This window comes from Carettochelys insculpta, chromosome 6 (genome assembly GCF_033958435.1).
Source record: "Carettochelys insculpta isolate YL-2023 chromosome 6, ASM3395843v1, whole genome shotgun sequence".
NCBI classification, from domain to species: domain Eukaryota; kingdom Metazoa; phylum Chordata; order Testudines; family Carettochelyidae; genus Carettochelys; species Carettochelys insculpta.
This window is the reverse complement of record NC_134142.1, coordinates 73,255,356-73,732,647: the sequence shown is the minus strand read 5'-3', so window position 1 is coordinate 73,732,647 and position 477,292 is coordinate 73,255,356. Positions and strand designations below refer to the sequence as shown.

Here is a 477,292-nt window from a genome sequence, read left to right as displayed (position 1 = left end):
CTGGGGAAGAGGGTGGCCATTGGTCTGTGGAAGCTGGCCACCCCAGACAGCAACCATTCCCCAACTGTTTTGATGTGTTGAGTGGAACCCATAATGCCATAACCACCCCCTGCCACACAGTGCCGGCAGCTACATCAATCGGAAGGGGTACCTCATTGATGCCAATGGGTGCTTCATGGACATTTGCATGGGGTGGTTGGGCAGGGCTCACAATGCCTGCATCTTTAGAAATTCGTGTCTCAGTTACCTGATGCAGGAGGAGACCTACCTCCCGCAATGGGAAGTCCTGGTTGGGGAGACAACCATTCCCCCCTGCATAGTGGCTGACTCACCTACCCTCTGCAGGCATGGCTTATGTGGCCCTGCACAGGCCACACAGACCCCAACCAAAACCTGTTCAGTGCTGCCCTCAACCAGGCCTGCGGCACTGTTGAGCAGGCACTTGGGCGGCTCAAGGAATGTTTCGGGTGTCTCCAGACACAGCTGGAGGTTGGCCTCCCCAGCGCACCTGCTGTTGTGGGGGCATGTTGCACTCTACACAACATAGTGGAGGGCGAGCACAAGCTTTACTTGCAGTGGTGGGTGGCTGAAGCTGTACCCCTCTTTGAACAGCTGGCTGCTGTCCCATGCTGCCAGGTGCACTGGGATGGTGTGTGTGTGTGAGGGAGACCCTCTGGGAGGCCTTTGCCTGGGGGCTGCTGTGACCAGCCACCAAGCATCCTCCCACAACCCTCCTCCCACACATCCACCCCTCATCACTTCCCCACCATTACCTCCTGCACACGCGTACCCCATCACTCCCCCACAATGCGCAAGGGACACCACTGAGTAGGAAAATAAACATTTTACTGAACAGTAATTAAGAACATAAGAATGGCCATACTGGGTCAGACCAAAGGTCCATCCAGCCCAGTAGCTTGTCTGCCGACAGTGGCCAGTGCCAGGTATCCCAGATGGAGTGGACCAAAGACAATGATCGAGCGATTTGTCTCCTGCCATCCGTCTCCAGCCTCTGACAATCAGAGGCCAGGGACCCCATTCCTACCCTTGGTTAATAGCCTTTTATGGACCTAATATCCTTGAATTTATCTAGCTCTTCCTTAAATTCTGTTATAGGCTTCGCAGTCTCCTCTGGCAAGGAGTTCTACAGGTTAATTATGCACTGAGTAAAGAAGAACTTTCTTTTATTAGTTTTAAATCTGCTACCTATTAATTTCATTTGTTGTCTTCTAGTTCTTGTATTGTGGGCACAAGTAAATAACTTCTCCTTATTCACCCTCTCCACACCTGTCATAATTTTATATACCTCTATCATGTCCCCCCTCAGCCTTCTCTTTTCTAAACTGAAAAGTCTCAATCTTTTTATCCTCTCCTCATACGGGACCTGTTCCAAGCCCCTGATCATTCTAGTTGCCCTTTTTCTGAACATTTTCTGGGGCCGGGATATCTTTTTTTTAGGTGAGGAGACCACATCTGTACACAGTTTTCAAGATGTGGGTGTACCATAGATTTATACAGGGGCAGTAAGATACTACTTGTCTTATTTTCTATCCCTTTTTAAATAATACCTAACATCCTATTTGCCTTTTTGACTGCCTCTGCACACTGCGTGGGTATTTTCAAGGAATTATCCACGATAACTCCAAGATCTCTTTCCTAATTAGTTATAGCTGAATTAGCCCCCGTCATATTGTAAGTATAGTTTGGGGTTATTTTTTCCAATGTGCATTACCTTACACTTATCCACATTAAATTTCATTTGCCATTTTGTTGCCCAGTCACTCAGTTTTGAAGTTCTTCACAGTCTGCCTTTGTCTTGACCACCTTGAACAGTTTAGTGTCATCTGCAAACTTTGTCACCTCGCTGCTCACCCCCTTCTCCAGATCATTTATGAATAAATTAAACAGGATTGGTCCCAGGACTGACCCTTGGGGGACACCAATAGTTACCCCCTCCATTCGGAAAATTTACCTGTCTTTTAACCAGTTCTCGATCCATGAAAGGACATTCTCTCTTATCCCATGACAACTTAATTTTTATAAGAGCCTTTGATGAAGTACCTTGTCAAAGGCTTTCTGGAAATCTAAGTATACTATATCCACTGGCTCTCCCATGTCTGCATATTTGTTAACCCCTTCAAAGAACTCTAACAGATTAGTGAGACATGATTTCCCTCTGCAGAAACCATGTTGACTTTTGCCCATCAAATTATGATGATCTTCATGCCTGACAATTTTATTCTTTACTATTGTTTCAACTGGTTTGCCCGGTACTGATGATAAACTTACCGGTCTGTAATTGCCCGGGTCACCTCTAGAGCCCTTTTTAAATATTGATGTCACATTAGCTATCTTCCAGTCATTAGGTACGGAAGCTGATCCAAAGGACAGGTTACAAACTAGTGTTAATAGCTCTGCAATTTCCCATTTGAGTTCTTTCAGAACCCTCGGATGAATGCCATCTGGTCCCAGAGATTCGTTAACATTAAGTTTATCTATTTGTTCCAAAACCACCTCTAATGACACTTCAATCCGGGACAGTTCCTGAGTTTCATTTCCCACAAAAAACAGTGCAGGTTTGGGAATCTCTCCAACATGCTCAGCTGTGAAGACTGAAGCAATGAAATCATTTAGTGTCTCTGCAATGGCTTTATCGTCCTTGATTACTCCTTTTGTATTTGTATCATCTAGGGTACCCGCTGGGTTTTTTAGCAGGCTTCTAATGTATTTGAAAAGCATTTTGTTATTACTTTTTGAGCTTTTGGCTAGCTGTTCCTCTAAATCTTTTCTAGCCTTCCTTATTACAGTTTTACACTTATTTGCTAGTGTTTATATTCCTTTCTATTTACCTCACCAGGATTTGCCATCCACCTTTTGAAAGATGCCTTTTTATCCCCCACTGCTTGTTTTACATGGGTGTTAACCCATGGTGGCTCTTTTTTCGGTCTCTTAGTATGTTTAATTTGGGCTATACATTTAAGTTGGGCCTCTATTATAGTGTCTTTGAGAAGCTTCCGTGCAGCTTGCAGGGTTTTTGTTCTAGTCATTCTGGCTTTTAATTTGTTTAACTAGCCTCCTCATTTTTGCATAATTCCCCCTTTTGAAATTAAATGCTGGAGTGTTGGACTGCTGAGGAGTTCTTCCCACCACAGGAATATTAAACGTTATTACATTATGATCACTATTCCCAAGCGGTCCTGTAATAGTGACCTCGTGGACCAGATCCTGCACTCCACTCAGTACTAAATCGAGAATTGCCCCTCTCCTTGTGGATTCCCATATCAGCTGCTCCAAGAAGCAGTCATTAACAGCATCAAGAAATCTTATTTCTGCATCTCATCCTGATGTGACACGTACCCAGTCAATATGGGAATAATTGAAATCCCCCATTACTATCGAGTGTTTTATTTTGGTAGCCTCTCTAATCTCCCTTAGCATTTCAACATCACTATCACGGTCCTGATCAGGCCGTCGATAATATATCCCTACTGCTATATTCTTAGCAGAGCTTGGAATTACTATCCATAGTGATTCTGGGGAACATTTTGATTCATTTAAAATTCTTATTTCATTTGATTCTAACACACAACACAACTCTCTTAGCTTTAAAAAAACAACTATATACAAGGGGGCCCTCGAGTGGGGTAGAGGTAAGGAAACTTAGATGGGAGTCTGGGGGTAGGAGGCCTTAATCCTTGACTGGGATGGGGGAGACAGGAGCTGTGACACCCACAGGAACCCCAACTGCCCTGGGTCCAGATCCTCCAATGGGACTGGGACCACATGGAGGTAGGGAAGGTTGGGGTATGGCAGCCTCAGCCTCTGCAGGGGCAGGGTAGAAGGAGCCAGCAGCCACTGCTCGAGTTCCTGCCAATCGGCTAGGACGAGGTGGGGTGGGAGCAGCGCAGCAAGGGCAGAGGCAGTAGGAGAGCCTGCAGGAGGGGCTGTTAATGGAGACAGGGCCAGGCAGGTAGTAATGGCCTGGGTGAGGATATTATAGGTGCCTGCCACCTGATCCCAGGCCACCCAATCCATTGAGAGCCGTTCCCTCAGGAGGCAGTTCTGCTCTTGCCAAGCAGCCGTATGAGCTGTGGCGACCATCTCCTGGCAGGCGTGACAGCATGATCTCCTAGCACACTGCAAGGTCCTTAGGTTGGGTGGCATCCCGTCCCCTCACCAGCTGCTGCAGGGCTCCCTGGAACATTGACAAGGCTGGGCAGGCTTCCACATGCCAGAGCTGTGAAGACATAAGGGAAGAGGGGTGTGCTCCAGCTGTCATTTCACCAGGCCATGTGGGGAAGTTCTCCCCATCCCTGTCTGCCAGCCCTCCCTGCCCATTGGAGTGGAGACCCTGGGGTATCTGGGGTGCAGAAGGGTCCCGCCATGGATTGGATATATGCTGGCCCTGGTCCACGACACACCCCATGACCCCCACCCCCATGCCATGTGTCTTGTGTGGCTATCCACAGGATCAGGTGCTGATGGCCATGCACAGGCCTCTTCTGGGGATGGGGGCCATGGCTGTTCTGGGGGCAGCTGCTGTGTGGGAAGCCTGCTGCCAGCTGTGGCAGATGGCAGGTGCCCCCCCCCGGCCCCTGCACATGCTGCAGGGTGTCCAAAACACTCAGGTCTTACCTGTGGGTGCCTCAAGGTGCTCAGGGGAGGCCTGGCTAGAAGTATGACCAGGGTTCCCTCGCTGGACTGCTCCTCCTCACTATCCTCTAGCTTGGGCTCCAGGTGCTGAGGGGGTGGTGCTGTGGAGGGGACTGGTTCTGCCTCCTTGATGTCCTCCAGCTCTGCTGTATGCAGGGAACACAGGCAGCCCCTTCTAGAGTGTATTACAATAATCCAATCGAAGTGCGACAAGAGCATTGATCACTGTGGCCAAGTCATGCTTGTTCAGGAAGGGTCACAGCTGGTGGATGGCACAGAGCTGCCCAAAAGCACTCCTAGCCACTGGAAAAATCTGATTTTCAAATGTTAGCGAAGGGTCTGGGAGGAGTCCCAGGCTGCGTACCTGTTCTGTCAGGGGAAGAGTAACTGTCTAAAAGGCATACGTGCCGCATTTCCGAAAACATTGGTCTCCTGAGCCGCAGTACCTCAGTCTTATCTGGATGCAACTTCAGCTTATCAGACCATGCAGTCCATCACTGCCTTCAGACACAGGCTTGGATCAGTTACCGCCATGCCCGGCTCTGGTGTCGCAAGGAAATAGATTTGGGTATCATCTGCATATTAGTGGCACCATCCTCCAAAACTCCTCACCTCTCCTGGTGGCTTCATGTAGATGTTAAACAGTACAGGGGACAAGATGGAACCTTGGAGGATCCTATACCACTAGTGCCATGGGGTTAAACAAAAGGATCATAGGGCAAAGAAAATCCCCACTTCATCATGCTTCCTCTCTGTCCTTACCTCTGCCCCTGCTTTTGTCCTCTTTCTTCCCTTATCAATGTTCTACAACCCTTAGTGCACACTTTATATAGCATCTACCTCCCCTGTTCTTCCATGTGTTATTGCAACTTCCACTTCCTCTCTGAACCAGGCCAGTCTGTGACCAGTATGGCCTTCTTCCCCTAGTGCGGAACGGCAGCTATCCAGGCATCCAGCCAGGAGCTTGGTAAATATCCACCTGGGTGTGATTAAATTCTTCCTCCAGGCTGCTGCAGCTCCCAGTTCTCTTCCACTGGGTGAAAGTGACCCTTTTGAAAATGCAGGGCAGGGGGAGGATTGGCAGCCAGGACTCCTGGGTCTGTCTCAGACTGCGGAATGGGAGGGGAGCAGAGGCCGTCTGGCTCTGTGAATGTGTGTGTCTGAGCTACGCCCTGGGCCAAGCATGTGCATGGTACAGGGCTGTAAAACCAGAACTGGTGGGCAAACCATGGGCCTTCACAAGCCCCAGTACTACTGGACTCATGAAACCCCCTTTCTGAGCAGGGCATCTCCTCCCCACCCTAGTCCAGCCACCCAGGGCCCCTCCCATCACAGCCAATGCCTCCCCACCTCAGGGACATGATCTGACCATGGCCTATGACAGAACCCAGGAGTCCTGGCTCCCAGTCCCCTCCCTTAGCCCATCTGAACACTAGATCCCTGTCTCTCCTGAGACAGGGGAGCTGAGGGAGGATGTGAAACCCAAGCTGGGGGGAGAAATTTACCACTCCCTAGGGACTGATACCCAGTTCAGCAGCTCTGTACCACTAGCAACCTCCTCTGCACATCTGCCTGGGCAGGGCAAACCCTGCATCCTGAGGGCTTGTGGACAGCAGGGGCAGCTGAATCTGTTGGTTGCAGAGTAGGGAGGTGGGAAGAGAGACTCTGCCAGTTATCACCCCCACACACAACTACTGGAAGCTAGGCAGCAGTGTGAGGGCCTCTGTCTGTAATGCCCAGGCTCTGTGGCTGCTGAGCGCCCCATGCTGAGGTGGGAACCAGGAGAGGGGAGATAGACTCTAGCCCTCTGACCCAGCTGCTGTGCAACACCCAATGAAGCCCAGCTGGGGACCCCTTTGCCTACCCCCCCCACCTGGTTTTATAGCTCAGACACACCCCCATCCTCAGAGGCACGCAGCCTCTGCCCCACTCCCACTCTGCAGACTGGGACAGACCCAGGAGTCCCAGCTGTTAATCCTCTCCCGGCCCTGCGCTTTCAAAGGGGCACTTTCACCCGGCGGAAGAGAACTGGGAGCCGCAGCAGCCTGGAGGAGAATCTAATCACCCCTTCAAATGGCTTCTACGAGGCATGACTCTTTTGTCTGCAGCATTGAATTCAGAAGCTTATGGCCAAGACGGGACCCTGGTGGGACCCACCCCAACTCATGGCTCTGTCCTATGGGGCGTCTCCATTCACAGCTGCATTCTAAGACCTACCACTGGCCTGGCTGTGACTCCATGCAACCTGGATGCTGCTTATTTCCTAACGTTCTTGTGAACCGGTCACCCAGGTCATCATCTTGCTGACATGTACAAATGTGTCACCTGCTTCAACCAAGCAGGCTCGCAGCAAAAGAAGCTAGCAAGTTAGTGTGACAGGGTCCCATTGCCAGAATCCCATGTTTATGAACTATGGTACCTGCCTTGATGGCTTGTGTTGACATTGGTGCATAAGGCTTGCACTGACCATACGGTTAACTTAAGAACATAACAGCCATACTGAATCAGACCAAAAGTCCATCTAACCCAGTATCCTGTCTTCTGACAGTGGCCAATCCCCGATGGCCCTGAGGGATTGAACAGAACAGGTAATCATCAAGTGATCCTCTTCTGTCATCCATTACCAGTCTTTGACAACAGAGGCTATGGATGCCATTCCTACCCATCCTAGCTAATAAGTATTGATAGACCTAAACTCTTTGAATTTATCTAGTACTTTTTTAAATTAAAAGATATGGAAATATACATCTCATAGAGCTGGAAGGGGCCCCAGATCCCTAAGTGGGCCCCTCAAGAACTGAGCTCACAACTCTGGGTTCAGGAGGCCAGTGTTCAAACCACTGAGATAGCCCTCTCCCCGTTTACTGAACCATCGTGAAGTCCTGGTCTTTGCAACATCCTCTGGCAAGGCATTCCATGGGTGGACTATATGCTGTGAAGAAAACTCTTCCTTTTTGTTTGTTTTATACCTATTAATTTTATTTGTTGACCCCTAGTTCTTATGGGAACAAGTAAATAACTTTTCCTAATTTACTTTCTCCACAGCTGTCATGATTTTATACACTATCGTATCTCCCCCCATCCTCTAGCCTCCATCTTCTCTTTTCTAAGATGAAAAATCCTGGTCTCTTTAGTGTCTTCATATTGCATCCATTCCAATACCCTAATAATTTTTGTTGTTCTTTTCTGAACCTTTTCCAACGTTGTTATATATTTGAGGTGAGGCGACCACATCTGTAGCCAGTATTCACCATGGATTTGTAGAGAGGCAATAAGATATTCTTTGTCTATTCTTTACTGTAGTTTTCCCAGTAGTAATGTTAAATTTAGTGGTTCGTAATTGCTAGGATCACTTCTAGAGTCCTTTTTAAATATTGGTGTCACATTAGCTATCTTACAGACATTAGATCCAGAAGATGATTAGACGTCTAGGTTACAAACCACAGTTAATAGTTCCTCAATTTCACATTTGAATTCTTGCAGAACTCTTGAATGACTGCCATCTGGTTCCAGTGTCTTGTTAGTGTTAAGTTTATCAATTTGTTTCAAAACCTCCCCTAACACCTCAGTCTAGGGAAACCTCAGCCATGAAGACTTGAAGCAAAGAATTGATTTTGTTCTGCTGCTATGACCTTATTGTCCTTTGAGTGCTCCTTTAGCATCTCGATTATCTAGTGACCCAACTGCTTGTTTAGCAGGCTTCCTGTTTCTGAAGTGCTTAAACATTTTGCTATTACTTTTTGAATTTTTGGCTGTCTGTTCCTCAAACTCTTTTCTTGGCTGTCCTTAATATATTTTACACTTAATGTGACAGAATTGATGCTCCTTTCTATTTTCCTCACTAGGACTCAAGTTCTGCTTTTTGAAATGACTCTTATCTCTTTCATGGCTTCTTTTACTTGGTTGTTAAGCCATGGTGGCACTTCTTTGGTTCACTTACTGTGTATTTTAATTGGGGGTATACATTTAAGTTGGGCCTCTCTTACTGTGTCATTGAAAAGTTTCCATGAAGCTTTCAGGGATTTTACTTCTGGCACTATGCCTTTTTAAATTTCTTTTTAAGTAAACTCTTCATTTTTCTGTAATTCCCCTTTCTGAAATTAAATGCCACAGTATTTGGCTGCTGTGGTGTTTTTTCCCACCACAGGGATGTTAAACTTTCTTATGTTATGGTTGCTACTTCCCAGTAGTCCACTTATATTTACCTCTTGGACCACATCCCGTGTTCCACTTAAGAATAAATCAAGAATTGCCTCTTCTCTTGGGGTTCCAGAACCAGCTTCTCCAAGAAGCAGTCATTTAAAGTATCAAGAAACTTTATCTCTGCATCCTATCCTGAGGAGCAAGGTACCCAGTCAATATGGGAATAGTTGAAATCCCTCACTCTTAGTCTGTGTCTAGACTAGCCCCAAACTTCAAAGGGTGTATGGTAATTAGGGCATCGGGAGATTACTAATGAAGTGCTGCAGTGCATATGCAACTCTTCATTAGGCTAAATCTCCCTTGTGGCAACTTCCAAGTGCCAGCTTGCGTGTAGCCGCAGGTCAGCCACAGGTACTTGGAAGTGCCTGCGCTACTTCAAAGTCCCTTTACTCCTCAAAATTTTGAAAATACTTTGAAGTACCTGTAGCTGACCTGTGGCTACACGCAAGCCAGCACTGGGAAGTTTCACACTTCAAAGTTGCCATGGGGAATATGTAGCCTAATGAAATGCTGCATATGCACCGCAGTACTTCATTAGTAATCTCCCAGCACCCTAATTACCATGCCCCCTTCGAAGTTCAGGGCTAGTCTAGACACAGCCTTAAGGTTTTATTTTTCTACCCTCTCTAATCTTCCCTTAGCATTTCATAATCACTATCACTAGCCTGGTCAGGTTCCTGTGATGTCCGTTTTATCAGTGTCCTCCTTCAATACAAGACACTCAGGTTCATTCATCTTATTATTTAGACTTCTAGTTTTGTGCAAGTGCACTTTAAAAACTTCAACTTGTCTCTAATTTCCCATGAGCAAGTAAGAACTGCAAGTAACAACTTACGTGTCTTCAGCCAGGATCCAGATTCAAAATAACTAACTTTGTGGTTTAAAAGGAAAAAAATAAAGTCAAAACCTAAAGACTGGACTGCAGGTGATCACATTCGAAGTGGGACAAGTGATGTTAGATATGGACATGTGAGGTGGATACTTGATAAAATATGAGGGGAAGGTTATCCATCTTGACAGTGGTCCTTTTATTGCATGTATTATGTATAAGCATTCAAAAGTCTATTGTGCTCAGTGCTGTACAAAAACAAAGGAAAATGTAGTTCCTGCCTTAGATGGCTTGCAATCTAAATAGAGGAAATGGTAATAACACCATAAGACAAATTTGAAAGATAAATTTGTTGTATATTTTTAATATTTCCCCAAAACGTTTCCCTCACCTATTTTGGTATATCAGCAAATGTGCTCCAATATTGTTAACCCAGTGGGCTCTGCTTCCGCTCTGTCCCTCTTACAGGTACACTTCCTGCCTCAGGACTGGGAGCAAGGAGGAGAAGCAAGCAACCAGATGGTGCCTTGCCTGTGCTAAAGTGAAACTGACTGGCCATGACAGTTCTTGCTGACAGCTCCAGCTGTTGTTTTCCTGGCCCTCTGTAGAAGGCAGAGGATGCTTTCTTTGAACCTGGCCATCTGAAGTGCTTCCTGAATGGAGGTTGCTTGGCTGGCTGACTGTGCTATTTGAAAAACAAGATTTGGGGGGAAAAATATACACAGCAGAGCCAACTCATATGTGGGATAGAACTAAGTCTATCATATTTAAAGAACTCATAGACCATTTCTTTTCAGGTATGTGCCCAGTAAGGGGCTCGTTTCCTCATACTCTTGAAGTTTAGCTATAATATTGCATGTTAACTAGAGAGGTGGTAGAATCTCCATCCCTAGAGGTTTATAAGTCGCAGCTTGACAAAGTCCTGGCTGGGATGATTTAGTTGGGGTTGATCCTACTTTAGGTAGGGGGCTGGACTCTATGACCTTCTGAAGTCCCTTCCAGCCCTAGAATTTTGAGTCTGAGAACTTAGCACTTACTGTGATTAAATGAAGGAGTATGACACTTCCTGACTTATTTTCTACATCACCACCTTTCCCAAGTCCCTTCATAAACCCTTTTATATAAGGAGGAGCTTAGACTATCATTCTAAATATATAAAAGCATCAATACCATGAGCTCTCCTGTTCTGTCTTTCCGATATAATTTATATCCCAGTATGATAGTGTCCCACTGGTTGTCCTCATTGCACCATGTTTCTGTGATGCCTATTATGTCAACTTCCTCCTTTGATATGAGGTACTCCAGTTCACCCATCTTATTAGACAGACTCCTAGCATTTGTGTAAAAGCACTTTAAAAAACTACCACTATTTATATGTCCGCCTTTCACAGACGCGTTGGATTTTTTTATATGCGATTGTTTCATATCTGATCTTGCCCATATATTATTTCCCATGTTCCCTATCTGACTAACTTCTAGGGAATCCCAATCTATGGAGCCTCATGTAAGAGAAGTCTCCGTCTGATCCAGGTGCTGCCCCGCACCAATCGGCTTTCCCCCACCTCTTAGTTTAAAAACTGCTCTACGACCTTTTTAATGTTTAATGCCAGCAGTCTGGATCCACCTTGATTTAGGTGGAGCCCATCATTCCTGTATAGGCTCCCCCTACCCCAAAAGTGTCCCCAGTTCCTAATAAATCTAAACCCCTCGTCCCTACACCATCGTTTCATCCACACATTGAGACTCTGAAGTTCTGCCTGTCTATCTGGCCCTGCGCGTGGAACTGGAAGCATTTCAGAGAATGCCACCATAGACGTTCTGGATTTCAGTCTCTTTCCTAGTAACCTAAATTTGGCCTCCAGAACATCTCTTCTACCGTTCCCTATGTCATTGGTACTGACATGTATCACGACCACCGGCTCCTCCCCAGCACTGCCTGTCTGTCTAGATGCCTCGAGAGATCCGCAACCTTCACACCAGGCAGGCAAGTCACCATATGGTTCTCCCGGTCATCACAAACCCAACTATCTATATTTCTAATGATTGAATCCTCCACTACTAAAACCTGCTTCTTCCTAACAGCTGGCGCTCCCTACCCTGGAGAAGTATCCTCGGCGCGAGAGGATACCATAGCACCCTCTGGAAGGAGGGTCCCAGCTGTGGGATGGTTTCCCTCTGCTCCCATCCTTGGTTGATGGAATCAAATTTGCAAATTAATTGCAGCTCTGAAATTTCTCTTTCCATTTTATTTTTGAAATTTTTTTGTTGTAGGACTGCTACTTTTAAATCTGTTACTGAGTGTCCAGGGAAACTGAAGTGTTCTCCTACACGTTCTTGTATGTTACTGTTCCTGATGTCTGATTTATGTCCATTCATTCTTTTACATAGCGACTGTCAAGTTTGGCCAATGTAAATTGCAGTGGGGCATTGCTGGCACATGATGGCATATATTATATTAGTAGATGTGAAGGAGCCCCTGATGATATGGTTGATGTTAGGTCCTGTGATATCATCGCTGGTGTAGATATGTGAGCAGAGTTGGTAGCGAGGTTCGTTGCAGGGATTGGTTCCAGGTTTAGAGTTATGGTTGTGGTCTATAGTTGCTGGTGAGTATTTGATTAAGATTGGCAGGCTGTCTGTAGGTGAGGACAGGCCTGCCTCCTAAGGTCTGTGAGAATGAAGGATTGTTGCCCAGGATGGGTTCTCCCCCACATCATTCTGCAGGAATTTATAGTTCTGTCTATTGCTTCTACATTATTTCTTGTTTGTTCATTTCTCAGCAATAGGACATCGTCTGTGGAAAGTCCACACCAGAATCTTTGCCATTCTTTGGAGCACTTGTTTCAGCCAGTTTTTGAAATCTTGTTGATTCAGTTAACATCAAGGATTAGTGCTAGTGCTAGGCTGGGGAGTCAAGCACTGGGCATTTTGTACAGAAATAGTAGTACCTTTTTGGTAGTAAATATGTTTAGTGATGTGAAGCACTGAGATACATTAGTAATAAAACATGGGTTAAGCTTTCTTGAGCAAGAATATGACTAATGCTGTCTTGAAAACAAATGCAGAGATTTAGTAGAAAACTGAATGAGTCTTGTTTTTTAATATGCAGTTGAGGTTTTTTAAATTACAAAAAATCTCTGTGTAACCATGATACCCAGGGTTTTCCTGTTAAATATTTCATTTGGAAAACAAAGCCTATAAGGTTATTTTTACTGTTTGTAACCTTCATTTAAAACCAAGTCTATTCATTTTAAATAGGAATGTGTTCCACGAAAGCTCATCACTGAATAAATCATTTTGTTAGTCTTTAAAGTGCTACATTTCTGCTGTTTTGTTTTTTTGGAGTACAGACTAAACAGGTACTCCTCTGTTTTTATTAGCCTAATAAGTCAGTTTCCAGATGCGTTACTCTATCATGCTGGATTCTACATTCCTGAGCAAATACCGGATGCTAAGTAACGTGTGCCTGGAAGTACAATGGGATCAATAACAGAGAATGTGACTTGGAATTACAAAGAGAATTGGGTTGCTGAGAGTATTTTAGTGACAGAATGTATTTTGTGTAATTGAGTTCTCCATAAAAGTGTTCCTGTAATTATACAAATTTGGGTTATATGCATTGTTCTTTGAAAAAAGCATATAGTTAAGCTATTATTTTTAGAACCTGATCTCCAGTGAAGGTCTGCAGAGAAGATAAAAGGAGTATTTTAATGTAAATGAAATTCTATGAATTTCTAACTTATAAGCTTTTTAAGTGTGTAAAAGCCAGTCTTTACAGACAGAGCAAAAATACTGAAATACAGAGCTGTAGTGTATAAAGGCACATTCCACTATTTGTTTCCTTATTTTTAGGTAGTGGAAACTCTTGTCAAATAACCTTGCTTCTAATTATATCCTTATTCTAACCTTTACCATAAAAGCCCTGGGGCTACAGGGCAAGTATTATTAAAACCAGCCAGTATCAGAGCAGTGTGGCAGTACAGTACTGCCAAATATTGACATTTTAGCTTTTATTTAAAGTGGCAAGATTGCACTTGATTTCTGCAACTTATTTTGGAAGCAGAGACATACCACCGATATATTATAACCCAATACTGTATGGTTTGGAAGCAAATAAATACAGGTGTAACCCATTCATAAGTTGGGGACTGTTCCAAACACCTGATCGTAACTCGATTTGGTCATAAGTCAGAAATACCCTTATACTGTCATCCCTTGAGGTATGCGAGGTATCCCTTGAGTATACGTACCTTGAATTTTGCTTAAGTCAGGGAGGGCTTGGGGTGGGGCTGTAGGAGGGGGCAGGAGGATTAAGGCTGGGGTGGGTTAGAACAGCAGCGGTGGTAGGAGGGTGTAGTACAGCTGGGGCTTACAGGGGGTTGGAGCTGGGCAGCAGGGGATTGAGTCCAGTCAGGGGTTTGGAGCTGGGGCTGCAGGGGAGGTGGGTCGGGGGGTTGGAGCTGGAGCCCCATGTGCTGGAGGTTGGGAGCTCCAGGAGCAGTTTGAAGTCGGAGCCTCGCGTGCTGGGGAATGTGAGCTGGGGCCGTGGGGGGTTGAACTGGGTGAAGCAGGGCTGGGGGGTAGAGCCTCATGCGCCTGCAGCAACTGACATTCTGGGCCCTGCGTGTGTGCCAGTGGCTGACAGCCCAGTGCATGTCGGGCGGGGAGGGTCAGCTGGGGACGGGAGGGTTGAGTCAGGCGGAGTGGGGGATTGAATGGGGGTGAACGGAGGCAGGGATGGCTTGAGCTGGTAAGGGGGACAGTGCCCCTGTGCACACTGGCAGCGGCTGACAGCCGGAGCCCCAAGCTCTGGGGAGGGGGGTAAGCTGGTGCCACGGGAGAGAGGGGTTGAGCTGGGCGGGGGGGGTTGAACAGGGGGTGCACCGGGGGGGGGGGTTGAGTGGAGGGAGCTGGAAGTCCCACTGGGGGCTGGGAGTCAGAGCCTCAGGCATGGGTTGAAGTCAGAGCCCCATGCATGGGCCTGGCAGGGGGTGGGGGGGTTGAGCCAGGCAGGGGAGGGGTTGAACGGGGATGCACCAGGGTAGGGTACTTGAGTAGGGAGCAGGTTGGAGCCCTGCACATGCTGATCTGGGGCCATTTGGGAGTTGGGTCCAGGTTCACAGGGGTTGGGGCTGGGTGTGGGGGAGGTCAAAGCCTGGGTGTGCGGGGCGGGGGTGGGCATGGGGGTTGGAGCTGAGTCTGTGGGGCTTGGAGGGGAGCCCCCAGCATGCAGCTGGAGCCTCCTGCTGGGGGAGGTGAACTGGGGCACGCATGATGGAGTGAGCTGGAGGTTGGTCATAGTACGAATTGTCATAAGTCCATGTATTCACTAGTCAGGGACTGCTGGTATAGCTGCTATGTGTAACCATCCATTTCTTTCATACTAATTACCATACAACTGATGGCACTTCCTGTAGCGTGAGTAGTCAAGAAGCTTTTTAGGACAAAGTCTGGCTGATTTAAAGCTCCCTTTTTTGTGAACAGTGAATACTACCATAAGGCTATCAATTATACAATGCAATGTAAAAATTAGAATCTGTGAGTGTAATTAACCTTCAGGTTTACTGTAGTTTGCCTGTGGAGCTTCAAAATCCATATGTACCATGTCAGTCACTACTTTTTCTCCATTGTGATGTTCTAATTATTACCAGCCAAAGAGTGAGCAGATGAAAATAGGCAATAGGAAATAAATGACTGTTCCTAGCATTATGGAGATACTACAAATGAAATATACAGGATCACACACTGATTTATGGTCTCTGAGATAGTGATTCATTTTCACTTATGAGTTAAAGTGTTAATTTCTGTGCCTGAAATAAAAAAATCAGTGGTGCTGACAAATTGGAGTATTTTAGCAAGGACAGGAATATGCGTGGAGGGCCTAACCTTAAAATGGTTACTGTCATGAGTAGTTCTGTGAGCAGCCTGAATGACTTAATATCATTGCTTATGTGCATAAGGGTTTGAGGCCTTCGCTGTTCACCAGCAAGTGAGCACATTAGAGGATCGGGGTCATGGTTTGTATCACTGGCGTTTTGGAATGGCTGACAGATGGTAAATCAACTTTCATCTGGAAAGCTTTAACAGAAATGGAAAACTTCATAAATGTGTGCTGAAGGGGTGACTGTGAACAGGAGATGAAAAAGAGATTGAGGAAGTAAGTGATGGTGGAGGTAAGGAAAACAATCGGCTCACTTATCCTGTAGATGAGACCTTGATCTTTTTACTCATCTGAACACAGACGTGGGAGCTGACAAATTGTTCATGTTGGTGGAAAAGCATTTTTTGTCTCCCCAGTTAAGATTTGTTTGTGTTGCTTTGTTCTGGAGTTAATTTTGACAGCAGAGTTGAAAAGCACAGCAAAATGGTGTTTGAGTGAAAGTGCTGACCCAACTTCAATTTAGCAGCAGCAGCATCTGTAATGCAGTAATTAAAGTTGTGGCTGAAGAATTCATGCCCTGAACAAAAAGGGTAGGGGGATCAAAGGAAAAGGTTTAAAAAAACAGGATTTGTGCAAAGGAATTTTACTCTTTAGAACTTCGTTGCTTTTAATCTAGCATTCGGGAGGGTGAGACCTGATAGGTACTGGTATACTTGCTGCTTTTTGAAATATATTGTTACTGTGTTCAGGCAAATTACAGCTCCTGAGACTGATCCATCACTGCCAGGAAGTTCTTTCAGGACTATTGCTTTCGTTAGTGATAACTGTATGTCATCTCCCATTATACATACCTACTTGTCTCATTTCCCTGTTTAAAGTAATACAGTTCACACCCAACTCTTGGCTTTTTCCCTGCTGGTTCTGCTTTTTCTGCTGTCCTAAGCAGAGATTTTAATGCTAGTAACTTACCTGTATACCTGCAATACCACTTGCAATCCTGGTGCTTAAGAGACCGTCAGTATTTTTGTGGCAAACTCTCATCCAGGAAGAACAAGAAGTCCTGTGGCACCTTATAGACTAACACATATTTTGGAGCAGAAGGTTTCATGGGCAAAGACCCCACTTTTTGTTCTTGAGGATACAGACTAACACAGCTACCTCTCTGATACTTCTCACCCAGGAAGACACCCAACGCCAGGGAGCTCCTGGGGTGACAAGATAATCTTTAACAGCTCCCTGCTTATGGGAAGCTCCTCCTGCTGGGGTAGGAGCCAAAAAGGAAGTGTGAAAGTCATGGACCATTCTGGAGCCAGGTCTAAACTGTGAATGTCCTTCCTTGTGTATGGCTACAGCTCTCAGGGGGATGTGTATTTTTCACATCCCTGAGAGTCGTAGTTATCTCAACCTAATCCCTCACTGTAGGCCATTTTACTCCAATGGTAGAATAATTCTTCAAGAGATGCACCTGGTGGGGGGTCCATTCTCTGTCTTGGTGTGTCCTGGCGCCTTTGATCAAAGAGTGTCCCTGTGTGAGCTGTGCACGCATGGTGCCTGCCTTGTGCGCTGTTGTCCGTTGAAGTAGCGTGTGCATGGCCTGGACCCTTTAGTTCCTCCTCAACCATCCCCAGCCACCAACCACTCCACAGCCCTCGAGAACAGAGGTGGGAAACATTTTTTGGGCCTGGGACCAACGAGCCACTGAAAAATTAGGGGCCACACAAATGAGAAGGAAAAAATCCACCTCACTGACTTGGCCCCTGATGAAAAAACAAGAAAAAAGGTACACCTCTTACTCCCCTCACACACTAGCCTCACAGCCTGTGGGGGCCAGGGCTAGTAGATTTTATGGGGCTCCCTAGACTCTGGGATGGGGCCCAAATGAGGGATTCGGTGTGAGAGACATCTGCCAGGCAAGGGCTTGGGATGTAAAGTCTGGGAGGATGCTGGAGCAGGCTGGGGTTGGGCTGGGCTGGGCTGGGCTGAGCAATGACGGGTATTTATCTGGCACAGCTACCTTCCTGCCCCCACCACTGCTCTGATTGGTTGGAGTTGTGACCAACCAGAGCAACTGGTGAGGGAGCCTCTCCAGGCACTGCTGCTGGGCTGTCATTCCCCCACGGGGGGGGGAGGACTGCTGGCAGCAGGCAGAGCTCAGTGCTGCTTCTGCCCTTCCCCCACCCCAACCAGGCAAAGCCCAAGGGCTAGAGCTGGCCAAGCTTGCCTGAGTCCAGCCTACAAGGCTTGGGGCTCCATACCCTGCAGCTGCCCAGATGCTGGGGAGGGGAGCCCCAGTCTCAGGGACTGGATCCAGGCAAGCCACAGACCAATCTGGGCCAGGAGTTCCTCACCTGTTTTTGAAGAAAAGAAGAGAAAAAACAGTTTAGTTTAGTGCAGGTTAGAAGCATAATTTGTAATTTCTTAGTAGTTAGAGTTCAGCTTTAAATATTTGGTCATTTCCTATTTGAGAAACAATTCCTGTCAGCCAGTTTCACTGTACTGGGCTTGCCAGGATTTAAACACTGTTCCTCCTACAGGGATGTAATGCAATTTATCCACTGACTTGGGGAGTTGCATGTATCCCAAAATGCCCCCATTGCAGCAAGGTCAAGGCTAGAGCTTGAAATGACTGGGAGCCATAACTGACATCCACTGCCCCGCCATGGACGCCACAGGCTCCAAGATGCCTGCCTCCACTTTGGCACTGGCAGCGCTGCCCAAAAAATCTGTAGTGATCAATCAGTAATGTTCTTCACTCTGGTAACATCCACCAAACCTGGAGTCGTTACCCAAGTTCCAGTCACACCAGCTCTATCTATGGAGCCACTGCAACGACACTGGTCACCTCACCATGGCCATGCCTGCTCCATGGTGATCTAATCTCTACGCTTCAATCTCCTCTGTTCAGCAGGGATGTACACCAAACAATATATCCCCTGCCTCTACTCAGTGCAGCATGATGCAGATGTTAAGTTCTGTAACTTTCAGTCATTGCTGGTTTTAAGTCCTAGATTCCACGCGAGAAAGACAGAAGCCCCATCAAGAGAAGATCAAAGCCTTAGCTGATGATCCATGGCCATATACAGTCACGGGACAGTGAAGACTACTCATTCAGCATTCTGGGGCAGTGGGACAGGACAATTGCTATTGAACTAAAATGTAAGAGGGGCAAAGCTATGGGAATTTTTGCTTTTTCCTTTGTCTTCTTGCCATCGTCACTCTACAGGAGTGAGTCTCGGCTGGGGGAGAGGTGTCAGGATGGATGGTACTGACTGCTCCTAGGTAGTACAGCTGGCTTAAGGGTATGTCTACGCTACAGAGTTTTGTCAGGAAAATGGCTGGGTTTTTTTCTGCACAGCTGGACCAAAACTTGAGTAACATCCACATTTCAAAAGTAAACTGAAAGAATGGAGGTTTTTTTCTGACAGTGATACCCTACTCGCTATTTAATAAAATACGTATTAGTGTAACCCTGGGGTGGTCTCTCTTATGTAAAACTAAAGTAACACCCAACACCATCACAATTCTCCAGTGATGAGGGAAATGGGATTGAGGCTGTTTTTTCTCCGCACCCACCCTCCCCACATCAGACATCACTCCATGCCAACAAGATCCACCCTGCCTGCTTCCGTCACTGTGACATGCTAACAGTGTTGTTGACACCCATTCATGCCTTACCCAGCACATTGACCTTACTGGAGCCCATAAGAGTCCTACAAAAGATACTTCAGCAGGTATTACAGCCCACATCTCCCCCACAGGTGTTTTACAGGAGTAGAGAACAATCAAGAACTGGTGACAAGGGTCCTGGTGGAACCACACCTGGGTGCATCATCACCACACAGTTGCTCCTCTTCCCCAGATGCAGCAATGATGCTCTCTCTCCCCCAACAACAGCAGAGGATTTCTCCCACTTCCAGGACCTTTTCACAAAGCTTACAGCACAATTCAAAATAGCTTTTGAGAAGGTGTCAGAAACACAGCATGAGCTGACAGACATCCTGCAAACTGCTGCTTCTGAGAGAACTTTCCCTAGGGATCCCACCAAAACAGTGTGGCAGACATCAGCCTCCATCCATCTACCTGTAAAAGGGCCTGTAACCATGTAGCTTTATGCAGTGTAATGTGCTTCACCGTACCTTGCAAGCCGTTCCTTCTGACTAGCAGAAAAGGTAAAGCTAAAGGTAAAGATAAATTAAGCAGGCTGTTTGTGTGGTGGTGTTTGAGGGTAAGGCAGGAACAGACCAGAAGATTATTGTCACCCTTTAATGCTTAGAATATTTTCTTGTTTGGGCATAAGAATGTTTTTTGTATTATATAAGAATTTGTAATATTAATCTAATCATTGAATATTTAGTACTAATTTGTTCTTACAAAATCAACTGTATAATCCTTGCTTCTGTGAAAGCAACTATGTAATTTGTTTGTGTAAGTGAAGAATGGGAGTGTTTTGAACAGAGATTAGCATGAATGCCAGCTTGGCATCCAGATGGTCAGAGACTGGGCTGGAGACTCAGGTATGTGTATACTTACAGGGGGTTCAGTGTGCTGTGATCGATCTGGAGATCGATTTTTTTGCCATGTATGTGAAAACACAGGAAAATGAGGACTGACTGGCTAAGTAGTGGTGCAGTAGAAAAGGACCTGAGGATTACAGTGCATGCAATACTGGATATGAGTCCACAGAGTGCCACAGAGGCTAATGGCATATTGGGGTGCATTAGGATAATTTTCAACAGATCTAGAGACGTTTTCCCCCTCTATTCATCATCATCATCATCATCAACAAGCCTGTTGGTGTCTGATGCCTCTCTCTCTATTTCCTTCCATCTTTCCCTGTCCAGTGCAGAGTGGCTTAGTTTCTGTAGACTAGCTACTAGATCATCTATTCATTCTCTGTGGGGTCTGCCTCTCCTATTCAAACTGTCCATTATGCTGAATACCAGGCTTTTCATTTTTCATTCATCGTTCATCCTGCAAATATTCCTGAATAGCTGTAACTTCCGTTGTATAACCTTCTGCAGTAGGTTCTCTTTCAGCTGTATTTTCCTATATAATTCCTCATTGGTGACCTTCTGCATCCATCCTATTCTCAGGATCTTTTTATGACAACTCCTCTCAAATGCCAGTATTCTTCTCTTTTAATCTTTTGTTAACACCTGTCTCACATCCATACAACATGCTGCTTAATATACATGTTTTCAAGGTGCTTAGCTTCATTCCTAAGCTAATCAAATTTGCTTTTCCAGATCTCGTCCATTGCCTTAAAACTCGCTCTTGCTTTCGCTATTTCGGTTGCTATTTCCTTCTTACAGTCTAGATCATATGTTATGTTGCTCCCCAGATATACAAACTTCTCTACGTTCTCTATTTCAATCCCATCTACAGTGATCTTCCTTCCTATTTCCTTATCTCCAAATACACTGCTTTTGTTTTATCAATGTTCATGAGTCCATACCATTTCCCTTCCTCGTTTAGCACCTGCACCATTTTGATAGTTTTCTCCTTATCTTCCTCGATAACTATATCATGCACAAACCTCAGGTTAAATCTTTTTCCATGCACAGATATCCTTTCTGCCTCTTCCTTGATCTTGTCCATTGCTCTCTCTTGATGCATGATCAAGATACTTGGTGATATCGGATCTCCTTGTTTCGTACCTCTACTCGTTCTAAACCAACTTACCAACTCCCCGCATGTTGTCACCGCTGCCTCCGCATTGTCACTGATATCCTTCAACAACCATATAAGTCTACTATCCACTTCGTACAACTCCAACACTGCCCAAGTCACTTTCTGATCTATGCAGTCAAATGCTTTGTGAAAAATTGATGAAGCACATGTAGATGTTTTTGTTCTTTCATTGAGCTTTCTCTGCTATCAATCTTAGTGCCAATATCTGTTGTATGGTACTTCTATCTTTCCTGAACCCCATTTGAACATCTAGTGGATGAGCTTCTATCTGCAATCTTAGACTGTCCATCAGTATCATCATCAGCACCTTGCCTAGAAGACTTGTCAGGGCAATCATTTTGTAGTTCCTGCACTCTAATTTACTTCCTTTCTTGTGTATTGTCACTCGCATGGATCTTGTCCATTACTTAAGTTCCTTTCCTTCTTTCCATCCTATGTTACATGGTGTATTTCCTGAATCATACTTTCTCTGCCATATTTGATCATGTCTCCTGTGATCTTATTTCCAGGGCTCCTGTTGTTATTTCACTACTCTTTCTACTTTCTCCTTTAACATATCGCTCTCGATGCTCAGTGGAGACACCTCTTTCAGTTCTTTGATCGGTCTCTCTAAGACACTCGGGTCCAATTGTGCTTTGAATAGATTGGTGCAATATATCTCATCTATCACTGCACAATCTTCTCCTTGTTCATGACCACCTCTTCATTCTCATCTTTGATCACCATCTGCTTCAGCTGCCACTTCTTGTTAATATTCCTAATTATCTTATATACCTCCCTGGTCTTACATTTGCCATAATACCTCTCTGTATCTTCACACTGCTCTGCTAACTATTTGGGCTTATCCTTCCTGGCTGCTTTCCTTACTCATTGCATTTCACCCTATATTGCTGTTTCTCCCTCTCAGAAACATCCCTTCTGATCTTCAATGCTCTCTTCTCATGGACCAATTTCAGTGTTTCCTGCGTAATCCACTTATTGCTCCTCTCTTCTTCCAGAACAGTCTGCTCAATTGCCTCTTCTATCACCATGGCTATCTCTTCGACTCTCACCTAGGTCTTTCCCTGTGGCTGCATTCCTAATCTTCTCGTCAAATGCTGCTCTGTATGTATTCCCTATATCTTCCTTGCCTAGTTGGGCCAACTCTCTTCTCTTTTTAAAGTATGTCTTACACTTTCTAATGAGTTTTATCTTGATGTTTTGAGATCACTAGACTATGGTTGGAGTCTATATTCACTCATTGGAAAGTTTGGCACTGATCTATTGATGTTACTCATCTTCTTATTGAAATTGTATCTATCATATTCTTGGACTTGGTGTCATTCGATCGCCATGTCTACCTCCTATAGTCCTTTTGTTGGAATCTCATGTTGTAGGTCACCACCTCACGCTCCATAGCAAACTCTAGTAGTTTCTCACCTCATTCGTGTCTTTCTCCATATACAAACCTGCCCATGACTCTCACCCAACCTTCATTATCTGTTCCAACCTTTGTGTTCCAAATTCCTCAGATGATCAACACATCTTTCTTCAGTGTCTGCTCCAGTGTCTTTGTCAAGTCTTTATGGATTAGCTCAGTCTCTTCCTCTGTACTGTCAGAAATGGGTGCATATGCCTGAATGACCAAGATGTGGAATGGTTTTGCTTCAAATCTTGCTACCATCATTCTTGCACTCACTGGTTTGTATCCTAATAGTGCTCCTCTAGATGTCTTGCTAATGAGGAATCCGACGCCTGCCTCATGCTTCATTTCGTTCCCTGACCAAATGACTTTGCAACCACAAATCTCTCCCAATGCTATCCAACACATCTCTGCCAGTCCAAGTATATCACATCACAATCTCTCCATCTCCTTTCAAAGCAGCTCTAATTTTCCAGTCACCCACAGTGCTTGAATGTTCCATGTTTCAAATTTTAGCATATGTGTTGTGATTTTCTTTTGATAGCCAACTTACTGGCCCACCCCGAATCCCTCGATTGGTGTGACCCTTAGTGTCATGGACCTTAGATTCATAGACTCATAGAACAATAGAGCTGGAAGAGATCTAAAAAAGCCATTGAGTCCAGCCCCCTGCTCTAAGCAGGACATAACCCATCAGATCGGCTCCGCCAGGGGTTTGTCGAGCCGAGACTTAAACACCTCCCAGGGATGGAGACTCCACTACTTCCCTGGGTAGACCATTCCAATGCTTCACCATCCTCCTAGTGAAAAAGCTTTTCCTAATGTTTAACCTGGACCTTTCCAACTGCAACTTGAGACCATTGTTCTGTATTCTGCCATCCGTGATCGCTGTGAACAGCCTCTCTCCAGCCTCTTTGCAACCTCCCCTCAGTAAGCTGAAGGCTGTTATCAAGTCTCCCCCCTCAGTCTTCTCTTCTGCAGACTAAACAGTCCCAATCCCTTTAACCTTTCTTCATAAGTCATATGTTCCAGCCCCCTAATTATTTTGGTTGCCCTCTGCTGGACCCTCTCCAGTGTATCCACATCCTTCCTATAACTGGGGGCCCAGAACTGGACACAGTATGCCTCACCAAAGCTGAATAAAGAGGAATAATCACTTCTCTGGATCTACTGGCAACGCTCCTCTTGATGCACCCTAATATGCCATTAGCTTTCTTGGCTACAATGGCACACTGTTGACTCATGTCCATCTTCTCGTCGACTACAACTCCCAGGTCCTTTTCTGCAGAACTACTGCCGAGCTAGTTGGACCCCAGCCTGTAACAATGCTCGGGATTCTTCTGGCCCAAGTGCAGGACTCTGCACTTGTCCTTACTGAACCGCATCAGATTTCTTGCAGCCCAGTCTTCCAATTTGTCTAAGTCAGTCTGGACCCTGTCCCTACCCTCCTACCTTGTTTATCTGGGTGATGTCAGAGTTGACATCTTTTATCATTAGGCGTACTGGCATCAGATTTCATTTGTATTGTTGTTTTACGATCAGTGCATCATCACTCATATGACCAACCCTCCTCTTTTATCCAGGCTTGGGACTGGCATGGAACCCCCAGAGGCTTCATAGTGGAGTTCCCTTCTATTCAGCACTGCTGAAGCCACATCTGGAGTATATGCCCAGAAGTGGCACATATCTGAGTCCTCCAGTACAGAAAATATGCGGATGCATTGGAGAGTGTCCAGCAGAGGGCAACAAAAATTATTAGGGGGCTGGAGCACATGACCTATGAGGAGAGGCTGAGAGATATGAGCTTATATAGTTTTCGGAAGAGAAGAATGGTGTGGAGGGAGGAGGGGAGGCGTGTGACAGCGTCCTTCAACTTACTGAAAGGGGGGCTGTAAAAAAGATGGAGAGAGGCTGTTGTCAGTAATGATAGATGGCAGAACAAGGAGCAATGGTCTCAAGTTACAGAGGGAGAGGTGTAGGTTGAAAATTAGGACAAACGATTTCACTAGGAGAGTGGTGAAACACTGGAGTGAATGCATTACCTTGAGCTGGTGGAATATCCTTCCCTAAAGGTTTATAATCCCTGACTTGACAAAGTTCTGGCTGGGATGATTTAGTTCAGGTTGATTCTGTTTGAGCAGAGGCTAGACTCGACGACCTCCTGAGGTCTCTTCCATCCCTATGATTCAACAATCTGCCCCATTAATATAACCAGACTTAGTCATTTTTTTGCTTTGGGGTTAGAAGATGAACTGAAGTGTTTTCATCTTTTAACGTGATGGTTCTATTTGAAGTTCTGCCATGAGATGGCAGTGCAATACTATGGCAATTGTGATATGCATCTGATATCTTGAAATTGTCAAAGACAGGGAGGTGAACTAGAGGGAGGTGAACTAGTAAAATATGTTTGGACCATGCCACTCCTCTTCTCCATGCCTCATCCTATAGGTTCTTTACAATAGTCTCTGTGCTTTCCTACTCTCTTTGGTTAGTCTAGCTAGGAGACACTACTAAAAATCAGATGAGATCTCTGAAATCATACAGTATCCTTTCAGGAGAAATTTTCAACTACTTTGTTTCTAAAGAGAGGACCCTGGGAGAGAAGGAGTAATTTGTGATATAACGTATCAGTAGCAACAGTTTATTGTACTTATGAACCCATGTGAATTTATAGATGGATCCAGATCTCTGGGCATAAGAGAGCACAATTTGCAAACACTTTTACTCACATAGACATATTGAACTGGGTTTTCAGGAATCTTGAAGTTCCACAATATGCCATAGACCCCTGGAGATGTACTCTGCTCATTGACTGGCTTTGCAAGTCAGCTTTCAACTTTGTAGAGGAAAGAAGCTTGTATCACAGAATCGCAGGGCTGGAAGGGACCTCAAGAGGTCATCAAGTCCAGCCCCCTACCCAGAGTGGATCAACCCCAACTAAATCATCCTGGCCAGAACTTTAAGTGAGGTCCTAAAAACCTCTAGGGATGGAGATTCCACTACCTCTGTAAGTAACACATACCACTGTTTCATCACTCTCCTTGGTCTGACTACCCAAGGGCAGAAAGTCGATCCCAGACATGCAATTCTAGCTACACCATTAATGTAGCTAGAATTACATATCAGGATCAACTGCCTGCCCTGCATAGATAGGGCTTTTCAGGCTCACACTGACATCACTTACTCCATGGGATAGCATGGAATACCAGAGTCGATGACCAAGCTCAGAGAGATCAGTTTTGCCTCATCTTAACACAGGTGGCAAAATCGAACTCTGGAAGATTGACTGGTAAGTTAGATTCACCCCTAGTAAAATACCTTTTCCTAATATTCAACCTGCACTCCCACTCTAACTTGAGACCATTGTTCCTTGTTCTTCCATACATCACTACCAAGAATAGCCTATCTCCATCCTCTTTACAGGCCCCTTTTCAAGAAGTTGCACTGACCCTGTTACACATCCCCTCCCTAGGCTCAACACTGTGGGGTTGGGCTACTTGGGACGGTAAGCAATGTATTCTTGACAGGTTGTCTGTTTTGCCATGCCGGACCCTGGCCCTGTGCTGCACTTGGAAGAGGAAGGGCTAGAGAGACAGAAATCACTGTCACTTGGGCATTCCTGTCTTTGTTCTGATGCATCCACTTCAGGAGTGCATGGTTAGTGACTAAGGTGAATTTCTGGCCCACTAGATAGTATCAGAGACTTTCCACGGCCCACTTTCATTCCTTCTCCACAAAGACATAGTTTTGCTCCTGAGGCAAGAGTTTCCAGCTTCTCCCCCCTGCTCTGTTTGCTTCCCTGCTTTTAAGCCTCCCAGCAGTTAGCTCAGCTGGACTTTGCTAACTGATTACCTGTACTACACCATATTGCCTCCACCTGGGACCTTAATTAACTCCTGTCTTTTCCCTAGCTCAGGTTGGGTTTTGGACTGCCTTCCACCTGGGGGCTGCTGTCCTAACCCTGTTACATTATGTATCCTTGTTCTAATTGTGATGTGGCCAGGATATTTACTGGATTCATCTGTATTTTTGGTCTCTCTCTGCTCTAGTCACAGAACCCAGACAAAGATCCCTTAGCCTGCAATTGTTCTCATTCACAAAATAATTTCTCTCTCCTCAATGGCTTACGTGGCTGTCCGTCACAGAGACTCTCTGAAGTTTAACCCTTTACAGGCATTCATTCATTCATGACATCTAACCAGTGGCCTGTGAGCACGGTATGACCCTGAAGAAAACTAGAGAAAGCACCTGGGTTGATTGCCTAGAGAGGCTGAAACCTAAGATATTGCTTTTTTTATTTTTGATTTCTCCTGCATTCAGTGAAGCAGAACTTTTGTGCATGTATTATTGAGACTTCATCAAAGCAAATACCAGACTCTCCATCAAATTTCTCTTCCAACTGGAACAGCCTGAGGACCTGAATTTTGTTGAAAAGTGGCAACATTATAAACATAATACTCAGTTTTTTAAAATTTCACTTAGCTATTTTCTGTATCTTTTTTTCTCTTGTTGACATTGTAACTGTCCTGCCGCATCCCTTCTAATATCTCCAAACCTTACCTCATCTGTTGGCTACAAACTCACATTAATCTCTCCAGATTATGCTATGTTTTTCCATCTATTGACTGCCTTTTAACAGTGGTCTTAGGTGGTAAGAGTGATTTGGCCATGGAGACCAAGCATAGCCAAGAGCAAATAGTCCCTGGTTGAATGCCAGTTTCCTTCCATAGCTAAAATGATCAGTGTTGGCTGCCTAGGAGAGAATGCAGACTGATTTTTAATGCTTCGTTAATCTAGAATCTTAAACCAGTTTGATAGCCCCAGTAGCTTTGACAGACCTGATTGGACTCTATCCCACCTTGATCTATGTATGAGGCTGTCAGCAGTGACATATTTATAAATGTGTAGAGCAAAACCAAAATAATTGGGTCTTGATACAAATTCAACCCAGAGCATGAAAAATTATAATCAAAATAATCACATTGTTAGGTTTTTATTTAGAACCATAAATATGTCTCCCATTAATTTGGTTAGATGGAGTCGTGTCATTTATGAGGGATGAATTATATAAATGCCGTCTCAGTAGATTTGTGCATCAGCAAAAATTGTTTCTCTTTCAAATTGTTTTGTGTTTCAATAGACATAAATGTGCTGGCAAAATCCAAATTTGTGAGCAGTGAAAATTCAGGTAGAACATCCTCTTAGAACAGTCCTAGAAGGAGGTGCTCACATCAAGACACTATGTTCCAGGGTCCTCTTTTGCATCCCTCTCATAAAATTGCATATAAGAATGATTTGTTCATTTTCCCTTGATGTTACAAAACCAGGAGAAGAAACAGGTAATTGATATCATGTAATATTTCTTCTCAAGCCAGTATTTGGAAAAGAAATTCATTTTGGTCTTCTCAGCTGTCAGAGAAGGGTTCAATCATGCAAAGTCCTGAGAGCCTTTGAATCTCTGAGTGTGCTCAGCCTCTCACAGGATTCAGCCCCAAGAGAAAATTTTCCACAGCTATGCATGATCTGGATGAAACATTTATAGAGAGCAGCAATATCACTGCCTTGGAATCCTTCTCATGACAGCCATCAAAAATCTAAGAGGAGAAATATATATCCAGAAAATTGTTTTTGGCAGGGATTGTTCACTGTCCATTTGCCTCAGAAAACTGCCATCTTTATAATATAAATGTCATAGTTCTGTGATTCTCATGTTCAGATCTCCTGTGGTACATGCTGCTCATGAAGCTAATTTTTTCCCACTAAACTTGGCTTGTTCTGTTAATCCAGTAGAATTACAGCCATGATATTTCCATCATGATTATGATGTGAAATAAGTTTTTTTAAAAACATTCAGCTTCATTGACCTACTACTATAATTGTCAAAGCAGTTTCAGATCTTCTGTGTGTGCAGGATAATGACCATTACAGAGGTCAGAATGATAAGTGTGAAATACGGTACAGCAATTAACTTAATGCAAAATAGCTGTGCAGTTAACACGACACATAGGGCCTCATGAAAGCCATACCAGCCGCACCTAGCCAGTGGGTGGTGGATGTTTATAGCTAGTTTGAGTGCAGTGGCTGAAGCAACCACCTTGCCCTAATGCTGGGTCTGAGCCTGATTCTATACTGCCTGGCCCCTTGTGTATAGTCAATGGCACCTGTGTAGCATGTGAGTTAGGGCCATAACAAAATTATGCACCACAGTCTGAAAATAGTCACATCCTACCAAGAGCCACCTGGCAGATCAGAAGCTGATGGGAGCTGCTCTCTATACTGTGGTGCTGGCTGGATGCAAGGCACTTTAGATGTTCAAGTGAAAGGCAGTAGATAAGAGCAAATTATTACCTGCTTCATTATTCAGTTGTGCTGAAAATAAATAGTTTCACACTCAAAGAAAGTATTTGATCTGTGTCAGTCTCAAAATGTTTGTACTGTTCATAGTGTAAGGAATGTGGAAGCAGGAATATGAGGAATGCATTCTTTACAGATCACTTACATGGAAGAGAGAAGAGTTGTTTTGTTTGAAAGACCTGACGGGTAGCAGATTAAGCAGTGGTATTTCACCTATTGTAAACAACTTCTTGTTGCAAAGTCACAACTTATGTTATCCTCCAGTGCAGGGTTGCCAACCCACACAAATTTCATTTATGGACAAAATGGGAAAAATTTACAGACAGAGAAATTTTTTCTGGACACAATTTTTATCCAACATTAAAGTGACATAAATGTCCAAAAGAGAAAAGTAATCATTGTCATTCATAAATCACAAGAACAATATGCCATTTAATTCACTTGTATTTAGTCAGTCATGGTCCTGGAAGTTTTCTACTTTGTGATCATACATCTGAACACTGACGCTGTTAACCATAGCTGAAGTAATTGTCCCAGATCCATTTCTGATAGTTCTTAATCCTTCAAGCATAGGAGTGGAGAGTTTATTTCTTTTATTTGTTTTGATGTGATTAACAGCTAAGACTATGTGCTCCACTTTTGCAGTTCCATGTGGAAGTGCTACAATTGTTCTTTGCAAATCTTGCCAGACTTAGAAGTCAAGCTTGCTCGTCATGCCTAGTAATTTTATTAATTCAATGCCAATATTCATAATAGGCGTCTTGAGCTATGGTCCTAACATTGCTCAAATCTGCAACTTGGTAATCAATACATATGTTTTCTAAGCAATCAAAATCTGTTGCAAGTGCAATTTGTGGAAAACACTGAGCCAATTCCAAAATGTCTGATGCTTCTGCTGCTGTTCTGTTTTCAGGCTTGAACACTACAATAAGCTTCAAAATTCTGTTACGGAGGGACATTCTCTTCTTCACCACACTTACTGCATTCATATACAATGTAACAATATCACTCATGAACTTACTCACTGCTTGTAAATTATTCACATTTGTTACTTGTTGCCTTGTTTCAAATCCTATGAAAATGGATCCTACTGGTCTAAAATATTCCCTATTCAAATGATCGACGTCAATTAGTGATGTCTCATCAAAGCTACGTCTACACGGGGATGCTACATCGAAATAGCTTATTTCGGTGTAGCAACATCGAAGTAAGCTATTTCGATGAATAGCATCTACACGTCCTCCAGGGCTGGTGCCGTCAACGTTCAACGTCGACGTTGGGCAGCATCACATCGAAGTAGGCGCTGCAGGGGAGCGTCTACACACCAAAGCGGCCCACATCGAAATAAGGGTGCCAGGAACAGCTGCAGACAGGGTCACAGGGCAGACTAGCACTTCCGAGGCAACAGCAAGCCGCTCCCTTAAAGGGCCCCTCCCAGACACACTCAGCCTGCACAGCACGCGGTCTACAGAGCAACAGGCGCACGCACATCCATCGAAGCAGTATGGACCCGCAGCAGCGCTTGCCCTGCTCAATGCTATGCAGGAGGCAGCTGATCACCTTTTATTCGTGGAAGAGGAGCTGCCCCCAGGGGAGGAGGAAGCAGCCCCAGACCTTGCTGCCCTCTGACCTCCCCCCGGCCCCCCCGCTGCACATGCCGCTGGCTGTGGAGCTACCCCACGAGCACCGGCTGGTGGGAGCGGCTGGTGCTCGGCGAGTGGGACAATGACCGCTGGCTCCAGAATTTCCGCATGAGCCGGCAGACATTCCTGGAGCTCTTCCAGTGGCTCACCCCTGCCTTACGGCACCAGGACACCCCCATGCGATGTGCCCTCATGGTCGAGAAATTGGTCGGCATCACTGTCTGGAAGCTGGCCACTCCAGACAGCTACCGATCCGTCGGGCAGCAGTTTGGCGTGGGCAAGGCCACCGACGGGGCTGTCCTCATGGAGGTAAGAGGACCCGGGGGGGAGGGTGCCCTGGGAAGGGGAGCCCTGGGGTGCAGGGCCAGACACACCCTGCACACCCCTCACTGGTGCTCTCTCATGTCCTTCCCCTGCAGGTCGTCCGCACAATCAATGCCCTGCTCCTCCACAGGCTCGTGCAGCTTGGGGACCCGGATGCCGCCATCTCGGGGCTTGCCAGCCTGGGCTTCCCAAATTGCTTTGGGGCTCTGGATGGGACCCATATCCCCATCCATGACCCGGAGCACAGTGGAGGACGCTTCCTCAACAGGAAGGGCTGCCATTCGGTGGTCCTTCAGGCCTTGGTGGACAGCCTGGGCCGCTTCCTGGACATTTATGTTGGCTGGCCTGGCAGCACCCACAACGCCCGGCTATTCAGACATTCAGGCCTGTGCCTCCGGCTGGAGGCAGGGACCTACATCCCCCAGCGGGAGATCCCTGTGGGGGACACCTCCCTGCCCCTCTGCGTCGTTGCAGACACGGCGTACCCCCTCCGGCCCTGGCTCATGCACCCTTACACAGGCCATCTCTCAGCCAGCCAGGAGCAGTTCAACACGTGCTTGAACCATGCGCACCAGGTGGTCAAGCACACTTTTGGCTGCCTCAAAGGGCGCTGGAGGTGTCTCCTCACCCACCTGGATGCAGGCCCCACCAACATCCCCCAGGTTGTGGGCGCATGCAGCGCACTCCACAACCTGGTGGAGAGCAAGGGGGAGGCATTCTTTCAGGGCAGGGCTGTGGAGGCTGGCAGGGCCGACGTGCAGCCACCCGCTGCCCCCAGTCGCCAGGTGGACCTCGAGGGGACCCGGGTCCGGGAGGCCCTGCGGGCCCATTTCAACCAGGCCACGGGGTGAATGCTGGCAGGCCACGCACTGCACCCCCACATCCTCCACAACACTCCCTGCCCCCACACCCACACCACAGAGCACCCAAGAGCACTTCTCTTGCAAATAAATGGACCTGTTTTTTGAAACGAAAACAGTGAAATGTCTTATTATTAATACAATATATATATAATAGAACAAAAGGGGGGAACTATTTACATGGGGGTGCAGGTACCATAACACAACAGGGGTCCAACACAAACGATATGCAAATATAATGGGGGATATGTACAAAGGGGGGGTGGGGGCCACATCCTTGGCCCCGCACCCCTCTACTGTCCGGCGCCCGGGGTTGGGGGGCGCGACCCTCGCCTCGGCCTGAGCCCTGGCCAAGGCTGGGTGGGGGCCGGGCGAACCGGCAGGTACGGCCGGCAGGTGTCCGCAGGCCCCAGGCCCCCCTCAGCAGCAGGCCCCAGGGTGGCGGACGGCGGTTGAAGCGGCGGGCGGCGCAGCATGGTTGGGCCAGGTATTCTGCTATGCGCTCGAATGTGCGCATGAAGGCCCCCCATGCCTCCTGGAGCTTGGCCAGCGCTCGCTCCTGGAGCTCCAGCCGCCGCTTCTCCACCCGCAGGCGCTGCTCCAACACCTCCAGCTGACGCTGGAGGGTCGCGAGCAGCTGGGAGTCCATGGCCATCCTTTGGTGGTGTTGGCCCCGCCGTTGGCCCCGTTCTGGGGCTGGCCTGCGCTCTGCCAAGGGGCTGGCCTGCTGGGATGGCCCCGGTGGGCTCTCCGGGACCGGGGACACCTTGCCGGCGCTCTCCGGGCCCTCCGATGGTGCAGCTGCAGAACAAGGGTGCGGGGGGAAGAGTGGAGACAGCCGTTAGTGTGGGCCCCGACGCGTCCCCCCTGTCCCCCCCACCCCTCTGCTGCTGGTTACCCATCCCTGTCCCTGGGAGATGCTGCTGATGATGATGATAGGTGTCCCCCCCTGGGGGACCCTAAGCTCCACTCCCCCCATCCCCAGGGATGGGGCATGGCGTTGTCCTGCTGGGGCTGATGCACCCTTCTGAGGGACATGCCACTGCTGTCCTTGGGGCCATGGTCATCTGGGCATGTGGAGGGCCCTGGTCATGTCTGTTGTCCCCTCCCCTTAACCCCGGGGGTGTACACCGGGGGGGGTACATACCTGACGGTCCGCTCCCACAGTCGGGGGACACCTTCTGGGCGGACGCCCTGTTGGAGCTCCAGGACAGGATAGCGTTCTGCAGCCCCCCACCGCTGGAGGAGGATTCCCCCTCCTCCTCCTCCTCCTCCGGCATCCCAGGGGTGGACTCTTGGGGGGGCCCCTGGGGTGCGGGGCTTGCCTCCAGGGTGGACTCCATCTCCTGGGCCTGCTGGGGCTCGTCAGCTGAGGTTTCAAGAGTGGTCAGCGGGGAGGAGGTGAGCCGGGGGCCCAGGATGGACCTGAGCTCCCTGTAAAAGGGGCAAGTGGCGGGGGCGTTCCCAGATTGGCTGGCCGCATCCCGGGCCCGGGTGTAACCCTGCCGCAGCTCCTTAACCTTACTCCTGACATGGTCAGGAGTGCGGGCAGAGTGACCCTGGGCAGCCAGGCCCTCGGCCAGCCGAGCGAACGCATCCGTGTTCCGCCTCTTGCTCCCCATTACCTGGAGCACCTCCTCCTCGCCCCAGAGCCCCAGCAGGTCCCAGATCTTGGCCTCCGTCCAGGAGGGGCCCCGCTGCCTCTTCCCAGGCTGGCTGGCTGCCTGGGAGCCCTGGCTCCCCTTGGGGGGGGTGCCCTGGGGGCGCTTCGGGGGCTGGCGGGCGGCCATGGCAGCGGGGGTGGTGGCTTGGGGCTGCAGGGAGGCATGCAGGCTGGCCGCATGGCAGTGCTGCCACCTGCACGCGCACTCAGTTTCCTGTACAGGAATGCAGGGGGCGGGGAGCTTTAAGGGGCCGCTGCACGTGGCGACCATAGAGCTCAGGGGCTGGAGAGAGCGTCTCTCAACCCCTCAGCTGATGGCCACCATGGCGGACCCCGCTTTTTCGGTGTTGTGGGACGCAGATCAGCTACATGTGCCCTACTTTGACGTTCAACGTCGAAGTAAGGTGCTATTCCCATCTCCTGATGGGGATAGCGACTTCGACGTCTCGCCGCCTTACGTCGATTTCGACTTCGAAATAGCATTCGCCACGTGTAGACGGGGCGGGCGCTATTTCAAAGTTGGCGCAGCTACTTCGAAGTAGCTGGCACATGTAGACGCGGCTCGAGAGAGAAGTAATTCGGGTCTGATATAGTTCCATTACAGGTTTTAGCAGCTGGGAAGCCTCTGAATGTAAGTCAGGCAGAATGAGAGAATTTGCCTGAAATAGTCTGCTAAAGTATGTAAATAATGGCAATGCTGCCTGCAGAAACAGGAAATAACATTTGATGACTGGATCTTGCAGTTGGCTGCTAATTTGGTCCACTGTAACCAAATAGTCACTATCATCGCTTGACTGAAAATAGCTTGCAAGTGCATCATATTGATTTAATATGCAATTGGTACACTCCAGCAGACTCAGCCACCTCGTTGATCATAATTGTAATATTCTGCCTCTAAAAACTCGTGAAACTCTTTGTAAACTTGCATTTGTTTGCAGCTGTGTACAAAATGGTTATGAATATCTCTGCAAAGCTGCTCAAGTATCTTTGGTATTGCCTTGCAAACACAAGCTGCACATAAAGCAGCAACATGACAAGTGCAACACACATGAAAAATATGAGATTGCTCAAACCTAAAACGTGAAAGGACTGGATTTCTAGTGCCCACCGTAACATTGGCTCTGTCAATCCCCAGTGCCTTTGCATTAGCAATTGGTATTTCATCTTCAAGACATGGTCTGAGGACATCAAAAATAGCTTTTGCTGTTGCCTGCTTTAAGTAGATGAAACAGTAAATTTTGTATTGAATTTTACTGGCACCAGTGTCAAAATACATAACTAGAGCCATTTTCTCCCTGGTACATATATCAGTTGACTCATCGACTAACAGAGTGTAAAATGACAAGATTTCAGCTTAGTAGACAACTCCTCTTTGGTCTTTTTTGCTACAAAATTTTTAATCATCATGGGTGTTTTAGTTCTTCTGCAAGAGAAATCTTATGCAATTTTGGAATGAGGAAACGAATCAGCAATATTATCTGAGATTTCGTCCATCAAACTCAGTGATAGATTTTGTCTGGCTTAGAAGGTTTCTACTTCTAGTTCACATTCTGTGACCATTTTCTGGTAATTAGTCACTGTTGTGTTTACTTTGGCAATGAAACTCATAATTCCAAGGCTAGATCTCCTGGTAGACGTTACACTTTGGTGTTTACCACTTGCAGCATGGCTGCAAACATCTCTCACTCCTCCAGAAGCTATCCTGAACACCTTTTTACACCGAATGCATTTGGCTCTGTGCTTGCTTTTCCTGTCTACGCAAATCCAGTCTGCTAGCCATTTGGATGAAAATACACATGCTCTACCTTTTGATTTCTTAGTAACTGGCTCTTCATCAGGCAATAAGTCACCAGAGTCATTGGACTTGTTACTGTCTTTGGCACAATCCATTCTTCTCATGGATTTTGACATTGTAAACTTTAACAGTAAACAATATTAAATTACATAAATAGCATCAGCAGAGTGGCAAAGTCGGAGTGATAATGTAGGTGATAACATCACATGGATCCACGTGATTCACATTACATCAGCTCATTCATTGAGCTAAATAAAGAACTAAAACTCCAATTTCTGCTGCGCCACAGTAAAATGGCTGAGGCAGCACAGAAGACATTTACTTGCCATAGAATAATTGCTGTTGAAATTTTATTGCACTTTAATGAAACTTACGGACGCCTAAATTTTTATATGGACTTTACAGGCACATCAAATTTCGACTAATTTTTTATGAACTTGTCCATAAATTTACTGATGTTTGGCCACCCTGATCCAATGTAAGAATTGTGGAATATCACCAATGCTTGAAATTATTGTGGGGATGTGGGGCTGTCATCGTCACTGTGTAAGATGTGAATCACACAGGACTCCCCTCAGCAGAGCACTGCAAAACAGAAGGGGGTAAGAGGAACTGGCTGAATCAGCTGGGAGCCTTCTGGGCCTGTAGCTATAAGTTTGGTTTGACTAGTCTGACCCCCCATTGTTCAAAGACTGAATTAAAGTGCAGACCAAGGGTCTGTAGTTACTGTGTGAGAATCCATCCTGCTGGATACCGAGATTCGTGTGACTAGACCCAGAGTTGAAGCCACTGAGACCTGAAAGCACAGGTGTTTGCCTACAGCCAAACATACAAAGCATTGGGCAAATGGCTGGCAAGGGGCAGCCAGCAAGGGGCGACTGCAGGAGAGGAGCAGGCAAGCAGTTGGCAAGGGACAGCTAGTAGAGAGCAGCAGGCAAGTGATTGGCAAAGGGCGGCTGGTAGAAAATAGAGGGCAAGCGGCCAGAGAGTGATTCTTTCCCAATTTGACAAGAGTCTCCAGCCTGATGTACCTGTAACCTCTGGGTTGGTACAGACCAGACTGCACAGTGACTGGGCAGCAGTACCCTCTAAGTGGGGGTGTGTGGATAAAGAGCACTAAGCTCTGACTCTTGCTTGATGGGTTTTTTCTTTCCTTTATTTAGCAATCCTGCATGTGTCACTGCAAATTTATGTTAGGCTACTGTTATCAAATAACCTGTGTCTATCTCATGCTCTGTGCTTGCACGAGGGGAAGAACTGCCTTTATGGGAACCCAGCAGGTAAGGTAAGATTGTCCCATGTTACTGTGTGACGGTTTGAGCCAGTTTGGTTGCATTATTGGTGGATCCCCTAGGAACTGAACCTGACCCTCCTGGCAATCACTTGCATTTAAGAGAAGGGTTACAATAGTTTGCAACTACTCTGTGGTTGTTAACATTGTTCACTCTGATGTGAGAGAAGGATGAGGGAGGGGGTTGTGTTTAACCTGATGGATTAAATCAGTACTAGTAAGAAAAACAGCTTCAAAGATAAGCTATCTCAAAGTATAGATCACACTGATGTTTGTCATAGAGAAGCTCCTCTCTCTTAACAGAATGAGTGAGCAGTAACAGAAAGTCTTTGAAGACCAGGAAAAATAGGACTGTTCCCAAAAGAGTAAATTTAGGAAGGAATATTCATCCCTGTTAGCTGTCAGTTCACGGGGAATAGACTTGTCAAAGCTGGTCTTAAACTGCGCCACCGTTTGCAGGCCCATTGATTTTGTTGTAATTTGGAAAGCTAGCTTTGAAAGTCCCGAAGTTCTGGGGCAAAAGGTCCTAAGGCCTCCAGAATTTGTGTGTGTTTATTGCAAGTACACACCCCTTTGAATACAGAACCAGCTGTCTTGTCACTGTACAGTTTCTGTGCTCTGAGGGCAGTTTAGGATTTTAAAGCATGCACCAAATGAAAGAGAAAATGCAGTTAGACACCAGCCTTTCTAATTTTTATCTTTATCTGCCTCTTTTCTTTACATAATTGCAAGCAATAATGCATAACTAAATGTTGCCATGTGAGGCAAGAACATTACCCCATGCCATTTACATAAAAAGTGATAATGGGTGCACAATAATAGTGAGGGAGAAAATGATGGAAGAGCCAACTCTTTAAGCAACCAGCCTAAGGAAGGGGTGGCCAACCTTTTTTCATCAGGGGCCACATGGCAATTTTTTACACATTTTAGGGGCTGAACACAAAATAGCCCCAAACTCACCCCCCATCAGGCTTAAACCCATCTCATCCCTAAACTGCTCCCTCACCCCCAGGCATAATCCCTTCACAGCCTGAAACCCAGGATTAATTTATTTTACACAGGAGTACCGCGTGCTCCTCCCACCCCACCGCATGGCTCCTTCGCTGAGCCACTGTGTCCTCCTCACTGCAGCTATTCGGCTACCCCCCAGCCCTCTTGTTCACTTCCCCCACCTACAGTGCAAGCTCCCTGCCCTGGCATGCTGAAATAATGAAACCCAGTTTAATTGGATTAATGGCCAGAACCCTCCTGTCAGCTGGGAAACCAATTCAATTGAATTCTAGTCTTTCAGCATGGCAGGGCAGGGAGCTAGAGGAGGAGTGAGTGGTGGCGGTAGCAGGAGCCACAAATGGCTCCTTAAAGAACCACATGTGGCTCAGCGCTGATGAGCTGGCTTCAAAATGGCACCACTGCTGGGTCTGTAAGCCAGGTGAAAAGGAGCCTCGGGCTAGATTCTGACCTGTGGGCCACATGTTGGCCACCCCTTGGCTAAGAGAATTTCACTTTGGGGTAAAGTAATACTTGATATGTGTGTGTTTCCATGAGTACATGTACATACATGGGTATCAATATATTGCAGAATCTCAGTTACATTAAGGTCTCCCTAGTCCCTTCTGGGAGTGTAAAAAGCAATTTACAATTAACTTACATTTATTTCCATCTTAAAGCTCCTTTAATGTTGCCAAGAGGGCCTTACTATAAAAGCCAAACCCCTTCGTGGTTTTCATCCTGGGAACTCCTACGTACCATTGTAAGCATTAGCAAAGTAAATCACGCAACTCTTGTGAGGCTGGTGTTACTGTTCCCCAATTGCAGAGGGTTAAATTGAGGTTATATAAATGCTGCCTAGAGCCACATAAATAATTGTCAGAATGGGACGAGAACACACTGCACTTGGCTTCCAGTTACTCTTTCTCATCACTAGACAACAGTCTATAAGAAACTAACTTCCTGCAATATGAGTTTCATGAAGAAATTTGGTACAATAGACCTAGCTGAAAAGCACATTATTGTTATAAATAGGAGCAGATGAATGGAAATGTTCTGTCATTGCACCACAATGCAGTACTCTCAGATCTTGTTCTGCATTCCACTTCATGTACTCCACATCAGATAAGGTAGAGTGAACTATTTCAGATAAAAGATAGTGTTAAACACACATATTTCAAGAGCTAAATGCTCTCATGCAGTGATTCTCAGACTAAAGAGCACCTGCCTGGGAAGCTGCAGAGAGAAGGCCGCTCATAGGGTGCTGTCTTCTGCTTCTTGTCTCCAGGTTATTCTGAAGGCTGCAGGCGCTTCTTTGAGAGTGAGCAGTCAATCTGAGGAAAACAAGGAGAGTCCCAGCTGCATATATAGTGGCCTGCTGTGGTAGAAAAGAGGAGTTGTGAATAGGAATAGGTAGGATCTTTCTGAATCATTTGTGAGCCTGCTAGTAATGCTCACGATGTTCTGTATTTTAGATGTCTCTGGAGTCCTATCAGAATAGCAGTGTGTATGTGTAGCTGAAACTCCCATTTGGACCTACTGTGTATGGTTCCTTCGTGTTTTATAAAAAGCAAAAGGTACATCAAGGAACCCTTCTTAGCTTAGGCTGATAATAGTATCTAGTTATTTTCACAGTAGCCATGGCTTCATGGAGTGGAAGCACCACCAGTGGTAGAGGGAGAATAAGGGGAGCCAGTGACTGCTATTGAGCAAACTTCTTGTAGGAGGGAAATGTCCAGCGGAAAATGGGACCAGGCTTCTGAAAACTTGTGCAGGAGAAACATGGGAGGAAAGGAGCCAGGTAGTCAGGCTGCATATGAAGATGGGGAGAAGGGGCAGAGACCTTTGGGCAGGTCTACATTGCAGGGGAAGGTTGAATTAAGGTATGCAATTTCAGCTATGTTAATTATGTAGCTAAAGCTGATGTGCCTTAATTTGGGCTTCCAGGCTATCTCCACTAAGGGAGATTGATTGTAGCCTGTGCCCCTGTCGACTTCCCTTACTCTTAATTGGGCAGGAGTACAGTGGTTAAAGCGGGTGCCAATGCATTTGATTTAGCATATCCCCACTAGGCACGCTAGCACAAGCTCTGGAAAATTGGCCATGGCAGGATCAATTTTTCACTGAAGTGTAGATGTTCCCTAATACATGCAAAGTAAAACATGCACCAGACAGCAGGTATAGAGGAATGGATGAGAAGGGGAACAGGGAGTCTATATAGAAGTATGGCAGCGTGGGGCGGGGAGAGAAGGACACAGAAGATGGGAGCGAGAGATTAAATTAAGAATCAAAGGAAAAAGTATGATCAATTATATCCAGGAAGGGTGAAGTGGTATATTAAGGATAGTTAACATGACTAAGCATCTTCAGTGAAATCCTGGTGCCACTGAAGTCAATGGCATAAGTCCTGTTGATTTCAGAGGGGCCAGAATTTCACCCCTTTACTTTCTTTTGTAATCAATGGTAGTTGGTGCAGGGATATATTGCAGTCACATGTCAGATCTTGAGTGGGAGAAGAAGGGGTTAACAGGGCAAGCTGTGAAGTGGAGGGCTACATGATGCTTAACATAGGGAGTGCTTTTAATGTAGGCAATGCTTTGTATCAGCACTCTCTTTTTCAGAGTGGCATTGACCATTACAAAGATAGCACTGAGATTAAGTCCAAACTGAGATCTATTTTCCATGCTAGTTCAAATATGGCTACAATCTTGCAAAAAGAGTTCAGCCCACTTTGGCAGAAATCTCGTAAGAACCTATAATTTCAGAAGATTTCCATCATATAGTGCCAGGAAATAGTAAGCAACATTTACAAAGTCCAGCCAATTGCTCGAGTCTAAATTGGAATCATTGCCTGAATCGTGTGTGTGTGTGATGGCCACGGGAATCCCAGTTACTAAACCTCCCTAGAAAAGTAAAGGAAAAGTGTAGAATACAACTATGGGTCAGATCCAAATGGAGAAACTACACACTTCAATTAGTTTGGATTAGGTCCTATATTCTTGCCTGAAATAGCATAACTAGAGCAGCAATTTATTTATAAATTTCATAGTCCTGTAAATGTCTCCAAGCCATGCACCAAGTTAAATTGCATGCCTTAACAGGTTTAGCAAATGATAATATAACCAACTGCTACAGGTATATGGAAGGGAGGGAAAAGCAAATTTCCTGGCTGAAACATTCTTGAATGTTTACAGCCAAAGATTGGATAGTTTAAAAAGGGGAGTTTCCTTGGATTCTTCTTCTACAATTAAATCACTGAAATATGGTAAGGCATGTTTGGTTATGTAAGTGGCCGAAAGGTCAACACTTCTCATATGTTGTACCTACCCTCTAAAACAAATAAATGTAGTCTTGCAGGCATTGTGCTTTCATTTTATTAAGCTCTTCTTTCATTGAGCATAATCATTGAGGTAAGCTGTAAAACTAGATCTTTCTGATTTTGGGGGGGAAACATTATTTAATATTTGGAGCGATTTCTTTTGGGCAATCTTGATTCTGCTCTAAATTTTTCAGGTGAAAGTCAGCAGTAACTCCATGGAAATTGGTTGTGTCACACTGGGTGAAACTGGAATGAGGAAAATCAGATCACAGGGAATTAGGTTCCAGGGGCAGTTTGATAAATACCATCCTAAAGAGAGTTCTTGTCAGATACCAAGGGATGGATTTACAAGCATAATGAAATTCTAATATCCATGGATGAGAGATTCAGTGGAATGCCAAATTTTATGAACTATTGAAGCCATGAAACCATATGTTATATAAAATATCTTAAATTATTAATTTTGTCTAATCATTAAAAGTTGTAGTACTTACCAATGATTTCTTACAAACAATTTAACAAATGACTATTGTAAAAAAATGTTTTGCTCATTAAATTGTTTTTCTGTGAAACACCAAACAGTCTGAATACTCTGCAGTATCAGAACTAATGGCAAATTCACTGTGTGTGGTGTTTTTTCCCCCTCTTGTGGCATACTCACAATGTAATCAGCTATGTTAACTAGGAAGTAAACTAGTCTCCCTTTCTAGTAGTAGGATAAAATCACCCAGCCTTTGATCTTTTTGCCACCGATGTCTGGAAACTGGGGCTTGGGTCCAAATCTTTGTCACTGAAACAACCACTGGCTCAAACTGTAATCAAAGACAATTGCTTATTGTCCTTTGGCTTTAGCTGCTATGTGATGAACGTTTGGAGTATTTTGTTGTTCTATGAAAAAACCAGAGTCGTTACAAATTCTGTGAAACTAAAGTGATTTAGGCTTCTATTGAATTAGCTTCGTAATAGGATTCAGCCCTATAGACAGTGATTTTCACCACCTTTGGCTGTTCTTGCTGGGAAATGTAATAATCTGAGAGGGAGGCAAGGTCGTGGTGCATTTGAAGTCCAATGGAATGCAAAGTTGTTTATAGTATCTGAAAATGAAATATAGTGCTGGAAAAGTGACAGCTCAGGCATTGGTTAGTACTGCAATTCTGGGACAAGAGATGGGTTTAAAATGGTAAAATTTGGACCAGACGTGGATTTCAAACACCCCAAAGTTACTGAGCTTTTGATTTCAGCAGTTTGGTTTGACCTTTTATAATGATAGTGACTTCTTGAAAAAATACAGCTTTAGATCTGGGTTTGGATTTTGAATATCTAGAATATCAAACCCAGGGTTTTAGTTCTGGCCCATGTGTAGGCTGCATGGAATGAAACTTGTGGTGCTAATTGTTAGGGCTGCAGGATTTGGGAGCGACCACAGCCAAGCAATGGAGAACTAGAATGGGATTATCAGTGTCTCTGTCTGGAGCTGCTGTTGCATATTATCCAATGTTCAGCACCGTAAAGCTAAGTAGGCAGTGGAGGAAGAGAACAAAGCACTCACAGAAGGCAACAGCCTACGGTCCTCCTTTGTTGTCCTGGACAAAAGACAGAGTATAATACTTGCTGTCCTGTGCTGGATCTCCGAGGTCACTGCACAGGGTTTCCTCATTGTGTTCTAAATCCCAAACAAACTGTTTATTTTTATTGTAAGTGACACTATGTGGATACTTTGTCATATTACCAATGAGAAATTGGTATTTTAGGCTCAGGTGACATATTGAAAAATAAGTAGCTACACCATAACTGTTTGAATTTGTGATCCTGAAAGATGTTGCTGGGGTGGGCTAATTGGTAACCTCTCCATTATGTGCGGTTGACTTTATTTAGCAAAGCAGGTATGAACTGTTGGGGGCAGACAGTCCTTGGACCAGCAAAGAAACACATGTACAGGAATGCTTTTTCAGTAGAAGATGGAAAAGCACCTGCTCAGGGTTTTTTCCAGAATCTGTATACAGTTGACTTTGATTGAAAATGGGACATTCAGAGCAGGGTGTCATCTGCTATTACCCTGTTGCTGATAAAAGGAAGAAAATTGCAAGATCCTGTGATAGAACCATGCATCAGCTGGTCATTGCTGAAGTGGCACATGTTGGAGTGTGCTACTGTGAAATCAATGGCTGATTGGGCTGTGAAATGGGGTCTGCACATGAGTATATGTTCAGAAGATTTCTGTCCTCAGTGGGGAAGTTATCATTTCAGAGAATGAATAAATGAATGAAAATATATTTGCCCCTATCAAAATGGTAACCATAATATTAGTCATGAAATGTCCTTTTAGTTTCTTGTGCAAATTTTTTTCTTTACATTATCTGTTTGTGTGTGGAGTTATGTCATTTTTGTGAGCCTGTGGACAAACGTATTGTGGTGGACTCTCTGATTTTGCTCAAGCTTTTAGGTGGCTAAATATCTAAAACCACAAGTAACGTTCTTCCCACATCTTGTTTCAGACTTCAGTGTACCCCTTGGGCAGGAAAGGGTCCTATTGCATTTTGTTGTTTTTGTGGGTATGGCTATACTAAAACAGTATCATTTACGACATGACTGCAGAGGGAGCCTAGAGTTCACCTCCACCAGCTAAAGCAAGGTAAAACTACAACTTGCCCTGACTGCAGTAAGGCTGTGTCTACACGGGCACGTATCTTCAAAATAGCCATATTTTGAGGATTACTAATGAGGAGCTGAATTGAATATTCAGCGCCTCATTAGCATTAGGACACTTCCAGCCGCAGCGCTTCAAAACCACCGCTTTCAAAAGCGCGCAGCTACGTGGGGGTCCTTTTTGAAAGGACTGGCACCTTTCGAAATCCCCTTATTCTGATCAGTGAATCCGATCAGTAAATAAAGGGAAGAAGGATTCTTTCGAAGATGGGTTTATTTTTAAAAGAACAGTGTCTACACTGGCCTTCCTCTTTCAAAAGAAGCTCTTTCGAAATTAGAATACGCAAACAAGGTACCAAATATGCAAATTTATACCGCAGTTGCATTTTCAATTTGCCTCATTTGCATACTTCTTTCGAAAGAGGAATGCAAGTGTAGACACACCCTAAGAGTTTACAATCTGTTAGTAACCATTGTAAAGTACACCTTTCCTCCCCACCCCCATCCCACTTTAGATAAGACTTATAGCTTTATTTGTCTTTGCCAGGTTATTCACCTTCTTCAGAAATAACACACTGTGATACCTAATTTTGGCACTTCTATATTTCATACAAGTTCATTTTTGCTATGCTGGTATTTTGTTCAAATCTGTTATACTGTTCCAAATATTTTAAACCAGACTATAATTGTCTAATAATTTTTAATTAAAAAAATCCAATAAATGGCTATATAGCATTCTTTTCTCTAGTATCGGAGGGGTAGCCGTGTTAGTCTGGATCTGTAACAGCAACGAAGGGTCCTGTGGCACCTTATATACTAACAGGAAAGTTTTGAGCATGAGCTTTCGTGAGCACAGACTCACTTCATCAGATGCTGGTCCTGGAAATCTGCAGGGCCAGGTATAAATAAGCCAGAGCAAGGGTGGGGATAACAAAGTTAGCTCAGTCAGCAAGGGTGAGGCTTACTACCAGCAGTTGATCTGGAGGTGTGAACACCAAGGGAGGGGAAGCTGCTTCTGTATTTAGCCAGCCATTCGCAGTCTTTGTTTAAGCCAGAGCTGAGGGCATCGAATTTGCAGATGAATTGTAGCTCAGAAATTTCTCTTTGGAGTCTGGTCCTGAAATTTCTTTGCTGTAGGATAGCTACTTTTAAGTCTGCTACTGTGTGGCCTGGGAGATTGAAGTGCTCTCCTACGGGTTTTTGTATATTGCCATTTCTGATATCTGATTTGTGTGCGTTTATTCTTTTACGTAGAGACTGTCCAGTTTGTCCGATGTATATAGCAGAAGGGCATTGCTGGCACATGATGGCATAAATTATATTGGTAGATGTGCAGCTGAATGAACCCACGATGGTGTGGCTGATCGGGTTAGGTCCTGTAATGGTGTTGCTGGTGTAGATATGTGGGCAGAGCTGGCAACGAGGTTTGTTGCATGGACGGGTCCCTGAGTTAGAGTGACTGTGGTGCGGTGTATAGTTGCTGGTTAGGATTTGCTTCAGGTTGGCAGGTTGTCTGTGGGTTGTCTGTGACCGGTCACAGACAACCCACAGACAACCTGCCAACCTGAAGCAAATCCTAACCAGCAACTATACACCGCACCACAGTCACTCTAACTCAGGGACCCGTCCATGCAACAAACCTCGTTGCCAGCTCTGCCCACATATCTACACCAACACCATCATTACAGGACCTAACCAGATCAGCCACACCATCGTGGGTTCATTCAGCTGCACATCTACCAATATAATTTATGCCATCATGTGCCAGCAATGCCCTTCTGCTATATACATCGGACAAACTGGACAGTCTCTACGTAAAAGAATAAACGCACACAAATCAGACATCAGAAATGGCAATACACAAAAACCCGTAGGAGAGCACTTCAATCTCCCAGGCCACACAGTAGCAGACTTACAAGTAGCTATCCTACAGCAAAGAAATTTCAGGACCAGACTCCAAAGAGAAATTTCTGAGCTACAATTCATCTGCAAATTCGATGCCCTCAGCTCTGGCTTAAACAAAGACTGCGAATGGCTGGCTAAATACAGAAGCAGCTTCCCCTCCCTTGGTGTTCACACCTCCAGATCACCTGCTGGTAGTAAGCCTCACCCTTGCTGACTGAGCTAACCTTGTTATCCCCACCCTTGCTCTGGCTTATTTATACCTGGCCCTGCAGATTTCCAAGACCAGCATCTGATGAAGTGAGTCTGTGCTCACGAAAACTCATGCTCAAAACTTTTCTGTTAGTCTATAAGGTGCCACAGGACCCTTCGATTCTTTTCTCTAGGCTTCCCAGTGCAACCTATGTGCTCTGTCTGCCTTGTTTAGGCTCCTTAGGATAAAATTTTCAAAAACAGCATGATCGTTCAGCAGCATTGAGTCCCATTTCTAAGAATGACTTGGACACTGACTCACAATGAGTCTTCATCTCTTATAAGACTTCAAGTCCAAAGGCCCAGGCTTTTAAGGGTAGTTAGGTGTTGCTTCCGTCAGCAAAGTTCCATTTTCAAAATTGACCTTGGCACTTAGGATTCTCCTTGAAAGTACTCCTAAGTACTGAAGACACTTGTGAATCGAAAGTACATTGGTTCCTGCATATTTGGTATTAGCTCACCCACCTTCTCTCTCCCCTCAGATTCAAGGTCACTTTTGAAAACGGGTGTTTGTCATCTATATCATTTAGACCTTGCAATGAGGAGTGGAACATCACCGAAATACCTTTAAAAAAATCTGGGCCTTTGTTGTCTATCTACATTTGGAAAAATAAGACTTTGATTCTGGACTTCTGACAATTTTACACATAGGCTCTTTGAGTCAAAGACAGTCTTTATTTTGTCTATCTTATGCAGCTTGAACACACTGTCAATATGTCTTAGATTTCCTGTGTTGGCTAACATGTAAGGGAACTTCACATGCACTAACCATGAGAAGTGTGAAAACTAGAATTACAGTCAATTGTTTTTCTCTGGCGTGATGCTATTATATATGTACTGTAGTAGATAGATGTCAGCTAGGGACTCTTGCAGTAATTTACGATTCTGTGGTTTGTTCATGAATTGGCTTTTTTTTTCCTGTGCAACTTCAAAAAATACTTAGCAACAAAGACTTCAGTAACTTTAGGCTTATAAAGATATCATGCTTGGTTAAATTTGGAAAATTTAGTTGTACCCAGTAAACGCTTTATGGCTGGATTAATGAGTAACTGACACTTTAATTAGTCAATTGCTGGTCTCCCACAGCGTTATTTTCTTCTTTCTCGCCTATAAAAACTCTTCCCATCTTTACTTGGAGACTAACAGCTTCAAAATGACAGTAGCTCTAGGCGAGCTGCTTTTATTCATGATTGGGATAGTCTATCTTAGAGAAGGCAACTCAGCACCATTGCCTCAACAACAAGGTAGGACCAAATTTAATCATTTTCTAAACAGAAAAGCTCAGATTTGCAGATGATATAAATCAGTCTAGTTCCATGGAAATAAAGGAGTTATATAAATTTATTCCAGTTAAAAATCTGACCTTAGGTCATGTCTGTCTACAGCAAAGGTTTTTAAAGTGTGGGGTAAGACCCCCAATGGGATGTACAGAAATATTGGGGTGGCAATTGACAGAGTCAGTGGACTTGAACTTTTGCTTATGCTTCAAACTAGGGTGTCTGGGTTTGGGGGATGGAGTGCCACCTCCACCCTGTAGCTATTTTTTTGTTAAGGAGGGTAGGAGGGGAAATAAAAAATTATAAATCAAAGTGGGGACTCAGCTCAAAAACCTTGAAAACCAGCGATCTACCATCTGAGGTTTAAACCACTCCTTTTGCTATTTCAGTGCATATCTCTGAGTGGACCATGTTTTTACAAATTATCTTAATTCTAGCTTTATCAAGATGAACTAAATCAAAATAAGACATTCACAGATTTGTACCAAAATAACAAGAAGTTTTGAATTAAAACTGATGTATTATATCAAAGCCGATTGTCCGCTGCCAATCCAAAATCTTTACTTCAGTTGAAATGAAATTACTTGAATTAGCTCCTCTTTTAAATTTTCTTGAATTTTAAGATCGAGTATACTTCATTTGGACCAATTTTGAAAAAAAGAATCTTGAATATTTCTAGTTACTAAATTTCTGTAGATTGTTTCACTTTTTATATGGGTGTCAGGACTCTAGCCACTCTTGGAAATGTCTCTCCAGGCATACCGGATAAAAATGTAATGGCTAATCTGGATTGTTTTCACAATTGCATCCAATTTAATCATACTTCATGATTTTCTAATTTCTGTTTAGTGTAGGAATGTGACAATCATTATTTGAGGTGTTAACCATGTTATGAATCTTCATCAGTCTCGTAAAAATATGCATTTAGTCAGTGGAGTATGCTTTCAGTTGCAATCTGAGAATCCAGGGAAACACCAATGCAGTAAATCCATACGAAATCCATATCAGTCCTTTTTTTTTTTTTTTTTGGATTTCAACTTCACTTTTGCAAAAAGGTAAATTAAATTTCAGGCTTGACTCTCTGAGGCAGCAATATAGTTGTTTTGTAAACTTTGTGTAATATTCTGATAGCAAATAATACTGGTGCTAAATTCTGTTGGTGGCAGAGCGTCAAAGCTTGCAGCAACCCATCTAGTTCTAGCAGATGTTTGTAAAGCTCAACTAAAAGGCACATTTTGGGGTTCTTGTGTCCAAACCCAGCAAATTACTCATCATTTCACAGGTAGTTTTTTTTTATTTGTTTGAATGTTTTCACACACACGTTTAAGTCACAGTTATCCCTACAGCATTTTATTATAAACACTGCTAGACACTGTTGGTATCCTAAAGAATGGCCCATTTTATTGCTGAACGATTCTGCCACACAAGTGGCTGCATCGCATAGGTAGGTGCGAGAACCCTTTAGAGTTTAAGTGCTTTGGAGATTTTTGACTTCATTAAAAATTTTCACACAGTTTCAAATAGAAAAGCAAAGTTGAGAATTATGGGTAATGTGCTGGGTTTGAAAACTGCATCAGAACAACGCCTTTTTCATTAATACTTGTTGCAAGTAGTTGCAGAAATTGAAAAGTTTGTGTTTAGCTTTGCAAAAAAACCCAGCCTTTATAAACTCAGTATAAATATTTTTCTGTACGCGCACACTTTGAGGCAGGGATATATTAGTTTTTAACAAACCAAGTGGGGTAATGCTGGTATTGACTTCAGTGACAGCAGAGTAAGGCTGAGTGCTTTTGAAGTTGTTGATTATCAAAGTCTGTGTAGTGCACAGATCAGCCCCATTTGTCCAAAATGTTTTGAGTGCTGCAAAAAGGTTTGGTTAAATGAATGTTCCAATAATTGAGGGAGTTAGTGGAACAGTGGTTCATTCCCAAAACTGTATACAAGGGCATTTCTGATTACAAGGGTTTTAGGCGTTTCTATATATTTTTCAACCTAATCACTCACATTGTTGGTGGGAACCAGGTGAAACAAGGCTTGCGTCCGTGGCAGGTTAGCACAAGGGAATGTGGTTTTATCCTGTGCCACTTTTGGGAACAAAGGTTAAAATTTGTTCATGGCAGAAAAAAAGTCATATTAGTAAAAATAAAATGTGAGAACGCCCAAATGGCGAGCTCCTGGGCCAAACAGTTTCTCTTGGTTGGTCTGATGTAAGTTCTCTACATAAGTGATTTGCCTTCAGCTCACAGAACAGATAGCAGTGGGATGAGTCTCTGGTCTGCTGCATGAAGTACTTAGAGATACAGCTGGTTTTACATCGGTGGGGAAGAAGGATTATATTTAATGGGAAGAAGGGATTCTTTCGAAGATGGGTTTACTTTTGAAAAAGCAGTGTCCATGCTGGCTTTCGTCTGTTCTGGTCTGGCTATGGTCTGAAAAAGTGGGTCTGTCCCACGAAAGCTCACATAATAAACTATTTTGCTAGTCTTTAAAGTGCTACTTGACTGTTTTTTCTTTCGAAAGAAGCTCTTTTGAAATTAGAATATGCAAATGAGGTGCCAAATAAGCAAATTTATACCCATTTGCATTTTTGATTTACTTCATTTGCATACCTCTTTCGAAAGAGGAATGCAAGTGTAGACGTACCCTTTGAGACAGTGACCCATTTTGACAATTCAGTAAGACTTTGTGACCCAAGGCAATTGATAACTGGTGGGGGGGGGGTATTCTCCCCCGGGAAACATTTTTTTATGAATCTTGTTCATCCCCCCTTCCCCCAGGCTTAAACCCCTTGCAGCCCCAAAACGCTCCCCCGCACCCAGGGTTAAACTCCTTGCCAGTCCAAAACACCCCCTGCCCCAGGCTTAAACCTCTCGCAGCCCCAAACTGTCCCCCCACCTACCTCACGAGTACCGCTTCTGCCCCATGCTGCTCCTTCACTAGGCCGCCGCCGCCTCCTCTACATAGCTCTCTCCATCCCTCCTCCTCCCTTCCCCGCCCTGGAGTGTGGGCCGTTCCCTGCCCTGCCAGGCTGAAATGGGACTTAATTTAATGGGTTTAACAGCTGGATCCTTCCTGCCAGCTGTTAAGCCAATTAAATTGATGGCAGGGCAGGGAATGGGAGCCAGAGGAGTGAGTGGCAGCATTATCGGGAGCTGCAAATGGCTTCTTAAAAACTCACGTGCAGCTCGGAGCTGCCCAGCTGGCAACCCTTAGAAATTCTAGTGGTGACTCATGTTTGAGCCTCAACCCAGAGGTTGAGAATCCCTGGTCTAGACTATGGGGAACAGTTGGCAAAAAAGATATACAAATTGTGGTGTGGGGGGTGTGTTAAAAACTAAATTGTACACCGCAATTTGTATATCTTTTGCCAACAGTTCTGTTGGGAACGGCTTTTCTGACATTTGTTGCATCCACATGCCAGCAGTTTTGTTGACAGAAGCCTGCAGTCTAGACACAGCCTGAGTGTAGAAATGAGTTTCTACCTTCCCTCTGCTGAGTGACCCTATAAAATGCTTAATTTGAAGAAAAAAGAAAAGTACAACTATGGGGCTTTGTCTACGCTTTTCTGGAGAAAAAAATTGGAGCATACTAATGAGGTGCTGAAATGAATATTCAGCACCTCATTAGCATGCTGCTGGCTGTGGCACTTTGAAAGTGCCGTGTTTCACTTGCATGTGGCTCCTCTGCACGGGGGGTCCTTTTTGAAAGAACCCTGCACGCTTCAAAATTCCCTTATGCCTATCAGTTTATAGAAATAAGGGATTTTGATGTTTGCAGGGTCCTTTCGAAAAGGACCCCCGTGCAGACGAGCCGTGTGCCAGCAAAACATGGCACTTTCAAAGAGCCGCAGCTGGCAGCATGCTAATGAGGCACTGAATATTCATTTCAGTGCCTCATTAGTATTCTCCCATTTGGCCATTAACATGGCCATTTCCAAGTTTTTCCCTAGTGTAGACGTAGCCTAGGAGTCAGAAATGGGAAAGAACTTCTGCCTGAAAATGGCTTTAAAAAAACCCACAGATCTGCCCTCCCTTCCCCTGCCAAAATGAAGGAAGCTGAGGGCACTACTCAAACACAGAGCAGAGCAAACATCTCACAATGTCAGCATCCCACAACATACCAGAACAAAACAAAATGGTTCCCTGGATTTGAGGGTGCTTCAAAGCACGTCTGGAGCAGCTATGAAAGCTGAAGCTAAATGCTTGAAAGCTGAGCTCTTTCTGACCCTACCCAGTGCAGACACATTAAATGGAGGCCTGAGGCCTGGTCTACGTTGGGACTTACTTCACCCAGGGGTCTGAAAAAATCCTCCCCCCAAAGAATGCAGTTAAATTAACCTACTTCCTGGTATACACAGAGCTGGGAAGATGTAATGACTTCACTGATGTGCTGCTGTGGCTCAGCTGCAGCATTTTAAGTATAGATAGACAAATAGATCCAGGTGGAAGAAAGGCACTAATCAAACAAACAAACACTTCCTGATCCTATAGGGACTGAGCCCATTAATGATTGTTCAGCAGGAGTTGATTGTATGAAAGGACTGTGGGATTGGGCCTTTATGTGTCTCTTACTTGACGAAACATGCGTTCTTTTTTTTTTTTTTTTTGGTGCCCTACAGATTCTAGGTGTGGACGGAAGCCAAATGAACTTAAGCCTTGGAATAATTTCAACCTCCTCACTCGCATTGTTGGTGGGAACCAGGTGAAACAAGGCTCGCATCCATGGCAGGTTAGCATAGGGGAATGCAGTTTTATCCTGTGCCACTTTGGGAACAAAGGTTCAACTTTTCACAGATGTAACAAAAGCAGAAAGGCAGGGGTGCTTTGTACTCACTGGCACTTCTGGTGCTCTATTGTTGTGTCTCATGCTGCTTTTAGCAAGTGCAGTGAAGCAGATAGAAGGCAGGAATAATTTTTATGCTCCAAGTTCCTAGAAACGTTTATGTTGATTATTGGGTTTTGTAGGGAGTCTATATCTGGCCTATTATGAGGATCTGTGAACCTGTTTGGAAAATAAGAGAACCATCACAAGCCTCCAGAGAGTGTTGTGACTGGTAAGAGGCTGGTGCTTTGTACTGTTAGAGAGTGTGAAACAGCAAACTCATTTCACACAGGACGTGAAACAGCTGTGAAGGCTTCTGGCACCTGGTCTGAATTGAAATCAATAACACCTGGCACCTAGACAACCCAGTCCCCTCTCCAGTGTGCTGAATATATTCCTCGTTCTGTGTTTGTGAATTCATTTCACAAAATTGTTTGGCAATGAAACTTGACACCTATTGGGGTTTAATAGGAGTTATAAGTGCTGAGAACATCAAACCCCAACTGAATGCGAAGTGTTGTTGAGCTTTCTTAACTTCCGTGTCGTGAAGACTTTGAGAATGCTCTCTCTACTAGAGCAAATCAGATGTACAGATTTTTACATGCCAGGCATTCTTTATGATGCAGGTTTCCTTGAAACGATGGCAAAAGCATTTCTGTGGAGGCACCATTGTTTCTGCTCAATGGGTGGTCACGGCAGCTCACTGTGTTTTAGACAGGTATGGATGGGGAATTTCACTACATGGCTGCAAGATCAGAAAAGCATATTGCTAGTAAAAGTGCTTGTGGTGGGGCATTTGTGTGTGGAAATTGTTCACGGGCTCCAATAACCTTTCAATTTGAAAAAATACTTGTTGCAAATGGAATTTTTAATGGACAGGCAAGGGGTGGAAAAGAACTCATAAAAGTCCATAAGCAATTTAAAACAGGAGTAGTAATGAACAGCTGTGTTTTTCAGGGGTAGGAGTGTACAGCCCATAATACCACTAGATTGCAAAACTTGTCTGGAGGTTACTGAGAAGCAGCATGATGCACGACACTAAGGGCTCAATCCTTGCCTCATTGTGTGTCACAGACTAACAGTAACCAGGCATTCTGAAATGCAGGATCAGGGTCTTCAAAAGAAACAGACATCACAAAAACTGGAATCTTCTGGGAGGAAAGAGAGCCACCAAAATCCTAGTGTCAGTGGCAGTGACCTAGAGACTCAGTAGGCATCACTCTTCCCCCAAGCAAAAACTGGGCCCCATAACAGCACCAGGGAATGCACTGCTGCCAGATATCCTTTGAAATTAGCAACAGTTGATTCCCCTGACCTAGCCTCCTATGGCACAACACATCTTGGCGCTACCCAGAGTTGTGACGCACCTCACTGCAAGCTGCCCTTAGTGTGAGGAAGCCTTGTCTGTGCCTGTTGGCAGCACAAGCACCTTCTCCTCTTTAAGACTGGCAGGCCCCATTGTCACTCTGTGATTAGTGGCTGGCACTCCCCACCATTGAGCCCACCAAGAATCTCTCTGCAGGGTCCACTTGCAGCGTTCACAGATTCACTGTTTCCAAAGAAGCAGCAGAAAACCACTTAAAGCAGCACAGGCCTGCCCCACGCTGCCTTCAGCTGTTTCCTGCTCCATGTAACTCTCTGCTCAGGACCCCAGGTGGAGGGCAGGCTTTGCCCCCCACTCAGCAAAATCTCTCATCTCCTATTGGCTGGTTTCTGGTCAGTAGGAGCTCCAGAAATTTTGCTGGAGGGTGAGAGCAGTGTGAGAGGCCTCCCCCTCCCATCTGCATCTGGAGCAGAGAGTCATATAGAACAGGCTTGAACGATTTGGGACAGCAGCAAGCAGGGAGCCTACCTCAGAGGGCTGCTGGCTGGGAGCCACCGAGGTAAGTGCTTCCTGGCCAGAGCGTGTCTCTGGCACCCCAGGCCCTCCCCCAGATCACCACCCAAACCCCCTTCCCCAGGTCTGCACCCCCTTGTATGCCCATGCCCCAGGCCAGAATCCAGTCCTGCACCCATACTCCCTCCTGGACCCTGAAGTCCAACCCATTGCCTCAGGTCCCCAACCAAACTCTCTGTATTCTTCTCTCTCCCATCACAGGTCACAACTCCCTCCCAGACCCTGTACCCACTATCGCAGCCCTCCCCCAGCCAGAATCCTCTTCTGCACCCTTAGCCCTACCCCACAAAGCCCTGCCTCTGATCACAACACTTTGCTTCACCCAAACTCCCTCTCTGACCCACCACTCTCTCCTGGTTCCCAGTCCCTGCCCCTGAGCTCCCTTCTGCACCCACCCTCTATCCCACCCCTCCCATCTCCTTTATAGGAAAGTGTGGCCCTAGACCTCTTACCAGAGTTAGTGCCCCCCCCATCAAAATGATTGATTATCCCTGGTATAGAGACATAGCTCCATTATTATCTATCCATACATGTTGCAATGATTATTATGACCAGCAGCTACTGGCTCTTAGTAGACACCTTACATACTGCCTTTGGATAAAGTACTATGAATCTATCCATTCAAGGGGACCCTGTAAAACTGTATGTTCTCCCTTTGTACTCTGCCATTTGGCACCATGGGTTCCCTGGGTTACCCAGAGTACTTAAAGGTCCCAACTCAGACAGCTGAGCCGAGAAGCAGGAGCTGAATTAACTCTTTTTGTCCTTTGGTTGATAGCCTGGTGAAGTAGCACATTTACTGAGAGATCAGAAGGCCAATGATGCTTATCAATGTTTAACACTTTTCAAAAATTAGGAATGACTCACATCACTGGGCAAACTCCTCAAAGCCATAAGGGTTCAGTTTTCAATGTTAATAGGAAAATGCCTTTTCTAGTTACTACCTGTGAATAATTTTGACAAGATAAACTGGGATTTTCAAAGGCATTTAAGGGAGTTAGGAGGTAATTTTCCACAGAATTGGCACTTAACTCCTTTAGGTGCATTTGAAAAACCCAAGCATAAGGAAACCTTAATTGAATCTGTCTATAGAAAACCAGCACTTCCTGACTACTGAAGTGTCTAATCTGTGTCTGTGTAGTTTTGTGTAGCTACTGCACACTGTATTGCTACAGATTGAAACCATCTCATCCAGTAACATGCCTCATCTGGCAGGACAATGGATATTGCTGGACCAGAGAACAGCTGGACCACAGGGGAACAGCAGAACCCTGCTGGTGTCCAGGAGCCCCACTGGCAGTTTGCTGTAAGGAGCCCTAGGGGCAACACCAGGGCAGGGAGCCAGGTTGGGGAGTCCCACAAATGGGAATCAGCATTCAGCCCCCATGTGGTTTGAGCCCCTTCTGCTTTGGGAACCCCAGTTGGACCTCAGAGCCAGGCAGCCCCACATCAGGGAGCCAGCTGGGGTGGGGAGCCTTACCAGCAGCCCCAAAGCATGGAGAAACCTGGCCAGGGTGGGAGATCCTGACAGCCCCATGGGAGAGCCCTGCATGAGTGAGAGCCCCCCACCTTCTTTGCCAGATGGGGGCCTGACCACTCTTTGTCCAGCAAATCTCCTCATTCAGGACCACTTGTGAGGTGGACACAATAGGGTGCAAATGGGAGGCAAGTGAAATGTAGGCAGTGCTGTCCTCTGGAAAGTGGTGAAATTCATCCCTATGGTTAGGATGTAGGAGTGAGAATTTTCTGATATGGGCTCTAGTCCTGATTCAGTCACTGACTTGCTGGGAGATCTTGGGGAAGTCACAGATTAGTTTCTTTGTGCTCTAGTTTTCTCATCTGAAAACCATCATGGTCTAGTATTGGAAGCACAGGATTAGGAATAAGGAAATTCCTGGGTCTGCTCCTGGCTTCCTGTTTTGTTCAAACAAGTTACTCCTGCATGCTTCAGTTGACCCATCTTTGCTTACCTCACGAAGGTGCTGTGAGGCTAACCTGTTAATGTTTGTAAAGTTGTTTTAATAACTATGGATGGGAAGTGCTACATAATGGTTAAAAAGACTAAGTGGGAAAGTACGTGTACACTGAATAGCAGGGTGTGACTGCAGCATGTGCAGACATACCTGATCTTAACTTTAATCTAATTACCCTGAATGCCAAGAGCAGATAATCTGCAACAGCGTGGACTGTACAAGCTCACTGTATCTACCCCGTGCATTTACTCAGCCCGCTAACTCAGGCTGAAGTCCCTGCTTTACTGCTAGCTTGGGGTGCACATGGAGCAATTTCACTTCTGCTTGCAATATGGACGTACCTACAAATGCCTTTCTTTTTCGTTGTCATGTTTTTCTCCTTTTATTCTTTAAATGTTAACTTTTTACCCTGCAGACATTTACGCGATTATCTGAATATCACTGCTGGGGAGCATGATTTAAGTCTCGTGGAGGAGGGAGAGCAGACGCTACCGGTTAAATCCATCATTAAACACCCACATTTCAACCCCAGAAGACCAATGAATTATGACATTGCCCTTGTAAAGCTGGATGGTGCTTTCAACTTTAGTAAGGCCACAGTTCTAGACAATTAATATGCATTTATAAAGGTTAAGGTCACAGACCTGCCTGTTAAACATTGCTATTAAAGCATATCACATGGGGGGGTATTTTATGCATAATTTAAATACATTTCTTCACAGAAAAATAATTGAACCATAATAAAATATGCAGCATAATGGAGACCTAGAAATAAGAATACATGCATGCGTGGCCTTTGTGGTTTGAAGCAAGAATAATTAAAGCTCTGGAGGCAAGTCAGGAAAATAACTGAGTTGAATAGGCTTATTCACATGAAGCAGAACCTTGAAGAATAGGGCATTAGTCACAAGGAATTCAGATGTTAGAATCTGGCCCCGTGTTCAACTAAAATGCTTGTGTTGAAAAGATGTGGCTGTGTCTACATAAGAACAGCCACACTGGGTCAGACCAAAGGTCCATCTAGCCCAGTGTCCTGTCTGCCGACAGTAGCCAATGCCAGGTGCCCCAGAGGAGGTGAACCGAAGACAACGATCAAGTGATTTGTCTTCTGCCATCCATCTCCTGCGTTCAACAAAAGGCTAGGCACCATACCTTACGCCTTGCTAATAGCCATCTATGGACCTAACCTCCAAATATTTATCAAGCTCTTTTTTAAACTCTGTTAGAGTCCTGGACTTCACACTGTCCTCTGGTAAGGAGTTCCACAGGTTGACTGTGCACTGCGTGAAGAAAAACTTTCTCTTATTAGTTTTGAACCTGCTACCCATTAATTTCATTAGGTATCCTCTAGTTCTTGTATTATGGGAACAAGTAAATAACTTTTCTGTATTCACTTTCTCCACACCATTCATGATTTTATATACCTCTCTCATATCGCCCCTCAGTCTCCTCTTTTCTAGACTGAAAAGTCCCAGTCTCTCTAGCCTCTCCTCATATGGGTCCCGTTCCAAACCCTTAATCATTTTTGTCGCCTTTTTCTGAACCTTTTCTAATGCCAATATATCTTTTCTGAGGTGAGGAGACCACATCTGCACGCAGTACTCAAGATGTGGGTGTACCATAGTTTTATAAAGGGGAAGTAAGATATTCTTTGTCTTATTTTCTATCCCTTTTTTAATTATTCCTAACATCCTATTTGCTTTACTGACTGCCGCTGCACACTGCGTGGATGTTTTCAGAGAACTATCCACTATAATTCCAAGATCCCTTTCCTGATCTGTTGTATCTAAATTTGCCCCCATCATATTGTATGTATAATGGGGGTTATTTTTCCCAATGTGCATTACCTTACATTACCCACATTAAATTTCATTTGCCATTTTGCTGCCCAGTCACTCAGTTTGCTGAGATCTTTGTGAAGTTCTTCACAGTCTGCTTTGGTTTTGACTATCCTGAACAGTTTGGTGTCATCTGCAAACTTTGCCACCTCACTGCTTACTCCTTTCTCTAGATCATTGATGAATAAGTTGAACAAGATTGGTCCCAGGACTGACCCTTGGGGAATGCCACTAGTTACCTCCTTCCATTGTGAAAATTTACCATTTAATCTTATGTTATGTTCTTATGTCTACACTAGCAAGTTCTTCCTAAAGATTTTTTGAAAGAAGGGGGCTTTTTCAAAACATCCTGCAGATTGTCTACACACAAAAAGTGTTCTTTCGAAAGTAAACCGAAAGAATGCAGTACTCTATTCAAAATCGTGCTTCTTGTCCCATTTCAGGAAGAGCACCCCCTTTTGAAAGCTCCTTATGAAAGCAAAAGTGTAGTTGCTCTTCAGGTCTACACTACAGAGATCTTGCAAAAGAAGCCCTTCTGGAATATCTCCTACTGAAGAACTTCTTTGGAAAGAGTGCCTCCACACACAAAAAAGTGGATCAAAAGAGCGATCTGCTCTTACACAAGAGAGCATCCACACAGCCCCTGTTCTTTTTTAAAAAAAAGAGCAGGGATCAAAACATCTGGCCCCATGAGGACTGCTCTTTCGAAAAGAAGGACCTGCAGAGCAACTACCCTTTTGCTGTCAAAAGAAGCTTTCAAAAGTGGGTGCTCTTCCTGAAATGGGAAAAGAAGCACGATTTTGAATAGAGTACTGCATTCTGCTGGTTTACTTTCGAACAAACACTTTTTGTGTGTAGACGATCTGCAGGATGTTTTGAAAAAGCCCCCTTCTTTCAAAAAATCTTTAGGAAGAACTTGCTAGTGTAGACACAGCTATTAAGTTTGTAGGTCCATAGAGTGGCACTGCCAGTATTCTCTGGCAGAGCTAGATTAAGGCAATGCGGGACCCTAGACCGAAGCTGACATTGGCTGCTTCTGTGGCTGTGCTGCCATGTCACCACCCTGCCAACCACTTGCCTTGGCAGAGACTGGAGGGTCCCTCCCCTTCCCATAGAAGCAGAGGAAGGACATGGAGTCCTCTTTTTGACCCCAGTAGTGACAGCACCAGCTCACCTCCATTTGGGAGTAGTAAACAGAAGTGGGGAGGGTAGTTGGCATTTATTCTTTCAACACTTACTTCAGCAGTAAGGTATCTGCCTGGATGGGTAAGCTGGCCCCACTGCGTGCTCTCACCATGCACAGAGCTGTCTCCTGGAATAGTGGTGATAGAGCCCTGCAGAGTCATGTGCCTTGGTTTTAACACCCCATTTAGAGGCATGAGCTAGTTCATCTATCTCAGATCTATTGATTCAGGTTCTCTGCCAGCTCAGGCACACATCACTGTGTTGTTTACTCTTGGTTCACATTTGCATGGTTTCTTTTATAATCATGACGACCATCTTTTTTTAATTGGGACGGCTTAGATTCTGATCTAGACAGATAACTTGAGGATCTGAGAGTTGACGCTGTAATCTTGCCTTCCATTCTGTCAAGTTAACAGATGGCAACACAATGTACCATCAGGTTAAAAGAGCAGATCCATTCAATAGCATCCTCAGGGGTACTTTGAAAAACAATGATTGGTGATCAAATTCCGGGGGCATGAACAAATTTCCCGCAGCCTGTAAAAAAGTATCTTCAGTTTAACCCTCTGGAAGATGTCAGATGTGTTACTTTTTGTAAGGGATTAGTTGAGAAATAAAAGAAATCTTATGTTCTTACAGTCTTTCAAATGTTTAACGAGAAATTCCATATATATTCATGATAGGTTCATCAGTTTTGCCAGCCTGCCTTCCTGACGCAAATGAAAAGTTTGATGCAGGAGATATTTGTACTACTTGCGGTTGGGGTCGTCTAAGAGAGAGTAAGCCATTGAAGTAATTTTTAAATTTTCTTAGTGCTGTTTAAAAGCTCCTTTATCTTTTTTTCCCCCTATTGAATTCTGTATCAGTTTGTGTAGCATCACCAAGTCTCCAGCCCGGATAAATGACTGAAAGCTTAGAGACAGAAAATGAGTTTTCTCTTAACTGGAATTCTAATGCAAAGACATAAATTTTTCTGAATCTTCAGTTTTGTAACATATGAGCTATGTCTACACTAGCCCCTCCCTTTTGAAAGGGGGATGCTAATGAGACACTTTGGATATGCTAATGAGGCACTGCATATTCATTGCAGTGCCTCATTAGCATAACAGCAGCACTTCTACAGTGCCGCTTTCAATCGCATGTGGCTTGTCTATACTGGGTCCTCTTCTAAAGGACCCCACACATTTTGAAATCCCAAGCCATGCATGATTGAAAGCAGCACTTTCAAAGTGCTGTGGCTGCCATTATGCTAACGAGGCGCTGCATATTAATTGCACCACCTGAAGTATCTCATTAGCATCCCCCTTTCGAAAGAGCGGGGCTAGTGTAGACATAACCATTATGTTGGGTCCGACAGTATCTGAAAGTCACAATACAAATGAAACCACCAAGAACCAAACAAAAAGTATTATCCACTGAGCTTCCAGTTTACCTTTCAGTATATCTAGCAAGCTAGTCGCTGTAATTTTTCTTTAATCTTTTTTAGATGGAATTCTTCCTCAGGTCTTGCATGAAGTGAACTTGCCAATCATAGACAATAAGGAATGCTCTAGAGCTTTGTCAACCTTACGGAATCCAATCCGAGGAGACACTTTACTATGTGCTGGATTTCCAGATGGAGGCAAAGATGCATGCCAGGTTGGTGGAATGTACAGCAATTGCAGACTGGCCGGTATTTTGCTGTAGCTCATGCACATGTACATGTATGCATGTGTGTTTGAGTGAATAGACGCTCTGTATACAATGATAGGGAGTGTTAATTCAGTTGCTATTTTAATTCTTCAAGGAAGGCCAGTATAGTCCACTTGCCACTTTGGTCCATTTTATTTTCACATCCCCTGTGGTCTGGATTCTTTCAGATAACTTAGGATTTGGTTAACTCTTCAGGCTAGCCTTTTGGAACATGTCTCAGTGCAATAGCACTTGCAACTTCCCATATTCAGAATACTTCAAAAGCATTAACTAACTAATGAAGCCTCCTAATGCCCCGGGGAGGTAAGTAAGAAAGCAAGGCTTTGATTTTCAACAAAGAAAAGGAGTCATGGAGGTTAAATGACATGCTCCCAGCCACAGAGGGGGCTTGTCTGCACTACCACCTTCCTTCGAAGGAAGGATGGTGATTGGGGTGTTGGGAGTTTACTAATTAAGTGATGCTGTACATAGGCAGCACTTCATTAAGCAAATTCCACCCCACCCCACCCCCCCACGGCAACTTCAAAGTTTTAAATGTCAAAGTACCAGCATGCGTCTAGCCGCGGCGCACCCACCAGTGGTTCGAAGTGCTGGGGCAACTTCCAAGTCCCCTTACTCCTCAAAATATTTTGAGGAGTAAGGAGACTTTGCAGTTGGTCCAGCACTTGGAAGTACCAGCGGGTGCGCCAGGGCTAGACGTGTGCCGGTACTTCGAAGTTTAAAACTTTGAAGTTGCCTCGGGGAGGATTTTGCTTAATGAAGTGCTGCCTATGCACAACAGCACTTCATTAGTAAACTCCCAACACCCCAATCACCATCCTTCCTTCGTAGGAAGGCGGTAGTGTAAATAAGCCCAGGCAGTCTGTGTCAAAACCAGAGTTCCAATTCCCAGTCCTGTGCTGAGACCATAACTCAGCCACTCTAGCACTAAAAACGTGGATGTGAATTTTGGAGGCAGATAATAGGTTTGTCTTTCCTTCTGACTCTCACAACAATCTTGACTAAATACAGCCAGCCCAACTATAGAATAAGTCTCATTTCCTTGGGTGGCTTAAAGGTATACAACCTGAATAGCAAGAGAATGTCTCCTGTACGAAATACAGAAGGATGTACTTTTCTGAAACCATTGACTGGGAGAGTTCAGACTTGACTGATCACATCTGTGTTTTATATTAAGATGGGTTACCTTTATTATAGGGTGATTCTGGAGGCCCTCTTTTGTGTAGGCGCAAGCATGGTGCCTGGACTCTAGCTGGGGTGACCTCTTGGGGTATGGGATGTGCTCGGAGCTGGAATAACAACATGAGGAAGAAGTATGATCAGAGAGGGTCACCAGGGGTCTTCACAGATCTTCGTAAAGTGCTCTTCTGGATTCAAGAACACATCAGCACTGGTAATAAAACCCCCACAAATACATTAGTAACATGTAGGAATAATTCCCTGGCATGTTGTTCATGACTTCAAGATTTTTTTTTTTTTTTTGCCATCTTTGCTTCATGACAAAAAGCTATTATGGCTTTCATTATGTGTCTGGCTGGACAGCACTCGCATTGCTCATCTTTCATAGGAACAGAAAGGTCATTGCTTAAAAGTGTTGAAAATGGTGACTTTATTTTCATTTATTAAATTTTGTCTTTGCCCTGGCCAATCATTGACTTGCAAAGATAAAATTCAGTTGATGTGTTCAAAATGGAACTTTCATTCATTTACAATCATTTCATTAATTTACACCAATATATTTGTGATCCCTTGGGCCCAAACCTGCACTAGAAGTCAATGATCAGAGGGGTAGCCGTGTTAGTCTGGATCTGTAGCAGCAACGAAGGGTCCTGTGGGACCTTATAGACTAACAGAAAAGTTTAGAGCATGAGCTTTCGTGAGTTAACTCACTTCTTCAGATGCATCTGAAGAAGTGAGTTAACTCACGAAAGCTCATGCTCTAAACTTTTCTGTTAGTCTATAAGGTGCCACAGGACCCTTCGTTGCTGCTAGAAGTCAATGGGAGCTTTTCCTGAGTAAGCTGAGCTCGGTCAGGCATTATGACTATATGGACAAGTCTATGCTCTCCTGAGCTTCCCACCTATCACATACATTCCCTTCTTGTCCACAGAGGAGGAAATTCACTCTTCTGCAGGGGCTCAGCATGAGGACCATTTCTATGTTTTTGAGGCTGATGACTGAAAAGGCTTTGTGCCTTCACACAAGAGTGAATTTTACTCAAAGAGAAGTTATAAATTAAGCTAATACTTTCTTCACACAATAAGTTGACTTTTTGAGCAGATGTGGACACTCAGCTCGGACTTTATAAAATCTAGCGTTATAAAGTCGCCTTTAAAAAAACGCAGATTTATTCCCAAGTGTAGACATACCCTGACTGGAGACAAATATACATTACCTGAGAGACATGTGCAACTGGTTGGAAAATATTCCCGCACAGAACATTTAAACAATATTTTTGAAAGTTTTTAGTGAAAATGTCACTGAAAAATTTCAATTTTAATTGAAAAATTGAAGTAGAAAAAACTGAAATCAAATCAAAACCCCCAATTTTTTTTGTTTTTGTTTGTTTGTTTGTTTTTTGGTGGGGGTGTTGGTTTTCTAATAAAACATTGACTTTTTTGGAGGAAAATACCTGCTTTCCAAGAAAATTTTCATTTAAGCAATATTCCAATTCTACATCAAAAAAAAGTTGATGGTGGCATAATCTGATCCAAAGTTAGCAATTTCTGATTTGTAAAGGTTGATTAAAATTCACTGTAGTTTTTACAAACTTTATTCATTCCAAGAAAGGCAAAGTTTATAGAAGATTTGTCATGATACTTAATGTTCCTCTAAAATTCCGTTTTTTCCTCCTTCGAACTAGATTTGAAAATGAAAAGCTCTACTGGTGAGTGCTTCACATTTGTACATAAGTTAGAGACACTGTGGCTAATGATATAAAACCTCTGTTATTGTTATATTAGCTGTTGTGGCAGAAATACATAATTATGGTCTGATCTTGTGGACAATGAAGCTCTGATACAGCAAAACACTTCAAGATGCTTAAATCTATCTCTCTTCAGAAAAGCACCTAAGAGTGTGCTTAAACATGGTTGAATTCTACACTATCAATAGGATCTGGAAAAAATCCTTTTATCGCCTAATATAAAAAGAAATATATTAATATTTACTTGCAATCTTCATAAGCAGATGTTTAAAAGTTGAATATTCCCCTACAATGTTGGAATGAAAACTCAAATAATACATGAGAACCAGAAACTGGGTGGGTGTATTTTAAAGTGTTACATGAAAAAAGTAGTATCCACTGTACTCATTTCTTCAGTAAACATGTAGGTTTATTTATATAGCTGTCGATTGCAATTAATGCATGCAACTAATGAAAAACAAATTAACTACATTAAAAATATAGTCACTATTGCAGTTTTATTCAGAGTAAACTGGTGTTCTATTGTTGCTTAATATTTGTGGTTGTATTACTTTTCCAAATACATTGATTTCAGTTACAACACAGGATGTAAAGTATACAGGGCTCACTAGAGTATTATTTTTATTATAATATTTGCACTGTAAAAAGATAAACAAAAGAAATAGTACAATATTTTTCAATTTACCTCTTGCAAGTTCACTCAGTCCTACTTCTTGCTCAGCCAATTGCTAAGATGAATGTTTGTTTATATTTATGGGAGATAATGCTGCCTGTTTCTTATTTACAATGTCCCATGAAAGTGAGAACAGGCATTTGAATGGCACTCCTGTAGCGGAATTGCACAATAGCATATCTGGCATGTAAATATATGCCCCTTCATGTTTCTACTTGTAGGTGCTAAAGGTTTATGTTGTTTTGTGTTTGAGTGCAGTTATGTAGAAAGAAAAAAATAATTCTATATTTGTAAGTTGCATTTGTGCAATAGACTGAACTATATTACTTGTCTGCGGTGAATTGAAAAATACTGTTCTTCAAGTGATTGCTCATGTGCATTCCAATGCAGGTGTGCACACACGTACATGCCCAGTTACCAGAAGTCTTTTTCCCCTAGCCAGTAGCCTTTGGGTCAATGTGGCACCCCCTGGAGTGGTGCCAATATGGCGGCCAACACAGACCCGCAACCTCCCCACCCCTGCTCAGTTCCTTCTTGCCACAGTATTGGTTGCTGGAACTCCTCTTCACTCATGTGAGCACTCATATCTGTAGCTGTTAGCTTTAATTCTTACTGATAGATAGTTTAATTAGTTGTTAATATTTCAATCCTTAGTTAAATAATTCAATAGTTTAATTGTTAAAGTGAGAGTAGTTCATCAGACCCGAGTAGGAAGGCTAGTTCCCCCTTCTCATGGCCTTGGTGCTGGGGCATGCTGAAGTCCCCAGGCTTCAAGACTTGTGAAGATTCTGACAAGTGCATGCCAAAAGGCATCCCATACTCCTCCACCTGTTTAAAGTGTTTAGGCAAGAGGCACCAACACAATCGCAGTAATATTTGTACGACATTTAAACCCAGGACCTTAAAGGACAGAGTGCAGTGCCTTAAGTCCCTTCTGATTGGGGCAGCTCTCCAGCTGGAAAAGCCCCCATCTGCGAGGCCAAACACAGCATCTTCGACGTGGAGTGGACTGGCATTGAGCTCAGCCACGGCACCAGCAAAAGAGAAGGGAGGCTGGCACACAACCCTTCTAGGAGACATAAGTCCCAGTCCCCAGTGCCTCACAAAAAGAAACAGGCATGATAGGAGCTGCTCCCATTTGGCGCCAAAGTGCAGGGAGGAGCCTGAGGCACTGTCAACTAAACCGTGCCATGGGCATGCCTTGGAATTCTGAGTATCAATGCTGGTTCAGCGGTTCAGTCCTTGTTTACCAGAGATGCCATCAACATCTGAGTCATTCAGAGCAGCGCAGAGCCTGCTATGGATCATGGCACCCTTCTTGCTGCCAGGGTGATCAAAGGCCCCAAGGCAGGTGGTGAGTTGTTGTCTATCATGGGGGAAGTTACTTACGATGGCATGACCATTGTCACACTCAGCCTTGGTGCCAGTGCAGGCGCCATCACAATTGGTGCCAATGTAGGTGCCTGCAGGTCAGGCACCTCCTTGGTTTTTAGCATCGGAGACATCTGAGTCAGAGTCAGACTCCTACTTCTCCAGTTCAAACAGGAGTAGGAGTGCTCAATCCTCCTCTCAGTGGAGTCAGCATTCAGCGTTGGGATAGTGGCCACCGAACTGGCAGACAGAGCCACAATGGCCCTTTTCGTCCCCATGGGCATTTTATGAGTCCCAGGGCATTTTATTTTGCTGCAGTCCCAGTCCCTGTCACTGCTGGCAATGTTGGGATCTCCCCTAGCACCACGTTTGGCACCGTAGACTTCACTAGAAGTGCCACTACAGGCCATGTCAGTGGAGCAGCCTCTCCTCACAGAGTGATCCTTGTCAGCACTGTCCATCTCCTCAGCACCAACCACCTCAGGGCCAATGCTGACGTTGGCTCTGGTGGTTTTGCTGCCTCCTCCTTCTGCAGTACCGTACACTTGGGTGCCATCCATGCTGGCATCTAAGGGACCTAGTGGGCTCCGGATGCCATCAATGTTGGCAGCTCCTACAGTAGCTCCTCCTTCAATGGTGTACCCCTTGGCACTACTCCCTGTGAGCTTAATAATGCTGGCGTCTCAGCTGTTCCCACCACACCTAGGGGGTGGCTCTCCACACCCGTCGGTGGCCGTAGATGTAGGCTGCTTGGTGCAGGCAGGGACCTTCTCTTCTTCCTCCCTGGATGAAGCAGTTGCTAGTTCTTCTGCTCCCCTGGTTTTGCAGGATGGCTAGTACCAGAGCATGGGGTTGCAGGTGGAGGAGGTCCCAATCTTAGGGCTGGAAGGGACCTCAGGAAGTCATCTAGTCCAGACCCCTGCTTCAAGCAGGATCAACTTCCACTAAGTCATCCCAGCCAGGTCCTTGTCAAGCCACGACTTAAAAACCTCAAGGGATGGGGAATCCACCACCTCTCTAGGCAACGCATTCCAATGCTTCACCACCCTCCTGGTAAGTAGTTTTTCCTAATATCTAACCTACACCTCTCCCTCTTCAACTTCAGACCATTAATCCTTGTTCTGCCATCTGACACCACTGAGAACAGGTTCTCACCCTCCTCGTTAGAGCTCCCCTTCAGGAAGCTGAAGGCTAGTATTAAATCACCCCTAAGTCTTCTCTTCTGTAAACTAAACAAGCCCAAATCCCTCAGCCTATCCTCATAGGTCTTGTGCTCCAGACCCTTAATCATTTTTGTTGCCCTTCACTGAACCTGCTCCACCAAATCTACATCCTTTTTTATACTGGGGGTCCCAAAACTGGACACAATATTCCAGATGTGGCCTCACCAGTGCCGAATAAAGAGGAATAACTACTTCTCTAGATCTGCTCGAAATGCTCCTCCTAATGCACCTCAGTATGCCGTTAGCTTTCTTGGCTACAAGGGCACACTGTTTACTCATATCCAGCCTTTCATCCACCATAACCCCTAGGTCCCTTTCCATCGTACTGCTGCTGAGTTAATCGGTACCCAGCCTATAAAAATGCTTGGGATTCTTCCACCCCCAGGTGGAAGACTCTACGCTTCTCCTTGTTGAACCGCATCAGATTTCTTTTGGCCCAGTCCTCCAATTTATCCAGGTCCCTCTGGATTCTCTCTCTACCCTCCAACATATCTACCCCTCCCCCTAGTTTTGTGTCATTCGCAAACTTGCTGAGGGTGCAATCCAGTCCCTCATCCAGGTCATTAATAAAGATGTTGAACAACACCGGCCCCAGAACCAAGCCTTGCAGCACTCTGCTTGAAACAGACTGCCATCTAGATATTGAGCCATTGACCACTACCTGTTGGACCCAACCATCAAGCCAGCTTTCTATCCACCTTACAGTCCAAGGAGCCAATCCATATTTCCTTAACTTGTGGGCAAGAATGTTGAGGGAGACTGTATCAAAAGCTTTGCTGAAGTAAAGGTATATCCCATCCACTGACCTCCCCATGTCCACAGAGCCTGTTACCTCCTCAGAGAAGCTAATCAGATTGGTCAGACGGGACTTGTCCCTTGTGAATCCATGTGGGCTACTTTTGATCACTTTCTCATCTTCCAAGTGCTCCAAAATGGATTCCTTGAGGATTCCCTACATCATTTTCCAAGGGACTGAGGTAAGGTTGTTATAGTTATAGCAACTATATATATAGTTATAGTTATAGGGGTCTATAGTTCCCTGGATTGTCCTTTTTTCCTTTTTTAAAGATGGGCACGACGTTTGCCTTTTCCCAGTCTTTCGGGATCTCTCCTGACCTCCAAGAGTCTTCAAAGACAATGGCCAAAGGTTTGGCAATGACATCTGCCAATTTCTTCAGCACCCCTGAGTGCATTAAATCCAGACCCATGGACTTGTGTACATCTTGTTTTTCCTAGATAACTCAGAACTTGTTCCTCCCCCGCAGATTGCTGCCCTCCACCTTCCCATGCTGCGTTGTCTAGGACCATCGTGTGAGAGTTGACTTTGTCCGTGAAGACTGAGGCAAAAAAAGCAATGAGTACTTCAGCTTTTCCCACATCATCTGTCACTGGGTTACCTCTCACATCCAGTAATGGCCCCACAGCTTCTCTGATAACCGGTTTATTGTTAACATGCTTGTAGAAACCCTTCTTTTTACATCCCTTGCCAGCTGCAGTTCTAATTGTGCTTTTGCTTTCCTTATTACTCCCCAGCATTCTCCAGCTGTATGTTTATACTTCTCCTTAGTCAACTGTCCATGTTTCCATTTCTTTTACGCATCCTTTTTGAGTTTAAGCTGACTAATGATTTCGCCATTAAGCCAAGCTGGTTGCCTACCATATTTGCATTTTACTATGCAGCAGGATGGTTTGTTCCTGTGCTTTCAGTAGGACTTCTTTAAAATACTGCCAGTTCTCTTGAACTCTCTTCCCCTTCATCTTCATTTCCCAAGGGGTCCTGCTCATCAGTTCTCTCAGGGAGTCAAAATCTACTCTTTTGAAATCAAGGGTCTATATGTTACTGCTCATCCTTCTTCCTTTTGTCCAGGTCCTGAAATCTACGATCTCATGGTCGCTGCAGCCCAGGTTTCCACCCACTTCTATTTCTCCTACTAGTTCTTCCCTGTTTGCGAGCAGCAGGTCAAGTTGTGCATGGCCCCTGGCTGGTTCCTTCAGCACTTGTACCCAAGAAGTTATCCCCAACATTCTACAAAAACTTCGTGGATTGTCTGTGTGTTGCTTTATTGGTCTCCTAAAAAATGTCTGAATGATTAAAGTCTCCCATGAGAACCAGAGCCTGTGACTTGGAAGCTTCTCTTAGCTAACTAAGAAATCTTCACCTACCTCATCTCCCTGATCTGGTGGTCTATAGCAGACACCAACTACAACATCACCTCTGTTGCTTCCACCTCTAAGCCTAACCCAAAGATGCTCAGCTGGCTTTTCTCCCTCCTTATACTGGAGCTCAGAGCATTCATACTGCTTCCTCACATAGAGCGCAGCTCCTCCTCCTTTTCTCCCCTGTCTGTCCTTCCTAAATAGTTTATACCCTTCCATGACCGTGCTCCAGTTATGCGAATCGTCCCACCAAGTCTCCATTAATGTAACCACCTCATACAATTTTGACTGTGCCAGGGCCTCCAATTCTTCCTGTTTGTTCCCTAGGCTTCTGGCATTTGTGTACAAGCATCTTAGAGAAATGGCTGATTGGCCCACTTGCTCCTCTTCACTCAGGAAATCTGCTTGAGTGTTCCCTCCTCCTTCCCCACTTACCTCATTGGGTCCCTCTAGAGTGGCCTTAGCTTTCATAAAGACCATTGCCCAAACTGCCAAGACCATGTGGCAGATACTGGCATCAGCCCAGCCCACAGTAATTAAAAATGAGAGATGGACCCACCTGTTCACCCACCCCGTCCCAACTTCCTGGTCATGGATGTGGCCAAGCACAGGGTGAGACAATGGTTTCAGGGGCCTTTGCCCAAAAATAGAGAGGTGAAAAGATTGGACTTATATGGGAGGAAAGTTTATCCAACCGGAGGGCTGCAGCTGTGCACAGTTTATCAGCAAGCCCTAGTGAGCAGGTCCTCCTACAATACAGTGTCATCCTTCTTGAAATTTACAGAATTTACTTCCTTGGATGCTAAACCTGAATTTACGGGGATTGTGGAGAACAAACTGACTTCATGTGCAGCCCTACAAGCCACCTTGGATGCTGCCAATGCAGCAACACAGGTCATGGCATCGGTGTGGCCAGGAGGTGGGGGACTCGGCTGCAGGTTTTGGCCTGCCCCATGAAGTGCAGCAGACTATTCAAGACCCACCTTTTGAGGGACCAACATTGTTTTCTTGAAAAACAGATGAAAGGCTGCACAGACTTATGGAATTTAGGGCCACCCAGCACAGACATTTTAACCCCCACCCTCCGCCTAGGCAGTTCCCTCAGCAGCCTGGGGATCAAAATAGCAGTGAGGTCGCAGCGGCAGGAGGTGCTCCAATCAGCCAGGCCAGGGCCAGGGGAAGCAGAAGCCCCCACCAGGGCCAAAACATGATGTTTGAAGGTACGATTGGGAGCACCACACCACTCCCCACCAGCACACCCTTTATTTTTGTTCCATCTATCCCCTTTCTACCCTGTGTGGTACCATATAACTTCGGACCAGTGGGTCCTTTGCACAGTAGAAAGGGGATATGCTAACCAATTCAGTGCTTACACACACACCCTTGAACTCTCCTTCCCCATCCCTCTTCTGGGACCCCCTTACAAGAGTCTGCTCAGGCAGGAGATGCAGTCGCTCCTTGAGCAAGGAGCAATAGAGGAGGTTCCTCCACGATTCAGGGGCCAGGGGTTTTACTCCCATTATTTCCTAATTCCAAAATCAAAGGGGGTCTGAGACCCATCATGGACCTGTGAGGCCTGAACAAGTTTGTAAAAAAAAAAAAAAGATCAGGCTTCACATGGTCTCCCTGGGGCTCATTATTCCATTTGCTGGATCCAGGAGGCTGGTTTGCTGCTCTTGACTTACAGAATGTGTACTTTCACATCACCATCTATCCTCCCCACAGGAGGTTCTTTTAGATTTGTGCCATATGGGGAACACTATCAGTTCACAGAACTTCCATTCAGCCTGTTGACATCTTCAACAGTTTTCACCAAGTGCATGGCAGTGGTTGCAGCCTTCCTCTGCAGGCACAGAGACCAGTTATTCCCATACCTGGATGACTGGTTGGTCAAAGGGAGCTCACAGGCCCAAGCTTACCAACACATAGGATTCATCCACTAAACTTCCAACAGTCTCGGCCTCCTGGTACATGAGGCAAAGTTGACACTTGTCCCCATGCAAAGAATAGAGTTTGTGGGGTCTCTCCTGGACTCAGTGCTCACCAAGGCCTCCATGCCAGAAAGCAGGTTCCAAGGTATGGCCAGCATCATAAACAACTTTATCAAGTTCCCCACTACGATGGTCAGGTGTTGCATGAAGATCCTGGGACACACGGCAGCTTGTATGTTTGTGGTGCAACGAACCAGACTTCGACTGTATTGCCTCCATTTGTGGCTTGCTTTGGTGTACAACCCTGTGAGGGACCTTATAGACAAATTAGTGACATTGCCACAGCAGGTACTGCAGACCCTGTATTGGCGGCTGGACACTCAGACCAAAACACTTAATTTCTCTTCCGCCCCACCCTCCCTTCAGTTCCATGTATCTGATTTGTCAGGTTTTCTTTTTATTTATTTTTTTAAACTTCTGAGCTACATAACTGTCAGTCTGTACTGGCAATCCTACAGAGCTGATGAAGTGGGTCTGTCCCATGAAAGCTCATCACCTAATAAATTATTTTGTTAGTTTTTAAAGTGCTACATGACTGCTGATTTTGTTTCCTTGTCCCTGGTAACTGATGCATCAGACCTACAGTGAGGGTGCATTTGGGGGAGCACTTGTCTCAGGCTCTACGGGGCCCATCAGGCCTTGAGTTCCACAGCAGTGTGAGGGAGCTCGGACAGATCAGGTTGGAGTGCAGGGTGTTCCGGGACAAACTAGTGGGGCATTCTGTGTCAGTGAGTACAGACAACATGACAGACGGGAGGGTGCACACTCCTGTCCCCTGTGTCAAAAAGCAATCAGGCTGTAGGAGTTTTACATTCAGCACCAAATTCTCCTGCAGGTCCATGACTTATCCGGGGTCCACAGTACCATAGTGCATCACCTCAGCAGGCCTCATGAACCCTGAGTGGTCTGTTCATCCAGATGTGCTGCACTCAACTTTCCAAGTTTGGGACTAGCCCCAGGTGGACCTGTTTATCATGCAGCTCAATGCAAAGTGCCCAATGTTTTGTTCTTACTGGAACCACAGTCTGGAGTGGACGTGTACAGTGTATGAGCTGATAGGAATAAGGGGATTTTCGAGTTGGCAGGGTCCTTTCGAAAAGGGCCCCCATCTGGACAAGCCATGTGGGAGTAAAGTGGAAATTTTGAAGAGCCATGGCTGGCAGCATGCATTTCAGTGCCTCATTAGTAATCTTCAATTTGGCCATTTGCATGGCCATTTCCAAGTTTTGTGCCAGTGTAGACACAGCCATAGGGTTAGAAGAGACCTCAAGAGGTCGTTGAATCCAGTCCCTTGCCCTCTCCACAGGACCAAGTACCATCCCTGACATATTTTTTAAACCTATTTGCCCCAGACACCTAAATGGACCCCTCAAGGATTGAGCTCACAGCCCTTGGTTTAACAGGCTAATGCTTTAACCACTGAGCTTTCCCTGCCTCTTGGGTCTCTTGGACCTGTCAGTGTGCAATCTGGCCACACTTCTGTCACACCTGGACCTGTTGATGCAGAAGATGGGGTGGCTTCAGCACCCCAATCTTCTATTCCTTCACCTGAGTTTCATGTCGGACTCCCCCTTGGAACTTTTCCTGCTCAGGCCCAGTCACGGATGTACTTTTCAATAGTAGAAAAACTTCCATGAAGGCCACTTACTCTGCAAGGTGGCAAAGGTTCACCATTTGGATGTCCCAGAAGGGATTATCCCCCTTGCAGGCCACAGTCACCTAAATTCTGAACTATTTGTGGCACCTGAGTCAGGCGGGGCTGTTCCTGTCTCCATTAAAGTTCACTTGGCGCAGCCATTCCTGCTTTTCGCCTGTGTTCTCAGACCAGGTGGTAAAGATATTCATGACAGGCTTGGTGAGGGTGAGACCACAAATGTGAGACTTACGGGACTTATTTTTGGTTTTGGATAAGCTTATGGGGGCCCCCTTTCAAACCTCTTGCTCCCTGCTGCTTCTAAGTTACAAAACTGCCTTTTGGTGGCCATCACATTGGCCAGAAGGGTGTCTGAACTGAGGGCTCTTACAGTGGCTCCACTCTGTATGGTATTCCACAAGGACAAGGTTAGACTGAGACCCCACCCGGCTTTCCTCTTGAAGGTGGTCTCCTCTTTCCATGTCAATCAGATATTTCGTTACCTGTGTTTTATCCTAAACCTCATTCTAACCCAAGGGAGCAGAGTTTACATACCTTAGACATCCATAGAGCTTTGGCTTTTTATATAGACAGGACTTAGAAAGTTGCAGCAGCTCTCTGTTGTGGTGGCAGACAGGAAGAAGAGCCTTCTTGTTTTCTCGCAGAGGATATCCTCCTGGATAGTGTGTTGTATTAGGAAATGCTACAAGATAGCAGGGGTTCCCCCTCCTCCACACAGCACGCATTCTACGAGGGTGCAGGCATCCTCAGCAACGTTCCTAGCCCACGTCCCTATTCAGGAAACCTGTAGGGCAGCCACCTGCCTTCCCATACGTACACTTGTAGCCCTTTGTGCAATCACGCAGCATGCTAGAGAGGATGCTGCAGTGGGCAGGGTCATACTAGATTCATTCTGGGGCTCCGACCCCACCTCTACCGTCAGCTTGCAGTCACCTACATTGGAATGCACATGAGCAATCACTTGAAGAAGACTCTTACTTTCTTCTGTAACTGATGTCCTTTGATATTTGTGGCTCATGTCCATTCCAAAACCCTCCCGCCTTTCCCCACTGTCAGAGTATCTGGCAAGAAGGAACTGAGCAGCAGGCAGGACAGGCAGTACCTATATTGGCTGCCATATTGGCTCCACTCCAGGGGCGCCGCACTGACCCAACAGCTACCAGCCAGGGGAAAAAGGCTTCTGGCAACTGGACGTGCTCATGAATCCACATGAGCAAAACGTTTCAAAGAACACCAGTAACAGAAGTAAATAACTGTCTTTTACTTTTTTACAATGCAAATATTTAATAAAAATAAGATAAAATGAAGACTGTACACTTTGTATTCTATTGTGCTGCAATAAATGTTTGAGAACATAGAAAACCATTCAAAGTAGTTACATAAATTTAAATTGGTATTGTGTTATTGTTTAACAGTATGATAAAGCTGATTAATCAACTACATTTTAACCTCATAATTAAATGCAATTATTTTTGAATTGTTTGATAGCCTTTATGATAAAAAATATTGCAGTAATGTGCTTACAGTAAAAGTATGAAAGGTTTTAGATTGGGGTTTTTGGGAGGCCTCACTTTGCATTAAAATTTCACTGTCTATTAATATACTTGTGCATAAATAGCTACACAGGAGGGAGACACATGTACAACCAATCATTTGAAAAAAAAAATCTGAGACATTTTAAAACGATAATCTTATTTTTCTCCTTAAATGCTAAATAAGTTTTCTGGGGGTAACAGATGACTGTATATCCAACCTGATTGTCTGTTTAATTCCAAACTTACAAAATACAGCATCATGTAGCACCCAAGATGGCAAAATCCTCAGCAATGAAGGTGAATTACGTTTCCCAGAAAGTCCCAAACATTTCTATGAGAACAACCAGTGAGTAGCTGCAATGCATTTCTTTTTCAGAAGCTATATGCAATGATCTTGCAGTCGCAGTTTGACTGCAAACAGGAACTCACCGAGTTTGCTTCATTCCAGGTTGTGTGTGTGGACTTTGCTTGTCCCTGAAGGCATGCATATCCTCCTTAATTTCTCCCACTTTGATGTGGAGTCAGACACATTCTGTGACTATGATTCTCTGTCTGTATATTCGAAAGGTGACAGACTTGTTGGTGAGTTGCTTTTCAGTAAGTCTATGGAAAATGTTCACAGGGTCCTTCAGTGTTGTTTAAAGTTTAAATAGTAACTGGTTCCACTGATTTCAGGCTGTCTGTATTGTTACTGATCACACTGAACTCATGTTTGCAAGTTAAATGTCATGTATCCCTCTAGGAGCTTCACCTAGAGGGAATTTACTACTGGTTGCACCTCTGAAAACTGGCACTCTCTGGTCCGGCAACATCCATGATCCAGAAGGACCATGGATGTTTCTGGACCATAGAGGCCTGGAGCCTAAGGGAAGGCGGTGCAGCAGCCTTGGCAGCCCAGCTGGGAGCAGAGTCCCCAGGCAGTGGCTGAGGCCAGAGTCCCCTGACTGCCCTGTGGAAACATGAGACTGGGACCAGACCAGAGTTCCTGGTTGCCCTGCTGCAGTGCAGGGCTGTAGCCAGCATTCCTCAGCTGCCCTGAGGTGGTGTGGGGCCAGGATCCTAGCCGGGATTCCCTCGTTGCTCTGCAGTGGTGCAGGGCTGGGATTCCCCAGCAAGACTGGGCTGGACTGGGACTGAGATTCCCCAGCTGCCACACAGAAGCTTTGGTCTGGACTCCTGCAGCTGGAGCCCAGCAGCAGCCTGAGGGGACATGGAGGTGCCTGGGTGGCATAAGCCATTGTCCAGCTGCCCAACTCAGCAGGAGGGCAAGCAGCTTAGCAGGTGTTTGGGGGTGGGGGAACCAAGCACAATAACTGCCTACAGCAGGAATCAGCCTTGGAGAATGGTGGCTATAGACCTTATGTGGGCTGGCAAATCCTCTTATTCAGATACTTGAGGTACAGCGTTTACTTTCCCTAGCTAATAGAGTCACCCTTTACCCTCAAGTGATAAAGGCTTGTGTTTTGGTATGCAAAGTCTGGGTTGAGTCTGCAGACAATTCAGGAGGGAGTGGGTCATGTTACCCACTTATTACAGCTCATTGGGGAAAAGTGTTTGGAGGAGAAATTGGAAGTTCAGTGAAATTATAATGTACCATGGATCCTTTCTATCTCTATGCTGCTTGTGTGAATCTAGCCAAGGTTTGTAAGGAGTAAGAGTGAAAGATGTTATCAGCCTAATAACTGTTCAGTGATATGATCTTTCCTGTCCAGTTCCTAGTGGTGAGCTCCATAGAAAACACTGACATTAACAGGTGCAGTTGACTGTCTTACCACAGAATTCTAACGCATGTGGAAAATGACCTCCCATCTCACAAGCAGAGGAGGTACCTACTGATCAGGAACAAGACATTATTGGAAGGCTTGCTCTGCTGCTATGCATGTTGCTGCTAAACGGAAGACATTAGTTTCCAGTACTATCATGACACCATTATGCTATTTTGTGGACTTGTGTTTATCGGGAAACAGTAGAAAGGAAAATGGAGGCAGGCTTCAAACGGAGGAGCTGTAAAAATTCTAGTTGTACTTTTTTGTGTGTGCCCACATATTGTAGCAGAGGTTTTATTATTTTGACATGTATACATTTTTCTATCAACTTTGCTAAGGTTTTTAATGATGATCATTCTCTAATTATGAATACATAATTTGCAGGGAGATACTGTGGGGTTGACTCTCCACTACCCATTTTGGTTGGCTCCAATAGTGTAAAGCTGAAATTTGTCTCTGATAACAAGGAGTCTGGAACTGGATTTTCAGTTGTGCACAAAGCCCTTTCACCAGATCATCTTCCTGGTAAGTGTTAGTGCGAAATTATAGCCTCCCTGTCCATTCATTGTATAAAATCCAATGTATTCCTGAAGTTAGCTATTTCAAGGCCTCTGTAGTTGGATCTTGAAAAGTTCAGACTGAGGCTGGATTTGTGTCTGAAAAAGCACTAGAATAAAGGCTGAATCTGTGTGGGTGCTATTTCTAAACAGATGATGGGATGTAGAGGATAAGGAACTGTCAGGAAGCTGTGATAGCTTATTGCTGTGAGGAATGAGGAGAAAGGTTATCTTAGGCCATGTCTACACCAGAGCATAAAGTCGATTTTAAGGGACTTAGTTTGATTTTTATAATGTACCTATCTTCTCTGCAAGTATCATTAAGTTGATTTTAAGGTCTGCAAAAATTGACATTTGTGCCCCACCCATTTCACAAGGGCTGTGTCTACACAGGCACAAATCTTCGAAATAGCCATATTTCGAAGATGACTAATGAGACACTGAATTGAATATTCAGTGTCTCATTAGCATTAGGACACTTCCAGCTGTGGCACTTCAAAAGCGTGCGGCTCGACACAGCTACACAGGTGTTCTTTTTGAAAGGACCCCGCACCTTTCGAAATCCCCTTGTCCCGCTCACTGATTGGAATAAGGGGATTTTGAAAGGTGCAGGTCCTTTTGAAAAGGACCCCCATGTAGCTGCGCCGAGCCGAACCTCACGCTTTTGAAAGCGGCACTTTCGAAACACTGCAGCTGGAAGCATCCTAATGCTAATGAGGTGCTGAATATTCAATTCAACACCTCATTAGTAATCTTCAAAATGTGGCTATTTCAAAGATTTGTGCCCGTGTAGACACAGCCAAGGAGTAATGCCAAGTTCGAATTTATAAGGTTTATTTAAGGCTAGTGTAGAAACAGTGTTATTTTAATTTGATTTTCTTGTCCTCCAGAAGTATCCCACAATGTCCCTAATGAGTCCATTCTGGCCCCTTTCACCTCCGTGCTCTCCAGGTGTGCAGGAAGTAGGTAACAGGAAGCTTGGGAATTTTGAAATAATTTCCTTTCTGGCCAGCATAGTTGCAGACCTCAGGAGCACACCTCAGGAGAGCATCTGGCCAGGAATTCTCAGGGACGCAAAAATCTGTCCTGCAGAAACTGCAAACCAGCAAAAGAGATTCAGACATTACAGGGTTTGTTGGAGAAAGGTTACATCGGGGACACTCAGCAGTGCTCGGTAGAAATCAAGGACCTCAGGCAGGTGTATCAGAAGCCAAAAGAAGGCTATGCGTGGTCTGGGTCATCTCCCCAAACATGCCTCTTTGATGACCAGCTTATGCAATTCTGGGGAAAGACCCAACCGTGGTTATGCAAAAATACTTGGACTCTTCAGGAAAGACTGCTCAGCTGTCCTGTGAGAGCAGCAAGGAGGAGGAGATGGTGGTAGATGTAGAAGAGGAAGAAGATGAGCATGACAATCAGCAGGTAACCAATGAAGATTATCCTGAAGACAGTCAGGACCTCTTCATCCATTTGAAGGCAGTCCCCTTATCGCCAGATGCTCTGCAGGCAAGCGATGCTGGAGAGGCACTTCTAGTGAGTTTTTTTAAACTGCTACAAGTAGGTTGCATCAGGGGTGGGGTGAATATATGCATATGCAGACTGAGGCCCCAAGAACAGCTTGTTAGCGTTTCTGGGATGGAGTGCTGATCCTGCTTGGAAATATCCATAAAGGTCTCAGACAGGTACTCTTATTTTAATCCCAAGGTTTTTTGGGGAGGCCTTATTCTGGCTTCTACAATAGCACACCTTGCCACGCCAAACCACCAGTGAGTAATCTGAAATCACGGCACCACAGAGCAGTGTCATAAATTTCCCAGGCCTGTGCCCACAGAGTGTGAGCATATTTTCTTATTCAGTTTCTGTTGCTCTTAGGAGGCTGATGTCTCTTTTTGCAACCTAGAACAAGCACAGAAAGTTGCCTGAAAGTTTGTCCCTTTAACTTTATCACATTGCTCACTGTATGTAAAGTTCATTTAAATTTCCCAGGACCACCCCTTCTCACCAAGTGACTGGTGGACCATTTGGGGTCCCCACCCCTCTACATGGCTGGCAGGTCCTCTGGTGTCCCCACCACCACTCCCACCAACATACAGCTGGTGGGCTTTCTGGCCTCCCCTCCCCAATTAATGTGGCTGGAGAGCTCTTTGGCTTCCCCACAGCACTATCACATAACTAACAGGCTCTCCAGACCCTGCTTCCAGATGCCAAAATGTCCAGTGTGGGGTTTCAGTGCTTTAAAAGGCCTTTTCCTCACACAGGATTTAGGAGGAATCCCCAAGAAAGTTTTTTGTGTCCCTATACTTAACATTTCACAGAACTGGCCTTCCCCAACCCACCACATGGCTGCCAGGCTGTCTGGACACAGTGACAAGTCCAGTACAGGGTTACAACGATGCTAAGCCTCAACCCCTCTCTTATCCACCAGGATCTTATCATGTCTGCAGTGCGGAAATGCTCTGGAGAAAATGTAACTTCTTTCAGAGATACACATCTCCTAGAGCTTGAAGGGACCGGGGTGAGGTCATCAAGTCCAGGGGGCCTCTTTAGGGATTGAGCTCACAACCCTGGGTTTAGCAGGCCAATGCTCAAACCACTCAGCTATCCTTTCTGCAGCAATTGATTCATTTTCAGCCTTAAGAGGCCAAAAATGGCTTTGTAAAACAAAATATGTTTTGATTGTGAAGCAGACACCCATTCATTGTATGTCTCTTGTGTTGTTTGAAATTTAAAAATTGTATCTAAATTTTGACCTTGAATGTCTTTCACAGGCAGCACAAGTGAGAGGGCAATTACTGTTCCTTCCCTGCCTGTGGACAGGCTCAGTCTGATGCACTGCAAAGCAGGACCTCACCCTGCAACAACTGCAAGAGGCTCAGAAAGAACGAGTGCAAAGTGGACACAGCAATGGCAGCAAAACGTACTCCAGCACAGGGTCCAGGACTTGGCGGAGTGCCTGTTAGCTGCCGGGGAGCAGGCCGACATCCTCTGGTCCCAAAAGGAATTGCATAGGGCCCCCCTGCACATCATGAACAATTACCCAACCTCCTCACCATGTTTCTTGGCCTCACTTGTCAGGGACCCAGAATGTCAGGGGAAAGGGCAAGGACAGCCTTGTGATCGATCCCCAGTTATGCTCCACACAGCAGAAGGCTCACATTCCCCCACACATGACAGCAAGATTCCCTTGCAGTCCCACCCCTTAACCCTCAGCCCTTAAATAAAAGCAATGCAAGTCAGAAAACCACAGTGTCATTTATTGGTTAACCTGTGTTGGAGTGGCATGCACTCAGAGGTAGTGTCATAAAGGGCAAGCGCACATCATTGAGGGAAAACAAAAAAGCAGTCAAGTAGCATTTAAAGACTAACGAAATAATTTATTAGGTGAGCTTTCGTGGGACAGACCCATTTCTTCAGACCATAGCCATACCAGAACAGACTCAATATTTAAGGCACAGAGAACCAAAAACAGTAATCAAGGAGGACAAATCAGAAAAAAATGATCAAGATAAGCAAATCAGAGAATAGAGGGGTAGAAGGGGGAGGGAGGTCAAGAATTAGATTAAGCCAAGTATGCAAACGAGCCCTTACAGTGACTCAGAAAATTCCCATCCGGGTTCAAACCACGTGTTAATGTGCTGAATTTGAATATAAAAGACAGCTCAGCTGTCTCCCTTTCAAGAGTGGTGTGAAAATTTTTCTTCAGGAACACACAAACTCTTAAGTCATTAACAGAATGTCCCACTCCATTAAAATGTTGACTAACCAGTTTGTGGATCTGGAGTGTTATGTCTGTTTTATGCCCATTTTTGGTTCTCTGTGCCTTAAATATTGAGTCTATTCTGGTATGGCTATGGTCTGAAGAAGTGGGTCTGTCCCACGAAAGCTCACCTAATAAATTATTTTGTTAGTCTTTAAAGTGCTACTTGACTGCTTTTTTTGTTTTGATAATATATAGACTAGCATGGCTCCCTCTGTGTTACTATTCATCATTGAGGGAGCAAGGGTCGCACTACTTGTCGGCAGCAGATTCACATGGATGTCTTTTTTCATTTATAAAGATGTTTTTCAAAGCATCCATGATTTTCATTGCACCCATCTGTGCTATCCTGATTGCACTTGTGTCCAGCTATTCATAAGTACTGGCCAGGACTTCTGCCTCTGTCCTCCAGCCTGGCATGAAATATTTCCCCTTTGCTTCTCAAAGGTTAAGAGGCTCACAGCAAGCCCCACCATGACAAGGATGTTGGCTTCACTCAGATCTAAATGGGTTGGAAGGCACCTGAATCTGGCTTTTAAACCACCAAAGGAACATTATACCACTATCCTGCACTTGCTCAGCATATGGGCATCTCCATGATTCCATCCTTGATTTTCTGGTCTGGGAAGAAAGTCCCATTATGGAGCTTTCTGTACAGAGGAGAATTTCTAAAGATGCACACATTGTGCATCATTACACTGACTGCTACACTGACTAGTAGCTATCAGGCACTGCAAACTTCGGTAAGAGCAATTGTCACTCACTTGTGAACAGTCAAATCAGGTCTCATTTTGGTGTTTCTCACCCTGAAGAGCTGTGACAGCAAATGACAAAGTTCCATGACAGTGGCCTTGTGCATGTGGAAGTTTTGCAGCTACAGCTGATCAGCCCATACCTGCAAAATAAAGCGGTCCGACCAGTGTGTATTGGTTTCACGGCTCCAGAACTGGTGCACCACTGTGTGCAATGCATCCAGTGCAGCAAACAGTTTTGCATTTCTGCTCTCCAGTCCTCCAATCATGGTCCTCCTCCTCCCAGTTGCTTTGGCTAATAAGATACTGCAGGACACTTCTTGAACACACTGTGCAAGAACTCTAAGCTCCTCCAGATCCTTGCTAATCCCTTGTAATGGCATGTGTCAGGGCAGGCTTTGGGAACGTGGTGTGAAAATTCTGTTGGCAGTTTGTTTTCAATGGGAGGAAGGGAGTGAGGGCACTGCAGTGTGGGATATCATCAGACACCCACAACCACTTACATCACATTTTTTCTGCCATAAAACACTGGCACAGAAACCCAGAATGCATCTGGGGTGCAGGAACTGTTGGATAGGTACCCACAATCCAGTGCTGACATAATCAAATTTACTAGAGGTAATGGAGACACACTAAGTCAGCTTTCTGAACATGTGCGGACACTCGCCATCGGCTTTATAAAATCTAGTGATAAAAAGTTGACTTTAGTAAATTCAACTTTATTTCCTAGTGTAAACACAACTTTAGTGAGAAGCTGTCCTGTAATTCTCTTCCCACCAACCAGGTGGGATTACACCCTTTTCCCTACCACAGAGGAATATTCTAAGGCTTATTTAATTTAATTAATGTTTGTGAAGATACAGAGCTACTCAGCTGAAAGATGCTATAAAGGATCCTGGGCCCAATCACTCCTTCCTGAGAAGGAACCTAAGGGAGATGAAGGAGGATGAAATGTTTTTGAGAAGCGTTTTTCCCCATGGATCAGTTCATGGGCCAGCCTCTAAATAGAGGCAGGCCTTGTGTCTCTGTGACTCTGTTTATGTCATTACTTGTCAGTGTGATTTCTTTTAATGTCTTCTGCAGCTGTTCAGGAACTGCCCCCAGTACTCCTCTTAAGGAGATTGCCATCTGAAGGAAACACATCCATTGGTTATCAAAACAAAAAGCAGTCCAGTAGCACTTTTAAGACTAACAAAATAATTTATTAGGTGGTGAGCTTTTGTGGGACAGGCCCACTTCTTCAGACCATAGCCATACCAGAACAGACTCAATATTTAAGGCACAGAGAACCAAAAATAGTAATAAAGGTTGACAAATCAGAAAATTATTATCAAGGTGAGCAAATCAAAGAGCAGGGGGCAGAAGGGTGGGGGGAGTCAAGAATTACATTAAGCCAAGTATGTAAAAGAGCCCCTAGCACAGCTATCTCTCTGTTACTATTCATTGGTTATGTTACACTTCCATCCTGACTTTTGCAGTCAATAGAGCGGAGGAAAAGTGCAGCTCCCCAGCCTTTTCTTGTCCTATTCTTCCAGTATGCACTCTGAAGGATTGTGAGAAGTACATTACTGTTATGTAATCAGAGGGGAAAGGGTCCTGTCTGTGCATAACCCACAGTAATGGGCCAAACCATTTTTCCTTTCTTCTTTATGTAATTCAGCTGGGAGAGCATTGCGCAGGAGTTGGTCAGGGTTTGAGTTTAGTAGATGGCCAATTATAGGAAAGCACTTTCTTCTCTTTGATATTTTCTCCCTGATTTATTTCCAGATTCTGGCTGCGGGTCCCTAGCTGTCGTCTTTGAAGAGGGAATGATACAGAGTATGAACTACCCTGAGCCCTACAATAATCTGGCCAACTGCTACTGGATTATTCATGCTCCAGAGAACCATATAATCAAGGTACAATGCAGGAAGGGCTTATACATTTCATTCTGTGCAGATAATGTCTTTTAGAAAGAAGTAAGTTGTAAACTAATCTTTGATGAAAAAACTTAGCTTAGTTAACTCATTCAACTTTTGGATAGTGACAGAGATAGTTGTATTAATCTGTATTCTATCAAAACAAAAGAGTAGTCATGTAACACTTTAAAGATTAACAAAATAACTGACTAACAAAATAAATTCATCACCCAGTAAATTATTTTGTTAGTCTTTAAAGTGCTACATGACTGCTTTTTTGCTTTCAGTTCTTGCGTAGTGCTGCTGTTGCATTCAACCCAAAAAGCTGCTCCATTCTCATGACTTTTCAGATCTGCTAGAACTGTAACAAAGTTTGGAATCATTTAGACTTGGGCTTTTAGCTGGGCCCACTGGTGCTCCAGGCAAATCATGTCTCTGGACCCAGGTTTTAAACCCAGACTTCTCCAAAGTTTTGGGGATGCTTGGATTGGGAGTTTTGGTTCATTCTGACCTTAAACTAAAATAATATTTCTCTTATTGGCCATGAACATCACAATGATTTTCCTCCTTTTAGCTTTTTGTTGAAGATAAAAGAATATCAGTTTGATATCCCATACGTTTTTTACTGGGGACCAGATCCTGTTGCCACAACCTGATCTTGGGCAGTAGTTTCCAACCAGTGTGCTACAGCACCCTCATGTGCCATGAGAACTGTCTGAGTGTGCCATGGGATTTCATCAATTTCTCTTCATCACTGTTCTTTGCAAAGCCAATGAGGAAGGGTTGAGGGCAGGGAGAATTGATGGCCCCGTGCCGGCTGGGGCTCAAGCAAAAGATGCCTGAGTCCCAGCTGGTGCGGGGGTTTTCAGTTTCCCCTTGCAGTGGCTCTTTGCAGAGCAGCCGCTGCAAGGGGAAATGCTAACCACACAAGAGCCTCTTTGTGCCAGGGGACATCCGAAATGCTGCTTCCTGGCCTGAATGGGCAGGTTGGGAGCCCCCTTCTCCGCTATGGCAAAGTGGGGGAGGGAGGTCTTACTATTAGTTCTATAATCTTATTATTTCCTTTTCTCTTTAAGCTTACATATGAGTATTTTGAAATAGAGGAAAATGAAGACTGTTCCTATGACTCTGTAACAGCATATACGGATGTGACAGAAGAGGAAGAAATAGGTTTGTCTTTTGATTGTCAATATGGGTCATTGATTCAGACCTAGCTGCTATTGGTCTCATTTTGCATCTCTAATATAATAGCTACTACAGTATATTCTTTCATACCTGGCAGCCCTGGGCCAGGAGGTTGCTGGATACTCCAATATTCTGGATAATAGAGAAGTGTATATATAGCAATGCATGACATTGAAGAAAAACAAGATTAGATTTTAAGGAACAAACAAAGTATGCAAAGTACTTTATTTACCAAAAACAGGAGTAGTGTACACTGTAAACGTATGCAGTAAACCCTCGAAATGCGCAATTTCGAGTTGCACTTAACTTGCGTTAATGTGAGTTAAGCACAACTCAAAATTCCGCTCTCTCCGGTACTTGCTCAACTCCCCCACTGGTTCCGTGTGGCCCCGCTCACCACCCGTGCATGGCTCTGGCTCACCCCGACCCCCACGCCTGTCTCTGGCTTACTGCCCCTCACATGTGAGTCCGGCTCAACCCCCCCCAGCCCCAGGTCAACACCCCACTGGCTCACCACCCAAGCAGAGCTCCAGCTTAACGCCCCCCCGCATCCTGTTTCTGCACACGGCTCTGATTCAAACCCCCAATGGCCTGGCTCACCACCTCTGTGTGTGGCTCAAGCTCAACCCCCACCCTGCCCCTGTTAAATTTCCCCCCAGCACATGGTTCTGGCTCAACTCCACCCCCTGCAACCCTAACACACCCCAGGGTTAACCCCCCTCCCACAGCTCCAACCCACCACCAGGCTTAACCCTCCCCAACTTAACCCTCCCCAATTATCCACTATCCATTTATGTAGAGAAACACATCTATATCATGTAAATTGTCCAGCTTTTAGGATACTTAGCTTCTGTAACTCAAGGCAGGATAGACTCCCAGACACTGATTTTGCATCACTGGTGTATGGCACTTGAATCATACAAGAGACGCCAGTTGACATTATTTCAGTTTGCTTCTCAGGTGTTCGTTCTTCTTCACCAATTCGATTGAACGTTGGTGTAACTCTCCTTAACGTCACTAGAATTACTCTTCATTTATGGTATTGTGACAGTAAGTTGGAGGAGAACTGGGCCGGAGGACTTGTTGTTTGGCTTGTATAAGGCTTAGAATACATAATAGGCCCAGTTCATCTTGGTGTTGCTGCTAGTTTTGGAGCAAAGATAAATGGGAGGTAACTTATTCCTCTCTTTATTCAGGGACAAGAGGGACCCTTGGTGCAGTCTAAGGAAGCCCTCAGGACTGCCCTAACTTGTGCCCCCTGCAGTGGCTTCTGTAGGCCTATGCAAAAATCTTTTCAATGGTAAATGCAATGGGTGGTATTTCTGAGAGGAAAATTGTCTTTTTGCAAATGGCTTCTATATTTGTGGACCAAAGCCCAAAATCCTGAAGAGTTTGGATACAGGAACTTTGGAATTTGGATCAAACTGTTGTTGCTGAGTTCCACAAAAGCTCATTCTAACACTGAAAAGAAACCTAGTTTTGTGTATCATACCTCTGTGTTGGAAAACGTGTGTTTCTCCTTTCTTTCTTCCCCTGCCTGTAAGATATAGAAGATGAGTTGTATTTGTAAATCCTGGGTCTGTCTTCAGCTAGGTTATGTGGGTTTGCTGTCCCAGCACCTGTTTTGAGCACCTCTAGTACAATGCTGATCATCTTTCACTCAGATGAAACTGAGACCTTTGGGGGATTCCGAGCCACATTCTCCTTCATTCATGTAACAGGTAAAATAATTGATGTGCACTGTAGCAGCCAACTTTATCTTGGGGTGGGGAGAGGAAGGGTGCTGTACAGGGGGCTCTGTGGTAAGAATTGGTATTTCACCTAGTTTTGCTCTGGGTTAGTTTCCACTTATACAATGCAGCAATGAGAAAAACCTGTTCTGAATCCAACTTTTCATTCATATGGAGTGATATTTCGGGCAATTTTAGATCATAGCCAGGCTAATGGTGCTGGCATCTGAAGTTAAAAGCTTAGTGTGGTGTACATAAATAGGGCTGATCAAAACTTGGGATTTCCAACATTTTGAATTTATTTTTGTTCAAAATTGGAACAAAAAGTCAAAATTTTACATAGTCCCTTAGTACTGATGCAGTGTATACCAGCACCAAGGAAGTCTACCCTACCTGCATTATGTTAGTTATGCTGACTAAAGTTATCTTCTGTAGGCATGGCTGCATCTACACTGGGGAGTTGGTCGGAAAAGGTAGCATGATACTCCTTTTTCACACACACTTGATAGACATACTTTGAGGGTATAAGTTTTGAATTTAGAGTCAGTGAAAGTGTCCTGACCTCCAGTCACCTGCTATAATCATCAGACTAACCTGAGAAATATCTGTTACATGCATCAAAAGAAATTATTGAAGTTTAAGATAAACTCTGATTTTAATGTTCTATTTATGTTTCCATAGCCACCAACATGGGCTTGGCACGTTCCAGAAACTTGAGAAGTCTGGTCCCTGTTCTATCATGCTCACTTTCTTAGGTCAACCAAGGAGACAAGTGCTAGATCAAATAAAGTAGATGTAACTGGGACTGCTTCTGATAATGGAAATCGTTATATAGATAGGTTACTAAAACCACAAGGAGTTAATAGTTTGTCTCTGTGAGAAAATCAGGTGTAACTTCATTTGAGATGCACTAATATGCTATTTTCCCTCACTAGATTTAAATATATCAGATTTGAACAATGAAGCAGCACATCCTGAGGGTCTAAATACCACTACAGAAATTCCAGGTAACCTGCCTTTCATAGGAATGTGGTACAGTTTGGGTGGCAGAAGGTGGGGAGAGGGGAGAAGAGTAGAATGGCTTACGATTGTACCTTGAGTTGCTCCAAGACGCTCCAGTTAAAAAGAATGGCAGAAATGAAGGTGTAAAGAAATACAGTTGGCTCTAGAGTGGTAGGTTCTGAGTCTCTGTCACTGCACCTTGTTCATTCATTTACACAAGTAAAATCCGGGTTCAAAATTCCACTGTTTTGCTCCGGTACCATTTTGCTAAACCCACTTTGTACTAGTATAAATGATGACATCAGACATGGCCTATACAGGTTTGATCTCCCTAATCTGGTACACTTGGGACCTGGCCAACCCTGAACAATGGGATTTGCCACACCAGGGGAGGTCCCCTGCCACCAGCTCCAGTCTCACGCTCGCTGGTCCAGGAATATCCGTTATCCTGCTGAATCAGGGATGTTGCCAGACCAAAGAATCTCAGATTTTAGGGAGCAGACCTGTATATCTTAGTTGAGTGCTTGCTCACATCTATTCAACTTAGGTGTGTGTGTGTGCATGCTTTTGTGCACACCTGTTGGAAAGTTTGCCCTGGTAACTACCGGTCAGGTCAGCTGCGGAGCCCCCTGCAGTGGTGCCTATGCAAATCTTATAATTAACCCAGCTGACCCGGCTCCCCTCAGTTCTCTTCTTACCACCCATGGGGGCTGTTCCATTGTTGTAGTAAAGTACCTGTTGGTGCAAATAGTTGTTAATAGCTGTGTTTAGCATAACCATTGCTTTTTTTTCCCAGTTAGTCTTTATTGCTTGTTGGATTGGGAAGGTCTCTCCTGTTCTCCTCCATTTCACCTCTTTTTGGCACCAGTCCAGTTCTTGGCCCTCTTTGCCCCAGCACCATTCTTGCTCTCCTCACTGATTTTGCTCATCTCATCAGTCCCGTGAAACCACATGCACCAAGACAGACATTGGCCATTCTCCTCCGGTGGCAACTTCAGGTCCTCCTTGGCCTTCCTGCTCTCCTCCTGCATCTTTCCATGACTCTCCAGTGTCAGACTCTCAAGGCCTGGAACAAGGCTCTGCTGCTTTCTATTCACCCTCAGCTCAGTACTTTTCATGGTATGCCCAGGGTCTCAGTAATCAATCAGCACCATATCCTCTGCCTGGTCACATATATCATCTGCTTCAAAAGCTCCTGAGGCTGCTGCTAGCTGCCCATGTCAGGGCGGGCTCTTGCCACCCTACTCCTCCTGAGATGATGTCTCCTCCTCGTGGAGGACTCTGGACCAGTGTTGCCCCCCTTGGCATCCTCCAGCTCCTTACTGGACAAGGCCATAGCAAGTGCATTGGCCTCAAGGCCTCCATTGACTACAGGGAGCTTCTCTGCCTCTCCACAAGCTTATCTGCTGTGAGGCCACCAAGCTGAATCTTCCAGTGGAGGAAGTTACTGAGTCTGTTGATCCCACTTGTGACATTCTGACCTCAAAAGGTCCATTCCACGTGGGCCTTCATTTTAACAAGGCTACCATCGCTACTGTCTCTCTTACTTGGCAGACTCTGGCCTCTTTCTCCCCTACTTCTCCCATGGGGCAGAATGCAAGTACTTTGTGCTGGTAAAAGGCTCTGAATACCTGCACACTGGTCTACCACCACCTTGTTCCTTGGTGGTGGATGCCATAAACAAAAAAGAGTGCCAAGGTCAGCAGGCTCCAGCCCCAAATCCAAAGATGCTGGACATCTAGCCCTCTTTGAATTAACGGTCTATTTAGGTGCGGGCCTTATGCTTCAGGTGGCTAGTCAGCTTGACTGCAGCTCTTCAGTTTAAAAAGGCTCTCCCTGAGAACCTGAGGGAGGAGTTCTCAGCCTTTATGCAGGAGGGCAAGGTGATCTCTTGCACCTGCCTGCAGGCAGCTCTTAATGTGTGCGAATCTGCAGACTGCTCTGTTGCCTTGTGTGGCCTGACTGGGGCTATCAGGGGCTGCTTCCAGTGGTCCAACAAATAATCCAGGACCCTCTTTTTGACTGCCAGACAGGGTGCCGACAGACAGACACCTCCACAGCCTCAAGTACTTTCACATTACCATGAAGTCTGTAGGCATGTGCATGCCCACTGTGCAGCAGAAGCCCTTAAAGCTGCAGCCTCAGCAGCACCACCAGCAGTCCAGACCCTTTCAACTTTGTGGGTGCTTAGACTTCTATTAATGCAAGAACCATTATTCCCATTACTAGTCTCCCTGTGAACAGTCCAGGGCTGGTTGCAGTCAGTCCAAATCCTCATTAAAGTGCTTTTTTTGATGGTGTTCTTGAGATAGGAGTACCTGCACCAGTGGGTCCTACGTTGCCCTTCCTAAACAGACTCTGCCCATTCCTCCAGGCTTGGTCAACCATCATATCAGACTGCTGGGTCCTCAGGATGATTGCATTCCATTCCATTCCACTCCATGCTTCCACTCCCACACATCCCTCTTCGGGGACCCTCTCACAAGCAGCTCCTCCTCTCAAAGGTTCAGCCACTTCCGAACTTAGGGGTGGTGGAGAAGGTGCGTCCTCAGTACAGGGGAAGGGGTTTCTACTCCTGCTACTTTCTGGTTCCCAAGGCAAATGGGGGGTTGCAACCCATCACCTCTCTGGATCTGGGGGATTGGTACACAACTCTTGGCCTAAAGGACACTTACTTCCATATTTCCATCCATCCTTCCTACCAGTGGTTCCTCTGATTCACAATGGGCCATCTGTACCTTCAATTTATTGGCCCTCCTCTTTGGGCTCTGCATGGCACCCAAGGTGTTTACCAAATACATGTCAGTGCTGCCCACCATCTTCTGCTGGCATGGGTCCAGGTGTACCTGTATCTGGATGACTGGCTTCTTGGAGGGAGTTGGGGAAGTCCACAAATTGGGTGCAGTTGCAAGTGGCATTAACCAGACAGACTCTGGAGAGTCTGGGTTTGCTGCTCAGCCTGGGAAAGTCCTTGCCTTCCTCAGCACATAGAGTTGAGCGGGGCAGTTCTTGACACCACGCAAGCCAGGGCAATCAGTGCTACCAAGCTTTCATTCAATTCCTGCACTCCGTCTCTGAGTTTCCTATTACCATGGTCCACACATGCTTTCAGCTGCTGTGATACATGGCAACCTGACTTATATGGTGCCATTTGCCAGGCTGCATGGCCTCAGTGTACCATCCCAGCTGGTACAGCCTGGACACGGTCGTGACGCTGCCTTGCCGTGTCTCCAGTACTCTCTGCTGTTTGGCTATGTCTGCAGAGCATCCACATAGGCCTTTCCTTTCATGATCCTTGGTCACAGACACATCAGATTTAGGCTGGGGCACTCAACTGGGGCATCTCACAACTCTGGTCCTGCAGACAGCAGAGGAGCTGTCACTCCATATCAATGTGCGTGAGCTCCAGGCTTCAGTCCCTTCACCTCATGGTGTGGGGGCTTCATGGTTGATGCCTGCCAAGCAGGCTTGCTCAGGGCCAGTACAGAGGTCCTGCTCAGCAGCCGCAAACCATCTGCACAACAGTCTTACGTGACCAAGTGGATGCGCTTCTCCTGCTGGTGCACTCAGTACAACCTCGTGCCTCTGTCTACCTTTGTCCCACAGGCTTTAGACTGCCTCATATCCCTGAAGCAGCAAGGTCCCGCTTCTTCATCCATCAAGGATGGGGAACGTGGATGTTCTGTGTTTGTGCACCCCACGATGGGGTGCTTCTTTAAGGGTATGGACTGACTTCACCCACCGTTTTGCTGGCTAGTCCCATCTTATGATCTTAACCTGGTCCTTCGAATGCTTATGAGCCCTCCCACTGAACCATTGGCCACTTGCTCTCTCCTCTACCTCTCTTGGAAAGTGGCCTTCTTGGTGGCTATCACCTCTGCCAGAAGGGTACCTGAACTTTGGGCCCTCATGTCTGAGCCCCCATACATGGTGTTCCATAAAGACAAGGTGCAAATTAGCCCTCACCCAGTGTTCCTGACGAAAGTGGTGTCCAGATTCCAGGTTAGTCAGGATATTTTCCTGCCAGGATTCTAGCCTAAACCTCATAGCTCCCAGCAGAAGCAACAGCTGCATTACCTCGATGTGAGATGAGCACTTGCCTTCTATATTGACTGGACTAAGCCCTTCCATAGGACCACACAGTCCTTTGTGGCCCTTGCTGAATGCACGAAGGGACTCCTGGTGTTGTCACAGAGCATCTCCTCCTGGCTCACGTCCAGTAAACAGGCGTGTTTAGACCTTTGTGAAAGTCTCCCCACAGCCTGTGGCAGTTGTTCAAAATGTGTTGCTCATATCTATTCAAAACCCACCCTCCGGCTCCGTCATCAGAGTGGTCTGCAAGAAGGAGCTGAGAGGATGCCAGGTCAACTAAGTCATATGTAAGCTTCGCATAGGTGCCATTCCAGGGGGCTCCGCACCTGACCCGGCTGGTAGTTGCTAGGGAAAACTTTCCAATAGCTGTGTACACGCACACACACGCCTAACTCAAATAGGTATATGAGCAAGCACTTGAAGAACAACAGTTACGTTACAATGGTGGGTAACCTTTTCTTTTTTAATATTGAATTTGCACCCCTAAAGGTTCTTCGGAGTGATACGTATATGCAAACCTGAAGCTAATTCATTACACTGTAGATGATTTTACTCGTATGAACTGGTTCTGTTCCTACAAAGAAATGTTTTTATTGGCAACGGATTCCCTACACATTATGGCTACGACTACGCTTAGAGAAATCTTCAAAATGGCCATGCTAATGGGCCTGTCAAAGAATACTAATGACACACTGAAATGCACATTCAGTACCTCATTAGCATGCCACCGGCCGCAGCACTTCAAAATTGCTGCTTTTCGCTCCTGTGCGGCTCATCAAGGACCCCGCCAACATCGAAATCCCCTTATTCCTATCAGCAGAAGTGAAAAGTGACAATTTGGAAGTGCCGTGGCTGGCGGCATGCTAATGAGGCACTGAATATGCATTTCAGCACCTCATTAGTATTCTTGAAAATGGCCATTAGCATGCCTGTTTTGAAGGTTTCTCTAAGTGTACACATGGCCTTTGATACATTGCAATGGGGGAGGTAGGTGAAAAGGTTCTGAGGTAGGCTACCCTCAGAGTAAATATAGAGTAAAGCAAATGTAAACACTTTCCTCAACCAAAAACTGAACTCTTCTTGAGTATATAAACCTTTTCTGTTCTTAGCAGATGATGTCTGTGGAGTGCCTTCAAATCAGCCCAGATTTCTCTTCAGTAGGATAATGGGTGGTGAGGAAGCTGTGCCCTACTCATGGCCTTGGCAGGTCAGCATACAGATTTCAGCTGAACATATCTGTGGAGGAGCAGTTCTTACCAGAGAGTGGGTTGTTACAGCTGCTCACTGCTTTAATTATAAGTAGGTACACATGGGAAGAAGATACTATAAGATTTCTGGGGGGAGTTTCACAAGATGTCATGGACAATGTCTTGTATGTGTTTGGATTTTGTTCTGTTAAGTTGGTTTAAAATGGAGGCAGCTAACATCTCACACAATTAATTTGACACTTAAGGGAATGCTGACAAGATTTATAGTTCCCTAATCTCACTATCAGCTCTGGGAAATTGCTCCCTAATTGTTCTGAAAGCATATTAGAAAGACATAGTACCAAGCCTAGCCTCTTCTTGGAGCTGCCTCTCAGGAGAATACCACCTGGGGAGGGGGCGAGTAGGAGTGGTACCATGGTCAACGGTTCTTCTGCCTTCCCCGATCTGCCTTTCCAAATGGGGAAGGATGCAGAACCCACAATGTCAGCAGAGCTGCTGCTGTACTGCTATACGGAGTTGGAGGAGAGAGGCACCATGAAAGGGCCAGGGGCAGAACTGGGGCAGACAGGGAAAACAGCAGAACTGCCGGAAGGTCCCCTGGCTGCTTCACTACCTGCAGAGCCTCCTGCCCCATCAAGTCAGGTAGTATGGAATGGGGAAGGGAAAGGAAGAGCAGGGGGCCCTGGGCTGAGGTGCAGCAGAGTCACGGGGCAGGGGGGAGGGGTCACATAATCCCAGTGCCATACCAGGAAGATGTTAATTTCATCCTGGCTTATCCACAACTCTAGAGGGTCCCTCAGAGTCTGCTTAGATCCTGAGAGATCAACAGGACACTTAGTCTATCTGGCCAGAGGGTGTGATAAGCCTGTCATTATAAAGGAGCTCAAAACTCCACTGATCTTATCTCTTATTACTGGGAAGGGAGGGGGTACGTACTGAAGGAGTTAATTATGTATCTTGGCAATAAGAACTCCCTCTACAAATTGATTTCCAAAAAGTAACTTTCTTGGGGATTTTCTAGATCATTTGTAATGAATATTTTATGTCCCTTTTCATTTTCTGCTTTAATAAAAATCACATATAAAGATACCCTTTTTCTTGTAATCAAGCTCTCTTTCAACAGTGGGGCTCTCTATCTGCAAGAGCTTCTTCTCCAAGGATTGACACTCTAAATTGTTAATTTTCACATAATTTTGAGACTGTCTTTCAGGATCAGAGGTCAAATTTTTGGAAGTCTTAATACCTATTTTCCAAGGCAACTCAGACATTTAGGGTTCTAAATTCCACTGATTTTTTTTTCAGTTGAACTTAATATTTGATGTGCCTAATGTTCCTGAAAACGGGAGTTAGGTGGGTTTGGAAATTTTACCTCAGAAGTCTTAGTTTTTCTGTATTTTTTCTGTATTTCTGTATTTAAACAAAACAAAGGGAAAAAAGCTTGTGAGACTGGGGTGGGACGGAAATTCTACATTTTATGATCTCACCTCATCAGAATCTTTATATGGCTTCTAGTGGCTCTTCATTAATTGATTTAATCAATCCTTCGGTACTGTTGTCTCAATACAAAGAAAAAAATGTAGAAGATAGGATGGAGTTTTTAAGTTGTGTTTTTGGTAGGATTTTTTTTTTCCATGAAAAGCTGATGTGAAATGCAAAGTGTTAAGTGTTGGCGTTGTCCCTAGCGAATCTGTGTCCTGCTGCTTCTCTAGATGCTTTGCATAAGAATGAGACCCTGAAAGCTTCTAATTCCTGCCCCAAATTATTATTTTGCCTTACCAAACTGCTGAGTTGCATTACTTGATCATGCTGCTGTTGAAGTTAATGGCAAACTCCCATTGATTTATGGGAAAAGGATTGGTCCCTTTACTTGATGGTGAAACAGGACATACGCATTTGCATGGGGGTGGGGTCCTAGATTCTTAACACATCTACCTCTCTAAAGCTTAATCATGACAGAGATAGACAAACTTCATGATGAGAACAGCCCTGGGAATATTCCTACTTTTGTGTCTTTTTTAGGGAGCACTACAGAGATTTATGGATGGTAGTTGCTGGACTCCATGATATTACAGAGCAAGAGCACAGTCAGGTATTGTGAATCAAACCTGCTTTGTGCATTAAATACTTCTCACCAACTTGTAGAATGCAATAGGCAGCAGCTGGCTGAGCTGCTGTGCATGGAGGACTACAGTTGTGCACAAGGAAGTTTAAGTTCTAGCACAGAACTCTGAGGTGAGCAATAGTTAGCCCAAAACGCTGAGCTCTGCTCCTAAAAGGTGTGTGAGGTGCGAAGGTAGGGACACGCTGCAGAAAAATGGCTCAGCTACAGTTACTCCAGTAACTTACCTTTGTCTAAACTCTGTAAGACCTGGTGATTGTTGCCAAAATAAATGCTGTCAGTTGTCACAGAAAAGTGGCAAGTCCAGTCTATGTGCAATGGTTCCACATCCCATTCTGCTGACTTTAATTTCTCAACGTTCTACAGGCATATCCCTTTCAAGCAGTTAATCATCAGTGATGTTGAATAGGCTCAGAGGGATAGCTGTGTTAGTCTGTAGCTTCACAAAAAACGAGCAGTCCTGCAGTACCCTAACAACTAATGTATTTATTTATCAGGTAGAGAGCTTTTGTGGGATAATTGAGATCTCTGTTGAGCCCAAGGTTAAATTTAACAGAGATCTCAATTATCTTATGCAATACAAGGGCGATTTCCCCATTTCACTTCACATAATTTACTTCATCCACTGGTCTTATTAGTGACAGGCGACTCCCCCCACCCTGCTTTTTTCCCCTCCTTCCTCTCCACCATATAAACCCTGGGTTCTACTGGATTCTAGCTGTCTACTCCAGTCTGAAAATCTGAAGAAGTGGGTCTTATCCATGGAAGTTCACTACCTAATAAATAAATGCGTTAGTCCTTAAAGTGTTACAGGACTGCTTGTTTTTTTAGTAATTATGTTGGTTCTTTTTCATGAACTATCCCCAGGGCTCCAGGTAAATGCTCAAACTGGAATGCTTTTCAAGCACCAGGCTCTTTCCATGAATTGCCATATGTTTCCTTTTCTAGAGACGATCAGTGAAACAGTATATTGTGCATCATGATTTTAACAAGATCACTATGGATTCGGATATTGCATTATTGCAGTTGACTGAGCCCCTGGAGCTTAATCACTATGTGCGTCCAGTGTGCCTGCCTCAGGAGGGTGAAGTGGTTCAGCCTTCCAGGGTGTGTACCACCACAGGATGGGGGATTCGTAGTAAAGGTATTGCAGATCTTTTTGCTTCATGGGGTTGTGCGCGCCACAGGTGTATTTTAACAAACACTGTAGGGCACATGAGAGAGTGAATTGTCTCTCTGTCTCCTAGGACATTAATGTGTTAATTGGGATCTGTTCTTGATTACATTGAGTGGGATAGGATTCAGATCTATCTGTAACCCTTCTGCCAGTAGCAGTCTGCAGCAGCCAGGGCTGGGTTCAATATCTAGGGGCTCCTCTTCATTCATCTCACGCAGAACGGGCTTGAAGTTGGGCCAGTATTTTGAAGCACCCACAACTTGACTGCCAGTCAGCACTTCAAAGTTAGCAGCTTCAAAATTTCTGCATTATGCTAATGCCTGATATTCCCTGGTCCATGTCATTTCCATGCCCCCTCAGAAAAGGGCTAGTGCAGACATGGCCCCAGAGTTCATAACCAACCCCCAAATAACCATCACAATTCAAAAGGATTGAGTAGTGTTCTTTGCCTCTCAGGCATCAAGAGTGAGACCAACATGGGACTCATCAGTCCAACACTGTAAGGGTCCCTTTCACATACCCAAACTTTCTTCATGCCCCACTTCCAGCTCTGTCCAGTCTGTGTAGACCCTGGCTTATCAGCCTGATGACTTCTCTCATTGAACCTGAGGCAATGCTGTCCACTAGTTGCTTTGTGGGGTTGGTTTGAGACCAAACTGATTTCAGCTCTCAATCTGAGTAGCTATCACAGTGGATTCTCAAACAAATAGAATACAGACTCCAACATTCAGTTTTATCTTTGAACAGCAACAGGGAGGACTACTCAAACCAAGCTTATACCTATATAACTAAGGCACAGTTGAGCTTAAAGCTTCTAGCTAGCTGGTTTGACCCCTAATTCTCACAATGTGCAGATGAGGGGAGCCCTGTGTGATCCATAGTTTACACAGTGATTATGACCACCCTGTAACACCACCCCCACCACCACCCCAACAACAATTTCAAGCATTGGTAAGACTCCACAATTCTTACACGGGGTGATTAGCATAATTTGTGACTTTACAACATCATGTTATTTACAATAGATGAAAACCCATTGCTTCACCTGCTACCCATCAGGCTTTGTTTGCAGGGCTTTATACATGCACACCTTTGCATTTTAATGCAAATGATCTCTAAAGAACACATTCCTCAGATCCTTGAGGAGTATTGAGATCCTCCTGGCACATTCCTTACATATCAAACTGTAGTACAACCTGCAGAGTGGGAGAACTGGAAACATTGTCACTTGAAACCTTTTAAGATAGGAGATATCATGAGCAACTGTACAGTAGAGTGCAATCCTGTGTTGTCAGGAGAAAGGTCTTGTGATCCCAGAGGCATTTTTTTGCTCTTATATCTGTGACGCTGGGAGGAAATAGGTATATATCAATGTTCGTTACTGCTCCATGTTTTTCCTGTTTTTGAGATTTTTTTTCACTTCAAGACAGAGAAAAATCCAATAAACTTCAGCAGCTGGAAGTCCCAGTCCTAGTCTCTGAGACATGTCAGAACTATTATGTAAACCATCCCAACAGGGTGACCCAGCAGATGCTCTGTGCTGGATTCCCTCTGGAGGAGGGAAAGGACTCATGCAAAGTAAGTTAAAACAAAGTGCCGCTTTTGTGGTTATTGTGGAACTTGAAAGATTTTCAATTTGGAGCGTGGGAATACTGAGATGTGAGTGAGATGGACTGTTTCACTGGGGACAAAAATTGCTTATCTGGTACATTGTGAAATAATCCATCGTTTCAACAGTACTATTAGCTATTGCACACCCACTCATGCACCACATAAATGGCACATAAATGTATTGGGACTACAGTAAAAAGGAAGGATGAAAAGAAATGAGGTAATTATGAGTCAAACACTTAATGATTCAAAGTTTGTCACAGCAGCACGTTGAAAAGGTAATGTTAATTTGTAACAAACTATTTATTTTCTCTCTCAATATAGGGTGACTCAGGTGGACCATTAGTTTGCCCTTCAGAAGATACAGGATTTTATACTCTGAGTGGACTAGTAAGTTGGGGCTATGGTTGTGGAAGAAAAAGCTACCCAGGAGTATATACAAAAGTTGCTGTTTTTGTTGACTGGATCAATCACTGTATTAACAATACAGGTATGTATGGAGGTGGGGGAGTGGGAAGCCACTGAGTTTGCTATAGGTGCCTAGTGTGAGGCACATTGAAAATGCCTTGTCCTTTCCAGAGGGCAGGTCCTTGCAACTTTCTGAATGGCAGACTCCTTTCACATGTTTCAGGCTGGGCACCCAGGAATGGAAGCATCCAAAATCAGTGGTCATTTCTGAAAATCTCAGCCTTGATTCTGTTTCCTTAACATGGTTTACTTTTCTGATTTTTTTAAAATGAAATTAGACTAGATGACAAAACAATTTCAGTGTCATCTCCATTTATTCCAGTGTTTGAACATGTAAGTTTGCCAGGTTAGGTGAGAACCCTCGACTCTTTAATCAAGAAATCTTTAAAAAATGTTTCCAGCTGTCATTTTTCTTGATGTACTCAATTTCATGCAGTAAAACTCCAAAAGGTCAGTTCTAAGAGGCCTTATTTCAGTACTCCCCCAAAGCACTAAATACAAACTTGGCATACAAGTCTCACAAAGAAAGCAGATTTCTCCTTTCAGTGGGGTTCCAGCAGTATGACTGTTGGAAGAATTTGATCTTTAGTATATTAATCTGTCAGAAGAACATACTCCCAGACAGGTAAAGGCCAAATTTCAAACTCACTGGTAGTTGTCTGAATCTAGTTTTGGTTAGCCGAGAAGGCTAACAGCATGTTGGGGTGCGTTAGGAGGAGCATTTCAAGCAGATCTAGAATTGGGAATAAGGGAATTTCGAAGTGTGGCGCTTATTTCAAAGTGCCCATGTCTATACAGCCAGTCTGCATTTTGAAAGCAGCACTTTCGGAGAGTGACTGGCTGCCATTATACTAATGAGATGCTGAATATGCTGTCTGTGCTTCATTAATATGCCCCTTCTGAAAGGGAGGGGCATGTGTAGACAAGGCCCTTGTTTATCTGGTATTTTGGAGGTAGCCACACGTTACCGGTTAACGTAACCTGCAGGTATAAGATGGAAGATAGGAGAGGGATGGAATGAAATGAACTGGACACATGCAAGTCATATTACTCAGTGAACTATTCAAAGCCACTCAGATATGACGGTGATGAGGGTCATATAAAAACATGTATCGAATGGAATAAAAAGGCTGGTGTTCAGCAGCTCAGATCGGTTCCTGAGTAGGACAACATCGATAGGAGTAAAATCAGTTTGAGATGTCTTCTTCAGGTATGGAAGACATAATTGTTACAGTACAGGTGGTTTTGCTTTTCATTCAATAATATGAATTGGGTGGGTGACATCTCTTTAAAAACATACTGTGGCTGCCTTTATGGGCCAGATCCTTAGCTGGTATAAATTGGAGCAGATTTGTTGACTTCAGCTTATGAGTGATGATTTAATATGAGCTGAGAATCTGGGTCCAGATGTCTAAAACTGTAGCGACAGTCACTACAGCAAAGAAGTTGAGTTAGAATGCAGAATAATCCCCTTCTCTGCTGCAGAGAGTGCTTTTTTAAGCAGACACTTATAAACTTTTCAGTACTCCTGCTAGTTAAGTTACTATTAGTTGCCAGCCTTGATAAGACATTTAATTAGAGAAATTCTTGCTGAAGGTTTGTTTACATACAATACGATCAATATAGAGCTGATGCAATCACTTTGTTCTCTGTGCTATTCACTAATAACAGTCCATTGCTATCATATGCAGGCAAGGCACAAAGATTTCCAAGCTTTGAAGACAATAGCTAACTTCAGTGAAGATCTGGCACCTCACATCATCTAATCCAGCAGCTCTGCCTTCACAGTGGATTTCTCCATGGCATCTAGCAACCTTACTTATATGACTTGGGAGTAGCTTACAGTTTTCCAAGTTAAGATTTGAATGTGATTTCTTTATATGTGGCTTTTGCACATTAAGTTCCACATTTTGTATTTAGAAAACCTGGGATCTCTAAGTTAAGGGATGCGTTTCATGGAAACATATTCATTTTAATCCCTTGCACGTTTTTCAGTAATACCTACATCCTGTCAAGTTGTGTTGTTTTGCTTTGTCGACAGGCCCAATAAAATGTACCAAATTGCCTTTCATTTATTTACACCAGTTTAACTCCATTGATTGCAATGACTTTCAGCAGTTTAAGTGAAAGGAAAATCAGATCCATTGTGTCTGGCTTTGAAACTTCATTTTTCAGTTGTAAATAAAGGGCTTGAAAATAGCCATATTAATCTATTAGTTTCTGTTAGGCTGCACTCTTCAATAGTTACTCAGTCCACAATGGAAGTGTTGACTGAAAAGACTGAGAAAGGACGGCAGGATTTGTCCCAATATTTTATATGTACCATCTGACCATATAATAAAAATAGTTCTGCACTGAAAATGACTGCATGGACTTTTGTAGAGTCTGCTTGTGGGGTAGATGAATAGGACTCCAGTATGGTTCATAAATTCCAAGGCCAAAGGGGCCATTGTGATCATCTTGGCTGACCTCCTGTATAACACAGGCCATAAAACGTCCACAAAATAACTCTAGATGAGATCTTTGGGGTCAAAAAATCCAACTGTGATCGTAAAACTCCCAGTGATGTTGATACAACTGGTTTATTGTTCCAATGGCTATTTAGTCTCACTATTGAAAAAAATGCCTTGTTCCAGTCTGAATGTATCAAACATCAATTCTCAGCTGTTGCATCATGTTACACATTTCTGTTCTAGACTGAAGAGCCCACTATTACATATTTGTTCCCCTGTAGATACTGGTAGACTCTAATCAAGTCACCCTTTAACCTTCTGTTTCGAGTTTAGGCTATTTAGTGGATCTCCATAAAGCGTATCTTCCAATCTTTTCATTATTCTCACAGCTCATTTGTTAACTCTAATTTATCAACATCCTTGAATTGTGGGCACAGAATTGGATAAAATATTTTAGCAGTGGTCACACCAGTGCCACATATACATGTAACATAACCTGTCTATATGTACATGAGTCCTCTGTTTATGAATCCCAGATTTCATTTGCTCTTTTGTCCACAGTGGGAGCTCACATGCAGCTGTTTACCCACCATGAACCCATCTCTTTTTCAGACTCATTGCTTCCCAGGACAGAGTCTTCCTACTGGTAAATAAGACCGACTTTCTCTCCCCTAGATGCACACTTACATAAGAACATAAGAACATAAGAATGGCCATACTGGGTCAGACCAAAGGTCCATCCAGCCCAGCATCCCATCTGCCGACGGTGGCCAATGCCAGGTGCCCCAGAGGAGGAGAACAGAAGACAATGATCAAGTGATTTATCTCCTGCCATCCATCTCTTGCCCTTGTTCTGAAGGCTAGGGGCACCATACTTTATCCCTGGCTAATAGCCATTTATGGACCTAACCTGCAAAAATTTATCAAGCTCTTTTTTAAACCCTAATAGAGTCCTGGCCTTCACAGCCTCCTCGGGCAAGGAGTTCCACAGGTTGACTGTGCGCTGTGTGAAGAAAAATTTCCTTTTATTAGTTTTGAACCTACTACCCATCAATTTCATTTGGTGTCCCCTAGTTCTTGTATTATGGGAAAAGGTAAATAATTTTTCTATATTCACTTTCTCCACACCATTCATGATTTTATATACCTCTATCATATCGCCCCTCAATCGCCTCTTTTCCAAACTGAAAAGTCCCAGTCTCTCTAGCGTCTCCCCATATGGGACCCGTTCCAAGCCCCTAATCATCTTAGTCGCCCTTTTCTGAACCTTTTCTAATGCCAATATATCTTTTTTGAGGTGAGGAGACCACATCTGCACGCAGTACTCAAGATGTGGGCGTACCATAGTTTTATATAGGGGAAGTATGATATCTTATTATCGATCCCTTTTTTAATAATTCCTAACATCCTATTTGCCTTACTAACTGCCGCTGCACACTGCGTGGATGTCTTCAGAGAACTATCCACTATAACTCCAAGATCCCTTTCCTGATCTGTCGTAGCTAAATTTGACCCCATCATGTAGTACGTGTAATTTGGGTTATTTTTTTCCAACATGCATTACCTTACACTTACCCACATTAAATTTCATTTGCCATTTTGCTGCCCAGTCACTCAGTTTGCTGAGATCTTTTTGTAGTTCTTCACAATCCCTTTTGGTTTTGACTGTCCTGAACAACTTGGTGTCATCTGCAAACTTGACCACCTCACTGCTTACCTCATTTTCTAGATCATTGATGAACAAGTTGAACAGGATCGGTCCCAGGACTGACCCCTGGGGAACACCACTAGTTACCCTCCTCCATTGTGAAAATTTACCATTTATTCCCACCCTTTGTTTTCTGTCTTTTAACCAATTCCCGATCCATGAAAGGATCTTTCCTCCTATCCCATGACCACCTAATTTACATAAAAGCCTTTGGTGTGGGACCGTGTTAAAGGCTTTCTGGAAATCTAGGTATATTATGTCCACTGGGTGCCCCTTGTCCGCATGTTTATTAACCCCTTCAAAGAATTCTAATAGATTAGTTAGACATGACTTCCCTCTGCAGAAACCATGCTGACTTTTGCCCAACAATTCGTGCTCTTCTACGTGCCTTGCAATTTTATTCTTTACTAGTGTTTCTACTAATTTGCCTGGTACTGATGTTAAACTTATCGGTCTATAATTGCCAGGGTCTCCTCTAGAGCCTTTTTTAAATATTGGTGTTATATTGGCCGTCTTCCAGTCATTTGGTACCAAAGTGGATTTAAAGGATAGGTTACAAACCACTGTTAATAACTCCGCAATTTCACATTTGAGTTCTTTCAGAACCCTTGGGTGAATGCCGTCTGGTCCTGGAGACTTGTTACTATTCAGCTTATCAGTTAACTCCAAAACCTCCTCTAATGTCACTTCAATCTGAGTGAGTTCCTCAGATTTGTCACCTAAAAAGGCTGGCTCAAATTTAGGAACCTCTGTAACATCCTCAGCCGTGAAGACTGAAGCAAAGAAATCATTTAATCGCTCCGCAATGGCACTGTCTTCCTTGATCGCTCCTTTTATATCTTTATCGTCCAAGGGCCCCACTGCTTTTTTAGCGGGCTTCCTGCTTCTAATGTATTTAAAAAACATTTTACTATCGTTTTTTGAATTTTTGGCTAGCTGTTCCTCAAAATCTTTTTTGGCTTTTCTTACTACATTATGACACTTAATTTGGGAGTGTTTATGTTCCTTTCTATTTTCCTCACTAGGATTTGACTTCCACTTTTTAAAAGCTGCCCTTTTCTCTCTCACTGCCTTTTTAACATGGCTGTTTAGCCATGGTGGTTCTTTGTTAGGTTTCTTACTGTGTTTTTTTATTTGGGGTATACATTTAAGTTGGGCCTCTAGTATGGTGTCTTTAAACAGTTTCCATGCAGCTTCCAGGGATTTTAGTTTAATTACTCTACCTCTTAGTTTCTGTTTAACTAGCTTCCTCATTTTAGTGTAATTCCCCTTTTTGAAATTAAATGCCAGACTGTTTGACCGCTGCGGTGTTCTTCCCAACACAGGAATATTAAAAGTTATTATATTGTGGTCACTATTTCCAAGCGGTCCAGTAACAGTTACCTCTTGGACCAGATCCTGCGTTCCAGTCAAGACTAGATCGAGAATTGACTCTCCCCTTGTGGGTTCCTGTACTAGCTGCTCCAAGAAGCAGTCATTTAAGGCATCAAGAAATTTAATCTCTGAATCCCGTCCTGAGGTGACATGCACCCAATCAATATGGGGATAATTGAAATCTCCTATTATTACTGTGTTTTTTATTTTGATAGCCTCTTTAATCTCCCTTAACATTTCAGCATCACTATCACTGTCCTGGTTAGGTGGTCGGTAATATATTCCTAATGCCATATTCATATTAGAGGAATGAATTGTTATCCATAATGATTCTATGGAACATTTTGATTCCTTTAGGATTTTTACTTCATTTGATTCTATATTATCCTTCACATATAGTACCACTCCGCCACCCGCACGACCTGTTCTGTCTTTCCGATATAATTTATATCCCGGTATGATAGTGTCCCACTGATTGTCCTCATTCCACCATGTTTCTGAGATGCCTATTATGTCAACTTCCTCCTTTGATATGAGGTACTCCAGTTCACCCATCTTATTAGACAGACTCCTAGCATTAGTGTAAAAGCATGTTAAAAAACTACCACTATTTATATGTCCGCCTTTCACAGACGCGTTGGATTTTTTTATATGAGATTGTTTCACATCTGATCTTGCCCATATATTATTTCCCACGTTCCCTATTTGACTAACTTCTAGGGAATCCCTATCTATGGAGCCTCGTGTAAGAGAAGTCTCCGTCCGATCCAGGTGCTCCCCCGCACCAATCGGCTTTCCCCCACCTCTTAGTTTAAAAACTGCTCTACGACCTTTTTAATGTTTAATGCCAGCAGTCTGGATCCACCTTGATTTAGGTGGAGCCCATCATTCCTGTATAGGCTCCCCCTACCCCAAAAGTGTCCCCAGTTCCTAATAAATCTAAACCCCTCTTCCCTACACCATCGTCTCATCCACACATTGAGACTCTGAAGTTCTGCCTGTCTATCTGGCCCTGCGCGTGGAACTGGAAGCATTTCAGAGAATGCCACCATAGATGTTCTGGATTTCAGTCTCTTTCCTAGTAACCTAAATTTGGCCTCCAGAACATCTCTTCTACCCTTCCCTATGTCATTGGTACCGACATGTACCACGACCACCGGCTCCTCCCCAGCACTGCCCATAAGTCTGTCTAGATGCCTCGAGAGATCCGCAACCTTCGCACCAGGCAGGCAAGTCACCATACGGTTCTCCCAGTCATCACAAATCCAACTATCTATATTTCTAATGATCGAATCCTCCACTACTAAAACCTGCTTCTTCCTAACAGCTGGCGCTCCCTCCCCCGGAGAAGTATCCTCGGCACGAGAGGATACAACAGCACCTTCTGGAAGGAGGGTCCCAACTATGGGATGGTTTCCCTCTGCTCCCATTGACTGCTCTCCTTCCCTGAGCCTTTCATCCTCCGTAACAGCATCAGGACTGTCAGATTGGAGGTGAGACAGCCCTACTATGTCCCGGAAAGTCTCATCAACAAACACCTCTGCCTTCCTTAGCTCCTCCAGTTCAGCCACCCTGGCCTCTTTTTACAGATACCTGTACTGAGATGCAGATTGTTCACTTGCACCCAGTTTACTAAGTGATCCAGATTGCCATTAACCAGTGAATTCTTCTCTTTGTTATTTACCACTCCTTCAGTTCTAATATTATCTGCAAGCTTTCTCAGTAATGATTTTATATTTTCTTCTGTGTCATCGATAAAAATGTTAAATAGCACAGGGCCAAGAATCGATCCTGTGGGACACTGAAAACACCTGCTCAATCATGAGTCTCCATTTGCAATTACATTGTGAGAGCTATCAGTTAGTAAGTTTTTAATCTATTTAATGTCAGTTTTATATTATTGAAGTTTATTAATCAAAATGGCATGTGGTATCAACTCCAATATCTTTCAGAAGTCTAAATATATTATATTAGTATATCAACACTATAATCTTTATCACCCTAACTTCTAATCTCCTAAAAATGATGGAGTTAGTTTGAACAGGAACTATTTTTCATAAACCCAAGGTGATTCACATTACTTACATTACCCTCCTTTAATTCTTTTTTGATTGTGTCCCATACCAGCCGTTCTATATGGGGAATGTGGATTACAAGGTACATGAAAGAAGCACACGATGTAGGATTGTCACTGTTGAAATTTCAACCACTTGCCCTGTTTTATTCCAAAAGTTTGAACGTATGAATAGTTGATTACATAAGCTCAGTGAGTAATGAGAAAAGTGTCTAAAATTACTTAACTAATTTAAAAGAATTTCAAGGGCCAGATCTTTCAAGTAAAGGGCCTAGAACCATACACAACTGATACACAATGACTTGCCTAATTTGCATATGCAAATACAGTGACAAGGTGATCTTAGCCAATGGCTGGGTAATGAGTGGTCTGTGAGCCTAATTACATCCGAGTCTTTAACTGCTAGGTCCAGCAGTCCCTTTGCAGCAGGCAGCCAGAATGGCTGACCGATGCCCAAAGATCCACCCGAGTCTTTAACTGCTAGGACAGGCAGTCCCTTCACAGCGGGCAGCCAGGGAGGCTGATGGGTGCCCCAAGAGTCTGCTTCGTGGAGGCAGCACAACTCAGCGCTCAGCTTTTACCGCACCTTACCACTGACCAGGCTGATATAGCCAAATGGCTGAGGTTCTTTGTTTGTGTTTGGCCGAGTTACAGTAACTGGAAGGAGTCAGGCTGAAAGCTTAAATGGTTGCTATTTATTAAAAGCAGAAACAAGAATCTTAATGGTTACAAGGTTATTGCTCTATCTTCTTAACTACTAGTAGGATGATACATATGACATGCCAATTAGATTACAAGTGAAAAGTTACCCATTTGAGGACCAGATGCCTCAGCCTAAAGAGCTTTTACTATTAAATGTTCACAAAAGTACGTTGCAGGTATAATTCTCACCCCTGCGTCCTTCGACTCCTGGCGTAGCCAACATCGTTCTCTGAATCCCTCGGGAAGAACAATGCGAGGAGGGCGTCCCCCGGGGTCCTCGGGAGGCAAAGACCTTACCCGACCGGCAGCTATAGGTAATTGGAGCTCAGAGTGGTCTGCCGTGCCCTTCTTTATACCCCTTGGGTCACGCACATTCTTCCTTATCTAAAGGTACCAATTATGCTGGTTTGTCTTTGTGATGCCAGTTCTTACAAGGCAGTTGCAATTTAATTTACACTTGTAAGACAGAGATAACTAAATCATTAAAACAGGACATACTTTTCGTATGGGCGGGAGATTCCTCTTCTGGGACAACGTGAGCATATCAATTATCAGTACCAGCCAAGGGCAGTTTGAGGCCCTGTGGTCAACAGCTAGCTTGTTAGCCCCCTTGTCTGTATTCTTCAGTCCAGGGTCATGCTGAGACAGCACATCTGTGTTTTGAAGCATCAAAAGACTGGGCTTGAGATAAGCACATCTGTGCTTTCCAACATTCTAAGACTGTGCTGTTTCTTTGTGCTTTGTGCTCAGAGGCACCTAACAGGGGCAAGATGGAGTAGAGCAGGGGGATTCTGTCTGGCTACAGGTGATCCTTGAAAATGGGCTATTTTCACATGGAATGCCAACATGGCTACTTGCATGCACAAATACCTGATTTGCCATCAGAACTGTAGTGACTGTCAATGCAAGTTAGCTGCACGTGCATTTTTGCGCATGGCTGAGTGAAAATTTGCATCTAAAAGTCAGTTTAGAAAAGATCATAAATATAATGGTAATGTGTTTATTTAAAAAATAATCAAGTCAGAGAAGAGTTTTTTTTTTCAATGGCAGAGGTAAATAGTTACATGCAAGTAAAGACCCCAATCCTGATTATATTGATTTGAATGGCAAAATTCATGTTTTCTTCAGAGATTTGTCATAAGTTTGTGTGACTCAGTTGTTAGTAATCTAACCTTTGAACATTGACAAGATTCTTCCCTCCACTGAAAGTACTTTGTCTAGAACTTCAAAAAGAAGAGAGACTGCCCATTTGCTTCCTGAAGACTGGTAGATGTAAGCTATTAAATTCTCAGAAATTCAATATGTAATAAATTAAGGCCCTACAGTTCATATTGTTCATAAACATACCTGTTGCTCTTGATAATGATTATGATCTATAAAAGGATTATGATCTATCTATATTATGATCTTGCTTATGGGAATGTGAGGAACATACTCCTTGCACTGTATCTGTGGGTGCTTTTTACTGGTCAGGTGTACTGAAAGCAGCTCTGTTACTTTCATGTAGGTATAGTTTTATCTTTTGTTGATCTCAAAGGATATCTGGTGTCATTCACCTGTATCAGAAAGGAATTTGGTACTTGGATGCTACCCATGAAAGAGATTATATGTGTGATTGACAAGGATGTGGCAGAAAAATGCTGGGGTTAAAGTATCAAATATAAAATCTTTGTTTTTATTTTTAATGTAATTTTCATAGGCAAGACCGGGACCTATTTCTCATATTTTCACTAAGGTCACTTTACACCCTCCTGTAATTGACAGTATAACCTACTTCAGTATCCTTTTTCACTGCGATGGTGATGTAAATTGACAGTGTAAATGAGAATCAGGCTCCAAGAGTCTAAAATCAAGAAGAAGTATTTTTGTTTCTTGAAATGTAAGTGAAAACAGTCTTCTCAGTAATAGTGTGTGGAAGCAAATTAAAGCTTTGTGTTACATTTTTATCTGGAATAGACTCTTTTCCTCCCTATTGAAATCATTAAAATTTAAAAATTACTACTATTTCTTACTATCCAGACCACGTACACAGAGGTGCTATGTTTTGCTTTCACAGCATGTAAAGTAGAAGTCCCCAGAATGCTTTTTCCCCGATTTGTTTTTTTTTAAAAAACGAGAGAGAGAGAGAGAGATTGAGAAATGCCAGTACTCATCTTCCAGCCGGGGGAACCCTGTAGCCCTGCAGCTGAGTGTCAGCTGTAGCACTGAGGCTCACCAGCAGCTGTCAGCTGTGGTATCCGCAGCTGGAGGAGGGGAAACCTTGTAGCCTTGCTGCTGGGAGTTGGCTGGGGTGCAAAGCCTCACTGGCAGCCTAGCTATGGTGCCCTCCTCCTTGGCTGAGGGTGTGGGGGACTTCACAGCCCTGTGGCTGGGATCCCTGGTGGGTGGGCACTGAAAAAAGGTGCTGGGGCTCTGTACTGGCACAAACAAAAAACCCACTGGAAGTCCCAGTTCTGTGTGACCAAGCTTTCTTATACTGTGGCAGAATGTGATGCACCTCTGACCAGCCTCCTAGTTAGTTAGATCTGCAACATTAGGCCTAGCATGTGCACCTATGGTAGAATCCAGCTTTGCAAACCCTTAAGGATAGATGCTACATGTGGCAGAAAGCGCTTGAAAGAAAAATTGGTCCTTAAATTACTAGCTCAGATCCATGTCTTTGGAAAGAATGTGTTCTTGCTTACAAGACCGGGTTACTTTTGGGAGGGAGTATGTCCATGGCCAGACAGGATATATGAAACAGGAAGGTAATGTTGGCCTAAAATTTGCATCCCTGAGAAAAGAGATCAGAAACCCGCTGGGTCTGGTATAGGTATCGGTGTTGCCATCATGTGGCTTCTAACTCTTTATTGCACTTCAATGCACTCTCTGTCTCCTTTCTTACCCATCCAGAAGCACAACTGACTCCTGGGTTAGGGGGTTTCTAGTTCACCTCCTTTGCTTGTGTTCCAGTGAGTCCCAGTGGAGCACACAGAGCAGCAGTAAGTTGTGTCTGATCTTTCTTATATACATACTGTCTGGAAGTGTGCACAGTGGCTATTCCTGGCTCCTTCACCCTAGGGCTGCCCATACATCTTTTCCCTTGTGGGCTCCCCAGTGGAGGAACAAATATGGGGCAGGGAGATATGGTTGCCCTAAACCTAGGGGAGAGGACGCATGGCTCAGGCGACTGGCTGCAAGGTTTAAGGTAATACAGAACTGCCTGCCGATTCAAAGGCCCTCAGCTGGTATCTGCGGTAGAGGATGGGCCTGGGGCCCCAGCCCAGGGCCGGCAGAGAAGCAGGGTCAGGGCACTGAAGGGAAGACTGCCACTTCCTACGGAGAAACGCTGCCACCCGATAGGGAGGAGCACAGTGAGCGGGACGCCACGCGGTGGCAGCACTGTCTAAGCTGCAGAGCTGGGTGGCAAGGCGCACGGGTGAGCTACGGGAGGCGGAATTGGACCAGGTAAAACTATCCTCGGTGGGCTTATTGGGAGGCCGGGCTGAGTCACGCCACGTTTCCAGTATAGAGCGGGGCGGAAGGAGGGCAGCGCGCCCGGGGCGGGGGCGGGGTTAGAACGGACGGGGCTGCTCGGGCTGGAGGCGGAGTTGGGAGCGTTGCCGGTCGCGGTCATGGAGCCGAGCGCGGTACGAGGGGCTCTGGCGACCCGGCTCCGCACTGTCTACAGCCTGTGCCGTGCGGTGGTTCGGGACATTCCTGCTGGCAGCTCCGGAGCAGCGCCTGGGGCGGGCGGGGCGTTCGGAGCAATAGGGGGTGCCTGGTGGCGGGAGCGGGGCAGGAGGCGCGTGGGGGGAACTGGAGCGGGGCAGGAGGGGAGAACTGGAGAGGGGCGGGAGGCTGGGGGGCGTGGGGGGACTGGAGAGGGGGCGGGAGTCGCGTGGGGAGGACTGGAGAGGGGACAGGAGGCACGTGGGGGGACTGGAGGGGGGTGGGAGGCTGGGGGAGGTGGGGGGACTGGAGGGGGGCAGGAGGCATGTGGGTGGAGGCTGGGGGTATCGGGGGACTGGAGGTGGGGTGGGAGGCTGGGGGGCATGGGGGGACTGGAGCAGGGCAGGAGGGGAGGACTGGAGAGGGGGCAGGAGGCAAGTGGGGGGAGGCTGGGGGGTGTTTGGGGACTGGAGGTGGGGTGGAAGGCTGGGGGGCGTGGGGGGACTGGAGAGGGGGCAGGAGGCACGTGGGGGGACTGGAGGGGGGTAGGAGGCTGGAGGACGTGGGGGGACTGGAGCGGGGCAGGAGGCACGTGGGGGGAGGCTGGGGGTATGGGGGGACTGGAGGTGGGGTGGGAGGCTGGGGGGACTGGAGCGGGGCAGAAGGGGAGGACTGGAGGGGGGTAGGAGGCTGGGGGAGGTGGGGGGACTGGAGCGGGGCAGGAGGGGAAGACTGGAGGGGGGCAGGAGGCACGTGGGGGGAGGCTGGGGGCATGGGGGGACTGGAGCAGGGCAGGAGGGGAGGACTGGAGGTGGGGCAGGAGGCACGTGGGGGTGTGGGGGGACTGGAGCGGGGCAGGAGGAGGGACTGGAGGGGAGCAGGAGGCTGGGGAGTGTTGGGGGGACTGGAGCAGGGCAGGAGTGGAGGCTTTGGCTGCGGTCGAATGCTCAGTTTGTGTGTTTCCATATCTTGTCCAGCAGGTGCAGGGGATTCTCAGGGTTTCAAAGCCCAACTCCTACACACTGTGACAGCTTTACCTTCTAGCGGTGCTCCCCAGTGCCCGTCCCTCTGAAACATACCACCATGATAATAAAGTGGACAAGGCTACTTTTCCTCTGCCCCTTCTAGGCTGGTGCATTTTTGTACACCAGTATCTGTGAGTGAAGGTTGTGTCTGAGGTCATTTAAAACCTGTGTTTTCTTTTTAAGGACCTGTCCTTGCTGATCGCCGTGGTTGTCATTGCTGCATCAGCCTTGCTGTTAATTTTCAAGGCTATGAGATCCCAGAGGAAGCATGATCTCATTACATTACAGGATCCAAACACTAAATATCCATTGCCGTTGATAAAGAAAGAGGTGACCAAAGCTGTTTGGTTTGTTCAGAATCCTGTCAATCTGCTTTGTGACGATCACTTAGATTATATAGGCTGAACCTACCCTTTTTGAGGGAGGAAGGATGGTCAAATGACCAAAACAGGACTGGACTTAGACCTGTGCTCTTTTCCTGGCTCTGACATAGGTTGGCTGTGCTATCTTGAGCAATTGGTTAGTCTTTTTTGTGTCTGTTTCTGTATCTGTGAAATGAATGCCATGATGCTTGGTTTTCTCACAGGAGTGTTGTGAAGCTTGCATAATGGAAGGAAACCCCAAACTCAGATTCACTGATTTCTGAAATGGAGAGTGGTGGTTTTAAAATTTGAACTTGGATCCAAATGGTGTCGCTGGTAAATAGTGGGCTAGCTCAAAACTTTGGTACAAACAGCCTTGAGCTTTGGATTTCTAATTGTGAGTGCTGGGGTTTGAAGGCATGTCTGATTAATGTTTGTAAAATGTTTTGTGGTCCTTGGATAGAGGGTAAAAAGAAAAGAATAATACTATTTCAATATTAAACAACCTCTTTAAGGTATATTCATGAGTGTTCCAATACAATTGTTACTTTTGGTAATAATCTTTCTTTGTTTCAGGACTGCCACCCTTAAATCAATTTCAGAAATCAAATGGAGAGAGAAATCTCTGAGCTGCAATTTATTTGCAAATTTGACTCCATTAACCAAGGATTAAACAGAGTCTGGGTGTGGCTCACATCTTACAAAGGCAGCTTCTCCGCCCTGGGTGTTAAGATCTCCCCATTAGACTCTGACAATTGCTCACATGCCCCGTCTGATCTGACTTGTTTTTTACCTCTTTTGATACCTACTATTGATAATGGGCCATTTCCACCTTGTTGAATAGACCTTGTCAGTTCTGGCCCTCCCTTTTTCTGGGACCCCATTCATTAAATACCCCTCTGAAACTTCACCCCCCAACTCATGCATCTGATGAAGCGGGTCTTTGCCTACGAAAGCTTATGCTCCAAAATATCTGTTAGTCTATAAGGTGCCATAGGACTTCTTGTTGTTCTCGGAGCTACAAACTAACATGGCTACCTCTCTGATATCTGCTGTATGGTACTTCTTTCTTTTCTAAATCCCACTTGCTTGTCCGCTAGATGTTCTTCTCTCTGTGATCTCAGTCTCTCTGTCAGTATCATCAGCATCACCTTGCCTGGATGACTCATTAGGGCAATTGTTCTGTAGTTTTTGCACTCTGATGTGCTTCCTTTCTTGTGTATAGTCACTAGCATGGATCTTGTCCATTCCTTAGGTGCCTTCCCTTCTTTCCATGCTGTATTATATAGTCAGTTTGTTTCTTCCACCATATTTAATCATTTTTCCCTGTGATCTTATAATTTCCAGGACTCTTGTTCTTTAGTCATTTCACTGCTCTTTCTACTTCTGCCTTGGAAATATCGGTCTCGGTCTCAATGCTCAGTGGAGATAGCTTTTTCAGGTCTTCACTCAGTCTGTCTGACACACCTGAATCAAACTGTGCTTTGTATAGATTGGTGTAATATCCCATCCATCACTGCACAATCTTCTCCTTGGTCATGAGCACTTTGTTGCTCTCATATTTGATCGCCCTCTGCTTTGGCTGCCACTTCCTTTTAATATTCCTAATCATTTTATACACCTCCCTGGCCTTACATTCATGAATACATATCTTCACACTGCTCCTCTAACTATTTCACCTTATCCTTTCTGGCTGCTTTCCTTACCTCATTGCATTTCACCTTCTATTGCAGTTCCACCCTCTCAAAAACATCACTTCTGATCTTCTACACTCTTGGACCAACTTCAGTGTCTCCTGAGTAATCCACTTCTTACTGATCTTCTCTTCTTCCGGAACAGGCTGCTCAATTGCTTCTTCTATCACCGTGGCTATCCCTTCAACTCTCTTAGGTCTTTCTCTGTGGCCTCATTCCTAATGTTCTTTTGAGGGCTGCTCTGTATGCATTCCCTATTTCTTCCTCACCTAGCCTTGCCACGTCTCTTCTTTTCTTATACTGTGTCTTACACTTTCTCGTGAGTTTTATCTTAATGTTTGTGATTACTAGTCTGGGGTCTGAGTCTATATCCACTCCTTGAAAGTTCCGCTCTGCTGTACTGATGTTACCCATGTTCTTCTTATCAAAATCATATCTATCATGTTCTTAAACTTCCCGTCATTTGATCGCCATGTTCACTTCCTGCAGTCCTTTAGTTGGAATCTCATGTTGCAGATCACCATCTTATGCTCCATAGCAAACTCTACCAGTTTCTTGTCTTGTTCAATTTCGTCCATGTTCAAACCTTCCCATGACCGTCTCACAGCTTTATTTGTTCCAGCCTTCACATTCCAATCTCCTCTGATGATCAACACATCTCTCTTCAGTATCTCCTCCAGCGTCTATGTCAAATCTTTATAGAATACCTTAATCTTTTCCTCAGTACTGCGTAACGTGGGTGCATGAACTTTGAATGACCAAGATGTTGAACAGTTTTGCTTCAGTTCTCACTACCATCATTCTTGCACTCACTGGTTTGTGTCCTAACAATGCTCCTCTCACTCTTTTGCTAAGAAGGAATCTGACTCCTGCCTCATGCTTTGTTTTGTTCCCTGACCAAATGACTTTGCAACCACACATCTCTCCCAACGCTTTCCAACACATCTCTGCCAGTCCTAGTATATTGAATGAGTGTCTCTCCATCTCCTTTCGAAGCAGCTCTAACTTTCCAGTTGCCTGCAGTGTTCGGACATTCCACGTTCCAATTGATAGTATATGTGTTAGTTGTCATTTTTTTGGTAGCCAACTTATTGACCGAACCCTGATCGCTTGATTGGTGTCCCGGACCTTGTTTATCTGGGCAACGTCTGAGCTGGCATCTTTTATCATTCAGTTGTACTGGCATCAGGTTTCTTTCATATTGTTGTTTAACCGTCACTCATTGTCAGTCATCTGACCAGCCCTCCTCCTTTATCCAAGCATGGGATGGGCATGGAACCCCTAGAGGCTTCATTGCAGGGTCAGGTGGTCTTTTGTTAATTCACAGGCTTTGAGCAAGCTCTCGTGTGCATGAGAGAGGAGGGGAGGGGCTGAACTCCTCCTTCACATGCAAATCAGCTCACGTGCCACAAATGGCACCCGTGCTGAGGGTTGCTGACCCCTGTAGTAGAATGTGCCTACGTGAGTCATGCCAGTTTTGTCATAGATGCTGGAGGTATAATGAACAATGCATATGGATTAGAAAAACCTTAAGATCTTTGCTGTAAGGCTGAAGTTGTCACAAAATCCTTAATCAAGAAAAACTGCCGCCTTGTTGGCTTTGGGGGGAAGGGAGAGGCTGTTAAGTTTTGTCCCTTTATAACCAGCCTTAGAAAAAGATGCTCTGTTAGACGTCATTGTCAAAACTGTTTGTTTTGTTGCATGGCTTGTGGCTTGCACTTTAATGAACAGTTTCACCAAAGCATGTTGCACTGCTTTCCAAATTCAGAGGGATACTGCACTAGATCGTTCATTCCATACTTATTGTTTTCTGTCTCTGCTTTTCATCAGGAGATCAGCCATGATACCAAGAAGTTCAGGTTTGGGCTTCCATCGCCAGATCATGTATTAGGCTTACCCATAGGTAAATATTGAAACTATTTCCTGTGATCATTTTTGTGTGTAAATTTAGGATTCATTCTGATCTTTCAATTAAACAGAATTAATTTGGTGCTTAGAAAGATGGGTGTATTAAAAACTCTATCAACTTATGCTTATTGGTGATATGGCATAGGATGAGAATACTGGTTTGAGGCTGATGGAAGCACACAGCTATGTATCAGAGGGGTAGCCATGTTAGTCTGTATCCACACAAACAAGAAGTCCTGGGGCACCTTAGGACTAACAGATTTTTTTGGAGCATAAGTTTTTGTGGGCAAAGACCACGAAATGCATCTGGTGAAGTGGGGCTTTGCCCACGAAAGCTTATGCTCCAAGAAATCTGTTAGTCATAAGGTGCCCCAGGACTTCTTGCTGTTTCTACAGCTAGGTAGGCAAACAGGATGATACTATGTGTCTAAATTTTCATCAGTTTCCTGCCCTTTCTAGGAGGTAGTTGCTTTAATTAATGAAAAATGGATTGTAGCTCTTCTGCACTTAGAGCCAGTAAATGCTGGATGGAGGCAAACAAGAAAAATGTGAAAGTAGGATTTTTAAGGCTGTTTCTGTGTTGTCGTTCGCCCTTTCAGAGCATTACCCCTTGTCCTGTTTGAGTCGCAGTTGTAAGCTTTTTCTGCACTAGTCACTCTCTTGAAAGGCTAGCAACTCAGAGTTTGCAGACTCTATTTCCCTGATTCTTTTAACAGGTGGGGCCATCACACTTTGAACCTTTGAATTAAGACTACGCTGGTTGTGGCTTCGATGTTCTTGCCAGTGCTTTTTTCAACCTGACTCCCCTCCAGATTACATAGCTGTGAATTTTTCGTGTTTGACAGGTCATCTTACCTTGAATAGTTAGCTATCTTCTTTAGTTAACCTTTCACTCTACATTTCCTACTGACCATGTTTCTAATCTTAGTGTCCCATGGCTACTTGACTCTTAATTCTATAATTTAATAATCATAACCTCTGTTATATAATACAAGAACCATAGGTTAGCAATGAAAAAGAGGCAAAAATGGAGGCCGTATTAATAACTATTAGGCTGTGAACAGCAGCAAAAGTCAAATTATGTGTGCTTTCATTTTTTCATAAATCCTAAACATACTTGTGAATAGGTTGACTAGTATAAAAAGCTCCTTGTCAAACATACCACATCTAATAGAAAGTCTTGCAAAGGTAGCTTGTATGTGAACATATATGGATAGAGCCTGCAGCGTCTTGTAGCCCTGTAACTCAGACACTACACCAGAGGAAAGGAAAAGTGACAATAGGAATTTTGTTGATAAAATTGTATCCCTTCTACTGACTTGCTAGCTAAACTGCAAAGTTGAACTCTTCTGTCCAGTGGAAACAGTGACTATTATCCATATTCATTTTTCAACAATAGGGGCCTGGAATGACATATTTATACATGGTATTGGTTTGTTGGCATGAATAGGAAGAGCCACAGTACTCACAATGTGCAAATTTTTTTCAATATCTGAGGTGGCTCTGAAAAAAATGGTTTGGGGGATCTGTGCACTGGTAATGTTCATGGGCTGCAAAACAAATGAACAAAAAAGCCCACATGATGATGTTGAGCAATTTTGTGTCATGGTTGTAAATGATTTTAAGCTGGTGTGTGGGGGGGCATACTCCTGATGGTGTTATGAAATTTATGTTTACATAATCCCTGATTATTAAAGGATAAGTAGCATTTATTTAATTGTACTTAAATATAGAGAAGAATGGTTCTAGGGAGTATGATTTGATGGACATGGGCAAATCCCCCTGGCACATAGAAGCTATTGTGATTAGCTTCCAATGCTTTGATTAGAATTACATGTTTAGATTGTGTTTTTCTCTTCCCAAGATCCTTTCAAGAGAGATTTTATTTTGTAAATCTTTTCCCCTAGGTCAACATGTTTATCTTTCGGCCAAAATCAATGGTAATCTTGTCATCCGGGCCTACACCCCCGTTTCCAGTGATGAAGTAAAAGGATATGTTGACTTAATTATAAAGGTAAATAATAACTGCCATTTTGTGAGGGACAATTTAATCCAAGTGGACCTGTTCACAATCAAAGCGACATTTACACTATGAGATAAATTCAGATTTAAGGCAGTTAGCTCAATGTTACAGCATGACTGACTGTCTTCACTGTAAATACCATTATCTTGATTTAAGGAGCACTAATATCATAACTTTGCCAAAACCAGCTGGGTGTAGCATCAAGTTCGAATTTAAAAGTTTGAATAAAGGCCAGTATGGAAACTCCCTGTCTTAAAATTGAATTTATTAGCCTCCAGAGGTGTCCTGTATGTAACCTGCAATGCCTTACAGTGCTCCGCTCTGGGTGCTTCTACCTCTGCTGCTCTCCAGGTGTGCAGGAATTAGGTAACAGGAAGTCCGTGAGTTTCAGTTCAGGACCAGGAAGGCCATGGCTGTTGGATCATGTTTGTACCAGAGGCTGAGAAACATCTTTCTTTTCCTTTCTGTCTTTCTTTGCTATTAGTGCTGTGAGTGCATCTCCCTGTTACAAATAGCCCCATCGTGGTTCTGTCTCTACATCTGCTAGCTGAGCACTTTGTATTTTTTTTTCTGCGCTGCCTGGTGCCAGCCACTGCCCCACCGCCCCACATGGCAGCTAGTCTGTTGTGGGGGTTGTGCTTGTATGACAGGCTTCAAAACTTTTTCTCAGCGGTTTACATTTGGGCAGGCCCCCTCCATCCCCCACAGGCACCACACATTGGGGTCTTTCCCACACCCAACCACATCATGTGGCTAGTCCCCAACCCAGTAAAAGGACATGCCTGCTGTTTGGCACTGACCATGCTGCCAGGCAGCACCATGTTCTGGCTTGTGTACCTCACAAAATCTGCTTGTTGCTGACACACTCAAATTCATAATGTTGGTGTAAATTCTAAGTAATACCCTAAGCTCTGTCTTAGCTATTTCTAAAACATCCATTCCCTTGGTATTTGAGCACTAACTTAAATGGAGAAGCTCCAGATTTACACCTAACTCATTTCGGGAAAAATCAAACCTTTATGATTTGTTTCTTGCCAGGTTTATGTATTCTTTAGTCCTCTGGTTATGAAATAATCTTCTGTGCTTCCTGACCTTGTTTCTTCCTTAATCCTTACTCATTTTCTTTCTTGCCTGTCTCTCTTTCCTTTCAGTCAGTAATGAACCTGATCAGTGAGCTACAGGAACAGATGTGTAGACTACAGCTGGAAATTAACAGTAAAATCCAGGAGAGAGAGGCTCAAGATAGGAAACCTGAACTGACAGCTAATGGTCCTCAGGCCAGCACAGGATCAGTGGTAGAGAGGCTCACGCAGAAGAATTGCTCTCGGTGTGATGTATGAGAAGTACTCTGTAGCACAGTTGTGTGCATTGCCCCTTCTCCCAAAAATCTGAATTCTGCTAATCAGAATTGTGTTGTGCACAATAGACATTAATCTGTGTGGCTTTTTAGTGAGAATGCTGTGTTAATAATACACTTAGTGCCAAATTCTGTTCTTTTGATGTCTGCTTTGTCAGTGCACTGATGTCAAGGAGAGCAAAATAATGCCTTTATTTCATTTATGTAGTTTGCATTGGGCTTTAACTCTCAAAAGTATTTTGTCGTAGCTAACAGAGAGGAAGCCGTGCTAGTCTATACACTATCAAAACAAAAAGCAGTCAAGTAGCACTTTAAAGACTAGCAAAATAGTTTATTAGGTGAGCTTTCGTGGGACAGACCCACTTCTTCAGACCATAGCCAGACCAGAACAAACTCAATATTTAAGGCACAGAGAACCAAAAACAGTAAGCAAGGAGGACAAATCAGAAAAAGATAATCAAGGTGAGCAAATTACAGAGTGGGCATTCTGTCAATGACCTAAAGGTATGTGTGTTACTGAAGAAGAATTATCACACCGTTCTGGAAAGGGAAACAGCCGAGCTGGCTTTTATATTCAAATTCGGCACATTAACACATGGTTTAAATCGTGATGGGAACTTTCTGAGTCACTATAGGGGCTCATCTGCATACTTGGCTCAGTCTAATGCTTGACCTTCCCCCCCACCCCTCCACTCTCTGATTTGCTCACCTTGATTATCTTTTTCTGATTTGTCCTCCTTGCTTACTGTTTTTGGTTCTCTGTGCCTTAAATATTGAGTCTGTTCTGGTCTGGCTATGGTCTGAAGAAGTGGGTCTGTCCCACAAAAGCTCACCTAATAAACTATTTTGCTCGTCTTTAAAGTGCTATTTGACTGCTTTTTGTTTTGATTTTGTCGTAGCTGTTCTATTTTAGAATGCCATGAATTAGAACTACATTTGTATGTAAAGCAGCACAGAATCTGAGGCAATCTGCCACCATATATGTCACCATAACTGCACTGATGCACAGAATGTGGAGGGTTATTAATTTTGAGCTACTTAAAAAGAGCTTAGCTCTCTTGCAGAAATAATTTGCTTTTCCTTTCATTCTGTTAGTTTCGTATGTTCTGAAAGACAGAAAAATTAGTTAAAAGAAGCTCAGTAAAAGACTTCAGTTTGTTCCGTATAAAACATTGAAATCTTGAAGCAAAAATTTTTGCTTATTCTCTGAAACAAGCACTTACAGTGAAAATATTTTGATATTTACACCACAAAACCACTTGTTTATCCAAAATCACTTCTTATGTCAGGACAAAAGGTATTTTCCTTAAATTGCCTTAATTTTTTGGAGGTGGAGTGACACTGGCATGCTTGAGAGCATGTTTTAAGGTTACTTGTTAGTTCCTGTTTGCTGCATTTGCAGTGTTTCCTGAATTATTTGTGGTATCATTTCTGGAAAACTGAACAATAATCTGCTCATTTTGACAGAGGGTTTTGGTATTTTATTTTTGTTAGTAGTTTTCTGTCAGTTTTTCCTTAGGGCTTTTTAATAAACATCCTCTGATTTTGTACCTCTTAAATATACAGCTGTTGTTTCTTGCTTCATAATTCACTTCTGCATGGTACTTACTAGTGAGTCTTTTGAGTACATTAGAGCAGAGGTGCACAAAGTGGGGGGCAAGCCCCATGGGAGGGGTGTGAAATTTTATAAGTGGAGTGCAGTACAATTGGCTGCTGGGTCTCAGGCTTATCCATCTAATTAAAAATATTGAAATATATTACTGTTTTTGTGTATGTGTAGTCACATTTACATACTGAGTAATAAAGTTTTTATTTTCTTACACATGCCAAAAGTTTTTTCCTTTTTTTTTTTTTTTTCGCATGAACATAACTGAAATTTCCATCAGCTTGGATTACATTACACAGGTTGGCAGGAGGGGGGCTGCTAATTGCAGGGATGAAAAGTGGGGCTTGAAGTAAAAAGTTTGCTCACCTCTGCATTAGAGTACAAAGCTCACAAACAGGGAAGAACTAGTAGGAGAAATAGAAGTGGGTGGCAACCTGGGCTGCAGTGACCATGAGATGGTAGATTTCAGGATCCTGACAGAAGGAAGAAAGACGAGCAGTAAAATACTGACGCTTGATTTCAGAAGAGCAGATTTCAACTCCCTGAGAGAACTCATGGGTAGGATCCCCTGGGAAGCTAATATGAAGGGAAAAGGAGTTCAGGAGAACTGGCAGTATTTTAAAGAAGTCGTACTGAAGGCACAGCAACAAACCATCCCAATGCTTAGTAAGAAATACAAATGTGGTGGGCAACCAGCTTGGCTTAGCAGGGAAATCCTTAATCAGCTTAAGCTCAAAAAGCATGTGTATAAGAAATGGAAACGTGGACAGTTGACTAAGGAGGAGTATAAATATAGGGCTGGAGAATGCTGGGCAGTAATCAGAAAAGTGAAAGCACAATTGGAACTGCAGCTGGCAAGGGACGTGAAGGATAACAAGAAGGGTGTCTGCAGGCATGTTAACAAGAAGAGGGTTATTGGGGAAGGCATGGGGCCATTACTGGATGAAAGAGGTAACCTAGTGACAGATGATGTAAGAAAAGCTGAAATACTCAATGCTTTTTTTGCCGCAGTCTTCATGGACAAAGACAGCTCCTACACTACGGTGCTGGACAATGCAGTATGGGAAGGTGGAGGGCACCCATCGGTGGGGAAAGAGCAAGTTAAGAGCTGCCTAGAAAAACTAGATGTACACAAATCCATGGGTCTAGATTTAATGCACCCAAGGGTACAGAGGGACTTGGCAGATGTCATTGCTGAGCCTTTGGCCATTATTTTTGAAGACACTTGGAGATCAGGAGAGATCCTGGATGACGGGGAAAAAGGCAAATGTAGTCCCCATTTCCAAAAAAAGGAAAGGAGGACAATCCAGGGAATTATAGACCAATCAGCCTTACCTCAGTCCCTGGGAAAATAATGGAGGGGATCCTCAAGGAATCCATTTTGGAGTACTTGGAAGAGGGGAGAGTGGTCAAAAGAAGTCAAAACTTGGATTCACCAAGGGCAAGGAGTACCTGACCAATCTGATTAGCTTCTATGATGAGGTATCGGACCCTGTGGACATGGGGAAGTCAGTGGATGCCATATACCTTGACTTCAGCAAAGCTTTTGATACAGTCTCCCACAACATTCTCGCCCATAAGTTGAGGAAGTATGGATTGGATCAGTGGACTATAAGATGGATAGAAAGCTGGCTTGATGGTCGGGCCCAACAGGTAGTAGTCAGTGGCTCAATATCTGGATGGCAGTCATTTTCAAGTGGAGTGCCCCAAGGCTCGGTTTAGAGGCCAGTGTTGTTTAGCATATTTATTAATGACCTGGATAAGGGACTGGATTTCACCCTCAGCAAGTTTGCAGACGACGCTAAGCTAAGGGGAGATGCAGATACATTGGACGGTAGAGAGAGGATCCAGAGTGACCTGGGTAAATTAGAAGATTGGGCCAAAAGAAATCTGATGTGGTTCAACAAGGAGAAGTGTAGAGTCCTGTATTTGGGACAGAAATATCCCAAGCATTGTTATAGGCTAGGGACTGACTGGCTAAGCTGCATTACAGCAGAAAATGACCTAAGGGTTATGGTGGATGAAAGGCTGGATATGAGTAAACAATGTGCTCCTCTAGCCAAGAAGGCTAACGGCATATTAGGGTGCATTAGAAGGAACATTTCAAGGAGATCTAGAGAAAATCTATTCGGCACTGGTGAGGCCACATCTGGAATATCGTGTCCAATTTTGGGCCGCTCAGTAAAAAAAAGGACGTGGATGTGCTGGAGCAGGTTCAGTGGAAGACAACAGAAACAATTAAGAGGCTGGAGCACATGACCTATGAGGAGAGGCTGAGGGATTTGGGCTTATTTAGTTTGCAGAAGAGAAGACTGAGGGGTGATTTAATAGCAGCCTTTAATTTTCTCTAAAAATTCTCTAAAGAGGATGGAGAGAAATTGGTCTCAGTGGTGACAGATAGGAGAACAAGGAGCAATGGTCTGAAGTTACAGCATGAGGAGTAGGTTGGATATTAGGAAACACTACTTCACCAGGGGGGTGGTGAAGCACTGGAATGCATTACCTAAAAACTTGGTGTGATTTCCATCCCTAGAGGTTTTTAAGTCCTGGCTTGACAAGGTCCTGGCTGGAATGACTTAGATGGGGTCGATCCTCCTTGAAGCAGGGGCCTGGACTAGATGGCCTCCTGAGGTTCCTTCCAGCCCTATGATTCTATAACAACTTTATCAATGGGACTCCATATTTAAAATGCACGTTTGAAGGACTGTTATGCTTGTTTTCCTTGAGACATAAGTATGGTTCATTTAAGTGAAAAAATACAGGCATAAGGGTATGGCGACAGAGGGGCTTTTTGCTGGCAGGGGCACGTGCACACAGCCTCTTGACTGTTGACGCCCCCTTCTGCTGAGACGAAGGTCTTGCACAGCTATGCTTATGAGAAGCGGGACCATGGTAATGAGCAGCCATTTGCAATTTTGAGGCAGCTGATTAACATGGATATGCCAGGAAAGTCATGTCATGTAGACCCAGCCAGAGAGTGAATCATATTTATCTATTGAATATTCGCAAATTGGACAGTGCAAATTTTTCCCTGGAGCTCCCTACCAATGTCTGTCAAGTGAAAGAGATATCTTTTTGATGTCATGTTTTTCAAGGATGAGAGGGTGATTGATTACTGTAAACAAGGCTGTCAACTGTCATAGCAGTTTTTATGATGTGACATTTGGTTCTTGGGAGATGAGCTTATACCAGTTTTCTCTCTAATAAATCTGCCATCAGGAATCAGCAGAAGATGACAATGGTCATTTTTTTTGGCACAGTAGCCAATGAATGAATCAGGAGCTCTTCTGTTTCTTCAGCAGTGAATAACTTAAGGGGCGGCTCTGTGTAAAATTATGCTCCTACCATTAATAAGGTTTATATGTACGTAGAAAATAAGTGACAAGAGGTGCCAGATTCAGCTTTACCAGAAAAATTCCATAATGCCTCTCCATGCTTTAGAAGTTTTTCCAATTAGATTATTATTCAATGAATGTCATAAATAGAGGGTGCGCTGCAAAACATATGGAGAGACAGGGCCTGGTTGAGCTCTCATAGTGTAAATTAGAGTAAAATTCATGTGAAATCAGAATCTGGCAAAGGTTACTTTCTCCAGGAGCTCAGATGGATAGCAAATATGAGGAACCAGTACAGATGTTTAAGTCTGGGGACCTAATGGGTGAAGAGTTAATCATTAGAATTGGTCAGGAATTTTTCAGTTAAATGCTTTTGCATCAGAAGTGATGGAAAAATTTAATACCAAAACTTTTTGCAGGAAGAGATCAGGTTTAACAACACTATGATCAGAAAGGTTTTATCTAGGTGCAGGGTGGATATTTTTTCTTTTTTTATTAATTTTTATTTATTTTTTCTTTTTTTCTAGGGCGAGCGGGGTAGCGGTAGTGTTATTCTCTGTTTTGGTTTCAAATAAAAACTTTGAAAGATTTCATGTTCATTTTGATGCTGAACAGGACAACTTGGGTACTTCAAACATTTTCATGGGACAGAAAACAGTCTTCGGCCCACCTCTATTTTATCATGGGAAGGCTTCAAAAAGAGGTGGGTTTAAAGGAAACCTTCAGAGCAGGAGAAGGGAGCATATGGTTGCTGGAATTGGGCTGTTCAGAGAGCAGAGGGTAGAATAAAATAAAGTGTGAAGGTAGGATGTGGAGGCGACAAGGGAAGGTGCAACAGAATGAGGAAAGGTTTATGAAATGAATTGAGAGCAGAGGCCGAGGCCAGGGAAGCTGTGCAGGGCCATGAGAATGAATGAGGAGCCTGAACTTATTGTGCAAGATGTTTTTGAGAACACGCTACTGCCCTCTGATAGATAGAGTCAAAATCGTAACAACTGTTGTTTTTTTTCAGGTGTACTACAAAAACGTCCATCTCAAATTCCCTGAAGGTGGGAAAATGTCCCAGTACTTGGACAGCATGACTGTCGGGGATATGATTGACTTCAGAGGACCAAATGGGCTCCTTGTGTACAAAGGGTCAGGTACTGTGATGGAGGCAGAGGGAAGCTAGTTATTTTCAAAGGTGATTTAAATCTCGAGGGCTTTCCGCAGTTGGGATGTGGCTTTCTTTTGATGTGGCAAGAAGACACCTAAATAACTCCCAGAAGAGAACTTTCCCAGGGTTCTTGACTGCTTTAGAATGACAGTGTGGAGAAGTGAAGGCACTGTACTTGTTTAAGGATGAGATGACAGTGACTGTTCAAACACTTGCCCTCATGTGAAGGGTAATTAAATCCACTCTTCTCTATTGATATATTGATATTGTTTTGTATCCATCACTGGTAAAAATGTATTTGTAGTAGTGGAGGCATTTTTTAATTTTTATGCCAAATGCTCGTGCGTTTAGGTTGCAAACCTTTGTAACCCTCTGCGAAGTAAGTGATTTGTGCTTTATAACTCTCAGGCTACAAGCCATCTTGCCCTGTTCTAAAGCAAGCTTGTCTTAGATGAGGATCTCTCTGACAGTATGTCTATACTTATGGGAGGTTCGATGCACTGCTAATGATCTTCCGGAGATCAGCTTTGCTGTGTGTGTCTTAGGATGCAGCAAAATCAATATCTCTTGGCTTGGCCATCAACCCCGGTACTCCACGTGATAGTGTGGAGCAAGGGATGTTGGTGCGAGCCTGAAGAGCCCTCATGAACACCGGGGAGCAAAGTCATTCCTGATATGTCTAGTATAGCTACTCGTAGGGTGTAGCTAGAATTGCATATCTGGGATCAACTTTGGTCCCTGGTGTAGGCCAGGCCTGAGTGGGAGGAGCTTAAGTGTTGAGGTAAGTACCTCTCACATGAGATTGTTATAAAAAAGTATAAGGGATTTTGCCTTGACGCTTATTGATCAGGACTGTGCACCTAAAATCTCATGGCCAATGGCAGCTCCCAGGCTCTTTGGAATTCTCAGGATAAGGCCCTTTATTAGGAATAAGTGCAAATGAGTCTTAATTTCTGGATGAAATTAATGGGCTAAATGAGTTACACATCCACACACTTGTCTGCTGCACTTCAGTTGCTATAGATAACAGCAACTCTGAAGCATTGGTTGCAAATCTGTTAAATGATAATCAGAGCGTGCATTTGTAATGTGTGCCATTGGGCTTTTTGTTTGACTTTTGGAGATCCATGGTATCTTATTTTTTAATTATCCCAAAGTAATAGCACCAATGAACAAACAGTTACCTCAATCTCTTGATCCCAGGATGCTAGTGGCCAAGAGTTTCATTTCATTCTTGTTAGCTGTTGAGATGAACAGGTTACTGTAATACTAAGGCCCTGATCTAAGTATGCCGTACACATGTAATTATATTCATTGCAGGGTCTTCTGGCGGAGTGGTAATGCTTAATGCTTACTCTGTTAATGTTTAATGCAAGTCTGTTGAGTGCTGACATAATAAAAGGCCAGATCCTCAGCTTTGCTCCCGTGATGTAAAGAGATCATAAAGAGGATTTAAATGGTCTCCTGAGAATTCTCTCGGTGTAGGGAAAATCCCTGGGTAACAGTTATTGCTGTTCCCAGCTTTCAGTTTTCGCATGTGTGGCCGCTGCACTCCAGAAATCTACAGCTGCAGGGTGACCTTTAGATGCAGCTAGATCCAATTGTGCAGAAGAGCCTCAAGGCTGTTCTAAACTAGTCCTTGGCCAGCAGTAAGACTGGAGATTACAAAGGGGACATAAAGACACTTTCACCCTTTCAAATTTGGCATGTGCTGAGCACAGCTTGACTGACTCAGGAGATCTGCAAATGTGTTCAGTTGTCAGCTCCAACAATTGAGATTTCCACAGCAACTGTATCTGTTAAGAACACAAGGACCAAAACTCCCCCCACTGGGTTAGACCGAAGGCCCACCTAGCCCAGCATCCCATCTTCTGATAGTGACCAATGCCATATGCTTCAGAGGGACTGAACAGAGCAAGCAAACATCTTCATTGTTCTTTTTTGAACTCCATTATAGTTATGGCCTTCACTTTTTCTGAATCCCTGCCAGTGAGTTCAACAGTTTGATTGTATGTTGAGTGAAGATGTACTCCTTATGGTTTAAACCTGCTACCTATTAATTTCATTTGGTGATCCCTGGATCTTTTGTTGTGTGAGGAAGTAAATAATACTGCTTTATTCTTTTCCCATACTATTCATCATATACCCCCACTTAGTGGTCTTTAAAAAACCTAAAAGGTCCAGTCTTTGTAATCTGCCCACATCTGGAAGATGTCCCCTGCCATTACTCATTCTTGCTGCCTTTCTCTATGTATTTCCTGATTCTGTTACATCTTTTTTGAGATGGTGACTGGAAATGCATGCAGGATTCAAAGTGTAGGCTTACCAGGGATTTACACATTATTATTTTCTGTATTATCTATCCCTTTCCTAATCGTTCCTACCATTGTTAGTGTTTTGGACTGCTGTTGCACACTGAATGGCTGTTTTCAGAGAATTATCCACAACAGCTAGTTTAGATCCAATTTTTTGTACCAATAGGATTATATTTTCCAATGTACATTGCTTTTCATTTATCAAAATTGAATTTAATCTGCCATTTTGTTGCCCACTCATCTAATTTTGTGAAATCCCCTTTTAACTCTGTGGACTTAACTATCTTAAGTAATTTTGTATTGCCAGCATATTTTGTGTCCTTGCTGTTTAGTCCTTTTTCCAAATATTTTATATGTTGGACAGTATTGGTCGCAATATGTATTCTGAGGGGCCACCACTGTTTAACTCTCTCCATTCTGTAAACTTGACCATTTATGTCTATTTTATTTTATTTTTTTCAATCCCCTGCTTGCTTATTTTGCTTAAAGCCTTTGGTATGAAATTTGTCAAAGAATCTTTGAAAGTCTAATTACACTGTGTCCCCTGGATCAACCTTATTGTCAAGTTTGTTGATCCCCTCAAAGAATTTTGGTGAGGCATGATTTGCCTTCTATCTTTACAAAACCTATGTTGATTCTTCCCCAACAACTTATGTTTATCTGATAATGCTGTTCTTTTGGTATCGTTTCAACCAGTTTGCCTGTTACTGAAGTTAGGCTTATTGTAATTGCAGGGAATGTCTCCATAGCCTTTTCTTAAAAATTGGTGTCACATTAGATGACACACGAGCCATCTGGTGCAGAAACTGATTTAAGTGACAGGATACATACTAAATATAGTAGTTTTGCTAATTCATATGTGAGTTTCTGCAGAATTGTTTAGTGAATACCATCTGGTTTTCTGGTGACTTATTACTGTTTATTAGCTTGTTCTGTTATACTTTATGAATTTAATTACCTATGAGTTTTGACTATTTCTTCCAGGCAACTTTGATATCAGGCCTGACAAGAAGTCTGAAGCACAGAGAAAGTTTGTAAAGCACCTGGGGATGATAGCTGGAGGAACAGGTGAAACTTGTGCTGAGGGCAGGCACCTTATGAGAGAGCAAATAGTGATTTAGAGCAATGGTTCCCAGTCTTCACTAGTGCGGACCCCCAGTCATTCCCCGCAAACCATTCGTGGAGCCCCACCAAAGCCAAGTGTAGCTGCTATGTATGCTTCATTAAATGGAAAGGGAAACCACAACATAGATTTTTCAGACAGCAGTTAATAACATTATTTGAAGCTATTTAATTTTCTATGGTCATTTTTATTTCTTTTCTTTTTTTTTTTTTTTCGCGGACCCCAGGTTGGGAACAACTGCTTTAAAGGGTTCTGTTGATTATTTTATTTATTTATAGTGTAATTTATTTTGTGAATGAAGGTTCTCTCTTCGTTGCTGATTGAATCTGTTGCCTAACTGTGTTTGCATTAGTATATGGGTGTAGTATTTCAGCATTCAATTTGGTTAAAATTAACATTATTTTAAAGTGTTTATCTTATGTATTTGTGTACTGAACATTGTGGATTTCCTCTCTTTTATACTAAGATATTCAGGGCTAGAACTGTTTTCTTCTATCTGTTTTTACAGTCCTTAGACAATAGGCTCTTTATTCTGCTGGCAGATGTGGGCCATTGCCATAGTATTAATAATTCTAATACCATAGAGAAAAAGAGATGTGGTCTGAGCTCAGGCCTGTGAGCTGGGAACACACGTATTCTGTCCTGGCTTTTAAGTGACTTGCCCAATCACACAATAGATCAGTTTAACATCTCTGAATCTGTCTCTGCCCCTTTAAAATAAGATGACAATATTTACTTTACCTTATCCTATCAGTGTTACTTATTCAATGTTAGTAAAGCACAAAATAAAGTGTTACTTTATAGCTGTTTTGAGTAGAAAAGAAATTTTACAGCTGACCTGGATAACAAATTAGGATGTTATGGGCCTGACCCTGAGGCTTCACGCAGATGACAACTTTCACTGAAGTGAGTTGCCATATTGCCTAATGTTGCAGCCTTTGTGTGAACTAAAGGGAAAAACTCATGTCTTCTGTTTTAAGCAGGAATAACTCCGATGTTGCAGCTGATCCATCACATCATAAAAAGTCCCAATGATGATACAAAGTGTTACCTCCTTTTTGCCAATCAGGTAAATGTACTCTGTCATAGTTTGCCAACTTTTTTACCCCATGGACACCATCAGGAGGGCTATGAGCTGGTGATACTGTTGTCATTTAACTCTGAAAAATTACTTCCCCACATAACAAGATCTCTTGGTCTGTAGTATGCACATGTATCACATAGTTACATCAAAGCATATGGTGCTAATCCATATTTCATATATATATGGATTCAGAAGATCAAGCGGCTTTGTGATTTTATATGGTTTATTAAAGGAAAAACTTTTTCCTAAGAAATCATATTAATACAATGTATAAAATGTTAATGCACATAAATCTGTCAGAAGCTCTGAAGTGGGCTTGTTTAGTTTATAGAAGAGAAGACTTAGGGGTGATTTAATAGCAGCCTTCAACTTGCTGAAGGGGAGCTCTAAAGAGGAGGGTGAGAAACTGTTCTCAGTGGTGTCAGATGGTACAACAAGGAGTAGTGGTCTGAAGTTGAAGAGGGAGAGGTGTAGGTTAGATATTAGGAAAAACTGCTTCACCAGGAGGGTGGTAAAGCATTGGAATGTGTTGCCTAGAGAGGTGGTGGATTCTCTATTCCTAGAGGTTTTTAAGTCCTGGCTGGACAAGGTCCTGGCTGTGATGACTTAGTGGAAGTTGATCCTGCTTGAAGCAGGGGGCTGGACGAGATGACCTCCTGAGGTCCCTTCCAGCTCTATGATTCTATGAACTGAAGGTTGTCAGTGAAATCTTGGGTCCAGTGATTTCAGGTATTTCACTCTCTTCTTATATTACACTGTTACAATCATGGCAGTGCCTAGTTACAACACAGAAAAAAGCCCATTGGCAGGAGACCAAGAGAAATCTACGGAAATAGTCACAGAGAGGTAGCTGTGTTAGTCTCCATCTTCACAAAACAAAAATGCAGTCCTGTAGCACCTTAAAGACTAACAAACTGATTTATTAGCTGATGAGCTTTTGTGGGGCAGACTCACTTCTTCATGTGTGGAAATTCTGATAGAAATAAACTGGCACAACATGAATTTAACAGAAAGATAGAAAAAAGTGAAATGAAAACTGACAAATCAGCTACATAGGACAGAAAGAGGGGGGTGAAGTACCAGGTCACCTGTACTGAGCACACCCAGGCACCAAGAATTGCTCCTGGCACTGAGCTGTATGCTGCCAGTAGCCCAGTCAATGGGGCCTCTACCCAGAGACAAGTCTGAGAGTTGTCAGGACTTCATAACTCACTGCCACAATACAAGGATCCTCCCTGTTCCATTAAGCCAACCCATAATTGTGGTATAGAACCAATGGGGTAACCCATCAGCCATTTCCACTTCCGTATTTTCTTATTGCAATCCTTGGGCAACAGGCATACATGTCACAACCATCCAGTGTTTCTGAGTCCACTAGATGGTCCTTACAGCCTAGCTTCAGATTGGGAAGAAGAACTCAAAGGGGAAGCTACCCCTCCAGCAAGCATCTCTTTATCAGAAAAGTCTGGTCTTCAGGCTATTCTTAAAGAGAATCAGAATCACATTGGACTAGACCAGGGGTGAGCCGTCAGGGTGGAGCTCAGCCTCGTCCCTCCTCCCCTATGCAGCTGGGCGCTTGCTCAAAGCCATGCCGCCTGTGGGTTAACAAAAACTAGCTAATGCTACCAACTGCAACCTGACCGGTAAAGTTCTGCCTCTTTATTTATTATTAATGAAGCTGCTGTAAGTAGGACTATTAGTGACTTTAAAAATTATTACTGGCACTTGGACCTTACATAGAGGTCAGAAGGTCAAAATTCGGCAATCTGCCTGAGAAAGGTTGCTGACCCCTGGACTGGATACAGCACTGTATGTAGCTGATACAACAGCATGCCCAGTCTTCTTAACAATGGTTCTGAGGCAGGCTTCTTGACTACAACTTTCTGGTTTGCCCAGAAAGCTGGAGATGACTTCCAGGATGAAAGGCCTAAACGCTTCACAGATTCTCTCCAATCCTGGATTCCTGGACTACATATGGTCATTGGGAATCTACACTGTAGTGCAGAAAAAAGTAACACTTCTCAGCCACTCAGAACTCACCATCTGAGCACAGTTATGAGATATAGTATAGGAGGGCCAGGGCTCAAAGCGGAAGAAGCCTGCACCCTAGTCCAGTATCTGTCAACCCACTTCTTCTAACAACTTTTCATGTGATGAGCAGGGGCTTGAATCCATATTATATGTTGCAAAGTCAGCTGGCATCTACACACTTGTCACACCTTTCAGAAGTCGCATGGCCCTGTTTCACACTTCTGACAGAGGAGTCCAGGGATCATTTCCAAGAGTTACAACATTCAAGTTGCATCTCTTCCTCATTCCAACTCTCCTTCCCTGTCCCCTGTCAGGGACCCATTTCCTGAGAACCGTCTTCATCAGAAAATATATAATTTATTATGCCATTGAATCACTCCTGGTGCAACTCAGGAGCGCAAAGGGGGTTCTCTGCCATTATTTCCAATCGTCAAAATGAAGCAAGGCTGGAGTCCCATTCTAGATCCCAGAGCATTAAACTATGGGAAAACATGGATGTTCAACGGGGCCCTGGTAGCAGCCATTATTCCAGCTCTAGAACAATGAGATTTCCTACAGTCTACCATTGGGCAGGACCATTATCCATACAGACTGCTCCACACAGATTATTGTACAAAGTTCTCATTGAACTGAAGCACTAACCCTGATACAGTAACTAGAGTTTATCATTGGCACACTCGATACAGTACACAAATTCATCACCCTGGTGCAGATGCCTTCCTTAATAGCCTGCAGGGCTTGCCAATGCAACCACGAGTTTCAGGACAAATTAGCTTCCACAGAAATGACCATCCATCTGACTTTGAAGCTAGGTGCTGGCTGGAATGCTTACACACACGCCTGCCTGTCATCAAGAATATCCACATGAAGGTCATGATGGACCTCTGTGTTCTACATAAAATGCTTAGGGTGTCCTTCCCACTTAAAGGAAGCACTCAGCCTTCAGAAATGCTTATCCTTCAGTCGGTGCTCATCCCAGCTGTCTGCCTACTAGGCATGTAGCACATGGCAGTCAACAGCCTCAGTCAGAATTTCTGGCACAATCACGAGTGGGAACTGAAATCGAAGCTGTTTTTACATGTAATTTTCCCCTTTTGGGAAAATGACTACAGATCTCTTAATTATTTACTGGAAAAAATAAATATCCTTGTTACTGCCCCAAGCCTCGCCTATGGAAACATTCCCTCAGAGTTGCCCTCATCCTCCCATGGGATGGGGACTGTGCCTATACCCAAATTTTCCCTTCTATCCAAGGCCTTATTGAAAAATGAAGACAAAGTGAGAGTTGCTCTGATTGCCCCCTTTTGACCAAGACAAGTCTGACATTTATACCTGACACAGATGGCTGTATGTCCTCCTGTTCCTCCTTACTGATTCCTCACTTGATCTTTCAGAGCAATGGGCTGCTCCTTTACCCCAACCTGTGATGCCTGCAGGTGTGGCTCCTTTTTAGTTCAAGGCATAGAGGCAGAAAGTTCTGAGGAGTTGAAAGATGTCACTACACAGCCAAAGTCAACCATGCTACATACCTACCTACAAAATGGAAACTATTCCAAGTCATAGCTATTCTACTCACATAGACTTAACCTCATCTTTCCTCTGATTTTACACTGCATTTTAGACCTCAAAAGATCAAAACTTTCACTTGGCTCTGTTAAGCCACATCTTGGCAGTGAAACTGTCCTTGCATCACCAAGTAGACAAATACTCTGCATTTGCTCAACTGCTAGATGCATAGACTCCTCAAGGGCACTGAGAATCTCTTCTCACCTGTAACTCCACCCTGGGATGTTAACCTAGTTCTCAGGGCTTTGACTAGACCTCCCTTTGAGTCCATGGGAACTTGTTCTCTCACACGTCTGAAAACACATGTACAAGAGGTGACCTATTTCTAACTGCCATCTCCTCAAGTAGGCACTTAAGAGAGATGCCAACCCTGATGGCATACCTGCCATTCATTGCCCTTTTAATTAAAATAATTAATTATGTAAAAAAATCTAAAGCTATTTCTCGAGTTTCCCACCATCTGCATTTTCAGATAAATCAACAGATCCATCTCCTAGTTTTTTTCCAAAAGTACTTTGTGACAGCAAGAGATGATTCTGCATGCGCTGCATATTAGAACACTAACATTGTACTTGCACAGGACTAAGGATGGTAGGAAATCCCCTAAACACTTCCTTTCATCCACAGAAAGATTTCTAAGATGTGGCATTGGCTCAATTACTATCCAGCTGGGTCTCTGATTGCATTAATCATGATGAGCAAGGACACAATATGTTCTCATCCTGGGTCCATATGCACTCCATGAGGTCAATTTCTGCCTTGTCACATTCTTCACAGCTATTCCTATCTCAGCAATCGCGAGGGTAGTGACTCGGACCTCTGCCCACTCACTCAAAGAACATTATGTGATCGATGAAGATTTGGCTCCTAATGCCGTCTTGGACTCATAGTACTCTGTAGTAACAGACTCCACTCTGAAGTCCCAGCCTCCAGTGTTGAGCACTGCTTAGGAGTCACTTACAGTGGAGTGCCCATGGGAACACTACTGAAAAAAAAGAGGAAATTACTCACCTTGTACGGTAACAATGGTTTTTCAAGATACACATCTGTATGGTGCTCCATAACCCACTCTTCCCTCTATTTCAGAGCTCTCCATAGAGCTCTGCAGTGGAGAAGGAAGTGAGGGGCTTTCACCCATTCAGTGCTAGATAGCTTTGAGGCAGACCATGTAGGAGGGAGAGCACATGTGGAGACAGTGGACACTGCTACCAAAATCTCTGATGAGAGGAGCAGGGGTGAACGCGCACCTACAATGAAGCACCCATAGGGCGACAAATTGAAGAACCATCATTGTTGTACAAGGTATGTAACTTCCTCTTGCTGGTAAATCTGATTTGCTTATACTATTAATCTGCATTTAAATCAGAAAAATTATGAGCTACCCTATACTAAAGTTTGATTACTCACTGTCAATAAATGAGGAAACCAGTCCTCTCTTATAGGGAGGTGTAGCTCAGTGGTTTGAGCATTGGCCTTCTAAGCCCAGAGTTGTGAGTTCAATATTTCAGGGGGCCATTTAGGGACCTGGGGTAAGCAGGTTAAAAAAATCAGTCAGAGGTGGTGATAGGGGATAGCAGGAGAATGAACTCAATGACCTCTGGAGGTCCCTTCTAGTTCTATGAGATGGATGTATATCCACATTTTTTTCCTGTAGAAAACAAAGTGTAAGGGCCATAAGCCCATGTTGCTGTGTGCACTGCTTTCATTTGGTAACAAACAATTCCCACTTTTTAACAAACAGACTGAAAAAGACATATTATTGAGAGCAGAGCTGGAAGAGGTAGCCAAGAATCACCCTGATCAATTTAAGGTGCAATATACATTGGACAGACCTCCACCTGGTAAGTTACTGCTCTTTTGAAAGAAGATTTTCTTCTGTACTCTTTTGTCTGCTAACAAGCCATAAGTTTCATCACAAGTGCTAATGGTTATTGCTACAATCTCCAGCTGTCCATTCCTCTGATATCCAACCATTCCCAACCATTTAATAGTTCTCAGAGCACAGGAGCTGTTTTATAAACATAGGAAAAGAAGCTAATGATTAACTGTCACAGAACGGTGCAATATTACCTTACCTTCAGATAGCAAAATGTTTGTCATTGTACTAGGTGACCAGGGTAAAAGTGTCAATGTCTTGGATTTCTCAGCAAAATGCACAACTCTGCTGCTTTTGTCTTGTCTCCCCCGACCCTCTCATTTGGTCAGCAAAATCATGTTACTTTGGGGTGTTGCAGTGTATGACGTGGCATTCCAGCAGTGACTTTTTTAACGGGTTGGGGGTCCAGATTGTGCCCCTGCTACTGTGGTGGCTGTAGCCCTTTGAGTCATTGGGTCCCAGGCCAATAGCCCTGTTTGTCCTCCATCCCTTCCATCAGCAGGTCTGGTCTACTCTTAAAGCAGCATGGCTAGAATAAGTAATGGAGATATTGAAACACTGTATGGGCTGGTAAAGACATTGTAGAACCTTAGGGTAGAAACTCTGCATGGTTTGCCCAAGCAGTGCTGCTAACATCAATGTCCCACTTTTTGAGCTTTTCATAAGCACGCGGAAAAGGTTGAAGCAGCGGAGAGGCAGCTAGGAGAGCTGGTGAGAGCTGCCTCCTCTACTAAAGCTTTTCACTGCTGAGAGCGGGCACATGTGAAGCAGCCTGGTTTCTCATGGCTTTGCATAGTTTTGATGCATCCCTGGCTTGCTGCTGCTAGGTGAGGCCATGCTTACACCAGTATTGGATTTGGTCCATTTTGATCTTATCCTTGTCAAGTGCTTGCTTCCATGATGTGGAATAAATGCTGATTCTATAGGTTCTATGGCTGGTGTCACGTTGAGGAGGGGGGCAAGATGGGAACCTTTAATATGAATATATGTTGGAATTGTCGTAAGGTGTTAATGGTATACGCTGTTGTTTGTTTCAGATTGGAAGTATAGCTCTGGCTTCGTTACGGCAGACATGATTAAAGCATACCTCCCTCCCCCAGGCAGAGATACTCTTATTCTGATGTGTGGGCCTCCACCTATGATTCAGTTTGCGTGTCAACCCAATCTGGAAAAACTTGGTTATTCCAAAGATAATACATTTGCTTATTAACACTGATGAAATGCAGTATGTCTGATTCACATGCAGAAATCGTCCATCGTGTTACAGCACATTTAGAACAATATAAGTAGTTTGCAGTGTTCAAAGTCATAATTAAGTGTTTTGTTTAACAGCTGAGTAATTTTTGTTCTGTCTCACTTACCTTTAAAATTGAGAGCTTGAGTAATAGTCTTTAAATGTCTTCTGTTAAGCAATAAGTCATGGAGATTCATATCTGGATAACTGTAATATTGAGAGGGTGCTAATATACAAAATTAGTAGCCACATGATGCTAGATCCTTGATATTCAGTTGTGCTACAATGTTCTGCATTTTTTTTGTTGTAATGAGAGAAAATTTATATCCAACGATGGGGAAAAGATGATTTTATTATATGCTTGGATATAATACAAATAGTAATCGGTCTACAATTATCCTGATTTCTGAACTTATGCAGGGTTTGTGTGACAAGACTTTACTGTAATTCATTCATTACAGTGTGAATATATGAATTTCTTTACTGTATGAAAAGAGGGGATTAGCAATATTTCTTAGGATTGTCTGCCATAAAACAGCAAAGTCAAGTAAAGAGTCTTGTCATGGGAAGAAATTCAGTAGCTTAGGGGCAGTGAAAGTACATGAAAAGATGGTCACAATTTGTCAAATTGTTTTGTAAAATTCTTTTTAGAGTGAAATATTATCTAAAAATTAATTTAGGGGATTCAATATTAACCTTCATGCCAAGTCACTGAATGTCATTTGTTTGTTTGCCAGTACCTAGTCTACCGCTGTACAAAGAGGATGTGATAGTCACTGAAAATGACATGGCTGTCTTAGGACTGATCTACACTAGGAGATGAAGTTAAATTTAAGTGTCTAAGGTCAATTTTTATAAACCATCAGTCTACACTCCACTGCTCAATAGGTTGATTTTTATGGGGCTCTAATTTTGACTTTTGTAATACTAATGTTCCCGGGAGTAACTCTAAACAGTTGATTTTGCAATTTCAAACTATACAAGTGAAGAAAGCAGAATTATTAAAATCAGTTTTATTAGCTTCTGAAACTGTCCCACAGTGGCCCTCAGTGTGTCCTCTTTGGTCATTGCTCCACCTCCGCTGCTCTCCAGGGCTGCGTTTACACTAGCCCCTTCTTTTTGGAAGGGGCATGGTAATGAGCAAGTTGGGAAGATGCTAATGAGACATTACCATGAATATGCAGCACCTCATTGGCATAAAGGTGTCCACACACGATTTGAAAGCTCTGCTTTCAAATCATGCACTGCCCGTGTAGATGGGGACCTTTCAAAAGAACCCCCCTAGACTTCTTCCTAAAACCCAATAGGAAGAAGGGGCTTTCAAAATCTGGGGGTCCTTTTGAAAGGCCCCTGTCTACATGGGCAGTGCGCAATTTGTAAGTGGCCCTTTTGAATCACGTGTGGCTGCCATTATGCTAATGAGGCACTTCATATTCATGTCAGTGCCTCATTAGCATCTTCTCAACTCTCTCATTACCACGCCCCTTCCAAAAGGAAGGAGCTAGTGTAGATGTAGCCCAGGTGACAGGAAGCAGAGGTCATCAGCCTGGGAATTTTGATTAGATTTTCTTTCCTCTCTGGCCAGTGTGGTGAGCAGACATGTGGCTCACATCTCTGCAGCACACCGAACACACCTTGTGGTCATGAGTTCTCAGGATCACAAAAGGGCCCCAACCTGAAGCCATCAGGAAATCTTGGACCTCATCTCAGTGTTGGGGGTAGGGGGGAAGAAGCTATCCTCCTCAACCACAAAGCCAGCACAAGAAATGCTGATATTTATGATAAAATATCGCAAGGCATGATTCAGAAAGGGTACAGCAGAGATGCTCAGCAGTGCCATATAAAGATCAAGGAGGCAGAGCTATCAGAAATGCAAGCAAGTGAATGGTCGGTCTGGTGCATCTCCCCAGATATGCCAATACTATGATGAGCTTAAGCCTACTGTGGGAACAGATGCAACCTCATCCCCAGAAGACAACTTGACTCCTCCTTACAGTGTGTTCCTTGGGAGGATGGTGAAGCATGTCCTGATTTGGAAGAGGTGGATGACAGAGGGGTCCAGTTGAGTGTAGAAGCAGATCCTGAAAGCCAGGAGCTGTTTCTTGACTTGGAGCCCATCCTCTTAACACAGAAGGTGGCTTTGGAGGCAAAACCGGGATGCTGCAGAGGGCGCATCTAGTAACTATGCTTTTTTTTCACTCCTGATAATAGTATGTTGCAATCGTGAGGTGGAGGGTCTATGCCTGTTTCCCATAGAAAAGCTTCTGAATATTTCTGGGGATGGAACACTGATCATGTATGGACAAAAAGCTGAAGGTCTTAGACAGGCACTCTTGGATTCTCCTCACGAGATTTTTGGGGAGACCTGCCTTGTTCCTGCTTCCACGGCAAGACACCTTATCATGCCAAGCCACCAGTAATTGGAAGCGTGGCCCTACAGAGCACTCTGGAAAATTTTCCAACATTGTACCCGGACAGAATGAGCTATCTTTGCTTATCTCTCTTTCTTACTCTGTTGAGGCTGATGTCTTCTTTGGCAACCTAGAACACATGGGAAGTTTCGCGAGTCACTAATGATTTTTTCCCTGTGACCTACCCAATGCAGAGCAAAACTCATATATCTACTGGCGCCTCTGCTTTAAATTCTAGGTGCAGCACAGGCTCCAACCAACCACCCTCCCCTCCAGTTCACGTGTGCACCTGCAGTGACTTTTAATAATTTTTTAACTTCTGGAGCATCTGCTTTAAAATCCAGGCACTGATCTAAGCCGCACACAGTCCAGACAACCTTCATGCTTCCCCCTCCCCACTACAGTCCAAGGAGCCGTTGGACCCTCACCTGGTTCATGTGCACATCTGCAGTGACTCTTAATGATGTTTCAACTCCTGGAGCAGCTGCTTTAACATCCAGTTGCTGCTTTAAGAATGCCACAGTGTAGCCACCCACTCTTCCCTGGGCCATCGTCCACGGGGACATGTGGCAGCATTGCTTTAAGAAATTTTTTCCCCATGAACTGAAGGTCACTTTCCATGGTGTTGAAGGTAAACCTCATCTGCAAAAGAGCTTAAATCATTCTGCTTGGAATCATACATTCTTCAGTCTTAAGATACACCAGAGTGACCTTGAAGTTGCAATATGTTCTTCCATAGAGACAGACAGCCATTCATTCTGTCATTATGGTCATTGTTCAAAGTAAAGATAAATATATGTTGACAATTCCGTTAATATTTCTACATTTATTTTATTAGGAACTGACCTTGGTAGACGACAAGCTATGAGAGGTTGCCCCAAATGTGGAGGGGGATGAGCAGTCCCAGCATGAAATGTTGTAACAAAAGAAAAAGGAGAGTTGACTGACTAGAGGAAAAACATGATAGACTGTCAAGCACAAATGCGTGCTTCACTCATGTCGATAATTAACAGGCAGATAGAGTTCATTGAGTTGCTGATTTGAGATATCACAATCAGTGACCTCTGCCTTAATTGAAGCAGTGCTTAAGAAAACAAAGTAAGCAAACTCTGCACCCCACCCAACACATGCCCCATTACATGCTACCCTATCCATACACATTACCTTCCTCTTTTAGGGGCCTTGTATCCCCAGGCCACTCCAGGCACCAAACATTACGTGCCACCCTTACCCCTTCATTCTCCTCCCCTGGACGGGGCTCTGCATCTCCCAGCCACTCCAGGCTCCAGCATTTTAGACCTCCCAGTCAACCCACTCCACTGCTCCTGGCTCTGCATCCCCCTTCCAGTCTATTCTCCCCCCACTCTTCTGGACCTGTTCACTCCACACATTCTGCCCCCTCCTCTCGTTGGGGATGCAGAATGAGGAGGGGAAGGCCGCAGAGAGCTCTGGAATCTAGCCCCAGAAAATTGTCATCATCTTCTTGGTGGTCACTCGAAAGTGAGTAGAACAGCTTCATGTCACCCTCCTATTTGTGAGTCCATTATTAAGCCCACTTCTGGAGCCATAGATCTTATCACAGAAGGGACAGCTGTTAGTAGCTGTTGAAAGGGCATGGGGCAGTATTTGATGTTCTTTTCTTCTCTGCCTCTCCTTGTCTGCACTGTGGTGGGATCTCTCTAATTGTGCCATCCCCTCATGGACTACCGTTCTCCACTGGGGACGGTTTTTGTGCAAGGTTCCCGCAAGCATTGACACTGATGCTGCACTTTTTCCTGTGTGCCTTTAGCATATCCTTATCATTTCTCTTGGCCTCCAACACTCTGTTGTCCTTTCTCCAATTTGGAAAACAGAATCTGTTTTGGGAGGCACTGATCAGACATCTGAACCAGTCCAACAAAGTTGCTGATGAATGATGATGGCTTCAATGTTGGTCATGTTCGACTCTTCCAGAACACTAGTGTTCATGCGCCTATCTTCCCAAGAGAGAGTTTCCACTGTCTGACTTGTCTCCCCTTTTGAACAGATAGTCACTGTGTCTTTGAAATCTTGTGGCATCTGCTCTGTAACCCAGTTCTTGAGAATCAGGAGGTGGAGGTGGAGCTGTTTGTGGAGCTCTGGCACAGTCCTTTGAAGACTTTAGTGGGTATTCCACCTAGTCTGGTTGCCTTGTTGCACTTTGATGGCAACTTGGACCTGACTCCGGATAGGACGTGTTGCAAGATCATCTCTCGTCAGTCCCTGCCACTCTGGGAGCCCAGGGCAGCCTAAGGTGTTTGTACACAAATGCAAGAAGCCTGGGAAACAAACAAGGAGAATTAGAGGCCCTGGCACAGTCAGGAGTATGAGGTGATTGGAATAATGGAGACGTGGTGGGGTGACTCGCATAACTGGAGCACTGTCATGGAAGGGTAAAAACTGTGCAGGAAAGACAGGTAGGGGAGAAAAGGAGGAGGAGTGGTGCTATATGTGAGAGAGAGTCTAAAAGCCCAACAAAGAGCAGCTCATATCTAAATAGCAAATGATATGTGATCTTGAAACATTGGCTAACTCCCCCTTTAATATGTGCAGTGCATTGTGGGATATGATACTGTATCTGTGCTTTGATCATGTTGTTAATAAAGTCTTGATTTTGAAAAGGAAAAGGAAGCTTACGGCATTCCTGCTGTTACAGACAATATGCATTTTAAGGGAAAAAATGTAATTAAACATGAAGTAAAACTAGCATAATTAAAGCGGGCTCAGGAGTGAACGTCAGGAAGACGGTTATACAAACACAGATATGTAAAGCGTGAGGAAATAGAATATGTAAATGTTTGTGAATGTCCTGCGGTAAATATGTGTCTTATTACAAATCATTTTATGTGCGCACTGTTTTCAAAATAGGGGTCACAAAATGTATGAGTTGACTTTATTAAGGACCATCTCATATTAACATGCATTGCAACTCTCAAATTATTGAGTTTTCACCAAATATGAAAAAAATAGCTCTTCTTGCTAGTTTGGTTGCTGACCCGTGGATTAGACATTTAGTGAGGTGTCAAAAAAAAGAGCAAATCTTATTGGTCTCATGTACCCGATAAAAACATTGTGGTAGTGGCTTAATGCAATTTTCCAGGCAGACAGGTTCAAAACAGGATCCCTGACTCTCCTCCCTCACACGCAACACAAGTTTAAGGCACAAAATAGTACAAACCCACTCAGAGAGGGTGAATTTAGAGCTGTGCACAGTCACTGAAATTAAGAAGTATTTCTGAGAAGAGACATAGTAAAAAACCAGTAAAATTTAAGAGGGCATAGAACAAAACATGTGCCTTCTGTGAAGTATCTTTTTTTTTATATGAAACCAACCTCTGAAACTGCCCACAGCACATGTACTTCATAAGTACATATGACAGTAGATAATTAAGTTCAGTGCGGTCTCAGGGTATGGCTACTCTTGGAAATAAAGTTGAATTTAACATTGACTTCTTAGCACTAGATATTATTAAGTTGAATTTGAGCGTCCTAAACTTCACCAATCCAATTTAGTGTGTCCCCAAAAGGTAGCCTGTCTGACTGTGGAAGCAGTGCATTGTGGGCACTTATCCCACAGTCCCTGTAGACCATTGTATTTTGTGCTGGTGTCTTGTGGGAAATAAAAGTCGCGGCTAGTGGCTTAGGGTTGCTGATGTCATCCCAGAATGCATCTCCCTCAGGTCCCCCTGAAACAAATGGCTTCTTCTGGTTTTTATATTGATTGCCATCCGCCATTACAAACACTAATATGGCTACAGTCCCACTTCAAAGTTTGTGCAGTGTTTTGTTTTGAGCTCCCACACTGTGATACAGTATACCTGAATGTACTGCCCTTGCAATATCAGCTCGTTGCTGCCGGGGACTCTGATAGACACGAAGATCGGAAGAGATGCACTGTGGCGTTGCTGGCAGCACTGGAAAGCATTGCACAGCATGGTGCACAGGTTCTGGTCCCACACAGCTAGCTCAGACTCTGGGGATCACATCATTTTGTAGTCGTGGGCTGATGAGCAGGGGCTGCAATATTTCCACATGTGTAAGGTCACTTTTAAGGAACTTTGTGAACTGCTGCTTCCCATCTTGAAGCACAGCAATACCAAAATGAGACCTGCTTTGACAGTTGAGAAGCCTGTGGCAATTGCTCTGTGGATGTTTGCAACACAAGACGGTTGAGAAGCCTGTGGTAATTGCTCTGTGGATGTTTGCAAAGCAAGAGGGCTACTGATCAGTGGGAAATCAATGTGCAGTGGGCAAATCTACAATGGCAGTGGGGGCTGTTGTCGTCGAGATAGCCAAGGCTATCAACAAGGTTCTCCAGCAAAAGACAGTGACTCTGGGGTATGTGCAGGAGTTAGCGGATGAATTTACTGCCATGGGGTTCCCTAACTGCAGTGGGGCCATGGATGGCATGCATCTTCTCATCCTGGCACCAGACCACTAGGCCTCAGAATACATTAACCAAAAGGGAGACTTCTCTATGGTGTTGTAGGTGTTGGTAGATCACAAACATCATTTCACTGACCTCTACGTGGGGTGGGTGGGAAGTCTGCATATCATGAATCTTCAGGAATGCTGGTCTGTTTACAAGGCTCCAGAGTGCAACTTTCTTTCAAGACTAGAAAATTAACATTGAGGGTGTGGAAATGCCCAAAGTGAGTCTGTGTGACCCTGCTTACCCCTTGTTCCCTTGGCTCATGAAGCCATACACAAGTACTCTGGACTCCAATAAGGAGCTCTTGGCTACAGACTGAGCAGGTGCAGAATCATGGTACAATTTACCTATTGCCATTTAAAAGGCACATTCAGGTGCCTTCTGAGCCAGTTTGACCTCAGCGAAGAAAACATTACAATAACCCCTTGAGTTACGTAGGCCGTGTAACTTGAATTTTTGCACAAGTCGAGGGGAGACTGACTGGCCTAATTTCTTCTTCCAAATCAGGACTCCTCCTTTGTTGTCCCCTCCTCCTTCCCCACTGACCTCAGGACTTGTGTCACCATCCCCTGACAAAGAGGCTGGGTCTGAGCTGCACCGCCTAGCCCAATGACTCTCAACCTTTCCAGACTGCTGTGCCCCTTTCAGGAGTCTAGAGTCTGATTTGTCATGTACACCTGCAAGTTCATCTCACTTATTATCTACTTACTTACTAAAGCAGACACACACGCAAGTAATGAAGACAGGAAAGAGCATCCTTGCAGGCAGGCTTGCAAACCTGGCAAGAATGGCTTCAAACAGCAGTCTGGAAAGGTTGAGCGTCATTGGGCTAAGCAGTGCAGCTCAGACCCAGCAGCTTAAGAGGGAAGTGGCAAACATATGGCTGGCTTCAAACAGTGTATTGTCCACCAGCCTGCACCATGGCTTCCATCAATCACTAGCTGCAAGGTGACCTTCATCGATGAAAGCCTAGCCCCACTGAAGTCCATGGCAAAACTTCAATAGACTTTTCCAAGGCTAGGCTTTTGACTTAGAGGATGTTTACTTAAAAAGAGAAGCTCTCTGTGTGTCTTTTTTAAGTCTTTTGAACCTGACTGTTAATTTTCCCCTCTTGTCTCTTCTACAGTTGTTTTAAGGAGGGTTTTTTTTTCTAAAAAATAAACACTATACACTTTGAGGTACAGTAATTTAAAATATTAACAGGTAACTGCTAGGTATTATGTTGCTTTATAACATTTTTAAAAGAGTCTCATTCATTTTGAGAGTGAAATTATAAGCATTATGAAATGCAAAACAATTACCTAAACATCTTATCTGACGCTTACCCAAACACCTCATCCTTAACACACTAATCTGTGTGTTATAGGCAACTTTTCCATTCAAAGATTTAAAAAGTGAGTATTCTCACTGAATAGCTAGAGAAATAAACAAGCAGAGATCATTGAAATGCCCAAGCATACAGTAAGTTGCTATTAGAAATGGGACTATAATGCAGGTCTTTTGACTTCATTGATACTCTAGTGCCCTTGTGACTGGGGGAAGGGATTTTTACATAAGATGCCTACCTAGTACTCTGGGTAGGGAACACAGTACCATGTCCAGACAGAGTATGTTTATTAACTGAGGAAGACCAGATGGGGGTTGAATAAGTAAAATTCCCCAAAGACCAGCTGCCTGGGCCTATATACAATGTATTACACAAAGTCAACATGGAATCGAGGTAAAACATAACATTTATTCCTTATAGAGGGATGGCTCACAAGTCAGTGTATGTATGTCCTGAACTTTCACTTATATTTAAATATTAGAGTATGATATTTCTTATGTAAAATAAAAGTTAAAAGAACGTTTAAGTCCACCAAACAACACAAACTGGATTGTTTAAAATAATAGTTACAGTATGGCCTGCTTCAAACAGGTTAGGGTTCAAAACTACTCTTCTATGCTCTGTCAGGGTCCAGTGAGTCAATATTGATCCAGAATAAATATTTAATTACATTATTCTCTGGCAAATTCATCATCTGTGCACCTTAGATAACTGTGTTCAAACAATCAACAGGAAGAATTATCAAAAGTATTCATTAAAAACCTAGCTCTGGTCCCTATTAACTGAATGGGACTTCTGAAAATTCCAACCTATATTAAACAATTCTACTGTCTGCATTCACTAAAACTCATCACAAGGGGCAGAGTGGCAATTAGCTGTAACGTCTGTGCATTAAATTCCTATGCAACTTTGTTTACTAATCTTTATGAGAAGTCAGTTCTACGACCAAGTCTTGCTTTTGGATCACACTTTGTGCAGTAAAGGCTAGACTGAGCCAGCTTTACGCACAGGCTATGTCTACACTACAGCCATCTTGCAAAAGCAGCTCTTCCGGAAGAGCTCTTCTGAAAGAACGTCTTTTGAAAGAGTGCATCCACACACCAAAAAAGCGATTAGACAAGAGATCAAACAATCTTTCAAAAGAGAGGATCCACACAGTCCCTGCTCTTTTGAAAGAATGGGCCAGGGATTGAGAATAAAGACTGTTCGTCTGAAAGAAGGGCCCTGCGGAGCGTCTACACGTTTTCCTTTTCCATTTTGGCTTCTTTCAAAGAGTGTTTTCGAAAGGAGTGCCACATTGTTCTAATTTACATTCAAAAGAATGCTTTTCGTGTGTAGATGCTCCATGGGCTCTTTTTGAAAGAACCCTCTTCTTTCAAAAAGAATCTTTCAAAAGCATATGCTAATGTAGATGTAGCCATAGTGAGTAATTCCATACGCTTTAATTAGCTCTATGAATAAGGGCTACCCCTTACTGATACTGACTAGCACATCAGTGAAAACAGCTGCACTTTCAGCCATTTTGAAAGTAGCATATATGGCATTGGACCCAGGTCAGAGGGGGCATGTTAAATATAGTTGAGCATATAACACAAAATTAAACGTCCTTGTCTTGAGGGATGAGATCCACCCTCAGACAGTATTTATTTCAAACCTATTATTTTCTTTGTTTCATAACCCAGGCATGATTGTTTTTTTGGAATTGCCCAGTGTATAACATATCCTGTTGGTTGGTTTTTTTTTTTTTTTTTGGGGGGTGTGTGTGTGTGTGTGAGAGAGAGAGAGATTATCAGTGTAGTCCCACAGACTGCCCACGAACCCTTTGGTGGAAAGGTGGTTATTTTTGCAAGGCCACCCGCCTTGTAATGATGCCTAATCTCTAGTTTTTATGTGCAGAACAAGTAGCTATAATGTCCAGCTTGAAACAATACCAAGCAGGGAGGGGTTGCAGTTTGGACCAGGTTAGAATTTAACATGATCTCAACAATAAACTGGAAAAATGGTCTCAAACAGGAAGCAATTAATAAGGGCAAATTCAAAGTACTACTTTTAGGAAGGCCTAATCAGTTTCATACATATAAAATGGGTAAGGGCTCTTTAGCGCGTACTACAGAAAAAAGGGGGGAGGAGGGAATAACGTATCAAAAACTAAATATGGGTTATTAGTGTAATGGTGTTGTAGAAAAAAAAATTGCTCATTAGCTTGACGTGTCATAAGCAAGACAGAATTACCACTCCTTTCTTCGCTACTCACCCCGATAAAACTCAGCTGGGTTATTGTGTGCAGGTCTATGCTCCAGGAAAGAGTCCACAGAAGAGCAATAAAAGTGACTATGAAACATGATGTCAGAGGCCAGACTGAAAAAGCATGGGGACGATTGATAAGGCACATCTACAAACACATAAAAGGTTGTGATATTGTTCTTACTCACTGTGGACAGGTCAGGAAGTAATGGGTTTAAATTGCAGCAAGGGCAGATTGGGTTAGATAGAAGAAACTTCCTAACTGAAGGGTATCTGTCATTGGAGGATGTTAAAAACCAGGTTAGACAAACACATCTGAGGGAATGGTCTAGCAGATGAGGGGGGGGGGGTCAGCAACCTTTCTGAGGCAGAGTGCCAAATTTGACCATTGACCTCTCTGTATAGTTGAGTGCTGGGGGTACTTTTTAAAGTCACTTTGAACAGCTTCATTAATAATTAAAAAAGAGGTAGAGCTTTACTGTTTAAAGGCTAAACTATGGAAGGAAGCTTCTGCATTGGGCACATGGTGGAAGCCGGGGGCCCACCTGTGCATGGGAGTGGCTGAAGGTCGGGGAGCAAAGGGAAGGGCGGAGCAACCCTGGAATGTGGTGGTGGTGGGGACCTCCTGGTTGGTGCTAAGAGGTGAGGACTAGCTGAGCCTGGGGCACTAGGACAATTGTGGTGGTGGTGGTGTGTGTGTGTGTGTGTGTGTGCACACGCTTACACCCCTGAAACCATAATGTAACCCTGCATACAATGCTGCAGCCCCCTGCGCGCCCCACTCCCCGCCAGCATTCCTTGTTCCAGTGCCTATGGCAGGGATGAGCAAACTTTTTATGTCAGGCACCACTTTTTGTCCCTGCAGTTAGGAGCCCCCTCCCCGCCAACCTGTCTAATGTAATCCAAACCTATGGAATTTTCATTTCTGTGCATATGAAAAGAATGGGTTGGCATATGTAAGAAAACACGTACCTCACTAGACAGTTGTTTTTCAGAAATAATTTGATGATATCAGTACCATTTATCTCAAGCTCAGGGTTGTGCTTTGTAAATAACACAAACTAAAAAAGTGAAAACCTCTGTGTGCTGCAGAATAAATGCTAGGCCAGTGACACAGTTCCCACTCAATTGTGTGACGGGGGGGGGGGGGGGTGGGAGGGGGTTGTTTCTAACCATAGCTCAGGCATGCTGTAATGATGCAGAGTTCATATACATTTTACATTGCTTATAAGAGGCTCCCAGAATTAAATTCAGCAGCGTCTCTTATAACATAGCCTATCACTTCCTCCTGGTTTTCCGATTCTGTGCTGAATTTCACACTATGGCTGTGTTTTCACTAGCATTCCTCTTTTGAAAGAGGCATGCAAATGAGGGAGATTGAAAATGCAAATAAGGCACAGAAATTTGTCAGATGAATTTTTTGCCTGGACACACACAGTCCTTGTTTGAAGTCATGTGGTATGAAAGAGTTATTTTCTTATTGCTGTTCTGGTGATGCATTACGCATACTATGCAGAGTAAGGACCAGCATGCTTTCTGCCGGCCAGTCTAAGACCACACCAGCCTAACTAGAGCTGCACAAAGGGTGAAAAGGGGATCTGTCTTTTCACCCCAATGGTATAGCAGGTAGAGAAAGCAAAGTCCCTTATTCTTCTTTAGGGAGTCTCAAAATCCTATAGCTAATCCTCTTGTTAAATCCAACTGCAGCTATTTTAGCAATGGTTCAGTAAATAACTGTCTGCTGCAGTTATTAATAACTTTCTGCCACAGTCAGATCCCAAGATAGCATCTGCTGCATCCTGAATCATAGAGCATGATAGTAAGATTGACTGGAATTGCTAAAGTACCATCATTGTCACTATCATTTAATATCAAGAGGACCCTTATTCTGGGACAGAGGGAAAGTCTACTTACTTTATCTCTACATTGCAAGTTAATTATAAAAGTATAAAACTATAAAACAGATACTTTAGCAGATAACAGTGCATACATCCACCATATGAAAGAAGTCATCATAAATCTGTAAAGAAATATTTTAATAATGTTAATCATTTCCCAGTTTTACTCCCTCTGGATGATGAGAGATAATTATGCATAACTTATCTTAATATCCATGTAAAATACTTAACACAGGAAACAGTGGTGGTTTTTTTTAACCTGTGGGATGTTACTGCATGAACAACATGCACATTTTACACTTATTATTGGCAGAAAAGCCTAAGCTATTTTCTGCAGCTAGCACCCATCTTTCATCAGCCAGTTCCCTGGATACGCATGAGGTATAACAGTGTTCTTGGTCATGTTCATCATCTCCAGTCTTCCTTTAAAAATCTGTTGTCATTTAGCACTTCATCTTGGCTTAGCATATCCTGAAAGTAAACAGTATTTAGACTAATCAGAAATATGTTCAGTTAGAGATGTATATAGCAATGGCAAAGCAATCAAACTGTAACTAGATTTGATTTATTGTAGAAATTTGCCAACTTGATAGTTTATTGATTGTATAAATATTTAAGGAATTACAGGTCACCTGATTATATGTAATGGATGGAGATTGTCTGCATTAATGAGTCTTTCATTTGGCTGACAGTGGAGAAAATGTTTTCACATTACATAACCATCCATTTAGTTCATCTGCTAAAATCAGCTGCACCAATGCAGAAGTTAATTTTACACATTCTGGCTGGGTCTACACAAGCCCCTTCCTTTTGGAAGGGACATATTAATGAGCAGGTTTGAAAGATGCTAATGAAGTGCTGCAATGAATATGCAGTGCTTCGTTAGCATAATGGCAGCCGCAGTGATTTGAAAGTGCGGCTTTTCGAATCGCGCACCGTCCGTGGAGATGGGACATTCCGAAAGGACCCCCCCGCCCCCCCCCGTTTTTGAAAGCCCTTCTTCCTAACACCAGATAGGAATAAGGGGCTTTTGAAAACTGGGGCGGTCCTTTCAGAAGGTCCCATCTCCACGGGCGCTACACAGTTCGAAAAGCTGCACTTTCGAATCGCCGTGGCTGCCATTATGCTAACGAGGCACTGCATATTCATTGCAGCACCTCATGATCATCTTTCGAACCCGCTCATTAACATGCCCCTTCCAAAAGGAAGGGGCTCATGTAGACACAGGGTATGTGATCTTATGTATTGAACACAATCAAATGCTTCATATTGCTTAAGTAAAGTGAACTCTAAGTTAGTAGGGGCAAAAGCTGCTTGCAAAATGTTAGAGTTACAAACTGAAATTTTTTATTGGCTATATATTCTAGTTTACGTTGGGCCTGTTTGGAGGGTGAGGAGAATCAGGACAGACTACGCACCACTTAAGTTCAACTTAGGCCATTCACCATGAATAAAGGACAGCTTATTTAAAATAAAGATTTCTGAATTACAGAAATGTAGGCAGGTTGTAAGTAAGGATCTAGAACATGAATGCTGCCACACTTACTCTAGAGTACTGCTGGTAATGATTAACTTTCATTTCCTTGTAGCAGGATATGTTTATGACTTTACAGAAAGTGTAAATTGGTACGTACCGTGAGGTTGCTTATGTCTTGAGAGAGCAACCCTATTTGCATTACTGTTCCTTCTGAATGTTCCATCTGTAAAATCAGTCAGTAACTAGATCAAATCAGACAGTAACTACAGTTTTTTCTCCAAACTTTACATGCATCTTTTGGAGGTGATTCTGTCTTGAAGAAAACAAAATCTCAACATAATGCATTGCTACCCTTTGAGAACTAGTTTTTAACACATTTCAAAGTTACACAGAAACAGCTGTACATTTTGTACATAACTCACAAATCAAAGGGACATTTCTACTTCTATGCCAGCATACTGTAGAATATGGAGAAAAGGTATTCCTTTATCCTTTAGTACAAATATTGCATGTGAGTGGATTTAAGAATGTATGAATTCGATCTCATGAATTATAGTGCTAGGTGTTACAGTAAGATTTTCTAGCAGCCAAAAGCATTCAGTAATGCAAGAGACACATTTCTACTAGCCAGACAATACAAATACTCCTCAGACTCTTTTCTTGTCCTTAAAAGGAATATCAACTGTTTGAGCACATCACGTGACCTAAAATGTAAACAGGGTTCAATAGTAGCTCATGAAAAATATTAATTTTTCCCTGTACAAATGTGTGTCTATACTCTGTTCACTTCCAGGCCATTTGTTCAGCTTGAAGATGGAATGTCAATTTTTTTAATATTCAAAACATTTTGTAGCATTTGCACAGTTGGATTTAGTGATTCAAAATGGTGTCAGTAATGGTGGAATAATGTTAAATCCATGCTGCTTCAGCAAAAGTGAACTGTAAGGGGGCTTACAAAAGATTGGAATTACTTATTTTTAATTTGTTTTTAACAAATACAGGCACTAATTTACTGTGGGCAAAAGTTTCACCCCATTCAGAAGGTAAGAAGAATCAGCAGAGACTACTTCCTAGTGGAGCACACTGTTGCTCCTTTTACCTTGTAACTGGGCACTCCATTCAGTAAACACATCAAGCATTAAAATATGTTCACTACAGATATTGACAGCATTCAACTCTGTTGGAATGTGTTACTCACTTATATTTCCTTAACATAAATCCGATTAACAATAACATTTTACTTTGTAAGGACTAACACAAGAGCCACTAGGTGTGAAATATGTTATCACTCTCTTCTCACTAAAACATATGCTCGCTAACACAATTTTATTAACTGGGTCCTCTTACATTACTTACATCAGAAAAGACAGGGGTTAAATAATGAGTTACTGTACAGATAAACACAAATGATATGTTAGATGCAGTAAACCATGCAAGTGAAACATGAATTGTCACAGTTAGTCTTATCAGTTCTGTGGTCAATATCTCATGTACTTTCTCACTGAGGGAAACTACTGAATCTGGTTTTAACCTGAGATGGTTTCAGCTAGTGTAAGGTGTCTCAGCAGTCACTCAAACGATGGGCAAATCTACACTAGGGAAGAAAGTTGATTTCAGATACACAATTCTAGCTATGCCATTAGTGTATCTAGAATCCATGTATCAGAATCAACTTTTCTCACCTCGTGTAGTCCAGGCCTCTTTTGGCTCATGCCGACAGCCCATGAGCATAGAGTACAGGGGTTGATGGCCAAGCCCAGAGAGAACAGACATGGTAAAATAGAACTCTGGAAGTCCATTTTTCATAAGTATAGATTAGCCCTATGATAATTTACAGGATCAGAGGATCTGCCCAGGTCTGGCGCTTATGAATTACAGAAACTCCAAAAGCTCCATTTTCTAGGAATTGCATTACTTTACACAGACTTGGGCAGAAAGGAGGCTAGACAAGAGTTTTTTATGCAAATGTCCTGTTTGCATGTGATGTGTAAACTAAATTCCATTCCATTTGAAAAAGTGAATTATTCAAAGTGATTCATCGTGTTTATATATATGCTGAAGCATAATTATTTCATTGTCTCTAATACATTTACATGGTGCAAATGCTGCACTCTTCAATTAATGTCTTAAAATACACAATTCAGTTGTTTCATAACAATAAAATATAAATTGATACCTCTGTACAAATTAATCTGAGTATGATATTATGTTACAAACCACTTATAAAGATAAAATTTTTCTGTGCAGTACTCCTGGATTATCAAATTAAAAGTACAAAAAAAATTTTTTTCTACTATTACCTGAAATTTAACTGTCCAAATAGATTCATTTTCATTGTGTAAAGGATTGATATACCTGAAAAAGGGCTTGAAGATGGGGTTTACACTTACAAAGATAATAATATAATTCATCTGATATTCTCAGTTTCAAACTCTTCAAAGGTGTCCAGAACAATACATATAATCTCACTGAGTTCATGCGGATGTAGCACAGACTTTGTTATATATGGTAACAAAATGGCGGCAAAATGTTATTGGCAAGCTTTGGAATGCATGTAGAGGATGAGAGATGAGAATGACATCAGTCTATTTGTCCCACCTGATCCAGTTCCCTATCAGTGAGAGGATTAAGTCCTTTGTAGCCACTGTAGCTCTTTTGAGTGCCATTTGTTGCACCTGGACTTGTGTCCATAGGACAAATGTAATCTGTAGATTCATCAAATTTCTTTTTTCTTATGTTTCCAAAATGTGAAAATCCAAGTTTCTTTGGCTAAAATAATGAAATGATAAAGTGTTACACAAGAGGAACGATGTGTCTAACATGCAAAATCTATTCTGAAGTCACAATTTTGTAGATGCCAACGATGCACAGATCTTGACTGAAGTCTATAAACTAGAAAAATACAGCTATAATAATCCCTTATATATTTTTGAAAGAATATAATAGTTAAAATTAAACTGCTAAAATTAAAAATACTTTTTATTTTCTTTTCTAGCTATACTTCGGTATGTTTACTAAGATGATGAATTATCAGTTTAACTCATCAAAATAAATGAACAAATGTGTTTTGTGATTGTGTTTTTTCCCCCAATCATGGTTGTCTGTAGATTTGCTAATTCACAGTCTCCCCCAGCACTGATTTAGCAGCGTTTGACTGTAGCTCAGATTTAATTAGCAACTGTGCTAATAAACAATTCAAAATGCAATGACAGTAGTTCAGCCACTTGATTGAGATATAAGCTCAGCTACAATCTGCAGTTTTTAAACTTGATCTTCCGTCTGCCCAGCTATTAAATAGGACACTGTTCCACAAGATACCTAAATAAGTGCTTAGCTTTAGGCACATGAGTAGTCCAACTGAAATTAATTGTGCTAGTTGTGCAACTTTAAGCAAATCAGCTGATTTCAATTGGACAATTTTTGCATCTAAAGTTACACAGGTGCTTAAATTCTTTGCTGAATCAAGGCCAAAGATGTGAGCTTCAGTATTTTCTTGAAATGGGGTCATGGGTAGTATTCGTAACACTCACCTGTCTGTGTGTAGCCCAACTAAAATCAATAGGCAGTTTACATAAGTGAAGTCACTTGTGCTTAAGTATTCCCAAAATCAGACCCACAAACAGTTCTCTCTATATTTTGGTAACAATCAGAGCTGATGTACAGATTCTGCAAATCCTAACACTGTCTTAGGCCAGTGTTTCCCAATTTTATTTGGCCATGGAGCCCTTTTAAACTCGAAAGAATTTTGTGAAACCCCATTCACAGCCCCCAAACCTGCCCCCCAGGCTTTACCTGCCTCAGACCTCAACCCCCAAATCTATCCTCCACATTCCAACCTTTGCCCCCTCATCCAATAAACCTGTCCCCCCACCCCAGGCTTAACCCTTCTCAGCCTCAAACCCATCCCCCAATCTCCAGGATTAACCCACTTCAGGCCCACACTGGCTCCCAGGACTAACCCATCTGTGGTGCTAGCTGGGGAGCCTACATGGGGTGGGCACATGTGCCTACCAGAAGGAGGGCTGGTGTGGAGGTTTTCTGCTGGTGGGGGTGAGCTGAGCCAGGCCCACCGGAGGGGTGTGGCCCCTCAGGTAGCAGGACAAGATGGGGGCTCTCTGCAGGTCCCTGCCCTGCCACTGCTGAAATAATGGAACCAAATTCATTTGGTTTAATGGCCAGATCCTTGCCGCTGTCCTGCCAGCTGTTAAACCAATTACATTTAGGCTGGGTCTACACTTACCTTGAATATTGATGGCTGCTGCACAATTTTAGGTACGCCAATTGCATACCAAAAATCAATTTTGCAGCCGTCAACATTGGCCCCTGTCCCCACTGCAGAATGCCCATGGGAGCGCCCCTCCTGTTGGCATTCCTTAATCCTTGTGGCTCACAAGGAGTTCTGGGGTTGACATTGATCCTGGAATGCATTGCACCCCAGAAGATTGAACCTAAGCCTTTGATTTTCCACAGTGAGTGTAGACCCAGCCTTAGTTCTACTGTTTCAGTGGCAGCAGGTCTGGGAGCCGCAGAGGAGTCACCAATTGTAGTTTTGTTGCAGAACCCTTATTTTCACTTCACTGAACCCTGGGTTTCCACAGAACACCATTTGGAAAATACTGTCTTAGGCCATTGGGAAGAGCTCAGATTTAACAGATATCATTTGTATACTTGAAATACACTGCAGGAGCTGAAAAGAAGACAACGTTTAATTGTCCAGGCAATTAAGTTCCAAGTCAATTTTTTCTGGAAAATAGTTAAATTGTCATTAAATTAGGAACAATTAATGATAAAGATGAACAATATTTTGCATTGGATTGTAGTTTCTTTGAATAAAAGTTTATGATGATATTGTATATTTCTGTAGTAGATTACAATAGATTTATACTGAATCTCTGTGACAAAGAATAAGTAAAATGTAACACTTTTCAGGGCTCCCCATTAGGTTGTAAGAAGAACACTCTGAACTACCCCAGAATTCACACAGTAGCATACCCGGACTTTTGCAGTGGTAGTAAGAGGTGTGTAAGCTGTCGAGTCCATGAGCTCTCTTTTCTCTTGTTGTGCTTCTGGCCCAATTAACACATTAAAGTTAGTGGTGAGGTGGCGTCTCAGGAGGGTCTTTTGAGGTGGAATGTTAAGCAGCACTGCCAGTGTGTCACCATTGAAGCGAGGTTCCAGTATCTGTTTACAACAACACAAATTATGCTTTATGGAGATAACCCTCTGACCTCAAAGATACATTAAAAAACCCTATTCTGTAATGCCACTTAATTATCTGTATAGTTTTAATAATTATGTTTTTTCTCATGTAGACACTTCAGAATGGAACCTTTTATTTGTCAAGTAAGTGAGAAGAGTCACCTGAAAAATCTTTACAGTTGTGTTTAAACCAACGTTACCTCAGGCTCTGCAATGTTTCTTACCTATTCCTAGTATCAACATAGAGAGAAGTTAAACAATATATATGGCACTTTTATGTTGCAAAGAATGCACACAAATGCCTGAAAATGCTTTTAAAGGCAACCCACTGCACTCAGTGTCCTTAATCTACATAAGGCTATATCTAACCTATGCTTTAAAACCCGCAGCAGTGGTGTGGCCATTCAGGATCAGGCTGGAGCTCAGACTCTGGGGAGTGGATTAAGATGAGGTATGATGCTGTTCTTAGCATCATAGCATAAGCCCAAGTCTGTAGACCCAGGCTCAGCAATTTGTTGTTGGGGATTTTTAAAACCCAGTGTAGATGCACCTCAGCTCTGATCTTCTTATCTCCCAAGTCTAAACAATCCCCAATGGTAGGCAAGGGTGCTTCAGTCCAGCAAACCCAGAGCAGTTCTCTAGCCATGACCAGCTCCTGCCCCACAAGGTCATTTTATTTCTTTGAACAACTCTGGTGATGCTTTATCAATAAATTAATTTCCATTGTATAACTTCTTTTATGTAGCCCTGTGCCACCTACAGTTCTGGACATCTGATCTGCTTCCCTCCTCTGCAGCTAATAGCAATGGATAAAAGTCTTGGAACTACATGCCCTTGGCAGCGGTACGTGGATGGCAGTTATGTTGCTGCCACCTGCTTTCCTCTGTTTTATTTTTTTTACGGGGGGGGGGTGCTCTTGTGGGGACAATTGCAAGCAGTGTTTGCCCTCCCAGCCTCTCTTCCCTAGCTTGGTTTACCGTCAGGTGACTTAAATCACCCTGAGCCTCTCTGCTAGTTCCTCTGCACCGCTCAGACATGGCAGAGCAAACAGATACACACAGGGCAAACTCTATAAACACTACCCCACCTGTGTGACAGCCTTCTTGAGCTTGGAAGATGGTGGGCAGCCAGCACCCAGCCTTTTGGCTCATATTCTGTTATATTCTGGGGCCATGAGTTGAGTCGAAGAGGATGCGTGGGTGAGTCCAAAATGGGAGAAAAAAAAAAAGAACAGGAGTCTCTGAACAGATGACGAAGAAGCTTGAAAGAAGAGGACACCACCAGTCAGCCAAGTCCCAAGGGGAGACCTGCAGGACCACAAATTGCCCTCTTCCACTGTTGGGTCTTGAGTGCCCCAGGAAAAGTCAAGCTCAAACATCACCCTCCTTCCCTGTTTGCCAAGGTCTCCAGTATCTTATCCACTCCCCACTCCCAGCTGGAAAGAGTTCAGCCAGGGAGGTGCCTGGGGGTATATCTAGACAGTGACACTCCTGCCTCTGCCCCCAGCATCAAATCTCAAAGCACACATCAATTGACAGGCTAAAAATAGCTGTGTACTTGCTCTGACTTGAGCTGGAGTGCAGGTTCTGAAACCACGCATCCTGATCAGCGGTCCACTATCCCTGATAGCAGACAGCTCTTGCAGGTTATTGTTTTTGTTAGCAATGTCAACAAAATCTACCTGACTTAGTCTACCAAAACCAGTTGATTTAGAAGCGGGCATAGACATAGCAAAGATTTGAGACCTTCTCACATTGTTCCAGAGCTGCAGGAGGCCTACCCTAGCACTGAACTTTCAGCTGCTAAGCCTCAAAGCATTGTGTACACCGATCATTCTATGGGCAGTCACATTACAATAGATTTATGCTGAATCTCTGTGACGAAGATCAGATATCTTCCAGGCTTCATTTTATAAGTGCGGGCCCTTCCCCAGAACACATGAAGGATTGCACAGAGGTTCTACTGTAGGTGCTCATCTCTTTAAAATAGTCGTGGTTAGCCCAGGGCAGTATCTGTGTAGCCCAGGGCACTCACGTGTCTTCCAGATTCTCTGGTCCTCAGAACTCATTCTACACTAGCAACTACTTTCAAAAGGAACTCTGAAAGAAGGGCCCCTTTTGAAATTCCCCACAGCATCCACACACAATCCATACCCTCTCCAAATTAACTTCGAAAGAAGTTGGCTGGTCTTTCGAGATTGGTCCTGTGTTCCCATGGTAGGAAGAGTGTCCCCTTTCGAAAGATTCTGTCAAAAGAGAGCGTGTGTACGCGGTCCGTGGATGGCTATTTCGCAAGAGGTAGTGCTCCATGACATCTGTCAGCTGGCAGGCAGAGGCACCGCTGATGGTGCAAGCGAAGCTCTGTGGCTCCTGCGCCCGGCTGCGTTTAAAGCCGCAGTCTCCCACAAACCCCTAGGCAGGAAGCTGAGAGCATGCTGGTAGCAGGGAGCCCACACTGCTGAGCTGCACGCTTCCTCAAGTGATGCCTGAGGTAAATGCTTGTACTCCCTGAACTCATGGTCAGCACCCCAGACCCCTGCCCCTCCAGAGGCCCCACAGAGACAGTAGGGAGATTCCCAGGGCTCCTTCCTGGATGGAAGCTGAACTCCGGGACCCCCTCTCCTTCTGAGAGGCACTCGGAGGGGCTCACCAGCTGGGGCCACCCTACCAGCACCACAGACCAGGTACATGCCAAGGAGAAGCAGCTCTGGCAGGGGTACTGCAAGGCCAGGGATGCAGCCACACAGTCGGGGCAGTGCCCATCAGCTGCCCCTACTTCAAAGAACTGGACCACGCAGCACCTCCAGCCGTGGTCCTGGGCATGGCCAAGATGGAGATGGAGACAGAGCCAGGGATGAACATAAAGGATCGCCCGGGACGGCCAGCCACCTCTAGGCTCCAGCGGATAGTCCAGCAGCCAAAGGTCACCACCAATGATGAGGGCTCCAGCAAGGGGGCCCTCATCATCGACATCCCCTCCGGGCCATCCAGAGTTCCTGGAGGCACCCTCAGGTAGGTTTCGTGCATCCCAGTAGCACGGGAACCCAGGGAGGGGGCGCTCAGTCCTGCCCAAGGTGGCCACAGCCCACCCACATGGTCGCTGGCCCCAGTCCAGATGCAACCTGGATGGCCATGCTCCCAGGGCTCTGGAGAGAGCTGTAAGCAGCACTCAGCAGCAGCCATCCTGAACAGCACCATGGGCCACACAGCCATGGAGCGACCAGGGTGTGAGGGTCAGACAGAAGCCTGCGCTTGCTTCACCCATGTGGGGATCTCTGGAGTCCAGATGGCACTGGGCCTCTGGGATGGTGGAGGGAGGGGAGGAGACACAGGGGCCAATGCACGGGACTAACAGCCAATCCTCTCTCCTCTTCTGCCTCCAGAGCTCCAGCACCTGGGTGCCAGCTAAGCCCTGTCCATGGGCCAGGGAGGCCTGCCATGGAGGGTGAGGGGGTGTGGCCCGTATCCCGACCAGGGATGGCACGGGGCCGCAGAGGACTCCGCACACACCACTGTCCTGTGGGCCCTTGCTGGCGTACTGTGGGAGTGGCTAGTGATGGAGCGGCGGGCCTGGGACAGGGTGGCAGTCAGCCTGGGACAGAGTAGAAGCCGGCCTGGATGTGCTCACCCAGGCTGTGACCACTCATGTGACCCCACCTGCCGCCCCCTCACAAGCCCCTCCCACCCCCACTTCACCTGCTCCCCCCTTAAGCCCCCTCATACCTTCGACCTCACCCCCACCGACCCCAACCTCGCTATCCTGATCCCACCCAACCGACCCCCAGCAAGCCTCCTCCAACTGGCCAACCTGATAATGGCCAGCGCTGGCCATGTGGAAGCAGCTTCTCTGCCCCACCCTTCCCCTGGGTGGACCCTGGAAAGCCCGCAGATGCTGCACCCAAGCAACACCCCTACCTCCCCCTGCTCCCAGCCCCAGTGGGGACCCAGTCGAGGGTTAAGGCCCCCACCACCCCCCAAGCCGTGGTGGCTGCCCCCCACCCCAGGCTCCCCTTGCACATAGTTTCTCCCACCCCCATAGTTGGTACTATTATTAAGAACAAGATATTTCTGTTCTATGCCCAGTAAAACATTTATTCCCACTTACCCCTGTGTATGTGCATGCGGGTGGTGGTGGAGGGTGTGTTTGTGTGGGGGATCATTGTGTCTCCCAGGCAAAAGCCTTTCACAGGGCCTCCCTTACCCACTCCCCATCTCGCTGGGCCTGGTGGCACAGGCTGGCGGCTGGCTGCTTGTGCTGCACCCAGCTGCTCGTAGCTATGCTCAGCCTCAGCTGCCCACCCCTGCACAAAGGCTTCGTGCTTGGCCTCCACAAGGCTCTCCAGCCTTGATAGAAGGCACTGGAAGTGCCCCTTAAGATGGCCAAATGCCCTCTCGACCATATTACGGGCCTGGTTAAGCCACCCATTAATAATGTCCTGGCTAGGCTGCATGGATCCCATGTACAGCCACATGAGCCATGGCTGCAGGGGGTAGGCAGTGTCGGCAACAATGCAGGGTGGCATCTTGGTGTCCCTGACTGGGAGCTCCCGCCAGAGGATATAGGTCCCCTCACCCATCCGGCAGCTAAGCCACAAGTTCCGGCACACCTGGGCATTGTGGGTGAGTCCAGCCCAGCCCATGCATATGTCCATGAACTGACTCTGGGTGCTGATGAGCGCTTGAAGCACCATGGAGTGGTAGCCCTTGTGGTTGACATAGGCCCCATTGCTGTGCTCCGGGGCCTGGATGTGATGTGGGTGTCATTCAGCACCACAAAGCAGTTGGGGAAGCCCAACTCCTTGAATCCCATGAGAGTGACATCAAGGTCCCCGATGTGGAGGAGGAGGACGTCGTTGATGCCCCAGACGACCTGCAGGGTGCGAGGGAAGAACATGCTCATGAGTATGAACTGGGGAACTGCGTGCCCACCCATTCCCTTCCCCACCACCCTGTCCCTGACCCCATACCCTACAGACCATTCCTCCCAGGGACACCTTGCCCCTACCCTCAGCAGGCACCCTGTCCCCATCCCCTTCTGTGTCCCTGCGGGGGGCCAACCCCCCACAGATCCCCAGTGCTGTTCCTTGTCAGTGAGCCCCCTCCCCACAGCCTGTGGTGGGAAGGGGCCCCAAGCATGGCTCACCTCGATAAGGACGGCCCTGAGAGTGGCCATGCCCACCCTGAACTGGTGGCTGATGGATCGGTGCCTGTCCGGGGTGTCCAGCTTCCACAGGTCAATGGCCACACTTCTGCAGGGGGAGCGTAGGCCTCATGCAGGTGTCGCGGTGCTGGAGGGCTGGGGCGAGCCAGTGGCACAGCTCCAGGAATGTCCCCTTGGTCATCCTGAAGTTCTGCAGCCACCAGTCAATGCCCCAGTCCTCCAGCACCAGATGGTCTCAACAGTCCGTGCTTGTGGAGTAGCCCCACAAGCAGCGGATGGCCTGGGGGACTTGGCGAGGGCATCACACTCTGAGGACAGTGTGCAGGATGGTGGCTATCAGGGTGCCACCTGAAGCCACTGCAGGATGGCAGCCAGCACCGCAGCCAGTGCACTGGCCACAGCCTGGATGGGTGGCGGTGAGGAGAAACTGCTCTGTGTTCACGTTGTGCCCCACGGTGCCTCCTCTGCACGTCTCTGTCCACTTGCTTCAGGACAGCTAGCCAGCCCTCAGCGTGTGTAGGGCGAGGGTCTTAGGGAGGGTCCCTTTAAAGAAACATCTGGCGATAGCCCCAGAAGGGCTTGTCCTCCATGTGACCCTGCGCCTGCGGTATTTCGTGGCCCTTTTCTTTTGAAAGGGCACCCTGGATGTGTGAACGGTCTCTTTGGAAAGGGCAGGTCGTCCCTTCGATCCACGTTTGCTGTGTGGGTGCTTGCTTTCCAAAGGCCATCTTTCAAAATGTATTTTCGAAAGATGCCCTCTCGAAAATGCGTTGTAGCATAGACGCAGCCCAAGTAATCCATCCTCTTCTGTGAGCTACAGAGAGGAAGGGACCAGCCCAAACATCCAGAATTGTGGGAGACGCTACTAGCAAACAGGAAATTATCCGTAGGAAAAACTTAGTCCAGAAGACAATATGGCATCAACTTTGGTTTTTAGATTTCCAATTCCTTTTTAACTTTACATTTCTGCATGTCATAAAATTTTCCCCATCTTATAAAAATTAATTTACATAAAACAGACTCAAAAGATATTAAGAAGGTTTGGTAAGATAATCTGGAAATGGATTTTTCTAATATTAAAAGTAAAACAAACAAAGAAACAAAAAAAAACAATTCTCACAATGAGGCCACCATGAACTCCACTTCCTCGAAGGTTTGGTGCATATTCTGCCAGATCTACTGATCTGAGCCATTCCATCACTCTGTGATTGGACCACTGCACTACTTCAGAAGGCGAAATATTATTCTGGAAAAGTAACCAGAAAAAGACAATATTTTTTTAAACAGAAAACATAGCTCAAACATTATTAATTTTTTGCATAGTTGTGAATGATTTGCCAAACTTTAGAGACTGGGAAAATAATGGACAAAAAGTGGTTGAATAATTAGATGTAAATGCATGATTCAGTGAATAATTTATACAACCAGCTCTGGAACTTACATATGCCATATACCTACTGCCATGGTAGTTCATCTCACTGACAGTGCAGAGTTGGTCCCAGTGGGTGACCAAACAATGGGACTTCCACCTTACACCATAGGAAACTGTTCCACAGTGTTGAGAGGTCTCATTTTGGAAGCTTTTCTGGATATTCAATCAAAATTGCCCCTTTCTCAGTGCATCCCAAATTTTCCAGTTATAATACCTATTTCAGATCACCAGTCTCCCTTGCATATTAGGAACACAGAAGGAAGCTCCCTGGGATTTAGCCTGGTGATAGGGAAGAGGATAAGTAGCAACTTATACTATCCCTCTTTGGGAGGCGGAACTTCCCTGAGGAGACTCCAAAGGCAGCTTTTGTATTCAGAGTCAGTATTTTGTCTTGAAAATATTGTATTTTCTTTCACACCCACCCTTGACTTGTGTGGGATAAACAAGCATAGGTGCAGTGTCACTAGACTCAAGACACATGCTTTTCTTCTTTACCTCATCAACTGGCCTCCGACGCAGACAATGGGGGTTGAACTGGTTGACATGCAGCACATGAATGGCACATTTAATACTGAGATGATGCAGCTGGCTGGTGACTTTCAGAAAAAGAAGGTCATTCTGAAAGAGGAAAAGCCTGGGTAAGTGCACAGAATATCACTACACAATGGGATTTTCCCTCCCTTGGAAAATATAAGTCAAGTTCCAAATGTGCTGTAACATTTGTATGTACCAAAGAAATTCAGGTTATATCAGTGATACATGTTCCTGTTTAAAAAATGGTTACATCTTAATAAAATTAATCTAGAACTGCAGGTAAAGGTTGAGTAAGACAGTGTGCACATCAGGGTCATACTTACTATAGCCACATTTAAACTAAGTAGTAGGTATTAAGGTTGTAGCATGGTTTCTTTGATCAATATAGGCAGAAGTTTCCTTCTGAGAACAGTGCTAATTAAAGTTATATTATGGACTAATACCCAGCTAAACTGTATAACTGAATAATAGTAGTTACAAGGAAAAAAAATGCAAAATCTAGCTATAATTTGTGTGGTTTTGATACCAATTTGGTTAAGGCCTTACAAGTATGGGGCTGACTGCTGGGCTCCATTTGTTAAGTATCATTGTTACCGAGTGAACAAGATGAACACACTGAGCTGCACACACTCTAGGTCATTATGCTTGAACATACTATGTGGAGATGATACTGGTAGTCAGGTATCATGCAGGAACGATGGACAGCTATACCTCCTGTATGCTATTCCTAAGTTAGATATTGAGAACATTGGCTTATCTTTGGGTGGCTCTCACTGTATCATTCATCAGATAACATGACCCCATCCTGCCAATTTTTGCCTTGTATCGCTCCTTTGGACTACTCAAATTGAAAAGAAAGTCCCAAGACTATAAGGAGTATTGTTGGAAAGTCATCAGTAAAACTGTAGTTAATTCCCCCTTTTCCCTGAATTCTGCTTATTAGCAAACCATTGGTTGACAGCAAAGAGTTGCTATTACATGGCAGTTGCTAATAAGCAGAAGGCAGATTTATCCAGCAGCAGCTAGAGAAGAAAGCACTGGGCAGGCTCTCCTGACTGAAGTCTTGAAAACAGGCCAGCAGGGAGGGAAGTTACAGCTCAGATGCCACAGAGCTACTCAGTATCTCTCCCTGCACTCTCCTGGATTCAGGGTTCAGCACATCCTTCCCTGCATGCACTCCCCTGGCAAGCCACAGCTTGGATAAGGCAGAGAGAAGTGCTGTGCAGCTTCATGACTGTGCAGCTTCATGGCCACAGCCTGCCTTTCCCTGCCACTGCTCTGCCCACAGTCTCCCTCCCAGCCCACAGTCCCTTTTTTTCCTGTGTGGTCCCTGCCAGCAGGCAGGTTTGCTGGGCTGTGGTCACAAAAGGAAGTACAGGAATGCGCTATGCATGCTTGCAGGCAAGTTTGCAAGGCTGCACCCAGGAAAGATACACACATCTCCTAGAACTGGAAGGGACCTCAGGAGATCATCTAGTCCAGTCCCCTGCCCTCTTGGCAGGACCAAGCACCCTCCCTGACATCTATTTGCCCCAGTCCCTAAATGGCCTCCCCAAGGATTGAGCTCACAACTCTGGGTTTAGCAGGTCAATGGCCTAGCATTTCCATCGCTGGCTGCAGCCTCACAAATCTGTGTGAAAGCAGTGCATTTCTTCCAAAAAAGTTGCTAATAAAGAGCAGGCTGTTGCTAATATCTGAATCCTATCAATGCTGATGTCACTGGGCTGGGACTAGTAATATGTAGCCATTCATCAGAAGCTGCTAACACCAGGATTGCTTTAAAGAAGAATCAATCCGAATGAAGAGAAAAGCAGGTTTATCTTACCACAGTTAAGTACCGCAACATTCTCCCGTCAACTCTGGATTCGTGAAACTGATCTTTGTACTGAGGTAAACCAATATCATCAAGCCATCCTGAAAATATAAAAAGAGTGGAGAAAAAAAAAAACTAATTTAGGGAGTTTTTTCAAATAAAAAAAAACAATCCTTGAAGATGAAATTCCAGGCCTTCTGCATCTTCACTCATACTCAGGGTCCTGCCTTCCCTTTCTCTAAGGCCAAGTTTACACTGGACCTGAAAGTTGATTTCAGATACACAATTCTAGCTATGGCAACTCTGCACCTGGAATTGATGTAGCAGAAATCAACTTGTGACTGTTTTCACTGAGGAAGGCTGAGGGGAGCTTTTCTCCCATCGACCTTTCATTACTCCTCCCAAGAGCTGGAGTACAGGGGTTGACTGCTGATCCCAGACAGATCAATTTCACATGTCTTTATCAGACATGGTTGCGTAGGTGGTGTAGCAGGGAAGGATTTGGTTTCTTTGACCATGGGATTCTGTTTCGTGAACAGGGATTGCTGAGAAGAGATGGGATCCACCTCACTAAAAGAGGAAAGAGCATCTTTGCGGGCAGGCTTGCAAACCTAGTGAGGCGAGCTTTAAACTAGGTTTGTTGGGGGGAGGTGACACAAGCCCGGAGGTAAGTGGGGAAGGAGGAGGGAACAATCAAGAGGGTTTCCTGGGTGAAGAAGAGAAAGAAGGCCAATCGGCTCCTTCTCTAACATGCTTGTACGCTAATGCCAGAAGCCTGGGGAACAAACAGGAAGAATTAGAGGCCCTGGCACAGTCACACAAGTATGAGGTGGTTGGAATAATGGAGACTTGGTGGGATGATTCGCATAACTGGAGCACGGTCATGGAAGATTATAAATTGTTTAGGAAGGACAGACAGGAGAGAAAAGGAGGAGGAGTTGTTCTCTACGTGAGGGAGCAGTATGATTGCTCAGAGCTCCAGTATGAGGAAGGAGAAAATCCAGTTGAGTGTCTTTGGGTTAAGCTTAGAGGTGGAAGTAACAGAGGTGATGTTGTAGTTGGTGTCTGTTACAGACCGCCAGATCAGGGAGAGGAGCTGGATGAGGCTTTCTTCAGGCAGCTTAGTGAAGCTTCAAAATCACAGGCCTTGGTTCTCATGGGAGACTTTAATCATCCGGACATTTGTTGGGAGGCCAATACATCAGCACACAGACAATCCAGGAAGTTTTTGGAGAATGTTGGGGATAACTTCTTGGTACAAGTGCTGAAGGAACCAACCAGGGGCTGTGTGCAACTTGACCTGCTGCTCACAAACAGGGAAGAACTAGTAGAAGAAATACAAGTGGGAGGGAACCTGGGCTGCAGTGACCATGAGATTGTAGATTTCAGGATCCGGAAGAAAGGAAGAAGGGTGAGCATTAACATACAGACCCTTGATTTCAGAAAAGCAGACTTTGACTCCCTAAGAGACTGGATGAGCAGGATCCCTTGGGAAACGAAGATGAAGGGGAAAAGAGTTGAAGAGAACTGGAAGTATTTTAAAGAAGTCTTACTGAAGGCACAGGAACAAACCATCCCGCTGCGTAGTAAGAAATGCAAACATGGTAGGCAACCAGCTTCGCTTAACAGGAAAATCCTTAGTCAGCTTAAATTCCAAAAGGATGCATACAAGAAATGGAAACATGGACAGTTGACTAAGGAGAAGTATAAACATACGGCTGGAGAATGCCGGGCAGAAATCAGGAAAGCGAAAGCACAATTGGAACTGCAGCTGGCAAGGGATGTGAAGAGTAACAAGAAGGGTTTCTGCAGGCATGTGAACAATAAACAGGTTATCAGAGAAGTTGTGGGGCCATTACTGGATGAGGGAGGTAACCTCATGACAGATGATGCAGGAAAAGCTGAAGTACTCAATGCTTTTTCTGCCTCAGTCTTCACGGACAAAGTCAACTTCCCCATGACGGTCCTAGATGATGCAGTATGGGAAGGTGGAGGGCAGCCATCTGTGGGGAAGGAACAAGTTCTGAGCTATCTAGAAAAACTAGATGTGCACAAGTCCATGGGTCTGGATTTAATGCACCCCAGGGTACTGAGGGAATTGGCAGAAGTCATTGCTGAACCTTTGGCCATTATCCTTGAAGACCCTTGTAGATTGGGGGAGATACCAGATGACTGGAAGAAGGCAAACGTAGTGCCCATCTTTAAAAAAGGAAAGAAGGACAATCCAGGGAACTATAGACCCGTCAGCCTTACCTCAATCCCTGGGAAAATAATGGAGGGAATCCTCAAGGAATCCATTTTGAAGCACTTGGAAGAGGGGAAAGTGATCAAAAGTAGCCAACATGGATTCACCGGGGCAAGTCCTGCCTGACCAATCTGATTAGCTTCTATGATGAGGTAACAAGCTCTGTGGACATGGGGAAGTCAGTGGATGTGATATACCTTGACTTCAGCAAGGCTTTTGATATGGTCTCCCACAACATTCTTGTCTGTAAGTTAAGGAAATATGGATTGGATCCTTGGACTATAAGATGGATAGAAAGCTGGCTTGATGGTCGGGCCCAACAGGTAGTGGTCAATGGCTCAACATCTGGATGGTGGTCTGTTTCAAGCGGAGTGCCGCAATGCTCAGTTCTGGGGCCGGTGTTATTCAACATCTTTATTAATGACCTGGCTGAGGGACTGGGTTACACCATCAGTAAGTTTGTGGATGACACAAAACTAGGGGGAGAGGTAGATACGTTGGAGCGTACAGAGAGAATCCAGAGAGACCTGGATAAATTGGAGGACTGGGCCAAAAGAAATCTGATGCGGTTCAACAAGGAGAAGCGTAGAGTCCTGCACCTGGGGTGGAAGAATCCCAAACACTGTTACAGGCTGGGGACCGACTGGCTCAGCAGCAGTACGATGGAAAGGGACCTAGGGGTTATGGTGGATGAAAGGCTGGATATGAGTAAACAGTGTGCCCTTGTAGCCAAGAAAGCTAATGGCATACTGAGGTGCATTAGGAGGAGCATTTCAAGCAGATCTAGAGAAGTAGTTATTCCTCTTTATTCGGCACTGGTGAGGCCACATCTGGAATATTGTGTCCAGTTTTGGGACCCCCAGTATAACAAAGGATGTAGATTTGCTGGAGCAGGTTCAGTGAAGGGCAACAAAAATGATTAAGGGTCTGGAGCATAAGACCTATGAGGATAGGCTGAGGGATTTGGGCTTGTTTAGTTCACAGAAGACTTAGAGGTGATTTAATAGCAGCCTTCAACTTCCTGAAGGAGAGCTCTAAGAAGGAGGGTAAGAAACTGTTTTCAGTGGTGTCAGATGGCAGAATAAGGAGTAATGGTCAGAAGTTGAAGAGGGAAAGGTGTAGGTTAGATATTAGGAAAAAACTACTTCACCAGGCGGGTGGTGAAGCATTGGAATGCGTTGCCTAGAGAGGTGGTGGATTTTCCATCCCTTGAGGTTTTTAAGTCCCGGCTGGACCAGGTCCTGGCTGGTATGACTTAGTAGGGGTTGATCCTGCTTGAACTCTGACTTGGTCGATCTTCCCAGAAGCGTAGACAAGCCTTCAGAGCTGGAGGCAGCTCTCACAAAAACTCACAAATAACATTCCTAAAGTGCTTAAGAGGACAGAATATATGACTGATCTTGTGACTTCTACAGGACCCTTGGTACTTGCATTCAGTCCTCCTCAGGGTGGTTAAATTGGAGGGGTGGTTTGATTCTTGGCCTTGAGGTATTTTAAGCTGAATTTTTGTTGCCTTTTTCTGAGTCCTAAATTTAGCTAGGGTACAAACTTCTATAGAAATCAAAAAGCAAGGAATCTTTGAAAACATACAGTCATATTTATTATAAGTGGCATTCCAAAAAGCCAAACTTTTAAAATATAAATCTCTAAAATATTCTACAAATGAAATCTTCCAGCTGACACTATGGTACAGCACATTTAGACAATCAAGCAAACCTTTAATCATCTGACTTTGACACATGTGTCAAACAAATACTTGAAAAATTTTTATTACTTCTCAGTTGAGGAGAAAAAGCTGCCTCTCCAGTCCCACAGTTCTTAAAGCACTTACGTGTCACCCAGATATGATCTAGTTGTGCAGATTTATCATCCTGTTTTGTATTTATTGATTTAACTGCCAAAACTAATTTCTTCCTGTGTAGAGGATGTTTTATTCCTAGTTCCTGTAATGAAAACCATCATTATAATAAATATGCAGTGACTTATTTCAGAACACATACATGTGAGAGAGACTGATTTTAGCTTTTGCTACATAAAGATGACTATGCGCCTTTTTGAATTAGCTGCTATATTTTCATGCTTAGAGCTAAAGACAGCCAATGAACTAATAGAATAAAGCACCAGACATTTACCCCTTTCTCTGAAAGCAATACTTTCAGATTTCTTACCTTTTCCATGTCCTGAGGTGTTGCTGTTAATAATGTGTGGCCAGAAATCACCCACTGCCGAGCAAAAATAACATACTGACCAAGACCGAAGTCCTCAAGCCAGTTACAGACTCTTTCCGTGCTCCACTGAGCAAAGGGAGCATTGTAGTCACTGAAAAGCACAAGTGCAGTATGAGGATCAAAGAGAATTAACTGACACATCAGAAAAGCTCTCTTACCTGGCATTGTGAGGTTAGTGATGCTTTAACAATAGCTTTATTTTAGCTAATGTCACATTTAAATGTATTTTTTTCCAATTTCCATTAGAAAATTAAGTCCCCCATTATCTTCAGTCAACAGGACTGATAAATGCTTAAATGACTACAAATAAATCAACTTCAATTCATGGACCAATTGCTTATAAGTGGTTTTGATCTTGTTTGAAGAACAGCCAAAAGGTGCATTTGTCTCAGGGTCTCTGACAGGTGGGTAGATACTAACATGTACTGATGTGCTCTCTTTTCTCTGAATTTCAGTAAAAAGAACCGACACCCAGCCTGGCAGTACATAATATGATAAATATGCCTGCAATACAGAGTATGTTAATTTGAACGTTCTTACTCAGCAGAGAGGAGAAAGGAGAGAAGTTTCTAACATACATGTGGGGAGAATGAAGATGAAATCCTTGACTCGCAATCAGGTTATAGCTATTCCTAAAGCAGAGAATGAAGAGGAGCTCATGCCACAGTTGCTCTTTGTTATAAGAGCAATTATGGCTTCCTCAGACTTTCCAACCAGAAGCTGTAATTAATTACTCCCTGCAACACTGCAGAGGGGCTCCACCAGGAAAATCCTTTGGAGTTACAGTGAAATTCATTTGCAATTAAGTATGCCGGGCAATCCTTCACCACAGGAGATACACTTGGTTAAGTAATGCACAGGAAGTAAAAGAGGGTTGATTACCTCTTTTGCCCCTTTGTTTCCTTTGATCTAGATAATCGAGGTCCAGCGGTTGCACGGAGACCACCTCTTCGAAATTCAGCCAAACCTAGATCGTCTGCATGGAAGTTACCTGACTGAGTTCTTCTTATTCTTTACAGAGAGCAGGACACCCAGTATTAGTGCAAGATATACAGCATTTTCATTTCATTCATAAAAGACATGCAAAAGGCACACTAGTTCCCTTGCGGGGAGGGGTAGCTCAGTGGTTAGAGCATTGGCCTTGTAAACCCAGGGTTGTGCGCTTAACCCTTGAGGGGGCCTTTCAAGGACATGGGCTAGGTTAGATTTAAAAAAAAAAAACCTGCCAGGGATGGTGATAGGTCCTGCTGTAAGTGCAGGTGACTGGACTCAATGACCTCTCATGGTCCCTTCCAGTTCTATGCCATATGTGTATCTCCATGTTTCAGTCAGCTCTCCAGGAATCCCAAAACATTTATACTAAAGCTAGAGAGAAGATATGGAACGCACTGATAATTTCAGCTTTTTGTAAGTTCCAAGGAAACTTAAAATTGGGCTATTACATTTATTAGCTGAGACCATTCAATTTTTCCTGAGCAAACAATGATGGTTGCATAGTTACATCAGGCAGCTGAACCAAACTTTGTAGAAAGTAAGTTGTTCTGTAAGTAACACTGCTCAGTCCTGACACTGTATCCCAAACAGTCTAAATGCTGGGATTCGGCCTAGCAAAAAACTGGTGGTCTAAAAAAGGCAAGTGTCGGACAAGAAAAGACTAAACCTGTATATGCAACTTTTGCATTCAGAAATGAAAGGCTAGTGAAAAAAATGATAATTAAAGTTTTTGGTTTCCAGCTAATGTATTACACGAAGAAATCAGAAGACTTCCCCTGTATACTGAGTTTCATCTTCCACCATATCTGTTCCTTTGTTAGTACTGGAATCCATTTTCTTTTAGTCTGATGCATGCAAGTCTATGGGCCCAAGTGAACACACCAAATTGCTCTTTTTGCACATTGCATTTGACAGTTTGTTTTATGACAGGTCCAGAGTCTCTAGCTCTTCTAGAACATCGTGTACACTGAAAATGTTCTCATCTGAAATATGTTGACAGGACATGGATACAAAACTCAGAAGGTCTTACTTTCCCCATATTTTCCTGATGCCTTTTGGGCTCTTTCTATTTTCAGGAGACAATGGAGACTGTGGACCCGATTCTATTCCAGAAGAAAGAGGTGAAAGTTCATCTGAAGTTACTGTATCACCTGAGATTAAAAAAAAAAGGAGTAGACACGTTACTTTTAAACTATCTGTCCACAAAGTACAACACACTATTCAGAAACTACCTGTTTCACAGAAATGAAGCTAAAATTAATTCATTCACTAAAAATGTGCCACAATGCAAAAAGTGAGAATACACTCAATCTCTCGGCAAAAAGTTGAGTGTGTATCTCATTCATCTTCACCTCTGAAAATCATTTGGCTTGACACCATGTATGACAACAAATTCAAGGATTCCTACTTCAAAACCAGACAAATTCTTCTCCCAAGTACACTGGTGGATTTCCATTAATTTCAGAGGAACAGAATATAGCCCTTGTCAGTGGAAAGAAGTGAACTTCTGTCTCAGTAGTACCATTGATTTAGGGCAGGAGTGCACAAAGTGGGGGGCAGGCCCCCTGGGGGGGTTGTGAAATTTCGTAAGGGGGCCACAGCATGATCAGCTGCTGGATCTCAGACTCATCCATCTCATTAAAAACATTGAAATATGTTACTGTTTTATGTATGTGTATTCACATTTGTATACTGATTAATAAAGTTTTTACTTATTTTCGTACACATGCTGAAAGCTATATATATATATATATATATGTATAGTGGTAAAGTTACTCTTGTTCCAGAGCTCCAGGCCTCTGTTCAGTTCACTGGCCCCACATTAAGGACCCCATTGACCTTGTGGGAGCAGGAGGGGTGGCTGTCTGGGGGGAACCTGGGCCCCACCCATTCATTCCAGGTTCTGGCCCAGGGACCCAGTGGGGCTGCTGCCAGCAAGAAATGACTCCCTTCATCCTTAATACTGCAGCTCTTCTCCGTGGGCCACTTCCCCATACAATTCCTCCTGGTATCCCCTCCAGGTAGCAGCAAAAGCAGCATGTCCTCCCTCCTGGATCGGCTCCACCAGGTGATCAGTTCTTTCCAGCCCCTAGTTGAGTCTTGGGGGTCACCCGGATGGGGGATGGCCAGCCCCTTACTGCTGAAGCTCCTCCCCTCCTCTGCTGTCTCTCCTGTTCCTAAAACTCTCCTTGCCTGTCTCTACTCGCCTCCTTCACTCTCCTCAATCACCTCTCACACCTTCTCCCTGCCCTACTGGGGAAAGGGCTTTTAAAAGCAGTCTTAAGTGGGTCCAGTTGCCCCAACTGATTTAGAGCAGACTCCTCCCCAGCTGCTCCCACCCTGTCTGATTGCCAGCTCAGAACAGCCCTGCTTTTCCGTTGTGTACTCATTCCCCTGGTCTCACTCTGTCACAATATATATGAACATAACCAAAATTTCCGTTGGCTTGGATTACATTAGACAGGTTTGGCGGGGGTGTGGAGCCCTGCTAACTGCAGGGATGGAAACTGGGCCAATGTAGAAAGATTGCTCCTCCGTGATTCAGAAGGCTCCTTACATAGTAATGACACTCAATAAATAGCAGTTAGGGCAATGCACGGCTGCCACCACTTGTGGGAGTGTTAGGTGAGCTGTTTAAAGATTAGGAAAGATGGTGAGAGGCCCAAGAGACTTGTCAGAGTTGCTTTGTGTTGCTTGAGCACAGCTGACCTCATTGACCAACAGCAACAGCTGGTCTGGTCAATGCCCTTTACATTTTTGCCTGTAGCTAACAAAATAGTTCATCCATATTGGTAGCACGGCCCTCCGGTGGATGAAGTATCAGAACTGGCCATGAGCATTCTACAGCCAGTGTTCCATCTAATTTTTAACACCTGTGGGTGGAATAACTTTTCTTATGGGCATCAAGCCATCTGCAGATGTACACCACCATTAGAAACATTGCTTCCGGCTGTGAGCGCTCTGCTAATCATCTGGGCTGCTCCGGAATCTCTCCTGGGTGGCCACCCAAGCGCTCAGCTTACAACGAACACTTGTAACAGCTTCTAATTTCTTCTGTTCATAGAATCGTAGAACAATAGAGCTGGAAGAGACTTAAAAAGCCATCAAGTCCAGCCCCCTGCCCAAGGCAGGACCAAACCCATCAGATCAGCCCCACCAGGGCTTTGTCGAGGCAAGACTTAAACACCTCCAGGGATGGAGACTCCACTACTTCCCTGGGTAGACCATTCCAATGCTTCACCACCTTCCTAGTGAAAACGTTTTTCCTAATGTTCACCTGGACCTTCCCAACCACAACTTGAGACCGTTGTTTCGTGTTCTGCCATCTGGGACCACTGTGAACAGCCTCTCTCCAGCCTCTTTGCAACCTCCCTTCAGTAAGTTGAAAGCTGTTATCAAATTCCCCCTCAGTCTTCCCTTCTGAAGACTAAACAGACCCAATTCCCTCAACCTTTCTTCACAGGTCATATGCTCCAGCCCCCTAATTACTTTGGTCGCCCTCTGCTGGACCATCTCCAGTGTGTCCACATCCTTCTTATAGTTGGGGGCCCAGAACTGGACACAGTACTCCAGATGTGGCCTCACCAAAGCCGAATAAAGAGGAACAGTCACTTCTTTGGACCTACTGGCAACGCTCCTTTTGATGCAACCTAATATGCCATTAGCCTTCTTGGGTACAATGGCACACTGTCGACTCATGTCCAGCTTCTCATCCACTACAACTCCCAGGTCCTTTTCTGCAGAACTACTACGGAGCCAGTCAGACCCCAGCCTGTAACAATGCTTGGGATTCTTCCAGCCCAAGTGCAGGACTCTGCACTTGTCCTTATTGAACCTCATCGGATTTCTTGTGGCCCAGTCTTCCAATTTGTCTATGTCACTCTGGACCCTACCCCTACCCTCCAGCGTATCTACCTCTCTCCCTAGCTTAGTGTCATCCGCAAACTTGCTGAGGGTGCAATCCAACTCCTTATCCAGGTCATCGATAAATATGTTGAACAGAACTGGACACAGAACCGAACCTAGGGGCACTCCACTAGAAACCGACCGCCATCCCGACATCAAGCCATTGATCACTACCTGCTAGCCAGTTTACTATCCATCTTACCATCCATGTGTCCAATCCACATTCCTTTAACTTGCTGACAAGAATATTGTGGGAGACTGTATCAAAAGCTTTGCAAAAGTCAAGATAAATCACATCCATTGATTTTCCCCTATCCACACAGCCAGTTATCTCATTGTAGCAACTAATCAGATTGGTTAGGCATGACTTGCCTTTCATGAATCCATGCTGACTATTCCTGATCACTTTCCCCTCCTCCAAGTGCCTCAAAATGACTTCCGTGAGGAGCCCCTCCATGATTTTTCCAGGGACTGATGTAAGACTGACTGGCCTACAGTTCCGTGGATCATCCTTCTTCCCTTTTTTAGAGATGGGCACTACATTTGCCTTTTTCCAATCATCTGTGATCTCTCCTGATCTCCACCACTTTTCAAAGGTAATGGCCAAGGGCTCGTCAATGACATATGCCAACTCCCTCAGAACCCTCAGATGATAGGTCCGAGCCCATGGATTTATGTACGTTTAGCTTTTTTAGATAGCTCCTAACCTGTTCTTTCCCCACCAAAGACTGTCCACCTTCATCCCACAGTACATCACTTATCGCATTAGTCTGGGAGCTGTCCTTGTCCGTGAAGACAGAGGCAAAGAAAGCATTAAGTACTTCAGCTTTTCCTATGTCATCTGTCACTGGGTTACCTCCCTCGTCCAGAAGGGGCCCCACACCCTCTCTGATCACCTTCTTCTTGTTAACATGCCTGTAGACACTTTTCTTGTTATCCTTCACATTCCTCATGAGTCACAATTCCAGTTGCGCTTTTGCCTTTCTGATAACTGCCCTACATTCTCAAGCTATACATTTATACCCCTCCCTAGACATCTGTCCCAGTTTCTACTTTTTGTAAGCTCCCCTTTTGTGCCTAAGTTTTCCAAGGATTTCTCCAGTATGCCAGTCTGGTCTCTTGCTGTGCATCAGGATGGTTTCTTTCTGCGCCTTCAGTAGGACTTCCTTAAAATATTGCCAGTTTTCCTGGACTCCTTTTCCCTTCATGGTAGCACCCCAGGGCATTCTGCCCATCAGGTTCCTGAAGGAGTCAAAGTCTGCTTTTCTCAGGTCCAAGGTGTGTAATTTGCTGCTCTCTTTCCTTCCTTTGGACAGGATCCTGAAGTCTACCATCTCATTATCACTGCTTCCCAGGTTGTCACCCACCTCTACCTTCCCTATTAGTTCCTCCCTGTTTGTAAACAGCAGGTTGAGACACGCATGACCTCTGGTCGGGTCCTTCAGCACTTGTACCAAGAAGTGATCTCCAACATTCTCCAGTAATTTCTTAGACTGCTTGTGTACCGCCATATTGGTCTCCCAGCAGACGTCAGGGTAATTAAAGTCCCCCATGATAACAAGAGCCTTTGATCTGGAAACTTCTCTCAGTTGTCCAAAAAAAGCCTCATCTATCTCGCATCCTGATTTGGTGGCCTGTAGCAGACACCAACCACCACATCTCCAGTGCTGCCTACACCACTAAGCTTGACCCATAGATTCTCAACCGGCTTTTCTCCCTCTATGTACTGGAGTTCCAAGCAATCACAGTGCTCTCCTACATACAGTGCAAGTCCTCCTTTTCTCCTCTGCCTGTTCTTCCTGGACAGTTTATACCCTTTCATGACAGTGCTCCAGTCATCCAAGTCATCCCACCAACTCTCTGTTATCTGTTATCTGTTTATAATCGTGAAGTCTCAGATGATCCTGGTGTGTGGATCCAGGGCTAAATCATGGAGTTATGCCAGCCAAAATTTTGGGCCAGGATGACAAACACGAAATCCTGATTAGTTTTTTATGGCACCTCCTGATTATGCAGCTTTTCTATAGTGAGATAAAAGCTTCACAAATTTCTGAAATCATGAGGAACAGTATTTTTCTGGCACTCTATCTTCAAAATGCCGTAAGAAAGAAATGGAAACAGGGCTAGAGGTATGTTGCTGTTGTTCCTTTTATTTTCCCCTACTTCTTTCTTATGTATCTTGGCTACTGAGCAACTTGATTACATTTTGTGTCCAATCCCTAGTATAGGAGGGATACTTCCATGGAAAAAGATCTCACTTAGATGCACGGATTTCTCATATCACTTGGATAACACATTCAGCTTGCACTACACAGTTCTTCTGAACTAAGGCCACAATTCTCTCAAATTTACATGGTAGAGCTTGAGTACTAGATTCCAATCTCCTTTTAATCTCATGCATCTAATAAAGTGGATTTTTGGCCACAAAAGCTTATGCCCAAATAAATCAATCTCTAAGGTACAATAGGACTCCTCATTGTTTTTGTGGATACAGCTACCTCTCTGACACTAATTTCCCTATAATATGGAAAGAGAAATGACATTGACTACAATGGGAGTTTTGACACAGAAAACAATTTTAGACTGCAAGTCACCAGGAGCAGGACTTTTTTCACTGTAGCTAAGGGCAATGGGGTCTTGTTCAAACAGTAGTTATTAATGGTTTGCTGTCAAATAGAGAGAGTGTATTTAGTGCTGGGGTCAGTTGTGGATCCTGCACTAAAGACTAGAATTGATAATGGCATGTAGGCTTATACACTGGGGCCATGTCCACACTAGCCAAAAACTTCGAAATGGCCATGCAAATGGCCATTTCGAAGTTTACTCATGAAGCGCTGAAATACATATTCAGCCCCTCATTAGCATGTGGGTGGCCGCGGCACTTCGAAATTGACGTTGCTCACCGCCACGCGGCTCGTCCAGATGGGTCTCCTTTTCGAAAGGACCCCGGCTACTTTCGAAAAGGAGACCCGTGTGGGCGAGCCGCGTCAATTTCGAAGTGTCGCGACCGCCCGCATGCTAACGAGGCGCTGAATATGTATTTCAGCGCTTCATTAGTAAACTTCAAAATGGCCATTTGCATGGCCATTTCGAAGTGTTTGGCTAGTGTAGACGTAGCCTGGGAGATGTTAAGGGCTATTATACAGAGGGTGTTGAGTAGCTGTTTTCCATGTTTGCTGAAGGTAGGACAATAAACAATGGGCTTAATCTGCACCACAGGAGATTTAAATGAGATCTTAGGAAAAACTTTGTGACTATAAGGATAGTTGAGCTCTGGTACAGGCTTCCAAGGGACATTCTGGAATCCCACTCATCGGAGGTTTTTGAAAACAGGCTGGACAAACACTTATCACAGATGGTTTAGCCTTACTTGGTCCCTCCCACAGCACAGGAGGCTGGACTTTGTGACCTCTTAAGGGTCCTTCCAGCCCTACATTTCTATGATTCTTTAAGACTGGGGACTGTAGGCACAACCTCAACACAAATAATAAATAAAAATAGTTGAAGCTTTTCACATAAAGGGCAAGTTTATGTACAATATTTGTATTGGTTATGTTTATATTGGTTTATAATTAATATTTAATATTTTAATGATAATTTCTTAAGAGACTTTGCTTTAATAAAAATAGGATTTTTCTAAATCTCTTGTCACTGGCCTCTCTTCTGGTCTACAAGTTAATGGGAATTTTACCTGATTTTGGTGGAAGTAGAATAAATCCTTTGTTAAGTACTTCTGAAAATGCCTCACTAAAGATATGTCTATTCTTAAAATGCTCTGAAGTACAGTGGAGGAACTATGGTATTTTATTGGTAATGCTGCCTACACTTCTGGGAGGAGTTATCCTGTCACTGTAGTTACCACCTCCCAAAAAGAGACACATCTGAGGTGTGAATTTTTTGCACTCCAAGCAATGCTGATCTGCCAAAATAAGTTCCCAGTACGTTTCAGACCTAATACTTTTCAAAGGAAAAAAAAACAGTAAAGTAGCACTTTAAAGACTAACAAAATAATTTATTAGGTTTAAAGTGCTACTTTACTGCTTTTTTGTTTTGATAGCATATAGACTAGCATGGCTTTCTCTCTGTTACTTTTAAAAGAAAACTGTCCTATGGCTTCAGGGTTGTACTTGCTTAATTAGGACTCCCAACATGCACTGACAAGCATCATTTTTAAAAGGAGAAAAACAGAAAAGCAAGTAGGAAAATTCATAGTAGGTTACAGTTGTGTCTTGATTGGATACAGTACCTAATATTGGTGCACTAATACTCCTGATGCGATCTTCAGTCATTCCAAGAAGCAGATAGGCAGATGAAGAAGCAAAGATGATGGAAAATCCAGCAAAATAAAGTTACAGAAAAGAAAAGAAATAAATATCCAGGCATCAAAGGTGGCGGGAAAATGACAGAAAGCAAAGTTACACTGGAAATGAAAGTGGACTTGCAATGGCCAACGTGACACCTAAACAAATCTGTACAAATTGTCAGATAAAACAGATTGAGATGAGTTTTTTTGTTTATTAGTAGCAATACTTTTTCTTTTAACCTCTTCTCAGTCAATTGTAATGTGTTGCAAATCTATTGTACAGCTCAAAAATTGATAAACTTCTCAAAGGGAGCAATCTCCAAAGCTACATGGAATTACTGTAAAATTCCTTTCATGAAGGATGTTCGGGACTGGACAGGTGCTAGATTTCCAAATTTTCCAGACTATTGGATGTCACCACCTTGCACTTCTGCAGCTTTACCAGACCTGGGCCCAGCTGCAGCTAACAACCCCCCCACATGTCCCCAGCTTCTTCACCCTTGCACTCATCCCACTTCAAAAGGTGACCAACCGTTCCCATATTGGGCAGGACGGTCCCACGTTTGGGACTCCAAAAAGGCATCCCTGCTTATTTTTAAAAGGGATGAGTTGCCCTGTATTTAGGCCCTCGGGGGCTGGGAGCACCCGCAGCTGCTGCGTTCCTGGGGCTTGGGGCCTGGAGCACCTGCAGCTGACACTTCCCTGGGGCTCAGGGCTGGGAGCACCCATGTCTGCTGCTTTCCTGGGGTTTGGGTCCAGGAGCGCCTGCGGATGCCATTTCCTGGGGCTCAGGGAGGGGAGCACCCACTGCTACCATCCCCGAACCCCCTGCAGCCCTAACCCACCCCATGCTTAACCCCCCCTGCCCTCTCCCACCGCCCCAACCCACCACCCAAACCCCCCAACTTGCTGAAATTTTGAGGTACACAAGGGTTGAGTGAAATGCAACCCTCACATATGTCGGGGGCCTACTGTACAGCAATTCCTTCAGGTACATGAGAACTGCATTCCACGCAATCCTCCTGTACCTTGAATTTGGCATAAGTTGGGTTGGGACCCTGGGAGGGGGAAGCGGGGCTAAGCCTGGGGTGGTTTAGGGCTGCAGGGGGGTGGCAGGGTGTGGTTGAGCCAGGGCATGCAGGGTGTTGGACCTGGGGAGCAGGGGGTTGGTGTGGGGGCTGAGCCCAGCCAGGGGGTTGGAGCTGGGGCCATGGGGCTGGTGGGTAGTGGGGTTGGTGCTGGAGCCCTACACATGCATGCATTGGGGGTTGGGAGCCCTGGACGCAGGTTAAAGCTGGAGCCCCGCATGCTGGGAGGTGTGAGCTGGGGCTGTGGGGGGTTGGGAGGCTTGAACGGGGTGAACTGGGGCGGGGCAGTCAGCTGGGGGGTACAGCCTCATGTGCCTGCAGCAACTGCCAGCCAGAACCCCGCCTGCGCTGGCAGCTGATAGCCCAGTGTTCATGGGGGCTGGGACCCCAGTGCATGCCGGGGGTGAATTGTGGGGAGGTTGAGCTAGGCAGAGGGGAGATTGAATGGGGGTGAACTGGGTCAGGGAGGTTAAATGGGGGGGGGGCGCGGTTGGAGCCCTGTGAGCACTGAGCCAGTTGCACAGTGGGCAGTAAGCTGGGGCCGCACAGGGATTGGTGGGGGTTGGGGCCAGGGCATGAGGGGGTTGGGGCAAGGGGGGTTGAAGCCAGGTCCATGGGGGTGGGGGAGTTGAGCAAGTAGGGGGTTTAACGGGGGTGAACCAGCATGGCTCTGGGAAGTAGGGAGAAGGGGGTTTTAGCCCGCCTGACTGCCCACAGGGGCACACAGCTAGGTGGGCTAAAAACCTTCCCAGAGTGGTGCCTAGCGCTGCGGTGGGTACGCATGGGGAAGGGGCTCTTAGCAGCTGTGGGAAACTAGGCAGGCTGACAGCCCAGCAGCTTCACATTGTGCAAAACTCACATTAGAGCAAGTTTCGCACAACGTGAAACTGCATAAAAAGGGGAATTACTGTATGCGGGACCATCAAATCTTGCTGGATTCTCTCTTTAAATGGGGCTATTTTTTGCCAGATGTCAGACCATCAGGATTTCCAGACCATCAGAGGACGGATTGAAGGAATTTTACTGTAATTGGAAATGGGGAAACTGAGATCAATGGGAAGAGTAGCAACACATTTGATAACCAGACTCTGTAATTAGGACCTGACCAAGTAAAGCCCTTACGTATGTAGCTTAAGCACATGCTTAAGTGATTTGATGTTTTAGTTGCTTAAATATGGATTTAACAGCAAGATGTTCATAGGCATGAAGGGCATTTAGGCACTTAACTTCCTTAGAAAATCCCATTTTAGGTATGTAATTTTACGCCTTAATATAAAGAAAATGCTTAAGACAAGCAACGCTTGGAAAAGAAGCTGAACTTCCAAGTTCTAAATCTGATGGGCCTCTCCTCTCCCTAGAAAATTAACAAAAAGAGAAGTCATGCAGCACTTTAAAGACTAACAAAATAATTTATCAGGTGATGAGCTTTTGTGGGACAGGCCCACTTCTTCAGATCTGGAGAATTCTAACAACTGATACCTGAGACACAGATAATTTAAAAGAAAAAGACAAAAAAGTGAAATCACAACTGATGAATCAGCTAGTTAGGACAGACGGCAGGGAATGGGGAAGAAAAACAATTTCTCTAAGTGTCTATTAAGTTAAGTGGTCTGCCTGTGGTCACTGCAAACATCAAAGGTGTGGAAATTGCCCTTGTGATGCGTAAGGTAATTGATATTTGTGTTGAATCTAAGGAGATAAGTATCAAACTTTAGAATAAATTCCAATTCAGATGTCTCCCTTAAAATCTCTTTGTTTTCGAATACACACAATTAAATCCTGGATACTTTGACCTGCTATACAGAAATGCTCATGCACAGGTTTATGTGTATTCAGATTCCTTATAAATTATTCACTTAACAGAAATTAGTAGCCTGGCCTTGGAGCCTGTCTTTACTTTGCAATCAGGTCAGTTAATGCACCATTTTGATTTTAAGTATACTTTTGAAAAGGAACAGAAATTTCATTCCTGGACCATCTGACTGTAACAGCCCACTTTTCTAACTTCAGGGGTTGTAAAACATTTGCTGTGTCTGCTGGATTTCGTAAAGGAGTTTGTTTACATTTATACACAATTGTACAAACACTTGCAGGGGAGTATGAATACCTACTCAGGCTCAATACATTGTTGTCCTCATTGTCATTCATTGTACATGCATTTAGAGAAGTTGGAGAATTGTACGTTCCATGATCTCCATTGTATGTGGGTCGAAGAAGCTTCCCTGGCAAGGTCTGATATTTGCTACTCTTCGCATATGGTTTATTCTGTATTTAAAACACACACACACACACACACATTATTTGTATAACATTTATGATAAAGGCGTTTTTCACACAAGGAACAGGCAAGCTATACAGAGGTCACAACAGCTTTTAAAACCATGTTTTTTTCCTAAGGGTGATTCAATTTAAGCACAACAGCAACATAACAAAACAGCAGAAATGCAGCACTTTAAAGACTAGCAGAATGATTTCTTTGGTGATGAGCTTTCATGGGACAGACCTACTTCATTAGATCACTTTCATTTCCAATACAGACTGACATTTATAAGTACAGAGGTCCAAAAAAAATAAAAATGCAATAGAACCTGACAAATCAAGTGCATAGGACAGAAGAGAGCGGGGTGGGGGGGTGTGTTAAGTGTCCTGCCTGAGATCATTATGAACATCAAAGGAAGGGAAGCAGTCCTTGTAATGTGTGAGGTAGTTGGTGTCTCTGTTCCTTCCAAATGTTAATGTCAGCCTTGAATATGTATTCCAGTTCAGAACTTTCTCTATGTAATCTGTTTTTAAAGTCTTTTTTCTAAGACACAAATTCTCTTGAAGTTTTCAGTCTCTGTCAGTAGTAGTAACTTCAAGACCTCTACCAAGCATTTATAAAACTTAATTACCCACTGGGAGAAGTGAAAAAACAGATTGACAGGGTCAGACAAATACCCAGAAACCAGCTACTTCAAGATAGGCTCAAGAAGATCAATAGCAGAACACCACTTGTCATCAGCTATAGCCCCCAACTCAAACCCCTGCAATGCATCATTAAAAACCTAAAACCTATGAAGAGACACACCAATTACCTCACGCATTACAAGGACTGCTTCCCTTCCTTTGATGTTCATAATTATCTCACGCAGGACACTTAACATCCCTCATCCCCCCTCCTTCAGTCCCATGTACTTCATTTGTCAGTTTTTATTGCAATTTTTGGACCTCTACTTTCAGATGTCAGTCTGCATTGGAAATGCTATTGATCTGAAGAAGTGGGTCTGTCCCACGAAAGCTAATCACCAAATAAATCATTTTGTTAGTCTTTAAAGTGCTACATTTCTGCTGTTTTGTTGGAGTACAGACTAACACAGCTACCTCTCTGTTACTATACAACAGCAATATGTTTTTCTAGTTAAAGGAGGTAGTGGCAGCTGGAGCTGGTTCTGAGCAGCGCCTTCCCTCCACAGCAGAGCAGACAGGAGGGCCTGTTCAGGAGCTTCATTCTGCTGCCTAGCTTGGGGGTGGTGGGAATTAGTGGTGGCAGCCAGAGCTTTGCTCTGAGAGGCACCTTCCCTCCCTGCCATGCCCCGGAGGTAGCAGCTGTTACCAGCTCCTCTCCTCCTAGGCAATCTCAAGGTGGTGCTGCGGTGGAGGCAGGTAGAAGGGCATGGGGATGGAGGAGGCCCCGGGAAGGCCGGAGTTCACCATGTGGGTTCCCGACCAGGCTGAGAAGGCCAGGGCTGGCACAGTGGGTCCTCCCCTCAGCTCTGGCTTTGCTCTTTGCCTCCACCTCCTGGGCAGAAGACAGATGTATTTGTGTAATGCGATATTCTATTGCCCAGGAAGAATTTAGAGAATATGTGTGTGTGTGTGTGTGTGTGTGTGTGTGTGTGTGTGTATATATATATATATAGTGTGTGTGTGAGAGAGAGAGAGAGATATTTTATGTTCTTTGCACTAACCCTATTTTTAATATTACTAATAGTTTTAATATAACTTTTTAGAGAGAAACATGGACTAATTTATACTTCAGTCATTTCTGTTTAGAATGGTTACATGAACTCCACTAACTATTCCATACAGTTTTCACTTCTCTCATACCTGAGGAGGGTCTACACTCACACCTAAACACAGTGCTTAGTGTTGTGCTTAATGTCACTGAAGTTAATAATGCTACTCATAAGTTATGTATACACTAGACATTGAAGTTGACTGCTGATACACAACTTTAGCTATGCCATTTGCGTAGTTAAAAACTTACTGGTGGTCGACTTGGATATCTGTCTCCTTAGAGGAGGGTTGATGGGAGCATTTCTCCTGTCAATTTTCCTTATTCCTTGCTACTCTTGAGGAGTTTGGGGGTCAAGTTTGACCCCAGAAGGTGCCATTTTGTGCATGCGTGAGACAAAACCCCAGAATATCAACCCTAAGTGGATTGATCTTCCACTGTAGTATGGCTCTAGCCATAGTGGTTGGGCCTGTCTCCGACAGTAAGTATTGCATGAGAATCTCAACAGCAATATTCAATATACTGTACTGAAAGTGAGCAAGTATAAAGGGACAATTTACCTTTCTGTTGTATAGGCCAAACTAAGTATAGTAAACACTGAATTTTGCTATAGTAAACATTTGTAAGCTACATCATGGGCCATTCCTTGTCATGGTGAGGTGGCCAACCAATGAAGCAGCTAAGGAATGTAAAGCAGACTTCTATGAGAAACTACAAAGTGTGGTAAACTGGAAAGCAAAGAAGGATATGTTGATTTTGATGGGCGACTTCAACGTGAAAATTGGAAGCATAAATACAGGCAGAGAACAGACTGTGGGAAAAGAAGGCCTAGATAACATGAATGAAAATGGAGTGATTTTTCTTCCTTCAACGGATTGGTGATAGGTCGTAGTGTTTTTCCATACAAAAGGATCCATTAGGTCACCTGGCTTTTGCCGGACCACCAGTCAGAAAGCCAGATTGATCACATCTGTATCAGCAGTTCTTTCAGAGGATTGATGCAGGAAGTCTGTGCTAGAAGAGGCGTGGATGTAGGTTCAGACCATCATTTGGTCATGGTAAAACTCAAGCTCTTGCTCAGGAGGTACACCACAACAGTGACCAAGCCAGGATTGAGTTTCAAGATGGAACAGTTGAAGATTTCGAGACAAGTGCCAGTTTCCCAGTGGAGCTGTCCAACAGATATGCACTTCTGTCAAACCTCACCCCAAAAGATGGTACTGTGGAACAAATCTGGGAACACACCAAAGCAGCCTGGAAAGAAATCTGTGAGAAAACATTGGGAAAGAGGACAAGGAGCCACAAAGAATGGAGCACAGCAGAAACTCTGAGAAAAGTGAAGGAACGAAAGGACAGAAAAGCAGCAAACAACAGCCAAAAAAAAAAAAAAAAAAACCCACAGCAAAACAAGAGCAGCCAAGGTGGAAGCTCAGAGACTGTATTTAAAAGCCAACAAAGAAGTTAAAAAAGGCTGTGAAATAGGACTAGAAGAACTTTGTGGAAACAAGCTTGTGCAACAAGCTGAACAAGCTGTAGGACACTGAAACTTGAAAGAGCTCTATAACATCACATGGAAGCTAGCTGGGTCACAGTGTACAGTTGATCAGACAGTACAAGATAAAGAGGGGTGTGTGCTAATGAACCCAAGTAAGCAGCTCATTAGATGGAAGGAACACTTTGAAGAGCTACTGAACCACCCTGCCCACATGGAACCTCCCGAGTTATCACCTGCAAATATACTGCTGCAAATTGACATCAGCAGACCTACAAAAGAGGAAATCAGAAAAGTCATTGCCCATCTGAAAAGCAGAAAAGCACCTGGCCCAGAAAACATCCCTGCAGAAGCAATCCAGGCAGGTAGTGAGACATCAGTCAACATGATGTATAATCTATTTTGGAAAATTTGGGACACTGAGGAGATCCCACAAGACTGAAAACATGGCTACCTTATCGAGCTTCCAAAGAAAGGCAACCTGAAGAAATGCAAGAACTTGAGAGACATCACATTACTGTCTATTCCAAGAAAAGTGTTCAATAGGATTCTCTTGGAGAGAATGAAGACAGAAATTGATAGATAGCTCAGGGAAGATCAGGCTGGCTTCTGAAGCAAGAGGTCTTATACTGATCAAATAGCAAATCTCAGAGTGATCATAGAACAGTCACTTGAGTGGAACTCTCCTCTGTAATTAACCGTCATAGACTTTGAAAAAGCCGTTGACAGCATTGATAGAGACACTTTGTGGAAACTGCTGCAAAACCATGGCATCACATCCAAAATTATTAACTTGATTCATTCAGTGTATGAACCCTCAACATGCCAAATTGTTCACAACGGTCTCTTGACAGCATCTGTCAGCATACTGTCAGGAGTGCGACAAGGGTGCCCACTGTCACCTTTCCTGTTCTTGATCACAGTGGACTGGATTATGAACAGGACAACAGATGGCCATCAATAAGGCATTCAGTGGACACTTTACAAACAGCTAGAGACATTGATTTTGCTAATGATACTGGCCTCCTTTCACACTGACATAAAAGCATTAAAGAAAAGGTCACAACACTAGACAAAACCGCCTCAATGGCTGGACTGAGCATTAACAAGGGAAAGACCAAGACAATGAGGATCAACCAGTCCAACAACACCATCACACTCAGACAGGAAAGCCTGGTAGATGTGGAACAGTTCACCTAGTTGGGGAGTGTTATGGGCATAGGTGGAGGACCAGATAAGGATATCAGTGCCAAGATAGGGAAAGCAACACCTGCATTCAAGACTCTCCATCCCATATGGAGTTCACATATAATATGTGCAAAGACAAAACTGCAGATCTTTAACACAGAATGTGCTCTTGTATGGATGCAAGACCTGGAGTACTAAAAAGTCTTCAAATCACAAGCTACAGACATTCATAAACAGATGGCTGAAGCACATCCTTCACATCAAATGGCTAGACTTCATCACAGATGAGGAGCTTTGGGACAGAGCAGGACAAGAACTAATTGACATTGAAATCAAGAGAAGAAGGTGGGGATGGCGAGGCCACACTCTCAGAAAACCATCATCCAGCATAGTCCATCAATCTCTCACATAGAACCTGCAACGAAAATGCAAAAGAGGAAGACCTCAGGCAATGTCTACTGAGACTGAAGGACGACAACTGGGGTACTCCTGGAACGAGCTAGAAGTTTTGTCCCAAGACAGAGTGAAGTGAAGGAGATGTGTAGATGTCCTACGCTATACGCGGAATACAAGGGTTAAGTAGTAGTAGTTGCAAACCTCTGTAAAGTCACCTAGTCGAGGGGCACAGGGTGGGTATGCTCTAAACATGATAGTTGCATTCAAAAAATTGTATATGTGCATGCAAATCTTGCTCTTATGAAGCCAGTGAGAGTATTTTTAAGATGAAGTTTTGGTTTCATAGGTGTACTCCTTGTTTCCAGCTTTGAAAAGTTGCCAGGCAAGTGTTATTTCTCTGTAGAATGTTGACACCATTATTTAGTCAAGAGGTCATCACTTAGGACTTGTTGCACATTCCAGAAATGGGAGACATTTAGAATTACCCAACCTTCACTTGAGAAGTGCTGAGCACCCTTTGACTTTGGCTGAATGACAAGGGGAGCTGTGGGTATTCTTTGGAGCAGGGCCTTATTGCTAAATATTTATTTTGGCATTATCAGATAGCACATGGAAGGAAAGGAATGTATGAGAATAAAGAATGTTAAACTTATTTAGCCCACACTAACATACTATGTTCCCTCATGTACTATCTGGCTACTAAAAATATATGGGTAATGTACAATCATACACAAGAGTAATGCATAGTTTACTTTGCACAGCTATTACATTTCATATGTCATAACTTTATCTTTCCACATAAATACTTTTTTCAGCTTTCCTTTTTTTTTTAAATCATTCCCCATCCTTCAAACTAGTGAGGATAAAAGTGAAGATATAAACTGTTGCTGCAAGAGGGTTGTATTTGTCTCACATTGAAGTCAATGGAATTATCATAGATTTCAAGGAGCATCTTAACTTGTTCGTCTATTTTTATAGATTAAAACCAGACCAGAATATTGTCATTATCTAATTTGACATCTACCATAACACAGGGCAAATAACCCCATCAACAATTTCTAGATCAAAATGAATACTACTTGAACCGGCTATAGCAGCTCTTTTAGACAGATATCCAGTCTTGGCTGAAAGACAGCAAGGCTACGTCTACACTAGGGGAAAACTTTGAAATGGCCATACTAATGCCAAATCGGGGAATACTAATGAGGCACTGAAATGAATATTCAGCGCCTCATTAGCATGCTTCTGACCACAGCACTTGGAAAGTGCCTCATTTCATTCGTGCACAGCTCATCTACATGGGGGTCCTTTTTGAAAGGGCCCTGCAACGTCAGCTGATAGGAATATGGGGATTTTGACATTTGTAGGGTCCTTTCAAAGAGGATCCCCCGTGTAGACGAGTCGCGTGTGAATGAAATGTGGCACTTTTGAAGTGCTGTGTCTGGCAGCATGCTAATGAGGTATTGAATATTCATTTCAGCGCCTCATTAGTATTCTCCAATTTGGCCATTAGCATGGCCATTTCAAAGTTTTCCCTAGTGTAGACGTAGCACAAGTGATGAAGAATCCATCACATGTGTAAGTAATTTGGTCCAATGATAAATTACCCTCAGGCTGTGTCGACACTACAAAGATAACTTGGAAGTTGCTTACTTTGAAGTACAACTTCAAAGTAAGCAACTTCAAAGTAGAGTGTCTACACACACCCTACTTCGAAGTTAAACTTCGAAGCAGCACACTACTCCATTCCCGGGAATGGAGTAAGGACTTCGAAGTTGGGCTTCCTACTACAAAGTTAACTTCAAAGTGAGAGAAAAATGTATGTACACTCTCATGGCTACTTCAATGTTGAGTCTAACTTTGAGATTAACTTCGATGTTAGTTCCTGGTGTAGACACACACCCAGGCTACGTCTACACGTGCACCCAACTTCGAAATAGCTTATTTCGATGTTGCGACATCGAAATAGGCTATTTCGATGAATAACGTCTACACGTCCTCCAGGGCTGGCAACGTCGATGTTCAACTTCGACGTTGCTCAGCCCAACATCGAAATAGGCACAGCGAGGGAACGTCTACACGGCAAAGTAGCACACATCGAAATAAGGGAGCCAGGCACAGCTGCAGACAGGGTCACGGGGCGGACTCAACAGCAAGCCGCTCCCTTAAAGGGCCCCTCCCAGACACACTTTCATTAAACAGTGCAAGATACACAGAGCCAACAACTAGTTGCAGACCCTGTATATGCAGCACGGACCCCCAGCTGCAGCAGCAGCAGCCAGAAGCCCTGGGCTAAGGGCTGCTGCCCACGGTGACCACAGAGCCCCGCAAGGGCTGGAGAGAGAGTATCTCTCAACCCCCCAGCTGATGGCCGCCATGGAGGACCCCGCTATTTCGATGTTGCGGGACGCGGATCGTCTACACGTCCCTACTTCGATGTTGAACGTCGAAGTAGGGCGCTATTCCCATCCGCTCATGGGGTTAGCGACTTCGACGTCTCGCCGCCTAACGTCGATTTCAACTTCGAAATAGCGCCCAACACGTGTAGACGTGACGGGCGCTATTTCGAAGTTACTGCCGCTACTTCGAAGTAGCGTGCACGTGTAGACGCAGCCCCAGTGTCATAAAACTGCACTGTAATTCTTTTTTGAATTTGTCTAGCCTTGGCTTTCAATTACTAGATCTCCTTATGCCATTTCTGATAAATGGAAGAGTTATGAAAGAACTAATTTTTATTTTTATTATTAGACTACAGCATTCACCCTCAAATCCTCCCCGCCACATTTTTTAAAATTGTCATTTCTTTATAAAAACAATTCGATAGAAATTGAATGACAAGTGAAAGAATAGCCACTCCATCAATGCAGAGTCACAGAAGGCAAATGTTAAAGGAGTTAAGATGTAGTCAATATACCTCTTGTTCTACAACAGGTTCTACTGGTTTCCCGTCTACATACTACGGAGTTGCAGGGAAGGTAATTTCAAAGTTTGATGGAAAAAAGTAACAGACAAATGTTAGTATAAACATACATACAATACAAAATAACAGTTTTAGTCTGATTTCTAAGTAATGATTCTACTTGAAGATGTTAAGAGGTCTATTCTCTCCTTGTTAAATAATACACGGCTCATATCTTTTCCCAACCACTTTATCAAAATGACCACAATCTAGAGTCTGTTGCAGTCAAAGAAATTTTTGCTTTCAGCTTTCACAGGGTCAGGATTTGATCTAAAGATGAAAAATCACTTCATCCAATATGTATTTATTTCTTCCTATGGTTTTGGATATGTCAGCTGATGAACAGACCACTGCAATGTACTTCATGAAGCTTGACATTTTATGAAGAATTTAAGTAAGAATGTAATTATGCAAACAGTACTTTGGTCAGGTCAACAAAACTAACGTCTACTTTTAAAAAGAAATGCATGGGGATCTTTAATTGTTGCAAGTAAAAAGGACCCAAGTCTTAGATCCCATGGAGATTATTACACCTTTAAACAACACAATACCCCCAGGGTTGGACTATTATTGTCTTGATGGAAGAGTACCAACTATTAAGACCTTGACTCAACAGATTTTACACCACGATCAACCTCATCCCTTTTCGGCAAAGCAGTAAAGCACATAGGTCCTAGTACTTTCCTCTGAACTAGTCATGTGCTCAAATTTAAGCACGTGCTTCTGTGCTTTGTTAATCTGCATCTTAGGCTCACTAATGCTATTTTCTGTTTCATTTTATGGTTTCTCCTCCAAATATTAATCTCAACAATGCTTAGCTTCTCAGACCTGAGTATCTCAGAATCCAAATTAGACTATCTACACACCTACTTTTGCATATGCATTCTGTATAACCTTTTTAAATTAACAGCATACACAAGAGCATGTCAAGGAGAAATTAGACCTTTACATTCTACAAGGAACTAAAAATGTTAGTCTTTGATTCATTTACTGTATGTATCCCTGTATGTATAAAATGAGTCCAAAATAAGTTTCAAACACATTTTGTTAGGTTACATTTATACTAACAAATAAAAAGATTGCAGTAAAGGCTTTAGGAAAATCTAGAATTTTTTGAATTAATCATATTTTTACTGGATATGAATATATTAATATACTATTTTAAAAGGGCATTAACATGCAGGGACAAGTAATTTTACACAAATCTAGTAATAGTGTAATAAAAGAATCAACAAAACTGACAAATTAAAGTGGTAGAGGAAGGAAAAAAACAAATTTAGCGAGTATAAAAGTGATCCATTTTATCATATTGAAATGAGGCTTAAGAAAAGCAAAAATGAAGCCAACCCAAAATTCATTTAGCCTTAACATTAACAGCTCTGCTTCCCTTGGTTTAAATAATATAACAGCAACATCAGCTTTTATAATGTCATTTATATTAGAAGTCTAGCTTGGAAAGGAACAAATACACTTACAAGCAAACAATCAAACCACAATCCTGAAGAGAATAGTATTGTAAGCTTCAATATTTAAGAATTTAATTTATTTTTAAATTGTGACCTAATGATAGTCACCATTAAAGTCCTTGAAATGCATAGGTCTTTAATTATTTTAAAACACAAAAAACAAGTGTATGTAAACTGTGTTGAGGGTTAAATTCATTTTAACCTGAGCAAAAGCATTATAATTTGTTGATATAGTGAAATTACGCAGTGAATAAACACTGTATAATGCCATAAAACAGAATGGCTGTGTCTACACTAGCAGGTTCTTTCAAAAGAGTTTTCAAAAGAAGGGGGCTCTTTCAAAAGATCTTGAAGAGTGTCTACACAGAAAAGGCCTTTTTTAGAAAATGAATCAAAAGAACATAGTGCGCTTTTCAAAAGCACTCTTCCATTACCGTTTCAGGAAGAACATCTTCTTTTGAAAGCTTGTTTCAAAAGAAAATGTGTGCAGATGTTCTGCAGGCCCTTTTTTTCAAAAGAATAGTCCGCATGTCACCCGATTTTTCAATCCCTGGCTCATTCTTGAAAGAATGAGGACTGTGTGCATGCTATCTACTGAAAGAGAAGATCACTCTTTTGATCTGCTTTTTTGTGTGTAGATGCACTCTCACTCTTTCGAAAGAGGGTTTTTTGGAAGAAATCTTCTGGAAGGGCTTCTTTCGAAAGTTCTCTGTAGTGTAGACATAGCCAATTGGTGCTCAGTCAGGTAAAAGCTTCCTTCTAAAACCCAGGGTCCTTTAAAGACTAACAGATTTATTAGTGCATATATTTATCCCTGCATCTCTGTTTCCACTCCAATGCAACTCGGAGTGCATGTCACCCACAAACACTTATGCTCAAATAAATCTGTTAGTCTTTAAGGACTCCTCATTATGTTTGCAAATACAGACTAATATGGCTACCCCTCTGAAGCTTCCTACTGTACATTTAAGGAAATAAGAATGAATATGCTCATGGTGTCAGATACTGAATCTGAAGAATATGCTATGAAAATAGAATATTTTAATGAATTCAGTGTAAGACCTGAAAAAGTTCCAATCTGAATAAAAGCATCTACTTTTAGGAAAAAAAATTAAAAAGTGATATTGTTGATTTGTAGAGTAGCCCAGTGCACAACTCCCGTGATCATGAGTCCTGAAATTTAAAGGCATTTTGAAACGTTTAATTCAGAAGGACTTCCATTAACATTTATACACTGGATATACTTCATGTCAATGTATTTTCTTTTTCTCCTTGTTTAGCTGAAAAGCTGAGTTATTATGATTTGTTTGTGTGGAAAAGGCAAACACTTTGCTCATTCTAAGCTCAGAAATACTCACAGGACAGAGATGGTTTGGACTACAAATACTTTTTTTAAATACAGTATTGGTGTTGGTTACATTTAACACATATAATATGTAAACTGACGTTAATTTCTTTCAAATTACTCACTTCAAATTCAATGTTAAAAGCTGTAAATACTTATGAACCAACCTTTTCCAGGGATTCGCTCTGCAAGTCCTCTAGACTACTTGACATTTTTTTCTGTGCAACCCTTAAAGTACAAAATAATGATTTTGGAATATGAATAAAACCACAACAACCATGAATGCAAAATAATGTCTCTATAATCATATATATTATACAAATGATTCAAATGATATGACTCTGGAAATAATCTGCAATTGACTGGAATCTTTAAAATGCTAGAAATTCCAAAAACTGGCAAAGTTGCCTGTAGACTAATGATGAAATGTTCGGTAGACTTCAGTTAATCCTGGTGATAAGTGTTTCAAGTAACACTGTTCCTACCTATTTCTGGTTTCCAAGGATTCCTCATGTGGGGAAATAAGGTTATTTGAAGGAACTGGAATGCTTCCCCTGTTAATCAGAATAATATAGCTTGTTGTAAGTGTTGTATGCTATGTACACCTCTTAATCAATGACATTGCTAAGTCAGCACTGTAAGCATACATGACAAACAGTGCATCCTCATCTGACCTCACACCCTTTGCTTTATAGGAATGTGCAAGATTAAAGACTGATACCTGAATAGGTTATTTAGACCCAGGACAGTTTACAAAACAAGGGTCTTACCTGATTTCCAGAGTCTTTTGTGGCAGTACAGGCTCCACAGTTGTTGACAATTCTCTCGGGTGTACCTGTAAAAATATGAATCCCAGTTTATGATTTTTGTCAAACTAACCCACACACAAATAAATTCACCTTGAGCCAAATTCTGCCCTGAGATGTTTTCTTGCAACCACAGTGTGATCAACATTGTAATCTCTGACTGTATCTCCACTACAAGCTAAAACTGACTTTATTAAAATCAATTTTTTAATGCTGGGTTTTATAAATTCTAATTTGAGCATCTTCTCCTTCCCACAAATGTGATTTATTGCTGCCACACACAAGTAGCTAACCATCTACAGTTGCAGCTGTGTATTGTGGGAGCCTATCCCACAGGTCTCTGAGCCCTGTAGCATTCTGGGTATTTTCACTGGTGCAGCATGAGAAAAAAATGCCCTGCAAGTGGCTGTGGGTATCTGACGACACAGTCTTACATTTAATTTCCCTCATTCCTCTGCCATGTTAAGCAAACACCCCTTTTTCCAGGTGGAACCTTGCTTGTCTAAGTGATTGGGTTTTTATAACTCAGGGAAGGGGAAGGGCAGCAAAGTGGTTGGAGTATTTGCCTGCTGAACCCATAGCTGGGAGTTCAATTCTGGATTGGGCCATTTAAGGACATGGGGGCAAACAGATTCAAACAAAAATCTGTCTAGGATGGTGATAGGGCATGCAGGTGGCTGGCCTCAATGCCCAAAGCATGAAGAAAATGGATAGGAAGGGTTAGGAAAAAAAGATTTTGGGTTTCCCAACCCACAGGTTTTCAAAACAGGATGCAAAAGCACTGGAGCACATGCAGAAGTGGAGGGGATAAGAACAGAAATCCATGCAACTATACTGCTGCTTTGTAATCTGCCCTGAATGGGAGTTAGCTCATAGTTTTTTCGCTCTACAAGCAACCTGGAGAATGAACTGTGACTTGGGGCAGATCTAAACAACAGCTGTGTAAGATTAAGGCTTAGATCTGGATTTAGACCTCCCAGCAAAGAAGTTCCTCGAAACAAGAATTTTCTCTCAAAGCCTAGTACACACAGGTGTTTTGTGGAAAATGCGAATAGCTCATTAAAACAGTTACTGTCCCTTTTCTTTCAAAAGCCAGCCAATCTTTCTCCATTGAGAGAGTATTTTCAACGGTGTTCATAAGAGGTCTTCCCACTCCAGATCAGTGATCTGGAATGCATTCACCCATAACTCTGAAAAGAAATTTGCCTGAGCCAAAGCACATAGAAATTATTCGGATTATGGTTCATTTGGTCGCTACAAGCCTTACTTGGCTAAGTGTTGTAATTGTAGAGCTAGTACATTGACTTCAATGGCCTTTGCATCAAGCCCATACGGAATGTCTGCCCTCTCAACTTTAGATGGCACTTCCTATCTGCCCAGGGAGACTTCCGCCCAGTCGGCTACAAGGCCCCAGATAGCAGCCAGCCCCCATATATCTTAGCTGCTGAGGGAGACTTTCCCCTGGTTGGCTGCAAGGCCCCCACATAGCTGCCAGCCAGCCCCTCTTATCCACCAAGGGAAACTTCCCACCCATCGGCTGCAAGGCCCCTGAATAGCTGCCAGCCAGCCCCAGAGTATCTTACCCACTGAGGGAGTCTTCCCCCAAGCGGCTCCAGGACCATCATTGCACACAAACTGCCAGGCACCATGTTCAACACATCCTTTTATTGGTTGGGGGTGAAGCCACATGATGTGGCTGGGCATGGGAAAGTTCCAGACTGCATGGCAGCTCTGGGGGAGGGAACAGAGGGGATGTCGGGGGCAGGACAAAATGTAAATGGCTGAAAGGAAGTTTCTCAGTCTCTCATACAAGTACAACCCCCACCCACAGCCTAGCTGCCACATGGTGTGTGTGTGGGAGCAGCAGATGGCACCCGGCAGCACAGAAAAAAAGCCAGCTAGCAGAGGTAGACACAGAACCACAGACTCCACAGCTGCACTAATAGCAAAGAAAGAAAGAAATTTTTCAGCTTCTCATACAAGCATGACCAAATAGCCACGAGCCTCCAAGGGCTGAATTGAAACGGTCTTCCTTTTGCCTAATTGCTGCACACCTGAGAGCAGTGGAGATGGAAGAGGCCAGAGTGGAGAACTGTGGGGCATTGTGGGACACATACAATTAATTCAATTTAAAGACATTGCGCTTCTACACTAGCCTTCATTCAGAGTTTTAGATTTGACCTGAAGGCTGCACCCATCAGGTTACGATGATGGCATGAAATCGATATTATATCTATTTTAGTGCTCCATAAATCAAGCTAATGGTATTTACAGTGAAGACAGGCATGTGGTACAATCGAGCTAAATGCCTTAAATTTGATTTTACCTTGTAGTGTAGATGCAGCCTCTGATATGGCAGAGATAAAAATAATTTACTCCTAAACAATGTTATTTGTTAAATACCTCTTGTTTAAGTAACTCTGCTTGGGCCTTATTCATGAGATTCCACTTCCTCAAACTAGCCTCAAGTTCCTCTTCACTGTTACCAGACAGAATTCTCTCTGAAGAGCCTGAGAGAATGAAAGGATAGAAGGGCTTAAAGAGGTTAACAGGTTAAATGAACATGTGATGGGTTCCTATATATTTTTCTGCATATAAAAGCAACTGCTTTATGGAATATATTCAAGTGAGATTTTAAAATGGAGCACTATATGGTCTGTATTTTAATAGAACTAACTGAATATTATGTATGTTTGTTTTTTCACTGCACGTGCTACATTTCTCTTACGAAAAGGCATATATGTGAGAAGAAACATTCACAATCCAGTTTCTCATACTTCATTTCAAAGTGAACAGAAGATAACTATTGGTGGATAAAATAAAAAAAAAGATGTTAACTAAAATGTCAACTATCTCTCATTTCCCTGACTGAGGTGGTACGGTCATGGTGGTACGGAAAAACTATTGCCAGTTGTATTAAGCAAGGACATAATATCTGCTGGTTCATTTGGACTAGTGCGTACTATTCGCCCTGTTTGGGTGAGAACATAGTCAGTCTGCTGTTGTTAATTGTACCCCTGCGATGTGAAGTAGAAGGTTGTTTGGTACTGCCACAAAGTGTGGCTTCCTATGGGCACATGCTCAGTTGTTGTAAATTATCCAAGTTCCATTAACCGTGGTTGAGCTATGATAAGAGAGGTAATATGATAGTTTAAAATGAGTCTGCCCTAAAACACATACCCAATTCTCAATATAAGTGATAAAATGAACAAAGGTGATCTCCAAAGACCTCCTAATTATTTAAATAGTGTTTTGTAATACATTAATAAAAACAATAAGTAATCTGGTTGATTGAGAAACTCTCTATGTTAAGGAGTCTAAATGACAGCATTTAGAGCAACCAAGAATTTGAGGACTACATTCCAACCCATTATTAAATGACATAAAACAGGAGGAAGAACTAGCTCAGTGATTTGAATACTGGCCTGCTACACCCAGGATTGCAAGCTCAATCCTTGAGGAAGCTGTTTGAGGCAATTAGACTTTTTTTTTAAAAAATATATATATGTCTGTCAGGGATGATGCTTGTTCCTGTCAAAAGGGCAGGGGACTGGACTCAATGACCTCCCAAGGTCCCTTCCAGCTCTATGAGACATGCAAAACAATCTCTTAAGTCAAAACTGACTGTGGGATTCAGCCATGCAAGTCTATGGCTGGGTCTACACTTCTCCCCAACTTCAAAGGGGGCAAGGTAACCAGGGCCACCGGCGATTACTAATGAAGTGCTGCAGTGAATACACAGCATTTCATTAGGCTAATTTTCCCCACAGCAACTTCAAAGCTTCAAACTTTGAAGTGCCAGCATGTGCGTAGCCGTGGTCACTTCAAAGTCTCTTTACTCCTCAAAATTTTGAGGAGATAAAGGGACTTCAAAGAAGCCCAGGCACTTCAAAGTGCCCGTGGCTACATGCATGCCAGCACTTCAAACTTTGACACTTTAATGTTGCCGCAGGGGAAAATTACACTAACGAAGTGCTGCATATTCACTGCAGCACTTCATCAGGAATCTCCTGTGGCCCTGATTACCATGCCCCCTTCAAAGCTGGGGGCAAGTGTAGACAAACCCTGTATGAATAGGAGTGGTGTACCTAATCTCCTATCCAGTTTTGACCCTCGTTTTATGCTATGTAACATAGGCTATTCACCAAAATTAAACGTCTAGAATGTTGCAGATGAAAATTATGTGTCTTTAATAGATTTCTTTGTATAGTTTATCACATGGTCTACTTTTTGATGCTTTATTAAGGAATATTCATTACAGAACATACAGTATTCATGAAGACCAGACATCAAACAATATCCACAGCACTTATTTTACCATGAGCAGCTATCAGTATCTCCTTCATCCTTCTGTACTGGCTTAGCAATACTGTTAACTCCTCTATTTGGCGGTCCTTTAAAAAAACACGAAAGGGAAATCACATCCAAAGTGCCAGATTTGATATCATTACATTTGTAGATAGAGCTACTAGTAATGTGTATAACTTAATACTATATGCTCACTGTGATGCCTGGGGATTTGTGCCTATTAATGGGAATCGGGCGAAGAATTTCATATAGATTCAGATATGACAGCTTTTCTCTGGCTGAGGAGTACTGTTCCCCCAGTTTTTTTCCATCTGGGGTTGGGATAAATTTTGTTATGTGCACCAAGGCACATGCAGACATGCCCCACCATTAGAAACACATGCTGCCCATTGTGAGTGCCTGTGGGAGCTCGGGAAATTGGCTGGGTGGCTGGTGAATCTCTCCTGGGTGGGCACCTAAGCACTCAGCTTACAGGGAACACTGCTGAGGAGCTCCCCATACTGAGAATCCTCCGTTTGCCCACTTAGAGCTAATTTTCGAAAGTGGCTCAGCCCCCAACAATTCTCCCTAAAAATCTTTTGACAACCTGACCATTTCAACTGAGGGATGCCTGAGTGGGAGCACTGTGTTCAGCTGGACAATCCGGCTTCAATTGTGGGTTCAAGTTCTTTTGAAAATACGTCCTTAGTGTTTTAGACCTATTTGCACCACTTTAATAGCACAAAGCCAATATAATGGGACTGAGTATCTGGAACAACACCTCCTTTCTTTCTTCCTGAAGCTGCTGCCATTAGGGCAGTGAGTGATAAAGACACCACTTGGGCTGGGCTGCCAACTTTCAAATCACACAAAACAGAACACCCTTCCCCAAGCCTTCGCCAAGGTCCCACCTCCGCTAACCCCCTGCACTCACTCCATCCCCCTCCCTCCACCACTTACTCCTCCCTACCCACTCAAGCTGGGGCAGAAGGTTGAAGTACAGAATGATCAGATGTCTCAATTTTACAGGGACAGTTCAAGTATTTGGGGCTGGATCTTATATTGGTACCTATTACCCCCACCCCATCCTGATTTTTCACTTTTCCTAGACTGTGTTGGCTCTCAGGTGGGGCCATAAATGCAGGCGGGGGGAGGGGGGGTTGAACAAGTGGGAGGGGACTCTGAGTACAGCAGCAGGTTGGAGAGCAGCCTCCCAGGGATGAAGAGTTTGGGGTACAGGAGGAGATTCTAAGCTGGACATGTGGAGTCAAAGACTGCAGACTGAGGGAGGGGGTTCTGGGCTGGGGCAGAGGTGTGGGAGGGAGTGTGGGCTCCAGGAAGGTGTTTGGGTGTGGGACGAGACTCAGGGCTGGGGTGCAGACTTCTGAGCAGAGTTTTCCTCAGGGGGTTTCCTTGAAGCAGTGACAAGTCCCTTGACTCCTACACACAGGGTGACCACACAGGAGCCTGCTAACCCCACTGAGCAGACTTGTAATGGCCCAGTCAGTTGTACGAGATGGTCCTTAATAAATAATGTCAAACCATAATTTTTGTAACCCTTATTTTACGAACACAGCACACACAATGATTTGTAATGCAATATGTGTTTACTGCAGGATGTTAACAAACTTTTTACATATTCTGTTTCCTCACACTTTACATGTGTGTGTTTGCACCACTGTCTTCCAGACTTTCACACCTACCTACTTTAATTATGCCAATTTTACTTCATGTTTAATTTCAGTTTTCTTTCTTAAAATGCATGTTGCCCTTCACAGCAGGAATGCGGCTAGCTTCCTTTTCGTTTTCCAAATCAAGACTTTATTAGCAACAATCAAATCACAGACACAGATCATATCCCACAATGCACTGCACATATTAAAGGGGGAATTATCCAACATTTTGAAATCACATATCCTTTGCTATTGATATATGAATTTTCATTGTTTGGCTTTTAGAAGTTCACTGTTAATCAAAAATAATCAGGAGGTTTTTGCCTTTTTTTAACTTTGCAATTATAGCATTGGGAGCCACAAAGAATCATTACAACCATTGTGCGCGCGCTGTTCTTAAAACAGGGGTTACAAAAAGTATGGTTTGATGTTATTTATTAAGGACCATCTTGCACTCACATGCATTGTGGCTCTTAAATTATTGAGTTTTTTACCAAATTAAAACAAATGGCTCTTCTTGCTAGTTTGGTTGCCAACCTGTCCTAGGAAGTTTACACGAAACAGAATTGGGTCTCTCTGCAGTGACGAACAGACACCGAACTATCGACTCCAAAAAAGCGTGCCTACATTTTAAACCCAAACAGTGGTCAGAAACTTCCAAAAATTTTAAGATGCTGACCATTTTGCTTGCTGTCCTAAATGGAACATCCAACCATATTGTTGAATATGGCTGCTATATACACACCAGCCGCATACTGGCCCCTGCACCATACGTGCTAATGGAAAGGGTCTCCTTTTCTATGAGCAGAGTTCATGAGACTAGAAAGTGAGTAATAATACGTGACGACCCTCTTAGAAGCAAAATCTTCCACAGATTTGCAACAGCTCAGCCAGAAGATGATGCCATGTCTTTCATTGTCCAGATGTAAGGATTGTGCCTTGAAAGTTCCCGCTTTCAAAGATAGCTCAGAGTAACTAGAATATAGCTGAGAAAGCAAAGAGTAGGAACATTGTTCTACTTAAAGATGCTTATTGTCAAATTATTTTTTTCTAGCTTTTCTCTTGGCTTTTCCTGAACTCCTCTTGCTCTCTTTACCTGTGAGTTCAGTTTCAGACTAAGGTGAATATCAGCACACTATCTGTTGCAGAATCTAAACTGCACTCCTGATTCAGATTCTGGAATGGACAGCCGTATAAGATAGTGGCTGGAGAACCACAAAGTGCAGCTGAAAGGTCAGTGAACATTGTAGGGCAGAGAGGAGGGACACACATAACCCTGAATCTCTATTCCCCAGGCAAAAGAGCTCCCACATGAAAATCCAAGGCACCTTACAGATGCTGCAGCTGTGGCTGATGGGGAAACGCAACATCACTGTTTCAAGGTTAGACCCATGGGTTCATTACCCCAAGCAACATCAGACAACTCATGGTGATGGTGGCCTTACAAAAACAGCACTTGAGAGCATTGTACAGGGGTAATCAACTATATTTTCTACACACTTATTATGGCACAGGGGCAAATTAATCCCAATCATTTCCTCACCTTTTCTTCATTTGCAACTAGCAACGATTCCATTCCTGTCTTCAGTCGTTGAACTTCTTGATCTAAAACAGTTTTAAAATATTAAGGGAAAATGTTTCTGTAACCCACATTAAGTTATTTCTGTTCTATTTTACTTTGATTCATATACAGGGCCCATCACCAGGATCTCTGACTTCCCAGTACATAATAATATTAAACTGAGGCAATCACACATTTTGGAAGTCTCTACACCTTCAAATGACTTAGCGTTGCCAATTGCTGTGATATTAAATGTGCTATGTATAATGAATACTATATAATGGTTTTTGTTTTAAATCATTTTATTTTCCTTAACATTTGAGTGGAAAAGATTTGATTCTTGGTTCTCTAGAGATTTGAGAGGCTCCTCAATGTCATATTCATGTAAATAATTTTAAAAGAGATTACATTTTAGCTGGGGAGAAAGATCTGTAACTTATATGAACAATGGTTAAAAATATTTGTGAAACCTGAAGGTCAACAACAATAGATCAGAAAGCCTGACATCCTGCAGTGAGTTATCCTTAATGTCCTGTTGAAATCTTCACTGCACAAAGAAAAATCTTCCATGGACTCTAGAATCTATTAAAAAGTATATACGCTTAAATAATTGAACAAAATCTATGGCAAAAATGGGAACAGTGAACACAGAGCTGTTCCACATGTATCACAATCTTTACAATACAACATTTGTAGGTACTTTATAAAAGCATAAAATTGTGTGTTCACAAAAAAAGTTATTCACCATTATATCTGTTATTCTTTGAGATATGTTGCTCATATCTATTTGAGTTAAATGTGTGCATGTGCATGTGTATGACCACCGGAAAGTTTTTTCCTACCAACTATCAGCAAACACCCAACAAACTATCAAATTGACAGAGTGCAGCTGTTGCTCCCACTGGGGTTTAGGATAGAACACAGGCAGGAAAATGTCCTGACTGACATGGAACCCAGAGACCAATTTTGGCAGGAACACCAGATGTGAGCAGAGTTGGACCTCGTCCTTATGGAACACCATGTACAGGGGTTCAGAAATGAGGGCGCAGAGCTCAGACACCCTTGTGGCAGAGGTGATAGGCACCAGGAAGGCCACTTTCCAGGAGAGGTAGAGGTGAGAACAAATGACCAGTGGTTCAACATGGGTGCCCATAAGCACCCTGAGGACCAGGTTAAGGTTCCAGGCCTCAGTGACTGAGCATTACCAAGGGAAAGACCAAGACAATGAGGATCAACCAGTCCAACAATTAGGAAATTAGGAAAAACTATTTCACCAGGAGAGTGGTGAAGCACTGGAATGCTTTACCAACAAAGGTGGTGGACTCTCCATCCCTAGAGGTTTTTAAGTCCCAGCTTGACAAAATCCTGGCTAGGATGATTTAGTTAGGGTTGATCCTGATTTAGGCAGGGAGCTGGACTCAATGACCTCCTGAGGTCCCTTCCAGCCTTAGGATTCTATGATTCTAACACCATGACCACCACACCTGAAGGGGACGACCTGGAAGATGTGGAGCATTTCACCTAGTTCAGGAGTATTATGGGCATAGATGGAGGAACAGACAAGGATAACAATGCTAGAATCGGGAAAGCAACAGCTACATTTAAGACTCTTCATCTCATACAGAGTTCACAAAAAATATCTGTGAAGTAGGAACTGTGGATCTTCAACACAAATGTGAAGAGTGTGCTCTTGTATGGCTGTAGGATCTGGCATATTAAAAAGTCTTCAAGTCACAAGCTACAGATATTTATAAACAGATGCCTCAAATACATCCTTTGTATCAAATGGTGAGACTTTGTCATAAAATTAGGAGTTCTGGAACAGAGCAGGACAAGAATCACTTGATACTCAAATCAAGAGAAGAAAGTGGGGATGGCGAGGCCACAGTCTCAGAAAACAATCATCGAGCGTAGTCTGTCAAGCTCTCAAATGGGACCCACAAGGAAAACACAAAAGAGAAAGACCTTGGGCAACGTGAAGATCTACTGAACTTGAAGGACAACAATTGAGGTACACCTGGTGTATTTTAGAAGTTTTTTCCCGGGACAGAGTGAGTGCAGGAGACACGTAGATGACCAATGCTCCACCCAAAGTACAAAAGCTTAAGTCAAGTAAGTCAATCATATCTGTGTACCCCATAAATCCTTAGGCTACAGATGCTTAATTTGGTATTGGGGATGTTGGGTCAGAGTGACGCAACACAGCCTATAACACCCCATGACAGGTGAGACGGTTCACTCAGAAACACTCTCTCGCTCTCCTCAGAGCTCTCTTCAAGGATTTTCTAAAGATTCTTTCACTATATATTGGTACCAGTTCTTTCCTAATCTTCAGAGTATTTCTCTATTACTATTACTACTACTGCAGTGAAGTGGGTCTTAACTCCTAGGATTCCCAGGATAGAGTATGGTGTTTTGATTAAGCAGAGCTTGAACATAAGAACAGCCATACTGGGTCAGACCAAAGGTCCACCTAGCCAGATATCCTGTCTGCCGGCAGTGGCCAATACTTGGTGCCCCAGAGAGAGTGAACTGAACAGGTAATGCTCTCTCTCCTGCCAGCAATTTCCAGCTTCTGCCAAACAGAGGCTAGGGACACCATGCCTTATCCCTCTTGGCTAATAGCCATTAATGGACCTAACTTCCATGAATTTATCTAGTTCTTTTTTAAACCCTGTTATAGTTCAAGCCTTCACAGCCTCCTCTGGCATGGAGTTCCACAGGTTGACTGTGCGCTGTGTGAAGAAGAATTTCCTTTTATTTGTTTTAAACCTGCAGCCCATTAATTTCATTCGGGCTATGTCTGCACTAGCCCCAGAACTTTGAAAGCAGCATGATAATGAACCTAATCGAAAGATGCTAATGAGGAGAATATGCAGCACCTCATTAGCATAATGCCGGTTGCAGCACTTCGAAAGTGCCACTTCTGATCACGCATGGCTCATCTACACAGGGTCCTTTTCAAAAGGACCCCGCACACTTCGAAACCCCCCTTCAGGAATAAGACAGGAAACAAATAGGAATAAGGGGATTTTGAAGTGCGTGGGGTCCTTTTGAAAAGCACCCTGTGCAGACGAGCTGTGTGTGATCTATAAAAAGCAGGCTGCCAACAAAGACCCACATGGAGCTAGCTACTTAAAGGAGTAAAGGAGTGTGGGTTGGGGGCGGGGGCGAAAAGGTGCTGTGGCCACCATTTTATGCTAATGAGGTGCTGCATATTCATGGAAATCTAAGTACACTATATCTACTGGATTTCCCTTGTCCATATTTGTTGACCCCTTCAAAGAACTCTAATAGATTAGTAATACATGATTTTCCTTTACAGAAACTTTGTTGACTTTTGCCTAACAAATTATATCCTTCTACATGTCTGACAATTTGATTCTTTACTATGATTTCAACTAATTTGCCCAGTACTGATGTTAGATTTACTGGTCTGTAATTGCCAGGATCACCTCTAGAGCCCTTTTTAAATATTGAAATTAAGTTAGCTACCTTCCAGTCACTGGGTAGAGAATCTGATTTAAAGGATAGGTTACAAACCACAATTAATAGCTCCACAATTTCACATTTGAGTTCTTTCAGAACTCTTGGGCGAATACCAACTGGTCCTGCTGACATGTTACTATTAAGCTCGTCAATTAGTTCCAAAACCTCTTCTAACGACACATCAGTCTTGGATAATTCCTCATATTTGTCACCTACAAAGCACGGCTCAGGTTTGGGAATCTCCCTAACATCCTCAGCCATGAAGATGAAGCAAAGAATTCACTTAGTTTCACTGCGATGACTTGATCATATTTGAGTGCTCCTTTTGTATCTCAATCATCTGGGCAGCCCACTGGTTGTTTGGCAGGCTTTCTGCTTCTGATGTACTTAAAAAAACATTTTGTTATTCCTTTTTCAGTTTTTGGCTAGCTGTTCTTCAAACTCCTTTTTGGCTCTTATTATTACATTTTTACACTTAATTTGGCAGTGTTTATGCTCCTTTCTATTTTCCTCAATAGGATGTGACTTCCACTTTTTAAAACATACCTTTTTATCTTTTGCTGCTCCTTTTACATGGTTGATAAGCCATAGTGGCTTTTTGTTGGGTCTCTGACTGTGTTTTTTAATTTGAGATATACATTAAAGTTGGGCCTCTATGATGGTATCTTTGAAAAGTTTCCATGCAGCTTGAAGAGATTTTACTTAAGACACTGTACCATGTAATTTCTGTTTAACTAGCCTCCTAATTTTTACACAGTTCCCCTTTCTGAAATTAAATGCCACAGTGCTGGGCTGCTAAGATGTTCTTCTCACCATAAATGTTATTATATTATGGTCATTATTTCCAATCGGTCCTGTTAAAGTTACCTCTTGGACCAGATCCTGCATGCCACTCAGAACTAAATCAAGAATTGCCTCCCCCGCCCACCCCCGTGGGTTCTTGTATCAGCTGATCCACGAAGTGGTCATTTAAGGTATCAAAAAAATTTATCTCTGCATCTCGTCCTCAGGTGACATGTACCCAGTCAATATGGGGATAATTGAAATCCTCTACTACTATTGAGGTTTTTTTTATTTCAATTGCCTCTCTAACCTCCCTTAGCATTTCATAGTCACTATCACTGTCCTGGTCTGGTGGTTGATAATGTGTGTCTATTGCTATATTCTTATGTGAGCATGGAATTTCTATCCACAGAGATTCTATGGAACATTTTGATTTGTTTGAGATTTTTTACTTGATTTGATTCTACACTTTCTTTCACATATAGTGCTACTCCCCCTACCCGCACAACCTGTTCTGTCCTTCCTATATTCCAACGTCTTTCCACTCTGGTATGATTTTGTCCCATTTATTGTTCTTGTTCCACAAGGTTTCTGTGATGCTTCAATATCCTCCTCTATTACAAGGAACTCTAGTTTACCCATCTTATTATTTAGACTTCTAGCATTTGTGTACAAGCATTTTAAAAACTTGTCACTATTAATTTGTCTGCCCTCTCCTGATGCTTTAGATTCTTCTTTCTTCTTTTCTGATCTGGCCCATACTTTAATCCTATTCCACCCTTTCCTTCTAACTAATACCTAGAAATCTCTGTCAGCAGACTCTCCTCTGAGAGAAGTCTCTACCCGATCCACATACTCCCCTTTGCACCACTTGGTTTTCTCCCATATCTTAGTTTAAAAACTGCTCTATGGCCTTTTTAATGGTAAGAGCCAGCAGTCTGGTTCCACTTTAGTTTAGGTGGAGTCCTTCCTTCCTGTATAGGCTCCCGCTATCCCCAAAGTGTCCCCACTTCCTAATAAATCTAAACCCCTCCTCCCTACACCATCACTTCACCCATGCACTGATTCTGAATTTCTGCCTGCCCACCTGGCCCTGCACGTGGAACTGAAAGCACTTCTGAGAATGTCACCACAGAGGTTCTGGATTTCAGTCTCTTTCCTAGCAACCTAAATTTGGACTGCCGGACATCTCTCCTACCCCTCCCTATGTCACTGGTATCTATATGTACCACAACCACTGGCTCCCCCCAACACTACACATAAGTCTACCTAGATGCCTCAAGAAATCTGCAACCTTTGCAACAGGCAGGCAAGTCACCATATGGTTTTCCCGGTCATTGCAAACTCAGCTATCTGTGTTTCTAATGATCAAATCTCCCATTACTAACACCCGCCTTTTCCTACTGACTTGAGTTCCCTCCCCCAGAGAAACATCCTTAGTGCAAGAGGATACGACAACATCATGCGGAAGGAGGGTCCCAACTGTGGGATGGCTTCCCTCTGCTTCCATTGACTGCTCTCCTTCCCTGAGCCTTTCATCCTCCTTAACAGCGCAGGGGCTGTCTGACTGAAAGTGGGACAACTCTACCATGTTTGGAGAGTCTCATCAACATACTTCTCTGCCTCCCTTAGCTCCTCCAGTTCAGCCACCCTGCCCTCCAAAGCCTGCACTTCGTCTCCTTGCTCTGAATGCACACATATGCCACCTGACCATGGGGTATGTAATCATACATGTTACATGCGATGCAATAAACAGGATAGCCCCCCACTCTGCTGCTGGGCTTCTGCCTGCATTTTCTATGGATAATTAGATTATATATGAGGTTATTATTTCAGTGTGGTAGTTGGGGATATCGTCTAGTATAAAAGTTTTAAAGAATGTCAAAAGTAACTAGGTCCCTCTCAACTTCCCCTCTCAAAACTCCCCCCTGTTTGCAATTGTCCTGTTCACATGCTCTTCTGGGTCACTTACTAGCAGGCTTTATAAAGCTCTGGCCTTCCTGTTTGGTAGCCCCAGACCCTGACTATGGATCGACCAATGAACAGAAAGTTCTAGATTTCAAATCCAAACTGACAGCCTCAGCACATGTTTTTTCCAATAAACCAGCAAACAGCTCAGAACACGGATCTCCAAACACACAAACAAACAGACAAACACAAGCCCCATATGCAGCAGCAAGTAACCTCCAAACACACACACACACACACACTCCAGCCAGCCAGCCAGCCACTTACCCTAAGATCCTCTGAATTGCTCCTCTGACACCTGGAGAGCACCCCTCTCAAAACTCCCTCCTGTTTTCAATCACCCTGTTCACAACTCTCCAGGCCACGTAACAAATGCAAACTCTGAGTGTAGTTAGATATGCATGTTCTGTTAATCAGAGCAATTTAGCCTGTAATCAAACATTAACCCTCTTGCTTAATATTATGCAGACTGTATTCTGGTATTAACTCGCTCATCTAATACCACTGTGCTGCTAAAAATAAATAAAGGGCTGCTAAACATTGCATGTGTGGTCACTGGAATCCTGAGAACTACCGCGAGTCCAAGACCTTATTCATCTCAGTGGGATTGGGATGGGCTGGACCTTTGATCTTTAAATCAGATTGGAGAGCCTTTACCCAAATTAATAATCCCCCTATCTGAATATCCTTAAGCCTGGTTAACATCTGTGAGGAGGAGCTACTCATGAGAAAGGGTCCCTGAAGAGGGATGGGTGGAAGAGGTGGGTGGGGGGGCAGAGTGTAGGGGAACAGGATGGCATATCCCAACGAGATAGTCCTGAGGACACAGCAGTCTGACGTGATGGCTAACCAAGCCTGGAGGAATGGACAGCATCTATTTAGAAGTGGCAGGGCAGGATCTAGCAGTGCAAGTACTCCAGTCTCGAGCATATCATCAAAGGAGGACTCTGATTGTTCGCAACCAGCCCTGGAATGCTGGCAGGGAGGCTGGTGGCGAGAGTAATGCCTCTTGCGTTGGTGAAAGTCTGATCACCCATCAGGTTGAAAGGACCTGGACTGCTGGTGGTGCTGCTGAGGCTGCGGTTTAAATGGTTTCCTCTGTGTAGCTAGTGTGTGCGTGCCAAAGGGCTTCACAGTACTGAAAGCATCTGGTATCTTCTGTGCTGACACAACCAATGGGTAATAGGTGCCAACAACTTGGACATCTTGGAGGTGCACACCAGGGAATGGGACTGGTTTCCAGCAAGTGGTGCCCCTTGTCGGCACCAAGCCCAGAGCCAAGGACAGAGTGCTCTGCACTGAGGATGGCGGTGCAGAGCCTTGTCAAAGCAGTTGAAGTACTGACTCCAGGTGGAGCTGCTGGAGCTGAAAGTCATACTCCTTATGGGTCCAGGGCTTGAAATCCCTACAGATACAGCACTTCTCTCTTTGATGAGCTTCCTCCAAATAATGAAGACAGGAGTCGTGAGGGTGAGGCATGGACTTTAAGCAATCACAGCACTGCTTAAAGCCCTGGAACGCTTTCATTCCCTTAACCCTTGAAGGGGATGGTGCTTGGTCCTGCTGAGAGTGCCAGGGACTGGACCTCATGACCTATCCAGGTCCCTTCCAGTTCTATGATCTGATGGGAAAAAACAGCAGAAGGGGAGAAGACTTCCCACCCCACTGTGAGGACTAACTGAACCAAAAACAATGGTTATGCTAAACAAGCTATTTACAACTACTGTCACAGAAAGAGCTGGAGACCTGTGGCACAGCAACATGTGCTTCATCAGAACAATGCAACAGCTACACAGGCAGTAAGAAGAGAACAGAGGGGGTACCAGGTTGGCTGGATCATATATAGGCTTTGCATAAGCACCACACCAGGAGGCTCCCCAGCTGACCTGGCTGGCTAGTTGCTAGGGCAAGCTTTCCGACAGCTACACACATGCGTGCACAGACACCCCTAAGTGGAACAGATATGAGCAAGCACTTGAAGAAGAATCTGTAGATCTGTAAATTTATATAACTTTTTTCTTAACTATTCATAGGCCCAAATCTGCCATCAATTTTCTATGTACCTCTTCCACAGATGTTTACACATCCCCTTTTGTACTAAGCAAATGCAGATGACCGAGCAAAGCCTAAAAATGTCTATTATCTATTGTAGCTTCCATACAAGAAACATACTCCTGGATACCTTTACACTGATGTATTTGGTTTACAAAGAACTGTGCTACCAGTTCTCAAAGACAGTGATGCAGTGGATTAGGAAATGGGGAAAATTAAAGTTGCAAAGGGCCCTATTAGTAAATCTTTTTACAACAAATAGGTTAGGGTTGAACATTCAGCTTCACACTCATATTGTCTATAAATACTTTAATTATTAATTTGTTAGTTATTGCCAGTTACATGCATTTTGCAATGGTTGGCTATAATTAATATATTAACAAATATTTAAATGAAGGTATTACAACTTGTTTTTCATGCTGAAAACAGCATTTAGTTAACATGTGAGATGCACCAACATAATAAAATCAAGATAAATACAAAACCCATCAAGTAATCAGATTTAAAAAGATTTAAAAAGAACAGTGTCAAGGTATTTTAATAATTTTTAAAATAAAATGTATTCCCACTGTTTGTTATAATCCCAAACAAGTCTGAATGAAAACCTATTTTCTTATGAAAACATTTTCCTTTATTTACTTCACTGGTGAAAAGAAGCAGCATGCTTTCAAACAAAACTATCTCCCAAAAAGCACAAAGAGGGAAGTGAAAAGGAACAGATGCACAAAACAACTATCACATAAGCTTTACATGCAAATAAAAAAAGATGAATGTCAAATCTATGACCTATTAACCTTGACAGTGTTCTTTTAAAGTCCAGCTGATTGATTTATCAACCTGTCAGATTCAAGCTTTAAGCAGTGCTAATAATTGTCTGTTTGCTGCAAACAATAAAATAATCATCCCACACGCATTATGATAAAGCAGCTGAATGGAAAAAAGGCATTAAATTATTGCTGTGGAAGTGCAATTGAGCTATAATTTTTGTGAAAACGAACATTAAGAAAATGCCAAAAGTGAATCTCAAGGCTTACGTTTTTCTTTTAGCTTTCTCCTATATAGCTCCTCTACGATGGTAAATGAAGAAAGTCAAATAAAGTTTGTAGAAAAAGCACAGATTAGATACTATATGGCAACTTAGTCAGAATATGCATTCAAGCATGACAGGTACATCTTAACACTAATGATCTTGTGCATCTCAGAGGAAAACCAAAAAGTTCGACCAAAAAGATAGCAATTTTCTTTAGAGGAGATGTTGCTATTACTATCATTCTATTCAACCGTATACCAATCCAGTAGCTTTATTAGGGCACTCACAAATTTAGGCCCTGCTCCTGTTCCTCTTGGAATCTCAAGAGAGTTTTTCCATTGACAACAGTGGGAGCAGGAAGGGACCCACAGCTGGAAAGCTGAGAACTGCGGAGCTCTTGATTTACTAGTAATTAATATTCCTTTTTTTATAATTCTTTGAGCATCCTGTAGAAAATACTGAGTTATTCTCCCTGTGCAAAAATTCCTTTTCAATTATGTATTAAAGTTGAAAAACACTGTTAGGGAAATCGTATTTTCTGTGTCAATCTCATAACACTCAACATGCACAAGCTCAACAGGTGGACTTGCACTGAGCACTCTTAATATGGTGTTAGAGTACTGCTAGAATAGGCATTCATTCCTAATGGAAGATTTGATAGCAAAGAGCTAGTTTGTCTCCTTCACTCCTGGACGAGGACACTCAGCAGTTCTCCTTGGGAGGGGGAGCAGCAGCTGAGGAAAGGAGTCATTGATCATCAGTAGTATCTCCCCCTGCACCCTGGTGTCTGATGGAAGGTGGGTGAGGCCTACACTCCAGGAATGTTGGTGAGGTTGGCTGAAAATAGGAGGGGATCAAGGTAAGAGTACCAGTTCTGTGTAGCATTGTTCCTTACTGATAGCATGCACTTACACAAGGACTCTGATAGGGATTCAGTACAACCAGGGTATGGTGTAATCCTATCAAGTTATGATTTGGAATGAATACACAGGGGCAGCACATGACTATTACTGGGAAGTGACTGTGATACTATATGGTTGGAACATGACCATTTATATAAGTAATATTGCCACTGTCTGACAACTGAGACATATCTTGTAGAAAGTCAATGTCATGCAAGGTATTCATGGAAAAAATTACAATCAGGTATCTTTACCTAGAAGCATCTCTAATGTGTCTCATTTCTGCTCTTAACTTTGGACTGTGGTATTACCTGAAATGGGGAATTCTAATCAATGGACTGAGGATCTTCCAATCTTTTGGAAGTTATTAGACACTTTAAAAGCCAGCATTTTGTAAAATCACTGCTTAAAACCAGATACAAGAACTCTACAATGATCTTCAATATTTGATTTCCCTAACCATTTTAACTTATTTTCCTTTTACCTTACAAATAAACCTTTAGGTAATAGGTGCTAATGATTGGCAGCAGCATGATTATTGGGTATGATTTGAGTTATATATTGGCCTGAGTATCTGGCTGAACTTTTAGGATTAGAAGAATCCTTTGTTTGATTAAATTAATTTAAAATAACTACTCCTCATACAGTCTTGTGCAGGGGTTCTCAAACTTCACTGCACCTCTTTGACAACCAAGTTACTAGATGACTTGGGTGGGGGTGACAGTCCAAACCCCACTGTTTGGGGTGAAGGGAGAGGGGGCCATAGACTGATCCCCATTGCCCTGAATGAGGGGAGAGTGGGCCACAGACTCAGGCCTGCCACTCCAAGTGGGAGTGGATCTCAGCCTTCAAATTCAGCCCTGGGTCTCAGCAAGACTAATAAAGATGCTGGTGACCAAAGTGACATGGGATTAACAAGAAGTCTTGTGGCACCTTATGGACTAACAGATATTTTGGAACATAAGCTTTCGTGGGCAAAGACCCGCTACATCAGATGCATCTGATGAAGTGGGTCTTTGCCCACGAAAGCCTATGCTCCAAAATATGTGTTAGTCCATAAGGTGCCACAAGACTTCTTGTTGTTCTTGAAGCTACAGACTAACATGGCTACCTCTCTGATACTTGTCATGGGATTGTGACCCACAGTTTAAGAACTGCTGGTCTGTTTTACCACTGGTCATGAAACAAGAGCTGGGATGCCTAAGGAGACAGCGATGAACAGCAGTTTTATTATTTTTGAAAGGGTAACTAGAAATACACATTCATAAAACTCTGAGATCAATACTTTACAAATATATGTCTACAAGGAACATTAAATGGTCCTTCAGTTTAGACCTTCTCTATGTCAGAAGTTTTAGTGATCTGTGGATACCAAACTCTCTTACTTGGACTGTCAGCAGGGCAAACCTGAGCCCGCCCACCCCATCTCTGCCTGTGCTCTCTTAGAAAGCAATACTGTCAGAGCTCCTTATGGTGCTTTAAGTGCTGGGTAACTGCTGCTTCACAGAAATGAAGACAAATGTTTTCATTTCAGTTTTGATTTCTTCCCCATCCATTCTTACCTCTTTCTGCAATTTCATTGTGTGCCGGGGTTCTGGAGAGCTGACTCTGTAGACGTTCAATTTCTGCGTTTTTGAGAGCTAACTGCTCCTGAAGCTGGGATATTTCAGCCTGGAAGAACAGAATGGAAATTCAAAATGTCATCATCACTGGTGACATCATTTAGCATTCCCAAACAAAAACTCTCTTCACTTAACTCTAGGCTTTGATTTATGATTTTTTTTAACGTTATGATACTTTTAGGCCCTTAAAATGCCACCTATCCTGCAGGAAGGAAATACCTTTAATAGGAACTCATTATTTTTCAATTATATTAACCCTGAAGAGTATGAAATAACTGCAGGAATGCTGTGAATTTAAGAATTCAGTGCTGTACAGTCTGATTAAATAAAACGAGGCTGTTTCCTTGGCAAGTAATCTGAGAACAGACAGAAAGCATTAACTGTAGCAGTCTTCCCAATAGTTTGTACAAGGCTTTACTTGAATCAGCAGTATAATGTTCAAGGGAACTCAGTCATTAGCAACAGCTACTCCAGGAGAGGAGAATATTTTCCCAAACCTTCTCACATTTTGAAAGATAACACATTTTTCTCCACAGTTATGGATCACTTTTATGATATTAATTGTAGTTCAGAATAGATGTAGTTTCTGTTAGTGTGAGATAATAATTCTGTGTCCATTTTACTGAAAAAAGAAATAATCACACACAAGAAAAGTGTCCTGGTCTGACATCTATTAAATCTGACCAGCGCTCTCAGACATTTGGTAAAACTCTCTCTCTCTCTCTCTCTCTTGCATCAGATATTTCAGATGGCAATTTATTTAGATGGCAATTATGGCAGCAAAAACAATGCATGGCCCCAAAACCAGCCATTAATATGGGTCAAAGCACAGTAGTTAATTTACACCCATTAGAATTCAGGATGTTTTTATGACTACATAAAATATCCATCCCACACCAAATTTTTTCAAAAATCCAGCATTGATCAAAATGTGGCTTTGCCCAGCTGGCAATTAGATGATACTATTATCTCATGATAGGCTGCCTGAGAGCAGTTTTCTGTAACACATTGTTTTTCAGATGTCTGTGCATCTTTAGAAGCACTTGTGCCTATCTATGTGCATTTGTCCCAGCAAATATTTACTATGATCTATCCTTGACTATTCATCTTTGGCATAAGGTGTGACCACGTCCTCAAGACAAACCCATGTTAAGTTAAGAAAAACCCATGATCTGGCAGATTTAATGTAGTAAGTGAAAACACTTTTTGACTTGAAGGAGCAGACAGCTGGGTGGCAGCAAAGATTCACTGTTTCTGCCATTCAATCCAGCTTACAAAACCTCTGAATCAAAGCAAGCAGCCCTGTAGGACCCTAAAAATTAACCCTTTTATTTATTAGGTAATGAGCTTTCAGTTTCTGGCGCACTCTCTGAATGGTTAACATGCTTCTCAGTGCTAGTTTGCTTTCTGCATCTCAGTCAGGGAAATATTTCAAATTTTTATTTTGGGAGTTGGAGCAACAGATCGATAGAAGTGCAAACTTCCTAATAGCATATTTGGATTTGTCATCTCCACCCTATTCTTCAGTCTTGATTTCTCTTACAAACTCTCATCTTCTGTCTTTTATTCAATTGCATGTCATCACCACAGCTAATTTTCCTCTTCCTTTCCTGGCACTTACATTTCTTTCCCTAAAGTCCCATATCTTCTCCTACTCAGTTTCTCTCTAGAAGTTTATTTCCCTATTCTCCATGCATCCACTTCTCCTCTTTTCTCTGACTCCACAGTCTGCCACTTTTCCCTTTAAGGCTACGTCTACGCTATGGATAAATTTGAATTTATTATGTAATGCTGGATTTTATAAATTTGAATTTGACTATCATCACCTCCCCACACACTCTTCCCTAAGTCGACTTATTCCTGCCACAGTCAATTGGCAAACATTGACTGTAGCAGGAGTGCATTGTGGGAATCTACCCCACAATTCCCTCACCCCTGTAGCATTCTGGGTGTTTTTGCTTGTATTTGACATCATCTTCCCACATTGCATTGCCCTCCCCTAACTCCCCTCCTGTGGTAAGCAAATGTCCATTTTTCCAAGTGAAAGGAAGGAAAAGTAGGGCATCAACAAGGATCACCAAAAGCACAGAAATCTCTTTCTTCTATAACTGAACTGCTTTTTTAAAACTGTAGCTGTAACTGAATTATGGAGGATTTTATAAAAATCATCAGGTGTATGTCTTCTCCACTGGCCCTCCACCGACTGTCCCCACTCCTTTGATTACACCTGATCCCTGAAAATAATACGGGGCAATGCAAAGCTTGAAGAGAATTGATACTAAACTTTTTGAAAAAAGAGGATTGTTGAGGGAAGGGTATTTGGCTTCCCAGTCCATTATACTGCTTCTGTGAACAGTCTGTATTCTCAGCTGGCCCTCCACCCACACAGACATTGACAACACAGGGGATGGGGCTGAAATCTTTTGGTTTTTGTGACAGCCAACAGGTTCTCAACAGGCTCTCCACCTACTCTTCCCTGCAGGAAGGGGACAAAAGTTAGAAGAAAGGACAGAAGAGGCAAGGAAAAAAGATTTTTGGCTTCCCTCTTCACTACACAGACATTGCCAACAGGGGAAATGGGGGGTGGGGTTTGCCAAATTTCGTTGGCATTATGGGGCACTTTGGCATTTCGGAGGTTGAATGGCCAGTTGACATGGTCCCTGAAAATCTTTTTCGGCTGTGGGGTGTGAGGCACATGGCTGGAGGGCCACTTGAACCATTCCCCTTGGGTGGCAGCCAGGCCCCGCAATTTGCAGCTGCTGGGGGAGACTTTGCCCATGCAGCAGGTCGCCCCCCAGGTCCTTGTTGGGGCGGTGTGTGTGTGGTGGTTTCAGTGGGGGGAGGGGTCAGTTGAAGAAGTCCCTCCGGGCAGAGGCCCTGAAGATATTTTTGGTGGGCGGCCAGTTAAAGCAGTCCCCCAGGATGGCTGCAACGCTCTGAAAATGTTAGCCACCAGGGGAGACTTCCCCCAGTGGCAGAAAGGCCCCAAACTAATTTTGGTGGTGGGGGGCAGTTGAAGCATTCCCCCCAGATGTCTGCAAGCACCCACAAATCTTTCCCAACCTTGGAGCCCTAACCACATGCACGCCAGGACATGGGGGCAGCATGGTCAGCACCAAACGGCAGGCATGTCTTTTTCTTGGGTTGGGGGCTAGCCACATGATGTGGTTGAGCAGGGGAAAGACCCCAACTGGGGGGCACCTGTGGGGCAGGGAGTGGGAGCTGTACAAAAATGTAAACCACTGAGAAGAAGTTTCTCAGCCTTTTATGCAAGCACAACCCCCACAACAGTCTTGCTGCCATGTGGTGCAGGGGGGCAAGTCCTGGCACCAGGCAGCACAGAAAAAAATACTAAGTGTAGAGACAGAATCACAATCTCCCGGCAGGGGCTATTTCAATGTGTAGATGGCTGGTTACTCAGGTGATTGTCCAGCTGATTTTGTTGGTAGCTGGTTGAGACATCCATTTGCCTTTTGTCTCTGAGAAACTGGCTTGGGCTGCTTCCCAGACAAATATGCATCACACAGTAGAATTTTATTACTTTAGATGCAAAGTTGCCACACATTTTCTATGATAACCATGATCAGCAATTTATGTTTTTCAATGATAACTCACAAGAAGCATAATGGTAATAGTCTGTCACAGAATTTTATTAGCCTTTTTTGGAACTGCATTACATTGTTGGCTCACATTCAGTTATAACTCCCCCAGATCCTTTCCAGCAACATTTCTGCCTAGTCAGTTATTCCCCATTTGGTAGTTGTGTATTTGATTTTTTTTCTTCCTAAGTGTATTACTTTGCACTTGTCTTTACTGAATTTCATCATGATGATTTCAGACTAATTTTCCAATGTGTCAAGGTCATTTTGGATTCTAATCCTGTGCTCCAAACTGCTTGCAAACCCTCCAAGATTTTATAAGCAAATTCTTCACTTCACTATTCAAATCAATAATGAAAAAGTTGAATAACACCGGATCGAGAAGAGATCCCTGTAGAACTCCTATATATAAATATATACACACACACACTGTACTTCCTGACAGTTTTATAGCAAATGACTTATTTGAGGATGGTCTTTTAACAATTATGCACACACATTATAATAATTTCACCTAGACCACAAATTACTTCTTTACTTCTGAGAATGACATATGTGGCTGTATCGAAAGCCATATTAACAATCAAAATAAATCACATATATTATTCCCTGACCATCTCTTTGGCTAGTAACTCTGTCAAAGATGGAAAGGAAATCATTCTGGCATGGTTTGTTCTTGACAAATCCAAATTAGCTACTATTTATTTACCTATTATCCTCTAGTTGTTTACAAACTGATTGTTTAATAATTTGTTCCAGTATTTTAACACATATCAAAGACAGGCTGACCAGTTTGCAATTGCCTGGATTCTCCTTTTCCCCATTCTTAAAGACGGGTATTTTGTTTGCCTTTCTCCAGACCTCTGGGATCACACCCATCCTCCATGAGTTCTTAAAGATAATTGGTAACAATTTCAAGACTTCTTCAGCTAAGGGATTAAGTATGTTCTGGGGCAGTGTTTTTCAACCAGGGTTGCATGTACCTTTGGGAGGTAACCTGAGGTTTTCCAGGGGGTACATCAACTCATATAGATATTTTCCTAGTTTTACAACAGGCTACATAACACTAGTAAAGTCAGTACAGTCTAAGAGTTCATTTGGACAATGACTTGTTTTTACTGCTTCATATGCCTTACTCTGAAATGTAAGTATTTCCAATTCACGTATTTCATAATAAGATGGTAGAAAGTCAGCAAGCTTTCAGTAGTAGTTTTCTGTGATATTTTTGCATGCCTTTTTAAGAGAGGCATAACTTGGTGGTATGCAAAATAAATCTGACAGTAATCTGGAAAGACTGAATGGCACTTGTTTCAAGACCTCAGATTTCCTTAGAACTATGTGTCTCAATTGGTGGTACCATTAGAGTTATGAAAGAGAAGTCTGAGGCTACTAAGAGTTTTTTTTTTTTTTGAAAAAAGGGGTACTTAAAAAAAGGTTAAGGGAATGCTCTGGGGAATTTCATCAGGCTTCCCAACTTGAATGAACTTACCTAAATATTCTTTAATTTGTTCATTCCCTATTTTAACACACATTTCTTTCCTGTAGTTGTAAGTATTAATTGCATTAAGCATTTGGTCACTTGAAATATTACAAACAACACTAGTTTATAAACTAATTTGAAATAAGAGTAGCCCTGTCTGGAGATGTCTGGAGACTATTCACAGAAGTTTCCTAACAAAGTGAAAATACCATGTACTAAAGGGCTTTTAAATCTAGTGGAGAATGCCGTAACAAGAACCAGTGCCTAGAAGATGCAGGCAGACTAAAATCAAACTATAAATAAGGCACAAATGTTTAACAATAATGATTAACCATTGGAACAAACTTCGGAGGGGAGTCATGAAATCTCCCTCTCTTAGGGTGCGTCCACATGTGCATGTATTTTCCAAAAGACAGGCCCTCTTTCAAAATAACACAGGGAGCATCTACATAAGTAATGAGTTCTTTCAAATGGAAATTGGAGGCATGTGGCTCAGACGTCAAAAGCTGGATCCCAATCCCGTAGTGGGAAGAGCACCCTTTTGATAAAAACTAATTTGAAAGAAGGTACATGTAGGCGCTCCATGGCCTGTTCTTTTGAAAGAGGGGTCCTCCATGGCAGCATGGGTGAGCTGCAACAGTATGAGCTGCACAGAGCACACCTTCTGAGCTGCCCCCAAGGACCACAGAGACCCAATGGCCAGCATACCACTGCCTCCAGAGCCCCAGGGCCCTCCTCAGAGCACCACAGGGCTCTCAGGAGCCAGCCCTGGAGAAACAAAAAAGGGCCCCCTCCTGGACGGAGCCCAAGCTCTTAGACCTCCTTGGACTGTGGAAAGATCAGGAGGTCCTCTGGGAGATGGGGGTCAAAGCGGAGGAACAGTGCAGCCTTCGCCCACCTGGCCCAGGGACTGACCAGCCATGGCCACCTGGAGCGGACCCCCGACCAAGTAAAGAGCAAAGTTAAGGAGCTCTGACAGGGCTATGCCTGGGCCTGGGATGAGGGCAGGAGCTCAGGAGCAGGTCCCTCCACCTGCTCCTACTACTGGGAGCTCTGCTCCATCTTGGGGCCCCAGGACAGTTCTGGGCCCCCAAATCCAGTTCTGGGCCCCCAAGATGGAAGCATGTGGACACACTGGAGAGGGTCCAGCGAATGGCGACCAAAATAATTAGGGGGCTGGAGCATACGACCTATGAAGAAAGGTTGAGGAAATTGGGTCTGTTTAGTCTGCAGAAGAGAAGACTGAGGGGCGACTTGATAACAGCCTTCAACTTACTGAAGGGAGGTTGCAAAGAGGCTGCAGAGAGGCTGTTCACAGTGGTCCCAGATGGCAGAACATGAAACAATGGTCTCAAGTTGCAGTTGGGATGGTCCAGGTTGAACATTAGGAAAAACTTTTTCACTAGGAGGGTAGTGAAGCATTGGAATGGTCTATCCAGGGAAGTAGTGGAGTATCCATTCCTGGAGGTATTTAAGTTTTGGCTCAACAAAGCCCGGGCTCGGCTGATCTGATGGGTTTGGTCCTGCCTTGGGCAGGGGGCTGGACTTGATGGCTTTTTAAGTCTCTTCCAGCTCTATTGTTCTATGATTCTATGACAGCTCCCCATCCCCAATGGTCCTGGACACATCTGCAGACCAGCCTGAACCAGAGGTCCTTGAGGAGCTGAGACCAGCCACTCAAGATTGGTCCAGGGAGGAGAGCAACCTCATAACTGACATCCTCTTGTGGTTGTGCAGCTGGGCCATAGGGAGTTGGGCGTCACCGGAGGTCATCGAGGGATCCCCTGGTAAGTTAACGATGGGGTATGAACCCTGGCTGGCAGGGCAGGGACGACACAGCTGCAAGTGGGCCATGCATGTACCCAGAGATCTGGGGCTAGACACCTCGGCTGGCCATAGCCCACCTCACACCCATGGTGCCCGCCCACACCAGGCAGCAGCTGGCCCTGTGGACAGCTCTAGGTGCCAGATGTGTGGTGGGACATAAGCAAGTTGGGCTGCAACCAGGGACAGTCCCACCCGGAGGGAAATCCCTGTGTGCCCCCCACATCGCATGGATGCTGCACCCATCCCACCTAGGCTCCAAGCAAGGTGGGGGTATGGGGTCCTGATCGGGGACTGACATACCGTCCTTCTCCCCTTCCCGTTGCAACAGTATAGTTGCATTTGCATATACACCAAGTGCTGATTGAGGGTCCACACAATCCATCAGCATTGGTGGTCCCAAAGAGCCCCCTGGAGGCAGCAGACAGGGGCCAGGCACCTCCAAGCATGCCAGATACCACAGTGGCACAAAAGAAGCAATACCACTACACTCCGCCAGGGCAAGCTGGCAGAGTGGCGCCTCCGGTTGGAGGAGGCTGACTGGGCCTGGTGGAGGGAGATGTGGGACCACCTGATGTCCCACCTGGAGGGCATCCATGGGACCCTGCAGGAGCATGTGGGCAATGTGGCATGGCTCCTAGCACTCCATGCTGCCCCACCAGGACCCGCAGATACCACTGCCCCCCCAAACCCTCCACAGAAGCCCCTACACCACCATGTTGAGGTCCCTGCTGACATCGCCCTATGCTCCTACCTGCTAGTGCTCCCTGCCCTGTCCCAGCCCTGCCGTGGACCCCGCACCCAGGAAGGGAGGGGATCCTGGGACTGATGGGCTCTTGGCCTGCAACCCCTGTCTCCAATTGACCCTCCAGGTTCAGGTCCCTCCCCAGCCACCTCCAAGTTCAGGTCCCTCTCTGCACACACACCCCTGTCCCAGGTTCAGGTCTCTCCCAGCCCCATGATGTACATAGTTGGTCCCCCACCCCTCATTGTAAATAGTTGCATTTGCATATACACCAAGTGGTGACTGAAGTTTATAAATGCTTTAAGGCACAACGATGCCCATGTCCCATGGTCTCGTAGTGGGGAGATGTGAGGGTGGTGGTGGTGGTGCATGTGGTGATGGGGTAGATATGTGGGGGGGTGGTGAGAAGGAGGTGTTGGAGGGGTCAGTGGAGCCCAGGAGCAAGGCTCACCCGGAAGGCCTCCCTGATCCAGACCCTGTTGCAGTTTGCATAGCAACTGGCAGCAGTGGCCATCGGCTCGAACCCTGCAGCAGCCTCAGTCACCCAGCCCTGGATGTAGGCATACCCCTTACCCTCCACAATGTTGTGGAGGGTGCAGCAAGTGCCTACCACCTGCGGGACATTGTGCACCCTGACCTCAAGGTGTGCGAGGAGACACTGCCCTTTCAGGCACCCAAAAGCCCACTTGACCACGTGCCGAGCCTAGTTGAGGTGGGTGTTGAAGGCCTCCCGGCTGGGGTAAAGGTGGTCATTATAGGGCCACATGAGCCACGGCAGTAAGGGATATGCCACATCCGTGACCATGCACAGTGGCATGGTGGTGTCCCCAACAAGGAGCTCCCGCTGGGGAATGAAGGTGCTGGCCTCCATATGCAGGCACAGGCTGGAGCTGTGTTACCTGGAGAGGTGGTGGATTCTCCACCCCCAGAGGTTTTTAAGTCCCGGCCTGACAAGGTCCTGGCTGGGATGACTTAGATGGTGCTGATCCAGCTTGAAGCAGGGGGCTGGACTAGATGATCTCCTGAGGTTCCTTCCGGTCCTATGATTCTAAGACCCTGGCATTGAGGGTTTGGCCTGCCCAGCCACATAGATGTCCATGAACCGACTTTTGTGATCCACTGGGGCCTGGAGGACTACCAAGTGGTAGCCCTTTTGGTTAATATAGTGGCTGGCACTGTGTGGCAGGGCACAGATGGGGATGTACATGCCATCCAGGGTGCCGAAGCAGTTTGGGAACCCCAGCAATGCAAACCCCCTGACGATGGTGTCCAGGTCCCCAAAAGAGATGACATGATGCAGGAACATCTCGTTTATGACGTGGAGGACCTGCATGGGATGGAGGACATGTGCTCTTGTGAGGGTGCAGCTGGGTGTTCCCAGTCAGCCTGCATGCCCCATGCCCCCTCCCAACCAGCAGCCCCCAAGGATCCCCAAGCCCCCTCCTGGCCAGCAGCCCCCACGGGTCTCCAGGCCCATGGGCCCCTTCCCCATGGTGAGAGTAGCCATGTCTACACGTGCCGGCTACTTCGAAGTAGCCGCGCCAACTTCGAAATAGCGCCTGTCACGGCTACATGTGGCGGGCGCTATTTCGAAGTTGACATCGACGTACGGCAGCGAGACGTCGAAGTCGCTAACCCCATGAGGGGATAGGAATAGCGCCCTACTTCGACGTTCAACGTCGAAGTAGGGAACATGTAGCCGTTGCGCGTCCCGCAACATTGAAATAGCAGGGTCCGCCATGGCGGCCATCAGCTGAGGGGTTGAGAGACGCTCTCTCCAGCCCCTGAGCTTGATGGTCGCCGTGTGCAGCGGCCCCTTAAAGGTCCCCACCCCCTGCCTTCCTGTGCAGGAAGCTGACAGAGCGTGCAGGCGGCAGCCCAGCCACGCGGCCAGCCTGCACACTCCTCTGCAGCCACACCAAACCCCCACCGCTGCGATGGCCACCCCCCAGCCCCTAAGCACCCCCAGGGCACCCCCTCAAGGGGAGCCAGGGCTCCCAGACCGGCAGCCAGGCTGGGAAGCGGCAGCGGGGCCCCTCCTGGATGGAGGCTGAGCTTCGGGACCTGCTGGGGCTCTGGAGTGAGGAGGAGGTGCTCCAGGTAACGGGGAGCAAGACGCAGAACGCGGATGCATTCGCTTGGCTGGCCGAGGGCCTGGCCGCCCGGGGTCACCCTGCCCGCACTCCTGACCACGTCAGGAGTAAGGTGAAGGAGCTGCAGCCGGGTTACGTCTGGGCCTGGGATGCGGCCAGCCGATCTGGGGCTGCCCCCGTCACTTGCCCCTTTTACAGGGAGCTCAGGGCCATCCTGGGTCCCCCGGCACACCTCCTCCCCTCTGGCCACTCTTGATACCTCGGCCGATGAGCCCCAGCAGGCCGTGGAGGCGGAGTCCGCCCCGGAGGTAAGCCCCGCATCCCGGGGGCCCCCCCAGGAGCCCACCCCTGGGGCACCGGAGGAGGAGGAGGAGGGGGGATCCTCCTCCAGCGATGGGGGGCTCCAGATCCACATCCCATCCTGGAGCTCCAGCAGGGCGTCCGCACACTGGGTGTCCCCGGACCGTGGGAGCGGACCATCAGGTATGTACCCCCCCGGGTGCACACCCCCAGGGTTGAGGGGCGGGGGTAACAGATATGACCAGGGCCCTCCACATGCCCAGATGACCATGGCCCCAAGGACAGCAGTGGCATATCCCTCAGAAGAGTGCATCAGCCCCTGCCCCCACAGCATGACAGTGCCATGCCCCATCCCTGGGGATGTGGAACCTAGGGTCCCCCAGGGGGAGGGGGTGGGACACCCATCAGCAGCAGCAGCAGCATCTCCCAGGGACGGGGATGGGGAACCAGCAGCAGAGGGGTGGGGGCACAAGGGCCATGGCTCGGGGGCCACACTAACGGCTGTCTCCACTCTTCTTCCCCCCCATGTTCTGCAGCTGCACCATCGGAAGGACTGGAGAGCACCAGCGAGGTGTCAGTGGTCCCGGAGAGCCCACCGGGGCTCCACTCCAGGCCAGCCCCTTGGTGGAGCACCGACTGGCCCCAGGGCAGGGACGACGGTCGAGCCAGCACCATCCGAGGACGGCGACGGACCCCCAGCTGCTGGCCATCCTCCGTCGGCAGCTGGAGGTCTCCGAGCAGTGCCTGCGGATGGAGGAGCGGCGCCTCCAACTCCAGCAGCAGGCACTGGCCTGGCGCCAGGAGGCATGGGGGACCTTTATGCGCACATTTGAGCACATCACAGACTACCTGGCCCCCATGCCGCGCCGGCCGCCCCTCTGCCCGCCCTGCCTGCTCCACCCGCCGCTCCACCCGCTGCTCCACCGCTGTCCGCCACCGAGGGCCCTTCCGCTGAGGGGGACCTGGGGCCAGCTGACACCCGCCGGCCTTATCTCCCGGTCCGCCCGGCCCCCAGCCAGCCCCGGCGTGGGCTGCTGCCGAGGCGCGGGTTGCGGCCACCCACCCCCAGCGCTGGACATTAGGGGGTGTGGGGCCCAGGACATGGCCCCCCCCGTCCCCCTTTGTATATATCCCCTTCACCTATCTTTTGTAAATAGTTTATATTAGACCCCTGTTCTGTTACGTTATGATGATACCTGCCCCCCCCCATGTAAATAGTTCTCCCCTTCCTTGTCTTCCCCTTTTTTTTCCTTTCATCTTATAATACGTATATATATAATATTTATTTTGGCTGTACATAGTTATGATATAATAATGAGTTCAACATATATATTCTGGTTTGACGAAAAACATGCCAGTTTTTATTTACAAGAAAAGTGTCGGGGGGTGTGCTCTTGGGTGCTCTGTGGTGTGGGTGTAGGGGCAGGGAGTGTTGTGGAGGATGGGGGGGTGCAGTGGGGGGCCTGCCAGCGTTCACCCCGCGGCCTCGTCAAACTGAGCCCTCAGGGCCTCCCGGACCCGGGTCCCTTCGGGGTCCACCTGGCAACGGGGGGCAGCGGGTGGCTGCACATCAGCCCTGCCGGCCTCCACAGCCCAGCCCTGAAAGAAGGCCTCCCCCTTGCTCTCGATGAGGTTGTGGAGGGCGCTGCACACGCCCACAATCTGGGGAATGTTGGTGGGGCCCGCATCAAGGCGGGTGAGGAGACACCTCCAGCGCCCCTTGAGGCGGCCAAATGTGTGCTCCACCACCTGGCGTGTGTGGTTCAGGGGCATGTTGAAGTGCTCCTGGCTGGCTGACAGGTGGCCCGTGTAAGGGTGCATGAGTCAGGGCCGGAGGGGGTATGCTGCGTCTGTGATGACACAGAGGGGCATGGTGGTGTCCCCCACAGGGATCTCCCGCTGGGGGATGTAGGTCCCCGCCTCCAGCCGGCGGCACAGGCCCGAGTTCCGGAATACCTGGGTGTCGTGGGTGCTGCCAGGCCAGCCCACATATGTCCAGGAAGCAGCCCCGGCTGTCCACCAAGGCATGGAGGACTACTGAGTGGTAGCCCTTCCTGTTTAGGTAGCGTCCTCCACTGTGCTCTGGGGCACGGATGGGGATGTGGGTCCCATCCAGAGCTCCGAAGCAATTGGGGAAGCCAAGGGTGGCAAAGCCCGCGATGGCAGCATCTGGGTCCCCAAGCCTCACGAGCCTGTGGAGGAGCAGGGCGTTGATGGCGCGGACGACCTGCAGGGGAAGCACATGGGAGAGCACCAGTGAGGGGTGTTCAGGGTGTGTGTGGCCCTCCCCTGCCAGGGCTCCCCTCCCATCCCTTGCCAGGGCTCCCCTCCCATCCCAGGGCTGCCTCCCCCTCCCTCCATGGATCCTCTTACCTCCATGAGGACAGCCCCGACGGTGGCCTTGCCGACACCGAACTGCTGGCCCACGGATCGGTAGCTGTCTGGAGTGGCCAGCTTCCAAACAGCGATGCTGACCCATTTCTCAACAGTGAGGGCACGCCGCATGAAGGTGTCCTGGTGCCTCAGTGCGGGGGTGAGCCACTGGCATAGCTCCAGAAATGTCTGCCAGCTCATCCAAAAGTTCTGGAGCCAGCGGTCGTCGTCCCACTCTCTGAGCACCAGCCGCTCCCACCAGTCGGTGCTGGTGGGGTAGCTCCATAGCCGGCGGCGTGTGAGGCGGGGGGGGAGGTGGGCGGGGGGCTGCAGGGTTTGGGGTTGCTTCCTCCTCCCCTGCGGGCAGCTCCTCCTCTGTGTCTAGGATGTGATCAGCTGCCTCCTGCATGGCATGGAGCAGGGCGAGCACTGCTCCTAGAGGGGTGGCTGGGTGGACCTCTGGCTGCTGCTGCTGCTGGGGGTCCATGACTGCGTCGCTTGAGGTGTGCGTGCCTATGGCTCTGCAAACCGCGTGCTGTGCAGGCTGTGTGTGTCTGGGAGGGGCCCTTTAAGGGAGCGGCTAGCTGTTGCCCCAGAAGCGCTAGTCCGCCCCGTGACCCTGTCTGCAGCTGTTCCTGGCACCCTTATTTCGATGTCTGCTGCTTTGGCGTGTAGACGTTCCCTCGCAGTGCCTATTTCGATGTGGTGCTGCCCAACGTCGACGTTGAACGTCGACGGCACCAGCCCTGGAGGACGTGTAGACGTTATTCATCGAAATAGGCTATTTCGATGTAGCGTTCACGTGTAGACGTAGCCAGTGTGTCCCAGGCCCAGCTTACCTCCATGAGGACTGCTCCAATGGTGGCCTTGCCCACCCTGGACTGATGCCCCCCTGAGCAGTGGGAGTCCAGGGTGGCCAGTTTCCAGATTGCTACCATGACCTGCTTCTCAAGTGGGAGAGCAGGCTGCATGGTGGTGTCCTCGTGCCTCAGTGCGGGGGCCTGCCAGTGGCATAGCTCCTGGAAGGTGTCCTGGCTCATGTGGAACCTCCACAGATATGTGGCATCATCCCATTGTCCCAGCATCAGCCACTCCCACCAGTCTGAACTGCTGGGATGGCTCCATGGGCGCTGAGGTGCCAGGGGGTGGGATGCAGGCTGGGGGCAGGTGGCCATGGCAACCATGCAGATGAGGTGGGTCACAGTGTCCACAATGTCTGCATCCAGGGCAGGAGCAAGGTCTCGTCTGCCATGGTGCTGCTACACTGGGGTCTGTGTTGCTGCTGGCAGCTTGGCTGGCCTCAGCTCATGCAGGATGCAGGTGATGGGGGGGGTCCCTTTAAGGAAGTGGCTGGCTGAAGGCCCTAGAAGGACTTGGCAGTCATGCAACTCTGTCTGCAGCATCTCCGGCTCTGCTATTTCAAGAGTGCTCGTAGCCAGGTGGACACTCTGTTTCAAAAGAACAGAGTGGTTTTTGAAAGAGGGGGTCAAACCTGCGATCCACCTTTGGAGTGTGGTCATATGCTTTTGAAAGCTGAGATTTCAATTCCTGGCTTTTGATTTTGGCCTTTCGATGGTGAGCTCCCATGTAGACACAGCCTTAATGTTTTCATGTCAAGGCTAGATGCTTTTTAGGAGTACATGCTTTACTCAAACACAAGTAACTGGGTTCAATACTTGATTAACCGTGTAAAATCAAAGATGGCCTTAAACCCTATGAAAATTACTCCTGTGGTACCAAAACAGATTGGTATTTTTTCCTCCCACTTGCATCTATCTGCATCTGTGAAACTATGACTTTCAAGCTAGAGGATGCACTCCAGAAGATATTAACTGATACGGAAAGAGTAAAATAGAAAGCTTGAGACGAAGCCTTGTCCATGAACAATTCCCTTGTTAGTAACTTTTTTTTTCCGGAAAGAAAGTCACAACATGGTGGCAAGAAGAGTAAAATATCCCAAGTAAAAAGGATCACAACTTTAAAGGCAAAATCTGCATTCAACAGGTTGTTCAAACAAAACTTAATGTTACAGTCAGTCATCAATGAAATGTATTAAATGTAAAGAAAGAAAGAAAGAAAAAAGAACAGTTGGGAATAAGTCCATCTTTTGCAAATACTAAATTTTCTGCTTACCTTGGTGGCTTTCAATTTCCATTCATATTGGGTTCTCTCATTTTCCAGCTCTTCCACTTTAACTTTGAGATTCTTGAGTTCCTGAAGCAAACCCTACAAAAGAAAAAGAAAAAGAACAGGTAAATGAAAGAGCTGAGCCAAGCATCTGTTCGCTGAGGACATGAATTGAGGCTCATGCATGACACTCCAGTGAATGTGAAACCATCCATGCAAAACACACTTTTCCTTGTTATTTGTGCACCCTAAATTAAGCAAATTAAAGGTCATTTGGTTTGCTACATTATTAAGTAGAATCCTTTCTGAAACTCTGTAGCCAAAGTTAGGACCATCTTCAGCTGGTTGTGCAGGGAAGACATCTGACTCTGATGTGATCAGTTGCATGGTAATCTAAGTGTTCAGGTCCACTTATACCCATATTATATTGTACCAAGAGTCGCATTCAGAAGGGCTTTAAAAACAAAACAAAACAAAACAAAACAAAAAACAAACTAGACTGAAATGCTTCCCTGAAGCATGAAATGAAGTTGATAGAAGAGAGAAGGCCCCTCACTTCTTGTTTTTTAAGATACTTAAAAAACCCAACAAACAGTAACAAATGAGGCATTATTCAGCAGAGACATCATCTACAAACAACAATTTACAGACACATAACACTAGGTTCCAAACCTGAGGAGCTGGTGATAAAGAGACCTGTCATCAAACAGAAGTCATTGATGCTACCAAGAGATGCATTTACAACAATTAAAAGCTTCTCAGAAGCTTTATTAGGATGTATTTACATGGGGCAGTATTAATTGGTAACTTTCCTGCGCGACTAATCTCGCACTATACCCAAGCTGCACCAATAGAATTCACATGGTTTGAAGCTCCTCCAGGAATTGGTTTTCTTCTTCTTCCTCATCCTTGTCCTACTTCCACTGTTGCTTCACAACAAAACCAAACCAAACCAACCCAACCCATCCCCCAGTACTGTAGCACCTTAAAGCAGCGGGGTCTAAAGGGAATTGAAAGATCACCACACCTGTAGTTGTGATTGTTGTATATTCGCCACACATCCCCCTCTTCCCCCTCAAGGCCAGACTCCCACAGCCCCCCCCAAATAAATGCCCCCCCCCCAGAATCAGGCACTCCAAGCCCTCTGTTGTAAATGCCATTGACTCACCAGAGCCACTGGAGCTACCACAGCGGCTGGTGCAGCTGGGGCTAGAGGAGTGCCTGGGGCCATTGCCAGAGCTGCCACAGCAGCTGGGGCTGCCACTAGAGCTGGAGGAGAGGCTGGGGCCATGGGGCACTTGGGGCTGCAGGACCACCAGGGCCAGCGGAGCAGCTCGGGACCTCAGGAGCTGCCAGAGTGACTTGGTACCATGGGACCACCGCACACTTCTCCCACCAGGGGTGGGACATGTGCACCAGCATTTGCTGCAGTTCTACAAGCCGACTGCTGCATTTAGAGGCTACAAGAGCTGCATGTGGCTCTAAAGCCAATCGTCACATTGCGGTGTCTCATTCGCCACATGTGGTGTGTGGCAACTGTATTAGACACCGCGGCCTTAAAGTCTAACAATTTTACTTGTTATTGTTATTATTTATTAGGTAATGAGTTTTCATGGGTTTTTGAGAGAGAGAGAGAGAGAGAGAGAGAGAGAATGGGGGAGGAGGGAAGGAAGAAGGGGAAGGGAAAAAGAGGGAGGGGAGTCACTTATTAATATAACATGTGGAAGGAGGAAATTAGGTGCATGGGATTGGTGCAATTCATGTGAATATCAAAGGTGGGAAAACAGAGGATGAAAGATGATGGCAAATGGTGTTCTGTTGTTTACCTTCTCGGGCCTATCATAAAGTAGCTGGTTTCTAGTTATTCGTCTGGCCCTGTCAATCTGTTTCTTTACTTCTCCCAGTGGTAATTAAGTTTTACAAATGCATGCTAAAGCTCTTGTAGTTTTTTTTCTCTGTCAGTGGGATTCAAGCAGATATAGCTGTATCTCAGGGCTTGGGTGTAAACAATGAATCATGTGATGTGCCCTGGATGGAAGCTGGAGGCATGCAGGTAATCATAGTGGTTGGTTTTCCAGTGCAGAGTGGTATTAATTTGACCACTGTTGACTTGTACTGTAGTGTGCAGGAAATGGATCTCTTCTGTGAAATGGTCAAGGCTGAGATTGATGGTGGGGCGCAAGTTGTTGAAATCCTTGTGGAATTCTTCAAGGTCTCCTTACCATGGGTAAGTGTAAGGTACCAAGGGTAAGCAGACCCCTGAAGAATTCCATGGGGATCGCAACAGTTTTTTTTTTGTGAAGCCACAGGCTAACACAACTACCCCTCTGAGGCTATGTCTACACTATGAGATAAAATCAGCTTTTAATAACTTTGATATTTTAACCTTGTTCTTATGAATTCAAATTTAAGTGTCCCCAAATGTTTTGGAAATTTCATTTCTCTGTGTTAAGTTACTGAATCTCCATTGCGTTATCCAAGTTCGACTGCATGTGCAATGCATTGTGGGTACCTATCCAACAGTAGCCTAGCACTGTTGAATTCTAGGGATTTTGTACCACAGAGTTGTGAGGAAAAAAACTGCCAGTTGCTTGTGGGTGTTTGATGTCACTATCTCAGAATGCAAGCACCCACTAACCACACAAAAACAAATGCAAGATCATGTCATTTTCTCTGGCACAGCACTAGTGCAAGCATGGATCCTCGAATGCTTCAAGTCATTGCACAGACCATTACAGCAACTTCCTGGATTGTTGTGCACTTTTTTTTTTCAACTACAAAGGGAGATGATGTTTGAAGGTGATGATGAAGAGGAAATCACTCAACTGTAGTCCAAGAACTCAGCAATGCTGGCTGCCCAGGGTACACTGCTGACAGTGGAGTGGCAGTTTTGGACTCATGACATCAGCACACACTGGTGGGACCACATTGTTTTGGAGTCCTGGAATGACCAGCAGTGGATGCAGAACTTTCACATGCGCAAGTCCACTTTTATGGAACTTTGTGATTTGCTGACCACCTCCCTGAAGCGCAGCAACACAAGAATGAGGCCGGCTTTAATGGTTCAGAAGCAAGTGGCAATTGCTCTGTAGAAGTTTACAATGCCTGACAGTTACCGGTCAGTGGCAAATCAATTCAGGGTGGGCAGATCTACAGTGGGGGCCATGGTGCTGCAGGAAGCCCATGCAATCTGTCAATGCCTCCTGAGGAAGACTGTGACCCTGGGAGATGTACAGGCCATAGTGAATGGCTTTGCTACCATGGGGTTTCCTAACTGCAGTTGGGCAATAGATGGAACGTACATCTCCATGATGTCCCTGGACCACCTGTCCTTTGAGTACATAAAAAGAAAGGGATACTTCTTGACGGTGCTGCAGGTGTTGATAGATCACAAAGGTTGTTTCACTGACATCAACATGGGATGGTCGGGAAAGGTTCATGAGAAGCGCATCTTCAGAAATTCTGGGCTGTACAGAAAGTTCTTGCACAGCACTTTTTCCCAGACTGGAAAAATCAAGATTGGCGATGTGGAGATGCCTCTAATAACACTAGGCGATCCTACTTAGCCCCTGCTTCTTTTCCTCATGAAGCCAAACACAGGCGCTCTGGACCACAGCAAGGATAACTTCAATCAAAGACTCCACGAGTGCAGAATGGCAGTGAAATGCATCTTTGGCCATTTAAAAGCAAGGCTCAGATGCTTACTGACCCACTTGGACCTCTGTGAAACTAATGTTCCCACCATGACTACAGCATGCTGAATTTTGCATGACATTTGTGAATCCAGGTGGGAGAATTTCATGAGCGTTTGGAGTGCAGAGGCTGATGCTATGAGCAGAGCTCATTCACAGCTGCCTGCATGGCCACTCTCCAATAAACATGAGGAGGCAGCAGCAATCATGGAGGCTTTGAAACATAGCTTCATGAATGATCTGCCAGACCCATGACTGTGCTGTATTTCACTGGTGTAGTATCAACCCCAACTTTCCAAAATGATTTCTGCTCCCCACCAAATGTGAACCCATAAATCAGACTGACTTTCACAGAAAGAATACTGTTACTTTGTAGGAGGAGAGGGGATTAAGTTGCAGGAAGAAGAATGGGTTACTTTCACAAAAATATGGGCAGCTGTGCTATCAGCTCTCTCCATCGCCCCTCGAACAGGGTCCCTCTGCCATGAGTCCTCTGTAGACCTTGGCATAGCAGCAGGCAGCTGTGGTATCAGCTCTCTCCACACCCACCCAGGTCCCTCTGCCATGAGTCCTTTGCAGACCTTGGTGTAGCAGTGGGCAGCTGTCCCCACCGAGTCCCCACAATGATTTGTGCACTCCACCCCACCACACATGGGCACCAAAAAATCACACCGTGGTTGTCATCAAAAGAATAAGTTTATTTTGGTGGGGAAGGGTTAAGCAGAATGGAAAAGTAGGGGTGTCAAGGGTGGTGGAAAAGCCTTTTGCAGTGGCTCTTGGGGGGCCACAGCAGCAGACTGGACTTGCCCTCCCTCCCAGCTTTTGGGGACCATGACAATGGGGGGTGGGCAACCTGTCTTCAGAGGAGTCTAGGCAGTAGGAAGCAGAGCCTGCAGAGCTCTGTAGGTAGTCCCTCTGCAGCTCCAGCATGGATCACAGGACCTCAGTTTGGCTGCCTGTTGCTGTAATTACCTTCAAGCACCTCAGATGCACCTTTTGCACTCTCCGGAACCCAAGCATGGTCTGCCACCACTGTGCTGTGTCCCTTTTGCCTTCTGCAGTTTCTGAGTGCTGTTCCATGTGCTGCAAATAAGGTTCTGCTTGGACTGGTAGAGAGGGGACCTGTGCAGGGTGGACTGGCTGTAGGTCTATTGTGAAGAGATCTGGGCTGTCGGGAAGAGCTTCCTCAGGCCACTGCTGGTTGCCCCCCTCCTCCTCTCCCTTGGCTTCTCCATCCTGGCCCAACAGCTCCTCTTGGCTCACCCCAGATTCCAGAACAGGGCCTCCAGAAATGTCGAAATTCAGAGTGGACAATGTGGTCAGGTCCCCCCCGCAAGAAGCATGTCCAGCTGCTCGCAATAGTGGCAGGTCTTTGGGGATGACCCAATCGCCAGTTGGCTTCTCAGACTTTGTGATAGACCTGTTGGAGTTTTCACCTTGACCCAGCATTGCACAGAGTCCTGCTGATAGGAATAAGGGGATTTCAAAGTTGGCGGGGTCCTTTCGAAAAGGAGCCCTGTCTGGACAAGCCATGAGGCAGTGAGCCGTGGCAGTTTTGAAGTGCCGCAGCCAGCGGCATGCTAATGGGGTGCTGAATATGTATTTCAGCGCTTTGTTAGTAATCTTAGAAATGGCCATTTGCATGGCCATTTCGAAGATTTGGGCTTGTGTAGACGTAGCCTATATGTGTATTCACAGCACCCTGAAAAGAGCATTTCTGGCCTTGGAAAACCAGCTTGGTTTGGTAGGAACAAATTATGCTGCAAAACTCTGATGATCAGCAAAGGCGAGAAAATTCTAGGGTACGAAAGGCTACATTATTTTTCATACGAGTGCGGAACTGACCCTGGAGTTTCACCAACAGGCTACAGCTCATGCCCATAGAGAAGCAGGAATTCATTACTATCAGGAAGCTGGCCACCCAGAATACTGTTTATTGGGGCAAACCAATTCACCTACTGGGGACATTCTCATGCAGGTGTTTCATACCATGGAAAAGGTACTGTTGCATCTGGTTGGGAACCACCTGCATGCAAAACCGTCAAACTGTTTGGGGCAACTTATGGATCCCAAGGCATATAATTTGCCCCCTCCCAGCTCCTCATTCTCCCACAGACTCCCTGAACAGGAAGGGACAGCTCTTCATGGTGCTCCAAGGGCTGACTGACTACCATGGTAGGTTCACAGATATAAATGGAGGGTTGGCAGGAAAATGACACAATCCGAACTCAGCTCTTTTCAAACTAATGGAAAAAGCACTGTGCGGCCCCAGGACTACTATGGCCTTTAACAGTATGGATGTTTCTCTAGTTATTCTGGGAGATCTGTCTTAAGTCCTGCTTCCTTAGTGAGTGAAGCCATTCACAAGCCACCTGGACAGAATGACAGAACTTTTTTTTACTACCAACTCAGCAGTTGCAGAATGGTAGTCAAGTATGCATGTGACCGTCTGAAAGGTGGGAGGGAGAAGGCGCAGTTTGTAGAATAGATTGGAAGCAGCAGAAGAAATGTGCTGAGCATGTTGTAATATTTGTGAGAACAAGGGGGAAAAAGCCTTAAAAGTGGATGGGAAGATAAGGTTTAGATATTGCTCAGCAGTTTGAGCAGCCAGTCAGATGTCCCACAGAAAATGGAAACACCCAGAGGAATACTGGGGATGCCCACTATTTTTATTCTGAATCTCATCCCTGAAGATAGGGTTGTACAACCAGCTGTTAGTATATGGAGAGGGGGAGCTGGGTTCTTTGTGCGCTAAGCAGGATGGTCTGTGGGTGGTACGAAGTGGGGCCTTGTTCCAGTACTCTTGTGAATTATTGGATTATGAATTATTTTACCTTTGTTTAAAGGGATTTCTAACTTTAATGCAGTGATGAGTCAGAATGTATGAACTTTAAATGGTTTTGATTATGAAACAAAACAGTGATGTAACCAATCAAAAATTTAGTTTTGGCTGACTCAATACTACAGCAGCTTTTAATTGAACATACATTAAAGAAAACAACAGTGCAGCCAACACAGACAGTACAGTGCAGAACAGTTGGCAAGGGAGGGGCCCTTAAACCCACAGGCAAGTATATGCCTTGCTTCTGCCTCTTCTTGATGGTGGGAATCTGGGTTTGAGTTACGTAGTTCAAAGTTATCAGGGGCACAGGAGAACTCAAAAGAGGTGTTTTTCCTGTGCCCAAAGGTTGATTCTGTGAGGTGAATGACCTCTGGGAGCTCTGCTTCAGCGGGGTGAAGTTGCGGGTGACTCCAGCAACTTGCACTGTCCAAGCTGAAGAACGTGGCTGGATCCCAGCTCCCTGGGCTGCTGTGCCTGCTGCTGTGACACCAGCATACAGTGAAGTAGTGTATTGTGACTTAATATAGGCTTTCTGAGGTGCCTCTGCATCTCCCTATCCTTTCTCATGCTTTCCTTGGTTATGGCAGTGCTTTCCCTGGGGATTCTGATGTCATCCTTGGTCACTGCCGATGTCTTGTTTGACAGTGCCATTTTTATTTCCCTTTGGTTCCTCAGAAACTGCCTCCAATTCTTACCCATTTCAAATTTTTCTGTGGGATTCTACTATGAGCTATGCAAACATCTTGTCTCAAGTCTTCCTGTTCGGCCCTCTTCAGGTTGGCCCTACACTCTGCCCTCTCCTTGGCAGTCTGGCCATTGGAAGTGCCATGGCTGTGGAAGCATAGGAAAAAAACAAACTGTGGACTACTGTTTATTATTAAGGCAGGCCTTGACAGCAGTTTTTTAGATGAATTACTGACTTTACCTCTCTGAGATTCATCAGTCTTGGGGAAACCTCATTAGCTACGTCTACACGTGAATGCTACATCGAAATAGCTTATTTCAATGTAGCGACATCGAAATAGTCTATTTCGATGAATAACGTCTACACGTCCTCCAGGGCTGGCAACGTCGACGTTCAACTTCGACGTTGGACAGCCCCACATCGAAATAGGTGCTGCGAGGGAACATCTACACGCCAAAGTAGCACACATCGAAATAAGGGTGCCAGGAACAGCTGCAGACAGGGTCACAGGGCGGACTCAACAGCAAGCTGCTCCCTTAAAGGGCCCCTCCCAGACACAGTTGCACTAAACAACACAAGATCCACAGAGCCGACAACTGGTTGCAGACCCTGTGCATGCAGTATGGATCCCCAGCTGCCACAGCAGCAGCCAGAAGCCCTGGGCTAAGGGCTGCTGCAGACGTTGACCATAGAGCCCCGCAGGGGCTGGAGAGAGCGTCTCTCAACCCCTCAGCTGATGGCCGCCATGGCGGACCCCGCTATTTCGATGTTGCAGGACGCAGATCATCTAGACATGCCCTACTTCGACTTTCAACTTCGAAGTAGGGCGCTATTCCCATCCCCTCATAGGGTTAGCGACTTCGACGTCTCGCCACCTAACGTTGATTTCAACTTTGAAATAGCGCCCAACACGTGTAGCCGTGATGGGCGCTATTTCGAAGCTGGCGCCGCTACTTCGAAGTAGCGTGCACATGTAGATGCGGCCATTGATGTAAATGATTTGTATGAGGAAAATGTACCGATGTACTGGAAATTTAGCATGTAGGGTAGTGTGCTGCTTTGCCACTGTGTCTCAGATTGCGGTGGCAGGAATTATGTTCCAGGCCATGCTTTGCACTTTTGTTTGCATGTTGGAAATGGCTCGATGATGTCAGAGGGGTGAAGCAGGCATCAGGGCGTGAGCTGCATAGTGAATCCTCTCTACTTTCCCTTTGGGCTGTCCTCTGTCTTCATGATGTTAACCTCATGAGACTAGGAGGCAGAGAATAGTCTTATTGAAAAGGTGAAGGGCAGACAGAGAGGTATGTTAGGATGATGTTCACTATGATGGTCCCCCGGAAGTGCAGCCAGAGTGGAAGGGAGTTTTGATCTATACTGGGAGGAACGAGCATGTGGCATTCCCTGTCCTGCAAGAACAAATATCAAGCAGCTTCTCAGTTTGAGTTCTACGTTATCTTTCTTGAAGATGTGGAGAAAATCCAGAGAAAAACAGACTGTAATAACTGTCAGTTACAACATTCAGGAACCTGCACATCAGCATTTTGTACCTGCACATCAGCATTTACAACTCAGAAACACTAAATGAACACTAAGCAAATTCCTTTTCTTGTAACCTGTCTTTTAGGAACTGTTGTATTTTCAGCACAATAACAGTTTTAATTATTTGAATCTGGCCACAGGAGGGATGCCGTTGATACTGTGCTATATGGCTAACAGCCAGCTGGAAAGGGCAAACAGGGAGTGGTAGAAGGGCTTCACTGGGCAGGGCAGAAGATGAGGGAAGGTGAAAGAAAAATGGACAATATACGTATACCCACCATAAAGAAAGCCTGAAGCTTTAGGATGGAAAAGAGGCTAAGTGCTCAAGTGGAAGAAGTACCATGTTGGAAATATGGCGGGAGGTGGGAGACAGAGTCATTGTGAGAAGGGGAAGGAGATGCACACAAAGGGGAAGGAGCTTGGAAACTCATAAAAGTTCCTAGTTTATATGTGGTTAAAATGAGCCATGGGTCACCCAAACAGAAAGCAGCACAGCAGCATAACACAGGCTATGTCTACACATCATAAAGTCGATTTTAAGGCAGCTAGCTCATTTTACAATGTCACTGTCTTCACTGTAAATACCATTTGGTCGATTTTAGGGAGCACTAAGGTCGATATTACACTGACCATGCAAGTTGGTGTAGCACCAAGGTCCGTATTGAAAGGTCCAATTAATGCTAGTGTGGAAAAGCCATTGCTTTAAATTGACTTTAATGGTCTCCAGAGGTGTTCCATATGTATCCCACAATGCCCCCTGGTTTTCTGCTCTGGCTGCTTCCATCTCTGCTACTCTCCATGTGCGCAGGAAGTAGGTCCCAGGAAGCCCGTGAACTTGAGTTCATCCCCAAGAAGCCTGGGAAATTTAAAGGCTCCCAGACGCCAGAATTTCTGTTAGTCCTCTCATTGGTAGCCCTCACATTGCATCGGTAGCCATCTCTTGCCATCATGAGTAGTTAGGTTTCCGATCTGAGTTCTCAGGGTCACAGGAGAGCTCCAGTACGATCCCATAACAAGATCATGGCTCTCCTCACTGGTTGGGGAGAGGAGTCAGTGGAGGGCAGATTTCAAGTCTACAAGCGAAATGCAGACATTCATGAAAAGATTTCACATGGGATGATGGATAAAGGTTACTCCTAGGATGCTCAGCAATGCTGGGTGAAAGTGAAAGAACCCTGGTAGACTTCTCATAAAGACTGGGAAGCCAACGAGTGATCCAGGCCATCTCCCAAAATGTGCCGGTATTATGAATAGCTGGACACCATTCTTGGGAGGGACCCGACCACATTTCCCAATCTTAATTGGGACACTTCAAGAGGCCCTTTTGCAGAGTCTGGGGGAGCCAAGAAAAGCTGAGCCCAGAGGGTGGGGTGGGAGGAAAAGGCCAATGGAGAGAAGGATGGAGGCAACCAGCAGGGGCCTGAGGAAGCTGATCCCAACTACCAGGAGTTCTTCACCTTTGACCTTGAGCCGGTTTTCTCTACGCTGACACTGGAATCACTGGGGCCCAGCTATTATGGTGAGTATTTTTTTCTAGAACACTACAAGCAGGTTGCAGCTGCGTTTAGATACAGATTTTCTATGGAGCTATGCCTCTCAGAACAGAGTGTTAAGCTTTGTGGGGATGCAGCTCTTATCCTTTTTGGAGATCTCCAGGAAAGTCTCATCCAGGTATTTTTTCCACAAGGTTTTTTGGGCAGGCCTGGTTTACTGTGGCTTCCATGATAGCAATCTTGCCATGCCAGGCAACCAGATAGTAATCTCGTATCATGGTGCCACACGGCATTTTGGCAAATTTTCCAGTCTTGCGCTTACATGGGATAAGCATCTCTTCTTTTTCACTATCTGTAATTCTTAGGAGGGTGATGTCTTTGGCAACCTTAAGAAGCATGGGAATTTGGCTTAGATTTTTTTCGCAATGCTTGCTGACCATTTAAATTTCCCGGGACTGCATTGCCATGCCATGTGGCTGGCAAGCACTCCATCTTCCCCGCTCCAAGTGGCTGGCAGGCTCTCCTGGCCTTCTCCACTTCCACCACACTGCTGGCTTGATTGGGAGCAGCAGAGAAATCTTTTTCCTCAAGCATATGTCTGGAAAACTTTTTCCCTGCCCTTCTTTGCACTTCACAGGGATCCCACCCTACCATGTGGCTGGACTTGAACTCTTCCCCCTTACCACGTGTCTGCTGGGCTCTGAGGACCCTCCTCCTGGACGCTGACTGGCATGGCCAGTGTGGATTTTCCCCGCTTTAAATGGCCTTTTGCCTAAAGAGGATTGCTCCAGAGACTGCTGAGACATTTTTTTTTCCCGCTTGCAGACACTGGCTGGCTTCCCCTCCTTTAAACATTGCCCCCTGCTGCTGCACCTTGTTGAGTGGGCAATACCTTACCACATCCATAATGAAATGGTCTGGATAAGCGATGGCTTGTGCAATGCAGAGTTTGATTCATATTCATCCTTAAGAAGCCAAAAGTGGCACTGGAAAAAGAAAGTTTCACTGATTGTAAAGACAGAGACCCATTCATTCAATGGGTAAGTGTTTTGTGTGAATTGCAGCTTAGTTTTGACCTTCATTTTTCAGCAGGCATCCACAACATGGGAGGCAGGATGATAAAGCACAAAAGGTCCAAGCAGGACCTTATACTGCAGCAGCTGGCGTGAGCAGACAGAACAGCTGCTGCCAGCCAGAGGGCCACAGAAGAATGGTGGCAGAAGGTCCTGGAGTTCAGGAGAGAGGAACTGGCGCAGCTGAGAGGGGACAGGGCACAGCTTCCGATGGCTGTGAAAGGGCAAACTGAGGTCCTGTGTTCCATGCTGGAGCTGCAGAGGGACTCCCTATGCAACACTCAGTTTGCAGACTCTGCTCCCTGCTGCCTGGGCTCCCCTGAATATAGGTTGCCCACCCCTCCTCACTGCAGTCCCTGCACAACGGGAGGAAGGGCAAGGACAGTCTCTCACTCCATCCTCAAGCCCTCTCCCCACTGGAAAAGGTTGTTCCACCACCACTGACATCCCTCCTTTTCCCTGCCGCTTAACCCTCTCCCCACCCAAATAAGAGTGTTCTTTTTATGACAACCACAGTCTGATTTATTGGGTCACATGTGTGCTGGGGTTTACAAATCACTGTGGGGAGCGTGGCACAGGGGCCCAGGTGTGGGTAGAGAGAGCGGATAGCACAGCTGCCAATACACAAACGCCCACAGAAGAGTTGTGACACCAGGACCTGGGCGGGGGTTGCCAAAGCCGATGGGGCTGATGAGACCCTGGAGACACTGCCCAGATTCCGGGCTCGTGGGTTGTCAGTGGGGCCTGCCTCCAGTCATGGGCACGGGGAAGCCAGGTGCCAAACCTGGCTTATTTCATGCATGTGGGGGTGCTGGAGGCCAGGGACAGTCCCTAGAACCTCACCCCACCCAGACAGTCTGCCGGCCATGGGGACTTGCTGGAGGGGAGGCAGTCCCCAGAGCCTGGCCCTCCCCACACACATGGCAGGCCATGGGCGAAAGCTGGAGGAAAGACAGCTTCCAGAGCCTCTCCCTCCAGACAGACAGCAGACTGCAGGCAGGTCAATGGAATGGGGAGCTGGAGAAGGGGCAATCCCCTGCAGACTGGCCCGGCTCAGAGTCTGCAGCTCTCAGAGGGGCAGCTCCCCAGAGCCTGGCTCCCTCCCAGACGGCCTGCAGATCACAGGAGGGGATGCTGGAGGACAGGGGCAGTCCCCCACCCCTAGGAACTTGGTCCTAACCCAGACACCCTGCAGGCCATGGGCAGGCTGCTGGAGATGAGGACATTTGGAGGGAGTGCAGCCCTCAGAGCCATCTCCCCCGCAACAGTCTGCAGACCACAGTGGGTATCTGGAAGGGAGCAACCCCTGGAGCTTGGCCCCTCCCCAGATAGTGTGCTGGCTGCTGGAGGGCAGGGCCACCCCCAAAGCCTGGTTCCCCAGCCAGACAGCCTGCAGGCCACAGGGGAGGGGAGTCCACTGGAAATTTCCTCTTTCTTCTTCCACTTTCTTACAATTCTTCCCCTACATTGTGCTCTCTACTTCCTGCTCCGTAATTTCTGTCTCCTCATCTGCCTCCAAGACCTCTCAGCTCAAAACACGACACTCCTCTTCCCGCTTCATCTTGCAGAATCTAAAGGTCTTGGGAGTTTTACCCTACTCCTAATAGCCAAGTGGCAACGACTAGCTAGAGCCAGTGCCAAGATGGAAGCCCCTCCTTCCCAAACCTCCATCCCTCTTAGCTGCTGGGGAATAGGAAGGTGCTGAGATTCCCCTTTTGATGTTCACCTGGTACCCTGCTAAAAGGTGTCATCTTTTATATCAGCTTTCACCCATTACTTGTCCAATACATTTTAAAGCAGTGCTTCCCATCCCCAGCTAAATCACCCTGGCTGTTAGAGGGAAGAAGTAGCATTCTCTGTGTTTCCTCTTTTTATCTCTACTAGAAGATGTACCCAGTGTTGTTCAGCTCTTTAGCTGAAGTCATATTTTGAAAATAAATGAAAAATACTACCATTGAAGAAAGCATGTACATTTTTCAACAATGATGACAAAAAAGACTGGGGTGAGAGTTGAGGGATAAGGAGAGCCTGGGGGCGTATGGCTTAGGGCAGAGGGTCAGTGGGGGCTCAAGGCAGGTGGTGGGAGTGAAGAAGTCAAGGCAGGTGGGAGGTGCAGAAGTTAGGGCAGGGGTCTCAGGACAGGGAGCTGGGAGATGGTGGGGTGGGGGGGGGTCCGAGGCCAATGTGGCGGGAAGGAAGACACTGCTACTGGGGCACATCTTCCCAGGGGGCCACTGCAGTGTACCCCATCCAGCGACTCCTCCTGGGCAGGGGGATCTGGAACTGCATGCTTGTTCGGTGGGGACTGGGGCTTTGCAGGGTGGCCCTTGCCTCCACCTACACTGGCCTGCAGGACATGATGTGGGGTGGCACTCTGGCGGCAGCCCCCAGCCTGCTGATGTTCCCAGGCTTGCAGCTTCTCCAGGGGGATCTTTGTTTGGAGTTTGTGGCCACCCATCTGCAGCCTGTTGGGGGGTGAGGCAGTGCTCTGTGGGCTGACCCTGACCTCCAGCTGCCTCCTCCCCATCCCCATCCCTACACTGGTCTGGGGGCAGTGCTTTGGGGCCACCCCGAGCCTCCAGCAGCCCCCTCCAGCCTGCAGTCTCTTTGATGGGGTGCTGCAGGGGCTGATCAGGTTCCAGGGACTGCCCCCAGCCTCCAGTGCCCCCTGTAGCCTACAGGCTGAAGACAATGTAGGAAATATACACCATGATCTACGATAGAAAAGGAAAAAAAGATGATGAAGGTTTAAAACCAAGAGAAAGAATAAATCTGATGAAAAAGAAAACAAAAGAGAAAACTGACCATATTTTTAACAGCAAAAACAAACAATACATAACCATTTTTTTATTTTAAATTATGAAAGATGTGATTCTGGAATACGTGTGAACCTCACCAGTATACTTTGTCCTGACTAGTGGGCTTAGTCCACACAAGGAACTTTTTTCAAGCTCTGATTTTAATGAATAGTAACGTTTTGTAATTCAGCATATTGAAATGCCACTTTTGTTGCCTATATGTTGGTGCCCAATTGTCCTTCACCAGGCATCCGACCCCAGGGGTCACCTTTGTCACTTGGCTTACCCCAAAGCTGACCAGGCAGGATCCTAATGACCTCCACTTATCTGACCATGTCTTGTCTTTTGAATCTCTCCCCTTCTTTAAGATGATTATAACCTTAGTGTTCATTCTGAGACTAACACTGAGAATGAATTTTGGCACTGGCATCAAGGGAGCACTAGTTCCCTGAGTTGACATTTGTAATGTGAAAAATTCAAAACTTAATCCAAAACACATAGGTCCTCTACATTCTTGTACATTAATGAACCATACTTATGTCTCAAGGAAAACAAGCATAATAATCCTTCAAATGTGCATTTTAAATATGGGGTCCCATTGACAAAGCTGTTAGTACAGCTTTGTACTCTAACACAGGTGTGAGCAAACTTTTCACATTGAGCCCCACTTTTTGTCCCTGCAATTAGCAGCCCCCCTCCCACCAACCTGTCTAATGTAATCCAACCTGATGGAAATTTCAGTTATGTTCATACAATAAATAAATAAACAAATAAATAAGTAAATACTTTTGGCATGTGTGAGAAAAGTACATCGATGTAAAAACTTTATTACTCGGTATGTAAATGTGACTAAACATACATAAAACCAGGAACATATTTCAACATTTTTAATTAGATGGATAAGCCAGAGACTCAGCAGCCAATTGTACTGCACTCTACTTACAAAATTTCACACTTCTCATAGGTGGCTTGGCCCCCACTTTGTGCACCTCTGCTCTAATATACTCAAAAGACTCACTAGTAAGTGCCAGGCAGAAGTGAATTATGAAGCAAGAAACAGCAGCTGTGTATTTAAGAGGTACAAAATCAGAGAATGTTTATTAAAAAGCCCTAAGGAAAAAGTGACAGAAAACTACTAACAAAAATAAAATACCAAAACCCTCTGTCAAAATGAGCAGATCATTGTTCGGTTTTCCAGAAACGATACCACAAATAATTAAGGAAACACTGCAAATGCAGCAAATAGGAACTAAGAAGTAATCTTAAAACATGCTCTCAAGCATGCCAGTGTCACTCCACCTCCAAAAAATTAAGGCAGTTCAAGCAAAATACCTCATTAAACAGCATTCTCACTAAAAAACCACACAGATTAATGTCTACTGTTAACAACACAATTCTGGTTAGTAGAATTCAGATTTTTGGGAGAAGGGGCAATGCACACAACTGTGCTACAGAGTACTTCTCATACATCACACCGAGAACAATTCTTCTGCGTGAGCCTCTCTATCACTGATCCTGTGCTGGCCTGAGGACCATTAGCTGTCAGTTCAGGTTTCCTATCTTGAGCCTTTCTTTCCTGGATTTTACTGTTAATTTCCAGCTGTAGTCTACACATCTGTTCTTGTAGCTCACTGATCAGGTTCACTACTGACTGAAAGGAAAGAGAGACAGGCAAGAAAGAAAATGAGTAAGGATTAAGGTAGAAATGAGGTCAGAAAGCACAGAAGATTACTTCATAAGTCAGAGGACTAAAGAATACATAAAGCTGGCGAGAAACAAACCACAAAGAAAAAAGGCTTGATTTTTTTCCTAAATGAGATAGGTGTAAATCTGGAGTTTCTCCATTTAAATTAGTGCTCAAAATACCAAGGGAATGGATGTTTTAGAAATAGCTAAGACAGAGGTTAGGGTGTCACTTAGGATTTACACCAACATTAAGGAGATCAGAATCTGGCACTGAGTCTCCCAAGCTGTGAGAGATATAATGACAATGTGAACCCACACTGCGATGTTGGCCAGTCCTGAAAGATGTTTTGGGGCAATTTGCTGAATATGCGACCACACACAGACCTTTTTTTCTTATAATGGGATCAGTTTTATATATTTTAATATATGTACGAATACCATTTACTAATAGAAATTTGCCACGTGATCATTCTGAACCATAATTTTCTCTGCCATAGAGTTACAGACCTCCATGCCAGGAGTGGTCCAACTCCAGAAAATAAATTAGTTCACCTCTCTTCTAGGTCACTTTGTACCCTGGATTAGGAAGGATGAGAACAATAAACTACATAAACCATTAATTCTGCCATTTAACCATACAAAACTGGGCAGGTTCCTGACACAGATAGTTGGAAAAGCTAATATGATCCTCTAAAAGAGAAGACACTCGGATGATTACTCAGTTTTCAAATAACTCTATGTAAATGCATTCACATGGGGAACAGCTGCCCTGAACAGTCAGTAAAAAGGGACACTTCTAGTAGAAGGGTAACAAGAAAGGGTTTCTACAGGCATGTTAACAATACAAGGGTGACCAGGGAGGCTGTGGGGCCATTACTGGAAGAGGGAGATAATCTACTGACAGATTATATCGGAAAAGCTGAAGTATTCAGTGATGTTTTGCCTGTCTTTACAGACAAGATCAGCTTCCAGACTACCGCACTAGACAATGCACTGTGGGAAGGAAGTGGGCAGCCCTTGGTAGAGAAAGAACAGGTTAAGATCTATTTAGAAAAGCTAGCCATACACAAATCCATGGGTCCAGATTTAATGCATCCAGGTGTACTGCAAATGTCATTGCAGAACCTTTGGCGATTATCTTTGAAAAATGGTGGAGATTGGAAGAAGTCCCATATGATTGGAAAAAGGTAAACATAGTACCCATCTTTAAAAAAAAGGAAAGGAAGAGAATCCAGTGAACTACAGACGGGTCAATCTTAGCTCAGTCCCCAGAAAAATCATGGACGGGATTCTCAAGGAATCCCTTTTGAAGCACATGGAAGAGGGGAAAGCGATCAGGAATTGTCAACATGGATTTACCAAGGACAAGTCATGTCTGACCAACCTGATTATCTTCTATGATGAAGTACTGGGATCTGTGAAGATGGGAAAGTCAATAGATGTGATATACCTTGACTTTAGGAAAACTTTTGATACAGTCGCCCACAACATTCTTGCCCACAAGTTAAGGAAGTATGGATTGGATAAATGGATTGTAAGTTGGATAGAAAGCTCGCTATATTGTCTGGCCCAACAGGTAGTAATCAACAGCTTGATGTCTGGTTTGCAGTTGGTTTCAAGTGGAGTGACCCAGGGATCGGTTCCAGGGAAAGCATTGTTCAAAATCTTTATTAATGACCTGGATGAGGGGATGGATTGGACCCTCAGCAAATTTACAGTTGACATTAAGATAGAGAGACAGGTAGATAGGTTGGAAGGTAAGGATAGGTTTCAGAATGACCTAGATAAATTGGAGGATTGGGCCAAAAGTAATCTGATGAGGTTAAATAAGAACAAGTGCAGAATCCTGCATTTAGAGGACAGAAGAATCCAAAGCATTGTTACAGGCTGGGGACTGACTGGTTAAGTAGGAGTGCAGCAGAAAAAGACCTGGAGATTACAGTAGATGAGAGGCTGGATATGAATCAACAGTGTGCCCTTGTAGCCAAGAAGGCTAATGACATATTTGGGTGCATTAGGAGGAGCATTTCCTGCAGATCTAGAGGAGTTATTATTCCCCTCTATTCAGCACTGCTGAGGCCACATCTGGAGTATTGCATCCTGTTCTTGGGCCCTCACCCTCCCCACCTCCCATATAGAAATATGTGGATGCATTGGTGAAGGTCCAGCAGAGGGCAACGAAAATGATTAGGGGGCTGAAGCATATGACCTATGAGGAGAGGCTGAGGGATTTGGGCTTATTTAGTTTGCAGATGAGGAGATTTAAAAGCAGCTTTCAACTTCCTGAAGGGGGGCTCGAAAGAGGATGGAGAGAGGCTGTTCTCAGCAGTGGTAGATGACACGGCCTCAAGTTGCAGTGGGAGAGGTCTAGGTTGGATGATAGGATTCTATGATTCTGTGAAGTATGTCGCAAAAGTTATGGCTAAGCCTACACTATGTTCCTCTTTCAAAAGAGGAATGCAAATGAGGGAAATTGAAAATACAAATGAAGAGCTGAATTACAAATCTCGTGTTTCATTTGCAAAATCTTATCTGATCACGTTTTTGGAAGAGATTTTTTTTCCAAAAAAAAAAAAAACAGTGTGGACAGGGTTCATTAAAAAAACAAAACAAAACAAAAAAACCCCCTCTTTTTTGAAAGAACACTTATTCCTGAACAAAAATGAGGTTTACAGGGCTCTTTTGAAAAAGAGCAATGTAGTGTGGACATAGCCTATGTGATATCCTATTCACCCTCCTTAATTCAACTGCTCATCATCTTCAAAGGCTCCTCAGAGATTATAAATATTTGGAATTTCTCTCTTCATATTCATGTTGTGATGGGTCAGGATCCCCTTGGGACTGTCACCTGAGGTGCAGAGCGCTTCTCCTGGTGCTGTACGCACCCTATAACTCTGTGTTGTTAGCTCAGCTCTGAAGACTGTTTCAACTGAGACACAGGGACTGAACCCCACCCCTAAAGCTGCAGACACATACACTGTAAACAGTATAGTGTGAGACCTTTTCCCAGTAATCGAGGACACAGCCCCTCTGGGAGTTGAACCCTAGAGAAAGCTGTCTTATGCGGTGTAGCTACCGATATGGTGTAAGCTCATGAAATGTATCCTTTTTCTCAATATAAAGAAAGATATGCAGAGGCTCCATGCTTCCCCAGGTAGTAGTTAGTTACACTGGGCTTACTGCAAAACAAAAATGATTTTATTAAGTATAAAAAGAGAGGATTTAAGCAGACAGAACAAGTTATGTAATTGAGCAAAATAAACAAACGCAAGCTAAGCTCAATACATTACAGAAACTATTTACATGTAAGATCTCGTAAGTATGGTTCTAATAATCTTCTTCACAGGCCGGACACCCATCCAGCTTGGGCCCAGTTCTGTCTCCCACTATAGTCTTAGCTGCTTCCAGATATCATCTTAGGCAGGGTAGACAGGGAAAACTAATCACCAGGATTAACTCACTCACAATCTTTATACAGGGTTTGCATTAGGGATGTAAAATTCCATTTAATTAGTTAATTGATTAAATGCTAGGTTTAAGGGGTTTAAACAGGTTGTGGGGGGGACAGCTGGGGAAGCTGCTTGTGCCCATCTGGAGTGGCCCCCTGCTATGGATAAGAGATGCTCTGGCCAGGGTGGAGTGTTTCCACTCGTGTCACACTGGGAACTACGGCAGCCCCCATCCACAGCAGCTGGCTTGGGAGCACCATGGGCAGGTGTACTCCAGAGGCCCCTTCTTCCCAAAAATTTTCAGGATGGTTACAGGCTGGGGACTGACTGGTTAAGTAGCAGTGCAGGAGAAAAGGACCTGGGGATGACAGTGCATGAGAAGCTGGATCTGAGTCAACAGTGTGCCCCTGTAGCCAAGAAGGGGTGCATTAGGAGGAGCATTTCCCGCATATCTAGGGAAGTTATTATTTCCCTCTACCCAGCACTGGTGAAGCCACATCTGCAATATTGTGTCCAGTTCTGAGCCCTCCAGCACAGAAAGGATATGGATGAATTGGAAAGTGCCCAGAGAAGGGCAACAAAACTGATTAGGGGGCTAGAGCACACAACCTATGAGGAGAGGCTGAGGGATTTGGGCTTATTTAGTTTGCAGAAGAGAAGACTGAGGCACGATTTGATAGCAGCCTTCAACTTCCTGAAGTGGGGGCTGTAAAGAGGATGGAGAGAGACTGTTCTCAGTAGTGAGAGATGGCAGAACAAGGAGCAATGGCCTCAAGTTTCAGCGGGAGAGGTCTAGGTTGGATATTAGGAAAACTATTTCACCAGGAAAGTGGTGAAGCACTGGAATGCGTTACCGAGAGAGGTGGTGGAACCTCCATCCCTAGAGGTTTTTAAGTCTTGGTTTGACAAAGTCCTGGCTGGGATGATTTAGTTAGTGTTGATCCTGCTTTGGGCAGGGGGCTGGATTCAATGACCTGTGGTGCCTTCTAGTCCTAGGAGTCTATGGTTCTATGGTGGCAAAGCAGAAATTAGTTGCTACTATTTGAGTCTTTTTTTTTAATCCAAGTAAACTCAGTGCAGAAAACAATTAGTGAAAAAAACAAGAAGCAGTCTAAGATTCCTTTCCCCATGTCTAAAAGGTCTGGGTTGAATTCTGCCACCTGGTCTCATGTGAGGAAGAGCTCCGAGGTAAGGCACAAAGCTCTCTCTCTTTCTATACACACCCTCTTGTTGAAGTTTTTGCTGTATGGTAACTTCAGGAAATTACCTTGTTGCTTTATTACACCAGCAAATGAAACTACAAAACACACACATCAGAGCAAGTTTATGCAGATGTGGGGAGGGCAGAACTGGAAAAGCAGAGTGCCAGGAGCCGATTCCCCTCTTCCACTGCCAGGAGGAGCCAAGGTGCAATCCCTCCAAAAAGGATGCCTATGAGAGTGACAGGGCTGTGTCCCTCTCTGGCACCAAACTGTTGCCTAAACAAGAAAACATTGTTTCACACAATGGGCCAGAAGGGCCAGCACAGCACATGCACCAGGGAGCTCTAGAAACATGGCTGGGTATTGCTTTCAATGCAAATCAGTGTGAAAGCGATGCTGTCCAAGCTGCACCATACACATGGCCTATTAATACAACTAAAATGTACAATGCCAGGCATGGAGAATGGGGGGAATAAACGGTAAGGGGGTAAGGGAACCATGACAGTTGTTCATGCCTAACAGAAGATGCCGACATACACATAACACAAGTGTCTCCAGTATGGCAGGTCATTTGATATTGCAGCACTTTACATCACCTCATTGTGTTTTAAAAATCATTTCCAATGGGTCCAGAGATTCTGAAGAAAGTACAAAGCTACCAAGAGCGCTTCAGGTGGGACTCAAGAAACCAGCATCTAACTCTTTACAGTCCTGCTTTGTGACAGAAGAGCATGATTCTGTGATGTGGATATTAACGTTGCAAAGCTTAGGCATGGAGCCTCTCCATTTACAAACGCATATCCTCTTGATCCTCCTGCCACATGGACAAAAATAGCAATTTCAATTTTGCACATGCTTTTGAAGGGCCGCTGACAAGTAGCATTCAGTGTGAAATCAATACATTTGAGGACAGCTGAGAGAAACTCAATGGACTCTTTGTTACTTAATAAAACCAAAACCAAATCACAGCTGCATGTTGTGTAGGACAAAGTGAAATACATTTGAGAGATAAAACTCCACAGTCACTCCCAGAAGTATCTCTTTTATTTGCCTTATTTTCCCCTTAATGCCAGAAATATAATTTAATATATTCTATCTAGGTGATGGGAAACAGCAGATCTGAAATATAAATGCACAGAATTAAAAAATATAAGTATGGTTTAGTTGAAGTGTCCTGTGTTCAATAAATTTAAAAAAATCCCAGTTGCAAGAGGCAAGTTTTAACATGCAACATCAGCTGCAGGCAATTTAAAATGGTGTAGCTAGAGAAAGCCTCCAGAGTGAAATAGCACTGATGGGCCTCCAGCACTACTCCTATCAACCCATGTCTACGATGAGATAACTGGCTCTGTGGATAGGGGAAAATCAATGGATGTGATTTATCTTGACTTTACCAAAGCTTTTGATACGGTCTCCCACAATATTCTTGTCAGCAAGTCAAAGGAATGTGGATTGGATAAATGGATGGTAAGATGGATAGAAAGCTGCCTAGAAGGTCGGGCGCAGCGGGTAGTGATCAACGGCTCGATGTCGGGGTGGCGGTCGGTTTCTAGTGGAGTGCCCCAAGGTTCGGTTCTGGGTCCTGTTCTGTTCAACATATTTATCAATGACCTGGATGAGGGGTTGGATTGCACTCTCAGCAAGTTTGCGGATGACACTAAGCTAGGGGGAGCGGTAGATACACTGCAGGGTAGGGACAGGGTCCAGACTGACTTAGACAAATGGAACACTGGGCTGCAAGAAATCTGATGAGGTTCAATAAGGACAAGAGCAGAGTCCTTCATGTGGGCTGGAAGAATCCCAAGCATTGTTACAGGCTGGGGTCCGACTGGCTCAGTAGTAGTTCTGCAGAAAAGGACCTGGGAGTTGTAGTGGATGAGAAGCTGGACATGAGTCAACAGTGTGCCGTTGTAGCCAAGAAGGCTAACGGCATATTAGGTTGCATCAAGAAGAGAGTTGCCAGTAGATCCAAAGAAGTGATTGTTCCTCTTTATTCGGCTTTGGTGAGGCTGCATCTGGAGTACTGTGTCCAGTTCTGGGCCCCCAATTATAGGAAGGATTTGGATACACTGGAGAGGGTCCAGCAGAGGGCGACCAGAATAACTGGGGGGCTGGAGCGTATGACTTATGAAGAAAGGTTGAGGGAACTGGGACTGTTTAGTCTGCAGAAGAGAAGACTGTGGGGTGACTTGATAACAGCCTTCAATTTACTGAAGGGAGGTTGCAAAGAGGCTAGAGAGAGGCTGTTCACAGTGGTCACGGATGGCAGAACACGGAACAATGGTCTCAAGTTGCAGTTGGGAAAGTCCAGGTTGAACATTAGGGAACACTTTTTCACTAGGAGGGTGGTGAAGCATCGGAATGGTCTACCCAGGGAAGTAGTGGAGTCTCCATCCCTGGAGGCGTTTAAGTCTCGCCTCAACAAAGCCCTGGCTGGGCTGATTTGATGGATTTTGTCCTGCTTAGAGCAGCGGGCTGGACTCGATGGCTTTTTTAGGTCTCTTCCAGCTCTACTGTTCTATGATTTTATGATTCTGTGAATGTCACCTCACTCAGTCCCAGTCTAGAGCATAGTAACTGGCAGGCAGGCGGTATGGCACTGCTCAGAAAAGGCAGTGGCTGGTGAAGGCAGCTTCATTCTTCTCCGCCTCCTGCTTCTTCTTCATCCATACTTCTATGCATCTAGACTGTTCCAAACGTTTAGTGTGGTTTCAATTTCATTTGAACAATGCAGTTACTTCTTCATGCTATAGGTTATTTTGTGCAGCAAGTATTGATTTGCACAGGTTTGGCTCTCTGAAGCAATTAGGTGGGCCACAGTGGTCACAGTCTCTGTTCTTACTTTTGAAAAAACAGAATCACAACTTTGGGGGGTGGTCTCTTTGCAGTCGAGAACTTCACACTGGGCTTTGTTGGAGGGCATCAGGTCTCCCAACCCAATAGCCATGGACATCTTTGGCACACAGTTTAATCAATATTTCTCAACCATCCCCACCAATCTAGAAGCTTCCCTTTCACCTAGGATAGGGCAAGGTAGTCATGACCCCCATGTGGAAAACCCCTGACACAATCCAAAGGAAATGGGATTCTGATGGAGGGGTGGGATTCTTAGGAGTATTGACCTCTCAGTGAGAGACTTACTCATTTCTTTGTGAAGCAGGCCTGGTTAGACCATAGTGTTACCTGGCATTCTATGCTTAAAACACCGATTGTTTTGAGTGAAAAAGCATGGGGAGGTCATAGAGTATAAACGAGTTGGCTGTTACCTACTTGGCCATCAACCATTGCCAGAAATTATCCTCCCTAAGATTACCAAAATTTCAGAAGTCTTGGGCAGCTAAAGTAACCCAAATTGCAAATCTAGAAGTAAATAGTAAATTAAAACTCCCATGGTCAATCTACATTTGTATGGTCAGCACATGCCAGTTTGTTGCAAGCCTTACAGAGGACACATATTCCACACTACCTAAATCTCAAATCTCTCCTAAGTAATCTTAGCAACCACAAAACATCTTTCTGCTGCACTGAAGCGCAAACCTTGGCCCCAGAATACTGTCCTTGTAATCCTCCCCCCACAGGCGAGTGCAGAACTCTATTCTGTTTGAGGCACACTTGTGTCAGCTCAAGGGTTTCTCAGAACTACAATAAAATGTATACACATGAAACTGGGCATCAGAAAGGAAAACAAGGAACTAAGTGAGACTCACCTCAGCTTTGTTGTGCTTCTCTTCATAGTCACTCTGATCCTTTTCCATGCCAACCAACTTGATCTTCAGGTCTGAAACTTCTGTTATTAGATCAAGTTTCTGCGTCTCTAGTGATGTTCGACTTAACAGCTCCTGAAAGAATAGCAGTTCCCCCCCGCAAAACCCAACAATTATTATTTGTATGAACCACTGTCTATGAACTAATGTATTACAGGCTGAATCTCTCTGGTCTGGCGCCCTTGGGACATGGAGAATTTGCTGGACTACAGGAGGTCAGTATTGTCTAGCAGCATTCCCAACACTGTCAGTGCTTATTGGCTCTTGCAAGACATTTAGGGGTAAATTACAGCTAAATAACAGTACAGAAGTCTGAGAGCCAGGACTGCAGTTGAAAACAAACTTTGTGGGACTATGGGAAACTTGCCGCCACACTTGTGGTAAATCGTCATCCAGCTAACTAAAATAAAATCATGCTGGATTAAGGATGTTGCCAGAAGAGAGTTACAGATTACAGAGGTTCAACCTGTACTAACTTGTACGTGAAAAGTCCCTTTCCCAAGGAATTTACATTTTCAGTACAGATTCAAGATGACTTTATATCTTACTTTAGAGCCACATTCACTCAGAAGCATAATGTTTTAAAAATTAAATGACTAAAAACAATAATTAGATTTTGCTTATAAGGGTTAAATTTAAACAGTAATTAATCAGTAATAGTTCACCAGGACCCAAGAGTTCTGAAGAAATTCAGATATGAAATTGCAGTACTAAAAACTGTGGTATGCAACCCATCACTCAAATCAGTTTCTGTGCCAGGTGAGTAGAGGGTGCCTAACATAACAATGATTTTTTAAAAAAAAAGTCTGCAGAGATGATTCTGGGAAGTACAGGCTAATAAACCTAACTTCAGTACCAGACAAATAGGTTGAAACTGTAACAAACCACAGAATTATCACATACATAAATAAATACTGTGTGTTGGTGAATAGTCACAGAGAGGTAGCCGTGTTAGTCTGTATCTTCACAAAACAAAAAAGCTGTTCTGTAGCACTTTAAAGACTAATAAGATAATTTATTAAGTGATGAGCTTTCATGAGACAGACCGACAGAATTTTCCAGATCTGAAGAAGTGGGTCTGTCCCAAGACCACCCACTTCTTCAGATCTGGAAAATTCTGTGGATCTGTCCCATGAAAGCTCATCGCCTAACAAATTATTTTGTTAGTCTTTAAAGTGCTACAGGACTGCTCTCTTATACTGTGTGTTGGAAAAGAGTCAACACAACTTTTGTAAAAAAAAATCATGCAGCAACAAATATTAAAATTCTCTGAGACTGTCAGCCAGCATGAGGACAAGGGTGAGCTAGTCAACATAATTTACCTGGACTTTCAGAAAGCCTTTGATAAGCTCCTTCCATCAAAGGTTCCTAAACAAAGTAAGCAGTCATGGAATAAGGGGAGATCCTCTCGGGTATTGGTAACTGGTTAAAAGATGGGGAACCAAGAGGAGGAATAAATAGTGAATTTTAATAGCTAGGGAGAGGTAAACTGGAGGGTGCCCAGAGGAGTTGTACTAGACAAAGTTCTGTACAGCACATTTATAAATATTTTGGAAAATGGCATGGACATGGAGGTGCCAAAAGTTTGCAGAAGGTACTAAACTACTTGCACAAGATAGTTACATCCAAAGCAGACCACAAAAAGTTACACAGAGATGTCATAAAACTGAATGTCTGGGCAATAAAATAGTGAATTAAATTCAATGTGATAAGTGCAAAGTAATTCATCCTGAAAAACATAATCCATAACATAATCCCATACAAAGTGATGGGTTCCAAATTAGCTGCTACTATTTAAGATATCTAGTAGTCATCATAGCAAGTTTTCTGAAAACGTGCTCAAAGTGCAACACTAGTCAAAAAAACTAACAGAATATTAGGAACCATTGGGAAAGTGACGGATAAGCAGATAATAATACCCCTATATAAATATGTATCTTCATCACACATCTAGAGAGAGCAATGGACAAGATCAAGGAAGAGATAGAAGGGACATCTGTGTGTAGTACTCAGAGGCACTGAGACCTCATCTGGGGTGAGTTAAGTCTCTGCTCTACAGGCTCAGCAGAGAGCCACGTGACCTTTAGCTCATGTGGTAGAATGCAGTGCTTTAGCCCCTATGGTCGTAGGTTCTATCCCTGCTGCTGACAACCTGGGTCTGTCAGTGTTACATGTGCACAGGAAAAGAACTAACAACTTGAGGTTCATGGATGATATAGTTATCATTGAGGAAAATGAGGAGAAGCTAGCAAAAACAGCAGAGGTGCTAAACAAGGAAGGGTAACAGTACAGACTGATTATGAACATTGATAAAATAAAAACAATAGCACTTAGAGATAAGGAAGATGAGTGTAGATGGGATTGAACTAGAGAATATACAGAAGTTCACATATCTAGGGAGCAACAAGGTGTATGATCTAGACTGTTAGAAAGGAATAATGAAAGAAAGAGCGATTCTGAAGGTGATGGATAAGATCTGGAAAAGCAAAGTGTGAATAGCTTCGGAACAAAGCTGAGTGTCTTGAAAACATGTATTCAGCAGCATGTTGTATGGATGCAGTACAGGGGGGTGATAATGAAAGACTCAAATAAAAGAATATTGATGTTCAAGAGAAGTTGTTATAGAAAGATCCTGAGAATAGGATGGATGCAGAAGGTCACCAAGAAGGAATTCTGTAGGAAGATACAGCCAAAAAGAGAACCTACTGCAGAACGTTACACAATGGAAGTTACAGCTATTAGCCGTGTCTACACGTGCACGCTACTTCGAAATAGCACCCGTCACGGCTACACGCATCGGGCGCTATTTCGAAGTTAACATCGACGTTAGGCGGCGAGACGTCGAAGCCGCTAACCCCATGAGGGGATAGGAATAGCGCCCTACTTCGACGTTGAACGTCGAAGTAGGGACCGTGTAGTCGCTGCGCGTCCCGCAACATTGAAATAGCGGGGTCCGCCATGGCGGCCATCAGCTGAGGGGTTGAGAGACGCTCTCTCTCCAGCCCCTGCGGGGCTCGATGGTCATCGTGTGCAGCAGCCCTTAGCCCAGGGCTTCTGGCTGCTGCTGCCGCAGCTGGGGATCCATGCTGCATGCACAGGGTCTGCAACCAGTTGTCGGCTCTGTGGATCTTGTGTTGTTTAGTGCAACTGTGTCTGGGAGGGGCCCTTTAAGGGAGCGGCTTGCTGTTGAGTCCGCCCTGTGACCTTGTCTGCAGCTGTGCCTGGCACCCTTATTTCGATGTGTGCTACTTTGGCGTGTAGACGTACCCTCGCAGCGCCTATTTCGATGTGGTGCCGCGCAACGTCGAAGTTGAATGTCGACGTTGCCAGCCCTGGAGGACGTGTAGACGTTATTCATCGAAATAGCCTATTTCGATGTTGCTACATCGAAATAAGCTATTTCGATGTTGGCTTCACGTGTAGACGTAGCCAAGGTGAGATAAAAAGACTAGGACTGTTTTGTTTTGAATAGACAACCAAGGGAAGAAGTGTCTACAAAACAGGTGAAAGGTTTACAAAACATGAATGGAATGAGAAAAGGTGACGGGGAACGTTATTAATCCATTCCCATAATATATGAAATAAGAGTCATCTGATTAAATTAACAGGCAGCAAGTTTAAAATGAACATTCCTTTCCACAATGTAGGGTCAAGCTGTGGAACCTGTTGCCGTGGCACGTGGGGAAGAGCAAAAGCACTCAGGTAAGTTCATGGAGAATGGGCATATCAATGGCTATTACCCAAGATGGTCAGGAATGTGACACCACTATGACCCTAAACTTTCAGCTGTCATGAGATGGGGTTGGGCGATGGGGAATAGAACACTTGATAATCACCCTGGACTGTTCATTCCATCATCTGTCTACAGCATCTTGCACTGGCTGCTGTGAGAAAACAGGATAGTGGGCTAGATGGACCAGTAGTCTTACTCAATATGGCCCTTCTTATGTATTCACTATTTATAGTTTTTTAAAAAATGGCACTGCAGACAAGTTTTAAATAAGCATATATTACTGTTGGAAAAAGTAACTATTTGTTATGAATGGAACTGGACAGATTATAAAATATTAGAGTGAAAACATCTTCAAGTTCACTAGATTGCAAAAGAAAATAGTTGAAAAAATTGTTTTGTTATTGCAGAAAATTCAAACAACTTGACTGTAAACATGAGATAGAAGCAACATTTTCTACCCCAGTTCCTCCTTTCCCTGAACTGCGTGCATCCTTCCAAGGACGTTAATGAATTTTGCAGCTCTTTTTCCTAAATGTTCTTCCACATAAGCTACCAGCAAACATTTTTTTCCAGGCAAATGTTTTTGTCTGAGTTATTTCAGGCCCAAGATGTCAAGCTGGGAGAGCATGTGGAGGCTGAATAAGCAGAAGCACATAATCCTACACATATCTTCAGATGACACAACAGAAAATGCGTATCACAGAAAATTTTTCATTCAGTTTTCTGTGGCAGTGTGGCTGAAAGCCAGAACAGTCACACAGACTGAGATTGATTTTAATATTACAATACGATGATTTAAATTTACAAATTATTATAATGAATTATTCAGCAAAAATATACATTCCACAACACGGACTCCACTGAAAGGCCTGAGAAATCCATTTCTGTTGCTGAGTGAGCAGAAACAGGCAACTTCAGCCTTATTACACGAAACAGTTGAAAGTTTTCTTTGCACTGTGTAGCAACTGTTAATTTTGGAAGAAGAATATGCATGCTACAAAGTGAATAATATTGAATGGAAAGTGATGTGATCTAACTGCAATTCAGAACAGAAGACAATGTCTAAACTGAACTACATACTAAACTAGAAACTTAGAAACTTGCTTGGGCAAGTGAGCTGAGTGATTCTCATAACAGTCTCATGTCATATTTTGAAAAAAATCCATCTCTCAAGATTTATCTCCTCACATCTTTCAATTTCCATGGTAGTCAAAGCCAAAAAATTAGTCAAGCTTAACTTCACCACCAGGTAAACTGATTGCTATACTGTAGTTTCAAAGAAGAGAATAATCAGACACATGAATCAACACGATATCTTGGGGAAGAGTCAACAAATATTTTGTAAAGAGAAATCATGCCTGGTGTCAGCAAGCATATAGACAAGTGTGTTCCAGGTCATACAGTGTAGCTGAACTTTCAGAAAACCAACAGTCATGGGATAAGACCCTTCTGGATCGCTAACTAATTAAAAGATTAAAAACAAAGGGTAGAAATAAAAGTTAATTTTAAACAATGGAGTTAAAGAAATAGCAGGCTCTCACAAGGATCTGAACTGGGACTAGTGTTGCTCAACATGTAATACATGGTCAGGAAAAGCAAGTAACCAGTGAGGTGCCAACACTTGCAAATGATAAAAAACAACTCAAGATAATGAAGTTCAAAGCTGACTGCAAAGAATTACAAAGTGATCTCTCAACACGAGTGCCAAAAATCAATGGGTAAAGTAACGCACGTTGGAAAATATAATCCTGACAATACATACAAAATGATGGGATCTAAATAAGAAGCGACCACCCAAGAAAGACATCTCTGGATCATCATAGCTAATTTTCTAAAACCATATGCTACACTTTGAAGTTTGATGTTCTCCCGTGGCCCTGATTACCGTGCCCCCTTCAAAGTGGAGGGCAAAAAAAATGATTAAGGGGCTGGAGCACAAGACCTGTGAGGAGAGGCTGAGGGATTTGGCCTTGTTTAGTTTACAGAAGGGAAGACTTAGGGGTGATTTAATAGCAGCCTTCAACTTACGAAGGGGAGCTCTAAAGAGGAGGGTGAAAAACTGTTCTCATTGGCGTCAGACGGCAGAACAAGGAGTAGTGGTCTGAAGTTGAAGAGGGAGAGGTGTAGGTTAGATATTAGGAAAAACTACTTCACCAGGAGGGTGGTGAAGCACTGGAATGCGTTGCCTAGAGAGGTGGTGGATTCTCCACCCCTTGAGGTTTTTAAGTCCTGGCTGGGATGACTTAGTGGGGGTTGATCCTGCTTGAAGCAGGGGCCTGGACTTGATGACCTCCTGAGGTCCCTTCCATCCCCAGGATTCTGTGATTCTGTGTGATTCTGTCACAGGGGAAAATTAACCTAAAGAAGTGCTGTACAGTCACTGCAGCACTTCATTAGTAATCTCCCGTGGCCCTGATTACCATGCCCCCTTCAAAGCTGGGGGCAAGTGTAGACCCAGCCTATGTGATAAGTGACTACTTTACACCTGGTGAGACTTTGTCCCAGATGTAGGAATTCTGTAAAATTTGGTATGATAGAAAGTCCAGTTTAAAGTAAGTGTCCCTGCTTGAAATGGGTAACATCTGGAAGCAATTACTTTTTCGCCTTTTAGCAGATGCTTCCAATGAACAGTTCAGCAACAGAATAGAACCTATTTTGTTACAGAGAAATTACAGAGTATTTTAGTGGTCTAAATGCAATTTGAAACCAGCTTGAATAAATACGCAGTTGTAAGAAAAGAAAATACAAATTTGTGTTGTTGGTTTTTAAGTAAAAAGATGACATATGAGATGCAGAAGGATAATTTGGGCTGCAGAGATGTTAGGAGGATCTTTAAAGAGCCAAAGTCCAGCGCAAAAATGGAATATATTCTACAAAAATGTCTGTTTTTAAAACTTAATTTTTAAAACAAATAACCAACACCTTCATTTCTCTATTTAAAAAATGTTCCTAGTATTTCTTTTAACTGGTCAACAAATAACTTTTTAAAGCAGTGACTTTTACCATAAAACTAAGAAAATATTTCTGAACAGAATGAGTATAAAGAAAAGCCATGCACAAACTGTTGTCATGTATATGTACCACACAGATCAATGCACAGAAAACGTCAAACATACATGCTATTTCTCAATGAAGATTTATTTCTGAAATGCTCAGAGTGCATTGTATAAATTCACATTTTTATTTTTACATGAAAACATTTTTTTTAATAATGCCATTGAAATTGGGGAATGTATTACTGCACATATCTTGTTAAATTGGTATAAGAAGGTTTTAAATAAGATAGGATAATTTAGGGAAAAAAGCCTCTGCATAGTGTTTATATAGCCTAAAATAAAATAAATACAGCAAGGTCCGGGATATTCAGTAGCCCATAAGAACAGGAGGAAAGTCACACGATACAGTTACAGACACATCATAGAAAAAATTCTCAGGTAAGAAAAATCTACTCTGCACAAGTACCCTGTATTCAGTACTTTCTGAAGAGACACAGAGATATACTTTTCATCTTTACATAAAACAGTTTTGAAACAAAATAGGTAGAGACCTACCTGATGAGCAAAACTTAGCAAGAACCACCACTAATGAGGACCGTACTTTTCAAGTGCTGTGTGTCAGCTGTGGTAGAAATAAGATATTTGCTTAACTCAAAACACAGCTAAGAGCAATGTACATATGTAATCTCCATGAAACGGTGCAAAACAGCAGCAGACAGAGAATTACAGCTCTCTTATTCACCATTTGCAGATTATAAAGCCAAGAACACTGAAAGCACTGACATTACTAATACTTGGACTGTTTGAATTGTCTTTGCATGTGTGTGTGAAGAACACACCAGTACTTATATTAAGTGAAAGCTAGTAAAAGGTGTGCAAAACTCACCTATGCAGACAGTGGCAAAAGCAGCCACTATACAACAATACACTCGCTAATAACTAAAAAGAACACTGAATAGATCACCATTTAAAACTCTCAAACCAAGCCAGCTACTGCAAGGTCTTGCTGCAAATTTTAAGTGTTGAAAGATGACTGCATTCTGGTACCTTGGGTAATTCAAAGTTGACAACCTAATCCTTGCTGGGCCGCAAAGTTCCCATTAGATGAATAGTTATTCCAGATTTACACCACTGTAATGGAGATATGCATCTGGCCCGATCGTACACATGAAAGATGACTGAGAATGAAATAATTACTAGCTATGGTTCATCACACATGAAAGTTGCTCCCCTTGCACTATTTCTCCCTGCATTTTTAAACCCCTCGTTCCTGGTACGGGGATGAGTGGGTACCATGGTTGCCAGTGGCATCCTGGCTAATCCTTTCAAAGACATGAGACAGGAGACCGTTCCCTGCACCATTCCCCTGCTTCTCAAATTTATGCAGTGGCTGTCCAGAATCTCACCCCAAGAGGAGCAAAGACATAAATTCAGACCCGTGTGTGTTCAGATATGTATTTTCTATTTATATTCTTAAATGATAGTGTCCTGAAGACAATCTAATTGATCCATGACTCTCTGGGACTAGACTTCAGGAAAACGCCTCTCGTCCTAATGTCATGGGGACTAGCTGAACAAACTACCCAAGTCCTCTAGACTGACTAATGCTGGTCATATGCCACACGCAGGATGGCTAGGGATGGCAGGCAGAAGCAAATAGTCAAGGCATGGCTCGGAGTTGGGGCTGATATGAGAGAAGGGCACAACAAAGACTCACCCTGAGGAATCACGTCCTACTTGCTCTTGAAAGATTGAGTTTGCTCACAGCTCAGTTTGTACTTATTTTCTTGGTCAATTTTGGACAGTCATTTCGAAGGCTAATTAGACAACAGACTATTCTCAAGAGTCAGAGCAGAGACTTCACATCTGATCTCACCCTTCATAATTTACCTACAGATGGACAACATAAGTTGAACCTCTCTTGGGGCCTGACTGGTGCCAAACAAGAGGTTAATAGCAGATTATCAACACCTCCATAGCTTACTGGGCTCTTAGAAGACACTTAGGGGGTAAATTACAGCTAAATAACAGCACTGAGAGTCAGCTCTGGTGGCTGGAAACAAACTTTCTGGGACTGTGGGAAACTTGCCCACATCCATGATAAGTGGACATCTGGCTAACTAAAACCATGCCAGACCACGGATTTCACAGAACAAGAGAGTGACAGACTAGAGCTGTTCAGCCCATGCCATATTTTTATCTGTCCAAAGGACTAGAGCCTTATCTAAAACAAAGAGCTGTACTGGGACTGCTAAAACCTCTTTTCTTCTCCCCATTAATTAATTTATTTCAAGCAGTGGATAGACTCAGGAATTTCTAATATTAAACTTACACATCAAAACAAACTTCAAGCAACTCATAGCACTTTCAGAATGAATTTCTTCTTAATTAGAATGGGATGTCTATTTAGGGCCAATCCAGACAAATGTTTTTCCATTGATTTCAATGACTTTTTGAAAGATCCTATATGCTAAGTGATTTTAAAAAGAAAAAAAGAAAAATACAGAAAACCCTCAAAATGAGCAATTTCAAGTTAAGCTTAAGTCGCATTAACGTGAGTTAAGTGCGACTCAAAATCCCACTCTCCCTGGCCCTGGCTCAACCTCCCTGGCCCTGTGCAGCCCTGGTTCAACCCCCTTTGAACCTCTGCACCCAGCTCTGGCTCCTGCTCACCAGCCCTCGCACATGGCTCCAGCTCAACTCCGCAGGTACCGGTTCAAACACCCTGCCAGCTCAACCCCCTCTCCATACACAACTCTGGCTCCCCCCGCCACCCCTGCCCTGGTTCAAACCCACCCAGCCCTGATTTCAAACCCCCCACGGCCCAGCTCACCACCTGAGCACAGCTCCGGCTTACCAGCCCCATGCGCAGCTCAAGCTCAACCCTTCCCCCCCGCCCGTTTAACTGTCACCCCCCATGGGTGGGTCCACCCCCAACAACCCTAACCTGGTCAGTCTTACTTCAGTACCTGGGAAAATAATGGAGGGGATACACAAGGAAACCCCATTCTGGAGCACTTGGAAGAGGGGAAAGTGACCAAAAGTAGTCAACATGGATTCACAAAGGGCAAGTCATGCCTGACCAATCTGATTAGCTTCTATGATGAGGTAACTGGCTCTATGAACATGGGGAAGTCAGTGGATGTGATATACCTTGACTTCAGTAAAGCTTTTGGTACAGTCTCCCACAACATTCTTGCCCATAAGTTAAGGAAGTATGGATTGGATACACGGACTATAAGATGGATAGAAAGCTGACTTGATGGTCGGGCCCAATGGGTAATGGTTAATGGCTCAATATCTGGAGGGCAGTTGGTTTCCAGTGAAGTACCCAAGGCTCGGTTCTGGAGCTGGTGCTCTTCAACATCTTTATTAATGACCTGGATGAGGGACTGGATTGCACCCTCAGCAAGTTTGTGGATGACACCAAGCTAGGGGGAGAGGTAGATATGCTGGAGGGTAGAGATAGGATCCAGAGTGACTTGGATAAATAGGAGGATTGGGCCAAAAGAAATCTGATGTGGTTCAACAAGGGGAAGAGTAGAATCCTGCACTTGGGATGGAAGAATCCCAAGCATTGTTATAGGCTGGGAGATGACTGGGTAAGCAGCAGTACAGCAGAAAGGGACCTAGGGATTACAGTGGATGAAAGGCTGGATATGAGCAAACAGTGTGGCCTTGTAGCCAAAAGGCCAATGCCATATTGGGGTGTATTAGGAGGAGCATTTTGAGCAGGTCTAGGGAGGTGGTTGTTCCCCTCTATTCGGCACTGGTGAGGCCATATCTGGAGTATTGCATCCAGTTTTGGGGCAACCAGTACAGAAATGACGTGAATGTGCTGGAGCAGGTTCAGCGGAGGGCATCGAAAATGATTAAGGGGATGGAGCACATGATCTGTGAGGAGAGGCTTCGAGATTTAGGATTATTTAGTTTGCAGAACACAAGACTGAGGGGTGATCTAATAGAAGCCTTCAACTTCCTGAAGGGGAGCTCTAAAAGGGATGGAGATAAAACTGTTCTCAGTGGTGACAAACAGCACAATGAGGGGTAATGGTCTGAAGACACAGAAGGAGAGGAATAGTTTGGATATTAGGAAAAACTACTTTACCAGGAGGGCGGTGAAGCACTGGACTGTGTTGCCGAGAGAGGTGGTGGACTCTCCATCCCTAGAGGTTTTTAAGTCCTGGCTTGACATAGTCACGGCTGCGATGACTTAGTTTGGGTTGATCCTGCTTAGGGCAGGGGGCTGGACTTGATAACCACTTAAGGTCCCTTCCAGCTGTGTGATTCTATGAACCACTCTACTCCCTTCCCACAGCCCCAACCCACTGCCAGGCTTAACCCTCCACAGCTGCCCCCCCAACTTCAGGACTTACCTTTTAAAAGGAGCTCCAGGTTGCTTCCCCGACAGCAGAACATGAGCTCCACCAGGAAAAAAGCTACCCCCCAACTTACACGAAATTCAAGTTACGTGAGGGTGCATGGGAACACAACCCTCACATAAATCGAGGCACTACTGTATTCCAATTGCAGCCGTAATCCTCTTCTTCATTGCTCACAAGACAGAATACATGTTTTCTATATTTAAGGTTTGATTCAAAACCCAATGAAATCCATCCAAAAGGCCCTATTGTCTTCATTGGACACACTGGTACAGCTCTGAGACTACAAAATAAGTCGTAGTAAAAGTAGAACCACCATTACAAGTTTTGTCGAGAAAACATGAGAAGTTGATTTTGACAGTCACATGCCAGATGGCACTTCAGCATCTAAGCTGTTCCACTACATTCTTTATTGTCATCCTCTACAAGAAATGGAAGGATATTCTGCATAATACTAATCCACAAAGGCTTCGTCTACACTAGCAGTGAATTTTGAAGTTAATTTCTAAGTTAGGGGCTATTTTGAAGTATCTACACAAGTTTTTCATTAGTTCAAAATTAATTTCGAAGTAAGGGGGCCCAACTTCGAAGTGCTTACTCCACTCCTGGGAATGGCGTAGTGCTCTATTTCAGTTTAACTTTGAAACAGGATGTGTGCAGATGCTTGGCAACTGCTATTTTGAAATAATGGGTCCATCATGGCAGCAGCCCTGCAGGAGCCCAGAGACACTCTGGCCAGCTCAGGTGGGGCTCTACGGTCACTGCAGGCCGCACATCAGGAAGTAGCTACCCAGCAACCCCAGGCAGGAAGCTGAGAGCATGGTAAAGCAGGGGGACCACAAACACCTTGCTGTACAGCCCCCTCTCAATGCCGGAGCTGTGCCACACACTCCCAGCTGGCAATGTAATCCAGCCAGGAGCACCATGATCCCCCAGAGCCCACCAGTGAGGCTAACGAGGGCTGACTGCAGCTGGGCAAGCGGTGGCAAAAGAGGGGCCCCCCAGACTAAGACCAAACTGCAGGACCTCCTCAGACTGTGCGGGGATGAGGAGGTCCTGCTCCAGAGAGGGGTGCAGTGCTGTAATGCTGAGGCATTTGAGAGACTGGCCAGGGGGCTTACTGCCAAGGGGCTGGGGGAGAGCTGGACCGGGAGAACAGCCATACAAAAGTAAAAGAACAGTGGCACACACACTGCTGAGTGAGGGAAGCCACCGGCCGCTCGGGGCACAGCCCACCCACTGCCCACATTGTGAGGAGCTGCATAGCCTCCTGGGGCCAAAGGAGGTTCCGCTACCACATCACCTTATAGATATTGCTGCCCCCCACAGACCCAGAAGAGGAGCTGGGTCCAATGGGTGCTACCCCCCGACCAAGAGACCAGGGCAGCGAGGCCAAGCGCAATGACAAGGGGTCCTTCGTCATCGCACTCCCCTCTGGGACAACCAGCCGGGCCTCCTCGAGCCCGGCTGCCAACAGGGCGGTCATGGGGGAGATGACGGCTGTGCTCCGGGACTGGCTGGTGATGGAGTGGGGGGTGTGAGTGTGGGTGGCCTCGAAACTCTGACCCAGGCTGTGGCCACCCACCTTGCCCAACCTCCTGCTTCCTCGCCAGCCTGCCCTGCAGCCACCCCAAGACAATTTAAAATCAGAGGCCAGCAAACGACACGGACGGGGTAACATGGCTGACAAGCCCTTTCAGGCTCGCAGCCCGATGCTCCCTTAAAGGGCCCCTCCCAACATCCCCGCCCTGCATGTGCTTAGGGCTGCCAAGCTGCACACAGCAGGGCAGACCATGTGGTAGGGAGCAGAGCAATATTGTGGAGAGAAAACAGAAGCACTTTATGCAGGGCTGGGCTGTGGACCCAGGGGCCGGGTACAAGCAGCCGCTTTCTGCCCTGTGCCTCCCGGCCTGAAGGGATGGGGTGAGGGTCTGGGAGGCCCTGCATGAGGCCTTCGCCCTGAGCCCACAGTGACCCTCCCAGCCACCCTCCACACCATACCCGCCCCGCTCCATCATCCCTCACCAATCCCCCACCACACACCCCTGCTCTCCCCACACCACTACCCCACCGTGCACTAGGGACTCGAGATTAGGTTTACAATGGTAACTTTTACTGGGGTTTATCATAATGAACATGTTTTTTCAAAACAACTAAACAATGCCCGAACCTGTTTCCAAGGGGGAAACTATGTACAGGAGGGATGCACAGGGACAGTGTGGGGGATCAAACTTGGAGGAGGGGGCCAGAGTGGGGGAGGGCTCATTCGTCCACTGGGGTGGGGGGCTGGGAGCTGCCGCAGGTGCCTCTACTGCTCCAGGTCTGGGGCCACCTGGAGGGCTGTGACAGGGATGGGACCACAGGGAGGTAGGGGTGAGGCAGGGGTGCTGCAGGTTTGGCCTCCCCAAGGTCTGCGGGGAAAGACAGAGAGTCTGCAGAGGCGTCTGCTGGGGTGCCCACACTGGCCATGAGCCACTGGGTCAGTTTGACACCAGCAGAGGGGGACAGGTTCACTGGAGGTGGGTAGCTGTGGGGGAGCAGCTGAAGGAGGGGTGGGGAGGGTGGCTGGGAGGGTCACTGTGGGCTTAGGCCTCTGATTTTAAAATAGGGGCTACTGGTGTGTAGACACTTCCTTTCGAAGTTCCAGGACGCTATTTCAAAATAAGGGCTGGGGGCTTTGTGTGTGTGGACGTGCAACTTCAAAGTCCATTATTTCAAAGTTGGACTTCGAAATAAGCAACTTTGAAGTTACCGTGGAGTGTAGACATGGCCAAAGACTAGCTTATTCTTAAACCACAGTTCGTACAGTGTTTGCACTGTAGCTTTACAGCAGAGCTCAAAATAAGCACCAGTAAATCATAAGCCAAAATGATCCTAGCCAACCGCCACACCCTTTCATTGTGGACGAGTCTCTGCTTGTTTGGGTTCAGATGGTATTTTGCAGGGTAGCATTACATACTGATGCAGCAGTGATATAATCAGATATCTTACTACAGGAACTTCACTGAACCATACTTCAGCAAGCTCAACAAAAAACAAACATCAAAGTGTAGCACTTTTCAAGTACAAGCAACTTTGGCAGAAACTCAAATTGTTAGAAACAAAAATTAAAAATCCAGAACATATCTGGACCAAAACAAATTACTGTTATTTTCAGAACAGTAAACATGCTGATCTATGTTGCATTTTGATTTAATAGGTTCTATTAATACATGCTAAGTTCTTCCCATTTAACACAACAAAGGTCGTGTCTACACTAGCCAAAAACTTCAAAATGGCCATGCAAATGGCCATTTCAAAGTTTACTAATGAAGCACTGAAATACATATTCAGCACCTCATTAGCATGCGGGTGGCTGCGGCACTTTGAAATTGATGCAGCTAGCTGACGCGTGGCTCGTCCAGACGGGGCTCCTTTTTGAAAGGACCCCGGCTACTTCCAAGTCCCCTTATTCCTATCTGCTCATAGGAATAAGGGGACTTCGAAGCAGCCAGGGTCCTTTCGAAAAGGAGCCCCGTCTGGACGAGCCACACGTCAGCTAGCTGCATCAATTTCGAAGTGCCGCGGCCACCCGCATGCTAATGAGGCGCTGAATATGTCTTTCAGCGTTTCATTAGTAAACTTTGAAATGGCCATGCATTTTTGGCTAGTGTAGATGTAGCCAAAGAAAGTGAAAGTGAATTGGCATTCACCAAGATCAAGTCCATGCAGTTCAATATATAGTATATGAGCGATCCAATTATGAATTAAGGCTGGTATTTTCAAAAACACCTAATGGAGATAACAGTGCTAGTATCTTTGAAATGCACAGGGAGTGGTACTGTTAACTCTCTTAGATGCTTCTGAAAATCTAAAACTTGCTTAGTAAAAATTTAGCACCTATATAAAGCTTATACATTTCCTAATGTCTAATTCACAAATAGACTCCTGTTCTACATGCTGCTGAAAAAAGTAAATAATTCACCAGTTTACACCTGCCCTTACTGTACAATCCCACTCAGAAACAATAGAAGGGGTAGCAAAAATCACAGAATACAATGTATAGGTTTAATTTAAACAAAGCAAACATTGCATGCAATAGTTTAATAGTCGACTTGGAGTCAGGTCTCCTGAGATCTAATCCTGTCTCTGTCACTGCCTTGTGACAAGATCCTGGGTAAAACCAGTTGACCCTGATCCTGCAGTGAGTTCTGTGAAGTCATTAGGATCCACTGACAAGAACCTCCCTGCAGAATCAGGGTCTGAAAGTCTTCCAGCTTCATTTTGCTCAAGAGTTACCTTGCTATGATATTTACTCCTGGGGCACTTCTACATCTCTGCACACGGGCAGAACTATGTCCGCCCCTACCAGATTTTACTCTTTTCCCATGGAATAATAGATTGGTGTGCCCCTGCCAGGAAGCAGTCCCGAGCAGGCACACCTGGTGTAGCCATCAGGAGCATCTCAGGAACATAGGTGCTGGCAGTAAGGGTGCTGCTGCTTCAAGTGGATTCCATTATTTATAGGGCTTATGGTTTCACTCAGTGGCTCCCACTATAAAACCAGCTCTAGCCCCCAGCCAAGGAATCACCGACTTGAAGTGTGGGTGGAGCTGCGCATGCGTGCAAGACTCTGTTTCTCTCACTCACTATTGTCGTGTTCCTGGAGCCAGGAAGAAGCAGGACTGGGGATGCCTCAGCTGGTGGCTCCTATCATGTACTAGCATTCAAATTCAGAGGGCCTTCTCCATGCCCTGCCTGGGCCCCTTCTGGGGCAGGGACTAGGTCACACCCACCCCGAGGAACCTCTCCTGGATGCCTTCAAACAGGAGTGGAGGGGTCACTCTATAAGGAGCTACTTCCATCTGCCCAACCCACACGCATCTGGACCTGGACCCCCTGAGTCCACCCCACTTGGACCTCACCCTGCTGAGCCTCATCCCTCCTGCACCTGAACTACCCCTCCAAGCCCCTGTACCTAGATCCCTACCTCTTCAAGCCCCACTCACCCAGCTCCAACTCCTCTGAGCTAGAAAAAAATCCTCTCTGGTCTGATCTGATTGGGAATGCTTTTCCCCCCTATTTCTGATGTTTCACGGTCTAAATAACTGTCATTCTTTTATACAGATTCACCTTCTGAATAGAAAATCATGGTGATAAAAAACTAGCATTTTTCAAAATCTAGCACAATTTATAGGGGTGAATCCAACTTTCCCCAGCTTGAAAAATTTGCGAGAATTAATATGATCGAGAAATCCTGTTGTCCAAGAGATGCATATGAAAACTCTGAATTTAAAGACCCACTTGATCCAACTTTATGATATGTAGTCTGTCCCAATTTACATAATATTCATGTACCAAAACCACTATAACCATAAACTTGGAGAAAGCCTATATAAATGAAGAGAATACAGTTATGATCTAAAGTCATGATTATTTTGTATTATCTATAGCTAAGTGTGTAACACTTACATAAGATCAAAACAAGCTTAAATTTACCATACCAATCTACAGCCCTAATTTGAAGAAGTATTTAAATTCTCTACTATTTTTCTAAATATCTTGAATCTAAATTACCTGTAGACACTCATCATTTACCGTACCTCTTTTTGGTAGGCATGGAAAATTTCAGAGAGCAAATTCTTCTTCAGAATCTTTGTCACTCTAAAACTGTCACTGCTTTCTGAAATGTTTAAACACATTTACTTCATGGTATTCTACTCCCCATCCCCTGCTGTGAAATGGTATGGACGAGTTAAGTTAAACAGCAAACTAAAAATGAACTGTGGTTTTGTAAGTACATGGTTAGAAGTGCATGGAAAAATGGCTTTATATAGTAGCTCTCTCCTTGAGAAGAAGAAAAGAAAGCTCATGAAAATGAATAAAGAAAATGTTAACCTAATTCATTTCAACATCAAATGAGTTTAAAATTCAACTTCAAACCAAACCACATGAAAGCACTCTACATTACAGAATTAACCCCTTACAGAAAGTGGCATTTGATTAATGTATTTAACCTAACAAGTTATTCAACTATTTTGCCAGCCTTCTTCCAGCTTAATTTACTTCAGTATTCTGAACAACGTACAGTGGTTTCATATTACACACCTACTGCTTACTTACACAACAGACCAGTAAAATCCCTGTATAGCAGGAAAGCAAACAAACGTACAATGAAAATAATGTTTAAGGCAGCAGAGAAGATGAAAGGAGACAAAACTGTTCAGTGTCTATTTACTCAGGACGTTTCAGAGTCAGATGCATGCATACACTTTCCTCCATCTTGAAAAAGACTGCATCAGAACCCTCGCAGTTAGACTTTACCTGCTGAAGCATTTCTTCAGTAGCATTAAGTTTCAGCTGATGCCCCTCAAGACAGACTTCTAGGTCCCGGATTTTTTCTCCCTGGGCCTCCACCTGATCTGTGAGGACACTCACCTGTCATTTGAGAACAGAAAAAGGAGAACATTTTTAACTGACTGTAATTAAATGTCAGCTAACCTTATTAAACAAATAGTCCCACCACACATGATGTATTTTTATATCCAGTCTGTCACTGAAAACTCTTAAAAGTTTCACATTCCTGAGTAAAATACCATTTTCTTCTAGCAAGATGAACACATTCTGAATCTTACCTGAAAGCCTGACTCACAGTATCTTTGCTTTGAAAACATCAATCACCTTTCCTGTACTTGCTTTAAAATGTTTAAAAAAAAAAGACATAATATCCCTGGAAGACTATATATTAGCCTGAGAAAACCATATACCGCTGTGTACACACAAAAAAAAATCTTTAAAAAAAAGTAGTGTAGAATATTCTTAACATTTTAAGTGCTATCAGGCCACATGTTTTTTCAGCTTCTGTTAGCGCTTCTTAAAGTTGATAAATGATAAAAAGTGTTCTTCGGGAAAGTAACCAATTACAACACTTCTTACAAGAACCTGCTGACAACCTGACAACCTACCTATCAATAAAGCTTTCTTAAGTAATAAAAGAATGTAATACATAAAAGGCATGTTTTAGCCTTGACAAGCTTTACTCCACACAATTTTCCAAGCTTTACAAGCCAAAACATGAATGCAAAGGAACTGAAATACAAGGGATGGACCACAGTGACAGAAACAATGAGTAATTCTCTAAAGGAATTGTAAGAATGGTTGTATGAGCTGGTTTACAAAAGAGAGTGAACCGTAATAAGCCCAAAAGCTTAATTCATAAACTTATTAAAGCTCAAAAATGTACTCTATAATGTTACAAATATTTTAACATCTACATTGTAGGCTTAAGTGATGCAGACCATACCGAATAATCTTATATATTAGTTCATTATTACTTTTATTAATATTTGGATAGCCCTGAGAAACCGAGTCATGGACCAGAACCACTTTATGCTGGGTGCTGTACAAACAAAGAACAGAAAAGACAGTCCATATATAGCCTGCAAAAAAGAAACAGCAAGGGTGAAAGTGAAGACATAACTTCTAATTTCTTGGCAGTAATATAACTAAAATCAAACTGAAATGTTATTTGCATGGGGAGTTTATTTTTGGTCTTTCTAAAAGTTGCTACGAAGGAATGAATGAGTATCCAAAGGGGGGAGAAAAGCCAGCTGTAACTGTTGTTCTTTGAGATGTGTTGCTTCTGTCCATTCCAATATGTGTGCATGTACCCGCATGCACAATTGTTGGAAAACTTTTCACTAGCAGCACCTGTTGGGTCAGCTGTAGTGCCCCCTGCGGCAACATCTCGCCAACACTGCATATATAATACCCCTGCTGACCCTTGCCCCACTTAGTTCCTTCTTGTGGGAAGTCCAACAGAGGTGAGGTGGGAGGGTCTGGAATGGACAGGAACAACACATCTTAAAAAACAACAGTTAACAGGGATAAGTAACTGTTTTTTTTGTTTTTATTCCAGTGCTTGTTCCTGCGCATTCCAAAATGTGACAGTGTGAGAGGAGGAAGGGTTGGACCACATCTGGTGCCAGACTGCAACACTGCCCTGCTGAATGCATCCTCGTCCCATAATGCCTAGTAAACGTATGGCCCAAGGACCATGTTGCTGCCCTGTGGATGTCCTGGACCCGGATGTCCTGGACCAGGATCTGAGCCAGGTATGCTACCTAAGAGGCCTGAGCCCAGGTGGAGTGCAGTGCCACCAGTGAGGCAGGAATCCTGGCCAGATTACTGCACAGCCAGATAAAAGAGGTGATCCATTAAGACAAGCACTGTGATGTAATTGGAAGCCCCCACATCCAATTTGCAACTGCCACCAACAACTGTGGAGATTTGTGTAAAGGCTTGGTATGCTCCAATTAAAATGCCAGGGCTTGCCTCACATCCAAAGAATGGAAAGCCTGCTCCCCGCCAGTAGCAAGCACTGGGAGAAAATGTCTTACTATGAAAGGCTGACACCACCTTTGAAAGGGGTTGGAGTTGTACCTTGTCATTACAGGGCACAGTATCTGGTGATTCCAAAGTAGGGACTTACAACTCTGACACCCACCTTGCCAAAGTAATAGTGACCAAGAAAACCACCTCATATGACAGGTAGGACAAGGGGCAGATGGCCCACAGTTCAAATGGGGGCGTCATCAGGCATGAAAGAACCAAGTTGAAGTCCCAGGGTGGACTGGGGACTGCTCCCCATCAGTAGCAAGCACTGGGAGAAAATGTCTTAAGAAAGAGGTTCGCCACAGGTTCCCAAAAAAGGAACATGTCCCCACCCATGGGTGGACAGCTGAAAGAGCAGCTAAATGAACTTTAAGGGATGATACCCACCAGCTCCTAGTGTTTGAAGTATAAAAGAGAGTCCAACAGGAGAGGCACCGAAGCCTGCATAGGGGAAGTACCTGTTTGCCAGCACCACAAATAAGCCAACCATAAGCCATATATGGCTAAACTCTCATGAGCTGCAGTGTTCACACTTGGTTAGGGAACTCCTCCGCAGTAGCCATAATTCGACCATAAGCTGTAATTGGACACCCCCACATGCAATATGCAACTGGCACAAACAACTGCAGAAGAGGGATAGACGGTTCCCAAAAGGAGAGGAAAGCTCTGGTGCTCCATCCCTGGGCACACTCTCAATAGTTCAGCTTAGGCCCTGATGGCTGTCTGCCTTTCTGCTGCCCTGAGCAGGACCAGGCCGGTGGAGGGGTTCTCTTCTATTTTTGTTCCTCTTGCCCCTCTGGCATCCCTGATCCCACCTGCAGCCCTGAGAGTATCTAAGCAGCAGTGGTTGCTGGCATTGCCATGCCAATGGGGGGAATGTGAACCCCCCAAGGACTTGAGGGTTGCTCTAGAATCCTTCAGACTATTTAAATGTGAGTATGTTCTCTTGTTGAACAGGCCGGATTCGTCGAACAGCAGGTCCTGAATGGTGCCTTGGACCTCTGCAGCAGACTGGCCACCTGAAGCCTGGATATGTGCTGCATGGATGGCTATGCCCACTGCCATAGCTCTTGCCACCAATTCCGCAGCATGGAATGCTGCCTGCAGGGCTGTCTTGGAGACCATGTGACCCTCCTGAACTTATGCTGTAAAGACCAGCCATGCCTCAGTGGGGAGAGTTTATGGAATTTGCCAAGAATTAAAGGGGTATTGGCTAAGGAGGGACTGCTGGTTTGAGACCTGCAACTGGAGACCACCAATTGAATGCCAAATAAATCCATAGCCTTAGCCTCTTGATTTTGGGGGCCAGGACTAGGCTGACTGTGGCATTCTTTATGGTTCACTGTTACAACCACTAGAGAACCAGGCTGAGGGTAAGTATAAAGGTGCTGAAATCACCTCTGTGCCATAGAATAGCTTTACTCCACCCCTTTAGCTGTGACGGCAATTAAAACTGCCTGTATGGTCTTAATGATGGGGAGTGTCACCCCAGCTGGGCCCTCCAGCACCAACATGTCCAAAATATGATTGGTATCCTCAATTACCTCCTTAGCTTACAAATTTAACCCCTGGGCCACCTGCCTAAGTAGGTCCTGGTGCACCCTCATATCCACAGAGGGTGACAGAAACATCCCTGCCACCCCATTGTCTGTGAAGAAGGGGAGGACCCTTGGGGCTCAGACGGTTCAGAAGGAGTCTGCATCAGATGCCGAGGCGTACCAAAACTCTGACCACGGCAGAGCCAAACCTGGTGGTGATGGAGAATGGTGTGGAGAGGATCTCTCCCTGTGTGCCTTCGCCACCAGCTTGCCATGGTGCTGAGGTGTCAGTCAGTGCTTCCAGAGGGGGTGGAGGTGCAGAATGTACTGGGGTCTGGGCCACTAGTCCTTCCAGTGGTGGTGTGTGCCCCCATTCTGCCAGTGCTGGTGACAGAGGTGGAGTTAGTGCCAATATATGCGCAGCCGGGCCTGAGGCTGAGGAAAAAGTTGGCGCCCAGATAGACGTCCGGGGCGATGAATATCCCAGCACAGGCCGGTGAGGTTCCAGGGTCAGCACCATTAGTTCAATGAGATCCCATGCCCCCTCAAAAGGTGTGGAGGGCAAGTTGAAGCCTTCATCCACTACCAAGGCACACAGGGAGTACACAGATATTGGACTCTATGGCTCTGTCCCCAGCAACACGGTTGACAGTGCTGGGGATGAAACAATATGCAGTGCTGGGGTGAGTGCCTCCTGGGCCATCAGCAGGGTCTTTTTTGATGTACCAAGCAGGTGAATGTGCCCCCTCTGCATGCTTCTTCCTCTTCAGCATTGGAGGTGCAAGCAGCGCTCAGAAGTAGAAGAGGTGCCATGTGCTGATGTCCTCAACCAAGGTCAGTGTGCTGCACATTGGAAGAGTCAAGGACTTCTCATGTGGCTATAGTTAGACTGCCAGCTCCACGAGAAGGTGTTTAAGCCTCTGGTCTCTCTCTCTCTTAGTTCTAGGCTTAATCCCCGCCCCACCCCACCAGCAAAATCAAACACTTGTCTGGGAGATGGCTTTCTCCCAAACATTTCAGGCACTCAGCATGTGTGTCACCTCTATGCATGTTTCCTGAATTTTGAACAGGGTTTGAAGCGTTGATGCTTCTGCATGCCCCAAGAGCACTAAATAAAAGCAGAGGGGAACACACACACACACACACACACACACACACACACACACACTGCTGACTAACAAACGTCTAACTTGAGAACAATACATTACCTAATTACAAAAAAGCTGAACTAGAGAAAAAAACAGATACTTGTGAAGTAAGACCCAAGCTCCAAAGACCATCTTGGCAGAAAGAAGGTATCGAACATGGTGTGTGTTGGAAAAATATACATGTGACATTGGGGACATGTTGCCACACAGGATGCCACAGCTGACCCGACAGATGCAGCTAGGGAACAGTCTTCTGATAATCGTGCATATGGGCATGCACACAAATGAAGAGGAACAAACACTCAAAGAAGAGGAATCCACTATGAAAGGCAGGCACAGCATTTTTCTAAGTTAAATTTTCATATGAGCCTCATCAGCATGGAATCACATCTAATGGAATGGTGGCTAAAGTATAAAGATGAATACAAATATTTGGCACGTCTGGCACACAAATACCTTGCAATGCTGCTACAAAAATGTCGTGCAAAACACTGTTCTCACTTTCAGGTAACCTCGTAAATAAGGAGCCAGCAGCATTATCACCTATAACTGTAAACAAACATGTTTGTCTTTGTGATTAGCCAAACAAGTAGGGTTGAGTGGACTTGTAGGCTCTAAAGTTTTAAATTGTTTTGTTTTTTGAATGGAGTCAAGTAACAAAAAAACCCAACATTTGTGAGTTATGCTTTCATGATAATGAGATTGCAGTACAGTATTTGTATGCGTTGAACTGAAAAATACTATTTCTTTTGTTTATAATTTTTATAGTGCTATTTTAAAATAATAATATAAAATGAGCACTATATAGTTCATATTCAGTGTTTTAACAGAAATCAGTACAATTAAACATGATTAATTTTTGAGTTAATCACATGATAACAGTGATTAATGAAGAGCTCTACTTTAAACACTTAAGAAATAAAGTACATAGTGGCCACATTTTGTGCAGTTTGAAGCATGGCATTTAAAGCAAATAATCTAATAATTAAATTTCCACACTTTCAAATAATGTGCATGTAACTATGTATGGTAACCTATCTTGCCCCAAGCCATGACAGAGATAGGACAAGAAGATGCAGAAAACTCCATGTCACTGGCGGTATCGAGGGCCAATACTGCATAGCAGGCACCATGGTGGCCCTGGCAGACAAGAGGAGTATCTGGTCTTTGATGAGTGGCAAGCATATGTTGCAGAACTACCAAGTGCTTGAGTGTTATGCCAGCAACATGGCTCAAAATCTTCTGAAATAATTCTATGCTAAAATACCATATTCTCACATCAGGATTTCTGAATTTTTATCCCTATTTAAGTAGCCTGGCCACACCTCATTTTAGTCCACTAATTTCACAACTGCCATGCCACAGAGTAAGGTGGTACAATATGGATCAACTACCATAAGCAAGAGTTTTACTCTCTTTCCCTATCCGGGGCTAATAAATCCTTCTGCCCCGGAGCTTTAGTTTGCTACAAACACCTTGGCATTCATCCTTAGAGTGCATTAAGCCGTTATTACTACTTCAGACGAAAAGTAACCTCACACTTCTAAACTCCTGTTAAACACAACCTTACCTAGGCTGTCACACCTAGCTCCAGCAGAAGTACTAGATAAGCTGCTCTCCTCCAGGAGGCTCTCCAAAATCTTTCAATTGGCCAGCAGAACCCACCTGCTTTTAGAAGGGTCTGCTTGGCAGACAGCCCTTTAAGAAGAGGCACTGAAGAAATGGCATGCTTAGATATTAGCCATCTTTTGAATCTACTTGCTAAACCAAAGTAAAAAAAAAATGATAAATTACATAGGGACTATGGGTCCTAAGAAATAATTGCTCTTTCATCTCACCTTCACATGGCCCCTGAACAATAGAGGCATATGCCCACTGAGTGAGGACTTTCAATGGAATCCCCTGCAAAGAGATTTGTTGGTGGTTTTCATTTTCTATGTGTGGCATGTAGAGAGTAGAGTAGGCCACAGAATCTGGCACAGGGTTTTGCTTTGATCCTCAGGCTATAGGCACTGAGTCTGTGGGTGCAACAGGACTGAGTTTCAAACAGAAGTTTTACTGCTAAGACTTTTGCTAATGGCAGTTCTAATTGGACAGGAATCAAGAATACAAGCCAAAGCAAAAACGTATGTCTCATGAGAGGTTTACTGCTTATTTTTTTGGTAATGAGTATGTCACTTTGCGACTTGAAGCAAGTTTGTGGACAGAAACACATGCAGCAGAAAACACATGCACAGAAGCCATTAATGAGATAACCGAGAATATAAACCCACAGGTATTATGGACATGTGGACTGAAAGCCACTTACAGGGCAATGGGATAAAGACTGCCTATCTAGAAAGACATTTCTTCTGGGCTTTAAGAATAACTACTGTGCAGCCTAGTAAGGGGCAGGGGTGAGTATCCAGAAACACTCATAGAGCTGGATTTTATCTTGTGTATAGTTCTATTTTCCCAAGAATAAAACATCTCCCTGTGGGAAAGAGGCTCTGACTCCAAAGAAATTTAGAAACAGGAAACCTGGAAGAAACTGAACATATTTCAGAACCTATTTTCCCCAGGTTTAACTGCCAAATTCTCTTACTCACTCAGATTTTTAAGCAGATGAAGTAGCTCAGATACTGTTTGCTACTTGACAGAGAAACATTTGGGAAAGCCAGATGTTAAAATACATTTCTGAAAAGGGACTGGGTAACGTGAAATACAGTGATACTGATGCCTGGCTGTGGTTTGACTCATGGGATAGAGAAGAATTTGATAGCTGAGATGTGTCATGTCACTTGGAGAGTAGAAGGAGTGTGTGTGGAGGAACTATGCCACTGTAGAAGGCGTCTGCTCCTGCTCTTTGCAATTTTACATTGATCCTAACTTTCCAATTTTCTCATTTCTCCTGTTCCAAGTTCCCCACACATTGTCCCCACAATTACAAGACCACTGGATTCATCACCCCTTCTTTCACTTCAGACTATGCTGTTGAGCAATGTAGTATGGGGCTTCTTAGATTGCATCTTACATTCTTATGCATGGAACACCAACTATACAGTAAACCCTCGAGTTATGTGGGGGCTGTGTTTCTTCAACCCCCGCGTAACTTGAATTTTCATGCAAGTTGAGGGGAGTTCCCAGCTCCCCTAGGCTTGCAGGAGCCAGGAAACTGACTAGCCCAGCCGGACTGGTCTGTTTCCTGGTTCCCAGAGTGGCAGGGGGCCAGGAACCAGGGGTCAGCCTGGTTTCCATCTCCCCACAACTTGCCACTTGCAGGACCTTGGAAACTGGTCAATTCCCTGGGTCCCGCAAGGGGTGGGGAGCTGGGAACCAGGCAGCAGCCTGTCTCCCCTCCACTTTCAGAGAGGGGAAACTGAGCAGGGCAGCAGCCTTGTTCAGTTGCCTGGCTCCAGCCCGTGGAGAGGAGCCAGGAACCAGGGGCAGCCTGGCTCCCGGCTCCCCTCTGCTCCTGGGAGACAGGGAACTAACCAGGCCTGCTGCCTTGCTCAGTTTCCCACGTCTGCAAGTGGAGAGGAGCCAGGAGCTATGCTGCTGCCTGATTCCCAGCTCCCCACCACTCCGGAGACCAGGAAAATGCTCCTGTAGGGGCAGCAGCCTGACTTGCGCTGCTGCCCCTAACAGCAATGGTTCTCCAGCAGGGGCAGCAGCCATGAGTCAGGCTGCTGTACCTGACGGGAACAGGGGAAAAACTGCTCCTGTCAGGTGGCAAGAGTCAGGCTGCTGTCGCAGACAGGAGTGGTTTCCTGCTCCTGTCAGTGGTGGCAGTAATGTTAACCTGAGACCCGCAACTTGACTGCGCACATCTCGAGGGTTTACTGTAATAGGAAAAAAGAACGGGGCAATAGGACTCTCATACTCAATGATAAATCCTGAGCATCAAATCCTCAACTGCTATATCTCAGAACAGCTCCACTGGATTTACACCACCTGGAGGACTGGCACTGAAGGAGGAAGAGAGTGTTTAAGGCAGGTAGATGGAGGAAGTGGAAGACCAGGAAGATGGAAGAGACTTGGGCACAAGAGCCAGACCTCCAATTCCCAGACACTTATAGAAATTGCCACTAAACCATGTTCTTCATAGAACTAACCTGGATAATTTGTCAAACTGAGAACAATCATTTTGACCTGCCACATCTACAGTGTCCTCTTAGTAGATTTTATAGAATGCTGTGAATAACGGCAACTAGTATAGCCACTATTTTGGATTTGATTTTTCTTCTTACTTAACCATTTTCTTCTCTCATATCTTTATCAAATATCAACTCTTTTCAGGGTCAGACTGGTTAACTGCAAGCCTCCCTCATATCCATATTCAGTGGCTAGTAACTATTTCTTCACAGACTATATTCCATTTGCTTTGACAGAACCAAGGTGCTTGGCATCATGTTTTTCTCACGATTTCCCTAACTTTTAGCGACTGAGTACCAAACACTTTTTTCACATGCTTATATACATACCTGCAATATGAGGGACTCTTTATCACCCTCTAATCGTGCCAGTCGGTCTTGATAGGTTTCATTGTTAGCAGAAGAAAGATGATTCACCTGAGACTGAAGATAATGATATTATAAGAATTTGAACAAATTGAAATGAAAAAGTCAAGTGACAGCAAACATAATGAAAAGTAATACAGGGGAGTTGCAATAACACCAAGTAAATACATCTATTATACTTATTTGATCCCACAGAGTGCTATCTGTTATGCCAACAGCAGTTTGGAGACTCCTTTTAAGTGCAGCTGAAGTTTAGATAACTTCTTTTTTTTAGAGCTCAGTACTTCTGCATACAAAGAACTTTATGTCACTCCTGACCTTTCTGCACTTTTCCAAATTTAATGGACTAGAGATTGTGGCTGGAACGGGAATCTGTATACCCACAGCCATTACAGAGTTTGTAAGGCATTACGCAGCAGGCATTTCTTTCTGTTGCCCATTTGTCTTAATTTCTCATTAAAACTTCTACTGAAAATATCACAGATAAATTAGAAATAGGTTGGAAATTCATAAATGCAAGTATTTGTGCTGATATGCACATTTGTGCATTTAATAGAACATCCTCGCAGTACAACCACTGAAAATAAATGTTTATTATTAGACCAAAAACATGAAGAATCAAACTTCCACAGGTATCAGCAACTTCATGAAAAAAACCAACAATCCCATAGGAAATGAACAGAGGTGAGTCTAACTAGAGTTCTGGCTCTGAACACCTGTAAACTTTGAAATGTTAAAAACTCAGGTCAAGAATCAAACTTTGCATTGTAGGCTCTTCCGTGGAAATGATTCAAACTAAGAACCATCAGTACTATACACAGAAACATTCCGAACTGTAGTACTTTCTCATCCTTAGTGAATAAGACTTCATATGAATCACAGCTCATGCAGGAAAACCATTTACGGATCCACTTTACTTTTTTAGATTAATTACAGGTGTAGTACTTATTTTGCAAATGAGTCCTTACGAAAAGACTACTAGAAAACATTAAATTTTCTCTTTTATTATGAATTTATTAAAATATCTTATAATGTTTCACATATAAAATCAAGGTCTAAAAATACAAAAGTTCAGGCTTTAAAGTCCCTTCCTAGAAATAAATCTTTACATACCGTTCTTCCAACATATAAAGATTCCACAGAATCTTCTTCAGATTGTTTGCTTTGTTTTTTCTGTCAAAGTACACCACAAAAAGCTACCTTGAAATCTTACAGGATACAGCTCAGCAGATGCATTTTTAAGCAACATTATTACTATAAAACCAATGCAAAGGAAAAATGAGTTCCTTGTTAATGAATTAAATATGCGCTCAATGTGGAATGGAAGTCAAAAAAGGAAACTGAATGCTCCACATGGTTCAGGTTCAGTCTGAGCAGTGCCAAGGGCTGACTGCTGTAAGATCAACTCCTTTCACCCTTGGCCCTGCCCCTTATAGAGACACAGCCAGGCTTCCTTCCCACCTTACCCCAGGGCCTGCAGTGGCTGTTGGCCCAGCTTGATAAAATAGAGGACTATAAAATGATGACTGGTGTTGAGAAAGTAAATAAGGAAGTGTTACTTTTTCCATAATCTAAGAATTATGGGTTGCCAAATGAAATTAATATGCATCAGATTAGAAACAATCATAAGAAAGAAATTCTTCACACAACACAGTCAACTTGTGGAACTTGTTGGCAGAGGATGTTCGGAAGGCCGAGACTATAAAAGGACTCTAAAAAGAATTGGGCCGGTTCTTGGACAAATCAATAAAAAAGTCAGGTGAGCAGAGATGGACAGGGACAAAAAAACATGCACTGAAGTGCCCCTACCTTCTGTTTGCCAGAAGCTAGGAATGGGTGGCAGGGGACAGATCACTTTATGATTGCCTGTTCTGTTCATTCCCTCTGGGGCATCTGACATTGACGACTGTCAGAAGACAAGATACCAGGCTAGATGGACAATTTTTTCTGATCCTGTGTCTCATTCATATGTTCTTATACGAAGGGTGACCATATTTCTGTATGCTGAATGTGGGATGCCCAGTTAAATTACTCTTATTTAAGGGAGTTCAATGCCAATCAGAAATAGACAGTTCAAATTAATATCGAGTTGACTATGAGTCCATTAAAAGGAATTACTGTGTAGTAGGATTCCTTTTATTTCCCTCCTTGTCTTTAAGGCTTTAGAGTTCACATGTGATGAAGTGACATCCACAGCTCTACATCTCTCCCGCTCCCCAGGAGAGGTCTCTCTCTCTCTCTCTCTCTCTCTCTCTCTCTCTCTCTCTCTCTCTCACACACACACACACACACACACACACACACACACACACACACACACACACACACACACACACACACACACACACACAGAGGGGACAGGCTGACTGATCGACTGACTGGAAATGTGGTTTGGGACAAGAAGCATCACATTTCTCCCTCCTCCTCAATTTTTGCCAGGGTTCACCTCAAAAGTGTGGCCAACAGCTGCTTTTTGGCACTGTGCGGAAGGGGAGAGACTGTTTTTGCAGATCACATCTCCTCTGCTTCCTTCTTGTCCCCCCATGCATGAAAGCAGCTTGTCCCTTCCCAGTCGCAAGTATCCTGCAGGCTGCTTTACCCAGCCACTTCTTGTTCTCCAGCTAAGCCATGGGCAAGAAGGGGTTAAGACCTAAGAAATCATTGCACACCAGGGTCCAGGGAATGTGACTGCAGGGCTTCAGCAAAGCCAGCCAGAGAGGTGGCTAAGTAAGAGACTGTGCCCAGAGGACAGAGAGGCCCCACTCTTCCTGAGAGCAGGATGCGGGGTGGGCAGTGGGGGATGAAGAAAGTACTAAGACCCTGCTGCTGTGAAGCCTGCAGGGATGGGGGATAAGCAGGCTGGAAATTGCTTCCCCTCCACCACTCCAGAACTCAGCTCAGGGGGAGACTGGCCTGTGTGGGGCTTGGATCTTCTTGGGCAGTGCCCTGGGATGGAGAGTTTTGGGTTTGCCCAGAGTGCCAGACCAGGAATGAAGGACACTTCCAAGAAGGCTGTTGGCAGGCTGAGCACACCAGTCAGGGGCTGTCTCTCCACACAGAAGTGGGAGTGGAACAGACTCCACCACGGGCATTAGGGGAGCGGTGGAGTGGGAGTGGCAAAGGAGCACAGCAGGGTACAGTTAGAGGGGGAAAACATAAGGGGCCAATGGGTGGGAAGTTGAGGCAACAAATCACCAGCTGCTGCTCGGCTCCCACGCTCATCAGCCACTGAGATGTCAACTGGAAATGGAACGGAGGGCAGGGCTCAGGGAGGGGGAGCAGCCAGCCCCACATGTTGTACCATCCTGCTAGCAGCCTTGCACCCCCACTATCAGCCACTGGTTTCCCCCAACACACTCACCACTGGTGGGAGGGAGGCTGGTGATCAGCCACAGGACCCCGAGTACTGATATGGGCAGTGACAGGAAAAAAAGACAATTTGCCTGTTTTAAAGGAAGGCTTGAAATAGATCTGTCCCTTTAAAAAAGGACATCAGGTCACCCAACTTATAGTTACATCTTGTTTAAAAAGGCCCTGATCTCAGTCAGGGTCTCTAGACACTACTGGCCTACAGACAACAGGTAAAAATGGCAGGGATTATCTGAGCTGGATCCATGTCACACTGGGCTATATTTTCCAACATGGCTACTCAGAGTTGCAGGGTGCTGTGTATCCTGGACTTCCACAGTTTCAAAGGAACTGAGGGTGCTCCAGACCTCACAGAACAACTTCTGCCTCCTCCCCCCACTCCTTTTTTTTTAACTTTTTCAATGTATCTTTGAAAAACATCTCTGTGATCATCACCTCCCCTGCACATCTCCATAAATGGCCTCTTTTCAACCCTTCATTAAAACAAACAAACAAACCTGCAAGCAACAGTTATCAAAAGTGCATAGGCCCAGGGTAAATTAATCCCTTTGATGTGGAACATGGATCTGTCCAGGTATTTTTAGAGAAAACATTTTATTCATGGCTATGATCTGAAGAAGTGGGTCTGTCCCACAAAAACTCATCACCTAATAAATTATTTTCTTAGTCTTTAATGTGCTACTGGACTGCTTTTTTTGTTTTGATAGTATATAGACTAGCATGGCTTTCTCTCTGTCACTTAGAACCTGGAACCTTTGACCTGAGTACTCCTAACATCATGGGATACAGGGTCCTGATTGACAATCTTTCCCAAGAGGACTCAGGCCAACAACCACATGCTGAGGGAAGCTCCCCTGCTGTGTACAGCACATGCAGTATCCTGGGAGTATCACCATAGACCCACTGCTCTACGTGTGTGAAACCGTGCCCTGGAAGATCAAACCTAAGCGTTCTATCTTCCACAGCTAGTGCAGACTGAGCATTATCATTCTTTCAGGCTACTATACCCCCTGCTCATATCCTGAATCAATTTTTTTGTTCAGGTACAACTGTCTCAACCACTTAACATTTAACTATGGTAATGCATTGTGTTTTCACTATGTGCCTCATTATGAGCATGAATTTATAATCCTCACTGTAAATTAAAACAAAAAAAGCAGTCCAGTAGCACTTTAAAGACTAACAAAATAATTTATTAGGTGATGAGTTTTTGTGGGACAGACCCACTTCTTCAGATCATAGACATACCAGAACAGACTCAATATTTAAGGCACAGAGCTATGGCTGTGATCTGAAGAAGCGGGCCTGTCCCACGAAAGCTCTTCACCTAATAAATTACTTTGCTAGTCTTTAAAGTGCTACTGGACTGCTTTTTTGTTTTGATAGCATATAGACTAGCACGGCTTTCTCTCTGTTACTGTAAATTAACCTTGGGTCACAGAGATCCAGGACAAGGCATGTGAACCGTTAGTTCAACTGAAGCTATGCTTTGATGATCCAAAAGCATGGCACCCCTTCACTGCACAGGGGAGAAGTTCTCCCCTGGAGTTTACAGTTTAATTCTAGATTAGCTTTAAAAAAGTAAGAAACATTCTGTTTAGTTTTCAAAGTTTTCACATTTGATCACGTGCATTTTTGACATAAGTATTTTGGCTCACTTGGCTTCCCAGAATATATTTCCCTCTAGTTTTGCAAGGAGAGTCACATCAGTGCTTTCAATATTACAAACAAGCTTGGGAACTAAATTTCCTTGGCTGTGTAAGTGGGCTCACTCCTGGGAAAATAAAATCTGGTGCAATTGTGTTGTTTTTGTTAGAAAATCTACTTGGCATGTTTAATTGCTGATTATGTCCTATCCTTGACGGTAACAATAATGGTTCTTTCAAGAATTTGTACTGAATTCTCGAGAATTCTCTTGGAATTTTTCAAACTTGCATTTAAATAGGACAAGCAAGATTTTAGGGAGAAAGGCACGCTATTGAGGGACAGAGAAATGGAAAAGTGATTCTAGATTTCAAGATCTGTGCAGGAGAAGTCTTTACCTAATACACCAAAAAAACACGATAGTGTTCATGGCCAAAGAGATGAATTTTGTATGATACAGTTGGCTTTGTCCCTTTGCTACATTGTTTTTAGGAAGCAGCACAGTGGCCCTTGGAGGGAAAGATTTTACAGCCTCAATTAATTAAATTAATGTCACATTTTTTGCCATAATTAAGTTTTCATGAAACTTAAACAGGTTCAAAAGCTATAACTGAAAAATCAGCTGTGCAAAATAATCAGATCAGCATCAAATCATAGGTATCTGAGGTATTTTGCTACAATCATGCTTAACAAATGTACAGCTGCCCAACATTGTCTGCCTTCCTGTATGCTTGTGAAACATCCCAAACTGCAAGTGCATTATTCAATAGTCATGTAAAAGATGGTGTATCATTCTCACGTAAGCAGGAAAATAATCAGCTTTTCTAACAGGTCAGCTAGCAAATGAGCTATTATGTGTACTTGTGAGCTGGGTGCAGACAATATGACCTGTTCAATAAAAGCACAGGTTGCACCTCTCTCACTGGCATCCTCAGGACCTGACCGGTCCCGAACAAGAGAATGTGCCAGATAAGGGAAGGTGCCGGGCTGTGCTCAGGGTCTGCTACAGCACCAGCCTCCAAGCCTCCCTCCCCTAGGGCTCCGGCCCCAGCCTGGGCTCCCTGGGACTGCCACAGGGCTCCACTCAGCCCCTGCACACTCCCTCTCCTGTCACATTTGGAGGCTCCACCTTTTGGCCCCTGTTGCCAAGAGCTCTGGTTGTCAGCCCTGTGACAGCATCCTGCCCCTGCTGCTGTGAGGCAACCAGGGGCTCTGTCCCATATAAGCCTCTAAGTTCCCACTGCCATGGGGCAGGCAGGGGGCTCCAACTCATGGCCCTGAAGCATCATCCTGGCCACCACTGCTGCGGGGCAAGTGGGGGCTCAGGCTCACGAACCCACTACCATGGCCCACGGCAGCCTCCCATCCTGTTACTGTAGGGCAAGAGGGACTTGGGCTCCTGGACCCATGGCAGCCTCCCGTCACGCAGCCTGAGGCAGGCATGGGCACCAGCTCCCAGCCCCTCTGGGATTCCTGCACCTCCTGGCTACTCTCTCATCTGGCAATGTCCGTGGTCATGCCAGATGACAGATGTTGCTGGACGGGAGAGTACCGGATTTGAGAGGTGCAACCTGAAGTAGACTGACATGTAGCAGTTGTTTAAAACTTGCGCTACCTTTGGGTAAACAAAGACAAGATAAAACAGCATAATATAACCCAAGGCTCTCCATGCATGGTTGGATAAGTTCCGCAGTTGCAGAAGGAAAGTACGTAGTTTTCCCTCTGAGGCCTAGTCTACACTAGACTCCTTTCCCATTGAGCTCATCTACGTAACTTCAGCCACACAAATAGCAGTCAGGTTGGTGTGGGGGGTGGGTGGAGGGACTGCTCTCCCATCAATGATATCTACTCTTCTTGTTCTGGTGGAGTGCCAGAGTCAATGAGTTATTGCGTCTAAGCAGACGTGATAAATCAACTGCTGGTGAATTAATCACTGCCAGTGTCTATCCACTGCGTAATAAAGACAAGCCCTAAGCCAGTGCAGACAGACACCGGCAAGCAATAAAAAAGAGACGTTTGACAATAAAATGGCAAGACCTTACAGTATATGATTAAAAGACATAGCACCATTAGCAAAATAGCAGGCTTTTATAATTATATGCCTAAAAGCCTGGAGCAGCAAGACATTACAGAGAAAACAAAACTATGAAGTGTGAAGACCAAGCCTGAAAGACCAAAACCAAGCATACTGTATGCGTGATGAGTAAATCTTTGGTAATTTGGATTGCTCTGACCATACTGGAGCACTCCCCTGCTTTAGCAAGCCCCATTGGACTGGAACAGCACCCATTGATTCACCATAACTGCTCATCCACGTAGGGTGAGGTTTACTGATTAACTGTTAACATCCCTAATGCCCAGTCCTAGGGCTGGGGGTTCTATGACCACCGCCCCTCGGAGAAGCAGATGGGTGGTTGTGGTCGGGGACTCCCTCCTAAGAGGGACGGAGTCATCCATTTGCCATCTAGACCTAGAATCTCAGCAAGTTTGCAGCTTGCTAGGAGCTAGAATCCAGGATGTTACTGCATCTCTTTCAAAAATCATGAAACCTGCAGACTATTACCCCTTCCTACTTCTCCATGTAAGAATTAATGATACAGCCCAGAGTGACCTTGATGAGATCAATGAGGATTACGAAACCATAGGAAGAAAGCTCAAGGCATATGTCTTTTGTCCCTGGGGAAGGAAGGGGTCCAGGTAGGGACTGTCAAATTACCAAGGTAAATGCATGGTTGCGTAGGTCGTGTTCCAGAGAAGGATTTGGTTTCTTTGACCATGGGATTCTGTTTTGTGAATAGGGACTGCTTGGAAGAGATAGGAGCCACCTAACGATGAGAGGAAAGAGCATCTTTGTGGGCAGGCTTCCAAACTAGTGAGGAGGGCTTTAAACTAGGTTTGTCGGGGGACAGTGACACAAGCCCTGAGGTAAGTGGGGAAGGAATAGGGAACAACAAAATAGGATTCCTGGGTGAAGAGGAGAAAGTGGGCCAGTCAGTCACTTCTCTAAGGCGCTTGTACACAAATGCAAGAAACCTGGGAAACAAACAAGAAGAATTAGAGGCCCTGGCACAGTCAAAGTACTATGAGGTGGTTGGAATAACTGAGACTTGGTTGGATGATTGGATAACTGGAGCACAGTAACAGAAGGGTATAAACTGCTTAGGAAGGACAGACAGGGGAGAAAAGGAGGAGGAGCTGCGCTCTATGTGAGGGAGAAGTATGATTGCTCAGAGCTCCAGTATAAGGAGGGAGAAAAGCCAGCTGAGCATCTTTGGGTTAGGCTTAGAGGTGGAAGCAACAGAGGTGATGTTGTAGTTGGTGTCTGCTATAGACCACCAGATCAGGGAGATGAGGTAGGTGAAGATTTCTTAGTAAGCTAAGAGAAGCTTCGAAATCACAGGCCCTGGTTCTCATGGGAGACTTTAATCATTCAGACATTTTTTAGGAGACCAATAAAGCAACACACAGACAATCCAGGAAGTTTTTGTAGAATGTTGGGGATAACTTCTTGGTACAAGTGCTGAAGGAACCAACCAGGAGCCATGCACTACTTGACCTGCTGCTCACAAACAGGGAAGAACTAGTGGGAGAAATAGAAGTGGGTGGCAGCCTGGGCTGCAGTGACCGTGAAATGGTAGAGTTCAGCATCCTGACAAAAGGAAGAAAGGTGAGCAGAAACATACAGACTCTTGATTTCAAAAGAGCAGACATCAACTCCCTGAGAGAACTGATAGGCAGGATCCATTGGGAAACGAAGATGAAGGGGAAGACAGTTCAGGAGAAGTGGCAGTATTTTAAAGGAGTCTTACTGAAGGCACAGGAACAAACCATCCCACTGCATAGTAAGAAACACAATTATGGTAGGCAACCAGCTTGGCTTAACAGGGAAACTCTTGGTCAGCTTAAACTCAAGAAGGATGCATGTAAGAAGTGGAAATGTAAACAGTTGACTAAGGAGGAGTATAAATATATGGCTGGAGAATGACGGGCAGTAATCAGGAAAGCATAAGTACAATTGTAACTGCAGTTGGCAAGGGACGTGAAGGGTAACAAGAAGGGAATCTACAGCCATGTTAATAATAAGAGGGCTATCAGGGAGGGTGTGCAGCTGATACTGGATGAGAGAGGTAACCTCGTGACAGATGATGTAAGACAAGTTGAAGTACTCAATGCTTTTTTGCCTCTGTCTTCACAGGCAAGGACAGCTCCCACAATATGGTGCTAGACAATGAAGGTAAAGTGGAGGGCAGCCCTCAGTAGGGAAGAAACGAGTTAAGAGCTACCTGGAAAAAATAGATGTACACAAATCCATAGGTCTGGATTTAATGCACACAAAGGTACAGAGGGAATTGACAGATGTCATTGCTGAGCCTTTGGCCATTATCTTTGAAGACTCTTGGAAATCAGGAGAGGTCCCAGATGACTGGAAAAAGGCAAATGTCATGCCCATGTTTAAAAAAGGAAAGAAGGACAATACAGGGAACTATACACTGGTCAGTCTTACTTCAGCCCCTGGGAAAATAATGGAGAGAATCCTCAAGGAATCAATTTTGGAGCACTTGGAAGAGGAGAAAGTGATTGAGAGTAGTCAACATGCATTCACCAAGGGCAAACCATGCCTGACCAATCTGATTAGCTTCTATGTTGAGGTAACAGGCTCTGTAGACATGGGGAAGTCAGTGGATGTCATATACCTTGACTTCAGCAAAGTTTTGATAACAATCTCCCACAACATTCTTGCCCATAAGTTAAGGAAGTATGGATTGGATACATGGACTATAAGATGGATAGAAAGCTGGCTTGACAGTCGGGTCCAACAGGTAGTGGTCAACAGCTCAATATGTGGATGGGGGTTGATTTCAAGTGGAGTGCCGCAAGGCTCAGTTCTGGGGTCAGTGTTGTTTAACATCTTTATTAAATGACCTGGATGAGGGACTGGATTGCACCCTCAGCAAGTTTGTGGATGACACCAACATAGGAGGAAAGGTAGATACATTGGAGGGTATCAAAAGGATCCAGAGTGACCTGGATAAATTGGAGGATCGGGCCAAAGGAAATCTGATGCAGTTCAACAACAAGTGTTGAGTCCTGCACTTGGGACGGAAGACTCACAAACATTGTTATAGGCTGGGGACTGGGGACTGACTGGCTAAGCAGCAGTACAGTGGAAAGGGACCTAAGGATCATGGTGGATGAAAGACTGGATAATTGTAAACAGTGTGCCCTTGTAGCCAAGAAGGTTAATGGCATATGGGGGTGCCTTAGGAGGAACATTTTGAGCAGCTCTAGAGAAGTTGTTGTTCCTCTCTGTTCACCACTGGTGAGGCCACATTCTGGAGTATTGCATCCAGTTTTGAGGCTTCCAGTATAAAAATGATGTGTCCAGTTTTGGGCCCCCCCCCCCCCAGTATAAAAAGAATGTGGATTTGCTGGAACAGGTTCAGCAGAGGGCAACAAAAATGATTAAGGGGCTGGAGCACATGACCTATGAGGAGAGGCTGAGGGATTTGGGCTTATTTAGTTTGCAGAAGAGAAGACTGAGGGTCAATTTAATACCAGCCTTGAGCTTCTTGAAGGGGAAATCTAAGGAGGATGGAGAGAAACTGTTCTCAGTGGTGACAGCAGAACAAGGAGCAGTGGTCTGAAGTTACAGAAAGAGAAGAGTAGGTTGGATATCAGGAAAAACTACTTCACCAGGAGGGTGGTGTAGCACTGGAATGTGTTGCCTAGGGAAGTGGTAGAATCTTCATCCTTAGAGGTTTTTAAGTCCTGGCTTGACAAAGTCCTGGCTGGGATGAGTTAGTTGGGGTTGTTGCTGCTTGAAGCAGTGGGCTGGACAAGATGACCTCCCAAGGTCCCTCACAGTCTTAGGAATTTACGATTTATATAATCTAGTCATTAGCTATTCCCCTACCGGGACACTTCAGTGTTACACCAAAATATAGGGCAAGGGTGTCTCAGAAATGTCAGGACATGCTCTAGAAGTATTTATTTTATATGGATACGAGAATTAAGCACTAAGAAGAAAGACTGAGCTGAAAGGGGAAATAAATCCAACCACCACCTCTGGCTACATTAATTTTACAAAATTTTTGGACTGGAGGTGGGAGAAACTCTTGATCTGGGTATGCATAGATTTTTCAAGCTTTGTGCCAAGTCTCATTTTATCTTCATAGGAGAATGGAGTCAGAACACAGTTTATTGTTGCAAACAGAATGAAAGCCACAATTCAGGTTTTCTACATTAACTCTTACAGCTGAATGACTCACCAGCCGACAAAAGTAAGGACCTTTAAGCAGAAACATACGCAAAATAATAAATTTCAATATGGGCCAATCTATGGTTTCTTTGTGCATGCTAATTTCAGCTTCAGAAATCTTTGTCAAACTTATTCTAAGCAGCCTGGTAAGTCAGTCAGGACACTGAAGCACAGTAATTCAGCACTAGTTCTATGGATGCCATCTTGAAAGAGTAATAAAGCTGACAAGCATTTATATCAGTGGCTTTCAATCCTTTCTGGCATTGCGCCCAAACCTTAATCGGGAGTTTGTGTCATAGTGTCCCTCCCCTCCCATTCACAATCACATGAACCATCTCCAGTTCAGCAGCGAATTGAATAAGTTCCTTGTGGCAACTACAGCAACTGTACACTTGGAAAAAGTAACCTTAAGGACGTGCTTAATGTATTCGGTCTTCTATTGCAATCTGGCAGCTGAAAATGAAGAAGCATAGCCAGCAGTGTGTAACCAACCAGTTTTCCACTGGCCAGAAGAAGTCCATAGACCAAAGTCTGAGAACCTATGATTAGTCATTTGTATCTAAACTGAAGAGAACATCTCATCCCATTTTTTCAGGATCAGTCTAATGTGGGGGTCAAAGCTATTGAGGAAAATAAGTAATTCTCACCTCTATCACTGTTCTAGGGCTCATCAAGGTCACTATTTCCACTTTATAACAACTGTGCCCCAGTTGACACATAACTTACTATTTGGGAGATATTTGTATTTGGGGATATTATTTGAATTTCCAATTATGACTTTAATGCAAATCCAATGTACTGATATTTTCGAGCTACCTCACTATATAGGGATTTTTGCTGTTCACCCAGATGCAATGAAACAAGCATTAACAACCTTCTCCCCTAGCCCTACGCTCATGTTTGGTTAGGATGAGAGAGAGAACTGTAGACAGGTAGACAGAGCTAAGGCACACGATCTGAAACTAAGCAAGGCAGAGCAAAATGAATTTATATGTTCAAATTCTTTGCTGCAAGCTAGATGGCTGAACATGGTAGACATGCTAATATTTGTAAAATCTAATATTTGATTTTCCCCCCCACCTACTCTTTCCAGACAACAAATGGGAGAGGGCTATCCATTCTGCTCCTCTCATATACTTCAATAACTTAATTAGATGAATGAAGGCTTAAAAATTTCAGACAGCTCTCACCCTACAGTTGGTGTAGAATGTCAACATTTCTCCAGTAATATCATTAGCTAACTAGCTTTTGGTGCATACACACACGTACAACAATGGAAATCATACTTTCATTTCAGAAATATGGGTTCTAGTTAAGGCCAGAGGAAGTGATGCTAGAAAGCAAAAGGGAAATGGGGAAGCAAGTGTAAAATTCAAGATGAGAGAACTTCTTCCTCTATCTCATGGGAACTGAGCACAATTCATACTAGAGTAAGCATCCTTTCACTTTATTTGAGCCCCTTTTCCTCTTCAGTCCCAGCTTCCTCACTTTGTCATGGAATGTCTAATCAGGGTGATAGTGCTGTTCTCCCTAACTGATGACGGTCTGACTCAAAGATCGAGCCTTACATAAAATGGCTTGAAAGTGGTGGCACTTTCCAACCTTTGGGATGGAAAGGCAGAAAAGGACTCAGGATTGCAGTGGATGAGAAGCAGGAATCAACAATGTGGCCTTGTAGCCCAGAAGGCTACCAGCATATGGGCAGGTATTAGCAGAAGCATGATTCCCCTCTACTCAGCACTAGTGAGGCCACATCTGGAGTAGAGCATCCACTTCTGCCCCCCCCCCATTATAGAATGGATGTGGACACATTGGAGATACTCTAGTGGAGGGCAAAGCAAATGATTAAGGGGCTGGAGTACATGACATACAAGGAGAGGCTGATGGATTCAGGCTTATTTAATTTGCAGATGACATGGGTGAGGGGGGTGTAGATAGCAGTCTTCAGCTACCTGAAGGGGGGCTCTAAAGAGGATGGAGAAAAGATGTTTTCTGTGGTGACAGAATGAGGAGCAATGGTCTCAAGTTACAGTGAAGGAGGTCTAAGTGGGATGCAGTGGTATGCATTACCTTGGGAGATGGTGGAATCTCCATCCCTAGAGGTTTTTAAGTTTCATCTTGGCAAAGCCCTAGCTGGGATGATTTAGTTGGGATTTCTCATACTTTTATAGCACGGGTTTGTACTCTTTGGCCTCCTGAGTTCCCTTCCAACTCTATGATTCTATGAACGTGCTAATGCTCTGTCAGAAACATGCACTAGGGTCTTGATCCCAGCTTCTTGAGCTGTGATGCTAGAAGAGTACCGCTATTCACAAAACTCCCTTATTCTACACCCTTTGATGATGGAGAGGCGCTTTTACAGAAACATAAGTTTTTATGGCCTCCACAGTTATAGGACTTTCTTATTTATAGGTCTCTTAGAATTTCTCATTCATTACAAATGGTAGATTAAAATACCACACACCATCCCAACCCCCACCATAGTGTTACACATATCTGTCAGATCTTATTCAACCACTTCGGGATGATAGACTGAATGTCTGCTGGTTGTGAAAGAGTTTCCTACAATGTCAATAATTTGCGGAGTGTGCAACAGGCACAATTAAATTACTTCTTTGCCTTCCCAACAGTAGATAAGATTCTACTGGTCTGTGGAGTTGCAATTATTCCTTGTGCTTATCACAGGGAGTATTGCCACCGCTGGTAATATCTTTCCTACCAATAAAAAGAAAAAAAAGTAACTATGCCTACTGTAAAACCAAAACCAGACTGCTGCATTTTTTGGGTCCACTGTTTTACTCCTTCATTTTGCTACCACCCAGCCAGTCCCCAGGACCCACTTGGCACTGCTCTCTTAAGTCTTTTCATAGCTGGGAAAGTACAGATGGGAGAGCTGAATTGTGGTAACATTTGTTTCCATTTGATCTAAGTTTTTTCTTTTTTTCTTCCTCCAGTTATCACAGGACATTTGCTGATATACAAGTTAAATGCTACAGGACATCGCTATTAAGGAGCTGATTTTGATTTTCTGAGAATCTGAAAATATGAGTCACATCACCTGGCTGAGGTTTGCAATTTTTTACATTTGTCTTGCTGCTCCCATAATCCAACAAAAGCCCACAGACTTTATACTGTAATGAAAATTCAGCTGTACCACCTAATGACCTGTAAAATCAAAACTGATCCTTCTCCCTTAAGTGTTTTATGTTCATGGCGACAACTGGAGCCTGCTTTGGCACATTTCACTGAGGGTTTGTGGAAGTCCATTTCCACTTCAGTTACTTTCTATTAAGCACTGCTCCCTACTCTAGAAGTGTTGCTTTAATTATCAGCCAAAAAAGCATCAGTTTACAATTCGAGGATCTGAAATCTTTACATGCCCATGTAGCTGGTGCCAGAACATGTGATATAACACTGACATTCTGGAGAATGAGGATTCAATAAATCACTTAAGGTTGTTGTTGCATTTTATTAATATCAATGGAATTTGGGAGCACAATGACCCATTGTCTGCAGTTGTCCACTTCCTTTCACTTCAGCACTTTTTCTTTAAGACCCATTAACAGAAAAGGGAGCACTGCTGACACTGCTTTTTAGTCATCAACTTACAAGGTATTTTATGCAACTACTATATGTCGTTAGACTTTCATTTCTGTACAATAAGAGTATAGAGTGTGCACCATGTTAACAGAGCATACATTTCTGGGATACTATTTTCTGAAATAATTCCAATATACCCACTGTTTCAAGAATTAATTCTTCCATAAAAACATTATATAGTGTTAAACATTTCTTGCAACAGGGAACAAAAGATTAATGGTGTTTTTGAGCTAACCATAAAGAGTTTAAAATTCATCACTGTGGAGGAGTCCAGTCTACAGAAAGCTACTTCTTGAGTATTCCCATTTTATTAGAGAGAACTGATAACTGTTATTGGCTTCAGCTTACAGTGTAAGGGGCACATCATCTTGTTTACCACATACAAGCCTTTACTTAGGTCACTTAAGATTTGAGAGATGAAATTTTATTAGAAAGAGAAAAACGCATTGTTTGAAAACTTAATTTAGTAAAAAGATTTAACTTCTGATCTAGAAAACCAGTAATAAAAGTTATTTACCTTTGCTTCACTTTAATTAATTTGCTTTAATTGTGCAAAAACACAGATTAACCTCTGACATTATAATATTGCCAACTGCCATTTCCTGCCGCATACCCCAAGTGCAGATACAGGGGCCTCAGGGACTGAAGCAAATATTTTCCACATATTTTTTTCAAACTGACAGAACTTTAAGTTTCTCATTCCTGAGCCATTATCAGAGATTGAGATAATATGAAGTTTGATGCTGATTCAATAACTCAATGAAAATTTTAGATTATGTTCACATTTAAGAAAGCAGAAATCTAACTATATATTTATTATTTATTTATATAAAACATAATTAACATCGGTTCTGAGGGATTTCAAAAATTAAGACACTAAAAGACAATCTAAAATTGTACAGGCAGGAATACATATTAGTTCTTTAAAAGAATGCACAGTATTTACAAGAAAATATTTATCAATAATATATAAAGCTAGACATTAAATAGTATGCTGTTATTGGAGAGATGTCAAAGAATAGTTTTGTATACTATAAAATATATTTATTGGTACCTTTCAAAATGGAAGAAGAGAATCAGTAAACGATACAAGAAAATTATAAAAATCCACTAGAAACACATTTAGTGTTTAGGTGAAAAGGAAAGCTCTGTTTTTTCTACTTTTAGCTTCAGACATGATAATTTAAAAAATTCTTTCAGAAATTTCTTTGTTAAGGTCAGACTGTTCACCATAAAATTGAGATTTCAATTGTATTTCATCTATGTTTTAAAATACATGAACTACTGTGGATGTTATTCCCCTTTGCCTCCAAACACTATCACCTATGCAGACAGGGTTAATTACTGGAACTACTGACACAAATCCTCTCATAACAAAGGTCTCAACAACTTACTCACATTGATTACTATGAACTCCACATAAAAAGTATGCTGTAAGTTTACAATCTCAGTAAAAGTTGAATTAAAATATTGTTTCCTAATAATTCAAAGCCTGATTTTGGAGTTTCATTTTAAGCACAAAGGGTGCTGATTTCTCGCCCCACCCCCACCCCTTTTGTTGAACTATGCCTATAATTGAGACTCTCATAAAGAATTTGGCAATCATTTCAGTCCAACGCACTAAATATGCTTTTTCTTACAAAGCTGAAAAGTCAAAGTCTGTTACTAAGAAGTCTTTACAAAGAGAAAAGAGAACGCAACAAATCACTCACCCTCTTTAGCCACGTGAAGTGCTTGTAAATATCAATCTCACCATCCATGCTTTGGGCCCATCTCAGCAATTATATTTCCTGGGTTAAGAGGAACGTTTTGGACAGAGGACAGAGCTTCGTCTTGCAGAATGTAATCACTACTTTGCTCCTTTCTACCCCCACTTCTAAGAACATGAATCTGTGTTCATATTTTTCTTAACTCTCCTGCCTATGTCCTCAGCCTTATCCCAAACTCAGCTGACGGATGTATATACAAAACACAACTGCAGAAACTTCAGACCTTCCCCTTGAGCATTTGGTTTTTTCAGTGTAGATCACAATTAGTGACAAGCTGCAACATCATTCTAAAAGCTTCAAAAGATTTATCATGCCAGATGGTCTCTTGGAAAAAAGAAGTCTTCCAGTCGTCTAAATCTGCAGTAACTGCTCCCTGTTAATGGCAAAATAACAAGCTAAAAATTACTAAGCTCTCATGGAGAAACTATTTTCAAGTAATGCTCTCCCTGGCTTTCTGTTTCAAGAGTGGCTGGAACTCATTACCCAAAGACCCCTTATTTCCTGTCTCTGTTTTACTTTGTGTTTATCATAACACTCCTCAGCTTCTTAAGTTTATTTCAAGCTGGTATTAAGCCTAAAAATAAGTTCTGCTCTTTGAATTACTTGCCCGTTCTCACTAAACACCCTGAAAAACAGAAGGGATTCAGGTAGGACCCTTATAGATAATTCTATGAATGCAACTTTTGTCAGAAGGGGTAATATTTCATCTTTACAAAGAACTATATGCTCCCAGCCTTTTACAGTCTTTTTCTACTGCAGCTGAAGCCACATAACATGGCAATGTTTCAAACTTACAATGCCAAGATGAATGCATAGTCAAAGCAAAGATTCTGTTGGGAGGGGAAGTCTCAGGCATTGTTGATTATTCAAGTGGTGTCCCCTAGTGCCTCCACATATATTATGAGTATTACTTAATTTTTCTTTATGAATTCAATTTTCAGCTTTTTAGATTTGATTGGTGAAAATGCCCTAACTTGAAAATGGGCAATAAAGAACTCCATATGAAGAGAGAATAATTTTGGACAAAAATATTTTAAAAAATTTAAGAAGTTAAACCATAGAACTGAGGTCATATCATCCTCTGGAAAAAATACATGATGCCTTGTAAATGTATCAGTTAGGTTGCATCAACTGGTTGAGGGTTTAAGGTTTTCCTCCTTGCAAGGTCAACACAGTGTCATCCTCAGAGCTATGCAGGACTCAGGGTACTCACAAAGATGCCTCCGGGTTCCCTAGCCAAACTCTTTCTGACATTAAATGGAGTTCACCAGCAGAAAGAAGGAACCCATGCCAATAACATTGCCAGCAGTGACAGCACCAGACACAAGTTACAACCAGGAATTAGAAGAAGTATGTTTCCTTGAAAGACATTTATTGTCTGGATCTGCTTCATTCAGCCATACCTCAAAGTACAGAGGCCTCAAGTAAATATGAGCAGGTCAGACAAACCTCTTTCAGAGATAAATAGTAACAAAGAGGAAGCTGTGCTAGTTTATACACATGGTCTAGGTAGTGCTTAGTCCTGCTATGAGTGCAGAGGACTGGACTAGAAAACCTCTCAATGTCCCTTCTAGTCTTACCATTTTACATGGAGAAGTTCATGCAATTGGAGAGGTTATCTCAAGTCCTCCCACTTCTCAGACAGAATTTTATGGGGATGCACCTTGATAGCCGCATCTCATATAGCTGGAAGATCAAAGAAGTTCTGCCAAAGCAAAAAGCACAGAGCAGAGTTCTGGGCTGCCAGATGTGCTTAAAAGTTCCTTCTTCTATTTAAAGTCACATGCTGGGGAAAATGTACAGGATTTCTAAGGAAGAAGTAATATTAAAAATATCTGAAAGTGTTAGTATGATTAAAGGCATGAGCAAACCTTTAATGATGTAATAGAATAGGAAGCTGCCCAACTTGCAATGTCAGTTGTGACAGCACTTTGAAGGAAGCAGGATATTTTATGTATCAATTTCAGGTGTGCCTCATAAGTCTTTACTGATAGCTGCTGTAAGTTGGTGGGAAAGGCATCTCTTAATAATTCAGCAGTTCTTGACATCTCCTTGTATTTTTCTGTCTTATCAACTCTCTGTTTCATTTAAAATCTCATAAAAACTTTCATTTCTCATGTGCCTGTATTATATATCTTACATATATTTAATTAAATATGCTCATATGTGATAGCTACTATGTTGGCTGACATACTGGAGATCTCTGGAATGAAAAGCACAAATGGTTACAGTCTGTGAGAAAGAGACCCCGAAGTTCTGAAACACCTTTTCATACAGGAGAACAATTAGTTACAATTTTATCCTGGGCTTCAGGTATATGTTACCTGTACTACTTTTGTGGAATCAAATATCAGAGAGATACTTGATACGTGCTAGTCTGTATCTTCAAAATCAACAAGAAGTCTTGTGACACCTCATAGACTAATAGATAACTGTTAGTCTACAAAGTGCCACAGGACTTATTGTGTTTTTGTGGAATTAGACTTTCCAAACTTTATTCATGTCATATTATTTTCCAAACCTCCCTCATTTCAGATCATTTTTTAAAATAACTTGTCTCTGTAAAAAGCATCCCCCATTGTGATTTTAATTAGGTAAGACCAAGAATAATTTTGTGAAAACTTACCACATTCAAAATGGCAGCAGCATCAATTAATTATGCTCAAGAAAAGCTACATTACTCTTGTAATTACTGTCTAAGCACAATATTCACAAAATAATATTTTAAATTACTAACATACCTTACTGCTGTCCAATTATTTGTTTCAGATTTCACAAAACCGCACCTTCATTTTGTCACAGTCATTCTTCCTGACTAAAAGGTAACACTGTGACTGAATTTCTAGCAATCTTACACTCAGTCAGACCCTTATCAGCTAGGAATGTTGACAAAGTACATTCCAAACAGTCACATGCTTGCTGTTAGCCTGTCACCTGCATGCTGGATTTTCTCTCCTGTTTGAGCTTTGGCCCTAAAGACTTTCAAATACCAAATGAATAAAGCAGGATACAAATCAAGTGTGTTAGGATTAATCCAAGTATTTTTTCATTTAACGAGAAAAAAGAGCTGGTTTCATATGGGTGTACAAAGATAAGTTCGAGGGAAATGTCACATTTTGGAAATATTTTCATAAGGTTACTATTACACTGGTTTCTTAACAACAGATATAATAGAGAAATGCCAAATTCTAATTATTCACTTTAAAAAAAGTGATTAGGCAGTCTGTCATTCCATCCAGACCATTCTTTTATTTCTTGGGATTTGATTTAGTATTTAACTTGAGCAAAAATAGTTTTCAAAAAATGTTATTGCCCATATCCCCACCAAAGCAAAGGGGACACAATGGATATGGGAATATAATCTGATACATTCATCTTAAAATAGCAAAATTCCTGTACTCCAATGTCTGTAGCCAAAGACCACTGGAACTAAATGCCTTCCATTCTCAATGTGTCCCAGAAGAGGCCCACTGATCCCAGCAGCTGCTGTTACAATGTCAGCTCCTCCATTTTCAAAATAGATCAAGGGAGAAATTCACATTTATCTCTTGCCTAATATATAATGAATGGAAAACACACTACAGACAACCTGTGCAATTCTGGTTATTTACTAGTCTGTATTCAGAAGCATTACATTTGCTTTAACAATCTTAAATATTCTTTTACTCCCCTATCAAACATTTAACAGACTTGCCACCGTACATTTCTATATCTATTACTATCTGTGAGCTATAGCCTCCTATTTATATCTTCTGCAGTTAAGGGACCCATTGTTGAAATCTAATTCTAGAAGTGGAAAGGAAACAAAAAAACAGAGCTCTGCTGGAGGTGGGGACAGAAGAGTGCTCTTGCTTTTTGTTATGCTTGTTTTCTCTAGGGCTGAGAAGATGCCCATTTTTGGCAGCGTTGTTCTCCCACTAACCTGACTGAGGCCCCTGTAGAAAGCATTATATGTTCTGAAGCAGATCTCTTGCAATGTTTTGGGATGGCAGCCAGCAAAAATGTCTGTGGGCTGTGTTCGTATTGGAGCTATGCTGCCACATGAGATCAGAGAAAGTGGGGAAAGAAAACAACACAGAGATTAAGAAATTCTGTGTGGATGACTGCAACCTCCAGCAGATCCGGGCTGGGGGAGGAGAGTCACCAGTTCTGAAATGAAGCATATCAAAATTAAAGTGAGACGTTTTAATGAAAATTGGAATTGTTCAAGGATATTCTACTGAATGTCCAAAAAGCCATATCTTTACAGACCATGAAAAAAATTATAACTATGCAAGAAACAGTCTTAGTTAAGAGGATTTGAGAGAGAAAGAAGAATTAAATGCAATAAACGTGAATTACAAGTAAAATAAGTATGCTATTGATAAGTGATGCCAAAGAAATCAATGAAGTATAAATGGCTAATGGCATAAAAATAACAAAAAAGGCATTTTAAAAACATATTGGCAACAAACAAATGAGTTAGAATCCACTAAAATTAAAAATTTTGAAATCAATGGGCCCAGATGATTTATACCCAAGAGTCATAAAGGAACTAATTGAGGAGTTCCCTGAAGAACTAATGAAAAACGGAAACAAACCTTGGAAAACTAGGGAAATTCACAAAAGACTGGAGGATGGCTGTTGAGGTTCTTTTTTTTTTTTTGTTTGTTTTTTTCATTTATAAGAGGATGTTGTCCCTGGGAGCTATAAACCTGTTAGCGTGATGTCAATCCCAGGTAAAATAATGGAATGGTTAATCTGGTACTCGATCAACAAAGAATTAGACACTAAAATATGTCCATCAGCTTTGTTTTATGTGAAGGAAGATCTTGTCAATTTTTTACATGATTACAGATCCAGCTGATAAAGGTAACTAACGTAATATAGCTGAATTCTTGGCAACCTCCATGTAAGTTCAATTTGTGCATAACTCGGGAGTCAGGAAACTGACCAGCACTGTAGTGCTGCGGAGTTTCCAGTCTCCTTTGAGCCACTGTGCTCCTTGCCACTCACAGAGGACAGGAAACTGATCATTCTCCCAGCTCCCAGAGCGCAGGCTGGTCAGTTTCCTGGCTCCAACAGTGAGGTGGGGAGCTGGGAACCAGGTGGCAGCCGCTGGCAGAAGCCGGGGAACTGATCAGCACACACGTTTGGTGTGGGCAAGTCCATCATTAGGCCTGTCCTCTTGCAGGTAAGGCACTCTTGAGCTGCAGGTCCTGCATGCGGGGGGTGTTCCACTCCAAGGAGACCCCCCAGGAGGTGGGTTTGGGGATGTGAGGGGTGAGGTTGGGGTGGGAGAGACGCCCCATCCCCAGAGGATCATGCTGTCCCACACTCGTGCAGCCCTGCTGCTGGTGGGTGGAAGCCTCTCAAGGGGAACAGGGGCACCCAGAGAACTCGGGGGGAGGAGCTGGCAGGGGGACATGAAGCCCTCTGGGGCCTCCTCCCACAGTGTGTTCAGTCCCCTCCCCTTAAAGGTCATGACAGCCATCAACACACTCCTGCAGTAGGTCGTCCGTCTGGCACACCTTGATGCAGCTGTGGCTGGATTAGCCACCCTGGGGCTCCTCAACTGCTTCAGGGCCATTGACAGGACCCACATTCCCATCCATGACCCAGACCACAGAGCGACCAAGTACACTGAACAAAAAGAGTACTTCTCTATGGTACTGCAGGCTCTGATTGACCACTGTGGACAGTTCATGGATATTTACATCAGGTGGGCAGGCTGGGTACGCAGCTCTGGCCTGTTCCGGGGGCAACGGGGGTGGCAGATGCAGGTGGCTGGGCCAAAAGGGCCTGCTAGACACTGGTGGCAGCGTCAAAGCAGGACATCAATTGGTGCTAGGCCCACGTCCGCCACTCCCGTTCACATGCCTGACAATCCCAGCTGTCCCGCAACCGCTGCTCCAATATGACCATCAGCCTCCAGTGGGTGGCAGTGTGGGCCCTTGGGACGTCCTCATCTGGCCAACAACATCCGCTCTGGTTGTGGGCCCACCCTTGAGGTGGTGGGGTGCCAGCTTGCCCTAGTGCTGGTTATGGGCTGGTCTGGCCCTTGGATGGTGCAGGTGCAGCTGTAAGGAAGACAAGGAGGAGGGACAGTGAGTCATTCATGCAACACAGTTCCCAAGGCCCTGCCTCCCTCGGTGAGCAGCAACCAACACCCCCTGGGTACACAGGCATGTGTGGCCTGCACAGAGGGCCTCTGCTGTCCAAGGACTCTGTGGTACTTCAGGGACTGGGCTGACCATTATGCCTCCCTCCCCCACCAATTGATAAGCTATTGGCCAGCCTCAGAGGGGTCCCCACAGGGGTGGAGGGTGAGCCAGGCACAGTCTGGCCCTCCCTGGGCCCCCAGCCCACATGTGAGGCTTGCAGCACTGCCTGTGGGGATAGGTGCTGCCTCCTGCCTGTAGGCATGCCCACATGTTGGGAGCCGCACTCCTTGGTGCTGTGTCTGAGGTTGGGCTGGTGCCTGTGCAGCTAGCCCACTTCCAGTGTGGGTCCTGGAGCTTGTCTGGGCTACTGTGGGGCTGGCATCAGGCTGGTGCCTGTAACTAGGGGTTGCCTATTGGATCTGGGTTGGACACGCTGCAATGCACATGGTTCCACATACCAGGCCTTCAGCGTGAGGTCCCACCCAAGCCGGTCTGATGAGGCTGGCAGCACACCTTGTCCGCCCACCTCCCATGCCCTGGGGTGTGCAATGCATGGGATACTTACCAGTGAGACTCTTAAAGAGCTCTGGGGATGCCCTAGAGGTGACCTGGTTGGAGGGGCCAGAGTCAAGGGCAATGACCAGGGTGGTCCCACTAGCCTCGGTCTGCCTCTGGCTCCAGTGGGGTTGGGTCCCAGGCTTCTCCTCCTCCTTGGGCTCCGAGTGCGGTGGGGGGCCTACTCTGCAGTGTCCACAAGGGTGGGCAGAGGGGAGGTGGTGTCATCCCTCAGGAGGTGGTGGAGCTCCCTGTAATACTGGCAAGTGGCAGGCCCTGCCCCGACCTCTATCTGGCATCCTGGGCCTGGACGTTCCTCTGCCAGAGCTTTACCACCTTTGCCAGGACCTGGTCCATGCTCTGGGCAGGGTGGCCGTGTGCCATCAGGCACTGGCCAGCTGGGTGTATGTGGGGGCGTTGTGCCTCTTCGCAGAGCGGTCCAAGAGGATCTCCTTGTTGGCCCACAGGAGGAGGCCTGGTGTTTTGTGCCCTGGGAGGCTTCCTGGGATCCCTCCATCTGCTCCCTGAAGGGCCCTGGGTGCTGGCTTGCTTGCAGCCATGTCAGTGGGATCAGCTGCAAGAAATGGCTCTGAGGCACTGAGCAGACAGTGTCCTGCTGGACTGCTTTCCCACTCTCAGCTTCCTGCCACCAGGTCTCCGGGGCTCCCTGAAGCTTTAAGAATGGCTGGAGGCAGGAACCATAGAGCTGTGATTGCCGTGGACAGGACACCCCTTCGGGGCAGCTGGCTGGTGCCATGGAGTACTTTTCTGTTGACAGAAGGTCCCCCAGAACATCCAAATTGGCCTTCTGTTGACAGAGATCTGTCGAGAGAGGCATTCCGCCTCCTGGGGGATCGGGAGAATGCTATTGACAGAAGTGCCATGTTCTGTCAATTTACTGTCGACAGAACACCTTTGTAATGTAGTATAGGCATAGTCTTAGTAACTCTCCAGATCGGAAGAAGTGGGTCTTTTCCATAAAAGCTCATCACCTAATAAATAATATTGTTAGTTTTTAAGGTGCTATAGGACTGCTTTCTTTGTTTTGTGATGATACAGACTAACACAGCTGCCTCTGAGACTATTCACCTTTTTAAAGGATTTGCTTTAATCCAAAAATTCTCCCATTGGTGCATGCTGGAGATCAGACCAGATGGTTATGGTGGTCTCTTCTGGCCTTTGACTCTGGCAATCTATGAGTTCCCATGTTCAGTCATTCATTTTTCATGGGCTACAGAAAGAATGGGATAGTCTGTACAGTGCTTAATAGCATACGAAGCTCTGCATTAGGAGAATGGTTATGATCTGACAAAGTTTTTCACTTTCCCTTCTGTAGCACAGGGCATTGTTTTGCCTGCTAATATCATCTGGGCATCTCACCCTCATCAATTCCCTGCTATTAAGGGCCTCAGACATTGGTGACACTTTGGTCTCTCCCTGCAGCACACAATTTAGTCTCCTGAACACTGAAGTGTTTGAAGTAACTGAAGTCTTTCATTTTAACAGAGGTTTAGCTAGGTCAGGGTGAGCAAATGTTTTATGTTTGGCCCAACTTTTCATCCCTGCAATTGGACCACCCATCCCCTGCCACCCGTCTAATGTAATCCATACCAACAGACATTTCGGGTACGTTCATATGAAAAAAAACCAAAACCCTTTGGCATGTGTACAAAACTAGGCAGAAAGTAAAAACTTTATTAATCAGTACACGAATGTGAATACACGTGCATGAAACAGTAACACATTTCAACATTTTTAATGAGACTGATGAGACTGAGACCCAGCAGCCAATCCTGCTGCATCCACAAATTACAAAATTTCCCACATACCCCAGGGACCCACCCGCACACTTTGCGTAGCCCTGATCTAGATGAAAATTAATGCCCTGTGATATAAAGAAGGTCAGACTAGACATTCTGATCTAGCCTGATCTGAAACTGCAGTGACTTCTGCAGGTATGAGAGAAAAGACAGAAGCACACTACCTTGTAACTCAGGGGTGTTCAAAGTGGGGGGATGGAACACTTGGGGGGGGGGCTGAAATTTCAAAACGGGGGGGACATTTCATTTGTAGAGCATAAATATGCTGAAAAGAAAAATCAGGCTATTTGTGCAAAAAGAAACATCCCTTTTATATGTGGTGAGAAATGACTGGAAAAAACATGTCCAACAATTGGTTCTCAGCCTTTTGGTCAAGACCAAGTGACTCTCCCTGGGTGTGAAGCCCAATACAAAGGATAGGTATTAGCATACTTGGACCCAGCAGCATGCCAAAAAGAGAAACAGGCTGTCTCTTGGGCAGAAGAAACACTTTTCATTTCAGAACTAAAACTCTGAAGTGGTTATTTGGAGTTCTGCATGTGGAAGCACCAGAATGTAGGCAGGACAAATAAGACTTTAACTTGCAAAGGACATCAAACAGTCCAGTCCCACCCTTCCCCCATCTTCTATGAAAGCATAATTAAGCCAGGCTCCTATTACATACCCTGGATGAAAAGAACTCCCTGAGCAGGTGCAGGAGAGTTTGGAGCATTTCCCAGTTGCAGGGCATACTATACATAGCTCTCTAATACTGGTAGGCCTTCCGTGGTAGTTTTAGCAATAACTGGCTGACTTCCTTTAGCTTATGTAAAGGAAGTCTCACCAGTGCTTAGCGAGAAGTTACTGTTTACTTGCTCATTCACAGAAATTTACACATTCTTGGCAACTTCAAACATTCTCTGCTACATCGGGAAATACATATTCAGACCCAGCCACAAGGAGCTGCAATTGACATTTGAAGTTTCATGAAATTTACTGACACTAAAAACACAAAACATTAGGAAATGTTACTATTTAGCCTTGGCGCAAAAATTAACTGCAATAAACTCTTTCATATCCAGCAGCCCTGGGACTGGGAAGTTGCTGGATATTCACATATTCTGGATAATAGAAAGGTATCCCTAGCAATGCAGAAGACTAAAGAAAAAACAAGATCAGATATTAAGAAACAAACAAAAATGTATGCAGAGTACTTTATTTACCAAAAACAGTAGTACTGAACACTGTAAACTTATACTCTATTTGTTGTATGTATTTGTATTTACTTTCACCATACTGTACTTATGGCATATGTAACTAATATTTACTTATGGTAAAAGCACCAGTTATTTGAGAGCTCCAGATAACGTAATGATGGATATGGAAATGTTTAGTGTAAAAATATATAGTTTTTAATCAAACACAAAATTCTTGTTACGATATTTTGATGAGTGCAGCAGCACCCACAGTAACAGACAGGCACTCGGTGCACTGGGTATAGTATTTCAGATTTTTCTACACTCGTCCTTGGCTATATGAACACAATTGGTCCCCAACTTTCTGCTCGTAGGTGAAAACTCATAAGAGGGACACTAAATTCCTATTAAATACAGGTAAAAGTCTCTGATTGGTTCCTAGTGCTCCTAACTCAGAGAAGGAGTGGCAGCAGGTGGTGCTGCTTTTGAAAGGTAAGTGAACCTTGGGTTGGGGAGGGTTAAAGGATGGGGGCAGTTTGGGCCATGAGCAGGAAGGAGGATTAAAATCTGGGGGCGGGTTGGGTCCATGGGTAGGTGGAGTTTCAGGCTGCCACAGTTTGGGGCTGCGGGGCCGATGGGGGGGTCAGGCTGAGGGGATGCGGGAGGTACAGGAAGCAGGGGGGTCTGGCTGCCAGGGTTTGGGGCTGCGGGGCAGTCAGGCTGCTGCAGTTTGGGGCTGTGGGGCCAGCAGCGGGGTCTGGCTGAGGAGCTGGTGGGGAGAGAGTCAGGCTGCGATGGGGGTCTGGCTGCAGCGGGTTGAGGGGTCAGACTATGGGGGGTTGAAGCTACAGGGAGTAGGGTTGGGCTCATATTAGCAGGGGGAGTTCACTTGTGGAGTGAACTAAGATAGGTATGTGTCCCTCATTTAAGTGAGTACTCATAAATGAAGTCCTCGTTTAACAAAGGATGAGTGTATTCTGTTTTCCTCACACTCTGGCAAATAGATTTTTCAAGTTTTTAGAGTTACATTTCTCAAAGTGAGTATGGTCAGGAAAATATTGCCATGTTTTTGAGAGTCAGCTAATGGCCAATGCACAATGCTCCATGGTGAAGTGGTTTAAAATAGCTACAGACATTGTACAAGCTATGAAACTAGACTGTCACTAGAGTTTAACATGTTAAAAATAGGGTGACCATCCATTCCTTTTTTAGTGGAACAGGCCTGTATTTTGGGCACCAGGAAAGCGTCCCAACTTATTTTAACACAGGGGCTAATTGCCCCATATTTGGCCCCCTGATGGATGACCTTTTCCCCCAATCAGCACACAGGTCACATAGTCACATGCTCTCTTGCTATGCCAGAGGGAGCCAGCAAGGAACCCTGCAGAGTGAAAGGTATGTTGGGGCACAGAGGATGGCTGCCTCCTGGCTCCCTGAGGCATGGGGAACCGGTAGCCCACCTGTGCAGCTGCCACCCAGTTACCTGCTCCCCAAGGCATGGGGAGGCTGGGAGCACACAAGTGGGGCTGCAAGGCGTGGTACAGCCGGGGACGTCCCCCAGGACAGTGGCCCCTCTCCCCACTTCCCTGTATTCAGGATGGGGGATATGGTCACCCTAGTTAAAATTCATGTTAGAATTAGTCTCAGGTGAAATGGAGCCAAACATTCTTAGGGTAGAAATTCATCTTTGCAGGGCCTAACACACAGAAAAGCCTCAGAGGGGTAGTCTGTATCTTCAAAAACCAAAGCAAGCAGTTCTGTAGAACCTTGAAGACTAAGAATTTTATTCTTTAGGTAAGTATCAGAGAGGTAGCCGTGTTAGTCTGTAGCTTCAAGAACAACAAGAAGTCTTGTGGCACCTTACAGACTAACAGATATTTTGGAGCATAAGCTTTCGTGGGCAAGGACTTGCTTCATCAGATGAATGAGTGAGGGGTTGGTGGTTTCAGAGGGGTATTTAAAGAGTGGGGTCCCAGTAAGAGGGAGGGCCAGAGATGACAAGGTCTATTCAGCAAGGTGGAAATGGCCCAGTATCAATAGTACTTATCAAAAGAAGAAAAAACAAGTCAGATCAGACAGGGGGGATGTGAGCCTTTGTCAGAGTCTAATGGGGAGCTAGCAACACCCAGGGCAGAGAAGCTGTTTGTGTAAGCTGCAAGCTACTCCCAGTCTCTGTTTAATCCTTGGTTAATGAAGTCAAATTTGCAAATAAATTGCAGCTCAGAGATTTCTCTCTCCATTTGATTTTTGAAATTTCTTTGTTTCAGGACTGTCACCCTCAAATCTGTCACTGAGTGTCCAGGGAGATTGAAGTGTTCCCCCACAGGCTTCTGTACGTTACTGTTCCTGATGTCTGATTTATGCCCATTTATTCTTTTACATAGAGACTGTCCAGTTTGGCCAATGTAAATTGCAGTGGGGCATTGCTGGCACATGATGGCATATATTATATTAGTAGATGTGCAGGTAAAGGAGCCCCTGATGGTATGGTTGATGTTAGTGATGATGTCACTGGTGTAGATATGTGAGCAGAGTTGGCAGAGAGGACTGTTGCAGGGGCTGGTTCCAGGCCTAGAGCCACTGGTTTGTGATTTGTAGTGGCTGGTGAGGATGTGTGTAAGGTTGGCAGGCTGTCTGTAGGCGAGGACAGTCCTGCCTCCCAAGGTCTGTGAGAGTGAAAAATCATTGTTCAGGATAGGTTGCAGCTCACTGATGATGCGTTGGAGAGGCCTTAGGTGGGGGCTGTATGTGATGGTCAGTGGTGTTCTCTTGTTTTCCTTGCAAAGACTGTCCTGTAACAGGTGGCTTCTGGGTACCCGTCCGGCTCTATCAATCTGTTTCCTCACTTCCTTAGGTGGGTATTGTAGTTTGAGGACAGCTTGGTAAAGGTCTTGTGGATGTTTGTCTCTGTCTGATGGATCAGAGCAAATACGGTTGTACCTTAGTGCCTGGCTGTACACAACGGATCGTGTAGGGTGCCCTGGATGGAAGCTGGAGGGAGGTGTGTAGATAAGCATAGCGGTCCGTGGGTTTGCGGTATAGGGTGGTATTTCTGTGACCGTTGCTTATCTGCACAGTAGTGTCCAGGAAGTGAATTTCTTGCGTGGACTGGTCCAGGCTGAGGTTGATGGTGGGGTGGAAACTGTTAAAAATTATTCTTTAGGCAATGAGCTTTCCTGGGTAAATCCTACTTCTTCAGATTATGGAGCAGAACTGAAAAATCAGTGAAATATAAAAAGCAAGCAGGGAAAAAGGAGGAGGGGGAGAAAAAATGTCAAGGGGGGAAGGTTTAGTCACTTATCATTAAGAGGACATCGGGGAAGAGTAAATTAAGTTAAGTGGGATGCCCACCATTCCTGGGAATATCAAAGGTGGGGAAATTGTCCTTGTAATGCATAAGATAAATGTTGAGTCCTTGTTGAGTCCCAGAATTTCTTTTGGAGTTAGCAAAATGAAATGGTCATTAAATATGTATAATTTAGCTGACCAAGTCAAGAAGAGTCAGTGGTTAATTTTTAATGCTGAAATTACTACCTTCTTTGTGATACGTCATTTGGTCTTTTCACTGCTGAAATATTTAGCAAATAACTGTGGCACTATACCCAAGCCATTATACAGACAGTTGCCCATAATACTCTTAACTTTCATTTTGCACCATGTCAGACAGCATCAGTATCCTCCCTCCTTCCTCTCTCTCTGGTTGACCAAACTGCTTTCACACAGCTTTTGGGGCTGCCATTTCAAGAAATTTTTGTACATCTGGGTTCTCAAGAGTATTTCTTTCTGTTATGCATTCAGCCTTTTCATACTTAGGAACCACAACTAGTTACACCACATCCATTTATGTCATAACATTTGGGTTATGTTTTAAAACTGAAATGTCAGCAGCTTCAGAACCATGACTCCACATAGTCCTTCTGTAGTTTCAGAAACCTTGCGGTTCCCTGATCAGACTGAGCGAGAGTTAGAGATGTGTGGCATGAGCTTGTGGTCTCACTACTTTTACTAATGCATCACTATCTGTTTTTACAGGTCTTTCCATTAACTCTGGTGGGTTTTGGGTCAGAACAAAATTAATTTCTACATGAACAACAAAAGTCACAAACAATCCTTTCCAAAGTACAGGATCAAAGTAGACATTTACAAAAATACAGGTAAGCAATGATGGGCATAAAACTTACTATTTATGTTCTTATTTTGGATTTTCACTTGATAAACATAACTAAATTCCGTGGCACACTACATACACTCTATAGCAGATAATCCCAAAAGGCTGTAGCTATAATTGATTTAGATTAAAAATGAGTGGATTTAGTGCTTTGCTGAAATACAAATACATAACAATGCTGTAGAGAAAACTTGGTCATTTTATATTCCTTCAGGAATATCTGAAATAGTCTCAGAGAAGTGAGGTAAAGCAGAAGTGAGAACATCTGCAAAATCTAGAGTGAATTCTGGCTATGAATTTTGCTGAAGAGAAAACAGTTGTGTCTCTGTTTCTGTTCAGTTACTGACCTTTGCTGATTACAAGGATGCCACTTGTGAGGCTTTGTTGTTTCAGCTTTAAATGATGCTTTACCAATCAGCTTTACCATCAGCTTCACTACTCTAGCCCTACGAGTGGCAATAGCTATATTGCTGTCAACACTGGTGCTTCTGGCAGCATAATTTATGATTTATTCAGCCAAGAGTGACCTAAGTTATACTAATATAAGATGTAGTGCAGAATGGCAGATACTCTGTTCGGTAGACTTTGCTACCTGATGCTTCACAGATTGTATTTGGCTCTTGTTTTGCTTTGGTATTCAAATCCAGACCCTTATGGTTTGGTTCCTGGATATCTTGGGAGACCACTAGTCCTCACACATCATGGCAGATGGAAAGATCACTTGGGATCTTTCTACTAAAATCTTTTGATTTCATTGCTCAGTGCTGGAAGTGTTTGCTGAACAGGACTCTGAACTCTGGATATTATGTCCATGTCCAGTGACATGGCTACGTCTACACTACAGAGATCTGTTGACAGAAGTTACTGTCAGAAGATATCTTCTGACAAAACTTCTGTCGACAGATTACAGCCACACACAAAAGTGAATCATTCTGTTGATCCACTCTGTTGAGAAAGAGCAGTCAAACTGCTCGGGTGCTCTCTCAACAAAAAAGCCAGCCGGAGGCAGAGCAGACAAGGCTGCCTGGTGACTCGGAAGTCTTGTCTGTTGACAGAGGGCCTTCCCCCAACCAGAGCATCCACACAAGATTTTTGTCGATACGTTCTTTTGAGAAAAGTGTTCTGCCTCATCAGAGAGAGGGAGAAGGCTGTCAACAAAAGTGCCAAGATCACTGTTGATAAAAGTACCACATTTTTAGTGTGGATGCTCCGTGAGCTTTGCCAACAAAAGTCTCTCATGTAGACATAGCTCATGAGTTTGACTTTCAGTGAAAGATGTAACATTCAGTTATTTGCTCAGGCTTTTTCTTGATGTCACACCAGAGCTGCTATCATTGAGTGAGAGAATGTTCTGGAAATTACTTTCGCAATTTGATGTTTTTAATAAGCTGCCCAGACTTATAAGTAAGTGAAAACTAGACGTGGTATGGAGTTTGAGGATTAACATAGAAAGTGAAAAAATGTGTAAAAGGTAGAAATATTGTTCTTTTCAGTTGCCTTAATAAGTTCCACAAGGGGCCCAAAATATATGGCACACATTACAACTAATTTGTGAGTTTTGAACACATATAGCTCAGATACTTCACTCAAATCAAACCAGTTTGTCACCTATTGGACAGGGCTTTACTATTTACTACTACAAACACTGACGGTTTTGGAGGGGAAGTTTGGTTTCTGTTTTAGATGATTTCTCAGGTGAAGGAAAGATTACAAGATTCGTATAAAACAGCAGAATTTCAAGTCAGTGTAGAATAACAATCACAGTATTACCTGCCTCGCAGAGCTGTCAAGCTTAATTAATATTTGCACAAGGAAGAAGACAAAAGCAAAATCCCAGATCCAAACTTCCCTGAGCTCTGTGGTTCAAAGACAACTGCATTTGGATGGCAGTATGAAAATGTATAACATGTATATGAAGTACTAAAACTTTCCTTTACATACCATCAGCGCAGGACTTGAGAGCCAGCCTGAGCTCTTAGTGGGAGACTCAGTGGAAATATGCCAGAGGGAGGACTGAATAAGAACTGACCTCAAGATTTGGCCCAGAGAGTCCAATACTGATAAATTCAATTTAACATTTTACAAACCACTAAAGCTGCACCAACACTCCATTCAGAAGTTCCTAGATGAAAAACTTCCAACCAGAACACTGTACCTCTTGTACAGTTCAAAGACAGGCAGTTCAAAGACAGGCCAGTAGCTAACAAAGACCATGAAAGGCAGAAAGTATTCTAGAACCCTTAGCACTTATTAACAGAACAACTATGGCAGGAGAGGCACATTACATCAGAAGTTATAGTCACAATTAGGAAAGAGCAAAATGGTTTGGTGGAGTCAACCAAAACTGCCATCACTCACTCATTCATGCAATCAAGCATTTCTGAAGCTGTGACAATACTTGTTTAACACTCATCCTGATAACCTAAGAGCCACAAATCTGTAGCAGCAGGTCTTCTTTGAGGATAAGCATTCTACTACACCTATTTCTTCTCCCCTGCCTACACAGGGCCTCTTCATTGCCCAATGACCTACTCACCACTTCAGTGAGCCTCAGTCACCTTTTCTATCTACTTCCTAACCTTGCCTTCCATGCTCTGCTGCAATACCTAGGAGCAATTCGTGAATGTCCCCCCAATGTTCTCTGCCCTCTCCCACAAGGGGTGGGTCAGAATACCCCTGAGCGAGGACAAAACAATGTAGAAGGCTACTGCTAAGATTGATCCCCACTCTGACATGCAGAGTGCAGAAGGTGAGGGCCCACAAGAGACCTTAAAAATTCCTTGTCATTATGGGCTTCTGCTTAAAAGCTTCTTGAAGTCACAGACTACCTGACCCTGGGAGGTTGCTGCTACCAAGTGAGAAAAAACCTTTTTAAAACCCAGGAAGATACACTTGGGATGTCTCCCTCTGAGGTAACCTCAAGCTCTTAACCCTCAGTTAGGAGAGAGCTTGAAAACAAAAATAAAGAAATTAAGCTGAAATCTGACAGCTGACCTTTCAGTCTTAGGCATTCATATGTACAGGCCCTTCTCTAGGGCACAGGAATCAAACCATTGCCTTTAAAAAGAAAATATTAACAAGACAGAAAATATTAACAAGACAAAAGATAAAGTATACAAAGTGATGGAGCATTACCGAGGTATTACCGAGCAACTTAAAGGTAAATAAAAGCACAGAGAATCACTTCCATGAGATTCAGTTTACAAGTTACAGTGAACAGTGCGGTGGCACCAGCCAGCCTGAGAAGTCCTGCACCAAACCCAAAATAAAAAATGATCTAATCATGTCTAACTAAACATTTCCTTTCTACTTACATATCTGTATGCCCAGATCTTGTGGCCTGCATATTTACTGGAGTTATTAAGCCTGCTTAGGATTAAACATCTCTCTCTCCCTCCTCCGGCCACACAGAAGAAAAAACCCCTCAGAGGGTAACTGCTTCTATTAAAAAAATCCCTCTCTTTTCCATTGGCTCACCTGGCTGCTTGCCAACAGAGAACCCACTCGTTACAGGCATTCATTCATAACAGCTAGCAACGTATGAGATCCCTTTAACCCTTTCCACATTAGCTACTTCGAAAGCATGTGCCACTGCACACAGTCACATTCTGAAGCAGGGACTAGCTGGAAAGATTCTGTATCCAGTTTTAAACCCCTCGATTCAATTGCTTTTCTCTAGGCACAGAAGGAGAGGCAGAACTTTTCCACTTTTCTTTCTACCATCTTCTGTCGCTCGTCTTCCTCCCAACATGATATAAGATCATCTCTACCACTTTCTTAGACCTTCAAACCCCAGCTATGCCAGTCTACTACAGAGAGTTGGAGTACACTAAGGCTGCTGCTACACTACCATTCTCCCGTCCAAAGTGCCATGGTAATGAGGCAATTGGAAGCAGGCTAATGAGGCGCTAATGTACATATTCAGCCCCTCATTAGCATAATGGCAGCCAGGTAAACAGACTTCGAATTGCAGATTGACAGTGAAGATGGGGCACCTTCAAAATAAGCGCCCCACTTCGAAATTCCTTAACTCTGATCTAGTTCTGTGGGAGTAAGGAGATGTCGAAGTAGCGCACTTATTTCGAAGGTGCCCCCATCTTCACTGTCAATCTGCAATTCAAAGTCTGTTTGCGTGGCTGCCATTATGCTAATGAGGAACTGAATATGCACGTCAGCACCTCATTAGCATGCTTCCAATTGCCTCATTACCATGACACCTCTGATGGGAGAATGGTAGTGTAACAGCAGCCTCTGTGTGCTAAAACTCAAGTTGATTGCTGCTGGTTGAATTCCACTACTAAGTGAATTGAACCATGAGGTCAACCAGACAGAAAAGCTGACCTTGGTGACTCACCAAGTTTTCCTCCAGCCACTCTCGTATACATGTTGCTGTACTCCCTGGTATCTGATTCCGTAATGCTTCTCTCTCTTGAGGATCGTCCAGCATTTCTAATGCCATCTTCAGGTCTTCTAGCAGATGCAAAATTTGGAATGTACCCAGATACACTGATGGAGCAGGTGACACGATGTCATATATGCCATTTGCATATTCTGCGGCTGCCTTAGTACCTAATGCAAGTAATACAGAAAGGTAGAAAAGAGATTTTTATTTAAAAAAAAGAGGTCACCAGTAAATATGTAGATGTAATTCTATGATACTATATTAGGTACCCTCCAGATGCTACACTATGGCCATTATTAACAATCAATGAAAAGATGAACATGGCATCTTTCCACCAGCACTTTGAACATGACATCTTTCTGATAGCACTTATAAATTTTTGAGTTAGTTGTTATTTGAACAGATAAATAAATGTCCTTTCTCAGAATGGGACAGAGGTATGAAATTAACATCACTTAAAAAAAGACACTGGGTCCAGCACAGATTTCTTAAAGCACCATAAACACTGAAATGTGTCCGAACCACCTACAATAATCTTTACCAATCATTAGATGTCTCTGTGTTGTTGTGACCCCATAGTAAGCCAACTTCTCCAACATTTGCTGTATTTTAGCAAGAAATCTAGATTACAACATGATTTATTACAATGATGCCCATCCCTTCTCACCCTCTGGCTACGTCTACACGTGCAGCCAACATCGAAATAGCTTATTTCGATGTTGCGACATCGAAATAGTCTATTTCGATGAATAACGTCTACACGTCCTCCAGGGCCGGCAACGTCGATGTTCAACTTCGACGTTGCTCAGCCCAACATCGAAATAGGCGCAGCGAGGGAACGTCTACACGTCAAAGTAGCACACATCGAAATAGGGACGCCAGGCACAGCTGCAGACAGGGTCACAGGGCGGACTCAACAGCAAGCTGCTCCCTTAAAGGGCCCCTCCCAGACACAGTTGCACTAAACAACACAAGATACACAGAGCTGACAACTGGTTGCAGACCCTGTGCCTGCAGCATAGATCCCCAGCTGCCGCAGAAGCAGCCAGAAGCCCTGGGCTAAGGGCTGCTGCCCACGGTGACCATAGAGCCCCTCAGGGGCTGGAGAGAGAGCATCTCTCAACCCCCCAGCTGATGGCCGCCATGGAGGACCCAGCAATTTCGACATTGCGGGACGCGGATCGTCTACACGGTCCCTACTTCGACGTTGAACGTCGAAGTAGGGCGCTATTCCTATCTCCTCATGAGGTTAGCGACTTCGACGTCTCCCCGCGTAACGTCGAAGTTGGTGCTGCTACTTCGAAGTAGCGTGCACGTGTAGACGCAGCTTCTTAAAACAGATTCCAGCAATACACACAGAGAGATTCTTTCCTCAAGGTACACTACACATGCAACCCCAATAAAATCTTAGCAGAGGGAAGAAGTTAGAGAAAGCCTCAAGTTCCAAGTTCCAAAGTATCAGCCTGGCATTGATTAAAATGACCAAAAGGTGGATAGGAAATTGGAACCAGAAGAATGCGTTGCTAATGTAATGCCTTCCTATTATTTAAAAAAACCCAACAAGATGAGGATGGAAAATATTTTCCCATGGTATCATGTAAATACAACTCATTCAACAATTCCATTCCCTTCACATGGTCACCTTGCATTGACAAAGGACTGAGAGTCCAAACTAAATCCAAATCTCAAGCTATGTCTATGCTACATCATAAAGTCAATTTTAAGGCAGTTAGCTCGATTTTAAATCACTGTCTTCATTGTAAATACCATTAGGTTGATTTTAGGGAGCACTAATGTCAATACTATTACACCCACCATGTGAGTCAATGTAGTGTCAAGTTCAAATTTAAAAGTCGAATTAATGTTAAAGCGAAAATGCCATTTCTTTAAATCAACTTTATTGGCTTCCAGAAGTATCCCATATGTATCCCCCAATATCCCACGGTTGTCCACTCTGGCCAGTTTCATCTCTGGTACTCTCCATATACGCAGAAAGTACATCACAGGAAGCCCCCAGATTTGAATTCATCACCAGGAAACTTGGGAAATTTAAAGGGCACACCGAAGCCTGAATGTCTTTCTAGCTATCACATCAATAGCCTTCATATCATGCACCCAAGGGTATTGAAGGAATTGGCAGATGTCATTGCAGAGCCTTTGGCTATTATCTTTGAAAACTCATGGATATCAGAAGAGGTCCCAGATCACTAGAAAAAGGCAAAAGTAGTGCCCATCTTAAAAAAGGAAAGAAGGACAATCCAGGGAACTATAGACCAGTCTGCCTCACCTCAGTCCCTGGAAAAATCATGGCGGGGATCCTCAAGGAATCCATTCTGTAGCACTTGGAAGAGGGGAAAGTGATCAAGAATAGTAAACATGAATTCACCAAAGGCAAGCTGTGCCTGACCAACCTGATTAGCTTCTATGATGAGGTACCTGGCTCTGTGGACACATGGAAGTCAATGGATGTGATATACCTTGACTTTAGCAATGCTGTTGATACAGTCTCCTACAACATTCTTGCCCATAAGTTAAGTATGGATTGGATACATAGACTGTAAGATGGATATAAAGCTGGTGCGATGGATCAGTTTTACCCTTCCATGACAGTGTTCTAGTTATGTGAGTCATCCCACCAAGTCTCCATTATTCCAAACACCTCATACTTTTTTAACTGTGCCAACGCCTTTAATTCTTCCTGTTTGTTTCCCAGGCTTGTTGAGGTTGTGTACAAGCACACCTTAGCTAAGTAGCTGATTGGCCTAACTTCTCCTTTCAAACCAGGGGTCCTCCTTATTGTTCCTTCTTCTTTCCCCACTTACCTCATGGCTTATGTCACTATACCCCAAAGTACCTAGATGAAAGCCCTCCTCATTAGGTTTGCAAGCCTGCCTGCAAAGATGCTCTTCTCTCTCTTAGTTAAGTGGATCCCATCACTTCCTAGCAATCCTTGTCCCCAAAACAGAATCCCATGGTCAAAGAAACCAAACCCCCTCTCCTACACCACCTGCACAACCATCCATTTACTTTCATGACTCAACGATCTCTATCTGGACCCCTTCTTTCAACAGAGAGGATGTATAAGAACACCACTTGTGCTCCATGTTCTTTGATTTTCCTTCCCAGAGTTACATGATCCACAGTGATCTGCTCAAGGTTGTTCTTTACTGTGTCATTAGTTCCTACATGAAGAAGTAGGAAGGGGCAATAATTCACAGGCTTGATGATTTCTGGAAGTTTCTCTGTCACATCCTGGATTCTAGCTCTTGGTAAGCAGCAAACTTCCCAAGATTCCAGATCTGAACAGCACATGGATTACTTATTCCCTCTTAGGAGGGAGTCCCTGACCACTACCACCCACCTTCTTTCTTTGGGGGTAGTGGTCATAGAACTGCCATCCCTAGGACTATGCATCACACACCTTCCAGTGAGTGGGATCTTGTGATGCTTTCCTTGAGAGGTCTCTGCCACAGCATTTTCCACCGTATCATTCAAATTTGAGATACCTGAATTGGCTTTCTTCTCCTGGAAGATATATGCCTCCTGTTTTCTTCCTTCGTTTGTGCTACCCTCATTGGTTGTTCAGCCTGCTGTGCCTGCAGGACTAAATGCTGCCTTCTGTCAATGAAGTCCTCACCTTCTCTGATGGACCACAGGGTTCATATTTGAGCCTCAAGTCCTCTAATCTTTTCTCCAAGATGGCTATCAGCTTGCACTTGGTCCATACAAAATCCCTTCTACCTTCTGGGAGGAAGACAAACATAGCACCTGCTTTGTAGGTCACAACAGAAGACTTGTCAGTAGACTCGTCACTATCTGTTTTTCCCTTTCTTCAGAGATTCCCTTGGATTATATTAGAGCTGCCTTGAAGGGCAGAAGAAAAATGAAACTGGCTCAGTGAGATTCACCTTCTCTCCCAGGCAAGCTCCCCTGTGAGCAGCTCCCTGTTTGCAGCTCCAAACTGCTCCTGTTCCCACTGCTCAACATTCTGCACTTGCTGAGTGTGTAGTTGAAGTATTCCTTGCTGCTGTGCAGAGTGCCTGTTAATGGTTTCATGAGGGTAGGGAGCAGAGGGTACCCGGTATTACCATAAGCACTTCCACATCACCAGTCTTGATTTTCCAGGCTGGGAAAAAGTCCCATCGAGGAGCTTTCTGTACAGACCAGAATTTCTGAAGATGCACATGTCATAAACCTTTCCTGATCATCCTATGTTGATGTCAATGAAATGACCTTTGTGATCTACCACTGCCTGCAACATCATTGAAAAGTATCCCTTGTGGGGACATGATGGGGATATGCATGCCATCTATTGCCCCACCACATTTAGGAAATCCCAAGGTAGCAAAACCTTCCACTATGTGCTGAACATCTCCCAGGGTCACAGTGTTCCCAGAAGATGCCAATATATTACTTTAACTACCTGCATCACCATGGCCCCCACTGTAGATCTGCCCACCCCGAATTGATTTGCCACCGACTGGTAAATGTCAGTGTTTCAAATATCCATAGAGTAATTGCAACTTGCTTGTGAACTGTTAAAGCCAGTCTCATTATTGAATTGCTGTGCTTCAGGGTGGAGACCAGCAAATCACAAAGTTCCATGGAAGTAGAATTGCACATGCGAAAGTTCTGCACCCACGGCTGGTCATCCCAGGTCTCAAAAACAGTGTGGTCCCACCAGTGCGTGCTAGTTTCATGAGTCCAAAAATGCTGCTCTACTGTAAGCAATGCATCCAGGGCAGCCAGCATTTCTCAGTTCCTGGTCTGCACTTTATCCATTTCATCTCCTCCCTCTTCATCCACAACCATCATCTCAGCCCACCGCCTTTGTTGACGCAAATACTGTGCAAAATTCCAGAAAGTGGCCATAACAGCCTGTGAAATGACTTGAAGCATTTGAGAATTCACGTCAGCACTAGCGCTGCACTGAAGAAAATCGCATAAACTTCCATTTGTTTATTTTTGCATGGTTAATAGGTGCTCTGAATTCTGGGATAGTGCTTTGCATTCTAGGATAGTGACATCACACACCCACAAGCAACTGCCACAATATTTTTTTCCCCACAGCCCAATGGCACAAAGGCCCATAATGCAACAGGGCTAAGAAACTCTGGGGTAGGTATCCTCAATGCCTTGCTCATGCAGTAAACTTGAATAAGGCAATGGACATGTGGTAAGTCGACCCTGAGAAACAGTAAGTCAACTTTCCAGAACATCTGCGGACAATTTACGTCAAGTTTATAACATTGATGTTAAAAAGTAGAATTTATTAAAATTGATTTTATTTCATATTGTAGACGTAGCCTCTGAAATTTGGATTGTAGCTTTAATATGCAGGAGCTTTGTTTTCCTTATATCGTAAAACTGGATAGCATCCCTGGCTTAGTAAAACATTTGACAGTATAGAAGACAGCCATTAGCAGTGTCCCTGGTAAGCAGAGTGCTTGGGCGGCCACCCAGGAGAGATTCAGGTGCTGCCCAGATGGTTACTAGAGTGCCCACAGCCACCCACCACTGGCACCATATTCTTCTATGGCAGGGCACATCTTCATATGCCTTGGTGCACACAAACATATTTTTTCTGCCCATGAATAGAAAATGACAGTGGGAACACTACTCGTTAGCAGCTGCGGGGAAGAGGGAACAGAGCATCCAAAAAGAAAATGGCAACAAATAAAGGCCAGTAAGGAGGTGGGAGGAAGCTAAATTCTTGGCCTCAATAGCTTCCTTCATCAATGAGTTTTACAGTTTAATTATGCAGTATGGGTAAAAAAAGTGTTTCCTTTTATCATTTTTAATATAACTTCTAAATTACTTCAGCTGTTACCTTGTTATTTGATAAGATGGGGAGGGGAACAAGAAGTTTCCCATCCACTACTGTTTTACCATTATTTTGTACATTTTTATCATGTGCTCTGCTATTTATCTCCTCTCTAACATAAACAATCCCAGTTTTGTCAATGTTTCTAGTTATACCAAACCTGTAATAATTTTCATCACCCTTCAATGAATTATCTCGTACACTTTGGCAAATGTTCTAAGATGGTCTGAAGTACTACAGGAGAAAGAGCAGTGACCATGATGTCATTTACATCCTGGAGCTCCATGACTGAGGTCATAGAGATCTTGCTTTTAGCCTTCAATCTTCTGAGATTGAAAAGCTTCCTGTTCCTTCTATGGACAATCTTCATGCTGTCTGGAAGTTTGTGATCAATGAGGTGAAGGGTCATGGAAATGAAGATGCACTATGGCAATGAGGCAGCCTTGTTTGACTCCAATTTTGACCTCAAAGGAGTCACTTTGAGATCTGTTGTTGCTCAGTACTGTGGCAGTCATATTGAGAAGCAGCCTCAGGATGCTAATGAATTATTTGGGGCAACTAATCTTTCAGAGGATGGTCAACAGGGCACTCTGACTGATTGAGTCAAACCTATTGGTCAGTTTGATGAAACTCATGCATAAGATGGGTTTTGTTTGCAACATTTATCTTGCAACTGTCATGAAGCAAAGATCCCATGAACTGTTCCTCAGAATTGTCAAAACACTGGGATTCTGAAAAATTTCTTCTGAGTGTAACAGGAGTCAGTTTGCAAGGATTTGAGCTAAGCTCTTCCCTGCCATTGCCTGGAGAGAGATGTCATGATAGTTTCCACAATCTGATGTGGCACCCTTTTTGAAGGAACTGATTATGTGTGTGTCTCTGAACTCTCGTGGCATCTGCTCCCTATTCCAGATCTTGAGAATCTGGTCTGCCTTTAAAGACTTCTGCAGGGATTCTGCCTAGTCCAGTTACCTTGTTGCTCTTCATCGCTCTAATGGCAGCTTGGACCTCATTCAGGAAAGGAAGATCATCCCTAGCAAGGTTGCTGAGGGATTCTAGGACCACGGTGGAGGGGCAGTTCAAGAAGTCATTGAAATGCTCCCTCCAGTGAGAAGCAATGGCTTCATTTTCTTTCAAGAGTTGGTTACCATCCTTTGATTTCAGGGAATTGATTCCAAGGTTTCTTGGTCCATAACCAGCTTTGGTGGCATTGAAGAAATCTCTTGTATCCTTAATGTCTGTGAAATGCTGGACATCTTGTGCCTTCTCAGTCCAGCATTGGTTTTTCAGAGTCCTTGTTTTACATTGCACTTCTGCCTTGGCATGTACTTCTCCCTTTGTTGCACAGCTGATGTCACTTTGCCGGGCCCTAAAGACTTTCCTTTTGCATCAGACATCCAATTTCCATATGATTCTCATCAAACCAGTCCTGATGATATTCACTGTCTGGATCGTCACCTTATCATGGTGAGTGGACTTGCATGATCCAATGACCCTGAGAGGAATGCTGTGCAGAATCTCATACTTTCGACAGTATCACCCATGGCAGCAAGGCCAAGGGTGAGGAAACAGATGAAAAATGATCCCACAGGTCTTTGATAGCAGAACAGGTGGAGGATTGTAAGGCTAATGCTATAATAGCTGTGAAGGCAGATGAAGGCTATAGTGGACAGGAGATTCTCAATCATCGTACAAAGTACTCAATGCATTTTTTACCTCAGTTCTCACAGACAAGGACAGCTCCTACACTATAGCGCTAAACAATGCAGTATAGGAAGGTAGAGGGCAGCCATCAGTGGGGAGGGAACGAGTTAAGAGCTACCTAGAAACACTAGATGTACACAAATCCATGGGTGTGGATTTAATGCACCCAAGGGTAGGGAGAGAATTGGCAGGTGTCGTTGCTGAGCCTTTGGCCATTATCTTTGAAGACTCTTAGAGATAGGAAGACATCCTGCATGACTGGAAAAAGGCAAATGTAGTGATCATCTTTAAAAAAAGGAAAGAAGGACAATCCAGTGAACTGCAGACCAATAAGCCTTCCCTCAATCCCTGGGAAAATAATGGAGGGGATCCTCAAGGAATCCATTTTGGAGCATGTGGAAGAGGGGAAAGTAACCAAGACTAGTCAACATGGATACAACAAAGGCAAGTTGTGCCTGACCAATCTGATTAGCTTCTATGACAAGGTAACTGGCTCTGTGGGTATGGAGAAATCAGTGGATGTCATATACCTTGACTTCAGCAAAGCTTTTAATACAGTCTCCCAAAACATTCTTACCCATAAGCTGAGGAAGTATGGACTGGATCCATGGTCGATAAGATGGATAGAAAGCTGGCTTGATGGTCAGGAGCAATGGGTAGTGGTCAGTGGCTCAATATCTGGATGGCAGTCCGTTTCAAGCGGAGTGCCCCAAGGCTCGGTTCTGGGGCTGGTGTTGTTCAACATCTTTATTAATGACCTGGATGAGGAACTGGATTGCAACCTCAGCAAGTTTGCAGATAACACTAAGCTAGGGGGAGAGGTAGATTTGTAGGGTAGAGCTAGGATCCAGAAGGACCTGGATAAATTGGAGGATTGGGCCAAAAGAAATCTGATGTGGATCAACAAGGAGAAGTGTAGAGTCCTGCACTTGGGACGGAAGAACCCCAAGCATTATTATAGGCTGGGGACTGACTGGCTAAGCTGTTGTACAGCTGAAAGGGATGTAGGGGTTATGGTGAATGAAAGGCTGGATTTGAGTCACCAGTGTGCCCTTGTAGCCAAGAAGGCTAATGGCATATTATGGTGCATTAGGAGAAGCACTGTGAGCAGATCTAGAGAGAAGTGGGTTTTCCCCTCGATTCGGCACTGGTGAGGCCACATCTGAGGCAACAGTTTTGGGCTCCCTGGTATAAAAAGACTGAAGGGTGATTTAATAGCAGCCTTCAACTTCCTGAAGGGGAGCTCTAAAGAGGATGGAGAGAAACTGTTCTCTGTAGTGACTGACAGCAGAACAAGGGGAATGGTCTGAAGTTACAGAAGGAGAGGAGTAGGTTGGATATGAGGAGAAACTAATTCACCAGGAGGGTAATGAAGCACTGGAATGCGTTGCCTAGAGAGGTGGTGGATTCTGGATCCCTAAAGGTTTTTAAGTCCCGGCTTGACAAAGTGCTGGCTGCGTGACTTAGCTCGGGTTGATCCTCCTGGAAGCAGGGGGCTGGACTCGATGACCTCCTGAGGTCCCTTCCAGCCCTATTATTCTATGGATCTCATGCCACTGGACCTGGGCCTTCTGTCCATCAAGGATTGTGTGGTGGCTGCAGTGCAGCAGTCCCCCACCACATTAAAAGAATTCACACACGGGCATCTTCCTATATGAACTATTTTCCTATTCTGCATCATACTCACTATGAATGCTATCTTGTTTCATTGTTTGACTGCAGCTGCATGCTGAACAGACATCTTCATTAAGCTGCTCCCTGTGACTCCCAGGACCAATTTCATGAGGTGATACAGTAAACTTAAAACCCAGAAAGGCATACTACAAATTTATTTTTCACTCTTCAGTGTGCATTATTTTGCACATATTCAACATTAATTTCACATATAATTGTTTTGCCTATTGACTTCACTTGCTTGGGATCCTCCAAAGTCACTAAGTGTCTTCTTTCTAATGTATTGGCCTAAAAAATTGCTCCATGAAAGTTGCCACCTTATTATACACTCTTTTCATATTATTAATAACTATATTTAATAGCACTGGCTATAGTATGGAATCTTGTGCTATTCTGCTGTTAACATTTTGCCAGGATTGATTTTTTTTATTCCTACGATTTCTCTTTCTGAGCTATATTTTGATACACAGTAACACTTTGCCTCTTACTCCACAACTGTTTAGCTTCCCTGAGAGCCTTTTACGAGGGGTTCTGTCAAAAGACTCTTAAAAAAATTATGTCAGCCAGTTTCCTTTGATCTACAACAGGTTGAAACTCTCTTGCTTGGCACCCTCAGAACCTTACTGGTGCTGGATGAGAGAATTTGCCGAACAACAGATCAATATTTTCCTAGCACATTACCAACATTTCCACTGCTTACTGGGCACTTAGAAGATATTTGGAGGTACATTGCAGCTAAATAACAGCACAGAAGACTGACAGCCAGGACTGGTGGCTGTAAACAAACTCTGTGGGACCAACGGAAATCTTGGCCACACCCATAAGTGATCAACCAGCTGCCTGATTATGGAGTTTGCCATATGAAAAAATTCCAGACTAGAGCGGAACCATTGTCATAGTCTGATTTCCTGTGTAACACAAGCCAAAGAACTTTCCCAAAATAATTTCTGCCATATATTTTCTAGAAAAACATCCCATCTTGATTTAAAAAAGGTGACTGACAGACCATCCAATATGAACTCTGGTAAATTGTTCCAAAGGTAAATTACATTCATGGACAAAAATGTATACCTTTTTTACAGTCACAACTTCTTTACCTGTCACCCCTGGGGCCATATTATACATTATTCTGTTAGACTGAAGGGTCCATTATAAAATATATGTTCCCTGTATTCATACTCATAGACTGTAATGAAATTGCAGATTGCACCTCACTGGTCTGGCGTGGCAGGGACCTGACAGGTCCTGAACAAGGGAAATGTGCTACCAACGGAGGTCTGGGGCTGCTGCTCCCAGACAGCCCTGTGCTCTTGGGGCTGCTGTGATCTCAGCCTTCAAAGTGTCCATCTCCCGGGACTCTGGCTCCGGCCCAGGCTCACCAGGGCTGCCACAGGGCTCAAGCCCCTGCCCCCCCATCTGCCATGGGGTTGCTAGGGGGCTCCACTTTGCCCCGTGCTATGGCAGGGCAGCCAATGGACTCCATGTCCAACCCGCACATTGTCGTGGGGTAGGTGGGGTCCCAGGCTGCAGGCCCCAGCTTGGTACTCTCTCTTCCTGGAATGGATATTGCCAGACAAAAGAGCACTGGCTCTTAAGATATACAACCAGCAGTTCTTTTGGCTAGAGCATTACATTGGGAGTTCATGATCCGCAGATTCTCCATCAGGGCTCCTTAATCTTTTTTTCAGACCCACTGCTTCCCAGGATAGAGTCTCTCATTTTGCAAGCATGGCCTACAGGGAGAGCTACCGGCACACACAGAAGTGAGTGCATTTTGATCCTACTTAGGGCATGGTTTTGAGGAGCCCTGCAGATGATAGTGACTAAACTTTCTTAGCCAACAATAATAAAAGACCAGGACTTGGCTTCTTTTGTCTATACGTTAATTGCCATAATGGTCTTAAAACTGAAGGTCTTGATCCTGAAAATTCTTGCTTGTGTGTGGAATTCCTTTAGAGTCTTGAAGAACACACAAAGCTGTTTAATTAATTCATTTTGGTGTGCAGCTATAATGTCCATTAACGTTAATAAAGGCAGTAGAGACCAAGATTTCTGCTCTCTTCCATAATCTTTCAAATGGGAAAATTTCTTCTTGGTATAAGAAAAACACCACCACCACTTAAAACTTTATAAAATACATTTAAAAAAGATGATAAAAATACACTGTTGGGAACAAAATATCCTAGGGCTCAGGTATGGTGAGTAAGAGAAAGCAAATCCAAGCCTTCTCTTTTGGTAAAAAGATTGTTTTCAATGCATTCTACTATCTTTTACCATCTACACCAATGACTCAGGGCCTAGTCATCTCACCAGTAGGAGGATACAGGGTTTCATCTTGCAAGGTGCTGAGCTTTCTAGCTTCAATTCAACAAAGCCCCTTTAACTTGAAGTCTATGGAACTACTCACGTGTTTAAAAATATGCACATCCTTAAGTGCTTTCCTGGACTGGGGCCATAGTTCTCAGCAACCTCAGGGATCAAGCCCCTCTATCAGTAATTTTCATTTTCTGGAATACGAATCATAGAATACTACAACTGGAAGGAATACTGAGAGATCATCAAGTCCAGTCCCCTCCTCTCAGGGCAGGATCAGGCACCACCTATATCACCCCTGTTAGATATTTATTCAACCTGATCTAAAAAAAAATTTCCATTGATGGAGATTCTACAATCACTTTAAGCAATTTACTCCAGTATTTAACCATCCTGACAGGAAATTTTTCCTAATGTCAAACCTAAAACTCCCTTGGTTCTTGTTCTATCCTCAGAAGTTAAGGAGAATAATTTTTCTCCTCCCTCTTTGTAACACCTTTTTAGGCACCTGAAAACTCGCTCCTTTCCAAACATATGCACACACAGTCCTTTTTTGTGGTGTTATTTTTAATGCCATTTACTATAGATGGCAATTGCAGCCCTTTGATCTTTGGTGGTGGTGGTGGGGCGAGGGGCCGAGGCTGGGGGGTGGCGGAGACAGATTTCTATGGAGGCAATGCCAAGGCACAGTTCACCAGGGAGAGAAATGATGTAAAAATATAGGCCCTCATTCAGCATTTTAATTCATAGAGCTTCCTATTGTATTGGCTGAACAAAGGCAGGACTCAAACAGATCACTGACTTACTTCCTCTTGTTCAGTTCCTAAATATCTTTGTATGAAATACAACATGCATTATACATCTGAAAAAGGGAAGAGAAGAAAGAAACTGAAAAACAGAACTCTAAACCCACAGGAACTATTTTAATTAAATTGTGTATATGTTCAATTTAACTAAAACTGCAAAGAATGCAAACAAGTTTCAATACCAGACGCCAGACTGGAATATGAATGTAAGAATAAGGATTGTCTTGCAGTGTAAAATCTGACAAGATGCTATGATCAAAAGAGAAACCACATGTATGTTCCTTTAGCAGTGGTGAGTTTAATCCTTCATTAAAAATTAAGAGGAGAAAGACCTGGTTAAAACAAAGGCACATAACTGAAACTCAGGAGAAATAGGCTCAGTTCTCAGATCTGCGACACACACACTGGATAACATTAGGTAAATAATTAAACTCTTTGGCTGTGTCTACACTTGCATTCCTCTTTTGAAAGAGGTATACAAATAAGGGAAATTGAAAATGCAAATGAGGTGCAGGTTTGCATATCCAGCACCTCATCTGCATATTCTTATTTCAAAAGAGCTTCTTCCCATAAAAAAAGGAAGAAGGATTCTTTCGAAGATGGGGTTTACTTTCAAAACAGCTGCATCTACACTGCTTTTATTCTTTCAAAAGAAGCTCTTTCGAAATAAGAATATGAAAATGAGGTGCCAGAGGAATGCAAATGTAGACACAGCCTTAGTGTTCCAATTTCCTATCTGCAAAGAAGGGAAACATAATATCTCCCTTCTCTCATGTTTAGCCCATCATTAAATAGTAAACTGTGTGGGGTAGGAATATTCTGATCCTATGGCTGTTGGTAAAGTGTTTTCAGGAGCAATTCAAGTTACCTTTTTAGGCTTACCCTACTCCATTTTTAGCCTGAATGTCCAGATAGTGGGTGACTGAGGTTACAAAGCTTCTGCATAACATATTCAAAAGTATGGAGACAACTATACATCATTTTCTGTCACACATTTCCAATTCTGTGACCATGAAAGTTGTGATAGACCACAGAAGGCTACAGCAGCCTTATGGAGGGCAAATATATGGGCAGTTTGGTCTGTGCATTTGTTTCCTAGGCCGTGTCTACACTAGCCCAAATCTTTGAAATAGCCATGCAAATCAGCAGATAGGAATTAGGGGATTTCAAAGTTGGTGGGGTCCTTTCAAAAAGGAGCCCTGTCTGAACAAGCCGCTCAGCAGCGAAAAGCATCAATTTTGAAGAGCCACAGCCGGTGGCATGCTAATGACGCGCTCAATATGCATTGCAGCGTCTCATTAGTAATCTTCAAAATGGCCATTTGCATGGTCATTTTGAAGATTTGGGATAGTGTAAACATAGCCCTAGAGACTGAGGCTATGTCTACACTATGAGATAAATTGGAATTTAAGGCTGTTAGCTTGATATTACCATGTGACTGTCTTCACTGTACATGCCATTAGCTCGATTTAAGGAGCACTAATATTGAGATTACAATATGGTTGTTACGTGATGGGTGTAGTGTCAAGCGCAAAGTCAAAAGTTCAGTTAAAGGCCAGTGTGGAAGTGTCACATATTAAAATCAAATTTAGTAGCCTCCAGGGATGTCAGGTATGTAACCTGCAATGTCCCTCACTGCTCCGCTCTGGCCTCAGCTCTCCAGGTGCACTGGAATTAGGTATTAGGAACATGATGAATTTCAAAGCTGGAGCAGCAAGCCTGTGGCTGTGGGCTCATGTTTGTATGAAAGCCTGAGAAATGTCTGTCTTTCTTTGTCATCAGTGCTGTGAATGCATCTACCCATTACAAATAGCCCCTGCAGGGAGTTTGTGGCTCTGTCTCTACACTTGTTATTTTTTTCTGTGCTGCCTGGCGCCAGCTGCTGCCCGGCAGCAGCTGCTGCCCCACGGCGCCACATGGCAACAAAGTTGTGCTGGGGGGGGTCATACTTGCATAAAACACTGAGAAACTTCTTCACAGCAGTTTAAATTTGTGTGTGAACCCCACTCCGTCCCCCACAAGTACCACGCAGTTGGGGTCTTTCCTGCACTCAACCACATCAACATGACTAGCTCCTGACCCAATAAAAGAAAGAGATTTCTGTAAAGTTCTTTGCCATCTCTGCGGATGCCCTACTTTTCCTTCCTTCCAATGGGAAAAATAGATATTTGCTTAGCACAAAAGGGGAATGAGGAAAATGCAATGTGGTAAGATAATGTCAAAGACCAGCAAGTATACCCAGAATGTTCTGGGGCTGAGGAAACTGCGATAGGTTCCCACAATGCACTGCTGCAACAGTTGATGTTTGCCAGTTGAGTACGGCGGCAGTCAGTCTACTTTGTGAGGCGCATGTGGGGAGGTAAGGATAGTCAAAATTGAATTTATAAATTCCAGAATTACGAAATCGATATTAAGAAATTTGAATTTATCTTGTAGTGGAGACACAGCCTCAGAGATTTTTGTAGAGGGTTGCAGAATCCATTGTATATGCTTTTTCCACATTCTTGTTCCCAGCAGGAAGTCATCCAACATTGTATTCCCTTCTATCCTACTTGTGACTCATATTGGCTTTTTCTGAGATGGTTTAGATGGAGAAAAAGCTTTTGTATTGTGTCCTTTTCTGTGATGAACATATATAATACTTTACAACTAATGATAAAAATTACAGAATTTTACTGATTATAATTCAAATAATGATGATTGAAATGGAATAATTGAAATAATGAGCTCTTACTTTCCTCTTGGATGTCCAATTACTGTAATATTGGCTGAAGCGGATAATCTTTGTAGTTTGTATTATCCTTAGTATTTTCCAAACACAGTGTAATTATCTTAATAGTTTATGCCTTGAGTAGAATTCTGTTATATTTTCTTTTTGTATATTGATAAAACCCTGGAATATTTTCAACTGAACAAAAGGAATAAATACGAACTATTTATTAGTTACTGTGACTGTTCTGCACCCAACAGCTTCAGTCCTTAATTAAATTTGCTCACTGTAAATTTTATACATCATACTCTGATTATCTGAGATACAGTAATGATGTTCTGAAACTGCAAAGCTAGAACACTTACATAAACAATAGGAATATGTAAAAGGAAATGGTCCAGTCAATGACTTTAGCTACCAGATGCCTGACAGAGAAATATACGATTTCCTATCCTACTAGAACTGGACACACATTATCAAAATCTTGTGAAAAAGATAGAGCCCTCTCTGTTTATTTTGGAAGTAAACTGGGAGACAGAAAATATTGGCTTTTTCTGATAGAAGATGTTAAACAATGATGTTTAATTAATGTTAACTAATTCTTCATCTGGTCTATTATATGAAAAAAATTATAAGTGACAAGGATATAAACATTGTGCATAACAAACTGGGAAGAACTAGTAGGAGAAATAGAAGTGGGTGGCAACTGGGCTGCAGTGACCATGAGACTGTAGATTTCAGAATCCTGACAGAAGGAAGAAAGGTGAGTAGTAAAATACAGACCCTTGACTTCACGACTCCCTGCATGAACTGATGGGCAGGATCCCTTGGGAAAGAGACGTGAAGAGGAAAGAAGTTCAGGAGAACTGGCAGTATTTTAGAGAAGTCTAATTAAAGGCACAGGAACAAGCCACCCTGATGCACAATAAGAAAAGCAAACATGGTTGGGAATCAGTTTGGCTTGACAAGGAAATCCCTGGCAAGCTGAAACTCAGAAAGTGTGCATGTAAGAAGTGGAAACTTGAACAGATGACTATGAAGGAGTATAAATATATTGCTGGAGAATGCTGGGGAGTAATCAGGAAAGTGAAAGCATAATTGGAACTGCAGCTAGTAAGGAATGCAAAGGGTAACAAGAAGGTTTTCTACAGGCAGGTTAACAATAGAAGGATGATCAGAAAGGGTGTGGGGTCATTACTGGATGAGGGAGGTAACCTAGTGACAGATGATGCAGGAAAAGCTGAAGTGCTCAATGCTTTTTTTGCCTCAGTCTTCATGGACAAGATCAGTTCCCAACTGATGGCACTAGGCAATGCAGTATGGGGAGGAGGTGGCCAGCTCTTAGTAGGAAAAACAATGTTAAGAACTATTTAGAAAAGTCAGTGTTACACAAATCCAAGGGTCAGAATTTAATGCATCCAAGGGTGCTGAGGGAACTGGCAGATGTCATTGCAGAACCTTTGGCCATTATCTTTGAAAATTCATGGAGATCAGGAGAGATCCTGGATGACTGGAAAAAGGCAAATGTAGTGCCCATCTTTAAAAAAGGAAAGAAAGACAATCCAGGGAACTATAGACCAGTCAGTCTTAGCTCAGTCCCCAGAAAAATCATGGAGGGGATCCTTAAGGAATCCATTTTGGAGAACTTGGAAGAGGTGAAAGTGATCAAAAGTAGTCAACATGTATTCACAAAGGGCAAGCCATGCCTGACCAATCTGATTAGCTTCTATGATGAGCTGCCTGGCTCTGTGGACATGGGGAAGTCAGTGGATGTCATATGCCTTGACTTCAGCAAAGCTTTTGACACAGTCTCCCACAATATTCTTGCCCATAAGTTAAAGAAGTATTGATTAGATACATGGACTGTAGATGCACAGAACATTGGCTTGACAGGTGGGCCCAATGGGTAGTAGTCAATGGTTTGGTGTCTGGTAGGCAGTTGGTTTCAAGCAGAGTGCCCCAAGGATCAGTTCGAGGGCCAGTATTGTTCAGCGTCTTTATTAATGACATGGATGAAGGGATGGATTGCATCCTCAGCAAATCTGCAGATGACACTAAGGTAGATGCATTGGAGGGTAGGGGTAGGGTCCAGAATGATCCAGACAAAATTGGAGGATTGGGACAAAAGAAATGTTATGAGGTTCAACAAAGACAGGTACAGAGTCCTGCACTTGGCATGGAAGAATCCCAAGCACTGTTACAGGCTGCGGACTGACTGGCTAAGTAGCAGTGCGGCAGAAAAGAACCTGGGAATTACAGTGGATGAGAAGCTGGATATGAGTCAACAGTGTGCCCTTGTAGACAAGAACGCTAATGGCATTTTGGGGTCCATTAGGAGAAGCATTTCCAGCAGATCTAGGGAAGTTGTTATTCCCCTCTACTTGGCACTGGTGAGGCCACATCTGGAGCAGTGCATCCACCTCTGGGCTCCCCAGTATAGAAAAGACATGGATGCATTGGAGAGGATTCAGCAGAGGGCAACAAAAATGATTTGGGGCCTGAAGCACATGACCTACGAGGAGAAGCTGAGAGATTTGGGCTTATTTAGTTTGCACAAGAGAAGACTGAAGGGTGATTTGATAGCAGTCTTCCACTTTCTGAAAGGGAGTTCTTAAGAGGATGGAGAGAGACTGTTCTTGATGGTGACAGATGACAGAACAGAGCAATGCTCTGAAGTTACAGAGGGCGAGGTATAGTTTGGATATTAGGAAAAACTATACCACCAGGGCTACGTCTACACTAGCCCTGAACTTTGAAATGGCCACGCAAATGGCCATTTCGAAGTTTACTAATGAAGCGCTGAAATGCATATTCAGCGCTTCATTAGCATGCGGGCGGCCGCGGCGCTTCGAAATTGACGCGGCTCGCCGCCGCGCGGCTCGTCCCAACAGGGCTCCTTTTCGAAAGGACCCCACCTGCTTCAAAGTCCCCTTATTCCCATGAGCTGATGGGAATAAGGGGACTTCGAAGTAGGCGGGGTCCTGTCGAAAAGGAGCCCCGACGGGACGAGCCGAGCGGCGGTGAGCCGCGTCAATTTCAAAGCGCCGCGGCCACCTGCATGCTAATGAAGTGCTGAATATGCATTTCAGCGCTTCATAAATAAACTTCGAAATGGCCATTTGCGTGGCCATTTCGAAGTTTGGGGCTATTGTAGACACGGCCCAGGAGAGTGGTAAAGCACGGGAATGCATTACCAAGACAGGTGGTGGAATCTCCATCCTTAGAGGATTTTAAGTCCCGCCTTGACATAGTCCTGGCTGGGATGATTTATTTGGGGTTGATCCTGCTTTAGCCAGGGGGCTGGACTAGACCTCCTGAGGTCCCTTCCAGCCCTAGAATTCTATGATTCTATGATTCAATGGTCAATAACTGGAGTTAGGCTAAAGGAGTAGGAATGAGCTCAGGTAACATAGCAAGGAGAGAAAATCCAATGAGAAGGCAGGAGCTTGGTGTCAGGTCTGGTAGCAGCTGGCCTAGTTGCTCAGTCAAGAATGTGGTGGGAACAGGAATCTTTATGCTGGGAGAGGTGACCAGTCAGGAAGGAGTTTCCTGGTAGTTAAAAGATCCTAGTAAAAGAGTATATGTAATCTCTGTTTGCAACGCCCCAGCCGCAGTTTCTGTCTGGTATTGCACTATCTTAGTGCAAAAAGTAACGCTCTTACTCATCAACTGTGAACGGATTGATCAGAGCCCCATGGCACCTAACCCAGTGAGTCATTCAACAAGATGGGACTTGAATCCAAGTTTCTGATGCCTGGTATAAGGTATTGTTACCTTATGGACAAGGATAGTCATAACATGGTAATTAGTGCTACAATCATTAGTCATTTTTCTCTGTGTATTTCAAGTACTCATAAAATCTTGCTAATGTGGCATTACAAAGGAAATGTAAGTGCATGTTGTGCTCATAAATTGTACAGTATGATAAATACAGAAAAGAATTGGTTCATCTAATAAACAACTTGTCACATTTATCTTTTACAAATCACTTTCTGTATCTGAAGTCATTAATGATTTTTAGACAACTATTTGTCCTTCAGTCACTTGGAGGTAATGTCAACTGCTACAAACTGAGCACCAGATTTTAAACTCTTTATATTAATTAGTGCCTTTTCTCACACGTAATTCGATTTGAAATCAGTGGGCTTCTTTAATTCATTGTGAAGTAAAGTGCTACTCCAGGGGAGGGCCGGGCACTCCCTAGCAGTCCCTGGGAGGAAGCAGGGCTGCACAGCCAAAGGAGTTCCACACTAGCTGTGGCCACCTTGCTCTTCTTCCCCCTTCGCTACTTCCTGTGAGTGTTGGGAGAGGGGGAGACTCATAGGAGGACTAGTGGGGCCAGCCCAGCTGAAGCAGGCCACACCTTCCTCCGCCCTCATCAACAGATATGTGCCTCTGTGCCCCTCAGAAGACAGTCTCTAACCACTACTACTGTTTCCACCTGGGAGTGGTGGCTGTCTTCTTCTCTACCTTGGGTTGGGGGGCGGCGTTCCTCATCTCTGGTAGCCAAGGCAGCTGAATGGCTCTCTAGAACCATGGTGGGAGGGTTGGAACACTGCCTATTTCCAGAAGTAACCAGCTGCCAGGTCCTCCCTGAGACAGAGGCATTATTTTCTTTGCCAGTGGTGTGCCCACAGTCCTTTGTGCCTGGAGAGCTTCCTCAGACTTGGATGTCTCCACATGAAGAGTCTCAGGGAATTCCTATGGGGCATTGACGCTCCTCCACTTGGCCACCTCCTGCCATAGCTCTCCCACCTGATTTCTGAGACAATCCACCAGCAGCCACTTTTCACATTGGATGGGCCCCCAGCCTGTATTTCTGCATGTGGGAAATGCTGGCCACAATCACTGTAAAACCACACCAGGATCTAGACAGAGGCATCTATGGTCAAGATGTCTGTCTGGCTACATGTGCAGGTAGAGGGGACAGGAGCAATGTTAGCACAGGTTATGCAGCCCTTCCTAACTATCGTGGTTTTACTAGAACTCCCTCTTACAAACTCCCTCTCAGCTCTCCCGTTTTCCATCCCACTGTTCACAATAAAGAGGAAGGTCTCAAAAATATTAAAATCAAAATGACTTCAAAATCAAGTATCTCTTACAGACAAGTAAATGCCATTTAACCTCTACAACTCTGACTCCAGATACTCTGAGCCTCTGAGTGTTGTACCATGAAAGCATAACCAGGCATTGCATATCTAAAGTAACACAGTAAAACACATCACACCATTTTGTTCCTATAGTTTTTATAAAACTACAACATTTAAATTAAGTATAAGTACCACTCCTATATACCATGTCTTTTATCACTGCAGATATTAAGGTGGATTGACCTGCTCAGAAAAATTTTGAATTCATCTGAACCTAAAAGGCTATATTAGGGTCCTGAGGTGAGAAAATGTACATACCACAGTCTATTCTACCTCCAGACTAGAAAGTGCCACCATTTGGTGGCATCCGGTACTGAGGCCAGGTATTACCTGTCCAGGAGTGGGCTCCTTGACAGAGAATTCTGATCAACTGAACTGTAAGTTGCCTTGCAGAGGTCAGTCTTGCTATTGAAGAACATTGGAGTGCTTACACCACTATTACAGTAACGCAAAGCTCTGCCGTGGTTGAAGCATCTGAGCCACACACTCTAGAACACTTCTTTCCCAGATTTCCCAGGAAACTGGTACTTTGAGCTGCAGTGTCCTGTGTGAGGATTCAAGGAGTTTGGTTTCTTTATGTAGCGTCCACAATTTGAGTGAAGGATATTTCATATTCCACCTTATCATTGGAAACTAACTTCAGAATTAGCAATGGGACAGCTAAGATAACTACCAGGTATGCATAATTCTAGGCTCCTGTGATGTAGTGGGGGATACGTGTGTACGTGAGTGGCTCACAGAGGGTGTGGGGCTCCTGCTGAGGGTAACCTAGGTGACCAGGTGACACCTTTGTACTGCAGACAAAGGAGGAGGTGGAGCCTGAGGGGTTTGAATTGGAACTGGGAGTTGGAAAGCAGTTAGTCTGGTCTGGGAGAGAGAGACACACAAAGGAGGGGGGTAAGGCCCTGCCTCCAGGGGCCCCTCAGGACCTCCTCTCTCCAGCGTGGATTGGACTGGCTGTCCCTGATTGCTGTACTGATTCTTCTGTAAGACGCTGCGTCCTGTCAGCTAATAAACCCACTTTTCTGCTGCTGAGTGAAAGTCACTCCTGCCTGTGGATGGGGTGCAGAGCTTGAGGACCCCTGAACCCCAACACACTGGTGTTAGAAGTTGGATGTACTGCACCCCAAGGATGGAGCATCCAGCAGTATGTAACGGGAGCCCAGGACAAAGAAGCAGGGCCAGTGAGACCCAGGTGTACTGACGGGCAGTGAGGTGCAGTTCCCCAAGGAGGAGGGGCCTGTGGCTGAACCCACAGAATCACAGAATCATAGGGTTGGAAGGGACCTCAGGAGGTCATCTAATCCAGCCCCCTGCTTCAAGCAGGATCAACCCCTACTAAGTCATCCCAGCCAGGACCTTGTCCAGCCGGAACTTAAAAACCTCGAGGGATGGACTGCATGGAGCTCTGAACTGAATGGTCTGCCACAGTTCAAGGAGGGAAGGAGTGATTCCAACCTGTCTACTAGTGGCCAAGATAGATCTGTGAAGAGTTTTCCAGGCCTGGGCCGAGGAAGGGTGCCTGTGTGTCTGTGCAGGAAAGCAGCTTGTCCACTGGGAATGGCAAGTTGTCTGTGAGAGAAGCTGCCTCACCTTCTGGACATGTATCTAAGACCAGCCAGGGGGCTGGGACAAAGGGGAAAGTGTTTCTGTCTGTGTTGAACAGCAGCAGCATGCCTGGGGAGAGAGCAGAGCCTGCATTTGAAAAAGGTGCCAACAAGGAAACTAGTCCATTGTCTGAGGAAGATTTCCCCAGCCTGGGATGGCTGGAGAGGGAACCACGGAAGAGCATTCCTGGTGTGAATCTGAATCCTGCTATGGGGATGGGAACAGAGGGAATGTCTCTGGGATGGGCAGTGGCATCCCTGATAAGGATGCTGATCATTGTTGCAAGAAAGCGTGCTTCTGCTTCTAAGGAAGTGAATCCTTTGTGTGAGCCTGTGGGGGCCTGAGATGGTGCTAAGATCCCAGAGTTGGATCTGAGTGCAGCTGAAGCCCAGATGGGAAGTGGGCCTACATCTGTGTCTCTCAGGGAGGATGATGCTTTAGCTTGGTCTGATCCAGTTAGTATCATCAGGGAATCCCAGAGACCAGACGATTCTGGTACTTGTTCTTTGCTTGATGTTGAGGTGTTACAGGGAGGGGGTGAGAGGACTCTGTCTCACCAGAGTCGTCCTCTAGCCAGAACACAGGGAGAGCAGACTGGCAATGGAATTATGCTGCCTGATGAAAATAAAGAAGCTGGTAGCAGAAGGGAGGAAAGTGATCCTAACCTTTTGTCTGGTGGTACTAGCTGTCTGCCTGTAAGGGGATTATGTGGAAATCTGCCTGATGGGCCAGAAATGACCATGGGTGTAGGTGAAACCCAGAAGGAGTTGACTGTGGCTCAAGGGAACAGTGCCCCTGTGGAGCCAGAGAAGGATGAGCTGTTGTCTGAGGGAGCTCTTGAGGAAGAGAATTTCCCTCAAACTTTTCCTGAGCAGTCTGTAGGGGCTGTGGAAAATGGGAGTGAGGTGAAGGAGAATGAACAGAAAAGGTGCTTGTCTGTAAGAGCCAGAGCCAGCCCTGTGGAAAAGTTTGTTTCAGCTCTTGATGGCCAGGACCTACCTGAGTGTGAAACCACTGGCTGTGCTCTGGAAGGGTCCGAAGCTGGCAGTATAAAGGTTTCTCAGGAATTGGAAGCTGGTCTAAGTAAAGTGAAAATTATCAGGGAATGTGAGCAGCCCTGTGATAACCAGGTGAAACAGCTGCACAGTCAATCTCTGTAGGATGCAGGAGAGGGCCAGCAATTCCCCATCTCCAGATGCTGGAAACACTCGTATTCTGGTAAAGAGCTCCACTTCTGATTCCATTAGGGAGGCAGAAGTTGGAGGTGGAAGGACAAAGGAGCTGTGGGCCTGTAAGGGATAAACAGGGATTCCTCCATGTGGATTCTGAGTCTGGGACTCACAAAGCAACTTTCAGAAAGCAGAGAGAACAACAAGAATTCTTGTGGCACCTTATAGACTAACAGATATTTCGGAGCATATGCTTTTGTGGGGAAAGACCTGCTTCATCAGATGCATGGGGGGGGGTTGGTTTCAGAAGGGTATTTAAAGAGTGGGGTCTCAGTAAGAGGGAGGGCCAGAGATGACAAGGTCTATTCAGCAAGGTGGAAATGGCCCAGTATGAACAGCACTTATCAAGAGGAAAAAACATGTCAGATCAGACGGGGGGATGTGAGCCTTTGTCAGAATCTAATGGGGAGCTGTCAGCACCCAGAGCAGAGAAACTGCCTTTGTAACCTGCGAGCCACTCCCAATCTCTGTTTAATCCATGGTTAATGGAGTCAAATTTGCAAATAAATTGCAGCTCAGAGATTTCTCTCTCCATTTGATTTTTGAAATTTTTTTGTTTCAGGACTGTCACCTTTAAATCTGCCACTGAGTGTCCAGGGAGATTAAAGTGTTCCCCCACAGGCTTCTGTACATTACCGTTCCTGATGTCTGATTTATGTCCATTTTTTCTTTTATGGAGAGACTGTCCAGTTTGGCCAATGTAAATTGCAGTGGGGCATTGCTGGCACATGATGGCATATATTATATTAGTAGATGTGCGGGTAAAGGAGCCCCTGATGATATAGTTGGTGTTAGGTCCTGTGATGATATCACTGGTGTAGATATCAAAACAAAAAGCAGTCAAGTAGCACTTTAAAGACTAGCAAAATAGTTTATTAGGTGAGCTTTCGTGGGACAGACCCACTTCTTCAGACCATAGCCAGACCAGAACAACTCAATATTTAAGGCACAGAGAACCAAAAACAGTAAGCAAGGAGGACAAATCAGAAAAAGATAATCAAGGTGGGCAAATCAGAGAGTGGAGGGGTTGGGGGGAAGGTCAAGAATTATATTGAGCCAAGTATGCAGACGAGCCCCTATAGTGACTCAGAAAGTTCCCATCCCGCTTTAAACCATGTATTAATGTGCCGAATTTGAATATAAAAGCCAGCTCGGCTGCTTCCCTTTCCAGAAAGGTGCGATAATTCTTCTTCAGTAACACACATACCTTTAGGTCATTGACAGAATGCCCCATTCCATTAAAATGTTGACTAACTGGTTTGTGGATCTGGAGTGTTTTGATGTCTGTTTTGTGCCCATTGACCCTTTGTCTAAGGGAGTTAGAAGTCTGTGCAATATACAAAGCATCTGGGCATTGTTGGCACATGATGGCATATATGATGTCAGTAGAGGAGCATGAGAAAGTGCCCGTGATTCTGTGAGTAACCTGGTTAGGTCCAGTGATGGTATTTCCAGAGAAGATATGCAGACAAAGCTGGCAGCGGGCTTTGTTGCAGGGAAAGGTTCCAGGACTGGTGTTCCTGGAGTATAGACTGTGGCTGTTAGTGAGGATCCTCATGGGGTTGCAAATGCGACTGTACCTAAGAGCTTGACTGTAAACAGTGGATCTAGTCACGTGTGCAGGATGGAAACTAGAAGGGTGTAGATAAGTATAGCGATCAGTAGGTTTTCAATACAGTGTGCTACTGATCAGGCCATCCTTGATTAGTACTGTAGTGTCCAGGAAATGTATCTCTTGCATGTTGTAATCGAGGCATAAGTTGATGGTGGGGTGTAGATTGTTAAAGTCTCTGTGGAATTCTTCTAGGGTCCAAATCCTATGGTGTAGATATATGAGCAGAGTTGGCAGCGAGGACTGTCCCCTCCTCCTCCCCGCCCCAAGTGCAGTAAAGGACAACACCATAAAGTGTCAGTGTAAATGGGCTCTGAGCACTGTTAGCTGTCCCTCTTGTCCAGGTGGTTTGTACTGAGAGAGCTCTCTTCCAGAGCTCCACGCTTTCATTTTCACATGCATTTTTCAGTTTATAAGTGTAAACAATGCCTATAATTAGGCAGGCCAAAAAAAGAACAGTAAACAGCAAAAAGACACAAAAACTAACAGACAAATCACATCAGAAGAAGGAAGCTTGCCAAACAATCAGAGGCACCACCGGACAATCGAGCTGCTAAAGGAATACCAAAGGAAGCTGAGGCCATTGCAGAGAGGCTAAATAAATTTTTGGTCCCCATCTTCATGGCAGAGGATGTGAATGAAATTGTCACCTAAAAAGAATGCCCAGGTGTAGAAAAGCTGGGGAGCTATTCCATCTTAAGGTATCAATACAAGTAGTACTGGAACAAATTTATAAAATTAAGCTAATAAGTCACGAGGAGCAGATGGTATTCACCCAAGAGTTTGGAAGTACTTCAAATATGAACCTGCAGAATTATTGACTATGGTATATAACCTATCAGCACACTCAGACTCTGATGTAACGGTGATTTAAAAAAAAAGGTTCCAGAGCTGATCCTGGCAATTACAAGCCACTAAAACTAATTTCAGTACCAGGCAAATTGGTTGAAACTACATTAAAAAACAGAATTATCAGACACATAGATGAACGTGCAACGAAGGGTCCTGTGGCACCTTATAGACTAACAGAAAAGTTTTGAGCATGAGCTTTCGTGAACACAGACTCACTTCATCAGATGCATCTGATGAAGTGAGTCTGTGCTCACGAAAGCTCATGCTCAAAACTTTTCTGTTACTCTGTAAGGTGCCACAGGACCCTTCGTTGCTGTTACAGATCCAGACTAACACGGCTACCCCTCTGATAGATGAACATGATAGGCTGAGTCAGTCTTCCCCGAGTGCTCCTTTAAGCAGTGTGGTGGTCCAGTGGCCCTACTGGCTGCTTGGCAGGCTTCATGGTTTTGATTTAATTTTGTTGTTGTTTGTCTGTGATATAAACCATACAAAAATATTTAACAGGTTCAATATTCACAGCTCCCTTCTGAATCAAACACAAAGTTTACCATCATCTTTTTTACAGGGGGGGATGTAAAAGAGGTGAAATTACTTGCTCAAAGCCAGAGAGTCTGTCAAAGTTATGTCCATCATTCTGTGCAGGCTTTACTAGAGCTGAAATAAGGGACATACTCTTTTGACTGAGCCTTTTGCTTACAAGGTAAGCAAGGGATCAGTCCTGTTCACTGGTAACACATTACACTCATCAAGGGAAACTTTAAATGAGGCAGCTAACTTTAGGCTAACAGGCGTGGCCATATGTAGAAGTCCCTTGAGTTCCCACACATCCTCATATAACTCAAATTTCATGTAAGCCAGGGTGGGGGGTGGCATTTTTCCCCAGTGGAACACACATTTTGCATCCAGGAAAGCAGTAGGAGCACCTGGAGCTGTTTTTGAAAGGTAAGTCCTGGGCTTGGGGGAAGGTTGGGAAGGGTTAAACCTGGCGGTGTGTTGGGGCTGCGGGAGGAGGGCAGTGGGGTTAAGCTTGATGTGGGTTAGGACTGCGGGGGAGGGGGTGGGGAACTGAGCTGGGGCTGTGTGGCCCTGAGGGGGCAGGCTGAGCTGGAGCCAGGTGACGGGGGTGGTGATCTGGAGCCGCACAGGATGCGGGGTGAGCCAGGGCTGGGGGGAACGGGATTTTGAGTTGTGCTTAATTCACATTAATGTGAGTTAAATGCAACTCGAAATTGTGCATTTCGAAGGATTACTGTATAAATAGACATCATGTTCCTCTCCACATGCTAAAACTGTGTATCATATCCAATGCACTGAAAGTGAAAAATCCATCACAATCAACATACTACGCTGATTACAGTGAGAGATTGTGCCACACACACTCAAAGAAACGGAGGGACCTCCTAATCAGTACCCTGTAAAACAAACAGGAGAGGGTCAGGAATGATCTCTGACCTAGAGACTCTCATTAATAACCAAACTGCCACACAAAGTGCCACATGGCAGGACTTTAATAACACAAGACAAACAATTTATAACCCTCACTCCATCTCCCTACAAAAGAAAATGGACAATAAACTAAACTCCTTTGTGCCACAGGGAACTACAACTATGACAGCCTCAGCTCACCAGATAACATTGATGGTCTCTCCAGCTTCAGACTTAGCCTGGCAGAAGAGCCTGTCCTACACGGGGGACTCTCTTTCTGCCCAACCACCATCACGAACATAATACAATTCTGTGGTGACCTGGCAGCCTATTTTTGCCGTCACTGTTTGAAGGAATACAGGAGGGTCTCAACATTCGCAAGGGTTCTGGGTTCAGAACCCTCCCAGTGTTGATTTTTGCGAATGGGTTGGGAGAGCAGAGAGCCCCAGCAAGCAGCAGCGTGGGTGGTCCCTGCCCCAGAGCCCTGGGGAAGCGCTGGATGCTGGTGGTCCTGCCCTGAAGCCCTGGGGAAGCCACCGCAGCTGCCGGTGCTCCTGGCCCCAGAGCCCCAGGGAAGTGAGGATACTCCCGAATAACTGAATTCGCAAATGTGGCACTCATGAATGGCGAGACCCTACTGTACTTCCAACATGCCAATGTACTGACCCGTTAGATCCCTCCCACCAACACCACAAGAGAACGAATTCTACGTGGACTCCACCTGACAGCTGTAATGACAGTCTGGACTTCTATACTGAATGCTTCTGCAAACGTGCACAGGCTGACATTGTGCACAACACCATGTGACACACAACTTCAGCCACGCTGAACGTAACGCTATCCAGAGTCTCAAAAATAACTCTGGCATTATAATCAAACGTCTGACAAATGGGGGGCTGTCGTCATCAAAAATGAGTCAGACTATGGATGGGAGGCAACTAGGCAACTCTTCAACACCATTTTCTCCTGAGCTCTTTCCTCTGATCCCACTAAGGAGTACCAAAGAAACTACATCTTCTGCTCAAGAAAATCCCTGCTTCAGCTCAGGACCCAAATTTATCCAGACAAATCTACAGAGCCCTGGCCAGGAATATTGTCTGCTACCCAAGATCCATAACCCTGGAAACCCCACATATCCTTTCATTTCAGGTATTGGCACCCTTACTACCGGACTATCCTGCTGTGTTGACTCCCTCATCAAACCCTATACTACCAGCACTCCTAGCTATCTCGAGGACACCACTGATTTCCTGAGGAAACTGCAGAACAGCCATAATCGTCCTGAAAGCAACATCCTTGCCACCATAGATGTAGAAGCTCCTTACACCGATATTCCACATGAATATGGACTACAAGCCATCGGGAACACCATCCCAGATGATGTTATAGCACGTCTGGTAGCTGAACTTTGTGACTTTGTCAATTTGGAGACAATTTATACCTCCAAGCCAGCAATGCTATTATAGGCACCTGCATAGCCACACAATATGCCAACATTTTTAAGGCTAACTTAGAACTACATTTCCTCAGCTCCTGTTCCCCATCAACCCTCCTTTACTTACATTATATCAATGATATCTTCATTATATGGATCCATGGTAAGGAGACCTTTGAAGAATTCCACTGGGATTTCAATGATTTGCACCTCACTATCAGACTCAGCCTTGACCATTTCAAACAAAAGACCCATTCCCTGAACATTACAGTACAAATGAACAATGGACAAATTAATACCACTCTGTACTGAAAACTGACCTACAGCTACTCTTACCTACATGCCTTCAGCTTCCATCCAGGACACATCACATGATCCATTGTTAACAGTGAAGTCCTAAGATATAACCGCAACTGCTCCAATCCCACTAACAGACAAAAAAACTACAAGATCCCTTCCAAGCATTCATAAAACTTAATTATCCACCCGGAGTAGTAAAGAAACAGATTGACAGACCCAGACGCCAGCTACTTTATAACACACCCAAGAAGGTAAACAGCAGAACACCAATTGTCATCACCTATAGCCTTCAGTTTAACGCCCTCCAGTGCATTATTGACAATCTGCAATCTATATTGGAACATGATACCTCACTCTCACAGGCCTGTTTTTTTCCTACAGACAGCCACCCAATCTCAAGAAAATACTAGCAGCCACACACACCATACTACAAAAACACTAACCCAGAAATCTAGCCCTACAACAAACCCCAATGCCAGCTCTGTCCACATATCTATCCTACAGACATCATCACAGGACCTACGCACATCAGCCACACCATCGGGAGATCATCCCTAATGTGACATATGCCATCATATATCAGCAATATCCTTTTGTCAAGTACATTGGACAAACTGGACAGTCCCTGTGCCAAAGGATGAATGGACATAAATCAGACACCAGGAATAGAAATACACACAAACCTGTAGGGGAACACTTAAATTTTGTAGGACATACAATAACGTAACGGTAACAATTTTTTACAGATGGATTTTAACACCAGATTACAACGGGAGACATCTGAATTGAAATTCATTTGCAAGTTTGACGCATTTAATCGGGGGGCCGGGGAGGGAGGATTAACAGAGATCTCAATGATCTTACACATTATAAGGACAATTTCTCCATCTTTGATATTCGCAGGAATGGCACCCATCCTACTTAACTTAAGGTGCCCTCTTCTTTCTTCTCTTTTCTCATTTTTTCCTTCTTCTTCCCTCACTGGTACGTACGTATGTATGTACGTGTACACACACACACACACACACACACACACACACACACACACACAGAGTTTGCCAGAGAACCTGACGAAGTGAGTCTTATCCACAAAAGCTCATTACCTAATAAGTACAATTCTTGGTCTTTAAGGTGCTACAGGACTGCTCTTTTTCTGAAACTTTCAGTTAATCACTCAGCATTCCATATTCAGACAGCTCTGAGGGTAGGTTATCAGTATAGCTGTACTGAAGCAGAAAAGACTTGGAAACTCTGACCTATCTGTCAAATTTGATCAAGCCTAGTACAATTCAATCTGGGAATCTAGTCTGACAGTCTTACACTCACACTCTATAACACTGATATATTTGATATTCCACTGAGCCGTACGCTCTATAGTAAGACTGTTTTTATTTGGATGAGCAATACTGGGCCTGTTCAGATTTGGGGGCACACTATTTTCAAATTGAAAAGACTAAAATTAGCTTTGTACTTGTACGTATAGGCACCTAAAACAAATCAGGTCACTTATTTTAATGCTCAACTGTGAAACTGTACGTTTGTCTATAGGCAATCAAATTTGAAAATCATCATCATAATCCATTATATTAACATTAAACTAAACTATATGGCTACGTCTACACTAGCCGGCTACTTTGAAGTAGCCAGCACAACGTCGAAATAGCACCCCTAGCGTCTACACGCGCCAGGTGCTATTTCGAGGTTGAAATCGACGTTAAGCGGCAAGACATCAAAATCGCTATTCCCATCAGAAAATGGGAAGAGCTCCCTACTCCGACTTTGAATGTCGAAGTAGGGTGTGTGTAGACGATCCACGTCCCGCTACCTCGAAATAGTGGAGTCCTCCATGGCGGCAATCAGCTGAAGGGTTGAGACGCTCTGTCCAGCCCCTGCGGGGCTCTATGGTCTCTGCACTCAGAGCCTCTTAAAGCCGCAGGGATCCAGAAACCCCGTAGCAGGAAGCTGGCAGCGTGCATGCAGCAGCCCTACCACGTGGTGTCCCTGCACTGCCAGAGGGACATCATGGCAGCCAGCCAGCGTCACGAGCGCCCCCAGAGTTCCCCCTCTGGGCCATCCCAGGACTCCCAGGCCTCCAGCCGGTGGGGTAGGAAGCGGGTCCCTCCTGGACAGACCCTGAGCTCTGAGACCTGCTGGGGTTCTGGGGGGAGGAGGAGGAGGTGCTGCATGTCATGGGGAGCAAGCGGCAGAACGCAGAGGCGTTCGCCCAGCTGGCCGAGGGCCGGGCTGCCCAGGGTCACCCTGACCATGTCAGGAGCAAGGTCGAGGAGTTGTGGCAGGGTTATGCCTGGGCCCGGGACTCGGCCAGCCGGTCTGGGGCTGCCCCTGCTGCTTGCCCCTATTACCGGGAGCTCAGGGCTATCCTGGGCCCCTGGGGCACCTCCTCCCCCGCAACCACCCTTGACACCACAGCCGACAAGCCCCAGCCAGCCTAGGAGACAGGGTCAGGACCGGAGGCCAGCCCTGCCCCCACACGCCTACAGCCGGGACCCTCCACCCCAGCCACGGAGTGGTCCAGTGAGGAGTGGGAGCTGGTGCCGGACGTGCTGTCCCACAGCTCCAGCCGGGTGTCTGCTTCATGGGCATCTCTGGAGCCTGGCAGTGCACCATCAGGTACGTACCCCACAGGGCACAGACCCCCGAGCACTGGGCAGGGGCACCACTTGACCAGGGGCCCCCCCACATCCCCACAACACCCCAGCCTGACATGGCCCAGGCAATCCACAGCACAGGGACGGTGCCACAGCCACCAGTGCCCAGCAGCACCTCCACCCATGGACAGTGCCATGCCCCACCCCCAGTGGGAGGGGAGAGGGGAGGACCACTGAAGGGGGCCACCCACGGGATCACTGCACGCACCAATGGGGGATGGATGGGGTGGGGACACAGGCCCTTGGGGGGATGGGGGATGGGCCATGGGTCAAGGCTGGGTACTCATGGCCTCTCCTCCCCTTTTCCCCCTATTTCTGCAGCCGCACGATCCGTCGTCCCCGACAGCCCTCCCAGACCACCGGAGCACCAGCTGTCGGGGACACCACCTGCCCCAGTCCAGGTCCACTCCTGGGGACAACACCGCCGCACCACCACCACATACGACCCAGAGGTGACTGCCGCCCTTCGGCACCAGGCGGACCTCATGGAGCGGAGGCTCCAATTCGAGGAGCGGGAGGCCTCCTCGTGCCGGGAGGCCTGGTGTGAGCTCATGGCCACCCTTCAGAGAGTGGCCAATACTCTTGAGGAGCTGGTGGCCCGTCTGCCTCCCCCCGATGTCCTCCGTCCTGCCCTCCCCACCACCCCGCCCGCTGATGTCCCGCCCACTGATGTCCTGCCTGCTGCCCCACCCACCAGCTCCTCAGAGCAGGAGCCACCCGGAGCCACGGACCCACCTCGGCCATACCTCCCCGTGCTCCTGGCCCCCAGCCAGCCTCGCCGGGGACCTCAGCTGAGAGGGGGACTGGCCAGCCAGACATGGTGGGGGTCGCGCCCTTCCACCGCTGCCCCAGAATTATGGGCCGATGGGTAGCCTGCCTACATCTCCCCCCTGTAAATAGTTGTCCCCACCCTTGTATACAGTTATTTATAGTTGACCCCCCCATTATAGTTTGTAGAGATGTCCCCACTTGTACATAATTATTGTTTTCATTAATCTGTTCTTTTTGCTAATATTATTATTTATTTGCCAAAAAGAGGTGACATTTTTGTTTTTCTTGTAAATAATGACAGTTTTATTTTTCCCAAAACCTGTGTCCCGTGTGCTTTTGGTGAGGGTGAGGTGTGGGTGCAGGGGCGGAGTGCAGGGATGGCCGGGGGGTGGTCGCTCACTGGGGCCCCTGGTGAAAGTACTTCCTTAGGGCCTCCCGGACCCGGACCCCGTCCTGGTGGGCCTGGCAGCTCGGGGCAGCGGCTGGTTGCGGGTAGGCTGTTGCAGCCTCCTGTGCCCTGCCCTGCACGAAGGCCTCCCCCTTGCTTTCCACCAGGTTGTGGAGTGTGCAGCAGGCCCCCACAACCTGCGAGATGTTTGGGAGGCCCAGATCTAGGCATGCCAGGAGGCAATGCCAGCGGCCTTTCAGGCGCCCGAAGGCTCACTCGACCACTTGTCGGGCATGGTTGAGGTGGGTGTTGTAGCGCTCCTGGCTGTCAGAGAGGTGGCCTGTATAGGGCCGCATAAACCAGGGCTGGAGGGGGTATGCCACATCCGCCACAAGGCAGAGGGATACGGTGGTGGTATCCCCCAGAGGGATCTCCCTCTGGGGGATGTAGGTCCCCGCTTGCAGTCGGCAGCATAGTCCCAAATTCCAGAAAATGCGGGCTTCATGGGTAGAGCCGGGCCAGCCCACATAGATGTCCTGGAAGCAGCCACGGCTGTTGACCATGGCCTGCAGGACCACAGAGTGGTAGCCCTTCCTGTTGACATAGCGGCCACCACTGTGATCTGGGGCACGGATGGGGATGTGGGTCCCATCAAGGGCTCTGAAGCAGTTGGGGAATCCCATGGTGGCGAATCCCTCGACGGCCGCGTCCAGGTCCCCAACTCGGACGACCCTCTTCAGCAGCAGGGCATTGAATGCACGCACCACCTGTGGGGAGGGAACACGGGTGACTGTGAGTGTTTGCAGAGTGTGACCCCCTCACCCAGGCCCCCCCTCCTGAGGCCCCCTCACCCAAGCCCCCCTCCTGAGGCCCTCCTCACCCAGGCCCCCCTCTCCAGCAGGGAGTTCAGCCCCAGGCCTCCTTACCTCCATGAGGACAGTCCCGACTGTGGCCTTTCCCACTCCAAACTGCTGTCCCACAGAGCGGTAGCTGTCTGGAGTGGCCAGCTTCCAGACAGCTATTGCGACCCTCTTCTCAACGGGGAGGGTGCGCCGCATGTGGGTGTCCTGGTGCCTGAGTGCGGGGGTGAGCCACTGGCAGAGCTCCATGAAGTTCTGCCGGCTCATGCGGAAGTTCCACAGCCACTGGTCATCATTCCATTGCCCCATAACCAGGTGCTCCCACCACTCGGTGCTGGAGGAGTAGCTCCAGAGTCGGCGGGGCACCCGACGGGGGAGGGCGAGGAGGGCCCAATGGTCGGGGGCATATCCTGTTGCTCCTGGGGAGGGCTTCCATTCCAGAAGCTGCTGGGCGGCTGCCCAGGCAGCATCTAGAAGGGTGCCTGCTCTGCAGGAGACAGTTTGTAGGGCTTCCAGCTGCTGCTTGAGGTCCATGTCTGTGGGCTCGAGGTCTGCGAGGCTTGTCTCACCAACGCAGGGCTGCTCGTGAAGTGCAGGCCGAGTGTGTTTGTGAGGGGCCCTTTAAGGGAGTGGCTTGCAGCTGCCCCGGAAGGGCTAATGTGCTCTGTGACCCGGTTCGTGGGCTTTCCTGCCCCCTTATTTTGAAGTAGGGGGCTTGTGTGTGTGGACGTCCCATGTTTCCCTCCGGGGCGGCTCTTTTCGATGTTCCCCGGCACTACTTCGACGTTTGCCAGTCCTGGAGGACGTGTAGACAATAATCGTTGAAGTAGCCTATTTCGAAGTTCTTACTTTGAAATAGGCTACTTAGGCTATGTCTACACTAGGACACAACGTCGATGTGGGATTATTTTGGGATAAAAAGGGGCAAATTCCAGTGCTGTGAAACAAAGGCGGTACAGGTAAGTATAATTAAAATTCAAAACTATACACTGGGAACTAAACAGCCACAGAGAACTCTCTCTTGGTGAAAAGCATAGATTTTGTGTCTTAGAAGTAGACATCTTGCAAGACAGAGAGCAACAGCATTGCATAGCCCTTTCCCATGGCACACTCCATATCTTCACCAAAGATTCACCCTGAAAGGAAAGTTCTTTCTAGCAGTCACTTAGGATTCCAGCAAGTAAGTCATCAGCCCTAACACCCTGCTTGCCAAGCACCCAGTCCTCCCTTCTGAGAAATCGTCACAACCCTACTTTCCTCTGATGATTTTGGAAAGCATCCAGGTTGGCTTGCAAAGCATTCCAGGACTTCCAGCCTGGACATCTGGATCATGCCGCTGAGAGGATAAGAACCGATCTGGCTGGTTACCAGGATCCTAGGTTTGAAGCAAGATGGGTTATTAAGCAGAATCCAAATTCAGGGTTCAACAGAAGTGTTTGATCTCTGGGTGAAGACAGGATGGGCAATACAAAATTTTCAACCAGCCTGACAATCCTTCTGAAAAAGGGGGCCCTTTTCAGACCCTGACCTGGAACTTAAGAAAGCTTGCTTCAGTTTCCTGCTGCACCACAGGCTCCCTGGGTGACCTTGGACAAGTGACTTAGGCTGCATCTACACTACAAGATAACCGCTGCACATATTTATGGGGAGAGACCCCACCACGGAGCCTGGCATGATTGATGACAGTTGTGGAGGCCCTGGTCCGGAGTCCGAGGTGAGCCAAGAGGAGCTGGGTGCCCCACAGGAAGAGGCCAACAGAGAGGAGGAAGGGGGCAATGAGCAAAGGACTGAGGAAGTTCTTCCAGACAGCCCAGAGCTCTTCAGCATAGACCTGAAACCAGTCACCTCCGCTCCAGTCCCTGAGCCCCCGACCAAACTGTTTGGGTGAGTATTTATTCTGCATGCTAGAAGCGGGTTGTGGGTGGGTACAGGTTTGCTATGGATCTGTGCCCCTCAGAACAGCGTATATATGTTTCTTGAGCTGGAGCATGTTCCCATTTTGGAGATCTCCTTGAAGGCCTCATCTGGGCAGTCTTGCAATTTTTTTTCTTTTTTTCTTTTTTTTTTTTTACAAGGTTCTTGGGCAGGCCTGACTTCTTGTAGCTCTCATGGTAACACACCTTGCCACGCCAGGCACCCAGATAGTGATCTGGTGTCATGGCACCACACAGCATTTTAACAAATTTTCCAGGCTTGTGGTCACACAGCATGAGTAGGTCTTCTTTATCCATATCTGTTAGTTTTAGGAGAGTGATATCTTCTTTGGCAACCTACAGAACCACAGGAATTTGCATCGGATTTTTTTTACCATGCTTCCTGCACTTTTACATTTCCCTTGAGCAGCTGGCACGTGCTCAGTTCTCCACCCCCCAAAGCAGGTTGCAGGCTCTGGGAGGCCAATCACTTTTTTATGTATCTTTCCACCATCATTTCTTTTTACAGGGATCCCCTACATCACGCAGCTGCTGGGCTCTGTGAGGTGTCTCCTATCCCATGTCCTTTTCCAGCCAGCATTTCTTTTTATTTTACAGGGATCCCCCCATGCAGCTGTCCACGTGGCTGTAATCAAACCCTCCCCCACCATCCTCTCTCACCATGTGGCTGCCAGGAGCCTTGCTTGTTGGGGAGGATTGCTCCTGGATGGCTGAAATTTTTCTCCCCTGCACCAGGACACCTGATGGCTTCTCCTGCTTTGCAGCCCTCCACTTTCCCTGGATAGCAGATAACTGCTTATAGCTTACCTAGTCCACAAAGAAATGTGCTAGATAAGTGATGGCAAATGATGTATTGTGAAACGCACACTTAGAATCACACCTGTAATAAGCCTTTAACAGTCTTGCAAAAAGAAACTTTCCCTGATAGTAGACACAGAGACCCATTCATTCTATTTGAAAGCACATTTTATGAATTGTATCTTTATTTTGACCTTCACTTTCCAGCTGCCATGCCCCGGTCAAGGAAGAGAAAAATGTGCAAGTAGGATACCATCCTGCAGCACATGGAGTAGAATGAAGCAGACAAAAAATAGTAAGCTGACAAAGGACGCTGCTCAGCGGCCTCGTAGTACAGCTCAGTGGCATCAGAGTCAAGCTGAGCTGCAGCACAGAATGCTTGATTTCCAGCAGAAGCAAGTGGCAAAGCAGAGTGAGGCCATGGAAAAGATCATAATGGCAGTGATGGAGCAAATGGAGGTCCTGCACTCTCTGCTGCAGCTGGAGAAGGTCTCCCAACACAGGAGCTGATACCTGCTGCCTGGAGTCCCCTGAAGAGAAGTCACCCACCCCTGTTATCGCAGTCCCAGCACACAGGGAGGGCGGGCAAGGATAGGCTGCCATTCTAGCCCCAAGGGCCACTGCAAAAAGCTATTCAAGCACCCTTGACAATGCTTTTTTTCCCTGCCACTTACACCCCTCAAAATAAAATAATTCCTTTGAGCTCAGTGTGATTTTGTGGCATGCAGGAGTGGTAGGGAACACAAATCATTGTGGGGAACCAGGCAAGGTGGGTGAGGGCTGAAGGCACAGCTACCCACTGCTATGCCCAGGTCTGCAGGGGACATGCAGCTGACAGAATCGGGTGGGTTGGGGGAAGGATGAAGGTTCAGCTGCCTACCGCTATGCCCAGGTCCACAGAGGATGTGTGGCACAGGGAACCCAGGTGGGTTGGGGGAGGGCTTAAGGCACAACTGCCCACCACATGCATTCTACTTACTGCAACTTATCCCCCTCCCACCAAGTAAAAGCATTCTTTCATTAAGTCACAGTATGATTTATTGGCATGACAGAGAAATACATAGGTAGCATGTGCGTTACAGATCTTTCATAAAGCTGTTTTAAAGTGTCCCTAATTGCTGATGCCTCAGCATGGTTATTGGTGAATGGCTGTGTAGGTGGCTACGAGTAAACCCTGCCTATGGCCTCAGCTTTGGAATTGCAGGTGGACAGCAAAGTCTCCTGCTCGGATTCACAAATGTTATGCAAAATAGCTTACGCTGTAATAACGGTGGGGGCAGTAGTTTCATAAAAGGTCCAAATGGGTCAATAAGCATCTGAACCTCACTTTTAAATGGCCAAAAGCACATTCAACCATCCTTCTGTATCTGCTGAGTCTCTGATTAAAGTTTTCCTTGCTGGGGTCCAGGGCGTCTGTGCTGTAGCGGACAAGGACTCTAAAGAATGACTAAGTTTAAAGCCCATGCTAGAATGATGTACAATTTCTCTCCCATCTCTCATAAAAAACAAAAAATACTGTAAGACAAAACCAATTTCAAATCTGCAAGACTTTATTTAAGTGTAACAAATGTATGTTTCTGGTTGAATTTTTAAAACAACCTCAGATGTAATATTATGGTACTATCAACTCATGAGGAGCTCTAAGTGTTTCCTTGGAGAGAAAATAAAAGGTAAAAACAATTTACAATCTACGTGATTTTGAAGCCTATGATCCATTTTCAAAAGCAGCCCATGAGCCTAAGTCTCACAGAAAGTTAATGGCACTTCAGCACTTTTGAAAGTGATACCCACAGTTATTACATCATTCTGTGTTTGCTACAGCTGATAGCACATTTTTTCTAAATCATCTAGTTTCTGAAAACAAGAGCCAAAATGCCCATTTTGGGGTGGTGAACTATAAAACTGTTTGCATGTTTCATAAGTTGGTAAATTGTGGAAATATGAATAAAATTCTAGCAATCTCTTACTGGTTTAAAATATTTTTCACGTGATTTTATGTTTGATGAAAAGGTAAAAAAGAAAAATAATGCATACTTCAAGTTTGCCTGCACCACTTCCTGATTGGCATAAAAAGTTGTTTTGGGATATGTTGAGCAGTACACAGAATATATATTTTTCAACTCAGACTTGAAGAGAAGGCCAGAAGATCACAGTGATTCCTTCTGGACTTGGAAACTATGGAAGCATTTTCTATATATTCTGTACCTTTACAAATTAAGTTGCCTACTTGCTGATGTTCTCTATAACCTGCTACATGTAGTGCGCCCAGAACAAGGAGGACCTTTGTGGTTGGCCCAGATCCTTTAAAATAAAAATCCTGGACATGTATCTATTACCTGGGGTTATGGAGCAACACTTTGAGACACCATTATGAGCCATGAGAGGCTCAGCTTTATTGAGAAATTATAAAGAACTGCATACCGAAGTGCCAAAGGCTGTGTTCATCCTCCTGGGGTAGTAGGAGAGAATGAGGTTCTGAGCAGTAGAGGCTGACCCTCTCTAACCCATAACTCTCTCATCCAGCAACATCTGTAATCTGGCATGATTTTAGTTAGCCAGATGACCACTTATCATGGGTGTGACCATGTTTCCCATGGGCTCATAAAGTTTGTTTCCAACCACCAGTCCTGGATCTCAATACTTTGTGCTGTTATTTAGCTGTAATTTACCCCAAGTGTCTTCTAAGGGCCCAGTAAGCAGTGGAAATGTTGGTAACGTGCTAGACAATACTGATCTCCTGTGGTCCGGCAAATTCTCTCCTTTGGCAGTGGTTAAATCCTGAGGGTGCTGGACAGGAGAGGTTCAACCTGAGCCATGTACTTTAAAAGCTAGTAAGTGTTCTCCCATTCAGCAGAGGGTAAGGTCATAATTGTACCCAGATATCTACCCTGGAACATGTTCGGCTTATAATACTGCCTGTGGGAATCCAAAGGCCAATGCAGGCCTCACCACAGAGGTATTCTTTCCCCCCGCTTGTACATAAGAATGCTGAGAGACAGAAATGCTTGCTTCTACGTGTGCATATCGGATGACTGTAAAGCGCTTGCTTGTGCAAGCAGACGATAATTTAGCACTAGGAGACAGAGTGCTGACGAAGAGCAAATGAGTTATATCTTCTCGCTCCCTAAAACACTGTCCCAAAAGTAACAGCACATCACTTAATAAAAGCACATGGGGTGGTTCAAACTTGTCAAGACTGCAGAATGAGTGTTGCAAGCACAAATTTAATTTTCTAAATTCAACATTTAACACACAAACTGTGAGCTCTTTCCCAATAACTCAGTGACCAGGCCCATGCTATAAGGCAAATTTGGGAATTAGTGGTTATTATAATGTTCATGAGATTGCAGCAAAACAAGCTCCAGCTGGCAGGCACTCTGCTTCACACCCTAGTGTATGTTTAATTCCTCCTATAACTTTACAGAGAGATAAAGATTTGTCCGACTGCAATGCCGTGAAGGTGGGGTTTTAATCTGATTTCTTTAAAATCAACTTGCAGATATGAAGTTTTCCAATGCTCCTACTGGTTATTGTTTGTCTCTAAAATAGGGAGCAGGAAGAAGAAAGAAAGACTGACTTAGAAAGACAAAGATTGGTAGCGAAAATAAAAGGCCCAAGTATACCCAGGTCTCGCTGGCTGTCAAAGGGCATTGCAGATATTCAGTTTTTAGGATCAGGTTCCAATCAAATCAGTTGGATCTCAAATAAAGTGGTAACATACCTGCAATGAGATCATCCATCTGTTCTAGGGCTGCTTCAAGCATATGACTAGCATCAGAAGCCATGATTTCTGACGTGCCCCAACCCTTATTCCTCCTACTGAAAAATAAAATGAAAAGAGGGACATGAAGCCACGCATATTACACTAAATCACAGATATTTTAGAGAACATATTTCAGTATGGCTCTGCTACAAACCCAGCCACATGAGCTGTGCCAACAAGCTGAATTAATCCACTGGCAAAACAAGGCACGGTGACATAAAAATAAATGGAGCCGCCTCAGTCCCTGCAGCAGCCATTGCCAGCAGCATAATGACCTGCAAAGTTTGTTAAAGAGCCACATGCAGCTCACACAGAGCTGCCCCATTGGCTAACTGCGACGCCTGAGGTTACCCTGACCCAGCTGCAGCTGCTGTGAGTGCTCGCAGTGCACCCCCCAGCCCAAGAACTCGCCAGCTGGTTTTTAAGGGTGTTGGGGGGCTGCTGGGTGAGCAGGGCTTGGGGGAGAAGCTGGGTTTGTAGGGGTGCTGAGGGGCTGCCAGGCAAGTAGGGCTTAGGGGAGAAGCTGGGGGGGGGGCATGTTAGGAGGCTGCCAGATACATGTAGCTTGAGGGAGAAGCTGGGTTTGTTAGGTGTCAGGGGGCAGCTGGGTGAGTGGGGCTCTGGGGAGAAGCTGGGTTTGGGCAGTGGACATAGGGTGGACAGAGGGGAGGAGCAGGCTGGGGTCAGTCTGCCCCCTGCCACTCCCTCCTCTTTATCTCCACTACCTGTTGCCCTGGCTACTCCATCCTGCCCTGATCCATGGAGGGTGCAGCCTGCTCAGCCAGCCCTCCCGGCTGCAGCCCAGCTGCCTGGGCGCCAATCTCTGCAGCAGGTGTGAGGGGAAGCAGACACCAGTGTCACCTGAGCTGCCTCCTTCTGGGTGTGGCTGAAGCCTCTTCCTGTGACTCACTTTACCTCCCTGCCTCCTTATCTCTACAACAGATCAGTCAGGACTCCTGCCTCTGAAGGATCCATGCCAGCACAGTGTGATTCAAATAACTGTTTACTTACTGTGTCTCACATGTAAGACCTAGTCACACACATACACCACCGCTCTGGCTGGCTGTTAAACAAAGAACACACTGAGCACCACTGGTGTGCTGATTTTCAGAGATACTGCCTAATTTTTACATCCCAGTGCAGTGCCTAATACTTATTCCCTAGGATACTGCAAGTGGTTTGCAAAGAGCTACAATGAGAGAAAGCCCTATGTTGTGGTACCTGTTATCGGCCTCTCTCCACATGCAAGATAGCACACTGGCCTTTAAACCCAGGGCTGTGAGTTCAATCCTTGAGGGGAGGACTTTTAAGGTTCTGGGGCAGATTAGATTTAAAAAAAGTGGGTCAGGGATGGGGATAGGTCCTGCTGTGAGTGCAGGGGACTGGACTTGATGACCCTTCAAGGTCCCTTCCAGTTCTGAGTATGTATATCTCCTTGGTAGGGTTTTCTTTGGGCGTGAGGTGGGATGTGACATCTGGATGGCTGAGTTATCTAAAAAAGAAGATACTGGCAAAAGTATGGTTTGATGTTATTTGTTAAGGACTCTCTGATATTCCCACGCATTGCAGCTCTTGAAGTATTCATTTTGTAACTCAATTTGAAAAATTCGTTATTTCAGTTGCAGACCCCTGTTCTGGGCTTTGTGGTAGGTAATGCCCCTCACTAGAGCCAAAAACGCAGATAACGTTCTTACACTCCTCCCCAGGGTGCCACCTGGGAACAGAACTCAATCTCTTCCTTGCCTGAATCCCTCAAACAAATGATCTGTCCCAGTAACTACTCATGGTAGGGTCATTCTGATAGGCAGGATGTCCAATTTGCTGTCTCCCCACTTGGATAATGCACTTTCTCTGCAACTGTTATCCCTGCCAGCCAGCTCACTTGGTGCTCAGTGTGCCTCCTGCCCTAACCATTTCTTCTGGCAGGCAAGGTGCTCTCCTCAACTGCATCTGCCTTGGCATGCTTTGCACCTCAACTTTAACCTCCAGACAGATTTTACACAGCTGGTGTCTTCAGGTCCTGGGCAGGCCTGAGGCCCTCATAGCTATAATAAATAAATAATAAATTATAACAAAACATGTTTACCATTTATTATTTATTTATTATTTTCCCAGGTTCTATGAAATAACTAGTATGAATTTATAAACGCGATGGGGTGCAAATTAATATTCTGGTCTCAGGTGCAAAATTAGCTAGTTACAGTACTGCTTCCTGGACTCAAATTTTGTCTTAGAAGAGCAAGTCTTGACTCTGATTGTTCTGAAAATCAACTGCTTCTAAGGTTGAACATTTTTGTAATTAATCATTCCAGTGCTAAAATGTGAAACATGGACACTTATGAATGTGGTCAAAATAAATACATTTCTATAATTTGACTCCTGTGTTTAATTTTGATCACTCTGTTTTTATAAATGAAGGCTGCAACTACCTTTAAATTCCAAATTTCAAATATAAATGTATAGTATATGTGTGTTTATAGTTTATAATATACAACTATGTACACACACACACACACACACACACACACACACACACACACAAATATTATATACAGTAAATTCGTTCATATCTAGCAGCCCCAGGACTGGGAGGTTGCCAGATTGTCAAATATTCAGGATAGAAGAGAGGTATACCTAGTAATGCATAACACTAAAGAACAACAAGATTAGATAGTAAGAAACTATCAAACATGTATGCAGAGTTCTTTATTTGCCAACAACAGTAGTGTTGAACACTGTACACTTATACTCTATTTGCCGTACTTATTTGTATTTACTTTCACTATACTGTATTATAGAAAACGTAACTAAAATGTACTTATAGTTAAAATGCCAGTTCTTTGAAAGTTCTGGGTGATAGAATGGTGGATATGAAAGAGTTTACTGTATGTGTGAATATATATAAAAAAATAATGGTGGCATATGGCAGCTCAGGTGGTTAATCATAGATTTCCACAGGATGGCTACTTCACTCTTCTGTATGCTTGAGTACAATCAAGATGTGACATGTCTGCACTTTTGCTCAAGTAGTTTCCCAGAAGGATATTTTGACTTTTACTTAAATACATATTTTCAAAGTAGCATCACTTTTACTCAAGTAACATTTCGCATTACCTATTTCAACCACTGCACAGCATGAATCAATGCTCACAGTCTAACATCTTGTCTGACTCCTCTCTCCACACACTTGACTATTGCCCAAGCTCTGGGTTACTTCATAGAATCACAGAATCCTAGGGCTGGAAGAGACCTCAGGAGGTCGAGTCCGGAACCCTGTCTAAAGCGGGATTAACCCCAACTAAATCATCTCAGCCAGGGCTTTGTCAGGCCGGGACTTAAATATCTCTAGGGATGGAGATTCTACCACCTCTCTAGGCAACACATTCCAGTGCTTCACCACCCTCCTGGTGAAACAGTTTTTTCCCTAATAACCAAGCTACATCACCCCCTCTGTAACTTGAGACCATTGCTCCTTGTTCTGCCATCCATCTCCACTGAGAACAGACACTCTTCATCCTCTTTAGAGCCCCCCTTTCAGGAAGTTGAAGGCTGCTATCAAATCACCCCTCCGTCTTCTCTTCTGCAAACTAAATAAGTCCAGATCCCTCAGCCTCTCCTCACAGGTCATGTGCTCCAGCCCCCTAATCATTTTTATTGCCCTCTCTGGACCCACTCCAATGCGTCCACATGCTTCTTCCATAACATATTGAAAACAGAGCTTCCTTTTTTCATCCAGCTCACAAATATTCTCCATCTGTCATTTCACTTCGTTAATTAGCTACCTAGTGTGACAGACTACTGGCCAGAGAGCCCAAGTCAGAGCTCTGTTATGGCAGCCCCACTCAAAGAGGGTTATAGGAACTGGCTGACCAAACCCTGGCCTGATAGTTGGCAACTGTTAGCACCTAAGCAGAGGCATTATATAAAGCAGCTAGGAGTGCAAGAAAGGGTAAAGATAGAGACACAGAGAGGAAGGGAAGGAGCCAGGGCATAGAAGGCTCCACTTCCCCATAGCTGGGTAACCAGAGGCATTTCTGTGACTTACTATATATAAGAGGTGATGGGAATTTCACGCACAATCAAATCATGGGTGTTTGAAACTGGAGTGGTTTCCACTGAGTGTATGGATCGAACAGGAGCCTTGGGCCCAGAAGCATGAGAGACCCCACTACGCTAGTTACCTCTGAGTGATGGGGGAGGGACCAATGTTGCCTGTAAGCTGTATAATTGTGTGGGTGCTTAGGAAAGATCGAACAATATCATCAATGCTGCCTCAGGAGACTCCTAAATATCTCTTGGGAGGGTATGTGCACAAACACTAGCGTCCTGGATGAGTCAAACATGACCAGCATGGAAGCCATTATCATTCATCAACAACTTTGTCGGACTGGTCACCAGGTTTGGATGTCTGATCAGCGCCCCCCAAAACAGATTCTGTTTTCTGAGCTGGAGGAAGGACAGAGGAGTGTTCAGCATCAGCAGAAGTGATATAAGGACATGCTGAAGGCACACATGAAAAAGTGCAGCATCGATGTTGAGACCTGGGAGAACCTTGCCCAACACCGTCTCCAGTGAAGAATGGAAATCTGTGAGGGGGTGGAGCAACTTGAGAGGTCGTGACGCAGTGCAGACAAGGAGAGGCAGGGAAGAAGAAAAGAGAGTCAAAAACTGCCCCAAGCCTCTCCAACACCTGCCCCTGCTGTAATAAGACCTGCAGCCCCAGAATTGGGCTCACCAGCCATCAATGGCCTCATAAATAGGAGGGTGACATGAAGATGTCCGACTTGTTATCGAGTAATTGCTGAGAGACAGTGAGACAGAAGAGATTCAAATTCCACCCAGCTGATTAGCAGAGCAGGTTTTTTGTTCCTACTGGTGGTGCACACATTCATCCATTCCTCAGTACACAAAATTTTATTCTGCATATGGAGGGAAAAAAATCTGCATGTTGATGAAAAAGATTAGAAGTATTAGGGAGGGACCAAAAACACCCTGCTAGTGGTGAACGAAGGGGCAAGACAGAGTTTGAGGGAGGTACTGAGGCTCAACAGCAAGGTGGGGCGACAGCTAGTTCCAGGCTTGGCAGAAGGATCCTAGTTCTTGTCACCTGTTCCCAGGCCCATTCTAGATCCTTTGGATCCTGGCACCTGGCTCCATCTTAGGTCCTACTGTTGCTGCTCCAGCACATTGGGTCCCACTCTTGCTCCCTCAGGATATGCGCAAGTTCCATATTTCCATTGCAGAAAGACTCTAGCTGATCTCCCCCACCCCACCCGCTCGTTATCTTCTTCCTAACTTCATGTCTCATATTCTAAAGCAGTGTTAAATTTCTCATTCGGAGGTCAGCTTCCAGCTGACAAACACATTACTGTAAAATCCCAGACAATATTTTCCAAAAATATCTCAATTTCCACGTGGGTCAAAGATCACGTAATTCCCCCACCAGATTCTTTTCCAAGTAACAGAACCCGCCATCAAGAGACAACATTTCAAAAGAAAAAGAAAACGCACCACCCTTTGGCAGTCTGTGCTAGGGATAGGTGCTGGACACCTGGTGATTGGGAAAGCCCATGACCCCCACTTCTGAGAACCGGAATTCAGCATGGTGTAACGAGGGGGTGTCCCAGGCTTCCCGTTCAGCTGTAACTGAACCCGCGTGGTGTGAAAGTAGGAATCTTGCCTCTGGCCAAGATGTCCCTTTGTCATGACGAAGGAGCGGCCAGGGCAAACTGTTCCTCCCCCCACTTCTGCAATCCTTTCAGTCCCACGGGTACTAAGAAAATCTTTGAAGTGCTCACCCGTTCTGGGCCCTCACCAGGAATTGTTTTATTGCTCCCTCCCCAACTACAACTGTGGGAGGGGGCTTGTGTTCCGCTGGATCCTAAACAATTCCTTAATCTGTTTATGATAGCACCAACTTTGGCTCCATAGGCTTTTCACTTCTATATGCTGGCCTATCTTTCACATCACTATAATACTCAAATCAAAAATTGCTACAGGTCTAAGAAAGCAACTTTAATCAGCATTTTGTGTTTTGTCCGCTCTCCTGTGGGGGGAGCTTGATTCACTCCTTGGTGGTGCCTCAGAGTCATTCAGACCACCTTCTCCTGCAAGTTTCTGAACCCCATAAAAGGGCACCCTATACAAGGGCACACAGTGTCTGCATTACTGCAGTTCCACAAGGGAGGAAAGCTGTAACATGCATTTAAGACTCCACAGAAGAGCTGCCACTGGAAGGGAATTCTCCCCCTTGCAAGCTGCTCACTTCTGGGGCTGTGGTGACGGGCTGTAGACCTCCACAGGTGCAAGGATTTGTGTGCTTGTGGGGCCTAGGTCTGCTCCTCCTGGAGTTGAGACATCTGGGCACAGCTCCTCTGGGCTACCTCAACTGGTTCCCTTTGAGGAGCAGTCAGTGCTGTCTGGTGTTTTCTGCTCGGTGTCCCCCTTTGACTTCCTACTTTTAATTCTGAGGCCCTTACTTCCAACTTTAAAGTTATACAGTTGTTAGGTGATAAACTTTAACAAGCAATCCTATAAGAACTTCTAGCTATAATTCACTTTAAAAGGGATGTTTAAGGAGAAAATATGACTTTTCATATGATGGGATTACCAATGTGAATTCCAGCACCAGTTCTGAAAATTGGAGAATAGGGCAGTTGCCCTGGGCACCAATTTCCAGAAAGAACTGTTCTGCGTTTTCCCCTTAATTAATATGCACATAATACCAGATTTGATAGTGCAATACTTTGCTTTAAAATAGCAAGTTATTAAACTGTCTTTTTAAAGCTATCACAGCCAACCTTTCTTACTTACTTATATAAAGATACATTAGATTTCAAAGAATAAAGAAAGCTATTGGTCCTTGAAGTGAAATAAGCCAACTTTGCTGACTTCCAACAGCTGCAAAAACCAAATGTACAACAGAGTGTCTGTAGAAGGCTGGGGGTATGCTCCCAATATAGAGAAGGGGGTAGATGGCTGGCTGAGTTTCATTTCTGAGTGGAATGATTATTTTAAATTTAATTCAATTGTATTTATTGAATTTAATTCAATTGTATTTATTGTAGGGTTAGTTATATTAGAAATACCAAGAATCCTGGATAGATAAATTTTATTATTGTAATAATAAAATTAAAAGTTAATAAATAAATAGCTCCAATGACAAGATATGTATATGAAGATATTTTTGGGTAGGATTCATCCAATTATATTTCTATTTTCCACTGTCAGTAACATGACTGATAATTATACACCCATGTTTACTCTCACAAAAGCTTCCTGGAGATAAACACTAGCATGCAGAATCAATCAGACATAAAATAGAATTATGCATTAAAAAATGGTTCCCCCCCATGTTTTTTTTTAAATTAGGGAAACAGTCATACAATGCTGGAAGAATTCCTAAGGCTAACAGTCCAAACCTTTGTAGCATAAAAAACATCCTGGCTCAGTAGCAAATCTGCAACGGTGGAAAATATAGATATGAACACAAATATAGATTTGAAAGTGACCTCAAGGTCCAGCCCTCTGGGCTGATGCAGGACCAAGCATACCTAGACAAGGCCTGGGAAAAATGCGGCTAGCAGGCAGGACCCGGCCAGCCAAGCCACTGGATTCGCCCACAAAAGCCTTAACCAGGTCCCAGCCACACCCGTTCAGTGCTCAGAAAGGTCAGCTGTGGGGGTCTGTGAATACGAGCCTGGGGGAGTGGGGAGAGACTTATCACACTCCCCTTGCCCCCTGCAAAATCTTACAGCTCCCACTGGACAGTTTCCAGACAGTAGAAGCTCATGTTTATGGACATATTGATTGCAGTTCAGCTCTGCTGATGCCATTGTCATCTCTCCTGCTCAGTGATGACATAATGAGTTGCAAATGTCTGCACCAAGCACCACGTTGTAGCCTTGACTATGCCAGGAAAATGGTTCAAGATGCCTTCACCCTTATCAAATGAGACTTCACTATTGGAGGTGATAATACAGCTGAAAAATTCTTTGAGAGGACACCAGGGCTGCTGCTACACTACCACTGTCCCGTCGGAGGGGACATGATAATGAGGCGATTCAAAGCAGGCTAATGAGGAGCTGACATGCATATTCAGCGCCTCATTAGCATAATGGCAGCCATGCGAACAGACTTCAAATTTCAGATTGACAGTAAAGATGGGGGCAGCTTCGAAATAAGTGCTGTACTTCGACATTCCCTTACTCCGACCTAGTTCTGTGGGAGTAAGGGAATTTCAAATGTGTCCCCATCTATACTGTCAATCTGCATTTCAAAGTCTGCACTTGGAAATTCACTCCGCCACCACTATACTAATAAGGTGATAAATATGCATGTCGGCACCTCATTAGCCTGCTTTGAATTACCTCATTACCATGCCCCCTCCAACAGGACAATGGTAGTGTCACAGCAGCCCAGGAGGTCCTTCAATCCTGTCAGCTATTGCAGTAAACAGCTAAGTTGATCTGCAGAAGGGCTTGGTGTGCACCAAGTAGAAAGCCGGTGCATATCTAACATCCAGATTGTGCAGACACCTCTATGCACTGGTCATGTGAGGTTTTGGACAAATCACCAGAAAGAAAATATCCTGGTTGACACAGCAGTGCAATCCCCTTGGTAGGAAGGCCAGGTGGGGCGACAGTTGAACTTTGACCTTGTACAACACTATGTACGGGGGCACCAAAGTAAGAGGCCTAATCTTGGAGATTCATTTCACTGAAGTAATAGTTTCAAGGAATGCTAACTTCCATGCCAGGAGAGAAAGGGAACAAGAAGCTAAAGATTTAAAGGGCAGGTCCATGAGCCCAGAGAGAAACAGGTTGAGGTCTCAATACGGAAGCAAGTCCCAGATGGTGGAAAGAGTCTTTCAAGGCCTTTTAGGAACCTAACAGTCATATCATGCAAAAATACTGAACTATCCTTGACACAAGGGTAGAAGGCTGATATAACTACCAGTGAACCTTGCTCAGAGAGAAGATGAGGTCCTGGTGCTTCAGATTAATCAGGTAACCAAGAGTGAACTATAAAGACAATTGGGTTGGCTATACTCCACTTCACTGCCCACTCTGCTCTGGTGGAGGGCTTCCTGCTCTCCAAGGGAACCTGCTGTACATGTCTACAGCAGGCTTATCCCTCTACACTCAGCTATGCAGCATCCCTGCTGTGGAGAGAAGTGCAGTGAGGTTCAGGTGTAACAGTGATCCTGCAAGAGCAGGTCCGGGTGAGTAGAGAACAGAATGAATGACATCTATCTGGTTGGGACACAGTATTTTCTTTATGCCCTCTTGAAGATGGTAACAGAGAGGAGGGTGTCTGCCACAGGACCCTTATCACTTTCATAACTTCCCCATGTACTTGCAATGCCACTTGGGAGGGAGGGGCTGCTGCCCTTAGCACACAGAATGGGGAGTCCAAGTGTTCTGTCAGTTTCTCAGCTCGCAGCCCCAGATTTGATGCCGCTGTCTTCAAAAGCTCCCAGTGGGCCCTTGCATCATCCTGGCAGATTGTGTGAGAGTGTCCCCCCATTGCCTCAGCTGGCAAAGATGATAAGGCAGGTACAGCTGGATATGCCAACTCCACCACCTACTGGGGAGCCTCAGTCAAGTCTTGCTGTCCCTGGGGAGCCTGTCCTGACTCCACATCCAAGTCTTTGGTTGGTTTCAGTGACATGTGAATGTGAGGGATGGGGAAACCCTATATGTGTCAGGGGACTGAGCACTGGCTATAGGGCCATGTTGTCACTGATGGACAAGTGGGGAATGCTGAGGCCACTGGTAGGTACTCTTGGCCTGCAATCAGCTTCCCCTCCGTGCTGTCCAAGCCTGAGGAAGGAGAAACTTGTTTGCAGGCCAGGATGGTCCTTAGGTCTCCTGGCTACCCCAATCCCAATGGCGCTAGCCAGTGACTGAAGTGACTGGAGGTAGTGCTTGGCAAATCAGTTATGGTACAGCTCACGCTTAGAGAGTGGTACTGTGAGAAGCTCTATGGGCAGGTGCTGAGTGCCTCTGCCACTTTCCAGGGTGGCAAGTGGTCCTTGAAGTGGGCTTGACAGCTCAACAGGAGTTGGAGCCTGGCCACTTTGGCTACCTCTACACGAGCATTCCTCCTTTGAATGAGGCATGCAAATGAAGGAAATTGAAAAGGCAAATGAGGCACAGATTTACATATCTGGTACCTCATTTGCACATTCTTCTTTCAAAAGAAGAAAAGCAGTGTAGACACGAATCTTTCAAAAGTAAACCCCATCTTTGAAAGAACCCTTCTTCCTTAAAAAAATAAATAAATAAATAGGAAAAAGGGTTCTTTCGAAGATGGGGTTTACTTTTGAAAGATTCATGCCTACACTGCTTTTGTTCCTTTGAAAGAAGAAGAATGTGCAAATGAGGTAACATATGTAAATCTGTGCCTCATTTGCCTTTTCAATTTCCTTCATTTGCATGCCTCTTTCAAGGGAGGAATGCTAGTGTAGACATAGCCTTTGTGTATGAGAGGGGAGAGTTATCATGCACAGGTCTTTGCTCCCTTTCACCTCCCTCCTTCCCTTTATGTGACATGGGAGAACATCTCCTCTTGGCCTGCCTTTGATGGGGATCAGTGCTGGTGGCACATTCTGCACTGAGGCCACAGTGTTTGGAACAGAATCCAATCTTGTTAGCTCCATGGTTGGTGTAGGGCCATATCCCTAAGGAGCACCTGGAGATTAATTGATGGCTTTACAGTGGGTAGAGAAGCAGAAGGGAATCATTTTCCAATCCATCCAATGGGATGACGCTATATTTTTACCTTGACTTATCTTCTTCTAAGTTGTTATGTAAATAAAAATGTTATTTCACAATCTCAGGATGATTAATAAACTAATTCCACCTATTCCTAACCCCTACACTCTGTTAATCAATGCAGAACAGGGATGGAAATAACCACATTTGCCAGGCTTAAAAAAAAAGACATGATCTCAGTTTTTGTCCTTTCCAGCAGATTTAAGCGGATAAAGACCATTTAAAATGAAGCAGGACAGTATCTTCCATATAAATACAAAGTCCACCTTCTATTGAGATCATGAGCACTCTGGGAAGAAAGCGTTCTTTTGTAACCTTGACAAGCTACCGCAAGCATAACCATTTATTCTCCACAACATGCGTGGCAACTTCATGCTGCCGCAAGTAACACTGAAAACAATTGCTGCTACAAATATGATGATTACAGCAACTTAGCGTTCCAAAATACTACAATGTGATGCAGAATGAACTAATCCTGAGCAAAGGGCATGTGCTCCCCACTCTGCATATAGAAATAACAAGAAATTTCCCAACTTTCTCGCAATTTCTAGAGCCAGTCCCTCCGAGAAGAGCCAGCACTACTCTTTAAAAAAAAAAAAAAAAAAAAAAAAAAAAATTCACTGATGACTAAATAGTTGTCTGCAATCTCCAACAGAAGTGGTTAGTTTTTGACTGCATGGCCCCAAAATAGGCCCGAACAATTTCCATTGCAGAATGTTGAGCAAACATTGCTGGATCAGGTTACTTCCTGTTGGCTCTGATGCTGTGTGCCAAAAGCTATTCAACAACAGTGGGCCAAATCCTGCTCCTTTACACCTCTGTGCTTCATATCTGAAATATCTAATGGGAGAAACCTCATCCAATGTTGTGATTACATCCATTAATGCAGGTATTATCTCACTAGCAAAGATCTTAATAAAAACTGAGTATAAGATATCTTGATGCCTTTAAAATTATAAAGGGACCTTTGACCATAATATTGGTTGCACCTCTCTAGCCCGGCATTCGCAAGACCTCAGTGATCCCAGCCAAGGGATTTTGCTGGACTAGAGATGGTGAATGATCCCCAGTCCCTGGACACTTTCGATGTCCTACCATAGCACGGTGTCTGGCCCCAGCTTCACACCAGGCTGCCAGGGGACACTGGCTCTCTGTCCCCAGCTCTGGCTTTGGCTTTGTGTGGGGCTGCCCGGCAGGTGCCAGCACTCCAGTTCCAGCCCCCTGCAGGACTGCTGGGAGATGCTGCCTCCAGACATGACCACTGCCCACTGTGGGGCTGCTGGGAGTCAGCTTGTGTTGTCCTCTTTTCCCATCCCTCTAGTTCTGGACAATCCCTCATCTGGTTGCTGGACCAGGGAATGCCAGTTTTTGGAGGTGCAACCTCTGCTGGTTTACTTGCTTTCAATCTCCTTCTCAGGACTTTCTTGTTTTCAAACAAAGGGTCTGACTTCCTACTTATCAGATAAAATGATTTGCACTTTGCTGGATTTATTATCCTCCATGATCAAGTCCAGAGGCTGTACCAGCTGGAAAGATAAAAGGCTGAAGATGACCCATGTAGGAAGAATGACTCATGTTTATCTGCATATTTGACCCACGGTGTGCTAACTTTGGCAGCATTTTCTTTTCTCTTGGTTCATTTTTAAAAAAATGTTGATGCAATTAAAGCCGGTGAAAAGTTTCCCAATGGAACATTTTTCCATCTGGAAAAGACACTTCATTAAAATTTCCTTGGGACTCATAAAAGATAGAAACAGAATCACAGGACTGGATGGAACCTTAAGAGATGTTCCAGGTCAGTCCCCTACAGTCATGGGAGGACTAAGTATTATCGTTAGATCATCTCTGACAGGTGTTTGTCTAACCTGCCCTCAAAAACTTTCAGTAACAGAGATTCCACAATCTCCCTAGGTAGTTTATTCCAGTGCTTAACTGCCTTTACCATGAGGAATTTTTCTTAATGTCCAACTAAGCCTCCCTTGCTGCAGTTTAATCACATTGCTTCATATTTTATCCTCTATGAAATTTTAATGAAATTTCATTTAGAAAAAAATTTGAAACAAAGGGTTTTGAAAAGGGCAGCAGTACCTGAACAGCACACTGCAGTCTTTATTTTGAAACAATTTTTTGCTTCAAATGTTTATTTAACGTTTATATTATAATATAAAATAAAATAATCAAAATTGGGAAAAAATTACCCAAACTGAACATTCTGAAGGACCGAAATGATTTTGTTCAGAAATTTCATTTTATAGGAAATTTTCAAATGTGTGTGCGTTATTTCATTCCAACTTAGAACAAATACTTATTGCAAACTAATGCAATTTCCCAAGGAACTGGCTCTTGCATAACCTTGCAAATTATTATAAATGTTGATTATCTTATTCAAAAGAAGGTAAAGCACACAAGGTTTATTTGTATCTGCACAGTTTATTTGTATTGTATGCAAGATAAACAAGAAATGGAACATAAAAATGTAGAACATTCATGTTCTCTATCAGAGAGGTACCCATGTTAGTCTGTATCTTTGAGAACAAAAAGAAGTCCTCTGGCACCTTATAGACTAACAGATATTTTGGAGCACAAGCTTTCGTGTTGCATCTGACAAAATGGGTCTTTGTCCACAAAAGCTTATGCCTCAAAATATCTGTTAGTCTATAAGGTGCCACAGGACTTCTTGTTGTTCATGATTGTTCTATGTTATCTGAGGTAATGGAGATTAAGTAAGTCTGTGCTACAATATTGCACTCAGAACACATAACATATTTGGTTTTGTCTCTTTTTTAAACAAATTAATATTTATATTTTTTAAAAATTACTATGTCTATATCACTGTACGCTCAAACCTCTTTAATCTTCATTATAAACTGACCAAGTTAAACATTACTTGGGTATTTCCAAATGGATTTATCATTTATACAAATATTTTTGATCCTATTACATGCATCAGAATGTACATAATTTTCCTTCTTTGCTGCTTATCTGGTTTCTTGGGTTTACTATTTTACGGTAGGTTCTGTTCTCCTGTTGCCACATGTTTAATGTGATATTGCCAGCAGGATTTTTTTTTTCCCTACCAGAAATACTGGCCTTTATCTTCAACTACAACTGGGTTGCTCTGCACCACTCTGCCAGTGCAGTGACCCTCATGCTGGCACACTGGGTTGCAGAAGAATCTCACCAATATAGGAGGATCTTCCTGTGGCACAAAGATGCCTTAATGATTCTTATGCTACCTGGTCCCTTTGGCTGATGAATTGGCTATGTCTGCATTTCCCTAGCAATCTTGGGCTGTACTATGGTCCTTGAGGCCACTGATAGCTTCTGTAAACTAAAGTAGTCCAGATTCTGGACTGGTGCATTCCTGGCCCATGACTGGGAGAAGAGAGGTAATATTAAATAGAAGTTTGCTTAAAGCAGCAGTGTCCAATCGGAATTCAAAGATCACCACACTTGTGGCTGTCGTCTTTCCATATTTTCCACACTTGCCCCTTTCCCGAGAGCCAAGCGCTCCCAGCCTCACCCCTGCTCTAAATAAATGCCCTCCCGGAGAGCAGCACACCCCACCTCCAAATAAATGTTTACCCCTCCCCCAGAGCCAGGCACTCCCTGTCCCTCACCCTGGTTCTAATTCAATGCCAGCCACTCAGCAGAGCTGCCAGGGCTGCTGCTGCTGCTGCTGCCGCCGCCACATGCTTCTCCCACCAAGCGGCGGAGCATGTGTGCAGAGTGGGTGGACAGCACTCCCCACATAAGGCTCTCAAGAGGAGCCGCATTTAAAAGGTTCCAAGCACCACCGTGGCTCGAGAGCCACGTTCACCACAGTGCAGTGTCCCACTCACCACATGTGGTGAGTGGTGAACATGCTGGACACCAAGGGCTTAAAGCTTCTGAATGGCCATTGTGTCCTATATGCTTAAACAAGACAGGAGAATTCACATTTATTATTAGCCTGAGATGCCAGAAACTGAGCTCTTCATAGATATAAAAATACGTCTGAGTACATGCGTTGACAAGTAGAAGTGGGAAAAGCAGCCACGTGAAAATAAAAATTAAATATCTTGTTTTGAACATAAAATTAATTCAGCTTATAAATGTTTTAATATAACACAAAAAATCCCCAAAAATGCAAGAAATCTAAACTTCTCTGTTGCAAAACAATGAATTAATTTTGGGTAGAAAACTTCCTGAAAAATTTCCTATTATTTCACATGGTCTTGATACACCTGTACCTTTTTCTCAACACCAGTTCATTTTGCACACCTGCCAAAATATGTGCATCTACACTAGGAACTCACTTTGAAGTGAACTTTGAAGTTAGGCACTCCTTCGAAGTAGCCAGCAGGAAGTCTGCACACATTTTTTTCCCATACTTCAAAGTCCTTACACCCTTCCCGGAGTTATACTTTGAAGTAAGCAACTTCAAAGTTATTTTTGTAGTGTAGACACAGCCGATGTTTGTTATCCAACTGAAAGTCAAGTTAAGAAAATCCCAACAGCCATATAATAAATAATATATTCAAAAAGTAGAGCACAGTGTGATAAGTTCCAGAGTGACAATGTAATACTACTTGTTTAACATCTTTTCTTCTAGCCAAACCTGTTGCTTGAGCTTCAGGCAAGTTTCATTTTTCCCAGACACTCCTCTCTTGCTGTTTGTCTAGTTTAAGCAAGAGTTTTCAAGCAGCAAACTAGATCCTGTGTGTTGTCAGTTACTTATAGAGAATTAGGACCAAAGACTGTATCTGCTAACATGGACTCTTGTCAATGGGGCCCTTGCACAGATCCCATAACAGGCTCAAGGCCTTGAAAATTACATACACTTGCTGGTATCTCTTTGCAGTTTTTACTTGTTTGACAGTTTGTGTCCTCAGATGCCACTGACAGACATGCAATTCATAGGAAGCCTTACAAAGCATTATGTATGAAACTTCAAGAACGTAAAAATGAAACACCCTCTCTCTATATGTAAGAAGAAAAAATATTTTTGGAGGAATAGCCTTGTTCAACACCTAACAAATCTGAAAAAAAAACCTTAAACTCTAATGTTAGGTGAAAACAAATCTTTAAATAAAATTGTATAAATCAGTTAGTGAAATACAAAAGCAATTCACTCACCTTTACAGATCTCTAAAATGACGTTTTCCTTTTGCTCTCATATTTGAAGTCTTTCATTGCTAATACTGTAGTTACAGCCTCACTACCAAACCAATGACAATCCCCAAACATAACTGCCACCCCTAAGACTCATGCCTACAATAATTTGGAGCCCTACCCACATATTGCAATACTGTGATCTTATTTATTTACTATAATTACTCAAGCTCAACCACAGAGAAGTAATAGGATCTGCCAGGAAGTTAAGAACAAACTCATCGTAATGCATCCTGCTTCCTTTGCTCAGATAGTTATCCTGTTCAAATCCCAATACATGATTTGCATTTCAAACTAGTTTTGAAGATGAAGAAAGGAGTTTTTACCTGGGATAGTGCCTGCAACATCAAATGAAAATCAGGCTCTAATAAAACTACTGTGCTCAGGGGACAATTCCCCATGCAAACTGCTTACTGCTTACCTTGGTTCACCTGCAGAAAACCACCGATGTAGAAAGTCCTTAGACTTTCCCATTCTCCACAAAATTTAATCTTTAATTATTTATTTATTATTAAAATAAATATTTTCTGGACTATGAAAAGCCTGAATCAAATCTTTAAAAGCTGTGTGGCTGCCAAGAGTCTACAGGGCACATAGACATTAACACTCAGAGGCTCTAGGTATCTTAGCTAAATGTTTTGACTCATATTTGTGTTAAGTATTATCATTAAATATTAAAATCTATATGGAAATAATGGCACATGTAAAAATGAAATTTCTTCAGCTCCACTCTTGAGGCTGCTTTATCAACTATGAAAAACTATTTTGTCCTTTGGCTTATTTTTAAATTCTACAGGACTTTGGTTTGTTGAAGACTTAAATATTTACTGCTTATTTTTATTCACTAACGACTAACAAATTTTGTTCAGCTCCTATAGCATTCAAGAATTGGATCAGTATTGGATCACCCAATATGTTACCAAAATGTCATGGATGAGAGAAACAAGACTGTCCACCATTAATAAAAAATAACTTCCAACTGATCTTGCAAATCCTCCCATCAATTATGAATTATTGCATTGTGTGGAGTAACAATGCTCTGAAAATTTCACCTCACCATTTTTATTGTATTTTATTTCAAAAATGATTCTAATTAGAAAAAGTACCATGTAATGTCCTAGCATTTCAAGCAATATAAACAATGATACAAAATACTACTTTGGATTTAAGATTCAGTGGGACAAAACACCAGAAATCTGGTTATGATTTTAGCAGGGAAGAGTGTCTGACGTTAGGTCTACATAACACAGTTATTTCAAAATAACAGCTGTTATTTAATGAAATAGCAAAGTGACATTTCAAAATGCACTTTTGTATATAGCAACACTATTTCGAAATAAGCTATTTTGGAATAGCTATTCCAGAATAAGGCTGCTGTGTAGACATATCCTAACGGAACAATTCAGAACTACAGGGATATAGTTCAAACTGGATGATCTTCTCCAACACTTACCTTAAGGATTTCATGAATATTTTAATCTAGCTATAACTGTTGAATGCAATTATAAATTATGCTTCCCAACCCCTATATTATTTTTGTCGTCTTCCATCTGGAAAAAGTTGCTTAGTGCATTTTTCTTAAAGGAAGAAAGAGATAAGGATATGTAAAACACAAATGTAAAGATATACAAAATAATCAATGGTACATGAAAGGTGGGTGCAGGACTTACAGTATCGCCAACTCCAAGCTTACAAAACTCCATGAGCGAGGAAACAAAAAATCATGAGATTTAAAAACAAATAAATGTTGTACTCTTTTTCTTTGCCTTCTGGTATTTTAAACTTTAGGGTACACTGAGCTCACATTCTCAAGCTTTTTCCACAACCATAAAGGGCTAGAAAATGAACTAAAATAAAGAAATATAGATGAAATTCTCAGGTATGCACTTAACTTCTATGGAAATACAGTAAACCCTCAAGTTACATGGGGGTTGAGTTCTTGCAACCCCCCGCGTAACTCAAATTTTCATGTAAGTCGAGGGCAGGGGAGAGGGAACCAAGCTGCAGCCTGGTTCCCAGCTCCCCTGGGCTTGCCAGAGCTGAGAAACTGACCGGCCCACCAGGAAAGCTAAAAGCCTTCCCTTTGCCTTCCTCCAGTTGTGCGGTGAGGGAAGGCAGGAAGAAGGGTCCACAGAGCATCTTCAAGGTGTGCCTAACTCACATGAAAATGAGTTACACACAACCTCAAGCCGCATACATCAGGGGTTTACTATACCAATTATTGTGAGAGATGATAAAATGATGAGAGTTGAAAACATTACGGCTACGTCTACACTTGCCCCCTTCTCGAAGGGGGCATGATAATCAGGCTCAACGCTTGATTATTAATGAAGTGCTGTGATAAATATGCAGCACTTCATTAGGCTAATTCTGCCCTGCAGCAACTTTGAAGTTTCAAACTTTGAAGTGCCCGCGGCCACATGGCATGCCAGCACTTCGAAGTTTGACTCTTCGAAGTTGCTGTGAGGAAGTATTAGCCTAACGAAGCGCTGCATATGCATCACAGCGCTTCACTGGTAATCTCCCATCAGCCTGATTACCATGCCCCCTTTGAAGAAGGGGGCAAGTGTAGATGTAGCCTAAGTCATGAAACAAAGGGGACATTCAAATAAAGTGGTGCAAGGAAACACTTCCTACACACTGCAACACACTGGGTTGGCAAGGTCTGCATCCAATAAGATGACCTACAAACACTAATTGAATGGTCTGGTAATCCTAATATTTTACTACTCTATTCAACCACCTATTTTACCAGTATGTATGAGCTGACCCTGATTCCCCCACAGCCCTGGTCAGTAGAACACATAACCCAGGCCTGTGTATCCATCAGGACACACAAATAAAGCATGGATTTCAGTCTCACTGAAAGTATAAGGTCCTGCTTTTTCTGCCTCCAGTTTGATTTTCAGTGGTTTGACGCATATACTCTGAACCACTCAGGTCTGAGTATCAATGCTCTACAGGTTACCTGGGAATGTTAAAATTCACAGTGTACATGTTAAGACCCAACCAAGGTACAGAGGTTGTAGAGAAGAGATGGGTTATCACAACAGTCATGGGTGCTGCCACCAATGTTTGTGTTTGCTAAGGAAAAAAATCTTCCGGTGACTGCCTGTGGCATGCACATATATAACTGGAATTGACATGAGCAATCAAAGAACATATTGAGTTGCTTAGATTTTTCACTAACACAGGAAACAATACAAAAAAGCAGTCATGTAGCACGTTTAAGGCTAACTAAATAATTTATTAGGTGATGAACTTTTGTGGGGATGACCCACATCTTCAGTCTGCCCCACGAAAGCTCTTCACTTAATAAATTATTTGGTTAGTCTTTAAAATGCTACAAGACTGATCTTTTGTTTTGTTAGGACATAGACTAAAAGTCTCTCTCTACTACCAGAAACGATGTGAATAAAAAAAAATATTCAGACCCCTTACTTACAGGATATGAAATACTGCCCCTTTTACTGGGGAGTCAGGAAAGCTGGAGTTTGCCAGAGGGCCTTTTCCTGGACATTCTTAATCAAAGAGACAGCCTTCCTGGCAGGGCCCACCAGCGACAGAACGCCCACCATTGAGTCTGAGACCTCAGTGACTTCCTCCCTCTGGATATTGAGATTCTGTGTCACTCATCTCAACAACTCAAACTGGGCTCTGCTGTCCTGTGGAGGAGGTCCTGAAGAGATTCCCATAGCTGACTCATTGGGTAAGAATGACAAGGATGCCAGGGCCCATCACATCCCCTCCCTGTCCGTCCAGTTCCTCAAATCATTCTTGAGCTGACTATAGTGCTGCTGCAGTGATGGGTGTAGTGCTGTCTCTGGTGCAAGTTCAAGCACTGGTGGCTGATAGTAGTGGCTGATGTGCAAGGAAAGAATGCTCCAGGACTTCACTTGGTCCTTGAACATAACCAAGAGTGCACTGGTGCTAAGAGGAGGGAAGGCAGTGGATTGGTGGAGTCCTTTATGCAGAGCCATGAAGGTGCCACTCCAGGAGGCTTGGCAGCTGACCCAACAGGTGTTGCTTAGGAAAAATCTTCCAGTGACTAGGCATGTGGCATGCATATACCTAATTGGAACTGACATGAGCAAAGACTACATTGAGTTGCTCAGATTATTCAGGTTATCCACTAACACAGGAAATTGTGTGGCTAAAATGTATGCAATTTCCTGCCAAATTACAGTTTGCACTGAACTGATTTGTGACTCATCTACCTGTTACACAGCATACTGCAGGATGCAAGTTTAGTAGCTGGTGATATGACTTCCCATGGAAACAGACAGACAGCGGCTTTAGGAACCTGGTCACTGACTGAGCAAATATTTTGTCATTTTATCACACAGAAGGGCTCAAGAGTCACACAAACCCACAGCTCCTACCTGAAACGTAGCTGTCTGTTCTCCTTTGATGCATGCACATTCTTTCTTCAAGTTACTCTAGTGCACACATTTACGGAACATAAGAATGGCCATTACTGGGTCAAACCAAAGGTCCATCTAGCCCAGCATCCCGCCTGCTGACAGTGGCCAGTGCCAGGTGCCCCAGAGGGGGTGGACCAAAGACAATGATCAAGTGACTTGTCTCCTGCCAGCCATCTCCAGCCTCTGACAAACAGGGGCCAAGGACACCATTCTTACCCCCTGGCTAATAGCCTTTTATGGACCTAACCTCCATGAATTTATATAGCTGTTCTTTGAACTCTCTTATAGTCCTATCCTTCACAGCCTCCTCTGGCAAGGAGTTCCATGGGTTGACTGTGCACTGTGTGAAAAATAACTTCCTTTTATTAGTTTTAAACCTGCTACCCATTAATTTCATTTGGTGTCCTGTAGTTCTTGTATTATGGAAGAGGCTGCACTCCAAACAAAGTACTGAGTTGGTGCTTACTTCTGTTATCAATATCAGAGTCAGGCACCCCCTGCCCCCTGCCCTCACCCTGTCCCCCTCCCCCAGAGCCAGGCACCCTGAGCACTAACCCACCCCAACTGTACATTGTGGCGACTCATCAGTGGAGTCACTGATGGAGTCGGGGGTGAAGAAGTTGCACAGTGTCCTTGGGGCTGTGCTGGGCCGAGGCAGCACATTCCACACTAGGCCGCAGCTGCCCAGGCAGCATTGGGCCCCAGAACTTGCATGGCTCCTGGTTAGAGCCAGAGGAGCTGTGGTGGGGAAACGGTGGTGACAAGGGCCACCTCCTTTGCTGCCGCCACAATTGTCCCACAAGTGGTGGGACATGTACACAGAGTGGCAGAAGGGGGCCCCAAGTGAGCAGCTCTCCTGAACTGCTCTTCTTTATACTGCACCCGGGTGTGGGAGCCGGGGCACAGCTGCCTGCCACATGGCCCAGCCCTGCTCCCTACTCTGTGCTGGGATCTGCCACCATAAAAAAAAAAGGTGGCGGAATGCTGTGCCATGGTGTTCAGTCAGAAAAAAAGCCCTGCTGCCAAGAATGACCCTGAGCATGTCGCTGAAGATTATGTGGTGCTGGGAAGAAGGATCAAGGCATTTGGGGTGCAAGTTGTGTTCTCGTCCATCCTCTCTGTTGAAGAAAAAGGCCCAGGTAGAGATCAGTGAATTTTGGAAGTAAATGCATGGTTGCACAGGTGCTGGTGAAGAGAGGGCTCTGGATTCTTCCACAAGGCGGATGCTGTTCAGGGCAGAAGGACTGATAGGAAGAGATGGGATCCACCTAACAAGGAGAGGGAGGAGCATCTTCGTGGGCAGGCTTGCAAACCTACTGAGGAGGGCTGTAAACTAGGTTCGTCAGGTGACAGTGACCTATGCCCCGACAGTAAATGGAGAAGTGGGATACTTGGAAGAAACAAAAGAGGAAAGCGCAACAGAGGAGGACTACTGAATCATACTGAGAAAGTAAGGCAATTGGATAGTTACCTTAGGCATCTGTACACATACGCAAGACGCCTGAGAAACAAACAGGAAAAATCGGAAGTCCTGAAACAGTCAAGAAAACGTGATGTGATTGGAACAATAGAGACTTGGTGGGACAACTCTTATGAGTGGAGCACTCTCAAAGAAGGTTAAAAACTGTATGGGAAGGACAGGCAGGGGACAAAAGGAGGAGGAGTTGCTCTCTGTTACAAAGCACTATAACTGCTCAGAGTTCCAGTATAAAAACGGGGAAAAGCCTGTTGAGAGTCTTTGTGTCAAGTTTAGAGTTGGTAATAACAAGGGAGATGTTGCGGTGGGTATCTACTATAGAACACTGGATCAGGTGGATGAGGAAAATGAGGGGTTTGTTGGACAATTAATGGAAGCTGACAGATCACCCAGACATCTGCTAGAGGACCAACACAGCAGTACACAGACAATCCAGAAAGTTTTGGAGAATCTGGGGAACTACAGGCACGTCAGCTTCACCTCAGTCCCTGTAAAAATCATGGAGGGGTTCCTCAAGGAATCCATTTTGAAGCACTCAGAATAGGGGAAGCCACCAAGAACAGTCAGCATGGATTCACCAAAGGCAAATCATGCCTGGCCAACCTGATTACCTTCTGTGATGAAATAACTGGCTCTGCGGATATGGGGAAGGCAGTGGATGTGATGTACTTGGACTTTAGCAAAGCTTTTGATGTGGTCTCTCACAGTATTCTTGCCAGCAAATTAAAGAAGTATGGCTTGGATAAATGGACTGGACTGTGGAAAGAAAGCTTGACAGAAAGCTGGTTAAATTGTTGGGCTCAACAGGTTATGATGAATGGCTCAATGTCTGGTTGGTGATCTGATATCAACTGGAGTCCCCCAAGGGAGGTCTTGGATCCAGTTTTGTTCAACACCTTCATTAATGACCTGGATGAGGGGATGAATAATACCCTCAGCAAGTTCATGGATGACACTAAGTGAGGGAGAAAGGTAGATAAGCTAGAAACAGGGATAGGGTCAGAGTGACCTAGAGAAATTGGAGGATTGGGCCAAAAGAAATCTGATGAGGTTTAACAAGGACAAGTGCAGAGTCCTGCACTTACAACATTTGAACCACAATCACTACTACAGGTTGGGGACTGACTGGCTAAGCAGCAGTTCTGAAGAAAAGGACCTGGGAGTTACAGTGGGTGAGAAGCTGGACATAAGTCAACAATTTGCCCTTACAGCCAAGAAGGCTAACAGCACATTGGGCTGCATTAGTAGGAACATTTCCAAAAGATATAGGGAACTGATTATTCCCCTTTATTCGACAATGGTGAGGCCACAACTAGACTACTGTGTCCAGTTCTGGGCCCCCCATTACAAAAAAGATGTGGATACATTTGTGGAGGGGAACAAAAATGATTAGTAAGCTTAAGCATGACTTATGAGGAGAGACTGAGGAATTTAATCTCATTTAGTTCACAGAAGACAAGGGGGTGGGGAATCTGATAGCAGCCTTCAACTTCCTGAAGGGAAATTACAAAGAGGATGGAGGGAGGCTGTTTTCTCTGGTGACAGATGACAGAATGAGGAACAGTGGTCTCAAGTTGCAGTCAGAGAGGTGTAAGTTGGACATGAAGAGAAACTGTTTCACCAGGAGGGTGGTGAAGCACTGGAATGTGTTACCTAGAGAGGTGGTGGAATCTCCCTCACTTGAGGTTTTTAAGTCCCAACTTGACAAAGCCCTGACTGGGATGATTTAATTGGAAGTGGTCCTGTTCTGAACAAGGCGTTGGACTTGATGACCTCCTGAGGTCTCTTCCAACCCTATGAGTCTATGATTCTATCTAGCTAAGCCCAGTACTAATGCACCCAGGTTGACAGAAGAATGGTTCTGTTGACCTAGCTGTCCTCACCTGGGGAGATGGAGTTCCTAAAGTGACAGAAAACACCCTTTTACCACTACAGGAAGCAACTACACCGGCAGGTTCCGGCAGCATAGCTGCAGTGTCATACGTGTGCCACGATAGTCCCTGTAGCATCCAGGTATGGCCTAAGCTTCTTGGGACTGTCTTTGAAACAACAATAAAAAGTGTGTTCTTAACTCAAATTCAGGTTAAGACAATTATAGTTTTGACATGAGTTAGTGGGTTGAGTTAAAGCTGGCTTTAAATAGATGTTTTTAAAATGAATATTAAGAGCTCTTTTCTATTTTGTAAATGTTTTAATGATTTTTTTTCTCCTTGAAGTGCTTGTGCAATTTTTTGTAAGTAATTGGACATCATCAGGCTTATTTATTCATGAGGACTGGAGCAGATAACATGGACTAGTTTTGTGTAAAGATTTATAACTTTAAGCCTCAGTTGCTATTAAGAAGGTTTCCAGAAGATATAACCATGAGTGACGAAGATCTGTTGCAGATCTACAGCAAGCACCTTTCCAAACACAGCAAAATTCTCCAGGCAAATCCACATTTGGAATAAAAACAGACTGAATGTAGAATTGGAAGGAGGGTAATATTAAAAACACTGAACCCTATTTTACACGTGTTTCCTGAATGATGATGTCATTTGTAGATGGAGCATTTTGTTTTATTATTGATAAAAAGAGATTTGTGATATTGATTGATGTCCACAGATTCAAATTCAGCTATTTTCAAGCAGTATCCATCTAACTGAAAACAACTAGATATACTGGTCACTTGTTGCAGATGATTTTATAAAGGAGACTTTCAAGGAGTTTGAACTGTTTCAGATTTGAAGATCAGGTTTAAGCCTTTTTTCACAAATGAAAGCTGACTGATTCGCTCAGTCAAAATAGATTTTTAAGCTTAATTGATACCAGGCATTCCTCAACAGAGCTAAGAATATCCATGCAATAGAGGTGCACTTGCTTAAAAAATTAGTTTCTAAATTAAATAAATTAAGTTGATTTTGGTTTTTTTAGACAAAGTTTAAGAGCTTGTCTGCTCAACACTACAAAGTGAGTCAACCTAAGACCGCTTACATCAACCTAACTACGTAGGTGCACACACCACTATGCTCCTGCCACTCTAACTTGCCTGCTTCACTGACCTAATAAATACCACCTCGATGAGAGGCATAGAGCTTAGGGTGATCTAGTTGGAGTGACACAGTGTCAGTGTAGAAGCTGTGTTGCTTCCATAACCCTAAACAGCCCCCAGGAGATCTCCCACAATGCCTACCATGACCATTCTAGTAATCTGAACTCCATCAGCGGTACTGGAACAATTTTATAGTGGAGGTGCTAAGAGCCATTTAAACAAATCATTTCAAGACAGGGGGTGCAGTGCCCCAAGTTCTAGTACCGATGAACTTTGCTGCCTTGCAAACCTCTCCTCCTAAATCCCTGGACAGTTTTGTAATTGTTCTTCCTATTTGTTCTGTGTGGACAGCTCACATTACGTCTTCCCAGTTGATCATGCCAGCTGCCTGCCGAGAGAACATGGGAAGCAATGGATCTCCTGGATCTGTGGGGATAGGAGGCTGTGCAGTCACAGCTCTGTTACAGCTGCAGGAACTTTGATACCTAAGGCCCAATCACTCAAGACATGGTGGAGAAGGGCTATGACAGGACCACGCAAAAACCAAGGCTCTGAGGCGGGTGTGTCAGAAAGAAAGGAGGACAAATAGTTATTCTGGTGCAGTGCTACAGATATGCTGCTTTTACAAAAAGGTGCATACCATCCTTGGTAGCCTGCCCACTGCCACCAGCAAAAGCCCTATGGACACTTTGGAGAGTCGGGAGTCAGTGGCCACCAAACAGAACCCCAAGGACAATGCTGTAGAGAAGGAAGTGGAGGCAGAGGAGGGATGGAGGATAGGAGACAGGGAGATCTGGTGGCACGTCAAACCAGTCCTCTTTTTGGCTCTGGAGCAATCTAGGCCGTCCCAGTGGTCTAGCTCTGGCAAGCCTGACGAAAAGGAGGAACCACAAGTTAATATTTATTCTACTTCAGCAGTTCACGGACACATCTGGTCATGTTCTGCTTTTTTTCACCAGGCTAGAAGAGGTACTGAAATAAGCCCAACCCAGGCAGAATTTACCGCTGCTTCTCCCTTCTGTACAGCTACACAGGTGGATCTATGCAGAAAACTTTGTTGAGGAAGATCAGAATATCCTAATTCTCCACAAAGATCTCTAGAAAGCTTTGATACAGGTAATCTGCAATCCTTGGTCAAAGGCTTCTTGGGAGGGCTGCTTTGTCTTCCCTCCCGTAGGAAACTTTGCCACGTTACTCAGTAATTAATTCAGCAGGCTCCATAGCAACCTCCAGGCTAGCAGCTATGGACATAGTCTGTAGCTGTTAGCCTTCAGTAGCTGCAACCTTGCAGCCTCAGTTACTGTCAAGAGTGAGATATCAGCTACAATCACCTCTCCCTGTGGAAAACAGTGTCAGTATTCAGAACAATAGCTCTGTGTGTGTTTGTGCAGATACTCCAGTGGGCTCCCCACCTGGTCCCTTCCCCCTGTGATGAGCTCACCATGGCTGGGACTGCCATCCTGCTATATGGCTGCCAAGGGAAAGTGGAAGAAGTTGACTAACTTTTTGGATCACTGACAAACTGGACCTCCATGTACGGTTTCTTTAGCAGCTGCAGAGGGGCCCTGGAGTGGCTCCATCAATTAAGAAATAAGAGGAGTGAGAAAGACGTGCCAGGAGGTGCTGAAATCCTCTGCTGCTTTGGGTTGTGGATACAGAGGCTGGAGAGAGACAATCAATGCAAAAATGCTGATGGCTAGTCAGCATAGGAGATGGGCAGAAACAGATGACAGCACTATTAAGGGAGCAAACAGACATGCCCTGTGGGGCCTGACTGAATCTTAGGCTGAACAAATCCATAGTCTCCTCCCCATTCCCCAAGTTTCTTTATCAATGAAATGGGTCTAATGATAGTAATCCTGGTTTGAAAAGTTGCTTGATATTTGATAGTGAGACATAAGAGCTATACTGAACTGGAACCTTCCACAACTCCCACACACACTCCTTGTATCTTCCAGATCACAGCAGTACCCCATACACTCAATACCCCTCTGATACTCAAATATGCTTGTAATTTTCTCATTCCTTCTCCATGGATGTTACCATGACATAAATATGTTTGCATGGTGGTGGAATAAAAATGTACTTATGGAAATTGAATGAATCGTTATTAGTCTCCAACATATGATGATTGCTGCTAAAATTTAGACAAGTAGATGCATGGTCATGGTAACATTAGGGCATGCATAGCAATCATTACAAGGTTTACACCATGGTGCAAAAAGCCGAAGCAAGACTCAACAGGTTACAACACTACATTGTTAAAATGCTCCTTCAAAGCCTCCCTGATCCACATAGCTCCTTGTTGTGCCCATCTAACTGCCGGTTACAGTAGGGCCAGCAGCCACTGTGGGCCCTGGGATGAGGTATGGAGGGGCACCAACTCTGTGCCTCCTCAAAGTGTGGGGCTTTGGAAGGAAGTGGGGAGGCCATGGGCAGTCAGCTATGAGAGCCACCTAGACCACAGCATACCCCCAGACAGCCCCCTCACACAGCCCTCACAGCCAAACAGAGCTGAATTTCAAAGTGGCCTAGACTCCAACTGCTGCTGCAGTAGTGGCAGCAGTGACAAGGCTCTGGGCCCCTTTTAATCACTGGGCCACGGGTCAATTGCCACCTTGGCCCTCATCCCCACATCAGCAGGCCTGCCCTGGTATCTGGCTGCTCAAAAGCAGCAGACAGCTGATCATATCGATGCTCCATCTTTGACAGGGAAACCCTCCCACCTGGCTGCACACATATTATGAAATGCAAAGCAAGCACAGATGACCATGGGGATTTTTCCTGGATGACATGGAGACAGCACCAGCACCCTTGTAAGTAGCCAAAAGCTCACTCAACAGCCATTCTGCACTTACTGAGCCTGCTTGTGTAAGGCTTCCTGGGCTACAGGAGAAAAGGATAACCTGGGTGTCCCAGGACCGCTGTTGGCACTTCCACATCCCCTGCTCTGGAAAGCAAGTCCCTGCTTGTAGCTTTCTGCACAGGCTAGTGTTTTTAAAGATGCATGCCTCGTGCTCCTTTCCTGACCAGCCTGCTCTTTTGTCAGTGAAACAACCTCAGTGACCCACCAGCTGTTGCAGGACCAAAGAAAAATAGCCCTTTCTGTTGATGTACTTCGTCACCAAAATGGCAATATGCATTCCATCAATGCAAAACTATCCACTGTTTCGAGCCCATTGCCAAGAGACACAGCCTTTGGTTGGATGAGGAATAAAATTTAGTAATTACAGAAAGAAAGATTTGCATAAAGATAGCAGAACTAAAAGAGAAGTACAGGTAAGTAATCTGACATTCCAAAGCACCACTGTGCCTTTTTAATCTTTGTGTAGTGAAAAGCAGGTAACCTTTCCCAGCTCAAGGAGTGTTGAGGAAGTTTGGCATTCCCCTCATTATTTTCCAGTAAACTTAGGCAGAAGACCGGGGCTTTTTTTCTGCTGGAGTGCCACAGGACAGTATTCTTGCACCTTTTTGGCCAGTGCCACTGTTTTGGAAGCCAGCTGGGTAGCTCTGAGCTGCATATGGCTGCCACGTTGTCCAGTATGCTCCCCATTCACCAGCAAGGTGTGGCAGATGTGGCTCAGAAGAGCCGGAGCACTGGGGCACCCCTCTTGCTAATCCACACACATGCCCCACCACTTGGTGCGGCAAGCTTGGTAGCAAGGAAGGAGGCAGCCCCTGTCCCCATTTCCCTGGTGTCGCTTCTGCAGCTTTAGCTGGGAGACACACGATTCCTGCTGCCTGATGCTACCCCGACAGCTGTGGCACGGCATGGCACATGCTGCCTCAGCGCCCGCAGCTGGGTGTGGCTTCGGTGCCTGGCATGGCACCTGCAGCTCTGCCAGGTCAGGGAGGCCTGGTGCATCCCCGGAGGCCTGGTGCGATGCCTTCATCCCCGGATTCATCAGCAGCTACGTTGAATTCAATTTAAATTACAGGGCTGGGGTGGGCTGGGATTGCCTGGTTCTGATGGTGCCTGGTTCTGGAGGAGGGGAAGGTCATTGATTTAGAGGAGAGAGAAGGGCTGGGGATGCCTGGCTCTGAAGGTGGGCATTTATTTTGAGCAGGGAGGGTGGCTACGGGTGCCTGGTTCTGGTGGAGGGCATTGATTTAGAGCTGGAAGGGGAATTGGGGGTTCCTGGTTCTGGGGGAGGTGGAGGGCATTCATGTAGAGCAGGTAAGTGCAGCTGGGGCACAGGGAGGTTAAGCCTGGCAGCAGTTTGGAGTTGTGGGCGGGGGTTAAGCCTGGGGACAGGTGGTGTGTGGTTTGGGGCTGTGGGGGGATTAACCCAGGGGAGTGGGTTTGGGGCTGCAGAAAGGTTAAACCAGGCAGGAGGCAGTTTGGGGCTTGAGTTCCAGAAACATTTTTTCTAGAAAAAAGCACTGCAGAAGATTGCATATGGAAATGGCTGGAGACTGATTAATAGCTCAGTTTCTCACACATTAAAGTCACTAGCAGATTTTGAGCTAACTTGAGTGGTAACAGGAAGCAGCTCTTAAGGAGTATGTGAGGAGATGCCTGGAATCCCTAATAGTGTATCCCATGAAGAAGCTCCAGATGCACATGGGGAAACATGTTTAACTAGAAGAGGGATCTTAACATCGTCAGTCACACGGATAACTCAGTGAAGTGCTCAGCTTGGCTATTTAATAACTACTAAAACATTATTCATTTCTCTCCCACTTCGTCCCAGGAGCTGAAGTAAAACTAGATGCATAGTTACTTGACATTTGCTTGAGTACTTAATCTTTTTATGGTCTACAAATAAATTTTAGTGCCCAGCATGCTGCATGCAGTCAGTCCGATTTATTTGCTGTTACTTGATACACAGGAGAAATTAGAAAGCTGTTGCTATAGGTATAGCACCTTTTATCATAAGAATTCCTCCCATGCCTGAAGTTTTTACTCACCACAAAGCAGATTGTGCTATGCTCTTCATCAAGTGAGAAGGACATTTTTATACATTTCTATGCTGGTGCAAACTGTTACAAAATTAAAATACATACATGGAACAAAATTCTCTCAATATTTATCAGATATAATTATACACACAGCTACATCTACACTACATAGATACCTCAAAATAAGATACTTCTAAATAGTTATTTCAAAATATTCTATTTCCGTATTCTACAACTTCACCTAAAATCTATTTGGAACTAGCACTCACCTGTTCTGAAATAAGAGTGTTCAGACTCCTTGGACGCTCAATTTCTTTTAAGGCCACGCAGAAGCAGTTCACGCTGGGCATCGAGCAGTTGCTACCTGTGTCTGCTACTTGAGGCTATCTGAGGCTTATGCTTAAAGGGACCTCCCTAGACAGCCAGTTTCTCAGCTTGCTTGCCCACCTCTCGGTGAAACAGCAAAGCATTGCCACCATGGTCCCAGCCAGTCTCCAGCCCCTGCTGCAGGCTGTGGAGCACAGGCACCACCCTGACTACCGGGACCCACAGGAACCCCACCCTGTGCCTGTGTGACAGACCCTATTTGGGCAGCTGCAGGAGCTGCCCACCAGGGACTGGACCCCATGCCCCACAGCATCTGGCATGTGGACAACAGTGTGGATTGGTGGGACCACCTCATCCTGGAGTGCTGGGGAGACCAGAAATGGCTCCATAACTTCAGGATGAAGAAGGCCGCCTTCCGCAAGCTCTGTGAGCAGCTTGCCGCTGCCCTTCGGCAGCAGGGCACACACCTGAGGCCCACCATTCCCCTCCAGAAGCGTGTCGCCATCGCCCTCTAGAAAATCAGCACACCAGGAAACTACCAATTCATGGGGAACCAATTCAGTGTGGGGAGGTCGAATGTTGGAGTCCTGCTTATGCAAGTATGGTGGTCTCAGCCACCGGTCTGGAACGGCGGTGGGAAGTTGGGACAGGCATCCCCGGAGAATGGGGAGACGTGGGGGTGTAAGCCCTCTCCCTGGGAGGGTTCACTCTGTCCCACCCCCACAAGGCCCAGCCAGGAGTAGCCATAATTGCAGGAGGTGCTCTGGTGAAGGGAGGAGGGAGGCAGCGGGGTAGAACTGGCAGGTGCTCTAGCACCCCTGCAATTTTTGTTTCGCTTCATCTGTCTGCCCCCCCAGAAGGGGTCAGGGCCATCAATGGGATCCTGCTGCGCAGGGTCATATGTCTGGCGGACGTGGATACAGGCATTGCAGGCTGTGGTGCCCTGGGCTTCCCCATCTGTGGAGGGGCCACTGACGGGACATCTATCCCTATCTATGCCCCAGAGCATCGGGTTGTGACATACATTAACTGGAAGGGACATATTTCTGAGAACTGCAGGACCACCGAAAGGTATGCTGGGTGGTTGGGGATGGTGCACAACGCATCTTCAGGAACTCTAGCACATTCCACAGACTGCATGCTGGAAACTTCTTCCCCAAACACACCATCAAGGTCCGGGACGTGGACATGCTTGTCACCCTGGTGGGGATGCAGCCATCCCCTGCTGCTGTGGCTCAGATAGCCCTTCACTGGCAACCTTGACCCCTCACAGCAGACATTCAACACCAGACTGGTCAGGGCCCACATGTTGGTCAACAGAGCTTTCAGCTGCCTGAAGCAGCATTTCAGATGCCTTCTCACCTACCTGGATCTCGGAGCGCAGCATCCCACAAGTGGTGGCAGCCTGCTGTGTCCCACACAATTTCTGTGAGAGGACAGAGGGAGGCCTTCTTGCTGGTGTAGAGAAACAGAGGATGAGTGTCTAGCCAGGGCCTATGAGTATCTGTGCACGTCTGCCACCTGGCAGGCCAATTGAAGGACTGTGTGCATGCAGGAGGCCCTGAAGGAGAGCTTCTCCCCAGGGCAGAAGCGACACTGGGGACTTCCGCTACACCTGTCCATGCCATCCCCCTGCCACAGTCTCCCTTCTCAATAACTCAATAAAGACATGTTGCTGTGACAAAATAAACACTATTATTTACAGGGCGGGCAGAAAACTGCAGGGGCTTGTGGAAGCAACCGGGGGGTAGAGTTCAGAGGGGGTGCTGGGAGGAGCTGCAACAGCAGTCCAGGGGGCGGTGGGGTTCCAGGCTCAGGCTATGAGAGGCACCAACCCCTGCGGGTCACATCACCTTGGGTGCGGGGACCTCAGCATGCCCAGGGGGAAGTTGTGGAGGAGGAAGGAGAGGGTGAGGGGGTAGAGCGAAGAGCAGCGGTGGGTGAGAGGACAGGAGCTGCAATGGGATAGGACACCATCTCCTAGCCAGGGCCTGGCTGTGCACCATCTGCACCTGCAAGCCCTCATGTTGGATGCACGGGTCCTCCTGCACCCAGTCCCACACCATCTGGTGCATGGCTTGGAGCTCCTCCAGGTGTTGCTGGTGGAGATCCTTGAGTCGCCGAGCCCACCAGTGGTGTCCTGGATCTGGGTGGCTGTGATGGCGGATGTGGAGTGCCCTCCCTTTGCAACTTTGCAGTCCACATGTGCTCTGGCCACTGGCCCCTGATGTCCCTGGGAGTGGGGGCTGACATGGGACTCTGGGCATGCCTGTGTACCATGTGAAGGACTGCTGCATGTGTGTGTTGCACTGTCCCCTGCATCCTCCTTGAGATGGTTTGTGGAGTGAGGGTGTCCAAACCTGTGGTCAGGAGCATGGCAGGTCTCTCCAGACATCCCATTCCCAATATCCCAGGGGTCCTCTGTGGCAGCCTCCTGTGGCCACGTACCTGGGAGCAGCATGGTATATGGTCCCATGTGCACTGGTAGTTGTATGCTCCATGGCCAATCAGAGCCAGGCATGGAGCACCAGCCTCCCCTCAGCCCCTTCACCCCCTGTATGGGGGATGGTGATGGCACTCACAGGATGGTCCCTTGCCCCCATCAGATGACACCTGGCATGGCTCTGCTGTCAAGCCTCTGGTCGACAGGTTTGCCTAACTGGCCCCACCTGGCCCCTCCTCCTCTCTGTCGTCGCTGGCCACCTCCAGGTTGACAACAGGCAGGTCCAGATGTGGGTCAATCACTAGGGGTAGGGATGGGACCACTCTGTCTTCCAGGATCCATTCCAGGTCACTGCAGGCGGGGGGGACAGTCTGACCTGGACCTGCCCTCCCTGGCGTAGGGCCGGGCAGAGGTCCTTTACTTTCATTCACACCTTCTCTTGTGGGACCATTCTGGCCAGAGTGTCCACCATGTGGCTGTAGACAGCCATGTTTCTGTGTCAGGTGTGGAGATCCCACAGGATGGTTCCTCCCCCCGCTGCCCACTTCCAGACCCCCATGAGATCCTGGATCTCTGCCCCCAACCAGCAAGGTGCCCATCTTTTATGGCCCTGGGCAGGCTCCTGGGCGGCTTGGGCAGACTCCAGAAAAGCCACGAGGAGCAGTTTGGAGCCCTCAAGCTGGTTCATTTTGGGCCACAAGTGAGCTGCAACAGGTGCCAGGTGTAAGCCTGCTGCACTCCACACCCCCTTGTGCACTCTGCTGTGCCTTTAAGGGCTCCAGGAGGGGGCACAGGTCATGGAGTCTTCCTGCCTGTGGCCAGAGCAGTCGGCAGAGCACCATGGGGAGGGCTGGAAGCCACATATTTTGAGTTAGCCCTTATTCCTCACCATAACAGCACTTATTTCAAAATAACCATTTTGAAATAAGTGCTATTCCTCCTGCAATGAGGGTTGCCAACTTCAGAAATTCTTTTGAAATAGTGTGTGCATAGTGTTGACACTTGACATTTTTTTTCAAAATAATGGCTGTTATTTCAAATTACCCTGCCGTGTTAATGTAGTCCTAAAGATCTGCTTCACTATATAACTTAGAACATTTAAAAAACATTTTTAAATGAAAAAAATAAAACTAACATGGTACCTTCATTTTAAAGTATAGATGTTCAAAAAACTTTCTGGAAAAAAGCTATTCCAATTGAATTGTACTGATCAGTCACGTGACCTATGAATGTATTTCCTTCCTTTACGTCACCCTAGCAACTTTGCTTAATTCTCATTTAATATCTTGTTAAACCATTTCTTGAAAACCTAATTACAAAAGAGAAGCAGCACACCTTTCAGATTTACAGATCAAAAAAAGCTAAACAAAAAACTTACTCCCTGGAAGAATCTCCTTCAAAAAGATCCTTGTCATAAGTGTTTATAAACCGCTTTGCCAAATTATGGGCCTGGATGATCCAATGTCAAATTCCTCCTCCCCAGTGACACTTTTGTAACACTGACAGATCCTGATTGTCAACAGGTGGGAGCAAACCTAGAACCTCTGAAAATTAGAATTGTAAAATCTCCATCATCCAACACTCCCAGAGAACTAAGGGGGTGGGGGTGTCCAATAATCAAATGTGCCAGATACTGGAGCAGGGCCAGTGGAGTGGTCAGCCGGCCCTGTGGCACGCCACACAATGTGTAGTTACCCAGATGGCAGATAACCGAGCTTTTACTTTAGATGAGCCTCAGTCTACTGCATGAGCCAAAAGCTACAAGCCCTTAGCCAAGGCTGTAACAGCCTCAGTGGACTAAATACCAGTAAAAGGGAACATACCACTCCACCAAGCAAACATGGAATGAAATTACAAGATCTCTAACGTATATGAGCTCTGTATTTGTGAAAACATATGCAGTTTCTGAGAGGGAGAACCCCAGATTTTCAATGTTTATACTGTTGCTCTTCATCGCCACTCCCTCAGTGGAGGAAGTGGGTGGGGAAGGAGGTCAGGATGTGTCCCATGTTTAAAGGAATAATACATAAGAACTAATTCTCTTCTGAGTTACTAATTAAAGTAGCTTAGCATATTCAGTTCCACGTATCTGAACTGTCAGTTTTTATTTCAATCATTTTTGGACCTCTGGGTTATATAACTGTCAGTCTGTACCTGAAACGCTGTATCTCCAGATCTGAAGTAGCAGATCTGCCCCACAAAAGCTCATGACCTAATAAATTATTCTTTTAGTCTCTGAAGTGCTATCTGACTGCTGGTTTGTTTAGTGGAAATGCTTCTCAAACTTTGGTTTACATCACTCCTAATAAGCAGTTAATCTTCCAATTCAAGAGTCAGAGGGCTAAAACTAAAGACAAATGACACCATCTGTTACATCCATACTTGCACTCTCTTGGTATCTTGTTTATATCTGCAAAACACCACGCCCATGCAGGCCTTCTCCCACCTCTGTTTCAATACTACACAGCTCCGGAGATAAACGTGCCATTAGAGATCAGATGCACCATTTTTACCTCCATGATAACAAGAGCTCTTCTGACCACTGTCAGGCAATATTAGTAAAAAACTCCAGCAGTCATTCTATGCTATTGCCCCCAGGCTACTAGCACTAGGAAAACAGCAATGAACGCTGTAAGTCATTGAATAGTAATAACTCAAAAATTCTTGTCCAAAGAGATGTCAGGTACATTATAATATTAGTGACAAAAGTGGGAAAAATATTTGATTTTTAATAATATTTTGCCTTAGACATGAAAAGGCAAAATTCATTTCAAATATTTTGTTTGTAAAGAACACATTAACATCAGACATAAATACATGTGCCATATTTTACTACCTGTCCTACCCAAAATTCTGTAACCAAATTGAAAAAAAAACTGAAAAAGAATTTAATAACGTACATGCTAGTAGAATATAAAGTACATAGACACTGTTACAAAATTAGCAGAACTTCATCAGCTCTGCAGAAAATGGATTTTTAAGAGAGACCCTAACAGACGAGATAAATAAAGCAGAGCTCTCATTACTTTAAGTTGACTGAATAATGTCATTACAGGATGGAGAGAAGCCCTGCAGCACAGAGCTGTAGCACAGAATAACAACACCAGAGGGGGTACTCAGTCAGGACATAATAAATCCTGTTTTATTATATGGCATTTGACGATTTGAGCCAGTGGAAATTTTCAGGAACATATGAAACATTTCCTAGTGGAGCTTGGCTCTACTGCAAATAAAGTCAGGTTGCTTCACATTAGCTCAATATTAACAATAAAACTATACTCACTGATAATCCCCAGTACCTAGGTTATAATTAGCAATAGAGGTAAAAAAGATTCTAGGTTAGTGAACATGCAAAACCAATCCTCAGCATCCTCAACAGCCACCAGTTGGACTTTTTCTAACATGATGCCCAGCTTTCTCACAACCTTCTTGTTCCTGTGGCAAACTTACAAATCCTAAAATGTTAAGTAATTTTGAGAGAGCAGGGCTGACCCGTTTTTCAGACCACAGACATGTTGGATGAAGAGCTAAAAGTGAACACCTTTGGAGTGAACTTTAAAGAACTGCTCTCATTTGTTCCTATTTTCCCATCTCCTGGAGCAAGGGGGCTAACACTGACACATGAGATCACTGATGATCTGAGTGCACTGGGGAGAAGGAATTTGAAATTGAAGTGATAAGAGGCTGTAACCAATGAAGAATTTGAGGAGGGAGAAGTGAGGCACAGTGAGGAGGGAGGGTAGCGTGGCTCAGTGCAGCAGGGCAGACCAGGCTGCCAATCCCACCACATGCATGGTGAGTGTTAGAGGAGGGGGTGACCCCTGCTGCCTTTGCTGCATCAGATCCTCAGCCCCAGGTAACCCACCATTGCCCCTCCAGGCCACAGGACAGTTGGGGTGCCCACCACAGGGCCCTACAAGTGCAGGGCCTGAGGCAGCTGCTCCAGTTTGTTCTATGGACGGGATGCTCTGGCCTCCATTACGCACAGGACCAATAATGCAGCGATCAATCCACAGGACATCTATTTATCACATCTGCTTAGATCTCCGAGCTTTCGCCTGTTGACGCTGGAACTCTGCCAGGATGAGAAGAGTAGCCAGAATCAAAAGGAGAGCTGTCCCTGCTGAGTCTTCCACATGGGTATATGGACTTCAGCTGTGTTATTTGCATAGCTGAAGTTGTACAGGGTAGACCAATGGAGATTGGAAGTGGGGAAAGGAAGTGTAGGCAAGGGCTCATACACAGGTTTTCTCCCAACAAAGGAAAGAAGCCAACATCTCATACCAAATGTGGCTGAAATCAGTGGGGCTACTCCTGTATCAGGGATTACTGGAAGAGATCATTTGCACTGTAAAAGTCACCAGTGGGGCAGGAACCAGCACAGATCCTATGCCAGAGGTGGTGACATCTACAGTCAGCCAGGAAAAAGAACTGTATCTGGGGAGACCCTATATTCCACAGATTTACTGGGCTATAAAGAGAGGGGAAGAAAGCTCATTTTGTTCCTGCAAGAGAAGGGTAACTAAGGGTATGTCTACACTTACCAGAAGATCAATGCACAGATGGTCAGTCTTCCAGGTTTTGATTTAGTACACCTAGTGGGGCTGCACTAAATCAAATAGTTATTGCACCACCATTGACCCTGTTAGTCCTTGTAGTTGTGAAGAGTAAGGGAAGTCAGCAGGCGAGTTTCTCCCATTCACCTCCTGCTGTGGGGATGGTGGCAAAAAATCAATGTTAGATACAAGTGACTCCACCTATGCAATTGTCATAGCTGGACTTTCGTATCAAAAATCAATTTATCTGCAAGCGTACACCTGGCGTAAGACATCAATACTTGGATCTGTAAGGGAAGGTCCTGGTTGGAAGACCCATGCACTCTAGAGGAGTTGGTGTAAGCAGGAAAATCATTCTGAACAAGAATTATAGCTGATTAAGTTTTAGTGTTAGATTTGTCTGCACTTGAAATGTTGCAGTTGAATGACTATATTGTTTTCAAGTATCAGAGGGGTAGCCATGTAAGTCTGTATCTGCAAAAACAACAAGAAGTCCTGTGGTACTTTATAGACTAACAGATTTATTGGAGCATAAGTTTTGTGGGCAAGGACCCAATTTATCAAATGCATGTAGTGTTTTCAGTGTAGTCACTACCTATGAAGACAGGTGAGACTCTCCTGTTGGTGGAGGCAATCCATCTCCTCAAGAAGTAGTAGATATACTGACAGAAAAATGCGTTCATTGACCTTGTACTGTTCACACTGAGCACCAATGCTGGGTCAACCTAACTTTTCAGGAGACCAAGGCCTTAGCAGCGTGTTTTAACTTTTGTTTGAGTGCAATCATTTTTAATCTCTGTTTTTCCTACTTTGCATAATCTTTGTCTAACATCTACTTTGTTTAAAACAAGTAAATCTTGTTTTACTTTTAGCAATTCAGTGCTTTCTTTGCGGGCTTGATCACAACAGTTAATTATCTGGTGTTTATTGTTTCTGTAAAGAAGAAAGAGGGCTGAATATTAGAGAGGGACATCTCTCAGGAATTCAGGAGTTGGGATTCATTGATTGTCATCTGCTAGGCAACCTTTGGACTGGCAAAGTCCCGAAGAATTTATAGTCAGGGCAGCCAAGGGTGAGCTAATCCGTATCTTAGCAGCAGCGGTCTTACTTGCTGAGTCTGAGAAGGGTAACACAATCGCTCACAATTATGGGAACCCCAAGAAGTTGTCCTAACTCCCTACTTACACATGTGAAAGGACAAAATAGGAAATTCCCAAACCACCCCTCCAAAATTGCAAACTTTAAGCTAAAGGTCCTCAAATGTATTTCTTCTGAGTGAAAGGGCAAAATAAATTTTCCGTAAAGTCATACCCAACAAAATATGTCTCCAAGCTATATCCCACTACAGTCATGACACTGTTCCATCCACACATAAATGTTGTCATTACATATTCAATTTCATTTCAGTATGCTGTCACCCTCACTGTACACATCAAAGACCCGAAAAAGATGTTCACTGCATTGTACTTTAGCTACAACCTGTTTATTTTTATTTCAATATGCAACATTACAAATGTCCGTAGGAACAGAATTGGGCTTTTTAGTAATGTGCACTCTGTTATCTGATTGTTTTAGATTTATAACATAAATAAACAAAAGTCTGCATGATGAACTGTTGATGAAAATGGGCTAACACTCATATCTGCATTATGTTGCACGGACTCTTTCCTAATGGCTTACTTCATTTTTAATTAGTTTTTGCATAGTGAGAAAATATATTGAAGCAAACTTAATTCTAAGTTTGTGAAATTTATTGTGTTGGAAAAACACTGAAAGATTTTGGACTAAACAAAATTGCAAAACTGATATTACTCTTTTTTTCCCTTAACCCCTGCACCAAATTCAATGAGTTCTTTTCCTCAACAGAACAACAGTAAGATCTGTCTTAAAGTCTGGCAAACCTCCCAGATACTTGCATAAATAGAAGAAAATATAGTGACTATTTAGAGTAGCTTAGAATGTCATTTTAAAAGGAGGAGGTTAACAGTGGAAGCGCTTGTTGAACTTTTGTTTACATCCTTTCTAATAAGCAGTAACTCTTCCATTTCAGTAGTCAGAGAACTGAAACTAAAGACATATGACACTACCTGTCATTTCCATCATGCACAAAAAAGTTCTGTTCTAATGCCAACATAAATTCTGAGATTCTACAATCAAATGTCAGTAATTCATGCAGATCATACTATATTAATATGAAATAAGTGCACAGAATAAGAACCTGGAATTAATTTACAAATTCTTAGGTCTTCCTAAAAGCTTAAAATAAACACAATGCTTCCTGAAGATAAGAAGAGACAGCAAAATCTGGTTGTTTGCCTGTTCACAAAATTCTCCCTAAAACTTACATGTCGTCATTAAAATCCAGTTGATCCCTTTCTCCCTATAACAAAAACACAGTGGGAATGACTTTACAAAGTACGCCTTGTCCATCTACAGATGTGGTACAAGAGATTTTTATTAATAGTACCAATTAGCATCAAGTCTGGATCTAATAAAACCATCAAATTACACAAAAGGAAATGCTATACTATAGATGCCACATGGAAATGCTGCAGTAGGTGATAACTAATCCAAATCTGAACAGCTTTTCTTTACAGAATAACATGGTACTGTACTGAATATGCACCACACACACTGCTATTGTATTGTACAATGACTACCTCAGCAATGCTGAACCTTTGTTTCCAGGAGGCTCTTAATGATGGTCTCTTACCTCTTTACTAAACTGGATGTGCTCCAAGTTCTTCTCTAGATAAAAGCTCTGTGAGATATCACCAGAATACTTTGGTTTGTCGACCTATTATACTAGCACATGAGCAACACAATAAGTTACAGTCATAAATCTTAGTGACATGACAAGGTAAGATGCTCTGATTAGGGATAAATAAAGCAGATGCTACCATCTGGACTACTTCTGCCTTGCTACACATACCAAATGTGGGCTAACAAGCAAACAGTAATTGAGTTAACCAGATCTACATTGGAACAGAACCATAATTCACAGTATTTCTTAGTGCTATTGTCTCAAATCTAACAAAGGCTTTTCTGTCAAAACTAAGAACTTTCTGCTGTACTTTTGTATAGAAATTTGTGCAAAAAGAGTCACAAAGCAGTGTTCTTATATGGAAGCATGAGTAATTAGAGATAGGCCTAAGCAGTAATCCCTTATTAAAAAACATGTCTGAATTTCAATTATGGCTTTGTACATTGCCTGTGACTAACATTTTCAATTAATCAAAATCTCAGTTCTTGCAGAGTGTTTGAAATCCAGACCTGGGTACTGCACACTGAACCTACCTGCGCCCAGGTCGCCAGGTATCCAGTTGTAACCAAACACGTGATCAAAAAAGGACCCTCCCCAGAGCAGCAAAAATAAGCAAGTGAGTGAGTGTGGGGGAGACCCAGTGATGGAGTGAGTGAGGCAAGGCAGCAGAGAAGGAGCAGGGCAAGCATGTTCAGTTTTGTTCAGTCGGAAAGCTGGCAACTCAAATGTATGCATGGGATTCATTTTTTATGAGTATTCATGTATCTTCTATTATTATGCCAAATGAATACAAGAATCAGACACAGTATATGAGCTTGTGGATAAACACTTGCTGGTGCTTACACCACAGAGCCAGTCTACAAGCCTGCTGATCCTCCCACATAACACTACTTGCTTCTTCAGCACTTAGGCTGTCAGACCCCAGGAAGCAGCTCCACCCTTGGACAGTGGGAGACTATGCTAAGGTTCTAGAGGAGAAAGCCAAGTGCGCCATCTGTGCTTCCTTCCCCTAGTGCCAACTCCAGTTACTCCACACAGTCATCACCAGCTTAGTAACATGCCCTTGGGCAGTTCATAAAAATGCCTCTAGCCTTCAATAAGGAGTTCACTGCCCTCAGACTGCAACTTTTCAGTAGTCACATCTGTTATTCACACCCCAAACACCTGTTTTAACCATCTCCATTGCTACCATCAGCCCTTTTAATTTCTGGGACCCTTCCCCTTCCTTGTGATAGACAGATGCTTTCTTTCCTTAATCCTCCACCTGAATCTCAAACAACTTCACATTTCACATGGAGGATCCAATTTCACACACATACCATATATACTGTTTCACATGAGAAAACATGTCCTATTGACTATCAAGCTTTCCAATGCTAATTTTCTATTTAAAAGAGAATGACTATAAATGATGATATGCATCTGTTTGCATATTACTCTTCACATTCATATGGAAAGAAAAATAATAGAAATTATTATTCTACATTTTTGAGGAAGCCCTGACTTTCACCATTATTTTGTTGATTGATGGACAGACAGCTAATTGTCTCCTTTATGATCCCAGAGTGATTGATTTTATTGTCCCAAGGAAATCATGACAAGATTAATTTTGGGCAATACTTTAATTTTTGTTGTAGAAACTGCAATTTCTGCATTATGAGCCTCAAAAATAAAACATCTCTCTCTCCCTCCTTCCCCCCACCCCTCATATATGTAAGTAGCTTGTGTAAATGGTAACATTCTACGTGGCACCACTTCTAATTTTATTGTGAAAAAAATCCCAGAGAAACTACAAAAGGAGTCAAGAGAGTATAAAAAAACTGCACTCATTAAGTTAGGCCTCAATCCAGCAATCATGTATGCACCTATTTAACATTAAAGAAAAAATATGTCAAATAGCCAAAGCCAAAATGTGACAGACATTCCAAAGGGTATTCTAATTCTATAAAAGTTGTTATTGAAACAAAACAAAAATGAGTTTCTCAATATAGTTAAAAATAAAGAAAATACAGACAATTTTTGCAGCACATAAATTATATTTTTATTCATTCTGTAGGGTCTGGAAAATTAGTTATTTAACACTCAGGTAGTAGCTATTCTGGCATCGCTGAGATTCAGGTGCACATATAACTAGCCAGGAAGTTATAGATGTTGTTGAATTAAAGGCGTCCATAATCACTGTTATGCCAAATAAATAAATCAACATTTGCCCCATGGCAGGGAAAAAAGGATTTTGCAAGGTGCTGAGAAGTGGCTGAGTGTGGCCACTCACCCATGCTCAGATAACATGGTGATGATGATAGATATATTTATATCTACATAGTGATGAGCCAGAATTAGATTAAGACACAGGAAACATTGCAACACTTTATTAGAAATAATCTGTCTTCACTTAATGGCTAAGTGGTCAGCTCATCATATTATCAAAGCAGGATTCGGATTAAAGAAAATCAATTCCACTGTGGTACAGCATCAAGACTCCTCCTCTGCAGTGTTTCCACACACCTCTTCCAAGTTCACCAAACCTAGCATAGAATTCTAAGGCTGTGTCTACACTCCAAGATGAAATCGAATTTAAAGGAGTTGGCATGATATTAAAAGGTCACTGTCTTCACTGTAAATGCCACTAGTTCAATTTATTAAGCCATATAATGATAACAAAATGTCGATATTATGGGATGGGTATAGCATCAATTTCAAATTTTAAATTTCAAATCAAGGCTAGTATGGAAGCACCATGTCCTTAACTCGAATTTATTAGACTCCAGAAGTGTCCCTATCTATCCCACAGAGCTATGCGGTGACTTTGCATGTATGGCTGCTTCCTTCACCGCTGCTCTCCATCCAGGTGCACAGGAAGGTCACAGGAAGCCCACAAATTTTTGACCCAATTGGAATTTGAATCAGAATTTGAATCAGAATTCAGCAGACTAGCCCTGCAAATATAAAGGGTGCCCATTATGGAGAAAATTCCTTTGCTGCATTTCTCTTGGCCACCCGAAGTCTCTTTGCCATTGATTGGTCTCCCCAAATCGCAAGAAGATTCAAAATTTCCTGGTGGGTCCACGCTGGATCTCTCTTGCAAGCCTGAGAAATACGAGGCAGATCACTGAGTGCTCACAATTGCAGTACATGGCTACCAATGTGGCACGATGGCTACCGAGGCGTTGCAATACACTGGGCAATCTACGATCAGATGTCACATGAGATGACTGCCAGAGATTACTCCCTGGACTCTATGCAATGCAATGTGATGGTGAAAGAACCCTGTCAGGCCTATCAAAAAGTCCAGGAAGCCAACCAGCCGTAAGAGGCAGCTCCACAGACCTGCCCCCATTACGAACAGCTGCACATGCATATGGGGAGCGACCCCACCATGGAACCCGGCATGAATTACGACACTTCTGGAGGCCCTGGTCTGGAGTTTGGGGTGAGCCCAAAGGAGCTGGGTGCGCTGGAGCAAGAGGCCAATGGAGAAAAGGAAAGGGGCAATGAGCGGGGGACCAAGGAAATTGTTCCCAACAGCCCGGAGCCCTCCACACCAGTCACCTCCATGCCAGTCCCTGAGCCCCTGAACCAAGCTGTTTGGGTGATTATTTATTCTGCATGCTAGAAGTGGGTTGTGGGTGAATAGGTACAGGTATAGAGTTGCGTATGGGTACAAGTTTGTTATGGTTCTGTGCCCCTCAGAAGAGCATGCTAATGTTTCTTGGGATGGAGTGCTTCTCCTTTTTGGAGATCTCCATGTAGGCCTCATTGGGTAACTGTCAGGTGTTGCAAACTTTCACAGAGTGATTGCCACTCACTTCTGAGCCGTTAAAGCCAACCTCATTCGTGTGCTGCTGCGCTTCAGGGCAGGGCCCAGCACATCACAAAGTTCCATAAAAGTGGACTTGCATATGCAAAAGTTCTGTACCTACTGCTGGTCGTCCCAGGGCTCCAAACCAATGTGGTCCCTCCAGTGTGTGTTGGTCTCACAAGTCCAAAACCACCTCTCCATTGTCACAACTGCATCCAGGGCAGCCAGCAGCTGTGAATTCTTGGACCACAGTTGTGAGATTTCCTCTTCAAAACTATTATCATCATCATGATCATCATCATCATTATGATATTGAACCATCACTGAGCTTTGTAATTGAAGGCAAAATTGTGCAACAGCTAGTATGGTTGCTGAAACAATGCATGCTATGAGTTGAAGCATTTGGAGATCCAAGCTTGCTCTGGCAGAGAAATGCCACAGGAAATAGTGCACTCTGCAGTTCATTTTCGCACAGATACGGGGTGCTCTGAAGTTTGGGACAGTGCTTTGCATTCTGGGATTCAAACATAAAACACCCAGAAGCAACTGGGGCTAAGGCACTGTGGGACAGGTACCCCCAATACACTGCTCACACTGTTGAGCTTGCATAGGGCAATGGGGACACAGAAACTCGACACGGAAAAACAGTGGGTCGAATTCCAAGAAGCTTTGTGGATGCAATTCAAATTCATAAGAATGAGCTTAAAAATCAAATTTATTAAAACTCGAATTTATCTCGTATTGTAGACACAGCGTAAGTGATCAAGTTAATTTGCTCAGGGTTCCATAGCTATACTGCCATGGGTGTTATGTGTGGATATCCTTGAAAATCTCTCAGAAGCTTCAGTTATCACAGCATATGATGACCTACTTACTTAGTGGAAAGACAGGATGAAAGTCCATTGCCACCTGTGCTCCATGGATTACTTTGGTTTACCTTATGCATCATATACAGGCCTACATGCCAGCATGATGGCTGAGATCAGCGTAAGTGCTGTTGTTGACAATCTTTAGACACACACTCTTGCAGACTGGAGAGAAGACGTTCTTCATGAAGGATCCCAACTACAGAACTTGTTTTCACTGGCAGACTGTCAACATGAGATTTTATTAACACCCAGAGCACAACACCAGGCTCATCATTTCAACAAAATCTTGTCAAAAGGGCTTCAAGTCGGAAGTATTGGGGGGTTTTTTTCATATTTTTGAGTCATAAATGCTGACTTGTTTACTTGTGTTAACATCTGGAAGCCACTGTGAGAGACAACAGAAGACAATTTTCCCAAAGATGACCAATGAGAGTTCCTGAATGCTGAACAATTTTGAAAATTCTGGTTATAAACATATTAAACTCATATGTGCTGCATTACATATCAGCATGGTTAGACTAAGTCAGAATTGTGACGGTAGACTTGCAAGGAATAAGCGCATGCTTCTGGAAGTGGTGATGGGGATTCAGTAGGGTACATCTCCCTCTGTAGCAGAACTGAGTCAAAAAATGCTGGCTCTGAATTCCCTTCAGGGATCATTTGACCTTTGCATCTTCTAGGGTCAATTACACTTGTGCACAGGGAATTTAAATTTGTTCTGATTAGAATTGTAAATACAGTACATAATCAAAACAAAAGAGGAGTTAAACAGCACTTTAAAGACTACAAAATAATTTATTAGGTGAGCTTTTGTGGTACAGACCCACTTCTTCAGACCATAGCCAGACCAGAACAGACCCATTCTTTAAGGCACAGAGAACCAAAAACAGTAATCAAGGTTGATAAATCAGAAAAAAATTATCAAGGTGAGCAAATCAGAGAGCAGAGGGGCGGGGGGGACGGGGGAGTCAAGAATTATATTAAGCCAAGTATGCAAAAGAGCCCCTATAGTTTCCCAGAAAATTTGCATCCCGGTTCAAACCACGTGTTAATGTGTCAAATTTGAATATGAAAGAGAGTTCAGCAGTTTCTCTTTCCAAAGCAGACTGAAAATTCTTCTTCAACAAGAGGCAAACTCTTAAGTCATTAACAGAATGGCCCACTCCATTAAAATGTAGACTAACTGGTTTGTGGATCAGGAATGTTTTGATGTCTGTTTTGTGCCCATTAACTCTCTGTCTGAAAGAGTTTGAAGCCTGTCCAATATACAAAGCATCTGGGCATTGTTGGCACATGATGGCATATATGAAGTTAGTTGAGGTACATGAGAATGCACCCGTGATTCTTTGAATAACCTGGTTAGGTCCAGTGATGGTATCGCCAGAATAGATATGTGGACGAAGTTGGCAGCGGGCTCTGTTGCAAGGAAAAGTCCCAGGACTGGTATTCCTGTGGTATAGACTGTGGCTATTGGTTAGAATCCTCATAAGGTTGGGAGGTTGTCTGTAGGAGAGAACAGGTCTGTCACCTAGGGCGTTCTGGAGTGTGGCATCCTGATTAAGGATAGGTTGTAGGTCTTTAATAATTCATTGCAGTGGTTTGAGTTGGGGGCTGGAGGTGATGACCAGTGGTGTTCTGTTCTTGGCTTTTTGGGCCTATCTTGGAGTAGCTGGTCTCTGGGTATTCGTCTGGCCCTGTCAATTTGTTTTTTTATTTCTCCTGGTGGGTAATTCAAGTTTATGAATATTTGGTAGAGATCTTGTAGTTTTTGGTTTCTGTCAGTTGGATCAGAGCAAATGCGATTGTATCTAAGGGCTTGACTGTAAACAATGGATCTAGTTATGTGTGCAAGATGGAAGCTAGAAAGGTGTTGGTAAGTATAACGATGAGTGGGTTTCCGGTACAGTGTGGTACCGATCAGGCCATCCTTGATTTGTACTGTAGTGTCCAGGAAATGTATCTCTTGCATGGAGTACACTAATATTCCACACAAAGACGGCTTACAAGCAATCAGGAATACCATCCCCGATGTGAACACAGCCAATCTGGTGTCTGACTTCCATAACTTCATTCTCACCCACAATTATTTCCGATTTGGGGACAATTTATACCTCCAGATTAGTGGAATTGCTATGGGCACCCGCATGGCCCCACAATATGCTAATATATTTATGGCTGACCTGGAACAATGATTCCTCAGCTCTCATCCCCTATTACCCCTCCTCTACTTAAGATACATTGATGACATCTTTATGATTTGGACCCATGGTATAGAGACTCTAGAAGAATTCCACGGAGACTTTAACAATCTGCACCCCACCATCAACTTATGCCTCAATTACAACATGCAAGAGATACATTTCCTGGACACTACAGTACAAATCAAGGATGGCCTGCTTTGGAAAGAGAAACTGCTGAACTCCCTTTCATATTCAAATTCGACACATTGACACGTGGTTTGAACAGGGATGCAAATTTTCTGGGACATTATAGGGGCTCTTTTGCATACTTGGCTAATCTAATTCTTGACTCCCTCACCCCCACCACCAACCCCTCTGCTCTCTGATTTGCTCACCTTGATAATTTTTTTCTGATTTGTCAACCTTGATTACTGTTCTTGGTTCTCTATGCCTTAAAGATTGAGTCTGTACTGGTATAGCTATGGTCTGAAGAAGTGGGCCTGTCCCACGAAAGCGCACCTAACAAACTATTTTGTTAGTGTTTAAAGTGCTACTTGACTGCTTTTTTGTTTTGATAGTGTATCAACTAGCATGGCTCCCTCTCTGTTACTACTCAAGAGTATATAATGTTAGTGTAATATATCATTTTCACTCACTTTTCACAAATGTAAATGATGCCAACAAACATGGAGTAGTGGAGAAACTTGCCCCCTTTCTTTATGATGGGATGCAAAAGTGAAGGATGGTATTTCAAAGCGAAAGTGATGCCTGTGAACGGAGACTGAGGTTCAAACCCTCTAGGCGACTTTAAAAATCTCCCATGTCCTGACCCAGAGCCACATGTGGTATATATATTCTACCTACCATAATTAGCCCTGTAATTCCAATTGGACATGATAGTTTTCTTCCCTTCTTACCCTAAACTGAACACATGAGGGAGGAAAGAAGTCACTAAACGGTGATTTATTGTTGTGCCAGTTTAAACAGCTGCTACATTTCAACCCAGAAGGGGCTATTTTGCAGAAGTAAGCAGTGTCATCCTTTATGAATAAGTAGCTAACCATTTGTAGAGTCTTTTGTGAAGGATGTTTACTATGTAGATGGATGGTATCATTTCCAGGGGGCAAGACAGACCCCCCCATAGAAAAAGGCTGGAGATATTTGCACCTCGTGAACTAGAGTAGTATTTACTGATTCAGCAGCACATGTCAGAATATGCTAAACTTTAACAATGCACTTAATTCTAAGCAGGCAGGTTCCATATGGTTCCTGATTTTGGTCAGCCCAAGGTTGAATGTAAAGTCTGCACTCAAAGTAGTCACCATAAAAAATGAAGAATGATATAGCTGCAAGAGCCTATTATTTTTAGCTGTCATTTAGTAATTCCTTCTGTGATATGATCACTAATAACTACTCTGCTAAGACAAAGTGACTCTGAAATTGAACAAGGAAAAGGTGAGGAAGTCACAGATGTGTTTGATTTATACTCTCATACCTGTGAATAATTTTAGCTCACTTAAATGTCACCTAATTATTGCAGGAATAAATTTGCTATTGTCCCTGTATTGTATATTAGTCTATGGCTAGACTGTTGTTCCTATTTCATCATGAGTGGGGTAGCAGAAAACTTGAAACAGCTGTTTATTTTGAACTTCAGTGTAGTTTGGACAGCACCAAGTTTGAAATAAGTTATACAATTTGACAAATTGAATAAGTCAAATTGCATAAATTATTTTGAGTTAAGGAGACAGCGTAGCTACAGCCTTATGGTTTAAGTACACAGAGTTTGGTAGTTTTAAATGTGATTGAGTGTTTCATCTGTTACTACTACCCTTTGACTGAGCTGAAAAAGTCGAGTACCCAACATATATGGGATTTAAACTCTTACACTTCTCTTTGAGCTTCCACTCATGGTACTAAGTGCTTCACAAATGCAACTCTTCTGTCAGGTCAATAATGGAAACGAAAAGGGCTGGGAGTTCAATATATGTAGGTCCCTTCTGACAAATACCTACACTGGTTCAAGCCCCCAGCCAGAATCCTGGAGAAACTAAATGCACCACTCCAGAGTGCCCTTAACAGGCAGAACTGCCTCAATGTAAAGCACTCATGCTATGTACAAACAAAGAAATCCTCATTACGTGAAAAGGAACACATTTAAACAGAGGTATAAATAGATACAGACTAAATGTAAATAAAGAATAAAATACTCCATTAACATTGGCAGTAGTGTAATTAACTCCCTATCTACTGTTAAGACTCTCCTACAGGCAATAGCCCCTTGACTGCCCTGTGCACCAATCAACAGAACCAGATTCAGAAGCTAGATGAGACAGTAGCAGTGCAGGTTGTCTGTCCCTTTGCAGGTCTGTCTCCAGTTCTAACGGAGCTGCTTGTCTGGTCTCACTTGAAAATGCCACCACCTAATCCATTTTAGTGATTCAGCTTTATTAAGGGGCTGAATGGACAGGGCCTCATAAGAGTCTGCTCAGCTCTGCTGGTGTCCTCTGCATCATCTCTCAACACAAAGTTCTCAATCTGCATTGTTTCTCACAATGAAATCCCCACCAGACTTGAACTCTGAGCCTTGGGCAGTGTCATCGCTGCTTGGAAAGAGCTCTTTGCCACAAGGTATGGTTCTATGGGAGTCCACTCCTCCAGAAAATCCACAAGAGCTGTGTGTAGGCAGTCTGTGTAAATTAAGTTCTTTGTGGAAGCTCCTCTCATCAATAAGAAAGTAGCGAGATCTCCTCTGGAGCTTATGGCCATAGGACATACACAAACATTAAGCCTTACAACACACCTCACCTCTAAATTATTTGATCTGTTTTAGAAATGGCAAATTTGAGGCACAGAACACAGATCTCCAAACTGCCAGCTCCACAGAACCTTAGAACCTGGCAGATCACCAATACAAAGCAAGAAATATCTATGCAAGTTGATGCAGATGCTGCATAGCTTTTGTTGCTTTTAAACAAAACTTATATTTGCAATGAAAGCTTCTTGTGCTCACTGGGTTCTACTTATCAAAGAACAGCCAAATAGATTTGTACTGCTACTGGAATGGGTTTATAGCAAAACAAAGTGCACATCACCCCCCCCCCCCCTCACAACAAAGGGGAACGAATTGCATCAACTGTAACAAGAAGAACGCAAGAGAATATAATAAAACACTGAGTTAAAAAATTATGGGAATAGTCATTTAGCTACAATCAGTGCCTTCACTTTGTTGCTTAACATGCACCCATATAGAAGCTGAAGGAGGAGACCGTAACTACTGTACCGGTAAGAGGGGAAATCATGTAGCCCTAGTCCATCTTATCTCCTGAGTTACTGAGGTCAGATAGAGTCAACGAGCTAATTATCAACCATGGAAAAATATGGTCTCAATTACTGCTTTAGTCAACGCTTCAAAATAAACTAGCAAGCTGAAATAGCATTGTAAAGATAATATGCCACAGAAAGATACTGACAAGCTGGAGGAAATTTAGAGAAGAGCAACAGAAAATATTGTAGGCTTAAATTCTTGGATTTTGAGGAAAGACTCAGAGAGTTAAATATGTATAACTTTGACTATATAACTATTCTGGGAAGTCAGGGATGGCAAGGGGAGGACAGAATAACACCTACAAGTATCTGAATGGCACAGTCCCTGTAACTTGAGGTATCTGGAAGTGGTTTTCAAAGCTTTTATCTGTCTCCCAAATGGTCAACATTGCAGGTTGTTTTGTTTCCTAGGGCATTTACTTTCCAAGCTATCATTCTGTAACTTTAGAAAACAGAGAGGCAGAGGTGACTGCTGGGGAGGTACACAAGGGCAGCACTGGCCATGTAACCACCCCCACATGTGACTCTTGCCTGTGGCACCCTAGACCTGGGCAGGGCTATCCCTGGGGTGGAGGTACATGCATGGCCCAGCAGACCCCACTATATCTGCCCCTACCCTGCCTCATTCTACCTCTGCTACACCCCATCCCACCCCTTCCCCCAAGCCCCAGCCCTCCTCACTGTTCCCTGTAAGCTGAGGGCTTAGGCAGCCAGCCAGGAGACCACATTCAAGTGCTACCCAACTAATTAGCAGAGCACCCACAGTTAGCAGCATGTGTTGCTCCTGGTGGTGCGCATCAGCCCATTCTTCAATGCACACTTCCACACACGGATAGAACAAAAAAAATACAGGGAACATTGGTCTCCGGAAAAGGGAGGCTGGGGCCAAGGCTGGGGGCAGGCATGGTGCTGGCAGCCGAGCCCTGGCTGGCAGCCAGAACACTGGGTGCAGTGCCCTGGGCTCTGACCCCACTGGCTGCTGGCTACTTGCCCCCTCCCCACGTGGTGTACGGGAGGGACAAGTCGCCTTTCTTGCCCACCATGCATCCTTTGACTCTGCAGAGAGGCCTTGATTATCTGCATTTAATGAAAAGGTGCCCTTGTTTGTACTGTTGTGATCCATCATACAGCTGGTCACACATTGATATGTTAGATGCCGCAGTACCAACTGTGCGGGTGAATATAGACAATCACTATGCTCACACATGAACTGACACGGAAACACAGAGGCACAAACCACGACTAACCCTGGATGAGCACTTTTCACACAGTGACAGAGAGATAGCTGTGTTAGTCTGTATCCTACCAAAACAAAACAGCAGTCCTGTAGCACTTTAAAGATTAACAAAATAATATATTAGGTGATGAGCACAGAGGTTCAAAAACTGTTCTCACATTTGTCAACCTCTGTGCTTTACATATTGAGTCTGTTCTGGTATGGCTATGATCTGAAGAAGTGGGTCTGTCCCATGACAGCTCATCACCTAATAAATTATTTTGTTAGTCTTTAAAGTGCTACAGGACTGCTTTTTGGTTTTCACAAAATGGTCACTCTATAACTCACCCCTCAGTGCTTGTTCTCAATGGAAATCTGCATAATATTTTCAAAAGATCTTAAATTTATAGTTTTGCTAGACAATACAAATCATGGTTTATTAAAGTCATTGATTTAGGTTTTATGACAGCAAACTATACCCCCACTAACTTCCTTCTTTTGTCTCGGAGTGTTAATGGGCCATTTCACCTTCAAAGGTCCCTTGGAATATGTGTTAACAACTTAGGCAAAAACAATGAGTCCAGTGGCAGCTTAACAGTTTCAATATGGTTTCAGAGGAGTAGCCTTTCATTATGGCACGTTACTCTTTGAAGGTGCCACTGGGCCCCTTGTTTTTGCTGACAAACACTCCATATCCCATAAAGCACACTCCAGTCCAGATTTCTTTCACACTTACAGCCAGGAGAACAAACAAACAGCACAACTGAAGGCTGAACACTAACAATATGCCCTCTTCCTGACTTCCCCTTAACTGAAATCTGACCGCAACGATGTAACTCAATAACAGCACATACTTTGAATCAACAGCTTTCAGTCAATAAACTAGTTTATTAACCCACAAGCACAAAAGCAAACCTGCATAAGGGAATCTCTAGAGGAGTGATTTTCATTGACAACTAATGTTTCCGTATTACTGGCTGAAGACTGAAAGCCCCTATTATGATGCAAGAAAACAACAACAAAAAAGGAAGCAAGAAGCCCCAGCTTCGCACGTAGCTTACACAAACTCACATGGCACAGGAGAGTTTTAAAACTCTTGCACACGTCTTAAGCAAACTTAGAAGGCCTTAAAAGCGTTAGCAGCTACCGCCGGTTTCACACAGAGGGGAAACCGAGGCACGAGAGGGCAGACTGCTGCTGGCTACCGCACTTCAGTGAGTTACCTTGCGCTGGCGCCGGTGCAAAGGAGAAGGTGCTCGCTGAGGAGTGAAGTGAGGGGCCCGAGGTCACGCAGCCAGGCAGTTGCAGAGGCTGGACCTGCGCTAAGGCTCCCAGCGGCCCCTCAGCTCTGTCACACGCGCCTCAGGTTGGCGAAGGGGACAACGGAGAGGGAATGGGGGAGTCCCAAGCGAGCCAGGCTGCGGTACCGCCTGTTGGCAGGCTCCCGCCCGGCGGCGCTGACCTCAGCGGCCCGGCACCAGGGGCACGCGGCGCTTGGCCCAGGCTCCGGGCAGGAGGAGACGCGCGCAGCCGCCGCGCGCTGCTCCCCGCGCTCCGCTGCCCGGCTGGCTCCGGCTGCCCGAGTCCCAGCCTCAGCGCCATTGGTTCTGGGGACGGGACCGGCAGGCAACTATTGTTCCCACGTGATGTGTGGAGTGGGGGCGGGGGAGCACAGCAGTGCGGAGCCTGGCGTGGCGGCAGGTGCGCCCGGTGGCGGCTGTCTGCAGAGGCGGGGAGAGGGAGACCCAGGAGGGGCCGGTTCTTTGCTGGTTACACTTTCCCCGTTCAGCGGTAGCTGCGTTCGGCTGCAAACTTCCCCTGGTAAAACTTAGACCCACTCCATAGGCAGTTACTTCCTTAGTGGTGCACTTAAGGGGGTGCAAGGCCCTTAGCCGCGCTGCCCATGTACTGGTCTGGTGTAAAAGTGCACGGGGTGGTGTGGTCCCTTTCTAGATCGGATAGCGACACCAGTGTACGTCTTTAGTGCAATTGCATTAATGTAGGAGATTGCACCAGTATAACTGTTAAAGTCAAGTATCACAAATATTCGTAACAGGTTTTGATGACAAAGGGATGGCCATGTGGCTGAAACACAGGAGTGGGAATCAGGACATATTGAGCTCTGCTATTGACTCTCTTTGTGATTATGTTGTGATCATTGCTGCTCTGTGCCTCAGTTTTCTTGCCCCTAAAGTGGAATCATTAATACTTTCTCTACCTCTCAGGAGTGTACTAAGCCTTAACTCATCAGTATTGGTAAAATCTACTATCAATGCACCTAAATGGGGTTCCTGTCTATTATTCTGGGTCCCCACTCTTTGATGAGCTCTGTGGACTTCTCTATGGAAGATGAGAACCTTAGTGATTTTCGCCCAGGAGTGGCGAGGGTGATACAGAAATGCACAGTATAGGCAAGATTTTCAAAACACAAATCATTGTTTAGCACCCAATTTTTCACTGCCATTTGTATTTGGAAATCTCCCTCCTGCATTATTACTGAAATAGAATAATTAATTATAATAAATTGATAGGTTGGATATTAGGAAAAACTACTTAACCAAGAGAGTGGTGAGGCACTGGAATGCGTTCCCAAAAGAGGTGGTGGATTCTCCATCCCTACAGGTTTTTAGGTCCTGGCTTGACAAGGTCCTGGCTGGGATGACTTAGTTGAGGTTGATCTTGCTTGCAGCAGGGGGCTGGACTAGAGGACCTCCTGAGGTCCCTTCCAGCCCCCTGGATTCTATGACCGAACTGTGTTACCAGACAAATACTTGTTGCAATATTATTATTACTATTTGCCTTGTTGAGGCAAATACGGGTTGCAATATTATTGTTCTGTAACAAAACTTTCCAGAACTAACTAAAACTATTGCTATAAACTTTTTCTCCAGAGAAACCATAGTATTTCTTTCCAGAGATACAAAATCAAAGTATGTTCTAGTCAGCACTTAAAAAATTCAACTAATACTTGTGTAATCAGTTAGGGGGCTGATTTTTTGGCGACATAGTTATGCTGGTAAAAGCCCCAGGTGACATTGGTATAAAGCAGAAGTCAGCAGCCTTTCTGAGACAGAAAGCTGAAATGTGACCTTTTCATCTCCATTTACAAGTGCCACTGATACTTTATAAAGTCACTAATAGTCCTGCTTACCACAGCTTCATTAATAAATAAATTTAGATGTTTAGGTGTTTTACTAACTAATTTAGACGTTTTACTGTTTAGGTGGTGGTTGGTTGCATTAGCTGGCCATTTATTAATCCACAGGCTGTGCATATCTTTGAGTAAACTCCTGGCTTCATGGGAGGAGGAGGAAAGGGGGGTGGGGCTGAGCTCCTGCCTTGCATGCTAATGAAAATTGGCTCGCATGCTACTCTTAGCACTGTGCTGGAGGTTGCTGACCACTGGTATAGTGTTATGTAAATATATTGTTGATTTATACTAGTATAGCTTATTTTGGTTTCTAATACAGTTATTTTCCCTTTTATTAGCAAAGCTTTCTAGTACCAGACAAACCCTAAAGGGGGAAAAAAGCATAGTAAACTTTAAATGACGGCTTGCCAGTTAAAAACGTATCTCTATGCACTTCTTTTTAATCAACTTGCAGGATTGTTTCTGAGCTTTGTGTAACATACAATATGATTGGGCCTTTAGGGTTCACTGATCATGGCACGTTCATGCAGGTCACTGATCCAGAAGTGTATGATAGTCTGTATTATCTTGTTTTTTTGTCATCTAAATAGGTTACTGAGTGTTCAGGACACTGACTCAACTCCTTCAAAAAGGTGAAAAATCACAGCATCCATGTGGTGAGTGCTTCCGATTATGTCACTTTTCCAAGGAGACAATTAAATGACTGTGGGCAATTAGCAGAAAGTACAAGACGTTTTAAGTAGTTGTAATGTGCATTATGTAATTAAAAATACATTTCAGTTAGTCTTCACTGCAAAGTCGTATATGAGCCACTGAAGGATGTTGATATCCATCAGATGATATCTCACATCCATTTGAGTGGTTTCAAAATATTCAATGTTATGTTTCCAGACAGTTCTATTTACTTATTATTATCTATAATTTTCAGAGGTCCTTACAATCATCATAAAACACTGCTCTGCTTGGAACACTAAAAGGTTGAGTGGTTTTGTTAGGTGTTTTGTTCCTTGTTAATCATGTAACATAGGCCCAATTCTGCTAACACATTCATGAGCTTTAAATTAAGTTAAACTCACTCATTAACGTTTGCAGGATAGGCGCTATAAAGCAAAGAATGGGAGCTGATTGGAACAGGAATTTGTCCAGTATGGGGGAGAGAATGAAGGGGGAGTGAGGCTGAATATCTCTGAAAAATTTTCAAGTAGCCTTCTAATGACTCGGTAGAATTGGCAAGAACTTACGGATCTTGCACTGATTTTGACTTGCTAGATTCCTAGGGGCTCAGCTGCCCTGATACATCTGAGGTATTCTTTCAAGGAAGGCTTTATGTATAATTAAATCACGCGTATTTGCAAAGTAGGCCAAATAAAATAAAATACAGCTCTGATACAGGTCACAGGCACATGGTTAGTGAGCACTAAGTGGCCTAACGAGCATTACAAATGTAATTTAGTAAGTGTTTAGCCCAAAATTTAGTTATGATCTAACTGAGTACCACAACTGTGCAATTTTGGAACTAGTCTCTTACTGCTTCTACATTCTCACTCTCCTGTTGGAGGTGGCATGGTAATGAGGCAATTGGAAGCAGGCTTATGAGGTGCTATCATGCATATTCTGCACCTCATAAGCGTAATGGCGACTGTACGAATTTCAAAGTGCAGACTCTGAATTGCAGATTGGCAGTGAAGGTGGGGACAGCTTTGAAATAAGCACTCCACTTTGACATTCCCTCACTTCCACAGAGCTAGATACGAGTTAGAAAATGTCAAAATGGGGGGCTTATTTCGAATCTACCCCTATCTTCACTGTCAATCTGCAATTTGAAGTCTGCACTTCAAAATTCACGAAGCTGCCATTGTACTAATAAGGCACTGAATATGCATGTTAGCACCTGATTAGCCTGCTTCAAAGTGCCTCATTATCATGCCACCTCTGAAGAGAGAGTAAGAGTGTAGAAGCAGCCTCTGAGCCTTGCTCTCAAATTTTGGCCCCTCAGCAGGAAAATATGTCATGTTAGAAAACATGTTTATTAACAGGGCTTTTTTCATGCTTGTACTTGCTGGTACTGAGTACCAGCACCTTGGCAGTCCTAGCCATGGGATTGTCTGGGGAGATGGGCCAGGAACCAGCTGAGTACGGACACCTTTTTTTTTTTTTTTTTTTTTTTTTAAAACAAAAGAGGCAATATTTATTAACATGTTTTAACTAGCATGATGTTAAATGGGATTTTGCCCTAAATGTTTACAAGGACAATCATGTTTAAAAATATGTTGGGTAATTGTGATCAATTAATTTGTCACAGATAGTTAACACACTTTAAAACACAGCTTGTCGCAGTCTCCATCAATGGAAAGTCATGTTTTATGTCATGTTCATTAAAACATGTTAGTTAATATTTTTCTAGCATGCCTCTCCCTGAGTGCAGGGATGGAGAAACACTCTCTCTCAGCTGTCTTGAATCCCTGCACTCTCTCTGGCTGATTCCCATTTAGTAATCCCTCCACAGTCACTAAGAATGTACTTGTTTCTTTTCTGCCGCAGTGGCAACATGCTAGTGTCACAAAGACAGCGTTGTATTAGGACTCTGCTGCTTTCTGATAACAATGAGTCTTATTCAAAGACAGAAGAAACTTGCTTATCAAAGTGAACCTTTGCAAAACCAAAAAAAAAAGGTAGGCAGGAAACCCAAAACAGAGTGCTTCTATCATACTGTTTTTGGACTGAGTTTTTAGTGGCAAATTTTTCCCCTGCTGTTTCTGGAAGCTGTAGGAATGTAGGACCATATTAGACCTGAGTGAACTATGGTTTTGGAAATTAGGCAGAATAATCAGCTGAAAGCATGTGATCAAAGAGAATAAACTCATGAGAAGGAAGAATTGTTTGTGCCTGTATTTTAATATCTGCCCTACCATTCAATTTTAATAGCACCATCTTTAATGGGGAAATACTCCTCTCCTTGGAATGATCCAAGTACAATAAAATATGAATTCACAAGAGGAAAAATAACTTTTATATATTTCTAAAGATGTTCAAGAATGCATACCTACTCTTTCTGCAGCATTATAAAACATGATGTCTAAATCAGTACAGTCATCTACCTCTGATTTTGGAGAAACGATTTTTTTTACTTTTTTCTAACGTTATGAAAGCATGATAATAGCAAGCAAAGGGCTCCACCTAGTGTTCAGTATCTTTCTTAATCAATTTCCTTGATCCTCTTACCTCACTCATATCTTTTAACTTACTGCACATCTGACAACTGTTAATTAACTTTCTAGGCAATTTTTTATAAGCAATTACATTTCATTTGTAAGAGGCACAAATGTGATATATAAAGGTAAACATTTTAATTAATCACAGATTAGATACAATTTAAAAGGACCTCCTGGGAAATAATAAATAATATCAACTATTTAATATCTCTGTCCTCCCATGTGGCCAAAAGAAAGTGTGATTCCTCCTGCCCTCGTCACCTAAATGTTTAAAAAACCCTCCACTCTCCAAAAAATATTCATCGATCTTTGTATCACGCAGGTTGTGTCTACACTAGTCCCCTTCTTCCAAGGGGGCATGGTAATCAGCCTGATCAGAGAACACTAATGAAGTGCTGTGATGATTATGCAGCACTTCATTAGGCTAATTCTCCCCACAGCAACTTCGAAGTGTCAAACTTTGAAGTGGTGGCATGCCATGGAAGTGCACATGCCAGCAGTTCGAAGTCTGCCACTTCGAAGTTGCCATGGGGAGAATTAGCTTAATGAAGTGCTGCATATTCATCACAGCATTTCATCAGTATTTTCCGATCAGGCTGATTACTGTGCCCCCTTCAAAGAAGGGGGCTAGTGTAGACATGGCCACAGTGTCTTAAAGAGCTTCTACAGTCTACCTTCCTATATTCCCCTCTGTTCAGCACTGTTGAGGCCACATCTGGAGTATTGTATCCAGTTCTGGGGTCCCCAGTATAGAAAGGTAGTGGATGCATTGGAGAGGGTCCAGCAGAGGCCAACAAAAATGATTGGGGGTTGGAGCATGTGATGTATAAGGAGAGGCTGAGGGATTTGGGCTTATTTAGTTTGTAGAAGAGAAGAGTGAGGGGTGATTTGATAGCAACCTTCAGCTTCCTGAAGGGGTGTTCTAAAGAAGATGGAGAGAGACTGTTCTCAGTAGTGACAGATGAAAGAACAAGGAGCCATAGTCTCAAGTTACAGAGCGGATGGTGTAGAAAAAACTATTTCAATTTCAGGAGAGTGGTGAACCACTGTAATGCATTACCAAAAGAGGTGGTGGAATCTCCATCGCTAGAGGTTTTTAAGTCTCGGTTTGACAGTTTTGGCTGGGATGATTTAATTAGGGTTGACCCTGCTTTAGGCAGAGGGCTGGACTCAATAACCACCCGAGGTCCCTTCCAGCCCCAGGATTCTATGAGTCTATGATTCCTGGCACTGGGACTGGACAACAGAGGGTCAATTAGTTAAAAATGAACTGTTCTGTGTATTCACTCTGAAGCATCTAGCACTGGCCTCTATCAAAGACAGGCTACTGGGCTATGTGGACCATTGGCCTGACATATTACAGACATTCTGATGTAACTGCAGTTAAGTAATTCCTTCCCAGATTGAGGGAGAACCTTCCACATTTGGTTGTAGTTTACACTACTCTATATAAAACTCGATTTGATAATGTTTACAAACTCTGTAGTATTTTTTCCAGTTGCCTTGAAAAGTTCTTTCTGGTGGCATACGTTTTAATTCTAACATTCACACTGAGACTTCATTCCAGATGTCCTTATTACTGGCAGTGGCTACGTCTACACGTGCCCCAAACTTCGAAATGGCCATGCAAATGGCCATTTCGAAGTTTACTAATGAAGTGCTGAAATGCATATTCAGCGCTTCATTAGCATGCGGGCGGCAGCGGCGCTTCGAAATTGACGAGCCTTGCCGCCGCGCGGCGTGTCCAGACGGGGCTCCTTTTCGAAAGGACGCCACCTTCTTCGAAGTCCCCTTATTCCCATGAGCTCATGGGAATAAGGGGACTTCGAAGTAGGCGGGGCCCTTTCGAAAAGGAGCCCCGTCTGGACGCGCCGCGCGGCAGCAAGGCTCGTCAATTTCGAAGCGCCGCTGCCGCCCGCATGCTAATGAAGCGCTGAATATGCATTTCAGCGCTTCATTAGTAAACTTCGAAATGGCCATTTGCATGGCCATTTCGAAGTTTGGGGCACGTGTAGACACAGCCAGTGTGTCCTAGTAAATATCATTTTTTTTTCTAGGTAGCTTCTCAATGAGTTCTTTTGCTTTGGCTTGTGGACTTCCCCTATCTGGAACTATCGCATACTGGCCAGTAGACTGGGCAGTGGGCAGTACACTTAAAAGGTATAATATTGCATGACTCTAACGGCTTCTGTCTTCCATAGAGCACTTCTGTAATTATAACTTATTTATGACCAATTTTCTTGGTAGGATATCATGGCTCTGAGTTTTGGCTTCACAGAAGTTCATATCTAAATATGCTATTACTGAAAAGAGAAAACAGTGCTTCAGATCTTCAGGTCTGGGTCATTTGACTCAGGCTTTCAAGGTTTGCTCTGTGGGGTTAAAAATAGCAATGTAGGTATATGGGCTCTGACTACACTCTGGGGTCTGATTTGAGCTTCCAGTTAAGAAATGTAAATACAGCATCCTTTGTGGGCCATTGATTGATGCCAGAAGCTTGTTGATATGGGGTTTAACGTTTTGCGATACCAATTAAGGTCTTTGTATCTCTGTCAAGATGTAGTAAATTAATAAAATAGAGCCTGCAGAAGGCTATCAGATACTTGCCAGATGCTAAGACATGTGGTATTTCTAGATTGTTCAGTATTATTCCCTCTCCAGAAGTTCTCATGCTAATAGTTTCCTGTTTTCTAATGTTTTTAAGTAATTTTTTTGTTTAAACTGTAACACCTGTCCAAGAATTAGTCAGTTTTTATATACTGATTTATTTAACATACCAAAAATGGCATTTCTTGTCAATGCTGAAATATTTAATTATGATACAATATAGACTTGATCTGGAAGTATTTGAGGTTCACAACAGCAATGTTCATGACCATTCAAATCTCTGTGCGTAGGCACCAGCTTCCCCCAGACCTTGTAGGTTGCTTAACCCCTCAACTCCATCCCTACTCAATCCCTTGGTCCCACACCAGTCCCACCTCCTCCTGCTCTTGCTCCATCTCAGGGCCTGCCCCACCTCTTTCCCCAAAGCCCCAAGCCTGCCCTGTTTCTTCCTGTACCCTCCTGTGAGCACGCCTTGTCTCTACTCCTCTCTCTCCTGCCCAAAGCATTCGGCACACAGGGAAACAGCTGATTTCAGTGGATGGGAGGAACTGGGAGAGAAAGGAAATTGTTGCATGGTGGAGCTGCTGGTGGGTGGGAGGGAGGCACTGGACTGGCTGCTGGTGAGTGCTAAAGTCCTAAGTGTATATATTTACATGGGATCACAGTGGTGATAACTGAAATCAGAGATGGCCCAGAAGGAATTTTGAAGTCTGGTCAATAAAATGTGCAACAGTCTTACTACCATACTATAAGGAGACTAGCTCATAATTTTAATAATATATTTATTTTTCTGCCATTCTGTTCCTTGATATGCAAGTATGTTCTCAGGTAATATAAAACTGCACAACATGTATGGATCTAATGTCCTTTCTAGGGAAGGTACGAACAAACAGTTATGCAACTACTGACAAAACATTTTGACTTAGATTATGTTTTTTGCTGACAGACTAATCCAATTATTTCTGTGTTGCAGACTACCACCTTCCAAGTCTATGTTATACTGCTTTGTATTTCAAATAAAAATTATGTTAAAAGACAATGTAATCAACGCAAGATTTAGTTTGCTGCCAACAAATTGCTACCACTGTCACTCCAGTGGACAATATAAAATTTGAAATTGTTCTTCCTAATTTGCATAGCTCTAAATTCCATTATAACTGGGGTAGAAACTGTTCTTTCTGTTGGCTGAGTTATTTCTAGTTCAAATGTGTGAAATATTATAATGGACTCTTTATGAAGGTATTAGTTTTTGATAAACTTGTTCATTTCAGTTATAAATTATAAAACAACATACGTATTTTCCCCTTCCATATCATACAAAACACAAGAAGCAGATAACAGTTAATCAGGATGTTCACTTACATTTCAGGAACTGCTTTTCGGCTGCACTTGTAGCTTATTTTTGAATATATTTCAAACAGATGGAAGTCTGGGGGTGCATCACTCCCTTCTTCCTCCAACTCTCATGGCTAATTCCAACAGGGATTAAAAGTAGCTGTCCATTGACCACAGAGGGGGAAAAATAAAAGCCAAGTAGAATAACCATATGGTGGACCCCTGGATTCTGGCACCCAAAACATGTACCATGCTTGCCCACCTTCCTGACAGCCCCCATTAATAATAGCAAAACTTTGTTACCACTATCAGATGGGTAGCCATGTAAGTCTGTATCCGCAAAAACTATGAGAAGTCCTGTGGCACCTTTTAGACTAACAGATTTTTGGAGCATAAGCTTTCGTGGGCAAAGACCTACTTCATCAGATGCTTGCCTGACAAAGTGGGTCTTTGCCCATGAAAGCTTATGCTCCAGAAAATCTGATAGTCTATAAGGTGCCACAGGACTTGTTGTTTTCGTTACCAGTCATGTGTATTTGCATTCATCTGCAATCCTACAGTAATGAGTCACTGTGTGCTAGTGTGCTGGAGGAAAAAGAAACAGCTAAGGATGTAAAGAAATAGTTTTAATTTTCAAACACTAAAAGTAGTGCTGTTAGAAATTGATTTAACCATCTGGATGGAGTTTTGCACACAATTGTTATTAATTAGTTTGTCATATATTTTCAGGTTCTCAGTTTTGTTTTACAGAGAAATGGCCTCACAACTTCTCTGACTGGCTTTCAGAAATCTATGACGAGTTGACAACTCAAGCATTTTCATAGGAGTACTTAATCTCTTGAGCTCTTACCTCAAAACATGTGGTCTACTGGGTAAAAACTGGTTTCAGCAAGATACATAGGCATGTGCATAAAGTTAGCAGTATGCTTAAGCACCTTGTTGAATACATTTAAGCACCTGCTTAGTCCCAGTGAATTTGTCATAAACAAGGTAGGGAGCTAGAAGGACTGAAACCCTGTTCCCACCTTTGCTAGTGACTGATTTTAAGGCTTCATAGCTCTTAACAAATATTTATTTAGCATTGAAGTAGTGCCCTGATATGATTGTGCAAGGAGGTGGGCAGCCTCAGGACAGAGCCCTGTGGCAGCCCACAGCAGCAAGGGGCCAGAGCCCCCTCAGTGACAGCGTGGGGTTGGGGCTGGAGGCTGGAGCCCCATAGGGCTGGGGAGGAAGCCAAAGCCCAGCAGAGGCTGAAGTTGAGCCCTAGAGGGGTTGTGGCTGGAGCCCTGGGATGCCAAAGTCGAAGCCCCATAGCTGCCAGGGGCCAGAGCCGCACAGTAGCCAGTCCAGAGCTGCAGCTCTGGGAGCTCAGGACAAACCTGAGCCCTGGGAATGTAGGGCTGTGTCTGGAGTCATGTGGCAGTGGAGCCGGCCAGAGCACTCCTGCAGCCCCAAGGGGCCTAGAACTGGGACTGAAGTCCCACGTATGGGGCGGACCACAACCCCACAGCGGCCCCAGGCCAGGGCTGGAGCGCCACACACAGGGCTGGTGGGGAGCCCCGAGCTGGGGCTTGAGCCATGTACTGGGCTGGCCAGAACCCCATTGCAGCCCTAGGGAGCCCCAGGCCAGAGTTGGAGCCTTGCATGTGGGGCGAACCAGGGCACGAGCCTGAGGCCCACAGCTGCCTTGCAGCAGCATGGCCTGGAACAGCAGGGAGCCCCACAGCAGGTGGGCAAGGAAGTGGGTTGGGGGAGCTGAAGCAGGAACTGAAGGGCCCATGCAGGGGACCTATCCTGATCTGGCAAATTCTCTCTTTTGGGACTGGTCAGCTCCTGACCAGGGAGGTGCAGCTTGTATTTGCCTTAGTATTGGGCAAATTACTAACCCTAACCCTTGGAATCTATCTGTAGCTCATACAGCCAGTCACAATCAAGGCTATTCCCTCTCTCGGAAGTCTGTGTTCATTCTGGTGACTTGCTCTCAAAGTATATTGCAAAATTAGTGTGGTTGTAGATATAGGGAACAAGACTGGACAGAGGTATGGGAAAACTCTCAGAGTGGGTAAAACAATTGGTGTGGATATAAGAACAGTATTTAAAATAATGGATGGTTTAGAGAAGGTGGATCAGAGGCTTTTATTCATCATGTGTTTTTACAGAAGAATAATTGTGCATTCACTGAAACTGAAAGCCAGCAAACTCAGAATTGGTGAAAGGAAAAGTTTCCTCATATAAAGCACATTTAGACTCTGGAACTCCTTGATACAGGAGGTCATTGAAGCTAGAGCTCAGCAGGATTAAAAAAAGGATTAAATGGTTATATGGATAAATCTTGTTTACTCGTAGAGCAGATGCAGTATAGACATGACAGTCTCAGTGATCAACATATTCAGTCCCAGACTTTAATCAACTATCTCAGCTTTTCATGGGTGAAAGGGAAATTCAGTCTCCAAACCTATTCAGTCCATGACCTCTCTGCTTTTGAATATTAATGGGGGTAATAATAACAGTTCTGGGGTAACAGTATTAGATCATTATCAATTAATTTGTATGTTAAAATACGTGTTTGAAGTGAAATGTCACGTTGGATGAGACCAATGGACTGTTTTCAAGGAAGGAGTAAGAAGCATTGTAATGGCGTTATGAGATACATTGCCTCCAGATAAAATTTCCATCTAAACCCCAATAGCAGAGGTTGCTTGGTCCCCTGAAGCATAGGAGTCATTCCTCTCAGAACTCTTTGTTCTTTTTCAATATTGACTTTTACAACTCTGGATATTCTTTTTCAGTGCTATTGGCATGTATCTGTCACAGATAAAGGCCCCAGTTCAGTGGTGCACTTAAGCACATTCTTAAATTTGAGTATATGCTTAAAGTTTAGTTGAAGTCAGTGAGACTTAAGTGCAGCTTACATGTGCTGATGGGCCTAAGCAGATGTGTTAAGTTAAAATGTGCTTAGGAGTTATATTCACTTGTCAAAAACTAACAGGATGACAATGACATTCAGTCAGGGTAGTGGAGAGGAGTTTCAGTTCCCAACTGCTGCCTGGGACCCCAGCATGGTGACCCCCTGCAGAACACAGCTCTGACGGAAGGCATGCTTGTTGGAACACTGACCAGCAGATGTCATTGGGACCATTGTTCCCTGAAAGATGAGAACTTGGGCAGCTTCCCAGGAGAGATTACGGTGCCTCCCAGCTGATCAGCAGAGCTCTCACAACCACCCACAGCTTCGCATAGTCGGCAACGTGTTTCTGTAAGTGATGCACAGCTGCACATGCCTTGGTGCACATGACGAAAATTTTTCTGCCTATGGGTAGAAAAAGTAGAGGGAACACTGCTTGGAACTCCCCTCAGAGTGGCTGCCTTTGTGGGAGACATAGTGCCCCACCCCCACTTGTCATTTCAGTATCATAACACTGACACTTGATGCAGGTCTATGAAGCCTGATACCATTGCTTTTCCAATCAGTAAGACCCATGTGGAGGTGAGCATATCAGCCTTAATGTGTCTGGGGGTGGGAGAGGGGAGGAGGTGAAAGTTCTAGCGGATGGGAATAAACTCAATTTAATGCTCAAGGGCCGTGTCTACACGAGCCCCAAACTTTGAAATGGCCACGCAAATGGCCATTTCGAAGTTTACTAATGAAGCGCTGAAATGCATATTCAGTGCTTCATTAGCATGCGGGCGGCCGCGGCACTTCGAAATTGCCGCAGCTTGCCGCTGCGTGTCTCGTCCAAACGGGGCTTCTTTTCGAAAGGACCCTGCCTACTTCGAAGTCCCCTTATTCCCATCTGCTCATTGGAATAAGGGGACTTCGAAGTAGGCAGGGTCCTTTCGAAAAGGAGCCCTGTCTGGATGAGACGCGCGGCGGTGAGCCGCGTCAATTTCAAAGTGCCGCGGCCGCCCGCATGCTAATGAAGCACTGAATAAGCATTTCAGTGCTTCATTAGTAAACTTCGAAATGGCCATTTGCGTGGCCATTTCGAAGTTTGGGGCTCATGTAGACGTAGCCAAGAAGTTATACGTTTCTTCCCATTGAGATGAGAATAGACTCCTTCTTCCCTGGATTTGTAAGTATGATAAACTGTATGACATGTTGCATCTAACAGTGAGCAAATAAGAGCAAGGGGAATTCTATGTTGGTAGCTGAGAAAAGAACTTGGGCCATTGGTCTTAAGCTTATTTTAATTAATTGTCTGTGAAAAGTTCCTAAAGATATTAACCTTTTTGCTTTGTCTGAAGTTTGTAAAGAATCTGGGATCCATTTGCCCAGGCAAATAATTGTTTTTCTTTGGGGTTATAATGTATCATGGAATGGCTACCCTGACGTTTGGGGAAAGGTATCGCAGGGATTTCATATGTATTTATAGCATCTAAGACATCATACACACATGCTATCCGAGATGTGCCTCCACTAGCAGAGTTGTACACAACATAGAGAGTGCCACACATCAGAAAAGCTGCTTCAGCATTCTTGCTGTTGCATGATGTGTCCCAAGTATGATCCACAGCCATAGTCATGTGGTTGATTTTTGTGATGACAAGGTTTCCACTTGTGTCTGGTTCTGCATGAATTGCCCACAGCCCTTGTTCATCAACAGCAAGATCTATTTTAGTAGCAGGAAACAGTTCATACGTAGGAATCTGTCCAGCACCTGGCAGAAGCATTCTGTCCGTTACCTTTCTTTTTTGGATGTTGTATTTCACTATCTCATTTAAAGAACCATACTTGTGATAAAACAGGAAACCATTATATATAACATGGCCAGTTCCCTGCCAGGAAAATGGTAGGTTAACTCTCCGTGGTGTTCGCTTATGATTCCTTTCTGTAAATGCCTGGATATTTGCAAATTCCAAAATAACATTTTTCTTGGCTCCACTTAAGAAATAAACCTTCAGATGGTCTTTGCCTGGATCTGTCATCCAAGAGCCGTGCACATTTCCAGCCTTCTTAACTATCTTTAGGGACTTGATGCTGACAAGCATGTTGTCACAACCTGTGAGGAAACAATCCAAATATAAAGGATCATAAAAATGGAATAACTGTGAATCATCTGATTATTCCCTCTTTGAATTCTTAGTCCCTTTCTTCATCCGTTGATTAGAGTATGTGCAAAATGTCTGTAAATGTAGCATCAAAATGGAGTTAAGTAATCAAAAAACTTATTTCATAGCATAGAAGCAACATCTTCTGCCATGGAAACTTATTACCTATCTCCAGCTATGTATATGGGGCCAGTTTCTGGTCTGTTACATCAATACCACCCAAACAGAATTGTATTATTGTTACTGAGAAGAGACATAGACCAGCAGCTTTGATTCTTCTCTCGTTCAGCTGAGTTTTATGTGGGTGTATGTACAATGTCTGTAGTGAGGTTACTGCTGGTTTACAACAGCAGGAAAGAAGAATCAAGCCCTTTACTTATAAATGATCCACAGGTTAAAGTCTGAGTTATTGAATTTTAACATACTATCTTTGGGGCTCGCTACTAGCCTTTCCCCTTAACAACATAAAAAGCCCTAACATGAAAAACAGCATCCCATATGAAGTCTAAATATAATTATCCCAATTTTGGGTTTTGTTCTGGCCCCTTCTCATCACCCAGGCAACATAAAAGAGCCAAAGAGCAGCTGGATCCTAAAGTCAGGAATCTCTCTGGCTTTGGGACATTCCATGGAGTGGTATAGGATTAGCAAAGCAACTCAGTCAGGTTAGAGGCATGTCATGGGACTAGGGCTATGTGACTTGCCAAAGTGATATGTTCATATACACACCTGTATGAAGGGAGTGCAAAATCTTACTACCACAAAAAAATTAGATAATTCTGAGTTGGTAGCATGTTACACCCACTTTTCACAGGTATTAAAGCTCCACAAGATGCCAGGCAGTGAGGAATCGTGCTCAGGGAATTCTCAAACGTTATCAAATCTCTGTCCCTTACAGCAAACATTTTATTATAATGTAGACTAGAGACATAAACAGCTTGCTTGCCAAGGGCACTAACAAATTACAAAAGACACTACTTGTAAGTTTAAGAATGTCTTTTAATAATGTGCAATCTTATTAGCCAAACAGAACAAGCAAGCCCCTAAAGCAAGAAGTTTTGGCAGTAGATGAAACATAGAAGGCAAGAGTTTGCTTTGGTCTTCTATCATCAGCCTCCTCTCTTTTTACTTGATCCAAATCGATTGAAGTCAACAGAATTACTCACATTGCCTCCAGACACAGACCTCTTTTTGTACTTTTGGATACTGATACCTGCTTTATATGCACTTCTTCGGTTACTGCTGTTAACATGAAAGACTGGGGATGCCTCTACTGCCCTAGGATGCTTCCAAATTTCACCCCATCAGACTCAGACAGCAGTTTGATGCCTAATGGGCAGAAATGCCATGTCTCACTCCCAGACAAGGCCGGGTTGGAATATCAACCACTCCTGCACAATCTGTGCCTGCGCATACCCAAATATAAGCACAGGAATGGGCCCTCAAGTGAGAGCAACTTACCTTGCTTCTCTACCACTCTAGTGAAATGGGCAAGTGAAAGGATCTGAGTCCTTGCTCCCACTTCCTTTACCCAGAGGCTTCCATGATCTTGAAGGTTTCTACTGTCCAACTGTGAAGGCAGCACCACTGCCAGCAGCAGCACAAAAGTAAGGGAGGCAATGCTACACCATGCCTCTTTTACTTCTGCGCTGCTGCTAATAGTGACTTTGCTTTTTGACTGGGTGCCTGGCCAGTAGCTGCTGCTTTCTGGCCGCCCAGGCCAGGCTGCACAGGAAGGAGTTTCTAAGCCTGTGATTCCTCCAGCCAGATACCCGCTGACCACCAGGCCCACAGGGAGGTAACCCAAGGGTTGGCCTGCTCTGCAGGAGCAAGAGCTGAAAGACCTGCTGCCTACTCCTCTCAGCCAGACTGGCAGCTTTAGGAGGCGTCGCCTGCGCCTTGCCCTGCTGACCAGGTAGGGCTCCAGCCATAGCTTTGCCAGCACTCACCACTACTCCAGCAGCCAAGGCCCACTAGCTTGCAGTACTCTGACAGTCCCTCCTGACTGTGACATCCTGGACAGTCCTCCACCTCTATGGTCGGCCCTGCTTCTGACCCCTACAGCAGTGCTTCTCTACCAGTAGTACAAGGCCTTCCAGGGATAGATATTTGCCTAGTTTTATAACAGAATACATTAAAAAAAACAATAGTAAAGTCACACATCTGACAAAGTGGGTCTTAGCCCATGAAAGCTTATGCTCCAAAAAATCTGTTAGTCTATAAGGTGTCACAGGACTTCTCATTGTTTCTACTAGTAAAGTCAGTACAATCTAAAAGTTCATTCAGACAATGACCTGTTTCTACTGCTTCATACGCCTTATGCTGAAATATAAGTAACAACATTTCTATTCCAATTCATTTATTTGATAATAAGATGGTAGAAAGTCACCTAATTTTTCAGTAGTAGTCTTCTGTGATATTTGTGCATATTTTTGTAAGTAGTTCATAAATGAGGTGTAAGTTAGTAGCAGGCAAAACAAATCTGGCTCCTGAAAAGGGTACAGCAATCTGGAAAGGTTGAATAGCACTTGTTTCAAGACTTCAGATTACCTTAGGACCACGTTACTTAATCTGCTGCCGTTAGGAGTACACAAGAGACATCTGAGGGTATTTGCAGGTACTTTATAAAAAAAGTGCTTTGCATGTTGAATAGTAACAGAGAGAAAGCCATGCTAGTCTATATACTATCAAAACAAAAAAGCAGTCCATTAGCACTTTAACAAAATAATGTATTTAGAGAGCTTTCGTGGGACAGACCTGCTTCTTCAGATCATAGCCATACCAGAACAGACTCAATATTTAAGGCACAGACAACCAAAATAGTAATCCAGGTGGACAAATCAGAAAAAAAAATTATCAAGGTGAGCAAATCAGAGAGTAGGGGGCAGAAGCGGGTGGGGAGTCAAGAATTAGATGAAGCCAAGTATGCAAACGAGCCCCTATAATGACCCAGAAAATTCCCATCCCGGCTCAAACACGTTTTTGAACCGGGATGGGAATTTTCTGGGTCATTATAGGGGCTCGTTTGCATACTTGGCTTCATCTAATTCTTCACTCTCCCCGCCCTGCCCCCGGCTGCTTTTGCCCCTCTACTCTCTGATTTGCTCACCTTGATAATTTTTTTTCTGATTTGTCCATCTGGATTACTATATTTGGTTCTCTGTGCCTTAAATATTGAGTCTGTTCTGGTGTGGCTATAGTCTGAAGAAGTCTGTCCCACGAAAGCTCTCCAAATACATTATTTGGTTAGTCTTTAAAGTGCTACTTGACTGCTTTTTTGCTTTTATAAAAAAAGTTTGAGAAACTCTGCCCTCTAGATTTCAGGTTAAACCGTCAACTGAATTCAGATGTTCTAAGGTGATCACCGTGAATTGCACGTGCAGCTTAAATCTACAGTCTGGAGGCTGAGTGTCATGTGAGTTTCTCAGAGTGGTGATGATTAGAGGCCTGAGACCTGAGTGGAATAACCTTAAGGAAACAGAAAGGAATCAGAGGTGGAATTATCTTGGGAGCTGTACCAGATGCCTGAACGTACCCCGAGCAGATTTTTAATGTTCTTGTTCCAATTAAAGATCTGTTTGCCAGAAGCCAGTTTAACATGCAATACAGTACGCATATAACAAGTATTTTAATTACACCATTTCTCTTATCATATTGGTGTATTTGTTTCCTTGGTTGAAAGATCAATATTAACACACTTAGGCCATGTCTACACTTAGTAAAAACTTCGAAATGGCCATGCTAATAGCCAGATCAAAGAATATTAATAAGGCGCTGAAATGCATATTGAGCGCCTCATTAGCATGCTGGTGGCTGCAGCACTTTGCAATTGCCGCGTTTTGCTGCTGTGCAGCTCGTGTATACTGGGGTCCTTTTCGAAAGGACCCCACCAACTTTGAAATCCCCTTACTCCTATGAGCTCATAGGAATAAGGGGATTTTGATGTTGGCTGGGTCCTTTTGAAAAGGACACTCTTGTAGACAAACCGTGCGGCAGTGAAACACGGCAATTTTGAAGTGCCGCAGCTGCCAGCGTGCTAATGAGGCGCTGAATATACATTTCAGTGCCTCATTAGTATTCTTCGATCTGGCCACTAGCATAGCCATTTCGAAGTTTTTACTAAGTGCAGACATAGCCTTAAAGAACGTACACTTGTAAATATTCTTTATCCACGTAACTGTCAAAATGTATTGACTGAGGCCTGGCTCTCTTTAGATCTAAGTTTTGAAAAGTAAATAGTTCTTACTTGCATTAAGCATGAGCTTGACTTTCCTTTTTTTTTCTGCTTCTTCATTTAGCAGCTTTTTCTCCAGGTCTTCATCTACTTCCACACAAGCAGTAGATTCTCTGTTTGATTCAAAATAGTCAATGTCCCTTTGAGCTCTTTCAACTCTTGATAGCAAAAGCTCCAATTCATTTTTTATCTCAGCCTTATAAACTTTCAGGCCCTCCAGGCGTGATACAATCCTCCTTGAAAACTCTCGGAATTCTTGTACATAATCCAGTACATCTTGGTTGCATTTTTCCAGCCTGCTCTTGAAATGGAATACAGAATATACAAAATATATATTTGCTTGTGATTATATGTGTATTTTCTATACACAAGGTTTAATACGTACTCTGTTTATAAATATAACTGCCACCCCTCTTTCCCCATTTCGACTACCTCTCTCTGGTCACTTACTAATCTGTATGAAGAAGTCACTGAAATTCATATTTATGATTAAATTGCTGCATTCTCCCTTGCTATGAAGTCTGAAATCCAGATCTTTGTAGAGGTGAGCCCTGGTAGAACCGATTAGAGGATTGGGCTGCAGAACAGAGAAATCACTGGTGACCCCTCCCTCCCCGAGGGCACTCAGAATCCCCTTGTCGGATCCCTGCTGAGTCTCATAAAAATGTGAATGCAGGGGCTGTTAGAGCCAGGAACCAGTCACATTTCACATGTTGCTTTGCTTGCTCAATAGATATGTGATCTAGAGTTAATGCTACTTAATCTTCTTTAGCATTTAAAATGGAAATTCAAAATTTTGACTTACAAATCAGAATTTGTGAAGGAAGTTTGTGTCAAAATAGTAATAGCTGTGACAGTAGACTCGAAGAAGATATGGCAATGGAATTCAGATTTTTGTCACTGTTTGAAAGACCAGTACACCTATTCAGCCAATGCCAGATGAGCTCATCTTCAGTCAGGCCTTGCCCATCTGACCATTTCGAATGGACCCTACCATCCAGGAGCATTTTCAAAAGTGTCTAGTGCAGGGATATCCAACAGGCAGCCCACAGAGCCTTTTTATCTGGCCTGCTGGGCCGGCTGTCAAGGTAGAACCAGCTGCCATGGGGTGGGCTGCAGCAGAGCCCTGGCGGCTGTGGTGCAGAGCCGCCCCTGGCCCTAGGGCAGAGTCCTGGCTGGGGTGCGGGGCCAGCAGCAGAGCTCCAGTGGCTGGAGTGCCGAGACACTGCCGGCCCAGGGGGAAGAATCCCCAGCTGCGGCATGGGGCTGGCAGCAGAGTAGTTTAGGGCTGCAAGGGGGTTTAAGCTTGGGGGTGGATAGGGGGCAGTTTGGGGCTGTGGGGGGAGGTTTAAGGCTGGGGTGGGAGGTGGTTTGGGACTGTGGGGGATCTTAGGCTGGGGGCAGTTTGGGACTGCATGGGGTTTAAGGCTGGAGTCAGGGGAGCAGTCTAGTGCAGCAAGGGTTTAGTCTGGTGGGGGTGGTTCAGGTATATTTTGTGTAAAAGTGTGGAGTTCCCACCCTCTGAAAACCAGAACTCTCCAAGCTGTTTCATATTGACCCCTCAAAAACCAAGATACCAGGATTGTCAGGCACTTCTGAAAATTTAGGCCCCTTTAGTGCGTCAGAACTCTGTCAAAGACTAGGTGATTTCTAAAAGCCAGTGATTTTTATAGGACTTTTCATCAACAAATCATAAATAAAACTTTATGGTGGGGGAAACTGAGGCAGGGAGCACTATGATTTGCCAAGCGGCATGCAGCAAGGCAGCGCCAGAGCTGAGAATAAAACCCAGGTGTCCTGGAGCCTAGTCCAATGCTCCTTCCATTAAGCCACACTGCTTATCTGATGAGTTTTTGAAAATGTGCCAATATCTTAGGACAGATTCAGAAGAATGGTGGACCTAGCTAGTTAATAGACTGGGTACTCAATTGTGGTACTTTACGCTGAAGGTTTCAAGCTTTTCATTTTGGTTATGTCTAGATTAGAGGGTTTTGTCGACAAAATGGCCATTTTTTCCACAAAATCTCAGGAACATCCAGATTCCCAAGCATGGTCTCTCGAGAGTAAGTCAACAGAAAGCAGTGCTTTTGTCGACAGCTGTACCCTGCTGTCTGCGAGGAAGAACACCTCTATCGACAGACAGCTGTTGACAAAAAGCAGGTATGGACATTCCGGGGAGCCTTCTGTTGACAGAAAAGGCCTCCAGGGCACTGTGCAGGTGCCCCAGGGGACACCCTGTCCACACAATCAGCACTCTATGGTTCCTGCCTCTGGCCAGGGAACCTGGGAAACCCTGTGACAGGAAGCTGAGAGTGTGGAAGCAGCCAGGTAGCACTCTGCAGTGCCCCATGCCCTTGCAGCCACGCCTTAACAGCAAGCGTTCCCCATGGTGCACCAGCAGGGAGCCTGCAACCCCCCTGGGCCCTCGAGGGACCAGACTGTGTGGTCACAGGAGCTACCCTCAGGCAGCAAGAGACGGGCCCCCTCCTGGACTGGGGCTGAGGTCCAAGTCCTTTGGACCCGCAGGGTGAGGAGGAGACCCTACAGCACCTGAAGGCAAAGCACTGCAGTGCCCCCATATATACCCAGATGGCCAGTGCCCTGGACGAATGGGGCCACTTCCCCCACCACCACCCTAAACCATGGAACAGCTCCAGGCAAAGGTAAAAGAACTGCACCAGGGCTACGTCTGGACCCAGGATGCTGCCCAATGCTCTGGGGGCAGGACCAGCAACCTACTGCATGACATCCTGGGGTGGGGGAATCATAGAAGCATAGACATGTGCTTAGTGCCCCCCCATGCTGCAGTGGGAGCCCCCAGAGGAGGAGGAGGAGTAGCACTCTGAGAACAATCTCCTGCTTGAGCCAGAGATGGAGTTGGAGGCCAGCAGCAGCATGCAGCAGCACGATTTAGTCCCTGTCAGCCAGGCCACCTCGAGGGCGTCCTCAGAGCTGGGAAGGGTAGCCTGCGCATCACACACCCAGGGCATGGGAGGTGGGTGCAGACAAGGTGTTCTGCAAGTGTCATCCGGCTGGCTCAAGTGGGATGCTGTGCTGTGTTCCCAGCATGTGAAACCATGTGCAAAGTAGCATGCACCACCCGGAGCCAGCAGACAGACCCTGGGCACAGCCCTTGCGGGGTGGCCTCCCAGCACCTGTCATGGCTGGAAGTGGGCTAGGCACAAGGGCACAGACCTGACCCCAGACACGCCGAGTAGTGCAGCGCCCATGACACAGGCATGCCTGTCGACGAGAGGCAGCATCTGCTCCCATGAGCAGTGCTGTGACCTGCAGGTGGGTGAGTGGGCCCTGAGGAGGATGAGGCTGCTCCCAGCTCACCCATCACCCATGAGGGGACCCTTCTGTGGCTGTAGCCCCCCACCTTGGCCATTAGCCCATTGAGCATGGGGTGGAATTGCTGTGGTCAGCCTGGGTCCGAGAGGCGCCATGGAGCCCCCATGAGGCAGGGCCCTCTGTGCAGGCCACACATGCTTTTGCTCCCAGGACATTCCTGTCCCTTGGCCTGGGGAGTGTTGGTTGCTGCTTATGGTGTGGGGCAGGGCATTAGGGGTCACACTCTATGAATGACTCACTGTCTCTCTTCCTTGTTTTACTTACAACTGGACCTGTACCGACCAAGGGTTGAGCCATCCCCACCTCACCACCAGGGTGAGCCTGCAGCCAGAGGGGCCATTGGCATGTCTATGAGGACCTCCAACAGGACCACAATGCTGCCTGCTGGACGATGATGCAGGCCATGGAGCGGCAGCTGCAGGCCTGGGACCTACTCATGTCCCACTTTGATGCCATCACCAGTGTCTGATGGGACATGATGGCTCAGCTGCCCATGGCTGCCTCTCTCTCACCGCCTTCATCCTGCCCCTGCCGGCCCTCCCACAGGGCATGCTGGACCTGCTTCAGTGGGTGATGGCCATGGCTGGCTCCCCTGCCCCCAGTCTTCCCCTGCTCCCCCTCCCACCCAGACCCCACCACAGCCCCTCCTGCTCTTGATGGGGGCCCTGAACTCATGGCAGGAAGGGATCCAAAGGTCAACGCGGCCTGGGGTCCCACTTCACTTTGGGTTTGCAGCTGCTTGGCTTGAGGCCTCCCCATCCCCCGTCCCAAGCCTGTCCCCCACTGTAAGTAGTTATGTGTCTCTTATCTTTAAATAGTTCTGAACTGCACTATTTTTGTTTTGCACATGTTTATTTTTGTTGAGTAAAAGCCAGTTAATTGTTCACCACACCTGCATCCCTCTTCATTCTTCTGGAATCGTGGAGGGTGAGAGGGTGAAGGGGAGGGATCATGGTGAGGACGGGGTAGGGCTGTGGGCCAAGGCCCCTGCTAGGGGGGCCCTGGGGATGGTTACTGGGGTGCTTGGGAGAAACTCTCCCTCAGGGCCTCTTGGATCCGCAGCCCATCCTGATGGCCTTGGTGGATGACAGTTGCACCCGGCTGCTCATCAACATGCCCCTTGTGGCTCGCGTCCACCCCCGCCTCAGGAAGAAGGTCTCTCTTTTCCCCTCCACAGTCTTGTGCAGGGCACAACACACCATCACAACTTGGGGTATATTGTGCTTCCCCATGCCAAGGTGGGTCATCAGACACCTGAAGCCTGCCTTGAGGTGTCCGAAGGTGCACTCAACCTGCATCCTGGCTGGTTGGTTTCATGAGCCAGGGCATGAGGGTTTAGGCTGCATTCCCCCATGATCCAGAGTGACATCTGAATGTCCCTGACCGACAGCTCATAACAGGGGACAAGTGTGCCCACCTCCAGCCTCCAGCACAGGCTGGAGTTGCTGAACATGTGGGCATCATGTGCCTCACCCATCCACCCATGCAAATGTCCATAAACTGTCCATGATGGTTGACCAGGGCCTGCGGAACCATGGAGAAGTATCCTTTGCAGTTCATGGACTAGGATGTGCTATGCTCAGGATGCAGATTGGGATGTGGGTCCCATCGATGGCCTGGATGCATTTCAGGAACCCCAAGGTGGCAAATTCAGCCACAGTTTTGTCAGGGTCGCCCATATGGATGATCCTCTGCAGCAGGATCTTGTTGATGGCCATCACAACCTGCAGAGGGAGGAGACTGAGCACACATGTTGGGGACTGAAGGGGGGAGTCCCTGGGCCCTAGGGGATTCCCCCCACTGAACTCTCCAGGAGCCTCTCCCATGGGAAGGTCATCGCACCTCCCCACCCCAGCAGCAGGGCTGCGCAAGAGTTGGACAACATGGTCCCCCAGGGATGGAGCTTTTCCCCCCTCCACGCCCCCCAACCCCCTGACTCTGCTTCCTGAGTGTCCCCTGCTTTGGCAGGACACCACCTCCCGTGTAGGCACGGCAGCCCAGGAGTGCCTTACCTCCATGAGGATGGCCCCAGTAGTGGACTTCCCCACGCTGAACTGGCTGTCCACCAAGCAGTAACTGTTGAGGGTGGCAAGCTTCCAGAGGGCAACTGTGACCTCCTTCTCCACACGCTTGGCAGGCCACAGCCAGGTGTCCTGTCTCCTCAGGAAGAGGGCAAGCCAGGCACAGAGCTCCAGGAAGGTGGCCTTCTGCATTCAGAAATTCTGGAGCCACTGCTGGTCATCCCACTGACCCATGACCAGCTAGTCCCACCAGTCAGAAGTGGTGTGATGCCTCCAGAGCCGCCTGTGCACTTGAGGAGTGGGCACAGATGTGAGCATCCTGCAGCCATCGCAAGGTCCCTTGGCCGTCAGGAGGTTCAGCAGCTGCTGCTGGATCTCTGTGGTGGGGGCAAAGGAAGCCCCCCGGTGGCAGCTCTGGCACCATGGTTCCCAGGGACCAGCTGCATTGCCCACCAAGACACAAAGCTCTTCTCTGGCTGTCCCTCAAGGATGTAGGCATGACTGAAGCAGAGGCAGGGAAAGCAGGGGTGTGTGTCTCGCCAGGGCACCTGGAAGGAACTGGTGACCTGCAGCCCTGTCCGCCGTGGTTCCAAATGGCAGTTATGCTGGTAGAGCAGCCAGGCTATCTGGCCACTCTCTGTCGACAGAGCAGATCACTCTTTCGATCCGCTTTGTGGTCTGGCTGCGATCTGCCAACAGAAGTTTTGTCACAAGATATCTTGCGACAAAAACTTCTGCCAACAAATCGCTATAATCTAGACATAGCCTTTGGGTGTTAGATGAGCTGTTCTATGATTGAGGAATTATGTTTGCTAAAGGAACTGGGCTGTTTGTGTTATGTGTTGCATTCTCGGAAATCTTTGCTGTGGTTTTTAGAGCTCTCTGAGTCATGTAGCTACATGACATTTAATGTGAATTATTTAAAGAACTAACAAGGATTTTTGCATATGACCATAATCCCTGCCAAGAGGCCCATGTACCCATCTCTCCTCCTCAATACACAAAGTATCTCCATTCACGCTCCCCAGTGTCCAGTTTCTGCTTCTCCCTCCTGTATTTACCCCTCCCCTTTTCTGCTCTAGCTGTTTACTCTTTCTTTATCACTACTCCCTTGGTTTTAGCTTTCTGGAAGTGTGTGGAAGGGATAAAGCCATTGTTTTCCCCTGAAAGTGGAAATGTTTGGGAGATATCTGTCCTGTCCTCGTCACTCATACAGTTTTGCATACATCAGCTTCTGTAGATGTCCCAAGATCTGCAAGAACCTCAGGATGTTGGCTGGCTTTGGGGTCAGAACCAGGGGTGATGGGGGCAGGGAAACTTATTTCTTCTCCTATGGAGCAAAATAGAGGAAACAGCCAGTTGAAACTTCTATGATTTTCATTCTTGTGTAGGTAAATGAAATACTAATCCCAGCCCACCTGGGACAGAACATTGGCTCAGTCCTTCACTGCTTTTTCAGGCAAGCTCCTGTGGAAGCCAGTGAGAGCTACACATGAGAAAGGAGGGCAGGAGTGGCTACTGTTGCAGCTTCTTTACAGTTAATTTATTAACACAGATCACAAGCTGAAGGCATGATAGTAATATTTAATAATTCATCCCATGTAAATCCTGTCCTACTGAGCATGGGTGACACTGTTTAAATAAAGTACGCTTGATGGGAAACTGGCATTTAGGATCTAATATGATGTAAATCTCTGTATTTTTTTTTTAATAATACAGTCTCAATTTAATTAGCACGATTCTGTGATCTTAACTGAAGGAAGAGGACAGGTAAAGGGGTAGGTGGTTGCCCAGTTTAAGAGACTGTCATCTTACAAAATTTAGCAGAACCAATTTTTTTTCCATCTCCCAACCACATGGGAATTTTTTTAGTCTTTTGTTGAAATGCAAATACACTTAAAGCATACAAAAATGCTTAATATAGTGCTCATCACTTCCCTGCAGACAGAGAAATGCCTTGTAAGCTTCAAGCTACTTTCAGTGCTTACTACTTCATCATTAACCTTTGTCAGCAACCTTGTGATGCTAACAGGAAATGCAAATGTTCTGGAGATGTACCGTGACAGCAATTTAAACATTTACAGGTTTTTATCTACATTCTATTGATGGGATTACACAGATGCAACTGGTGGCAGAACTTGGTTCTTCATAATACAATAAAAATGCTGTGATACGATACATAATACTATAACATGAAATGGCAGTTACAAATTTTAATTACCATATTATACTTACTAACTTTTTAATTTCATTTATATTATTCGTTATTTTACTGGTTATGATTAACATATATGCAGTTTATATAAACAAGAACATGCACCGCCTTTCAAATATATTTGCAATGAGACAACGTTCCTATGACACAATTATATAGATAGCACATACCTCTAATGATAGAAAACGTCGGTCGATGTAATGCATTAATGCTGCATCTTGCATTACATATTGGGCCTCTCCCATGGTACTGGTGAAAAATGAAACTAATAAAAATCCAAGTTGCAAGATTGCCATTTTTTCATGTAATCTTGCAGAGGAAAATAAACAAGAACAATGGGGCGGGGAGAGAGTAATCATACTAAAACTTCCCCACTCGAGAATTAAAGTCAATCTAATTTCTGCCTGATGCTATGATGTGAAAAAAAACAGCTAAAATGCAAAGTCTGAGAGAATTAAACAATATAAAATGGCTGTTTTCAGCCTGCAGTCGATCATTAAAACAATAAAGTTGTGGAAAGCATTCAGCTAGATGTGTTTATTTCTAGAAGCCAGATGAATGCTTTCCAGCCTGTGATCTTGTGATCAATCCCAGATGTTCACTACTGCGTCACATAAGCCTTTTGTCCCATTATATTAAATAAAAACAAAACCAACCCTCCATTCTCACCAACAGAATCATATTGAAGGCCAGATCCCTAGTGCATGCAAATCAGAAAGTCTGTGTCTACCCATGCCCCTCCCTTTTGGAAGGAGCATGTTAATGAGGCACTTTGGAATATATGTATTCAGGGACTCAATAGCATAATAGTGGCCAGTTTCTCTTCAAAACTGCTGCTTTCAGAACGCAGACTGGCTGTATAGATGTGGGTGCTTCAAAACAAATGGGAATAAGGGAATTTAGAAGTGTGGGGTTATTTTGAAGATCCTGTGTCTATACAACCAATCTACGTTTTGAAAGCAGCACTTTCAAAGTACGACTGACCACTGTTATGCTAATGAGGTGCTGAATATGCATGTCAGCACTTCATTAACCTATTGCAAAGCTCCTAATTAACATGCCCCTTCCAAAAGACATGGACAATGGTGTCACTGAAGTAAACAGAGCTATAGTCATTTGCACCCAGCTGCAGGAATGATCCATAATGTCTGTAGTTGTTGTGAACAGTAACAGTTATTACTGTAAAGCAATTTCTTCTTCTAGTGCTTGCTCATATCTCTTTGAGTTAGTCTCAGAGAAGTAGCCTTGCTAGTCTGTATCTTCACAAAACAAAAAAGGGTTTTCCACATCTGAAGAAGTGGGTCTGTCCCACAGAAGCTCATCACCCAATAAATTATACTTGTAGGCTATGTCTACACTAGCCCCAAACTTCGAAATGGCCATGCAAATGGCCATTTCGAAGTTTACTAATGAAACGCTGAAATACATATTCAGGGCCTCATTAGCATGCGGGTGGCCGTGGCACTTTGAAATTGACGCGGCTCGCCACCGTGCGGCTCGTCCCGACGGGGCTCCTTTTCGAAAGGAGCCCGCCTACTTCAAAGTCCCCTTATTCCTGTGAGCAGATGGGAATAAGGGGACTTCGAAGTAGGTGGGGGTCCTTTCGAAAAGGAGACCCGTCGGGACGAGCCGCGTCAATTTCAAAGTGCTACCGCCGCCCACATGCTAATGAGGCGCTGAATATGTATTTCATTTACATGGCCATTTCGAAGTTTGGGGCTAGTGTAGACACAGTCACAGTCTTTAAAGTACTACAGGACTGCTTTTTTGTTTTGTGTTTGAGTTAGGTGTGTGCATGCATGGCTCTCAAAGTTTTCCACTAGCAACTACTAGCCAGCTCTACTGGGGAGCCCTCTGCAATGGCACCTATATAAAGCTTATATATGACCCAGATGACCCAGCACCCACTCAGCTTCTTTCTTACTTCCTGTGACGGCTACTACTACTACTACTACTACTTAACCCTTGCACGCCACATGGGACATAGGTCATCTACAAGTCTCCTCCACTTCACTCTGTCTTGGGACCCAATTTCTACCTGGCTCCAGGAGTACCCCAGTTGTCCTTCAATCTCAGTAGACCTTCTCCACATTGTAAGAGGTCTTCCTCTTTTGAATTTTCCTTGTGGGCTGCATATGACAGCTTGACGGACTATGCTGGATGATGGTTTTCTGAGAATGTGTTCTAGTCATCCCCACTTTCTTCTCTTGATTTCAATGTCAATTGGTTCTTGTCCTGCTCTATTTGACAGCTTCTCATTTGTGACAAAGTCTTGCCATTTGATGTGAAGAGTGTACCTCAGGCATCTGTTTATGAATGTCTGTAGCTTGTGATTATTTAGATGTTTTAGTATGCCTTACATCCATACAAGAGCACACTCTTCACATTTGTGTTGAAGATTTGCAAATTCATCTTCACAGATATTATTTGTGAACTCTGTATGGGACGGAGAGTCTTGAATTAAGTTGTTGGTTTCCCTATCCTGGCACTGATATCCTTATCTCTTCCTCTATCTATGCCCATAATACTACCCAACTCAGTGAACTGCTTCACATCTTCCAGGTCTTCCCATCCGAGTATGATGGTGGTGTTGATGGACTGGTTGATCCTCATTGCCTTTGTCTTTCCCTTGTTAAAGCTCAGTCCAGTCATTGAAGCAGTTTTGTCTAGTGTTGTGAGCTTTTCTTTCATGCTTTCAAGTTGGTGTGAAAGGAGGGCGACATCAGCAGCAAAATCAACATCCTCCAGCTGTTTGAAAAGTGTCCACTGAATGCCTCGTTGATGGCCATCTGTTGTCCTGCTCATAATCCAGTCTATTGTGATCAAGAACAGGAAAGTTGATGTTCCCGACAGTATGGTGAAGGATTCTGTCAAGACACCATAGTGTACAACGTGACATGTCAAGAGTTCATACATTGAACGAAACAAGTTTTGGATGGGATGCCATGGTGTTTCAGCAGTTTCCACAAACTGTCTCTATCAACACTGTCAAAAGCTTTTTCAAAGTCTTTGAAGCTTGTGTACAGAGGGCGGGGGCCAGGGAATTCCACTTGAGCAACTGGTCTGTGATCACTCTGAGAATTGCTATTTGGTCAGTACAGGATCTCTTGCTTTGGAAGCTGCCCTGTTTTTCCCTGAGCTATCTATCAATTTCTGTCTTCATTCTGTCAAAGAGAATCCGATTGAACACTTTTCTTGGAATAGACAGTAATGTGATGCCCCTCCAGTTCTTGCATTCCTTTAGGTTGCCTTTCTCTGCATGCTTGATAACTTGATAACTAACCCATGAGGCTGTTCCTATGTGTCTGAAGTACCTGCTGCTACACTGCAGCTCACTAGCCTTCTTGTGTACATAAGTTGTAAATAGTTGTATTTAGCATATCCATTATTTCAATTCAGTTAGTGTTCAGTAGGTCTCCGGTAGGGAAGGTCTTTCTTCTTCTCCTGCCATTTTCCCCTCCTGGGGTCAAGGAATGAAAAAGTCCCAAGGCTTTAAGCAATGCTGTGACTGCTTAAAGGACGTGCCAGTGAGCGACCCTCATGTCTCCTGCATTCGTTATTTGGGTGAAGCTCATGAAATAGGTAAGTGCTGTATCTGCAGGGGTTTCAAGCCTCAGACTCATAAGGCACATGACTTTTGGCTATGGCAGCTCCTTATGGAGTCAGCACTTCAACCTCTACAGCAAGGCTTCACACCCACATACTCAATGCATAGCACACCCTTCAGCTCTGGGTTCAATCCCAAAAAAGGGCTTGACTTTCCCAAAACCTCTGATGTGGCACCATTCTGACTCTCTAGTGTGTATCTCCCAGAAGCCCAAGTTGTCAGCACCCATACCATCAACTCTGGCACTGTTGGCACAGAAGGTACCAGATGCTCCTGGGGCCCAAGAGCCTGATGCCCCAGTGTCATGCACACTAAGCCCTGTCCTGGTGGACCTGCCCAGAGGTGGTCTGGTACTGGTTGATTTTCCATCGATGCCTGATATGTACTGAGTGGTGTGGGAACTTGTAGAGATACTGCATACTAAGCACATACTGAGGCCCTCAGTGCATAATGAGACCCCCATCTCTCAGCAAGTCTCCAGGGGTAAGCCTGCTGTTCCAGCTGTGTCACTTCAAGCACCATTGTCCAATTAATCTCATTGTAAAATACCTTTTCCCAATATCCAACCTACACTTCCCCCTCTGTAACTTCAGACCATTGCTGCGTGTTCTGCCATCTGTCACTATAGAGAACAGATGCTCTCCATCCTCTGTAGAACCCCACTTCAGGAAGTTGAAGGCTGCTATCAAACCGCCCCTTTCCCTTCTCTTCTGCAAACTAAATAAGCCCAAATCATAGAATCATAGAACAGTAGAGCTGAAAGAGACCTAAAAAAGCCATCATGTCCAGCCCCCTGCCCTAAGCAGGACCAAACCCATCAGATCAGATCAGCCAAGGCTTTGTTGAGGTGAGACAAACACTTCCAGGGATGGAGACTCCACTACTTCCCTGGATAGACTATTGCAATGCTTCACCACCCTCCTAGTGAAAAAGTTTTTCCTAATGTTCAACCTGGACCTTCCCAACTGCAACTTGAGACCATTGTTCTGTGTTCTGCCATCTGTGACCACTGTGAAGAGCCTCCTCCAGCCTCTTTGCAACTTCGCTTCAGTAAGTTGAAGGCTGTAAGTCCCCCCTCAGTCTTCTCTTCTGCAGACTAAACATTCCCAATTCCCTCAACCTTTCTTCATAAGTCATATGCTCCAGCCCCCTAATTATTTTGGTCACCCTCCACTGGACCCTCTCCAGTGTATCCACATCCTTCTTTTAACTGGGGGCCCAGAACTGGACATAGTACTCCAGATGCGGCCTTACCAAAGCTGAATAAAGGGAACAATCACTTCTCTGGATCTACTGGCAACGCTCATCTTGATGCAACCTAATATGCCATTAGCCTTCTTGGCTACAACGGCACACTGTTGACTCATGTCCAGCTTCTCCTCCACTACAACTCCCAGGTCCTTTTCTGCAGAACTACTGCCGAGCCAGTCAGACCCCAGCCTGTACCAATGCTTGGGATTCTTCCGGCCCAGGTGCAGGACTCTGCACTTGTCCTTATTTAACCTCATCAGATTTCTTGCAGCCCAGTCTTCCAATTTGTCTAAGTCACTCTGGACCCTATCCCTACCCTGCAGCGTATCTACCTCTCTCCCTAGCTTAGTGTCATCCGCAAACTTGCTGAGGGTGCAATCCAACCCCTCATCTAGGTCATTGATAAATATGTTGAACGGAACAGGACTCAGAAGAGAACCTTGGGGCACTCCACTAGAAACCGACCGCCATCCTGACATCGAGCCATTGATCACTACTCACTGGTCCCAACCTTCTAGCCAGCTTTCTATCCATTTTACTGTCAATTTATCCAATCCACATTCCTTTAACTTGCTGAGAAGAATATTGTGGGAGACTGTATCAAAAGCTTTGCTAAAGTCAAGATAAATCACATCCATTGATTTTCCCCCATCCACAGAGCCAGTTATCTCATCATAGAAACTAATCAGATTCGTCAGGCATGACTTGCCCTTCATGAATCCATGCTAACTATTCCTGATCATTTTCCCCTCCTTCAAGTGCCTCAAAATGACTTCTTTGAGGAGCCCCTCCATGATTTTCCCAGGGACTGATGTAAGACTGACCTGCCTATAGTTCCCTGGATCATCCTTCTTCCCTTTTTTTAAATATGGGTGCTACATTTGCCTTTTTCCAGTCATCCGGGATCTCTCCCGATCTCCATGACTTTTCAAATCCCTCAGCCTCTCCTCATATGTCATGTGCTCTAGCCCCCTAATAATTTTGTTGCACTCTGCTGAACCCACTCTAATGAATCCCCCTACTTTCTATACTAGGGGATGACCGGAACTGGGTGCAGTGCTCCAAGTGTGGCCTGACTGGTCCTGAATAGAGGGAAATAATAACTTCTCTAGATCTGCTGGTAATGCTTCTCCTAATGTACACCAATACGCTATTCACCTTGTTGGCTACAAGGGCACACTGTTGACTCGTATCCATCCTGTCATCCACTGTAATCACCAGGTCCTTTTCTGCTGCGCTGCTACTTAAAGATTCAGTCCCCAGCCTCTAGCAATACTTGGGATTCTTCCGTCCCAAGTGCAGGACTCTGCACTTTTCCTTGCTGATCCTCATCAGATTTCTTTTGGCCCAATTCTCCAATTCATCTAGGTCACTCTGGAGCCTATCCCTACCCTCCAACTTATCAGGCTGTCCCTCTAGCTTAGTGTCATCCGCAAATTTGCTGAGGGTGCAATCCATCCCCTCATCCAGGTCATTAATAAAGATGTTGAACAGTACTGGCCCTAGAACTGATCCTTGGGGCTCTCCACTTGAAACTGACTGCCAACCAGATGTTGAGCCATTGATCACTACCCTTTGGGCCCGACTATCTAGCCAGCTTTCTATCCACCTTACAATAAATTTATCCACTACATACTTCCTTAACTTATGGACAAGAATATTGTGGGAGACTGTATCAAAAGCTTTGTTAAAGTCAAGGTATATCACATCCATTGATGTTCCCATATCCACAGAGCTAGTTACCTCATTATAGAAGCTAATCAGATTGGTCAGGCATGATTTGTCCTGGTGAATCCATGTTGATTACTCCTGATCACTTTCCCTTCTTCGAAGTGCTACAAAATGGATTCCTTGAGGATCCCCTCCAGGATTTTTCTAGGGACTGAGATAAGACTGACTGATCTATAGTTTCCTGGATTGTCTTTCTTTCCTTTTTTTAAAGGTGGGCACTACATTTGCCTTTTTTCCAGTCATCTGGGACCTTTCCCAATCTCCACAAGTTTTCAAAGATAATAGCCAAAGGCTCAGCAATGACATCTGCCACTTCCCTCAGTACTTCACTTCCTGTCTTGTTATGGTACCCCTCTGCTGTGCAGCGCCACTCTCCACAGCATTGGTCTGGCTCTCGACATCACTCTTCACTCTGACATCTTCATTTTATTCTAAGCCGCATGCCTGTCTTTGAGAAGCATCACTGCACACCCTGGATGTCCGGAAGGCGTTGACCTTTTATATTGACAGAACTAAATCCTTTCGAAAGACTGGAAGACTTTTAGTGTCTCTTGCTGAGCATTCTAAGGGTCAGCCTTTATTGGCAAAATTGATAACTTTATGTATAGTACAGTGCTACTCCACCAAGGGAATACCACTCCAAATACCACCAAGGGCACATTCCACAAGGTCTGTGATGGCATCAGTGGCTTTTTTTCATGGTGTCCCACTACTTGACATTTGCAGACCTGCTACCTGGTTGTCCCACAATACGTTCATGACACACTGTGCTATGCAACATCGATGGACCAGGAGAACCTCTCTTGCATCAGCAGTGCTAACATCTGGTGACAAACCATAATTCATTCCCTTCTTCCATTATAAGGGGGTACTGCTACACAGTCACCTGATATGTAGCACCCAGGGGAATCACTTGAAGAAGAAAGCGAAGTCCTGGAATGAAAGATTGAGTTATTTTGATGTTGTAACAAGGGAGAAAGTAGAGTAGAGTGACTGGAGAAAAAGCATGATCGACTGTCAAGCACAAATGCATGCTTCATTCCTCTCTGTAATGAACAGACAGATGAAATTGATTGAGTCGCTGATTGAGAAATCACAGCCAGCAACCACTGACTTAATTGAAGCTGTACTTGAGAAAACAAAGTCAGCGAAATCTGCACCCTGCCCCTACAACACATGCTCCATTACCTACCACCCTATGTGTACATATTGACTTCTCCTTTTAGAGACCCAGCATATCGAGGCCACTCCAAGTGCCACCATTACATTCCACCCACACCACAATCATTTGCCCGCCTTCTCCAGACTGGGCACTGCACTCCCCAGCTATTCCAGGTACCAACATTTTAGACCTCCCTCAACACAGTCAGGCCACTCCCGTATTCCTGACTCTGCATCCCCTGTCCAATTTATGCTCTACTTTGATATCTCCTCCCTCCAAACTTCCCACCCCCACCCATCGTAGACCTAAAATGTGGGGGAAAAGGTCACAGAGAGCCCTGCAACATAGACCCACAAAATCAACACCCACCAGAAGGATAACCTTTGATGACTAACCATGACTTTATTATCCTTTTTTGTTATAGCCACCACTCTGCCATTAGCTCCTCCTAAATAAATACATCATAGTTTGGAAAAAGAGTTTCATTTATTGGTTAACATGCTTTGGAGCTGGGAGGGTGGTGTCGGTTGTCTTGCAATTAGAGGGGGATTTCATAAAGGCCAAGGAAACAACATGGGTGAAGGGGGGATGCCAACTAATGCCCATGCAAGGCATCCCTGATTTTCAGTGCCTCTTTCTGGGCTTTCCTGTTTTCCCTTGATCTCAGTTGCTGATCATTTCTAGCCAGGATCTCTGCCTCAGCCCCCGATTCAGGCATGAAACTTTGCCCCCTTTATTTGCAAATGTTATGAGGAATACAGCAGGCCCCAATGACAAGGCTAATGTTTTCTTCATTGAGGTCTAAGCGGGTCAGAAGGCATCTGACTCCGGCTTTTAAACGGCCAAAGGCATGTTCTACTGCCATTCTGCACCTGTTCAGCTTGTAGTTAAATGGCTTTGTAGTGAAGTCCAAGGCACCTTTGTGTGGCTTCATGAGCAAAGGGAACAAGGGATAAGCTGAGTGACCCAAAATCACTGTTAATTTTCTGGTCTGGGAAGAAAGTTCCACTCTAGAGCCTTGTAAACAGACCAGAATTCCTAAAGGTTCATGTGAAACGACCTTTGTGATCCACCAACCCCTGCAACACAATGGAGAAGTCCCCCCAGTAGTTAATGTACTCTGAGGACTGGTAGCACAGTGCCTGGATGGGGATGTGTGTTCTATTTATAGACTCAATGTAGTTAGGGAACCTCATGGCATCAAATCCATCCACTATCTCCTTCTCATTCCCCAGAGTCACTGTCTTTCACAGGAGAAGCCTGTTGGTCTTCTTGGCTACCTGGATGATCTAGTAATGAGAGGCTTGGTGTAAGGCTAAAGGCCAAGGACAACAGTCAATGCTTTGTTAACATACAGCAAAGCTAAAGGCCTCAAGCCTGAACAGTGGTAGGTTAAAGCAAAAACTGTGCTAGGTAGATTCTGCCCACAGGAATGCAGCAAGAGACAGAGCTGATAAGTCACAGGGCCTAAAAACACATAAAAACACCTACAAGCACCCAGAGCCAGGCACTTAGTGATACACATAAACACACCCCGCTTAGTACCACGTACTCCCTATACCCTCCCCATAGATAACAGCTTATCACCAGGTACATTCCGATCCAGGAATAGGTCGTAACGACAACATGATGGATAGTGTTGTTTTGATTATACCACCATTATTCCCCAAGTTAATGGTTAGATCTAGTTACATTAAGGGGTGTCAGTGTATTACACTATGGGGGTTGTACCTGGATACGTAACTTGTTTATACTTGTGTATAAAAGTGTGTGTAACAGGGCTATGTTGAGTGACCTAGGAGATGATGGAGCCCCCTTGCCATCAAGTGAGTCGCATCAATTGTCACAGCATATACATATACCAAAGTAAACTGTTGAGTCATACTGGGGACCATACGTCAACGACAATAAACCTGGCTCTAGTTTCTTTGTACCTCACTTGATTTGTGGTTCTTGTGGGGTCTCCGAGGTCGGCAGTGTGGGCTAATTGCAGGGTCTACACTGTTGTCCAAAGAGAGCACATGCACACAGTCAACGTGATTAACATCAAAGGGAGCAGATTGGACATCTGAGCATTGTTCCAGTAGCGATGCCCGACCACAGATGACAACAGCCCCCACTATAGATTTACCCATTCCAAATTGATTTCAGGCTGACTGGTACTTCTCTGGCATTGCAAACCTCCACAGAGCAATTGCCACACACTTCTCAGCTGTCGAAGCAGGTCTCATTCTGGTATCGCTACACTGCAAGGCGGGAAACAGAAGTTTGTGTAGTTTCTTGAAAGTGATCTTACACAAGCAGAAGTTTCACAGCCACTGCTGATCGTCTCATGACAGCAAAATGGTAAGATCTCACCAGTCTGAGGTGGTTTCGCAGCTCCAGAACCTGCACTTCACACTGTACAGTGCTTCCAGTGCTGCCAGGAATTCTGCTGTGCTTCTGTCCAGATCTTCACATTCATCAGTACCCTGAGCAGCAATGAGCTGATATTGCATCGGCAGTACATTCAGAACATACTGCATTGCAGTGTGGGAACTAAGCAGAAAACACTGCAACAAACTTTCAAGTGACTCGGTATCCATGTTTGTTTTTGTAATGGTGTGAAAATGCTGTTTGTTTTCAGCGGGAAGTGGGGGAAATGCATTCTGGAATGATGACATCAGAAACCCAGAACCACTTGCAGTGACTTTATTTCCCACAAGATATTGGCACAACATCCCAAAATGCAATAGGTCTGCAGGAACTGTGGGATAGGTGCCCACAATGCACTGCTTCCACAGTCTGTCTTCAGCTACTTTGTGGAGACTTGTGTGGACTGTGAGTAGGTGTGGACCTCAACTTCACCTTTATAAAATGTAGAGTTTAAAAGTCAACTTCAACAAATTCAACTTTATTTCCAAGTGTAAACATCCTCTATTTCTGATATTTCAGGATTCTATTGCTATTAGAGAGCAAATTTTGGTGGCATGGGCCGCACTAGACGTGGTCACCCTTTCATTGCAATAGTACACCCATCCCTCGTTTAAAGAGTACTTTACTTATGAGTACTTGCTAAAACGAGGCTCACGTATACCCACCTATGTTCACTAAATGACTGAACTTCCTCCCGCTAATATGAGCAAGATGTGGGGTCCCTGGCTGGGGAGTGAGGAGACCCGCAACCCCCAGCAGCCCCAAACTTCACCCAGTCTTAGACCGCCCCCAGCCTTAGATCTCACCCACTGCCCCACTGCAGCCTTAAATTGCCCCAGCCTTAGACACTCCTCCTCCTCCCACAGCCTCTTCCCTGGGGCTGCTCGGCTGGATGGCTCCCCCAGCCCTCCTGCTCCCAGCAGGTAACAGTTGTTAAAACCAATTAACTCAAGTGTTAAGCTTTCAGCACTTAGGCTGAAAGGTAATTGCTATCTCTAGTGATAGATATCTGCCTGAGGCAGCGGTGTTAAGAAACTTCAAATGGCTTCTTTAACAGCCGCATGCAGCTTGGAACTGCCCAGCTGGTGACCCTTAACAAATCTCATGGTGACCCATGTTTGGGTGCCGACCCATAGGCTGGGAATCCCTGCTCTACATACATACACTATGTCTTATTATCGGTGCCAAACTGTTCAAATACATCAGAAAAGTACCTAAACTCAACTGGTTTATGTCAAGTTACAAGCACTTGGAACAAATTGGAGACTTTTACATGTATTTTAATGGGAATGTAGTGTTACTCTTGTGAGTTTTCACCTACGAGCAGAAATTTGGGAACCAATTGTGCTCATACAGTGAGGGATGAGTGTACTGCAAAAGTGTCTTACGTACCAGAACTAGCCACCACCTAACGAGGAATGTACTCTGGTGCCGATATTAGGAGATTGTTAACATGATCAAAAAAGAAACAATTGTAATTCCTATCATAGCTCAGGGAAAAAAACCTCTGATTTTGACAGTTCCCATTTTGACCCTCAGAAAAGCAATTTGCATTGCTGCAATATGTAAACATCAGAAATCAATTTTAAGTCCATACGTGGAGCCAAAGATGAGATATTGGATCATGGTGATATTTGCAAGGAACACCATAAACTTTGCTGTAAAAAAGGACAGTGTGAAGTGAGCTGTCACGACTCTCAGACTACCACTGGAGGGCTCTCATGGCTTCAGAACTGGGAAACAGTACTGAAAGCATAGCATTTGAAAAGTCTGAATTAAATAAAACATGTAGCAAGGAATGTGATACTAAAACAAGAAAGGGAAAAGCATATCCTTTTATAAAGGAGGAAAATGTCAGGAATTTTTGAGGGCCAGTACTTAGAAGGATTTAGAAGTCTTGTACATCAAAGAAGGCTCAAATGCAACATAGAAAGCCCAGTGCACTCTTGAAGCCGAAAAGAGTTGGCGGTATTCCATCCCTTGCAGGAATTACATTCATCTCACAGGATCAGACCTTTGAAAAAAATACAAGACGAAGATGAAGCTATATTTTACCTAAACTGGTTCAATGATCTGGGATGAAAATTTGTAACAAATAATGTGTGCACTGAATTTCACCTGCAAGTAGGTTATGAATTTCTCACTTTTCATCCCATCTTTGCAATCATTTCTGAATAATTCTTTTTGTGAAGAAACAGTCATGCAGCACTTTAAAAACTAACAAAATAATTTATTAGGTGATGAGCTTTTGTGGGATGGACCCACTTTGAAAGCTCATCACCTAATGAATTATTTTGTTAGTCTTTAAAGTGCTACATGACTACTTGTTTGTTTTCTTAGAATACAGACCAACACTACTACCTCTCTGGTCTTATTGTGAAGGCTGTTCATGACTTCCTTGTGAACACAGAAGCACATGCTGTGCTGGTTAATTACAGAACTCAGACAGGATTGGTTCTGTTCCTGACCCTTGGAACTAACAACTCAAACATTTTGAATTGCACTGTTGTTGGCTAGTTATGTAATTTGGAACTCACTCATTGTGAAACGTCACACTTATGGTTTGCCCTTGAGGACTATGCATGCCAGTAAAGCTTATTGACTAGAATATTCACAGAAAATGAACCTAAAGAGGCACAAACATAGTCAAAATAACTTAGTTTAAAATTTAGTGGAATAGTTCCAGAAATGTCTTTTTAGTGTTCACTCAGCTCAGTGCAAAGTCTTGAATTAAAGGAATGCCAAATGTTCCATGCGTGATTTGGATTACATTTGCCTTTAAACAGATTTTTAAAAATTGTGATTCATAATTTTTGCTCATTAAATATACTATTATAGCTGTCTTGGATAAAAAACAGAATAAGAGCTTTTTGCTACCATTATAGGAAGACCAAATGTTAGATTTTCTGGCATGTTTTTGTGATAGAACACAAGCATGTTGTTTCAGCATGTTTAAATGCATTATTTCAGTTAGGCTATGTACACTATGAGATAATGTTGATTTTAAGTCATTTAGCCTGATTTTATAAAGTGCCTGTCTTCATTGTAAATTCCATTAGTTCAATTTATGGAGCACTAAAATTGACATAACATCGCTATCATAAAATCATTGTAACCTGATGGGTGTAGCATTCAGTTTGAATCCAAAATTTCAAATGAAGGTTAGTGAGGAAGTGCCATGTCTTTAAATCGAATCCGTTACCCTCTAGACATCTCCCATGTGTGCCCCACAATGCCCCGGAGTTCTCCACTCTGGCCTCTTCCAGCTCCATTGCTCTCAGGTGCACAGCATTAGGCAACAGTTAAGACCATTTCAGTTCAGCACCTGGAAGCTCGTGGCTGTAGTGCCGTGCTTGTATGACAGGCTGAAAAATCTTCCTTCTTCCTTTGCTATTAGCGTGGCTGTGGGATCTGTGGGTCTGTGTCTACCTCTGCTATCTGTCTTCTTTTTCTGCACTGCCTGGCGTCAGCTGCTGTTCCCCTGCCCCGCCCCCCTGCACCACATGGCAGCTAGGCTGTGGATGAGGGTCGTTTTTGTATCATAGGATGAGAAACTCCTTTTCAGCCATTTACATTTTGTCCTGCCTCCCCACATCACCTTCCTTCCCTCCCCCAGAGGCGCCATGCAGTCTGGAACTTTCCCGCCTCCAGCTGCATCACATGGCTTGACCCTGAACCAATAAAAGGACACGCTGAAAATGCTGCCAGGCAGCTTCCCGGAGCCGCCCAGAGGAAGTTTCCCTCAGCAGCTAAGATTTTGGGGGGCTGGCAGCCACCCGGCAAAACTCTCCAGTGGCTGAGATATTTGGGGCTCTTGCAGCTGCTCAGGGAAAGTTTCCCTCGGCAGCTAAGATATTGAGGGGCTGGCAGCTAGTAGGGGGATATATCCCCTGGCGCCTAATATTTGGGGGCTGGCTTAAGATCATCAAGCACCCAGAGGCAGGAGCTGGGACCAGACTTGCCCTTCCGTGGATACTTGTTAAAGGATTTAAAGTGTATTCAGTGCAGTGTGGCAGCCGTTTCTCAGGCTCCCTCTCCGTAATTAACCCCTGGTTCCCGTTACCTGTAGGCACAGGAAGTGCCATCAAAAGTTGATCGGGTGGACATTCAGTGTAACACCCATGTGTACATAGATGTACATTTCTAGATTATGAATTGGGTGCAAGGGTGCAAATTATTGCTCTGAGGATCTTCTTTGCCAGGAGAACTAAATACAGAGCCAAGACTTTCCTCTGGGCCTGCTGGGCATAGGGGCAGGTGGTGGGTCCTGTCACAGGGTTTCCTGGGCTCCCAACGGCTTTGAGAAGGGCCAGAAGCAGGCACCCTAGAACACTGATTACTGTGGACAGGGTGTCCCCTGTGGCACCTGGAGGCCTTTTTGGTCAACAGAAGAAAAAACTTCATCACGACTGTCCTTTGAGACCAAATTTTTGTATGGACATGATCCAAAGGCCATTGAAGGCAATGTAGTAGCTCTACAAGTACCCCAGTTCTCCAAGTAAGGCTTGGAGTGACCAATCGAGCCATAGCTGATTTGATGGTCCATTGCATTTTCAGTGTAATGCCTGTGTCTACTACTTACACACACATTTCCAGATTTTGGAGTGGGTGCAAGGATGAAAATTGTTGTTCTGAGTATCTCCTTTTCCAGGAGATCAAAACCCAGATCCAAGGCTGGGCCTGCTGGTAATAGAAGCAGGTGGTGGGTCCGGCCCTGAAGTGTTGGCGAGTGACCAAAGCAGCCACAACTAATTCAATGATCCATTGCATTTTCAGTGTAACACCCATGTCTACTTTGACACCAGGAGGCCTTTTCAGTCAACTGAAGAATAAACTTTGTCTCTAGCTTGGCTGTCCTTTGAGACCAAAGGAGCTGTAACTGATATAAGCCGTGTCTACACGTGCACGCTACTTCAAAGCAGCGGCCCTAACTTCGAAATAGCGCCCGTCATGGCTACATGTGTTGGGTGCTATTTCGATGTTAACATCGACGTTAGGCGGCGAGACGTCAAAGCCGCTAACCCCATGAGGGGATGGGAATAGCACCCTACTTCGAAGTTGAACGTCGAAGTAGGGCACGTGTAGACGATCCGCGTCCCGCACCATCAAAATAGCAGGGTCCGCCATGGCGGCCATCAGCTGAGGGGTTGAGAGACGCTCTCTCTCCAGCCCCTGCAGGGCTCTATGGTCACTGTGTGCAGCAGCCCTTAGCCCAGGGCTTCTGGCTGCTGCTGCTGCAGCTGGGGATCCATGCTGCATGCACAGGGTCTGCAACCAGTTGTCGGCTCTGTGGATCTTGTATTGTTTAGTGCAAGTGTGTCTGGGAGGGGCCCTTTAAGGGAGCGGCTTACTGTTGAGTCCGCCCTGTGACCCTGTCTGCAGCTGTGCCTGGCTCCCTTATTTCGATGTGTGCTACTTGGGCGTGTAGATGTTCCCTTGCAGCGCCTATTTCGATGCGGTGCTGCGCAACGTTGATGTTGAACATCGACGTTGCGAGCCCTGGAGGACGTGTAGACGTTATTCATCGAAATAACCTATTTCGATGTTGCTACGTCGAAATAAGCTACTTCGATGTAGGCTTCACGTGTAGACATAGCTATAATGATGCATTTAATTTTCAGTGTAATGCCTGTGTCTACTTACATGTACATTTCAGGTGCAAATTCTTGTTCTGAGGGTCTTCTTTGCCAAGAGGTCTAAATCCAGATCCAGGCGGTGGCTCCTGCCCGAGAGTGTTAGGCAGCATCCTGGGCTGGGATGTAGCCCTGCTGGATATCTTTCACCTTCACCTGGACTTCCTCCAAGCTTCAGCGGGAGTGTCCTCATTCTACCAGAGTGGTGGATATCCATTGTAAGCTTGTGCATTATGGTGCTTCACCTTGGGGTCTTGGAGTAGCTCCTTCTCACCTCACAGGTCCAGGAGGGTCTGCACCTTGGGCCCAGTCCAGAAGGGACCTGCCTCTTGGTGCCCAAGGGGCTGGATTCTGGGACCCCTCCATCTGACTCCTTGAAGGCCCAGGGAGTCTTGGGCTCCCTCCTGGTGTGGCACGTAGAATGCAGGCTGGAAAGGAGAGAGTGCAAGGGTGTTTTCACAGCAGCTTGTAGCTCTGCCATTTATACACACTCAGAAATTTCTCACTAGAGTGGCTAGTCTTTGAGACAAAGTTCTTGTTCTGAGGATCTTTGCCAGAAGATCTAAATCCAGATCCAAGCCTTTCCTCTGGTCCCGCGGTGGCTTTTGGCCCTGCTGATGTTAGGAGTCTGCTCAGTTTATGTGACCCTTCCTCCCCACTTAACATCAAGCATGTGCTCCAGTGCTTTTGTATCCCATTTTGAAAACCTGTTGGTTGGGAAGCCCAAAATCTTTTTTCTAACCTTTCCTAACTGCTTTACTACCCCTCCCGTCCCTTCACTTATCAAAAACACATCTCTTACACAGGTAAACCTGATTCCACCTTGGAAAAGGGAATCTGGTTAACATGGCAGGGGAATGAGGGACGACTCGTGTATCTGACGAAGTGGGTCTTTGCCCACAAAAGCTTATGCTCCAAAATATCTGTTAGTCTGTAAGGTGCCACAGGACTTCTTGTTGTTTTTGAAGATACAGACTAACACGGCTACTTCTCTGATACTAAGAAATGTAGGAAGATGCTGTCAGATACCCACAGCCACTTGCAGGGCATTTTTTTCGCATACCCAGAATGCTATGGAACTCAGGGAACTGTGGGATAGATTCCCACAATGCACTGCTGCAACAATCGATCTTGGTGACGTGTGTGGCAGCAATAAATCAATTTTGTGGGGAGCCTGTGAGAAGGTGAGGATGCTAAAAATTGAATTTATAAAACCCAGCATTAAAAAATTGATTTTAATCGTCGTGTAGACGCAGCCTTAGTGTTGCATTAAAGTGATGCTTTCAGGAACTGAATTTGAGTGCCCAAATCTCTATATGCAATGAAAAACTGATAAAATTCATTATACAGCATTTCTTATGGAATTACATCATTACCCAGTAGAAATGGCATGTTTACAGTTGATTAGCTATTTTTTTGTGTAGATCTAACAGATGTATTGGTGTCTATCAATGGATGTTATGAAACTTGCAACAGAGTGGCATGTGGTCTGAAATCCTTTTTAAAAATGCAATGTTCTGCAGTCACCCTGCGCTCAATGGCTACAACCTTGCATTAGAGTACAAGGTAATTACAGCTGAGGTTCTCAGACATCATGGAGTTGGATGCAGTACAAGAACATACATGGAACAAAATGAAGTCATGTCAATGTGCTCCCTCCCAATTAACTTCCAGGATAGATAACTCTCCTGTCGGAACTAATCGCCACTAAGAAAGCTACCTTGTAAGAAAGGTAGAGGAAGGGAACAGGAGGCTCATGGCTCAAAGAGGAACTCATAAGCCTGGATGAACTAGGTTGAGGACACACGTACGTAGAGGTTGTCTAAGAGGGGGGATGCAGTCTCTCTAATCCTTTAAGGAGTCTGTGGGCCATAGGGTTAGCAAACACCGAGTAGCCCATGTGTCCTGGGTGAAAGGCTGAGATAGCTTCCAAGTGGGCCCAGATGGAAGCCAAGGACAGTCCCTGCTGGCTGAGGTGCCACAGGTAGTCTAATACTGTCAGCATTGAGACCGTTGTGAACTGCTTCCATTTGGCTGAGCAAGTTTCCCTTGTAGAAGGTTTTCTACTATTCATGAGGACTTCCTTCACTGGGTCCAAACATGAGAGCTCCATAGGATTCAGCCACAAGCTTCCAGACTGTGAAGTGTGTGGACTGAAGTTTGGGCTGTCGCGTTTGACCGTCCTTCTGTATGGGTAGGTCTGGGCGCAGAGGGAGCGTGTATGGATAACTTCATCAGGCATGTGTACCAGTTCTGCCTGGCCCACACTGGAGCTGTGAGAATCATGGTAGCATGGCATGATCCAATCTTATTTTGAGGAGGACGTTGTGAATCATTGGAATGGGAGGAGTGCACAAAGAAGGGGTCTTCCCCAGAATATGCTGAATGCATCTGCCAGTGATCCCAGACTGTGGTTCTGGTATGAGCAAAGCATGCTCCACTTTGTGTTCTGTTGGGTGGCAAGCAGATCTATTAGGGGATACTCCCAGATGTGGAAAATTGATTTTACCACTGGCAGGTGAATAGAACATTCATGATCCTTGAAGAACTTCCTGAGATGCTTTGCTATGATGTTCTGAGTACCCAGTAAGTAAGATGCTTGTAGATGAATGTTGTGCTGTATGCAAAACTCCCAAAGCTTTAAGGCCTCTCAGCAAAGGGGAAAGGATTGTGTACTACCCATTTGTTGATATAATGCATTGCTGTTGTATTGTCTGTACTCACTGACACACAGGGCTTTCTTCTGCCAGAATACCACAGAATGGCATTCCAGCACCTTTTCTCCCTGGGTGGGACAGCTTGCGTTTTCTAGTGCAGTCCTTGACACTTCTAGAATAATCTCAGATGACTTTAGCAATTTTGGTACTGAATTATATAGTTACTATGATTTCTGTAAGAATATAAGATCATATTGGAAAACATAATCCTAAACATAAGTACAAAATGATGGAGACTAAATTAGCTATTACCACTCAAGAGAGAGATCTTGGAATCATTGTGGATAATTCTCTGAAATCATCAGCTGCAGCAGCAGCAGTCAAAAAACAAACAAACAATGTTAGGGATAATTGAAAAGGGATAAAGAATCAGAAGGAGAATATCTCATTGCCTCTATATAAATCCATGATATGCCCACATGTTGAATACTGTGTGTAGATGTGGTCTTCTCATCTTAAAATCTATTGGAAAAAGTTCAGAAAAGGGCAAAAAAAATTGTTAGGGTTTTGGAACAGTTGCCATATGAGAAGAAATTAAAAAGACTGGACCTTTTCAGCTTATAGAAGACGAGACTAAAGGGGATATGATAGCGGTCTATAAAATCATGACTGGTGTTGAGAAAGTAAATAATGAGAAGTTATTTACTTGTTCCCATAACACAATAACTAGGAGTCAACAAATGAAATTAATATGTAGCAGATTTAAAAACAAACAAAAATAAATATTTCTTCATGCAACGCATAGTCCACCTGTGGAACTCCTTGCCAGAGGATGTTGTGAAGGCCAATACTTTAACAGGGCTCCAAAAAAGAGCTAGATAAATTCATGGAGGTTAGGTCTGTTGTCAGATGCTACCAGCCTGGTGCTCTGCTCTCTCCAATGTTGGTATCACTCGGCTGCGTGCGTGTGTTCCCTCTGTGCGCTGCCCCAGCTCTTCAGATAGCTGACACAGCAGACCCGAAGAGAACCCCCAATGACCACAGAGTCTAGTAAGGTGCGAAGGCACGTCGGCCAGGTTTATTGCCATATTGGACACAATAGTAGTTCCCTGTAGACTTCTTAGTCTAAGTCAGGGCATACTACAAATATGCACCCACAGTCAATGGACTCGGCTCAGTCAGTGGCAGGACTTTCCACTGCCCCCTCGGCCGGACCCAGACCACATCCCAGGAGTACCTTCTTATACACAGGTACAAACAATTTACACATCACTCCTGACGTATTGAGGTACAACCCTTCTACATAGTCAGGTGCCGCCTGTCACCTTGTATATGTTGGTTCGAACAAAACAACTCTATCCATCATATTACCCTTTTGCCCCTGTCATTGGGACAGATTGGCTTGTTCTTTCTTATCTGTGGAATGTTCCAGGGTAGGGTGTTCTGGTACCATGTTCCTACTTCAATATGCTAGGTAGATATGTTTATGCAACATCAACCCTCTTCTTGCCAGCTTCTGTGAGCAATGCATTCCTTTAGCTCACAGCTGAACTTTGCTTTCTGTTAGCAAAGTCTTGACCATTACTTTGGTTCAGGCCTAAGGCCTCATACTGGGCCTATACTTACTACAACGTCCATCAATGGCTATTAGCCAGGATGGGTAGGAATCATGTCCCTAACCTCTGTTTGTCAGAACTGGAAACGGGTAACATGGTGAATGTGTTCCATTCTGAGTTTTGCTGTTTCAAACTGGCCCACTGCTATATTTTTTTCTTATTGTTTGTGTTATAGGTGGGACCGAAGTCCTTCATACTAATGTTGCAAAGTTTACTTTTCTTAAAGTAAACTGTCCGATCATCTGTCCGAGCAGAGTCGTGAACCCACAAAGGTCACCCATTTGCCAGTGCAACGTGACCTGGACTGCCCCAGTATGACCATTCATATGTTCTTATGCTTTAAAACTTACATTTTATGCAGGTGAAGGGATGGGCGTGTCTGGATACATATGATATTTTCGAGCCATGTACTTAGATGGTATGAAAACTGGGTATTTATTTTTCAGGCAAACAATAATAATGAAGAAATGCAGAATTATGGTGAGTTAAATGAAAACGAGCAAGGAAGATCCAGCAGCTTAGACTGTCCAACTTCAGCTTCAACACAAAACAGACCAAAGGCAGCCTGAAGCTGGTAACACAACTGCCTCTTATGTAGAAACCAGTTGTTGCCATTGTAAAATATCTCAGCTTGGCATCTGTGCCCAACCAGTCAAACCTAAGGCCTGCACACATTATGATGGGCACAGATAATGCTGCCAAATAGAGAAAAAAATAGAGCAATAATGGTTTAATCTTTTGGCTAGTAATAAGAGCAACAAAATGCTGAGAAATAGTTCTGTATTGGGTAAGAACTTGTGAGATTTCTTGCTTACCAAGTGCTAGTTTGGGGACTGGAGAGAGCAGTCCAGTTTCAGTGAGTATTTTAAATCACCCAAGTCCCCAGAAACATCTTAATTAATTAAATTTGAAATAAATCTCTGAGTGGTGGTGACCAGCTTAGTTTGGTTTGATAGTGACTATGGATTTAGGATCAATAATCAACAAACAGTGGCACCTAGTAGGCATCCTTCAGTCTGCATAGACTATGGATCGTGACCTTTATAGTCTAACAGTCTATAGTGAAACAGTGGCACCAGAGAGGCCGAAAACTGCAGCACAGTGGTGGTTCAGCCAGAGTTTTCAATCCCACATGACAGTCCATCTGACAGAGGGGGATTACAAGGATACCAGGAGCTAGCAGATTTACTTTATCTAGCCTAGCACACCCTTCAGCTTTACAATGTGATTCCACTGACTCAGAATAAATAGGGTCAGGACTGGTTAGTCCTTAGATTACCACAGAACCCAGAAGAGCTGAAGGAACCAGTGCTGGTGACTGCAGATGAGGAACCCTTCTCCATCCTCCCTTCTGCATTACTGAGCTGATAGCACAGTTTGAAATGTGCTGTGTTTTGGATAAAGCTGAGCTACTGGTTCCACCTGTCCTAGTTCAACTTCTAAGACTATAGTGTGTCAGACAAAGGGAAATTTTTAATCCTACTGTTCTGGCCAAATTCCAATCTAGGTAATTTCATTGTTCTTGCAGTTTCAGGTGACTGTGGTATTTTTTCTTCATGCTCAGCTCTACCCTGTTGTGTAGTGTTGGTATGCATAATTAAACAGGTGTTGTGTTTCCACCCCACCGCTTGTTGTATTTCAGTGACAGGCAGTAGACTTCATTAATGTTTGTAAGGGACATTGTGATCTGCAGATATAAGGATCCACAGAAATGCTGGATTTGGACTTGGGTGCATCATGACTGGACTTGGGTGAGTTTTTAATCATACAACATACAGGATACAGTCTAGAACTTGTTCTGAAGCGGTCTGGGCTGATATTGTTCCTCACATTCCCCTGACATTCCTTGGTTTGTGTTACTTGCAAAAGATACTTGGGCTTAGCTGGTGTTTTATGAACTTTAAATGAAGTTTGATGGGGTTATATTCCTCCTCTTCATCTTCCCAAAATAAAATAAGGTTACTCTTCAGAGAGCATGAAAAGATACTATTCTAAAGCAAAGTATGACAGTGTGCTGGGGTTTCCAGAATTATGAGCCCCTGGACTGCCCTCCCCATCCCCTTCGCCTCAGCAAGTGAGACCTTTGCTTCTGCTAACCTGTGCATTCACTGTATGTTAGGAATTGTAGCAATATTGGTGTTGAGTTTGTGTACTGACACTGACTTGCAGGCAAACCTCTACTTTTGACAGGGCCTGTCTGTGGCTTATATCATAACTTTTGCTTATTTTGGTTCTGGCCTCGGGCCTTGCAGCAAGCCCAGGTTTCAAATTCTTTCTCTCTTTCTACTACACCAAGTGCATGGGCTTTATTCCAGCATCACTCCAATGGGGTCAGTGAAATTCATATTTACCACAGCGTAATCCAGAATTTAGGGCACAAAAGAGGTTGAAGTTCACCTTGTGTAGAGAGTCAGCATATTTACATCCTAGGTAAACACTTAAAATAGATGGTGCGTATGCAAACACAGGTTCTGAATTTCATAAGTGGAAGATGATTCTTTTATCAATTATATATATGTGGCATACTCTAATCAGATTTACTTCATGCTTGTTGTACCACTGTGCTCCAGTTCTAGCCAACCCACCAATAGCTTGAAAGAGTCAGATTAAAGAACTGGAATAAACTGACAGCCTTTGACACTCTTCGACAAAGAATGAAAGGACATAGTACAGACATAAAAAATCTCCAAATACACAAACCTGTCAGCCAGCACTTTAATGGAGTGGGCCACTCTGTTAAAGACCTGAGAGCTTGTGTTCTACTGAAAAGGGACCTTAACAATCGTCTGCAGAGGGAATGCTCAGAACTAACATTCATATTCAAATCTGACACATTAACACATGGTTTGAACTGGGTCAGCAATTACCTGACCCATTATAAGGACTCTTTTACATACACTGATGTTTTATCTAACTCTGAACTTCCCCACCCTACACCCTCCCCCTCCCCCTCCCCGCCATCCCTCTGCTCTTCAGACTTGCCAGTCTTGATGACATTTTTTCTGCTTTGTCAACCCTGATAACAATCTTTGGACCTCTGTGCTTTATGTATTGAGTCTGTTATGTTAAGACTGTAGATCTGAAGAAGTGGGTCTGTCCCACCAAAGCTCATCACCTAATAAATTCTTTTGTTAGTCTTTAAAGTGCTACAGGACTGTTTTTTGTTTTGATGTTTTAACATAGTTTGTTGTAATCTCAGACATTAGTCTTCAGTTCCGTACCCTTTGGCCCAGAAAATAAACAAATCAAGCAAAAAGTCCAGGCTTATTATAAATGAAAGCAAAATATCTTTTGATAATATAGTTTTAGAAGCCTATGAATTGTGTACAAGGTATGGTAGAAAGAACAATTAAGTCAGGTAAATCCATTTAATTGGATAGTGACAGAGTGGCTTTTAATTCTTAATACTGCTTATGGGGATGCTGTGCAATTCCACTTCTGGAGGAGCACTCAGTATATGCCTAGTGCAGTATCACCACCAGTCCATTGGAAGGCTCCAGCTCATGAATCAGACTATTTTATAGTATCAGAAAACAGTGAGCAGAATGTGCTCCTGTAGGAGGTTCCTCAGTGTCGGGTTAGGGTTGCTAAGCAAAAAGCCGTGGCTTGTTATAGATGAAAGGCAAAAATGTCTTTTGATAAAAATTCATGGCAAGCCTTGAAAAAAATTAAATCATGTTTTTCATTGGTTTTGAACCCCTCCCTCCACCCCGCCTGGCCCATTCTCAATGTGTGTGACAGACAGTTTTAGCATTGCTAACGCTTGCACATTTTTTTTGAGTGAGGCAGTTTTGGCACCCATGTGAGAATGCTCACTAGAGGATCCATCTAAAATTGGAGCCCTTTGGAATAAACGCTGTACGGTCCTGCCCCAAAGGTTACACCCAGGCTGCACCTACACTACGACACCCTTTTGAAAGGACAGCTTTAGACAATAAACGTGGAAAGACGGCCTTTCGACAAGCAGCATCTACGCAGGTGAATGAGGAGCGAAGCTCCGACCCATTGCCTTGAAAGGCCCCACCGCACTTTCGAAAGGAATGTCCACATGTCCCAGGGCTCCCTTTTGAAAGTACAGGGCCAGGAAATGCCATGGGTGGGGTTGCATGGTAGCCAAGCCCTTCCTGGGCCATCACCAGCTGCCCCTTTAAAGGGCCCCCCCAGAGCCTTGGCCTGCACACGCTGTGGGCCGTCTAGCTGTCCCCATACAGGCAGAGGGAGAGCAAATGGAGGAGGCACCTCAGGCTCCCATGGACCCCAATCAGCTCTGCCTCCACCCATCGAGGCCATGGCCAGCACACTGGCCACGGTACTGGCCGCAGTGCTCCAGTGGCTCTGGGGGTCCGTCCTGAGGATGCGACACCCCCACCCAGTCCCCTGGATCATCCACCACTTGTGGGGCTACCCCACAAGCAGTGACTAGCGGGACCAGCTGGTGCTGGAGGGCTGGGGTGATGACTGGTGGTTGGGGGAACTGGTAACCAGGAGTCTGGGGGAACTATTTACAGGGGTGGTGTGGGCCAGGGCAGGGGGACTGCAATGCCTGAGGGAGGGCCGAGCATTGGGGTGGGGGGCTTACCTCTCAAAGGAGGTCGAGGGATGGGATCTCCATCACCTGCTCCTGCCCCACCCACCCCCCTTTGGGGCTTGGACAGGGCTGGGGGCACGGGGATGTAGGGGCGCAGCTGGGCCACAGCCCCTGCAGCCTTGCCGGGGTCAGCATGCAGGAAACAGGGAGGTGCCATCTCCTCATGGCCAGCCCTGGCCAGGAGCATACAGGCCAGCTGCATGAGGCATGCTGGGGGGAAGTGGGTTGGGACCAGGGCAGTGAGGTCAGGTTTGTAGCATGAAGTCAATGCAGGGGTGAAGTCAATGATGGGGCTGGAGCAGGGGAGAATGTTGGAGGGGGGAAGGGTGATGGGGGGAACGGGGGGAGGTCAGAGGAGGGAGAGTGGCAGGGGACCAGGGGACAGTAGGGTCAGGGCAGGAGGGCTGGGTGTGGGAGTGACTCATGAGGGGGTGGCAGCCGGGGTCAGGTGGCCAGTCATGGCCTCATTCAAGGCATCCAAGTTGGCCGCCACCCAGTCCCAGGCCTGCCACTCCATGGCGAGCCGCTCTTACAGCACACCTGTGAGGTCCCACAGGGCTGCAGTGTGAGCAGGTTCCCCTACCTCCTCCTCTCCAGCCGAGTGGCACTGGCAGACAGCCTGGTGGTGGCCCTGTGCTGTTCCCAGTCAGAGTCCAGGCTGCTCCCCTTCACCCTCAGTGATTGGGCTCCCTGGCCTGTGGACGGGGCTTGTCCGGCTGACAGATGCTGGAGCTGTGGAGACAGAAGGAGAGAGAGGAATGGGCCATTAGTCCCATATGATGGCCCCTGCATCCCTACACCTCCTCTCGCTCTGCTGGGGGCCCTGCAATGTCCACATCCTGAGGTTCCCCACATGGGTGGCACAGGCATGGGCTCCCCTCTGCCTACTGCCTGATCCTTCCATAGCTGTGCAGCCCATTGTGCTGTCTTGGCTGCATGGTGCTGCGTATTGCAGATCGGTCCCCTGGGACCTGGGAAGCGTGGCCATGGGGGTTCCATGTGCACCAGGGCCGGCGGCCACATGGATGGGCTGTGGCCACCCCAGCCAGAACCAAGCGTCTCTTCCCCGAGCTCTGGGGCAACCAGTATGTATGCCTACCTCGGGGTCTCTCCAGAACTGGGGCAAGGCAGGGGTGGAGAGGGCTGGCTGGCTGGCCTGGACAGGATGTGGATGATGAGGGTCCCTTTGCTTGAGCCCTCATCATTGCTGATGCTCTCCAGTGTTCTTGGCCTCCAGGGGCACCTGGTAGCAGCTGCCGGTCCCGGGCATTCGTCACCCTCTGTCACCCTCTCCATCTCTGACTGAGCTGTGTCCAGGGCGATGGCTTGGGTTGCCGCCTTCTTGGGCCTGAGGAGACGGTTGAGCTCTTTGAAGTAGGGGCAGCTGGTCCTTCCAATACCCTTGCCTCAGTTCCTTAACTTTGGACCAGACTTGGTCCAGGGTGCAGGTAGGGTGGCCCCCGACGATGAGGCCCTTCGACAGCCGCTCGAATGCCACGGTGTTGCAGCGCTGGACCCCTGTTTGATGGAGGACCTCCTCATCCTCCCAGAGGGAGAGGTGGAAAGGTGGTCCTGGAGCTTGGTCTGTGTCCAGGAGGGGGCCCAGCACTTCAGGGCCGGGCTCATCTCCTGGGAGTACTCCCTGGATTCCTTGGGAGGCCCCTGAGGTGGGCAGGGAACCACCTGGCTGACCATGGGTACTGGGAGGGTGGCGGGCTGGCTGGAGAGTCGCACCTGGCAGCAGGCTGTGCAGCAGCATGGGCTCCCTGCTGCCTGCAGGCTCTCAGCTTCCTGCCTGGGGGGTTGTAGGAGCCTGTGTCTTTAAATGCAGGTGGAGGCTGGAGCCATACAGCTCTGCTTATGCTGTGAGTGGTGCCGCTGCCTGCCAGCTGATCAGTGCCATGGAGAAAGAGCCATCCGCAGAGCATCTACACTTGCTTTTCTTTCGAAATAGTATTTTGAAAGGGGGCACTCATCTCACCATGGCAACAGAGGACTGACTTCGATGGAATGGCCCCATTCTTTCAAAGTTAATTTCGAAAGACCGCAGTTTGTGCATAGATGCTCTGCAGGGAATTTTGAAGGAAGGCCTTCCTATGACCTTACTTTTGAATGTACTTGCTAGTGTAGATGTGGCCCTAGTGTAAAGCGTACACATTTCTGAATGGGAGCTAGAACTGGGTCTCAAAGTCATCTCATTTTGGGGCTGCTGAACATCCATTAGAGCAACAACTTTTCATCCTTGCTAAGTTGGATGATTCTTACTGTTAATGTACAGCTTAAAGGCACATAGCTCTTAGCAATTCTTTTGAGGCATCCTGTCTCCCACAAATACTGATATTACACCATTGAGAATTAAGATTGCCTCCTTGAAAGTGAAGTTTTATGGTTTGTGTTTGCATGAGGTCAGACTTGGTAATCATATTGGAGCTTTCTAGCCTTAAATATCTATGAAATGTACCAAAATGAGTTCTGGCTTTTTCGGACCTTAAAAAGACAGAGTATACTAGTTTCTAGAGATACAGGAATTTCTGTCACACTTTGCTTTGTCTCAAACACAAACTCCCAGTTCTTAAAGAGATAGCTCTCATTAGCCAAATAATTAAACTGCAACAGTAAAATATTAACATAGTATCCAAATTCACTTCTAAATAAAAGATATTGCACTATAATTACTCCAGAATACATATATTAACTTTTATTTCTATACCTCTTTAGCCTACAGAGGGGGTCACCATTGGTGTTTGAATCCACACCCTTTAGAGCCACAGACCTTACCCGTTTCAGTTATGGATAGCAGGGCTGGGGAGTCGGGGGGAAGGGTAATAAACGTACACTGTCTGTGGACCAGCCCACGAGTGAGGTAAAATGCGCGCAACACACACGTGCACAAACACGAGTATTTGTGAGACAGCACTGGAATGCTGGGCATCAAGATTCTTAGTTTCTACTCCTGGCTCAGTAAGCCAATAGTTGCCTTATATTATAGACAGCATAGCTAAATTAACCACATAACTGTTTGGGTTATCTGTTGGGCTTGAACCCAGGAGCTCTGCTTGCAAAGAGCAAAACCCTTAACTCATCAACACTACACAGCAAGCAGTTAGGCTATGGCCACACAGGAAGGTTATTTCAAAATAACAGCCATTTTTCAAAATAACTTTGCAAGCACTTACAGTACATACAGGCTATTTCATAATAAAAACAAAAAAGCAGTCAAGTAGCACTTTAAAGACTAACAAAATAATTTATTAGGTGGTGAGCTTTTGTGGGACAGACCCACTTCTTCAGACCATAGCCATACCAGAACAGACTAACCAAAAACATTATCGAAGTGAACAAATCAGAAAAAAAAATTATCAAGGTGAGCAAATCAGAAAGTAGAGGGGCAAAAGGAGGGGGGCAGCCTTATCCACATATCTTTTCTGGAGATACCATCAGTGGACCTAACCAGGTTATTCACAGAATCACGGGCACATTCTCATGTTCCTCAACTAACATCATATATACCATCGTGTGCCAACAATGCCCAGATGCTTTGTATATTGGACAGACTTCAAACTCTCTTAGCAAAGAGTTAATGGGCGCAAAACAGACATTAAAGCACTCCTGATCCACAAACCTGTTAGCCAGCATTTTAATGGAGTGGGCCATTCTGTTAATGACTTAAGAGTTTGCGTGTTACTGAAGAGGAATTTTCACAACATTCTTGAAAGAGAGGCTGCTGAACTCTCTTTTATATTCAAATTCAACACATTAACACATGGTTTGAACTGGGATGGGAATTTTCTGGGTCACTATAGGGGCTCGTTTGCATACTTGGCTTAATCTAATTCTTGGCTCCCCGCCCCCCCTTCTGCCCCTCTACTCTCTGATTTGCTCACCTTGATAATATTTTTTCTGATCTGTCCACCTTGATTACTGTTTTTGGTACTCTGTGCCTTAAATATTGAGTCTGTTCTGGTATGGCTGTGGTCTGAAGAAGTGGGTCTGTCCCATGAAAGCTCACCTAATAAATTATTTTGTTAGTCTTTAAAGTGCAACTTGACGGCTTTTTTGTTTTGGTAGTATATAGACTAGCATGGCTTTCTCTCTGTTACTATTTCATAATAAATTTGAAATAGCAGGCACATAATTTCAAAATTCATAAACCTCATTGCAGGAGGAATAATGCCTATTTAGAAATAACTATTTCAAACTAGGGGCTGTTAAGACAAGCTGTGTCTACACTACCCCCTCAGAAGATTCTAATGAGGCACTGACATGAATATGCAGCGCCTCATTAGCATAATGGCATAATGGTGGCCACACGCAATTCAAAAGGGCCTTTCGAAACGACCCCTTGACTTCAAAACCCCCTACTGCCTGAAACCAAATAGGAAGAAGGGTCTTTCAAAGTCAGGGGGGTCATTTCATAAGGCCCCCATTTACACAGGCAGTGTGCATTCTGAAAGCGGCATTTCTGAAACACGCACAGCCTCTATTATGCATGTTATTCATGTCAGTGCCTCATTAGCATCTTCCAAAGTGCCGCATTAACATGCCCCACCCAAAAGGAGGAGGCATGTGTAGACACAGCTACCCAGAATAACACTCTTTCAGAATAAGCCATAATGTCATCCAATGGCTCTATTTCAAAATAGGAACTATGTGCCCCGGCATGCTATTTTGAAGTAGCGGGGTGGTATTTGGAAATGCATTCTTGTGTGTAGCTCTGTTATTTCAAAATAAGCTATTTCAGAATAGCTATTCCTGAACAGAATATTTCCAAGTGATGATGCTGTATAGATGTAGCCTTACGGTCTTTATGGTGCACAGTGACATAGACCCATGCTGTTTGTGAAAGTTCCTGGAGCACCTGATTTGAACTGCCTCCTTAAAATTTGTAGTGAAGAGGTCCTGGGCTCTGTTTTTACAGTTAAGTGCATCTCCCCAGACTTCCTATACAAGGGGCCAAGCGTGTGTTCGTGCTGATAAGAGCTGTCCATACTGATAAGGGGTAGAGTAGACTTCTCACACTCACTCCATCATGCTTCTACCGCATGAGGGTTGAGCAATACAGCCTGTTCCTAGCCAGGATGAACTGATTTGTCATCTTGGTGCACTGGTCTTTTTCTGAGGGGTACAGCCCTGACACCTCCTGGGTCACTCCTGCTCCATTTTTTGAAGTTCTGCAGGAGAAAGCTCATGTCAGGGTGTACAGGAACAAGTAACATGTGCAGCCCTTATCCAGCCAATCAAAGAGGGCATTCAGGGAGGAGACTAAAAAGAAATTCTGAGAAGGAGTAGAGTGAATTTGTGGTAAATTTTAAAAATAAGGCTTATAAAATTAGGCACCAACAGTAAACATTGTACAGTAGTGATCAGATAGATTTTATTACTTGAATTATCTTTAGACTAGATCCTGAAAAGAATAGGGAGCCAAGACTAAAGAAATAGGAGGGATGGGCGTATGGTAGAAGAGGTGGTAGATGGTAGAAATTTATTTCCTCAGCAAACGTGCAGTTTTGGTATTTTCTTTTGCATGGAAAACTGTTCACTTGGCTTCATCACTTTTAGTGGAAAACAAACCCAGTCAGACTCCAAAGGGCTTCCTTTGGGAACTGCTTTTTAACAGCCCTCTGCTTTGAATAGCTTTCAAATAATTAATTAATAGAATAGGAAATGTTACTGGAATAATTGATATGAATAATAAATGAATTGAATAATTTGCTGCTCACTCATCTCTAAACATGGCCATAACAATTCCACAGCAACAGAGAAATGTAGGTCTGGAAGGGACTTTGAGGGGTTACTTAGACCAGGGGTTCTCAACCTTTATATTTCTGAGGTTCCCTCCAACATGCTGTAAAAACTCTATGGCCCTACTGTGCCACAACAACTGTTTTTTTTAATATAAAAGCCAGGGCTGGCATTAAACGGTAGCAAGCAGGGCAGTTGTGTGGGGCCTCATGCCATTGGGCCCCCCAGAGACTTACATTGCTCAGGCTATTGCATCAGCCCTGGATAGCGGGCCTCAGGGACTAGGTTTCAGTACCATGTGGCTTATTATACCCTGGGCCCCAGCGAGTCTATCGATGGCCCCCTGAAACCTGCTTGCAGCCCGCCAGAGGGCCTTGGATGACTGGTTGAGAATCACTGATTTAGACCACCTCGCTGTGCTGAGGAAGGACTAAATAAATCAGACCGGGATCCAGAAAGTTGGGGATGGTGCAAAATTTCAAAAGGAGGGGCACAGCACAATCAGCTCCCCCCACCATGGGGGCTCTCTGCTGCCTCCCCGCAGCCTCTGTCAGTTCAGTAGTGCTGCCCTGTAGAGCACTGCCTGCCTCCATCTGCCAGCTTCATTTCCAGTCCTTCCCTTTCCTGTCACTCCCATGGGGGCCTCTGCAGCCCCGCCACAGCCTCCCTGGGCTAGGCTAACCTGTGCTGCCAGCTCTCCTTTCCCCTAGGGAGCAACCGTCCCCTGGGAGTGCTGGAGTCATTTCCAGTCTCCCAGCCTCAGCAAGCGGAGGCACATGTAGCAGAGGCAGCTGAGTTAGGGATAAGCTTCTAGAGGACAGCCCCTTTGTTCAGCTTCCCAGAGACAGTTCAGGCTTTTTTTAATGTAAAGTGGAATTACGTTGATCTTTTATTTTGTTCTTTGGTTTAACTTTGCTGGAGAGAGGGGGCTGGAGAAGGGGAGGGAGCAGGGGAACAGGCTTTTTAAGGAGCAGGGAGCTGCTGGGTTTTTGTTTTGTCTTTTTTCCCCCAAGCCAGAGAGTGGGTGGGACAGGCTTTTGAAACATCAAGATAAAGATTTTTTGTATACAGATATGCTGTATAGACATAGCTTTACATATATATATATATATATATATATATATATAAAAAGCACTATCCATTTAATGAAATTTTTTTGTAATATGTTACTGTTTTTATGTATGTATACTCGCATTTATATACTGATTAATAAAGTTTTTATATTCTACATACTTATTTTCTTACACTTGCTGAAAGCTTTTTTTTAATAAGAACATAACTGAAATTTCTGTTGGCTTGGATTTTATAAGACTGGTTGGGGGTTTCCAGCTAATTGCAGGGCTGAAAAGGGAGGGCCTAGTGTAAAATGTTTGGTAGCCCCTGAATTAGACCATCCCTGTCCAACCTGTTCTTCACCTTGGAAGCCTATTCCAGTGCTTAACTAGACTTATAGTTCAAAGGTTTTCCACACTATCTAACCTAAATCTCCCATGCTGTGGATTAAGCACATTACTTCTTGTCCTATCTTCAGTGGGCATGGAGAACAGTTGATCATAGCCCTCTTTGTAACAACCTTTCACACATTTGAAGACTGCTATTAGGTTCCCTCCCCCCTTTTACTTTCTCAAGGCTAAAGAGGCCCATCTATTTTCACTTTTCCTTAGATGTCAGGTTTTCCATGCAATTTATCCATATTATACCTAAAGTGAAGCCCCCGGAACCGAATATAGTTTTCCAGCTGACGCCAACCAGAGCAGGACAGTTACCACATCTTACATGTGACACTCTTGTTAATATATCCCATATTGAGATTATGGTTTTTAGCAGCTGCCTCAAATTGTTCTCTTGCATTCAATTTGTGATCTCCTATAACGCCCCCAGATCTTTTTCAGATGTACTACTGTGTAGCCAGTGATTCTCCATTTTGTATTTGCGCATATGATTTTTGTCCTTCCTAATTGAAGCACTTTGCACTTGTGCTTATTGAATTTCATCTTGTTGAATTAGCACCAGTTCTCTAAGTTGTCAAAGTCGCTATGAATTCTGTCTCCAAATGTGCTTGGAGGTACCTGCATATTTCATAAGCTTACTCTCCACCCCATTATCGAAGTCATTAATAAAAATATTGACTGACCAAGGAAAGACTTCTGCAGGACACCAGATACAGCCTCCTAATTAGACACAAACTATAGACAACCATTCTTTCAGTGTGGTCTTCCAACCAGTTTTGCTACCACCCGATAGTAATTTTGTCTAGACCACTTTTCCATAATTTTGTCAGAAAGAATGTGATTGCTATTTGCATAGATCTGGTACCCTCTGGTCGATATACTAAGTTTAGATAGTCGTCTACTAGGTTTATCATCCACCTTGGAAACAGCTGGTCATAAAATGCTAATGATTCAATTACAGTAAATTGGATGAAGTTGTTTTAAGATGAATTTATCTGTACTTTTGGTTTGGGCCAACTGCTTTTCCTCACAGAGCATTCTCATCCCTGAGGATTCAGTCTGCTCATCTTTTTGGCCAACATCTAGGTGAAGCCATTGGCTGAGATTGTGTGAAGGGCTATGCATTGCAGAATCGGTGTGCTGGTGATACTCAGTTCTCTGCCTTCTTTTCATCGACTACACACCATTGAAAAGTCCACATGCTACACTGGCTGCCACTTTACTTCCTAGTGAAATTCCTGGCAGTGCTTGTTATGTCTCCGAAAAACAAAAATACCTTTTAATTAACAGCATTGACTCTAATGGTATCAGACTTACAAAGAGAAGGAAAATAAAGTAACAATAACAATTAATCTAATTGGCACAATGAGAGACTCCTAATTATCAAACATACAGCACCTCTTCTCTCTTGGGTTCAGCGTCCAGCTTTAGCTTTGCACTCTACAGACTAGAAAGTTTTCAAAAATGATCAGAAGCTGAGCTCCCAATGGTAGGGTTGCTATCTTTCCCCTTTTGTTTGAGGTAGCTGTTCCAGGACATCTTTAGGGGTGCTCAGAACATACTGCCACTTGTCTAGTTCCATGGGCTCAGGAGCATCCCAGAAGTCTCTCTTCTGTATCTCCGAGTGGGGCACTGAAGTCCCCAGGAGTTCTGACTTCAGTGACGGCAGTCCAGTCCCTTCTGAACACTTCTGAAAATCTCACCCCTGCAGTACAGTGACCACACTTTGCTTATGTCTGTCCTGGAATTTGGAGGTATGGGTACAGCACATGTACACACATCTTAGCTCTAGTGACAAGAGCAGTGAAAGAGTGGCAGCAGGGACTAGTCCTGCCTGCTTTGGACCCAGGGTACAGACTTGAGCACTGCGGAATGAATACTGCTACAGAGATGAACTCTGCTCAGTCATGGTATTTGCATTTGGTAGGAACCCTTTGGCTACCTGCCCTAACAGTGGAGCCTGTGGAGACTTAGACCTCTGAGGCCTTTGGTTCCTACAGAAGACTGTAATGTGTTAGTTAAGATGCTTCAGGGTTGCCTTCCTGAGAACTCTTGTACCTCTTATAAATGCATGAGTGTCCCTATGCTCCTTGTTTCTTCCTCCACCACACTACTACTGAACTCCCTGGAGCCAGGGGCAAGATATGGTCAGGGCCCCCTCTTGCTGTACCTGGAAATATATCTAAGCCCAAGCCTGGCTTCTTTTAGATCATACTTAAAGCACCTTTTTATTGACCTTTCTCCTTACTATAGGTATAGGTGTTTCGACCACATAGTCTCTTGGCAGATATTCCCCTTCACTGATCCTTCTGGATAGCTGCTATATGCTCTCTGTTTTGAGGAATGAATTTTGAATTCCCACTCCAAGTAAGCAGACATTGCAATCAGAGTAATAAATCTATAAGGTCACCATGACTGGCACACGAATACTGAATTGTTCAGAGCACTCATGCCACTTTTCTGTCTGTTTTTTGGCTGATATTGCAAGTGGCCCTGCTTACTCCTAACCCATGCTGCAGGGGTGAATCCTGCCCATTATGTGTCTTTACTTCAGTGCTTCTATGTATGATTCAGGGTTCCTCAGAAAACCTGGCCTGGACAGAATCCTTGTTAACTATAGAGCAAGTAAATAACATTAACTGGGTCTTTCACATCCTCCTCTCCATGTTCTTGCTTTCTCAGGTTTACTAAGAAACTCCCATCTACTTTGTCTTCTTTCTGACTGTTCATTAGATATCATGAACTAACTAAGGAAGACCCTCCTGATCTGTTACCTCTCTTTCACCTAATTGTGACAAAAGTAAATATTGGAACTTTCGAGAAGTGATTGGTACCAGCTGCCTCCAATGGTTATTTTGTCATTTGGCTTCTTCATGTGAAAGGCATAAAAAATGAATACGGTCAGCCTGAAACACCCTGCTAACTTTATAACCCTCTCCTGTGTTTTTTTCCATTCTGCCCTAATACCATTTTATGACTTCATCTTGATTAGCTGTCGTAGATTTTTTTCAGATTTACCTTCGCCAAAGATGAAGGTGCCATTTCTTACCTAAAAACACCAATACAAAATCTGTCTAGAAAGGTTGTATGGGAATGGAATACAACGGACATTTTAACATTTGTACAAGTGATCATATATAAGCCATAACTCTTCAGTGTTTGCTATTTGTCCCCACCCTGTGCTGGGCCTACAAGCATAGGCGTGTGCTTCCCATATCCACTGAAGGATTAGCTCTTTAGCTGAAACTGTAGAGACAGCACTAGAGGTCCTAGATACGATCCCTGTTGATAACCCAGCTGATGATTGTTTCATGTAGACATGTGACAATATTATTTCTCATTCTTTGTAATTAAATATGTATGAGTGACTTTTCAGAGCAAATAAAGTGAAAGGGCTCAGAAATCCTGAGAGGTCATTCTAGATGTGATGAAACAAAAACAGTAATAAATAATACAGGGGATGGAGTTAGAAAGACAAAGGTTATGCTAATGCGATCATGCAGTTGCTCAGGTATGTAATGTGTGTATTTTGATGGATGCGTTTGGTGGTCAATTCACTTTTGTAGGCTTTGAGTAGGAAATGGAATAAAAAGGAAGTGGTGGTGTGCTGTACAGGGTTTGGGGAGGTATTCCATGTATGGATGGCAGCATAGATGAGAGATGGAGACAGACAGGGAGATATAAAACAAGTTTTTGATGAACTATTGTATAATGTCTTTAATTATTTACCCTGGGTATATCTACCCTGCAATATCTGTATCTGTATATCTCCCAGGGCAGCAAGTCTTAGAGCTCAGGTCAACAGACTCCTACTCATGGGTCTTGTACTGTGGGGCTAAAAATTGCAGTGTAAATGTTTGGCTTCAAGCTGGAGTCCAGGTTTTGAAACCTAGCAAAGGGAAGAGGATCTCAGGAGCCAGGCTCCAGTCCAAGCCAAAACATCTGCACTGATCTTTTAGGCCATCAGTGTGAGCCCTAGTCAGCTGACCCAGAGGCTCACTGCTCTACCCACAAGGTTCAGCAGGGTTTGTACTTGGCACAGCTTAGCCTGTGCCACTGGGACTATACAACAGTATTCATATGCGTTAGCTGTCATTTAGTGCGTGTATATGTACAAGAGCTGGGAGTCACACCTCTCGCTTGTAGTAATGACATAGCATAAGTCTCTACGGAGGAATTAACAAAGCTTAAATTATACCTCAAATAAATTGCCTTCCAGAACAATGCCAGTTCCTTCATGGTAGTTTCCCATCAGTGAACTGCACCTCAAAGACGTGAAGTTGGAGAGAGCAAGGTAATACAAGGGTTCACTTGTCTGACAATGTTACACTGCTTGAAATCTAACAGTACAGTCTTACAGATATTCCATTCTGAGTAGTGTGAGACTGTGTACAGGAGGTGAGACTTACACAGCGCTAGCTCATCCTATAGACATAGCCTTACAGTAATCAGTTTCGATGGTACATTAAAGAGGAATCTATGTGTTTTTAATAACTTGTCAAAGATACTTAAAGCCAAGGAAACATACTTTTCTAAGGAAATACAAACACAGCATAATGTGTAAAGCCTGTCCAACATGCCAGAGTAGAACGAGGACAAGGGAACAGAAGCACACATACAGTAACAGATTGTCAGGTTCTATAATGCTGCATAGGAATACAAGTGTTGTATGTTCATGGCTTCAAATTCAAGAGGAGCCAGTAGACACCAGGGATAAACTCTGTTTTAGATTTTATTGAGACACAAAAGAGTACCAGTAGGTAAATGTAGAGTTATGTATATCTATTTCAATACAGAGGATAAGTGACAATATAGTGATGCCTACACACTGGACAATACAGAAGATACTCTATTTTAGCAATATAAATATACGTGAACTTATTTTATAAATCATACCCAGTTCTACTGTTTGCAAACTTACAACTGATTTTTATAAACCCTACACAGTTCTACCATTAGCAGATTTAACAATTGTCAGATGGAAGGTCATGGCCTCTTTCGTTTCCCATGCACAGAAGCATCCACAATGCAATTGCTGGTAATGGGCTACAGTTCCTAGTTAAATAGTAACAAAGAGAAAGCCATGCTAAGTTTATATACTATCAAAACAAAAAAGCAGTCAAGTAGCACTTAAAAGACTAACAAAATAATTTATTAGGTGAGCTTTCATGGGACAGACCCACTTCTTCAGACCATAGCCATAGACAGACCGCTGCTAACTTTGTCCACATATCTTTTCTGCAGATACCATCATTGGACCTAACCAGGTTATTTTCAGAATCACAGGTACATCCTCATGTTCCTCAACTAATATCATATATGAGAGACTTCAAACTTTCTTAGACAAAGAGTTAATGGGCACAAAACAGACATAAAAACACTCCTGATCCACAAACCTGTTAGTCTCCATTTTAATGGAGTGGCCATTCTGTTAATGATTTAAGAGTTTGCGTGTTAGTGAAGAGGAATTTTCACAACATTCTTGAAAGAGAGGCTGCTGAACTCTCTTTTATATTCAAATTCAGCACATTAACACATGGTTTGAACCAGGATGGGAGTTTTCTGGGTCACTATAGGGGCTCATTTGCATACTTGGCTTAATCTAATTCTTGACACTCCCCCCCCCCCTTCTGCCCCTCTACTCTCTGATTTGCTCACCTTGATAATTTTTTTTCTGATTTGTCCACCTTGATTACTGTTTTTGGTTCTCTGTGCCTTAAATATTGAGTCTGTTCTGGTACGGCTATGGTCTGAAGAAGTGGGCCTGTGCCATGAAAACTCACCAAATAAATTATTTGGTTAGTCTTTAAAGTGCTACTTGACTGCTTTTTTGTTTTGATAGTTCCTAGTTGGAATGATTATGGTAATGGGTTAACTTATCCAATCCCTTCCAATGCTTATTTCTTTCTAACTTGTATTTATACTTGACTTGGTCACTCTAATGGCATCCACCAATTAACTGCTGATTATGTAAGATATCTATTATAATACAACTTATCAATCAGGCTGTTGCAAAACTGTTGTACTTAAACTGTTGTCAGTTCTATGGCTGCATCTGAAAGTTTCCACTTATCCAGAAATGAGCTGTTCTAGAGAACAGGTACCCCTAGTGAGCTCCATTATTTTGTAGGTAACTTAAATGATGGTACAAGAGAGCATTTTCCCGCTTAACAAAGTGGAATGTACCAGGCTACACCCCTTGTATCTTAGGGAAGATGGATGATGGAGCAAAATATTCCTGTCTCTGATTGTTTCCATCCCTACTTTGCCCCCAGCCTTAGCCTGTGAGACAAGCACCAGACTTTGAAGCAGCCCGGGGTTTTTAGTTCAGTCACAGATCTTTATGCTCAACATGGGAGATACGGCAGACATTATTATTGTGATCAAGCTGGGGTTGCCCAGACTCCTCTACAAGAGGTCACCTTAAGCTCAATTGCTAGAACCCTGTAAAAAGATTCAGAGTAATTATTACTGACTTGTTCTGGCATGTCCTGTTGTCCATTCCAATCAGTATATAAGAGGCTTGAAATGACTCTCTGAGGAGGAAGGAGCTAGGGCTGAAGCCAAGAAAAACCTGCAGAGATACTGAGCAACACCCAAGATTAAAGGGGTTTTGTTTTTGTTTGTTTTGTTGTTGTTGTTTTTTATTTTCCCTCTTTGCTGGTTAGAATTACCAGTTAATTGAGACTCCAAGAATGAGATAAGTTTGGACAACATACAATGTGTGTATAATCTGTTGGGAGAAGGGAGGGAGATGCACTATCTTACGTGTGGGATCAGGAATGGGATTGAACATCCTCTTCACCGAGAAGAAGAGTGCAAAAAGTCCTGAGATGGATGTTGGAACAGCAGAAATAACAGTAGAAGACCTTGCTGTGACTTATGGAGGAACAGAAACAGGTGCAACAGGTCTAGTAACTGAACTAAGCCCAAGCTGCAGCCCAAGAGCAACAGCAGGAAAATTACCTGGAAGCACTTGTTGCTTATCTCAGATTGCCAATAAGTTTTAATAGAACCAGAAGATAACCCTGAAGTTTACCTGGTCACTTTCAAGAATATTACTACCATAATTGAGTGGGATGAGAAGTCCCGACCACTTATTCAAACTGGGGAGTCACAAGGAGCATATAAGGCACAGGTTAAGAAATTATTTGCAAATTACAAGTTCATGAAGGCTGCTCCTTAGGGCTGCTTCAGAGTCACAGCAGCAGAGGTTTGGAGGTGAGCTCTTTTCATTGTGGGCGAAGCTACATATCTTCTCTTAGTTCTTTGACAGACTGGATGACTTGGTGCTTTCAGTCAAAAGTTTGGACTTCAGGGGAACTTTTGGGCAAAGTAGTGGAGTATTGTTTAAAAAGTCTGTCTGGAAGAGCATTAATGTAAGTGTCTAGAATTCCTGCAGCTTGAATTAGAGAGCTGAGGCTCTCTAGTTTGGGCTGTGACAGATTCCTACCCTCTGCTTACTGGGCACAGTGGAGGACCAATAACTTACATTCATCCGTGTGTTATACACACCTGCTTTCCTGTAAAGTTCACCTCTCAAAAAATAACCACAAATTGAAACCATTTTGTGATTGTCTTCTAAAGGTAAATGGGTTCTATACTAATGTAACCCTTCTATTAATGCCAGGTGCCTGCCAGAAGGGCTGGGTTCAGCTCCTAGGGGGTTTCCTGTCAAGGATACAACCAACCGACTCGAGCCCCCACCCAGTGGCCTGGGACAATCTCACCTCACCTGCTGGGTGCCTGTAAGGCAGTTCTCCCCACCTCACAAGCACAGAGTCTGAGATAGAAACAGCTTGTTTAATGACAGTAACCTACCCCAAGTTTACTGTGACAGATGCAGTATATCTAAGCAAAGGAGAGACAAACCCCTTTAACAAGGTACCATCCCCAGACGCTATAGAACCAAGTCTTTTGCTGGGGCTCTTGGCCTTTACCCCACACACAGTTACAGGGTGTATCTCTCGTGGTGCAGTCCCAAACCCAGAGCCCACAGATACATCACCAGTGTAGTACTAGCTGTCCACTTGTCTGCAGCATCTCACTGGCTGCCACCTGCTGGCTACTCCTCCTACCGGCCACCCACCGGTCGCTGTCATCTACCACTCCTCCTACCGGCCACCCGCTGTCAGCGTCGCTCCCTTACCGGTCATGCTGCTGGGGGATCGCCCTGAGGCAGAACCCTGTCATTTCAGCTCTGCGTGGCCTCAGCTGCCAAACTATGATTTCAGCTCTTAATATCTCCAGTGTGGAATTTCATGAAAAACCTAGTATCCAGCTCTGTCTTCCAACAGGTGGGGAGGGCTAGTCAAACCAGGCTTACAGCTATATGGCCAAGGCATAGGCAGGGCCAAGACACTCAGCAAGCTGGCTCAACTAGTACCCCCTCCTCCTTCTTTACAATGCTTTAAACCAGGGAGCCCTGTGTAATCAATGTCTTATGCAGCTATTGCAACTGCCCTGTCCCCTACAGCAACCCAGAGCATTGGAGAGATCCTGCGACTCCCACACTGGCTACGTCTACACTAGCACAGTACGTCGAAGTAGCCTATTTTGAAGTAAGGACGTTGAAATAGGCTACTTAGACGTTTATCGTCTACATGTCCTCCAGGGCTGGTGCCATTGACGTTCCACATCAAAGTAGCAACGGGGAACATCGAAAGGAGCCGCTCCGGAAGGAAATGTGGAGCGTCCAGACACACAAGCACTTCCCGTCGAAATAAGGGGCCAGCAAAGCCCCTAGCCACTCCCTTAAAGGGCCCCTCCCAGACACACTTGCCCTGCACAGCACGAGATCTACAGAGCCGACAACCAGTTGCAGACCCTGTGCATGCAGCTTGGACCCCCAGCTGCAGCAGCAGCAGCCAGCAGCCCTGGGCTAAGGGCTGCTGCACGCAGTGATCATAGAGCCCCGCAGGGGCTGTACAGAGCATCTCTCAACCCCGCAGCTGATGGCCGCCATGGAGGACCCCGCTATTTCGAAGTAGCGGGACGCGAATTGTCTACACACGCCCTACTTCGACGTTGAACGTTGAAGTAGGGCACAATTCCCATCTTTGGATGGGAATAGCGATTTTGATGTCTCACCGCCTAATGTGGATTTCAACGTCGAAATAGCACGTGGCGCGTGTAGACGCATCATGTGCTATTGTGATGTTGTGCTGGCTACTTCGAAGTTGCTGGCTAGTGTAGACGCACCCACTGAGTGTCAGCATAAATTGTGATTTTACAACAACGTGTTTACAATAGACAAAATCTCATGGCTTACTTGCTACCCATTAGGCTTTGCCTACCGGGTATCACACATGCACACCTTTTCATTCACATGCAAATGATCTCTGGGAGACACATTCCTCCCAGCCTTCAGCAGCATTGGGTTCCTGCTGCCACATTCCTTATACTATCAGAGGGGTAGCCATATTAGTCTGGATCTGTAACAGCAACGAAGGGTCCTGTGGCACCTTATAGACTAACAGAAAAGTTTTGAGCATGGGCTTTCGTGAGCAAAGATGCTGGTAGACCAGCATCTGATGAAGTGAGTCTTTGCTCACGAAAGCTCATGCTCAAAACTTTTCTGTTTGTCTGTAAGGTGCCACAGGACCATTTGTTACTATTCCTTATACTAGTTACTTGTGGAATATGGAAGGGGAACGACCCTGAGATAAGTTGTAACGATGCTTTTCTCAGCTCTTGCTGATGATATGACAATACACGACCTAACCCAGAAACCTCATAACTCCCACTGTGTCCTGCAGCATCTGATTTTCATCAGGTTGGTTAACATGTGCATAGGCTGGCTCTATTTTGCTGCTGTTGCCTTTGAAACGATGAGCCATTATTGGAGTGAATGATTGCTTGAGTGGATTATTGTGTTGTTTCAGTGTCATTAATCAAATTTCTAAGGCAAAGGAAACATTAAGTAATTTATTGAGATGTACGACCATCCTTATAGGAGGAATCTGACTACAGGTCCAAAACAAATTAATTGAGGAGAGCAAGATTTTGTCCAGTTAACACCAGTACATTTCTGAAGTCAGTGACAGGTGCTCTAAATGTGTCACTGTGAGGATGTGACCTGTCCAGGAAGCACCTACTTTGTACAGATAGTGTCCTTCCCTGAAGAGTTAGGAAGTGTTGGTAAAGTTGTGATATGCACATTACAGTCACAGAGGCCATTGTGATGAACGAGAGAGAGGAGTCAAGCAGGCCCCATCCCTCCGCAGATAATAGATAATAAAATATGATATGAAACATCTAGGAACAGTCTCTCATGATTTCCCAAAACCTTAGCACCAGTCTCACTTGTATGCCAGCAACTGTGTCACTACAGCCTCTATTGTATGATGCATGTTCTGGAGCACAGGATTCAGAATCTGAAGCAACTGGGTTCTAATCCTCTCTCTGCTAGTGTCACACTTAACCTCTCTATTTCTATTCCTTATCTACCTTGCAGGGGTTCATGAAGAGAAATTATTCAGTCAATGAGTGTGCAGTGCTTTAGACAAGTATGTAGTCATGTGGATTATTTAAAGCAATATTGCAGTGACACCTGGTTTGGGGTCCCACTGTGCTAAACATTGCAAACATATAGCAAAAGACAAGTTCCCATGTTACTAATGTATTTTTTAGCTCTAGTATGCTTTGGAGTCTGAATGGAAAAAACAAGAATGAGCAAGAGTAGTGACTAACAAGTGGTACACTTACGAGAAACAAACTTAACCCAAGCTATGTCCACACAAGGAGATTAGGTTGAATTTGTTAAGGTCGATTTTCTAGCACCTGATTTTGTAAAACCAAGGGTGTCCGCACTTGAAGAGAAAATTGGCAGCATGTGACCCCCATTAACTTTTCCATGTTCGACTTTGTGGGTACCTCTTCCATAGTTTCTGCTTTTCTGTTGCATTGTGGGTTTCTGTCCCAGGGTGTGATGGGAAAAAATGTGCCGCAGGTGGTTGTGTGTGATGTCAGCATCCCATAGTGCACTTTGACCCGTTTCTCTCCCTTTGGAAACAAATGGCAAAAAAATGTTTTGTGCCCTTTTTACGTACCCTTGCACACGCCATTCCACGTCTAGCATGGAGACTGTGCATCTTGGGGCTGTTGTGGAAAGTGTTTTCAGCACCCCAGACATTATGCTGCTGTATGTTCCGAGGCTAAGGAGCCATGAAAGTGATGGGGACTCCCCGGAGGGGACAGACATATTCATATGGGAAACACTGGAGAGGAGGACTGGGGAGATGCTGGCTGCACTGGATGCATAGTACACAGTGGAGTGCAGGTTCTGATGCCATAAAATAAGCTCAGACTGGTGGGGCCTCATTGGTCTGCACATGTGAGACAATCAGCAGTGGCTACAAAACCTCCACGTGCATGAGCTGTAACAGGACAGGGTTTCTGGGCACAGCTAGAGAAATCGATCCAGGGTACCTTTGGTTACAATCCAGGCCACTTACAGCCTCAGGCTAGGATTTCCTTCTTACTAAGGCAAATCCAACCAGACACAAAAAACACCTCTGCCAGCCCCTCTGGCCAGCCAGAACCCACACAAGCAAACCCACAGACTTCTCAGCTGCTCTACCAGCCTGGATCAACAACCTCCAAATTCAGGTCAGAGCCTGTTTTAGCAAACACCACACAGATTCTTCCAGACCCCAAAGGGCCCAGTCCTGGACCCTGGTCAATATATAGTTGGATCTTGCCCAAACAACATGCTCCCCAATTCTTTAGGTCTAATATCTAAAGATTTATTAGTAAAAAAGAAAGAACAGGGTTATAGAGAAGAATTGTTAAAGCAACACTTTACATACATCAAGTGCAGCTATTGTTGTAGGCCAGCAGTGTTATTTGCTAATTCTTGAAAGTCTTTTTAAGCCTACACTTCAGGGATGGGCCCCCAGTCCAGGCAGGCTTAACTCGTGAGGACTGAAGAACAAAGAAAGTTCCTGCCGGGGCCCATCTTACAGCTTTTCATATGCAGAGGGAAAATTCCATTCTTCTTCATAGATCTTGGCTTACCACCTGAGCCGGTGGGTCACCATGCTGAGTTTCCATTTATTGCAGTCCCAGTAGGAAAACCCCACCGTCACAAAGTGGCTGTTGGCTGTCTGGGCCTTTGCTCAGTTTATTGTCCTGGCTGGGGTGGAGACCCACCTCCCATTGTGAATCTCAGCACTGAAACATTTCTCATACAGCTGCAGAGCTAAAAATCTATAACTTTACATACGAGCATGATACAAATGTATAAGCTATGTACATACATTCAGTGCATCCTTAGCTTTAATTAGATACCTGATACGACCCCCCTTGCACACTATTTGGTGCCAACAGGTACAATGAACGCATAAAATGCTTCCAAATCCATATAAAATACTCTTATGTCACATAAGGCCATTTTCATAGAACTTTGTGAATTGCTTTTCCCCACTCTGAACTGATCTGATGGCTCAGAAATGTGTGGCCATTGCTGTGTGAAAGCTTGCAATGCCAGACAGAAAATCAATGTGGAGTGGACAAATCCATAGTGGGGGCTGCTGTGATCCAGGTAGCCAAAGCAATCAATACCCTTCTGCTACAAAAGACAGGACATAACGTACAGTTTTGCCATGATGGAGTTTCCTAACTGTCGCGGGGCGATAGATGCACATCCCCATCCTGTCACCAGACTACCTTGCCACAGAGTACATAAACTTCAAGGGGTACTTCTCCATGGTGTTGGAGGTACTGGTGGATCACAGGGGTCATTTCACTGACATCAGCGTGGAATGGGCAGGAAAGGTGCATGACGCACACATCTTTAGGACCTACGGTCTGTTTAGAAAGCTCCAGAATGGGGCTTTCTTCCCAGGCCAGAAGATTATTATTGCCAATGTGGAGATGCCGATAGTCATTCTGGGTGACCCTGCATCCTTGGTTCATGGAGCCATACACAGGCAACCTGGACCACAGTAAGGAGCATTTTAACTACAGGCTGAGCAAGTGTAGAATGGTAGTAGAATGTGCATTTGGCCATTTAAAAGCCAAGTTCAGCAGTCTTGGGACTTGGTTAGACCTTAGCAACGGCAATATCCCTGTTGTGTTGGGAGCCTGTTGTGTGATTCATAATTTATGTGAAAGTAAGGGGGAAATTTCATGGCAGGCTGGACAGCAGAGGCAGATTACCTGGCCAGTAATTATGAGCAGCCAGACAGAAAGGCAGTAGGGAGAGCACAGCCGGGGCACTGCTTATCAGGGAGGCTTCGAAAAGCAGATTTATGAATGACTAGACAGTGGCATGAAAGTCATGTCTGTTGGTGTTAAGGTGTTTCCCCAAATTATGTGTACTTGCCTCTGAAGCTTGTAAACCATCTCTACCCTTTAACACAAGCAATAAAAGATACGTTTTTTTTAGCATAATCATTTGTATTCAGGGACACTAAACACTAAAGGAATTCATGGCAGAGGCTTCGGGGGAGAGTAAGCAAAGGCATCTTGCTATCATATGTGGATGAATGTCAGCCTTGTGACGTCAGAACCGCCCCATGGCATGGAACGCACGGCTGCTCTTAACGTCCCCCTTCCCGTACCCCCGCCTCCACATTCTGCGATGCCGAGGAAGGGAAGTCAGGAAGTGTGGTGAGGGGGGCATGGGCTGATTCATGGGTTGCAGTGGGGCTCTGTGCTTCTCTACCAGGGACTGCAGGAGCTCTGTTTGCTGCCTCATTAACTACAACATTTCCCTTTGGTTTTGATCCAGGCTCTCTCTGCTGTCTTCTTTCTTCAAGAACGCTTATCCTCCGCACACTCAGCCGTTCCCTCTCCCGGTGTGCGATCGCAAAGCCAGTTTCTGCAGCTGTGCATGCGACAAGTGGATGGGGGGCTAGCAGTGGTGAACATGTTTGCCTGGCTGTCCCCAACACGCCCAGGGAAAGAGGGGAGAAGCACAGTGTCGTATTAAAAGCACCCTCTTGCCCTCCTACATAGTCCTGCAAAAGATTTTCAAACCCCACCAACTCCCGCTTTCCTCCCTGTAGCTATCTGGAGTGCCATATAGTCTCCCTGCACTCTGCTGGGAGTTAAAATATCCTGCAGCCTGGGGAAGGGAGAGAGGTGCGCTGGGCATGGCAAAGCAGCTTGTGCTCTCATACAGAAGTTTCGTGCTCCTTCCCCTGCTGCTTCTAGGTTGCAAAAAGAGGCATCAGTCTGCTTAGAATAAGAAAAACTGATAAGGAACAAATGCTGACTCAGTGTGGGCGCAGGGTTGGTCGTTAAGCAAAACTGCCGTGTGGTGCCATGACTCTAGATTACTTACTGATGACTGGGTAAGGAAAGGTGTCTGACTGAGGAGGCTTCCCTGAAAACCTCAAGAGAAAAATTAAAGAGTACTTGTCTGAGAGCTCTATGGAGATGTGCATGGAGGATTGGCGCTCCATACCCAGACATATTGAGAAGTTGTTCCTGGGCCATGTAGGTACAGCATCCAAAACAAATCATACCCTATTGATTTAGCCCACTTGTAGCCTTATTTAAAATGAGTACTCACCAGATGTTCCCCTGCCACCATCAGTGTCTGGCTGCAAAATGTCCTAGGAGAAGGGGATGGGATGCAAAGTTATAAACAGCTCAGGCCTGTCTGTGAGATCAGCTGTTCCAGTCGCCTGCTTATCATTCTCCTCCTCCTCATCTTCTTCATCCACCATGTCCTTCTTGTTGCTGCCAGAGGATTCCTGAGGAATTTCTTCTGAGGTATCCAGAGATTCTTTGGGGGCTGTGGTTGGGTCACTCCCTAGAATCCCATGCAGCTACTCCTAGAAGTGGCATATTTGGGGAGATGACCCACAACAAATATTTGCTTTTTTTGTCTTTTGGTACACCTGCCTGAGGTCCTTTATTCTCACATGGCACTGCTGGGTGTTCCTGGTGTACTCTTTATTTTCCATGCCCTGTGAGATCTTTGCATATACGTCTGCTTTTTATTTTATTTTATTTCTGCTTTGTCGTTTCACCAGCATAGATTCATCCCTCCCCACAGCAATGAGGTCCTGGATCTGCTGCATGCTGAAGCTGATCGGTGACACCACGAATTCATGGCCAGATGTGCTGCTGCATTGTGCTGCCCACTCTGCTAGCCATGCTAGCCACTCAGAAAATGAATTCACATTTACTGGGCTACTTCCTGCACACCTGAGCTGTGTCTACACGTGCACGTTACTTCGAAGGAGCGGCACTAACTTCGAAATAGCGCCCGTCGCGGCTACACGCATCGGGCGCTATTTCAAAGTTAACTTCGACGTTAGGCGGCGAGACGTCGAAGTCGCTAACCTCATGAGGGGATCGGAATAGCGCCCTACTTCGACGTTCAACGTTGAAGTAAGGACCGTGTAGACGATCCGCGTCCAGCAACGTCGAAATTGCCGGGTCCTCCATGGCGGCCATCAGCTGGGGGGTTGAGAGATGCTCTCTCTCCAGCCCCTGCGGGGCTCTATGGTCACCGTGGGCAGCAGCCCTTAGCCCAGGGCTTCTGGCTGCTGCTGCGGCAGCTGGGGATCCATGCTGCATGCACAGGGTCTGCAACCAGTTGTCGGCTCTGTGGATCTTGTGTTGTTTAGTGCAAGTGTGTCTGGGAGGGGCCCTTTAAGGGAGCGGCTTGCTGTTGAGTCCGCCCTGTGACCCTGTCTGCAGCTGTTCCTGGCACCCTTATTTCGATGTGTGCTACTTTGGCGTGTAGACGTACCCTCGCAGCGCCTATTTCGATGTGGTGCCGCGCAACGTCGAAGTTGAACATCGACGTTGCCAGCCCTGGAGGACGTGTAGACATTATTCATCGAAATAGCCTATTTCGATGTTGCTACATCGAAATAAGCTATTTCGATGTTGGCTTCACGTGTAGATGTAGCCCTGGAGAGCAATGGATCTGAAAGCGATGGCCAGAGTGGAGACATTGGGGCAATGTGGGACACATTAGGGGGCCAAAATATGTCAAAGTGCTCCATGTATGCGACACAAAGGTCCACCTTGCTGTAGTAATGAGAGGCTTCGTGTAAGGCAAAAGGCTGAGGACAACAGTCAATGCTTTGTTAACATAGAGCAAAGCTAAAGGCCTCAAGCCTGAACAACAGTAGGTTAAAGCAAAAACTGTTCTAGGTAGATTCTGCCCACAGAAAAGCAGCAAGAGACAGAGCTGGTAAGTCACAGGGCCTCAAAGCACATAAAAACACCTAAAAGCACCCAGAGCTGGGCATTTAGTCATACACATAAACACA

General features: G+C 44.6%; 4 protein-coding genes across 13 annotated transcripts; 2 read left to right on the top strand and 2 right to left on the bottom strand.

The window, feature by feature from the left end:
- The first annotated feature begins 46,848 nt into the window (after positions 1-46,848).
- On the top strand, positions 46,849-99,565 carry OVCH2 (ovochymase 2). The gene is made up of 21 exons (XM_074998908.1): positions 46,849-46,939; positions 51,591-51,700; positions 52,420-52,511; positions 56,079-56,251; positions 59,370-59,465; positions 60,173-60,324; positions 61,576-61,771; positions 63,242-63,265; positions 74,164-74,254; positions 74,357-74,490; positions 76,059-76,199; positions 82,508-82,638; positions 83,715-83,808; positions 85,413-85,544; positions 86,489-86,560; positions 91,760-91,946; positions 93,875-93,944; positions 94,923-95,118; positions 96,578-96,729; positions 97,087-97,252; positions 98,922-99,565. The coding sequence occupies exons 1-21, from the start codon at positions 46,849-46,851 to the stop codon at positions 98,960-98,962; spliced, it is 2,541 nt and encodes an 846-aa protein (XP_074855009.1). The 3' UTR covers positions 98,963-99,565.
- A 9,548-nt stretch (positions 99,566-109,113) lies between these two features.
- CYB5R2 (cytochrome b5 reductase 2) lies at positions 109,114-135,983 on the top strand. Its single transcript, XM_074998907.1, has 9 exons — positions 109,114-109,170; positions 110,401-110,547; positions 114,104-114,176; positions 116,089-116,195; positions 123,515-123,644; positions 126,958-127,041; positions 128,080-128,165; positions 133,519-133,618; positions 134,691-135,983. Exons 1-9 carry the CDS (start codon positions 109,156-109,158, stop codon positions 134,861-134,863), a joined length of 915 nt encoding a protein of 304 aa, XP_074855008.1. The 5' UTR covers positions 109,114-109,155; the 3' UTR covers positions 134,864-135,983.
- Positions 135,984-143,463: 7,480 nt separating this feature from the next.
- On the bottom strand, positions 143,464-403,578 carry PPFIBP2 (PPFIA binding protein 2). 10 transcript variants are annotated; one of them, XM_074997322.1, is made up of 30 exons: positions 403,244-403,577; positions 350,732-350,829; positions 310,898-311,112; positions 276,006-276,098; positions 266,787-266,900; positions 249,316-249,447; positions 240,740-240,922; positions 225,156-225,248; positions 210,549-210,657; positions 208,089-208,121; positions 198,745-198,806; positions 195,560-195,635; positions 193,645-193,751; positions 191,206-191,270; positions 190,921-190,989; positions 190,603-190,663; positions 187,580-187,621; positions 179,707-179,860; positions 176,451-176,483; positions 169,329-169,449; positions 168,188-168,316; positions 167,246-167,396; positions 166,909-167,020; positions 162,845-162,933; positions 160,981-161,103; positions 160,174-160,299; positions 153,687-153,875; positions 151,293-151,463; positions 148,852-148,917; positions 143,464-147,688 (listed from the first exon to the last, which is right to left on the bottom strand). In XM_074997322.1, the coding sequence occupies exons 2-30, from the start codon at positions 350,793-350,795 to the stop codon at positions 147,626-147,628; spliced, it is 3,045 nt and encodes a 1,014-aa protein (XP_074853423.1). In that variant the 5' UTR covers positions 350,796-350,829; positions 403,244-403,577; the 3' UTR covers positions 143,464-147,625. The 10 variants fall into 10 exon arrangements, with proteins under 10 accessions (XP_074853423.1, XP_074853424.1, XP_074853425.1 ...); XM_074997323.1 differs by having other exon boundaries at positions 350,732-350,826; XM_074997324.1 differs by lacking the exon at positions 403,244-403,577 and adding an exon at positions 350,928-351,004.
- Positions 403,579-416,310: 12,732 nt separating this feature from the next.
- OLFML1 (olfactomedin like 1) lies at positions 416,311-429,780 on the bottom strand. The gene is made up of 3 exons (XM_074998906.1): positions 429,369-429,780; positions 421,621-421,909; positions 416,311-417,325 (listed from the first exon to the last, which is right to left on the bottom strand). Exons 1-3 carry the CDS (start codon positions 429,555-429,557, stop codon positions 416,547-416,549), a joined length of 1,257 nt encoding a protein of 418 aa, XP_074855007.1. The 5' UTR covers positions 429,558-429,780; the 3' UTR covers positions 416,311-416,546.
- Positions 429,781-477,292: the final 47,512 nt, after the last annotated feature.

Bases quoted from the DNA above. Each gene is read 5' to 3' on its own strand.
- OVCH2 (XM_074998908.1), top strand. From the start codon at position 46,849: ATGACAGTAGCTCTAGGCGAGCTGCTTTTATTCATGATTGGGATAGTC. The intron at 74,491-76,058 runs GTGAGTTGCTTT...CATAATTTGCAG, and splicing joins GAAAGGTGACAGACTTGTTG to GGAGATACTGTGGGGTTGAC. The intron at 96,730-97,086 runs GTAAGTTAAAAC...CTCTCAATATAG, and splicing joins AGGGAAAGGACTCATGCAAA to GGTGACTCAGGTGGACCATT.
- CYB5R2 (XM_074998907.1), top strand. The intron at 116,196-123,514 runs GTAAATAATAAC...GTTTTTTTTCAG, and splicing joins ATGTTGACTTAATTATAAAG to GTGTACTACAAAAACGTCCA. The intron at 128,166-133,518 runs GTAAATGTACTC...TTTAACAAACAG, and splicing joins ACCTCCTTTTTGCCAATCAG to ACTGAAAAAGACATATTATT.
- PPFIBP2 (XM_074997322.1), bottom strand. From the start codon at position 350,795: ATGGCTTCTGATGCTAGTCATATGCTTGAAGCAGCCCTAGAACAGATG. The intron at 208,122-210,548 runs GTAAGAATGGAT...TTACCATCGTAG, and splicing joins CAATGAAATTGCAGAAAGAG to AGGAGCTATATAGGAGAAAG. The intron at 198,807-208,088 runs GTAAGCCTTGAG...AAACTGTTTTAG, and splicing joins GAGAAAGCTAAAAGAAAAAC to ATCAAGAAGTTCAACGACTG.
- OLFML1 (XM_074998906.1), bottom strand. From the start codon at position 429,557: ATGATTACTCTCTCCCCGCCCCATTGTTCTTGTTTATTTTCCTCTGCA. The intron at 421,910-429,368 runs GTATGTGCTATC...TTCCATTTCAAG, and splicing joins GACGTTTTCTATCATTAGAG to AGCAGGCTGGAAAAATGCAA. The intron at 417,326-421,620 runs GTAAGAACTATT...GTTTCCTCACAG, and splicing joins CAAGCTCATGCTTAATGCAA to GTTGTGACAACATGCTTGTC.